This window comes from Vulpes lagopus, chromosome 8 (genome assembly GCF_018345385.1).
Source record: "Vulpes lagopus strain Blue_001 chromosome 8, ASM1834538v1, whole genome shotgun sequence".
Classification (NCBI taxonomy): Eukaryota; Metazoa; Chordata; class Mammalia; order Carnivora; family Canidae; genus Vulpes; species Vulpes lagopus.
Genome location: NC_054831.1, coordinates 97,959,047 through 98,535,762, shown reverse-complemented (window position 1 = coordinate 98,535,762; position 576,716 = coordinate 97,959,047). Strand labels below are relative to the sequence as shown.

General features: G+C 39.4%; 6 protein-coding genes, 2 long non-coding RNA genes, 1 other non-coding gene and 1 pseudogene across 12 annotated transcripts; 4 read left to right on the top strand and 6 right to left on the bottom strand.

Moving 5' to 3' along the window:
* Positions 1–13,809: 13,809 nt before the first annotated feature.
* Positions 13,810–14,923, bottom strand: LOC121498171 (annotated as a pseudogene).
* Positions 14,924–152,010: 137,087 nt separating this feature from the next.
* IPO11 (importin 11) lies at positions 152,011–357,297 on the bottom strand. Its single transcript, XM_041766936.1, has 30 exons — positions 357,140–357,297; positions 326,834–326,977; positions 325,360–325,460; positions 317,688–317,760; positions 315,425–315,628; positions 302,294–302,426; positions 299,874–299,932; positions 295,726–295,774; positions 294,280–294,350; positions 291,703–291,895; positions 290,860–291,012; positions 289,078–289,121; positions 287,248–287,338; positions 285,041–285,088; positions 284,061–284,166; positions 280,514–280,640; positions 274,334–274,367; positions 273,775–273,815; positions 272,106–272,222; positions 265,382–265,495; positions 259,556–259,671; positions 251,091–251,167; positions 244,488–244,567; positions 244,003–244,083; positions 232,046–232,141; positions 231,259–231,372; positions 223,053–223,174; positions 190,004–190,099; positions 183,043–183,127; positions 152,011–153,427 (listed from the first exon to the last, which is right to left on the bottom strand). The coding sequence occupies exons 2-30, from the start codon at positions 326,969–326,971 to the stop codon at positions 153,263–153,265; spliced, it is 2,928 nt and encodes a 975-aa protein (XP_041622870.1). The 5' UTR covers positions 326,972–326,977; positions 357,140–357,297; the 3' UTR covers positions 152,011–153,262.
* On the bottom strand, positions 204,745–207,460 carry LRRC70 (leucine rich repeat containing 70). Its single transcript, XM_041766937.1, has 2 exons — positions 207,296–207,460; positions 204,745–206,794 (listed from the first exon to the last, which is right to left on the bottom strand). The coding sequence occupies exon 2, from the start codon at positions 206,781–206,783 to the stop codon at positions 204,888–204,890; it is 1,896 nt and encodes a 631-aa protein (XP_041622871.1). The 5' UTR covers positions 206,784–206,794; positions 207,296–207,460; the 3' UTR covers positions 204,745–204,887.
* On the top strand, positions 211,814–213,794 carry LOC121496975 (cell division control protein 42 homolog). Its single transcript, XM_041765918.1, has 2 exons — positions 211,814–211,894; positions 212,977–213,794. The coding sequence occupies exons 1-2, from the start codon at positions 211,814–211,816 to the stop codon at positions 213,478–213,480; spliced, it is 585 nt and encodes a 194-aa protein (XP_041621852.1). The 3' UTR covers positions 213,481–213,794.
* On the bottom strand, positions 325,153–325,255 carry LOC121498332. Its single transcript, XR_005989718.1, has one exon. It is a non-coding gene; the product is annotated as a U6 spliceosomal RNA (small nuclear RNA).
* A 9,108-nt stretch (positions 357,298–366,405) lies between the features above and the next one.
* Positions 366,406–378,944, top strand: DIMT1 (DIM1 rRNA methyltransferase and ribosome maturation factor). Its single transcript, XM_041766203.1, has 12 exons — positions 366,406–366,626; positions 367,270–367,343; positions 369,641–369,727; positions 372,025–372,086; positions 372,177–372,270; positions 372,356–372,405; positions 373,295–373,418; positions 373,543–373,635; positions 374,648–374,712; positions 375,557–375,620; positions 376,797–376,903; positions 378,420–378,944. Exons 1-12 carry the CDS (start codon positions 366,548–366,550, stop codon positions 378,460–378,462), a joined length of 942 nt encoding a protein of 313 aa, XP_041622137.1. The 5' UTR covers positions 366,406–366,547; the 3' UTR covers positions 378,463–378,944.
* On the top strand, positions 370,136–371,067 carry LOC121497097. The gene is made up of 2 exons (XM_041766204.1): positions 370,136–370,388; positions 370,602–371,067. Exons 1-2 carry the CDS (start codon positions 370,209–370,211, stop codon positions 370,929–370,931), a joined length of 510 nt encoding a protein of 169 aa, XP_041622138.1. The 5' UTR covers positions 370,136–370,208; the 3' UTR covers positions 370,932–371,067.
* KIF2A (kinesin family member 2A) lies at positions 376,754–453,667 on the bottom strand. 4 transcript variants are annotated; one of them, XM_041766199.1, is made up of 21 exons: positions 453,376–453,667; positions 411,840–411,934; positions 411,179–411,298; positions 408,331–408,385; positions 406,587–406,709; positions 405,925–406,025; positions 403,879–403,974; positions 402,166–402,220; positions 401,622–401,784; positions 399,209–399,299; positions 399,029–399,092; positions 398,384–398,475; positions 397,875–398,017; positions 397,274–397,478; positions 396,416–396,526; positions 394,925–394,992; positions 391,410–391,523; positions 390,366–390,516; positions 386,985–387,086; positions 384,421–384,556; positions 376,754–382,111 (listed from the first exon to the last, which is right to left on the bottom strand). In XM_041766199.1, exons 1-21 carry the CDS (start codon positions 453,437–453,439, stop codon positions 382,026–382,028), a joined length of 2,235 nt encoding a protein of 744 aa, XP_041622133.1. In that variant the 5' UTR covers positions 453,440–453,667; the 3' UTR covers positions 376,754–382,025. The 4 variants fall into 4 exon arrangements, with proteins under 4 accessions (XP_041622133.1, XP_041622134.1, XP_041622135.1 ...); XM_041766200.1 differs by having other exon boundaries at positions 406,644–406,709; XM_041766201.1 differs by lacking the exon at positions 391,410–391,523 and having other exon boundaries at positions 453,376–453,665.
* A 135-nt stretch (positions 453,668–453,802) lies between these two features.
* Positions 453,803–454,759, top strand: LOC121497507. Its single transcript, XR_005989487.1, has 2 exons — positions 453,803–454,010; positions 454,325–454,759. It is a non-coding gene; the product is annotated as an uncharacterized LOC121497507 (long non-coding RNA).
* Positions 454,760–533,846: 79,087 nt separating this feature from the next.
* On the bottom strand, positions 533,847–563,030 carry LOC121497160. Its single transcript, XR_005989419.1, has 3 exons — positions 562,930–563,030; positions 539,292–539,387; positions 533,847–535,071 (listed from the first exon to the last, which is right to left on the bottom strand). It is a non-coding gene; the product is annotated as an uncharacterized LOC121497160 (long non-coding RNA).
* Positions 563,031–576,716: the final 13,686 nt, after the last annotated feature.

Sequence of the window (576,716 nt, the reverse complement as noted above, 5' to 3'; positions counted from 1 at the left end):
TACTGGCACAAAAACAGACACATAGATCAATGGAACAGAACAGAGAATCCAGAAATGGACCCTCAACTCTATGGTCAACTAATATTCAACAAAACAGGAAAGACTATGCACTGGAAAAAGGACAGTCTCTTCCATAAATGGTGCTGGGAAAATTGGACAGCCACATGCAGAGAATGAAACTAGACCATTCTCTTACACCATACACAAAGATAAACTCAAAATGGATGAAAGATCTAAATGGGAGACAAGAATCCATCAAAATCCTAGAGAAGAATACAGGCAACACCCTTTTTGAACTTGGCCACAGCAACTTCTTGCAAGATACATCCAAGACAACCTACAAAAGGGAAAAGATATTTGCAAATGACATATGAGATAAAGGGCTAGTACCCAAGATCTATAAAGAATGTATTAAACTCAACAGCAAAGAAACAAACAATCCAATCATGAAATGGGCAAAAGACATGAACAGAAATTTCACCAAAGAAGACATACACGTGGCCAACAAGCACATGAGAAAATGCTCCGCATCACTTGCCATCAGGGAAATACAGATCAAAACCACAATGAGATCCCACCTCACACCGTGAGAATGGGGAAAATTAACAAGACAGGGAACAACAAATGTTGGAGAGGATGTGGAGAAAGGGGAACCCTCTGCCCTGTTGGTGGGAATGTGAACTGGTACAGCCACTCTGGAAAACTGTGTGGAGTTTCCTCAAAGAGTTAAAAATAGAGCTACCCTACAACCACGAATTGCACAGCTGGGCATGCTAAATACTGGGCATTTACCCCAAAGATACAGATGCAGTGAAACTCTGAGACACCTGCACCCCAATGCTTATATAAAGCAGCAATGTCCACAATGGCCAAACTGTGGAAGGAGCCTCGGTGTCCATGTAAAGATGAATGGATAAAGAAGATGTGGTCTATGTATACAATGGAGTATTACTCAGCCATTAGAAACGACGAATACCCACCATTTGCTTAAACGTGTATAGAACTGGAGGCTATAATGTTCAGTGAAGTAAGTCAATCAGAGAAGGACCATCATATGGTTTCACTCATATGGGGAATATAAAAAATAGTGAAAGGGATTATAGGGGAAAGAAGAAAAAGTGAGTGGGAAAAAGAAAGGGTGACAAAACATGAGAGACGCCTAACTCTGGGAAATGAACAAGGGGTAGTAGAAGGGGAGGTGGGCGGGGGGGATGGGGTGACTGGGTGACAGTCACTGAGGGGGGCGCTTGACAAGATGAGCATGGGTTGTTATACTATATGTTGGCAAATTTAACTCCAATAAAAATATACATATAAAAAATATTTTCAAAAAAAAATATTTTCATAACCAGATTTAAGTTCATAACTAGTTTCCAAATATATGGAGTGGAATTTCTTTAACAGCCTGTTAAGAATTATTTTTAATGTATTTAAAAGTTTTTGTACCAGCTTTAGGTTTATGGCAAAGTTGAACAGGAGGAAAAGAGAGTTTCCATTGACCCTGACCCCATCTACATCAACATATCATCACCCAAAGTCCATTGTTTGGATCCCTCAGGGTTCCCGCTTCATGTACATCTTATAGGTTTTGACAAATATGTAATGACATGTATCTATCATTATAGTATCATACAGAAGAGATTCACTACCCTAAAAATCCTCTGTGCTCTGCTTATTCATCCTTCCCTACCTGCCCAAATCCCAGAACTCACTGATCTTTTTTATGGTCTCCACATTTTTGCCTTTTCTAGAATGTCAAAGAGCTGAAATCATATAGTATGTAGCCTTTTGAGATTGGATTTTGTTCACCTAGTCATATGCATTTAAAGTTCTTCCATGTCTTTTTATGGCACGGCAGCTCCTTTCCTCCTAGTCTGAGTAATATCCCATCATCTGGATGGACTCATAGTTTGTAGGACATCTTAATTGCTTCCAAGTTTTGGCAATCTAAATAAAGCTTCTATGAACATCTTCTATGAACAGGTTCTTGGGTGGACATAAATTTTCAACTCCCTTAGGTAAATGCCAAGGAATATGAATCCTGAATTGTAAGGTTAAGATATATTTAGGCTTGTAAGAAATGGCTAAACTGTATTCCAAAGCAGTTGTACCATTTTGCATTCCCACTGGCAATGTCTGAGACTTCCTATTGTTCAACCTCCTTGTCGGCATTTGGTGGTGTCAGTGTTCCAGATTTTGGCCCTTCTAATACATGTCTACTGGTTTCTCACCATTGTTTTAATTTGCAATTCCCTAATGACGTACAGTGTGGAGTCTATTCATGTGCTTATCTTCTCATCAGTGTATCTTCCTTGGTGAAGTATCTATTCAAGTCTTTTGCCCATTATTAACTCAGTTGTTTTATTATTGTTGAATTTTAAGAATTCTTTGGACATTTCTGGTAATAGTCCTTTACCAGTATGTTTCTGCAAATACTTGCTCCCAATCTGTAGCTTGTATTCTCTCTTTATTAAGAGTGTCTTTAAGAAGTTTTTAATTTTGAGGAAGTCCAGCTTATCAATCATTTCTTTCATGATCATGTCTTTGGTTTTGAATCTAAAAAGTCGTCACCACACTCAAATCATCTATGCTTTCTCCTATGTTACCTTCTAAGAGCTTCATAGTTCTGCACTTTACATTCAGGTCTACAGTCCATTTATTTTTGTGAAGGATCTAAGGTCTGTGTTAAGACTCTTTCTTTCTTTGTTATTTTATTTATTTTATTTTATTTTATTTATTTATTTGGTACATGATGTCCACTTGTGCCAGCACCATTTGTTGAAAATAATATATTTTCTCCATTGCCTTTGCTCCTTTGTCAAATATCAGTTGACTGTACTTACATGGGTCTATTCCTGGGCTCCTTATTCTGTTCCATTCATCTATTTGTCTATTCTTTTATTATCAATTTTTTATTTTATTGCATTTTGTCGAAGATTGTGGTTTATATAACAACAAGTATATTGTATGGACTTGTATCATAGCCTAGAACACAATCACTTTTTGTATATATTTAAGATATACTTTTAAAGATGTCTTTTCTAATTTGAGGGTTCAGAATTTGACCAGTAAGTCCCAAGTATTTAATTTTTTTAATTCTTATTTTCTTCTCTAGGTGACTTATGAGAGTTTAACTAAAAGTTTCCATTTTTGTAATAGAAATATCTTTTTATTTCTGTGATTCTTTGCAATTTTAACTTACATAATTTAGAAATAGGTTGTTAAGAACTTAAAAGCTCAAAATTATTATATCTTCATAGTGAATTGTTTCTTTTAGCATTATAAAGTGACCCTCTATTCCTATTAATACTTTTTTGCCCTAAAACCTAGATTAACTGATACTAATTTGGCCATTCCAACTTCCTTCACATTAGTGTTTATGTTAACATTTGCCTTGTATAGCTTTTCAAGCTTTTTATGACATTTTGGTTTTTGATATGCTATGTAATAGGTATAAAATGAATATAGTGGGATTATCTATTTTTAAGCAATTCACTGATATATTTTTAGTTACTCTTAACATTTTATGTGTTCTATTTAGCATATATTTTTTAAAGATTTTATTTATTTATTTATGAGAGACAGAGAGAAAGGCAGAGACACAAGCAGAGGGAGAAGCAGGCTCCATGCAGGGAGCCTGACACAGGACTCGATCCGGGATTCCAGGATCACGCCCTGGGCCCAAGGCAGGCGCTAAACCACCGAGGACCCAGGGATCCCCCATTTAACATATTTTAATTGGAGAGGAGGTACTTTTTTGCTCTTCTTTCTTCCCTTCTTTGGACCAAATTTTCTCCACTCCTTTTTCTTCTTCCTTTTTTTTAAAGATGTATTTATTTATTTTGAGAGAGCACACACACACAAGCAAGGAGAGAGGCAAAGGGAAAGACTCTTAAGTAGACTCTGCACTGAACAGAAAGCCCCACAAGGACTCAATCTCACCACTTAGAGATTATGACCTGAGACAGCTGAAAGCAAGAGTTGTTTGCTTAATCAACTACACCATCCAGGTGCCCTTCCACTCTTTTTTCTTCTGTTTACTGGTTAGAAGTAATCATTTTGTTTCCTTGCCTCCAACGGTCATCTTTCAATTTTTAACATAAAAACTTCAATTGTCAATATTTCTACTCTCCCTCCTGAACAATACAGGGATCTTAGAATCCATCTTCACACATTTGAATGTCTGATTTTTATTCAACTTTCTTTTTTAAACACTCCAAATTAGTCAGCATTATTAGTTTTGGCGTAAATGTTTATTTAAAGTACCTACATGTTTAGGATTTGCTTCGCTTATCATTTATCATTACAACCGAATATTTCTAGGTTCAGTTTTTTCCTTTCTGATGAATTTTTGTTTTGTTTTCATAAGGAACTATATTTTCAAGGGAATAACAAAAACACAACATGCAGGCTTTAATTCCATTTTCTACTACTTGGAAGCTGTTAGTGCAGCAGCTAAGATCACTGGCTCCATAGGAGGAGGGCTCAAATTCAAATCCAGGCTCTGCCACTAGCCATCTGACCTTGAGCAAGTTACTTCCTCTCTCCCTGTGCCCCTGTTTCTTCAACGGTAAAATGAGGTAGTAGCATCAACGAGGTGCACTTGTTCCCTCTTCCCTGGAGGCTGTCTCTTTCAGATCTTGGAGAAATGTGCTGTTCACCTTGATGATATGTCATCTATATTTGAGAACAGGACATCCAGATCTCCCTGGAGCAGCTGCTGCACGTGGTTCCTGACACCCAACAAGCAGAGTTCAAGCATGTGCAGGTAGGAGATCTTCCAGTCAATGAGTTCCCTGACAGCCCACCGTCAACAGAACAACAGTCTGTTGCTAAGAGACCTGACCCTTTATCGAGACTCCCTGTCCTGGAGAATGGTTCATCAGTCCCATGTTCACCCACATCAGCAGGTTCATGCACACAAGGTGCCAGCACTCACACACACAGCTCAGCCACTCTGGGACAATGCAGCTGGGTGGGCCTTGATGTATATTTTTAAAGTTCTACTTGTAGTTTATCATAAATGAAACAGCCCTGGCTTAATTAGGGTATATGTGAAAGTAAGTCAAGCATTTTCACAGGAAGGAATTTCACTACAAAGGAACTGAATAGTACTGATTCACAAAAGACTAAGAAAGTCCAAAGAGGGGAATTTATCTTCCATGGAGATGGCAGTTGAGAAAAGACTTAATCAGTAGGTTTTTAGGGGGGATAGAGTAACAGAAATTAATCAGAAGAGAGAATGCACAGAGCATATTCAGAAACCAGCCATTTGGATGTCACCTAAAATGATTATAAAAGAGCAAGGAGAGGTAAGACTATAAAAAGAATGTGAAATGTCAGAGTAGAAGTCCTTCAAGTCAAGCCGAAGAACATAGATAAATAATTAATCTGGAAAGCTATGGGAAGCTGCCTGCGGGTTCTAGAACAGTGGGGCTGCTCAACGGTCTGTTTATTTGGGGAAGACCAATCCAATTCTAGAGGCATGATGAACCCAAGAGAGAAGAGAAGAAAGGGCAGAAACCATTTCAAGAGTTATTCAAACTGTACGATCAAGAAAATAATAAGAACCTGAACTATAAGATGGCAGCCTTGGAATAGAAAAGGGAAAGCCAATTAAAAGAGCTAGTGTGCAGCATTGAATTTCTACATGAACTTTCTGTTCTTTCAGCCTGGAGTCTGGGTTTTCTATCTTGTATAATGTTGAGTAACTGTGTTTCCATGGTTTTTATCAGTCAAACTAGTGTCTCACACCATCAGCCCTGACTCCTACCTACTCTGAAAGGAAATAGGACTCATCTAGGAGGTTTATGCATCCTGTACTCCTTTAAATATAGGATACATAAATCTCCACAGGTATAAATTCGACCTTTTCTAAAAGATGCCAAGCATCTGATTAATCCAACTTTCTGTGCCTGTTTTAGTCAGGAGACTTCCTAAGCAGGATTCACCTGCTGGAGAATTTCAATAAGATTCAGAGATTGGATGCTTTCCATGATCACAGTAAATTCTCTTTCAGAGTCATTAACACTCGACCACAGGGTGCTAATCAGGACATCTCGCTTGCCCTCCCCTGCAGGTGAGCAGAGTGTGATGCCAGAATAATTTTTAAACCAATTAGGATCTTTCTGCTGGGGATTTCACAAACAGTGATCAAGGAGGCCTTCATTTTACTTAAGCCTTGTGGTAAGTTTTCTGAAAATATTTTCAAAGTAATTGTGACAAATCACCCAAAAGAAACCCCTGCCTATCACTGAAAGAGGCTCATAGAGGTTTTGTTTTTTTTTAATTTAATATGACTTCTATGGTAAACTTTTAACCTACATCACAGAGATAAATTAAACAGGCAGACGTGAGCCTTAGTCAAGTCAAATATATTTAGCTTATACATTCCATAGGTAATAGAATATTCATAATACCACACATTAAATTTTGATCATACAGTGGTTTTTACTTCTTAGGGGAAAGCCATGCTTTCTACTCTTAGGAATATTTAACTTGATTAGTCTCAAGTCATATATATATATATATATATATATATATATATATATATATAGCATGTGCAGGTAGGAGATGTATATACACACATATATAATATATATTATTTGCATACACATATGCTATTAGTATATAGATATGCTATTATGCTGTCTTATAACTATTTTTTTCTTATGTGCTGTAATAAACCTCTAATCATAATTCCTCCATACACCAAACAAGGTAACGATGCTTCTAAAAGGAAAGGTATACAGGCTCCACATCTAAAGAAAGATATGAACACTTGATTCAAAATACAGGTGTAGAAAAAATAAAGTATTAAAAGAGGCCTGATGAATCATTTAAAAACCAGCCTAATTCTATTCTAAAGAAAACAAAAACTGGGCAATTTCCCATCAAAACCAGAAGAAACAAAAGAAGAAAATAAACTGGACTTCATCAAAACTAATAACTTCTGTGCATTGAAGTACACCATAAATGGAGCGAAAAGGCAACCCACAGAATGGGGTACACATGGAGCAGGGGGACATGCCAAATGATGGACCACAGAACTCTTTTTTCTTCACAATACAGATATTTCTCCTACATCAAAAGTTTCCCAGATGCAACTGAAGTTGCATACAAGTAGCCGGCATTTTATACATCACCACTCTAATTAAAATTTCTCACAGAGAATAGATGAAAGACCTGTGGCGCTTGCAACTCAGCTTGAGATTCAGAGCAGTGGATGAAGAAGGTGACCGGGAAAACAATGTGCAGTAATAGCGTAGGTGGAGTAGGAAAACCAGGGTCAGTCCTAGGGAGCAGATCCGAGACACAAATGCTAGATAAGCTCAGCATGTATAGCCAAACATTCATTTCCTTGAGTTTCAACAAGAAATCGAACTTTGTTGCTGTAAGTGCCTAGCTCTTAACCCCACTTTCTCCTACTGAAACTATTATTTATGTCAAATGTCAGTTTTCTTATATAAAGCTCACTTGCTTTGGGACCCATTCCTACTATACGCTCTTTCACTCAAGGAAAGAATTGTCATGACAGTTAAAAACTAATTGGGAAAAAAAAAAACCAACTAAGTAAAGCTTTATTGAAATGGCCAAAGGAGTGTTCCATCTGTAACATGCATGGCTTCTTAAAATTCCCTTTCGCCACTCTTGTCTCACTTTTGCTCATTCCTGGCAGGTGCTCTATCTCTGTTTCCCATTTCTATGAATTCCTAAACATCCCCCAAGCCCTAGCCCCAGGAGAATCTCTCCTTTCATTTGCTCCATCTATTCCATTGTCTTCTGCCAGTAACTGTACCCTACCAGGAAAAATCCAGCTACACTGTCAGGCTTCCCCAGGGTTTTTTTCCCTGAGCCCATCACTTCCATTGAACAACTGCCAGTCCATTACTGAATGTGTCCGAGTAACAAAGATTCTTTCCTCCTGGAAAAGTAGTAAAAGAAAACAGCTAATATCCATTTTTCTTTAGTACCACAAGTAGCATGTTTCTTACACCAGAATGGATTCCCCCCATAAAACATTCTCAGAGAGATAAAATTACAGAAATCTAGTGGTAGTTCAGAAGTTAAGGAAGGGGTGAGGGTGTGAGGGAAGCTTGTGTGGCTATACAAGGGCAACATCAGGGGGCATCTGGCTGGGTGGCTCAGTTGGTAAAGCTTCCAACTCTTAGTTTCAGCTCAGGTCATGATCTCAGGGTCGTGAGACTGAGCCCTGTGTCTGCTTAAGACTCTCTCTCCACTCCACTCTTTCTTTCTCTCTCAAATAAATAAATTTTGTTTAAAAATTATTTAGAAGGGTAACATCAGTGTTGAACATAACATTAGCTGAATATAAATGATATTTCGGATTTAAAGGATTGAAATAGTTATTAGGTGAACATGATGGGCCATGAACTATTCTTGCTTTAGGTCTTCAGATTATGTAACACATTAGGAGTAGGGGGCCTATCATTTAGTGTCTATGTGTGACTGCCTTCATACCATAGATGTGCTGGGCAGGCTATGGAATCCGTTTAGCACTGACAACAATGCTGAGAGATGGCTATTTTGACTCCATTTTACTACTAAGAAAAGTGGGGCAAAACAGATGTATAACCTGCTCAGGACCCCATATCACAGGCAGAACCTGAACTCTGGTCCTTCAGACAACAACTCCCAGGCACTCATCATTAGTACCGAGTAATCTACTGTCTCAGAGAACTCACTGTGACCACAATTATGAGGAGATGGCCAGGAAGACCATAGTGCTCAGATGCTTCTCAAATGTTCCCAACTTCTCCTGCTAATGGCCCTCAGCAGTAAAGAGCACAGATTACTTAACTCTGTAGGAGTTTTGGGGGTAAAATCAGGCAGGATTGTGAACTGCTTTGTTTGAAGAGGTAGCAGATCTTTCTGAGAACTGTTGGATCAACTACGACACCACTCTCTTTGGCTCCTCTGACCAACTGCGGAATAAAGAGAGGACTACTGTACTATATGACAAGCCAGGTCCTGCCCTGCCCCTATATGTCCCAGACTAGGAGCTAAGCAGTCAGCTCCCTATCATTCCTGTGTTAGGAGATCATGACATTTGTTCTTAATACAGCCTAAAATTGGAAAAATATGATGCTAGAAAATCAGAGGCAGATCTTTAGTCAAACAGATAGGACACTGCCAATCACCCATTAGCAAGCATGCTCCCATACTTAGCATCACTAAGCATCAGTTTCCTTATTAGAAAAATGAGAAAAATAGTATTGATCTTACAAGATGGTTGCAAGGATGATCCTAAATGAGGCATAAAGCATATATGGCAGAGCACTGGGTACATGGTTAGTGCTAAATAAATGAAGGCCATTGTGGTTATTATTATATCCAATCCAGCGCTATACAGAAGAACTTTCCATGACAAGGGATAGATTCTATATCTGTGCTACCCAACATGGTAGTCACTAGCCACATGTAGCTACTGCACACTTGAAACATGGCTAGTGTGACTGAGGAACTAAATTATTTTGAATTTCATCCAAATGTAAACATCTACCTGTAGTTTATGGTTACCTTATGGGACAGCACAGTTATAATCCTCAGCCAGTAACCAGACCAGCTGGTCCAAACTAAATAAAACAAAAATTGCAATTATCAACCAGAATAATCAGACTGGCATCACAAAGGAAGTGAGCAAAATACCATCTTCCTTAATAGAGATTTAACTTTACAATAATGCAAAGGAAGTACTGATTTCTAAAGAATCTACTACATTTGTGGTAGCCTTGGAACTGGATTTAGAACAGGCCACTTATATACTTTTAAAAAGCTTTAAAAGAGCAAGAGGGGAAGATTAAATTATTATCTAGCAAATGTTTACTCCTCCCCACCTCTCACTTCCATGAAGTCCATGTTCTTCTCTGTCCTGACTATTCTAGCTTTGATCATGGGATTTGCTTTGGCCAATGGAATGGGAAAAGAAACTTTAATGGGCAGTGCTCATCCCTCTGAAGTTTCTGACCAGAACCAAGTGAAGAATACGTCCAAGGTAGCTTCTGTCCCTCCCTATGGCCAGAATAACTTCACATGGAGCAAACATGAACTTGACCTGCAACCTTCAGGTTGCTTCAGCATGAGTGAGAAATAAATGGTTATTTCCATATGCTCTGTGATTTGGTAGGTATTTGCTAAACAGAATTATTTTAATAAAAATCTGGCTAATACAGCAACTAGTAACTACTGAGTACCTCCCATGCCAATATACTTTGTATAGAAACTTGTTCCATGGGAGATGAAAGAATTGGTTCAAGATCATGATATGAGTTCATGATATATGATATGATACCATGATATGGTTCAAGATCCATATGAGATGTTTACATTCACATGTTTAGATAAATTCACAGATAAACTATCCATACTAAGTCATTAAAGAAATGAGGGTATTGGAAGACCAAGCTCTCAGATAGCTGAAGGAGACATCAGGATGGATGGATGGCCATAGTCTTCTCCAAACTGACTCTAGAGGCCAGTGCCCAAGATGAGTGGATACCCAACTGGATCACGATCATCACCACTTTCCTATCTCCATCAGTGTTCTCATTCTAGTTTCCAACGTCTTTTCTCAGAATTTTTATGATTAGAATACTGATTACACAGATTTTTTAAAGATATCTTGCCACATTTTCTAAATATTTGAAGAATATCCATGGGAAAAACTTCTATCAAGTATGATTCCATTAGAAATGTATTCTCTTCCACTGAAAAGCACTTTTCCACTTTGCATAAGCAATGAATTTGCTTTAACAAAACTTGTATTCATTTCATAAATGTTTGCCTACATTGAAGCTCCTACCAATCTGTCATGAGAGATGTATCCCCATGATGATATGCAAACTTGGGAATGGTGTTACTGGAAGACATGCTAGACCAAGATAACAAGCAAGCTTTATTTTGAGGATGGAAAGGGATGATAATGGTACATAGCTCAAACCATTTAGAAAGTAAATTTAAGAGGTAAGAAAACAATCACATGTGAAGCTCAACTGTGGAAGGCTGAACAAGTAGATGTGAGTTTAGTTTCTTTGTGTAGACAGTCACCTTTAACACCTACCGGTCTTCACCCTCCTCCCACAGCCATGTGGTTCATGGTCTTCACCCTCCTCCCACAGCCCAGGCCATAGGCATTCCAGATCACGACAATAGTCAGCTTCTGAGGGGCCTTTTGACACCCCTACAACCACCTTCTCTGACACCCCATGCTGTCATCCAAGACTATGGAGCATGCAGGTGTGCAGGTGACCCTCCATGTCCACATTGTCCTCATCGCTCTCCTCTCTCCTCCAGCAACTCAGGAGAAGCCAGTACCCAGGCCATTCCCTACAGGACTGCTCAGGAGACTGACAGGAAGACATAGAGACCACCACACTGAAGTCTATAGTGAGACCAGGTCCTACTATGTTCTTTTTTTTTTCCAGTTTGAAACCATACTTTATTTTTAATGTAGCTAGAAATCCAATAACTATATATTTTTAAGCAGAAAAAACTCCTTTACTTTTCCTTCTTATAGCATCGTTAGCACAAGAAAAAACACTTCTGGTTTAGAAATGATACTGAGTTCCTATGAAAATGAATGAATGTACTTTGTATTTGTGGAACTTAAAAGCACAGGACACATTTTCAGAAGACCAATTTTACTTTTACCCATTTCTAGTAATATTTGCAGTGTTAGAATGTACTTAATATATAATTAAGTAAATCAAATAAGGAACCCAAAAGAAACTGGTCTTGAGTTATTCACAGCACACATTAGAAAACTTGAGAACACACATTAACAACAAAAAACCACTGGCAAGCTCAAACGCAAGTTTATATGCTGAGTATTTTTAAAGGGTTTAAAAAGCATGCTCAGTTAGCATACAGCCTTTTCTCCTTATATAACAGATGCATTTCTATCCGCTTGTGTACAGCAAAGGGTTAGAACCTGAATCAACTCACTTTTGATATTAGAAATGTGCTATTTCAGAAATGTATTCCTTGGAATTTTCTTCACTGCTCCAACCACTGATTCTTCAAATAGGCAAAGTACAGAGGGTCTCATCCCTTGAAACCGTTTTTAAACACGGTTAAAATGAAAGATAGGTAGAAACCTAGCAATTCCTGTACAGCGCCTGGACTTGGTCTTAATTAAATGTAGGAGTTGAATGTACAATGGAAAACTATCATTTGTTTATGCTTAGAAGAGAGGAAGGGAGGGAGAGAAGAGATTGGGAAAAGGTGCAGTATTTAAGAGCTGAATAGGAGCATGATGACTCATAATGCCATCAACTTCACAGCGAAGAACCACGGATCTCAACAATTTTATAATTCATGTTGGATCAAGAAGTTTGGTTCCCCTCCATAGATGAATGAATTCAAACCTCATACTCTCCCAAATATGAAATTGAATAATATAAGATAAACTCCAATTGCAACAGGTATTTCCTAAGTTGAAGACTGAACACCAAAGGGAATCCCTCCTTCCAACATCTTTTGACATGGTAAGATTTCGCCAAAGTGGAAACCTAACATTTAGATATGAAATCGCTTGGGCCAAGTAAGAAACTACAGCTGTTTTGAGTATCACCTTACATAATCACTATATGTATTACATATTAAACCCAGCATTACATATGCTTGCACAATTATGCAGTGAATGATAACAGTACTGATGATGCCAGTGAAAGGGGCTGTCTTTAGCCCAAAAAGAGTACTGGATGGGTGGTGGTGAAAACAATTGAAAAGCACACAAAGAAATGGGTATTTTCTGACCAGGAAAGGTCACTCTAAACACAGAAATATAAAAATAAAAGTATTCCCTTATTTCCTCTATGTGGAAATAATGCAAAACATTTATTTTCTGTATCAGACAAGAACACAGCTAAGTAATCCAGCTCTACTGCAGCATTATAAAAATCATCCCTTCAGCACAGTGTAAGATCTAAATGCATCTGCCCAAGGGTGCACACTATATAAAAGGAGTAAGGTTGCTGCTGCCCTGGCAAGCACTTCCGGTCCCTACCCAGGTCCTACTGCAATACTGGTGGTCCCAATGGTTTTATCCAAATAAATCATGTTTAAAAAGTAAAACATTTAAGGGACGCCTGGATGGCTCAGCAGTTGAGTGCCTGCCTTCGGCCCAGGGCATGATCCTGGAGCCCTGGGATCAAGTCCCACATCAGGCTCCTTGCATGGAGCCTGCTTCTCCCTCTGCCTTTGTCTCTGCCTCTGTGTGTGTGTGTGTGTGTGTGTGTGTGTGTGTGTGTGTGTCTCTCATGAACAAATAAATAAAATCTTTAAGAAAAAAAAAAGTAAAACATTTAAAAAAAACAAGTCAAAATACCTCAGTAACCATATTCCCAACTCAAACTTCATCTATTTAAATGTTATATTTGCCTCCTGTTAATAAACCTTTATTTCACTCAAACTGAGCAGTAATAAATCTTCCACACCGAAGTAGCTTCCTTGCTCAATTAATCCAAAGGGAAAAAACTGAAATGATTAGTAAAGAAAAATGTAGGGACTAACACACTCTTTTAATGTTTTTAAATATTTTTAAGGTCTAGAAAGTCTTTAAAGTTTGTAATTCCTAGTAGGAAAACATTATCTGCATGAATACCCTAATGGCAAACCACTGTAGAATGTTGCAGTTGCATGTGGGGCAGAGGGGTAGGGATTCTCTTCACGGCACCCCAGCTTTCTTCTTGAGAAGGTCAGAGGTACGCTGGTTTGTATTATTGCGACATCTATTAGGTGATCGAAGTTGCTTTTCCTTCAGCAAGGGCTTTATTTGTCAGAAGGGCATTATGCTTGATCTCCAAATTTGGCTGACAATTTACTAATGAGATTCATAACCTTTGGGTTGCTCTGATATTTTGACATATATGCTGGGTTCTGGGCTACATCCTGGAAGGCCACTGTAACTTCTGGATCCTGCATGGCCGCAAGAACTTCTGGGTCACTAAGAATTTCATCGAGCCCAGGCATTCCTGCCATTCCAGGCATCCCGCCTGCCATTCCAGGCATTCCTCCAGGAAAATTACTAGGCATTCCCCCTGGAAAGCCACCTGGGAAAGAGCCATACTGAGCTCCTGATTGTCCTGTGGCTTCTTCCTCCCTCTGGGCTCTTTCATGTTCTTCCCAAGCCTTCTTAACCCTTTCTATTCTTTCTTGGATCTCTCACTCTTCACGTTTTCGTTCATACTTCCTCCAACGTTCAGCAATTTTCTGGGCCCTGGGTTGAACTTCTTTCAGCATTGCACTCGCATCTTCATCATAATCCAGTTTACAAGCAAGGAACAAGATCATGTGCTACTTCTTCCCAATGACCCAGAAGTCTGTGTGCTTTCCCCCGCCACTTGTAAGGCTGAGCTGGATCAGGATTTATTTCAATAGCTCTGTCACAGTCTCGAATGGCAGCATTTGGCTTCTGTAATTTGATGAAGACACTGGCTCTCTTGGCATACAAAATGGCCAAGCGAGGATTCAGTTTGATGGCATCTGTGAACAAGTCAATGGCTTTCTGTAGTTCGCCATCATCTAGGGCATCAATGGGGGCAGCCACGTTTTTTTCATTTGCCTGATCCATCATTTCCTCGGTTATCTCTACATTTTCATCTCCCATTTCTTGAGGGGCATCAGTACCTGGTTCAATTACACCTTCATTGTCCATTTCTAGATCACTTTCCTCACTTGATGGTTCGTCTGTCTTTATGTTTTCCTCTGCCTTCTTCCTATCTGTTTTTTCTTCCTTGATATTGTCTTCTGATTTAGTTTTATGAGTAGCAGGTGGTATTTTACCCCCCATGCTCTCCACTCACTCCCGCAGGACGTGCAGTTCCTCAGTGTGCAGAACACTCAGATCCTGCTTACACATTTTCACGAAGGCCCAAAGCTCGCTCACTTTGTGGGGGTCCATGATCCAGAGGCGCTGGCGGGCGGCGGGTGCAGCTGAGGCTGTGGCCTGATTCCAGGCGTAGGTACCAGCCCAGCGTGACCGTGTGGAAGGACCCTACTATGCTCTTCACGAAAGCAGAAAGGAGCTTTCTTCCCCACATGGGTAGTAGCTTCTGCACATCTGTCCTCAAACTGTGTTTCCTTGTGAACCTAACATCTTACAGCAATTTCTCCTGAGCAGCATTTTCAGATTTCACTCCCAGCTTATTTTTGCTCTGACCCAGAGAACAGAACATGACTTTTTGCTCAGAATTGCTCAGCCCGGGGATCCCTGGGTGGCTCAGCGGTTTCGCGCCTGCCTTTGACCCAGCGATCCTGGAGTCCCGGGATCGAGTCCTGCATCGGGCTCCTGGCATGGAGCCTGCTTCTCCCTCTGCCTGCCCCCACCCCTCTCTCTATGTCTATCATAAATAAATAAATCTTTAAAAAAAAAAAAAAAAACAATTGCTCAGCCCCCCAATGCCAGTCTGTCGTCCTTGACCCCAACCTGAACTCCTCTACTCTCTTACCATGAGATGGACATTCCTGCAGATAGATCACTGACAAATTCATCCTCCAAGCACAAAATCTGGGATGGCCAAAAATGTCTGAACCCTAGCATGAACACAATTTAGGGTCTCATACTATATGGAACCTCTGCTACCTTAGCACTTGAAGAAAATTATAGGAAATAAAATGCCAATCTGTGGTTTGGGTTATTAATTGGGAACCTGGTTACAGATTATCAAAACAAAATGTCAAATTATCAGACTCCAGTTTACTTCAACGAGTACCTCAGCACCGGAAGCGTCAGGCAGGGGCTTCCAGTCAAGATGGCAGACGTTGAGCATCCTAGAGCACACACACAAAAACTTGGCTTGGCTACAAAAACACTTTAAAAACAGATCGTTGGGCTTAAGAGCAAAACAACAACAACAAAACAAAAACAAAAACAAAAAGATTACCATTCACAGATATGCCAGAAACAGGAAGGGAACTCAGGAATCAAAGAAGTGGGAGTTAGCTGAGAGCCAATAGGGTTGACCTACCAGCAAACGGATGGCTGGAGAGAAACATTAGGAAGCACAGATAAAAAATATGAAAGTTCTGTTCTGTGTCTGGACAAGAGTCACGCTCACATCATCAGTGCCCAGAGCCTGCCCTCCACTGTAAGTGCACTGGATTCACACCCCCTCGCTGGGAACTCACAACTCACCACACTTTAAGCTCTCTCAGTTTGTGTGTGAACTTTACCCACTTCTGTTGTAAATACCGTCAGGATTCCTTTGTATTTACACCTGCAAAAACAATAGCAAAATGAGCCTAATCTTTAATATTATTCATGTTCTCTCTCATTTCACATTATTCTTACCCAATTTTGTAGAGTGCACATAACTTGCAGATACTTCCCTTCAAATCTGACTTTCCTTGGCTTCTGATTAAAAAAAAATGTTTTCTCTTATCTGCCTGTGTACTCCCTAGCTCCTAGGACAGAACAAATGTTTGTTAAATGTCTTAACGAAGTAAAAAGATGAGGTAGACAATCTTCTTCACACTTTTTCCTGGAATCAGGCTTGGAGAGCAGAACCATTTGAAGTAGAGAACTCTTCACACTTGGAGTCCATTCATGCTCTATTTTAGTAAAGTCCGTTTATCAAGAATGTTTGGGAAGGTGTCCATTCATATACTCACCCCATATTCAACCACGACTAATAGTCAATAAATCAGAGTAAGATTACATTATACTGGCAAACTGTTTTAACATGTTTTGAACCTCCTTGGATTCTGAGGGCCCTGTAAGATCACATCTGGCCTCAAGGTAACATATTATGAACTCTACTTACATAGTTAAATGCTATGGGTAAAAAATACATTAAAACTATGGGTGTAGGAGAAGAGGTTGTTTGATCTTTGGTACGGATCCTGGATAAAAGGGCATTTACTGGGGCACCTGGTTGGTAGAGCATGCCACTCTTGATCTTAGCATTATGAGTTCAAGCTCCAGGTTAGGTGCAATTTAGTTAAAAATAAAATCTTCTTAAATAAAGGAGGAGGCATTTACTATGGCTTCATATTCTAGATTCAACCTCACAGCCATAAGAGGAAATCACCTCCTAATGAAAGATGACCCATCACAGAAGGTAACTCTCCATATTTCCAGTTGACAAGTCCAAGTCAATTCCATACCTCTTCCATGAACCCTACCCAGGTCTCCAGCCACATCCTTTGCTTGCTCTCCTGAAGCAGCACAGCGGTGCCCTCTACTGGCACTTATTCATTTGCTAGAAATCTCTATGTTCCACTAGAAGTTTCTGGCCAGTAAACCAAAACTGTTTAACCTCTGCAATTTGTGTAGCCCTCACCATACCCATTTCTGTGAATATTTCTCATATCACCAACTTTTTCTCAAGCATTGAAGACTTAAGCTGCTTTTCATAGATTTAACATTTTTTAGATTTTTTTAAATTTTTATTATTTATTTATTTATTTATTTGAGAGAGAGCATGTGTGAGTGGGGGGAAAGGGAGAGGAGGGAGAGGGAGAGAGAGAGAGAGAGAGAGAGAGAATCTCAAGAAGACTCCCCACTGAGTGCAGAGCCCAACACTGGACCCCAAGATCATGACCCAAGCAGAAACCAAGAGTTGGCTACTTAACCAATTGTGCCACACAGGTGCTTCAAGTTTTAAATTTCTTCAAGCTTCCACAGATAGGGTAGAAAACAAGAATTTTATATTAAAGTAAATGAAGAGAAGTTGAAGGAAATAAACAGGCACAGACGACTGTGAGCTAGACAAAGACTTGACCAAACAGTAATTTCCTAGTCTCAAAGGCCCCAGAAGAGCATCCTATAGCTGGCTCTGCCCTTTCTCTACCCTTGAGTATTACCTATGCACCATAAAATAATGATGCAAGTAGGGCAGGAAGCACTAAGCAATTCTGTGTAAACATGGTCAGGGTCTTCACATCTCTAGCCATGTCTCAGAAGACTGGAAGACTCAGAAGCCATGTAAGTTCTTTACAAGCACGGAAGCCCTCAGAGTCAGAGGGATCCCACCCCCACTACCATTGCCTTTCTCTCTTTCCTTCTCTTGCCTCAGCACCACACACTAGAACCCCAGTCCCCAGCAGACACTAGCACTGTCCCCAGGGCTTGGGATGGGCACAGGACCTTATAGTCCTTATTCTGCTTTCTCACAGCTGCTTTTCCTGTGGATTGTAAACATTCCCAGTTAAAGAGACATTTCACAAGGACTTTGTTCCAGCTGGTGATTTCCACATGATGCTCCAGATGACACGTCAGTCCCTAGAGAAACTGTGACCAAGCCGATACTCCGAGGCGTGGAAACCCAAGCTCAGCTGACTCATCCTGGGGCTCCTGGGGCTCAAAGGACCCACCGTCTCTCCCCATGCTGCCCGGCTTCTACCTACACACAGATGCCTTTCAACATGAAGCTGCCATTATAATGAGGGACCTGCTGCAGGAAAGAAAATTATCTTGCATCTAAAATTTTGGAAACTTCCGAGAGCCTACATCTGAAGTGGTGTTCTGCTGGGGGAGTGCAGTCGGTACCAAACAGGGCATGGGAACCAGACAGATGCAACAAAGCAGGCCACTCACTGCAACACTGGCCCATGTTTTGGTCCCTGGGCAACAAAGGTGGTTTATCATGGAGAGGCTGGTTTTTTTCCTGGGCAACTTGAGAGACTTGAACAGGATCAGAACAGGTCTGTCCACTACCCATTCTGAAATCCCATCAGCAAGAAGTGGAATTAACAGCAGGAGATGGTTGCTCTTTGATCAGCTCCATTGTAAATCAAACATTTAATTGTTTATAAAATGCATTTAAATAAGATAAACTTAAGAGCAACTTAAGTATAAATATTTTACCACATAACAATCAGATTTACTAATATATCTTATCACAGCATAACTGTACTTGCTAAAATAATTTTCAAGTGATATTTTCTAACTATTTAACAAAAATAACTTTTTTTATTGTTTAAAAGTCCTACTGGTTGTCCCTAGCTTCTATGGTATTAAAGTGTTCTTCAGAGTCTCTCTTACGATTTGCAAAGTCTCTTAATATGAGTATTAACCCTCTGTGATATGTGATAAAAATACTTCTCCCCTTTGCCTCTTCATTTCCTCTATCATGCTTTGGCTTACAGAGCTTGTATTGTTATTATTCAAATTGCTATTCTTTCCCCATTGAGTTGTTAGGTTGGGAAAGTTCTTCCCTATCTGGAGATGACATTTTCATCTAAGAGACTGATAAATGTGTAGAATTTATATTAATAAATGATGGGAGGGACATCTGGGTGGCTCAGTGGTTGAGTGTCTGCCTTTGGCTCAAGTCATGATCCCAGGGTCCTGGGATCAAGTCCTGCATTAGGATCCCCTCAGGGAGCCTGCTTCTCCCTCTGCCTGTGTCTCTTCCTTTCTCTCTCTCTCTCTCTCTCATGAGTAAATGAATAAAATCTTTAAAAAAAAAAAAAGATAGGAAATAAATATCCAGCTTGTCTTCTGAAAAGTCTACCATTTGAACCAAAATTAAAATTACCTTTGAATCTGCTGCTCACACCCTGTCAGCTGACTCCCCCTCTCTCTTTCTCTGGTCTGTCAGAAGGCTGCTTGCACTTAGGCTTTCCCATAATCAAAAAAAGAACCACTTATCTCAATCAGGCAAAATACAGGCTCCTTTTCACTTAGTAGTCCAGGCATTTCTAGACATTCCTTCGCAGTTTCATTAACTTCTCGTACATTTTTAATTACTATCATTCAACACTTTCCTTGGATCCTCAGAAATGAAAAGGTGTTTTGTCTGTACCTATTTTCACATAATATATAACCAGCTACAGAGCAGTCCCATGTTAACTGGTAGTTAACCTTGACAACCCCTCACTCTCTTATTCAGCTGTATTTTCCAAAGCCAAGTTTATTACTTCACTTGAATAAGCATGTACCAGTTACCAAGCTACAAATGAAATTAGAAATGAAGTGCAAAGATGACCACTTTTTTCTTTTTTACCCACAGAAAGGTTTCCATCAAGTTTACAAACATATAAACTGTATCATTTGCCTACCACAGTACAACAGATTAGACCAAAATTTAAAGGCATAGAACACTGAACATTTTTCCTCACATGCTCTATGGGTTAGGAGAAGCTTGACTGGGTGTTTCTGGCTCAGGGTCCCTCTTGACACTACCGTCAGGTGTTGGCTACAGCTGGAGTTATCTCAAAGCTTTCCTGGAAATAGAGGATCTACTTCCAAAGAGGTAGCTAACAAGCTGGTGCTGGCTGTTGGTGGGCAGCCTCAGTTCTTCTACACAAAACAATAGGAGCGTCCCCACAATATGGTGACTGGCTTCCCATACAGCCATCAACCCAAGGAAACATGACAAACACTGCAATTCACTTTATGACCTCATCTCGTAAGTCACATCCCCACTTCTGCTATTGTATATTGGCCACACAGATCAGCCCTGATTCTAGGTGTCAGGATGTAAGGATGCGACTACCAGGAGACAACAGTCACCAGAGCCATGCTCAATAGGAAGGAACAGTTACAACGCAGGCCTGGATGAGCACTGGGTATTATACTATATGTTGGCATATCGAACTTAAATTTAAAAAAAAAAAAAAAACACAGGCCTTTCTTCCATTCCCTCATCTCGGTGGAGATCATCATGGCACCCACCTCCCACAGTTTTGTTGAGATTGAGAAATACAATGCATCTGAAATAGCATCATAGCATCCAGTACACAGTGGGTAGTAAATAATAACCAGCATGTGCTTATTGATTTGTTATCAATGGTTTTATCACTCACACATCCTGAAAAGGATCACTCAATGCAAATACCAATCCTCTGAACCTAACTGTAAGTACCAAAGTTTCTACAACTGATACAGACACAGGCACGCACTCTCTTGGTGAAACCATTTATTGCTATAATCACCTTAATGAAATCTGTTAGAAAGGGCAAGTGATCCTAAGTAAACAAGAGGCATTATTGGCTGGCGCTGAGGAAATATCTAAAAAATCCCAAGGCCAGAAAGTGAAACCAAGCTTCTACAAAACCGGTCTGAGGAACTAGAAAGTCAGAAACAAGTTACTCTTCCATCTTTCAGGAACTACATGGTCTTTCAGTTCTGTTTCTTCACTCTCCCCATGTCCCTCTGTCCCCACTATACTTTCTCAGCTTCTGCAAGTCAGTAGAGATAGAAAGAATAGAGGAGAAGGGGGAGGAGGAGAAGGAGGAGGAGGAGGAGGAGGAGGAGGAGGAGGAGGAGGAAAGGGAAAGGGAAAGGGAAAGGGAAAGGGAAAGGGAAAGGGAAAGGGAAAGGGAAAGGGAAAGGGAAGGGACTAGACCAAAATTCTTTTGACTGGCAAGATGAGGAAGGCCTTGCTGGGAGTTCAACCAAGTAGAGTTAATGCCTCAGTGAGAAAGACACCAGGCAGGCCACTCTGGCTCCTCTGGGGAGTGACTTCAGTCACCTGCACATGGTAACCACTTTATAATGAGGAAAAATTAGATATATGATAAAGAAGAAATTATACTTCATCTAGAGTCACTTAATCTAATAGAAATATATATGATGCAAGACACATATGTGGTTTTACACTTCCTGATGCTTGTTTAAAAAGAAAAAGGAGAAATGTATTTTTAAGATATTTTCTGTAAATGAATTTATCTAAATTATCATCGTTGTGAAATGAAATCACTATTTAAGTTATTTATGAGGTAATTTGTCTTTCCTGTACTAAGTCTTTGAAATCTGGTCTGTAGTTTATCCACACAAGGCATCTCCATTTGGACACTAAATACTATTGGAAATACCTGATATGTGTTTAGATTTCATAAAATTAACAGTTGAAAATGTAGATTCTGAGAGATAGCATACTGTTCCAAACAGTCACAAAACATTTCCAAAACTGACTTATCAGTTTTAAATTCATTAAAATCACAAAATTTGTAATTTCATTCCTCGGTCACACTAAACACACTTCAAGTGTCCATTAACTACATGAAGCTACTGGTGACTATATTTGACAGCATAAGCCTAGAGCTTGCACCACTTTAAGAAAAAGCCTTGGAGGGGATCCCTGGGTGGCTCAGCGGTTAAGCATCTGCCTTTGGCTCAGGGTGTGATCCTGGAGTCCCAGGATCGAGTCCCACATAGGGCTCCCTGCATGGAGCCTTCTCCCTCTGCCTGTGTCTCTGCCTCTCTCTCTCTCTCTCTCTCTCTCTCTCTCTCTCTCTGTGCCTCTCATGAATAAATAAAATCTTTAAAAAGAAAAAAGAAAAAGCCTTGGAGCATTTTGTCGAAAAGTTATGCTGCAGACAAAAGCTGTTTGATAAAGGAAAGGATTAGAGTCATGTATAAAACAAGCATTAGTTTGAGCATGTATGCCCAAGAGACCTTTGAACATTGCAAACCTATTTTTCCTCACCAGCTGACTCTCTCCAGCCCAGCAGACATTACTGATTAACATGTATTACTGCTCTCTACCCACAGGCTTCAAGCCTGAAAGGAACACCAAGCTGGGAAGTAGAAGCAGTTCCTTTTGCAAAATATTCCACCCTATAAGTAAGGTAATGGGAGTAGACCAAGGCAACAAGAAGGGAGTTGCACATCTTTGGTGGCGAGTCCAAAAAGTTGTTGGTATGTTTTTGCATTTAATCATCATATTACTATCCAACTGGAAGAAAGGTATCATATTAGAAGAAATGTCCTATCAATATCAATAATCTTTACAAATTTAAAAATTCATACTAACTGAAAATAGTAGCCTGTTAGCTACCAGAGGACAGGAAATTTTGTCTGTTTTATTCACTGCTACATCCCTAGGACCTAGGCCCATAATAAGAGACCAACAACTATTTGTTTAGCAAACAAATTAATAAACAGGTTGACAGCTTCCCATGCAAAAACCATGCAATAGCAATAATATCATAAAGTTGTGTTTCAAATCTGTCATTCATTCTTCTCAACAGACATTTTTAAGTATTAATATGTGTCAGTCACTCTATTAGATGCTGTGTATATAAAAATAATACACACAAAAATAATGGTAGGAAAAGGAAAAGTGTCTTTATGGAGCACCCGATAATTTAAAAAATCACCTTTACATCACTTAAAAAGGGGCACCTGGGTGGCTCAGTTAAGTGTCCAACTCTTGATTTTGGCTCAGGTCATGATCTCAGGGTCATGAGACTGAGCCTGGTGTCAGGCTCCATGCTCACCAGGAAGTCTGCTTGAGATTTTCTCCCTCTCCCTCTGTTCTTCCCCTATCATATGCTCGCTTGCACTCTCTCTCACTCACTCTCTAAAAAATAATTAAATCTTAAAAAAAAGAAGAATTTGACTAATAGTGTTTTTATTTTCCTCAAATACTGTATCAAATATTAAGTTGCAACTTAATCAGAGACTATCAGATTCCACCTAACTCTTAAAACCTAATACAATTTCCATCAATAAAAATAAACATTCCACCTACAAAAAAAGTACTATGAATTTGACTCTGGATCTGGTTTTATTGATTGTGCCCTAATTAGGCATCTCATTTAAGTTCTCTTTCCAAGCTCATATAGGAGTTTTCTTTTCATTTCTTGCTTAGCCCAAGTGTTGGCTTTTTTTTTTCTTTTTTTCTATTTTGAGGCTTTTCAGACCAAGCTAATCATGGGCACATTTCCAAATTGTATAAGAATTAGAGAAAGAAGCTGATTGCTTAATTCTTGCTTCTGACTTGGAGCTTGCATTAATTAGCTAAAGCCAGAGTCCTCAGCATGCTCTCCAGGGCCTGTAGTCCACTGATTAGCAATGACAAGGCCATCTGGCCTTCCTGCTACATATTGGAGAAAGTGTCTTTTGGCATAAAAATCAGGGATGCCTGTAATTTAGGAGTCAAATGCTGCCACCACTTCTGAAAGACATGGCGTCTGACTACAATATGAGGCCTGTCCCAAAAGAAGCTATGCCCACCAATACCACAATCTCAGCCCCACCCCACCCCCATCTGCAGAGGCTCCTCCTACCTACCTTCAGCAATTCTACTCCTTGACACTCCCCTTCTGATAGTGTGTCTTCTTCCATCAACAAGTTGCCTTGATTCGAGACTTGCGTGTCCTTTCTGGTTGGTTTTTAAATAGCTATTCATTAAGAAGATGCCAAAGTGGAGACAATAAGGGAGTTGGAACAGAGGGATAAGGCTGGAAGCCAGGATTTGGCATGTGGATAAGCCCAAGATGAACAGAACTCTGTCCTGTTTGCTCTTCATCCATGAAGCCTGGAACTAAAGAAGAAAAGGAGCGCGGGGATGCCAAACATTCCATGGGGAGAGATTGGTTAGGTGCCCACCAGTCTGTCTTGATGTAACCAGCAGCATGCGCCAACTGAAATGTTGAAGAGAGACAACACTCTTGGCCACCCCACACCTATGATTTCTAGTCGGTGCATCCAGGGTAGATTTATTCCAGGAAAACCAAATAGCCATATGACCCTCAGTCATCAGACCATGTGTCCAGTTTGAGGATTAAAAAAATGGTCACTATGATGGTGCCTGAGGATCTCTGGGTCCAGGAGCATTGTGTTTGTAAACTTATTACGTGAGGCCATCATTAGAGTAAGGACTGTCACCAGTAAAAGATAAGAGGATGGTCTCGGATGATCTAACATAGACATTCTACACAGAAGAGACACAGACACAAGGACCCTTTACCTGATGGAAGAACTCTACGCCCCATGTTAATAACTACATCCCACCAGCCTGGAATTCCTGCACCTTACCAATCTTGATTAGGAAAAGTATAGCAGGTTTAGCCATCATGCATCTGACAAACTTCTATGCAGATTCAAATATTTTCCCAATGCTGTACGTGTCATGTGTGATTTCTTGTATTCAGTTTGGCAGCTTCTATTACCCACAGAATTCCTCTAGGGGTGCTACTATCCATCCTGCCTATTATGCTTCTTCCTCGGGTCTTATGGCTCTAAATAAGAAAATAAAGAGAAAATAATCATATTGTTTTTTATAGCTTCTCTCTTACAAGGAACCCAAGGCTGTGAATAAATATTTAGGCTGAATGAATTAAAAAAAAAAGGAATAAATTGCTCCTTGGAGAGGAACATTAATTCTTTCAACTTTCTTATGTGTCATTTAACAAATTGCCCATTCCAAGACACTAAATGGCTCTCAGCAGCCAGGCTGACTTAACAGCCCTACAAGCACCAACCTCTTATTTGTAATTTACTAATGACATTTGATCATCTCGCCAATCCTTCATAATTGGGAGAATAATAAGCAGATAAAGCCAACTCTGCAAATGGGCAAACTAAGAGACCACTCACTCACAGGTCTCACAGGCCAACCTACAGGGGTTCCCCTCTCCCCAATGAAGTAAAATCCCATAAAATCATTCAATAAATGTGCATTTAGTGAGCATCTACCACCTGCCAGGTCTAGCTTCTCCAGGCACTGAGCCTTTCCTACATAATGACTTGGAATGTTGGAATGACTTTAGCTTTCTTCATTTCAGACAACTCACTGTCAGGGGAACTTGATCCTAAAGAATGCATTACTACAGTACAAGTAGAAAGGAGCTAACATTACTAAATGCCTCCTAAAACTCTCAATGCTTTTTTATGTAGGATCTTACTAATGACAACAACCAAGTGAGAAATAAATTAGATTATGTTAAGAAAATTTAGGCTCTGAGAGATTAAGTATAATTTGCCTCAAGACACATACCTAATATATGGCATGATCTGAATTTTGCTATTGTTTGAGCAAGCTGGAGCCTTATCTGTTTCCAATCTATATACGAATTAATAAGAGGATACAGATAAACAATATGATGCAAGGTTTGGCTTCAGCAATGAAAAGTATAGTGAGTGTTCCTATCAAGGAAGTACAATATGCAGATCATGGGAGATGATTTGCCCTGAGACTCAGCAGACCATATAACTCAGCCCAGAAAATGCAATGTTGGACAGGCGTTTGTTTATACAAGAGCTGTCCCCTTGTCTTTGAATCGCCCTGTTTAAAAAACAAACACATCAACATTTTCTTTTAAAGGGCATAAGTTTGCTCTTCATGGCTCCAGAAGACAAGCTAGAAAAACAGAAGGACCTTCCTTACGATCCTTTGGAGGCCAGAGCATTGTGAATAAACATGCTGGGTTGGGATCCCTGGGTGGCGCAGCGGTTTAGCTCCTGCCTTTGGCCCAGGGCGCGATCCTGGAGACCCGGGATCGAATCCCACGTCGGGCTCCCGGTGCATGGAGCCTGCTTCTCCCTCTGCCTATGTCTCTGCCTCTCTCTCTCACTGTGTGCCTATCATAAATAAATAAAAATTTAAAAAAAAAATAAAATAAACATGCTGGGTTGCAATCCAGGTGTGAATTGTTGAGGACCTAGAACGAGGATCATTGTGTACCTACAATATAGCAGGTGAACACATATAATAAAAGAAGTGCCGTCAAAAAGTGAGTACAGAACAGAGGTGGCCAGTCACAGAGGAGAGCAATACTTTTGAGTCCATGGGTGCCTGTCTGGAAGCAGAGTCACCAGCCACACCCACACATGCAAAGCCACCTATACTCTGCAGGGAACAAGTAGCTGTATGAAGATCAGGGGACCAAAGTACAACTACAGTACCAAATGCCATGGCAGGTGGACCTTGGGTTTAACACTGAGAGCTGGGCAGCCCGAGTGGCTCAGCAGTTTAGCAGCCGCCTTCGGCCTAGGGTGTGATCCTGGAGACCCGGGATCGAGTCCCACATCAAGTTCCCTGCATGGAGCCCGCTTCTCCCTCTGCCTGTGTCTCTGTCTCTATCTCTCTGTGTCTCTCATGAATAAATAAATAAAATCTTTAAAAAAAAAAAAAAAAAAAACACTGAGAGCTGTGAACCCCCAGCCCAAAACTTCTGACTTTGGCCTTTCCCTATTTCCAGGATGCTTATGTCCCAGACACTGGCACGGCTCACAGCTCTTCTTCTTTCAGGCCTCTGCTTTAGTGCACCCCTTTCCTTGAGCACCCTCTACAATATATACTCTCCATCTATTTGCATGCTTTATTTTTTAAAGTACATTTAATTGACTGATACTATAAAAATGTTTTCCTGTCTCCCTCCCTGAAATGTCAGCTCCATGAGGCAGAAATGTTATTTTGTTCACTGATGTACACCTCGTGCCCAGAACGGTGCCTGGGCAAGAGCAGACCCTCGGGCAATAAATGGATGCAAAATGGATGAATTTTTCTCCAAGTGTAGGTTTTATCTCCTCATAACAAATATTTTCCTAGCAGTTCATCTTGATGCAAAAATTACTAGGATAGGTAACCATTTCTGTTACAGATCCTATTTTAATGCAACATCTCAGCCTTGAAAATGAAAGCATCCACTGGCGAACAGAGCCAAATCTAACATTCAGTTTTTGGGTACTATGTCAAGAGACTTCGGTTAACTCTTTCCAGGCTTTTCAATAAAATCAATATTTAATTTATGTCATATTATAATGTTGTAGACTGAACAAAATACTACCCATATTTCCATTTTCCAGATATATGGGATTAAACAAAAAATCAAAACTAGCCACTTGAATTTCAAATTTGAATTCTAAAACTTGAATATTCAAATGGAAGTTTAAAAAAAATTGTTCACTGAACTGCTTAAATTTGGGAAACCCTGGATTAACTAAGAAGATGCCATTCACTCATTTAAAAATCAAATAAGTTAAGGGGTACCTGGATGGCTCAGTCAGTTAAGCGTCTGCCTTCAGCTCAGGTCATAATCTTAGGGTCCTGGATCCAGTCATGTATTGGGCTCCATACTCAGTAAGGGAGTCTGCTTGCCCCTTTCCCTTCACCCCTTCCTCCACTCATGCTCTCTCTCTCTCAAATAAATAAAACCTCAAAAAAAATCAAGTGGGTTAAAAAGTATTATATTTATTTGCATATATCCCCCCAAAAGGAAAAGAATGGATAACTGTTGTCCATTACACATCTTTTCTCCCCCAAGGGTTTATCAACAGTTTTATCCCTGAAAAGTACAAAAGGTCAGAGAAAGAGTTGCACAATGAAAGGAACCCAGAGGTGGGCTTTCCCTTTGGATCTAACTCTTTCTTCACTCCTTCCCTAAGGAGTCACTCTGTTTCCACTTCCAGGAGACTTCACAGACTTTCTTTCCTGCTACTCTGCCCCTCACCCACTTTGTTCCAGCCAATTGAGCTCCTTGCTGCTCTCTGAATACATTCTTGCCTTCTGGCATTGCAGTGGCTGTTCACATGGCTTGGAAAACTCTTCCCCCATCTGTTAGCTTGTTCAACTGCCTCTCCTTCTTCATGTTTTTGCTCAAATATTATCTTCCCAGGAAGGTCTTCCCTAGTCATTTATTGTCACAACCGGCTCCCCACCATCCCAGCACCAACCCACCCCCATCTTCTCTAGCAGGCTCTACTGTCTTTTTTATTTTTCTACTGTAACTTATACCATCTTCCAACATACTACATATATTGCTTATTTTTGATGTTTATATATGTTGTCTGTCTCCCTCTGTAAGGACAAAGATCTTCATTTTGTTCAGTGATATATCCAGGGAACCTAAAACAATCCTTGGCACAAGACAAAGGGTTCAATAGATATTTTTAAACTAATTAACTGGTAATCCTAATAATATAGCATGTGCTGTTAATCAACCAATCAACAAGTACATTTTGAATGCTTAGTGTTCTATGTAATCCTAGGCAGTATAGAGTTTTCGGGGGTTTTGTTTATTTTCATTTTAGCATAAACAATCTGTTCTCTGAGAGCTTATAGTTTAGTTAGAGAGACCACAGGTAATCAGCAATCTCCCAAAGATTAAAGATGGAGAATAATGGTAAAGGTCATTAGCTACACCAAAAAAAATATCTGTGTATTTGCATGAAATTATGCATTAATTACTCATTGAGTACCTACTATGAACCAGTACTATGCTAGCCTACAGATATTGGGGTGAGCACATATACATGGCCCCTTCCTTCTTGGAACTTTGATTCTAATAAGGCAAACAGACAATGAGCCAAGAATAAAGAGACAAAATCATTACAGAAATACCCCCTGGAAATTAATAAGATCTGCCATGGAGAACAGCAGCCACATCAACTACAATCAACAGATACGTGCAGGGAGGCAGGGAGCCAGGAGGATAAATATCCGAACTCAGGGTCGTCCCACCCCACCCCCAACCCTCAATCTCTTACTGCTGCTGCCACTGGCCCCACTGGAATGCAGAGGGCAAGGGAGCAAGTGGGGAGGATCTGGAGGGGCAACTGGAAGATAACAGTACGCAACAGTGTTCTGTGGGTTGTGTGTAGGTGCACGTGTATAAAAACATGCACAATATGCCCAAAAGAATTCCAGGGACTCCCCAACTTTTCCTCAGAGCCTCATCCACTGTTATATCCACTGCACATTCACTGTCTCCTTCTCTCTCTCCAGTGTGACAATCTGACTCCATTTTCCCAGGTATATTTCTCTAATATACTTTATTGTTTTGAAAATAACCAGTCAAAAAAAAAAAGAAAGAAAATAGCAAGTCATCCCTTATACTTCCATCAACTAAGTTCATACAACTCAGCATCTTCAACTTTCTCTCATAAAATTTTTCTTTTCGATTTTTCATCTTCTAAAAAATCTGTTCAATATCTCCCCATTTTTTGGAATATGTAAAATAAAACGTACAATTTTTATCCCACTTATTTATAAGCTGATAGTTTACTTGAATGAAAATGAACCCTTTCAAATTTGATTGGCATGCCAAACCTAACCTAATTTTTAAAGATTTTTTTTTAAAAACTGAGTGGCCCATTAAGGCAGGTGCTTTAAATCACCCTTATTAATATGCATAGAAAATAATTTCATATTTAAAATCTCAGAAATTATATACAAAGCTAAAGCACACCTTAGACTCAGTAATAATACTACCTAATATTTCTTGAGCACTTGCTATGAAATTATTAGAATTATTAGAAATTATGGTACTTTACAGTATTATTTAATCCTCATGACCAAGGAAATAGGTACTAATATTATCTTCATTTTACAATTAAAACAAACTGAGGCATAATAAAGTTAGGCAACTTTCTCAAGGTCACAGAAATAATATGTCCAATTACACTTCTGACCCATTTTTCCTACCTAGATATTCTGAAAGACAAAGGACTGTGAATATATTTATTGGCCATCCCACAATAATAATAGAAAAATATGTTAAAGTGGTACTGTTAAGTGAAAAAAAAAGCAAGTTATAGGACAATTGAGAATATTATGAGCTCACTTGTATAAAAAAAAAAAGGGGGATAGATCTTTATAAAATAACTGTCCATAGTTATATTTAACAGATAAGTATATTAAACATATATACTGATGTGAATTTTAATAGGTATTTCTAAAGTCACAGACAGTTGCTAGGAAAAAACTCTCAATATGTAGAGTTGCCTCCAAAGAGTTTTTAAAGGGTGTGGGAGTATATTTACTTTCTACAACACCCTTCTTATCATTTAAATTATTTAACACAAACTAAGTTATCATTACACTAATACCTTATCATGAGATAAAGGATGAGATGACAATAACTCCAGTAACTTCATCACAAAAGAATGTTCCTGGCTATCTCCAATATACTCAGTCTGGAATTTTTTTCCAAGGCTGTTAATATTAAACTCTTTGTTCCCTTCATCTTACTAGTTACTTATGTTAATAACTATTTGCAAGGAAAATTAAAAATTAGCAAAATATTTCTTTTTGTGTGTGTCTAAGAGAGACAGAACATGAGTGGGGTGGAGGGAAAGGGAAAAAGACAATCTTAGGCAGGCTCCATGCTCAGCACGGAGCCAAATGCAGGGCTTGATCTCACAATCCTGAGATCACAGCCCGAGCCAAAATCAAGAGTTGAACACTTAAACAGACTGAGGCACCCAGGTACCCCTAAAATATCTATTTCTATTTGGCTTTGTTAAGGTCTTTTGAAATTTAAATACATCCAATTAAAAAAACAGATACATATTGTCCTTCCCTAGCCTTGAAAATCTATGAGTGTTTTAGGGATCCCTGGGTGGCGCAGCGGTTCGGTGCCTGCCTTTGGCCCAGGGCGTGATCCTGGAGACCCGGGATAGAATCCCACATCGGGCTCCCGGTGCATGGAGCCTGCTTCTCCCTCTGCCTGTGTCTCTGCCTCTCTCTCTCTCTCTCTCTGTGACTATCATAAATAAATAATAAAAAAAAAAAAATTTTTTTTTTAAAAAAAAGAAAATCTATGAGTGTTTTAATAGCCAAAAGATGGCAAACACTCGACCAGGAAAGACTCATAAAGCTGTGACTTAACAGCTACCTTAAAAGGGAAAAGTACTAAGACAATAGCTTGATTCCTGTCTATTTTCCAGTTATATTAACTCCAGCAGTCTCTCTAGATGTGTGAAAGCAAATAATTTGAGCATCAGGCCAGACATAAACTGGTGGAGAAGCACAAGCAGTACCTGGAATAGATCCAACCAAAGATCTTGACTCCCATCTTGTTACCCAACCACGTACTGATATGGAACGTCATAGAATAATAGAATAAATGCCAAAGATGAGATATTTACTTAGACTTAGTTTTTTTTTTCCAATGCAATGTAGCATGCTGAAGTAATACCAAACTCTAGAATCTAAATGGGGGTGAAGTTCAAGGAAGAAAGATTAGTCACACAGCAACAATTTATTGGAAAACAAAATGCATACATATTAAATTCTTAGTATCTGTGAATAACGAACTGGTTAAATAAATTAAGGAGCATTCATATACTAAATTCATATACTAAGGAGGCACTGAATTCATGCAAAACATGACATAAATCAACATTCTCCTTTATCACGAACTTGACATAGATCAATGATCATTCAACATTAGCATCCTAGACTACAGAAGGCATAATAATCTCATATATTCTATACCCACACATCACTAGTCAAGTCAGGTCAGTTTGTTGCCCTTGCAAGCATTCCCAGAACCTACTTCTCCATCAGCCCTAGAAGTATATGGCATCCATGCCCAGCTAATTATGACCAAACAGCCCCTACTATGTCTGCTCAATATCCTATGTTATCTCAATGGCCGAAGTCATCTCCACATCTCGTTTTAACTAGTTCCTCTTGCTTGACTTACTCTAATGCATGACTCCTGAAGCAGAGGATAAAATCCTTTCTTCCAGTAAGATGACATGGTAGCATTTGAGGATCAAATAAACCTGAAGTTTGAATCCAGCTTCAACCACTGACTAGCCATAGGACTTGAGCAAGGTATTAAACCTTGATGAGACTCAGTTTTCTCTTTTTTCCTAATAGATTTTATTTATTTATTTGAGAGAGAGAGAGAGAGAGCGCGCGCAAGCATGAGTGGAGGCAGGGGAGGGAGGAGGGGCAGAAAGAGAGGGAGAAGCAGGCTGCCTGCTCAGGAAAGCAGACACTATCCTAGGACCCCAGGATCATGGCCCGAGCCCTAGACACATGCTTCATCCACTTCATCATTTTTTTTTACATGTTAGCTGTTGTTATTTTATTATTTTTATCTTTATTATTCCCTGCTGTCTTGGAACTAGTGATTTAGTTGAGCAGACTGAGGCCAGGCCAGTCCCTTAGCCATATGAGGTATTTGGCTCCTCTCAGAAGGGCTTTCTGAAGCCCAGTCCCACTTGGAGAAGCCTCTGGTTCGTCTTTTACAGTCCAGGTGGTTAGACAGAAAGTCCTCAGGAACTGAGATGATTGCTGGCCTGTTTCCATTGGGAAGGCTCTGTGGGCAGGATGGCCTGAGGGGATGAACGGAGTAGAGGGCAGGATTTTACCCCATCCATGCCCTTCCAATTCCTTTCTCACTCTCCAGGCTGGAGGTAGAGGTGGGGGTGGGGGCTGTGAGGGGAGGAGGGGACACTGGGGCTTTCACTTCCACGGATATAACTTTACTTCCATTCCCTGAATGTTGGTCTCCTCTAGGGTCCATGTCTTGCTCCCTCTGGATGAGTGTCCTAGATCCCCAGGTACAGGGGCAGGGAAGGAGGGACGCCCGGGGCCCTCCGCGGGCTGCAGGCCCAGTCTGTGTCTCCCTTCCCCGGCCCTCTGGCCCGGCTCCAGCTGCGCTCAGAGCGGTCCTGGCTAGGCTCCAGCTCCTCAATAGCCCTGCTCCCCCATTACCCTGAGGTAGCTCATCCACTGAGCTACCTAGGGGTCCCTCAGTTTTCTCATCTTTCCAATGGGACTGACTTTACTTGTAGTTTAATAGATTAATCATTTAATCACATAAAATCACTAAAGTGCTCAGCACAGTGCCTGGCAAATAGTAAGTGCCCTGCAAGTAATAGTTCTTAATTCTAGAGTTTCTGAACCTTCGTCATAGCATGAGTTTTCTGTCTTTCATCACACCTCCAAGGATCAAGAATGTTCAAGCCACCACACTAATACAATAAAAGAATCTCTTGGCCATAGTGCATGTTAAACCAACTAGATGGAACTTAATCAGACATCCAAAGGTCTGAACTTTACAATAAAAAAGAAACCTCACGGTGGTGCTTCCTTTTTTTTGGGGGGGGGGGGGGGGGGGGGCATATAACCCTGACATGTTCTCTCTGTGCCAGATATGATTAAAATTCAAAAACTTTCAATTAAAAAAACAAACAAAAAAATAACTTTCAATTAGAAATACACATGAGACTGCCCCTGGGAAAATTCTATCAAATCAGTTTTCAATTTTCTGTGTTTGCACGGACTGGAAACAGATGTGTTTTACACTTTGTTGACGCAAATTACACTTTGCGTCAATAAAATCCATAGATCGGGGATCCCTGGGTGGCTCAGTGGTTTGGTGCCTGCCTTTGGCCCAGGGTGCAATCCTGGGGTCCCGGGATCGAGTTCCGTGTCGGGCTCCCTGCATGGAGCCTGCTTCTCCCTCTGCCTGTGTCTCTGCCTCTCTCTCTCTCTCTCTCTCTGTCTCTCATGAATAAATAAATAAAATTTTTAAAAAATAATAATAAAATAAAATCCATAGATCATTCAAACAAAAAGAAATCTAGTGTGAAACAATAACCTTGCCTTTCTAAGGCCTTTCATCTAGAAGGTTTGCAAATGGTACCGACTTCAATTATAATCATTGGCTGAAAGTGCAATTCCCCAGGGAAAGGCCAGGAATGAAGAACAGGAAAAATACTGAACAATGCTCACGGCCAAGTGCTGGAGCGTGGGCAATGCTCAGAGCCTGAGTTGGTGCTTGGTGGTCAGGCACTAATCACAAGGAAGTCCGCTTCATTCCAGAAAGTTCTGCAAGGAAACAGTAATCCCAAAATCCAAAAATAGCCTATATTAAAGCATCCTGTAAACCCACAAGTAGAGTTCTCCAGCTGTGCTCAGACTTCCTGGCCTCAGGAAGAGTCAGCCCCTAGAGTCAAAGTAAACAATGCTAATCTTTCCTTATTCGTTCACTCTGTCCCCACAATGTACATTAAAAAATAATAATATTTTATTAAAAAGCCCATGTCATAAATGGGCAGTCATGAGCTGAATCCAATAGATATATTTTGTTTGGCTTACACAGTTAAAAAGAAAACATTTTTTTTAATTTGCCAGCACTAAAAAAGAGAGATTCCACATAAAATCTAGACTCCTTGGCTCCCCTTAAATATTTCAGACACTTGGCCAGCCAGCATGCCCAGGGGAGACAAGTCACTGCATTCTCTTTCAAGTGGGGTGTATGCTCTCAAATTCTCCACAGTACCCCCTGCAGACTTCTGTCTGTCACCAGCTCCGCAAACTTATTTGCATTCGCTGCCTGGCACTGATAGATACTGAATGCTTGGTGCACTGGAAGGCATCAAGAATGCTAAGCCAGAAGCAACCATCAAATGTAAGTAGCAATCAATATATCTATTAATCAAAACTGAAAATCTAACATAAGAGAATCAAACTGTTTAGTAGAAAAACTCTAGCCAGACTGTGCAAATAGATGAGTTTCCCTCCCAAAGCCACTACTATGTGAAATCAGGCAGCTACTTATTCTTCTCTAAATTTCACTGTCCTCAATAAAAAGTGGAGACGTTGATACCAGCATCATAGGATATGTTGTAGAACATCATTTCTGTTCGCTTAACTTGATTATGATACTGAATTACTCTCAGCAATAGTTGACACAAGAATAGATCAAAGAGCTTTACTATAGATGTTTTTAATGTTCTCATAAAAATATTCTAATGCATCGTCCTGTTGATGATTCACATTATTTTCCACACTTAGCAAATTCAAAATGCACACAATTAAGTGCTAGGGCCACAGTTTAAAATTCTTTGCTGCTAAACAAAAGAAAAATTAAAGAAAAAGGAAGAATGAATATGCTTCTGTGTCTCATTACACTTAATTACACTTTGCGTCATAGATTCTGGTTTTCTAAAGACTAATGGAAATCAAAGAAGTTTAAGTGAGGTTTTGGATAAGGCACGGATCATTCCCCATATTTTTTTATTTTATTTAAATTCGATTAATTTACACATAGTGTATTACTAGTTTCAGGGGTAGAGTTCAGTGATTCATCAGCTGCACAAAGTACCCAATGTTCATTACATCATGTGTCCTCCTTAATATTCATCAACAGATGAAAGGATAAGAAAGATCTAGTACATACATACAACTGAATATTACTCAGCCATCATTCCCTGTATATTTTATTTAGAACTTCATTAAGCATGGTCTGTGAGCACTTATAAAATTTATGTACCCAGATGAGTTTCCAATAAAGGGACTAGGCCCCATTAAACCTCTTTCTCCTGGTATCACAGGCAGGATTTGGGAGATGATATAATACTAACCCCTCTTATCAAGCTCCCTTAATAAACAAAATTATTTCAAACCCTGAAATACATATTTCCCAAAGTGTATTTGAAAGAAAATCAATTTGGGGTGCCTGGGTGGCTCAATTAATTAAGTGTCCAGATCTTGATTTTGGCTCAGGTCATGATCTCAGGGTCGTGAGATGGAGCCCTGGGTCAGGCTCTGTACTGGACATGGAGCCTGCTTAAGATTTTCTCTCTCCCAGACAGACAGCAACCTTTGTGACCTCGGCCACAGCAAATTTCTATCAGACATGTCTCCAAAGGCAAAGGAAACAAAGGCAAAAATGAACTACTGGGATTTCATCAAGATAAAAGCTTTTGCACAGCAAAGGAAACAGTCGACAAAACCAAAAGAAACCAACAGTATGGGAGAAGATATTTGCAAATGACATATCAGATAAAGGACTAGTATCCAAAATCTATACAGAACTTATCAAACTCAACACCTAAAGAATAATACTCCAATCAAGAAATGGGCAGAAGACATAAACAGACATTTCTCCAAAGAAGACATACAAATGGCCAACAGACACATGAAAAACTGCTCCACATCACTGGGCATCAGGGAAATGCAAATCAAAGCCACAATGAGATATCACCTCACACCAGTTAGAATGGCTAAAATTATCAAATCACTAACTCTGTTGGTGGGAATGCAAGCTGGTATAGCCACTCTGGAAAACTGTATGGACGTTCCTTAAAAAGAGGAAATTAGAGCTACTCTATGACACAGAAATTGCACTACTGGGTATTTACCCCAAAGATGCAAATGTAGCAATCTAAAGAGGCACCTGAACCCTAATGTTTATAGCAGCAATGTCCACAATAACCAAACTATGGAAAGAGCCCAGATATCCATTGACAGATGAGTAGATAAAGAAGATGTGGTGTATATACAATGGAATACTACTCAGCCATCAAAAGAATGAAATCTTGCCATCTGCAATGATGTGGATGGAACTAGAGGATATTATGCAAAATAAGTCAATCACAGAAAGACAATTATGTTATCTCACTTATATGTTGAATTTAAGGATAAAAACAAAGGATCAGAGGGGAAGGGAGGAAAAAATAAAACAAGATGAAATCAGAGAGGGAGACAAACCATAAAAGACTCTTAACATAGGAAATAAGTTGAGGGTTGCTAGAGAAGATGGGGGTGGGGGAGATGGGGTACCTGGGTGATGAACATTAAGGAGGGCACGTGATGTAATGAGTACTGGGATCACTGACCTCTACCTCTGAAACCAATAATATATTATATGTTAATTGAATTTAAATTTAAAAATAAGGTCTCAAAACCTTTAAAAAATGAAACAAAAACCAAAAAACAAACATACAAAAAAGAAAACAAAAAAAAAATCTCACAACAAAAAAGAAAGTTCCCTCATGCCACTTCCCAGCCAGTCTACATCCACTTACCCTAGCCTTTACCTTGGCGTAGCAGTTCTCATTTCTTTCAGCATAGATTAGTTTCATCTCTTCTAGGCTGTCATCTAAATGGAACCACATCACATATGCCCTGGAACCTTCTTTGAGTATGCTTGGATATTGATCTATAATATTGTGTACATGAGAAGATTTTATTGTGTTTTGTGCCTCTAGGTAGTATTCCATTGTACAAATATACCACAGTCTGGGGTACCTGGGTGGGCTCGGTGGGCTAAGCACTGACTTCTGATCTCAGCTCAGATCTTGATCATAGGGTTGTAAGTTCAAGCCCTGTGCTGGGCTTCACACTGGGCATGAAACCTACTTAAAGAAACACACACACAAATATATCACAATTTGTTTATCCTGTTTTCTTTTTTTTTTTCTTTTTAAGATTTTGTTTATTCATGAGAGATGCACACAGAGAGAAGCAGAGACACAGGCAGAGGGAGAAGCAGGCTCCTTGCAGGGAGCCTACTGTGGGACTTGATCCCAGGATCCTGGGATCACACCTGAGCCAAAGACAGACACTCAACCTCTGAGCCACCCAGGCATCCCTATCCTGTTTTCTATTTATGAACATTTGACTTTGTTCTAGTTTTCAGCTATTATGAATAAAGCTCCTTAAAAATTTTTCTGTTAAAAATACTATTCTTTCTCCCTCTGCTCCTCCCTGCTCACTCTCTCTCCCTCTCTCTAAAAAATAGAATTCAAAAATGAAAGTAACCAATTTTGCACCAGTTTTAACTAACAAATTTTATGTAAATCAAGGTTCACCCACCAAAGAAGTTTAGGAAACATGGGGTTACACTAAGTTCGAAAGTATTCTTTGCTCCCGGACTTCTTATCTTTAATGCTGGTGACTCCCCAAAAGAAGGGACAAGTAGGAAATGTTTCCCAAACATAATCTGACCGCTGAACCTGTTCTCAGGACTTCATCTTGGCATTCTTTTAAGAACATCCTCTCAAAAAAAAAAAAAATCCTCTCAGAAATATTGCTCATATTGTTGAGACTGCAGTCAAGAAATCAAAGAACAGATTTGAGATTTTTTTTTTGGGGGGTAACAATTCATCCCAGTTCATTTCAAACAAAAAGAAGGAGTTAGATGTGAATTATCTAAATATTTAATGCAATTAGTCATTCTAATTGACATGTATAATGAAAGGTTGGGAGTCTCTGGTGACCAGCTCCGTGCCATCATCTAATCTTTCTATACTAGAGAAACTTCACAGGCCAACAACATAGGGCATCTGGATTTATACCTCCCCGCCAAAAAAGCAAGTAACTATTTACATCACAAAATGAGATTCCTCATAAAATCCCTTAAGTCATAGATTCTTCTAACACTTTTAAAAAATGATTCTACCTACAAAACAAGTCAACTCACTTGTAACTTTTCAAGAAAACTCCTCACTCACAGTGGGACACAAATGCATATGTCACCGCACAGTGACCACTGCTTTGAATACACACAGATGGAAAACATTTCTCTGGTTAAAAAATTCACAAGAGTTTCAATATGCTACCAAATACTTGTTTTACTACTCTGCCTCTCGGTTTTGCTATCGCATCAATCCAAATACAATCTGCATGACAAAAATTACAAGTCATGCCATTATGTAAATTGGGTCAAGAATTTTGAGGCCACGTTGTTCCCATCAGGTAACATTTTCATGATACGGGGTGGCAAGTATCATGGTGGGGGGTGGTTGCCTCAACATCACCAATGGGACTTTTCAAGTTACAGCTTCCAGGCATCTCCTCTCAGATTCTCCCCTTAGGTGAAAATCATTGTTCCACAGTTTCAAATAATAGAAGTGCAATGGAGCCTGAAGAAATACTAGAGCAGAAAAATTATTACAAATCAGAAATATAGTACTGTGGTTTCCCAAATGGAGCTACAGAACCCCAGAGAATGTTCTGTTTTTGTTGTATAGCTAACATACAGTGTTATATTCATTTCAGGTGTGCAACATAATGATTCATTAATTCTGTATGTTACTCAGTGCTCATTAGGATAAGTGTATTCTTAATCCCTTCACCTGTTTCATCCATTCCCTCTTCCATTTCCACTCCCCCCTCCCACCCCACCCCCGCCACCCCAGCCTCAGCCAAGCATCAGTTCCTTCTTGGTATTTAAGAGTCTGGTTTTTTGTCTCTTTTTTTCTTCATTTGTTCACTTGTTCTGCTCCTTACATTCTCCTTGAGAGAAATCATAAAGTATTTGTCTTTTTCTGACTTATTTCACTTGGCATTATACCCTCTAGGTCCACCCAGAGTATTGTTTTAAGTGATGGAATTTCCATTTATATTTTTATCTCAAAAATTAGAAGTTAGACTTTCTTAATATTTAATATGCACAAGGACAACAGTACACCTACGCAATTTGAAAAAAAATAACATGCACACACATTTCAGAGAGAAACATCTTCAAAATATTTTGCTGACGGGAGGCACAATTGAAAAGTTGGGAGACCAATGGTAAAGACATTATCAGGTTAATTAGAAGGTAACAGAGAGATACGAGCCTGCAGCCCATTGATGCTCTCCCATTGCTAAATAAATGCCACGATGAAACTGAACTTCTTTCCAAAATGCTTCCAGTGCTTTTATAGGAACAGAACTTTCATTTTGCTAAAAGTGTCACTTGAGTAGCAAACAACAACATGGGGACTCGGGTAGCTCCTAAGGAAGAAAGATATAGAATGATAAGTCAGCTTTTAAAGCTATTAGGATCAAGATATGAATTCTCTGCTCAAAACTAGAATACATGAATTTTTATAGTATATTTCAAAAAAAAACAAATATTAATCCAGAGCAGTCTAATCATATTCACTTTTTACATTTAAAAGTAATGTCAATATGAAGCTCGTGAAGCTTCTGAGGGTATCTCACTAGATCTTTACCAAATAAAAATGAAGAAATAGTTTGGGTTAAAAGCTGGATTCTTCTTCTAAGACTATCCAGTCTCTACACAGTGTCCCAAGTTTACTCAAACGGGTGATAAGTCATCCTGAGGTATGGTCTGCCATTAATTTTATTTTCTTTAAGAGTGTCAATTAAAAGAAAAGTTCAGCCTTCCAAGATTAATGATATACAGGGGAAATGAGTTGATATAAATATGTTTCCATAATAATGTACTTTTCATGCAGAAACATCCTTATGTTCACATGCAAGGCTGATTATTACAATACCTTCATACACAATATTTTTGCCTCTATGTGGAAACATGCTTGTCAGCTGGAAACATTCATAGAATACTTTTGGAGATAAAGTGAAAGCCTAGGGATTTTTCAAGATCTTCACAGTCCCTATCATGTTCTACATCTAGGAAGATTAGTGACTAAATATCTATTTTTTATTAAGCAAACACTAATTATGTTTTATTGCTTAATATAGAACACCACTCTTTCCACTCCAATGTTATAAAAATTTAACCAGAGTCATGTAACCATATTATCCAAAAGGGTATCTGTTTTTTTCCTTATATTCACCTAAAAGTCCTTAGCATAAGTTTAAATTCAGGAACTGAAGCTTCTAGAAGAAACGCTAAAAAATCCTTAGTCAAGAAGTGTACCAGACAACCTGGACTAGTGACCCTATAGAGAAATACTGACAGGTACCACTGATACGAGCACAAAAAATCAACTGTGACCGAATGATAGTTTCCAGAGCTTCTCGGTCCTAAATTTGAGGATGATGTGAGGCCAATGACCTCCGTCCAAAATTTCCCAAACCTCACCTCTCCAGAGGCAGAAACCACTGACTGTCATATGCTGCTTTGCGTGCCTTTTCCCTTATTTGCTTGGCTATATTCTTGCTTCTTGGCTGGCTCAGCATTACATACTATTAGTAGAGAGCTCCATTTTTAATCATGGTAATCTCAAGAACCTCACCCCTCACAAACAAGAATTATTATTCAGACACTGACAAAGCTACATATTCCATAACCAATTTAAGGGAAGATCAGAACCTTGTAAAACAGAGGGGCATGCTTTGAACTCATACTAATTCTTGTCTAGGTTTTGCCTGGGTGTAGGTGCCAAATGTGTGGTCTCCGGAGTATTGTGCTGTGTAGCCCTTACGGCTATGTCAGGTGATTCAGGAGCTCATCCTATACCTAACAAGGAACTAACTTTAGTTCGACCAAGGACAACATTCTCTGTACACATTTGTGATCAGCAGGCTCGGGACAATAGGTCTAGGTTGATGGTGTCTCCAAAATCATAACCTCTCCTTCAGCTTAGGCTGAAAAAGGACCAGAACAGGGTAACTGAGAACCAAAACAGAATGCATAGGATGCAAAACAGATAAAGTGAACCAGACTGGGGCACGCAAGACAATCCCAGCTCAGACCTGCTAACAGCAGCTCATTCAGACCACACACTGCCAGACACGAGTGCAGACCTGCCTTGTTTCCCAACTCTGCCCAGTGCTCACCAAGACCACTGTGTGGCTAACTGTAGTCTCCTAAACCCTGCAGGTGTCCCCTAACTCCCTTCTGAGACAGCCGGGGTCACCTATAGTGTGCATGCTTCCCTACTGAAATAAACTATTAGATTTAACCTTTTTTAACTGCAGAAATATTCCCCATGGTCTTTGGTCAGAGGATCTGAACATAAAGTTACCTGGCCACATGCACAGTCTTGATTAAGAAGATTGCTGGGTAAGACGTATTTAAAAAAAAAAAATGTATTAGAAAGAACAAAAAAAAATCCAGAAAAGAAGAAAGAAAATGGGGCTGCTTCTTTAGCAATATCAAATTCTTAGGCTCCGGGTATTCCTCACCTATTCAGCTTCCAGTAGACAACGAAACTGTATTAAGGTTCTTTGTGAAATTATCTGATGCCCAGAGATCCTATGCCCATCCCCATGCATCTCAGTTTAGTATAAGCCGTTATCATGTGCTATAGAAATATCAATGAAAAATATCACAAGAGCAGTAAAATGTTCATATAAATAGGTCTAAGTTTGCTTTTGTGGTATTACCTTACTTAAAATAATCAAAACCGTGGTATTAATTTCATTCTAGAAATAAAGTCTCACAGAACATGAGAGACTCCTCCTAACTGGGAAACGAACTAGGGGTGGTAGAAATGGAGGTGGGTGGGGGGTGGGGGTGACTGGGTGACAGGGCACTGAGGGGGGCACTTGATGGGATGAGCACTGGGTGTTATTATATATGTTGGCAAATTGAACACCAATAAAAAATAATTTATAAAAAAAAGAGAGAGAATAAAAAAATAAATAAATCTCAAAGGATCTGGACACATGAATAAGTGTCAAATAGCTCAAAAAGTGGGCTTACTCTACTGCTATCTACCACAAGGAATCCTTTGCCATTTTGTCAGAAACGTTATGAAATAAGAATCTACATCACCTTGTACTAAATAAGTATAAAAAAAATTAGGAAGTCAGCTATTGTTCTCTTTTAGAGAAAACTAGAATTGTGCTGGAGTTACATTTTTTTAAGATGTGGATAAAATTCAACACTTTTATCACAGTTTTCATAAACCACAGCCTATATGGTTTTAATTAGACACTGACCAAAACCCCAAGTTTTCATTAGAGCTAACACACACACACACACACACTCTCTGTAATACCACCGTCTCAACCTTACCTTTCCATGAGGTCAAACCCAATCAAATGCTTTAAAGGTCCCCTCCATGTTATCATCTCATTGGGGTAATCACCCTTTACATTGTCAGCGGTATCGGAAATGTGTATATGGCCTCAAGGAAAAGCAATGGCCCATGAAGAAACTTAGAGCGTTTTGTTATACTGGACTATTAAGCACATTCATAGTTCATAAAATTTAATGGTATGTCTCTAATGATTTAAATCAGCCACAGGCTTTTAGGAGACCAAAACATGACCAAATGGCACAACTACTCCATTGAGCTTAATATCAGCACTTAGAGTCTCACCCCAAACTTAGAAATTAACTGCCTTCCCCCAGTATGAGCTCAAAGTTTCTTTAAATAAATTAAAATGCTTCCCAGCCTACCAGGAATTTCTCTGAGCTGAAAGGATATATTCTTCCCACGTTACTAAGTCAGAGAAGTTACAAAACAAATCAGAGAATCATCCACACTATTCGTACCAGAGACTCTGGCCTGAATGACTAGCAGATACAGGACAGCATCCCTCAGAATGGACAGCTGTTTTTACTGGTGGGAAGAGAGATATAAAAAGTAAGGAGTGTTAATAGGAACTAGCTCTCCACCGCACAGGCTAAGTGTGATGGTCTAAATCCAATGACCCCTAACCACAGGCTGTGCACGTTCCATCCTACCACTACAGGCTTTAGCATTTCCATGTGAACTACTAGCTAAGGGAAACTGTATTTAAACCACCAGGTATCTGTTAATCAATAAATCATCTAATGCACACATATCCTCTAATGCACACATGCACGTTCGTTCCATGCACATATCATGGGACTCACTGTCATTTCTCCGCAAGGCACTCATCTGATCGTATGTGCCTAAACTGATGACTTTTATTTTATGTGTATATCCTTTCCCATATCCACACATTTCTAGCAGACGGGCTACTGAGCAATAAAATGATTCATAACACAATAAAACTGGAGAGAAATAAAGCCCTCAATTAACCACAGAGAAATTCCTAGCTAAAACCAGTATAAAGCATATTATTATTACATAGTAAGTAAAGCATACTATGTCCATACTCCTGATACAGCATCGAAAGCAGAACCAGGCACAGAGTACTTACTCAGGAAATATGAGTGATTAATAAATATAGAGGAGAAAAAGCTAAGCATGGAGAATTTTTTTAAATGTCTGGGGTTTTTTTGTTTTTGTTTTGTTTTGTTTTTACAAAGGCCTACATCCGCTTTATTGGGAAGTATTTCTTTACTCTGGACTCAATAAATGTTAAGTTTGCATCAAAGAATTCTAAGTAAAATTGTAACCTTATTTAAATGTCTTTGACACAAAATTTTTAACTCATATTTTTTGATGTCTTGTGCTTTGTCTTATCCTATTTTTTTACCCCAGCCTTAATTTTAGTACTTTTAATACCCTTCTGATTAAAAAAAGTAATTCATGCTCAGGGCAAAAAAAAAAATCAGAAAATATGAAAGAGGGGGCACCTTGGCTACGCATCTGCCTTTGGCTCAGGTCATAATCCCAGGGTCCTGGGACTGAGGCCCTCATTGGGCAACTTGCTCAGCAGAGAGCCTGCTTCTCCCTCTCCTTTTGCCTGCTGCTCCCTATGCTTGTGTGTGCTCTGTCAAGTAAATTTTAAAAATCTTTTGAAAAAAAGAAAATATGAAAGATTATAAAGAGAAAGGTCAACACAAATCCCATAATCCAGAATTAGTCACTGCTAACATTTTAGTGACTTCCCTTCAAACTTTTCTTTATTCATATATTCAAAATAAGGCACACACTTATAGTTTTTTGTTTTGTTTAGTTCTTCAGAAACATTTTTGACCAAGTACTGTGAAATGAGCCTGTGGCTCTCAACTGATCAATATGGTGGAAACACTTTAACACAGGTTGAGAATGTTATTTTCATTTATAAGTATATCCTATCAATCCACTAACAAATCTATACACAAAGATTTACCACAGCATTGTTTGTGTTAGTAAAAATCTGGAATTATCAATGGGAGTCTGATTTGACAAATTAGAAACCTCCATACAAAGGAATCATAGATACCCATTTAAAAAGATGGACTATCCTAAGAGCTTTCTCAGTATTTAATAAAAGTTTCATCTTTTTATAAGTTTACCTTAGAGCCTAGAGTTATTGTGTTTTGCTCCTTTAAAGGAATCTTTTCTTCATGGATTTGTGACAAAACAAGTTACAGATTAGTATGTAGTTCTCAAAGAAGTCTTGGTAATAATTTTCATCTTTATACCCCTCGTTGTATATTAAATTTTTAAAAAGTGCTGGTAAAAATAAGGACATACAAATTAAAACCACAATGAGATATCATCTCACACCTGTCAGAACGGCCAAAATAAAAAACACGAAACCAAACGTTGACTAGGATGTGGAGAGAAAGGAACCCTCGTGCACTATTGGTGGGAAGGCAGCCACTTTGGAAAACAGTATGGAGGTTCCTCAAAAAATTGAAAATAGAACTACCATATGATCTAGTAATTAAACTGCTGAGTATTTACCCAAAGACTATGAAAACACTAAATCAAAAGGCTTTGTTTATAGCAGCATTATTTATAATAGCCAAATTAGGGAAGCAGCCCACATGTCCATCAACAGATGACTGTATAAGGAAGATGTGTGTGTGTATGTGTGTGCGTGTGTGTGGTATTATCAGCTATTAAAAATAATAAAATCTCACCATTTGCAACATTATGGAGGTAGCTAGAGAGTATAATGCTAACCAAAACAAGTCAGTCAGAGAAAGGCAAATCCCATATGATTTCTCATATATGGAATTTAAGAAACAAAACCAATGAACAAAAGGAGAAAAAGAGGTAAACCAAAAAACAGACTCTCAACTGTAGAGAACATACTGGTGATTTTCAGAGGGGAGGTGGGTAGGGCGGCTGTGTGAAAACAGTGAAGGGGATTAAGAGTACATTATCATGATGAGCCCTGAGTAATATATAAAATTTTTAAATCATGACACTGTGGACCTGAAATTTATATAACACCTTTACAGTACGTTAATTATACTGGGCTTAAAACCAAAAATGAGTAAAAAGAGCAACAAAATAATAAAAGAACTGGTAAAAATAAATCAGGAAACTTTTAATGAGGAAAAAGGGAAAGTCAAGAACTGTGAAGGGTCTGACATTTCACACTACAAGCTAACAAGTTAACATGGAACAGTTTCATAAAGACACAAGACTCCTGGGTCAGAGACAAGATTATTACAAAAGTGGAAACAGCCAGAGCATCAGCATTTTCTTAAACCAGTTCCCCAATCCCCAACTCCCACAAAGCATCGTAAAGAGAACTGGATGAGAGCTGCACACTCTGAGTTGCATTACAGAAGAATAACCTTGAGCCCTAAGAATCTAAAACTTTTATACTGGGCATGACTGTTCTTTACTCTCAAAGGAAGAGATTTCTATTTTCCAAGTCTGTTTGTTAGGCAAACATACTCAAAGAGATACTGAGGAATAAAAGTAGTTGGTGCTTCTCTCAAAACATGCAGAAGTACAAGAGACTCCTGGAGAACCCATTCTCTTCAGAATACACCCCACTCTTTCTAGTGGCTGCATGTTCCATTCTCTCAGTGTCAACTAATGTCTTGAGAGAAACTTTAGGTGTTTCTAAAGCCACCATTAACACTCAGACTTGTCTCATTATTTCTTTGAGTTTAACCTAGAAATGGAATTGCTGAGTTAGACTATTATAAACTTTTAGAAAGATTTTCTTATATGCACCTCACACGGCCCCCAAGAAGCTTACAGGGATTGTGAGCACCCTGCCCACGTGCTAAATGTTTGGTTCTCCCTGTTTTCACAAACATGGGATATTTTCAGTCCCATCTCTTCATATCTAACAGTCCAAGTGACATCTTAGTTTTCATTTCCATTTGTTGATTACTAATAAAATTGAATATTTTTCATGATATTTATTAACCACGTATATTCTTTTATATACCAAATGATGACATCCATCAAGCCATGGTTTGTTTGGGTTTTTTAAATATTTTATTTATTTATTCATGAGAGACAGAGAGAGAGAGGCAGAGACATTGGCAGAGGGAGAAGCAGGCTCCCTGCAGGGAGCCCGATGTGGGACTGGATCCAAGGACCCCCGGACCACGCCCTGAGCCAAAGGCAGACACTCAAATACTGAGCCACCCAGGCACCCCAAGCCATGGTTTTATAATGGAGCATTCATCTCTGTTTTATTGATGGGAAGGGACACTTTATGTATATATTAAGACTATTAACCCTTTCTCTGTTATAGGCTACCTCTTCTCATGGTATGGTCCATTAAGAATTTGTATACAGTAAAATAAATGTGGTTCCATATGCACCCACAGACATTTTCTCCATTCTTAAGGACAATCTCCTAGCTCTACCACCACCACCACCACCACCACCCCCCGATTATCAGTCTACCTCTGAAGGAAAAGCTACTATAATTACACATCTATAATGGGACTATAAACCCCTTTCTTTCTTCATGTGGGCATCTCTGGCTTAATGTGCTATCATCAAAAGTCTCTGATAAATAGCTTAAAACTCATCCAGTTGCAAATGTGAGCTTTCACTAAGTCCTTCTTTCTTTTCCCTGCCAAACTCCATAGGATTAAGTTTGAAACTAATTATAAAAGTAATGTGGAACATGAAGAAACAAGACTAAAAAGGCTCTAATTGAAGACTATGATCCAAGCTTGTTTTAATAGAAATGTCTCATCTCTGTCGGTGTTAGAAGGAAGGTCATTATCCACCAGCATCCCTATTTCCTGGGCCAAGTAAATACCAAAAAGGTAGTTCTTTCTGCATATGAAACACATGCACTTTGCTGTAAATGTTATAAAACTTAAAGAAGCTACATAATTTGTTTACCTTGTTGGCGGTCTCCCTATCTGGAGAGGACTTTTTAATTACCTTTGAAAACCTTTTTGTGGAGATCCCTGGGTGGCCCAGCGGTTTAGTGCCTGTCTTTGGCCCAGGGTGTGATCCTGGAGTCCCGGGATAGAGTCCCACGTCGGACTCCCAGCATGGAGCCTGCTTCTCCCTCCTCCTGTGTCTTTGCCCCACCCCTCTATGTCTATCATAAATAAATAAATAAATCTTTAAAAAAAAAGGAAAGAAAACCTTGTTGCATCAGAAAACAAATCATCTTTTATAAATCATAACCAGAAATTATGGGCCTACAAAAGGGAAAATACACTGAAATCTAAAGTAAGTTTTAAACATGATGACAGCATTAAAATGAAGTCCTTCCACTCTGTAACAAAGTACCTTTTCCCCCAAAGGGAAAAAAAAATGCTGTCAGGCAGCGCTATTCAAACAACTTAGTAGTGCAAAATTTGACAGGGGCTTTTCTATGAAATAAAAAGGAATGTGTTAAATCAGAAACCAGTTGTGAATGTCAAATCTCAAAATTCTCAAGGAAACCTTTACACTGATTTCCAGGTAACTGATGTGCATATTTAAATATAATTTAAAAATAAAAATAAAAACAGTGGCACCTGGGTGGCTCAGCGGTTCAGCATCTGCCTCCAGCTCAGGTCATGATCCTGGGGTCCTGGGATCGAGACCCACATCAGGCTTTTCCCAGGGAGCCCGCTTCTCCCTCTGCCTCTCTCTGTGTGTCTCTCCTGAATAAATAAATTCTTTTTTAAAAATAATAAAAATTTGAAAATTAAAAAAAAAATTTCAAGGTCAGAATAAAAACCGAAATAACAGAAGAGAGCCAGGTTCCTCTGTGCTTGTGTTGACTCATGGTGGGGGAATCAGAGCTGAAGCAAAATGTCCTACAGGTTAAGAAACCAGCAGCCTCTGCTGCTCCAAGCTCACGAGGGGCAGAGAACCTTCAGAGGACAGGAGACATGTTCAGGGACCCAAATCTGTGCTACATCCAAAGAACCCAGCCTCGCTGGTGGCCCCAGAAGGTGAAGGGGATTGTCCCGGCCAGATGTCACCAAAACAGTCTCCATTCTCCAGGTCACAGAGAAAAGACTGCAAAGTGGCCGCTACTCAAATTTTCTTCTTGACATTGTAGGGTTACTTGGGGCCCGGAAATAACTACATATCTGTGTGTGTCTGTGCATGTGTGTACAGAAATACGTGTCACACATGTACTCATACATTTGTATAGACGTAGATATATATATATGCGTGACTTTAATCCAACAGCCCCACAAACCTTCATGTCCAAACTGATACCTGAAAGGATAAACATGAGCTCAGACTAGGATCTTCTCATCCTTCCTTGTATTGACTTATTAATTTCTCCCAACCACGCTCGTTACCTACTGGGCCTCAGCGGATTGGTGACTTATTTCATCCTCCACCCAAGGCAAGAGTCAGTGGGCTTTCACTCTCAGAAACTTCCAAGACTCACTTTTTCTTTGCCTCTCTGAGTTTAACTACCTTCTGGAGCACAAGGAGGGGCTGTCTGGTCTTTCCAGCCTCCTTCAGATGGTCACAGAGGCCCAGTGCAGCAGACAATATCTTCTTCATTTAAAAAAGCAAAAAGAAGAGGGGTGCCTGGGTGGCTCACTTGGTTAAGCATCTGCCTCCAGCTCAGGTCAGGGAGTTTGCTTCTCCCTCTCCCTTTGTCCCTTCCCCCTCTGCTCATGTTTGTTCTCTCTCTCTCTTTCTCTCTCTCTCTCTCTCATGAAAATATAAAATGTTTTAAAAAATAAATAAAAATTTAAAAAAGAAGAGATGAGAGTGCCAGGGGGTGCTCAGTCAGTTAAGCATCTGACTCTTGGTTTCACCTCAGGTGCTCAGGTTCTGATCTCAGGGTTGTAGGATTGAGCCCTGCATCAGGCTCCACACTCAGCAGGGAGTCTGTTTGAGATTCTCTCCCTCTCTCTTTGCCCCTCCTCCCACTTGCACACTCTAACATAAATATTTTCTAATAATTAAAAATAAAACAAAAGAAAGAAGAGATATTCCAGTTGTGCACCCCATGCTAAGGACAGCTAAAATCTTGAAGCAGAAGGCCCAATAAATGAGTGAAGCTTTCCATAACCCTCAATAATTGAACATGTAAATTGGAACCACAGGCTTGCATTGCCCATTGGATTCATAGAATCATGGAGTCTGGGCCCTGAGTAGTACCAGAAAGCCCACTTGATCCAACAAAATGACCATTTTCTAGACAGCAAACCCTGTTGATAGTCTCTGTTCAGCAGTGCATTCCTCTGTGTATTGACACACATAGCACAAATATGGCAGGGTCTTCTTTGATTATTGGTAATTGGTTTAATATCAACCCAGCAGGGGCACATGGTGCCTCAGTCAGTTAAGCATCAGCTCAGATCATGATCTCGGGGCCCTGCAATCCAGCCCCGCATCAGGCTCTCTGCTCAGCAAGGAGTCTACTTCTCCCTCTTCCTCTGCCTCTCTCTCTGCCCCTGCTCCTGCTCGCTCGCTCTTGCTCTCTAATAAATGAAATTTTAAAAATAAAATAAAATAAACCATGCACCCTTACACTATACTTTGAGACAAAAGCAGAACTATGTGGTCAAGAATAAGGGGAGTAAGGATATAAAGGTAAATGGTAAAATGATGTATGGCTAGAATTAGAGCCAGATAGGGACACCTGGGTAGCTCAGTTGGTTATGCGTCTGACTCTTGATTTCAACTCAGTTCATAATTTCAAGGTCCTGGGATCAAGCCCTGAGTCAGGCATTGTGCTCAGCATGGAGTTTGCTAGTCCCTTTCCCTCTCTTCCTCCTCCCACCTGCACACACTCTCTCTTAATCAAATAAATAAATTGAAAAACAAAATCTTAAAAAAAAAAATAATCGAAGCCAGATGACATTTGGGAAGATAGATCTAAGAGCCAGTGCAGGATTTAGAAATGTTAATAATTAGAGCCACTCTGTTTTTCACTCTTCCCATAAGTTTCCTTTAGAGTCAAAACTGTGTCATTCACCAGGTTGAAAGAGTAAAGCATTGGCTTCATTTTTGTCAGCTGGAGGAACAGATTCTAATAAGAAATGTCTCTCTTGGGTCAATGTACTTATAATCTTCTGACTCAAGCTAGTCGTCCTGAGAAGTGGATAAATTCATTTGGTCTGTGAACACTGGCTCTGCAGGGACACAAGAAAGTGTTGAGCCGAAGCAGATTTGCTGGGAGACTAATGCATCTGAAGTTTCAAGGTCCTCGCTTGCATGGGCCTCACCCGTGGCCCTGGAAGGTGTGCCGGCAACGTCACATGATTCTTTATACATTTTTGTAAAATTGGCAAAAGCAAAATCTTTTAGTGGCATTGGTTGATTAGGACTGTGATTCCTCTCCACTACAGTGTCTTCTTCATGCAGATGCTGGAGTGGAAAGAAACAGCAGTTTTAATCAATCCACTGCAAGAGAGTAGTGTTGAAGTGGCTACAGTTATTTTGGGATCCAGCTAAGAGAGGAAGTTGAGTTGGAAACACATTTAAATTTAATGGGCTATAGTTATGCAGTTCACAGCCACTTCCACACGTAAATTATTGCTAGCTGGTGTGGGGTAAGAATAGCTTCTAGGAAGGATATTCCTACTGCCACTGTGCTGACTCCCCCAGCAACGGGGGAGCATGAAGATGCAGGACCAGAGGTCCTATTACTGCATAAACGGATCCTATAGCACACAGTGCTAGAAGTATGTGGATAATGCGAAGGAGAAATAAGGACTGCAAGAAGCTGAAAGTTAGAGGAAAATTTTTCCAATTATAATATCTATAATATCTATCAGATTCTCACGGTTAAAAGGAATTTTTGACACCTGGTCCAGAGGAATTCTTCTCCTACTAGGAATTTATTCAATAAGGCAATTCATGAAATTGGAACATCCCTTTTTCCCCCTTTTTTTTTTTGTTTGGGAAACACAATCTGTACTTTCCTGTACTGATAGAATAGAAATTATAATAACATATTAAGTAGCAAGTATGCTTTTAACGGTTCACATATAAAATTTTAGTTTTTCACACTTGACCACAATACTAAAAATGTATGTTATCAATGAACTGAAAAGCAAAAAAAAAAAAAAAAATTATCTTAATCCTCAGTAACAGAAAAGCTTTTAAGCAACACACTAGAAAAAAGACTGTTATCTTTCTATTCCCCATGTAGAAATAGCACAAAATTAATGTCACATGAAGAAAATATCAAAGGGTACATAGCCTCAAGACATTGAAAATAATAATGATAATATTTATTAACAGGCAATACATTTTTAAAATCTAAAGTATTTTTCTGATTTTTTTAAAAGATTTTATTTACTCATGAGAGACACACACAGAGAGGCAGAGACACAGGCAGAGGGAGAAGCAGGCTCCCTGCAGGGAGCCCGATGCGGGACTAGATCCCAGGACTCTGGGGTCACAACCTGAGCCAAAGGCAGATGTTCAACCACTGAGTCACTGAGCAGGTGTCCCTATTTTTCTGACTTTTATATGTTTATGTGACTTATAAGGTTTTTTATAATAGTACTTTGATGTCATTTCTTCTTATGTTCTATATAAAGCTTGACTTTTATACTTTAATTTGTATTTGCAAGTTTGAATTTCTCTTCTCAAACGATGCTCCCAAAATTATAAAGTCTTGAGGCTCATAAAACTCAGATCCTCCCCTACAAGATCCTTCCGAGAAGAATCAGGAATTCTGAAGAGCCACAAGGCCTGAAGAAGGAAGAGAGATCAAAAGGCCATCATGCATATCCCCTACAAGCTCAGCGGTGCTCCTTGGGATTGGGCTGGGCAATCTTTCAGTTCTGTGCAGAGTGAGGGAAGAAACCTATCAGGAGAGAAGAGGCTGGATAAACAGGTGGAACAGAACAAGGTGCAAAGAAGGGACCAGGTACAAAGCAAAATCTCTCTAAAACTCTAAAGGGCGATATAAACATTCAGGGAATCAAGTGCTCAGGAGAGGAGGCCGGTCGGCTGCTCGATCCACAGCTGAGATAATAGCAATTATCCCTCTGGCCTTTGGAAGAAGAGAGATGTGATGAGCCTGGTACTGAGGGGGGCTAGGTGGGGGAGGGAATTCTTAGCAGCTACAGTTTGGGGTACCTGTCCCATGTAAAACCCTTCTTCTCTAAGAAGCATCCCTTAAGAAATTCCCCTTTCTGGATGAAAGTCTTACACTCAGACACTCACAGGAAGGCACGTTGTCCTGCCCTCATACATGCCTCGTTTTTCCCCATCCAGAGCCTTTTTGGTTCAAACTCTTCACCTAGGACACAGTATTCCCCCAAGTATTAGTTTCCTACAGCTGTTGTAAGAAGTCATCAGAAACTCGGCGGCTTAAAACAACTACAATTTATTCCCTTACAGTTCTGAAGGCCAGAAATCCAAAACTGAGGTGTTGGCAGGGCACCCTCTGAAGGCTCCAGGAGGGGTCCTCCCTTGCCTCTTCTAGCCTTGGTGGCTCCAGGCCTTCCTTCACTCAGAGCTCCCAACACCAATTTCTATTCCATTTCACATGGCATTCTGCGCTCTCTGACAAGGACACCTGTCCTTGGATGGAAGGTCTACCTAGTCTCCTAGGACGACTGCATCTCATGATCCTTTACTTACTGCATCTGCAAAGGCCCATTTTTCCATGAGATTGTATTCACAGGTCCTGCAAATTCGGACGTATCTTTTGAGGAACCACCATTCAACCCACTACACACAGGCAGGGACTTCGCAGAGCAAGCAAACCTGAAACTTGACTCAGTTCCTGTTCATTCATCTAATTTCCATCTCTAAAACAGCATTGTCCAACAGAAATTTCTACCATGATGGAAACGTTCTGTATCTGTGCTGTCTGATATGGTAACCACATGTAGCCACTGAGAACTTCAAACATAGCTAATGAAGCAAAACAACCAAATTTTTTTAATTACATTTAGTTTTAATTAACTGAGATGTAAACAGCCACATCCTGGCTGTTCCTGGCTGCTACGTTGGACAGTCACCACTCTAAATGTGTTTTGCAGGCCTTGTTGTTTATTTTTTGAATTTAATCAAGTTGTGATAGATAAAAATTGTATATATTTTTTTAAGGTATACATGTGATTTGCTACATGTGTATATTGTGAAAAGCTTACCACAATCAAATTAATGAATACATCCATCACCTCACTTAGCTGCAAGTATGTGTGTGTGTGTGTGTGTGTGTGTGTGTGTGTGTGTGCGTGCACATGCGCGTATGGTAAGAACATTTAAGATCTACTTTTAGCAAATTTCAAGTACACAATACAGTATTATTAACTATCATCACCCTGATGTACATTAGATCTCTGGAGCTTCTTCATGTTTTAACTGAAAGTTTGTACCCTTTGACCAATATCTGCCTATACCCCATCCACTCTATCCCTTGCCCCAGAGAACCACAATTTTACTTTCTGGTTCTGTAAGTTCAACTTTATTGGATTTAACATTTAAGGGGGATCATACAGTATTTGTGTCTCTCTTTCTGGCTTAGTTCACTTTGTATAATGCCCTCAAATTTCATACATGTCATGAATGGCAGGATTTCCTTCTTTTTATGGCTGAATAATGTCCCAGTGTGTGTGTGTGTGTGTGTGTGTGTGTGTGTGTGTGTGTGTATCCATCCATCCATTAATGTACACATAGGTTGTTTCCATATTCTGGCAATTCTAAAATTTTGACAACACTTGCTTGCTCTCCTCTTCTAATTTTCTGTTCTTTGCCTTCATGAGCTTATGCTCATTCCTTTATTGTCTTTCTCATATGACTATAGGAAGTAGCAAAGATAAATATATTGTGTTCAGTTGGCCATACTTACTTAGATGGCTCTATCAATTGCCATGGAAACAGCTCATAGTTTCTCATTATGATAAAAACTATGGTGGGAGAAAGATGTTTCATTAGCAAATTTTCATGGCTTTTTCTGGGTCATTTTGGCTTAGGTTTCAATCTTAGGATAAGAGAAACAAAATAATCACATCTTGAGATTGCAAAAGCCAGCACCCTGTGCCCCATATTCATGACTCTTTTGGAAACCTATGCTATCTTAAAAGAATATGGAAGTCATTAGACAGGTACAATGTGAGGTAGTACTATTAGCCTATTACACCATGTGAATCAAGCATTAGCACAAGGTCAAATCTGACTCAGACAATGTAGATTTCACAAAGATTTTATGGATTTCAAATTACAACTATTTTTCCAAGTTTCTTCCCAATTTAAATTCCTTTAAATTCTTCCCCCTTTTGCCACCATGGAAGAAAGTCATACAAAGGAAAGATTTCTCTTGCCATTGTGGGAGCTTTATCCCTAGTTTGCTAAAATAGGCCATGAACGGTCTCCTATAGGTTAAATCAAACTTCAACATCTTAAATTACCACATCTTAAATTACCAATCCTCTATATGTCCAGTAGGAAACTGTTCCTCTTGTTCACAGTGAATGATAAGCAAACGGATCTCCAAACCTTAACATATGGGAAAGATGGAATCAGAGACAAAGCATACAAAAAAGGAAATAAGTAGCTTGCTTGCAGGTAAATTGCAGAGAGACCACCAGCCTCAGGAGAACTGACTCAGCAAACATATATATATTAACTTTTTTAACTGTCAGGGTTACTAAATTTATAGCTACTCTGTTCCTGAAGAAAAAGCAGTTTTCTCAGAGCTAACTTCTTCACATATAATGTATCATCAGACATCAGTTTTGCTCAAGTCAGAGTTGTTTTGTTAGGGAATCAGTAACTTTCAGGAAATGCTCATGATTTCATTTGTCTTGGAGACTCAAAGTAGGTAGATCCAACTTGTTATTTTGGTTTATCTCTGAGAGCAATATGGGTTTTCTTCTATCCTGACTGTGGACCATGATGGGCACCCTTATTCATGATGGTGGCAAGGCCATGTCAATTTTAGTTCCAAGACAGATAACCTAACTCACTAGCTGCTAATAAATCAGACTAAAGAAGCCATTATGCTGATTACTAAAGCCAGTAAGTCATTAAGTGTCAGTTAGTGTGGTTTGGAGCAGGTTTTCCCATGGTCCAGACTTTTGTAAAGTACAGACCTCTGGATTATCATTAAAATCATATCCCAACAAATTAGTTTGTGAGGAAAACATTAATGGTGATCAAATAGACACAAAATGGACTATAATAGAGGTTGGCAAACTATGACCCATAGGCCAAATTCAGCCCACCACATGGGCCAACAAATAGTTTCACTGAGGCATAGCTAAGCCCATTCACTTACATATTTTCTATGGCTTCTTTTGCACCACAATGGTAGAGTTGCGTAGTTGTGACCGAAAACACACAGCCCACAAAACCAAAAAATTAAATTACCTGACCCGTTACTGAAAATATATTCCAAGACTTTATCTATAATTCTGGTTTCAAATGAAGTTCAGATTCATCATTAATTTAGTATAGACCATGAATATCCAAATGTCCAGCCTTATAATATTAGCTCATGGGCATTAAACCCACACAAGTGTTAAATATGTATTAAAGCTCCTTTGTACTAAGTCATTTCTATCTATACACAGTTCTGTATTTTCCTCTGGAAAACAGCTAAAGTGCACCATCAAACTCTGCCTATGGAAATAAAGGCCATAGAAAACATCATGTGCTAGCCTGGTGAAGTAGTCAAGTTTTATTTCCCGAAGTCTGTCTCCTCATCAAGAAAATGAGGACTATCTTTACCTTGTAGAATAAAAGATTTATTGAGATTAAATTCGAACAGATAGGTAAGATATTTAGCCCAGTTCCTGACATTGAATACATGTTAGCTATTAGTGATGATACCATCATTTCAACAGTTAATTAAAAATAGACATTTGATTAGGTAGCAAATATGGATGGCTAGTAGAAAAAAAGAATTTTAAAAATCATGTGTCTTTGTATCAACAATGATATCTGACAATTCTTTTTTAAAAAGGTGAACATTCTGTTATATTGTATGTTAGCAATTTGAATTTAAATTTAAAAAAATTTTTTTAATTTAAGTTGAACATGGAGAAGTGCCTGGGTGGCTCAGTCAGTTAAGATCTGAATCTTGATTTTGGCTCAGCTCATCATGAGCAAACCATTGGCTACAGAGGTAAACCATGAAGTTTTAGATATGCTGTGTAAAAATAGATAACATTATGGAATCTTATGAAAACTTACCACCCAGTGGGACCTTCACTGGACAGCCAATTACAAAGCTAATTATCTGATAGTAAGTGTTAAAAATCCTGAAAAGGAAGAGCACAAAGGGTACACCTAATGGGAGTCTGACCAGACCTAGGAGATCATGTGAGGCTTTTCTGTGGAAGTGATATTCAAGGTGGGACCTGATGGATGAGTATCTGGTAAAAAAAAAAAAAAAAGAGGAGAAATTATACACCAGTCCTAGAGAGAAGAGAGTTGTGCAACAAACAGAAAGCCAGCACAGTAGGACTGCAGAGAGCCAGGGAACAGGTGTAGGGGGCAAGATCAAACTTCATATGCAGCACAAGCATTTGATTGTTTAAACAGTATCACTCCAGCTTCAGTGTGTATCAGATGGCAAAAAACATGGGACCTACGAGACAGGAGCCTGTTACCAAAGACGATGGAAGCTCAGACTAGGGTGTAGAAGGGAAGTAGCAGATCCAACTTCCTGAGTGACTACAGCCACCCACATCACATAATTCTAACTTTCCATTCACAAAATTATAGAAAGTTACAAGTCAAAGAGAACTTCAAAATCACATGGTCTAAACTCCCCTCTTTGTAAATCAGGAAACTGAGGGCCAAGGAGCAAGGGGCTTGTCCACATTGAGTGGACCTTGGGACGCCCAAAGCTAGACCTCATGTCTTATTTTTCCAACTGCTTTCTCAGTGTTTTAGCAGGTGCCAAATCCTCCCTCATGCATCACATCAGTTTACCCTCTGGACAACTTTAAGAAGTAGAGGCGACAGATATTATGATTCCATTTTATTCAGAAAGAAAGGGAAGCCAAGATGAAATGAAATTCCCATTGCTAATAGTGCCAGAGGCACCACTAGAACTCAGGTTTGGGGCCTCTCAACAACTCAATTAACTTAACATTCACTGAGCACCTGCTATTTGCAAGCTCTACTATGCTGCTGTGGAGTCAAGTCAATTAATAAAAGAGTTTATAACCCACCAAAGATCCAAAGATCAGCCTCTGACAAGATATGAGAAACTTCACTTCACTCCCATCACTTCTAGAGCCCAGACCATGAGACAGAATTGTCCCTCCTGTTCTTACAGGAGTACAGGCAGACTGGGGGCTACTGTCTGGGTGGCAGGCCTGTAGCTCAGGCAGGTCTTTAGAACAGCTCGCCTTCTTTGGTGGCAGGCAACAGAAACTGGCTGCCCAGAATAAATGAATTTGTTTATTAGAAGGTGATCCAAAAAACTGAAGAAAAGACTTAGACACAGTCAGAACCCAAGTGGTCCAGGGGCTGAGGAGGAGGAGGTCAGGAATGATCTTCGACAAGACCTGCATGCCACTGGGATACATGGATTCCAACCACATTTGGTTCTTTGTTCCTCTATTTAAGGTTCTTTCTTCAAGGGAGGAAGATGCAGTAGGTTTAAGTTCGATCAAATCCCACCTCTTGGCTAGAGAATGTCAGTGCACCTGACTGTAGTTCCACCAGACTACTTCCAGGGGCAACAAGATAATGGACCTACTATGATGCTCTTAGGAAGGGAAAGATTTTAGGCAACAGAAGAGGAAAAAAACCCACAAGACTCAGCTATGCCATAGGTCTTGGAGCAACAGAATACCAATTGCATCCTCTAAAATAGAAACCTGGGCATCAGTCTCCAGCACTCTGAGTCTATAATGGTTCCATGTGAACCATGATGGGGCTTCCACCCCAGCATTCCAATGGAACGGCTTTATGAGTGCTGCCCATGTGTCATCTACCACAGGAGCCAATTGAGTCTAGAAAGCATATATTCAACCACACTGACTTTCAGATCACCTTCTTCAGGATCAGCAACAATAGTTGTCACATGCTTCTGTCATTTGTGGTTTATCACTGCTGCTGATGGCTGGAGGGAGAAGAAAGGGGAAAGAAGAAAGAAGAAAGAAGAAGGAGGAGGAGGAGGAGGAGGAGGAAGAGGAGGAGGAGGAGAAGGAGAAAGAAGAAAGAAGAAAGAAGAATGAATGCAACTGTGTTTAGAAAATCTCCGTGGGATGAAGAGGGACACTATCTCATACTCAAAGGATCTATCCAACAAGAGGACTTAACAATCCTCAATATATATGCCCCGAATGTGGGAGCTGCCAAATATTTAGACCAATTAATAACCAAACTGAAGAAATACTTTGATAATAATACACTTATACTTGGTGACTTCAATCAAGCTCTCTCTATACTAGATAGGTCTTCTAAGCACAACATATCCAAAGAAACGAGAGCTTTAAATGATACACTGGACCAGATGGATTTCACAGATATCTACAGAACTTTACATCCAAACTCAACTGAATACACATTCTTCTCAAGTGCACATGGAACTTTCTCCAGAATAGACCACATACTGGGTCACAAATCGGGTCTGAACCGATACCAAAAGATCGGGATAGTCCCCTGTATATTCTCAGACCATAATGCCTTGAAATTAGAACTTAATCACAACAAGAAGTTTGGAAGGACCACAAACACGTGGAGGTTAAGGACCATCCTGCTAAAAGATGAAAAGGTCAACCAGGAAATTAAGGAAGAATTAAAAAGATTCATGGAAACTAATGAGAATGAAGATACAACCGTTCAAAATCTTTGGGATGCAGCAAAAGCAGTCCTGGGGGGAAATACATCGCAATACAAGCATCCATTCACAAACTGGAAAGAACTCAAATTCAAAAGCTCACCTTACACATAAAGGAGCTAGAGAAAAAGCAACAAATAGACCCCACCCCCAGCAGAAGAAGACAGTTAATTAAAATTCGAGCAGAACTAAATGATATCGAGACCAAAAGAACTGTGGAACAGATCAACAGAACCAGGAGTTGGTTCTTTGAAAGAATTAATAAGATAGATAAACCATTAGCCAACCTTATTAAAAAGAAGAGAGAGAAGACTCAAATTAATAAAATCATGAGTGAGAAAGGAGAGATCACTACCAACACCAAGGAAATACAAACGATTTTAAAAACATATTATGAACAGCTGTACGCCAATAAATTAGGAAATCTAGAAGGAATGGACGCTTTCCTGGAAAGCCACAAACTACCAAAACTGGAGCAGGAAGAAATAGAAAACCTGAACAGGCCAATAACCAGGGAGTAAATTGAAGCAGTCATCAAAAACCTTCCAAGACACAAGAGTCCAGGGCCAGATGGCTTCCCAGGGGAATTCTATCAAACGTTTAAAGAAGAAATCATACCTATTCTACTAAAGCTGTTTGGAAAGATAGAAAGAGATGGAGTACTTCCAAATTCGTTCTATGAGGCCAGCATCACCTTAATTCCAAAAGCAGACAAAGACCCCACCAAAAAGGAGAATTACAGACCAATATCCCTGATGAACATGGATGCAAAAATTCTCAACAAGATACTAGCCAATAGGATCCAACAACACATTAAGAAAATTATTCACCAGGACCAAGTAGGATTTATCCCCGGGACACAAGGCTGGTTCAACACTCATAAAACAATCAATGTGATATATCATATCAGCAAGAGAAAAACCAAGAACCATATGATCCTCTCATTAGATGCAGAGAAAGCATTTGACAAAATACAGCATCCATTCCTGATCAAAACCCTTCAGAGTGTTGGGATAGAGGGAACTTTCCTCGATATCTTAAAAGCCATTTATGAAAAGCCCACAGCAAATATCATTCTCAATGGGGAAGCACTGGGAGCCTTTCCCCTAAGATCAGGAACAAGACTGCGATGTCCACTCTCACCACTGCTGTTCAATATAGTTCTGGAAGTCCCTGCCTCAGCAATCAGACAACAAAAAGACATTAAAGGCATTCAAATTGGCAAAGAAGAAGTCAAACTCTCCCTCTTCGCCGATGACATGATACTCTACATAGAAAACCCAAAAGCCTCCACCCCAAGATTGCTAGAACTCATACAGCAATTTGGTAGCATGGCAGGATACAAAATCAATGCCCAGAAATCAATGGCATTTCTATACACTAACAATGAGACTGAAGAAAGAGAAATTAAGGAGTCAATCCCATTTACAATTGCACCCAGAAGCATAAGATACCTAGGAATAAACCTAACCAAAGAGGTAAAAGATCTATACCCTAAAAACTATAGAACACTTCTGAAAGAAATTGAGGAAGACACAAAGAGATGGAAAAATATTCCATGCTCATGGATTGGCAGAATTAATATTGTGAAAATGTCAATGTTACCCAGGGCAATTTACACGTTTAATGCAATCCCTATCAAAATACCATGGACTTTCTTCAGAGAGTTAGAACAAATTATTTTAAGATTTGTGTGGAATCAGAAAAGACCCCGAATAGCCAGGGGAATTTTAAAAAAGAAAACCATAGCTGGGGGCATCACAATGCCAGATTTCAGGTTGTACTACAAAGCTGTGGTCATCAAGACAGTGTGGTACTGGCACAAAAACAGACACATAGATCAATGGAACAGAATAGAGAACCCAGAAGTGGACCCTGAAATGTATGGTCATCTAATATTCGATAAAGGAGGAAAGACTATCCATTGGAAGAAAGACAGTCTCTTCAATAAATGGTGCTGGGAAAATTGGACATCCACATGCAGAAGAATGAAACTAGTCCACTCTCTTTCACCATACACAAAGATAAACTCAAAATGGATGAGAGATCTAAATGTGAGACAAGATTCCATCAAAATCCTAGAGGAGAACACAGGCAACACCCTTTTTGAACTCTGCCACAGTAACTTCTTGCAAGATACATCCACAAAGGCAAAAGAAACAAAAGCAAAAATGAACTATTGGGACTTCATCAAGATAAGAAGCTTTTGCACAGCAAAGGATACAGTCAACAAAACTAAAAGACAACCTACAGAATGGGAGAAGATATTTGCAAATGACATATCAGATAAAGGGCTAGTTTCCAAGATCTATAAAGAACTTATTAAACTCAACACCAAAGAAACAAACAATCCAATCATGAAATGGGCAAAAGACATGAACAGAAATCTCACAGAGGAAGACATGGACATGGCCAACACGCACATGAGAAAATGCTCTGCATCACTTGCCATCAGGGAAATACAAATCAAAACCACAATGAGATCCCACCTCACACCAGTGAGAATGGGGAAAATTAACAAGGCAGGAAACCACAAATGTTGGAGAGGATGCGGAGAAAAGGGAACCCTCTTACACTGTTGGTGGGAATGTGAACTGGTGCAGCCACTCTGGAAAACTGTGTGGAGGTTCCTCAAAGAGTTAAAAATAGACCTGCCCTACGACCCAGCAATTGAACTGTTGGGGATTTACCCCAAAGATTCAGATGCAATGAAACGCTGGGACACTTGCACCCCGATGTTTCTATCAGCAATGGCCACAATAGCCAAACCTGGAAGGAGCCTCGGTATCCATCGAAAGATGAATGGATAAAGATGTGGTCTATGTATACAATGGAATATTACTCAGCAATTAGAAACGACAAATACCCACCATTTGCTTCAACGTGGATGGAACTGGAGGGTATTATGCTGAGTGAAGTAAGTCAATCGGAGAAGGACAAACAGTGTATGTTCTCATTCATTTGGGGAATATAAATAATAGTGAAAGGGAATATAAAGGAAGGGAAAAGAAATGTTGGGAAATATCAGGAAGGGAGACAGAACATAAAGACTCCTAACTCTGGGAAACGAACTAGGGGTGGTGGAAGGGGAGGAGGGCGGGTGTTGGAGGGGAATGGGTGACGGGCACTGAGGTGGACACTTGACGGGATGAGCACTGGGTGTTTTTCTGTATGTTGGTAAATTGAATACCAATAAAAATTAATTTAAAAAAAAAAAGAAAGTCTCCGTGGCCAGCACAAAACTAGGTAGTTTATATCTCTAGCTTTTCTTTTAATCACACTGCCCTATGGCATGCAAAATATATATGTGGCAACTTTAGTCTGTCTCATGGTTGTCCTTGGCCAGTATGTTCTCCTTTATATTTCTAGAAGCCTCTAGGGATTACCTACTAAGTCAAGGAGGGCTGACCTGAGGGATTTTATTTGCAGTGGAGGGGGTAGAGAGAAACATTAATCTCATCCAGCGTGAAGTGAGGACCAGCCGAAGATAAAACAGAGCCAAGTAAAGAATAAGTATTTGTCAAAGCACTGAGAGAACAGAAAACATAGGGCAAAGATTAATCATAGAATACTGTGCCTTTTTTTTCAAAAAACTAAGTTTGGAATGATTTCAGGAGTCTAGTATATTACTGTGCACGACAGTAGGTACCTGGTGACAGAGATAGGAAGGCACAGAGGTGTTCATCAGTATCATTAGGCATTAGACTACATAAAAAATGTACATTGTTCACAAACAAGGGTAAAAGAAAACGAGCACAGGTATATTGTATATTGAACTCTTTTTAGATAACAAAAATAAATAGGCCCCATTAATGTCCTTTTTTTCCCCCCAGTTATATCCTATTTTGGAAGTATAGTGTAAGGATAGTTGAAGAGTGAGGAGGCAAGAGAAAACATCTCATCTACCAAAGAGTCACTGTGAGGCCAAATGTCCAACATCATGAGAAAGCAGAAGCATCGTCAAGAACCTGAACCAAAATCTGTCATGATTCAGGTAGAGCAGCAACTCTGGGAGCCCAGAGCATCTCCTCACCCCACCAGAAACGACAGTCCATAGCTTCTAGCTGCTTTATCTATTGTATCTCAAATTTGTATGTTTTAAGACCACAGGTTTGATCCGGTCAAATACAGAATACCATCATGTCCCCAGTCACTCAATGGAAGTTCTTGTAAATTCATCTGATATAAAGTGGCCTTTCAATTAATGATTTCAACAAATATTCACTCAATACCTACCATGTGTCTGTTACCTGCCCAGGCACTGGGGATATGACCAGAATACTGAATAGGATAAACAAGATCCCTGCCTTCACAAGCTTAAGGCAGGCAAGAGAGGGAAGCAAACATGAAAAATGATAAACAAATACAAACACAATAAACAAGTATAAAAGTCTGAGAAGGATATAGTGCTCTAAAGCAATTATAAGGTGCCTGGTCCAGACTTGGTGGGTCACAAAATAGCTCCTGGAGGAAGTGACATTTCTAATGGCCCAATGTCCATTCGTGTTTAGGAGGTGATCCTAATGCAGGAAGAACAAAATAGAAAGGGTCTGCACACAATAATCTACCTGGCATTGATGACAAAAAAAGTACATGAGGTAAGTTTGGTGGAACCAGAGGATGAAGCATGACTGGGTAGTCAAGAGAACTAAGGCTGCAGCCAACAGAGTTATCAATAAACACAAAAAGAGCCATTCAAGGGTTTGAGGCAGAAGAATGATGTGATTACACTTACATTCAAGGAAGATCACTCTGGTGTTGAGAAGATTCAAGCAGATTAAATGGAAGCAGGGATGCCAGGTAGGGAATTCCAAAGACTGGAAGTGGGAGGACAAGACATGAGGTAGGTGCAAATATACAGAGGAGGAGGTACCTAGCTGTGCAAGATCGCTGGGAGGTGCTATCAGTGACTCTTGGCAACTGATTAATTGTCACGGTGAGAGAGAGAAAGAAGTCAAACATGACACTAGGGCATCTGGCTATAGGTTACTGAGTGAATGGCTATGACATTTAAAAAGATTGAACAGGGCAGCCCCGGTGGCTCAGCGGTTTAGCACCATCTTCAGCCCAGGGCCTGATCCTGGAGACCAGGGATCGAGTCCCACATCGGGCTCCCTGCATGGGGCCTGCTTCTCCCTCTGCCTGTGTCTCTGCCCCTCTGTGTGTGTGTGTGTGTGTGTGTGTGTGTGTGTCCATGAATAAATAAATACAATAATAAATAAATAAATAAATAAATAAATAAATAAATAAATAAATAAATAAATATTGAACTTTAAGAAAAAAGAGCAGGTTTGAGGAGAAAGAGGATGAGTTTATGTTTGAACATGGTGACCTGAAGATACCGGTGGGACACCAACACGGAGATACCCACTAGGCACCTAACGTGTAGACACGACGATAGAGAGTTCTCCTCAGGACAATAATCTAACCCAGAGAGACAATTCTGAGAGTCATCAATGTGTAGAAGGTAGTAGGCACTAGGGGCCTGAATTAGCTCTCCCAGCATGGGTCTGCTGTGACCAAATGGCAAAGTCACTCAACACAAGGCAAACCCACTTTCTACAGGAACACTTAGCCTGGGACCACTCTTCTGAGAAAGGACTGTGAGCAGACGGTGCTTCCTGGCCCATCGATCACAGTGTGGGGAGGAGCTGACTCTTCCAGTTAGAAGAATGTGGTTCCAAGCTCCCTACTGTAGTGTGTTCAGATGCTGTAACAAAATACCACAGACTGGGTAGCTACACACACAAAAAAAAAAATGCATTGCTCACAGTTCTAGAGGCTGAAAGTGTGAGATCCAGGTGCCAGAATGGCCAGGTGAAGGCCTTCCTCCAAATCACAGACTTCGTTTATCTTCACAAGGGGGAAGAGGCTGGAAATCTCTCTTGGGATTCTTTCATAAAGGCACTAATCCTACTCATGAGGACTCTCCTCCAGAACTTAGTCATCTCCCAAAGGCCCCACCTCCTATTACCATCAACTTTGGGGGTGAGGACTTCAACATATGGAGGGGGTCACAAATATTCAGACCATAGCACTTTCTGACACAGAAGAGTCACTCACTGATGTAGCTTATCAGACACATCAGGTACAAATCTTCTCCCACTCAGTAGGTTGTCCTTGGAGATTCCCAAAAAAAGTCAAAATAGAAATATCATGATTCAATATTATCATATAAGTACTTACCCAAAGAAAATGAAAACACTAATTCGAAAAGATATATGCACCCATGTTTACTGCTGCATTACTTACAGTAGCCAAGACACGGAAGCAACCAAAATGTCCATCCACAGACGAATGGATAAGGAAGATGTGAGACACACACACACATACACACACACACACACACACACACACACACACACAGGAATACTACAGAGTCATAAAAAAGGAGGAGACAACATGGATGGACCTGGAGGGTGTTAGCTAAGTGAAATAAGTCAGATTGAGAGAGACAAATACCCTGCTATTTCATTCATATGTGGAATCTAAACAGACAAAAAAAAACCCAAACAAATAAGTAAACAAGAAGCACAGACATAAATACAGAGAATTAATGGTTGCTAATGGCAAGGGGAGTGTGGGTTGGGCAAAATGGGTGAAGAGGAGTGGGAGTGACAGGCTTCCAGTATGCAATGAATAAGTCACAGAAATAAAAGGCACAGCACAGGGAATATGGGTCAGAAATGCTGTAATTGGGATCCCTGGGTGGTGCAGCAGTTTAGCGCCTGCCTTTGGCCCAGGGTGCGATCCTGGAGACCCGGGATCAAATCCCACGTCGGGCTCCCGGTGCATGGAGCCTGCTTCTCTCTCTGCCTGTGTCTCTGCCTCTCTCTCTCTCTCTGTGACTATCATAAATAAATAAAAATTTAAAAAAAAGAAAGAAATGCTGTAATTGTGATGTATCGGAGCAGACGGTATACACTTGTGGTAAATATAGTGTAATGCATAGACTTGTCCAATCACTGCCGTACACCTAAAACTAATGTAACATTGCATGTCAACCATGTTCAAAAAATAAAAATAAAGGAAGGGAAGGAAGAGAAAAGGAAAAGGAAAAGGAAAAGGAAAAGGAAAAGGAAAAGGAAAAGGAAAAGGAAAAGGAGCAGACGGTATACACTTGTGGTAAATATAGTGTAATGCATAGACTTGTCCAATCACTGCCGTACACCTAAAACTAATGTAACATTGCATGTCAACTATGTTCAAAAAATAAAAATAAAGGAAGGAAAGGAAGAGAAAAGGAAAAGGAAAAGGAAAAGGAAAAGGAAAAGGAAAAGGAAGCTACTAGGTAGCTCTTCTTAGAGCTCAGACCATGGAAGCCCAGCTGAATGAAGTGTGGTATGGAAGCCCAGAGCACTCAGAATGCCAGCACCCCCTGCTTCCTCTCTACTTCCTCTCTCTTCTTCCTCTTCCACTGTGGATGTGTGTGAGAGAAGAAAGGTCAGAATGGAAGAAATATGGGAGAGAATGAAAAGACCTGGGAGGAAAGTGACTCCAGTGTCCTCAGAAAGGATTTCCTGCTGTGCAATCCCCAGTACCACCTGACAGGTATCGGGAAGTCCTGGGCTGTAAACTCACCCCAGCATCCACCCACAGCATGCTGCCCAGGTCACACCCATCTAGGAGAAAGACAACATACTCCTAGCACAACTTCCTTTCATTAGAAAACGTGGAGTTTCTAGTGGCTAGGAGTACCCTGGTTCAGCGTTGATGTCTAATGTTATATATGAACGATTATTTTGTGTTGTTGAAAAATATTTCTTAAGTCCACATTTCTATCAAAAGTGAGAAGAAGATTTTAACTTGCAAAGCCCTGGTGTTCTCTTTCATTTATAGGAGTTATTTTACTTTACACTCATGACTCTCCATTATACTTGCTTATGTCTACTGGCCCCTCTTTTATTAGTGGTTTATGGCCTATGGACTAAGAACGCTTTCAACTCAAGAATCTCTGATACTATAAAGACAACTTCCAATGAGCTTAGACAATTTAATTTGTTCAAAGGGCACACATCACAAACTTGTGATCCTTATTTTTAACAATGGCAAGCACAGAGGCTGACAAGATCACCGATACAGAGTTATAATTAATCTAATAGTATTACATAGCGAGTTCCAAAACACATTCTGAAGTCAACCCACAAGAGACAGATTTCAGTAAGATCATTGGTAAATGTTCATCACACATACACACACACACACACACACTCCACTCCCCGCAATGGTGTAATTACTCTGGTTAATTTGCCCAGGACATGGAACCAGAAATGAAACAATGGAAAATTCTTAGCATCTGCTTCATGCTTTCAACATCATAACTATAAAATAAATAATCAAAAGATAGAAAGAAAAAATCCGGTCACCAGCTGAAAGTAAACAATGAGAAATAATAAAAAATCATCTCAGAGAATCCAAACCACAAAGCAAGAAATCTGTATCAACAAATCTTTGGCAGTTTACGGGGTCTACTTATCGGTCCTGAGAAATGACAGGTATTTGCATAAGGAAAAGAAAAACCAACAGTAGCCTCAGATCCTTTGTCTTTTGAGTATCATTTGACACTTACAACAGCTAGCTTCTGAGGATTTCAAAACAATATGCAAACAATTATGAGCTCACTAGGACGAGGCTGTCAAAGGGAAAGGGGCTTTGAGAAAAGAAAGCGTGGGCAAGGTGACCCAGCAAGCCCATGGCTCTGAAACCTGAGTTTTTATCCTCCTGTTTGAACTTTCTCACTTAAGGAAAATAAGTGTCGTATTTCCATATTCCTTTCAAATATATATCCTCAAGAATTTTAAACATGAAATGAAAAGCCTCTTGCCTCCACCTACAAAAATCCAAGAACACACAAATAAACCATAATAATACAAGGACTGTGGCCTAACCATGGCTGTGCCCAAAGCTCCCAGCACAATGCTTGGCACATAATAGATACTGAGTAATGTGTTTTAAACTAATTAATCTAATTCAATATCCACCAATAAAGCCATTCCTCTCACATTCAAATAGATAATCAAATTGACCCAAATCTATAAATCACACACTTGCTTATCTCAGATGGGAAGTTTTTAGGTTTCCTTCACTAAGAGCATGGAGAGCTCTTCCCCCACCTAAAATTACTATATCAAAACAGAATATCTTCCTACTGGAGTTCACGGTTCTCCATTAACACTAGAGAATGTGCGTCCTGCACCTAAGAACTACTGTTTATATCGACAACTGAAAAGAACTAGGTCACCGACACTGGCCCCAAAAGCATTTGGTACTTAAAATATGCAGCGAAAAGCCAGAGATTTGATCCCCAAATTTATTTAGATACCAGAAATTACCTTTTTTAATAAATAATTCAAGCATCGCCAGAATGCTTTCAGAAAAGGAGGCCAAATAAAGAGGAAATAACAGAAAGCAAATGAATATTACATAAATCAAATCAAAAGAGCACTTCTGCTCTAAGCCAAAGGGACTACAGAATTGCTTTCTGGTTAAACTAAATTTCAATCTTTGATTTTGTTCATAGGAATTGGTTTTTGTTGTTGTTGCCTTTTTGTGTGTGTTTGTTTAGTCCTGGTTCTCACCTCCAGGAGGCAGAGAAACCCTCAAAACAACTGATGTTTCCCTAGAAAAAAATGGGAATTGGGGTTGCCCTTTGCCCAACTAGAGAAAAGGCAACTTTTCCAGCCCAACTGGCATTACCAGTCAAGGAATTCATTTCCTGCCCCCTTATCTTCATCCCATGCCCAACTCTGCAGGACCTAGTAGAAAACAACAGGTGATTTTATCATATTATGTTGATGACTTCGCTTTCTCAATATCAAGTTTGTATCAGCTCATAGATAGCTGCACCCCAGGAACCACATGCAGACATAGGTCCCATTTTCCTCCCAGGTACTTCATTACTTCGTTCAGCCAAATGTTCATTCATTTGAAGTCATGGAATGTGTACTACATGCCTGGTACTCTCCTAGGTGTTGCTGGCGCACCAAAGTAGATAAGTCCTTGCCTTCAAGAGGAGCTGATATCTCGATGCAAGTTGTCCTTGGCTGTTTTCGTGCCCTCCCTGTGTGGTAAAGGTGAAGAAAGCAATGTAAGCAGCAGGCTGCCTCGATTGCTACAAACCCGGGGCCGAGTTTCCTAGAGCACCAAGAGGAAGCTGCTCCATGCTTTGCAATCCCTGTCCTTTCCCGACTGAAACAGGGAGCTAATGCAGAGAGGCGGCTACATGATGTCCTGGTTGTGGGACAGGACAAAAAACAGGGCAGCACTAGTGGCAGCTCCCCCGAGCCTGCAGGACAGAAGCTGACCCCTAAATACACCTCCTTCATGACCCTCTGCCTATGCTACAAACCCCACCAACCCTTCTCCCCAGATCTCTATGATGGACCTAGCTAGACTATATGCAGCACCACTTCCGATTACCTTTAATGGCATTTTAATGTAATTTTTCCCTCAATATAAATCCATTAGGATAAAGTAGGAGGAGCATTTCTGGCCCCAAAGAAGTAAGATATATGCAGCTAAACCCTCTGCTCTGCGTGGAGTAAGCTACCCTCATTCATCCCATTACTGTGGTTAGAAGAATGTAAACCATTACACCTGGCTTCTCTCCTTGCTTATTTTTCCTGAATCTAACTAAGATCATGGTGTCTAGACCAGCATCCCGAAATCCACTACTTCACAATTTCTATTTGTCCTGGTTAGCTGTGATATCTCCCTCCCTTCTTCCAATGTAACTGGTTTTCTTTCTCATCAATACTCTCTACTTAAAAGTATTTGAATCTCAGAATGTGTATTCCCTATTTAACATGTAAGGTGCATATTTTTTAAAAGATTTTACTTATTTATTTGACACAGAGAGAGACAGCATGAGATCGAGCACAAGCAGGGGGAACTGCAGAGACAGAGGTAGCAGATTCCCCACTGACCAGGAAGCGGGAGTGGAGCTTGATCGCAGGACCCTGTGATCATGACCTGAGCCAAAGGCAGATATCCAATCAACTGAGCCACCCAGGAGCCCCAAGGTGCACATTTTTCCAAAATTTTTGCACATATGATTTTCTAGATATAGTAAATGCCTAAGTAGGCAAGCCAAGATGGTAACAGGGATACAAGAAACCTTGAAAGTTGCTTTGGTCAGATTTAGTGAGCACTGTGCAGTCTTTACTCCAATACAGTAAGGGTCGATGTATTTTACTAAATCTATTCTTCTTGAACTGGTGTTAGCATACACTAAACAGGGCTGGGGGTTTGGAGATAAAGTGACCCAAGCACCATACATATATTTATCTCTCTCTCTCATATGCATGCACACACACACACACACACACACACACACACACCATATATGTAGCTATATACATACAGTTTAACACCATAGAAAAGTATGCATGTGGAATTTAAATGTCCTGAACTAATCTACAAAGCAAAAGTGACACTATCTGCTTAGCTTATGAGGTACACTGGCCTAGTAGACAACAGCCTTCCACAAGTGAATGCTATGCATTATTCATGTACCAATATGGAAACCATAGGGATTGTTGGCCCATTTATAACTGGTACTGATGACACCCTGAGTGCAAACAATGCCACACTGCTTTATTTTTTAAATAAAATTAAAATCCAATTCAAGTTTCAATGGGCCAAGGTTGATAATAAGAAACAGATCAATCAGAAGCCAATAATACCTGAAAAAATGATCAAAAATAAGCAAGCAGGCAAGCAAACAAACAAATAACACTGCAGCTTACATAGCCCAGAGAGCTGAGAAGGCCCCACGTTTGCCTGGTTCATTCAAAGGCTGTCAGTGTCTAGCATCCATGGTTGCCCGTGTGCCATCCCAATCCTGGTTCTGCCTCCACTGGGAGGAGAGTGGCTGCACCCTGGTGGAACTGAATCCCCTCAGCTTCTCAACTTCCACACCAATCTTGTATCAGTCTCAGGGAAATGAAATGCATGCCTCTGGAAAACAGACCAGCATTCTCCAACCTTCCAACATAAATTTACTATCTTACTAATCTTCCACAGTTTAACCAGATCATAATGGTGATATGCCACCTGTGAAATACAAAGGTTCTCTCAGAGTTCCGAAGAGAAGAAAAATAATAACAGAAATAATATTTCAAGTTATATTGGTCAGGGTAATATTTATGAGAAATAAATGCTCCAATATTCCTGGTTTAACACACAATGGAATACATACACATACACAAACACACACACACACACACACACACACACAGACTGGGGTAATACTGAGCCACAAACAAGAATGAAATTCTTACCATTTGTGATAACATGGATGGACTTCGAGGGCATTATGTGAAGTGTAATGAGTCAGAGAAAGACAAATACCATATAATCTTCCATAAATATGGAATAAAAGAAAACCCTCATAAATGAAACAGATTGAGGCTGGAGGGTTGAGGAGTAAGAGAAATGGGTGAAAGGGGTCAAAAGAAGGTTAAAAAAAGAGAGAAAATTAAAAATTTAACTTTGTTAAATAATGGTTTACCAGACATTGAAAATTGTCACTGACTGTTCAAGGCCCAGAAAAACACGTTACCATTTATTTATAAAGAAGAAACACACACACACAAACAGCATGTGATACTACTCCTACGGTTGCAAAAATATTAAGGAGAGTTTACAGATTGGTTCTCTAGTATAAAGGGAAAGGGGTTTAAATATTAACAATAATAAATGACATGAAATATATAATATTAACATTTATTATATATGAAACACAAAAGTCCAAAATCCTGATGCTTTTAAAATAGGTATTTGAGTTATAAGTAAAACATACAAATTTTAAAAGATCATGGGTTTACAAAAGGACAATTGCAAGGTGATTGTCTAAAATGTATACACATAATACATACATACATATATACTTAATTTTTTTTCCTGGTGGGCATAGTGCTGTGTTTCACATAGTCATTCAAGGAACCAGGCTAACAAAAGATCAGCTGTTTCCAACCTAGGCTTCCAAGGTTGCTCTGGGCATTGACATCCAGCACCGTGAAGGCGGCACACTCCTTCCTCTCCACTTTAGCTCAAAAGTGGCACCAATTAATTCTTATATTCTGGCAGAAACGAGTCACAGAGACATTCTTAGGTTCAAGAGCACTGATGAATTCTATACTATGGAAAGGAATGCATGTATTTTGATTCATAATTAGCTGCCTCTATTAAAAAATCATGGATAACCCACAATTAAAATTTATCTGCTCGGTCACTCTTCTTAGCTCTTAATGAGCATCTCCAAAGGGCCAAAACTGAGAAGATGGTAAGCAGAAAATAAGCTAGATCATGATTTTCCTGCATAATACACAATGATGGACAAGCGACCTGTCAGAAATTCGTAGAACATTCAAGCTGTGAAGAAGCATAGGTACAGACTGGCTGGCTCATCTCATTTTTATTTTTTATTTAAATTCATTTTGTCAACATATACTACATCATTAGTTTCAGATGTAGTTTTCAATAATCCATCAGCTGTGTGTAACACCCAGTGCTCATCACATCACATGCCCTCCTCAATGTCCCTCCCCCACAGACCCCATATTCCCCCACCTACCTCCCCTTCAGCAACCCTCAGTTTGTTTCCCAAAGTTAAAAGTCTCTCATGGTCCTCTCTGGTTTTGCCCCACTCCCCTCCTTCCCTTATGGTCCCTTTCACTATTTCCTATATTCCACGTATGAGTAAAACTATATGATAATTGTCTTTCTCCAATTGACTTATTTCACTCAGCAGAATAACCTCCAGTTCCATCCATGTCGATTTAAATGGTAGGTATTCATCATTTCTGATGGCTGAGTAATATCCCATTGTATATATAGACCACATCTTCTTTATTCATTCATCTGTCAAAAGACATTATGGCTCCTTCCACAGTTTGGCTATTGTGGACATTGCTGCTATGAACAATGAGGTGCAGGTGTCCCGGCATTTCACTACATCAGTATCTTTGGGGTAAATACCCAGTAGTGCAATTGCTGGGTCGTAGGGCAGCTCTATGTTTAACTTCCTGAGGCACTTCCATACTGTGTTCCAAAGTGACTGTACCAGTTTGCATCCCCACCAACAATTCAAGAGGGTTCCCCTTTCTCCTCATCCTCACAGAAAAAGCATTTAACAAAATATAGCATCCTTTCTTGATTAAAACACTTCAAAGTGGATAGAGGGAACATAGTTCAATATCATAAAAGCCATCTATGAAAAGCCCACAGCTAATATTATTCTCAATGTGGAAAAACTGAGAGCTTTTCCCCTAAGGTCAGGAACATAACAGGGATGTCCACTCTGACCACTGTTGTTCAACACAGTACTAGAAGTCCTACCCTCAGCAATCAGATGATGATGACAACAACAAAAAAATAAAAGGCATTCAAATTGGCAAAGAAGAAGTCAAACTCTCACTCTTCATAGATGACATGATACCGTATGTGGAAAACCCAAAAGACTTCACCCATGAATTGCTAGAACTCATACAGAAATTCACCAGTGTGGTAGAGTACAAAAATCAATGCACAGAAATCAGTTGCATTTCTATACATTAACAATGAGACTGAAGAAAGAGAAATTAAGGAGTCGATCCCATTTACAATTGCACAAAAAACCATAGGATACCTAGGAATAAACCTAACCAAAGAGGTAAAGGATATGTACTCTAAAATCTACAGAACACTTAAGAAATTGAGGAAGATGCAAAGAGATGGAAAAACATTCCATGTTCTTGGATTGGAAGGATAAATATTGTTAAAACATCTATGCTACCCAGAGCAATCTACACATTCAATGTGATCTCTATCAAAATACCATCAACATTTTTCACAGAGTTGAAACAAATAATTCTAAGATTTGTATGGAACCAGAAAAGATTCCAAATATCCAGAGGAATGTTGAAAAAAATACCCAAAGCTGGGGGCATCACAATGCCCGAGTTTAAGCTCTATTACAAAGCTGTGATCATCAAGACAGTGTGGTACTGGCACAAAAAAAAGACATACAGATCAATGGAACAGAAGAGAGAATCCAGAAATGGACCCTCAACTCTATGGTCAACTCATCTTCAACCAAGTGAGAAAGAATATCCAATGGAAGATGGTCATTTTAATAAATGAAAAATTGGACAGCCACACAGAAGAATGAAGCTAGACCATTATCTTACGCCATGCACAAAGATAAATTCAAAATAATTCAAAATGGATAAAAGACCTAAATATGAGACAGGAATCCATCAAAATCCTAGAGTAGAGCACAGGCAGCTGCTTTTTTTTTTTTTTTTTTAAGATTGATTGATTTGAGAGAGAAAGCAGGAGCAGACAGAGAGGGAGGAGAGAAGCAGACTCCCCACTGAGCACACAGCCCAACATGAAGTTTGATCTCATAATCCTGAGATCACGACCTGAGCCAAAATCAGGAGTTGGGACACTCAACCAACGAAGGCACCCAGGCACCCCCCAAATTACCTCCTGGAAGAAAAGATGGAGAGAAAGAGAATTTCACATTCTAACTAAATGATACCACAAGCGCCTGTTGACTTCTGTCCGTACCTATGATCAGGGTATAACTTCACATTCCCAGTGTCACAAGTTACCCGCAAGGCCTCTGTTTTTCATACTTACAAGGGAATAACTTTAAATGGTCAATGTATTCCAATCTTGAACCACATACATTTAATTTTGTCAGCAACTCATTTTCTTTTTGGCAGCATCCATACTCAAAACTTACTGTGTCAATTTGTTGCCAACAAGAACTGCATTTAAAGTCACTGATGATTCATGGAAAAAAAAAATTGGAATTTCTATTTAGGGATGATTCCGCTTCAGCATTGAATCATGTTTTTTCAGAGCAGCTTTCATTACATTTGGAGCAGTATACTCGGTCCCCTCAGCCTCAGTGGCTCCTCTTATTTATCCCTCGCCTGAAGTCATCATCTTAGTTTCTGATGCTAAAATCTGTTGCTATCAAAACAATTATGCTGTATCAAAAGACCAAAGGATAATGACTTCATGGATAACGTAAGTAGCAGGAACTGATGAAAATCTCAGTCACAGAAATACTATTTTCATACTGAAGTTCATAATTTCATAGTAAAATGTGTTAGAGAAAGGGGAGACAGCCTGATGAGAGGAAATAATATGTCACTTGAACGTGCCTGTGGTTTCCTGAGGAAAACCTTTGTTAAATCTTCATTGGAAACTAAAAGCGTGTTATGAGCTCATGATCCCTTCAGAGTGCTCCAGAAATTGCTGGACTGGGGTATAATTTCACAGAATTTATCTGTCAAAGCCTCAGCCTGTATCCGTACAAGGCAACCTACAGCTCTTTCTGTATACTCTCTTCTCACAGAAGGAGATGCCAAGATACCAAGACATCCAGGTGGGTTCACAAAAATGACCGCAAAATTCAATGTGGAATGAAATTTTCCTACTGATTGTGAATTTCGGCTGTGGTCACAAAGCAGAAAGCAATAATGACTTTGCGTATCTCACATTCTAAGAGACCCAGCCACCAGGGATACACTAGCCATATCCCCATGGCACCCCCTAGCCATATCCCCTCCATTCCCACTATGTCCATGGTTCTCAGAGTTGCACATTAAAATAAGCTGAAGAACTTTTCCAAAATCACAGACCTGAGCCTAACCTATCAAATCAGAATCTCTGTGGCTGGGTCCAGACAATGGTATTCTTTTAAAGGCTACCCAGGTGATTCCGAGGCAGCAAGTATGGAGAATCAGTGGTCCACAGAACAGAATATTAAGACTATTTGGAGTTAAACAACATTGGCTTACCGCGGATGCTCAGGCTTCCCCTTCTCTTTCTGGCCCCAGGTCAGGGAACTCTGCATTAAAGATGCCAGTTACTAGGTTTCCCAAAGGACCCACTCATGTACCCAAAAAAGAACCAGTACTTGGATACCAACCACAGAGCAGCCATAGACAACCAGGGAAGAACACCAACAGCATCAGTGAAAGCAGATGACTTTGGCTGTTTTCTGAGATTTCTCTTCTGGTCTATCCCTAAAGGAGCCACAAGCAGAAAAGGAAGGAAGGGAGAGAAGGAGAGAGGGAGGGTAAGGCCATCCCTTCTTTACCATCAATACAAATCCCTCAAGCTAAGGCCTGGCTGGCTGTGGGTCAGAGAGGAGGTAAGCACTAAACTGGGTGTGGGACTGAAGATTTAACATAAACTGAGAAAAATCAAACGTTCTGCTATCTGAAAATGACAGAAGACAATCTGCACAAGATGTTGTTAAAGGATACAAAAGAAAAGTCAATTCAAATGAGTACGTTTGAAGGCGATGGGTGAAAAATAAACCACTTTCTCTTTGAATTCCACCGAGTTGAGATGTTCAATAAACCACTTGCAACCAATACTGATACTTCCCACATGGATTCACCACATTATAATTTGAGGACAGAGAAAGGAATGAATTACATAGCTCCCCGCAGTCCCTATTTCAGTGATTCTATCATAGGTAAGATACCAAATACTTCAGGAGAGAAAGAAAGGGGGACTTTACAAAAAAGGGAGGACAAGGGAAGATAACCCTCTTTTATTTTCTAGACCTAACCAAAAAGAGGAGTTCTTCCATTTACAGGTACACAGGGTGGGGCCCAGTCAGCTAGGGTGATTGGTTCCCTTGGGATCATCTTACTCTTCTTTTGAAATAGGTAGGTCAGAAGCAGCATCCAAGAATCATTCACTCTCTGGAGACTTACCTACTGAAGCTGCTAGAGTGACCAGCAACAGGATCACCAGAACAGAAGCTGATCTTCAACTTAGCCTCTGAAACCTGAGGTAATAAGAGGGTTCAAAGTCTGTTCAGAATGGACCACTCCATATTTGTGGGTTGCTGGGGCTTCCTATAAATCTAAAGTTGCTTTACTGTCTCTGCTTAGTGACTCTCTTTGTTATTGACCTTCTGGTCAGCCTTGCTCACAGGTGAGAGATGAAGGAAAAGTCACGGAGACCTATACCCGGCTTACACAGTACAGCCCACCATGCACCACTCTGGAGCTTTGAGCCTTAGCAGATGACTAAGCTGTCCTGAGGAAGGCCATTTTGGCAAGTACCGGATGGTTTGATTAATGGCACATTTCTTTGTGAAACACATCAGACACTGAAAGAAGAGGAAAAGAAAGATCTCTTTCCACAATCAAGCCCAAAGCCCACTGGATGTGACCGAGAGGAATCCCACTGATTGATACTTGTATTCTTTTCAATCAACCAATTTGGAATTCTTTTCATAATCACTGACAGATAAAATCCCAAAAGGGTAGTTATCATTTCTAGATGGTCCAAAATAAAGGGTATATATTTCTTAAGACTCATTCTATTCTATTAGTGTAGCACATGCTAAATAAACCTATCTATGCGGTATACAGATGGGTGAATGAATGAATCGAAGAACAAATGAACAGAGAACATACATGTTCGAGTCAGGGCAGGCCATGAGCAATTCTGTCTTGGGTGTGGAGCCTAAGGAAAGTGGAAAAAAAAAAGAGGGGAGACATCATAGGGGAAACCGATCTAGAAACAGAATTTACCTTATAATTTTGCCCAGAACTATGCTAGTAATAATTATTAAAGCACCACTAAGTGTCATCCCTTCATAATGAATAAACTTCAGAAGTCTCTGTTTAATGATCCAAAGTGTAAATAGCCCTGGTTTGGCCCTGAATGGTGACCCAGCCTTGGTCTTCTCATTTAAAACTGCCAGGCTTTTTCCTCCATCCACAGCTGGCAAATTGCAGAGTTTCAATATTTGAACCAGACTTGAAAACTTTATACATAATGAAATTTCAACTAAGCAAGTTCTCTGAACTCAAAGCTTTCTTGCAAATTAGGCATATCCTACGAATCCACTTTTGATAAAGTTAATGTTGAGTCCCCTTAGACAGTCGAGCTTGTGTGTTTGAGGGGTTTGACAATGCTGAATGCTGAATTTGTGATTTTAAACATGAGTTCTGGTTATTTTAAGCTATTTCTGTCTCCTTGACGGCACTGTAATGAAAGAACCTCCAAGGGTGTTTTTATTCTCTCATAAGTGTTTCTAGCAGGAAAAAAAAAAAAACTTATTTGTAGAAATTTTCCATTGCCTAATAAATGTATCCATCCCCAAAAAGAATCAGGTAATAAGAGTATTCATCAATATATACAGAGTGGAAGCCAACGACCAACATAAATCCTCATTAATCAAATATTACTTAGGTTTTCTAATTTCCTAAGAAATCAATATATAATTTAGCTGGTGATGGATGTGCAGCCACAAACCATTAACAACCTAGTTGTGAATCTCTCCAACTAAGTGTCTCCAGGCACTGGGAACCTATCTGGATGACATAAGAAGTTCCCCTCTAAAGTTAAGACCCTAAAATGTATATTGTTAGTCTGAAATATTACATTTGTGCCATTCCGTTGGGTTAAGTAAGGCTTTTGGAAACAAACAGAACCAGAATCTACGCCACTGGGATATATTTTCTCCCACTCTAAGGAGAGATTTCCAAAGAATGACACCCCTATCTCACCCCATACTCTCACTCATTCCTCCCAGTGGGAGAGTTTGCAAGAAGAAACAGGTGTCACCTGTCTCCTATCTTTGTCTACTTGCATTTCAGCTACAAACCCTCTGAAAGATGAAAAAGGACTATCAAGAATCCTAATTATACTTTTTACGTTATCTAAGTACACTTTTCATTGGAGGATAACATATACACGGAAGAGTACACAACAAGTCTACAGTTCACTGAATCTGTACTGAGTAAACACATCAACAACCCCAAAGACTCCTTTGTGTCCTATCTCAGTCATCCTTCCCAAAGTGCCTTCAATACCACAGATTAGTTTTGCTTGACCTTGAAAAGTACATAAATGCAATCTAGGCCTGCTTTCTTTTGCACCACGGCTACAAGAGGGTACATGCTGTTGCTTGTGGCTTTGATTTGTTCAGCCTCTGCTATGTGACATTCCACTATATGAATATACCATACCACCACTCGCCCATTGGACTGTGGAGGGAGATGTGAGGTATTTCGAGTTTCAGGCTAACTCGAAGAATGCTTGTACACATTTTTGTGACATACACACTAATTTCTGTTGGCTTCCTAACTAAGTGCATTTTGACTACTGATAAAGATGAATCAAATGGAGTTGCCTGCCAGGGGAATGTTGATTTGTTGAGCTCATACCCACTGAATGATACACCACAGCATCTTTCATTCCTATGGATTCGTTCCAGAGTGGAAAGAGGAAACACTATGGTCCACAGAGAATTGGATCATAACTGTGCTCAGGCAGAGAAAGAATGACATGAACAGCCCAGTAGGCTCATTTAGCTCAGATGAGATTTTGTGAGAGAGAACAGAACCTAGTATGAAAGAAATGAGCTGTATGATGAAGCTAGATTTGATGGAAGGGACCAGAGTTTTTGGAGGGTTACTTAAAGCATGAAAGCTAGCATCCCACCTGCTATCTGCCTGGCAAGACAAAGAGCCTGGAGACTAGTATGAAAGGTCGGAGGCTTGCCACACTCTGTTTTGTGTGGGTTGTGTTGTTTTACTGCCTTTTTGTTTCAACAAGTCAATGGGGAAAGAGAAAACTGCATCATAATGTGTGCTCAGGCACACACAGTCACTGTGCCAGAGATGTCCACAGATGGGCCAGGGGGCTGCCCTACTGAGCGAGCCAGGCTAAAGACAAACCACACAGCAGAAGCCTGTGTGTCAGGTCACAGTGGCACAGGAAGCATTTTTTATAAAGAAGAATGTCTTGGGACACCTGGATGGCTCAGCAGTTGACCGTCTGCCTTTGGCTCAGGGTATGATCCCAGAGTTCTGGGATCAAGTCCCACATCGGGCTCCCTGTGAGGAGCCTGCTTCTCCCTCTGCCTATGTCTCTATCTTCTCTCTGTGTCTCTTATGAATAAATAAATGAATAAATAAAATCTTTAAAAAAAAAAAAAAAGAGTGTCTTACTAGTCCCTTACTTTCGCCAGCCCTTTGGCAGGCATTCTGACCTAGTCACTCTGAGCCGACCTAGCTCCTACTCTAAACATCAAACTCAACATTGTAGCTGGCTATAAACGCCTGCAAAAATTATTCTGTGAATAACTCCAACCAAAACTAATCATTGTAAGTATTGATAAAAATGACTTTCAAGGTTAAAAAGCACTGCCATTTATAGATAAGCTAAGAGAACACACAAGCATCACATCACCACCACACTTGGCATCCAGTACCCTCCCACACACTGAGAAATCGGCCCTGATTCCTGGGTCCAGACCAGAAGAACTCCAGATTCTTTTGTTCAACAGATTCATCTATTTATTATTTAATATGCACCAATTATGAGATTACTAGCAACAGAGAAGCACTTTCTCTGGTTAGAGATCTCTCCTCTGAGTACCTTTTCATAGAACTTCACTTCTCAGAGTGCCCCACAGAACACTTACCTTTCAAAATGCTCTGCTGCAAGATGGTTTTGAAGACAGGTAACTTTTGGAAACCCTTCCTATCATGCCCCTTTTTCATAGCTCCATAATGCATATGAATATATTCAAGGCTCCGAGAACTTCTGCAATAAATAAGCATGTTTAATTCTCTTTAACCTAACATCTGCCAAACTTATTTGATCTGGGAATTCTATTTATATGACACAGTATTTGTGGGTCATAATTTGAGAAATGATGTTATGAAGACCATTCATTGAAGAGACTGCATTAACTCATCCAGGAAGGTTTTTCGGATGGCCTTCACTACAACTAAATGCTCAGAGGAGAGGCCTGGGTTGCAGTTGTTCTCAAGGACTCACTGGGTAGCCTTGCCTTCATTTGCAAATAATCTAGTTCCTCTGTGTTCTGCAAAACCCAGTTTCCTTATCTATAATATGTACAGTACAAATTAATATACTACTTTGAAGAACCACTGCATTAGAAATATATGTTGTCCTTAAAATATAAATATATATACACAACAAAAGATACTCATCATTATTACTAAATCTATGTAAACTACAGTCTTTCTTCATAAGAGCCAATTCTCTAGATTAAGGATCCACCATAATGACATATGCACCTTTTTTCCAATTAGAGATCATAATCCTTAGGTCTTCTAGCAAGTGAGGGAGATTTGAGCATGCCCAGGAAGAAGTTGCCTCTTGGGAGGAATCACCTTCCTTTTAGTAATGTCCTCCTCACTTGCTAGCCAGGCACTGTTCCATAAAACTTAAAGCAATGGTGGAAATGTGGCCAGTGCCCTCTGCGTTGGACAGTGTAGTTCTAGACTCCACCCACTGGCATGAGCTCTTTCCTCTTTTCCTCCCCAAATCTGGGTCTTCCACAGGTCAGCAGAGCCCTGGGTTACCCATACTATGGCAGGTCAGTTGTAAAGGCTGCTTCGTAATTAGGGTTGATGTGAAGTTTGGGTTGGTGACAACGTTGTCTGCTGGGTTGATATAAGGAGTGCTGGAGAAGGTTCTTGTGAAGGCAAAACCCTTGCACAGGCATAGTGTCCCACTTCATTGTCATCGTTAACTTCTTTGGAAGTGCATCATACCCCTTGAAAGCAGCTGCTAAATGAATGTTTTGGATGAGAAGATACAGTAAGTAAGACATTACCAATGAAAAATACCTTTGTCCCACCAAATTCATCCACTCCATGGGAGAGAATAGGACCACCAGGGAATGAAATGTTAGGTGGTTAAGTTTTGATAGAAAGAAATATTCCTGGGTATGGAGAACTGATCACACCAAGGGATAATGTGCTGGGAATAGCTAAGCAGCGAATCAGAGGTGGAGGTGCTGAGGGCTTAGTCTCAGGGTATTTGGGAAACAAAATCTTGAAAGAGAAAAGACAGAAGGTTCTAGGGGTGATTGAGCAGTTGCATCGAAACGGTCTTAGAATGACTCCATATATTTTGGTTTTATCCTCTCCTCTAAGTAAGCCACTGAGTTCAGGAATTTCAGGAATCTCTAAATTCTGTCCTCTTTCATTCTCTCTTCCCCAACCCCTAGCGTGGGCTACTAACTACTTTCTGCCAAACACACCACTTTCCAAGTCCACGAAGCCAGGGCATTCCAAGAGGGCTTCCAGGTTTAAATATCCCCAGTGCCAGTTAAGACCATACCTTCAGCAGAAGAAAGTGGTTTTAAATTTCTTAAAATTGGGTGCTGTTCCCACATCGTTTCAGATTTGAAGGAGAAAACCATTTACCTTTCTCAGGAATATTTTTTTAAATAAATTGATCATTTTTATTTATAAAGAATGATTAAGGCTTTGGGGAGAAGATCTCTGGAGTTAAAAGTTTCTCTAACAAACCTTATGGCAGCTCTACCCCAGCAATGCCAAGATACTCATGTAGCCAGCTCACTTGTGTATCTCTTTGTTTAAAATTGAAGCAAAGGCTCTGGGGAGAAGAAGAGAGACAGACGGACAGAAAGATATATACACGTAGGTATCAGAGCAGTACACCTTGAGTTGACTTTTTAAATAGGCTTAACTTCAGTACAACTATAAAGGACAGAGAATATGCAGATGATTAGGGAAAATGAGACCTTATCCCACATTAGAGCAAAATTTCACAGTCAGCTTTTTAAAAAAACAAATCATTTAAAACACTTCCCTCAAGCAAGAGTTAAAACCAAGGAACTTACATCACTGAAGCCAAAGCAGGAAGAAACAGCCAGAAAATACCACATACAGAATTCAGGCAAGGAGTTCCAAGTAGCGTTCTGACAGGCGGAATATGGATTAATCGGGGAAGCCCATGAGATCTCCTTTTCAGGAGAATTTTTAGAACAGGATAAAACCACCTAGCACATCTCCTTAGAAGTCAGGGGAAAACCAGAACAGCAGAGCTTTCTCAGGTCTCTTCCATGTGTATTGACAATGGGTTAGAAATAGAGCATTTCCATGGCAGAGTCAGTGTTAAGTGCTAGCTGCATGTCAAGCCTTCCAGTGGCCAGCTCAGGGTTTGGTTCCTGTTCCTTTTCACTGTGTGGATTTATTACAGGCAGGTTCCCAAGACACAGAAGCTCAACGTTCCTCCTGCCCGCCTCCCTCAACTTGCACTCGTGTTTGGTTTGATGAATCACTTTAATATATACTAAAGGGCTGAAAAATAAAAATCAATGTATACCAATCAATAGACCTCTAGAAGGAATCATGGTTTCTCAGCTTTGCTTGTCTATAAAGGGAAATGCTCTTGCAGCCTAAAAATGTACTAAGTAGAAAAGACTAATAATGTAGGAGCTAAGTTGTGATTAAACCAAAGTCACCACCAACTGGTCTCATCACAAAGTGAGCCAGGTGTTTTCCCAGAGTTCTGTGCTTTCTAATTTCACATAATGAAGCACCAGAGAAGGGGCAACCAGAGAAAGCAGACCCCCTGCAGAAAAATACTCACGGCTGGAAGAAATACAGGACTCAGATCTCATGACCTTTGTCCCTTTCATCCACCCTATTCCTATTCTGGGCCGTACCAAAGGGCATTTGGATCAGAAGGAACAGCTTGGGAGGGAGTCCCCATGTTGTTCTGATTTAATGGGCATGGCTAACAGATGGCCTGACCAGAGACATCCTCTACTGACTCTGATCACAGCAGAAACAGAAACCTCTCTTTTGAGACTTTTATGGATAGGAGCCCTCAAAGACTTCTTTTTGAAAGCAGAAAGTAGGTAGAGTGTGTTATAGCCTGTTCATAGGCACCCACAACTAGTATGCCCACATAAGTCAGTTCCCTGGTCTCTACCCCTAAAAGCATTCCACAATGGAAGGATAAAAGTTGACCTGGAAAGGGGAACAGGGAGGTTAAAACCAATCAAGAGTCTCAAAGTTAACAATTCACCTCGGATCATCCCTGCATTCATCTCTTGGGAATGACAATTCAAAACTAAGCCAGCTTTAAGCTTTCATGGCAGCAACTGCATCAGGACCACCTCCACCCTAGGCATTTGGCTGCATAGGGAGGCAAGAAAACCCACAAGCCTTCATTATGTTCATTATGTTATGGTAAGTTCCAGAGGGAATCACTGTTGAAAGCTGAGATCTGCACCCTCTCTATAGGCCTCCATGGAAGAACCATTTCACTTAGCAAAGCCAAGGAATTCTGTTCTCACTTTTTTTCTAAGATTTTATTTATTTTTTCATGAGACACACACACAGAGAGAAAGAGAGAGAGAGAGGCAGAGACACAGGCAGAAGGAGAAGCAGGCTCCATGCAGGGAGCCTGATGTGGGCTCCGTCCTGGGACTCCAGGATCACACACTGAGCCAAAGGCAGGTGCTAAACTGCTGAGCCACCCAGGGATCCCTTTCTGTTCCCATTCTTAAGAGTCAAAATTTTCTGGAGAAAAAAAAAAAAAAAATTCCTAGCTCTCATTCCCAGGAGCCCAGCTTTGCACAATTTGTATAATTATCTGGCTCACCAATATCTCCTCTCTCGGCTTGGTAGTGCTGTCTAGCTCTCAAAGTTCTACATCTTCCAAGGTTGGTACAAATGCCCCCCCACATACCTGAAACCTTTACTCACTCCACAACTCTCTCCTTCTTCCTCCTCCATGAGTTGGAGACTCTCCCTCTCCAACTCTCTAAGACATTTCTCTATTTTTCTTTCCTTCCAGCACTCTTCTAAAATACCTCTCTACCTAGAAGATGAATAATCGGTACATATGAACGTCTCCCACAAACAAAATGCCATAACCTTTCCTGATTCCAGTTACACAACTGCCATCCCATCTGGACTCCATGAAGCCTGCAATACGGCTACCACAGACCTTCCCACCATCCTGGTCTGCTCTCCCTTCCTCATGATGATGGAAGCGGCACAGACCTCAAGCAGGCACTCCCCATCCCTGTCTTCTCATCCTCCCCATTCCTCTGACTTTATGAAAACTCAATCCCCCGAGACTTCTCTTCCACCCCAGTCCACTGCCCTCACTCCCATCCTCACAGCACAGTAAGTGGGTCAGGAACAAAGCTCCTGAAACCAGACTCTGTGAGGTTGCACCCACCTCGGCCACTTACAGGCTACGTGACCTTGGACAAATTATTCAACCTCTCTCATTTAGCTCTCTCCGCTGTTAAAATGAGGGGAACAACCCTGTCAAACAGGCTGTGTGAAGATCAACCATAAAGCACTTAGCACTACGTGGTCGTTATGTCAATTTGTTAAACTGGGCCAGAGTAGAACCTCCCCATCCACCCTTTGTCCTTCTGTCCAGCCACTGGGCAAAACCACACCCATGTCACTGCTGCCATCTGCCTTCCTACTCTCTACATGGCCAACCACGTCCTCCCGGGGAAAATGCCAGCAGGTTGCAAACTGGTGCTCCCACAAATGCGGTCTCTGACACCAGTATTACTGTGTGAGCAATCTACGTGTCCGCCGTCAGCTCTTTCCACCATTCCCCACGCCTAACGGGCTTTTCCCCCATCAGAACTGGAGGCTACAACAGCTGAGGGAAGCGCTAGCAAACTTCTAATGAGAAATTTCTGGAGAACTGAACACGAGTCATAAACTAATGGGGTTTTCTTATTATTATTTTGCTTGACTTCGAACTGAAGTAATCATTATGTTATAGAAAAAGGTAAATGACCTCTGCCCAGCCTAGCTCCTATCTAGAGGGCCAAATTGGTCCATAGACTCAAGGAGCTGGGATTTTATCATCAAAACAGAGCAGTGGTGGAGCAAAAGCAACCTAAAGGAGACTTGGAAATGAAGCTGAAGGAAGACAGGAATGTCCAAGGGGGGGGGGGGCACTTGGAGGCCAACGCCACCACAGGCTGGGTAACGGCCCTCAGAGAAGCCCACATCCACAGCCCTAGAACCTGTGAGTATGACTTAAGGCTATCTGCAGATAGGATTATCTGATGGATACTGAGGTGGGGAGAAGTTCCTATGTTACGTGGTGGGCCCCAAATATAATCACAAGTGTCCACAGAAGATGGAGGTTGAGGGAGATTGGATGCTGAAGTAGAAGTTGTCACAACAGAAACAAGAGATTGGAATGATGTGAGAAAAGGAATGTGAGCCAGGGAATGTGAAGGCAGCCTCCAGATGCTAGAAAAGGCAAGAAGAGATCCTCCCTAGGGCCTGTAGAAGGAACCAGCCCTGCCACACCTTGACTTGAGCTCAGTGACACTGATTTTGGACTTCCAAATTGCAGAACTCTAAGAGAAGAAAGTTCTGTTGTGTTAAGCCAGCAGCTCTGTGGTAATTTGTCGCAGCAGCAGTCAGAACCTAATACACACAGGCCATGAGGAAAACCTCAGGTGCTCCAGAAACCTTGCAAGAGGCCAGGCCCAGCCTGTGCCATGAGGGGACACTCAGAACTGGTCGTGAGGGTCTCAGCCCTGGTGCTCATCAGGACACCCACGAAGGAGACTCATCAGGACAGCCCTGGGTCAGCGCATGCCTGCATTCAACACTGCTTTGGACACCATCACCCTGCTCAGAGGGGCTGCTGAGGAGGACTGGTCTGAAAAACAAGATACTCTAGGTGCTCCCAGAATTAATAGACTTCACAAACCTCTAAGCATTGGAGACCCCAGAGAACCAAAATGAATGGGGTACGTTCAGAACATAAATCTCTACGTAGATCTGTTAGGGGTCAAACTGTGTTCCCCCCAAATTCACAGGCTGGAGTCTCAACACCAGTACTTTGCAATGGGACTTTATTTGGAAATGGAGTCATTGTAGCTGTAATGAGGGAAGATGTCACTGGTGTGGGAACCCCTACTCCAGTATGCCCAGTGTCCTCATAGAAGAGGGAAAATCGGACATAGGCACTCCCATGAGCACATCATGTGAAGATGGTTGTGCTGAGGCCACAAGCCAAGAAACCACTAGGGGCAAGTCCTAGAAAGATCCTCCCCCGCCCCCGCCCGCCCCCCCCTCCCACCCCACCCCCACACACACCGCCCCCCCGCCCCCCGGCATCAGGGGGAGCCCGGCCCTGCCCGAACCCTAGGCTCCAACTTCTGGCCTCCAGAGTCCTGAGACAATACTTTGTTAAGGGCAGCTCTAGCCCATGAATGAGAAATCCTGACAGAAAGAAAAAAAACTAAAGCTGCCCGCCCCCACCACCCCCACCCCTGGAAGAACAGGCCCCAGAGAAGGAGCTGGATTCAGACGGTAAAGCTCAGCCGGGTGGGCTACAAAGGAAGGAGCAGAGACAGGGAAATGCGGCCCTTCTGGCACCATCCCCAGCCCCGCTGCAGACAGAGCCATGGAGGACGTGGAGGATGTGGAGGACGGTGCTTCTGCTGCCCTGTGAGGCCAGGCCCCAAGGCTAGAGGGAACCAGAAGCTAGGCAAAGCCAAAGGTGGAGGTGATGGGCTGTTCAGGAGAACCTGGGGCACACGTCTTCAGCTGCAGTTCGGACATGTGAGGGGGATTCTAAGGCAACTGTGAGCCCCAAGCAGCTCTTGTGGCGGAGGAGGCCAGAGCAGGAGCCCGAGCCATGACGGTGGCGTCTACAGTTCTCCTTCCATTTCTCTGGCCGTAGGGGGGGCACTGTGAAGACAGCCTTGGGGTCTCCTGAGATGAAGACATTCAGCAAGGCCAGGACAGTGAGGGCACGGTGAGGGAATCACTCACGTCTGTGAAATTATGCTTCCATAAATTATAGGTTTACAACCTCTGCTGTTAAGAGGGAGAAAAAGAGTGGTTTCTACTGAGAATTAGAGGGAAAAAATACAGTAACTGAGTGAAAGAGAACAGAGCTCCTAACCAGAGGAGAGGCTCCTTGAAGAAGACAGAGATCAACACGTGGAACCTCCACTAGCTTCCACCCTGGCTTCCCTCCAGTGGTGGTGGGTGAACCATAGCTCAGCCCCCCGCCGTCCCTGGTTATGCTCATGCCCTCCCTGAGCTTGCAGGCTCACAGAGCAGGGGTCACCTTCTCTTGCATCTAGAACAGTCCCCACATGGTCCCTGTGACTTACTTACAAAAACAGAAGCACTAAGTCACGTTAGCTCAGAGGTACCATCCTTTAAAGAATCGTATACAAGGAACAATCCTTGATTACTGTCTGAGTTCTTAGCATAAGCGTCCTTAGCCCAAGCCTTGATGGGCCACAGCTGAGGGGACTCAGGGCCCAGGACCTGTGGTCCAGAGACAAATTTACTGTTCTTTGTTTTCCTAACTACATAATTCACCAGAAAATGCTCTCTTGTCCTTCAGTATTGAGAACATATTAATTCTGCTCCCTTCTCCCCACACACCCCACTCACTCTCCAGGGGCTCCATTCCCCAGATCCCTACCAGCCCTCAAGTTCTATTCCTTGGAGATCCTCCTCCTCTTGCAGAGAACCCTCTAGTGGTTGTTTTCTTGGGAATTAGTCATTTCTCCTAGAATTCCTCTGCAACTTTGACAATCCTACCACCAAAACAAAACAAAAACCAAACACCACTCACCCAAGTCCTCAGCACGTGCAACCTAAGGCTACAAGAGCCCAGAGGGGGTTGCAGTGTGACTAAGCAAACAATAAATAATCTTGAAGTGAATATTTAAAATCCCCATTTGGGGAGCCCGGGTGGCTCAGCGGTTTAGCGCCGCCTTCAGCCCAGGGTGTGATCCTGGGGTCCTGGGATAAAGTCCTGCATCGGGCTCCCTGCATGGAGCCTACTTCTCCCTCCCTGCCTGTGTCTTTGCCTCTCTCTCTCTCTCTCTATCTCAGGAATAAATAAAATCTTTTTAAAAAATAAAAAATAAAAATAAAAATCCCTGTTTGCCCATGCCTCCACTGGGAAGGTCTCTGGGTCCACCCCTTCCAATGCTCCACGCTGCTGCACTGTGATCCCCTCACCCACTACCTCAACACAAGGTGTGTCCTATGATGACGCTACTTCCTCCAGGCCACACCCCCAGGGCATCACCTTCCTCCCTACAGGGCTCACAGAGCTCTTCCTAAATTAAGACAGTGCCCTCCCAAAGATACTTTTCTGGTGCTCATGAATAGGATGGCAAGTTTTCCATAACAATACTATTCAGATCTGGTTAAAACTGGCTGGTTAATTTTTTTTTTAATTTTGCCTGGTTTTCCTTATTTTTAAGAACCAATAAATGTGATTTGTTTTTTGTTTTTAGTTTACTGCTGTATTTAGCTTGAGTTCCTACTTATAAATAAACCTACTCTGGCTCACCTACTCCATTCGTTTTTGCTTTATATCATGTTTTGACAAATTCTGACAAAGTTAAAAAAGAATACGAAGCAACCAACTGCCTTTGCTTCGAACTCATCTTAAAAAGTTCAATTTTATTCTTGCTAATAACCCAGGAAATTGATACTTACAAAAACTGGAAAATCTTGTTTTTCTAACTATGATAAAAAAATTGTCACTCCTACTCAAAAGTAATTATACTAACAGCTTATAAGAAGAATTTATATTGAGTTATTAAATTAGTGACAAATGTATTTTCTTCCAGTCCGGGAATAACCTATAAATGATTTCACACATACTTGGACCCCTACAGTGCCCTTAAATTCATTTCATCTCATGGTAAATTTTTAAAAAGCAGGGAGGAGAAAAAAAATGTTTTTGCTAATATGTTTTGGTAATTTAACTCTTTCCGAATCTCTCCCACATCCTTCAGAGACCAGGAGTTGTGTATATTCCAGTCATCTCCTCAAAAAGTGAATTCTATTTGAGTGGAAGAAAAAGTTTTAGTGACAAGAACACAGATGGATGTGTAGGCATCTGCATTCTCTGCCATGTTCTACCTCTCTAACTCTGAATAAGCTATTTAGCCTCTTTGAGACTCAGTTTCCCCATTCATACCTTGAAGTTCCAGGTAACTGTATCCAAAATCTCAAAAGAGGCAAGAGGGATTACCAAGTGTCCTTTGATGGCAGTACTGGGTTGGCCTTTTCATCGTCTGGAATATTTTTCAACCCTGTAGGAGCAGAGTTTAACCTGCAAATTTTGGTCCAGTAGGAACTGGTGGGGTTCAGGACACACCGCCCCAAAGCAGAACACTTTGGCATATTCACTGTCTTAAGGTAATGAATATACGAAAAATGAGGAAAGCAGGAAGGTCACTCTGACCCCATGTCCCCCATTCCTCCCCCACCCCGCCCATCCTTCCCTGAAACAGGCTTGGAATTCCCAAGTGAAAGGTATTTTCCCATACCAGGGGGAAGGAGACTGCTCTTATCACCAAAGATAGGGGGTGTGGGGCTGAGACATCTGTACAAACAAATCTTATTAAACTAACCCTTATCTTCCTGGTTACTTCTTTACCATTTACCACCTCTAGCCCAAACACCTCTGATTTGTCAATTTTTCACAAATGTATTGTTTCTTTGGCTAAAAGGTATAAAAGTGTCCTGCTCTTGCCACTTTTTTTTTTTTTTTTTTTTTTGGATCTTTGTTCTTTAGGAAGTCTCATTTGTTCTATATAAAGCCAATAAAATGTGTCTATTTTTCTCCTGTTAATCGGTCTTTGTGAGTTTAATTCCCAGACCCAGCCAGGGACTTTAACAGGGTCAAGGAAAATGTTTTCATCCCCTACAGGACGGAAAGTCATTTCTATCCAGTGGAAGATATAACCACAAATATTATGGGTTTTAACCTTGACGGACATTACTGATATTGACCCTTGTATCTTATCCAACAATCTCATCCTAACATTGCCTACAGAATACCCAGCTTCTCAATTGCTCTCTGAACCAGTGTTAACAGTATAATGGTTCTTTCAGTCATTAACAAGCTAACTAAAATCTTTGATGTGTGTTCATTTTATATTTACGTGAGACCCATGAATCTATCCAGGTGAAAGTATGCCTTAACAGAAAGAATCACTCCTATCTCTTTGGGTTATGAGAGGATTCAATGAACTGAAATTAATAATAATAATAATAATAATAATAGTTTATAATCTATTGATCATTTATTCCGGCCAATACTGTTTCTAAACATGCACTTTACATGTATTAACCCATTTAATCCTCACCACCCTATAGAGTAAGCATAATCCCCATTTTATAGACAAAAATGTGGCATAAAATGGTAGAGAAAGTTACTCAAGGTCAGAGGACTAGGAAGTGTACAAAGCCATTATGGAAGGCAAGGGACCTAAGGGCCTTCTACATGGTAGACGCCTTCCTAGACCCCCCTTTCCTTGGACCTAAGAAGCACCAGGACCCAGCTGTCTAGAACACATAGCCTGTGAAGACACTGTGGTAGTCAGCAACTCCTTGCCGGCCAAGCAGTTGCTGACGAGTCTGTGGGTTACTGGGTGGCACCATCTTCCCACCAGCCAGTCTCACAGCCACACTATCCCCTCCATCCACCCTTTCTTCATATTCAGCTCCAGATCACCTCCTCCAGGTAGCACCCCAGCGTCCAGGAACGCGCCTTCCTCGGAACATTGATACAAGCCTTTAAAAAGCTAAACAGACTGATGCGCACTGTCATTTATTTTGGCCAGGGCCAGGATCTCTCTTGAAACAGCCTTGTCCTTTGAGGATTGCAAGTAACTTAAAAGACAAAGAGAAGGCTGAAGATGGATCTTTAGGTCATGGCTCTTGGGTAAGAAGGCTCCCTCACAGCTCATCAACTGGGTCTTCTGAACCAAGCTTACATGAAGTTAAGAGAGAAGGAAAGAAAAGATGACCATCCCTTACCGAGGCGCAGAACACCATCATAAGCACCCACAGCCTAGGAAAAAAGAAATTGAGTATTCTCCAAAGAGACAGAGAAATGAGCTCATCCTAGCAACTTCATCCTTCATATCCTCTCTTTGGGATCACTAGGCATCTCGTGGCCTGCTATCCCTAAACACTGAAAGATTCTGACTTTTCTAGATGCCTTTATAATATAATGTGGGTTCCTCAACTGCTTTCAGCACCAAAAGGCCTGAGGGAAAACCACGATTACGAGACTTTAGCACATCATCCCAAGGAGATCAAATACTCTAAGTCAGCGTTCTCAGAGTCCAGCCCACAGACCTTCCAGTCCCTGAGACCCCGTCAGGTGGTCCAGGAGGCTGAAATTGTTCTCATAATAAAATTAAGACATCATTGCTTTCTTCACTGTTTCTGACATTTGCAAATCCAGTGATGAGTAAAACTGCTGGCAAACTGCTGGTTGAAATGCCAACCCAAACCAAGGCAGTAGCACCAAAGTGTACTAATGTTCATAGTATTCTTCAGCAGCATGCATTCACAGTTTTAAAAACAACAACAAAGTCTCTTTCACTTAAAAATCCCCTTGATGAGTCAGCTAAAAAAAAAAATAGCAATTTTATTCATCTCAACCCTGAGTACACATATTTTTAATAAGCTTCGTGTCAAAACAGGAGGCGCACATAAAGCACATCTGCTGTGACGAGGTTGTCCTGAGGAAAGGCAATTGTATGATGGATCAAGTTTAGAACTGAACTAGCTGCTTTCTTCATGAAACAACATCTTTACTCGAAAGAATGACTGAAACTGGTTGGTGGACATTTCCCCAACAACAAATCAGTTATGCCTGTCACTTCAAGGAAAAGTGACAGTATTCGTTAGCAACGATAAAAATTTGAGCTCTCAAGCAAAAAATTAGCATTTTGGAAAATTTCGATCTACCCCCAGGATACTGACAACTTCCAAATACTCAAAGACTTGGATGATAAGATGGCTGGTGATATAAACAACTGTGATTTTTTTTTTTTTTACACCATGTAACAAAACATGTCAACAAAACAGGTCCTTTGGAACACCTTTGTAACTTAATGACCTAATATTTTCCAAATGTCCGATGCACCAGGCAACAAAATCACGTCTGAATAAATAACCCATGCAGAGCGCAAAACAGACCAATGGATTTTAATATACAGAGGGAAAAAATTAATTGACATGTTCTCAGATTCTCCATCACAACTAAAGGTTAAGAAACTACCTCTTGCTGGGTTTGAGCTGTGGTTTATTATCAAAAAAGAATATTCACAAGCTGAAGCTGCTCGCTGCGTTGCCTTTTCTTGCCTGCCTGAGGCCCTCACATCACACCTGCTCGTCTGGGTCTCTGACATAGTGAATATGAGAAGTACACAAGGTTCTCCCTCGGCTCTAGGAAGAAATAAATTGTAAACTGTTAAAAAAAAAAAAGAAGAAGAGACCAAGGCAATAAGTTGTCCTTTTCCAACCGGATGTCCAGGTAAGTTCAAACTTTCTTCACCTGCTTCAACCAACACAACGTATTACAACAGAATGAGTGTGGGAGCAGAGTGCTATACAGCTGTCTCCCTGTAAACAGACTTTATAGAGATTTATAAAAATATAAAACGATGTCACTCTTCTAAGTTATTTGTTTTGGATCAGATAGTTATTTTTCATAAAATGTCTGTTTTTTATGGTAACATATAATGGATTTATTATTGTTATTCTTAAGCAAAGAAATAAATATTTTCAGTGTCTTAATTTCTACTAGGGGAAAGAGTAATAGATAAAATGAAAGCTCTTTAAAAACCTCAGTAATATTTAATAGTGTAAAATGGATGGAAACCAAAAAGGGTGAGAACTGCTCTCTAAGCAGGGGGGTTTAGGTTATCGACAGATAGCTTTGTTTAATATGCAGGTTAGAAGACCAACATGGTCCTATCCCAGAGCCTATATCAGTGCCCCTGCCCCTAAGTGAAGGACTAACAATATTCCCCATTCATACCAGGAGCTACCATAACACAACATCTCTACTTATCTACACCATGGGCTTCTCTGCAGCCAAGTGTAAGCATCCTGTGAATAAGAACCACAACTTCTATTTCCTTGTGCCTGCTAAGTACCTTACAAATGGCAAAGAGATGATGGGTTGATTTTCATCATAAAAATATATCTCCCAAGAGGCTATGTTCTCCTGAAGATGGACTCAACCAGCTTGCTGGTAACTCAACCAATTTGTAAGTAACACTTCCACAGCCTGGGATGAAGTACACTGTGCCTCTTTTCTAGAAGCATCATTCTCTTCAATCAAAAGGGCGTGAGGAAAGGAGGACTCCTATCTAGTCACCCAAACCAACCCAAGTTGAGTTTTTCAGTCTAGTGTTGCAACCGGATCCCCCACATCCTGAGGGCTATATTTATCAATCCACGGCACACTGAAACAAATTAACACAGGCATGACAAGTAGAGAAGAGGCAGTTGAGTTTAATAATCTAACATCTGGGGATCCCTGGGTGGCGCAGTGGTTTGGCGCCTGCCTTTGGCCCAGGGCGCAATCCTGGAGACCCGGGATCGAATCCCACGTTGGGTTCCCGGTGCATGGAGCCTGCTTCTCCCTCTGCCTGTGTCTCTGCCTCTCTCCCTCTCTCTCTGTGTGACTATCATAAATAAAGAAAAATTAAAAAAATATATTTAAAAAAAATAATCTAACATCTGTAAAAGATTTCTTACCTCTCCCTGGATTCTGAGAACGTTGAGAATTCTCACTGCCATGAGAAAGGGTGGCTATTTTTACTTCTTATTAACCAATGAGCAAGCAGGGAAGGAGATGAAATCACCCACCAATGCCCATATAACAGCTTGGGGCACAGCGCAGAGCCCCCTCACTTCCCTGGAGGAACTCTGACTCCTGCTGCCATTTTGTTTTTGAAAGCAGTGGGGGGGAAGACCATCAGTCATCTTTGCTCTTTTCTGGCTTCACTCTTGCTTATTGTGGGCTCTAATTCTTTGATTTGGATGCAAGAGTATTTCTTTTTTAAAATAAACTGCATCATTATCTAGAAAATTTTCTTCTTTAAAAATATCCAGTATGTCTCTGAGATTCCTTATTGGCATCTCTATAAAACACAACTCAACACAACTTGGCCAGAAACAGGTCAACGTCACTCCGTGGCATAATAATGCAATTACCTGCCCCTTCTCTTATTTCTTACCTAGTAATATGTGTCAAAGTCCTGAGGTGTAACGTACAGTGATGTGTATAACCTGGCAATACACATTCCCATATTTTCTTGATGGTTAGATACAGATCAAGTCTGGAGAGCACTTTCCAAAAATACTTTGTTGTTAGAAAAGATACAGAACCTCAAAGCCAAAACACTCCAGAATATCAGGGCTTCCTACCCTCATGTCGCTCAATTATTCCAGGTGTCTGAAATTATCATTTGGGGACTAGCACACTAGTGATACAGAATGCAGGTGGAAGGCCATCTGGGTCTCTATGACTAAGAGATGGGTATTGATAAACAGGCTCACTTATTTTTACTCCCCAGCTGTAAATACATAAGGTATCTTCTAGAGAGACCACCAATACTCCGATGCATAATTTTCAAAGACATCACAGATTTCTTCCTTTTTTTTTAATTAATTTTTTTTGACATGACAGATTTCAAGCAGGGGCAGATTTGTACTCAGATCTGACGGTCCACTCTCACCGTAATCAGGTTATGACTGTTTTGCCAGGGACCTCTCACCCTCACTGGGCCACATCAAGCCACGGGTAGCAGAACGTGCACCTATACTCACCTGGACCAGCTCCCATTCCAGGATTCAGGCCTTCCAAAGACGCATGTCTTGCGGAGGTCCTCTGAGATTTGTGGCTCTTTCATTTCACAAATATTAATAAGGGCAAGGAATGCTGGACTTGAGTGAGGGCTGTTTCCTTAAATCCCAAGGAGATGAGAACTCACAATGATCTATGGAGAAGTTCCTCCTGCCCTCCACTCCTTACTGCCTTGCCCTACTCTCGGCTGTCTCTTCTGCCAAAGCCACAGCTCCACCAGACAAGGGCCTCCGGGGAAGCCGAGGCACAGGAGCTCCGGAGCTTCCCTGTTGCTGACCCCCACCTCCAGGAAGGTGGGACAGGCCTGCGAGGGCCGTGCCCTAACCATGCGGCTAACTCCATCAAGCTTCCAGCTGTTGGCAGCAGAGGCCAGCTGGCCAACTCCTCTTAAAGTTTTCCTGGCAGCTTTAACATGATTTTGCTGCTGAACTTGGCCAAAGCAGGAGTGGGGTGTCCTGAGGTGAGACACTGAGAGGAAGAGCAAAACAGACCCAGGTTCAAATCCCAGCTGTATCTTATATCTGGCCCTGGTGCAAACCACTTGACTCCTCTGAGCCTCAGCTTCCTCATATGTAAGTGGGTGACAAAAATACCCATTTGTGAAGTTTAAAAGAGGGATTTTCGGGATCCCTGGGTGGCGCAGCGGTTTGGCACCTGCCTTTGGCCCAGGGCGCGATCCTGGAGACCCGGGATCGAATCCCACATCGGGCTCCCGGTGCATGGAGCCTGCTTCTCCCTCTGCCTGTGTCTCTGCCTCTCTCTCTCTCTCTGTGACTATCATAAATAAATAAAAATTTTAAAAAATAATAATAAATCTTTAAAAAATAAAATAAAATAAAATAAAATAAAATAAAATAAAATAAAATAAAATAAAAAATAAAATAAAAAATAAAATAAAATAAAATAAAATAAAAAAATAAAATAAAATAAAATAAAATAAAAAAATAAAATAAAATAAAATAAAAAAATAAAATAAAATAAAATAAAAAAATAAAATAAAATAAAATAAAAAAATAAAATAAAATAAAATAAAAAAATAAAATAAAATAAAATAAAAAAATAAAATAAAATAAAAAAATAAAATAAAATAAAAAAATAAAATAAAATAAAATAAAAAAATAAAATAAAATAAAAAAATAAAATAAAATAAAATAAAATAAAAAAATAAAATAAAATAAAATAAAATAAAAAAATAAAATAAAAAAAAATAAAAAAAAATAAAAAAAAATAAAAAAAAATAAAAAAAAATAAAATAAATAAAATAAAATAAAAAAATAAATAAAATAAAATAAAATAAAATATAAAATAAAATAAAATAAAATAAAATATAAAATAAAATAAAATAAAAAAATAAAATAAAAGAGGGATTTTCTATCAAGTTCCCGGAGCGAGGTCTAGTACATCAGTGTACTGCCTTTGCCTTCCATACCTTGCTCAAAGGAGAGAAAGTCAAGTCCTCCAACACAGAAGAGCCGCAGCTCTTTCTAATCCCATCGCTAGTCCTTTTGCTGTGGACTGGCCGTGCTACCCTCACTTATCCAGCAGAAGCGATTACATGAGGGCTCCCAAGAATTAAGACTTAAAGCTCCCAGACTCACCCCTTCCCTTGGTAATGGAGATGATACCCACACAACAGACTGGAAAGATAAGCTGCCCCCCACACAGCTTAAACCAATGGCTCTTAAGCTGGCTACACATTGGAATCAGCTGGAAAGCTATGGGAACATCTACGGGCTCTAAAGGAGGCCTGGGAACCTGCATTTGTAAAGGCTCCACACGTGAGTCAAGTGGACAAAGGACTGAGCCCCTGAGTTCCAGTGGAAAAGCACCTGGACTGCCTGGATCTTCCGTTTTCTCCACGGAAGCCCCTGCCAGTCACCGATGAGGACGATACTATGTTTGTTTCGCTGGGGCCGACAACAGTCCTCCCGGCAGTTATTAGGGAGAAGAACCTTGCCTTGCTCATTTACTTACATTCAAGATTTTTAACTCAGCCCGAAAGCCTCAACCACTTTCTGATCTCGTGTCCTGGAAAAACTGCCCCTCGCTCACCGTAGCTGGAGAACCAGACAGTGATGCTCCAGACTCTCGTTCTTTCCTTCGTGCCCATCCTGGGCCTCTGTGCACTTCTGATCCATGGTCCCACTTTCACCTCGAACTCATCTCACTGGTGCCCATCATTACTGATTCCAGACAGGCCGACAACGGTAACTGGTTAAACTCTAAAACATTCAAGCTTTTTTGCTTAATTGTCTTTTTTTATACTCCTCTCTCGTCAAGTCAGATGTAGGTTGTATGAGAAAGGGTAAACATGGGGCGCCTTGTGGGGGGTGGCGCTCAGTGGTTGAGCATCTGCCTCTGGCTCAGGGTGTGATCCCGGGTGCTGAGATCGAATCCTGCGTCGGGCTCCCCTGCAGGGAGCCTGCTTCTCCCTCTGCCTGTGTCTCTGCCTCTCTGTGTCTCTCATGAATAAATAAAAAGGGGGTCAACAGTTTCCAATTTTATTCTCTAGACTCATGTTCAGAAATCCAAGCTGGGGGGAGGCAAAGGGGAGCAGTTGCCAAGGAAGGCATGAAGGAAGTGAAGGGATGGCTCAAAGAGTAAGAGTCCACTAGGGGAAGAGCTTCCACGGCCTTGGGACAGGCTGGCTGCTAGGGCCCTGGCTGGAACACCAACACCTGGGCAAGAAGTGAGGGCGCTCCAGTCAGGAGAATGTCCTGGCTTTTCCTAGACTTTCCCAAGGGAGCCTAGTTATATGAAAAAAAAAAAAAAAAATCGCCGGTGGCTGTGACTCCTGGGGTGAGCCACCACCTTCTGGAGGACACATTCAACTCATCCCCAGGTCACTCCGCAGAGCACACATCACCGCAGCCCAGTTAACAGATGGGTACACTGAGCCTCCGAGAGGCAGGTCACTTCATCTGAACCAACGTCAAGCTCTAATGTGTTTTCCAAGCTCGGTGTCTTTTCCAGAACCCCTCGCACAGGATTAAGCTGATTTTTTTTTTTCTTGAAAGCACAAATCTCATTCACAGTAGGATCACAGTAAAAATGAATTAAATGCCTGCTCCAAAGTCACAGCAGGAGGCTGGCCCAGCGGCCCTGGCTACACTGCAGGTCTGGCGGAGTTCTCTGAGCAGCTGACAGCTTAGCCAATCCAGCTGAGCTTTAGTGGACTTGCTCGCCACCTCAGTGGCCAACAGTCATTACCTAGACTCCCCACAGTCGGCAGAGACCTGCGTGGGCTGCTGCTTCCTTCAGGCCCAGCTCAAATCTCTGAAAGTCTAGGTTGGCAGGGCCCAACCTCCTGCCATCTCCTGCCATCTCCGGGCCCCTGTTTACAAGTTTATCCTCCCCCTCACCCCCATTCTCCCTCCAGGAGCCTGGGAAGGCCCCTGCTTCTCCAGCTAGCGGGGCAACGCTGCCTCCTCCTGGCAGGGGTGGGAAGCGCACCCGCTGCAGCACAGTCTCCCTGGGATGTTCAAGGGAAGAGCCCAGGAAGCCCCAGGGGGGCCTTCAGGGAAGTCACGCAACGAGTCAGGAGGGCATGACGGGGAGAGTCAAGGAAGGAGGAGACCCCATGCATCACCCCCCGTTCTATGGGGTGGGAAGGGGACATGAGACCAGCCGAGCCTCAACATGCGTCAGCCTCCCCGGGCCCCACTCCCCGGGATGCTCACTCCGGAACCCTGAACCAGGATACCGGGGGTTGGGGGTTGCTCATGGGAAGCCAGGCGGCCGAGGAGGCCCTGACACAGACAGGTGCAGCCGGAGTAAGAGAACGCAGGCACCCCAACCCCCACCCCGGAAAGGCATCGCTGTGAGAAGCTTAGAGAAGCTTGGGCGGCTGGAGAAGCTTGGGTGCAGGTCACCAAAGAGCTTTCCTGAGACCAGAGCTTGAAGCCTGGGGGAGCGGAGCTCTGAGATGCCCAGAAGGGGGTCATGAGACGTGTGTCGGGGAGAAAAGACACACACCTGAGGGGGTGCATGGTGCTGACGGTGGTCCTGACCCCTTACTTGCAGTTGTTCTGAGCTGACTAAAAAAGACAACGATGAGCTGTTTGTTCCCAATGAGTTCTTTTATCCCCCCTTCTTTTATCCATCTAAGGTCTTTCTAGAATTGTAGCTATAGCAACAGTCCCTCAATTGTTCAAATCACACTCGGTGGAGAACACTATTTTTCCACCCTCCTTCTCACCATTTGGTTCGAACTTAGGTGGGGCCGCTGGGTTTGGAAACCAGTATCCCCCGAACTCTCAAGTGCCCCTCTCCTGGGGCTCGAGCTCCAGGGCCCAACAGAGCCTCCTGTAAGGCAGGCTGAGCAGGGGAGAGCTGAAGCATCGGAGGTGCAAGAAGGCCCAAGGCCTAGGACAGAAGCAGGCCTAACGACCACTAGGCCTCTTTCCCCATCCTCATCTCGGCCTTCTGGTCTCATCACTGACAGTCAACTCAAGGAAACGCCATCCAGGAAAAGAAGCAGAAAGTCGGGATTTCTCCTGCAAGCCTGTGCTGGAGCCTGCCACACCTTCTGGGCCCGGGAACACGTGCAGGCCCATCCCGGCCCCACACCCAGCCGCGCCCAAAAGTGAGAGAAACTATGCTTGACTATCCCCAGGAGAAGGAGCAAAGGAGGTCTTGCCCTCTGCCCATGCCCATGAACTAGTGAACATCCTGGGACCTGGCCCCCCACTTCAGAATGCTGAGGGGAGGGAAGGGGCCCACAGATCAGAGCCTGAGGTCTCGGTATGGAGGCCATGAACCGAGTAACCAGGATTTGCCCTTTGGGGCTGTGCTGCTGACTTGGCTTCCACTGGAGCTCCCCTTAACCTGTTGTTCAGAGGCACAGTTCTGACGCCGCCCCCCCCCCACCCCGCCCTGTGGGGTTCATTCAACACAGGCTTTCTATTTAGCCTGTGGCTATGCAAAGCCTCCCAACCTTTCATTTCTGTGTCTATCTCCCCTGCCGGGCTGCTTAGTGTATAGGCCCTAACACAGAACAGAGCTTAATAACAATGGGATACAAATATAAATGAACATCTTTGTCTGCAGTGCCCCAAGCTCTAGCTCATCCCCTGGCCCACACCTTCAGCCCATGGACACCTGAGGGAAGGTGAGGCTTTCTCCAACCTCTTCATGCCAACTGTCTACACCCTTTGTCCTAAGACCCACTTCCTAAGCTTTTCATGGGGCTGAGTCAAATCCCAGCCTCATGAGGTAACACCCCCTGCCATGTTAATGAAGTCCTCTAGGGACAAAATATCGGTCCTTCATGTGTTTTCAGGAGAATGACAAATCTAAAATACGTAAATCAAATCACATCCCTGGGACATATGTACAGCTTGGTATGTGAGCTCCTCAGAGAAGAGATTCTATAGAAATTTAAGTCTCCTTCCAAAAAAGTGAGAAATGCCTTTCCATGCTAGACGACTGAGAGAGACTACGGCAATTCTCTGAAATTTTTCTGAAATTGTCCCCTGAGCCTCAAAATTGGCAGAACTTTGTTTTCACTTTGTAGGAAGCTGGAGGCTGGACCTCAAGAGGGCTGGAGTCATTTCAGATGTGGAGATAGCCATCTCTCCTCCGTTGTCTTCTTCCCATTTCACATAGGTCTCAGCGAGCCAGGCTTTATTGAGCACCTACTGTGTGCGCGTGATATATCTCTTTACCCCCAATTCAGCCCTTAATCAGTTCTCATGATCTCCAGACGGGACTGAATTCTTTGAGGAGACCTGGGTTTTCTCAGAGTTCTTTCTGATGCTCCAAAGTTTAAAGCTAGCCTTGAGTAGTCATCAACACATGTTGATGAATTCATTCCAAGGCCTTCCTAAGCCTTACAGTAGAACAGCACCCGTTTCCCAATCAGTAGTTTACCTGCAAAATAAGACTCAGAAGATATTAATCATATATACATACTTGTGCCTATCATTAAAACATCCCTGTGAGGCCCGATTTACCCCAAGCAGTCAAATTAGACAAAAACCTTTAAGATTTACTTGAGTGAGAGACAGAGAGAAAGAGCGCACACACAGAGAGAGAGAAGCAGACTCCCTGCTGAGCAGGGAACCCAGTGCAGGACTCGATCCCAGGACCCAGGAATCATGACCTGAGCCAAAGGCAGATGCTTAACCGACTGAGCCCCCCAGGTGCCCCTAGGCCAAACCTTTATAATATAAGTCAAGAAAAGGGGGCCAGTGCCAGCCCGCTCTTGGTGATGCTTTGAATCAGTAATTACTCACTGGGAATTCCAGGGACACAGCCCCAGGTCTGAAGGGTCTGAAACGGGAGACATAAAAAAAAAAATAATTTTGAAACATGTGGAAAAGGCGTGAGCAAGGGCTGCGGAAGCCCGGAGAGAGAGACGCGTGGATCTTGCAAGAGCGAACTGACACCCGAGCTGTTGGGATGCATCAGCCCTCCCGAGCCAAGAAGCAGAGCGGAGGCGACATGTGTCACGGGAGGGGGCCCGGGGGCTCTCCCCGGACAGGACACATGGACAGCAGCTGGAGCAGGGCGCAGGCCGAGGCCGGAACGCATCCTCTGGCGGGCAGGCGGCGGCCCCCGGCGCGGGCTGGGTCTCCTGGGACAAGACCGGGTCCCTAGAAAGGCCCACGCAGCAGAGGTGGACGGGCCTGAACTTAAGACGGAGGGAGTAAGTGTGAAGCAAAGGGGCAGGCACGGTCGTCCCCTCCTTCCTCCAGGAGACGTGTGAGTCCTGCCGCCCGGGGAAGTCTGCGTGTCAACAGCCACTGCAGAGAACTGACTCTAAGGACAAGAGCCACTGCAGATGCCTTTGTCCCACCTGCATCTGAGCCACACCTCGTAACCAGGGCGGGATGCTGGACCAGCAACTGCCCTGCTTTGAGCTCTGCGGTGGCTCAGCACCCCCAAGTCCCAGTAGCTCCCTTGGTTGTTTTCTGCAGCAGCTTTTCTCATATTGTCTGATGAAGGGAGAATGTAACTCCTTCCAATAACAGAAGGATTTCTTTCTTTTTTTTTAAGATTTTATTGATTTATTCATGAGAGACACAGAGAGAGAGAGGCAGAGACCCAGGCAGAGGGAGAAGAAGCAGGCTCCTCACAGGGAGCCCCGACACAGGACTCGATCCTGGGTCCCCGGGGTCACGCCCTGGGCCAAAGGCAGGCGCTCACCCGCTGAGCCCCCCAGGCACCCCAACAGAAGGATTTCTAAAGGCATTTGTCTCTGATCCTATAACCTCTGAGCTACAGAGTCAGGGTTCGAGTTTTGAAGCTCTGGGCACCAAGCCACATTGGAGCGGGAGGAAAAAACAGGGATCAAAGCTGTTTCCTTGAAAGGAATTTCAGAAGAACCAGCCCTCTGCTCCCTATTCGCTTCTGGGGCAGTGGAGTTTCTTTCTTATCTTTTCCCCTTCTCCCCCCCCCCCCCCCCCCCCCCCCCCCGCAAGGATGATGGCATCAGTCTGTAGTTTCTTACTCTGGAAACAATGACCAAGTGCTCCGAAGGCATTTTGAGCCCTTCTCTAAATGATACCTGTCTGCGAAACCAAAATAGATTTATCTGGTCTCTCAGTTTTAGCCCATGAGGGAAGAAAGAGAGTCAAGTCACACCTTTTTGGAGAAAGGTCTGCTGAGATTTCCACTCACGGAGGCTGGAGATCAAGAGACCTCTCCTGTCAGACACTGAGAGTGCACCCAAGAAAGCAGGGCGCCCCCTGTCTCTGGGCCACAGGACTCCTCTGTGCTGGGGGCGGGTTGCTCAGGGACCATGGGGCCTGCTGTCATTTCTGGGTTATTTGTCTCATCTCCAGCAGACTCTGAGTCTTACCTCCGTAGTGGCACTGCCTGTCACAGTGGATGGATGCCATGGTGAGGATGACTTCAATCAAATGAGGGGCTACCCCACACTGGTCACTGGGCCAGTTGCTTCAGATACATGATTTTGCTTAATTTTCTCAAAATCCCATTTTACATATTGAAAAGATACGATCTTCACTTTCCACATGGAAAATTAAAGCTCACAAGGTGTATTCAACTTAGTGTTACGTGTCCAGGGAGAGTCGGCAGAGATTTGAGCTCCATCTGTATGACCCCAAACACATGCCTTTTCTACTCCCTGTGCTACTGTGAAAGGGGCCCACCACACGAGGGCTTCAGCTCTTGAATGAATTCTCCAAAGTCCAAGTAGTGTGGGTAGACTGATTCATTTGGCAAAATTACATTTTAAAGCGAATTCAAAGTGCCATTTGACCTGCACTCTAATCAAATATATATATTACAGGCACTGGTGTGGCTCAGTGGTTGAGCATCTGCCTTCAGCTCAGGTCATGATCCTCGGGTCCTGGGGTGGAGTCCTGCGTCGGGCTCCCTGCATGGAGCCTGCTTCTCCCTCTGCCTGTGTCTCTGCCCCTCTCTGTGTGTCTCTTGTGAATAAATAAAATCTTAAAATACACATATATGTATTTCCGTTAGGAAAAAAATTCCCCTGGAAGACCAAGGTGGGTAGTTTTTAGCACAACAATTCGAAGAGACTCCTGGCACATGCTACTCACCAAGCTGGTCCACACACCAGCAGCAGCAGCTAGGAGCTTTTAAACTTGTAGCTCTTCCATCTTCCTCAGTACACCCTCTCGTTTTATGAGCTACTATTATTTCCTATTCATGGAGTTTCAGCCATGTGCTGAATACATCCAGGGAGCAGGAACTGGAATCAAATCCTAATCAAAGGGTTGGCCATTTTACTAAAGCAAGCTTTCAGCGAATGCTAGGTTTCCGAGAACGCAGGAGGACTAGGCCAGAACTACCTTGGCGGTTGAGTAATGGCCCCAGGACTCGGCCCCTCAGGTAAACAGAGATGTAGAGATGTGGAATGGTAGTTATTGCTGAGGCACCAGAACTAAGAATGTCACATTCCAAAGTGGGCGTGAGACCACCATGGTGTAGGCTTTATATTAGCAGAGATCAAAATCCGTTTTTGTGCCTCTTACCCTTGAGCCCCTCTTCAGTCTCACAGCCAGCCTCCTTGCATATAAAAAGATGCGTGTTAGAATTAGGGGAAACGCTTACGAGACACTTAGTGCTGAGCTGAGTCCAGATACCACTTCAGGGGTCTCTGACTTCAAGCCTCAGGAAAGAGGCCACAACAAGACCACGTGGAGAGTCTGATATGGGTCTTCTGGTTGAGGGGATATGATGACTCCCATATAGAAAAATCTGGGTGACTGCTTCCACGGCAAAGGATCAGGGTGTTAGGCTACTGCACAGCTGAACACATTCTTTTGGACTCATGTTGAGCGAGCCAGGGGAAGGCTCTTACGTTCTCTCCAGGATGGCTGCCTAGAGGCACAAACAGTCCTGAGCAGAAAGACACCTCAGGCTGAGCAAGAGGACGCAACCAACCGCAACGAGGACATCGCCTAAGAGACATTTCTCACTGAGAGGAACCGCAGGTGAGAGATGGCCCGCAGAGGCAGGTGGGGCAGTGCAGGTCCCTGAAAAGCCTAAAAAGCAGAGCTAAGGAGAAAGTCCCCTTGCCCACTTGTCAGCTCCTGACAGCGCTGGTCAAGCGTGAGCTTTCCTGACCTCTTCTTTTCTCCCATCCTCTGCTACCACCCCAGAGGGTCAGCAGTTCAGGGGAGCAAGGTGGAGGAAAGGGGAAAGTAGAAGGCTGGGGAGGGGTGGAGGAGCAGCCCACCACAAGCACCCAGCAGGGGGAGATAACAGAAATGTATTCCCTCACAGTTGTGGAGGCCAGAAATCCAAAATCTGTTTCACTGAGCTGAAATCGAGGGGTCGGCAAGGCCGCACCCCAACCCCAGGGGATCTAGGGGAGATCCTATTCCTGCCTCTTCCAGCCCCTGGCGACCGTTAGCATGCCTCGTCTTGTGGTGGCATCACCACTGTCTCTGCCTTCCTGGTCACGTGCCCTCTTCTCTCCTGTGTAATAAAATCTCCCTCTGACTCTCTCTTATACGGATGCATGTGATGATGACATTTTGGGCCCACCCTGATTATCCAAGAAAACGTCCCCATCTCAAATCCTTAACCAAATCACAGCTCTTGCCACTTAAGGTAATAGTCACCCTTTGGCCTGGCGAGGCATCATTCACAGGTTCAAAGGATTGGAATGTCTCCTGAGGGAACATTATTCAGCCTTCCAGAGCATTACAGAAATTAGCCAATGGGTTTAGGGGTTAACACCTAACGAACAACCTGAAACAGGGTGGTTAAGTGACTTTCTTAACATCACACAGCCAAACAGTGGGTGATTCAGGACTTCAAGAAACGAAGTGTCCTGACTTCTAGACAAAAGCTTTGCCTTCTACGATACACAGTGACAAGTGACATTGGAACCCTTTACTTGCTATAGCTATTTTAAAGGTTTATCCAAGCATCCCATAACAGTTTCCTCCAAGAAAATCTCCATTTGGAAGCTCCTAAGTAAACACGAGAGAAAGGAGATTGCACCAGAGCCAGCTTACAGAAATTCTCACCCATTTCCACTCCAGGAGTATTTAAGGACCTCACAGAGCAAAGAATGAACTATGGGATTTCTCTTCTGGGATGAGAAGAGCTGGAGACATGATAAATCACCAACAGTGGTCATGAAGTCTAACTGCAGAAGACACTCAATGAGCACCTGTTTTGAGCAGAATCATATCTAATTACCTACCACGAAATAAAAGGGGGGAAGGGCCAGCAGGTGATGGCCTCCAACCTTCATCATTACTTAAGCACAGACAAGGCGGTACAGGCATGCTCTCGTTGTGCTTTACCACGCTTCACAGAGCCTGTGTTTTTCACAAAGTGAAGGCTTGTGGCAACCCTGCCTCAAGCAGATCTATCACGCCATGCTTCCAAGGGCATTTGCTCACTTCATGTCTCTGTGTCACATGTGATAATTCTCACAATATTTCCAACTTTGTTGTTATTATATTTGTTATCTGTGGATCAGCGATCATGACTCACCAAGAGCCCAGATGACAGTTCGCATTTTTTGAGCACTCAAGTATTTTTTATTTTTTTAAAGACTTTATTTATTCATGAGAGACATAGAGAGAGAGGCAGAGACACAGGCAGAGGAAGAAGCAGGCTCCATGCAGGAAGGCCAACGTGGGACTCGATCCCAGGATTCCAGTATCACACCCTGTGCTGAAGGCAAATGCTTTAACTGTTGAGCCACCCAGGCATCCCTCAAGTATTTTTTAATCAAGGTATGCACACTGGCTTTCACACATAATGGTGCTGTACAGTTAATAGACAACCAGAGGGCTGTTTATAATAACATATTATGTTATTATGCATAATTTTTATATTCCCTGGGAAGCAAAAAAAACTTCATTTGACTCACATTATTGCAATATTTGCTTTATTGCAGTGGCTGGGAACCAACTCCACAATATCTCTGGGGTATCCGTATATTTATTATGGGTCCTTTTGTCTTGGATGTGGTGAGTTGTAGTTTGGATTGAGAGAAGCCAGAAGGACCAGCCCAGTGCTGGTGAAGGAGGAGGATAAATACCAAAATTTGGACAAGTCTCCAAGATACCCTTGCTTAAAGCTCTGTAGGGCAGAAACTTCCCACCTGTGTGTGTCCACAAGCCTGATGTTGACAGGTAGCCAGGCTCTAGAAAGGTATAAGACAGCAAGCCATCTGTGGGGACGCAGAAATGCCAAGAACCCAAGAAAATGGAACCTGGGTGTCAGGCAACTGGTGTCGACAGAGGGGGCTGGAGAATGACTGGGAGAGAGACGAGCTGGGAGCCAGAGGAGCCGTGAGGTGAGGGTGGGTCCCTGCTGGGCCACCTCTCCGGAGATCAGGGGCAAAGGGAGAAAAGGGATGACCTGGGACTCACAGACTGTTGCAAGGCTTAGCCTATCAAGACGGGAAGCTCCATATCCTTTACAGCATCTCACAGAGAGGTCCTGAGGAACAGCCAAGGGCGATTTTAAGACTTGAAAAGCTCTCATGGGAGACATCAAGAGACCAGTGGCATTTGCAATCTGTACTTATTTTAAAATCAGTGGCTGTCAACAAGCTAAGTGCTAAAAATATGTTTGTTCCCCTTTTGCCATATTACAGACCCGAAAATATTGAAGTTATGAGGGTGCCTCTGCCTCCGCCACCCACTTAGTGTCAATTCAAAGGTGAAGCTGTTATAATTAGCCCTTTTCAAATGATCTTGATTTTCTTCTGCCGTCTTCTAAATTCAGGAATATAAAATCCGTTGAAGGGGAGCTTGCCTCTCTCAAGAAAACTCGACAGCTAATTATATCCTTGAGTTGAGCAAATCTTGGTTGCTCTCCTCTTCCTGAAAGCAGCAAACTCCCTCCTTCCCTTCCTGAGGCACACATGGGGTGGTTACTCTTCCTGAATTTTCCACTCATTCTTGGCCCTCTGAGGTCCCCAGGCTGGCAAAGAAAGAAAGAAAGAAAGAAAGAAAGAAAGAAAGAAACCTTTGCTTTCACTGATTTTGCACACTTCAGGCCAACAGTGACAGTGAAAGCAGATACAAGGGACCTGACCCTCACATGCAACCGGAAGTGTTTGCCAAGAGCGATAAAACAGGTCTGAGCTGACCTGACCCACTGGGCACTCTCACTTCAATCCTGAGCTCACCCATTTCACAGGAGCTACCGAGTCCTGCTCATTAGGAACCCCTGGTTCCTCTGCCCATCTGTCCCATATCCTTCGCTTTCCCAGTCAGTTTCCAGCAGGGTTTCAGGTGACAGTGATGTCACCTTTCAAGAGCCACACTGGGATTTTGATGCTGGCACTTCAGGTGCAAGACGAGCCCGGCTAGCATTTTAACCCAGGCTCTGAATCATAAATGGCAATCCTGTCTGCTGCAAACACTGACAGAAATCAGGACGTGGAGAGCACTTCCAGGGAGGATTCTGAGGCTACAGACTGCCTTAGTGGGAAGGAATACCATGGTCAGTCAGCAAAGGCCTGGCACACCCAGGGTCTCCTATTTGCCAACCCCACCCAAGGTGGAGACACCTTGAAGTCATCTGCAGCTGACAAAGTGTAGACTGACTGGCCTGAGGCGCAGACTTCTGGAAACTCATCCCAGATCTGTGGTTGACCTCCAGTGACTTCAGACAATATCTCTGTGTTTCACTTGCTCCTGCCGGAAAGCACTCTGTTGACAATAATCCCTCTCTAGGGGTGTCTGAAGATGAACGGGTTAATTTAAAGGCCCTTAGGGCTCTTTGGAAGGAAAGCACTACATAAATCCTGAGCAATAGTACCAACATTGTCTGCTTTACCTATAAAAGGAATAAATCTGTTAGGTCACTGAATTTCTTTGACTGGATTTCAGTCTCTGCAAGGTGGAAATAAATTGCTATCTTATGCGGCTGAGACTAACTGACCAGTAAGAGTACCATGTAGGTTAGAATGTATAATTGGAGAGTTTGACAGGCTCCCCTTAGTAGCAGCTGGTCTAGTCTGGCATGCTGACTAAACAGAACACAGTAATATTGGACATGACTGTCTCAAGCACAAGCAAGAAAGAGCTTCTTCTTTTAAAAAATTATGTATTTATTTATTCATGAGAGGCAGACACATAGGCAGAGGGAGAAGCAGGCTCCCCACCAGGAGCCCGATGCAGGACTTGACCCCAGGACCCTGGGATCACAACCTGAGCCAAAGGCAGATGCTCAACCACGAGCCACCCAGGTGCCCCAAGAGAGAGCATCTTACTGTCACGCTGTGAGACTAGCAGAACCTAGAGACCCCCTGGACACCTCACCAGACCATCATTCCCATGGTCATCATCACCCCAAGTTAGCCCTGAACCCAAGGAATGGATGCAGTCATTGGATTCACAAAAAAAGTAATCTCCTGGCTCAGCATCAGCCTTAAAGCTACAGATTTAGTGGTTTCTATAGCAGCCCCCCTGGGTAAGAAGCAAATAACTTCAACGGCTGGAAACATGTCTGTATCACAGGCCTCAGGGAGGAATAAGAAATAGAAAGAAACCCACCATAACAATTCTGTGTCATTAACACATTCACAACAATGGAAAGTGAACACACATAATGCAGCATTGGCTGCACCATGACTGAGAACCCCAGAATGGGGGGGGGGATGAAACCCAGATTCTTGCCCTTACTATGTTCCCTACCGGCTGGGCAGCCCCCATGCATCACTTTACCTCTCTGTCTGCTCACGGGCATGGGGGAAACTGGACTCGATCACCTCTAAGGCACTTCCCATTCTAGGTTGCGGAGAATCCCTGATTCTAGTTTTAGGTACTGGGCCCCATTAGCACAATGGTCTGAGGTCCACAGGCTGCCTTTCCAATCTGACGTATTGGGACATAGTAGCTGCGCATCTCTGAGTGTCAGAGCCACCTGGGGAGAAAAGCAGCAGCACAGCCTCCTCTCTCCAGACACCGGGACTAGTAAGGCAGAGGTGACACTGTCCAGGACACTGGTGAACAAGTGGGTCAACCTCTACACCTTCCCATGACACCACATGCTAAAAAAGACCCATGATACCAAGAGCTTTATGAACATAAGACATTTGGAGACAAGACACCAAAGCCACCTGGAGGGAAGAGGGCCCCCCTGTGTGCATTCTCTGTTAGTAAAAGGAATTAAACAGCAGGAGCTCCCCTGACCACTCCTCCAGTGGACCTCCATCCTCAAGGCCTAGAGCTTCTGGAAGGAAGAGGGCAGCCACCTCTGCTCCCCTCTGGTGAGGGGAGCAGCGTAGGCACGGAAACAGACATCAGGACTCTTAGACCAGGGAAGACTTCTTTCGGAGGCAAGGATCCCCTTGGACCACTTTTAGTGTCAAAACGCTGGGCCTGGAAGACAGCACTAGACTTGGCCTAGTTGCACAGCTTAGGCTCCTGAATAACGGCAGTTTAAACAAATGAGATATAACTTCATTAAGCCTTTGTGTAGTGCTTCAGCGTGAGTGGCCTCCAAAACGTGAGACGACAACCTCGGAAACGCCTCCTAATAAAAACCCCACATCAGCTGACCTATCCTACTCTCGAGAGAATTTCAGGGGCTCCTCATCATTCGTTCTCATCCTGAAGAGCTTGCCACAATTTAGTTTTCAATTAAGAACTGAAGCCCTTTCCAACTCCTTCACCTTTTAGATACTTTTTTTAACTTTAAGTGTTTTCATAATTGACCCTAAAAAAAAAAAAAAACTTGCCATAATCTTCCAAAGGACTTTCATGCAATGACGTGACTGCAGGTGGATGTAGATACAGAGCCGTGTGATTTAAAGCACACTTCAATGGTTATCTTGTACCACACGCTCCAAAGAGCACTAGCTCTGCTACCAACGCAGAACCTCCCTCTGTGAGGGTTGGTGGCCCCGCCCAGAACAGCTGGATGCTTATTTTGCTCAAAGGTTCCTTTTTAGAATTTCAACCCTCTTCCTGTCCCCTGAGGAAGTCCTGGGACGGCTTTGCCAAAAAAGTCCCATTCCAGCATTTATTTACACTTATTTCTGGGAGCAATAGGCTGAGAAAGAAGAGCTGTGCTCACGATCAATTTGAAATTTGAATAAACCTGGTAATAACAAACTCATGGTAATAACATAGACTTGGGGCACGTGACTGGCTCAGTCGGTGGAGCATGCAACTCTTCATCTTGTGGTTGTGAGTTCAATCCCAGGTTGGGTGTAGAGATTACTTAAAAATAAAATCTTAAAAAAAAACAAACAAACATAGACTTGACTGGCCATACATATTATTATAACTGTTTTCTAAAGAAGGATGGGGAAAAAAATGCAAATCAGCAAAACTACCTGAAACTTCTGTGTTGTGGATCAGTTGGGCCAGCTCTCAACCAAACTGCCGGGTGTTGACACCCCATTCAATCTTCCGTGTCTTTCACCTCTCACCTCTCCAGATACGGGGGCCCTTCCTGCCCCCTGAGGCCTCCACACACAGCATTCCCATATTTCATCAAAATCTCAAAAAGAACTGAAATAATCCAAGTCCAGTGTTATGGCTTTTTTGATGTGTCAACCTGGCTGGGTTACAATCCCACTTATCCCATCAAACATTAATCTAGGGGGTGCTGTGAAAGCATTCTGCAGGTGGAACTGAAGTCTTAGAGACCATTAGTAAGGAAGATTATCCTGAAGAATCTGAGTGGGCCTGACTCATCAGTTGAAAGGCCCTCAAAGCAGGACTAAAGCTTTCACAAAAAGAGAAGGCGGCTTTCCACGCCGAGTAGCCCCTGGCCCCGGCCACGGATTCCAGCTTGTCCATGATCTTCCAACCCTGGGGTCCTGCCCGACAGATTGCACACTCCCAGCTCCTATTACATAGGCTAATTCCTTGTAATAAATAGATAAATAGATGGATAAATAGCTAATTGATAGGGAAACAGATACAGATAGAGATGAATATAAGATACAGATGCAGAAATAAACGGATATATTGGGGCACCTGGGTGGCTCAGTTGGTTGAGCGTCTGCCTTCAGCTCAGGTGATGATCCCAGGGTCTTGCTCTGTGGGGAACCTGCTTCTCCCTCTGCCTCTGCCTGCCACTCCCCTTGCTTGTGCTCTCTCTCACTCTATCAAATAAATAGATAAAATCTTTTAAAATAACAATAAAATAAGCAGATATATAGATGGATAGATCTCCTACACCTGCTTCTGCTTCCCTGGTGCAACTCTGACTAATAGAGATTTTGCTACCAGGAGTGAGGTTTGCATGGAGGAGGTCACCGTTAAACCCTGCCTTATATACCCAGGTGTCCCTCAAGTCCTCAACTGGGAAACTTGCAGCAAAATAGAAACAAAAACAAAAAGGAGATGAAAGGAGAGGAAAACAGCCTCATGGCATCACTCCCAGGGCTTTGAAGCAAGGTTGGGGTGATGTATGGAAAGGCTAAGTGACACTGTAACGAGAAAACAATGACAAATCCAGTTGCTATTTATTTCTAAGCCTCCGAATCCCAAAAGTGTAGTGCACTCTCCGCCCAGGAGAAATAAAAGGGTACTTTCATGACAACGACGCCATTAAATCCTGTAATCATCAGCTAAATCCTGACAGGTCAAATTGTTCCTCAGTTGAAAGAAAAGACACGGTCACAATCTGGACATCTCTACCATCTGGCAGAAAAAAATAAATGACTCAGTGGCCCTGGTTTTTGCCTCTGCCCCAGACCTCCAACCCCAAACCCTCCTGCCTTTCCGTCTCAGGGCAGGAGGCGGGTTTGTGTCTTCATGGTTCTGCTTGTCTGTTCCCACAGAGGTGACTGAAAACACTGTACGGAAGTCATTCCGCTATCAGACGTTCATGGACACCCAATCCACGCACTTCTCTGGGTGCTGAAGCTAAGTGACTGCCCTCGAGAGCTTGCTTTGTGGTTGGAGAAACAGTATTTTTTTTTAAAGATTTTATTTATTTATTCATGAGACACAGAGAGAGAGAGAGAGAGGCAGAGACACAGGCAGAGGGAGAGGCAGGCTCCACGCAGGGAGCCCGATGTGGGACTCGATCCCAGGACCCCAGGATCATGCCCTGAGATGAAAGCAGAGCCTAACCACTGAGCCATCCAGGCATCCTGGAGAAACATTATTTTTTGCTTACTTCTCTCTATATATTTTTTATCTTATTTCCTTGTTTTACTTTACTATATGAGTAAGTAATTTCGGGATGTAGAAAGGACCACGATGAGCATGGAACTGGGTCACAGGGTGGAAGCGATGACAGGAGGCAAGAAGTTTCAGGGCGGCGCTCTGAGGAGCGAGGACCTGGATGATGCGCTGGAAGGGGCCACACACAGATCTGGGGTGTGGAAGATCCTAGAAGTTTCCACATGCTCTTCCCACCGACCGCCCAAGAGGTGGGATCCACATGTCTCCCCGCCGTCGGGTTTGGCTGCAGGGCCTGCTGTGGCTGACAACGTGTTAGCAAACGGGAGGCCGAGGCTTGAAAAGCGTGGGCACATCGGGACTCCCTGCCTTGCTGCTCCTGGGAGCCCGGTGACGTCAGCAGGTGAGGATGCCCGGGTGCACCTGCTGGACACCGGGGGACCCGTGGCCCATGGCCCCTGTGGTACTGCGCTCAGCAGACTCCGACCAGGCCAGCCGCCAGCAGGCACAGGCCTAGGCCCAAGTGAGGTCAGGGGAAGCTGCAGGCCAGAGGAGCCCCCAGTCAGGCACAGACTCCTGGGCTAGAGAAATGCTGGCTGGTGAAGACCATTAAGCCGTGGGGTGTCCATTAGACAGAAACGCTCACTGTCATGTGCAGGCAGGGGTACTCATGTGGTACCCTGGAGGCAGGTCCTGGGGAACTCCAGAAAGCCCACTGTGACCCCAAGCCTTCAGCTTCACCAAGGCCTCCGGAAGCACTCCGAGCAGTTACTGACTGACCCCGGGATGCAGGCCGCAGCTGGCCGCCTGTCTTCCAAGCAGTGGGCGCCGACTGTCTTCGTTCCAGGAGATTTTTTCAAGGATTTCTGTTCAGTGCACAGCCTCGGAAGACAGAGAGAGGGTGGCCCTTCAGAGCACAGACAAGCACGCTTTCTGCCCAGTGTAAAAGATTCGAGATCTGTAGGCTGCATGGGCACGTGTCACCTGGTCCTGGCCGGGTCACCCCGTGACAACAGGAGCTTGGGGAATGGGTGCAAGAGATCGCCTCTAGGGCTGGGTGTAATCGAGACCTCCGTCTCCGCATTGGGAGTCTCTGATCTCTGCCGGCACCCTCTACCCAGAGGCAGACGAACTTGTTAAACTACAAGAGGGCAAAATCTTTCACAGTTCCAGACACCCATTAATCAAAACTCCTGCGTATAAAACTATCAGCCAAACTCGCATAGGGGATGCTGCTCAGTGTCTGGTAAAGGTCCATTTCTCTGCAAATGGCCCTGGAAAAGCACATTATGCACCTATTTCCAGAAAACTCTGGGGCAGAGACATCTGCACACATCCTTCTTGTTCTTTTAAAGGACATGAGATAAAGCGGAAAGTCAAGTCCGTTTTTCACACCATTAAAAAAACAGGAAATGATATGGATGTAGTAGGAACACAAAACTTTCAAGGCAAAAGGAAAATAGAGTAGGTCTGTCCTCTTTCACTTCCAGAGCACATCCTTGTCTTTGGTCTCTGGGTAAATGATTTGGGGAGCCACTATTGTTCCCCCACAAGGCTCAGATTTTGCAGGACAAGAGCCATCTTTGTGCTGCATCAGTTGTAGGGCACCAATTCCTCCCATATGTGGAATGCTTGTCTTCAACTCTGATTGCTCAGTAGAAACTCCTAGGGACCTTTAAAAATAAATTTCCACAGGCTCACCATAGGCCAATGAAGTTAGAATCACAGGGAGAGCCAGGGATGAAACCTCGGGAGAGCATAACATGAAGGTACTATAGGCATATGAACATCAACTCAAATGGGGCGCCTGAGTCAGTTAAGCATCTGACTCTTGATTTGTGCTCAGGTTGTGATCTCATGGTGGTACGAGCAAGCCCCACGTCAGGCTCCTTGCTCAGGGCAGAGTGTGCTTGAGACTCTCTCGCATTCTCTCCCTCTCCTTCTGCCCCTCCCCTGACATTCTCATTCTCTCTCTCTCTCTCTCTCTCTTTCTCTCTCTCTCCCATCACAAATACATACTTACATACATACCAATGCAAATGGCCTTTCTCCCAAATTTGTTCCATTCTAAAGGGGCAGATAAAGGTGGGTGTTGAGATATTTATTTATTTACTTAGCCTGAATTGGAGATGAGAATGCTCAGTCATTCGTTCATCCAGTCCCCGTTTGTTAAAACACCAGATACATGTCAGGTTCTACCCTCCAGGGGTCACAGTGCACAGGGGAAGACAGCAAGAAAATCAGCAACTTTTTTTTTTTCTTCCAGATTTTATTGGGACGCCTGGGTGGCTCAGCGGTTGAGTGTCTGCCTTCGACTCGGTATGATCCCGGAGTCCCAGGATCAAGTCTCAGGATCGAGTCCCACATCAGGCTCCACACAGGGAGCCTGCTTCTCCCTCTGCCTATATCTTGGCCTCTGTGTGTGTGTGTGTGTGTGTGTCTCTCATGAATGGATGAATAAAAATCTAAAAAAAAAAAAAAATTTACTTATTTGAGAGAAAGAGAGCTTGAGTAGGGAAAGAGGAGGCTCTGAGCACAGAGCCCCAATATGGGGCTCGATCTCATGACTCTGAGGTCATGACCTGAGCCAAAATCAAGAGTCAGACACTTAACTGGCTGAGCCACTCAGGCACCCCAAGAACCAGCAACTTTAATGCGCCAGAAGTGAAAATGCAGAATGCTACAGAACACAGAAGAGCCCCGTCTTTCTTCTGCCCCCCTCAGTCCTGTGCTCCTCACCTTCACACACGTACCCCCAATCAGCATGCGCTTGTGGCTGCAGGGACTGGGTCCACCTCCATTTGCACCCCTTTACCAAAGCCAGATGGTGCTTTTAATAAATATTGATTCAATATTAATGACATATAAATAAATAGAATACGAAGTAATAGCTCTGCTATTCAGAGCACCTGAACAGCATCTTCCTTTCTGACTTGGAACAGAGGTTTCCAGAAATGGAAAACAGGGAAAAACAACTGCCATTCCTAAAGCTCAAGGTTACGTGGAGATTGAGAAGTGACACATTGGGAGTGGGTTGGAAGGCAGAGACGACGCGGACCCAAGGGGTGCCCGAACCACCTGCACGAGGAAGCGGTTGCCAGAGCAGAAACTTCTTTGGAAACATCTCCTCCCGGAGCAGAGACGCCAAGGGGCCCATGCGGACCCAAGGCTCAGGTCTCCCACGATGTACAGTCCCTCACCTTAGGAGACGAGCAGTAATCCTCTCCCGTCGCGTTACCAGGGAGGATGAAGGACTTTCTGCTGCTGCACATGCCATCAGGCGGCCTCGGAAAGTGAGCCCGGTGGACTAAGCCCCCCGCCCCCCGGCTGCCCCGAATCCTGCAGGGCCCTGGCTTTGCTTTCTGGGGAGCACGCAGCCACAGGGCCCTCGGGGAGCCGGGCGGGACTCGGTGGGGACCGGGCTTCAGGCTCAGCCCAGGGGGACGTCAGGGCAGTCCCTCAGGGTCTGCCTGGGGGGGGGGCGGATTGCAGGGGATGAATGGAGCCACCGAGCATCGCACACAGGGGGAGGTCAGGGCAGTCCCTCGGGGTCTGCCCTGGGGGGAGGTCCTCAGGGGGCTACAGGGGACGAATGGAGCGACCAGCACGAGCCTGCGCCCTGCAAGGGCCTAACCCAGCACCTCGGATGCTCTGGCTGCCCGCACCGGGCCCCACTTGGGCCTCCTTACCCAACACGTGACCCACAGCCTGTCCCAGGTCTGCTCTGTGCCACCAGCTCGGAGAGACTCGGGACAATGTCAAGACGCCGATACCGGCTCTCTCCCACCGTCGGGCTGAAAATGCCCCCAATGTCCTGCCGCTGCGAACCTACTTAGACACCTGGACGTTAGCACCGCGGAGCCAGGTGTTCAACAACTTGGGCAGGCAACCGAAGAAAAGTATGACTCCCTCTCAAGTCAGACAACGTGCCTCTCTATTCCTTTCCTTTTCCCTTTTCCCTTTTCTTTTTTTTTTTTTTCTTTTCTTTAGGATTTTAATTTATTGACTCATGAGAGACACACAGAGAGGGAGAGACCCAGGCAGAGGGAGAGGCAGACTCCCTGCGGGAAGCCCAACATGGGACTCGATCCCAGACCCCGGGGTCACACCCTGGGCCAAAGGTGGACGCTCAGCCACCGAGCCCCCCAGGCGCCCCACCTTCTTCTATCTCAAAGGCCTCTTCCAGTGTCAGGCCGACCACTGTGAGCTGAGGGAGATGAGCTGGAAGGGGAAATGATGAGGCGAAGAACTCGGTAAGAAGCATCAAGGTGGAAGAGAACAAGGGTGCCCCAGAGGAGGGCACACCTGGGCCCCACGTCTGCTGGGATCAGGGATGAGCAGGGTCAGCCTCCTCAGACTCTGGGAGCTTGAAATGGCAAGCACTCACCTCCAGGGCCATCATCCCCTTCCTCACTTCTTTCAGAATGGCTCTTCCTGGTGCAGGAGGACCAGCTAGGACCATCTCCCGAGAGCCTCTCTGACAGGGACCTGCAACAGTTCACTGGGTTCCCAGAGGTCAAGCTTCTGGGTCCTCACGCCCCAAGAAAAATGGAGTCATCCGAACTTGTTTGGCGAGCTTTGTGTGGGAGAAAAGCTGGACATGGGAGCACCTTCTCATCGTCTTTTTAATCTTAACCTTTTCTTCTTTTGGCACTGACTGCGGAGGGGGTAAATTAAGATACCACTTTTTTTCCTAGTATACCTTATAATTGAAGCACTGAGCTAACTCCACATCTTGTTTCAAAATCTGGAGGCCACTTCAGAAATATATATGAATGGCTCAGTGGTTGAGAGTCTCCTTTTGGCTCAGGTCATGATCCCCGGGTCCTGGGATCGAGTCCCACATCGGGCTCCCCACAGGGAGCCTGCTTCTCCCTCTGCCTGTGTCTCTGCCTCTCCCTGACTCTCATGAATAAATAAATAAAATCTTAAAAAAAAGAAGTACATATGTTACTTCAAAATAACATATGGGCACTCAAACAGTCTGCCAGGTTCTTGATCCCCAGAAGTGAAAACAAAAAGGAAACTATTACAGAGGGATATTGAAGACCGGAGAAAAAGAAAGAACGCAAAGTCCTCACGTCTGGTTAGTCAATTAATTTTAAGGGAAGAAGGCTGTGCATCAGGAAAACAGATACATCGTACCATAAACACGTTATTTTAACTTAAACTACAGACATGCACATCCCTTCATCAGGGCCTTCCCACTGGGTATGGGTCCATTAATTTAGACTTCCCATTGTCTTTCTTGCAAAAAAATAAAAATAAATAAGACCCATCACTCTGGTAGAGACTATTGGCTCTTCACCCAAATTGATTCTCCCCCACTCCCTAAGAACAGATTGCAGTTCAGAGTGTTTCTGGCCCCCAAACACACATTTCCCAGTCTCTCTTGCAGTTAGGCATGATCACGTGACTAAGGCCTTGTCAAAAGAGTGTTTGCAAAAGGGATGAGTTTGCAACAGAGTGTTTGCAGAGGCATCTGGGCTTAAGATAAGGGGACGCCTCCTCTACGCCTGTCCCTCTTCCGATTCCAGAACCCATAGCAGGCTTACAGCCCTGCAGTAACAAGAGACCTTAAGGTTACGAGGTCAAAATGACAGAAAAAACCTGGACCCCCGAATGCCCGCACTCAAGACTTCCCTAGAATGCTCACCGTGGATGACTCCAGAGAAAAGCAAACAGGCAAATGAAAGTCAATCCTCTGTGAGCCGCAGGATTATTTACGAGGGCTTTTCATTCACCAGCCTTAGTATCCCCTCATAATTCAATCATCTGTGGTGTCCAGCCTCAACATGTTAGTGTGGACTACAAATGTAAAGAAATATGTATACAGGAAACCATTGGAGGGTTGAATCCATCGCATTTTAATGGCTTTCCCTCCATTTTCTACAGATGTCTTCATTTTCACACTCATGTTTCATCCTTTTAAAGTAAAATTTGACTAAATTGACTAAATGGACATGGGGTTTTATCTCACAACCTGAGATCATGACCTCAATTGAAACCAAGAGACAGACACTTAACCAACTGAGCCATCCAGTGGTCCCATATTTGACTCAATTCTTATGGCACACGCTGACCCTTGATGCATCAGCCCCTGCTTTTCTGCGAACCATCCTCAAACTCACTCGTCTGCAGCCAGCGATTCAGGCTGGTTCTGCTGAGCGCCTTCCTGTGGCAGCTGCAAGCCGGCCGGGCAGCTCTGATTCTGGGGTGGCCCAATGTTGCCTGAGGTGAAGGGGGCAACTAGGCCATCATCCACAGACCACCTGGTCAGGGAGCTGCAGTGTGCAGAGCCTCTCGAGGGCACACATCCCTTCCGTTGCATCCTATGGTTCAAAGCCAGTCCCAAGGCCGGCCACACTTCAAGGGTAGGGGAATGTGTGGCACCTCTGGATGGCAGACACTGCAAAGTCACTTTGCCAAGAGGCACAGATACAGGAAAGGAGTTTGTTGTGAACACAGTTTCTCAGCAGTCTTCCACGGACAGTGAACATACAACCCAAGGGATGGGAAACAAAGTGAATGAGAATCCCTCTGGAGTAACCACTAGTCAAGTGTATGCCCATGGGTGCCAAGCATGTCCGTCAATATGGCCTGCAGGAGGAACTGAGGTCACCATGAAGGAAAAACCATGAAGTGGACAGCAGTAAAAAGACCCCCTGATATTTCCAAAATTTGGGAAACTTAGAGCAAGAGGAACTGCTTTTGCCTGCCAAGTTACAAACTTTCTAGGATAAGAACGGTGGGGCAGAGAAAGTTGGTGTGTGCTCACTAAATGTCCCACGTGCACACTACATTTCCGAGCCCCCCGCCCCAAAGTTATAGTGGGGCCGTGGGACTAGCTCTGGCTAACGAGCTATATTACTCCTGGTCTGAAACACTAGAACCAGCGTGCCTCTTCGATCGTCCTTTTCCTGTTTAGTAGTGACCTTGATATCCACACCTACCAGATGGTCGAGCTACAAGATTAAGGAGGGCCATCCAGTCTAGAATAAACTTCATATGAGTGAGTAATAGCACTGTGCTGAGTTACATCACTGAGACTTCAGGATTTATCTTTAACATATGCAAGTCTACCCAACGGTAATGCTTACTTGAACACGCACAAGACCTCGAGGGAGACCAAAATAATCTGTGTAATGCATCCATGCTCCAGAATCGGAATTCAATGATTAGCGCATGGAGTTCCTCAGAGAGTCCCAGGAACACAGAATTATTCAGTGTTAGGTTAGTTATGTTCCCAAAAAGAAACTCTTTTTTTTTTTAAGAGAGTGTTCTTTGACAAGATCTATATTCTCCAAGCCTCAGGAAAAATTAACTAGAAAGACCATTCTATGAATGCCCAAAGTCCTCCCCCACTACTCTGCAGCCGTGGTAGGAGGAAAGGGCAGGTGGAAGGTACATAGTGCGCCTATTTTTGCTTTACTGGGAATGTTTACTATTACTGGGCACCGACTCTATCTGTCGACCAACTGCCATTCACCCAAATGGAAGAGCAGAGAGAGGCCTCGTTTCGTATCAATAGACTGAGAGTCCAAAATCTCTAGTTGTACCATAGATCCTCTGGCCAGGCGCCTGACCTTACTCCCCCACCCCCCTGAAAGGCATACTAGCTCACAACCAGAGCTCCTGGACTGTGGCAAAGCCCCTGGCCAAACCCTGAATACAAAAGGTCCAGATGCCACGTTCTGTAGAGAGCCTCAGGGAGGCAGACAGTTCATCTACTCCCTTGGATGACCTTTCTGTCTCCTTGTGGGTGGATGGGTTGAACATCAGCCTCATTATGATGAGAATTAGAATTAGAAAAAGCAGATAAACGTGTTTGTCCATAAGGTATCATAACGGTAAAGCGATTACAAGTATTCTGGGACACTGAAACTAAACCCCCATTTGGGAACATTTACAAGTCCTCTGAGGTTTGAGCTGCTCCTTCTGACACGACCTCACTTGGGAGGACATCCCTCTACCTCTGTAATATCCCCCCAGCCTGGTGCATCTGGTGAAAGTGGGGAAGGCGCCAACTATGATGCACACAGGTTAACAGACCTTTAAGTTAAAGAAAGGGAACTAGGGGAGGAGGCTCAGCTTGGAGGAGGATAAGCAGAGAAGACAACGACGAACAGAGAGAGGAGGTACATGGTCCACTGCTCCTACGCTGAGAATCTGAGGCCTGGACTCAACTCTACCTGAGGCACCGTGATGGGCTTCAGAGCCCAGGTCACCCAACATCACAGATTGCACTGCATTCTCCCTGGATTACAGGAAATGCCACCAGCGTCCCTTCCTCCAGGGGTAATGAGCGAGAGGTCTAACTGGTCGCGCACAGGAAGTGGTGAATAAAACCCCGGTGAAGACAGGAAGCTGCAGGCATGGGCAGCCTGAAGCAGTGCCAGCCTCAACACCCACCCAGCCCCCGGTGGCCGCCTTTCTCCACATGTCTGGGCTCCGTACTGGTGGCCCTTGTCCTGCCTCACCCAGCCCTAGCATACTTACTTTTTTAAAATTTTGAAAAATAAAAAAATTTTTAATTAAAAAACTTAATAATAAAGACAGAATCAAACTATCTTTTAAATTGGGAGAGACGGGGATCCCTGGGTGGCCCAGCGGTTTAACACCTGCCTTCAGCCCAGGGCCTAATCCTGGAGTACCGGGATCGAGTCCCACGTGGATCTCCCTGCATGGAGCCTGCTTCTCCCTCTGCCTGTGTCTCTGTCTCTCTCTCTCTCTTTCTCCCTGTGTCTCTCATGAATAATTAAATGGAATCTTTAAAAAATAAATAAATAAATTGGGAGAGACGGGCAGTTTGAGCATCAGCCTTCAGCTCAGGGCATGATCCTGGAATCCTGGGATTGAGTCCCGCATCAGGATCCCCATGGAGAGCTTGCTTCTCCCTCTATGTCTCTGCCTCTTTCTCTGTATCTCTCGTGAATAAATAAATAAAATATTTTTTAAAAATAAAAAATTGGGAGGGAAAAGGCCAGGTATTTTTTAAACCTTGCGCATGTCCCCTGGCACCTCCAGCTCTCTGAGTACAGGGGTTGGTGGCTGGAGCCATAAGGCTCTGGAGGAAACTGAGGCCCCTGAGAAGCTGGAGGACACTGTCAGACCCACTGTCCAAAACCTTCCCACTCCTCAGAATCCGGTGTCAAGGCCAATTCTATTAGGTCGTCTCAAATGCCTTGCCCCGAAGAAGCCTCCCAGAGGACCTCGCTGGAAGTTTGCTTGGGCGTTCATCAGGTCATTCATGTCATGAATAAGTGTGTCTTTTTTCCTCTTACAAAATTCCATGCATGCTTGACTACATCGACATATTTACGGAGGAGAAAAGTAATTTCAACATAACAAAGAAATGTGTTTGGAGTGCGGTCTCTGGCTGTGGCCCTGCCAGGTGATCAGCTATGTGGAGCTGAGTGATGACGATGGCCCCAGGTCTCAGTTTCTCCACCCACAAAAGGGCTGAACTGCAGCTCTGAGGGCCCCTGGGCCTAGCATCTCATCAGACTGGGAACTCTCATCCCATCTCTGGTACAGCATCTGGGTACAGCTCTGTGCTCAATCTACATGGGCCGCAGACTCCCCAGGGGAGAATGAGACAGAGGACCTGCCTTTGGGGGTCCAGGCCTCACTGGGTTAGCGGTCGTCACCACCCATAGTCATTTGGGGTTTTTTTTTTGTTTTTTGTTTATTGTTTTTGTTTTTGTTTTTTTAGTCATTTGTTTATCAAACTACACTGCGATGTTGGGCACTATTGACCAACATTTAAACTTCACCTTAGGATACAGGAAATATTAGACACTCATTTTACAGAGGAAGACGCTGGAGGCTCCCCAGGTCACTCAGCTAGGAAATGGCAGAGTCGGGACCCAATTTCAGGCAATCTAGCTCCGAAGTTCACGCTCCTAACCATGGTGGGCTTGCAATGCTGTTGTCCATTCATCTGACTCCCCTCCCACCAACTCTCCAGCCAAGAGCTTACAATTTCATAGGAGGGAAGAAAGCCTCCAACATAGAATTGCCAAGAGTATCTTGCCTAAGATGGCTCAGAATACTCCAGTCATTATCATCAGCCTTGGTGTTAGATGATGGATCCCGGTGGATTAAACAGATCTACCACTGCCTTCTGTGAGTCCAGCATTGAGAATACATCCCCGGGGGGATATGGAATAAGAGGAAAGGGCAGGTGGACAAAATCAAATGCTCTCCAGGGAGGGCCATCTTCGAACACTTCAATAATGCTGTCCTCCTCAGCATAGCATCCAAGGGCTAGGCCTGGTCTCGCCACGATCCCCAACTCTCCCCTACCATTCCTAGTTCTTGGTGATCGTTCCCTTTTCCAAGCCTAGAGGGAGGGACTCAGCAAATACAGGTATGTAAAAACAATATGATCTGTGAAGTAATAGATTCCATGAAGACAGAATTTGGTGAATTATTTGTTTACCGGGTTTTGTTCATCTAGGCAACAGAATCTTTTTGAAAAATAATCTTTCCTTCTCTGATTATCATGGTAATACATTTTCGTTATAGATATTTTAAATGATACAGAAACATATACAGAGAAGAAAATGAATACCCGCAGTAGATCCACACACCATCAACCTTTTGGTGGATATCTGTGAATCTTTTTTCTATGCGTCTTTGTATATTTTTAATACAAAAATAAGAGATCACTCGATAGCTTGCCTTTTTAACTAAACAACACAGGTTTATTTTATTTTTTTTAATTTTTTTTTTATTTATTTATGATAGTCACACAGAGAGAGAGAGAGAGAGGCAGAGACATAGGCAGAGGGAGAAGCAGGCTCCATGCACCGGGAGCCCGACGTGGGATTTGATCCCGGGTCTCCAGGATCGTGCCCTGGGCCAAAAGCAGGCGCTAAACCGCTGCGCCACCCAGGGATCCTGACAACACAGGTTTAAAGGCCAAATGGGATTGCATATGAGTAGCATGATGAAAAAATTAATATATAAAAATGCAACGGCTAGTGGATGCTTTTGCCTTTTAAGTATAGGGGACTGCATAATTTTTGGAGAAAATTATATGCTGTGTCATTCCATTTGCAGAGACTGGCTGGAGAACTAGAAAGTCAAATTAAACCTTCCCAAGTCCTTCTGCATTACTGAAGAGCTTGAACCCAGAGGAGGCAAATCCTGTGTGAGACTTTGCATTGGCAAGCAGAGCACTAAAGTTGTGGAGGGGTTGAAAGAGGTAAAACAATTGTGGGGGCCTGGAGTGAGTAAAAGAAATATTTAGGAGTCTACAGTGCTGCTAATATAACAGGAACACCCATCCCCAATCTTTAGTAGAGGCTGCTATACATCCAGATGCCTCGCCAGCTTGGTTTGAGGATGCTCCAAGAACAGAGTGATTTGTCTGGGCTGCCACGCAGCCTGAGTTTTGACAGAGCCGGAACTGAGCACTGAGAGTGCCCAGTAGAACTTAACCCTGGAAATTCATGAATCCTAGGGACGATACTGAAATTTCCAAAGCCTGTCAGAAAGCTTAAGCTGAATTCACTTCCATCTCAATGGGTAGGGAAACCTCAGATGCCATATAGGTTATATAGGGACAGTGCTGCTGTCCCAAAAGTTATTTATCCAAACTTCCAACTATCATTCATTTAGACCACTAATGTCTTTTCGTTCTTACCAATAAATAATGATAAACACCACAGCAGAGATTGCTAACTCGTCACTAAAATCCACATCCTCCTCCTCCTTCCTGGTCACGTAACTTGACTACACTTCTTAGCCTCCCTGCCAATTAGCTGTGGTCATGTGACAGAGCTATAGCCAACAAAACATGAGTGGAGGTGACATGCTATCTCTAGGCCAAGGCTTTCTTTTTTTTTAAGATATATTATTTATTTATTCATGAGAGACAGAGAGAGAGGAGCAGAGACACAGGCAGAGGGAGAAGAAGGCTCCCTGTGAGGAGCCTGATGTGGGACTCAATCACAGAACCTCGGGATCATGACCCAAGCCAAAGGCAGATGCTCCACCACTGAGCTACCCAGGTGCCCCTAGGCCAAGGCTCTTAATGTGTGCTTCATGCTTTGCCTTTCTCCTTCTACCCACTAGAAGCAAAAAATGACAAGGCCCTAGGGAACAATGGAGCCACGAGATGGAAGGAGGCTGGATCCCTGAATTACTTCATGGAAGGCAGCCTCCTGCCAGACTGGAATCCCACTCTCAACTATTTCATAAATGAGAATGTGCCATTCTACATTTTTTGGCTTATCTGGCACTGGATTTCTAGCCTATCCTAACTATGCAAACATCTTTAGCTATAAATGCTTGCATATCTATCTGATATTAGTTAGAATAGTCACGAATTCACGATCAAGTTTAGAACGTTTTATTTTTTTTTATTTATAAATTAATTTTTATTGGTGTTCAATTTACCAACATACAGAAAAACACCCAGTGCTCATCCTGTTAAGTGTCCCCCTCAGTGCCCGTCACCCATTCCCCCCCACCCCCCGCCCTCCTCCCCTTCTACCACCCCTAGTTCGTTTCCCAGAGTTAGGAAGGAGTCTTTATGTTTTGTCTCCCTTCCTGATATTTCCCACACATTTCTTCTCCCTTCCTTTATATTCCCTTTCACTATTATTTATATTCCCCAAATGAATGAGAACGTACACTGTTTGTCCTTCTCCGATTGACTTACTTCACTCAGCATAATACCCTCCAGTTCCATCCACGTTGAAGCAAATGGTGGGTATTTGTCGTTTCTAATGGCTGAGGAATATTCCATTGTATACATAAACCACATCTTCTTTATCCATTCATCTTTCGATGGACACCGAGGCTCCTTCCACAGTTTGGCTATTGTGGACATTGCTGCTAGAAACATCGGGGTGCAGGTGTCCCGGCGTTTCATTGCATCTGAATCTTTGGGGTAAATCCCCAACAGTGCAATTGCTGGGTCGTAGGGCAGGTCTATTTTTAACTCTTTGAGGAACCTCCACACAGTTTTCCAGAGTGTCTGCACCAGTTCACATTCCCACCAACAGTGTAAGAGGGTTCCCTTTTCTCCGCATCCTCTCCAACATTTGTGGTTTCCTGCCTTGTTAATTTTCCCCATTCTCACTGGTGTGAGGTGGTATCTCATTGTGGTTTTGATTTGTATTTCCCTGATGGCAAGTGATGCAGAGCATTTTCTCATGTGCATGTTGGCCATGTCCATGTCTTCCTCTGTGAGATTTCTCTTCATGTCTTTTGCCCATTTCATGATTGGATTGTTTGTTTCTTTGGTGTTGAGTTTAATAAGTTCTTTATAGATTTTGGAAACTAGCCCTTTATCTGATATGTCATTTGCAAATATCTTCTCCCATTCTGTAGGTTGTCTTTTAGTTTTGTTGATTGTATCGTTTGCTGTGCAAAAGCTTCTTATCTTGATGAAGTCCCAGTAGTTCATTTTTGCTTAATACAGGACTCTTTCGAAGCCTTGTAATAGAACGTTTTAAAATACTTGATGCAACACTGCCAGACTGAACCTAGAGTTTTGACTCTGATAATCATTTGAAGTCCTCCCAACCCCTATAACTATGTGAAACAATGTGTCAAATGGTTCTTCAACTCACTCCTTTACAAGGAAATAAAAAGCATTTGCTGAGAATGACTGGACTCTCCCTTTATACTAAGCATGCTACATATTCCGTTTATAACCTACGTTTAACCACAAAGAATAACATTTAATATTAGTTTTAATGCCTCCTCATTAGGAAACCACTTGGCACTCTTAATCTATATGACACATCTCCATCCTCTTGTGCCTACGCATTGTTCTTATCCAGCACTATCCTGTTGAGCCTGGAACGTCTGCCTCTAACTTTAAAACTTTTGATATTCAGCCACAATTTTTGTTTTTCAAAGTGATTTTTTAGAAGATTTTATTTATTTATGTTAGAGAGAAAGAGCATGAGTGATGGGGAGGAGGAGAGGGAGAGGGAAAATCCCAAGCAGACTCTGTGCTGAGCACTGAGCCTGATGTGGGGCTCAATCTCACAACCCTGAGATCATGACCTGAGCCAAAATCAAGAGATAAGCGCTTAACCGACTGAGCCACCGAGGTGCTCCTCAAAGTGATTTTTAAAGTACTTTTATGTATTGTCTGTAGGAACTGCATCTGAAAAAAATGATTTTGAGTGGCTTCTTAGCTCATTTGGGTAAGTAGGTTCTAAAATCAGCCATTAAAAGAAAAATCTGCATGTGTTCTGATCCGTGGAAATCTCACTGAATCATGTACAAATAAAAATGTATGACCTGACATATTCATTCCTGTACAGAATGAGTATGTAAAAAAGTACATATTGTGTGCAGTAATTTATGGCATATAATATGAACCTAAAGTATGGCGATACTTAAAGTATTGACAGTTAAAGGCTTAACGAAAATAGTCAAAATATTTAACGATAAAGGGTTAATTCAAGAACCTATGGTACATCGTGGTGCCCAGGGAGTTGTGTCATTCAGATCTTGAACACAGTCCTCTGTGGGGGGAGCAGAGTTGACCAGGAGCCTCCTCCTGCTCTCACCCCTTTTGATACACACGGGTGTTCATGTGGAGGCCATGCTTCCTACCTGCTGCCCATAACCACTGACTAAACATGGTGACGGTGCCAGAGCCACCAGTGTCTAGTGTTGGACCCGAATGGCCAAATGGGCAACCTCTGCCCAGGGACTGACTCCCCATCAGCCTGGGCAAGACCTTCTCAGAAGTACGCTGCTCTTCCTATCCAAACATTCCTTCCACTCTCCTTTCCCAGGTGTCAGATGTCCTGGCTCCCTCTCCCTTTGTCCTTCATCGGGATGTCTCCTGCTACCTTTCCTGTACAATCATTTGTACAGTCCTCTCTTGGCCTGACCTAACAGAATACTCATCCATCAAATATTAAGGCGATTTTCATATATTATACTTATATGAAATACACAAGGACAGAAAAAATAGGATGTGATGCCATCAAAAAACGCCAATATTCCAAATGTATATACAACATGATCCTGGTGTTGTTTTTATATTTAAAAAAGAAATAGAGCAATAAAATCTTTTACACATATACGTCACAACATTGAGAATGATTATTTCCAGTTGAATGGATTATGAATGGTTTGTTACTGCTTCTCTACCCTTTATTTTCCAGTGTTTTAATAATAAGCATTATTACCTTTATTACCAGACACAAAAATAAAGTGCATACACACACACACACACACACACACACACAGTGCCCATAAAGACCGGCAAGTCCCTCTGAGGTTGCACACCATCTGAACAGAGAGCAGTGGCTGGCCTCCTCTCTGGAGGCCGGAGCACAGGAGTCAGGCACAGCTAAGTACGCAAGAAATACAGATTATAATGTCACCACTGAACAGCTTCAAAAATATGGTTGGCTGATTCCAGATGTTCTGAAAATCCAAACCGCATTTAGGAACCTTGACGGAGCACCCAAAGAGAACAAAGCAGATGGAGTGCAAATCCTACTGAGCATTGCTTGCTTTAGCTTCATTATGTTTTCAAACAAATTTCTACCAAGTCAGTATTTAACCAAGCTACTTTTTTAAAGTGCTTATTCTGTAAGCAAGAAAGGTGTCTTCTCCTCTTGGAAGGACAGATAACTTTCCTCCTCAGTCATCGGGGAACACACACACTGGCCCTGCACCTGGCCCCATCCAACTCATCCTCCTCCCTCCACCAGGGTGCCACCCATGTCTGCTGTACTTGAGGAACGCCAGTGAATCAAAATGTCAGAACCACGTAACAGCACCACCAACACAACACGACTGACATTTATCAGACGCCTCCTGTGTGCCAGACAATGTTCTAAACATGTTCCATACACTAAATAGTTCATCGAATCTTTATAGGAATCCCATAGGAAGTACTAAAGCCATCCTCATTTAACCCAGGAGGACGCAGAGGTGCGAAGAGGGAACGTAGCCAGAAGCCCACAGTCAATGTGCAGTTTGGAGCCGGAGTTTGAGCCCGGACATCACAAAAGATAAATAAGATAGAGGAGAAAACCCAAGTGTGCAGCTCAGGTCCAGAGGCTTAATGGAGAGCTGGACAGCACTTGATAAGCAGCAGGGAAAGGCTGATTTCACTGGGGAGCAAAGCAGTCAAAACAGACGAAAGTATAGAAATTTAAAAGGAATAAATAAATAAATAAATAAATAAATAAATAAATAAATAAAATGTAATGATAGAAACCAGGGAGGGGACACCTGGGTGGCTCAATGGTTGACCATCTGCCATTTGGCTCAGTGCATGATCCCGGGGTCCTGGGATCAAGTCACGCACTGGACTCCCCACAGGGAGCCTGTGTCTCCCTCTGCCTGTGTCTCTGCCTCTCTCTGTGTCTCTCATGAATAAATATTTAAAAAAAAAAAAACCACAAACACACACACACACACAAGGGAAGGTGTCAGGTGAAGGCCACCAAGTGGGCACTGAAAGGCAAACAGGTAAGGGAGGCGGACACACACCAAGCAGCCAGGCTGGGGAGCAGCCGAACAAAGTCAGAGAAGCCAATCAGTGATAGGAAGGGTCGTGGGGAGGAAGGGGCATGAACCTGTGACGATGGGTCTGGCACAAGGGATAGGGAATAAACAGAGGAATCCAGGACAGAGAGACAGATTGATAGCCAAGAGGAAGGAACGCAAATGCAGGGGGACAGGTATCTCCACCCTGAAAAAGCAAGAGGCAAGGAAGAGGAAAAAAACGGATCTGAGGGGGGATTTGCATCATTTCCTCTTCAGTTTTATGTCAACCCTTGCGTGATGCCTTCCTCAGCTACCCTGCCGAACAGAGAGAGACGAGCTCCCCCCTCACGGCTTCCTCCACGCAATGACGGGCACCACGCCAGCCCTCCCTGTCGCTGTGCATGGAGCTGGGTGGATGGTTGACTTTCTGCACATCCTTTGGGTTTGGGGGGGTTCCTGCCAAGGATGAGGTGTGATTTCAGGTGACTAAGCACCATTTGAAAAGGAGAGTCTCCCCTTGAAGAATTAAAACAGCTATAAGTGGAGAACCACTTATGTCAAGAAGGTCTATGTTCAGGCTTGACACGTAGAATGTGTTCAATGCATGGTGGTCATGAGGAGGGTGTGTGTCCCCCATTCAAAAATAGCTGGTGGAGCACCTGATTCCTGAACTCAGGTTGTAAATTTGAGCCCCATGTTGGGTGTAGAGATTACTTAAAAATAAAATCTTAAAAAAATATAAATAAAAGTCACTGTCTCCCCACAGGACTAGGACCAAGTCCAGGCACCCAGGCCAGGCTGCGAAAGCTCTCCATTGGCCTAGCCTCCAACTTATATGTCATTATAACCTTCATCACACAATTAGCTCACAATATTAAATGCTGGCAGCTTGAGCTCTCCTGAGAAATGCCCCAAAGACTCTGCAAGAAGATTTAAGAATTAAATTCAGAATTTAGGGGGGGGGGCGTGCATCCCCTTCCTCGCAGAGGTAAGTCATGGATCACAGAAGTTTGCCTACCAGTTCAGTCTTTCAGGTCCAGGGGGGCCCAGTGAGGAGCTACCATAAGCTACATCCCAAAACATTGGTCAACCTCAGATATGTAGAGAAGACAGCGCTGGGTCATTGGTGAACAGCTTTCGGGCCAGGCAGCAGTAGAACAGGAGGGAAACACTGGAGACTTCGAGATTAATGGAACAAGGAAAGAAAGCAATCGCATACTTTCAACTGGAAAAATGAAGCCAGAATACTGTGCTTTAAGGTAGATGGCCACAAGCGGTCAGGCTTAAAAATAAGCAGAACAGCATGGTGCCCAGGGCCCGTTTGGCAAAGCCTGGGGAATTCTAGAGCAAGTAAGAAAAAAAATTGCTGTTGACACTGTTTTCCATGTAACTAAGGTTAGAAGCCACTTGGGTCTGTGTTCCAGACACACAGATCTCACTCTCACCAATCCCTCTGATGGCTCTCTGCAAAGATACTACTTTTATTATATTTGGGTTTTGATATTTTTGCCCTTCTGGCAGTTTCCTCCCATTTGGAAGCCTCATCCCCATGATTCTAGTCCCAGCTCTGCACAGAGGCTTGTGACACAAGCTTGTCTGGCCATCAGAATGCCACCTACTCTGGCCACGGGGATTGGTTCAGGGTTGGGTCTGCGGCCCAACAAGAACAAGTAAGATACAACAAGACCTCTGTCGGGCAGCAGGGAAAAGGGAATGTGCTTTTTCCTACTGGAATCTCCATGAATAAAATAACACATACTTGGGACAGTCCTAGAAGCCAACACTATGGAAAACAGAGCCAAGAAGTGGCGAGAAAGTGGATTCCTACAACACTGTCTGAGCCCTTGGGTCAAACTGTACCTGAAGCCAGGATCTCCCAACAAAGTCAATCACGCTAGCCAATAAACTCCCATTTTTTGAAGCCGGGTTGAATTGGGTTCCATCCTCATCATTGAGAGAGTCACAACCAGCGGAGAAATAGAAGCAGAGGCTCCAATAAACTTCTCTCCTTATCTCTGGGCGGCCCCCAGACTGGGAGGCATACTCTCTTCCCTGTACCTGCCAGGCATGCAAGACCCTGAACTCAAAGGCTGTGCCTTAGTGGAGGGAGAGCTGGTATAGACTCCCTAAGACCCAGGCCACACTTCACCCAGACGTACTAGGAAAATATCCACCCATTTTTGGCCACAGAGAGGCCTCAGGCAGCCAGGAGGGAGAGCCAGCTGTAGGAAGCCCTCTATATACTTTCTGTCCCATAATCTTCACTGTAGGAGCCCCTCTTGCCCACTGTCCTGTCCTCCAGCTCAGTCCACCATCTCCAGTGGCACTGGTCTCTCTGCTGTCCCCAGACCACATCAAGTGTCCTCCTGACTCCACAGACGGGCTCCTTCCCACCTGGCTTCCCCTACTTCTCCCTGTTTACCCATCTCCCTAGCCCCTACTCCATGACCTGCTCAAACATTTCCATGTCCTCTGGCCACAATACCCCACGCTCGAACTCAGATTCCTTATCTACAAAGTAGGACAGTGATCTGTTGGAGATTTGGCTGTTAAAACATAATTTTGGTAATCACGACAGCAAGACCCAACATTCATGGAGCTCATATATGTCACGCACTGCCTACGTCCTGTCCACAGTTACCTCATTTAACCCTCCTGCGCCCTAAGAAGAAAGATATTGTTCTAAAATACATTTAGGCAACAGAGGCACAGGGAGGTTCAGTAACTTGCCCAGTGTCACACGACTAGAAGGTGACAGCCGTACTTCCAACCCAAGCAGTTGGGTGCCCGAGCTTTCATTGTGAACTGCTACACTCGGCTGCTCCGATTGGGATCAATATGAAGCAAGAGCACGGGGTCGAGGAGTGTCAGGATCCTGCCCAAACCTCTTCCACCCTCAACTGCAACTCCCCTCAGAGAAGGAGGCCTACAAGGAACATTGGCAAGATGACTACCCTCCAAATCACTGCTCTATTACATGGCATCTCGGGATGAGGCCGAAGAAAGAAAGACCGGGTCTGCCCCTAAACACAGGTCCTACCACCAGCCAGCTGCCCAAGCCGGAAGCAGGGATAACTGTGCCCCAGGAGCACTCGTGAGGGAAGAGCCAGGGCTGGATCTCCCTCATTGATCACTGACCCGGGGACTAAAATAAGATACCCAACATTCCATTTGCCCTGACAGCCGTGGTTTGTGTCTGTCGTCCTGGCGTAGATATTAGTAATTTCCTAAGTTTGGTTTGGAACTATCACTGGGTTGGTCCCCTGAGCCACACCTGTATGCCAACTAGGGGTAGGAGAACATCCTAGAGTCCTTACCTTTCCTCCTATGACTGCCTCTCTGGTTCACGCTACTGCTACTGAGTGCCTTCCCGAAGTTAGAGAGCTGCCATTCCAGTCCTGTAGGGAGGACTTCTCAAGCTCATCTCCAGAAGTTCTGAAATGAGGAAGAGTGGACATTAACTCAGCAAGACGAAAATCAAACTATATTAGTGAGCAAGAAAGCACCCCTGACGAGGTGGCTTGAGGAACAGATGTCACAGCCTGAAGGCCGGGAAGTCCCGGGTCAAGATGCCAGAAGATTTGACCCCCGTGAGAGCCCTCACCCTGGCCTGTAGACAGCTGCCTTCTTGTGTCCTCACAAGAATGAACAAGAAAGAGCTCTGGTGTCTCTTCTTTTCTTCTGAGAGCACCTATTCCATCATGGGGGGCCCCCACCTTGAACCTCGTCTAAACCTAATTACCTCTCAAAGGCTCCACTTCCAAAGATCATCACCTGGTGGCACAGGGGGCGGGAGGGACTTCAACACACAGATCTGGGGAGAACACAAGCATTCAGTCCATAATGCAAGCAAAAAAAAATTCACCCCCATTTCATTACCCTTTTCAAATATGATTTGAAGCAGATATCTCCTTAAATGTCACCAGCTGTCACCAGCTGTCCGTGACCAACCTTTCTAAAACACCAGTCCCCAGCATCAGCCCCTTCAATCCTCGTTCACAGCTTAATCCTCCTCCTTAGCAACACTTTGTGCGTGTGTTTTGATGGTCTCCCCTTGTGAAAATGTCCCATACCAGCAGTCCCCAGGAGAATCCTGCCTGAAACTTCCAGAAGGAAGCTACTCCCGCTCCTCTTCCCTCACCCCACACGGCCCTCCATCCCCGGCTGTGAAGACAAACGTGCGAGTGCATGGGTGGTGCATATAAACTGACCTTCTCAGACCTTCCAAGGACCCACACGAAACTCGTTCTGGCCGTAGAGCTGTATGGTCCTTTCTCAGAAAGGGAGTCCTGCTCCCACACGGCAGTGGGGAAATGAAATTTGTCCCAATCCAGTAAAGTCAAACCCCAATGGTATTTTTTTTTTTTTTCAGTTACGACTCTTTGAAGATGTTGTCCCCCTCGTGGGTAGATATTCAAATTTCAGGTGCTTCTGCTCTGGCCGACCGTCCAGTTGAGAGCTCCCTGTGGTCAGACTAGTCACCACCTGCCTCCGCCGGTCTCCCTGACATCCCCAGAAGGTCCTTGCTGGGCAGCACTGGCTGCTGGTGGAAGCTGAGCGTTACTTCCACGACCCGTGGGTTCAAGCTTGCCCTGGCCTCGCCCAGCCTCCGGCAGAAGGCCGTGCCTCCAGAACGACTGGAGCCTCCCGGGACACTTGGCCCGGCCCTGCCCTTGGTGGGTGGTGGGAAAGCCTGTCCCCCGCAGGCCCTCGGCCTCTGCTGTCCCGGGAGCCCCACTTCTCCTTCCAGCAGAGGCCGCAGCACAAGGGGACCTGCGGGCCCGGCCACAAGTTCCAGCAGCTTCTCTGATCTGCCCCGCGGTTTCATCTTCTCTTGCGCAGAGCGCCCCGCGCCCCACCGGGTCATCTGGGGGGTGGGGGTGGGGGTGTCTTTGATCTCAGAGACCCGAAGGGTCATGAAGTGCGGGGGGCACACTTCTCCTCGGTCTCAGGTGGGGCCACGGGGAAAGGCATCTCTACAGCGTCGTGGCCCCCGCAGGACGCCGGGGAAGGGGCGTTGGGGCCTGGTTCCAGCCGTTCCTGATGCCCTCCTGCCTGGTTTCCCTAATGGTTTACCCTGCGGGTCCGCAGCCTGCGGACCTCGGGTTCCCTGCTCCGCGCTGCCCGGCTCCAGGGCTCAGCCTGGCCGGCGGCGCGACCTCGAGCTCGTCCCCTGTGTGGCGCCTCCGCAGACGGGGTCACAGCGCCAGCAGGGAAGCCAACCCGGACCACGCACCGAGGATTCCCGCGGCCTGGAGCACCGGGACCCGCAGTCAAGGAGGGCGCGGCCCCACTCGTCCGGCCCTGCTGGAGTCTGGCTTGGCGGGGGTTTTCTTTCTTTCTCTCTCTTTTTTTTTTTTTTAATTTTTTAATTTTTTTATTATTATTTTTTAATCTCTCAGTCTGCTTTTTGGCAGGTACAGACCAGACCTTCCTGGCTTCAGAAGGAAGGCCACTGCCCGCCAGGGGCTTGTGCGTCCGGGGGGCCTCCGCCTCCCACAGCCCGGGCAGGTCACCTGCCCACGTGACGCCGACCGGCGGCCGCGGGGGCTGCAGGCTCCGGAGCAGGGCTCCGGAGCAGGACTCCGCGTGCGGGCGGAGGGAGGCACGGGGCGGCCACGGGGCGGCCACGGGGCGGCCACGGGGCGGCGACGGGGCGGGGCCCCTCCCCCCTCCCCCCCTCCCCCGTCCCCCCTCCCCCCTCCCGGCTGGACGTGCCGCCCGAGGCCGCTGGAACGCACCCGAGGGGCCGCGCCCAGAAGGACTGCTCGGGCCCCCGCGAAGCGCCTCCCCTTGGCCGGGAGCTTTGAACTTTCGGAACCGCGAAGCAGCCAGGGGAGGGCCCCGGAGGGTCTTAGCGGCCTCCACACGCCCCGTCATCGCGCTCAGCCTTCGAGCCAGAGCGACTGCGCGTGCGTGTGGGGAGGGCGCCCGGCACGGGCCGCACACTTGGGGGAGGGCCCCGTGACTAGGGGAGGAAGGCCTCGCGATGGAGGGAGGAAGACCCCGTGACAGGGAGGAAGGCCTCGCGATGGAGGGAGGAAGACCCCGTGACAGGGAGGAAGGCCTCACGATGGAGGGAGGAAGGCCCCGTGACAGGGAGGAAGGCCTCGCGATGGAGGGAGGAAGACCCCGTGACAGGGAGGAAGGCCTCACGATGGAGGGAGGAAGACCCCGTGACAGGGAGGAAGGCCTCGCGATGGAGGGAGGAACACCCCGTGACAGGGAGGAAGGCCTCACGATGGAGGGAGGAAGGCCCCGTGACAGGGAGGAAGGCCCCGTGACAGGGAGGAAGGCCCCGTGACAGGGAGGAAGGCCGCGGGATGGACGGAGGAAGGCTCCGTGACAGGGAGGAAGGCCGCGTGACGGAGGAGGAAGGCCTCATGATGGAGGGAGAAAGGCCCCGTGACAGGGAGGAAGGCCCCGTGACGGAGGAGGAAGGCTCCGTGACAGGGAGGAAGGCCCCGTGACGGAGGAGGAAGGCTCCGTGACAGGGAGGAAGGCCCCGTGACGGAGGAGGAAGGCCTCATGATGGAGGGAGGAAGGCCCCGTGACAGGGAGGAAGGCCGCGGGATGGACGGAGGAAGGCTCCGTGACAGGGAGGAAGGCCGCGGGATGGACGGAGGAAGGCTCCGTGACAGGGAGGAAGGCCCCGTGACGGAGGAGGAAGGCTCCGTGACAGGGAGGAAGGCCCCGTGACGGAGGAGGAAGGCTCCGTGACAGGGAGGAAGGCCCCGTGACGGAGGAGGAAGGCCTCATGATGGAGGGAGGAAGGCCCCGTGACAGGGAGGAAGGCCGCGGGACGGGGTATGAGGGCCGCGTGTCGGAGGGTGGGACGGTCTGCAGGGGGACGGCTGAAGAGCTCGGCCAGATGCCCGGCCGCCCGGTCGTCAGCCCTGAGACCCAGAGCGGATGACGTGGTCTTTGTAAGCCCGAGTTCTAGAAAACGGAGGAAACTCCACTCCTAGGATCTTGTGAGAATCCAGTTGAAGAGGCACCGCCCTCATAATCATCTTCGTTGGTGTTATCTGCCGGGCTGTAATCATGGGTCCGGAGCGATGGGACCACCTAGTGAGTGACTCGGGAACTTTAGAGAGCCTGACTTTTATATGATTTTTTTTTTTTTCAGCAAAAAGAGAAACCACATTATTGTACAGCGAGAAGCACAACTTGAGAGAGGACCAGACACTTGCGCTCCAACAAAGCACCGTCTCTGAAGGTGGGTTCTAGGGTGACGACAGCCCTGACGTGTTGGCCCAAGGCTACCCCCGCACCCTCACCCTCACCCCCGCCTCTCCCATCAGGGTCAGGTGCGCCCCTGGGTTGGAATCACTGCAAGTTGTGCAGGAGGTGACACGGGCAATCTGACTGAGAAGACAGGGGAGGGGCAGTGGAAGGGAGGGACAGGGGAGAGGAAAGGGAGGAGGAGGAGAGCTGCCCCGAGCGCTCAGCCGCAGGGGCTGTGGCCACAGCAGGCCACGGGCAGGGAAGAGAACTCTGTCAGCGGTCCAGCCCCTGCCAGCTCTGTGGTAAAACCAGATTCTCTGTTCTCGAAGAAACCACATGGGGCTCCTTAAATGTCATTTTAGGGAGTTCATTGAGGGGAAACAGCAACCTTAACGAAGGAATAGGGGTCACATATATATCTCAGGACTGAAAGAACTGTAGGGGGAAGTCTTGCAATTTTTTTCCCTAAGAACAATAGGAAATGGTAGTTTCTGATAATAAAAAGGCCGTCACAGGGTTCCAGTTCACTGAGGTGGAAACCCCAGAATGGCCCGCAGGGGCCTGCAGGACCAGACCCTACCGAAGATGCCTGCCCGGGCATAGCTGTGGGTTGTGGGTCAGGGAGCTGCAGCTGGGGGATCCCGAAGACCACTGCCAGGGCCGTGAAGTCCTGGAAGGAGGGGTGGTCAGTAGCTCGTGTGGGGAGCCGGGGGTTGCCAAGCCCTCTCTGGCTCCCGCGGTGAGTTCTCTCTGGATGCCCCCCAGGTTGGGCCTAGGTCCTGGCTCAGTCTGCTTTTCATGGTGGAAACTCAGACTCTCCAAAGCTGTACATGGCGACTCCGCAGGGCCTTCGTCACTGCCTTCCTCACCCGCCTCCCTCCTGTCCTAGTCTGCACTCAGCTCCTCGTTCTAGACTCTGGCTCTAGTCAACAGCCGTCGTCCAGCTCTCAGGACTTGGCGCTCCTGGATAAGGGTCTGATTCTGGTACTCTCTCTGGATCCTCCACCCTGGATGTGTCCGAGGGAAGCCATGCTTGTGTTGGCTCTTGGGAAGCAGCTCTGCGCTCTGGGGCATAGCCTCCCAGAAGCGTGGCCAGGCTGCCCTCCCGGAGCCGCCGAGCCTCCTCCTCCTGCTTCTGTCTACGAAGGAAGGGGTGAGGGACCCCGAGGATGGAGACAGCTCTGCAGGTACTCTTGCTTGCCTTCTGAGACAAGAGTAAGAAGTGTTTAGGCCTCTCTTGCTAAAGACAAAGTAGCCAAGAGCTTTGAATGCCTAGCTTCCACAGTCACAGAGTTATCTAGAAGCACTGCTTCTGATTGAAGCAAAGCTGGAGGAGTCTTACGGAAGACGTCTAGTTAGGTGCACATTATGGGGCCAGAAGAGGAATCGGCACCGGGAGAAAGTGTCTCCGCTGTTCTTTGATGTTTCCTCCTTTACAGATCTTCCTAAAATATAGCACTTAGTGATACTTACATAGCATGGCTGTTTGCCTCAGAGAAAAAAGGTATTAATTGAAAATGTTACAGCTCGGATTTGAGTCTCACAGGTTACCGTGCATTTCCGAGGAGTCATTCCAGTAGTGATGACTCTCTGTGCATTAGAAAGAACTGGAAACGTATTTAAAAATACAGATGATGAAGTCTCACCCCCATAAATTCTGGGCCCATGCATCTGTTCTGTTAGCACCTAGGATGTTTGAGAACCACCAGCCTGGTGTCCCTCAAACTTGAATGTGTGTATGAATCACCTAGGAATCTTGTTAGAAAAATACAGATTCTGGGTCACCTGGGTGGCTCAGTCAGTTAAGTGTCTGCCTTCAGCTCAGGTCATGGCCCTGGGGTCCTGGGATTGAGTCCTGCATCAGGGTCTCTGCTCAGGGGGGAATCTGCTTCTCTCTCTGCCTCCCCCACCCCCCACCCCCTGTTCATGTTTGCATGTTCTCGCTCTTTCTCTGAAATAAATAAATCTTTTAAAAAATACAGATTCTGACTCTGTGAGGCTTGAGATTCAGTAATGTTAACAAGTTCCCAGATGAAGCCACTGCTGCTGGGCCACGCATCACACAGTGAGCAGCGGGCACAGACCACCACACACAAGGCAGCCACTCACCTGATGGCAGCTGGGCCCAAACTGGAGATGAGCCACAAGACAGAATCGTCAGAGCCCTCGGGACTGGACTCGAAACAAAGTCATGAAGTGAAAACAGTGCATGTGATGATACATCATCTCGGCAAAGCCACACATCAACTACACGAGATGAGCAATATCATATTATTGTTTATAGACGAGAAAACCAAGCCTCAGAGAGTCGCAGAGTCAGGTGGTGGGTGTCCTGGTTTCCCGCTGCTGCTTTACAGAAGATCATAAACTTTGTGTCTTAAACATGACCCCTTTTTATCTTCTGGTTCTAGAAGTCAGAAGTCCTAAAATCAAGGTGTTGGCTCTAGGGGACTCCATGATACATCTATTCCCTCTTGAGGGACTCTGGGATGGAATGTTTTCGTTCCTTAGCAGCTTCCAGAGGCTGCCGACATTCCTTGGTGCAGGGTCCCTTTCTCCACCTTCAAAACCAACATCTATGACCCTTTTGCCTTCATTACCTCTCCAACCATAGCCGGGGAAAGCACCTCTGCTTTTAAGGACTCATGGAATTAGACTGGGCCCATCTGAATAATGCACGGCTCACCCAATATCTCAAGGTCTGTACCTTCATCAAATCTGCAAAATCTCTTTTACTATGTAAATTAATGTGTTCACAGTTTCCAGGGATTGAGGCGCAGACATCTTTGGGGGCCATCATTCTACCTACCGAGGTAGGAAAACTAAGGTCTGGAACCTGGAATCAAATCCACTTCCGACTCCAGAGTGCATGCTCCTCCCAGGACACAACTCAAAACAGCAGCCAGACTGAGGATTGTGGTTGAGTCTCCTGGAGCCCAAATCAAGGATGAAGTCTAGGTCAGCTGCGGCTATAGGCAGCCTGAATTCCATTATCATTTTAGATTGAACTAAAACAAGGCTGAGGTGGATTTTGTTTATCACAATTCATTTCGCATTCTCCTTAGACTCCATGAAACCCAGTCCTTCCGCTCAACGGCGATGCCTTGGGAGAAAGCATAAATGTCTAACTGCAGTTCCCACGTGTTATTTAACCCAACTAAAAGAAACAAGATGGAAACCAAGGGATATCTTTACGATCTGGCAATAAATTACTCATACTTCCAAGCAAGCATTTTGAAGCAGAGTTAGTAAATGAGTTTTGAACGTTGAACTCTTCTGCAGAGAGCTTGATGACTCCTGGGTGGGGGACTGTGATCACTCATCAAGACTCCCCCCGCCACAGCAGCCAGGCGCTCCTGGCAACAGAGCTAGCCCTTACAGCCAGCCAAAGTTCATTCCACACTTGGTGAGTGCATTCAGAACTTGGTTATTTATTTATGTATTTATTTGAGAAGGGGGTGGGGAGGGGCAGAGGAAGAGAATCGCCAGCAGACTCCACACTGAACATAGAGCCCAGCTCAGGGCTCGATCTCACAACCCTGAGATCATAACCTGAGCCAAAACCAAGACTCAGATGCTCAACCGACTGAACCAGTCAGGCGCCCCTGAACAGAGAAAAATATAATGTTCTTTCAAGCCCATCTGCTGCAGATGGCACCCCTGCCAAAAAAAAAAAAAAATTAAAAAAAAATAGAACTGAAGCTCTAACCCCCAGAACCTGAGAATATGGCCTTATTTGAAATTGGGGTCATCAAAGATGTCATCTGTAGGATGACTGGTTTCCTGGTAAGAGGAAAGAGGCACAGCAGGTGCCCACGTGGCAACAGAGGCAGAGATTAGAGGGACGCATCCACAACCCAAGGGACACTGAGCGGTGCCGAGAACACCAGTGGCAGATGAGGCAAGGAAGGATTCCTACCTGCCAACATCTCAACTCTGAATCCCCAGCCTCCAGAACGGTGGGACCATAATTCCTGTTTGAAGTCACCTGGCTTTGGGGGCTTGGCCATGACAGCCCTCGTAAACTGATAAATAGCATTTCTCAGGATGTTACGACTTCTTCTTTTCACTTTATAGGATGGATGGATTTCAGAAAAGGTGGGGGAATATACATATATATTTGCTTAATCCCTAGATATATATATATATATAGGCGTAAACCCTAGAGATTGGGTTCCAGAGGATAATTTGGATTATAGGATGTTACCTAAAGCTCCTAGAGAAATCTTGCCAGAACACTATCCGTTACAAAATGGACAGGTCTTGTAGAACTTCCTCCTGAAATGGACAGGCATCTCTAAGCCCTACAAGATCTTTACAGAGCCTGGGCCCAGGAGACAGCGCGGCAGGGGCGGCAGTGGTCAGCCAGGACCCGCTTCCTTGTAGAGCACCACCTACACCGCAAGCACTGTGCCAGGGGCTGGACAGACATATTTTTCCAGGCTATTTCTCCTCCCTTTTGTAAAATGAAAACAAAAAACATTTTCCTTGGAGTTGTGACCTCCTGCAGAGGGTAGGTGGAGAGGAATGATTAATCAAGAGCTCTCTCCCTCAGTCCCCCTGCGGGAGCCTTGTCATCCCTGGAAGTGCACCTCCATCGGGAGCAGTACCCTCAGCATGTCTCTCTCCACCTGCACCTGCCATCCTTCACACACCACAGAGCCTCGTCTCACTCTGTGTTCATTGATTCCGTTATATCTCCTCCTAAATATGTCTCTGATTACTCACTTGTATTTTGACTATTACCACTGTTAAAAATGATTAAAGAAGACAAGTGAAGTGACAAACTTTATTTAACACAAAGCATGAAAGTTCAAGAAGTGGGTAGTCTCCATTCCCAAGTCCAGAGAACTGCAAAATGGGGTGGAAGGCAGGAAGCATAGCTCCCTGGTTCGAAGGGGCTCCATCTTGGGCCTAGAAATTTATTTCAATACCACTTTAATCCAAGCCACTATCACCTACATTGCTTTTCCTACAAGAACACTCACTGTCCATCATCCTACACTCCATGCACTGTCACCTCCTCATTCTTCTCATCTCCCTGCCATCATCACTTCCACAGAGTCCTAGCCTTCTATAATTCCTGAGGTCAGACCTGCCTTTCAGATGCTCTTGGAGCTCAAGGCCACAGCTCCAGTTTTACATTTATTTGCAGGCTTGATAGGTGTCTTTCCCAGTAGATGGAAATTCAAAACAAAAATAGTCTTAGGCACTTCTATCATTGTATCCTTAACACCCAGCATATGTCATATGCAGGCACTCAATAATTTGTTCAATGAAAGTTGAATGAATATTTAATTTTCACCACCAACTGGAAAGGAAGCAATTATTCCCATTTTTCAAATGAGAAAAATTAAGAAGCTCAGGAAAATTAAATTACTTAAGTTGGAGATAATCAGAGACTCACCCAAGCTGTCTGATTATAAAGCTCATCTTCTTATGTACTCTAGTTCTCATAATGTCACACTCAAATGTCATAAACTATTCTGGGCTAACACTGCCAGAGGCGGGATCAGAGATAGCATCTCCCTGGTGCTAAATGAAGGTAAGAAAACCTTTTCCATCCAAAAGCAATCAGCATACATCAATAGTTCTTCACCTAGTAATTCCGTTCCTAGCAATTTTAAGACATGTACGCAAGAGTTTTTGAACAAGGATGTTCACCACAGAACCATGTTCAGAGAACAACCTTAGAGCAAATTTTTTATGCGGACACTAAATACATATGAGAAAATGCTTAAATAGAATACCTCATAATTAAAAGAGCAATAGACTAGCAAAAGGACACTAGAATGATCCCAGTTTAGGGGGCAGGTATTTCTATCTACACATAGTGAAGAAAAATAAAAGAAAATATGGCAAAAATGTCAATTGGTTATGTCTAGGAAGATATCTCATGGACAATTTATATTTCCTTCCATATAATTCATTATATTTTCAACTGTTTACCATGAATGCACATGGCTTTTATAATGAGGAAAAATGTTATTAAAAAGCAACTGAGTGTGTCATTTGCTCAAAAGGCTTCTCTGGTGTATCCTCAGTTCTTCAACTGCTATTTCTGAATTATTTCAGGGACCAAATTGCTAGTCTTTTGAGAAATTCTGCTGGTCCTAATGTTCATCCTTTAGGTTATTTATGTAACAGAAGACCATACAGAGAAAACACTAGACCGACCAACTGCTCCAGCTCCACCACATAAAAGACCTAGAAGTTGTCACTCTGGTCCTTAGAGTAAAACACTAGACAAACTGAAAGTCGGTGACTTTTTCTGGACTCATCAGAGACTGAGCGCAGGACCAACTGTCTGCATAAGTAGTGCTGGAGCCAGAGACTGGCAGGATCACTACTGGGGGCCACAGTCTAGAAGTCCTCTTGCTTTGGTGGGCAATACCTCCAGGAAGTCCACCACCTTTTTATGGTAAAGATCAGAGAAAGATTTCCTCTTGGCTCTGGCAAGTGGAGGGGGCGGTAATGCTTGTGAAACTCACCTAGAGCCTTCACAACACAGGCACAGAGAAAACACAGTTTTCCCCCAGGGGAAACACTTCACTGATGCTTTGTCCTCAAGTTGTGAGAGAATGGCTTTCCTCTCACTCCAGCCCTTTCTTGTCTCATCTTGGAGGGATGGAGAATCTATCCAAGAAGAAACACATGAGAAGGGTCATAGGCCAGAAACTCAAGCTCACTGAGAGGCTTGAGGTTTAATCCTAAAATCAAAGAATACTCTCTTTCCACACACACTTTAGAACTACACCAATAGGGCTCTGGTGTAATGGTGGATTGTGGAAAGAGCTGTAAGAAGCAGGCTTTCAGTATGGAGGAGTACTTAGGGAAGCCCAAAGAAGGGAAACAAAGTAAGAATCCCACAACTTGAGACCTCTGACACCAATAGCTACACCGAACATTAATCACAGCCTAAATCTTAACTAGATTAACATATGCTCATACTGGACATTATTTGTTTCAGTTCCTATTACCCAATATAGTATATCCAGCTTTCAACAACAACAAAAAAAATTACAAGGCATATTAAAAAGCAAACAAAACTCAGATCAAATTCTGTGATCAAACAAGAAATTAGAGAAGATCTTAAGTATCAAAATGAGACTCATATATGACACAGAATTATCAGATAGGGAACATGAAATGACAATCATTAATATGTCAAGGGCCCTAAAGGAAAAACTAGACAAAAAACCAAATGGGTAATATAAGTAGACCAAAGGAAATTCTAAGAGAGAATCAAAATAAATGCTAGAAACGAAAAACATTGAACAAATATAAAACAAAAGAGACAGCAGGCATATCATGTTCAACCTGCAAAAAAACAAAAACAAAAAAAAAAAAAAGAGAAATATCTTGAATGAAATCAAAGACAGAGAGAGGAATGAGGATAACAAAGGGTTTCAAGCTCTATCACAAAGCTGTGATCATCAAGACAGTATGGCACTGGCACAAAACAGAGACAGAGCTCAATGGAACAGAATGGAGAACCCAGAAATGGACCCTCACTCAACTCTGTGGTCAACTAATTTTTGACAAAGCTGGAAAGAATATCCGAAGTAAAAAAGACAGTCTCTTCAACAAATGGTGTTGGAAAAATTGGACCGTCACATGCAGAAGAATGAAACTGCACCATACACAAAATAGACTCAAAATGGATGAAAGATCTAAGTGTGAGGAAGGAATCCATCAAAACCCCACAGAAACCTCTGTGACCTAGGCCATAGCAGCTTCTTACTGGATGTGTCTCCAAAAGCAATAGAAACAGGCAAAAATGAACTTTTAGGACTTTATCAAGAAAAAAAGCTTTTGGAGCACCTGAGTGGCTCAGTCAGTTAAGTGTCTGCCTTTGGCTCAGGTCATGATCCCAGGGTCCTGGGATCGAGCCCCACATTGGGAGAGCCTGCTTCTCCCTCTCTCCCTCTGCCTGCCACTCCCACTTCCCCTGCTTGTAGCCTGTTATAAATAAATAAAATATTTTTTAAAAAGATAAAAAGCTTTTGCCCAGCAAAGGCAACAGTCAACAAAACCAAAAGACAACTGACAGAATGGGAGAAGATACTCACAAATGTCTTACCAGATAAAGGGCTAGTATCCAAAATCTATAAAGAACTTATTAAATTCAACACGCAAAAAAAAACAATCAAAAATGGGCAAAAGACATGAACAGACATTTTGCCAAAGAAGACATACAAATGGCCAACAGACACATGAAAAAATGCTCAGCATCACTCAGCATCAGGGAAATACAAATCAAAATCACAATGAGATACCCCCTCATGCCAGTCAGGATGGCTAAATTAAAAACTCAGGAAACGACACACGTTGGTGAGGATGTGGAGAAAGGGGAACTGTTGTACAATGTTGGCGGAAATGCGAGCTGGTGCAGCCATTCTGGAAAATAGTATGGAAGTTTTTCAAAAAGTTAAAATAGAGCTACCCTGCCACCCAGCAACTGCACTATTGAGTATGTACCCCAAAGATATAAATGTAGTGATCTGAAGGGGCACCTAAACCCCAATGTTTATAGCAGCAATATTCACAATAGCCAAACTAAGGGAAGACCCCAGATGACCATGGACAGATGAGTGGATAAAGAAGTATATACGTGTGATGGAATATTACTCAGCCATCAAAAAAATGTAATCTTGCCATTTGCAATGACAGCAAAATAAGTCCATCAGAGAAAGACAATTATCATATGATGTCACTCACATGTGGAATTTTAGAAACAAAACAGAGGATCATAGAGGAGAGGGATAACTGAATGGGAAGCCATCAGAGGGAAACAAACCATAAGAGACTTTTTTAATCATAGGAAGCAAACTAAGGGTTGCTGGAGAGGAGGTGGGTGGGGAGATAGGGTAACTGGGTGATGGGCATTATGGAGGGCACATGAAGTATTGAGCACTGGGTGTTATATAAGACTGATGAATCACTGACCTCTATCTCTGAAACTAATAATATATGTTAACTAATTGAATTAAAATTATAAACAATTTTTAAAAAATTAATAAAAGAGAGTAACAGTGGACTTCTCTTCAGAAACCATGGATGAATGAAGTGAAATATTTAAAGCCCTGGAAGAAAAAAACCCACTAACTTAGAATTCTATATGCAGCAAGATACCCCTCAGAATTTAAGGATATTTCCCAGAGAAGCAAAAACTGAATTTATCACCTGAGCACTTAGCCTGCCAAAAAAAAAAAAAAAGTTAAAAGGAAAATTATGTAGGTCAGAAATTGTACCTATATGAAGAGAGGATGGGGGTTGAAGCAGAAACAAATGAAGGTAAATTGAGTTTTTAAAATTCTTAATTGTTCTATAAGGTAACAATGTATTAGTGAAGATAGCATATGGGTGAGATATGGGAGGAGGCACTGGGAATACTCTGCTATCAGTTATCTACACTACACATACTACACAGAAAGAATAATTTATTTGAAGGTAGACTTAGATTAATTTAAATATGTACAGTGTAAACATAGGCAACCACTAATTTAAAAAAAAAAGTATAATTGAAACTATAATACATTTGAGGAGGCACCAGGAATCCAATGCTGTATGTGTCACCTTCTGGGTCATTTCTTCATGTGTGACATAGGAAGACTAAGACACTCTTTTCTGATTCCCTTCCTGCTCTAAATTCTATGCCCCACCCCCCAAAATAAGTAGTCAACTTTTCTTTAAATCTATTTACAAGGAGTGATATCTGCAAGGAGGAGTTTTTGTAAGGTATAAACAGCCTGTTAAAATAATTCTTGGGTAGCCCGGGTGGCTCAGCAGTTTAGTGCTGCCTTCTCCTAGGATCCTGGAGACCGGGGATCGAGTCCCATGTCGGGCTCCCTGCATGGAGCCTGCTTCTCCCCTCTGCCTGTGTCTCTGCCTTTCTCTGTGTGTCTCTCATGAATAAATAAATAAAAATCTTAAAAAAAGAAAAAAATAATAGGGCAGCCCTGGTGGCTCAGCGGTTTAGCGCCACCTTCAGCCTGGGGCCTGATCCTGGAGACCTGGGATTGAGTCCCACGTCCAGCTCCCTGCATGGAGTCTGCTTCTCCCTCTGCCTCTGCCCCTCTCCCTCTCCCTCTCTCTCTGTGTGTCTCTCATGAATAAATAAAATCTTTAAAAATAAATAAATCAAAATTTATTTTAAGAATAATAATAAAATAAAATAATTCCCTAATCTATTAGTTCAGTAAGCTTGGGCTTTCTTATTTCCATATTGAGTTGCCTTTAGCAGGCTTATCTAGCAAGTATAATACAGAGATGTTAGAATTACTAGAATTATCAGACAGGGTACTTAGTTTATGTGCTGCTGAAGTGAGCACAAATAGACAGGGAACTTAAAATATTGCTCACCTGCTTCCCCATTTCTCAGTGCACTGTGCCATGAGTAAAGAACACACTAGGCTGGAAGGAAAAGGCCATTTCAGCTATTGATTTCACTGCTAGACACAGGCCAAGACATGTGCCTTTCAATCCAAAAGAGAAATAAACCAAGCTACCTTCATTTCCTAAATAGAGCTCTTGCTTAGTTTGTGATTAGCTCCAGATCTGTCAATAGACTTTCCTTCCCTGGCTGGCTGCCAATACATCCGTGAGGTCGGTGTACACAGTTATGAGCCACAATTTCCCTATTGATCAAAAAGTTTTGCTTTTCTAGATTACTGATAAAATTGCAGAGATCAGTTAAAAAAAAGGGGGGGGGGGGAGCCTCTGGGGCTAGCCTAGAGAGCACTGGGGAAATGACCTGCCCCTTCTGAAATGAGACACTGATCTTGCTTCAGGTTAAAGCTACTGAGAAATATTGAACATCTGCACACTTGAAGATCTACTCAGTCTCATCTCCAGCCATCCCAGCTCTAACCCCTGGCAATAAAAATCCCCAACTGGCAGACTTCTATTCACAAGGCCAATTTTCAAAATTCAAACCATGTGCCCAGGACCAGACGGATATAAATGTGCTAAGCCTCACTGGACTCCTACCTGTTCCAGCAGTTACTTCCATTCCATTTTTGCCCTATTGGGAAATTAAAGTGGCATGAAAATCAATACTTCACTTTGAAGGAAGAAAGGGCCGGATGACCAGACATCGATATATTCCTCCCTGGATTAGACAGTTCTTCAAAGCACACTTGATTAAATAAATTCCAGTGGCCCAAATGAGTTGGATGCAGCCATTAGCTGGAACAAGGAGCAACTCTTGCTTGTTAAGACCTTTATCTAATTGGAGATTCTGTGTGTTAGAGTAAGAAAGAATTCAAGAGAAAATGTGGTCGATGCCTCTGTTTTGAGTCTTAGCCAAATAAAACTTTAGACCCTAAGAAGTCCCTCAGGCCAGGAATTTAGCTGCCCAGAACTAAACATGGAGAAATTCAGAATAAAAGCTACAGCCTTTTCAGGGTATTAGGGTTTTCACACAAGGGCTCTAAAGCTCTACTCAGGCAACAGCAGGAGCTGTGGGAAAAGTTTGAGTTTCCACGGCTAGATGGCTTGGTGTGTACACCACTTCACAGGACATCCGGTTCTGTATAATTTGGATGCGACTGGGACAAAACGCATTTCTTCTTGAGGAGAGAAAGGTATTTTAAACTGCCGTCTCAATGTCATGGTCCTATGGAGGTACCAAGATCAAAGCTTCACATTTCAGCAAACAATTTTCTTTACTCTCCCCGCCTTGCCAGCCGACGATGTACTGCTTCTCATCCTAAACCACACTAAATGAAAACTCTCTAAAGTCTGGTATGTTTCTAAGTCCAGCCCAAACATGATAAAGCATTTTAAAGTAAAAATAAATACATAAAAGGAATAAAAAGTATTCTTGCCTCTTAGCCAACAGCTTACAAACCCCAATGAGAAAAAGGAAGACAGTGCCTCCCTTTGTTTCTTCATTTTCAGTGGTGTGAGTTTAGACCTACTGGTATTCATTAAGATCTACACACCTCTCAAAAACATGAAGGAGTGGGGGACGGAAAGGAGAAAGAAAAAAAAAGAAGGAAAGACATAGATGTTGGCTAAGAGGTGTGCCATAGCACTAATGGATTTTCAGAACTTAAAAAAGTTGATGAAGCCCACACCAGACTCAATATACCTTTTCCACAGCTCAGCCACAAAAACCTTTCTGGGTTAAAATAAAATTCACTTTTTGCGAATAAAAAGGTAAGCTAGTAATGGTTAAGAATTCTAGGGTAAAAACAAAACAGAACAAAAGAAACTACCACTGGAAATTTCTGGGACTCTGAGGTTCTCTTTAAAAACTCATCCTTATAATGGAGATGCCTGGCTGTCACCACCTTAACCATTACACCGGGACCAGAGAGACAACCAGGTATTACACGGCCTCTAGATGTGATGTCAGCGCAGGTACGCCACACTATCCGTGGAGTCTCATTGCCAAATGTTAACCTGATCGAATTAAGAGGCAACAATTAGAACTTTGGAACCCAAATGACATTCTACTAGCTGACTGTTCAGGGTTCTTCAAAAAACCCAGTGGCAGGAAAAAAAGGACTATTCTAGATTTAAACATTTAACAGCCAAATGCAATGAATAAACATTCAATGGCTTCTGGACCATAAAACTAATGTGCAGCATTAAAAGACATCTTTGAGGGAATCAGAATTAGAATATGAATGTACGTATTATTGCATGAACTTTCTAACATATTAGTGGATAGAGAAACACCATTTTTAGTGATATTCTGGAGTGTGTGGGGCTGCAATGTCTAGAACTTAATTTTCATATGATTCAGCCAAAGTTTGTGTGTATATACTTGTCTGTATGTGTGTCTACAGAAGTATAGAGAATAGGTGTTAAACAATTGGGTGAATCCAGATAAAGGGCTGTTGGTCACTATACTATTCTCTCAATGCTTGTGTAGATTAAAATGTTTTTTATTAAGTTGAAGGAAGAAAGTGTTTTTTTCTTTCATAACATGTACCTCGTCTTCCTTTTATCACTTCTCCAACAACTTTTAAATTTCTATTTGTGGGACACCTGGGTGGCTCGGCAGTTAGAGTCTGCCTTCAGCCCAGGGCATGATCCTGGAGTCCTGGGATGGAGTCCTACATCGGGCTCCCTGCATGGAGCCTGTTTCTCCCTCTGCCTCTGTGTGTCTCATGAATAAATAAAATCTTAAAAAAAAAATTTCTATTCATGTGGGATTTATAAGGTTTGTAGAAGTAGAGCAGAAGACCACTACCCCTAACAAGTGAGCCTTATATTTTAATTCATGGAAGGAGGGATTAGCTATGAGGCTGTCAAGCTCTAACATTTCTAAAATGTCACTGATATTATGTCAGAGTAATTTCAAGCAGCTCTGAGTCTGAAATCAGAGCATCCGTGTTCTAGCATAGTGCCACTGACTTCTACACAGCTTCACCAAACTATGCTGTTCCAGGGTAATTTTTAAATACATATCAGATTCTACAAGTGCCAGCCTCATTCTCTATTATCATCTCCTTCCCCTGTACTCCTCTTGCTCCAGAACATGTTTCCATCATAACCACTATTTTTTTAATGTAACATGTTGGCCAATACGTGTTCCCACTGAATTATAAAATTTCATAAGCTAATAAGTACCCCATTCTAATCCCAGAATTTAGACATAGTACAAACCCGGAACTTAAATACTCATCAAATAGAGGAATAGGTAAAATAAAGATCTATGGTGAAGATTTTCCAAAGGAAACAATAAACGTTTGTGTTTAATAGGTAATGGTATGGTTTCTCTAAAATGACTGGTAGGAGACAAACAAGGAACCACTTTACAATAAAAACTTTAAAATGTTATCGCTGGCCGCATGGTCCTCTGTTAGGGGAATGGGAGAGGTCTCTGGAACATAAGATAAATAGAAACACTGTATTTATGGAACAGAAATAATCATTACCTCCTACCAGGAGACAAAGTTCAACCAGAGGCCTGGAGGAATTAATCATTTGTCCAAAACTTAATATGTTGGCTATAAGGCTGCATTAATGAAAATAATTCTATAAACCAGAACTTGTATTTTATGTCTACTTGAGTACTTAAGATGTCAAGATACATGATTTCTTTCTGAGCTATGATAAACATCTACTTAATGTTCCTTACTTAAGGAATATTGTTTCATGTTCCTACTTAAAGCCTATTTTAAACATTTCAGTATAAAAAAATCAACCAAACTCTTTTCCTGAGATAAGTTTTTTACTGTTTCTGCAAGGTAGCTATTTTAGTAATATCTGCTATAACACTATAATGAAATCTGTCGGGAACTGGAAAGATGAGTTATTTTACTATCACTGAAAAACTGGAGCACATTTGAGAATTTCTGGTAACGTTGGGAATAGTGCCCTAAATGAAAATAATTAAGTCAGCAGAAAGAAATCATTCTTCTTCTTAGATCCATCTTGAGGACTGAATAAAAATGACAGAGTGAAGCAGCTTCTAGTCTTTAAAAGAGAAACTAAAGCAATAATTGCTAGGATTTGCTACATATACCACCATCTACCTACTAGGGCAGAGCCCACACCCAGAATATGGGAGAAAGCACACCTCTCAAAATCCTTGAGTCAATTTTTACAAACTCACTTTTTGTGAAGCAGGAAAAATAATCAGACAAATCAAAGGTGAGTATCTTTGGAAAATTTAATTTGGACCATATTTTCTTTCTCTTGCTGAAAACACCAAGTATTTCCATACATTTTGGGTTCCACAGCTTACAAAGGGGCAGTGGGTTTCCTGCAGTTACATACTGTACCCAACTTTCTATAGAAAGATCAGACATTTTCCAACCTTGCTTTTGAGTATTTCCTTAAAAATGCTTTAAAGGTTCCTTACAATAAATGGCGAGTAAAACAAAGTAAGGCTTTAAGTTCTCCTTTTCCCCTTTTTTGGTACTGCGTGTTGGAGGAATAAGGAAGGAAGACTTGTCACATCAGTGGTGGTACCCTGGGGATTGCTGCTGGGTCCTCCGAGGGGCACCCCTAATACTGCGGCCCTGATGCCCCCTGCAGTGAGGAGCCTGGGATTGGTAAGTGCAGAACGGCTTGGCATAGCCACGTCACAGCACAGGAGGGTCTGCGGGCTGCCTGGGTCTTCCCAGGGCTCAAAGGGCTCCTGGCCTAAAGAGTCATAAAGGAAGCAGGACCAAATCACGACCAGAGGTCTCCCACCTGATACCGCAGTACCACAGGCTCCCTTCTGCAGGCCTTATGATATGCATTTAAAGACTAAATGTAATAATTGAAAATAAAAATGAGAAAAAAAATCCCTTTACTAATTGTATCAAATTAGTAAAATGAAAATAAAAGCATTTGATAAAACACATTTTCTACGTCGGATGAAAGCAACTCCCTTGCAAGATAACCTCAGTAATATATGTCACTATTCATAAATTTTTTGCCTGGTAACACAGACTTCGTGAATTCCATCACCTGAACGGCTTTGTCATCTTTCAAACTTGCAGTTTCATTAGCTTAAAAAAGGGATAAAGCAGCCAAATTAATACTAATTCTGGTTGCAGAAAGACATTGCAGACATTAACCTTCATCTTCTCAAGTGTTAAGAGCACATGATTAAAAGGTAATCAAACAGTTTCTTCTCTTAACAGAAAACTAAGCAGCTAGTGTCATCAAATCTATATCTAGTCAACACAGGGCCCCCCTGAAATATAAAATTAAATTCTTTTGAGGAATAGGTTTGTGATTTTAGTTGTGCGGGATTTACATTTATTCACTCGATTTTGTAGTAAAAACGCATGGTCTTCGCTTCTTTGTAATACACAAGGGATTTCTTCATCGCCTCAGCAGGCTCTCACACAGAGGTGGCAGGCTGGGTTCCTCGGCTCGTGTCAGGAAGGGGAGGCAGCCGTAGCTCACATGCTCTCAGAAGCCCTGCAAAAACTCCTGCAGCTGGGTGACGATCTCTGTGTCCACGGTCTCCATGAGGGACTGGAAGCCTTGCTCTCCTAGGAGTTCCTGCTGTGCCTTAAGTTTCTCGTAGATAAACTGCTGCAGGGACACTGTGTGCACCGGGTCCTTCAGGGCCAGCTGTGGGACAGAGAGGAGCCACACTGGGTCAAAGAGGCAGAACAAGTCCCTCTCCCATGTGACTACACGCCTGTGTCATCTCCTCTGCGGCACCACCACTGCGCCCGCCTCCCTTCTTACAAGAGATCCTCAAAACGAAACAAAACAAGACAAATATGTCCTTCTCCTATCCCACTGGGATATGTGGAAACCAAAAGAAAAAAAATTAAAAGGAACCCAATATTCCACTTCCTAATCCTGCAACAGAAAACACTGCAGCCTCCTTTGTCTTTTCTGTGCATGTGGCACACACAGAGATACACAAGTAGTACTGCTCTTTATTTTTTTTTTAAGATTTATTTATTTATTCATGATAGACACACACGGGGGAGGGGGGGCAAAGACACAGGCAGAGGGAGAAGCAGGCTCCATGCTGAGAGCCCGACGCAGGACTCGATCCCGAGACCCCAGGGTCACGCCCTGGGCCAAAGGCAGGTGCTGAACCGCTGAGCCACCCAGGGACCCCTCTAGTGCTGCTCTTTAAACTTGCACAATTCTACTCCAACACAAAAATTCTACAAAATTCTGCTCCAACACATTTTAAGAATTCCAGATCTATGCTGTGACTTTTCGTTATAGGCATGATGAAATAATCATGGTATAAATGCAATTCTAATATTGCCGAATAATCTCTCACAAGTGCCCTTCTCTACATCTCAGATTATTTCCTTACACCCATCTCTACTTTAGAAGAATTACTAAAGGACACAGACAATTTTGTGACTCCTGATACATATTATCAAATTGTTTTCTCTTGTACAAATTTAAAAGGTATGAGAGGTTTTAGATGGTGGCACTGTTTCTAACATGGGTATTAGCATTAATGAAATTCTTTACAATTTAAGAGGTGAAAACTAACACACCCTACTTCAAGTTGCACATTTCTCTCATTACCAGTAAAGGTGAACATCTGTAAGGCTTAAGTAAAGAACATGAGCTTGTGTGTGTGCCCAGTACAGCTGCACAGAAATTCTTCTCTTTCCTTACTGACGTTATTTTAATTTAGGTAGATGAACTGGTTGGATCCCATCTGTTTGAGAATATAAAGACATTTAAAAATAATGACCACAAATGGAAAATGCACTTGAGAGGCAGAGACAAAGGTGGCATGAACTTGAAATTAAACCCCTCAGGGGACCAACTCAGAGCTACATGATAAACCGTCACTGAAGGTGGACGGGAGGGTGGACGCCAAGAACAACTGTGAACACAAAGCCCTGCCTTCACAAGCCTGAAGACACCACTGTACAAACCACAAAAACTGAAGATGAACTTTTAAAAATATTTGCTCTCTTAGGCAAAATGCAGTAATGTTTGGTATTATTTTAATTATAATGAAACAGATCTCTTGCTAAAGGGCATGTGTACTTTGTTGAAATATCATGAATTACTGTAACTAAAACCATATGCACAATATGAGGGAAACAGAACTGACCTTGAAATTGGTGTTTGAACAAGTGACTCCAACTGCTGAAATGAGCTCAGGAGAGTGGTTTAAATGCTGTTTCAATTTGCTACAAAAACTGCAAACAGTTAACTTATCAAATATCTACCTTTTAATTTTCAACAAGTTAATAAGGAGGAAAAGTATCACCATACTACAGCCCCACCACATACGGCATACACTATCGGTATAATATATTTTTTAAAGTATACTAGTCAGTCATGCAAAGATTACAAAAGCATTAGTCTCTTCTGGAAGGAAAGCTGTGGAAAGCAGAAGGAAGAAGAAAAAAAAACCAAAGAATCTTCAAATGCACATCTTTTTTTTTAAAAAAAAAAAAAACAAGTTTTTCTTAGCTGAAAATATCACATCAGCAAATAAATGTCTATTTTGGCTTGTGATGATATTCATTGATCATAGGTATTAATATTTTCTTTTGAGGAAATATATTAAATAGATTAACTAAATGATTTTCTAGAGAAAAATCCATGCTGCCCATAAACTAAAACTCCAGATATAATTTTTCTGAATGTTCTAGCGAGTGCCACTGCTAGAATGAAAAGACACTGAAATCGCTAACAGTATTTTCTTTTTTTTTTTCTTTTTTTATTTATTTATGATAGTCACAGAGAGAGAGAGAGGCAGAGACACAGGCAGAGGGAGAAGCAGGCTCCATGCACCGGTAGCCTGATGTGGGATTCGATCCCGGGTCTCCAGGATCGCGCCCTGGGCCAAAGGCAGGTGCCAAACCGCTGCGCCACCCAGGGATCCCGCTAACAGTATTTTCAAAACTATCATTTTTAGAGCAATAATGCCCACATTACATAATAAACCCAATTATCTGATTTTATGTGAAAAAATGCAGAATGCTTACATGTCACCAGGTGGTACACTCCTGAGAAAATAATTAGTCTTATGATGTAGTAAGCAAATTATAATTAGATTAATTCTGCTGTTGGGAAAACTATACTGCAAAGATAGATGTGATGCCAACTTCTAATTACAAAATAACAGAATAAAATATTTTACTCATTCTTCCAGCTAAGTACAACTAAAACATTATATATATATATATAACATATATATATAAACATATATAACATATATAACATAACATATATATATATAAATACACAGGAAACTCTAAAAGGTGAAGAGAAGGCAGAGAGCATAGGGACCCAGTAGTGAAAGAAACCCACAATACTGAGCACCTTGGTTTTCTTCTCGCCTAGATATCACGAATTTGGGGCTGAAGAAGCCAGCAACCTGGATGTGCTAACAAGCACAGATGGAAAAACTCCAACACAGAGTCTGCTCTCTACCCAAAGGCCCAGTAAAGGTACCACCACATGGGCAAGACAAAATTCTGAGACAGTAATTGGACTATGCCATTCGGCCAAACACCAAGACTAAATGAACTGTGGTCCCATCACCACTCATGCTGTTAAGAGGATGTGACCCACCCATTCCCCAGTCGAGTCTGTGGAGATGCTTGGGGAGCCTGGCCTTTTGCACACTCTTGGCAGTAACAAAGTGGCACACCCATGTCTGCCAGAGCAGTGTCAAAAGAAGGTGGCTAAAACCAGAAGGTTTGATAAGATTCAGAATCTAATCATACCAAAAAATATACAGGTTTCAATTTTAAAAAATCACTCATAATCAAAAGTAGGTGTCAGAGGCAGGAGGCAAGTGGGATTAATTATAATAGAGCAACCTAAGGGGTCTTTGTGGTGATGGAAACGTTCTGTATCTTGATTCTTATTAATGCCAATATTCTGGTTGTAATGCTAGTTTTCAGAATGTTCTCAGTGGGGGACATGGACATCAAGACATCACAAACCAGAGGACTCAGGAATCTGGCAACCTCAAATACCAAGAAAACACTAGGAATGAGGGAATTAATTTCCTGAAGGCAAAGGACTAAAACAGTTTGGTACCTACAGGCCCAAATTGAAACAAATCAATCACCAGAGAATCTTATAAAATCAGAAACTGTTTATTCTTTTCCACACATTTCTAACAAGTGTGATTATCTTTGCTCAGGTGCAGGTTTGCTCAGATGCACAAATGAGATAAAAAAAAAAAAAACCTTGGACAGAAAAAACAAAGCCAGTAGTATTGAGACTCCATTAACAAGAAATATTAGGAATAATGGGAAGGGACAGAAAACTATTGAAAATGGACCCAGACTAGATGCTAAGTGTGCTACTCTGGATTGCATCCTACAACTAAGGGCATTAGTGAAAAAGTGGTGATAGCTGAAGAAAGCCTGCAGCTTAGTTAACAGTAATACACCAGTGCTGGTTTCTGAATTTTGACAAATGTGCCCTGGTGACATAAGATGCTGACATGAGGGAAAACTGGCATGCGAGGAGGAGAGCTGTGTACTGTCTCTGCTACTTTCCTGTAAACCCAAAACCATTCCAAAATAGAAAGGGTGTCCATCTTTATGCCAGTACCATACTGTTTTAATTACTATGGCTTTGGGATAGATTTTGAAATCAGAAAGTGTGATGCATCCCAAGCTCTGTTCTTTTTCAAGATTGTTTTGGCGAATCAAAATCTTTCCTATGAATTTTAGCATTGTGTTTATCTATTTTTGTAAGAAACACCATTGGAATTTTGAGAAGGACTGCACTGAATCTGAAGACTGCCTTGGGTAGTATGGACATCTTAATGTTAAGTCTTCCAACCCATAAATACAAACATCTATTTGCTTGTGCTCTCTTTAATTTCTTTCATCAATGCTTTATAGTTTTCAGTGTACAAGTCTTTCACTTCCTTAAATTTATGCTGAAGTCTTTTATTCTTCTTGATGTTATCGTAAGTGGAATTTTTCTTAATTTTCTTTTAAGATTGTTCATTTAGTACATAAAATACAACTGATTTTTGTATATTGACTTTGTATCCTGAAACTTTACTGAATTTATTAGCTCCAGGAGTTTTCAAAAATAGGTGTTTAGTGTTTTCTATATATGAGATCATGTCATCTGCAAAAAGGGACAATTTTACTTCTACCCTTGCAATTTGCATGTTTTTCATTTCTTTTTCTCACCTAATTGCTCTAAGATTTCAGGTACTATGGAGGATATACAGAGTAACTGATAGGAAAGAAAGTCCACAATAATGCTACGTAGTCAAGTGATCTTCACAAGGGTACCAAAAGTAGACAATGACCAAAGGATTGAGAAAATTGGATATCCAAATGAAAAATAAGGAAATCCTTATCTTTACCACATACAAAAACCAATTCAAAATGAGTGAGACTTAAACATAAGGTTCCTAAGAAGAAAAAAGGGGAAAAGCTTCGTGCCATTGGCCTTAGCAAAGATTTCACAGATATGGCAACAAAAGGAAAATTGGCAGGGGAGACAATAAATCAAATTTGTAAGTTATTTAAAGAAGCTAAATAAGTGCATCCCTCTGAGGTTATTTGGTGTGGTGACAACCAGCACTAGACACTCATTCAACTTATGCAAGTGTTCAGTTTCAGAACACTAAGCAGCAAGCCTGGTAAGTTCATTTTTGAAATGAGAAAAAAAAAATGGGGTTCCTAGGCTTTGAGTGACATTCAAGGTTGATTTTTTTTCTCAAGTTAATGACGTCAGTACAACCAGAACATAGACTTCAAATTCCTGGTTCTGTTCTCTTTCCATTACTTCCATATGCCTAACCCATATTCTCATCCTCCAAGGAAGTAGATGATCATTTAAGAAATACTTTCACTAAAATGGTTAAGACAAAATTAGAAACCTTATAAAAGGTTTCTGTTATTAGAAGATAATTACCCAGAAATCCTGACTCCAGGGCAATGCCAAATAAATTAAGAGCTAATAACCCAACTCACTTCAAAAGTACATACACTGGATTTTAAAATAAGTAGTGTGGTAATCCTTGACTTTGAAATTATTACTTGAAGACAGAATGGTTCTAGTTAAACTGTTGACCAGGTTCCTCTGTTGGTAATTATAGTCTTCTGACATTTGCTTCGACCCACAAGGTGGTTAGTCTTTAAAGTTGGTGTAAGATTTTAACTCCTGTGGTGCCACTTACCAGGATGTACATTTCTTGTTTTTTGAGATTTTGAGTCCTTAAAACTAAAAAATATTTCACTGCATCATTCAGCAATTCCACCCAGCAGGAATTCATAAAGCTGAATCCTTTATTTTTCTTAGGTTACATATCGTATCACTGTCCACTTTATAAGCCTCCATATACCCACGATAATTTTTCAGGAATTAATTTCTGTAAAGTCATTTCTGTTGGAATTTTGCTAGAGAGGAAAGGTTTCCTTAGAAAAACACAGAAGATTTTTTTTAAGAATAGTGATACATGTTCCACGAGGCCTGGTAGATTATGTATAACACACTAGGCAACAAACCAAAACCTTAAAAGACAATTTGCCTACAACAATGTATTTAACCATGTGGTCTTCAAAACTTCCTTAGCTTGATCTTTGGTTTAAAATGCCCTTTTCAAATACAAATCAAAACCACAATGAGATACCACCTCACACCAGTGAGAATGGGGAAAATTAACAAGGCAGGAAACAACAAATGTTGGAGAGGATGCAGAGAAAAGGGAACCCTCTTACACTGTTGGTGGGAATGTGAACTGGTGCAGCCACTCTGGAAAATTGTGTGGAGGTTCCTCAAAGAGTTAAAAATCGACCTGCCCTACGACCCAGCAATTGCACTGTTGGGGATTTACCCCAAAGATTCAGATGCAATGAAACGCCGGGACACCTGCACCCCGATGTTTCTATCAGCAATGGCCACAATAGCCAAACTGTGGAAGGAGCCTCGGTGTCCATCGAAAGATGAATGGATAAAGAAGATGTGGTTTATGTATACAATGGAATATTACTCAGCAATTAGAAACGACAAATACCCACCATTTGCTTCAACGTGGATGGAACTGGAGGGTATTATGCTGAGTGAAATAAGTCAATCGGAGAAGGACAAACAGTGTATGCTCTCATTCATTTGGGGAATATGAATAATAGTGAAAGGGAATATAAAGGAAGGGAAAAGAAATGTTGGGAAATATCAGGAAGGGAGACAGAACATAAAGACTCCTAACTCGGGGAAACGAACTAGGGGTGGTGGAAGGGGAGGAGGGCGGGTGTTGGAGGGGAATGGGTGACGGGCACTGAGGTGGACACTTGATGGGATGAGCACTGGGTGTTTTTCTGTATGTTGGTAAATTGAACACCAATAAAAATTAATTTAAAAAAAAAATAAAAATAAAATGCCCTTTTCTGGGACGCCTGGGTGGCTCAGTGGTTGAGCGTCTGCCTTTGGCTCCAGGCGTGATCCCAGAGTCCAGGGATCAAGTCCCGCATTGGGCTCCCCAGAGGGAGCCTGCTTCTCCCTCTGCCTGTGTCTCTGCCTCTCTCTCTGTGTCTCTCATGAATAAATAAAACATTAAGAAATAAAATTAAATATGTATGGGTAGTAGATTCAATAAAACACATGATACTTCAAAATAAAAACTCTTAAACTAGTAATTCTAAGCCCTATAAACTTAATTCCTACATACAACCACCTATTTCTACAAACTCTTCAGGGCTTCCTTTCTCCTTTGGTTTCAATGAGACATTTTTGAGGCCTTTTTGCTTCACTGTATGCAAATCAGGCAGTATAAGTGTCTTTTTTTTGTTTGTTTGACCGCCTTCACCAATCAAAAGTTTGATGCCTTTTTGATTCTAGTTTTGACTCTATAATTCCAAAGGATTCCCCACATTGCAAGGTAAATAAAATACAAATCTGTAAGGAACCTTTATTTTTGCATGCTTTTTCTAACTGGTTATCGCTAGTAAGTATCAGCAACACACACATGTTTATCATTTAACTGGTTACCTTGATAACCCTCCTCATTTGATTTGATTTTCCTGAACTTTTCTGACTTAAACATTCATTTAAATGACTAATGACTTATCTCTTCTTTGCCAATTCTTATACGCATGCTCACTCAAATGCACTCTTGCTCTCTCTTCTTACCACGTTGGCTAGAAATTCTTACAGACTATCACCAAAATTTCTTACTCTTCTTCCTGGATATACAGATAGACCACATCTCCCAGTCAATGGAATGTGAGCAAAAAAGGTGTCACAACCCAGCCTAACTCTTAAACTACTCCTATTCATTCTTTTTTTCTGAATCTTCCAACTAGACAGAAGCCAAGATGGCAGCAGCATCCACAATACTTTCTAGATCATCCCTAAATGATTCTGGATTACACACCCACTTATAATCCTCTCCTTTTTTTTTTTTCCTGAGTGGAAAAAAAAAAAAAAGAAAACATTTAGGTTGAGATTCCAAGGGTCTTTTCTAGAAGATGCATTCTCTTGCATTTAGGTCATTCTCAACAGAAGTATGTTTGTGTTTAGATTCAAACAGCTATTTACAAATCATGTTAAAGTCTTAGTATTCTATTCCTGTCTCATTAACAAATTTTACCAGGAATAAATAGTGAATTTAATGTTGGATTAAATTTGCTAATAATCACTTACTGTTTTTCACCTATTTTCATAAATTAAAAAACTTATTACTAGCTGTTTTCTGTTTTACTCTCTTCCTTTTTTTTATTTTTTTTATTTTTTTAATTTATTTATGACAGTCACACACACACACACACAGAGAGGCAGAGACACAGGCAGAGGGAGAAGCAGGCTCCATGCACCGGGAGACCGACGTGGGACTCGATCCCAGGTCTCCAGGATCGCGCCCTGGGCCAAAGGCAGGCGCCAAACCGCTGCACCACCCAGGGATCCCTCTCTTCCTGAGAGTTGTCATAGTTTTCTGGGTTCAATCTTTTCTTAAAACTTGATAGTACAAAAAGAAGAAAAAAGGAATGAAGGAAAAATGGGGAGAAAAGGGAAAAAAGAGAGAGGAGAGAAGGAAGACAAGTTGCTGTTAGAAGGATATCATTATAAAATTAAACGCATTAAATTATTTTTTTTTCCATTGATAGTACTTGCCAATAAAAATCACTTACAAAATGACCAAATAAGAAACCTCACTAAGGCAGGGAGCCTGATGCAGAACTTGATCCCAGGACCCTGGGATCATGACCTGAGCCAAAGGCAGACATTTAACCAACTGAGCCACCCCGCTGTCCCTGAAATGAGCTCTGAGTTTATTTTCATTTTTTCTTGTTTGATAATAAAATTACTTAAGGCTATGAATAATTTAGTTGTATCCAGATGTTTTTATGTGTAATAATCTTACTGTGCTATGTTACCTGTTCAAAATTGCAGGCTTCCTCTTTAAGATACTGTTTTAAAAACTTTTTGTGACCTGCAATTTTTCTCAACTTTTAATTTCTGGTTTTACGTCACTGTAGTCAGAAAATATGATCTGGAGCAGCCCAGGTAGCTCAGCAGTTTAGCGCCGCCTTCAGCCCAGGGCCTTATCCTGGAGACCCAGGATCGAGTCCCATGTCAGGCCCCCTGCATGGAGCCTGCTTCTTCCTCTGCCTGTGTCTCTGCCTCTCTCTCTCTCTTTCTGTGTCTCTCATGAATAAATAAAATCTTTAAAAAAACAAAACAAAAAAAAAAAAGAAAATACGATCTGTACTATTTCTACTCTGAGAAATTTGGTTTTCTTTGAGAGCCTAGAATATGCTCAGTTTTTATACACATTTCATGAACATTTAAAAAATGTATGTTCTATTTATAGGATAAATTTTTATTTACAGGCACTAAATTAAATTTACTGATATACTGTTCAGTTCTGTCACCACATACCCTGTAGGAGACCATCTCAGGTTCAACTAAACATGTAAGATCCCAAGATCACCATAAGCTTTCTTAGTATCAGTTTACTTAAAAGGCCATAGGGATGATAAGAGATCACAAAATGGTAATGTCAAAGGGGAATATGATAAATTTTGCAGAAATAACAACGTTGTGATCATAGTTGCATCTTTAGAATCCTATAAATTACAGTAGTAAATTAAGGACGATCAATACAGAGTTATCTCTGATACTAAAAAAATCAATTCTAATACATCACTAAATTAACAATTGAAAGATGTTCCCCTTTCATTCATGTTGTTATCAAAGCCAAATGACTACATAACATACATAACAAAGTATAACAAAATATTCAGGGGTATGCAACCAGTGTTCCTAAATTAGGAAGCAACAGCCTACTAGAAAGATCTAAACATGTTACTGCTCAGTAGTGCCTTTGATTCTACTACTTCCTTTCCAGAAATATCAATTCTCATGTTTTATCCATTCTGTGAGAGAATATACTATAAAACCAAACGTGCTATAATACATTGATCCAATTATATGTAGTTTTCAGGTGATACAGAAAATGGAAAAAGGATAAAGACAAACAGGAAAAATGAGATGAGATTTTCTTTTAAGGTTTTATTTATTTATTCATGAGAGACATAGAGAGAGGCAGAGGCACAGGCAGAGGGAGAAGCAGGCTTGCTTCAGGGAGCCCGATGCAGGACTCAATCACAGAACTCCGGGATCATGCCCTGAGCTGAAGGCAGACATGTGCCGTGAGATGAAATTTCTATTCACAATTTAAATGTCATCTTTGGATTAAGTTTTCTGAGTATCACTTATTTCTGGGATAGAAAAATGAATATCACAAGTGTAAGCTGCCCTATTATAGGAAACACCTGCTCTGTTACATCTTCTTACTGCTTCTTACTGCTTCAACTGCCTCTTTAGTTCCAAGAAGTAAGATCACCAAGGACATTTTATGAGAATCTCAAGTTTTTTTGATAAAAAGCTTTATAAGGTTAAGCTATCAGATGAAAGGTTAAAAAGTGCTATAAATAGGAAATGCTGAAGGGAACTTACAAAAGCAAGAAAATTTAGTGAGTCAGTGCTCTCAATCTATTTCAAAAGCTGGGATTATCATTTCATCAAACTGTAAATTATCAATAATTTATTAAAATGACAATATGATGAGGATGAATAGGGGAACAAAACCTTTCTATTGTGACCATCTGCTGATACAGCAAAATCATTGAAGAAACTGCAGTTATTTTAAGACCTGTGTTAACTTACTATTTCTGGGAAGGGAAATACTGTTCTATGGCTCCTTAACCTAAAGTTGCTGAAGTACTTGACATGATCTCATGCATGATTTAAACTAGATAATGTAGGGGCACCTGGGTGACTCAGTTGAGCGACCAACTCTTGATTTTGGTTCAGGTCATGATCTCAGGGTCATGAGACTAAGCCCTGCCTCAGAGCTCACATGGGCATGGAGCCTCCTTGGGATTCTCTCTCTCCTTTCCCCCTGTACCTGTTCTCACTCCCAGTCTCTGATCCTGTGTGCATGCAATCTCTCTCTCAAAACAAAACAAAAATAAAACAAAAACTCCCCAACAACCATTTATAACATGCATCTATAGCTGTTCAATTAAAAAAAAACAATTATGGGACTGCATCAAGATAAAACACTTCTGCATGGGGAAGGAAACAATCAACAAAACTAAAAGGCTACTTGTAGAATGGGAGAAGGTATTTGCAAATGACGTATCTGATAAAGGGTTAGTACCTAAAAAATATAAAGAGCTTATCAAACTCAACACCCAAAAAGCAAATAATCCAGTTAAGAAATGGGCAGAAGACACGAAGAGACGTTTTTCCAAAGAAGACATCCAGATGGCTAACAGAAACATGAAAAGATGCTCACAATCACTCATCATCAGGGAACTACAAATCAAAACCACGATGATACAACCTCACATGGGTCAGAATGGCTATAATTAACAACCCAGGAAACAACAGATGTTGGCAAGGATGTGGAGAAAAGGGAACCCTCTTACACTGTTGGTGAGAATGCAAGCTGGTACCACTGCTCTGGAAAACAGTATGGAGATTTCTCAAAAAGTTAAAAATAGAACTATCCTATGACCTAGTAATTGCACTACTAGGTATTTACCTAAAGGATACAAAAACACTGATTCAAAGGGACATGTGCACTCTGATATTTACAGCAGCATTATCAACAACAGATAAATTATGGAAAAATCCCAAATGTCCATCAACTGATGAATGGATAAAGAAGATGTAGTGTGTGTGTGTGTGTATATATATATATATATACACACACACACAATGGGCTATCACTCAGCCACTAAAATGAATGAAATCTTGCCACTTGCAACAATGTGAATAGAGCTAGAGTATATTATGCTTAGGAAATAAGTCAGTCAGGGAAAGACAAATACTTTATGATTTCACTCATATGTGGAATTTAAGAAGGAAAACAGATGAATACAGGGGAAGGGAAGGAAAAATAAAGATGAACATTGAGAGGGAGGCAAACCACAAGAGATGCTAAACTCTAGGATACCAACTGAGGGTTGCTGGAGGGGAGGTAGGTGGGGATGGGCTAGATGGGTGATGGCTATTAAGTAGGGCACTTGTGTTGACCACTGGTGTTATATTTGAGTCACTAAATTCTACTCCTGAAACCAGTATTACACTATATGTTAACTAACTAAAATTTAAATAAAAATTTGAAAAAAAAAAAGTTTTGCGGAATTGGACCACACAGATGGCAGCCTCTTAGGGATGATGAAAGGTAAAGACCAACAGAGAAGCTTCATGGTTAACAATTCTAAAGTTTGCAGAAGTGTACAAGGAGAAAGCCTATAGTAAAATAATGAATCCTATTATAAAACTGCCATTTTCCTAAGAGAAATATTATATAATTTATCCATAAAGTATGCTAAGGAATTATGATTCAATAATCTACACGGGTAACTTTAGTTTGAAGGAAAGAGAAGTAACAGCTGTTGGCAAACAGCATCTCTTCTACCCATGAAATGTTGATGTGACTATGAAAATGTGGACATAATATTTCTGGAATTGGGGATTTATACAAAATTCATATTCAAATGGTATCTGGAGATTTAAGGTCCATTGTCATGTATGCAGTCATAGCAGAAGAATAGGTTAGCAGAAGAATAGCAGAAGATGAGACCATACAGTCATTTTTTCTAGAGCACAAATCTGACCAGATCACCCCTGTGGTGACAATATATTGAAGTATCACTGACACATGTTACATTAGTTTCAAGTGTACAACAAAGTGATTTGCCAACTCTCTATGTTATGCTATGCTCATGAGTATAGCTGCGGTCTGCCACCATACAACACTACTTCAGTATCCCTGAATATTTTCCCCATGCTTACCTTTCATCCCCATGACTTTCATTCCATACCAGGCAGCCTGTATATCCCCTTCCCCTTCACCTAATTTTCCCATTCCCCCAACCTCTTCCGTGTAGCAACCATCAGTTTGTCCTCTGTATTTATGGGTCTGTTTCTGCTTTTGGTTTATCATCTATTTAGTTTTTTAGAATCCACAGATGAGTAAAATCATATGGTTACTTTACTTAGCATTATACCCCAAGGTCCATCCATGCTGTTGCAAATGGAAAGATCTCATTCTTTTTTGTAGCTGAGTTAATATTCAATTGCACATTCAAACGTGGATGGAACTGGAGGGTATTATGCTGAGTGAAGTCAGTCAATTGGAGAAGGACAAACATTATATGTTCTCATTCATTTGGGGAATATAAATAATATAAATAGTGAAAGGGAATATAAGGGAAGGGAGAAGAAATGTATGGGAAATATCAGAAAGGGAGACAGAACATAAAGACTCCTAACTCTGGGAAACGAACTAGGGGTGGTGGAAGGGGAGGAGGGTGGGGGGTGGGGGTGAATGGGTGATGGGCACTGAGGGGGGCACTTGACGGGATGAGCACTGGGTGTTATTCTGTATGTTGGTAAATTGAACACCAATAAAAAATAAATTTATTTTAAAAATTCCATTGTACATACATACACATCTTTATCAATTCATCTATTGATGGACATTTGGGTTGTTTCCATATCGTGTCTACTGTACATAATGCTGCAGTAAAAGGAGAGGTGCACATATCTTTCTGATTTAAAATTAATGTTTTCATTTTCTTTGGGTAAATACCCAGTAATGGAACTAATGGATCACATGCTATTTCTAGTTTTAATTTTTTGAGGAACCTCCATACTGTTTTTCCACAGTGATTGCACCAATTTACATTCTCACCAACAGTGTGGAAAGTTTTCTTTTTCTATACCATGTTCACCAACATTTGTTATCTCTTTTCATTCTAGTCATTCTGATAGCTGTGAGTGACTTCTCATTGTGGTTTTGCTTTGATGACAACTTTCTGATGGCTCCCTATTCCTACCAAACAAAATCCAAATTTCTAACTTTCTACAGCTGCCATAACTACCACAAATTTATTATTTTACAGTTCTATAGATTAGTAGGAGTCCAGAACAGTCTCACTGGACTAAAGTCAAGGTGTGTCAGCAGGGCTGCATTCCTTGCCAAAGGCTCTAGGGGAGAACCTGTTTTTTTGCCATTTCCAATAAACAGAGGCTATCTTCCTCTGTCTGTCTTCAAAGCAACAGCACATTGAGTCTTTCTGACATTGCATCACTTTGACCCTCTCTTCCACCTTTTTTTTTTAAAAAGATTTTATTTATTTATGAGAGAGAGAGAGAGAGAGAGAGAGAGAGAGAGAGAGAGAGAGACTGGGGCAGAGACACAGGCAGAATGAGAAGCAGGCTCCGTGCAGGGAGCCTAACGTGGGACTCCATCCCGGGTCTCCAGGATCACGCCCTGGGCTGAAGGCGGTGCTAAACCACTGAGCCACCCAGACTGCCCTCTCTTCCACTTTTAAACACTCTCACGATTACCTGGATCATCCCCCTTACACTCAATCATTTGATGAGCAACCTTAATTCCACTTTGCAATGTAACTAAACTTATCTGTAGGGGACACAGCATATTCATAGGACCCAGGGATTAGGACATGGACTTCTTTGGGAGAAGAAAGGGATTATTTTTTCCTACCACATTTATCATATGGCATACCACCAGGCCCTATACAACCCGACTGTTATTTGGCACACAGTAGGCAACGAAATAAATGTTTCTGAAGTAATGCTCCTCTCACTACCCAATATTCATTGAAATAAAATAAATTACTTGTTCTAAGTACCGGAGGATGTTTAGCAGCACCCTTGGCTCCTACCCATTGAATCAGAGTAGTACTTCTCAGCCATGCGACAATAAAAAGTGTCTTTAGACAAGGCTGTAAGTGCCCTTGGGGATGGAGGAACAACACTCAGTTGAGAACCCCTATTAAACATGGACCTATTGTTTGCATCAGAAGGAAATGTAGCTCCACTTAACTCACACAAGGACATAAAAGTCATTTTTATTATAATGGGTTAAGAAACTCATTAGTTTCTTCAATGCATTTTCTTGCAGCTCAGAAAAAAAGTGGAGGGGAAGAAATTAAGTTTAAGAGTTTAAGTTGAAACAAAGTCACAACACCTGGACAGTTTCTGTAACAAAATCTTTCCCTTTTTACATCAATTTTATTTTAAAGTGCTTTATTTCAAGGGCACAGCTCCCAAAAAATCATATGACTCATTAATATGATATTCCCATACATTATCACACATGAGATATAAATATAAAATTGTGCAGAGCACTATTAAAGTCTGTCACAGATCATTTCACCTTGCTCTTCAGGTTCATATAAAAACGAATTAAAATGGCTAGGATATAATGACAGCCAAACCATTTAATAAGTAAATTCCTTAGTTTAATAAATTCCCTTTCAGCAGAAGTAATTTTTATTTTTTAACATATCACTAGATACAGGAGAATTAAACTATTTTTAGGTGGTTTTAAATTAATGTAAAGGGACATGTTCTTTCCTCTGTTTGCTTCATATGACCCTGAATCGTGGTTTTGCACCTTAGCTTTTGATATAAGCCGTCTTTATCTCAGTTAGGCTGAGACCATAAAGAAACAATTGCTTTCAATGCGCTGTTTGAAAGAACAAGCTGGAGTGTTATTAGATTGATCTACAAAATACCCTTTTGAAAGGAAAATAAACCTGGAATTCTTAGCATTAAAATAGCCAAAATCTTATGCCTCTGATTTTCAAACAATACTATCTTTGGTGTTTTTCAATTAGCATTTCTCTCTCTCTCTCTTTTTATGATTTTACTTACTTAATAGAGAGAGAGAGAGAACATGCAGGGGGGAGGACGAGAAGGAAAAAGAGAAGCCGACTCCTCACTGAGCAGGGAGCCTGAAGCAGGACTTGATCCCAGGACCCGGGGATCTTGACCTGACCCAAAGCCAGACACTTAACTGAGTCACCCAGGTGCCCAGCATTATTCTCACTTTCAAATGAGATTTTTAAACAATTCTCTAGTAAGTGTTCAGTTTATCTTAAAAATTACACAATGACAAATCTGCAAGTAAAATAACCTCAGAAATATCATTAATGAGTATTAAAGTACACTTTAGGCTACAGTAATTAAAATAGGCAGGTCAATGGACTATAATGTGGAGTTCTGAAATAAATCTGGGCAAACCTGGCAGTGCGGTATCGGATAAAGGCAGCACTTCAAAAAGACAGGCTTCTGATTAGTTCTGTGAAAGAGGCTAGCCATATCTAAAACAAGCTGACACTCTACTTCACTCCTGTAGCAAAAAACAAATTCCACTTGGATTAAAACATTTAAATGAAACAAAAAGACCTGTAAAAACAAGAGAAATCGGGATCTTGAGTGTGGGGCAGCCATTCCCTGCACACCATAAAGCACCAGCTCGGAAAACTCACTGACCTAACAGAGACCTCTCCAAGAGCAGTGCAGGTCTGGACTGATCACACCCCAGAAGCTAACTGTTCATCTTTCAGAAGAGGAGTCTGACAAATGGGGGTGCAGGTGAGGAAACCCCCTGAGAGCAATAAGAGCACATCTGTGAAAGGAATCAGAAACACAATCTGCAAGGCTGTACTAGGACTCAGAAAACAAACTACCCTCAACTGTGATACACAAGACAAGTGATCTAAACCTGTACTCTTTAAACAGCTCATTTAGATCCATGTGTTCCAAGAGAGGACAACTGAGGAGCTGATCCAGTGGTACTGCAAGGTCTTGTGTGTTAAAATCAAGACCAGTTACTGCCTTTTTACAAATTCTGATGGTTTACAAATTCTGATCAACCCCTGACAAGATCATTCTGTGACTAACTCTAGCACTCTAAATCTGATAAAACCTCTCCATGATTTACCCACTGGGACATGACCCAAGTTCCACAAAGTGTGCACTTTCCTTTGCAATGAAAAGCTCATCAATTTAATTTTGTCTTGGTTTAAAAAACAAAAAGCAAAAAAACACTGAATGAAACACGGATGAAGAATTAAGAGCTCATTTCTGTATCTATGAAGAGCTTGTTCAGGTTTATTATTACTAAAGAACTACTCTGAACTAGGTGGCAGAGAATAATAACTGTTTTTTAATATTAATGAATTCTGTGGAGTCAAGTAAGGAAGGATGGTCTCTGCTCCATGATCTGTGGAGGAGAGTGACACTATCTTGGGGAATTATCTGCAGGGTCACTTATGTTATCTAGAGTGAATGGTGGCTGTTGTTTGGGACCTCAGCTGGGGAATAAGACCTACATTCTCCTCATGGACACATGGTACCCGGGTTCCAAGAACAAGTCTCCATAGGGAACAAGGTGGAAGCTCCATCTTATGATCTGACTCAGCAGTCATAAAGCATCATCAAGACTGACCAATTTCAAGGGCAAGAAATACAGGCCTAACTTCTGAATGAAAAAGAGTGTCAAAGTCACATTGTAAGAACAGGATGTGGAATGGAAGGTGTTGTTATGGCCATACTTGGAAAATACAATGTATCAGAGAACTCTTATTTTAAAGCAAAAGCAGGGGCACCTGGGTGGCTCAGTGGTTGAGTGTCTGCCTTTGGTTCAAGGCGTGATCCCGGGGTCCTGGGATCGAGTCCCACATCGGGCTCCCTGCAGGAAGTCTGCTTCTCTCTCTGTGTCCCTCATGAATAAATAAATAAAATCTTAAAAAAATAATAAAGCAAAAGCAAACAACCAAATAAAATTTCTAGTAGAAAAATGAGAGGGAAAAGGTAAGAACAAGTCATTCATCAAACAAAGGAATATAAAGGAACGACAAACGTGGAAAATGCTCAGCCTTGCTCATAATTAGCGAAGGTACATAAACAATAAGCTACTGCTTTGTAACTAGCATACTGTGCAGGGTATGGAATGACTCACACACCACCCGCGTGCACATTAGACTTCAACTGTTAGCTGTTTTCCTTGAAGGAAGAGGCTTGCTTTTGAGAAAATGTCTGTCAAATAATCTGTCAGCCATCCTTCCACGTTCAAACGGTGTTGCAGGAAAAAGACAGTTAATTCAGCTCACGACTCTATCGCAAAGTACTTTTCCCCAAGACAACCACTGTCACAAAGAACATGCCCATGGTGACATAGAGAATATTTAAGACAGGCGTACTCAAGAGTGGCAACTGAGTAAAACTGGTAATCTGTACTACTTCATCAAGGACGTGCCTAAATGAAACTGGCTTTAAAAAACAAAACCTGTTGAGTACATGGTAGTAAGAAACATGACGGCTACTAGCAGAGTTTGCTGCCATTGCCTTTATTGAGGCTCAAGAGCCAGCAGTTATACCTGCCTCCGCTGTTGCACCACCAGTGCAGAAGTCCACAGGATGAAAAGAAAAATAACAGCTTAGTACAGTAAACAGTATCATTATTCATAAGAGTGATTCACAGTATCAGTTATGGAACAGTAATAATACTCTTAAAAGGGTTTCAGGAACCCCTAGTTGTTTGTGAACTGTACTTTAAGAAGTGCTGCCCAACACATGCAGGCAATGGAGATCCATCCAATGGAATGTCATCAAATGCAGCTATTAAAGGAAATGATGCAAATGTAAAGGCACGCACAGGGAAGTATGCCCAGGTATCTACTATATTTAAATATGACCAAGGAGCATAATAGAATGGAGAGCATTTCTTACTTAGCAACTACATACAAATGTTTATATGATGTAAATAAAATCTTTGGAAAGAAACATCACATTACAAAAGGCTGCCTTTGGGAAAGGGTATTTCCTATCATGTAATTAATTCTGTGGGTTTTAAAACAATATGTTACTTTTATAATTTAACAAAAAAGATCTTCAAAATAGGAACTTGCTACAAAGAACAATCCTTTGAAAAGGCTTCTTAATTTTGCCTCCCTCAAGATAGGCCCCTTAAAAAAAGCAGAAGGGAAAAAGGAATAAAAGAAAGTCTAATGTTCACTGTAATGTTACTTAAGTTACTGAAAATATATTCTCCCAATGAGGCCATATTCTTCATATATAAAGACGAAGACTTTCTTTAACGTGGAGTCAGTACCACCATGCCCAAGTTTCCAAATGAACAGAGGCAAAGTTCCTTAATTCTTCCCGATTAAGGTTCTAAGTAACAAGTCAGATAAATAAATTCAATTCAAGAAGTAATGAGGTTGCCTGCTTTCTAAAACTCAACAACAATATTGAGGTCAGCAAGCAATTAATCTGAGGTCTCAATCAAAAACAGAAACTCAGGAATCATCACTTTATTTAGTTTCAAGGGCATTTTCAAAGGAATTTTCTTTTCCAGTATCTTTTGATTACGATTATGTAGCCTACTGTGAAAGACCTTAACCTCGGGATCTCAAACTATTTTTTGATTAACATTTTAGCTTGATCACAGGAAGAACTGCTTTCTCAGGAGGATGCTTGGTTATCAATTTGTATCTTTATTACATCTCAGTTGGATTATTTCAATTCACTGTTTCCCATCCTCTTAGACTGTTTTAATGTCACTTGCAAAGTCTGCAGTTTTTAAGAGCTGAATTACCCATTAAAACAGTGTATTTCTAAGATTTGGTAAGTTTAACATCGATTTTGAGAGTCTCATTTATAAGAAAAGCTATGTTCAATCTACAACTTTGAAATATTCACTTTATACACACACACACACACACACACACACACACACACAGTCAGCCTTAAGTCATGTGTCTTATGACAACCGTTTTTACATTTCAGTATCATTTGGAAAAGAAGATAAGGATGCATTAACAACAGTATTAAAAGGTAGTTGAACTTAGGGAACATAGACTCAGGGCAAAGCATACATAAAAACAAGTAAATACTCTCAGGAAACTGACTTTGTAATAAACTAATGGTATTAAAATATATTAAAGAATATGTATACATTACTGATGGACACACATCCGAAGACAGGTCCTGTAGGTACACATAATCACTAGTGGAGGAAATATTAATTATAACGATCAATGTTTTGCACATGGTGAGCATACAAAAATGTTGAATAAATACAAAAGACAAATATATTTTGAAGATGCTACTCTTGCTACTGTGTTAAGACGTTCTCTTCAACACTGGATTTAACTGGCAAGTTGATTATGATGTTGGTTGGTATAGTCTCGATTCTTGTGCTTGGTGTTCTCTGAGCTTCTTAGACCTGTGAGCTCAGAGTTGTCATTAAATTTGGAAGAAATGTGGCCGTTATATCTTCAAATATTTCTTTTGTTCTCCCTTTTCTCATTTGGGGACTTGAACTACTAGTACCTTAGGCTGCTTGAAGATGTCCTACATAGTTTACACCTCCATCTGTCTTTTTTTCTATTTCATTTTGGAAAGTTTCTAACTTCTGTGTCTTCAAAATTCACTAATCTTTTGTCCCACAATACTTATCTACATTAACCCCACCAGACATTATAGATTTTAATTCTTACAGGTTCATTTCAGTCTTTTTAAAGTATCCTCAACATCTCTATTTAACATATACTCCATCTCTCTTCTAACTTCTCAACACAGAGAACAGTTACAAAAACAGTTTTAATCATCTTTTCCCCAACATTTCTACCATATGATCTATTCTTGAGTAGTTACAATTGATTGATTTCCCCCTCTCAGTATGGATATCTTCTAGTTTCCCTGCATGCCTTTAGGTCTTTATTGAATGCCAGGCATTATACATTTTGCCCTGTTACTGCAAATTTTTCTAAGACTATAGTCTTGAGTTTTGATCTAGGACATGGTTACACTGGTTGGAAACAGTTTGATCTTTTTAGATTTTTGCTTTAACCTTTCTTTGGTAGAATCAGAGCAATAGCTCATCTGGGGATAATTTTGTACCAGCACTGACATACACTTCTGAATCCTCTACCTAACACCCTATCATTTTTGAGGTTTCCATTCTGACAACAGGATCTATTCCTGTGTCTGTAAGTTCCCCCAACAGTCCTTCCTGGAGGTTCTTCCCCGGGCCGTGGGTAACTTCTACACTTGTGTGTGCTGATCAGTACTAAAGACTAAAAACTAAAGACTCACAAGGGACCTTCTAAAGATCTGGCAAGTTATAAAGGGGCTGCTCCCTCTTCTCTGATAACTTGAGCCTCTTTGGTATCCTCAGACTGCCAGTTCCATCTCCTCAAATCAAAGAGACTACTGGACTCCCTGGGTTACTCCCTGGAACTCTCTCCAGGAAATAAACTGTGACAGTCAGATGGCTCATGAGGTTTATTTTCTGTTTCTCATAGATCATTATTCTTCTAATTCTGGTTTCCCATATCTTTAAAATATTTTGCTTCATATGTTTATTTTGTCTTGTTTTCTTTTTACTTATTATTTCACATGGAAGAATAATTTCAATGCCTATTATTTCCATCTTTGTAAGAAACAACTCCAATTTAACAAATTTAGAGTCTCAGGACGCCTGGGTGGCTCAGCAGTTGAGCATCTGCCTTCAGCTCAGGGTGTGATCCTGGGGTCCAGGGATCAAGTCTCACACTGGACTCCCTGCAGGGAGTCTGTTTCTTCCTCTGCCTCTCATGAATAAATAAATAAATCTTAAAAAAAAAATTTAGAGTCTCCAAAACAAAGGAAATTACATCTGTCTAAAGCATTCATGATACAGGGAAAGGCTTCTCTCTTTAATCTCCCCTCACACCTCATCTTCAAACTGTACACATTCAGTTCACACCAGCATCCTACCTGACACATAGCTCAATGACCGCATGCTGAATGGATACTTTCATTTAATGGTTCAAGAAACTAGAAAAATGTGAATTAACCTGAGAGTCATCCTCTTACTTTTTAGGCCCCTGAGAAGCAAACTGGAAAGGAATCTTTGGAAACACTAGCATGCTAAAAACACACACTCTTGCTATGGAAGCCACAAAAGATAGATAATAATAATTCTCAGGTGAATTGGGGGGTGGGGGGTGAAGGCAACAAGTACAACCTCAAGGTTCTCTAACCTTTGGGCACTAGCCCATTGTCTCCCTGAGCCCGCAGGTGCAATTTTACTATTTCTCTCAGCCAGTCTACGTGTCATTTGGCTGGCGGCAAGGGAAACACTTAAGTAACTGGCTAGACTTAAAAACAGTTTGGTTCTAAGTGCTTTAAGGTTTGCTCACTACTCGAGACACATAAAGCCTATAGGCCAAGTAAAGCCAAGTGAAGGAAAATTAGTCAGGATGGGGAGAGAGCACATACCTATGTGTGTGAAAAAAATCAAAAGATCTACATCTAAATCCTGCAGGAGAAAGTACTATAAAAGTCGAGAGATTACTTTCAATTACTCTTTAATTAGCCTAAGAAATCTTATAAAAGGTATATATAACCTCTTCCCCAAAATGTACATTCTCACCCAAACCTGCATACAATCTCATTGGTGTTTCTCAAACTGCTCCAGAAGTCAATTCACAGGCAGAATGTCAGGCTAAGAATTTCTGCCTAAATAAATGGAATATTGGTCCTAAAATTTACTTTCTCCTCCAGCTCCTGAATTAACAGTTCTGAAACGAGGGTCCATGGATGCTCCCAAACCCAAATGTGCACTTGACATTTTCTCAAGTCTTTATTTATACATTGTTATTAGAAGAACCTTATTTTTAGGCATTGATACTCACATACACTGAAACATTTTTTTCTGAGAATAGGTATGATATAAACACAGAAAACGTCCTAAAAATCTCCAGTTTCAAAAAAAAATCTCTAGTTTCTATGTATCATATAATTTGTGGTAGACTTATGCTAATTACTTATGCCAAATATACTAACTGATTGCTATTCACTCAAAACATTGATTACAAGTTACAAAATAAATTTTTACAAGAAAGGTGTCCTTTAGGGTGTATTGTCAAGGCAATAAAAATCTTGAAGACTAAAATCCACATGAACAACTTCACTGAATAATCAGGTTAATAGTTAATAGAGTGTTTTCTTGATTTTATATATAGACCACCAATATGATGGACCACAAGACACAGAATACACAGTTCCTGCTAGGACTAATTAGCTACAAAGTCAATTAGGAAAACTGTGTCTGTGTGGCACTACAGCTATTTTCCCACTGGTACTAATAAGCTGCAAGATGAGGAAAGAGGTAGTAGATTATAGATCTAGATTTGTTTCAAGAATGAAAAGAGGAGAGGACTCTGTGATCTTAAGGCAGAGGGAAACAGATCCAATGACACAACACTCATCAAGGTGAATATAGCCGTCCAAGGACCCAAATAAAACAGGGGTATATTTTGAGAGTGAATCTTTTCAAATGAAAGGTAAAACAGAAAAAAATTTCAGTTATTTGCTTTTATATACTATTGGCTAACCGATTTTCTTAAGGTGTTTTAAATATGACAAATTAAAGAGAATGCCATAGCTAAAGAAACATTAATATGAAAAAAAATAAAAATAATAATTAAAAAAAGAAACATTAATACGTAATACAACAAATGTTTACTCAACAAAGCTTTACTGAAATATACAAAAATGTACATACATACATATCCAAAGATAAGTGACACATGGTGCCCAATTTCAGGGAGATCACAGATTTGAGTTACAAGGTTATATAAGGTGGTATGGGCAGTTGAGACATAGAGAGAAGATGCTACATAAGTCCAGGAGAGACAACGATTATTTCTGTAACTAGGCATGGGTGGGAAGGGTGATCAGTGAGTGGTCATGAGGAAAATAGTAAATAAATAAGCTGAGCAAAAGGAAAGAAGGTGAAGGGGCTACTCTACATGTAAGGACTCATCTGAGTGCTGTACCAGAGGCAAGAAACATGTAACATGTACAGAGACAAGTCAACTGGTTTAGGAGACAGAGTGGAGAAAAGGAAGACAGGGTTCATTCAAAAGGATGGATGGAATGACAGTGCAGAAATCTATACAATACTGTCAGGGAGTTTAATTCCTATTATAGTGGTTCACAACCCTGACTGGACACCAAAATAACATGTGAAGCTTTTTTTTTTTTTTTAACATATGTAAGCCTGATTTCGGTCCACAAATTTAGTAGGTCTAACATAGGGAGGCAAAGGCTATGTTTTGCTCAAAGATAATAGCACCAGAAAAACAAGAAAATCTAAGTTAAAAGATGGGAAAGTTTGTGAAAGTAAGTTTTTACAAAGACCATAAAAATAAGAATAATTATGGGGCTCCAAATAAAGGTACAAAACACAATTTCCAGGAGACACGGGATGGTTAGTAAGGAAGAAGAAGAGGCTGTGATGACAGAGAAATGTCAAGTTCAGGATTTTGGATGAGGATCAGTTCTAAATAAGGATGAGGCCAAGATGTAGCAAGAAAGTAGAGGTGAAAAATATAATGGAACTGGGCACAGCAAGAAAAAGCAACAAAGTTCTCTAAAGTCATAACCAGCATGACAATGCACACAAGCTGAATAAGAAAGAATATTTTCAACAATTCCGTATCTACCCTGACTACTGAATGTAATAGGGCAAGGATTCTCAAAAGGCAGTTCAGAAACTACCAAAGGACTAATTTCATAATATTATCTGAAGAATAAAAATGTCTTTTGTAGGTGAATTTCAAGATTGCTGTTAATTAACTAAGAAAAACACAAAGCCTTATTAGTGATGGCCAAATAGAATTCTTAATACTAGCTCTGTTGAGTCTTTCTAGAGGCAAATAAGAACAGGTAAAACAATCATCCCACTGGTTCTCAGTGATCAAAATCATGCTGGGAAAATTTATAACTTCCTAATTCAACCACCAATACAGGGTGCCCTGCTAACATTACATTCTGATTGAACATTTTTAGAACAATATTACAGAACATTTTCAAATGATAACAAGGTAACTTTCCCTCTGACAATGTATTCTCAAGTCTACTAAGTAAAAGCCTAAGGAAAGCTGATTTTAATAGGCAAGTAAAAGTTCTCAAGAGTTGATGACAGGAGCAGCTAGGGGAGGAGGAAACGGGAGGCAAGAGGAAGTGAAGGCTAAGGCAGTCTATCTCCTCTCAACAAGAGGGAAAAGTGGTTAGCTACCTATAGGCTCTGATTTTCAGACAATTCCATTCCCACACTGCCGTACTCCTATCCCTCTCTGATCCAGTGCTGTATTTGGCATTAGTAGCACAAGAGACAACACTCACTCAAAGGCAATAAACAAGACATGCTCAGAATTTATTACACTTGACCATGAGACTTAGGATCTGGTTATGAATTTATCATATTAAATGTAACTCAACCTAAAATGCAATTAATCTGTTTAGATGTGCTACAGCCAAAGCAGAAGACTGTGATGTTAGGTTTGCTATGTCCTGTCACCTACAGATAGTTGGTTCCATCCAAAATTTAGCTTAGATAGGCTGTAGATTCTGTTTGACCTATATAAGGGACAAGTTAAAATTTAAAACCCTTGCTAGCTAGTCACATAAATACTTGAGTCTACTGAAAGCTAAATATTAGATTACAAATCAGTAAATACTCACCTGCAGATCTCACTCAGCAAATACAACTTAAAGTACATGTTAAAATGATATTTTCATTGGTTTGTAATATAGCATAAATGTTCTCAATTCTAATCTACCTCTTGAAAGAGATAATGGGAAGTTGAAAAATGAAAAATAATAGCTCATATTGTTGGACTAGACATAAAAGATAGCTCTCAATTTTTCTTTTAAAATAAATTAAGATATATTCCCATATGTGTACATAAAAGATGAAAAATAAATTCACTTCAAGTACAAATCATCTTGAAAACTGTTAACAGTTCCCAAAATGATTTTTCTCTAGAAAAAAACTAATCAAACAGAAGGCTTGCAAAGGTCTATAACACAAAGGAAAAAAAGAGAAAAAAGTTATTGTCAATGAAGCAAGGGCTATATTCATAAACTGAATTATTAAAACAGTAAAAATATATTTCTAGGAACACTGTATATAAAACTTCCAAGTTTCATGAATATGCTACAAATTTAAAACTAATATGGTATTTATTACTTACTCTAAATCTTCATAAACTTGATAATAAATATTAGACATAATTATACATAAATAATTTCTTTGGACTATAAGCTCCGTTCACTGCCATATCCTCAATTTCAAAAATAGTGTATCATGTAGTAAGCATTCAATAAGTACATAAAAAACATAAAATAATACTTACAATAAATACCCAATGTTACTCACAAAATAATGACCGTCTTTGTGAATTATCATTAATGTTCTCCCTGAAATTGATCTCTCTCAATGGGCATTCCTCAAGCTCTAGCTCTTGATTAAAGTTTTTTCAATAACTGCAAAGTATATTTAACTGTTAAAGTAAAGTAAATGGACAAATTAACAAACCATTAGTTTCCAAGCCATGCTTATCACAGGGACACGACAAATTACACTTAACTTTACAGATCTAATTCCAATTTCAGTGACTTATGGTTGTTGAGCTATGTTTTTAGCTGGTATATCTTTCCCGCAAACATGGTAGTTCCCATTCACTGTGCAGTTTCAGCAAAATGGTGTGTGGGATTTCTCAAAACATTTTAGAAAAACTATAGAAATTTTAGAAATTAAAATCATAAAGAATGGGTCAGACTGGGAGTCAAGAAAGCTCAGTTCTCATTTTGTTCTTTCCCAAAATCCGTAACTCTGGAGTAAGAGGGAACTTCTCTGTGCCTTGGTTTCCTCATCAGTATCTGGCCATAAAACTGTTACAGGGGTTAATAAGACTCTAAAAAAAAAACCCTTTGAAAAAAGGATAATGTTTATTATGTAGCTATTATTACTTCAAAGTCCTGTAAAATGATGATGTTTGGATAGACCATTACTTGTGTTATGCTCCACTAGCACAGGTAAATGAGAAGTTAGTGTACTTTTGTTTTTAAAGATTTATTTATTTTAAAGAGAGAGCAAGGGATTGAGTGTAGCTGGGGTGGGAGGAGGGGGGCAGCGAAGGAGAAAGAATCTCAAGCAGACTCCATGCTGAGCACAGAGTTTGACGCAGGGCTCAATCCCATGATTCTCAGGTCACGAACTAAGCCAAAAAATCAAGAGTCAGACACTTAACCAACTGCAGCACCCAGGCACCCCAAAGTTAGATAGTTTTAATAATGTTTAAGCTTATATACTGACATTACCAACTAAAGCATCTAGTAAGTATATATGAAAGAAGCAGATCACCAGAACATTTCTGGGGCTTGAACTGAAAAAATTTGACTTAAAAGTAGATCAGAAATACCTCATTAACATAGTTTTACCTACTATATCAAATGTTTTATTAATAATGCTTTCTTAGCCAGTAACATCAAGTTGCCAGAAAGTATTAATAGGCTCAAAAACTTTTATCTGGAAAATATATCTATCATAAATGTCTCATAAGTCACATGTCACAAGAAAGAAATTATAAGCAACTTAAAATGTTAATGTATTAGCTTAATTCTTTATGGAAGAGGTCACACAATTACCATTTTACTCCTGGAGCAAAGTGGACAGGGAAAGACCTTAGAAATGAAATGAAATGCTTCAGCTGCAATGGACCTTCCATTAGTTCCCCCCAAATAAGCAGTATAAATAGGAGCAGGATCAGAGAGACCAAGATCAAGACGTGTGGAAAGCTGAATAGCTTTCCTGAATGGAAATTTCATCCTTATTTTAAAACAAACTATGAGAATGCTCATAAATACATAAACCAAAGTCACCTGGCACATGCAAATCATCCACTTTTCTGAATTACAATCACTGCTGCTATCCTCTGCTAAGCAGCTACTGAAATGCAGACACCACATTTTAGGGACTTGAAGACAACTACAGCAGTAAGTAAATCAAACTTTTAATTATGTAATTGGGGAACTAGAAAAGTAGTTTTTTTCTTCCTTGTAAGTAAACATTTTCATTTTAAAATGAAAAACCCGGGATCCCTGGGTGGCGCAGCGGTTTGGCGCCTGCCTTTGGCCCGGGGCGCGATCCTGGAGACCCGGGATCGAATCCCACATCAGGCTCCCGGTGCATGGAGCCTGCTTCTCCCTCTGCCTGTGTCTCTGCCTCTCTCTCTCTCTCTGTGACTATCATAAATAAATAAAAATTAAAAAAATAATAATAATAAAATAAAATGAAAAACCCTTTGACACTAGATTGCTTTTTCTTTTAAACAATAGTTCATAATTATCTACCAGCAAACAATTGCCCCTCTGAAATTACAACCAGGACACACCTAGATAGTTCTCAAAAAAAAATTCTAATGTTTAAGACAGCACAGTTAAACAATGATATAATTATTTAAAAAAAAAAAAAAGCCCATATTATTTATACTGGTAACCCTGAAGATCCAGTGAAATTAATAGTTATGTTACTGAAAAGTTACTGAAAAATTATCATGGTATTCATACTTATTCAAGGCTGAGGTGTAATCGGCATCAGACTAAGATTTAATTAAATCTAAGGCCTGGAAATCTTAGTAGAGATAATAGTATCAGTCTAGATCAGAAAGCTACTGTGATGACTAAATTCAAATAAAACCAATCACTGGAAAAAATAATGGTTATTCTGTAAATTAATATTGCCCATGATTGGAACAAGATTAATAAAATAACCAACTCTCAATCTGTATTTAAAATGACAAAACTGAATAAAGGAACTTTAAGTGTTATTTCTGAAACTATGCTCTGACACTGCTCTTTAAAGTAATATTTCACTTACTTTCGAAATCCAGTTAGGAGTAAAATTAATACTATAGGACATTACTGAGGATTCTATATAGGATGAAAAATAGATTTGAGTAGATGAACTGGCTAAGGGCTGATCGAGCAGACGAGATGACATGAATAAAGTATGTATAAAAGCTGAGGAATGAATAGAAGCAGAATACCTGTTACTCATTTACAAGTTTAGAATATTATGAAGGAAGACATTTTATATTTTTTCTGTAACATCAATTATATATTCAATGCTTAAAAAAGTGGAAGTGAGGAAAGAGAAAACTGTTAGGCTATACTGAAATGCTATCATCACTCCGGGAAAATGCCAAGGAAAATGCATTAAATTGTCGCCCAGTTTAAAAGAAGGCAGACGGAGCAGCGCAGTCTCAGGTCCACCCGAGGCCAAATGAAACACCGTGGGTCAGTGTGGCAAATTCACGGAGGGAGTATCATGAGCAGACTGAAACAACGATCACCCGTGATTACTAGGTGTTCAGCAGTATCCCATGGCCATCGTATACATGGACTGACTTACTCCACCTTTGAGGGATATTACTGTTGTCCCCAAGTACAAGCAGGCAAGAAGGCACAATGCAACTAGTAACGGTGAGGCCAGGAGGCCAGAACAGATCCCAAAAGGAAATGGGAGAAAGTCGACCGATGTAGCTTTTTTATAACATATGTCAAAGTAAATATTTAAAAGTTCAAGATTACAAATAATTTTAAAGGCAGGATATTTGAGAGGTTTCTGATTTTGCTGTTGTTGTTCCCAGTTAACAGTTAATTTAAAGGAATTCCTATAAAGGCTTATAATCACAAAAAATTCATTGTGTAAATTCATGAAATAACAGGGAATGAAGCAATTTCAGGAAATCTTCTCAAAGCTGAAGACTGAATATTACAACCTAAATAAGTGCTCAGGGTCACATGTTTTCTGTAAGTGGAAGAACAAACTTTTGCTCTGCTAAAACAAGAAGAAGCTATTTCAGATTAAGAATCAAACTCTACTTCCTGTCCTAGGATTACTGGGAAATAATCTGTATCAGGAGTTCACTCCGAATTTCAAAGCTCAGCTTACATTAATTTTATAACAAGGGATGGGACAGAGAGATGGAGAGATGGATGAACTGACCAAGAGATATTTTCAGATCTAAAGAATATAATAATAAGTGGTTTTCCCAAATTTTAAAAGCTATTTTTCAACTTACCATCTTTTTTCTCTTATCCTGTTCTGTGGGTGGTTCTTCATCTTCTGTGACTTTTGGTTCTTCCAGATGAGACATTAACATACAGCTACATTTTAAAAAAAAGTTTTAAATAAATAAAAAAGTTTGTAACATGTTAAAACAAACCCTGAAAGTCACTGAGAACATGAATGCTTCTATGTACCAAAATCTGAGGAATAGCTAGATAAGTTAGATTTATACTTTTAAGACTTAATTGCAAAAATATACCTCACTTTTTAAAAAAGGGCCACACCAAAATATTTTAGAACATACTACTTGAGAATTTAGGGTAGCAAGTTATAAGAAATTTATGTATACGTGATTTTTAAACCATACATCACTTGACAAAGCAACCTGGACTCTTCATTTAAAAAAAAAATGATACTTATAGATACTTGAAATTAAAACTTCTCTTACCACCAATCTTCATGTCTGTGATTATACGTGTTTCATAACAATAACAGTAATTTAAACAATAACATCATTAAAACAATATTAATTATGCAATAATCTACTTTGTGCTCCAAATTACTATGCTACAAGGAACTTGTTCCTGAGAACACTTGTTCTTTCAGGACAGTTATAAATCTTTTTTTTATTATTATTATTATCTGCACCACTGCTCTTCGCCATTAACAGAGATAATAGAAATGCAGTTTCCTATTCAGTCAATAGTTTCTCTCTTCCAGGGAGACAAGAAATAAATATTGTCTAGTGAATCAAATTGATGGAATAAACCCAAACCTCACTGCTTCCTAATTTAGAATAGTAGAATTCAGTAATTTATCAGAGTCAAAGGTTCCTAACCAATAAACTGTGGCAAAGAAAGCTTGGTTTCACTTATGTTTCCTAGCAAGTGCAGAGGAAACTAACTCCTGACTCAGCTGTGTAAATAACTTTTAATTCAAGGTTCAAAACAAGTGCTGACACCAGAAACTTGGTCCAGCTCACTGTTGCAGGGGATATGAGGGTCCCTTTCTCCCTATTCCCCACCATTAAAAAAACCAACTTTTGAAACGATGACTTCTGACGCAGTCAGCGCATACTGGTGCATTCAAATAGTATAAGACCCTTAAACTACAATCAGAAGCAGCAAGAGTTGAACTCCTAACTTACTGCAGGGTCTTAACCTCTTGAAGCTGCAATGCTTTCATCCATCACGACATAATATGATACAGCACAACTAGTTGGCCCAGGGAGTCTGGCACAAAGTCAGAAATAATAACATTATTATCCCAGCCATGACACTATTTAGTAAAGTGAAATGTCTAGAAAACAATCTAAGTCCCAGTTTCTATTTTAGAACCAAATAATAAGAGGGAGTTCCTTCATGCTAGCTATTTTATGGCTGCTGCAGATTTGAAATCTAACTGCAGTGAATTTGTATCTCCAGGAAAGTATGCTTCATGCTGCATGAAATTCCTTCACATTACTAACTCTGTTAATTTACCTGTATAGTAAAAACTCAGTCCTCCTCTTCCTAAGTTAAATGATTTATCGCATAAACAAGAGTATATTCTGAATACAAATACATTTACACATAGCATTTTTTTTTTCCAGTGACCAAGAATTATTTAGAGGGCAGTATATTTTTCCTTTGCAATTCTGCAAACTGCCTTCATTTGGGTCTCTGGAAAGTGTAAACTGAGGGGAAAAAAAGTGAATTTGAAGAATCCAAAGATAAAATTCTCTCCTGCAGGAAAATTTCCAATTAAAAGTCAAATCTTTTTTTTTTTTTTTGACAAACATTAAAGACAGGGAATTATGTTTTACATAAAAGGCATGATGGGAATTAATAGATTTCTAATAAGCTATGTGGGCAATAAGTGTAATAATAATAAAAGTCTAAAATAGGGACAACTGATATGTGAACGTAGGTAGCCAGCCACCTCTCACATCTTACACTCACTAACTAGATCTGGGAACTCTAGCCAGCTAAATCAGAATCTGTCCCAACAAGAAACTCCAGCCAATGAAACACAACCAATAGTGTTAGCATACAACATGATACCCTTTAAATCATTTCTAATTTAAAAAGTTCATTTTATCTAAACAAATTCACTTCTGAATGTCACAATAATACTAAAACTGACAGCATTATTCAATTGGTCCCTGAAGTGGACACTTCAGTTGGTCACATAACTGTCCTCCTTCCTTAAAAAAGCCCTAAATATGTCCAGTACCTTCCTCTTCCATGCCTCTATATGCTTCCATGTTACCGTTTACATCAGCAAAAGCTGATCCCAGCCCTAGTGATAGTGGCTTGACATGCAATCATGGCAATCGTATTCTGCTAATCATGATTGCTTTCAATAGGCGCATGTTTAAGAAACTTTAGCCACTTATACATGAAAATCCTGGTTCACTCCTCTTTGTACTTCCCAAACTTTGGCAAGCGGTTGTCAATTTCATTTCCCAATTTGCCTAAAAACAAAATAGTATTTAAAAAAAAAAAGGGAAATCACTCTAACTGAAAACAAGTAGAAGGGAAATCTCAAGCCTCATTAATATAGTTTCCTGGTTTAAACACATTTTCCTGGAATTAAACTTGACTAATGAAAATACAAACATGTAAAGAAATCAATACAATGAAAATGGACCACTATTTTATGCCTTATACAAAAATTAACCCAAAATGGATTACAGACTTGAATGAAAGACCTGAAACCATCAAAATCCTAGAAGAAAACAAAAGTGATAAGCTCTTTGGGTGATGATTTTTTTGGATCTGACTCCAAAGCAAAGGAAACAAAAGTTAAAACACACATGTGGAATGATACATCAAACTAAAGACAAAATTCAGAGAGAGAACAGAATGGTTGTTGCCAGAGTCGGGAGAGTGGTAGGGAGTGGACAAAATGGGTAAAAGGGATCAATGATGCAATCTTCCATAAAATAAGTCAGTCATGGAGACATAATACATAGCACGGTAACTATAGTTAGTAACACTGTATTGCATATCTGAAAGGTGCTTAGAGAATTAACCTTAAAAATCCGTATCACAAGAAAAAAATATTTATTTAACTGCGTATAGTGATAGATGTTAACTAGACTTACTAAGGTGATCATTTTACAATAAACACAAATATTGAATCACTATGTTGTACAACTAAAACTCATATAATATTACATGTCAATTATACCTCAATTTAAAAAAAGAAAAAGAAAAAATCCCAGATATTTAATCTTTGAAAATAGATTCTAAGTGGATTCATTTTATATACTATTCTTAAGAAATACCAGTATCAAGACAGTAACAGTCAACTGTTAACTACCCAGCTATCTTGGAAGATAAACTTTTCTACTTTTCTACATAAAAAGTGATACATCATAAAAGCAAATAAAAATGCATCTTCATTTCTCCCACATAAAATGTTACATTTAATTTTTAAAAGCATATGAAAATATAGTTATGAAGACGTATTAAAGCACAAAAATAAATATAAGTTGTTAGGTGTAAGCACCATAATCTTAAACAAATTTATATATGTCACATCCCCCAAACTGTGACTTGTCAAATGTCTAGCCACACCCACCTGTCATCAATTCCTGTCAATCCTTTCTCTACAATCTACCTCAAAGTCACATCAACAATAGTGTAACAGCTACCTGAGGGGCTTCTCCATCTTCCAGGCAGTACGTTCTCGATTTTTAAAGGGCATGTGAATCATCCAGGGTTCCTGTTACAATGCAGGTTCTACTGTCCTAGCCTCAAAAATTCTAATTTAATGGATCTGGCCTGGAGAAGGGAAATGTGCACTTTTAACAAGCATCCCAGGGTGTTTCAGTGGTCAAAGACCACTCAGTGTGAGCCTTTCCACCCCTCTCCGTCATCCTCTACAATGCATTCAAGGCACCCTTCTGAAATAGAAATCTGTTCTTGGCACGTCCACGCTTTAAAACTGCCAATGAACCTCCAATGACTATACAACCTAGTCCAAAACCTTTTCAAGTTACTTTACTAGTTGGCTCTAATCCACTAATATATTCTCAGAAGTTATTCTCAGTTTCTTCAGAACCCTTCTTCTTCTGTAGCTGGTACTGCCCCACTGGTGCCTATTTCCGTCTCTAGGTAGTAAACTCCTGCAGGATAGAGCCTCAGCTGCTTCCTCACATAGCACAATGTCTGGTATAAAGAAGTCTGAATAAAGAGATGATGTCAACCTGGTTTCCTTATTGGGGTTAAATGTATCACTTTAACTGGACCACAGGATGCTGAGATAACTGGCAATAATATGTGAATAATATGTGAATTTGTACACTGAGTACAGCAGATTGCCCTCCCCAATGTGGGTGAGTCTCAATCAGCTGAAGACCTGAACAGAACAAAAGATCTAATTAAAAGAAACTCACACTCTTTGCCTGTCTTTTAGTTGAAACATCAGTCTTCTCTGGCTTTGTGACTCAGATTAGAACTTACACCACTGGCTCTCCTGCTTTTCAGGCCTTTGGACTTAGACTGAAACTATCCACTGGCCCTCCTGGGTCTCTAGTTTGCCAACTGGAGATCTTGTGACTTCTTAGCCTCCATAATTACAACAGCCAACTGTTTATAATAAATCTATTTACATTTATGTTGTTAATAAATGTAATAATTTGGGCAGCCCTGGTGGCTCAGCGGTTTAGCGCCGCCTTCAGCCCAGGGTGTGATCTTGGAGACCTGGGATCGAGTCCCATGTCGGGCTCCCAGTATGGAGCCCATTTCTCCCTCTGCCTGTGTCTCTGCCTCTCTCTCTCTCTGTCTCTGCCTCTCTTTCTCTCTCTCTCTGAATGAATAAATAAAAAAATCTTTAAAAAAAAATAAATGTAATAATTTACACACGGCATGCTCTCTCTCTCCCTTTATATATGTATCTCCTATTGGTTCTACATGAAACCCTGATTAACATACTGCATATAGAGGTAAAACAACAACAACAACAGGGGTCTTCTTCCTTTATTCTAATTTATTCTATACTGAGAACAGAAATTCAATAGACCTAAAAATATTAACTTTCTTTGAATGAACTGCTCCAGTAAACAGGAAGAGGAAGCTGGAGGCTAAGTTAACTACATAAGTAAATATTTTATGTTTCTTGAGTGCCCTTTTCTGAAAGTCTATTTACACCCTATCATCTATCCGATGGACTATAAATTTTAGAACTCCATGTAGTTTACAAAAAAAAAAAAAAAAAAAAAGAACCCTATGCAGTTCACAGAATTACGGAATAGGAAGATTATCAAGGTCTATTCTAACCTCTCATAGAAACCTAACAAAGTGATGAATAGAGTTTCTCCACCATTCTTCCCTATCCCAGGGTAAAAAGCAATCAAACAATTCCCGGGGCAAAGAAACAGTGGTTTTTACCTCCCGGCTACCCAGGGATCCCAGCCTTCCAGTCTGGGCCTCTGTAATGTGAATCCCAATAATGGTCTCCTACTCAGTCTACTTTCCTCATGCCCAACATCTTCCTTTTCCAAACCAAAACTTTCTTCCTGGCTGAGCTTGGCACCATGAGTCATAACTCCATGCAACCCCTCCACTCATCTGCTGTGTGTGTCACTGCACTTTTCTGAAGCTCTGTATCCTGATTTTTAAAGTAATGAAACTGCACTCGTTTCTAGACTTTATTTCTTACAACTTCCTGATTCTCATCCCTTCTACTTAGACCATGCTATAATTTATGTCCACTTCCTATATCTTAAGTCTTATCCCTTCCTGAAGACTCTAACACGCAGTGCCTTTTTCTTCTCTTTCTTTAAAGCACAAGCTAGAATTCTACTGTTTTGTGTGCTTTGTTCAAAATATACATAATTGTCTTTACTCACTACCAGTGTTTTCATGCTGCTATTAAAACATCTTCCCCCTAAGTAAATTATATATTCTGAAGAGGACTGGGAGCATTTGATTATATCCTAAATATTTCACAAATAGTTGTAAGCTTCATCACATATTATGCATAAATATATAATATTTATAGTCATGTGTCATAAATCCTATTTGAACTTTAAAAAAAGCCTGAAAGAAACTGCCTAATGCATGGTTTCCTATTTTGGTTGTAATCAGAGGAGTGTGAAGTTTCTACTTCATCTGAACTCTTACATTTTTGAAAGCAAACTTACATGCCAGACACATTATGTCTACCTACGTTTAATAAGATTCAGCAATATAAATTTGCACTCCATGTTTTTCAACAACATAGGATTCAAATGGCCACCTTTCCCATTTCCTATAGATTCTTTATAAAGAACAAAGAAAACGGGCTCAGTGTAATACTGATGTAAAGTGGCTTCAAATTTCATTAAGTCTTACTTATTATAATATGACACATGCTCTTTATAACAGTAAGAGAAAAGGTACAGCGATTCTGCAAACTATAAAGGATACAATGAAATGAAACTTCAAATTAATAGTTATGTAAGTATGAGACTCTCAGTATTCTTGATAACATGATTTTAAATATTCCCCCTCAAAATGTCGTTCTCTTTTAAAACCGGTCAAGTACCATCTGACTCTAATATGCAAAGGTGCCAGGGATGCTTCTATCAGGCAAGTACAAATGCAGGATGCTTACCGATCCTCTTTTCCCCATAACCAGCCTATGGGGCAGGGGGAACTTTGTTAATAATAATAATAAAAAAAGAACATATTCAAATATCTTTTAAAAAGGAATTTACATGTTAACATACACATGGATTATTTTTTAAAACCCTGATGTCAAATCACATAATACTATTTAACTAAAGAAATCCAATTTGTCATTTCACTTCAATGACAGCCGATCTTAAGATCAAACTAACTAGAGGCAAAACAAATGCAACATTTTCTTTGTAAAAGACAGAATTAAAAAGTCACTGCATTATGCTTACATGGTGGCAGCAAGAGCCAACATGCATGCAGGACAATTAATCATTCTGCCCACCGCAGCCCAGGTCAAATGCAATCAGTTAAACGATCACCTACTCTTTGTAAGTTCCTGTTTCAGGATCTTCTGTCATGACATCATGCAGGCCCTCCACTGAGATGTTTATGATCCCACAGAATTTATCTTGGATGACACTAAAGGAAAAGAAAAGCAAAACACATTAAACTGGGGTACTTTAACAGGTAATTCCTTTTTTGCTTTTTCTTTTTTTTTTCTTAAGATTTTATTTACTTATTCATGAGAAACAGAAAGAGAGAGAGAGAGAGAGAGAGAGACAGGCAGAGGGAGAAGCAGCTCCATGCAGGAAGCCCGATGTGAGACTTGATCCCGGGTCTCCAGGATCATGCCCTGGGCCAAAGGCAGACACTCAACCACTGAGCCACCCAGGCATCCCTCAAAATATATTTCTTGTAGCAGAAATTTTACTTTTCCATGTGACACGAAAAATTTCTCTTTCATTAGAGTATTAGTGTGTTTAAATACTAAAAAGGTTTGGAAAAGGAAGATGCTGGGCATGAGGAAAGCAGACTGAGTAGGAGACCATTATTGGAATTCACACTACAGAGGCCCAGACTAGAAGGCCAGGGTGCCTGGGTAGCTGGGAGGTAAAACCACTGTTTTTTTTTTTCCTATCAGATAGGAAACACATATTTCAATATTCTTTAACTTATTACAATAGACCTGTGTTGGTTTTATAACCAAAAAGAAAAAGATACAAAAATGTTGAAAATTTAAAAATCTCTCCTCTTCTGAAGATAATGCCAAGAAAAAGAAGACGAGCTATAGACTGGGAAAAAATATTCATAAAATGCACATGAGAAAGCACTTGAATCCAGAACATATCAAGAATTCTAAAAGCTCAAGAAGAAGATAGCTCAGCAGCTCTTTTGCCCACGGGTAGTGCTTTAATAAAATCACCTTTTTACACTAGAAAGAAAAAGAACTACTCAATTTAAAAACTGGCAAAAACTTCAGACACTTCACTGAACAAAATGTAAAGATGAAAATATGTTCAATACTACCAGTCATCAGAGAAATGCAAATTAAAACCATAATGACATTTTAGTTAAAAGCTAAATTTTTTTAAAAAAAAGCTAAATTAGAAGACTAACAATACCAACTGCTGACAAAGACGAAAAACAATAGGATTTCTCATAATACAGCTTGTAAGAATTAAACAACAACAACAAAAACCCCAGCACATTCATTTTAGAGAACACACTGGCAGTTTTTATAAAGTAAGCATACTCCACACGACTCAGCAATCCCATTCCCACGTATTTACCCAAGACCAAAACAAGGAGCCTCGGATCTGTATGTAAATGTTTATGGTAGCTTTATTCGTAATAATCCACAAATGCAAATGACCCAAATGCCTATCAACTAGTGAATGGCCCAACAAACTGTGGGATTCTTACTCAATGAAATGGTTATCAGTAATAAAAAGGAACTGAATATACATGCAACAACTTGGATAAATCTCAAAAACATTACTCTAAGAGAAAACTGATTCAAAATGCTACAATACTGTATGACTCAAATGCTACAATACTTTTATGACTTTCCGGAAAGGCAAAATTGTTCAGTGGCTGCTCGAGAACGGGACACAAGGGAACTTTATGGGATGACAGGAGTGTTCTGGATTGACTATGGTAGCGGTTTTGCACTGTCAACATCTGTGAAAACTTCATGTGTAAGCAGTTTTACTATATGTAACTACACTTTAATGAATAAAACGAGTTTTAAAAATTGGTAGTTCTTACCCATCCAATGAAACACGAAATTATACTATTTGAATTTAAAACTGAATAAATTAGAACTCTTAGCTCCAGGGAACTACTAGAATCATTCCTACAAGACACATATCATGTTTCTCATTCTGCATTAAGATAGATGATTACTTTTTTAAATGTTCAGTAAAGTAGTACCCAAGTTACCATATTCTGGGTCATGTTCTCACCTTTGTAAAGTCGAATGTTTTGTCTGTACACTCAAATGTGATCAGATTTTAGACAACTAAATCACCAGTTGGACAAAATAATAACTAGTTGATATTCTGATACATGTTAATGGGCATATAGTACCCTATTGCAGGAGTATATATTTTGTAAGTCATTATATTTCCTTTATGTAAGAACTAAAATATCTCTCAAGAAAGACTCACACAATCTACTTTATTCAGTTCAGGGAACAATACTGTAGAAGAAAAACTAGGAAACCAAAATTCTGCCAAAGAGTTCATCCACTAACCGTGTAATCCCACTGAAGTTAATTAATTCAGTTCTCTAGGTGTTGGTCTCCTTGTCTGTAAAATGAAGGCTAGACTGAAGTAGGACAGATATGTGGAGGGGATAGAGAGATTTTCACTTCCCAGCAGAGTAATTTGCCACTAATCCATTACAGCATGCGAAGGCAGGCAGATTCTGGAATTCCTTCGCAATGCAGGAGTATCCCGGATAGCTATCAACAACTGATCTTCATTAGCTGAAAAAGACAAAAATCCTCCAGACTACAGCTGTTTACCAGGCCTTTCTGTCGGTATTATTTAGGGACAATCCATACAGGCAGCTGCCTTCTCTACACACATCACCTCCAAGCTCAGAAAACTGGTAAAATCATAAGAAACCAATGGAATAGGGGTGCCTGGGTGGCTCAGTGGTTGAGCGTCTGTCTTTGGCTAAGGTTGTGATTCCGGGGTCCTGGGATTGAGTCCCACATCGGGCTCCCCACAGGGAGTCTGCTTCTCCCTCTGCCCATGTCTCTGCCTCTGTTTCTCTCATGAATAAATAAAATCTTAAAAAAAAAAAAAAGCAAGCAATAGAATAGAATTCTGAGTACTGTGTATTTTCTCAAAAGACTGAATGTGAATCTTAGACATCTGGCAATCTGAGTGTGATATTCTACTAGGTGGTTGGAAGGGTAATAAGGAGGGAATGTAGAAGAGAGGGATTACAGTTTGACTACACAGCTCTTGCCTAAAGGCTTAACTTCACACTTTTTCATGAATGGTGACTTTGTTTAGAGGACATTGATGGAACCAAACTAAAGCGTAAAGAGTTTGGAAAGAAATCTGATGAGTTCTGGAACCTGAGATTTACGTAAAGCCAAGGGTTCCAAGTAGTAAATGACTGACAAAAAAAAAGAGTTAAGAAAATTAAAATAAAGAATGGAAAATGATACTCATGGAAGCAAACTGGACAGGCCAGAGGATACAAGTCCAAACTCTGCTCAGCTTGCCCATGCTCGCTCAGGCTTGGAGAAGTCAGTCATGCCTTCAGTGGGGTTCCCCTGTCCTGTTCCCCTCCGAGCCTCCTCCGGTGGGCTTTCCAACTCTACCAGCTGAGGGGCTTGGACACATGCCTGTCTAGTAGGGTAAGGGAAGTGTGGCAAACTCCATCAGTGGGCAGTCACTGTTCTTCGTTGGAATGTGACTCATTCGGAACAGGACAACGGAAGCAGAGATCTAGGTATGGGAGGGGAATTAAATTCCAGCAGACAGGGAAAACCGTGCTTGCACTGGAGCACCTAATTAAGTGCCAGAAGGGGTGGCCACAGACTTCAAGTTCAGAAAAGGGGAAAATGACTACGGCCCGGAGTAGAAAGGTCCATGAGCTGGTTCTGAATGGGAAAATGTCGAGGAGACTCTCAAAAAGGAGAAGGAAGGAATGAAGAGGGGAAATGGGAGTATCCATGCCACGTTCTGGGAAGTTACACAAAAATTCTCTTCCAAGCATTGAGGTTCAAAAAAAAACAACACCTCAATTCCACTCATTAAGCAGTATGGGAAAGTACCCCCAAATAACAGGGATAACAAAAAGCCAAAAACGGCTTGTACTTCCTGGCATGCGCAACATATACTTAAAGTAAATAAGCATTAAGAAGTTGAAATTTTTTTTCTCCTTTTATAAGTTATAAAAATGTTCCAAATGTGTAAATGCAACATTTGAAAATGAAGCCTTCGAAATAGCTTGTTTTACCCACAGTATTTTTATAAAGTTTTGAATATTAATCAAATAATCACTTCACTTTTTAGTCACATAATATCCCCATAGCCCTTGTCTTTCACAAATTAAGAATCAACCTTGTCTTCCTATAATCTTTGATTCAAATGCTTTAAAATGTGATCAGACATTTAAAATGGAAACAAATCAAATTGGAGCTATAAACCAGAAATGAAATAAAAATAGGTTTGGAGGAGAAAAGGCACTGTACTTGGTTCATCTTATATGTATTACCTCTCTAAATAAAAGAATTAGGTGATTTTTTTGTTTTTGTTTTTTAGAGAGGAACAGGGGTGAAGGGCAGAGGAAGAAAAAGAGCTAGAATCTCAAGCAGACTCCACACTTCGCATGGAGCTTGACATGGGTTTGACCTCACCACTCTGAGATCATGACCTGAGCTGAAATCAACAGTCGGACAGGACACTTAATAGAGCCAGGCATCCCTGTATTGCTTTTGGTTTTTTCTTCCTTATGTGCTACATACTGAGCAGTTATAAGCTAACACTTTATAAGCATTCTTCTCGGTGTGTCATCTTTTAATGTCCTCTCATGCACATTACTCAAATCTGGTGTCCAATCTGGTGTGTGGAATGTGGAAGAACTGAAGGTAGCCAGAGGGAACCATGTAATTTTAAATCTCACTTGGTTCTTAACCTCTCAAACCTGGAGGGAGCAATCTAGAGTCTGAAAGGAGCAGCTGAACTCCCTGCTAGTTTATATACAGCTTCCAGAGCACAGCAGAAAATTCAAAACTTAAGAGGCTAAAAAAGAAAAAAAAAAAAAACAACTGACTATTGAGCATTCCAGCCCAAACCATACATCCTGTTATAGTCCCAAGGTCAGAAGACTGGCTCAAGGAGTATTTAAAAAAGGTGGGCTATTATACCAGGTTACCAATTTATTTACAAAAAATAAGTGATTAGAGTGTCATATTGCTCTACCCAACCCCTCCTGGTGAATAAGTCACCATGGATACGTTCATTCATTTTAGTCAATATTTTATGAGTCCATAATGAGTTAGAGATCATGGTAAGCTCTAGGGATTTAAAAAAATAGCCACTTCCAAGAAAGGGCAATGTAAAAAGGGCAGTCTCCTCAAAAAAATGTAACTGGGAAAAATGGATAGTTACATGCCAAACAATGGAACTAGGCCACTTTGTCACACCATGCACAAGAATAAAATGAACTAAGGACTCAAATGTGAGACCTGAAACCATAAAAGTCCTAGAGGAGAGCACAAGCAGTAGTTTCTCTAACATCGACAATATTTTTTTTTTTTTAAATAGGTCTCCTGGGGCAAGAGAAACAAAAGGAAAAATAAACTAGAGACCATATCAAAAAAGCTTCTGCACAGTAAAGGAAACAATCAACAAAATTAAAAGGCAACTTATGGAACAGGAAAAGATATCTGCAAATGACATAACCAATATAGGGTTAGTATCCAAAATATATAAAAAAACTTACACAACTCAACACCAAAAAAATAATCCAATTAAAAATGGGCAGAAGACAAGCACAGACATTTCTCCAAAAACAGGGCCAAAGACACATGAAAAGATGCTCAACATCACTTGTCATCAGGGAAATGCAAATCAAAAATAAAATGAGATATCACCTCACACCTCTCAGAACAGCTGAAATCAAAAACAAACACGAGTGTTGGCAAGGATATGGAGAAAAGGGAATCCTTGTGCAATGTTCATGGGAACGCAAACTGGTATAGCAACAGTGGAAAACAGTATGGAGGTCCCCAAAAAATTAAAATGAAATTACCATATGATCCAGTAATCCCACTGCTGGCTATTTATCTGAAGAACATGAAAATACTAATTTGAAAAGATGTATGTACCCAGATGTTTAGTGAAGCATTATTTACAACAGCAACATTATGGAAGCAACGGAAGTATCCATCCTCAGACAGATGGATAAAGATAATATGGTATATGTGTACAACAGAATACTACTCAGCCACAAAAAAACACTAAAACCTTGCCATTTGCAACAACACGGATGAGTGGCAACAACACGGATGAGTCTAGAGTATAATGCTAAGTGAAATAAGTCAGAGAAAGATAAACACCATATGATTTCATTCATGTGAAATTTAAGAAATAAACAGGAAAAAAGAGACAAACCAAAAACCAGACCCCTTTTCTCCAATTTTTAAATGTATTACTAGTTTCAGAGGTGGAGCTCAGTTATCCATCAGTCTTATATAACACCAGTGCTCATGACATCACCTGGCCACCTTCTTGTCCTTCATCCTCCCACCCCCACACCTCCAGCAACTCTCATTTTCAAAAACCAGACTCTTAACTTCAGAGAACAAAGTGATAGTTACCAGAGGGGAGGTGGGTAGAGGGATGAGTGATACAGATGAAGAGGATTAAGAGTACACTATCCTGATGAGCACTGGTTATACTGAAGAACTGATGAATCACTGTACTATACACCTGAACCTAATACAGCACCGTATGCTAACTACACTGGAACTAAAATAAAAGAAAAAAAGTTTTGACCTTGGAAGGTGCCAGGGGGTTGGGGGGGGGGGGTGGTGCGGGTGGATGGTCACCTCAGGGAACTCAGAAACTAAAGGAAGCCTTAACTTGAAAGGAAGCAGATAACTTTGAACACACATAGGGTCATGTGTTACACATCTGAATGTGACCTATTCTCTGATTCAGAGGAAAAGACGGAGAAAAGCTGTTTTGTAAGCAAAGGAGCTCATTATGGACTAAATCTGCAGGAAGGACAAAGAAAATAAGCAACAAATGAGATTTTCTTTTTTTTCCCCCCCTTTTAAATTAAAGTATGATATCCTAAATGCTTTTCTCCATTGTCTGGTTATTTCTGACTTACTAAGTGGCACTGATCTGAAGGGAGAGCATCCTGTCACCTGGATGGAGCTAAATCATCACTGGCAAATTATCACTAATTCTCATCAGTGGTCCCCAAAATCTTGATTGTTCTACCATGACTTGAGATCTTAGCATTTGCAAGTTAACCCATTTTGCACTAATAACATTAGGATTGATGCTCCTTATATAAATAATAGTGAAAGGGAAAATAAGGGAAGGGAGAAGAAATGTGTGGGAAATATCAGAAAGGGAGACAGAACATAAAGACTCCTAACTCTGGGAAACGAACTAGGGGTGGTGGAAGGGGAGGAGGGCGGGGGGTGGGGGTGAATGGGTGACGGGCACTGAGGGGGGACACTTGATGGGATGAGCACTGGGTGTTATTCTGTATGTTGGTAAACTGAACACCAATAAAAAATAAATTTATTATTTTTAAAAAAAAGGATGTTCCTTAAAAAAAATCCCAATTTTGATATACATTTATTTTTATTTCACAATGTTAAATGGAATCCAACTGATCCTATTCACTTTATTAGTAAGAGATTCAAGGAAGCAAAAGGGTGCTTTCTATTTCAGTCTCTTAAATTTCGCTAAGAACTTTTAGAGGGTGATCAAGAACTTCAAGCTCGAACAAACCCACCTTTCCCAAGTTACTCCTCCTTTCATGACTTTCAGGCAGTTAAGTCATCCCCTCTTGAATATAATAGCTGCTAACTCTTATCTGCTTACTCCCTTCCTGCCCCTCACAATGCTCTTCCTCCTTTTTCCATTCACCTTACTTCACACTTCCTTCATGAGGCCTTCTCTGGCCACTCCAGCTCACTGTACGTGAGCGCTCTGTCCTTGGAATTTCCAATAGCATAAAATGCCTGCACTACTCATAAAGCATTAAACTCATGTGCCGTGTAGTTCTCCTTATGTCCTTTTTCATGTCTACCCGTCTGCCCTAAGACTATCAGTTAACTCTACGCAGAAAATGTATTATGCTTATGTTTTATGTCCCATAAGACATTATGCATAATGTGAACACTCAGTAATCATGGGAATTAATCATCCCCAAACCTCAAGAACTGCCCTCTCTCATTTTCTTTTTGCAAAATTATTTTTGCTTAACTCTTTTTGGAATTACAAGTATGGACAGCTAAATTATAGATAACATATTACAACTGATTACACTAAACATGAGGCAGAAAACAGCAGCAGAAGGTGGCTATGTTGGAATCTATTTCTGAAACATTTCAGAAAATGCAAGGAAAGTTTAACATTAGAGATGAAAGAGAAGAATGAAAGTAAAACTGAAGGGAAAAAAGTACTATAGTAATGTGAACGTGAACGTTTTCTTCCTTTTTCTCACAAACACTTTTCCTTCTCTTATTTCAGATACTTAGTAGATATGTTAATGTTCACATAGAAACAAGCCACAAACAAAACAGAAAGAAGACAGGCTTTTTAAAACATTCATTTGTTCGGTTCTTCAGGTGTGTTTTAAGTGATGTTACAAATATATAAACATTAAATAGGTGAAGGCATGAAAAACTGTACTAAATATTAAATTATCCATTTAAAACAATTCCACATAGTTTTCAGCAAACTTTATTTTCTAAAGCTATGGCATTTTCTGGGTATATAAAACTATCCGTAGATTGAGAATTACAGAAACTTCTGCAGAGTGATTTTTCTTTGCTTTTGAAGGCTAAGTACTAAAAAAAAAAAAAAAAATCAATCCATCTTCGTGTTTATTGAATCAACCTAAAAACTATGCTAGCTTAAGATTATTTCTATCCTTCTGTGTCATTATGAATCTAGCCACATGAGTACTGAAAACAAATAGCTCTTGAAAAGAAAAACTAAAACTTTTAATCCCCAAAGGCATAAATAAATGAAATTTCTAATATTCACTGGTTAGCCCAACAATAATTAGGTTGAATGTGAACAGGACTCCAGTTTCTCCCTAACTGTCCAATTTTTATTAGCATTTCTAAAGTGTTCATTTTACATATCTATTTTTCACAGAAATTACCTATTCATCATAGACCATGTGTTTTATATTTTCTAAGTGATGGACTGATATATTTGTATCATATCTTCATCCCCTTTGATCTGGGAAGAAAACCGGCATGCAGAAACACAAAAATTTTAATTACTTTTTCTGAACAGTTCTATAATCAAAAAATGCTAATTTAACAGTATTTCATAGGACCTCCAAGAAAAAAACAAATGAGGACCTTAGTCACTCTAGCATTTTCTCTCATCTAACCAGACCACAAATACACTCTTTATACATCACATAAAAATGACTGATCTTTGAAGTCACTCTTGTATTCTCATATCTTAAATATAGGAAGCCACTGAAGTTAGAGTAATATAAGAAAATAAGCTTTGAGCATTAAAAGCCACAATCAAATATTCTAGTAACTATACTTCCCTGCTTATATTGTTTACTAGGATTAAGCAAAGAAGAGCAGTTTATTAAAAGCAAAGGCAAAATAAGAAAACCCTGACTAATCAGTCTTACTAAAGAATTTCTACCAAACCAGAGGCTACATACAAAAGTGGTGATATTTACACTAAAATTAGTTTTTTTCCTCTCTAGATATTTTCCAGGACCTAGCTAGCTACAAATACTTTTGTCACTTAGATGGAAACATATATTCTTTCTACACAGTAATTCTCTGCATGATCATGGAAAAGAGTGTTAATAAATCTAGTTCCCTTGACAAATATTGGCAAGGAAATAGGATAATAAACTCTTGGTGGAAATTCACTAAGTTGGTTTTTTCTTTTTTTTCACTAAGTTGTTTTAAAATCAAAGTTTAATTTTTTATTTTTTATATCCAACAATAACTTTTACAAAGGCTTTTTATATTATAAATTATTCCCTAAGTTAATTTTTTGAGGGCAGATATACAAGCAAAACAAAGCTCAGTATCTTTAAGACAGTAAGAAAACTGTAACAATCTATGTATGATAACATGAGAAGAAATTGTTACCTTCTGTGATTTTTAGAGAAAGACTATGCTTTAAGAAACAATACCTGATGACAACACTAAGTTATCATAAAAAGATGATAAATGACTGGTAGACTACTGTGTGGGAAAACGTTAGGCTGAAAACTCTAGCAGTGCTTGTTTTGAATGCTTACAGGAATCACCTGAAAGAGTGGTTCTTGATTTTTAAAAAGGGATATAAGAGGGATGCCTGAGTGGCTCAGTGGTTGAGCATCCGCCTTTGGCTCAAGGCACGATCCCGGGGTCCGGGATGGAGTCCCACATCAGGCTTCTTGTGGGGAGCCTGCTTCTCCCTCTGCCTGTGTCCCTGCCTCTCTCTCTCTCTCTCTGTGTCCTTTGTGAATAAATAAAATCTTTAAAAAAAAAGGGGGGGGGGTTATAAAAGAACTTAATAGAGATTTCATAATTATGGGTATATGACCTCACCACTGTAAATGCTAGATATTGTTGATGTTATACAACAAATCATTACAAGGTAATCATGAATATATACCTTCAGGACAAATGAAAAAAGCCAATTATGCTGTCATTAAAGTTATATGAAAAGGTATTTGTGGCATGGGAGTTACAGTCCTGGAGAAGTGCTGTACGTGACACAGCCCAAACTAAACTGAAGATAACATACACTGGAAAACAGTGTTACATGATCAAAAGAGGACTTTGGTAACAAAGGCAAGTTAAAGGGGTGGGATCCTTATAGCAGGGGCATGGGTAAGTGCCTATGGGACCAATGTGGTAGGAAAGCCTAAAATTTTTTTCAGACCCTTAGAAAAGGCCTAGTCTTTTTTCTCCCATTTTTGCAACCGTTTAAAACAAACATGGCATGTTTTATTGTTACTGTTGTGATAATTGAGTAAAAATGCTTCCTGGCTCAAGACAAGTCAGTAAAAATGCTTGCTGACTCAAGACCTAGGTATGAGGAAGAGTGTAACCCTGGCATTCTATGTAGGAGAAAGTCAAGAACTCTAAGAGTAAAAGGTTGGTGGACAACAAAGAGGTATCCAAAGATCTTGTTTCCCTACTATCACTAAATTCTACACAATTCCTTCACTCTCAATGTCACCCTTACTGTGCCCCAACACTTTGCGTCTGGCTATCAACACTGGCAGGCCCTCACCTCCAGGAGCCCATGAGACGTTACGCAGGCTCCTACTCCATCACCTGGGACCTTCCTGATTTCCTCTTATTCCTATTGAAGTTGTTTCATACCAATCAAGTCCTCAAGGACAATCTAACATCAAACATCTCTACTCCAATGCTAGGAGGAAACTGGGAGTAAGTTCCCAATTATCCCAGAAGTGGGATACATATTCCTGAAATTCCACACTGGAATTTTAAGTGTTTTCAAAAAGTATAATGTTATAAATAAATGATAGTTGAGTTCTATACTTCTCATTCGCTATGGGGAGGGCAGAGGGAAGCTTTTTTTGGTATGCCCTGAAACCATAACCAACTTTTACAGAAGTCAATGGAAAAAATGGATCTGTACATAAAACTATCCTTCTGAAATACATTTTATTCTTGAGCACTCTCATCAAAAATTTTTTAGTAAAAGGTAGAGAAACACAGAAATCTTAAAAGTTTCTTCACCTGTATTAATTTAGAATTTCTTCTAAATTAATTAATTTAGAAGAATATTACTTGGTTTTAACTTTTGTTTGAGGTGGTGGGGCTGCCTAAAATGTGAAACGATCATATGCACAAATCATACTGCTAAAAATTTCTACACATCTATCATTTCAAATCAATTTTTTAAAGATTTTATTTATTTATGAGAGACACACAGAGGGAGGCAGAGTCACAGACAGAGGGAAAAGCAGGCTCCTCACATGGAGTCTGATGCAGGACTTGATTCTTGGACTTTGGGATCACACCCTAAGCCAAAAGCAGATGCTCAACCACTAAGACACCCAGGCGTCCCTCAAATCAATTTTACTTAATTTTTAAAGTGTGCAAGTCACAAACAACAGTGTCATGTGAGCTAACATCTTTAAAAGGAAATGCTGCAGGGGCACCCGGGTGTCAGTAGGTTAAGCATCTGTCTTCAGCTCAGGTCATGATCACAGGGTCCTAGAATGGAGCCCTAGGTCAGGCTCTCTGCTCAGTGAGGAATCTGTTTCTCCCTCTCCCTTTCCTCCTCTCCCTCTGCCTGGGCTCCCCACTCATGCTCTCTCTCTTTCCCTCTCAAATAAATAAATAAAATCTTTAAAAAATTTTTAAAAGGGAAAGCTGCTGACAAACTAGAATGAGTACTTAAACCATTAGGTACAACTATAGCTCCATATATAAAATATTAATGAGTAAAGTTTTCTAGTTGAGCCTATATGAATCATCAGTTAGAAGCTATACACATAAAAACAAAAGAAATCTTGATAAAATTTCTAAATTATCTTCTTTGAATTCAGGGGAGTTTTGCTGTAAGGTTAAGATAGTTTGTTTATGGATATTTCTTAACTTCAAACAGTCACCTATGCTGCTTCTAACATCAAGAGGATGCGGTTTAGGTGGTGAGGAAGCGAGACATGGAAGGGTTTTTATCTTTCACTTTATTTTTTTTTTTTGTCTTTCACTTTAAATATTTGTTTTGTTTGAATCTTTTTTTTTTTCTCAAATAATATGTCCTTTTAGTGATTAAAGAAAAAACGTAATTGGAGTTGTGGGAGTTGTGTGGATAAAACAACCAAAAAATGAAGTATTAAAAAAATTTTCAAGGTAAAACAAACACTACATACCCTTCTCTAATGAAACAAGTAATTTATGTAAGAACAGATTTATTTCAAATGTATTCATATCTTCTGCTAAAATCACAACCAAGGACAAAGCTTTAAGCTAGCAGGGAAAAGGAGAACGAGGGAAAACTCTTGGAGGAGGGAGGGAGCTGTGGCTTTAGTTTCTCTGAAACTTCGGGTGTATCTCAAAACCACTCCTCAGCTCCTTTCTGCTTTTCCTCAAGTATCTTACAGCACTGGCTCTCCAGGTGTGGTCCCCAGACCAGCACTATTAGCCAACTTGTACAAACACACACTCAACGGGTGCCACTCCAGACCTACTGAATAAGGAATCTGGGAGGGGCAGGGGGCAACAATCTGTATTTTAACAACCCAAGTAATTCTGAGTTTGAGAAGCACCATATTAAGGTATACTGGACAACACAACACCATATTAAGGTATACTGGACAACACAAAACATTCTTATATAATTACTTCAGCTTCACAATTACAGACTCAGTAATTATCACTTGGTTTAAATACTCCCAGACTACTTCTGGCTAATTTCATATAGGAAGTATTAACTTTTAATAATAAAAACAAGAAATCTGGGATAAGAGGAAGGACAGCACAAACATGAAATACATAATACTCAAGAGAAGATTTTTAATATATATTTGTGGCTCAGGTCCCTGTTAATAGATCAAGCATGGGCCCTTACTCTATGTCCAAGTATAAATTTACCCTAAATTTAACCTAACAAACAGGACATAGTTTCCATGGTTTGAATTACCATCTATCTACATTAAAGATTCTGAATCAACACTACTATCTCCTGGGGGCTCTTTCATCTTATTCTTCCTCAATTACCTGCCTCCCCAAATCATGACCCCAATGGTTGATGTTACTCCTAAGAGAGAATCATATGCTTCCAGTGTACTAGACAAATGGAAGGTTACAAATTACCAGATAGATCTCTCCCCAATCTTCTGCTTGTGGGACATTTCCACCTGAAGATCAGATGTGAATCTCAAATTCAGTGTATCCAAAACTGAACTCATTATTTTGTCGCCACCCATATCCCCATCCTTTTGCTTCCTTTGCTCATTAAATGCAACAGAATGCTGCCTAAGCCAAAAAATTAATATCTTTGACTTATCCCTCACCTGCCACCCCTCAGCCAACCACCAAGCTCCAGAATCTATTCATTCTTTCTGCCCTTACCTTGGCACAGGCCTCCAGTACCTCTTTCCTGGAATGGTGATTCAAATTCCTACCCAATTAACCCTGCCTCAAGTCTCATCACTCCTTCTAGAAAGAAGGTACTCTGTAAATGGTAAATCTGATTATGTCATTCCACTACTTAAAATCCTTCCATGACTCCCTGCTGAAATCACATCTTTCATCATCTGATATATCTCTCTCCAACTGCAAATCTCACACTACTGCTCATTACTCTGCCTATCCCGAATTTTAGTTCATGAAAAGTAGTGTTCTCTTTCCTCAACTCCTATGATATGATGTTACCTCTACTTATTACTCAGCTCTCTTCATTTCCACTTATCCTTCATGATCCAGTCTCAATGTTACTTTTCTCATAAAGCCATTTCTCATTTCCACTTACGTTACGCCCAGAAGCACCTCCAAGTGCAATACTTACCACCCTGTACAGAATCCATGTGTCTCCTCTAGATTTCTAGAACAGAAGCCATGCCTATGTTGTTCACAATTAGCCCCTAGGCAGTAGCATGGCATGAAATTAAAAGCATGGGTTCCGGACAGCCCGGGTGGCTCAGTGGTTTAGTACCGCCTTCAGCCCAGGGTGTGATCCTGGAGACCTGGGATCGAGTCCCACGTCAGGCTCCCTGCATGGAGCCTGCTTCTCCCTCTGCCTGTGTCTCTGCCTCTCTCTCTTCTCTGTCTCTCATGAATGAATATATAAAATCTTAAAAAAAAAAAAAAAGTTCTCGAGTCAGACAGTCCTAAAAAGTGTCACAAACATTAAGGATTTGAGACAGTCTCTTAAACTCACTTTCCCTAGATTTCCTTACCTATAAAATATAGTTATACGGTTTTTTAAGGATTAAAAGTGATACGTGAAGTATTTATTAGCGTAGTACTTGGTACACAGAGATGGTAGCTAGTATTATAACTTAATATAGCACCTATCAAAGATATATGCTAAATGAATACAGTATTCATAAATTATTAAAAACATGTATTTATTAATGCTAAGCTCATATAATTCATTGTATTTTCAAATAAAGTTTATAATTCTATAAAGTGGCTTCAGTTTAATTCATGTCCATGGCACTGAAGTTTTCCTGTAACTAATATTAAGTTGAATTATAAAGCAGAATGTTCAAAGAGAATCACCTGCGCCTCACTTTCAGGAACAATTTGCTTGTGAAGTCGAATCTGCTCCAAACCAGGGCTTTCTAAAGAATTTGGGGAAGCGTTACAAACTGAGGCAGTTACATTATACCTTGCTGACTGATAAAAGCTGTAGTATTCGAGTCTATTTTCCCCTGAGTTTTCTGGTGCCTTTAGTTTTTGTTTAAACTGAACAACTTTGTAGATCAAAAAAATGATTAAAACACAAGCTAAGATGAAAAAAGCTAGCAAAATGTCAAAAGCCTCATTCAACTTTTCAACTTCTTGTGTACAAATGAGAGATGTTTTCCCTGACACCGCAGCATCATCAATCGGTAGAGCACTGTTTTTTTCCAAGTTCAAGTTAACAGAAGAGGTAAGCTGTATCTGCACAGGTAACACTGCAGTAGCCTCTAACGGATTACCAAAGGTATTCTCTTGAATAAATCTACTGGCAGGTGAAGTACGACTTCGTTCCCAGAAAGTAACGCTCTCAGGATTTTCCAAATGTTTCCCATTTGTGGTTACTTTATGCCAGGCCATCATTAACGCAGTAGTCTTGTGATGAATATGAAGAGATTTTATAGCCCAAGATCTGGATACATTTGTCGAAGATGTAACACAATTTGTAAAGTCAGTCCATTTAATGTAATGCAATGCTCTGCCACGCATGGATGGGGGATTCTGACAATAGATGTTTAGTGTAATGGCTGAAGATGCTAGCCAGTCGCGAAGGCCCAAGAGTTTGCAGTTACATTCCCAAGGATTAGAATTTGCCTGAAGATGAGTCAGTGAAGACAATGGCTTAAGGACCCTTGGATGTAAGTCTGTAAGATTATTAAATGACAGATTAAGGATCTTCAAAGATGCTCCCATGTTTTCAAACGTATCATTACCAATGCTGATTATTCTGTTTCTATCTAACTTAAGGTAAATTAAATTCTTTAACAAGCTAAATGTGTCAGAATTTAAGTTTTCTAGATTATTATGACTTAAGATCAAATGTTTAAGATGATTAATTCCACTAAACCCATCCCTAGCAACATTTTTAATTCCTGAATTTTTCAGGAGGAGATACTCCAAGTTGACAAGTCCTTTAAATGCAAAGGGCTGTATTGCTTCAATATGGTTATGAGACAAAGAAAGTCTTTTAAGGCTCTTAAGTACTTCAAAAGCATTTGACGGTACTTTTGTTAAATTATTACCTCCTAGATACAAACAATCGAGGTTTCCAAGATGTTGAAAGCCTAAATCTGATATCCGCAGAATTTTATTGTTCGATAAATCGAGTATCCGAAGAGCAATCATACCAAAAAAGGTACCACTCCCCAGGACAGTGATGCGATTCCTTTGTAGATTTAAGTACTGAACTGAAACTAAATCATTAAATACTCCTCTTGGAACAAAAGCTACTTGATTAGACTGTAAATATAAAGTACGAAGACTGGAAAGTCCCTCAAATATTCCAGGATCCAAGCGTTTTATAAAATTATTATTTAGATATAGAAAATATAGATGCCTCAACTGAACAAAGGCTTTTGGATATACATACACAATGCTAGAATTATCCAAATACAAGGCTACAAGAGAATGAAGTCCTGTTAATTCTCTCTCATTTATATGAGATATATTGTTTCCAGTCAGATACAGAAAAACTGCACTTTCAGGAAAATTCTTAGGAATACTTGAAAGGCCTAAGTTACGGCAGTTAATATGTCTCCCAGTGCAGAGCTGGCAAACAGACGAACATCCAAGAATCTCTTTATGGAATAAGAATATAAGATAACAGGTAACAAGTAGAAAAAATCGTAGGCAAGGCAGAGAAAAATGTAATCCACACATAGCCCTGTTCTTGGTTTTTCTGTTCATATCAGAATTGGCTATAAAAAAAGAAGGTAAAACTTTAAATCATCAATAAGTTCCCAAAAGTACTGTAATACTAAAAATTCTGTATTTTCTTTCATTTTGATTAGTATCAGCCAACAATACTAAATATAAATATCATCAATTGTACTGTGGTGATAGCATCATATAATGAGTTTGGAATGTGTTCTAGAATTAACACCACCAGGTCATTAACCCACTGTATGACAAAATGATAATTCATATTTAATGAACTGCAAAATAATATGTTTGCTAAAGCTAATATAGAATATTACAACTGACAATAACACAAGTGACAAATGATGATGTAGGGATAATGGTCTATTGGATATACATAATATGTCCTTTCACCAAATTAAAGTCAATATCAAATAACATAATTTATGAAAATACAAATTCACTACAAAAGAGCAATTAAACTCTCAACTACAGCTTTTCACAAAAGCAAATTATTTTTCGTTTCAGTTAAAAGTTTGTATGTAAATAAATAATCTTACCAAGACCAGGAATTGATACTATCGACACTCAGCTGATTCAAGTAAAGGTTTTCTTCCTAAATCTGAAGAGCGACTTTTCTAAACTCCATTTCTTTCTGTGGCACTGCTGACCTCCACCCTTCCACCTTTTTTTTTTTCCTTTTTTTTTAAGTCACAGTTTGCTCAGGAAACACCACTCTTCACACTGGTTCCTCCACAGTCAGTGTGTAAAACAGAGGTTACCATGGATACAGGAAACTGAGAGACAGGAAGTAATTTTATCTGTGTTTCAAAAGTATTGTTGAAAGGAAATCTCAGGAACTTATTTTTTTCAGAAAGCAGTTAATTTGAGTTTTCCTAACACACATACCTAACCATCTGATAATTTAAAAAAATAAGTATTTTTTTTAAAAAGGGAATGTGAAAATTTAAATATTCAGAATGAACAAACTGTAGCAACAGCAACAGATAGCTACTGAAAAGAAAAAGTAAGGTGAAATAAAAGGTAAATGCAGTAATAGAATTTTGGTTAATTTTTTTTTAAGCATAAAATATTTACATTACTTTGAATACACTTCACAGACTTCAACTTTCTTTTAGTCTTTTAAAAAAAAAAAAGGTAGCAAAAACAACATGCAATTTAGAATGGTGAACACAAATGTTGTTACCCTAACCAGAGTGCTCTAACAACTCAAAGAGACTTTTGGGTATAAAAAATACTGAATATCACCATCTAGCACCTTAATTTATTAAGGTATATACCTTTCATTGCCAAATTACTGGCAAAGGTTACATTCAGCAAGAAAAGTTGGGGAGAGTGAAAAAGACCCTTTAATACTTTCCAACATATATGCATCTGAAATACTGTGAATTTTTTACAATAAAAATCTATATGTGTATACTGTGATATTTTAGGGTAATGATTTAAAGAGTTAACTATAAGTTACTTACATATATATTGCTTATTCATTACTTTTCCAAAAAGCCCATTGAATTGGCTAATTCTGACGCTGATTATTATTACTGATACTCTGATAATACACCTCAAGGATCAGTAATGATATATATAGAATTGTATACTGTAACTCTCTTGTGCTATTAAAGCATCTTTCACATCAATTACTTCAGATAATAATATGAATTACTTCCATATTGAATATTTGGTAAAATACTCAGCACTTTCTATAACAATAAAAAATCAAAGGTACATACTAGATAACAGATCTTTATCAAAATGATTTAGAATTTTCACAAATATCCTTTGTGGCTAGCTATTGTTGTTGCTATTGAATGAAGAAATTAGAAAAATCACCACCAAAAAACCCAAATGACATGAATTGATGTAAAGATGGAAGAGCTAGGTTTCTCAAGTCCATCTTGTGTTTAGTGTTCTCTTTCTTTTTTTTTTTTTTAAAGACTTTATTATTTATTCATGAGAGACACAGAGAGAGAGAGAGAGAGGCAGAGATACACAGGCAGAGGGAGAAGCAGGCTCCATGCAGGGAGCCCAATGTGGGACTCGATTCCAGGACTCCAGGATCACGCCTTGGGCCAAAGGCAAGCACTCAACCACTGAGCCACCCAGGCGAACCATGTTTAGTGTTTTCAATAACATAAATCCTTCAAATGCATCATACAACTTAAAGAATTATGATGGAGTTCAGGATACCACATCCCAAAATATAGCACTGTAGCATACAGAATGTTCTAAACTGAAGGAATCTGAGAAAAAGAAGCATTAAAGAATCTCTCTGATCCCTCCCCTACCTCCAACCACACCCCCATACCACCTGCTCTTTGCGCTGAAAGAGGTCATTAAATAACTTCATGTGAGAGGTGCCCTCCACTCTAAAGGAAGGAAAGGAGCATCCTTATCTTTGAAGACAAAGAGACTCCGAGAAGAATCCAAACAATACCCCACACACACACACTGTGTGTGTACAATTACCTCATATTCTGTGCCCTCTCCTATTTTTCCAGACTTTTCACTCTGCATCAAACCTAGCATAAAAACACACAGGTTTGGGATGCCTAGGTAAACGGTTAAGCCAATGGCTCAGGTCACAGTACTAAGGGTCCTCAGATGGAGCCCCATGTGGGGCTCCCTGCTCAACAGGAAATCTGTTTTCCCTTTGTTACTCCCACCCCCACCCCACAACTCCGCTTGTGCTCTCTTACATGCATTCTCACTCTCTCTCAAATATACAAAATCTTTAAAAAAAAAACAAAAACAAAAACAAAAACAAAACCACAACCATACACACACATAAGTTTAACAATCCCTTTTGGATCTTCAATTCCTTTTGAAGGCTCCCATGTCATGTACAGCTTACATTACATGTATATGCTTTTCTCCTGTTAATTTTAGTTTGATTTTCAGACTCAGGGACCCTGAGAAGTCAAGGAAAACTTTTTCCTTCTCTGGAAGAACTCATCGATATCAAAATAAAATTTAGAGGAAAAACTACAAAGTGATAAGATGATATAACATTAACTTTGTCCTCCAATTCCAGAAATATCCAAAGCAGACAAAAATATTTATTCTTCTTAGATCTCGGAAATAAAATTCTTAGTAAATTCCACTACATAAAAGTGACAGAATAAAATAAACTCTCTTTCTCCTTTTGCAAAACCTGAGGTAAACTAAGGTTGACCACCACAAACAATAAATCTACATCCAGTATCAAGAAAAAACAAAGTTTATTTAGCCTTTCTGTTCATAAGGTTCATAGGGGTTACTGCTGTTATGGACAGTGATCACTACCACAGAAGAACACAGAAATCAAGACCTCGAAACAGGGTGATACAGGGACAGAATTCAGAGATCTCTTCATCTTACTCGCTATGAGCACGTAGCTGAATAGTGGCACAACTGGCCACTCAAGATTTAGATTAATAGTAGAGTTTCCCAGCTTCCCGCTGCACTGACTGGAAGGTGTATGTCCTTGTGCATTAACTACTACCATTTCACAGCCAGTTCATATTCTTGGGGTAATTTAAAACTATCTCATTACCTTGTCAATCCTCTAACATGTTCGGTAATGTTTTCATATGATATCCAAGGCATAATAATGTTCCCCGATCTCAACTGTGTTATTTTGATTTTGTTCTAGAATAACATATCAAAATGGATCCTCATATCCCTTTTCTGAGTTCTATTAATTTTCATTAGAACTAGAAATAGTTTTAATGACAATCAGCTTCCTAAAAGAGCTTCCTCTTTTTCTTCCCCCGGGAAACTGACTCACTGAATTATTTTTCTCTTTCTCTTCTTGTGGACCGTCATTAACACTGCCTTCAAATAATCTATTTCAGGTATCAATACAAATCTCTTTTCTTTTCTATTCAGAAATTCCGTGACAAGAGAATGCATAAATCAAGCAATCATTGTATTACTATATTTTCAAGATTATTATTTAGATATACACCTATATTATTTAGATATACAGCATCTACATATCAACCAACCAAGATGGGCTTACACAGAAAGAACAGTTGACAATAGTGCTTACTAATCTTATGGATCTTAAAAGTAACTTATAGACCCTAAAATCAAGAGAATCAAAATCTGAAATGATGATGTTTACAATTAAAACTATTCTGGTAACAATAAAAAAACATATTACTTTGCTCAAGGTAGGAGGAAATTTTAGTGAAAAGCAGTTTCTCAATATAGATTACTTATCAGTTGCAAGGAAAAAGAACAGCAACTGCACAGTGGAGAAATCAAACACCTTCACCAGAATTAATATCATTAATGAGAAGCAGGTGGACACTACATGCCACTGGATATAATATTTCAAGAAGGACAGCATCAATCACTTAGGTGATATTCCAACGAAGGATGAATAGCCCCAATCTAATCATTAGAAGTCATGAGACACATCCCAAATGAGGAATGTTCTATTCTGGGAGCAGAAAAAGGAGGGAGGGAAAGCAAGAAAAGAACTTATTCTTCAAAAATGTTAGTCATAAGAAACAAAGACTCAGGAAATATTACAGAGTAAGAGACTATAAAGACATAACAACTAAATGCAAGATCTAATCCTAGACTGATGCTTTCAGGAGTAAAAGGCCATGATCTATTCACCTTACATGCAATTAATTCAGAAAATAAAGCATCAAGTATATTGTGTGTGCATGTGTAATGTATGTATCCGCATGTAATGATGGTGAGGGGTATATGCTAATAACATCCAGGCTATATCACGCTCATGAAACTAGAGACTGGTGAGGGAGAAAGCTTAAAAGCACTAAACACCCAAAAGTTCTTCAATGGCTAAAAGTGTCATATCCACATGATGGAACACTACTCAGTACACACAAAAACACTAACATTCTAATGACACAAACAACAGCTTAGGCAAATTTATAAGGCATTATGCTGCTTGACAAGACCGATCTCAAAAAAAGAAAAAAAAAAGTTATACACTGCCTGGTTCCATTTATACAACATCTTCAAACAGACACAATTACAGTGAAAGAAAACAGATCGGTGGGAGCCGATGAAAGTCAAGGAAAGAATGGGATTCTGAAGGCATGCAGCACGAAGGAGTTTCCTCTGGTGATGAAGCTGTTCACCTGTGTTTTGACTACAGTGATGGTTTTGCAGTATACATGGTATTAAAATTTATATTAATGTATAACACCTCCAAAAGTCAATTTTACTCTATGTAAATTTAACAAAGTTTAAAAAGAGCCATTATATTTTAAAATACAAATATTTGTGGCTAAAAAAGAAAAAACATAAAAAAGCTACTAAACAAAACTAGTTTGATTTACAATCATGATCGGTTTTATAAAGGAAAAACACTAAAAAGCATGTCAGTTTACAGAATTTGTCAAGATTCTGAAGCATGAAAACAACAAAGCAAACTCCAGAGAGAGAGAATAGCCAGCATGGTTGATAGAGAAGATGAGAGAGACTAGGGTGGAATAGGGCTCGAGAGGGAAGACAAAAAGGCAACCCCCAACCAGTTGTTCCATGGAGACACTGAAGGGTCTTGAACTAGAATAGGGATAAGATCATTTGTGTTTTTAAAACATGGCTGTTGTCTTCTCTGTGGAATATGGCTTGGATGAGATCAGAAAAAATGAGGAAAGAGCAATTTAGGAGTTAACAGTCTAGGTAAAAGACTAAGCTTATATGAAGATAGTGGAAATGGAGGGGGTGGATCTAAGATATATTTAGAGGTGTAGTCAACAGCTTTGGTAATGGATTAAATGTGGATATTGAGAGGTCACATTGTCAAAGACAATTTCCAAGGTTCTGACATGAATAACTGGGTGTTCAGAAGAATCCAAAACTGAGAAGAGCGCAGCGCATTGAGTATTACCCAATTCAGACACATTACTGAGAGCCTGCAGGTGCCAAACATTGTGCTAGACTCTAAGGATACTAAAGATAAAATCTGCTCCCTGATCTCCAAGAACTCAAGATGTTCTATGAAAGAATAAATGTTCAGCTGGCATCCTCATTATAATAATATCCTGCCTATGCAGGGTATTCTATAAGCGAGTACTCTATATCTGGTGTTAAGTAGAGGAAAAAAAAAATCTGTACGACATTATCATCATTACAGCCAGAATTTACTTACTGAGCATATACCACTTTAAGCAATGCTCTAAGCACTTTCCATGTTTTACGTCACTTAATACACAGAACAACCCAACATGTAGGATGGTTTTAAAGATGAGAATAGGAGTGCTGCCAACGCCCCGGCGGAGGAGCTGAGGTTTTTGACAACTATGCAGTCACGGTTATGATTGGTGGAGAGCCATATACCCTTGGACTTTTTGATACTGCAGGGCAAGAGGATTATGACAGATTACAACCGCTGAGTTATCCACAAACAGCTGTATTTCTAGTCTGTTTTTCAGTGGTCTCTCCATCCTCATTTGAAAATGTGAAGGAAAAGTGGGTGCCTGAGATAACTCACCACTGTCCAAAGACTCCTTTCTTGCTTGTTGGGACCCAAATTGATCTCCGAGATGACCCCTCTACTATCGAGAAACTTGCCAAGAACAAACAGAAGCCTATCATTCCAGAGACTGCTGAAAAGCTGGCCCGTGACCTGAAGGCGGTCAAGTATGTGGAGTGTTCTGCACTCACACAGAAAGGCCTAAAGAACGTATTTGACGAAGCAATATTGGCTACCCTGGAGCCTCCAGAACCGAAGAAGAGCCGCAGGTGTGTGCTGCTATGAACATCTCTCCAGAGCCCTTTCTGCACGACTGGTGTCAGCATCGTACTAAAAGCAATGTTAAATCAAACTAAAGATTAAAGATTAAAATTCGTTTTTGCAATAATGACAAATGCCCTGCACCTACCCACATGCACTCGTGTGAGACAAGGCCCATATAGGTATGGCCCCCTTCCCCCTCTCAGTACTAGTTAATTTGAGTAATTGTGTATTGTCAGAAAAGTGATTAGTACTAGTTTTTGTTCTATCGTTTCAAAAAAATATTTTTTTTTTTGTTTAAAAGCAAGGCATGCTTGTGATGACTCTGTAACAGACTAATTTGGGTTGTTGAAGCTGTTCCCGGGCTCCGTCCACTCTGGAGAATGATCTGGGACATTTAGTTTTTTTTGTTTTGTTTTTTTTGTTTTTTGTTTTTTGTTTTTGCGGGGGTGGGGTGGGGTGGTGGTGCAGGGAGTGTGTGTGGGGTTTGTTTTTATTTAGTCATGTTTTTTAAATTCATTAACCATTGGACAGCCCTTAAGGGGAGGAGGACGGATTGATTCCACATTCCACTTCCTAGATCTAGTTTAGAAAACTTGTTCCCCACCTGGTGCTCTTAGGAAGGAGTATAGTAAATGCCTCATTTAATAACATACTCCTTTTTGAAAGTTGCCTTTTCTCTCCACCCTTGAGTAGGTCCAGTATTTGATGAAACTCATGAAAGTGGGTGGAACCTGTCTTTGCCCCTCCTCTTTTCTAGGATGCACTATATATGTGACTGTGACTTTCAAGGAAATTTGTTTGCCATTTACTGAATTTTTTTTGAATTTAATTTCTAACTTCTTTCACTGATAAATGAAGAAAAGTATTGCACCTTTTGAAATACACCAAATGGATTGAGTACATAATTAAAAAACATTTTTTTCCCTGTCAGTCATTGTCTTATATGCTTAGCATAGATGTCCAGCTTAATAGTGTATGATAACAGTGTTCCTAGAACACAACTGAAGACCTGGTGAATCAAAGAAATGTGAGAGGTGGCGCTACGAGACAGATGTCTATGGAATGATGCACATCCTCTTTTAAGTTGGGAGGATGGAGACCTGCTTCATGAAGAAGCTGGGGGTGGGGGTGGGGGTGGGGAGAACATTTAACAACATGGGGACCAGTCAGGGGAATCCCCTTATTTCTGTTTTGCATATGAGGAACCCTAGAGTAGCTAGTTAAGGCTCTCTAGTTTAATAAAAAAAATCATGGAGTCTTATGAAGACTCTTCATAAGTGTTAATAGGGATATTATCCACTTATTTTGGTCGCAGTTTCCAATTTTTAAAAATATTTAGGTAATCTTCTCCCCCTTCCCCAAATCCTAATTATTGTAGATTCATTAGTGTTGAACCAATGCTTTCTCATGTCTCAATTCTTTGTATATGCATTCTTTTCAGATGTATTAAACAAACAAAAAACCCTTCACAAAAAAATAAATAAATAAATAAATAAAGATGAGAATAGGGATATGGTAAATACCTTGCTCAAGGTCACGCAGTGTATTCAGGAGCCGGGATTCCAATCTGCCCAGTGTGGTTCAGAGCCTGAACCATAAGCCTTTCACTGTATGCCCTCAACCCGAGTCCAACCTCTAAAGAAGTTCAGAAGGTAAGATACATAAAAAGCACAGAAACAGAGCAAGCAAAACATGATAACAAATGTATGATGCAGTCAAAAAACCTCAAGAAGGCAGAGAAACCGAAGGACTTTGACAAATGAAAAAAAATGGGAGACAGATAAAAAACGTCCAAGGAAGGCAAAGATTTCAGGGAAGGCAACAACACTGGGGCCCTTTTACCACCTAGCATTCTACCTGCTTCCTCCAGTTTCCCTTCCACCTGGCCTCTATTCCAAACCTTTTTACTTGATCTATAATAAATCTGGGGATTTAAGGGCTCCACTGCTGATGAATGTTAACAAGAGTAGCACAAGCTGCTGTCCAGCTGCACATTCAATGATTATCTTAAATGTCTGCCAAATACAAACTGAGGGTCAACCCTACACAACCACTCTGTACAGAGGAGTCAATGGAAACTTCTTCCTGGGCTGAAATACCTGCCAATTTCTGAAAGGTGAAATGGAGGCAGCAGCAATAATGAATGAACAAGAATAATGAACAGAGAGTGAGAGTTGGCAGGCACGTACAATGTCTGTGCATGAAACAGCTGCAGGGAGATAGTATCTATCTTCAAGTGCTGGCATGGGTCACATTTGGACAGTCTGAATGGGAGACAGCCTTGTAATAAATGAGTGACAGCCTCAGGAAAGCCTAAATCGGTACCTCACACACTTGGTCAAAATAACTGACAGTTGTAACATTAAGAGTAGCAATATTAATACACAGATAATAGTATAGCAACAAGTGAAAAGGTTATATTCAATCATTTACCATTAAAACTCTTAGGCATTCAACATTTTAATGGGCACCGTATATACATTCTCCAATTTAGCCTCAAGATAACCCATAGTTGCTGGCTGGAAACATCAAAAAATGAAGAAAGGCAGGCAACGTCACATCAACAGTAGGCAAAACACACCCCTGAACCCAAATTTAGCTTTCTTCACCACCATGATGTGTCTTTTCCTCTCCGAAACTGCGGGAGAGAGTGAAAGCAGAAGCTCAAGGAAAAGAATCCCCAAAAGTAGGACGTTCTTCAAGCGGTAAGGGTGTATTAGGTACACAAAAAAATTAGAAAGTCCATAGGAATCATTATTTTACTCCTTTTATACCTTTGTTGGACCAAGTTGTACTCTGTCGCAACTGTTTTAGGCCTAGACCCAATACCTCATTCTCATTCACAAACTTCATCTCATTCTAAAATGGTTATAAGATCCTACAACTTCAAAGTCACCTTACCGGATCATAATTTGGGTCTTTTGGGTATAATATTTAAAAGTTTAAGGCTATACAATGGTTACTGATTTACTACAGGTACTGAGTGTCTATAAAATGACTGTCACCTTATGAGAAGTTTGTCAGAAGCATTTATCTGATTTGTAGATGGGGCAGCTGCCCTAGATTGAGGAAAATACTGAGAGTATAGTCCCATATTCATAAGCATTCAGAAACTGTCCTTCCTCCTGTAGTTAGGACAGGAGACAGAAGACAAAAACAGTCCTAAGTATGCAAGGGCATACTGAATAATATGTCCTAAAGGTGCAGTGGGATGTATCACCAATTCAGAGCAGGGTGCTCTAGCACATAATAGGAATTTTTAAAATATTGCTGAATGTTGGTTTTATCAGTACCACAGGCTTTATATTAAGAGAAGAATATAGAAGCATATGGGTTCTGCTATGTTTCAAGAGTACAGTGAATCTTTATTGGAAATGAAAGCCAAAATAAACTATTTCCATTCAAATTCTAAGGTTAGGGATAGAAACGTTTCCAAACAGTTTTAAAAGGGTGTAACTTCTTTGGGAAAGAGGAGTAGAGAATGAGATTTCAAAGCACTGACAGAAAAGCAAACTGATGTTCAGTTTAAAAAAAAAAAAGTTTTAGAACTGATTATTACCAGTTTAAAAAAAAAATTACCAACCCCAGAATTAGAAAATTTACCTCTTTTTTCACAGAACTGTTCTGTATACAGATAAAGGCAGTGAACCTGCAATTATGGCACCAATTGTTCATCTTCCTAAACCACCTTGTCTGTATCTTCCAGCTTCTGTTAGATAACAGCTACCAAAACTCAAGTACGAATACTAATGAGCTCAAAAGTATGCATCTTATTCAATTTATGTTTGGGAAGAAAACCAGCCTGTGAATTCACAACAAGAACCAAAAAATACATATGCAGAGCAGTCAAAAAACAAAATCATTAAAAGCTGTATCACAGAGGGATTTCCCCCAGTTGAATTAAATGATCGTAACCAGTAATTACTACAAACCAAATCAGATTACATACATTCATAATAAGCATTCATAATCCAAAGGTTATTTTTTTGAAAAGCTAAGTATATCTATCCCATTTGTATACTACACATTCAAAAGGAAGATAGAAAGTAGAGCCTCATCGGCTGAAGTCCTGGAATTTCCAAAAATTCTAAGACATGTTTTATTCTCCTTATCTAACAAGGAGAGAGAGGTATATGTCATCATTCAATATATCTTATAACGATTGTTTTCATGGTGGACTGGCAAAATACAATTTCTCGACAACTTTCCCCATGACACCTCACTGCTCCTTTCTTCAAGTTTCTATATGAGATAATATAAACTGTTAAAAATCACTTCAAACCAAAAAATAATAATTAAAAAAATCACTTCAAACCAATCTTGAGGAAAAAAACAGCAAAAATAAGAGCAACTACCACAAAACTAAAACTCTAGACTATCCTAGACTGTAAGTTCCACGAGGCCAAGGGCCACAACCATTTTGCTCCTCCCAGTAACCTCATGGTCTATCATTCCACAGATGTTCAGTTTAATATTTGATGGAAAGGGAGAGAGAATGACCATTTAGCTAAGGGGTAATCACTAAGGGTACTTTCTGCCACTCCGATTCTGAAATGAGTATACTATAAGGTACAGTGAAATAGCTTGGCAAGGCTAAATCATCTTGTCTATCATCTGCACACAAGAGGTAGAAGAAAAGTATGTTTTCCATCAGTCTTCTCAGATTGTCTTCTATCTAAACTCTAGAGTGAACACAAGAATCTGATACACAGACATAGCACAGCTTTTCAAAAGCATGAGAGACAACGTAACTTTAATTGGTAATTTGACTTCCAGTAACAGCTCAATCTACCAATAGAAATCCATTCATAAAATCAGACCTATACAAAGTAGGGGAATCAACTGTTTAAAATTACTCATCTCTCAAAATGAATGAATGAATATAGAAATACATAAAGTTATCCATTGCTCTAGTCTAACAGAAATGATAATGTGTTAGTAATTAAGATTTTGATTCATCAGTTTAGAAAAGATCAGTCTTGAAGAGACTCATCTTTTTTGAATTGAGGTAGAAAATTAGTATAAACAAATGTGTCCAATAACAGCTTTTCATTTCAAAATTACACAAAAGGATTTAGTGTTGTTGAATGCCTGAAGAATTTATACTTTATATATTCATACTTTGTATATCCTGTGCATACTTTTTAATTGTAGCATTTCAGAACAATATAAATTGTCTTATTCATTATAGTAAATTCATTTTCAGAGAGACAAGTGACTTCCCAAGTGTTAGAACAAAAATGTAATTCCAAATCCCACAATTTCACACTACCTCCTTTCTCAATTTATAGATTTCATGCTCAAACAACTACCATAAGTTTTTTAAATATTTCCTTTTAAAGTAAATATATCAAAATTCATTCCATACTTCTTTTTTTGAGAAATGGTATTAACAGGCAAGTACACAAAATTTATATATATAATTTCAGATTAAAAGTACGCCTCAAGTAGCCTAATTCAAAGAACTAATAATTTGCAACAATACTACAAATCATAGTATCTACAAAAACTGTCCTTTTTAAGGCTGCTAAATGTGAATATGATTTATGGTGTGTTAATATGATAAAACTGAAGAATAATCTGTTTACTACCTCAAGTAGTACTTTATATAATCCCCCAAAAAGTATGCCATACTTCCTCCCAGGACTGACAAACTAAGAAATCTTAATTTTTCAGGGCACAAACATTCTTTAAAAGTTCAGAAAAATGTTATTTAGTTGGGAGAAAAAATTGCATACATTACAGTGTAAGTATTAAATTCATTCTTCATTCATTCATTAAACTTACTGTGGACCTACTAAGGTGATAAGCATGGTGCTAAAAACAAAAGTTGGTTAATAGTGTATTAATCATGGCTTCTTAATTTTCCATATGTTGACTGATGGTTTGACAAATGGGGCCTTAATGACCCTGCAAAGACTGCCCTTCCCAGAGCTACCCAATTTAGAGGGACAGTAAATGACTGCCTTCCAGCAAAATTACATATGCAAACCAACTGATCCAGAGCACTGGGGTCTAGAGTTTTTACCAAATTTCTGAACCAGAATTAGAGGATTAGGGTACAGGAGAGTTTAGCAGTTTCCCAAATGGTAACTCTAAATTGGAGGTTAGAAGTTCTATTGGCATCTACCAGGCAGAGGGCAGAGATACTGCTAAGTGTCCTACAAGGCACAAGATGGTTCTGCATAACAAATAATCATCTAGAGGTGCCTACATGGCTCAGTCAGGTAAGCGTCTGACTCCTGAGAGTGGCTAAGGTCATGATCTAAGGGTCTTCAGATAGAGCCCCTTTCAGGTTCTAGATTGGGCATGGAGTCTGCTTAAGAGTCTCTCTCCCCCCCCCCTACTCTCCCCAACCCTGTCTCTAAACAAACAAACAAACAAACAAACAAACAAACAAACAAGGGGTGCCTGGGTGGCTCAGTTGGTTGAGCACCTAACTCTTGTTTTCAACTCAGATCATGATAGGAACATCATGGCTCTCAGCTCTCAGCTCACCAGGGAGTCTGCGTGAGGATTGCTCTCTACCTCTGCCCCTCCTCCCACCTACACACACATCTCTCTCTGTCCCCTCTCTAAAATAAAAAAATAAATCTTAGAAAGAAAAAGAAAAGCTCCAAATAATCATCTGTTGAGAAGTCATGCTTTAGAACAGTGTATTTCTGCATTTGAAAACCCATTATAATAAAAGAAGAAGAAAATAACATTTCATAATTTAGCTGATTAAAAAAATCACCATCAACATTATTCTCTAGATCTGCTTGTTTTAGGCAAGCAAAATGTTACACTGCAATTTCTAAAAGAAACAAAGGAACAGAAAACTACTATTACATGGGAGATTAACCAGGTATTATTATTACTGGGGATGCAGAAAGGGGAAAATTTTGCCAAACTCCAACAACTATGTAGTTTAAGTAGAAGGAAAAGTGATATAAGAAAACAATAAAACTGCTGACCTAAACTTGCACATTACCTTCTATTAGACAATGTGAATATAAGTCTTTGTAAATTCTATCATGGGCCAATGACTATGTGGCAAACTTACACAGCAATTAAGTTTCTTGTTTGCAGATTGTTACATTTTCTGTATCTATCAATGTTCCTTTAGTTACTCATCAACTATAAAGTGAAATAATTATTCTTTTAAATTTTATTACATTATTCAATACTCTTTGATAACCCGTAAAGCGACATGAATTCATTTTCAATATTTACTTCATTTTTTTTTTAAAAAACAAATCTCAAAAATCTCCTTCAGAAATCCCTTCTATAATTTCTTTTTCCGTTCCGTCTTTTTTTTTTTCTTTTAAATTATTTATTTTTGATAGTCATACAGAGAGAGAGAGAGGCAGAGACACAGGCAGAGGGAGAAGCAGGCTCCATGCACCGGGAGCCCGACGTGGGATTCGATCCCGGGTCTCCAGGATCGCGCCCTGGGCCAAAGGCAGGCGCCAAACCGCTGCGCCACCCAGGGATCCCTATTTACTTCATTTTAAACACAAAAACAAGATCCACTCTTCCTATCATATCTCTTTCCAACTTTTAAGTCTGAAATTTTAATGTTTAAGAGAACTCCATGTCTTCATAAAGTTCTGCCCCTCAATTTACACAGGTTGACATGAGCCCCAGTCTATTCCTGACTTACAGAACCTTGTATTTTCCTTATAGAAGCCAACTATTTCGGCTACCTATATATCAAAATTATTTTTAACCACGTATTTATACAAAATTAAATATTAAAGCAAACAGTTGTCTCATAAAAAATGTAAAATAGGTGCAATTTTAGATACAATAATTTAGATACAATTAGATATCTTTCCTCATTTAATGTGTGTCATTTCTAATTTATCCTCAGTAATTTCAGTACTTTATGTTAGGAGAAACCCTAACGTGCTTTATTAACTATAATATTTTTTCCATTCATTAATTTATTCCACAAATATTTACAGACTGCTAGCTACTGCCAAATACCAGATTTTTTGACTTTTGAAAATATTTAAAATATTTTTAAATTTTATTTAAATTAAATTTGCCAACATACATTATAACACCCAATGTTCATCCCATCAAGTGCTTTCCTTAATGCCTATCACCCAATCCCCATCCTCCCTCCTTCCTCCCCTTCAGCAACCCTTTGATTCCCAGAGTTAGCAGTCTCTCATGTTTTATCTTCCTCCCTAATTTTTCTCCACTCAGTTTCCCTCCTTTCCCTTATGGTCCCTTTCACTATTTCTCATATTCCACATATGAGTGAAACCGTATGATAATTGACATTCTCTGACTTACTTCACTCAGTGTAATACCCTCCAGTTCCATCCATGTCAATGTAAATAAAAACCAGGTTAACATTTTAATTTTAAAGGCCTAAATAATCTCAAGTCACTATCCACGAAAAAGGGAAACAGTAATAAGTAAAAATACATGTAGCTAAAATTTGGTTTTCAAAAATTAATAAAATACACTCAATTTCACAGGGAGGAAGTATGTTGGTCTTGCCCATGTTTACCTGAGAGACAGAACCAAATGATAGTTAAAAAAGAGCAAACTCTTGCATCAAGTTGTCCCAGGTCATAATATGCCCTATGTCATGCCACATGCCACACACCAGGCAAGTTAGTTTACATTTTTAGGTTATTTCTTTACTCTATTAATAAAGAAAATAATCATGCCTCTGCCTCAGGACCATAATTAAAAACTGAATGAGATACAAATATCAAACATGTGGCAAACGTGCTCAATAATTATTATCTATTACTGTGGTGTTAGGACAAAACAATTACATATGTGCTTAATTCAAACTATCATACTAGAAATAATACCTACATTTTAAAAAAGAATTTCTAAAGCTAACTGATTTCACTAATCTAACATCAGGATAGACGTGTTCTGAAGGCTGCTCAAGACAAAACGATCTAGTTTATTCCTCTCATACAAAACCAAGTCTTAAGACCTGCTTTTATACCTTTAAAAGTATTTTTTAAAAAAAGAAGAAGAAGAAGAAGAAGAAGAAGAGCAGATTGCTAAACTCCACAACAGCAGAGGTAAAAATACAGAAAATAGGTATTCATATGTAATGTCCAAAGCAAAGAATTTTGCATTTGCTTTACAAGAATGAGAGAGTTTTAACAAAGTTTGTATAAACTATAATAAGATGACTTCATCAATGTTACGAGAAAAAAAGTACTTGCAAGTTTCATTAGAGACAATCCAAAATAAAAAACAACAAATTATGTAACATTCTTTTGAATTACCAGGATATTTTTATGAAGTGGTACTGACATAATATCACATATTGATCTTATGTAAAAAGACCTAAAGTAAGTCTAATAAAATCTGATTATAAAAAAATGAAAATTCATACAATTAAATAACTCATTAAATGAATACGACCAAGTTGAACTGTAGTGCCCACCACTCCCATTTCATATCATTTTAGATCTAGACCAACACCTGCCCCAGCATTGTCACGAACAAACTTAGCACACACATACACAAAACACTACCCATTAACATGCATCAATACTAGTAGCCAAAAATAGTGGTAATACTTTGATGATTTAAAGAAACAAATTCTGAAAAAAGCATTTCCTCACCTATTATCAGATGGCAGAAGAGAAAGCAAAGCCAATGCTGAAAGTTTTCTTCTTTCAGGCTGCGTAATGTTATCCATGCGATCAACCCACATTTCAATCATATTTCCCAAAAGCTGGTCCATCTGAAAAAAGAGCAAAAGGCATCTCAAAATATCTGAAATGCTATTTACTTGTGGATAAGTACTTTTAAAGGCTAAAAGCTCATCAGGCCTGGTTAAAGTTTAATTCCAAAAAAGCACAGAATTGGAATACAAAAATGTGGGGCAAGCCTTGAGCTGGAAAGGAATAATTTGAGCAAAACCAGGAAATGACTCTAATTAATCTTGGGAGACAATTTATTCTGAGAGCTAAATAGACTGTTCAAAACCAGTACACAGCCGATGAGTGATTTTTGTAATCTCATTTAATAAATCACCAATCCAATACATTCTTCCTGGTACACTATAAAAGTACATGCATTTTTCAAAACTGTCAACTTATACTTAGGTTACAGTTACTGAGTTGGTGATTAGATATTTAAATGTTTAAGGTGTAATTTGCTGAACTGATTTGTTGCTACTTTTAGAGGAAAGGCAGGTTGCAACCTCAACTTGCAGAATTTCAAAGAAAAATAAATGTTTCTGGACATTATATGCTATATTAAAAATAAGTTAACTTAATATAGAAGTGTTAAGTGTGCTGGTTAATTGTACCTATCAACTCAGCTAGGCTAAAGTGTCCAGTTGTACTATCAAATGCTAGTCTAGATGTTGCTGTGAAAGCATTTTTGTAGATATGATTATTATGTACAAGAGCTGACTTTAAAGAAAAGAGATTACCTTAGATAATATGGGCTGGGCTTCTTCAAACAGGTGAATTTTGCCTTAAGATAAAAAAATAAGGTTTCCCAGAGGGGAGGTAGATAAGGAGGTGGGGAACTGGGTGACAGGCATTAAGGAGGGCACGTGATGGGATGACCACTGGGTGTTATATGCAACTGATAAATTATTGAAAACTACATTTCTGAAACTAATAATGTACTGTATGTTGGTAAACTGAATTTAAATTAAGAAAGAAAGTGGGGGGGACGCCTGAGTGGCTCAGTGGTTGAGTGTCTGCCTTTGGCTCAGGGCATGATCCCGGAGTACTGGGATCAAGTCCTTTATCAGGCTTCCCACATGAAGCCTGCTTCTCCCTCTGCTTCTCTCTGTGTGTCTCTCATAAATAAAAAAATAAAATCTTTTTTAAAAATATTGTTTCCCAGAAAAGAAATCCTGCCTCAAGACTGTAACACAGAAATCCTGTTTGAGTTATGAGCCTTTACTAAAAAATTAGAACTTATCAGCTCCCATAATCATGTGAGCCATTCCTTAAAATCATTTCCTCCCTCCCATTCTCTCCTATCTCATATTCTCTTTCTCTGTCTCTTTCTCTCATGTCTTTGTGTGTACATGATGTGTGTACATGCATACAGAGCTCACACATACAAAAGAGATTCTATTTTTTTCTGGAGAACCCTGACTGATACAATTAGAATCTATAAAGTAAAACACAATCCACTACACTGATCATACAGACTGAACATGAAGCTCAGGGTACGCTCATAAACACTGGTCACCTTGAAAAAAATGCATTTAATATCAAAATCTCTATCTCGTGGAGTTTGGTAACTTAAAATCAACCTTAAGTTTCCACACTTTCCTACTTTTATACCTCTTCATATTTTCCAAGAAATACTTCAACATTTTATAATAGTAATAGAATGGGTCCCTAGATGGCTCAAGTCAGTTAAGTGTCCTATTTTTGATTCTGCTCAGGTCAAGACCTGACGCTGAGCCTCAGAACACAATGGGCTCTGTTCTCAGTGGGAAATCTGCTGCTCACCCTCTTCCTCTGCCCCTCCTCCTGCTTGTGCATGCACTCTCTCTTTCTAAAATAAACAAAGAGATCTTAAAAAATGTAAGACTAAGCAGTAAAGATTAACACTTATTAATTCAAGACACTTATTTATATTTGGTCCCTGTGAACTGTGTGTTGCATCCTAAGATGCCACAATGAACTCATAGAATATTTACAAATATGCAGAGAACCATAGAAATATCAGAAACTTCAAAAATTGCTCCTTAAGATAACTTCCTATATTTGCAAAGTACTACCCAGAAATCCAGACGAAACAAAAAGTAAAAGTGGAGTCCAATCTGATTCTCCAGTTTGAGAATCTGAATGATGTTCAATAGGTACATATATTCCATTAGTCAGTAATTTTGTGGATATTTAAGAATGAAATAAAGATATTCTTTTCTTAGACTTTTATTATTTTTCAGCAACTACTAAGTAATTAGGACAAAAAATAAATATTAAGCCGTTTGGATCCAACTACTTAATAGAAGGAACAATTAGATATTTTTATCTCTTTTGGCCTAGGAGCACTGTGAAAATACTACAAACACACTAACTGAACCATGAAGCATGATAGTTTGATAACTTTCGATATATATCCTGTGTCTTTCACTCACATGTAATTTGGAAACAAATGGTAGAGATGCTCTCCATACTAACCTCAATTAATATCTAGTAAGCAAGATTTTAAAAAAACAGTTACCCATTATAAAAGCAAATATCAAGTTATCATTAAAATGTAATATATCCAACTAAAACTACAATAATGCACCTGGCTGGAATAAAAATTCAATCACCATAGACAGATAACTCTATAGTCTATTTATTTATAACATATTTATTTCATTATAAAAATACTTAACAACAGCACAAATGGTGACTTTGTGGGGACTCAAAGTAAGTATTTCAGGCTTTGTGGGGCATATGGTCTCAGATGCAACTATTCAACACCCGACATGAGTCATAAACAGTATGTCAAGAAATGGACACGGATGTGTTCCTGTACAAACTTTTGGATAACTTTCATGTGTCAGGAAATACTATTATTTTTTCAACCATTAAGAAATATAAAAAACCATTCTTAATTCACAGACTACAAAAACAAGCAGCAGAGTGGGGGGATGCCTGGGGGGCTCAGCGCTGAGCATCTGCCTTTGGCCCAGGGCATGATCACAAGATCCAGGATCAAGTTCCGCATTGGGCTCCTTGCACAGAGCCTGCTTCTCCCTCTGCCTGTGTGTCTCTGCCTCTCTATGTCACTCATGAATAAATAAATAAAATCTTTAAAAAAAAATAAAATGGAAGGTGAGAGAACAGGAGGGACTGTTTGTGGGACAGGGAATGAGCAGCCTGTATTTCAGGACTGTGGTGCAAGAGGAAGAAAGGTGCTCTCAACACAACGAAAAATGTTCTGTACAGTGAATGGCTGATCACTAAGCTCCCAAAGGAGGCTAGAAGAGGCTAAAAGAGTCACAAAGCAGATTACAGTAGGCCTTTACAGGCAAACCTACATTAGAGAGGTTAGACTTTACACTAAAAGAAATCTCAAAACTGAGGAGGTTTGCAACAAGGAAGTGACAAAATCCTAGTATATATTAGAAAACTCAACATGGTTGCTCTGAAATAAATGCTCAGTAAAATCAGAAAATTCTAAACAGGACAAATGAAACAAATCTTTTGTACAAAGATAAAACAGTAATATTACTCATATTTCTCAGCTACAAATATTTTATTACATCTTTGTAATTAAGTTATTTACCCTGGAAGCATATAGACATTATGAAGACAATCTTGGTACTGAAAATACGCATTTGCTGGACCCCCATGAAATCCCACTACAGTGAGAGTAAAAAGAACATAAAAAGCAAAGGAACAATCTCACAGGGTCTATAAAGAGGAGAAACAACACTGGGTAAAGATGGCAACAGTGTTTGGAGGATGGCCAGTGGACAAAAGAAAGTTAAGTGACTGAGCTGAAACCAAGCTGCCAGCCAAGGAAATAACAATCTAAGGTTAAGCAGATTTGGTTTTCAGAACCCTGAAATCATCAGCCATAAAAAAGGGAAGAGGTGAGGCACAGAGCTGAAAACAAGAAAACTGGCTGAGAATCTGTATAAGGAACAATTAAAACCTTACAGGTCCCCCTTTCTCACTCCTGAAAGAAACAAAAGACACAATTCCTGGAAAAATAAAATTAGAGAAGCTCTAAGTCAAGAAACTTAGGAACAGGAGAATGCAAGGTGAGGTACAAAATAAAATTAGATAATTTATATGCAAATCTAGATCCTGAATGGTGAAATACCTTCATCAGCAAAGACCTTTCCTCTAATCCTGAGTTCTAACACTTGTTCATACCAAAGGAGAGGCTATCCCTCAGGAGAAAAGGGGGAAAAGGGACCTACAAATACTTTTTCTAGTAAATTTCTCTACAACAAACTGTCATTTTTCAATACCACAAGGCTCTAAGCTCTAAATTAGGCAGTTAGTCTAAAAAGTTTTCATTATTCATTCAATATAAACAAGTAACTCTGAAAGACTTCAAATAACGAATGCTTAGAGGACAAACTGTTCTAGTGGTGACTTGTGCAATAAGCCCAGCTTCTCTCCCAAAAATACAAAATCAGCCTTAATTTAACTTGGCTTATTCTACTATCTCATACTGTTTTCAGTGTTAAGAAGAAACAATTCTTTCTCCAAGATCCTTGCTTCCTTCAAAGCTCTCTGGATTTACTGGAACTCATTTGCCTGGCCCTATTTAATTCTTGCATATATTTTTGATGTTCTCCAGAACTGTGCTCACAGTCAGAAACAGTCTTTTGAACTAGAATACTATTTTATTCACTTTCATTCCCATCTCTATACTCAAATGTGATGGCTTGACAGGTTTTTGTAATATTCTCTGAGGAAAGAAAAATGTCCTCTTCATAGTAAAAAATAAAAAGAGAAAAGATAAAAAGTGTTCCATGAAAAGTCTGTGTTCTAAAGACAGGGTTGGAAATAAGTCTGAATCAACGATAACAGCTCCTTTCTCAATCTTTCATGCTGCCAACGGACTCCAACAGTGCCAGCAGTAGCCACAGTTCATCATTTCTCTTTAATATGAAACTAAGCCCAGTGGACGTGCCCTATGCTTTTCATGTATCTTTTTAATATGATGATTATTTGAGGTAACAAGGGAAGCATACATAAGGCATTTCAGCAAATTTTTCACAGGACGACTTTTTAATGCACAGTATTAAAAGAAACATACTACAAAAGCTTCACGACATTGGATCTGACAATGATTTCTTGGATATGGTACCAAGGCACAGACAATAAAAGAAAAAAACTCGACTTCTTGAAAATTAAAAAAAATTGTGCATCGAAAGATGCTAATAACAGAGTTTAAAAGGTACCCCACAGACTAGGATAAAATATTTGCAAATCATTTATTTGGTAAGGAATTGATATCCAGAACACATAAATAATTCCTAAACTCTAAAACAAAACACCTAATTCAATAAAGGGCAAAAACCTTGATTAGACATTTCTTCAAAGAAAACATGAAAAGATACTCTATGCCACTAATCATTAGGAAAATAGAAATCAAAACTATACTGATACTAGCTCACCATATTAGGATGAACACTATATATTATATATGTGTATATATATAATATATGTGTGTATATATATATTGTGTGTTTTTTTTTTTTTTATACCCCACCAGAAAACAAATGTTGGCAAGGATACGGTAAAATCTGAACCCTTGTGCACTGTGGGTAGGAATTTAAAATGGCACAGCTGCTGTGGAAAATAGTATGGTGGTTCCTTTCAAAATTAAAAATAGAATTACCATATATGATCCAGTGAATCTATTTCAGGATACCTACCCAAAAAAAAACTGAAAACAGTGACTTAAATAGAGATTTGTATACCCAAGTTCACAGTAGCTTTATTCATAATAGGCAAAATGTGGAAACAACCCAAACATCCATTGACTAATGAACAGATAAGCAAAATGTGACAGATACATATAATAGAATATCATTCAGCTTCAAATTCTGACATATATTACAACATGGATGAACCATCAGGACATATGTTCAGTGATTGTAAGTTAAGTCACAAAAAGATAAATATTTTACCACTCCATTTATGTGAGGTACTTAAAGTAGTCACAACTACAGTGCAATGGTGGGGACACCTTGGTGGCTCAGTTGGTTAAGCATTTGACTGTCAGGGTTTGCTCAGGTCATGACCTCAGGGTCCTAGGGCACCCTGTTCAGCAAGGAGTCTGCTTCTCCATCTGTCCCTCTTCATGCTCATGCACTGTCTCTCAAATAAATCAATCAATCTTTAAAAAAAAAAAGTGCAAGGTGGTTGCCAAGGGCTAGGGAGTTATTGTTTAATGGATGTACAGGTTCAAGTTTTATGAGACTGAAAGATGCATGCAAAGATGCATGGTGCTGATGACCATACAACATTATGAATATATTTAATAGCACTGAGCCATACACTTAAAAATCGCTGAAGGTAAATTTTATATGTATTTTATCACAGTAAAAAAAAAAAAAAAAAAAGGAAAAAAAAAGTAACACAGTGGATACCTTTTCTCTTCCCAAAGCACACTGAACGTATCCCTACACAGTACTCATATTTAAGTGCTTTCCCTTAACATTACTCTAAGCTTGTCAAAACAAGTGTCTCCAGTGTATAGTGTAAAAGTGCCTGTTCCAAGATGCACAGGAGGCAGGTTTTTTGTTTTTTTTTTTTAAATCTTCGAATTAAGAAGCTATCAATGGACATGATTTTCTGAATACAAGCCATCATTGTTTGTTTGTTTTTTTTTTTTTAATTTTTATCCATCTATGATAGTCACACAGAGAGAGAGAGAGAGAGAGAGGCAGAGACACAGGCAGAGGGAGAAGCAGGCTCCATGCACCGGAGCCCGACGTGGGATTCGATCCCGGGTCTCCAGGATCGCGCCCCGGGCCAAAGGCAGGCGCCAAACCGCTGCGCCACCCAGGGATCCCCGACAGGAGGCAGTTTTGTGTGGTCACTGAGATATCAGGCTCTGATGTTAGGTTGCTGGAGTATATAAAGCAACTGCATCATTTATTAGCTGTCTGAATTTGAACAAATGAGTAAATCTCTATAGCCTCAAGATTTCTCATGTGTGAGATAGAAATAAAAATACTATTATCTCAATGGGTTGTTGCTGAGAATTTAATGTAATACATGACGTTTATATTGTTGTTAAATATATTGTTATTATTAAAATCATTCAACAAATTTTGTTGAACTGAATAAACTCTTGTTTAATATTATTCCATCACAGTTAAATTTAATGAGGGTAATAAATCTTATCTATCTATTCACCTAAACAAAGGCTAGGGTTTCGAATTAGGTTAGATCTAAATCTAATCCTAGAAAAACTAAGCACACTCTAAAATTTGCACTTTCTTATTCTAGGTTTCCTTAAAAGTGGAAATAGTTTTGTTTCACTAATCTTAAGTTTTACAAATTGCCTCCATCCTAAAGACATTATGCAAGTACTTTGTCCTTTCTACATCTTATAAATATTAAAATATTAAGGGCTTAATACATAAAATCTATATTTTAATATAATGTGTATAGTCTTAAGTAACCAACTCACTCAAGAACCTATTCTTTTTTTTTTTTTTTTTTTTTTTTAAATTTTTTTTATTTATTTATGATAGGCACACAGTGAGAGAGAGAGAGAAGCAGAGACACAGGCAGAGGGAGAAGCAGGCTCCATGCACCGGGAGCCCGACGCGGGACTCGATCCCGGGTCTCCAGGACCGCGCCCTGGGCCAAAGGCAGGCGCCAAACCGCTGCGCCACCCAGGGATCCCTCAAGAACCTATTCTATACTTACTCTGGTGGCTGGTTTCAGTTACAGTATTTCTTAAATAAGCTTTTGCTGAAAAAAGTCATTTCCCATAATAATTAAGACAGAAACTCATCACATAACATTAAGAACAAGTTTAGTAAAGGAATGGAACAAAGCCAGTAAATAATTATATATAAAGTATTTGTTTCATTTGAAGTATGAGTTTTATAACATTGCAACCATAAAAGAATCAAAATTTCATTCTATGGTTAAACACAATAAATTTGCAAATTATAAAAGAGAACAAGTGTATATTTCAATTGCCATTCAGAGAGTCATTTTTCTCCTTCAAAATTATAGGTACAATGTAAGTTATTGAACTTTTAAAATACAAAATTTTAAATACAAGAGTTTTATATAATTATTATTTCCCCAATTATTTCCAATCCTTATTCAAAAAGACCTTCTTCAATTCAAGTAAACTGATTCTTACCTCCTGATTAAATTTATGTGCCATCTCATTAAGAAGTGAAGAAAAAAAACTAGTGTTTTGTAGCAGGACTCGACCCATAACTCCAAGATATGTTGACATCACGACAGGATACCTCTGTACAATTAAAATACACCACACAAAGTTATATCAAGGTATGAGTACACACATGACTATGAACAATTACAGACATAATAACAGTCAACAGGAATGTAAAATAGCATTCTCCCTCAAAATCATTTCTTTAGGAGATACTGCTAGTATTATCTGAGGTGTAAAGGTAACTCTCTAAATATATGTCATACAACCTAATATATGTGTTACATATATATATTATATGGATTAAAAAGAAGAACACAGAAAAAATATTCATCAATGGCTCATTTATTTACATCACTGTAAATACTCCTACGATACATGGTACATGGGTCTACTTAAGAGAATGACTTAGAATATAACCGGTATTTTCATATATTCAATATGTGCTACAGTGAGCACTATTCTTTCCCATTACTGTTTCAAATCTCTGCAGATGAATACACATGCACGTAAGTGAGAGAGATATTTAAAAAAAAAAAAAAAAGCTATAGTTGGTGAAGAAAGAAAAGGCAAAGCTGTATAACTACCCTGAAAGTTACTTAATTTACCTTAAAACAATCCAATAGTAAGAAAAGCTTTCTTTTTGTATCTAACAATAAAGAAGAAATAATTTTCCAATGAAGAATGAAAATAATTAAAAGTAGAACTGCACAGTCCATTACTATCCTTAGAAGGTTATGGAAAATCTTACCTCTCCTTCTATAATACCTCTGAAAACACAGGGGAGAATCGGTTGAAACATCTGTGGACCTAATACTGGGTTCACTTTGAGGGCATTTTCCACAACCTAAAAACCAGAAAGACTCATTGGTAACACTTAATAATGCAAGTCAGTGCTTCATGCAAAATACAAGTAAAGAAAACAATGCATTGAATACCACACGCTAAATCTGAGAATACACACAAACACATGAGGTATTCAATATTCTGGCACTAGACATACTTTTACAAGACAATCTATTAAAAATGGATTTCATATAAAATTTGATACGAAGTATATAACAGACACAGATATACATCTCACATGGAATTATAATTAGTCACATTCTAATAACAGGTATCAGGTTGTTAATATCAGTATTACATTCGCATACTTTAAACAAATAACCCGTACAAAATGTTGCACTAATAGAGCCAACAAAAGGCATTTCGTAAGTGTTGGCTTTTTTGCAGTAAGCAAAACAGTATGGTAGTGGCACAACACATAGAGATCAGTGGAAGAGGAGAGGCCAGAAATAAACCCCAAATATATGGCCAATTAATCTTCAACAAAAGAGGCAAGAATAAAAAAAAAAAAGAAAAAAGAAAAAAAGAGGCAAGAATATGCAATGGGAAAAACACAATTTCTTCAACAAATGGTGTTTGGAAAATCAATAGCTACACACAAATATAAGAAATTGGATCCCTTTCTTACACCATACACACAAAAAAACTCAAAATGGATTAAAGACCTAAACATGATTCCTGAAATCATAAAATTCCTAGAATACATACACAGTAACCTCTTAGACATGAGCTGCAGAAACACTTTTCAAGATATGTCTATATTGGCGAAGGAAATTAAAGCACAATTCAACTACTGGAACTACATGAAAATAAAAAGCTTTTGCACAGCAAAGGAAACCATCTACAACAACAACAAGACAATCCACTTAATGGAAGAAGATGTCTGCAAATAATGTATCTGATAAGGGGTTAATATCTATTAATATCTAAAATATTTTAAGAACTTATACAACTCAAGACCAAAAGAAACAACAAAACAAAAATAACAATCCAATTAAAAATGAGATGACATGAATAGGTATTTTTCCAAAGAAGACATACATAAGGCTAACAGACACATGAAAAGATGCTCAACATCACTCATCATCTGGGATATACAAATTAAGTTACAATGAGGTATCATCTCATACCCATCAGAATAGTTAAAATCAACAACACAAGAAACAAGTGTTGGTGTGAAGATGTGGAGAATAGGAAAAGATAAAGAACTTATGGTGTAGGGCAGCCCAGGTGGCTCAGCGGTTTAGCGCCGCCTTCACCCCAGGGTGTGATCCTGGGGACCTGGGATCGAGTCCCACGTCGAACTCCCTGCATGGAGCCTACTTCTCCCTCTGCCTGTGACTCTGCCTCTCTCTCTCTCTCTCTCTCTCTCTCTGTCTCTCATGAATACATAAATAAAATCTTAAAAAAAAAACTTATGGTGTACACACACACATACACACACAGAATGAAATATTACTCAGCCATAAAAAGAATGAAATCTTGCCATATTAAACAACATAGATGGATCGAAAGGGTATAATGCTAAATGAAATTAGAGAAAGACAAACAACATGTGATTTCACTCATGTGTGCAGAAGGAACGGAGGGAGGGAGGGAGGGAGGGAGGGAGGGAAGGAAGGGAAGAGGCAGTCAGGCGAACAGCCTCTTAAAACCAGAGAACTGGTGGTTACCAGATGGGAGGTAGGTGGGAGGATGTGTGAAATAGTTGAAGGGAATTATGAGTACACTTAACATGTTGAGAACTGAGTATGTATAGAACTGCTGGATCATTATATTGTACACATAAAACTAATAGTATACTGTGTGTTAATTATAAAAGTGTTAACCTTTAATAGAGAAAAGTTAGTAAAAACTATACTCACTGTCCAAAAATCAATCTACCTTTAAGTTTATCAATAGACAAAAAACAGCTTATTGCCTACAAACTGCTTATTTATTGAGAAACAATCTTTTCTTTAAAGTTTTAAAAATTTTATTTATTAACCAGAGGCAAAAATATAGGCAGAAGTAGGCTCCACGAAGGAGCAAGGAACCAAATGCAGGACTTGATCCCAGGACCCCAGGATCGTGCCTTAAGCCAAGGGCAGACGCTCAACCACTGAGCCACCCAGGCGTCCCGAGAAATAATCTTATTTAGTTTATAATATAATCATATAGGTTATCATTCCACTGATTGTCACAGGTGAGAATTTTGAAGGATGAGATGGGTTCCCTCTGTAACAAAAACAGAACGAAATTCAAAGCAGAGTGAGATGTTTTCTGTTTATTTTTGTTTTATTTTTTAGGAAGAGATGAAGGCAGTAGTCCGGAAGCAGCAATGAAGACCAAGAAGGAATCTTTCATGGCTCCAACCCCACTGTTAAGAGGAGCAGGAATGAAAACACACAGCATTTGAAAGGGTTATGAGCAAGTACTATTTTCAAGCAGAGCCAAGTTGCCAGTTAGAACTTGTAGCAATGTTTCTCAAGGGTGATTACTGACATTATGAGTGGGACAATGATTTACTGTTCTGGACTACTCCACGTACTGAAGGGCTTTTATCATCTCTGGTCTCTGTTCATTATGTGCCAAGAGCATGCTCAAAATATGATCACCATCAAATATACCTCCATGCATTTTGAAACATTCTCAAGGTAGGCAAGTAATACCCATGGATGATAGCATTCTCTAATTTTGAGCAAGAGGTAAAGGAATGCCCAAAGAAAAGTTTACAAGTACAAAAACTTTTACAGTAGGCCTAATATTATGTTATCTACCAAAAGATAAAAGATAAAAGTTATCATAGCTCCTGACTAAAGGCAACAGGAGATGAAATTCAGAAAATAATTAAATCTAACCTCAATAAAGCTTATTTAAAAACACAGATTTGGAATAAAGATGGGGAAGATGTAGATAACTAGTAAACTGAATCTCAGAAGTTCGTGTCATCACAATGTCTCTATTTTAGCTACAAATGGAAAATAAAACCATCTGCTGACTGTTATACACACATTTAACTTCATTTCCTCCTGATATTGTACCATAATTACAGTATAAGGATTTTAAGGGGAAGGGACATAATTTTAAAAGGACCAAGGGATGAGAGATAAATACTGGAAGGTATAAAGAAGAAATTCAAAAAGTAACTGATTAATCAGGTAACAGAAAGCTAAAATCTAAGGATGCAATGGACAAGGTGGAGAAGCAACTTGATTTATAGTACCTCTATCTTCTCCCTATCTCTCATTAAAACAGAAATCAGGACGTTTTTTGGGGAGGAGGGTAAGGAAAAAGCTAAAAGACTGATTAACAAAGTATTTTTTAAGAGAGATATTTCCAGGGTGCCTGGGTTGCTCAGTGGTTAGGTGTCTGCCTTTGGCTCAGGGCATAACCCCAGGGTCCTGGGATCGAGTCCCACATCAGGCTCCCGGCAAGGAGCTTGCTTCTCCCCCTGCCCGTGTCTCTACCTCTCCCTGTGTGTCTCTCATGAATAAATAAATACAATCTTTAAAAAAAAAAAAAAAAAAAAAGATTCCTAGATATTCCCAAAACTCCGTATCTAGGAAACTAACCATCTCTCTCTGCACGAGAAGATAGTGTATTATCTTTAAAGGGTCTAAAAAGAATTTCCAGATTAAAAAGGCCTGGTAGTGTCCAGTACAATCAATTAAAATAAACCTACATCAAGGCACATCATTGTAAATGTTAAGACACTAGGAACAAGAAGAAGCTATAAGGGATCCCTGGGTGGCGCAGCGGTTTGGCGCCTGCCTTTGGCCCAGGGCGTGATCCTGGAGACCCGGGATCGAATCCCACATCGGGCTCCCGGTACATGGAGCCTGCTTCTCCGTCTGCCTGTGTCTCTGCCTCTCTCTTTCTCTCTGTGTGACTATCATAAATAAAAAAAAAAAAAAAAAAAAAAAGAAGAAGCTATAAGCCTGGGGAGTTAGCATGGCTCTGGAAGAGACGTCATCAAGAAAACTAAAGAAATACCTGATGGGTCGATGCCTCTTAACATACTGAGCAGAGACTACTGGCAAAGAATGTAGTGCATATAAAAATAACACTAAAAAAAAAAACTATTCACCCCAAAGATTATATAAGTTTGTGCAGAAAAGGAGAAGCAATCACCTACTTAGATCATTATGACTTACAGAATATAAATTCACTTAAATGTATCACTCGATACAAACCAGCCGTCAGTATGCATTTTCTTTGTGTGTGTGTGTGTGTGTGTGTATAGTTATTATTGCATAAAGGATCCCACCCAAATATATCAGGGCTAAAATGTAATCTTTGTATTTGAAAAGATTAGGAACCACAGTTAGGGGCGATGAGGTTATTTCTGAAAAATTATGTAGGAAAGTGCTATTATTAGACTTGGAGGCAGAGGTTGTGAAACAGAATGAAAAGAAAATTCAAAAAAGTAGAAGTGATAAGATCTAGAAGACCAAGTGAACAGTTAACCACAGGTTACTCCTAGTTTACATGTCTGGCCAATGGGTACAACCGTGGTCCCACTAATAATAATGAGGTTTTGTTGTGGACATGATGAACCTTGTGATGCTTGAGATGTGATTATTTCCACACATGATACTTTACAGTCCACTTTCCGTGGATAGCAGTTTGACATAAGAGCCACAGAGTTCAAATCATGACTGAAGAAAGTTCCCCTGCAAACGTAGAATCAAAATCCTTCTGGACATTCTGATCAGCAACCCACTGCTTTCTACTCTAAACAAAATTTTGAAAAATTCATCTAATGATTTCAGTGTTAACAAACAATTTGATATATTTCGAGTGATATGTACACCCACATGGTCTAGCAGCTCCCAGAGGAAATAACTTTCAACTAAAGTAATCAAAATATTAAAAGTAATTTACAGATATTAATAGAATTTAAATCATAACTAATTTTTTTCTTGGGATGGGAATCATTACATTCTCAGGAATTTTAGTTTGTTGGATGTATTTTAATCAGTTTAGTTTTATTCTGATCCTCAAACTGTCCCATCATTAGCCAAGTGGGAACTCCTTCAAATTGATTCAAATTGCAACCTTTTGACATCCCACCTTCTCTTCCTTGTCTGCACAAAAGATCTCTCCCAGTTTGTCTTGAGTATCTCTTGTCTGAACTCTGGATGTAACCAGCAGGAAAGAGTATTCACAGACCACAATCTATGCTGTGCGATATTATACTGCACTGAACTGACATTGCTTCTAGTCTTTTATTTAGACAACATTAGGATATCTATTTTCTTTTTGTGGAAGTATATAACAAATTGACCAAATCCAACTAACATTATAGCATTTTAACTGTATATTTCCATCTTTCTCCGACATTGAAAACTCTCAGGTTATAACATTAATTTGTTTCTAACTGATACATATAACATTCCACATATATATTTAAGTGTTACGAATAATTACTAATAACAATAACACTACTGATGCAATTTACAATTTCCCTGTGTTTCTTTTTGTTCTAATGTTGTATTTTACCACAGATCCACATGTAAAATACTATGTACTAAAATTACTTGAAATATTCTTCTCAGATGGCTATGGCACCAACACAATAATAGATTCAAATGTCTTAGCTCTTTTATGATCTTTAGGAACTGCTTTTACTTTATTATTTTAAACCATATAAAATAACTACTTGGCTCCAAAAACCAAAGTAAAAAGCAGATACACATCCTGAAAGATCTACCTTCTATCTTTTCTTTCTTCTTCCTAGATAACCGTCTTTATTAATTTGGCTTATTTTTCCACTGCTCTGTAGGTTGCATTCTTTAAATATAAGAAAACTCTATAGATACTGGTCTTTGTTTATAGTCTCAGAATCACTCTAACACTACACAGAGAGGCCATCTTCATTCTTCTGTGAGCTGCACAGTACTCTTCTGTGTAGTTTAATAAGTTGGGATATCTCCAATTATCTAATTATTAGTAATTATTTTTTATCAGCATTTTGCTATTATAAATCAAAGTTCTACACTTTGGTTTTATTCCATCCCTTTTCTAAATATACTTAGAACAGACTATGTTTTCAAATCCCTGTGGAAAAAAGGCAGGCTTTTAGCTGGTGTCTTGTACTCAAATCATTTTCTTGTATTAGGCTTACATTGCAAATAGAGTGGTAAATTGCATGGAGCCTGAAGTCAGAATGCCTACGTTTCTAACATGGCTCCAATACTTTCTAGGTATGTGACCTTGGACAAGGTATTAACCTCTTTATGATTTAATTTCTTATCTGTAAAATGGGGAAAAGAACAGTACTATCATCATAAGTTTATGTGAGATTGAATGAACTCTGTTACATGCTTGGAAATGTGTAGCATATAGTAAATTCTAGCATTAGCTATTACTATTAATATTATGGAATAAATTATACCTTAAAAATATTTGTGCCACCTTAAATAAGTCTTACAATAGTGAATGAAAGCAATCTGGCTCATTACTGCTTGATAAGACTAGGATAAGAGAATTTCGAAACTCAAAGTAGTATGTATACATACAGAAAAACTTCAAATTAAAGAGATGTTAACAATTCAAATTCTAGTATTTTTAGAATATAATTGTATCACCTAGATAACTTGTTCTGACTCACAAAATATAATAAAGCCTATTTTTGCTCTTAACTATTTGTTCCAAAAGCAGGCATTCTCATCTTTCTATCCGATTTTCATAACTTTATAATTTTCTGCTTCAAAGAACAAAGCAGTTACTTCCAGATACTGTCAGAAACAAGTGGAACAGTGACATTTAGCCAAAAATAATATTAAAAATGTTATATGGATTACTATATTAAGAAACCGTATCTGAGAGATATTAAAAATGAAAATAATTGAGCTAATATTAAAAACTCTTAGTATACCCTTACTGGAACTCTGAGAATAGGAAAATGACAAAAATTTTAAGAGTTCTCTTAGCATTCAGGTACAGGTATAAAAGGACCACTGTTCTAGAATATTCTCTCATTTTAAAAATGTAAATAACTTATTCATGATAATTGGCATATTCCTAGTATTTATCATCAATTAAGTAATAAAATTCAGTTTCTGAGATTTCATATAAAACATACAGGCTTAGCTACAGCGATGTCTACATAAAAATATGTTAAATGTTATTAGATGGCCAATTTTTAATAACCTATCAATCAATTCCTGTTGGCATATATAGAGAGAAACTGATTTAGTCATGTTAAATGATACAAATATTTTAATATATACTTGCACGATAAATGATTTGTGCTGAATTTTTAGATAAAAAATTACTAGGTACAATTAGGAAACAATAATATCATCTTTCACCTCAAAGGAAAAAGGTGAAGCAAAAAGATTTTTTTCCAGTAAAATTTTAAGGGTAGTGTTATACATTATGTAAATTAGGAAATTTCCATAATAAAAAATTTTTAGAAGACTGTGTTACAATATAGAAAGAAGGAATTAAATACAATTAATTTTAAAGGGCGAGTTGAGATATATAATTCCTGAGAAAAAATAAAGCTCTCTCATTGTGTCAATTGCCTGCTTAGTTTGAAATTTTAACTAATGTATTCTTTATTTTACATAAACATTTATTTAGAAGAAATGGTCCAAAGGAGAGGTAGATAGCTTGGTTTGTTCTGTTTTCTTCTTACAGCCAAAAATCTTAACAACCAAATAAATTACATGGCTTACGAATACAGTCGCTTATTTTGCCCTAAAGGAAATTATGTAATTAGACAACTATTTAATTATACAACTAGGTAAAAAGAGGCAACACCTAGTATTACCTGATTACACAATAGGCATTGTTATAAGGTTATTGTTATACAGGCAAAGTTATCATCCCCATTTTATAGACGGAAAGTGAAGAGCAGAGATTAATCTGCTCACTGTACACAGCTGTGAGGCAGCAGAGCCAATACTGGCACTTTCACTTCAGTCTATGCTATAATGTTACTATAATGTTACTTCTCCTCTAATTATATTATTTTGCAATAATATAATCAAAAATAAATTGTAAAAAGAAAGTAAACATTCTCCTTGGGGCATATCCTAAAAAGCCTGCTTCATTTTTCAAATTCATTTCACAATGCCCATTTCATATGGCTCAGAAGAATTTGTCTTTCAGTAGTTACTAAAAATACTACAAAAGTAGGAGAGGAAAAAAAACACTTCCAATTCAAATTTTTTTTCTGGGAGATGTTTAAACATAAGCAACAACCTCCTTTCTTAATCACTTAGAATATATACATTAAAATTTAACACAGAGGATTTCAGATAATGTATAGTTACAAATTATTAAAATTTCATGTGGCACAACCCCTTATATAACAAATGAGAGAATTTAAGCCCAGAATATACTCAAGAACTGTGTAAGTAGCAGAGCTGTATGTGAAAACCAATGCAGGTTAATAGGAGAATAACATTGGAAATGGGCAGTTAGTATGCTCTTGTTGGCATTTCTACTGGATATAGGGATAATCAACGTGCAATCCCTCACATAAGAACTATGGATCCCCTTGCTGTCAAAACACTTACATTGTATGCATTCAGAGGAAAGAGAAGACATAATTTATTGAAGTCAGAACCATAGAAAAGCTAAAAGAGAAGACACACACACACACACACACACACACACACACACACACCTATAAAGACAACATCAAAATGACATGGCAATCCTCTCAAATTTCTATCAATCCCACATAGCCAGTTACTTTTTTCGTCAGTTAGAAATAAGGCCATATAGCGTTGACTCCTTGTCTACTTCCAGAAAAGAAATGATCATCAAAACAAAAAATGAAGCCAGGATTATATAAGATAGATGAAGTTCTTTAGTAAAATTATATATTGCCACTACATCAGTTTGGTAAGGGCATAAATGCATTAAAAATTCACAAGAACATTTTTGCAAACATGCCCAATGTTACTTGTAATCTCTGCGGTTTAAAGAATACTGTGAAAACAGTGGGGGTGAGGACAGACATGTGGCAGCAGACCAGGCCTCATGCATCCAGGGTCTCTACAAGCCACAGATTTCTCTAATTACTCCTTCAGAGACCACATGCTTCTTTCCTAACTGGGGCTTACATCCTCACGCTTTAACTCCTACACTAAAAAAGAAACTAAAGAATTTATGAAACTAAAATCAGAGTTTTGCCGTATTTTACTCGATGTGCCCTATTTTTAGTTTACAATGTTATCTTGGTTTAAAGTTTCTATTTGATTTCAAGTACAGAAGAGCAAAAATCAGACAGTTGAGTGAAGTATTAGGTTTGATAAATGGACTTCCTGGGAAAAATCCGAATTAACCAAAGACCTTTTTATTTCAACTCCTGTTAAAAGACTTTCTATATTGTAAGAACGGACTTAAAGCCTGAAGACATTGTTCTAATATAAAAGTGAATCAAGAATCTTAAGTGTCAACTTTAACACCAGTAATGTGTAACTCATTTAAGAATGAATAGTGAGATGAGTAATATTCATGCCCTAAACTCTGTGAAAAGTACAAATATCATCTTGCAATGTACCTCTACCTCAAGAGTGACAGGTATCAATCAGGCAGCTCTAACCTTGGCCCCTTTATAACTGACAACACTAAGGTCATATACCAGTTTCCTACACTTCTCACCTAACACTATTAGCTACAGCTTCAATCACTGCTGTTTTGAAGTGATACATGTATATGCCAAGGAAGCCAGAGCTTGCTGGCAATCACCAGAAGCTAAGACAAAGGCATGGGGCAAGCTGTCCCCCAGCATTTTCAGAGAGAGCGTGGTCCTGCCAACATCTTCATTTCGGACTTCTAGTGTCCAGTACACTGTGAAAAAATTAGTTACTTTAAGTATCATAAATTAATTTCTGTGGTTTTAAGCCATCCGAGTTGTGGTACTTTGTTATGGTAGCCCCAGGAAACACACTAAGTTCTTATCGAGAGGGGCCTCCCCGCCTGATCACTTTGTAACTGAAAACTGAATACCAATACAGGGGTTGGCAAACTACGCCCATGCCATAATTCTGTAAATAAGGTATTACTGGAATATAGCCATACTCATCCATTTACATATCATCTGTAACTGCTTTCAGTTCTACAATAGCAGATACAAATAAGCTGAGACAAAAACTGTATGGCCCACAAAGCCTAACACATTTACTTCCTGGTCCTTTACAGCAAAAGTTTGCTGACCCCATAACCTATATAGTGAATAAATGAATAATCACCAAAGATACCCAATGCAACCAATTTGAAATTCAAATTAGCAAGCATTTTAATATGGATATCTGGAGTATTTTGTGTGCATGTGTACAAAAAATGTGTGAAGAACAACACGTTAAATATAATGCTTGAATAAGCTCAAACTAGTGATTACTCTTAATAGATGTATAGTGGTTAATACAAAAGAAGATTTTACCATCTGCACAAATTTTTAACCTTTAGTCTCCCAAATATACTGTGGATTATTAAAATAATTGTGATTAATAGTTCCATAAAGTTGACCCTTGAAAAAGGGTCTGAATTGCACAGGTGCTCTTACATGCAGACTTTTTTTCAATATAGTATAGTGCTATAAATATATTTTCTCATGAGTTTTTTTCATTTTATCTCATGATTTTGTTAATATTTTATTTTCTCTAGCTTACTTTATTAAAAGAATACAGTATATAATGCATATAACTTAAAAGATATCTTAATTGACATGTTATTTTTAAGATTTCAGTCAACAGCAGAGTATTGGTAGTTAAGTTTATGGGGAGTCAGAAATTAAACCTGGATTTTCAACGTGCAGGTCTCCAGCTCTAACCTTCTTGTTGCTCAAGGGTCAACTGTACATTTCTTACAATGAACCTCGTTGGGCAAAGACTTTTTTGTTTCATTGGGAGGAGATCACAGCTTTTAAGATCTAAAGAAATGTCACGGCTTTCATACAATAAATGCTACTTTGTTATGATAAATAACATTTCACCAACTCGCGAATCTGACCATATCTGATGTAGAACACAACTGAAAAATTAGGAAAACTGGGGGTGTGAGAGGGAGGAGGAAGGGGTGATAGTTTTAACAGCTACATCTTCTTGCAAAGAACAAACGTAGAGCACATATGTATATATGTATACACACACGCATGTACATGTAAAGATATATTTCACTATATATTTATAAATGCTTATGTTTATAAATATATAATTGATACTATTTAATCTTTAATACATAGATGAACATAATACAACTCAGAGCCTGTTCTTAATTCTAAACAATTACATACAGTATATAATGTAGATCTTTAATCTGTAAGGATATAATGCATGAAGATTAACTCAAAGCTTTATAAAGTTTTTAACTGAAGTATAACTGATATATAACACTGTATTATTTTCAAGTATACAACATAATGATTTGATACTGGTTATAAATTATACACAATTTATACAAGCTTCATAACATAACTATGAGGCCCACACAGATTAGAAGTACCAAATTATAATAAAATTTCATCTCAAAAGCAGGCCAACCAACTGAAGGAGTGAAAAGTATCACATGCCACCAAACTTTGGACAATTAGTAAACATCTTTAAAGCCTTGCTTTTAAGTGGGGTCTCAGTATGGAGGGAAGGAGGGATGTACCTTCATTAGGATCCCTTCAGCAGGGACCTTGCCAGAAATGTGGAATCCAAATTTTAACAACATCCTCAGGAGATCCGTATACACATTCAAATTTGAGACCTCTGCCTCCAGAGGTCTTAGAGCAAATGATTACTGCTTAAAGAAAATAACTGTTTAGAAGTACACTTCTCCTTCTTGCTAATCATCCAAACCCAAATGAAGGTCCAATTTTGCAAAATATAGATGGAATACTTACAACAATATTCATTTAAAACATGACAATACCTTGAGCACTTGAACTTGACCTTCTGTAGTAATTTCCTTTAGCAGCTCACAGAAGGACTGACAGAGACCCACTGCATATGTCTGAAATTCAATCAAAAGTTAAAATATATATATAAATATATTTGCAGTATCAAAATAGGCAAAAATTAAATTTGGAACTCAATCTATTTGAAAATTATATACTTAAAGTCTAAGCACATAAAGTTTCAATTAGGACTCTTAGAAAAAGCTTAGAAAAAATACAGTTTACTGCAATACTGACTTTTACAGAAATATAAGGACAATTTCTGTGTTAAATAACAGTTCATGGAACTGCATCACATCTGCCCTACAGTGCTTAAGTTTTTTCTCCTTACTTTATTCCTTAAAATAATAAATCAATATTTAAAATTTTAAAATTTTCAAAAGGGATCACTTGATTTCAAATGAGATACAATCAGAAGATCTACATAAATTTTTACAATGTAAAAACTACTACACCATACCTGTAGAAATTCTGTTGATGATAAAAAGATATAACCATTGATGATCTTAAAGCAGGTTCTGAGATTTTCTGAACTTAGTTCTGCCAATGAATTTATTTTAAAAAGGACAGGTTAATTCAGTATTCAAAATCAGTTTAAACAAAGCAATTTATTTAAAACTAAGTTATATATCCTTCTTTATAAACCTCTTCTGAGTGCTATTCAGACTACTGGGATATATACAGCTATCCAAAAATTGACATCAACCTCTCACTGAGTCCTTTCCCATTTACCTGCCATTAGTTAAAATTATTTAGAAAAGAAGTATTACGCTCCCAGATACTTTTTTCCTATCAGAAAAGAAGTATATAACTGTATGAACCAAACTTTCACTTCAAACTACACTGCTAATGCCGGCATGGTAAATGACATTTTATCATATTATCATATTTTTCAAATATATCATTTTATCATATTTTCACATGTACTTAAATGGTTCACTCATTAAGCATTTATGGAGTACTGGGTATCAAATGTGCTACCCTACTTATGAAAAGAGTCCTATGGTACTCCAAAAATTTGTAATCTTGTGTTTAGATAATTCTCAGTCCTTATAGTCATCTTCTAATCTGTTCCCCTATAAGAACTTACATACAAAAAATATTCTGAAAAAGGTAACTACCAGAATAGCATAGGAAAAGGATACTGTGTTTAACTATTCTAGTACAAAAGAGAAAGCTATTTTATTAAAATTGTATATGCCCAAATGATCAGTGTTATTTTATGTTTTATCACATATAACACAACAGAATACAGATCTTATGTGTACAATGTACAGATCAAAAAATGACCCCCAAAAATAAATATCTAAAACGTGCCATTCTTTTCAAATTTCAAAACTCTCTTCATTTGCAATAGACACATTAAAAAAGGTTTTTTTTTTTCCCTGACAAAATATTGTCCTAGGTTCTGGCTCTTAATTAATTCCTGTCCTAGCAAAGAGAGAAGACATTCCATTCAGATGAGAATTCTCTATATATTTTTACAAGAAAAATGACAATCTTACTCCCAGCTCAAAATGTCTTTCAAAAGCATAGATATACCTTAGGATTCAACAGAGTAGTTGAAAATGAAAACTGTGGAAGGGATAGGGATGAATCAACTTGTGACTGTGCTAATGAAACATAAAAAGAAATAATGAAGACTATCATCTAAATATTTTTCACATGAGAAGATGAAATCTCAGAATAAAGGAATAGGCCTTTATATTGGATAAGGTTATTCTAATGAAAAATTCACATGGTCTTTTTCTCAAGGAGAATGTTTAGTCAAGTTTGGACTTGTGCACACTCTTTAGCAGACCAACACACTGAAGAGCAGCATGGCAATGACTGTGATAAGTAAAACAGAAAGGTCTTATTTAAGTGAGAACTTAAAATGGCTACATTCCAGGCATGTCAGGGAATGTAATTTCTAAATCACTGCCTTCTAAAATTTTATCAAGATATATAATGAAGGAAACAGGATTTAAGAAGGATTGATTTCAAAAACCAGTGTCCATCTCTTTTTGCAAAAACTTTATAAACTATTACTGGATCCATCTACACAAGCAAATACTCAAGTGACTAGGTCATGTCATAGTTTTCCATGCTTCCGTCATGGCAAAGTTAGTTTTTACTAAATTTTCTAGGTCATGCTATCATGCCTAGTTTAAAGTATAGTGAGGGATCCCTGGGTAGCTCAGCAGTTTAGCATCTGCCTTCAGCCCGGGGCATGATCCTGGAGTCCCGGGATTGAATCCCTTATCAGGCTCCCTGCATGGAGCTTGCTTCTCCTTCTGCCTGTGTCTCTGCCTCTCTCTCTCTCTCTCTCTCTCTCTCTCTCGAATAAATAAATAAAATCTTAAAAAACAAATAGAGTGAATGTTGTTCATTATATCCACAAATTTGTAGTGAGTCTGTGAAGAATATGATCTGGTCTAGTATCAGAAGAAGCTGTATTTCAAGATGCAAGATATCTGTATTTACTTGCAGACCCTGTCAATAATTTAAATCAAATGCTCTCAACCAGGGGCTCCTGCCACCTAGAAGACATCTGGCAATGTCTGGAAACTGGTTAGAAACTGTTAGAAATGGCATCTACTGGGTTGAGGTTAAGGAGACTACTAACCGGGGTGGTGGAAGGGGAGGAGGGCGGGTGTTGGAGGGGAATGGGTGCCGGGCATTGAGGGGGGCACTTGACGGGATGAGCAATGGGTGTTTTTCTGAATGTTGGTAAATTGAACACCAATAAAAATTAATTTAAAAAAAAAAAAAAAAGGAGACTACTAACCTTCATACAATGCACTGGACAGTCCCTCAAAACAAAAATTACCTGGCTCAAAATGTCAATAATGTTTAGATTGAAAATCCCTAATTTGGGGGAACAAGTTTTTCTTTCACAGGCTGTAAATGAACTCAGAGGCAAATATCTGAGGCCAAAGTATCTAATTATGCTGTATGCATGTATGATTTACATCTATTTGTCTAATAATTTATACTCTGCAAATCTTTTTTTTTCTCTTTTGTTCCTGTAAATCTGTACTTTCATGTTACATTTATTTTCTTAACATTTCTTTAATGGAGCAAAGAGAACAAATTACTGAATTATGTTAAAGAGATTCAATAGCAATCTAAGTTTAACTATACTATTTAATGTTTATGTTTGGAAATGTAACTATCATAATTTCTCCTTTTATTTCAAATTCCTCTAATATATGAGGCCTAAAACGTATAAGAGAGCCTATATCATTATGAAGGCAGGTAGAGAAAAGCTCCTTCCAAATTAGATAGAAAGTACCACCAAAAAGAATTTGGCCAAGGAACATTAGTTTGACATTTATAGCAACATAGACAAGAACCAGTCAGATATGTTTCTTTAAAGTAATGAGAATACTAACACTATAAAACAGATTTAAAGGCTTTTAAAAACAAGCCCTTAGAACTAAATTATCAGAATTATTTTTAGTGATAGGTTCTGGTTCTACTTTAAATTCCTCTCATTCTACTTACATTTACGATAAAGGATATAAAGTGAATTTTTGTCTTTGGATTTATTCACAATTAACATATTTTAAAAATTATTAACTTAAATACATAAGTAACATTCAATATTGTTGGTTTTATATATTTTAAATGAAAATTGAGAAAATTCCGGCTAATAGGTTTAATTCTACTTATAAACAAGTAATAGCTACTCATTAAGTGAATTTTTAAAAATCACAGATATAATGACAAAGAATATGTTTTCATTGATAAGAAAAGCAGGTATTCATTTTGATCTATATTCTTAAAAGACTAAAATAAATATTCTGGTTATATTTTAAAATGAATTCTAAACCTCATATAAAAGAATGTATATGCAAAATGCTACATGTCAAAATTAGTTTTGCCATACTCAAAAATAAAGGTAACACTGTTGGCGAGATATACTAAACATGTGCAGATATATTGTGTAAACAGAATTTCTTATTATTGAAGCAAATACACATACCATAATGCATAAAATTACGTGTTTTCAAAGAGAAAAGCAGAAATAAACTAATTCAATAGCATACATATAACCTATATTCACTGCTACTATCTGTAAAATGTTTTAAATTTTTGAATATTAAAAAAGCTTAAATCAAAAATCAATTATCACGAGGATGAAATTTCACTAGTTCTTCATTCAGTTAAGTAACAAATCCTAAAGAGATAGTGGTTACTTTTCCTTTTAAAATAGCAGCAATATTAAGAGTTAATAGTAATACATATAATTGCAAAACACAAATAATCTTTACTATGTGGGAGACCCTGTATTTTTTTTAAAGATTGATCTATCTTTCTATCTATCTGAGAGTGTGTGTATAAGTGTGTATGCTCACAGAAGCAGGGAAAGGGCCAGAGGGAGAGGGGGAATCTCAAATAGACTCCCCGCTGAAAGTAGAGCCAGATGCAAGGCACCATGACCCTGATATCATGACCTAAGCCAAAATCAAGAGTAGGATGCTTAATGACTGAGCCACACGGGCATACCCACCAGAAATTGTTCTATTTTTTTTTAAGATTTTATTTATTTATTCATGATAGACATAGAAAGAGAGAGGGGGGCAGAGACACAGGCGGAAGGAGAAGCAGGCTCCATGCCAGGAGCCCAACGTGGGACTCGATCCCAGGGCTCCAGGATCATGCCCTGGGCCAAAGGCAGGCACTAAACCGCTGAGCCACCCAGGGATCCCCGCAGAAATTGTTTAAACACATAGAAGTCCTTAGTGATTTGTAAAGACTATGCACTGACTACAGAACTTTCTACGGTTATATAACTGTTTATACGGTTATATAAACTGTACTATAATGCTTACTGAAATCTACACTCAAAATAATGCCATAAAGCCTTAGTAAGGTTAGTCAATGCTTTTTGTTTAAGTCTCTTTTTCCTGTCTACCAATCCTTCTCCTCTTATACTGTAAAGGTCAGGCATGCTAAATTTGGGGTCAAATAACACAGGCGAAGTGAAATCACTGTATAAAGTCACCCACAAGTGAAAATGGCTGAATCCTGTTCAAAGTTGACAATGGCTCTGGGTGATGTTTCTATTTGTAGGTCAAATACAAAGAAGCAATATGGATTTCCCAGAATGGTACTGTATTGGTCTCCAAGTTAGGTACAGTAAAACTAAAAGAAAGGCCTTCCCCAGAGAGTTAAGGAAAGTGAAAAAGACATCTTCTACTTTCTTTCCCTGTGAGGTCTAAAAAACAGATAAAACTTTTTTAGGAGACTAGCAACAAGTGACTGATCTATTGCCACAGTCTTCATCTTTGAGAATTTTTTCAACCATTTTATAGAACACTAGATGATAAATGGCAAGTGGATCTTTATTAGAAAATAAATGGTACTTTGGTATTATTTGAGATCTATTCTGAAGAGTGGAGTAAAATAACAGAAAATCTCAGACAAAATGTGACAGACTAATTACATTTTCTACCCACTATGGCCATCCAGCAAATGAGAGGTTTTCTCATCAGTTTTAAGAGTATTTTAGTCCACATTTGTTGATACTGTCAAAGAGTAAATCTACTTTTCCAGTGTATCAGTATACCTCAGTAGTATTTTGCCTCTAATAAAACTGCTCACTACAAATAAACTCCCAGAAAAGTCTTCAGATATTGCTGTAAATGCCCTCTCCTGAAAATATTCAGTTAGTAGACACAAAGTTCTAATGAAGGAATTAAAGATGTTGCATGGATCACTCTTGAAGAATGGGTACTGTAAATGGGGGAAAAAATGAATTTTTACATTTTATAGATAAATGATAGTATTTTGCAGACTGAAAAAGAATCAGAAAGGCCTGTAAACAGCACTGTATACAATCCTTATATTACTCCATGAGTTTAAATGTTAATCTGCACTGGTAAAATCCCTCACAAAACAACTGTATAAATAAAATATTATGTGTTTTTATTTTTTTATTTTATTTTTTATTTTTATTTATGATAGTCACAGAGAGAGAGAGAGAGACAGAGAGACAGAGAGACAGAGACACAGGCAGAGGGAGAAGCAGGCTCCATGCACCGGGAGCCTGACATGGGACTCGATCCCGGGTCTCCAGGATTGTGCCCTGGGCCAAAGGCAGGCGCTAAACCGCTGTGCCACCCAGGGATCCCCTATTATGTGTTTTTAAATGTAAGATATTATATATTTGTGATGGTAGGCAATATGTAAACAGAAAATAATTTATTGTCTAGTATTAATTATCATCAGAATACGTTCTGATTGGGGAAAAAAGAATAACTAATTAGATCTCATCCAAGGTGGCCAAAAAGAGACTAAGGACCCACTCCTACTGTGATGCCTACATCTCCCATTCCACATGCCAAAAATGATGTTTCAAGAACATTATGCTTTACAATTTTACATCTCTATACATCAGAATACTTAATAAATATGATTTGCCAATATTTAATAGTCCTCATTTGTTGGTGCCTTCGCTAAACCAGAAATATTACAGAGCACATTTGTTGAGCAACTGACAGCATAAAATCATTTTGTTAAGACAACTAGAAAATACCATAGTATATACAGTCTTTCAAATACCTTATAAAACCTGCTATGAAACAAGAAATTTTACCAGGCAAAGTTCAAACTTAATATGGAATTAGTTTTCCAAAGCCATTCTTTTGTTTTTAATTATTTGGTAAATTCAGTGTTTACTCTTTAATAGGCAAAAATGGTTCTAAAAAGTTACATAGAAACACATATAAAAACTATTAAAATACTATTACACTTATTTGTGAATATGAGGGATGTCTGTAAAAATGGAAGGTATAATTTAAAGTCACCTATGAGGCTTCAAATTATGGCTGCATTCAAAAACGATATTGTGGGGATCCCTGGGTGGCTCAGTGGTTTAGCGCCTGCCTTCAGGAAGCGCATGTTATCCAGGGCATGATCCTGGAGTCCCAAAATCGAGTCCTGCATTAGGCTCCCTTGCAAGGAGCCTGCTCCTCCCTCTGCCTGTGTCTCTGCCTCTCGGTCTCTCTTTCTGTCTCCCATGAATAAAATATTTAAAAAAAAAGAGATGTTGTGTTTACACTTTCACACATACCAAGAAGTGGGGACATATTCTGAAATATACGAAGCAACTCTGGTGTAACACATGGGCTGTTTTCCAAAGTCACTAACCTAGGAAGAAAAACAGATGATTAAGTCTCTTTCTATAAACACCAAAAATACATTAATCATTAACCACACAACTTATTAAAAAATTGTCCCACCTAAAGGAAGAAAGAGAAATGGACAATACAGCAGGTTATAAAAGTTACCTTTCCAGGAAAAAAATTACCAAATTTGTCAAAATTAAAAACCTATCTACAAATCACATATTATTATTTCTATATACACAATAAAATTAGTAAGGGAAATAACTACATGCTAAAATATTTACTGTAAAATTATAATGATAAAGCAAAAGCATGATTATGGTCATGGAGAAACAAAAGTTGCTTTGTTGTTTTTATTTTTCTGTCACATGTAATTCATGTGTCCTTTCAATAGACACTGGGAAATATGAAAGAATCAATGCATAAAAAATTATATGAGTTATGGTTTATCACAGAGGTGTGCAGCTGCTTTACCTCCTCACAACAATTACATGATTGTCACAACAGCTGCAAGAAAAGAATGGGAGGGGATCCTATCCAAAAATCTAACATTCATTATCAAAACTCTTATCTTGTTAAAAACAAAGTAAATTCTTAGTCTGGTAAGAAAGTTCCTATCAAATACTTGTAGAAATCACACCCAATGATGACATTTGAAATCATTCTCTGAAAACACAGAATTAGACCTCAAAAAATATCCTCTATTTTTTACCTTGTCTACCTTCACATCTATTGAGTGTATGTATGGAGAGCTCCTCACATGATATGCCAAATAAAGTAACAGAAGACACAAGGGTGAGAAGAAAAAGTTAAAGTCTTTATTCACAGAAGATATGACTGATAGAAAAGAGGGAAGAAAGAATTCATAATAAACTACTTTAATCATTAAGAGACTTTAACAAGGCTGCTGAATATATTAATACACTCTCTATAAAAATCAACTCAATTTCTATACATCAAAACAAATACTTAAGACTTAAATAGATCTCATTATAAGAGTCAATGATAACAAAAATTCAGCATCATAAACATGTCAATTCTCTCTAAATTGTTTTGGGCAGCCCTGGTGGCCCAGCAGTTTAGTGCCGCCTTTGGCCTGGGGAATGATCCTGGAGACCCGGGATCGGGTCCCACGTCGGGCTCCCTGCGCAGGGCTTGCTTCTCCCTCTGCCTGTCTCTCTCTCTCTCTCTCTGTCATGAATAAATAAATAAAATCTAAATCAATCAATTAATTAATTGTTCTGCAGAATCAATAAAACTTCAAATCCCCAAAGGCTTTTCCCTAGGAATTAGGAAAGTTGACTTCTAAAGTGATTTGGAAGGCAAATGACCAAGAATAAACAAGGTATTTGTCAAGAAAACAAAACATATGGGGGGTGGGCAGGGGGGACAACATTTCTTTTATCATCTATTATGACTTACTATAAAATAAATGTATTTAGTATCAAACAGAATAGCACAAGAAACAGACCTGCTCATTTATGACAAAGTCAGCTCCGAGGTTAAGAAAAGGCTGGATAATTCAATCACTGATGGTGAGCTACTGAGCCTCTATCTCACACGAAATACAGAAATTAATTCCAGTATTTATATGAGAAGCATAACATATCAGGAGAAGATATTTATAGCTTTAGTTAAAGAAAGAGTAAAGAAAAAGAGATAAACATGAGTAGGTTAAAGTTAACAATCACCGTGCACCAAAAGATGCCTCAAAAGTCAAAATGTAAGACACATACTGGGAGAAGATTGTTTCCAGTGCATATAACTGAAAAGGGAACAGTACCCAAAGGAATATACACAAGAGGTTAATAATAAGAGACAAATGTAGACAGCATATGAAGAAGCATTCCAAAGAGGATCCACCCAAAAATTATCAATAAACCTGACCATAAAAAATATAAAAAGATACTGAACTGAACTAGTAATAAAAAAATAAAATAAGTTATAAGCAAAGCAAGGTACAATTTTAACCCTAACAAATTAGCAAAACTTCCCAAATCTGACATAATGAGTTTTGGCAAAGCTATAGAACAGTGAGAACTCTTGCACGCTGCTGGCAGGAGGACACTGCATCATCACTTGGAAAAGTAATTATCTGAAAATGTGAAATATGTACACATACCAATGACCTAGTGAATAAGGTTTCATAGGCATACACGGTCATGTATAAAATGTTCAGTTGCATTATTTCAACATCAACCAAAATGGTATAGGAGTAAATGAATTGTCACATTCACACCCTTAAACTCATCAATATATAGGAATCTTAGAACAGGGAGCAAAGGGATCCCTGGGTGGCGCAGCGGTTTAGCGCTTGCCTTTGGCTCAGGGTGCGATCCTGGAGACCCGGGATCGAATCCCACATCGGGCTCCCGGTGCATGGAGCCTGCTTCTCCCTCTGCCTGTGTCTCTGCCTCTCTCTCTCTCTGTGACTCTCATAAATAAATAAAAGTTAAAAAAATAAATTTAAAAAGAACAGGGAGCAAAAAGTAAATAAATAAGCAAGTTAGACACATACTATAAAATTTATATGAAGTAAAATATATTGGTTAGAGACGCACACACACGCACGTAATTTTAAATACATTAAAATACAAGAAAGAAAATCAAAAGAATGAAAACAAAAAAATTGGTACAGTGGGTCATCCCTGAACTGAAAACAGAAGAATTCAACAAACATGTCACTCCATGGGCTTCAAAGACATTCTTACTATCCCATTTCTTAATGAGGGTACAAGAAATGGATTTTCATTTTATGTAAGTTATAAATAGCTACCAGTAATATGACTTTCCTATTATTTTCTATGAAGTACTTCACAAACTTTAAATGCCAAAATTGGGAATAGGAAGAGGGGCACAGAAGAAACCAACCACCTCCAAAATGAAGTATGTGCCTCCCACAAAAGCAATGATATTTTTGGACACTTTACTCGGAACAAGGAACAAGATTTGATTCCATTTATAAAGAATAAAACAAAAGATTTTAAAAATTTTATCCTATTCACCTTTAAAATAACAATGAAGTAAAAAAAAAAAAAACACCCACAATCCAATCATATTTCAGTGAGAAAAAAATTGATGGGCATATTCTAAATCTCAGAAGATCTTTCAAACTGTCATTGGATCCAAATTAAGATTCCATATGAATTTTTACCTCCCATGTCATTACCTTAGTAAAAAGACCATTCAGGTCATTGTCACTCTCACTGCCTATGCTGGTTTCCACAATATAAGCCACACTATTTAAAAAAGGAAAGAAGTCTTGAAAAGTTTAAAGTACTTAAAAATAAAATGACATGGCATATAACTCCAGACTAAACAAATGAAGATTTAGAAAGGAAGAGAGACAAAGTCAAAGCACTACAGGAGAGTAAAGAGACAAATTACTATTCCAAAGAATAATTAGACAAAGTTATACGTACCAATATCTTTAACTAGAGAAATGTAAATATTACTGTCACCCTTCCACAAAAAATACAGGAAACAGAGCATCAAGTAAAAAGACAGGTATATCAATCCAACAAATAAATGTTTTTAAAAGCATGAAAATTCTTTTGAGGTAAAACATCTTTGGTTAAGTTAAAATACAAAATATAAATATTTGCTCTGTAGAGGAGACACAACTAAATTTCAAACAGAAAAACTAAAATATAAACAATAAACAAAGACAGTTAAGTCTAATCTAAATAAAATAAACCATATGACAATATTAATATATAAAATTTACATACAAAGTAAATAAAAGGTGTAAAGTTAATCATGCATATATACTACATCACATGATGCTTCATGAAAATATTTTAAATACCATATTTACTAAATCGTTTAATATAAAAATATACCAAAATTTTGTGCAGCAAACAGTATCTTTTAAAAGTTACAGAATAAGAATGCTAGAAATAAACAGGGACACTGACACAAAGGAAACTAGATGGGTATTTTAATAAATCAGTGTCAAGATTAAAAAGTAAAACATTGATTTGAACTATACAACCTACTAGTTAGAAAGAATAAAGTCTGCATCTTTGATATCATCATTACTATTGATGTGAATATGCTACAAAAACAAAGTCTATAATCATTAAATTTCCTATTAATTTTTTAAAAATTGAACAAGTGCTGAGTTATGTTTAGAATGCAATAAATCCAAACCTGAATCATATATTTTAGTATCAGCAAAAAATGAGACTGAGTCAAAGAAGACAAAAATCCATAAGCTACCACCAAAATAAAAAACAGAACATTATTTATCAGGACTTAAGGGAAATAGGCAGTCAGAATCCAAGACAAATTCATAGCTTTAAATGTTTTAGCACCAAAAAAGGTAATTAACCTTCTTTTTAAAATAGCTTTAAGAAAATATACCCAGCTAAGTGTAGGAAGTAAAAAATCTGAAATAGAAATAAAGCAATAAAAGGACAGAAACACAGAACTCATAAAAATCTAACATGTACTTCTTTCACATTAACAAAAATATCTAATAAGTGTACTTTTTTTAAAAAGAGGTAAAACAAAAACTGCAAATAGAAATAGTGAGTATATATATATTTATATACTTATTTATAAAATTTATATACTTATATATAGTTTATATACTTATTTATAAGTATATAAGTATAAATATACTTATAAATAAATATATAAAAGTATATAAATTAGTATCTTAAGGTATTAAGTACCAAAACTAACAGACATGAAAAATCAAAACCCAAAGAAGTTTGTATAAATGAACAACTAAGAAACAGCCTAGGAATATTACCAAACTGAATGACTCCTGCTACTGCTATGAATCTATTTTCAGTTCCCTTTATTACTAAATTTTCAAATCATCCAAATAGTTACTATATTGTAGAGATCATTCCTGTATGAAAAAAATAGCTCTTAAACATGAGTAAATCGGTAAAACAAACATGACACTGATATGAAATCAGACAATAATACACAATATAAACTATCGATCCAACTCATTTATAATTAAAGGAAAAAATAAAATCTGATAAAATACCAAAAAATAGATTTGTATGACATGTTAAAAGTAAAATTCACCCTAGCAGGAAAAATTTATTCCAGGAAGTCAGTTTTTTAAAGATAAAGGCTTTTGGTTTCGTTTTTAAGAGTCTAATCTCCTAAATGGATGGCCAAAAGCAATCAAATCAGTTTGTTTTTTTAATGATGAAGAGCATATTACAATTAATGGTATATAGCTGATGCTTAAAGTTGACCAGTATCTATTACTTTATATTACTTCCTTTAAAAACAACCCCAAAAAACACAAAGTTTGTTCATACAGGTTTATTCAAATTCGGTTTAAAAATATTTTAGAGTATTACATGTTTATATTAGGAAAGAAGAATAAAAATTGAGCTAAATCTCACAAGGTAGGTCAATTAACAAAAACTTGAAGTAGGGAGAAGAAATGAAAAATATAAGAGCAGATATTAATAGGAAGCAAAACTACAACAAAAAGAATCAAAACTAAAGGTTGGTTCTTTAAGAGACTAGTAACACTGACAAATCTCTAGCACATTGGATCAAGAGAGGGGAAAATATGAAGGGAAAAAAAGCCACATAATCAGTCTGAAGAGTTTCACCTCATATATAGGACCACAAACATCTCTTGCTACTGATTATCCCTAATAAGTTCAAACTCCCATTCTCCAAAATAACTATTTTACATCTTTTTCTCCATAAATCTCTTGTATCTTATACAAACTTCTACTCTAACCAATAACACTATGCTGATGACTATGCTTCACTTTGAGGTGAGAAAACAATCCATTTGATTGAACACCTGTCTTATCCTACAATAAAACAAAAATCCATCTTCCTCCTCCAGTTAAAATGGATTAAGTATTCCCAAAGCTATTAGAAAAAAAAAAATGGGACACCTGGGTGGCTCAGAGTTAGGAGCCTGCTTTTGCCCCAGGGTGTAATCCTGGAGTCCCAGGATCCCACATCAGGCTCCCTGCCTGGAGCCTGCTCCTCTCTCTGCTATGTCTCTGCCTCTCTCTCTCTCTCTCTGTGTCACGTGAGTAAATAAATAAAATCTTTAAAAAAAATTTTTTTTAACCCTACATACACTAAATCCCGTCCCTTCTTGCCTCCAATTATGTCACTCTTGAGCTTCATCCATCCCTCGAGACCTTGCACTCCCCCACACCAGTCAACTGTTGCCCCATTTCTACATTCCTCTTCATAGTAAGTGCTCCCGAAGTTGTCACTGCTCAGTTTGTACTTAAATCATTTCAATTCTAACTTATTCTTACTATTTTACTGAAACTTCTCATACCATCTCCATGTGGCCAAATTCCCTTCTTTGTACTACTGACAAGGACAATCAGCAACATGTGACATAGCTAACCACTCTCTTCCTCAGGAAATAGTCTCCTCTCTTGGCTTGATTTTCCTCTTTTATCTCTAGACAGCTCTTCTCTGTCATCTTTCATGTGACCTTGGAATGTTTTATGTTCCGCAGGATTCTGCTAGTAGCAGAATGTTCCATACCTGCCCTTTCCTTCCTAGGCAACCTTAATGATTCTTAGACTTTCAGTGTCATATACAAAGGGCTAACCACTTTACAAACATCTTATACTCACAAAAACCACGTGAGGTAGGAATTGTACTTCATTTTACAGATAAGAAAACATTGTCTCACAGACAATGACTGCACACCTAACACAGTGGTATAACTGGGATTGGCACCTATATCTAATTCTAAAGATGAGTTCTAACTCATTAAGAAAAATATATGAAGAATGTGTACCCTAGTTCAATGTAAAGAATCTTAGCTATTAAGCAATTTGACCAAAGCAAAACAAAATCCAAAACCAAAAAAAAAAAAAAAAAAAAAACAAGTATTCTAATGATTTCATTTTGTTTATATATAACTAAAGGCTGAGGGGAAAAAAAAAAAAGAGATTACTATTAATAGAGCAAGTACTTTTATTATCTGTTCGTGTAAGCCTTAAAAAATGTACAGACCTTTAATAAACTTAATATACTAAATCTACTAATAAATATATACTAATACACTCTTAAGTATCTGAATCTATCTCATTACTATAGCTAATGTTTTTTAGTTTTTCTAATAATTAACATCATAGATTATCTACATGTTTATAAAAGTATGCCAGAGACTAATGTTTTAATTTGTAATCTAGAGAAGGGATTGGGAAACTATGGCTAATGGGTCAAATTCTACCTACACTCTATTTCTGCAAATGATGTTTTACTGGAGCACAGCCATCTTACATGCTATAACTGTTCTGGCACTATAACAGCAGAGGCGAATAGTTATAAGAGATCACATAGCCTGGAAAGCCAAAAGTATTTATTGTCTGCTCCTTTATAGAAAAAAGTATGCCAACATCTGATCTACAGTAATCCATCCTGTACAAATATATGAATATGAAAGTTTTCCACATGCTAATTTGCAACTGAACCATCCAAAGTCATTAAAGTTCAAACAACATAACCCAGAAAATGAGAAACCCAACCTGAGAATTTATTATCTACCTGTTTTAAAATTGTTCATGTAGTATTCTGCTACAGATCATTAATTTTTAATTTGCATCAAAGACGATGTCTAAAAATAAAAATAAAAAAGTTCATTCCTAAACATCTAAGAAAATACTAAGACAGGAAGGAAGGGAGGGAGGAAGAGGGGGGAGGAAAGGAAACCAGAAATGTTCATTTTTTCTCTGGTTAATTTCTGTGATTTTCTTTTTATTTTAATAGTTTATATATTACAATGTTTAAGCCTTTCCTTACACTTGGCCCTGCAGAAAATTGCTGCTATCTGTAAAATAAGCTTAGTAAAGCAAAAGGATTTTCTATTTTCTAGTGCAGTTCCTTACGTTGTGGTCAGTGAATACAGGTCTGTGGCATGGAGCTACCTGAGAAACAGAGTTTTTCCCTTTTCCTTTTCAATATAACATATTATTCACTTGGTAAAATAATTAGTCAAGTCAAAACTAAGTAACCTCAGCATTTGGGCTGAGGTATGGTATCTCGGTACATACAAGGGAAAGTAGTAAGAGGCAGAAAAATAACTCAACACCCGCCACCCAGCAAAATATCCCATTTAACAGGCTGCAAGTTTTAAGTCAACTTTAAGTCTGAAAATTTATTGGGCCCTCCCCATTTTACATTTCAAATTCCCAAATATTAAATGCAGCCAAGTTGTTACCAAAATTTCCACTTTTAACTTTGACTACTATGAGTCTACACTGAGTGACAACTGCCAAGAAGAGTTGGAGCTATTATGTTACCCAGTTCAGGAAATGTGATTTTATGTTTTTGTTATCAAATGCTGAGTTCGTAAGCCCTGTTACATGACCTTTGCTTTACTGGATGAAAGTACGGAAGGCCGGGGAAAAAAAAATCCAGGGTATCAAATTTTTCCTCTTACCATAATTCTAAACCATCTTCCAGAAGATAAACATGTGGAGGCTGGGAAACATCTGTACTCAGTTGAATAACTGGGAGCAGGAAAGGGTACAGGTTCTTGCTGTCTGCTCCTAATCCCTATGGGAAGTATAAATAAAACTTAACATAAGACACTCTAAAATCCCACCCCCACCAAAAAATAAAAAATAACCTATCATATAAAAAAGTGCTAAAACGAACTTTTAAAAAATAAATCATCAGATTTTCTGGGATGGTCCTAACTATAGCACTACTAAAACAAGGTTAGTTCGTTTACAATTGAACAGCAAGTAGCAAAAAAAATACCATCCAATTGCCTAATGGTAATAAAACCATATATACCAAGGCTATAAACATCTGTTCGTTTTAAGAGATTCCATATATAAATATTTTCCCTCTCTGACTACTTAAGAAGTACTAATACTGCTATATTAAACTCTATAAGTCATCTCTGTATGAACCCAATCAAAATGTTCATCAGTAAAATAACTATCACAGTACATTCATATTCTAGAATACTGAGTAGCCAATGAAAAAGGATTAGGCATGGAATGAAAATAATCTCGAAAATAATTACTAACTGGATTTAAAGGGTACAAAATATGTGAATAACAACTGCACAATACCCAAGAATTTTTAAAAAATATCTACCTACATGCATATGAAGTATATCCATAAAAATGTTTTTTGGGAGCACACAGAAAAAATTAGCACTCTTTAAATATGGGAAGGGGAAAAGGATGCTGGAAGATGGTAAAAGAAGAGATTCTTTCTTTGGTTTTGTAAGCTTTTTCTTTTTTTTTAAATGAACAATTGTGGGCAGCCCAAGTGGCTCAGCGGTTTACCACTGCCTTCAGCCCAGGGCGTGATCCTGGAGACCCGGGATCGAGTCCCACATCGGGCTCCCTGCATGGAGCCTGCTTCTCCCTCTGCCTGTGTCTCTGCCTCTCTCTCTCTCTCTCTCTGTGTCTCCCATGAATAAATAAATAAAATCTTTTTTAAAATAAATAAATAAATGAACAATTGTTGCTAATATTAATGGCCCAAGAACACAGACAGAGGAAGAAGAGGGGGTTTTACCTAAATTCTTGTTTGCCTAATTACTGTCTTTAGAGGTTGACTCAGGGAAGCACACTAAGCACTCTGAAAGAAAACGAAATGGATAAAAAGACCATTTCTAATCCTTAATAATCTCTGATAAACACAGAAAGGAAACCAAAAAAAGTATCAAACACCTTATTTAGGAAATAATTCAAGTATCAATATAGTTTATGGTAAATTACAGTGCAACAAAATATACACGTATTTATCTTCCAATGTCACATATATACTGAGTTTAATCTTTATCAGGTAGGGGTAGCTATCTCAGTGCAAATACAAAAAGTTTATCCTTAAATAAGTTTGGCCCTTCCTGTAAATAAAAATCAGTGGAAAGACTTCATTAAACATATTTTTTAAAGGAAGAGAATTATTAAAATGTCACAGTTAACAAAGTAGTATATTAGATTTTAAAATTTAGTTTAATTTCAGTCGCTCTACTTCAATCTTCGATGGAACAACAACAACAAAAAAAAAACATTAAGATAAACCAGTCAAGTTCATTTTGATTATCAAATAGATTTAAAACTCCCTAGGAAAATTAGAATTCATCATTTTAGTACACATCCAATAAGCACAAGATGACAGCTGTACAAAAACAAAAGGAAACAGCTGCTAAACATTTCAGACTCTCTCGGTCAAAGCCCGAAAACATAGACCTTAGTAGTCTAATGGCCTAAAGAATGTGTCCAATCCCAGATACTCAGCTTTAAATAAATTCGAACATTCTCTTGGCCCACAGTTTTAACTACAAGATATTGTCTGCAACACTATGAAATAATTCACAATAGGACATTGTCTATAATACTATGAAAGCTCAAAAATAAATTCATCACTTACTAAAATTATCAGAAATGCTTCAAGGGGCAGAAATCATACTGTACTATAATTACATAAGACAAAAGGGAAAATGAGGTCAAGGGTACTCTGTACTATCTTTGCAATAGCCTGTGAATTTATACTTATTATTTTTTTAGGTTAAGGATAAAAAAGAATAATACCCCCTAAATCTTGGCATTTCCCAACGTACTGTTTTTGACTATCTTCTCCTAGGCCATGTGCATGCTGAAAATGTCCAAATCAACTATCTCCAACCCCCAATCTCTGAACTCCAGACACAGTGAATAACTACAGGTCATCACTACCCAGAAGCCAGCTCAGACTCCTAGGTTGACCTCTGAACCAACTCATTGTCTTCTTAAAACTGGTTCCTCCCCCTGCATTTCCAAACTCAAGTGATTTGAACCACCATCTACTTAGTGATAAGTGATATCTCAACCACATCCTGGGTTTTTCTTCCTACTCAATCGACATCTAAATAATCATTCATTTTCTCTAAGATGTCTAGTATTTCAGGTCTTTTCCCTTCTTTCTATGGCTTTTACTTCAGATCTGCATCATCTCTTCATGGTTAACAGAAAGTCTGCCAACTACTTTCCTTGACCTTAGTTTTACTCCATCCCAAACATTGCCCCCAAAGGCACCCTGATTACCTTTCCAAAAATAAATTAAAAAATAAAAATAAAATAAAATAAAATAAAAATAAAAATAAAAATAAAAATAAAAATAAAAATAACACTCCTTGTTCTGAACTTCAGGAGATTTTCTTTTGGTCTTCCTGACCAGGTCCCTATACCCAAGCTATGGTCCAGCTATACCAAACAATGGAGTATGTAAACATCTGGAGGAAGATGACAGCTCTAACGTGTGCATTTATGACTGTTCTCTGTCAAAAACTGGTGAAAGAATTACAAAGATAGCATAAGAAAAGATAAAAGCTGAAAAGACAAGTGGTAACTGACCTTGGCAAACTCGGAAAATCAAGTAAAACCAAAGCTTGAAGCCAACAGTAAAATAACTGCAAGAAGCAACCCGATTTATGTTACAGAAACTCCCAAAGAATCAAAAATTGGTAGCACCATGTACTCGGGGAGGAGGAAGTTAAAGGTCAGGTATTAAAACTAAGAGGGCCTCTAGTAAGTGTTCATAAAGCAGCTTGATGGCAAGATCTCATGCAAGTCCACAAGCAAACTGCTGGCCCTATAAGATCCTCTGGTAAAGTAAAAGCAAATGCTCTCAAGACAGAGACACTAGGTAGTCAAAGCAGAGATACCATATAAAAACAGAGAGCTGAAACAGAGGCGGGAAACTGAAAGATCTTTTATTGAGGAAAGACCTCAAAAACATGGATCATTCCCTACAAAACAACCCAGGTAAATTACATCCTTAAGGAAAAATTTACAGTAAGTTTCCCATTCATTTTCAACCCTCTCAATCAGTTTTAGTGCCTTAAATTTAGATAGACAAAATGCTGATGGTTCTTGAAGTTGGGTGATGGTTACCTAAGGGCTAATTATACTGTTCTTCCCTTTTCTGTGTACGCTTCAAATTTTTCATAGGCTAAAAAATAATAACAGTAACAAAAGCAAGGATCAATAGATAATCTTTTTAGTCAGAGACTATTAGTCTGGGTTCGCAGAACTTATGAAATGAAAACAGAAACATGTAAGTACACTAATATCTCCCTCTTAGGATTTAAAAGCCCAACGATGGCAGTGTTTTCTACGAAATGAAGCTTAACAATAACCCACAGTATGATCTTCCCAAATGACTGAAAAACACATTTTAAGCTAGTCTCAACTTTAACATTGAACTTTGCATGCTTTCTCCAAGAAGGGTAAATGATGACTTGGCTGGAACCCTACCCCCCGATCTAAAGGAAACGGCCCTAAATACTCCAAACATTCCCCTACAAGTTACTCTGGGTTCCTAAGACTTTCCTGACAAGACACTGCCTAAGGAGACCAGAGATGCTGTTTTTCTTTTTCATACCTCCCTCATAAAACTCTCAAACTGAGTCTAAAAACACATTCGGCAGAGATATAATACAAAAGATGTGGGAACACTCTTAGTTCTGTTACTTATGAAACCAATCTTAGGATAGTCAGTAACCTTTTCCTAGCCTTTGTATCCTCATCTGTAAAAGGGACATTACCTTCACAGAAGATCATAAGAATTAAATGGTAGATAGTAAGAGATGCTACACGAGACAGTTATTAAAAAAGAAAGTGGTTTAAAAAAAATTTTGTGGGAAAAAAAAAAAAAAAAAAAATTTTGTGGGACACCTGGGTGGCTCAGTGGTTGAACGTCTGCATTTGGCTCAGGGCATGGTCCCAGAGTTCCAGGATCAAGTCCCGCATTGGGCTTCCTGCAGGGAGCCTGCTTCTACCTCTACCTATGACTCTGCCTCTCTCTCTCTCTCTATGTCTCTCATGAATAAATAAAAATCTTTAAAAAAAAAAATTTTTTTTGTATCATTATTCAACTATCTGAAACTGCCTTGAGTAGGAATTTGTAACTGTAAAATTCATCCACAAATATTTACAGAAAGAAAAAAATTTACATTTCAAAAAAAAAGTGTTAGGGTGCCTGAGAAAGGTTTTTTATAAACTAATGTTAAAATGTTTTCTCCCTAATTTTTAACTTGTTATTAGAAAATTGCAGAATAATAACTACTAATTTAGAGATATCCCTATAGGAAAATCTATCATATTTTGGAGCAAAGCCAATAAAAATCAGTTGAGCACACCTGGATCCAGACATTCTCAGACTTGGCATTAAGCTCTTCCCTATCTTCTCACTATCAGAATATAATTCACTAGAGCAGTTCAAATGATAACTACACAGTCCTCTTCACTCTGAAATTTTAGATTTGTCTCTACCTGATGCCTAACCCAAATACTTCAAAGTCAAGATGCCTAAAATCATAGTCAATGCTTCCCTCAAAAGTAAGTCTTCTGTTCCCTACCTTACCAAGTGATGAAAGGGAAAATTTTTTTATTAAATCACACACAAAATAAGAGTGAAAATGGAGAGTAAATTTATGCAGAAAAGCCCTGAATACCAAGGAAAGTGAATGGAAAGTACAATGGACTACACAAATCATGAGTTTATCAGCATGGGAGACCACTACATTTAATGAAAGAAAACATCTTTAAAAAGTGGAGAGTATTTTCCAGATGTCACAGAAATGACCAAAGTTAACAAAAAAGAAGCAGTTTTGGAGATCCCTGGGTGGCTCAGCTAGGTTTATCATCTGCCTTTGACCCAGGGCGTGATCCTGGAGTCCCGGGATTGAGTCCTGCCATCTGGCTCCCTGTGTAGAGCCTGCTTCTCCCTCTGCCTGTGTCTCTGCCTCTCTCTCTCTCTCTCCCTATCTGTCATGAATAAATAAATAAAATCTTAAAAAAAAAAAAGTTTTTAAAATTGTTTAGAACACATACAAAAAAGACATAAAGTGAGAGACCTTTCACTACTTAAAATAAATCACATGAGAACAATAAAAAATATTTAGAAAGAAAAAAGAAAAAGCCAAAAACTCTGGTATCTTAAATACAGAGAACTGGTGATTGTCAGAGGCAAGGTGAGTAAGAGGATCAGTGAAATATGAAAAAGGGATTATAAGGTACAGACTTCCACTTATAAAATAAATAGGTCCCAGATATTATAAGTACAGCATAGGGAATATAGTCAACAATACTGTAGTAATAGTTTTTGGTGACAAATGGTAAACTTATTGTGGTGAGCTCTCAGTAATGTACAGGATTGTCAAATCACTATGTTGTACACCTGGAAACTAACATTGTGTGTTAATCAGACTTCAATTAAAAAATGTATAAGTATTAAATTAAGAAACTGGAAAGTAACTTACCTGAACAAGATGAATAAGTGTTGTCAGGATAGCACATCTCAACATATTGTGCTCTTCACTTTGCTTCCAAAGAAGAGGCAAATATTGTACCAGACATCCTACATATGGTCGAATCTATCACAACAGAAGTAGGGGAAGCAAAGGAACTGTATTAGGAAAGAAGGCAATATCCTTCAACGAATACTCACACACCACTATTAAGTCCCAGGCAGGAAATATTTAATATCTACTAGATGATATGTATTATGCATATCTTTTTTATGCATATTATCTTTTTAAAGATAAATCAGATATTACAGAGAGACATAAAGCCCTACAGTAAATATTTTAAAGAATTTTAAATAAATACCAAATTTACTACATGAAATAAAATATAGGAAAGCAACATAATATAGCCAATTTTCTAGATAGAAAATGCTGCTATATCCTGGTTCTTTTTTTAATAAAACAGCTTACCTAACAAGAAATTACACTGTTTTAAAAAGTCAGCATTTAATCATACATTCAACAATTATCAGATGGCATCTTCCAGAATCAAGCCCTGAGAACAAGGTACCAGAAAGAATATAAAGATAGACATACAAACACTTACAATGAGAAAACTTAAGTATAATGATAAAGTATAATGATAAATGGACATGAGGTATAGTGCAAACATTGAAAAAAATCCTTATTAAGAGATACAACTGTTGGGCAGCCCGGGTGGCTCAGCGGTTTGGCGCCTGCCTTCAGCCCAGGGTGTGATCCTGGAGACCCGGGATCGAGTCCCACATCGGGCTCCCTGGGTGGAGCCTGCTTCTCCCTCTGCCTGTGTCTCTGCCTCTCTCTCTCCCTCTCTCTGTGTCTCTCTCAGGAATAAATAAAGAAAATTAAAAAAAAAAAAAAAGAGAGATACAACTGTTGAGATCATATGGATTAGGCTAACCAGTTTTAAAAATATGTGACATAGCTGTGCTATGATGGAGAGTTTCTTAAAAAATAAAACGGATCTACACTGAAGCTAGACAGTGTTCCAACGTCTCAGTTTTTGGTTACTGTATTTGGAATTGCTCTGACGAGAGTAAGTTTCATGAATAACAGAAATACTAGACTTTCATGACTTCAGTAATGTCTATTTCAATCCCATGGATTAAAATTTAAAAACCAGAAAAAGTGAGTTTCCCTTTTCTGCTTATAAAACATCATGGGCAGCCCAGGTGGCTCAGCGGTTTAGTGCCTGCCTTCAGCCCAGGGCATGATCCTGTAGACCCAGGATCGAGTCCCACGTCGGGCTCCCTGCATGGAGCCTGCTTCTCCCCATGCCTGTGTCTCTGCCTCTCCCTCTCTATGGGTCTCTCATGAATGAATGAATAAGGTATGAATGAATGAATGAATGAATGAATAATAAATAAATAAATAAATCATCATATAGGGGATCCCTGGTGGCTCAGGGGTTTAGCGCCTGCCTTTGGCCCAGGGCACTGTCCTGGAGTCCCGGGATCGAGTCCCACGTCGGGCTCCCGGCATGGAACCTGCTTTTCCCTCTGCCTGTGTCTCTGCCCCCCCCCCTTCTCTCTATCATGAATAAATAAATAAAATATTTTTAAAAAACCATAATATAGTAGAACAGTAGCAAAAAATGTGCAGAGTTTCCTGACCCACGGGACATGAGGGAGGTTACAAATAAATTAAATATTTGCCCAAATATTTCAGTGAGATAAACATGAAAAAAATGAGACTCTGTTATATATCATCTTATTTTCAAATTTTGAGTCATACTACTATTTACTGAGAACTTAATCTTGCTATATGCCCTCTATCTTTAAGATCACTCCAACTGGGATCCCTGGGTGGCACAGAAGTTTAGCGCCTGCCTTTGGCCCAGGGTGCGATCCTGGAGACCCGGGATCGAATCCCACATCGGGCTCCCGGTGCATGGGGCCCACTTCTCCCTCTGCCTATGTCTCTGCCTCTCTCTCTCTCTCTGTGTGTGACTATCATAAATAAATAAAAATTTAAAAAAAATCATTCCAATTAGTTTATAAAAGCAGACCAATTCGTATGAAAAAAAAACAAACAAACCCACAGGTTTCAAAGGACCTAACTCATTCATACTTAACTATAAGTGGTATATAACAGCATATTCTACTAGCATAAAAAATAAACCAATTTTGGTTTTGATATACAAGTAGGAACACTCTCTAAGGAAAGGCACAAAGGGAGCATATGCTATTTATTATAGATAAGGTATGTATGTATGTATTAAAAGCAAAGAACCCAGGTACATTTGAAAGTCATGAAATAGTTACAACCCAAACCTAGATGTACATTGGAATTTATGATGTTCTAAATTAAAATAAATGCTTCAAAAACAGAATTTCAATAATCACCCAGTTACTGTTGCAAAAGACATCCCCCAAAAATGGGGGCACAGGCAGCAGATTAGCAGATGACAAAAGAGCCAAACACATTCCCTTAGGCTAAAAGGGAAGAGGTTAAAAAATACATTATTGCAACAACTGAGGAAATCTGATATGGACTTGATATTAGATAACAGTACTACATTAAAAAAATAACAACAACAACAACAGTACCGCGTTAATATTAAGTTCCCTGAATCTAATCATGGTTATGGTTAAGAAGAGGAGAGGTCTAATATTTTGGGGTAAAGTGCCATGATGCTCAAAACTAAAATTCAAATGGTTTAACAATAACAATCATTTCTATATGCACACAAATTTAAAAAACAGCAATATAGTCTGTTAATAACTGAGAAAACAAGGTGAAAGATACATGGGTGTTGATTTACTGCAACTTTTCTGTACATCTGAGTATTTCACTGAAAAGATATGTAAAAAAAAAAAATATTGCCCACACACAATCCTGAAAATGATTACAGTGCACAGGTTTTTTCAGTAGGCCAATAGTAATTATTTGCTCAACATCTAAAAAAAAAACCACATGGAATTATGAATGTTTTCTAGACATCAGGCTAAGTAATAGCAACCTTATAAAAGAAACTAAACTATCAGAAAGTATACTACACGCACTCATCTTTTGGCCTCTCTATTCAAAAAGAAAAAAGAATGCAGGTGGATACTATGAGAAGCACAGTCTTAGGAGTTAGTTCATCACAAAATGGGAGGGAGGCATCTACTTTCCTTTGTAACACATTACTGTAAATATGAAAATCAAGTAGGTGAAAGCCTAACAAATGTTTTAACAAGGGCTCCATCCACAGGAGGATTTTAAGAAGTAAATATTCAATAACACTTTATCATTTTGACCTAATTTATTTATTTATTTTGTTTATTTATTCATGAGATTTTGTTTATTTATTCATGAGAGACAGAGAGAGAGAGAGAGAGGGAGAGAGAGAGAGAGGCAGAAACACAGGCAGAAGAAGAAGCAGGCTCCTGCAAGAAGCCTGACATGGGACTTAATCCTGGGACTCCAGGATCACGCCCTCGGCCAAAGGCTGGCACTAAACCACTGAGACACCCAGGGATCCCCTGACCTAATTTAGACAGAATATTTAATATTTCACACAGGCCCTTTAATTTTGTCCTTTGTATAAAAAAAAAAAAAAATTGTCCTTTTCTTCAGAAATGCATAAGTTTAGAGACTGTCTGCCTGAGACCCAAACCCGATGATTACCTATTTTTTCTATGTATTTTTGAGATCGCTGCAATGGAATAATTAATTGTAAGTTTCTGACTACTTTTTCAAAAAGCAGAGAAAATATAACCTTTAAATAATTATAATTTACAGTATGAAGATGGTGGCTTCATCGAAACTTAACAATTAAACCCTATGTGTCATCTCACTGATATAAGATGGGTCAACCTATTTACAACCTAATGAACAAAAATCAAATTTAGCATATGAAGCATAGGTGAAAGATACATAAATCATGGGGCTGTTCAAAGGTTAACATAGGAAAGTTCAAGAATCAGACTACTGAAAATATTTTTCATAACCATTTCCTACCTTACTTCTGAAAACACAAACTACTACTGGACAATTATTTACTGATTATTTACTGATGTCTCATTATTTACTGATGACAGAGTCACCTAAGTTGCTTAGGCTATTGGTGTTCTGAAAGGTGCATATGGATAATACCACAAAAGTACTTCTACACTTATTAAGCATGAGGAATTTCAACCTAGGATAAAAAGATTTAGAGATTTAGGAAGATGTAGGTAAGAAAATTCATTTCCATAAAAAGAAATCTTTAATAAATTCTCATTTGCCAGATGATATCTAAGTAAGATTATAAAAAGTGGCCAAACTTTGTTTCTATAATTAATTTTTTTTTAAAGATTCCATTCATATATTCATGAGAAACACAGAGAGAGAGAGAGACAGGCAGAGGGAGAAGCAGGCTCCATGCAGGCGCCAAATCACTGAGCCACCCAGGGATCCCCCTCTATAATCAATTTTTAAACAAACAACTGATTGCATCTGTATAATGATCTAAAAAATACTGCGCATTTGTAATAACTTCAAAGTTAAGAAGTCTTGTGAGTTAGGTGATTTCAGAATTATCTTTATTATTTTATATACAAGGACACAGTTAAAGACCAATGAAACTAAAAAGCAGAGACAGGCACTTAAAATTAGTTTAAAGGTATTTCAACTATCTGTGTGATCAAAATCTCTCAAAATTCTTTATAAGCCGATATCAAAATGAAATGCTGTAAGGTAATAAGAATCCCAAGTGCTAAGAAAATTGTAAGCTAGTATTATTTTTGGACACTCAGACCCATATCTGCTCCAAGTAACTGACAGAGACTCAAAACTGGAGCAGTTGGAAAAGGAAACAGTCGACAAAACCAAAAGACAACCTAGATAAAGGGACAAGATTTTTGCAAATATTTTATCAGATAAATGGTTAAATATCCATACTGTACAAAGAACTTATCAAACTCAACACCCAAAGAACAAATAATCCAGTCAAGAAATGGGCAGAAGACATCAACAGATAGTTCTCCAAAGACATATAAATGGCCAAGAGACACATGAAAAAATGCAACAGGGAAGTACCAATCAAAACTACACGAAATATCACCTCACACTAGTCAGAATGGCTAAAATAAACAAGGAAACAAAAAGTGTTGGCGAGGATGTGGAGAAAGGGGAACCCTCTTACACTGGTATAGGAATACAAGCTGGTATAGACACTCTGGAAAACAGTATGGAAGTTCCTCAAAAAGTCAAAAATACAGTTACCCTACAACCCAGGGACTGTACTACTAGGTATTTACTCAAAGATACAAATATAGTCTGCACCCCAATATTTATAACAGCAATGTCCACAATACCCAACTATGGAAAAAACCCAGATGTCCATCCACAGATGAATGGATAAAGAAGATGCAGTATATGTATCTATAATGGAATACTACTCAGCCATCAAAAAGAATGAAATCTTGCCATTTACAATGACATAGATTCAACTAGGGGATATTATGCTAAGTGAAATAAGACAATCAGACAAAAACAATTATCATTTGATTTCACTCATTATATGGAACTTAAGAAACAAAACAGAGGATCATAGGGGAAGGGAGGAAAAATAAAACAATACAAAATGAGAAAGGGAGACAAACCATAAGAGACTCTTAATCATAGGAAACAAACTGAGGGTCTCAATGGAGGGGAGAGGATAGGGGGATGGGGTAACTGGGTGATGGGCATTAAGGAGGGCACGGGATGTAATGAGCACTAGGATGTAATGAGCACAGGACATAAGAGGCAACTGATGAATCAATGAACTCTACCTCTGAAACCAATAATATATGTTAACTGAATTTAAAAAAACTGCTGCTGAGGTTGCATGTTGACTGTAAATACCGGTAATACCACTAAGATGTATGTACTTTAAGAAATTCCTTAAAAATCTCAAACTGAGATAATAAATTCCAACCCTCACCCAAAGGTTTTTGTCAGGATTACGTAAGAAATATATGCAAATTACTTAGCACAGATGTTTTTTAACTTGTCATTATTCAGAAATTATAGCAATTCTCATCAGTTGCCAGCTCAAGGTATCAGAATTCACTATATGACCCAGGAATAAACTCCAAATCTGTGTAGATGAACTCAGTTGTCTTTCCCTAATATCTCACAGATTTACTGCACTACTTTTCAAGCAAGGATGAAGTGGTAAACTAGGATATGAGAAATTACTAGGATAATTATAGGATAGTTTCTTGGATTACCAAGTTTTCACACAAATAGGAGAGACAGAGAAGCTGAATAATTTAAATAATAATGTAACTGTTGAAGACCTTACATGTCAGCTTTATATTAAACTATACATGTACATAATGTAGACCAAACTGCAAAACACATTTAATTTTGAAGGTAAAAATAATCACCCTCTGAGAATATTTGCATTTGCTGACACACGTGTATCTATGTCCTCAAACACCTTGAATTTTAAGAAGTATTATTAAATATAAATTGGATCTACTAAGAGATAAAATTCTGCATTAATACTTCTATATTACTGATCCTATTTTTTAAATTTAAAATTTTAATTTTCTCAAGTCATTTTTTTAAAACTCAAGTACACATGTCAATATAACTGAAATCGGAACCATATAGTTTATAAGGATTTTAATGCGTGTTTTAACATTTAAACAATGTACATAAAGCAAAAATATACTCTACATATGCATTCTACATATACTCTACACTCACTTCTCTGACATTTAATGTTTTACAACAAATTTACCTGTATGTTGACTCTTTCAATCACACAAGAAAGCACATGCAAAACATGCATCTTTGTGTCACATTCTGTAACTTGCTGCAGTAGTTGAAAAAGTAGTGTGAACATGGTTTCCAAATACTGCAGGTAAACAGGGAAAAAAAGAGGGTCAGAATAGAAACTAGTATCTTCACAAATAGGAATAAGAAATAAAATTAAGTCATAATGTCAAAGCAACAAATAAAAGATGAGCAAACAAAACCTCAGCATTACTTATGTAATTTCAAATTGTTCAAGTTGTCAATATTTAGAATAGTGATTCTTTTTTATCACTGCTCAATGGGTCCATTTTAAAACTTAATTCATCCACAAACTGAATAATGTTTTCAGAAGACTGTATCTAAACTCTGTGTTTACATTTCATACCACTAACTGAACTGCTAAGAGTGTCTTTCTTATCTTTGGCCTTCCATACATTCCCGTTGCCAATCACAGAATGTTTTGTTTTGCAAAGTCTACTTGCAAAAGGAGTATCAATAACTATACTCGAATACCAATTCTCTATGTGGCCCTTACCATATGCTGCACAGGGATATCAATTTCTGTACACATATATTTATTATTCAAAGGATGATGGTTATTATTAAGAAATAAATATCCTATATCTGGCTATTAACTCCTATATTACAAAATTATAATAGGAATTAACAAATCACAGGATGCTAGATATTTACATAAAACAAACATGTGATCTTTCAGATATTTAGTTCACTTTTAAGATTTCTAAAACATACTTATTTCATCCAAAAATACCTACATAATAAAAACCCTGCTTTACTAATGAAAAACCTCTATATATGACCTACACAAGAAATACAGATAGACATTTTATTATCATATAGCTTCCTTCTTTCCCAGTCTTCTTTTTTTTTTTTTTAAAGTGAGAGAGAGGAGAGGCAGATGGAGAGAGAATCTTAAGCTGACTCCACGCTCAGGGCAGAGCCCAATACCGGGCTCAATCTCAGCACTCTGAGATCACAATCGGAATGAAAACCAAGAGTTGGAGGCTAAATCAACTGAGCCACCAGGTCCCCTTGCCCAATCTTAAGAATCAATACTACCCACATGCCTGAGATCGAGCTCCGCATTGGGCTCCCTGAGTGAGGAGTCAGCTTAAGAGTCCCTCTCCTTCTTTTTCTTCCCCTCACCTCCCAAAATAAATAAATCTTAAAAAAAGAAGAAATACTACCACCATTAAATTAAGTCAAACACCATGTTACCGCTGGGGGTTAGGTGAAGAATAAAAAGATGAGTAAGACTTCCTTCCTGTTCTGCTATTCAAGTAACTTATAATCCGATGCTGGATAAAGACATAAAGATGAAAACAAGTAGATGGAGGATAACTTGAGGATTAAAAGTAACAGACACAGATAAAATCAAAATAGACGCTTTATAATTGTGAAAAAAGAAAAGTCTGTCAACTCCAAGACAGTTAAGATAGCTAAACAAAAGTAAGCAGAACAAAAATAAATCAAAATTACTTGAAAAACAATTACTTCTAAAATAATCCAATATACTTTTAAATTTGGCTCTAATCAATAACAGATAAATATAATTTCAGCTATAAAATAACATTTAATATCCAAGGACATAAGCAGAAATTATTATCAATCTTAAAAATAAATATTCTTACCGGTAGAAACTGATCTGTTCTAAATTCAAAATCATCAACAGGTAAAGAGTAGTTAAGGAATACTGGGAATGTATGAGATATATTGGAACAAAATATATCTAAAAATCAAATATAATAAACCATTCAAAAACTATATTTTAAATTAACAAATTTTATCAAAAAATTATTTAAATGTGTTGCTAAAATTCTTCACAATGAAGTATTATTTTTCAAAGATCTTATTTATTTGTTTGAGAGAGAGAAAGAGAGAGCAGGAGCAGGGGGAAAGGGAGAGGGAGACAGACTACCCGTGGAGCAGAGAGCCCAGTATGAGGCTTGATTCCAGGACCTCAGGACCATGACCTGAGCCAAAGGCAGATGCTTAAACAACTGGGCCACCTAGGTGCCCCTGAAGTTTTTTATTTTGTTTTTTTTTTTTCCAAGATTTTATTTTTAAGTAATCTCCACACCCAATATGGGGCTCAAACTCAGAACCCCAAGATCAAGGATTGCATGCTCCACCACGTGAGTCAGCCAGGTGCCCCAACTCAAAGGTATTTTTAAATTCCTTAAAGGATATTTAACTTCAGAGTTGTAGCTGTTTCAATACGGACCTTAAAAAAAAAAAAAAAAAAAAAGTATGTTATTAGTTTTCAACAATTCTAGAGCTACTAAATATCATGAATATCAAATGGCAAAAGAATTTAAATCACTCTTTACTCTTTTCATTAAGATTTAAGTCACAGAGCAAGTTAACATCTAGAAATAAAAGAATATTCCTCTTACTGTGCAACAAGAGTTGAAAAGAAAAAGTAAGGTAGTGTCCATTCCCACCCTTCTCAGTTTCCCATAATTTATTTCAGGCGCCTTTAATCCAGGGGGTGCCTCTAGGAAAAAAATAATTGCCGTAAGTGTGCTGAGAGTGGGGGACTCAGAGAACAGTACAAAGGGGTTGCTACAGGGCAAGAGAAGGGTGAGACCGGAGAGGACAAACAACAGGCAAACAGGACAAACCAGGTAGGGCTGGTGAGACTGGAAGATGTGCAGTCAAGAGTGAGGGAAGAGGAGTGGGGAGGAGGAAGAGGAAGAGGAGGAGGAGCAAGGGTGAAGAAGAACATACGTTCCCATCTGCAACCTCTATTACAGGAAATCCTTGAACTATCCCGACAGATTCTGAGATTTTCTAAATCTCAAAGTTCACAAATACACAAAGATTTGTACAAATTCCTGACCTTCCCTGAACTTATTGTCTTCATGTATCAGCAAGTTCCCTTAGCAAATCACATCATGACAGCATCACCTCCCCAGTACTCTCTGTCAACTGTTACCCGTGATTTGGTCAGCCAATCTGGCACAGACTACCACACCCAGAGTTCCAGGAAAAGTGACATGAACTCAAGCCATGACTAAATTCTATATTCTACTCTATAAAACAATGTATCTGAAACATTTCTTTCCTAGCTGAGAGCCATAACTTTCTTAGCTGCCACACTTCCTGAACCTGTAACAGCAACTGGCTTTTCCTCTGCAGCCATTTTTCACAAAGAAATGTTTTAATCATTTTACAGGAGCTTCTGAAGTTCCAAGAGGCTGATCAGGCATGTTCACAAAATGTTAAGTGCTCTACTGCCAAAATCACAGATCTAAGAGCCTACAGGACAGGTGTTTTCTCACCTGCCTTTTCTTTTTATTCATTGTCTCTAAAGAAAATGTGAACATTTTCAAACTTTTAAATAATGTAACAAATTTGCTGATTGTCTAATACATGCAAAGTACCATGGCAAGTGGTCTACCACAAAATGACCTAATGAAAACAGGGTCTACTCGTATGATTAAAAATATTCAATAAGGAACTACTATCTTCCATGCAATATGCTGGATGCTACAGAAAAAAAGCTTTAAGAGAGATTTAGTTTTTGTCCTCAGAGAACTTACACTCTTGAAGGGTACTGGCCACCCAGGTATTAAATAATTATCAATACAAATGTCAAACTTGAAAATCTTAGGAACAGGATAATCCCCTTGAAGACATGGACTGGCTGGTCATCTTTAAATTGTCATCATTTAGAACAGTGTGAGGCATACAGTTGGCACTGTGTAAATAATTAAATTCACAGACAACAGGACATAAAACCCCCCAAAAGAAAAAGGACAAACTGCCAGCATAATAACCTTTAATTCTCTTGATTTTTTTTTTCCAATGAAGGACCACATAAGCACCTAACTCATACCCCTGACATCTACATAAATAAGTACAGGAATCAAAAGAATCATTGGAATAAAAACTGGCTCTTTTCCTACCTACCCAAGAGAAGTCAGGGTAGTATTATAGAAGAGATGAAATGAATTGAGATGACTGGCCTGTACTCTAGTTTAACTCCATAACTAGGAAGCCAAATCAGGAGAGAAAACAAAAAATCCCCCAAAGTTTAAGAAAAGAGAGGCACATTTAAAATATAACAAAAATACTCTGTGTCTCTCATAAATAAACAAAATCTTTAAAAACAAAAACAAAAAATAAATAAAATATGACAAAAATAAGTACAAAATTAGCCATTCCTGAACTATAAAAGAAACAGGAAGTCCTTACCACAGAGAGACAGTATGAATTTCACAGTGATTCATAATGAGGAAAAGTCAAAACTCACATTTATGGAATGAAGAGATGGATAATATGAGAGAAAATTGGTAAAAGTGAGTCTAACAATTCCTAGGATGCTAACTGTTCAATAAATACTTGCTAGTAAATGCAAGAAAAGAAAACAAAGTGCTCTAAATATGACTTTTCAAAGAATAAATCCCTCTGAAGGAGAATGAAATCCTAAATGTCCATAAGTGGGTCAACACTGTGAACTCAGCCTATGAGTTTATCCTAAGTCCCGCTGAAATCTCAGAAAACGTGACACTTAACAGGCTAATTCCTTTACAGGGACAAAGAAGTACCATCAAAGTATAAGAAACATTGGAAGGATCCAAGAAAGCTTGACAGCAATAGAGAAATGAAGGAGAAGACAGTAGAATCTCCAGGCACCCTTAAAATACGGACGCCCAATCCCAGTTGCACCTCGCACTGTACATTCAGGGTTTGCTGAGTTCTGTACATGCCACTCAAAGTCCATTCTTAATGCCATTAACTGGCTTACCATCTCGAAAATTGGCTATTTCTAGAGTGGTAGTTAACCTGCCCGTACAATTCACAATTTCTTTGCTTGAGAGACAACACCCCCACACCCTACTTCCAAACTATAAATCTGGCTGCACCACAATTCACTTTTCATATAGCCTTTTACAAGCGTGAAAGAGTATACCAATGCTAATTTTTAGTAGCTTACTGCTTATGGTATTGAAGGCTGCATAAATAACTGAAGTCAAAAGTGAAACTTGAAAAAAAAATTTGTAATTTCTAAAATTTAAAGACGTAACTGGCTCAAAAACTTTAAAAACCAAAAAATTCCAAGATATTAATCAAACATTCTGGTTAATGACCATCTAGGGTAGTACAGAAGAAGGTTCTCCTCATCTAAAATTTAGTCATTCTTGCTTACACTATAGTAATAGCATAGTGTAACACTGTTGTCTTTGTTAAAAAATTATAAAAATGGAACCATACTTCCTATCATAGGCAAAAATAAATACCATGTAAAGAATTAAGGATAAAGAAATGGATTAAACAATGAACAAAAAGAATGAACCAGAAATCTGATTCCACTAAAATTAAAAACCTTTACTCAACAAAAACATAATGGAACAAGAGTGTTCATCATTTGTCATAATGAACAAAGACGGAGACTCAACTGCATTTGGAAGGCTTTATTTCTTAAGTATTTGAAATATGCATGGAAAATTATTACAATAGATACTGGGAGGTGCACACATAGGTGCTTGTTATGATAGTCACTGAATTTTTCCCTTTCTTTGTTATAATTCTTAAGTTTTAAAAAGTTAAAAGCCTCTTTTAAATATGAATCAAAAATAAGCACGGAGGTAAAAAATTTCAAAGTAGCAATTATCTTAAATCCTACCAAATTTTCCCAACATTCATTACAAAAAGTTTCCAAATATTGCAATAACTATAAATGCTTATTCATTACACCTACATCAAGTTTTAGTTTATAAAATCTGGCTATCTCTAACATGTCAAATTGTTAACAAGGAAAAGTTAAATATTTCACCTAAAGCAAAAAACAGTCACTCAATTTGCATTATATTTCCCCAGATCAAATGATAATGTCAAACTATCATGCAACTTTCAGAAATGGAGATGTACTCCACCCAGTGGCCTCTGGTATTATAAGATTTATGGAGTCCTAGTATAGGAATGGAGAAGGTGCTTTCTCTAGTTGCTGCATTATTTCTACTCTGTCATAGCCAGTCTTTTTTTTTTTTTTAGATTATTTATTTATTTATTCACGAGAGGCACGGGGGCGGGGGAGAGAGTGGGTAGAGACACAAGAAGAGGGAAAAGCAGGTTCCATGCAGGGAGCCCGATGCGAGACTCCATCCCAGGACTTGAGGATCACACCCTGGGCCAAAAGCAGGTGCCAATGCTGAGCCACCCAGGTGTCCCTGTCACAGCCAGTCTTATAATAACATACCCATAAGATCTGGAAACCACACAGACAACCACACAGGATTAAATCTATCCCAACTCCATAACAGCAACACCCAAGCAAGAGACTATGGATTCTGAAAGCCAGCGAATATTCAGATCCATCGGTACCTATCTATCCACAACACATGCACATTTGCAAACAACATGTATACCCTGTGTATATGTCTATATGTGCGTCCCTGATGTGCATGTATTAATATGTATAAAGTACCTTCCCACATCAGCCAGCATTTCTCACAAGTTGAAATTAAAGTTGTATATCTTATATACACCAAAAGGCCAAAGTGTGTAACATTAACTTGGGATCTTACTAAACACAGTTTTAAGAAGTAGTAACAAAATAATGATGGCAGGATAAAACAACTGTAGAAGATGTAAAAATGAGAGGAAATCACCAGAAGATGTACGGGAAAAGGGCAAGAGTTGAACCTAAGCAGCATCTTCTCTAAGTGTTTTCCCTGGATACTACTCTATCTGTCATCTTGGATAGTCACAATGCAGATGTACATTTTTAAAGTTTCTGGTCAATTCTAAAATAAAGAGGACCACTGGAATATTTAGCCCATGAAACTCTTTTGCTCCAGTAATACTTGTTTGTATGTGATTAATGTTCCTCTTTTAAAGTGCAGAACTAAATAGCTCATTGTTCTCTTTATTCCTCTGAAAAGATTCATTAAAATATATACTCTCCTGTTTTGGAGGTATAAGACCCCCAAAACAGAAGAGTTTTTCCCAAAGAAAGCTTAGCTGAAATTTCATCATTTTGTAACACTTCCATAAAACATTTAATGCCTTCTCTCTGATACCTCTGACAGAAGAGCAAATAGTGTTTCCAAATGAGAAAACAAAAATTTAAGTCTTATAAATATTCCACAGTTATTACAAAAGTAAACTCGGTCCAATAATCAGTAATCTCAGCAACAACTAGGTTTTATAAACAAACTTCTAGGAATTTAAACGTGGTAAAATAAAAGGGGATTCCCTTGCAACTTCCCATGATTAAAATATGTAATAATTACAGAATGATAGAGTAAATTTTCAATTATTTACACAAAGTACGTAATGCTTAAATAAAAATCCAAAGATCAGTTCTATTTGCCTTTGGAATATACTGAGCTTTGTTACTAGGTTTACCTTTCTAATTATGTTTTCCTTCACTGAACATTAAAAGTAGTTTATGTGGTACACGTGAAAATGAGAAATGTATGGCCCAAGCCTTTGCTGAAAAACAGGGTTACCGGATGGGTTCAAAAAACTTTTTAAAGGAGTATACTGAGAAATGATTGAATAAAATCTTAGCCTAATTCGGGGGGGGGGGGGGGGGGGGGGGGGGGGACAAAATCACTTAATTTTACCTAAAATAATTTGAAACTCAGAAAAAGATAACCAAACTTAATCTTTTCAAGACTATGCTGGAGTCAGATCTAAGCCCAAGACAATCTATAATAAGTCATAAATATATTCACTCAAGCATAAAATAAAGTACCACTTGGGGGAAAAAAAACTATTCTACACAATGTGGAACTTCTTAAAAACACACAAAAAAAAACACAACTTTTTAAGTAACTGATCTAAATATTAGAGCAGAAAACTTACTGCTTTTAAGGTAATAAGGCACCAAAGAAGCTATTATCAAGTTTTCAGAAACAAAACAAAAATATTATATCAACACTGTAAATAAAGAAAAAGTCGGAAAGGAAACAATTCCAACGGCTAGAAAAACACACATACACACACAAAAAAACCTACAAAAATGAGAGACAAAGAATCAACAGTAAAGATGAAAGTGATTATGACATAAATGTGAGAATGACAAAAATCCTAATTTTCTGAATTAAGAAAAAACTTTTTTAAAATTTAAAAAAAAGAAAAAATAAGCTAAAAAGGATCTTAACACACTTTCTTTATTCTTACTAAAAAGATTATAAATTTTAGAAAAGTAGAGGTTAATTTTTTTCATTGAATATTGATGGGAAGGGCAAATAATCAAAGGACTTTCTTCCCTCAAACTGCTCACAAGGCAAAATTCTAACAGTGAAAGGTCACCAAAATTCTAAACACATCAAAACCATTTCTGAACTTGAAATTTAAGATAGGTTAAACTTAGAAAAAAAAAAAAAAAAGTCTTAAAACATTTAAGGAGCATACCACTAAGTCTTGATCTTGAAGCAAGTTACAAATTGCCTCATATAACATGGGTCTTAAGTCAGACTTGAATTTCACAGAAATCCACTGACCAATGAGCCAAATCACTCTGCGTCGCAAAGGCTTATACCTGGATAGGGAAAAATCATGAAATTTAAATGGTAAATATTTTACAAAGATTATATCACTTAGTATACTTTTTTCATTTAAATTTTAAATATGGTAAAGAAGCAATCAATTTCTTTTATAAAAGTGTAAAAGCTACTTGTAAACATACCACAGTATAAATACTAACAAAGTTCTGATCTATAAAAACTGAAAATCCATAGACAGATATATTGTAAATCTAATTATTTTATATTAAAAAACTGTAACATCAATATGTACATAAAAATCAAGTCCATTTCTGTTTCCTCAAATGAGCAAAAATATTTAATCTGAAAAGGCTTAAGTAGCTAATGTCCCAAACCCTAAAGCTAGAGATGCTTCAAAAAAGTAATAATAAAAGGAAGTCCTGTATTCAATTTTCCAATTCCAATTCTGTTAATCTTACAGATTATTTTCCAGAACACTGTGAGAGATTTCAACATTTACATAAAATATTCACATAAACCTCCGCTGATTTTAGGTAAATTAATTTTTTAAAAAGTGCCCTATTACAGAATGTGACTCATATTATCAAAAATAATGATTTACATTTTAAAAGCTGTAAAACATCTACAGTAACATGTTTACATATTTCTTTCTCCATGACCACCTTTGCTAAAGGCAATGAAGTTTCTTTAGGCAAGGAGGAAAACCACAAAGCTATAACAACTATGTATAAGAATTCCACCCACAAAGTCTCTTCTTGATACTATACAAAATTTAGTAGTGAGATAGTAACTGTTTCTGGGTATGAATGGAATAAGCTAATAAACATACCCCACTTTTTTAGAGAATCACAAAATTATAAGATAATCAAGCACACAGATATACTTATCAAAGATGCAAAAAATGTGTTTAAGTACTTCTGCCCTCAAAAGGTTTATCCCACCTAAAAGAATTAAAGAACATAAAGTTATCTAATAGGATTTCAGAAAAGGAACAGAGAAGAGTGCATAGAAAGAAATGGGATTTGAACAACCTTTAAGATAAACAGTGTTTGGGGCTGAAAACTGAAAAAAATGCCATTTGAAAGAATAGTGACTATTTAAACAAAGTCACAGAGGTAGAAGTAAACACTTGTGTGCAGAGTAGTGGAGGACCCAAAGAACCACCTTGATTCTGAATCAAGATCTCTGAGATTGCTACATTCAACATTGTATTCCAGATAAAGAGAATGAAGCTCGGAAAGGTCAAATTTTAAGTTCACTTAGACCACAGTCACTTCTGGGCAGAGCTAAAATTAGGGGACAGTTTGTTCCTCAAAAATGTGCTCCCTGCACCAGCAGCATCATTATCCTGGAAGCATTATGGGATCATACAATATGACCCAGATCTGAATACATAACCTAAATCAGTTGGTGTAAGATACAAGATCACCAAGAGATTACTATGCACATTAAACTTTGAGAAATGCTGGACTAGATCAGCTCTGTTCAGAAGAAACATAATGCAAGCCAAATATGCAATTTTAAATGTTAGTACCCACATTAAAATAAGATAAAAGCAGGTGAAATTGTAATATTTTTATTTACCTTAATATATGCAACGTATTATACACTTTACACTCTTCAGTCTTTCAGTTTAAATTTGAGTTAATTAATATTAAAGTAATTTCTTCAGTTGCATTAGGTACAATTCAAGCACTCAATAGCTATATATAGCAGCTACTGTACTGGACAACAGAGATCAAGAATAAATAGCCTCCGAAGTTTAAGAATAATCAAACCACACATGTGTGTTCCTACCAAAGGGACATGTGTCTTCCTTTTTTTTTTTTTTTTTTTTTTAAAACTCAGGACTCGCGTCCTGGTTTGGTTTTGTTTTTAAAGATCCCAGATGTTCTGCTTTCTGGGTCATTTTCCTCTATAAACTATCTCCATAACCAGCATTTATTTTTTTTTTAATTTTTTTTTTTTTAATTTATTTATGATAGTCACAGAGAGAGAGAGAGGCAGAGACACAGGCAGAGGGAGAAGCAGGCTCCATGCACCGGGAGGCTGACGTGGGACTCGATCCCGGGTCTCCAGGATCGCGCCCTGGGCCAAAGGCAGGCGCCAAACCGCTGCGCCACCCAGGGATCCCCGACATGTGTCTTCCTAATGGAGGTTTTCTCTACATCAGAGGCTCACTAGCTTCCTTTGGGCAGAGTTACAGGCCATCTTATCCACCACAGACTTTATAGGACACAACTGAAAATATATGCTGACTGAATAGATAAAAAGCTACTTAATGGTCAAAAATATTTTTTTTAGTTTCTTTTTATTTCAAGTTTTTCTTTGGAGTCTACTTAGTTAACATATAGTATAATATTGATTTTAAGTGGGTCAAAATAAACTTCTTAAAGAAGATCTGATTTATTTATTCATGAGAGACACAGAGAGAGAGGCAGAGATACAGGCAGAGGGAGAAGCAAAAGGGGAGCCCGATGCGGGACTCAATTCCAGGACCCTGGGATCACGACCCTAACCCAAAGGCAGATGCTCAACCACTGAGCCACCCAGGCGTCCCCAAAATAAATCACTTTTAAAGTACCTCCAACTCTATAATTGTATGGCTCTCAAGATTTATAAAATGAGCTATATATAGATGCTTTCCATTTATTCATTAATGTAGTCCAAAAAATGCTAGTCCAGTAATGACTACATGCTAGGCATTCTGATTGGCACCACAATTACAGAAACAAATCAACAGAAACACACAATTCAAAACAAGAACAAAGTCTCTTGGAATTTTTAAGTCTCTAATTCTAAACCAAGAAAAAAAATTATAAAAACTATGAAAGATCTTCTCCCTTCCATTTTAGCCATTCAGTACCTAAAATTAGTCATGTACTTAAATATATCTGAAACATAATAATTGGGAAAAGTGCCACTAAACATCAGAGAGTTCTGTACTATGAATAGGGCAAACCAATCCAAGTCTAAAGTGTGCCCAAAGGCCTTCTGTCATGCTGTCTCTCCATCCTTATCTACCCTCTCCCACTTTCAGTATGCCACGTGTGATTCCAAAGCAATTAGTTGGTCATCATTCATGACACCATTTGCGTCAGACTACTGGTGTAAGAAGCAGTATACATTTTTTCCTAGAATTTAGAAAAAAAATTTTCTAGAATTCAGGGGAAAAAAAATTTCTAGAATTCAGAGAACTCCATCTTTCCTTACCTTCATATAAAATTTCTTCCTGCAAATTATCTTATCTAACATCAAATACTTTATACATATTACAATTTACTTTTGAAGTAAAAAAAACATTATTTTTCAACTCAAGTCTTATTCTACACTTGATTATTATCAAAGTCATACCATAACTTTGTAAAAATTTTAAGAAATTTTAATGCCGTTTCTTCATCACAAAATTAATAAGGTAAAGTAAGTGTATTATTAACACAAAGTTTTATACTTGCCTATTGTGAATGACTTGTAATTCTGGAAGAAGTTGGTTTTTAAACCACTGATCAAAATCAACACTGTCGAACAGCTCATAAGCCGCTAATCCAACAGCATTATACACTACAAAGAAGATTTGGGAAAAATTTTTAATTTCAGATGCTGGGCCAAATGTTAGGTGTCTTACTTAAGAACTAATCCTAAAAACAAAACAAAATAAAACAAAAAAACCAATCCTGAGGGACTACTTTAAAACACGTAATATGCAAATAAAAAAGAGAAATTTACAATGCTAATCAGAGAAATTATTTAGACAGACATTTTAGAGTCATTATTTGAGTTACTTTATACTGTTTTTCCTAAATACTCCTTAGTGCTTTCAAACAGAAAACTATAATCATTTACAAGTCAAAATTATAAAATCAACATCAAAATTATAAAATCAAATAAATTATTAATCCAGTCAAATTATGAAAAGTACAAAATAACATCTGCTTCTAAATTGACACAATATTTTATGATCTGGTCCCTATCTACCTCTCCAGTCTCATCTCTCACCACAGCCCATGAACTCTATGTTCCAATTAAATCAAAATATTCCCAGTACAAAACTTAACTGTGCTTGCTCTTCTTCCCTTCAAATTTTTGTAAATACTCCTCCCTCTGCCTGGAACCCTCTTCTCACACTGACCCTCCCCTTGTTAAGTCCCATTGATCCTGGTGTTCTCATATTATACTTCTTTCAGAGCCTTCCCTAGGCACGCCAAAACCACCTGTGGTTTTCCAATGGACTACCTGTCACCTATTTTACCATTAATCAGCTTGTACTATGCTATAATCAATGGTCTGCTTATTTGGTTATCTCCCCCACCAGACAGTTCCTATATTTTAGGTACTCCTATATCCTAATCTCTCCACATAACACCTGCCACAAAACAGACATAGCAAACATTTATTACTGAAGAAATAATATTTCTAAATGTTTAGTATAACATACCAGCATCTTTGATTAATAGTGCATTCATATCTTCCACATTAGTGGGTCCTGAAAACATAAATATCAGCAAAGGTAAATAAAACTAATTTTTAAAAGACATCTTATTTCAACTTGATTTACTAGTTTCACCATTTCCGTTTAGTGTATTAAATTACATGACATTAAATATATAAATGGATATAAAGGGAAAGCCTAGCTTTTGTTATCATCACCATCAGAAAACACAAATACAAGATATAAGGCCATACTACAATTTTAAAAATCATTGTAACACGTTTGAAAATTTTCATGTCAAGCAACATCTAGAAAAATATATGCCACAAAGTGCTAACTAGCATATAATACCTTATTATACCCTGATTATAAAAGAGAACTCTTAAGAGAAAGAATCAAAAGATGAATCCTACAAAAGAAAAACAAACCAACAAAAAAGAACAAACATAGGCCATTCACACAGGAAGCTCTAAAGATAAAAAATAAACCAGGTCATGACAGTACATTAAAGGACGGCAACAAAAGAAAAGGTCCAGACAGAAAGTGAGAGCCATCATGTTAGGTGGAAACTTCTGAATAAAAACTTGGCTGTCTCACGCCACTGTCCAGAAAGAAGAGTATCATGGTTAAGCCATGAAAAACACAGTTTCCATAGTAAGTCTATTTCTTTCGAATAGAAAGATTATTCTAGCAAGCTCATCAAAACACTTTTCTATTGTTAAATATGAATTCTGAAGCTCACTAGTCCAATAAACTGGAATAAGTACAGCTCTAATTAGCCAACTGCTCCACAACAGGAAAAAAAACTGAATTCTGAAACCACTAAAAACCTTACCACCACACAACTTCTCAGAGAGTAATCTAAATAGCTTATCCATTTTCCTACAGTGGTTTAAAAAAAAAAAAAAATGGACAGGAGAAAATGGAAATGATGCTCTAAACTGAAAAGAAAAAGTATCTGAAGTAGTACAAATATTATCAACTTTAAGAATCAGTAATCCTGCATTAAAAAATTAGTAAATAACTACACCTTAGAAATCAACATATATGAAAATACAACACTCAAATTATCTTCACAAATGAACACAGCAGAACCTGCCATTTTTTTCCCTTGGTTCCTAACTTAAGCAAGAACACTCTATTAGGTTTTTCAGAGAACAGAAACCTGAAAAGTGACCTGCCCTCTCACTACCACAAACAAGATGAGGCATTTCCTTCCCTACAGAAGCTTCTCTTTCTGTTACTTTCTTGTATTAGCACCTACTCAATCCCTGATCCCTAACAATGTTATTCCTGACCTGACATTTCAAATAATCTATTGTCTCAGAAGATTCCACTGCCTTCTGCTTCTTCCATCACTGGCCACTTCTAATAACTCTCCAGGATTCACTCCCATATTGTTCCTCACACTTCTGCAACAGTTTCTTGCCTGGCTTTTCTGAAGGATCTTCGCCTTTCCATATGCCTGAAGGTGAAAATCTTGGGTTCTGTCCTTGAATGCTTTTCCTCTCCCAAGGCTCCTTATATACACTTCAATATCACCAACCACTACTAATCACAGTCTTCCTGTCATTAAGACTAAAGTTCAAGATCATGTCTGATCACTTTCCCTTGCCGAGCACTATCAGTTGCTAAGTCAATCAACTAACAGTTTCTAAGTATACCAGGCACTGAAAATGTGTGAACTAAACAGATTGATCCCTGCTTCCCTTCCCGGAATTTACAAAATAGCAGGAAAGTCAGAAATTATCAACTGCAGTTAATAATAATTACTTGTGCACAAACTGTAATCAATGATCACGTGCCAAAAATCTTTTGTCCTCATTCTTTCTTAAATCCATTACCTTCTTTCCATTTCCACTGCCACCATTCTAAGCCCAACATTTGTCATTTTGACCTTTTCTTCTACTACTTTCCACAGCATGCTCCAGGTAGACTACTTCCCCATGCAATATACTTAACTGTCTACTATTTTTGCCCATGCCGCTAATATGTTTACACAAGCAAAATCCAACTATCATGTTCAAAGCCTTCCTCTGTCAGTTTCAATTCTTGTTCTTTACCCTGAAAGCCATCCCTTTAGAAAAGAACACATTCAGGTCTTTCTCAGATTTCCATCTATTATATGGTGTAGGAAATAATGCATTGCATGTAGGCACTCAAATTATTTTAAGTGAACACGAATTAATAAAGTATCATAAAATATACTTCACCTTGAAGTGTCTGCATCATTTCTAGAAGTACAGGAGTAAGAGTCTGATTATATTCATGGAATATATCTATAAATAGTACTTCAGTGCAAGGCTGGAGAGGAAAAAAAACAAATTTCTACTGAAAACAATGGTATATTGTACTGATCAATTCTACAATGAAACAAAGAATACTCATTCTTAAAATCCTTAAACTCCAAAAAATTTCCAATTCTTAATGTTTTTACATAAAGTAGATTACAATTGTTGTAAATATATTAGGAAAGAAAGTCAAACTACAATTTGATTCTTAACACCTGTTTTTTACTATTTCAATCATTCGGCATTATGTATTCACGAAGTAAAATTCCAGAGAGAAGATAACTTACATTTTTAATTAAGAATTCTTTTAAAAAAGCAATCTGAAATCACATTCATTTGCAGAATTAGTACTATAAATGTCCAGAAACAAAGATGTTAAAAATTATATATTTTTGTAGCAATGACACAATAAGTAACAACTGCAACTCAGGACACAAACAGTAACAGACAGCAGTGTTAACTACATGAAAAGAATGTACATTTTGGTTCTGAAAAGCACTGAATCACCATGTTTCATTAATACAAAGGGCTTACGAATTTTGAAGGTACTATGCTTTATGTTTTAAAAGAAATTTTACATACATGCTAAAATATGTACAGATAAAAGGATAAATCACCTCAAATACTTGCTTCAAAATAATCCAAGTTGGGGTTGGGATGTACTTATATGAAATAAGACTAGCCTTCAGTTGGTAACTGATTAAGTGGGTTTTGGATACACAAATCTCATGATATTATTTTACTTTTTTAGTATGTTTGAAATTTTCCATAAAAGAATGTTTTTTAAAATTTAAAGTTAGCTTTTAAAAAAAAAATTTCAAGCACTAATCATTTCTCTAATAATCTCTCTGGTTTTCTATGCAAGCTTACATAACTAAAAACATTAACATATATTTTAGAAAAATAATAACAAATTGTGTAAATTATGTAAACACAACTTTTCAAACAAAAAGGATAGTTCAAAGGGACGCCTAGGTGGCTCAGCGGTTGAGCATCTGCATTCGGCTCAGGCGTGATCCTGGGATCCGGGATCCGGTCCCACATCAGGCTCCTTGCAGGGAGCCTGCTTCTCCCTCAGCCTGTGTCTCTGCCTCTCTCTGTGTGTCTCTCATGATTAAATAAATAAAATCTTAAAAAAAAAAAAAAAAAGATAGTTCAAAGACTACATTTGATTAATTTTCCTCAAATGTTGGCCATATAAAAGAAGATATGCTTAGAAAGCATTCTAAAATTAAATGCAATGGGCTGGTTTCTGAAAATCACACTAGGTGGTATAAGAAATAATGTATCAAAAAACACTTCAGAATTACTGAACTACTTAGGAAGGAAAAAAAAAATCATTCCAGCCAAAAAAAAAGTAGTTTTTATTTTATTTTTTTCTTTTTTAAGATTTATTTATTTACTTATTTATGATAGACAGGGGTGGGGGGGTGGGTGGCAGAGACACAGGCAGAGGGAGAAGCAGGCTCCATGCCGGGGGCCCGATGTGGACCTCAATCCCGGGACTCCAGGATCGCGCCCCGGGCCAAAGGCAGGCGCCAAACCGCTGAGCCATCCAGGGATCCCCTAGTTTTCATTTTCAAAAACATTTCCTATTTTTGCATTGACAGTCATTTTCCTATCAGATTCCTAAATTAAAATTTCCTATTTGTCTGGTTTAATGCTTATAATCTTCAACAAAATATTCTCTACTAAGAGTTACAAAAGCACTACAGCATTTCCCTACCAATTTTTCTTTTAATCAATACATACCCTCAAACTGTATTTCCAAGAATCTCCTCCTGTTTCTTCCACTGCTGCAATTAAAAATACAACACATGTTGTTCATATTATAAAAATGCTTCCAAAATTCAGTTTGGAATACAAAGATTTTAAATAATACAAATCTATTTCTATGAATGGTTTTAAACATAACACGAAAAGCAAATCCTTGGAAACACAAGGTCTTACACAGATTTCTTTACTATATACTACAGACCACATCTGTCTACATGAGTCTCCCATCAAGTACTTGATTAAGCTTTCTCATTCTCATTTTCATTAAAAATTCTCTATGGAGGAATGCTCAAAGTGTTTGTCACTTCCAGAATATGTGATATCATCTGACTGCACATAGTAAGCACTGAAATATAACTATAATCCTGAGATTATTTCATTCCAGTATAACAATGGTTTATAAGATTAAATAATTAGTCACATTTTCCAAAATTTTCCATATTTAAAGTAAGATTTTAAAAAATGTAAAATACTTTAGGGACCTTTATAAACCTAGGAATTCCTATTTCATATTATACTACTCTATATACCGCATAAAGAAAGTAATATAAAACATAAAACTTTAGCTAAGAGAAAAAGCAAAAACAAAAAAGGATACAAACAGTGTAATGTTATATTTTCTAAATAAACTAAAAATATTTTTAAATAATAAAAAGTGGGAGAAGTCTTCCAAAATGTTTCAGGCATTCTTAAAATATAAGGAAATATATGAAGAGAACTATGCAAAACCACACAGTCAAAAGCTAAAACCTGGTCTATGATTCACCAGGGTGAAAGTACTTCACACACAGGTACTTTATTAGACAAATGATATCTTGATTTTTTGTAGCAAGGACCCTAATACTTTTATTCTATTACTAAAATTCAAACAAAAAAGATCTCCTGTAAAAATATTTTAATCATCAAAAAATTTATTTTAAATTAAAATTTAAAGATGATCTACTCGGGGCAGCCCGGGTGGCTCTGCAGTTTAGCGCTGCCTTCAGCCCAGGGCATGATCCTGGAGCCCCAGGATCGAGTCCCATGTCGGGCTCCTTGCATGGAGCCTGCTTCTCCCTCTACCTGTGTCTCTGCCTCTCTCTCTCTGTCTCTCATGAATAAATAAATAAAGTCTTTTAGAAATAATAATAAATAAATAAAGATGACCTATTCAGAAAACCGAAATCTTCCACGTTTCTTTTTGAAGTAAAAATTTCTACAAATAAAAAACAAGATGATTATTAATCACAAAGTACAAACTGACCTGATAATAGAGACAGTTTATTTTTATTTTTGTTTTAAACTATATGGTATGTCCATAGGAACATCTAAAATCTTAAAAAGCCTCTTTCTTGAGAAAACTTTACATATTTGAAAAAAATCATTCATTTTCAGCTTCTCAATTTGTTCTAACAGATAACAAAGAGGACACATTAATTTTTAAAAGCCAAGACTCTCAGATCAAAAGTGTTATATTAAAATATAATGTTGTTATGCATATCGTTCAAAAAAACTGATATTTAGGGAAGGGGGAGAAAAACTACACAAAAATTGAAAAATGGATTCTTACTGGGCACCTGGGTGGGTCAGCGGCTCAGTGTCTGCCTTCGGCTCAGGTTGTGATTCCCCCGGTCCTGGGATCGAGTCCCGCATCAGGCTCCCTACAGGGAGCCTGCTTCTCCCTCTGCCTGTGTCTCTGCCTCTCTCTCTCTGTGTCTCCCATGAATAAATAAAATCTTAAAAAAAAAAAAAAAGAAAGAAAGAAAAATGGATTCTTACTAAAGCCTTCTGGGTCTTCTTCCCACATTGTCAGTTCTTCTTCAGTTAATAGAAAATAATGAGAGACTAATCTTCTACATATCTCTGTCAAAGTGGGATATGTGAAGAATGCCATTTTAATCTTATGAGCTTCTAGAGTTTCAGGGCTGCTATCTAGAAAAATAAATTTTTCAAGTTAATCACACGAATATTCTACCACAGTTGGATTATTTAACTTAAATGAATTTAAAATACACTCTTGGGGGGAAAGATAAAGTGATTTATATAAATTTTCACTTTTAAGGGCAAGTTTCAAAGACACTTCTTTATTCACACCACACACACACACCAGTCTTGCGGCTGTCCTCCCACTACAGTCTACACATTCCTATGCTCTATTATCACACCGTATTGGAATGACTTAGATACAAATGTATTTCTCTCTTCTACAAGAATTCTTCATTCACCTTGGTATACATGCATACAAATGAATTCCAACGTGTAGAAGTAACCTCACTAAATTAGAGAAAAATGTTAATTGTACAAATAAATACACCTTATAACATGAACTGCAGTGGTTCTTGAAGTACTTAGTTCTTTATGTCCCCAGGCTTCCATTGATCTTTCATTATGCTACAAAATATATTTTACTAAATGCATTTATATGGCTTAAAGCTGGCACTCACATACTAAAGCCTCTAATCCTTATCTCTATTTCATGTCTAAGCAACATTGTATTTATCACACTTAAATAAATGAATTTCAAATACAGAAATATAGCAATTACTTCACATTTGAAATAATAAAAGGAAAAAAAAAGAAAAAAAAAGAAATAATGGGGAAAAAATGCCTGTAAGGCATTACCTTCAAAATTTTTCGATGGTTTATAAGCATAATTTTTAACAATCATCTTAATAAGATTCATGCACTGAACAATGAATCGCTCGAATGTAACACCTTCACCAACTTCTGTAAATACATAGCTTACAGAAAATTCCAGTGATCTCTGAATTAGAGGAGTAAATGAAAAGGGATGCTGATCCAAGAAGTCCAAAAGCTATAAAGAAGAAAATTAAAATGCATTTTCACCAATCCATACAGGAATGTAATCATCCACAAGTACATTTTATAACTTTGCTAATATACATCTGGCAAGATCTGAACCTTGGTGGGGAGTCCACATATATGTAGTTCTACATGTAATACACATGTAACTGCTTTCTTGGGATACATCATATAATGTGGATTATGTCAGATTCTATCTCCTGACAAGAAATTCTATTATTTCTGGTATGGGGTCCAAAATAGACCCACTTCATACTTAATTTATTACCAATGGGTAAATATGAAACAAAAAGTATACAAAAAACAGGACTTCAAATAAATAAAAGCAAAAAATGAAAAACTTGTCCTGCTTTTCCAGCATGAACTACATTTCAAGTATCAAACAGTTGATGGAAGAGATTTCATCTTTACAAAAGACTTCTGGCTAATAAATACAAACAAAGTAACAGAATGCCATCATTCTGTAATCCCTTATCAACACATCAAGAGCTTCTAAAATAGTCAACAGGGAAAGGCTACTAAGGACCTTTAAAATGGATAGCTCTCAGGATCCCTGGGTGACTCAGCGGTTTGACACCTGCCTTTGGCCAGGGCGTGATCCTGGAGTCCCAAGATCGAGTCCCACATCAGGCTCCCGGCATGGAGCCTGGAGCCTGCTTTTCTCTCTGCCTGTGTCTCTGCCTCTCTCTCTTTCTCTCTCTTTCTTTCATGAATAAATAAATAAAATCTTAAAAAAATAAATAAATAAAATGGATAGCACTCCCTCAGCATTGTGGACAAGCAGACAATATATCTCCTGATGTGATGCAATATGAAAAACACAGTAAGTACTCTTGCCATCCTTGCGCTCCTCTGCAAAAGAGTATGATCAAGTCTCTATACCTAACTATAAATTTATAAGAAATATGGGAAGAAGAAGGGAATAGAGACAAAGGAACATGGTAAGTAACACATCAGAATGCAAACAGCCAAATGCAAAACAGAAAAAAAAAAACTAGGAGGAAATTATCAATTATCTCAACAAATAAATAGCAATGGAAAAAAAATGCAGAGAACGGACACTACTGAATCCTGATTAAAACAAACCAACTATAAAAATCTAAGAAAAGCTAAAAATTGGCTAAAGAGTTAAATGAGAATAAAAGGTCATTCCTACTTTTTAAATGTTTTAGATTGGTTTTTTTTAAAACCCCTTAACACTTAAAGACATATATTCAAATATTTACAGATAATACTAATAAGATAGCTGAGATTTGCTTTTAAAAAACCAGCAAGGAGGGGAGGGAGAGGAACCATACAGATAAAACAGAGCTAACCTTCAACATATGTTGGCAAATACTGAAGCTAACTGATGACCTCTAGGGGACTCAAAGTTACTCAATTCTATTTGGAGGTATGTTGAAATATTCCAATTTTTAAAGCCTTCATACAGTCAGATATTATAAATATGAATTTCATAAATGAAATTATTTATGAACACTGCACAGCTCCAGTGACTAACCACATCATGTCATTTTACTTTGTGGGGTTTTTTTGTTTTTAACTTAAAAAATTTAAGTCCATTTTCTGCTGGATATGGAAGATTGGGTGGCTTTTGCTGTGGAGGTTATTTAAACTATAAATGTGAGAAATGAGGAGAAATGAAACTAAAGATAACTGCTACTTAACCACAGAAATAAGAACAGCTCATTTCTACTCCTTTTCTCCCCTCCTGGGGAACGGACAACCTTTATCTTATTAATGAAGCTTCAGGAAAAAAGGGAAAATAGGCTACTGATTTAGATACTGCTACCTGCCTTCAAATAACCTGTTTTAGTGCAATGCAGTCCTCAAACCAAGTCGTCCCTACAATAGTATTTCTCCTAACCATCTCCAGGCCAAAATTTCATCAGAATCGGTTTCTATAAAACTTAAGTTTTATCAGAAATGTATGCACATTGCCTAGCGCATGGCACTCATATAATTCTATTCAGAAGATGTTTGATACTGATGATGATAATCTATCATTTGGAATACAGGGACTTCCTGATATTATACTGTCTGTATTGTATGATCTATCTCCTGCTTAGCTGCACTGGCACCTTCTTTATGTCTGCTTTTATCCACTAGGCTTGAGAATAAGAAGCTTCAGAGGAATCAACTTCTCTGATATTCATTAGAATTTTTTTTTTTACATCAAAGTGACTCAGCTATACGGCATATAAATTTAATTATTATATGCATGCTAAATACTTCAAAATACTGGTTTTTTTAGCTTGCTAAAAAGCCAGAAAATTACTTCACGCCAACAAATATATGCTTACATCATTTTACTTATTAAATCTGAGTATGTGTATTTTATTTCAGAAACATATTTAAGATAAAAAGAAAACTTACCACTTTAGTAAAAAGTATGATGGTCTTTTCTAGTCTATCTCTACATACATTATCTGTACCTATATTTCTACCTGTTAAAAATACGATTCAAATATTAGTATGTTTATAATACACCAGAAATTCACAATCAAAACAATGACAAAACTTTTTACAAAAATACTACCATTCTTCCATGTTTTCTATTATAAATTCATTACTGTGCTTTTCCAACTCTAAAAAATTAATCAAAGATTTTTTAAAAACAGTACCACGTTTAACAGTTAACAGACACAGTAATCCCCAGTACCATGTTTCAAAAAATTAATCCTAAACATGTTAAAGTAAGAGTAGTAGCAATTTTATCCATGAACACCAATAACACTTTCAAAATATAAATTAGCTATAACTAAAATTTACAAGTAAAGTAAGTAAAAACAAAGCATTCAATAAGTTACATGTTCGTTATTTTTCACTGACAGTTTTCTTCAGATAATTTCTCTGGCATAATTAATTCTGCATATTCAGAAAGTGTCCACCAGCCCATCAACTGTCTCTATAATCATACTCTTCCTATTCATCTCATTTACGTCATTCTCCTCTCTTGGGAGGACCCCTATTCTTCCCTATGCTTCTTCACAGGGTAACCAGAGAAAATGACCATTTTTATAAAAACAAGCCACTTTATATAACTTGTCTTATTCATCTTTGCATGCACAGTACCCAGAACAGTGCCTGGTAAAAGACTCAGCAATGTTTTTACTAAGCTGAAAATGACTGACATAAAATAATCAACAACTCCCTAAAAGCGAGTACACTAAAATATCTTCTCGGCCTAGTAAATCCCCAAATACACACACATGTACAGGATGTACACATATGTATATGTGCATGGAAGCAAATGTGTGCTATTTTGTGTTTCTAAATGTGTGTATCCTGAGCAAAGGTGCTTACAATCACAGGGAAAAGAAAAGGGTAACTAAGAGACTACCAGTATAACACAAATATGAATGCTAAATTCTCTTGTGTGTAGATGAGAGACAGTTCTAAAGATAAGCCAGTGAAAATTAATATACAAGAGATTTATAAAATTAAAGTACCATTTAAAGTAATTTATATCACACCCATATGTAAAATCAACTAAAAAAACAGAATCTATACAAAGTATGTGGCACAGGAGCTACATTTAATGAGTATTAAATACATGACAGTTGTGGATGTATACATGAAAAAAAGCAGTAGCAGTAAAAGTATCTATAAAGGAATGGATACAAAACAGATTTTTAAAAAGTTTCAGCAATACTACTCAGAACAAGATGGGTATATGAAGACAAAGCTGAGCTCCCAACTCGACCTCAGAGGATTAGTCATCAAGATCCAAGATTTTAGTCTCACCAGATATACAAGTGCAGGGCACAAGCTATGAATAAGGATTCTATAAGTAAAATCTACCGTCAAAGGAGTACTTACTGCATTCCAGAAATTGTTTCAGACGGTCAAATATTCCATGTAAAAAACCCTAGAAAAGAATTTTTTTAATGTCTCAATTTGTTGTTGTAAACATCTGCCTTATACTTTTCCAAAAATACTACAATCTATCACATCATTTTAAAAAGTTAAATTGAGATAAAAAATATCTATTAACAAATCTTCCATAAGAAAATATAGTATTTCATCTCTTCAATGTCTTATTTCAGTTACCTAAAACACTTTGCAATAAATAAAACATTATTTATTAAGCATTTTATTTCCCTAAAGAATCTCTTTTCTCTTCACAGCTTCTATAGTCCCCTGACATACTGTTTGTCTATTATTTGTCTCCTCCCACTAAAATGTATCCTCGAGAGCCAGAACTTCACTGTGTTTATTGCTCTAAGTACTCAATATATGAATAAATGGTACCAATTATTTAAAGAATAAATTCTTAAGCTCAAGTATTAAATTTATTAGCTTTCATATAAAAGACAAGTATCACCATTTATCATCTGGTAAAAATCTAAACAACCCTTATTTGTTAATATGTATTTAAATAAATGTTACAAAAAATTTTACAGATATAAAGGGATAGTGAAAAATAACTTTATTAAAATTTTTAAGAATTTAAACATCACATACTTTCTGGATCAATAAATTTTGGTATATAAACATTATAAAAGATGTCACATGTTTTTTCAACAAATAGGATGGTCCAGGTTTTTGTCACAAAAGAACTACATGCTGAAGGCCTTTACTAGAATAGAGCATTATTTGCTCTTTGTCCTTAGCAATGTGTTGTCCCCTCCTCCATTCTTGAGTTTGAGATAAATCAACTAGGATATCACCATCTGATGACTCAGAAAAAGATTTCACTTAGACAACTTCACCATCATCATTAGGGCCTAGAATGCTGCTCTCTATCCGAGAGCATCCATCTTCTGATTCATGTAAAAATCATGAAACCTTTTCCTCTTGTCAACTTCCTTCTCTGTCATTTTGGTCAGAAAAAAACAATTTTGAATTCTCAGTGTGTTAAACAAAAGGTGAAAGTAGAAAAGAAAGACAGTGCTCCCAGTCTTCTTTTATGCCTTCTTAAAGATGATGGGATACAGTGCACAACACATTAAGAAAACTGCAAGATGACCATTAATTTCACTACTGCTTCATCATTTGGCAATTCCATCATTCTTCCACTTTCACTGTATTTCAGTCTTTTTAACCACAGATGACAATAATTGAAAAGTAATGATAAGTAACAAAAAAGTGATTTCTAGGATGATGAGCAAAATGTTTCACTATGGGAAGAATAAGATCATTGAGATCCCATATATATTTTACATTGATACAGTAGCCCAACGGTCCCTAAAAGTATTGACAACATAGAATTTCACTCTATTTCTTTTAAATAAAATTAGTTTATCAATTGGGGGTTCTCCAAAGAAAGTACAAAATTATGAGTCATCAATTTTAGAAAGCTGATCAAGAGAATCAGGAATTTATAAAATTATAGATAGTCTTATAATCGGCAGTCCAAATAAACGAAGTAAAAGTTTATGATTCATATTATATAACACAAAAACTCAAATTACCCATTAAGTAGTCATTTATTTTTTTTTAAGTAGTCATTTAAAGAGCACTTTAATTAGCTGAACTATTTACCGAAATCATTATCCCTCTTAATCCTCATAAGATCCAAAGAGGTAGATACTATTTCATCTTCATATAACAACAAAAAAAAAAAAAAGGAATAGTGTCAGAGTAGATAAGTAAATAGCTGGAGGCCATTCTATCAGGAAAAGGCCAAGTCAAGATTCAAATCCAAATCTATCTGCCTCCAGAAACCAAAATCTCACCATTATCATACAGAGCTTCTAAAATATCTTTTTAAGTTCCATGTTATTTTTAAGATTTTTGTTACTTGAAAAACCATCATAACTTGTTAAAATTCTATTTTGTTTCGAACAAGTCAATATACTTTAACTGCTGTAATACAGCATTTCTAACTAAGTTAAAGCTGACATACAGTTTCAGTAGACAGAAGAAAGACTCTCAAGGGAAAGCCAAAAACTCACAGAACATTGATAGTTTCCACTGAAAACCACTATTCCAATTTATAGGAATGTGATTTAAATCAATTTATTTTTACTAAAAAACAAAAAAACTGATGAACATAATCCATATTTTATTTAAAATAAGTTTATGATATTCAGAATCATATTGCAGATAAAGATAATTACTGAGCCTTCTGACCTGATTTTACTCTATCCCATATTCATTCATTTTACAAATAACTATTGAACATTTAATATTGGCAGAGACTATTCCAAGCTCTGGGATGGACAGTGAATGAAACAGTCTCTGCTTTTATGCAATTTAATGCATTCCAGTGCAGGAAATTCAGGAGAAGCTGTCAAATTGGTTTCTGGAAAGGTTTTTTGGCAGTATGGCAATAAAAATATATATATATTTAAAATATATCAGCATTAAAATTATGGCTGTTTTTAATGCATATTTTGGCAATTTGGTAATACCAATCAATGCTATCAACATGCTTATGCTTGAATCAACTATTTTCACTTCTAGTAAGTTAGCCTGAAGAGTGCATCAGAAAAGTACACAATGATATAGATATGTATCTCCAAATGTTCATTCCAACATCACTGACCAACAATTAAAAACTATAAACAACCTATATATCCATCAATGGATAACTGGCAAGGAAATTTACAGGAATCCTATATTAATGTTATCCCTTTTGAAAAATTAGCTCACTGACAGTAATCACAAGTATTTACCACAAAATCATTAAAAACATACTACTGGCATGAGAAAAACACCCATGAGAAAAATGACATACTAAGTTTAAGAAAAAGTAAGCAAACAAACAGCATATGGGTCTCATTTACATAAAACTGAGGAAGAGAGAAAAGTATATCTGAAAGACTATGCATAAAATCTCTTAAAGTATACTTACAAATTTTAGCAGTATCTTTGATAGCAAGTTTTCAAACGACTATTTCCTTTCCTTCTGTTTTTTAACTTTTCAAAAACTAAGCATATAACACTTTTATAGAAAATAGCCAATCATGCTATAATGATGTATATACCAGCTTTTATTTTATTTAATTTATTTATTTATTCATGAGAGACACAGAGAGAGAGAAAGAGACAGAGACAGAGAGAGAGATAGAGAGAGGCAGAGACACAGGCTGAGGGAGAAGCAAGCTCCATGCAGGGAGCCTGACATGGGACTAGATCCCGGTCTCCAGGATCACACCCTGGGCTGCAGGCAGCGCTAAACCACTGAGCCACCCGGGCTGCCCTATTACCAGCTTTTAAATTCTTTGAACAGTAGAATCGTTTTTGCAATCAAAATCTTACAGATAGACAAAATATACTGAAGATTTAAAACAAGAGTAACTCTGGTCAGCTCTGGTAGGGCAAACTCTTAAGACCCAACTAGATGTACTTTTTTCACAATTCCTGTTCAACACCCCCAAAGCAATCTACAGAAAGCAGCATTTTAGCTGACTTTAACTTACTATGAAAACTAACATAGATCTGAGTAAATATATAACACAATCTCATTTTGTTTCAGGATTAGATATATACAGCTATATATTCTACACAGAAAAAGTAAATGGTGCCATACAATGAATATACATCACAAATGTTGGGCTTATCAACAGAGTTTTCCCTTCTTGTATATATATATTTTCAAATGACTTACAAAGAGCACACATAAATGTTATGATTGAAGAAAAAATTTCATTTTAAATATATAAAACAGACAAAGGGAAATATCAAGGGTATAATTAACTATCCACAATGGACCTAGAAATGTTTTAAGAGCATTCAAATTCAAGAAGCTCACCCAAATTCAAATTATAAATAAAGCTCTCAATGTACCATGGCACTTGAGAACTGTCCTAGGCTTACTTCCTACCCTTCACAAAGGAGCTGCTTTGATATACTAAAAAAAGGCCGTAAGTCTAAAAGTATAACATACACAAAATAGTAAAACCTCACTCAATACAAACTTGTAAAAGAATGCCAAGCAAAAAGAAGAAGCTTTAAAACATTCAGGAAAATACCAAGCAAGTTCGCAAAGCCATAAAGACTTAGTAACTTCTTTCACTTACCATCACCTCCATATTCTTATGAGGTTCCACAAATCCATTAACAGTTAATTTACGCAGCACTGAAAAGTAAAATTGAGCTTTATTGCATCTAATTGCCTCATATACTTTATCCTATTAAAATCATAATCATAACAAAGACTCAGAATCACAAAAGCTTCATCAACTGGGGGTTACTCTAACTTCATCCTTTCATATAATAGTAAAGAAAGGTAATCCCTGGTCATTGGTTTGTTTCCCATGGGAAAGATGGAATGATAGCCAAGTTCTTGGGACTCAAAAACTGTGTTCCTCTCAGATATCTTAACTACTTATGTTTCTAAAACCATTTTGCAAAATTTAAATTCTATAATTGTTAGTACTTCTCATCTGCAATAATCCCTAGTTTGAAACTGAGAAAATTACTACCTCTATTCCATAACCTTGAAATATGTCTCAACAGTGACCAAAAAGCTTCATTTAGTTTTAGGCTACATTAATGAAAATACAGTATCTCCTACAAAGGATATAAAAGCTAAACTATTTCTAAATCTGAAATAGATTATAGTGCTCAAGTATAAACATCACATTTAATGTATAACCGCTATATTATACACAGGGAGACCAAGCAGGATAAACAACTGGAAGTCAGACCTAGATTTAAATCCTAGCTCTAACATCTACAACTGTATTATTTTGAACAACTTTTCTAGATCTCACATTCCTCATCTATAAACTATGGTTAATAAATTCATTTGTTCACACAAAAGTACTTGCTCTACATCACCAAGAGTGTCCTTTCTCTTGCCCTTCATCACTTGGTTAACTTCCACTTATCCTACAATAAATCTGGTTCAAAGATCACTTTCTCAGTGAAGTCTTTTCTGACCACATGTCAGTTACCATAATATTGTAAGATCACTGTCACATGTCATTTCAGATGTATTTGTGTGATCATTTTATTATGTCTGTCAACCCAATGTCAAATATCTAACCATGAATTTATTTAAATGGTGAATACATACACACACACAAACACACACACGTTTAAAAGATACTAAATGCACAAAGGTATAAGCTCAGATTACATATAACAAAAACTGTAGTCTTAAGTATTGCTCAAATCATAGAAATTTAACAGCTGGGCAGAACAAATATTTTAAAGGGAAATGCTATAGGATTTTTCCAAGTCAAGATATCTTAGAAATGCTACGACCCTGAGACAGGGAAGTATTGAAAGGCTAAAAGCAGGCTAATGTACAGTAGAGCTGCATCCATTCTGTCAGGAGTTACTCTTTGAATCGGTAAGATAAGAAAACCCCAATCAAAAGCACTCAGGAATATTCCTTGATCGTTAAATACAGAACTTACATAAGTTTTGTATCATAACCTTACACCACTTTCTCTAATTCTTTCTGGATAAATGTTTCCCTCTAAAACCTTTTAATTTCTTCCTCAAGGATGTTGACAAAACCATCTCCACTCACCTATATAACCACTCAACCACGCCATAACAGAGAACCACCTATATAACCAACCAGCAATTAATTTTATTTGACAACAGTTCCTTGAAATTATTCACGCTTTTCCTTGAAATTATTCACGCTTTTGTTTACAAGGTTCACCAAAATGTGCTGACCTTTTGAAGTCTGCACATCCACTGTCTGATGAATGTAAGTGATGCTTGAGAGTATGCAAAGTGTACATCAGCATCCTAAGGTACTAAGGGGAGTATGACAAAAGGGCTTATTTAAGCCAAAGGATGCAAAATGAGCCACAGTAAGAGAACTAAAAGCTGCTTGAGATCAAACTAATAAACACAAACTAAAAAGAGCCTAAGCACGAGAAGAAGGGAGAGACTGGAAGACAAAGAGCATTTTATAAGAGAAAGGAACCTGAGATTATGTTCATCAAGATAAAAAGCTCAGGAAAGATAAAACAGAGATTTGGGCTAAGGAAATACATACAAGCAAAGCATATGAAACCAGAGGCCAAGATGGTACACCATCCAGCACCTTCTAAAATCCAAGTGAAGTTGAGGTACAAACAAGAAGGACAGAAAGTGAGTTCTTACGGAAAACTGGGAGACAGAGTTCACTAACACTTGAGGACCGAAGTTTAGGGAAGTTAGCACAGCAATAAGAGTAGGAGCCTAGAAAGGGAAGTGTAAAGTAGAAGCAAAAAAAAAAAAAAAAAAGTAGAAGTATTTGAAAGAAGGTATTCAGAGCCCTGGGACCCCAGCAATGTGACTATAACAAATCTATCCCACACTTTTACAAATTAGAGGAAAAGCTATTCTCACAAATAAGGCCTCATCTCTGAGGGAGAGACTAACCACTTATTCTCCAAGGGCAAGGAGGAGCAGATAATCCAACAGAGGAACTATTTGTTGACTCTTCCAAGGTATGTCATTTGCAAAATGAACAAATCAAGTTGAATAGTACCTTTCAATGACAGCAGAGTTCGTTCTAGTGAACTTAGAACTGCAGCTTCATTGCCAGAAGAAACTTGTCGAAGGAATGTGTCTGTATGGTGATTCCACAGAGAGCAGGCAAAATTATAAATTCCAGAAGCTAACTGCAAAGAAATATCAACAAATTTGTTCACAAAAAAAAAAAACACATAGATTTCAGTAATCAGATCTACATAGTAATACATTTCATTTTTTATGTCACCTTTTAATCTCAGTTTTAGTCTCCTTTTCAAGGGGATGTGAAATAATTAAGTCATTTATCACATTTCAAACTTTTTTTTTTAATTTTTTTTTAATTTTTTTATTTATTTATGATAGTCACAGAGAGATAGAGAGAGAGGCAGAGACACAGGCAGAGGGAGAAGCAGGCTCCATGCACCAGGAGCCTGACGTGGGATTCGATCCCGGGTCTCCAGGATCGCGCCCTGGGCCAAAGGCAGGCGCCAAACCGCTGCGCCACCCAGGGATCCCCCATTTCAAACTTTTTAAGGCAAAACGAACAGTATTAGGGACCATTTGTTGGCTGCTGCAGTGTACACACATATACACACCTAAAATATTCGTTGTGCTTGAAACAGTACTTAGTCTAATGCCTGCACTGCAGTCTGACATTTCTATTTATTCCTTTTTTCTTTCACTGATATGTTGCAACACTCAGTTTTTAAGATAAAGACAGACTGTCACTGAGTGTAACACACATAAAACAATACACTAAGAAATACAAAAGAACGAAATTTCTGTGTCCTGCCAGTTCTATCCACGATGGTTTCAGGGCATTTTAAAGCGGGGACGTACAGACCACAATGCTTGTCAGGCTGCTTTCCTAATATGTACTGCTACTTACAAACCTGACTTTCATAATGGGATGCAGTCGGCCTCTGCCACCCAGGTTAACGCAGAGCCATTTTGTTTTGTTTTGTTTCAGAGAAGGTCTAAGAGTAATGCAGCTGAGTCTACAGGGCCATTTAATTTAAATAAAAACGAGATGAAAGTACATATATAAATGACTAGTTATCATTAACATACTTCAGAATGGTTTTTCTTATTCCACATAAAAGTATATCATTTCCACTAAACACTAGATTTATAGCAAGATTAGAAACCAGGCAGAAATGCAATTCTGTAAATATAAGAAAACTTCCATGAAAAAAAATTTCTATTATTTTAATTCAAAAAAAAAATTTTTTTTAAGATTTTATTTATTTATTCATGAGAGACACACACACAGAGAGAGAGAGAGAGGCAGAGACACAGGCAGAGGGAGAAGCAGGCTCCATACAGGGAGCCTGATGTGGGACTGGATCCTGGGACTCCAGGATCACGCCCTGGGCCAAAGGCAGATGCTCAACCGCTGAGCCATCCAGGGATCCCTAATTCAAAAATTTTAATGGCCTGTGCTTACAGGTGTAGGGTAAGAGCTTTGCCAAATCCCCCTGGTGACTTTGCACATATCTACATAGGCCACAAAGACAAAGGCTTGAAACTCAATTAATAGGACTACCAACAGGGATCCCTGGGTGGCGCAGCGGTTTGGCGCCTGCCTTTGGCCCAGGGCACGATCTTGGAGACCCGGGATCGAATCCCACATCAGGCTCCCGGTGCATGGAGCCTGCTTCTCCCTCCGCCTGTGTCTCTGCCTCTCTCTCTCTCTCTCTGTGACTATCATAAATAAATAAAAATTAAAAAAAAAAAAATAGGACTACCAACAGAACATATTACAATCCTCCTGGAAAACAAGAAATGGAAAGCTTGTAAGGAACTGCTACCAGGCCGTGTTCCTGCTCACCTCCTCACCTTCCAGGTTCTGATGAGATACAAGGTTTTCTGACCCATCCCCCTCAAAAGAGAGCTGCAGAAAATAAAACCACTTAGTTATGGTCTAGAACCAGCTCCTTAGCAATGGGGCATCCCACAATTTGCACCTGAGTCATTCAGTCCATATTGCTTTGGTCAACCTTTTAGGTAAGTGGAACAAAAACCACAGAAACTTGGTACCAATGTATCTAATCTCATTTCTCTGTCTAAAATAAGTAATAAATTGTCAGAATCTAAAAGGGCCTTTGTCTTTACCAAATGATCAGTAAAAGCTGGAGTAGGCCCTTGCTTGAAACAAGTACAGTGACTCCTTATTAAGTAGCTTCAGCATATTCTCAAGTACACATGGAATACTTCAGGGAATGAAATCAAGTTATTTAATCTTCATGTTTCATGACAGCCAAAATATAGGAGTGATAATTGTTTCAACACTGTTTTACAGCAAGCAGCAGTATCACAAACAGTTAAGGATCTAATACTGACATCAACAGGCAATAAGCTAATCTAATCCAATTTTCTAATCTAATCAGAAGAAAAAAACACTTCAAAAAACTTGTAAACTTTACTTATAACTATAGTGAACTTCAGTATTTTTCTTAGTAAGTCCTTTCTTAGAAAATGAGGTTAAATATATGTCTAGAATTGGAAAATCCACAATTTCAATTTTTATTACATTTACTGTGTAATTTTAAATTAGAGCATCCTACACTTTTCCAAACATATAAATCATCAAAATATGTCTGCCAGAAAAGTGAAAGAAAAGAAAGAGTTTTAGAGGCAAAGAAGGAGTAGTAATGATATATAAGACCTAAAAGTAAAGTTTTAAACTAAAGTATAATTTCTTATTGCAGCAAATATTTCAACAAAATAAACAAGTCTTTAGCCCTGACCATAATTTTTAGACCTGCTTTATACGTATGTAGTAAATAAAATTTAAGGAGTGCCATACCCCAATTTCAAATAAGAACAGAAGATTATTACACTCTAAAGCAGTCTCTTGCTCACAAATTACTTTTTAGCCCTCCTCTCCATCTCCTCCTCCTTAAAACTACTTGTTTCGCATTAACTTCTACACACAGATTTCATTCAAAATGTTCAGACGGATGTCTAAATAAAAATTTGTTTTCTAAAAAAAAACAAAAAAAAATTTGTTTTCTATCAGTGGATCTGAAGTCCCTTGAACTCTTGTAAAAGGTATTTTCAGGAAACAAGTATTTATGCAGATACTATTAACTACATGATAAAATTAACAAAGGTTACAAGAGAATAAGAGTAGACATTTACTGAACCTACTCTGCACTAGGCAATGCTCTCAGCCTTTTACCTTTATCACCTTATTTAATCATCACAATCTAAAAAGTAGATATCCCCATTTTACAATGTAGAAGTCGAGGTAAAGAAAGGTTAAGTAACTTGCCTAAGAGTAAAGAGCATAATTAATAAGAGGAAGAGATCAGACTGAAATCAAGGAAAGTGCTCAGAGCTTAGATTTTTAACTTCTCTGTTCTAATGCCTCTTAATATATAGTACATAGCAATTAACTACATAGTAATATAATAAAAGAAATAAACATTAGTTGTACAAATCCTATTTAAACTTTTTAATACCACAATACCAAGAAGATATTATCCCATACATTCAGAATAAATTATAGTAAATCCTGTTCTCCAAAAATTATGTAACAATTCAATAATGTCAGAATTTTCTTTTCATAAAAACAAAAAGGAAAACTGCCCCACACTACCTGAGATCAAAACTGCTGCTAATATGGATGCAATAGATTGTTTGAATCAGAATCTCACCTAACAAATTCTTCCGGAAGCCTTACCCTCCATGGTATAACACTCAACAGAAAAACATGTACTTCTGTTCTATTATTTACATGAATACCTATGCAAGACAGCTCATATAAACTGAACATTGTTCATACATAAATATATAATCTTTGTATGTATATATAATTTGGAGCAAGTCCCATTCATTAATCCTAAGAGTCATAGGGCTTTTTATCTAATTCCCAATGTGCTCCTCTAACACTACATGCCAGACTCAATAAAGAAAACAACAGCAACCCATTCCCTAGTTTCTCAACTAAAAAGTAAGATTAAGCCTGAGAAAATAAGCTGACAAAATGAAATCTGACACCAGCTGAAAAAAACAAAACAAAACATGTAAGGGATAATCTACCATCCTAAACCAACAGCATAATATAACTGAACTTAAGAGCATGATGGCATGGGGTGCATCAAATACAACACAATTCAAGAAGTGATGAAAGGAAAGAACCTGTTATTTGTTACAAATAAGGAAACAGCTCTCAAAGCAATATCAGGCAGTGAGGCTAGTACTACTGGAAACTTTTATTCAATTGATCAGGGGGCAGAAGCAAGGCGCTCACGAAGGCACTTAGGTTCAACTGCTCTTGCCTAGCATGTCAATATGCTGTAGCTGGTGCATACGTCCTATGTTCAAAAACTGGAAGAGAACTCTGCCCACTGGAGGAGACCTTAGAGTTATAACGAACTAAAGGTAACTTTAGCACAACTTTGGAGGCTTCTGCCCAGGTCCTCACTTCTAATCCTGCTCAAACTGGCTCAAGTAAGGGCTACCAGGCAAGAAGCAACTAGCAAGGGGCTCTCAAGTGAAACACCTAGAACTGTCGGTTCTGCAAGATAAAACACATTCCTCCCTTTCTTTTGTCTCCCTTCCCAGCTTTCGGCCCTCTTATATGAGTAACTTCCTGTTGCATTCTAGCTAACAAAAACATGTCAGATTAATTTTCAATATATTTTACAATAACATGAGCATAACATTAGCAAAATGGCAAAACTACTTTAAGTGTTGTAATTTTTTCATGCACTACTTCTGTTCCCGGAGAATCTCTCTATATAGAATTCTATCACCTGAATATGCACATTGTAAATTATAGTATACGTACCAAACATAAAATCCTCCCTACTCACTCCCAATTAAAAAAAAAAAAAAAAACCCAAAATATACCACAGAACATCTGTGTACACTGTACCACAGGTTCTTACTGTCACAAAAGTAAACAAAAGGAAGTTTTTCATTATGGTGGAATCAGTCATTACAGTAAAATTCCATTTTGCTCCATAAAATTGTCTTCTTTTCCTTTTACAGCTTTACTCTAATACATGTGTAAGAAAATTGTGTAATTCAGATAATCAAAGGTTCTATACTTTCTACTTTAAGCAACTTTCAGTAAATTTTGAAATTTTCAGCCCCATTTCTTAAACGTAATATCATAATATTTACAGATTTAAGGAAAAGTTAGATCTTTATTAATTCTTCTTGCTTTCTAGCCCTGAAAATTGACAATTATGAAAGTATTACTTTGATTAGTCATATAAATATGAAAAGCACTTAAGTAGCTTGGCACACAGCAGGTATTGCTCAATGAAGGCATAGAGCATTTAAGACAAAAATCAAAAAAGAACCAGTTGTACTGAGGAAGAAAATTTTTTTTAATTTATTTTTATTTTTCTTTTTTGAGGAAGAAAATTTTAATTGACATTCTCCTTTGTCTCCTATTCCATTCGGAGCTAAACACCTAGTTAAGGACATTAGGGGTCTATTAAAAATCTCATTCAAGATTCTTTTTAGCTGGCCTATAAAAAAAGGGCCTCTACACAAACTGGGATGGTTGGAATGAAGAAGCAGCAATGGCACAACACTTTCAGCCCAAGAGTAAAAGGGAAAAGACAGATAACGAAGGAGGAAATCACAAAATTTGTTTAGAAGCACTGTCAACTAGCCTATATAAACAAGTCCTGCCCTGTTCTACATGTCCCAGAAAATACCAACAGCTGTGTGCTCATAGATGGCTCAGATGGAAAAGGAGAAATAATGAAGCAAGCAGGCAAAAGAAAAACTTATCTTCCACGTTTTCTTTTTAAAAATGTGGAGGGAGAAGGGAGACAATTCAGTGAGACAATATAAAAATAAGCTATTTAATGAAACATTTTAGGTACCGGTTCACAAAACCACCAATACTTGCACTTTCTTTTTCTAAACCAGAAGAAACAGTGCCACCCACTGACTGCTGAGTGATTTTTAACCGATAAGTACAAAGACTTCATTCCTTGAATGTCGAAAGGGAACCATTACAGGAATTATTTCTTTTAGCATTTAAAATGTTCCTACACTTTTTTAGCCTCCAGAACACAGTTCTCACAATTTTGTCCTAAGAAACATTACCAATGAGAAACTTTCAAATCAAAGTCTTGTAATTCATCACTAATAGTGAAGCACAAAATTTTACCCATAATCTATAGTGTCAAATCTGCTTAACCTCAATCTCCTCAATAGTCATGATATAAAACATACAAAATCCTATAAAATAAATGAGTCAAATCTTTCCCCAAGTAGCATGGGGGAAAAAAAGGAAATGAATACTATTCTAAAGTAAATGATATTTAAAACACTTGACCAAATGTACCCATCTTACTCATTTTTCTGGCTCAAACCACTTGTTAAAGTCTGTTTGAACAATGTAGAAAATTTGCTCAAAGTATTGGATGGTACTAAATCACTATTTTTACTTTTCTTAGGTTAAGTACCAAAGTCTGCTACATCTAATTTTTATAAAAATTAAATGATTATAAACATAATAAGTATCTTTTTACAGATGAATATTCAAGTATTTAGTGATAAACCACCATTAAATCTTTAAATGTTTTAAAACAATTTAGGAAAAAAAGTGAAAAAACAAAAATAACAAAACACTAACTGCTAAATTTAAGTGATAGGTATGTGGTAGTTTATATTTTTCCTTGGCTTTCTGTTATGTTTCAAAAAAGTTTTTAAGTGACAAAAAAAAAATTTAAGACAAGAAAATTTAAAAACACATGTATGTTCTTAATGACAAAAACAGTAGTTATTTTGAGAGTTACCAGTTTTCTCTTTAATACAAGGCTTAAATATGAATTTGCTTCCATTTAACTATACATATATATACATATATACATATTTGATATACATATATATATCAAATCACCAAAACATTTCAGACAGAAGCTCTGGTGGGTACAAGATTTATCTTAAAAACAATTTCCAATCCAACTGCCAAAGTCTCTCAACCTGGTATTTATTTACTTTCACTGAAGGACGTTCCAAAAGACTGGTAACAATCTATTATCCACTTGTCTTTAAGTAAGCCCTCGTTTTCATTTCATTCTCAAACCTAACACTGGTACAGCTCTGGCCTGGGAAGGTCACTGTGGCCCTCCTTGCAGGTCCCTCAGGCCGTCTAACCCTAGCACAGCCACAGACCTATGTTCTGCCACTGGGGCCTAAATCTTGTTCTCATGTATCCAAAGAATCACAGTTCATAAAGAAACAGGGAAAGATGAAACTACCTCCTCCCCACTTGGGACCTTACCTGTGCTCACAGCTAGGTCTCAGCCATCCAATACAGTGACTGCCAGAACAGGAACCCAGTATGTGTCAGATGGACAGAACAAAGAACATTCTCCTTCAAGAGCAACTTGCAGAGATTCTAGCAATACATTTTTTGAGTTTTTATTCTCCTTTTTCTAAGCCCATTTTCGTAGGACCCAGGTAAGGGTTTGTATACTACAGAAAGGAGAAGCACCATCCTATTCAAAAAATCTTCCCTTATGTTCAGTGCATGGCTTTCTTCTTTTTTTTTTCTGGCTCAAGCTAGTCCTGTTGAGTCTTTCTCCTCCCTTAGAAGTTCCCACCAGAAGGTTCTTCTTTCCCTCCTATTAACATAAGCCTAGACACGCATACATACACACTCAAATCCCCACACAGGGTCAGAGCAGAAATGACCCTTTATAAGATCTGAAGCCAAAAAAAAAAAAACAAAACAAAAAAACAAAAAAAAAAAAAAAAAAATAAAAAAAACAAAAAAAAAGATCTGAAGCCATCCTTACATAATGTACTTTTTTATTTTTTTAGAGATTTTTATTCATGAGAGACAGAGAGAGAGAGAGAGAGAGAGAGAAAGAGAAAGAGAAAAAGAGAATGAAAAAGAGAAAAAGAAAAAGAATGAAAAAGAGAAAAAGAAAAAGAAAAAGAAAAAGAAAAAGAAAAAGAAAAAGAGAAAGAAAAAGAAAAAGAAAAAGAAAAAGAAAGAAGGAGGGAGAGGTAGAGACACAGGCAGAGGGAGAAGCAGGCTCCACGCAGGGAGCCCGACATGGGTCTCCAGGATCCACAGGTCTCCAGGATCATGCCCCAGGCCGAAGGCGGCGCTAAACCACTAAGCCACTGGAGCTGCCCACATCATGTGCTTTTAAAAGCCAATATAAAATTCGGCAGAGCAAGAGACAAGATCTAGATTCAACATGGCATTTGGTTAGGCAATAAGAATCACCCAAACAAAACCAAAAACAAGCTATTTCACCTGTCAAATGATTTACTTCGAAACACATTTATGGGGCACCTGGGTGGCTCAGTTGATTAAGCATCTACCTTTGACTCAAGTCATGATCTCAGGGTCCTGCAATCGAGCCTCGTGTCAGGCTCCCCACCCTGCTGAGAGTGCTTGTCTCTCTTCCTCTCCTCTTCTGCCACTGTCCCTCTCGTGCTCTCATTCTCATTCACTCTCTCTCCCTCAAATAAATAAAATATTTTTTAAAATTTATGTTGTAAGTAAATTTCACTACAATATAATATCCTGAAGGCTAGAGCTATACCATGGAAGTAGCACCTTGGTATTATCACATTTAACATTCATAATTTCAACTACTGGGAAGTTTCCCCTAGGGATTACACCATGAAGTTAGAGATTTCTAAAAAGTAGTACCAAAGTCTGCTACAAGGCTGAGCAATCTTACACTAACCATCTCAAAGTAGCTATGTGGTTCCATTTTGTTAGCTTATTTAGAAAACATACTAACTCATCAAGAAGACTATTCTGAAGGATGACTGGACTTTGAACAACATGAGGGTTAGGGGCAACTCCCACTTCCACACGCATTCAAATATTTGTGAATAACTTGTGACTCCCCCAAAACCTAACTACAAATAGCCTACTGTTGACTAGAAGCATTCCTGGTACCATAAGCAGTGGATTAACCCATGTATTTTGTCTGTCATATGTATTATACACTGTATTCTTTTTTTTTTTTGACGGAGGACATAGTTGATAGTTTTTTTTTAATAAATTAATTTTTATTGGTGTTCAATTTACCAACATACAGAATAACACCCAGTGCTCATCCCGTCAAGTGTCCCCCTCAGTGCCCGCCACCCACCCCCACCATATACACTGTATTCTTACAATAAATTGAGTTAGAGAGAATGTTACTACAAAAATAAGAAAAATTCATTTACAGAACTGTACTGTAAAAAACTCTGTAAGTGGACCTGCTCAGTGCAAACCTGTGCTCTGAGGGTCAACTTATACTGTAATGTGGTTTTCACCTTGCCTCAGTTTTCTCCTACCTTCATCATGCAAACAACATACACGCTATTTAGTGGGAATTTATTCATCATCAACCCTTCAGTTTTTAAAATTTCTAAGTTTTATTCTTGGCCACATAAACAACCTAACACGTATTTTCTTCTCTGGCAGATTTTAATAGCTTACTAAACGATGTCTGAGGGTTTATATCTTAGGACTTTCCCCATGAATGCCTTCCATCTCCCTCAGTATTGCATATATTTCTTGTATGTGATAAGCAATCAATTATCTGTTGACTCTGAAGCAGAAGAATGTAAGATTTATTCCTAACTTAGAGCCTAAAAAGATGTCTAACAAAACAAATCATAGAAAATGTCCTTTTCAGAGATTCATACTGAAGTAATTTTGAATGAAAGAAGTAGTCATGATTTGCTCCAGCAAAGAGGAAAAGCAAACAGAGCCACACCTCAGGAAAAAATAAATGTGGATTAAAGGTATATGGAGGTTAGACTGTCCTCTTAGCAAGATTACATTTGAAATTTACTGAACTGTTTATGTATCAAAATTGCACGGCAAAAATTGACAGGTGTTATGTCAAAAAAAAATTTTTTAAAGGAACAAAACTAAATACACAAAGGTCTTGGCTTTTAGACAAAAACTACATTAAAAATGCTAATATCGGGATCCCTGGGTGGCGCAGCGGTTTGGCGCCTGCCTTTGGCCCAGGGCGCGATCCTGGAGACCCGGGATCGAATCCCACATCAGGCTCCCGGTGCATGGAGCCTGCTTCTCCCTCCGCCTGTGTCTCTGCCTCTCTCTCTCTCTCTGTGACTATCATAAATAAATAAAAATTAAAAAAAAATAATATTATAAAAATGCTAATATCAAAAAAAATGCTAATATCTCTATCTAAATTATGCTGTAACCATCTCAAAACTTTCATGGTGCTTACAGAGATTAACCTAAAGTAATAAAGATTATAAATTCATATAATTACACAACTTTAGAACTGAAAGGATTTTAAAGAATCATAAAATTTAAGTGTCTTGCTCAAAATTCCAAAGCTGCTCTGCTCATAGAGAACAATGGAAAACATTTCTTCTCTGTTAATCTAAATTTCTAAAAAACAAGTGAAATATATTGCTTTCAAATGATCTTTTCATGTATTTTTAGGTTTGGGTTGCTTCACTTACCACATATACTTTTATGGATTACACATCATGTCTGCAAAATATTAACTGGTTAATACATTTATAATTACATTAGAATTGTGATTTATAACTTAAATTTCCTTGCTTTCATAGACTTTAGATCTTGATTTTAACAGTTAATATCAGTATTTTTATATTCAGGTTTCTATGAAAGCATACTGTTTTATAGAAAACAAATTCTTTTTTGTGTCAAACCAAGCTCAATTTCGTGACTGCAAAGAATTTTCTTTTTTTTTTTTTTTTTTTTTTTTTTTTTTTTTTTTTTTTTTTAAATTACTTCCTTAGATGAGGATACTATTCTTCCTTACTAATTTTTTTTATTTATTTACTTATGATAGTCACAGAGAGAGAGAGAGGCAGAGACACAGGCGGAGGGAGAAGCAGGCTCCATGCACCGGGAGCCTGATGTGGGACTCGATCCCGGGTCTCCAGGATCGCGCCCTGGGCCAAAGGCAGGCGCCAAACCGCTGCGCCACCCAGGGATCCCTGCAAAGAATTTTCAAATCAATTATTGACTGTAATATGTCCCTCTCAAAAGAACATAATTTATTTAATGTGAAAGAAAAATAAGATACAGTAACTATTGGGACAAACTGAGCAGCAGTTTACATTTTTAAGCGCACACTGCACTACTCTTCTAGAGGAACTAGCTCAACTAAGAGCTTACATTTTTTAGGTGGGAAACTAATTTAGTACATGAAGACCCTCTTAGCAGCATCATAGTAAAAATATTTTTAAAAGAACTTTCTCATACTTCAGATAACCAAAATGAGAGACAGGTTACTTTATTAACTAGCAAAACCGCTTTTTATAATATCTTCCTACATATACCACCTTCAATTAAAGTAAACATCTTATACCCCAAACCCATCAGACATGTCTCCTCTTGGGTTCCCCTCTATATGCTCCATGTTTCCAGGTTCAGCTGCTCCAGTCAATACTGAAAGATACTAAGCTAATTTTTTTCCAGATGTCTAAGTTTTACATATCCTCCCAAAACTCCTGCTCTTGAAAGTCTTACACTATGCTACTTCGAAATCTAGAAGGTACTAAGAAAAGTCTCCTATTTATTCATTTAACAAGCAGTTCTTGAGCACCACCCACTTCTATGCATTCTTCTGGGCTTAACAACAAGACTATAACAATAAAGGCTACAAATCCTCTCTCATGAAGCTCATGGTATAGTGGGTCTCAGAAAGATAAGTCAACAATTTTAAAGTCAGTGCTATGGAATAAGTACTGTGCTGGAAGTACACACAAGATGCTAGGAAGACCTATATTTTACAGTGTACAGAGAGGAAACAGCCTCAAACTACAAGAAAACTGACCAAGAAAGTAAAAGGAGTCAGAAAGCTAACAACACAAAGAAGCTATCTAGAATACAGCCTCTTATTAGATACAATTTATAGAGCCTTCTTAGGCTAAATATAAATTATCCCTAAAAACTGTAAAGCAACATATTAGAAGACAACCTGAGAAAACTGAACTATGAATTCAGACTTCTAAAGAAGGTACTCTTTCATAAAATCATTGCAACCCTCAACCTTCTAGACATTTGACTTGGGAAAACAGCCAATATAAAAGTAAGTAGAAGAGTGTAAGATTGAGATAAATGTGCGCAAAATCAGCAAGAAATTCACAGCAAGACCGGAGAGAATAAACAGTCCATTTCTTATATCTTAGCTGGGTATCAAGCAAAAGCAATAAGGACTTAAAAAGCAACCTTCAACAAAAAAGAATTTCTCTTATACTCAACATCTTTAGAAAAACCTAATATTGGCTATTTTTAAAGACTTTTTTTTTAAGATTTTATTTATTTATTCATGAGAGAGAGAGAGAGACTGAGAGAGAGAGAGCGCATGCATAAGCATGAGTTGGGGGGGCAGAGTGTAAGGAGAACAGTGGAGGGAAAGGAGGAGCAGAGGGAGAAGCAGACTCCTTGTTGAACAGGGAGCTCAACTGGCGGGTTTGATCCAAGGACACCCAGGACCACGACCTGAGCCAAAGGCAAACACTTACCAACCGAGCCCCCAGGTACCCCTAATATTGGCTACTTAAACTGACTAAGTTAAAAGTAGATAACCTAATGTGATCCTGGCTTAAACTCTGGTATATGTGATAATTATCTGGAAGTCTGTTAGAAACGCAAATTCCCAAATTATATCCTCAAAGCAAGGATTACAAAGGCAAATACTATTAAAAATACTATGAGACTAGTTATATGGTCCAGTCCAAAGCATTAGGTTGAACAATATGAAAACCACAACTTTAATAAGGTAAAAATAATCAAATACAAAAATGTCAAAGCAAGCAAGTGAACAAGGTGAAGTCTTTTCAGCAAATGATGCTAAGACACCCAATAAAGGGCTCTCACCAGTTATGTCAGACTCCTTCCCACATCTGCCCTACATACATCAATTATCCAGGAACATCCATTTTAACGTTCTATATTTCAACTCTATCTCTCACAAATGTCTACTTTATCACAGCTTCTTTTTTCCATCTGAACTTCAAAAGCCTCAAAACAGTCTCTGCCTTCAGACCATTTTCTACCAACCAATCCCTGCTTACTGGCAACTAAGCAATATTACTTGTCATATCAGTAGCCAGTTTAAAATCTTTTTACAGACATTTTTATACCAATAGCAGTTTTCATAATCAAATTTAACTATGTTAAATCACTTACATCATAAAACAATTTTCTATCAGCAGCCAGACGTTTGGAAGCCAGAGTCTTGGTAACATGATAGAAGGTAAGTAATGCTCTGTGCTGTCGAAGATCATCTTGGACTTTCACAGATTCTATAAGAGTGGGAATCAGTTCAGGCCACTGTCTAGGACAGTCCAATCGAGCAACTTTTGCAATCAGCACTGCAATCTGAGTTGCAATCTAAAGAGAAAAAAATTAATCATCAGAAATACACATATGTAAGCAAATCAACAGATAAGAAATGAATTCACAGTTGAAAATTATATTTTGGTTAGCTAAGACATCTGACAAAATGTGAGTAAAATTACTTAAGATGGTGGTTCACAAAGTATGGTCTAGAGAGGAGCAGGTTAAGACCTTTTTAGAGGTCTGCGAGGTCCTCCCTTTCCCTCATTCATCAGTATGAAGCTAGATTTTCTTAAATTTTTTTTTTTTTTTATGATAGTCACAGAGAGAGAGAGAGAGAGAGAGAGAGAGAGAGGCAGAGACATAGGCAGAGGGAGAAGCAGGCTCCATGCACCAAGAGCCCGATGTGGGATTCGATCCCGGGTCTCCAGGATCGCGCCCTAGGCCAAAGGCAGGCGCCAAACCGCTGCGCCACCCAGGGATCCTGAAACTAGATTTTCTTAACATAACTTTTCCCCAAATAATACATTCTAAAAGAGTAAATGAAGAAGCAGATATGAAAATCTAGATGTCTTCTTTTAAATACTCAGACACTATGGAGATATGCAAAAAAGCACAATAAGGATACTCTTCTCCTTAAATATTTGTTGAACTATGGTTCATTTTCTAAAATTCTATTACATTAACAATTAGTGGTTTTATTATTTTTAGTTAATATATTTTTAAATTTTTATTTATGTATTCATAACAGACGCAGAGAGAGAGGCAGAGAGGCAGGCAGAGACAGAGGCAGAGGGAGAAGCAGGTTCCTCACAGGAAACCTGATGCAGGACTTGATCCCCGAACTCCTGGATCATGCCCTGAGACAAAGGCAGATGCTCAACTGCTGAGATAGGGAGGCGTCCCTTTAGTTAATATTTTTAAATTTCTGTCTTAACTAACACAGTAAATATCAACAGATATAACACTTTTGAAATATTCAAGTTAAAATAAGTGTAGTAAACAATATCTTATAAAAATTTAAGGAATTTTTGTAACCATAAGCAAAACTTCTAAAAAAAATATCTCACTCTAAAGGAAAGAAAAAAAGTTGAATTGTGTAATCTATTAACTAACCAACTCAGGGTATACAGTGAGAACTGAAAATATGATGGATGAAGGAAACAGACAAGATATCTTGTAGTTTAAAAAAAAGGAGGGCAGTTTAGCGCCTGCCTTTGGCCCAGGGCGGGATCCTGGAGACCCAGGATCGAATCCCATGTCGGGCTCCCAGTGCATGGAGCCTGCTTCTCCTTCTGCCTGTGTCTCTGCCTCTCTCTCTCTCTCTCTCTCTCTCTGTGTGTGTGTGTGTGTGTGTGTGTGACTATCATAAATAAATAAATAAATAAATTTAAAAAAAAAAAAAAAAAAAGGAGGGCAGCCCCAGTGGCTCAGTGGTTTGGCGCCTGCCTTCAGCCCAGGGCATGATCCTGGAGTCCCAGGATTGAGGCCCATGTCGGGCTCCCTGCATGGAGCCTGCTTCTCTCTCTGCCTGTGTCTCTGCCTCTCTCTCTCTCTCTCTCTCTCTCTCTCTCTCTGTGTCTGTCATGAATAAGTAAATAAAATATTTTAAAAAAAAAGGAGAAGGGGAAATAACATAAATCGTTAAAATTAATTTCTAAGACTACAAACACGGAGATACTTGCTTTCAATAGTGTGTATCTTAAAACGACTTCTAAATTTTAAACTTTTTTTTTTTTTTTTTTTTTTTTATTTATTTATGATAGTCACAGAGAGAGAGAGAGAGGCAGAGACACAGGCATTGGGAGAAGCAGGCTCCATGCACCGGGAGCCTGACGTGGGATTCGATCCCGGGTCTCCAGGATCGCGCCCTGGGCCAAAGGCAGGCGCCAAACCGCTGCGCCACCCAGGGATCCCCGACTTCTAAATTTTAAAACACTACCCAAATATCACCAAATTTCTTAACAGAACTGAATCTGAAAATTTAAAACCCGTAAACATCACAAATGGACATCATAAAATGATCTTTAGTGACAAAAAACAAAAGTTGTTTGGGAAAGAAGTAAAAATTAAGGCAAAAGAAACAATATTTAGCATTTGTTTTCTCACTCACCTGGTTTACTGGTTCATTGAAGTTGGTGATTAGCCCTGCACGCAATGTAGACTTCTCCTCCTCTGAGAGAGCACTGCAAAAAGACTTATGTTTAGCATTCAGTCAAAACCTATCAGGCACAATACAAACCAAGTAAAAATTATTAAAATCAAAACACAAATAGAAAAAGGAGATATAAACATTGTAATTAACAAAATCACTCTTAAAACGATTATGATTAAATTGTCCAAGAACACAGGGTGAAAACTGTATTATTTCACTACAGAAGTGGAATTTGTTTTTTAAAAAATAACAAAGGGGGGATCCCTGGGTGGCGCAGCGGTTTGGCGCCTGCCTTTGGCCCAGGGCGCGATCCTGGAGACTCAGGATCGAATCCCACGTCGGGCTCCGGGTGCATGGAGCCTGCTTCTCCCTCTGCCTGTGTCTCTGCCTCTCTCTCTCTCTCTCACTGTGTGCCTATCATAAATAAATAAAAAAAAAAAATTAAAAAATAACAAAGGGAGCAGCACCTGGGTAGCTCAGTCAGTTGAGCATCTGCTCTCAGCTAGGCTCATGATCCCAGGGTCATGGGATCAAGTCTTGCATCAGACTCCCTGATCAGTATGGAGTCTGCTTCTGCCTCTGCCTCTCCCCCTCTCTCACTCATTCTCCTTTCAAATAAATAAATAAGATCTTAAGAAAAAATACCAAAGGGAAATCCTAGAACTGATTAAAAAAAAAAAAAAAAAGCAAAACAAAAAGGTAACAAACTTGAAGAAAGGTCAGTGGAAAACACCCAGATTAAAATATGAGAAAAAAACACTTCTAAGAGCACCTGGCTGGCTCAGTTGGTAGAACATGTGATTCTTCCTCTCTAAGTCATGAGTTCAAGCCCCACAAATGGTGTAGAGTTTACTTAAAAAAAAAAAAAAAAAAAAAAAAACGCAATCAAGGTGAACAGGAGAAAATAAAAAATGAAAATAACTAAAGGAATGCACTGAGACTAGCAAGCATAATAACATTCACTTTATAGGGATCCCAGAAAGAGAAGAGAGAAAAGAGGGCATAAAATGTATTTGAAGTAGCAGCTGAGAACTTCCTGAATCTTGGGAAACAGATATCCAGACCCAGAAGACACAGAGGGCCCCCAAAAGAAACAACCCAAAGAGATCCATGCCAAGACAAATACTAATTAAAGTGGCAAAAAAGCTGTAATATGAGATCAGTAAAATCAGCAAGAAAAAAGAAAAGTTACATACAAGGGAGACCCCACAAGGCTATAAATAGGGGATTTTTCAGCAGAAACTCAACAGGCCAGAGAAAGTGGCATGATATATTCAAACTGATAAAAGAAAAAAAAAAAAAAAAAACCTGCAATCAAGACACTACCCAGTCAGGCTGTCACTCAGAATAGGAGTAAAGAGTTTCCCAGACAAAAGTTAAAGAAATTCATGAACACTAAACCAGCCCTACAAGAAATGTTAAAGTGGACTCCTTGAGTAAAAAAGAAAGACCTTAAGTTGGAGTAAGCAAAGTGTTGGGACAAAAGCAGTAAAATTAAGTGTATCTATAAATATCAGTCAAGGGATTCACAAAATAATTTAAGAAACAAAACTAAGAACAAGAGAGACCAATCAAGGAACAGTCTTAACTATGGATAACAGACTGGTAGTTACTACAGAGGAAGAGAATGGGGGAATGGATGGTGTGATTACGGTAAAGGGCTAGATTAAGATTTTTACACTTATCATGAAGCACTGAGTAATATGTATAATTGCTGAATCACTATATTATACATCTGAAAATAATTTAACACTGTATTTTAACTGGAATTTTTTTTAAAAAAAAGGAATACTACTGGCAAAACAATATAAAACAATATACTCTGGAGTTTAAAATATATGTAGAATTAGGGATCCCTGGGTGGCGCAGCGGTTTGGCACCTGCCTTTGGCCCAGGGCACGATCCTGGAGACTCGGGATCGAATCCCACATCAGGCTCCCGGTGCATGGAGCCTGCTTCTCCCTCTGCCTATGTCTCTGCCTCTCTCTCTCTCTCACTGTGTGCCTATCATAATAAATAAAAATAAAAAAAAAATTAAAAAAAAAAATAAAAATCATTTAAAAAAAAATGTAGAATTAAAGTATTCAACATCAACAAAAAAAAGTAAGACAGGAAGACATAAGTGGAGTCAAAGCATTATAAGGTTTTTATATTACCTAGAAAAAATTAACTACTAATATAAGGCTAGGCTCTGATAAGTCAAGGATGCAGGTTATGATCTCTAGAAAAATCACTAGGGCAATAAAAATGTCCTAATAACCTTGCAGGAAAGAAACAAATTAACAAAAAAATTTCCTGAATAATCCAAAGAAGGGCAAGAAAGAAAAAAGGGGTGGAGGAAATAAAATGGGAAACAAGTAATGGATGACCGCTTTAACCCCAACTTTATCTGCAAATACAATAAATGTAAATCAACATAATACTAAAATTAAAAGATAACATTTATCAAACTGTATAAAAAACAAAACCCAACTATATTTGCTGCTTATACAAGGAACATTTTGTTTTGTTTTAAAGATTTTATTTACTTATTCATGAGAGACACAAAGAGAGAGGCAGAGATATAGGCAGAGGGAGAAACAGGCTCCCTCTGGGGAGCCTGATGTGGGACTCGATCCCAGATCCCTGGGATCAAGACCTGAGGCAAAGGCAGACACTCAACCACTAAGCCACCCAGGGGTCCCTACAAAGAACATTCTAAATAGAAAAACAAAGAAATATTGAAAGAAAAAGCAGAACAAGATTATACCATGTAACCATAAGATGGCTGATGTGCCTATATTAAAATCAGACAAATAAACTGAAAGCCAAAACACATTACTAGAAAAAAGAGGAGCATTTCATAATTAGGAAAAGGTCAATTCCACAAAAACATAATAACCCCTAACTTACATGATCTGAATAATATAGCCTCAATATACAAAGAGCAAAAACAGAAGGTAAAGAATAGCCAAGTCTACAATCATACTTAACCTATCTCTCAGAAAATGACTTTTTAAAAAAAGGAGCAACAAAACCCGTAAAGATAAAGAAGATGTGAAAGGTATTTAAGTGACAAATGGTTGACCTAACCGACATATATCATACATTACAATTCACAATGGCAAAACACGTAATACAATTCACAACAGCAGAACACATATTCCTTTCTTTCTTTTTTTTTTTTTTTTTTTTTTAACTTATGATAGTCACAGAGAGAGAGAGAGAGAGGCAGAGACACAGGCAGAGGGAGAAGCAGGCTCCATGCACCGGGAGCCCGATGTGGGATTCAATCCCGGGTCTCCAGGATTGCGCCCTGGGCCAAAGGCAGGCACCAAACCACTGCGCCACCCAGGGATCCCCACATATTCCTTTCAAGGGCACATAAAACATTTACCAAAATACCATATGCTGGACCATTAAACTAGACAGCACATTTCAAAGAATGAAGTCAGTAACAAAAAAATAACTAAAAAGCCCCACATGGCAGAAATTAGGCACTATACTTCTAATTAATGCAAAAAAAGCCCTACCTACCATTTGCTACAACATGGATGGAACTGGAGGGTATTATGCTGAGTGAAATAAGTTAATCAGAGAAGGACAATCATCGTATGGTTTTACTCATACAGGGAATATTTAGAAATAGTGAAAGGGACTATAAGGGAATGGTGGAAAACTGGGGAAAAATTAGAGAGGAAGACTAGCCATGAGAGACTCCTAACTCTGGGAAACAAAGAAAGGACTGCAGAAGGAGAGGAGGGTGAGGGAATGGGGTGACTGGATGACGGGAGCTGAGGAGTGCACTTGATGGGATGAGCACTGGGTGTTATATGTTGGCAAACTGAATTTAAATTTTAAAAGAAGAAAAAAAAGCCCCACTGTTTTAAATGCATATATAAGAAGTAAAAAAATCAATTATCTATTTTTCCATTTCAAAAAACTATAAAACAGCAAATTAAATTCAAAAAAGTAATAGAAGTACATTAAGCCTTATAAAGTATAAAGACTAAAGCAAAGATAGGCCATAAGATAAAACAGAATCCAAAAACATTTTCTTACAGGTGCAATGCCTGATTTATAACAAGGGAACCATGAAATGTGACAGAGCAAGAACACCTGCTGCTGTCCCTCCTTTGCATACACACCTTATAATGAAATCACTTCCAGGGCAGCCCGGGTGGCTCAGCGGTTTAGCGCTGCCTTCAGCCCAGGGTGTGATCCTGGAGACCCAGGATCGAGTCCCACGTCAGGCTCCCTGCATGGAGCCTGTTTCTCCCTCTGCCTCTCTCTCTCTCCTATGTTTCTCATGAATAAATAAATAAAATCTTAAAAAAAAAAAAAAAGAAAGAAATCACTTCCAAACAGATAATACACTGAGATGTGAATCATAAAACTTCTACAAGAAAACCTTGAATAGTTCCATAATCTCCGAACAAGCAAAAATTTTGTAAATGGGCCCCAAAAGAATTAAACATAACTAGCTAAATTGAATCTCATTAAAATTACGAATTTCTCTTCATCAAAAAACATAAGAAACTGAAAGGCACATGACAAAGTATGAAGAAATACTGTCAATATGTATTTTCAACAAAAGATCTGAGTCCAAAATATATAAAGTTCCACAAATCAGTAAGATCACCCATTTTTTTAAATGTACAAATGGCAGGCCCTTCATAAAACAGAATATCCAAATGACTAAGTATATGAAAAAGGTATTCATTGTCCATCAGAAAAATGGAAAAGTTACCTAAATGACAGATGAGAAAGACCAAGCATGCTAATGAGAACATAGAGCAAACGCCAACCCTCTCATGTGCTGCTGAGAGTGCAAATTAGTACAAATACTTTGAAAACCAACTGATCCTATCTACTAAAGCTGAACATACATGACAATAAAATGCATACTTATGTGCAATAAGATATGCAAGAGTTTTCAAAGAAGTATTATTTTTAATAGCCAAAAACTGGGAACTTAATGCCCATCAACAGAACAAATAGATATGCTATGTTCCTAAAAAGGAATGTTTTACTCCCACCTAAGAGCGAGCTTTTCATGCAACTCCATGGACAAATCTCACAAATATAGCACACAGGGGGGTGACTGTGAGGCACAGGCGAGAGGCTTCTCGGGCGCCAGCAACGTTCTACCTGGCTTCAAGTGGTAGTTACACGGATGTGTGTTCACGTAGCCAAATTTCAAACCCCACCCACCATTATGTGCACCTTTTCAGTTATGTTTCGTATTATACTTCCATAAAAGTTTCTTTAAACCTTAAAAGTGACTTATTCAAGGTAAGTAAACAAAAGGGGAAAACAAGATTAAGATGAACATTCAGGTGAAAAGAGTGAGAGCCTAAGGCAGGTCTATTCTTTGCCATGAAAACTGATCTCTTCAATCCTTTTATGACTGTGCTATACTTTCCAACTTGGATAGCACCATTCTATCATCAAACCCACAAGATAATGTTTTCTCCTAAAATCTTTTGCTTCAAGTGTGAAATTCAAGTTTTCTTACATGCCAGGAAGCCAGGTTCAAGAGATTTCATAATTTTAACTAAGAGATTATAATGTAGCAATTAGCCATCAAAATAGAGTGAAAATGCAAAAAATATATACATATTAAAGAAACACATCATTACCCTAGAGAAAACAGTTAACAGTTAACACTCTACCTTTAATTTCATGCACTATCATTAGATGAATTCAGATGATACTCCAAGCAGGAACTGTAGGTTATCTAATTAATTAGGACTCAAAGTTGCATTGTATATACTAATGACAGATAAGCTTAAATTAATCCTCATTCCACAAAAATAGTGGCAGGGATAGGAACTCCTTAAGATCAAACTTAGACAAGAACACAAGATGTTTTAAGTGTGCTATATTAAAATGAGTTCTATAACTAATCTCCGCTCCCTTGCTCCCTAAGTACATTCTTTTTTTTTTTTTTTCTAAGCACATTCTTATAATCCTTGCTCACTTGGTGAATTCATCTCCTTTCGAATTTCTATCTCAATATATACTAAAAGAAAGAACTTCGGATTTAACTACCTAAAATACCATGTATATCCCCCCCTTAATTTTTTATATTTAAACTAAACTCCAATGGCGTTTGGGTGGCCCACTCAGTTAAGTGTCTGCCTTCGGCTCACGTCTTGATTCCATGGTCCTGAGATCAGAGCCCCATGTCGGCCTCCCTGCTCAGCAGGGAGCCTGCTTCTTCCTTTCCCAGCTGTTCCCTCCTGTGCTCTGTCTCTCTCTCCCCCCATCAAATAAATAAATAAAATCTTTAATAAATAAATAAATAAAATTCCAGTTTCTAATTCCTTACGTGAAAATACAATCTGAAATATTTAATCATAATTTAATCTTCCTTCCAAAATTGTCATTTATAACCATATCCTCCACATAACTGTGAGAACGAATTGCACTTTGAGAGCCACCTAAACATAACTGGACAGAGCAGGAGAGAAATATGCACTGTTGCAATGGTTCCAGGAACTGAGTCACATAATTTATCACTAAATACTTCATTCCTCTCAAAATTATAAATTTTAAAGTAAGACAAAGGGTTTGCTTTATATTACAGTAACATAAGTGCACTCTTAAAATATTCTAGCTGCTTCTGATATTATTCAAGGGCATATTTACATGCACCTTGAAGTCCTCAAACAGGTTTATGTTTTTTAAAGGATGTACGAATCTAAGAACATAAAGAGCTACAGTGCCATCTACTGGAAAACAAAGACCACGTTACTTCTGTGGCAAAGTTCACTATATTGTATAAAACAAATTCCAGAGTCATGTCTAAATCGCATTTCCATCAACCATATAAAATGTAATTAAGAGGGAAGCCCCAGTGGCCCAGGGGTTTAGGGCTGCCTTCAGCCCAGGGTGTGATCCTGGAGTCCCGGGATCAAGTCCCACGTCAGGCTCCCTGCATGGAGCCTGCTTCTCCTGCCTGTGTCTCTGCCTCTCCCTCTGGGTCTCTCTTGAATAAATAAGTAAAAATCTTTAAAAAAAAATAAAATGGAATTAAGATAAATCTGTTCACTTAACCATCTACCAAGAAGTTACAACCGAATCTGATGAGATTACAAACATCTACTATCCCACCTTACCACAACAAAGGAAATTATGCCGAAGACTTGGAAATTAACATCCAGCTGGCTCAGAAACGACCTAGGACTTCCTTCCTAATGACTTTTTCAAAATTCTAATTTCATAGTTCTCTTTAAAAAAAATGAAAAATACTTTTTTCAACAGTACTCATTCACTAAGCATTTGTTCTGTGCCCATATTAGACAGCCTCAAAAGCAGAGGACAAGAAGAAATCCACAACCTCCCTCTGCAAATAAAAAAACTCATAGAGCAAAGCAATAATATGAACACCGACTTAAGGAGAATACTTAACTTCTTCAGCAGTTAACACATTTTTCTTTTAAATATCAAATGCTTCACGAATGTGAATGTCATCCTACACAGGGACCATGCAAACCTTCCCAGCGCTGCTCCAATTTTAGCATGTGTGCTGAAATAAGCACAATTGCATGCTTCCACATAGAGAACAAAGATTAAGCGGAACGTTCTTATACCTCCCTGAATCTGTAAAAGATTACAGTGGGAAAGGAAGAGTGATGAAACTTACTGAGGTGCTACACGTCTCCAGTAACGATCAATTCCATTCTTAAAATATAGCACAGCAAGCCACCTTACATTTATATCCAGAGTGTGGTTTGTGAAAATATTCTGTAAATAAAAAACACAGTATTAAAATTAACATGTCCTAAGTTAAATTACTATACCCATAATTAAGTATGGACAATACTTTAAATGTTTCACTTAAATTGAATCACTACAGAAATCATATTTTCTAAGTATCTACAACACTACAATTCATATAAAATAGCACACCTGGTACAAGTATGTTAATTCTTTAAGTGGAGTAATAAATATTTGGGACTCATTAAACTAGTCTACTTTTAGGTATGTTTGAAAATTTTCTGAATAAAAAATTAAACTCAGACACAAACCTAATCATGTATCACAACCTACACACACACAAAAAAACTGAAATAAACACCATCTCAATTAAAAAAAAAAAAATAGACCCACCAAGAATAGAATATTTTCTCTAGTGTCTTTAAAAATCAATCTGTTTTGAGGGGAAAAAAATTTTTATTCAATCTGTTTTTCTTACCTTTTTGCTACTGAGCCAAATACGCAAATTCCATTTTATATTTAAAATATCAAGTATGACTCTAGGCATGAGCAGTATATTCTTAAGTTTAACAAATAACTCAAACACTGTAGCCATGAAGTAAAAAACACATGTCAACTTCTACAATTTTCTATTTTTACAAGATAAACAGTTTGACTCTGCATTTGCAAACCAGTCCCAAAATTCGATCAGTTTATGATCCAACTGGTAGCTTCACTGCCCTTGCCAAAAGCAAATCTCAAAAGTAAACCAGAGTTCTGAAATTTTCAGAAAAAGAAGAAATAAGGAAGACTCAATATTAAAAAGATTCTTTTATTCGTGTCATTGAGAAAATAATTTAATAAACCAAAAGCTTTGAACTCCTAGTAAAGTTTAAAGTATATATTGTTAATTACTATACTATTTTCCCTCTCACCCAGCAAAAGATCAAATATGTCAAGAAAATGAAATCTTTAGATGGGGAAAAGAAAACCAAGGTTTTTGGGGGGGGGGGTTTTTGGGGGGGGGGGGTGTTTGAAAACCAAGTCTTAAAGTAACAGTGAGCAACATAGACCAGACTGATGTTGCACAGAGAGACCTAAACAACGCTGACAACATAAATTAACTAGAGCAAGAAAAAAGACAAAACATGAAAGTATACTACCTACAGTCCTGAGGTCAGTATTAACATGCCAAAATAGAGTATCAGCAAAGGATTGCCTTCTAAGCAGAAACTACCCTGCTCAGTTATTTATTCAACAATCAACAAACATTTCAAAACCCTCAAAAAGCCATGCCCTGAATTAACAAATGGCAGTATCAGTTTCATTAAGTAAACCATCAATACAAGTAGATTCTAAGAACAATTAAAATACTGTGTCTCATTTTATTAAAAATAATAGTAAACTATTTTAGAACTTACCAACAACACTGAATAGAAACCTGGCTGTGTTTCCCATTGTTTCAACTGCTCCTCTGCTGGTTTTAACACAGCAGTATCCTGACTGGTGGCCTGTGTTAAGACCTGAAGAACAACAGTGCTGGCACTATTGAGATCCATGGAAACCTAGTAATGATAAGTTAACATACTTAAATAAACATTATAAATAAAAACAGTAACATAAATGGAGAGAAAGCTTCAACACTCTGAACTTCTCCCATACTTCAATCATTTACTTATTACTCTTGCACGTTTCTGCTGGATTTTCATTTTTACTATGTAATCACCCATACTCTAACTTAAAATTCCAGTAACTCAAATGACTTTTGCTTAAATGAATTTATTTCTGATGGAAACTGTCTTCATTGTCCCATAAAGAGAAGGTAATAGTAAATTGGGAATAAGAAACCCACACACAAAAACCAAAGCTACTTAAATTAATTCTGATTTCGGGAGGGGCAAGATGGCTGAAGAGCAGGGTCCCCAAATCACCTGTCCTCAACAAATTACCTAGAAAACCATCCAATCATCCTGAAAATCTACGAATTCGGCCTGAGATTTAAAGAGAGACCAGCTGGAACGCTACAGTGAGAAGAGTTCGCGCTTCTATCAAGGTAGGAAGATGGGGAAAAAGAAATAAAGACACAAAAGGCCTCCAAGGGGGAGGGGGGGGCGCGAGGAGCCGGGCTGAGGCCGGGGCGAGTGTCCCCAGGACAGGAGAGCCCCGTCCCGGAGGAGCAGGAGCTGCACCAACCTTCCCCGCGGAAAGGCCTCCTGGGGAATTGGAGCAGGATCCCCAGAAAGGCGGGGATGCCCTCGGGCTCCCTGGGACAGTAACAGAGGAACTGCGCCCCGGAGAGTGCGCCGAGCTCCCTAAGGCAGCGCTCGGCGGGACCCAGAGCAGCTCGGAGGGGCTCGGGCGGCGGCTCCGCGGAGGGGGCTGCGCGGCTCCGGGAACAGCTCGGAGGGGCTCGGGCGGCGGGGGCTGCGGGGCGGGAGCGCGAATCCAACAGCGCAGGCCCTGGACGGACAGAGCACAGGGCGCCGGGACACAGCCCAGGATCCGGCCTCCCCCAGGGACAGGCAGAGGCCGGGAGGGCCCAGGACAGCAAGGACGCTCCTGCCCCGAGCTGAGCAGATCAGCGGCCCCACCCGGGAGCCCCCAGGCCCTGCAGACGGAGAGCCCCGGAGCTACTGCGGGAGCTGACTCCAGGGTCCCAGAGCTGCCCCCGCCACTGGGGCTTCCTCCCGGGGCCTCACGGGGTGAACAACCCCCACCGAGCCCTGCACCAGGCAGGGGCAGAGCAGCTCCCCCAAGTGCTAACACCTGAGAATCAGCACAGCAGGCCCCTCCCCCAGAAGACCAAGGAGACGGACCAGTTCCAAGGGAAGTCAAGGGACTTAAAGTATACAGAATCGGAAGATACTCCCCCGTGTTTTTTTGTTGTTTTTTTGTTTTTGTTTTTGGTTTTGGTTTTTGTTTTGTTTTGTTTTGTTTTGTGCTTTTTCTTCTTTCTTTCTTCTTGATTTCTGATTGCTTCCCCCACCCCATCCCCCTTTTATTTATTTTTTCTCCTTTCTTTCTTTTTCTTTCTTTTTCTTCTCTTTTTCCCCTTTTTTTCTTCTTTCTCTTTTTTCTTTTTCTCTTTTCTTTCCTTCTCTCTCTTTTTCTCCTTTTCCCAATACAACTTGTTTTTGGACACTCTGCACTGAGAAAAATGACTAGAAGGAAAACCTCACCTCAAAAAAAAGAATCAGAAACAGCCCTCTCTCCCACAGAGTTACAAAATCTGGATTACAATTCAATGTCAGAAAGCCAATTCAGAAGCACTATTTTACAGCTACTGGTGGCTCTAGAAAAAACCATAAAGGACTCAAGAGACTTCATGACTGCAGAATTTAGATCCAATCAGGCAGAAATTAAAAATCAATTAAATGAGATGCAATCCAAGCTAGAAGTCCTAACGACTAGGGTTAACGAGGTGGAAGAACGAGTGAGTGACATAGAAGACAAGTTGATGGCAAAGAGGGAAACTGAGGAAAAAAGAGACAAGCAATTAAAAGATCATGAGGATAGATTAAGGGAAATAAATGACAGCCTGAGGAAGAAAAACCTACGTTTAATTGGGGTTCCTGAGGGCGCCGAAAGGGACAGAGGGCCAGAATATGTATTTGAACAAATCCTAGCTGAAAACTTTCCTAATCTGGGAAGGGAAACAGGCATTCAGATCCAGGAAATAGAGAGATCCCCCACTAAAATCAACAAAAACCGTTCAACACCTCGACATTTAATAGTGAAGCTTGCAAATTCCAAAGATAAGGAGAAGATCCTTAAAGCAGCAAGAGAAAAAAAGTCCCTGACTTTTATGGGGAGGAATATTAGGGTAACAGCAGACCTCTCCACAGAGACCTGGCAGGCCAGAAAGGACTGGCAGGATATATTCAGGGTCCTAAATGAAAAGAACATGCAACCAAGAATACTTTATCCAGCAAGGCTTTCATTCAAAATGGAAGGAGAGATAAAGAGCTTCCAAGACAGGCAGGAACTGAAAGAATATGTGACCTCCAAACCAGCTCTGCAAGAAATTTTAAGGGGGACTCTTAAAATTCCCCTTTAAGAAGAAGTTCAGTGGAACAATCCACAAAAACAAGGACTGAATAGATATGATGACACTAAACTCATATCTATCAATAGTAACTCTGAACGTGAACGGGCTTAATGACCCCATCAAAAGGCACAGGGTTTCAGACTGGATAAAAAAGCAGGACCCATCTATTTGCTGTCTACAAGAGACTCATTTTAGGCAGAAGGACACCTACAACCTGAAAATAAAAGGTTGGAGAACCATTTACCATTCAAATGGTCCTCAAAAGAAAGCAGGGGTTGCCATCCTTATATCAGCTTAAATAAAATTTACCACGAAGACTATAGTGAGAGATGAAGAGGGACACTATCTCATACTCAAAGGATCTATCCAACAAGAGGACTTAACAATCCTCAATATATATGCCCCGAATGTGGGAGCTGCCAAATATTTAAACCAATTAATAACCAAACTGAAGAAATACATTGATAATAATACACTTATACTTGGTAACTTCAATCTAGCTCTCTCTATACTAGATAGGTCTTCTAAGCACAACATATCCAAAGAAACGAGAGCTTTAAATGATACACTGGACCAGATGGATTTCACAGATATCTACAGAACTTTACATCCAAACTCAACTGAATACACATTCTTCTCAAGTGCACATGGAACTTTCTCCAGAATAGACTACATACTGGATCACAAATAGAGTCTGAACCAATACCAAAAGATCGGGATAGTCCCCTGTATATTCTCAGACCATAATGCCTTGAAATTAGAACTTAATCACAACAAGAAGTTTGGAAGGACCACAAACACGTGGAGGTTAAGGACCATCCTGCTAAAAGATGAAAAGGTCAACCAGGAAATTAAGGAAGAATTAAAAAGATCCATGGAAACTAATGAGAATGAAGATACAACCGTTCAAAATCTTTGGGATGCAGCAAAAGCAGTCCTGAGGGGGAAATACATCGCAATACAAGCATCCATTCAAAAACTGGAAAGATCTCAAATTCAAAAGCTCACCTTACACATAAAGGAACTAGAGAAAAAGCAACAAATAGACCCCACCCCCAGCAGAAGAAGACAGTTAATTAAAATTCGAGCAGAACTCAATGATATCGAGACCAAAAGAACTGTGGAACAGATCAACAGAACCAGGAGTTGGTTCTTTGAAAGAATTAATAAGATAGATAAACCATTAGCCAACCTTATTAAAAAGAAGAGAGAGAAGACTCAAATTAATAAAATTATGAATGAGAAAGGAGAGATCACTACCAACACCAAGGAAATACAAACGATTTTAAAAACATATTATGAACAGCTCTACGCCAATAAATTAGGCAATATAGAAGAAATGGACGCTTTCCTGGAAAGCCGCAAACTACCAAAACTGGAGCAGGAAGAAATAGAAAACCTGAACAGGCCAATAACCAGGGAGGAAATTGAAGCAGTCATCAAAAACCTCCCAAGACACAAGAGTCCAGGGCCAGATGGCTTCCCAGGGGAATTCTATCAAACGTTTAAAGAAGAAATCATACCTATTCTACTAAAGCTGTTTGGAAAGATAGAAAGAGATGGAGTACTTCCAAATTCGTTCTATGAGGCCAGCATCACCTTAATTCCAAAACCAGACAAAGACCCCACCAAAAAGGAGAATTACAGACCAATATCCCTGATGAACATGGATGCAAAAATTCTCAACAAGATACTAGCCAATAGGATCCGACAACACATTAAGAAAATTATTCACCATGACCAAGTAGGATTTATCCCTGGGACACAAGGCTGGTTCAACACTCGTAAAACCATCAATGTGATTCATCATATCAGCAAGAGAAAAACCAAGAACCATATGATACTCTCATTAGATGCAGAGAAAGCATTTGACAAAATACAGCATCCATTCCTGATCAAAACCCTTCAGAGTGTTGGGATAGAGGGAACATTCCTCGACATCTTAAAAGCCATTTACGAAAAGCCCACAGCAAATATCATTCTCAATGGGGAAGCACTGGGAGCCTTTCCCCTAAGATCAGGAACAAGACAGGGATGTCCACTCTCACCACTGCTGTTCAACATAGTTCTGGAAGTCCTCGCCTCAGCAATCAGACAACAAAAAGACATTAAAGGCATTCAAATTGGCAAAGAAGAATTAAAACTCTCCCTCTTCGCCGATGACATGATACTCTACATAGAAAACCCAAAAGCCTCCACCCCAAGATTGCTAGAACTCATACAGCAATTTGGTAGCGTGGCAGATACAAAATCAATGCCCAGAAATCAATGGCATTTCTATACACTAACAATGTGACTGAAGAAAGAGAAATTAAGGAGTCAATCCCATTTACAATTGCACCCAAAAGCATAAGATACCTAGGAATAAACCTAACCAAAGAGGTAAAAGATCTATACCCTAAAAACTATAGAACACTTCTGAAAGAAATTGAGGAAGACACAAAGAGATGGAAAAATATTCCATGCTCATGGATTGGCAGAATTAATATTGTAAAAATGTCAATGTTACCCAGGGCAATTTATATGTTTAATGCAATCCCTATCAAAATACCATGGACTTTCTTCAGAGAGTTAGAACAAATTATTTTAAGATTTGTGTGGAATCAGAAAAGACCCCGAATAGCCAGGGGAATTTTAAAAAAGAAAACCATAGCTGGGGGCATCACAATGCCAGATTTCAGGTTGTACTACAAAGCTGTGGTCATCAAGACAGTGTGGTACTGGCACAAAAACAGACACATAGATCAATGGAACAGAATAGAGAACCCAGAAGTGGACCCTGAAATGTATGGTCATCTAATATTCGATAAAGGAGGAAAGACTATCCATTGGAAGAAAGACAGTCTCTTCAATAAATGGTGCTGGGAAAATTGGACATCCACATGCAGAAGAATGAAACTGGACCACTCTCTTTCACCATACACAAAGATAAACTCAAAATGGATGAGAGATCTAAATGTGAGACAAGAGTTCATCAAAATCATAGAAGAGAACACAGGCAACACCCTCTTTGAACTCGGCCACAGTAACTTCTTGCAAGATACATCCAGGAAGGCAAAAGAAACAAAAGCAAAAATGAACTATTGGGACTTCATCAAGAGAAGAAGCTTTTGCACAGCAAAGGATACAGTCAACAAAACTAAAAGACAACCTACAGAATGGGAGAAGATATTTGCAAATGACATATCAGATAAAGGGCTAGTTTCCAAAATCTATAAAGAACTTATTAAACTCAACACCAAAGAAACAAACAATCCAATCATGAAATGGGCAAAAGACATGAAGAGAAATTTCACAGAGGAAGACATGGACATGGCCAACATGCACATGAGAAAATGCTCTGCATCACTTGCCATCAGGGAAATACAAATCAAAACCACCATGAGATACCACCTCACACCAGTGAGAATGGGGAACATTAACAAGGCAGGAAACAACAAATGTTGGAGAGGATGCGGAGAAAAGGGAACCCTCTTACACTGTTGGTGGGAATGTGAACTGGTGCAGCCACTCTGGAAAACTGTGTGGAGGTTCCTCAAAGAGTTAAAAATAGACCTGCCCTACGACCCAGCAATTGCACTGTTGGGGATTTACCCCAAAGATTCAGATGCAATGAAACGTCGGGACACCTGCACCCCGATGTTTCTATCAGCAATGGCCACAATAGCCAAACTGTGGAAGGAGCCTCGGTATCCATCGAAAGATGAATGGATAAAGAAGATGTGGTTTATGTATACAATGGAATATTACTCAGCAATTAGAAACGACAAATACCCACCATTTGCTTCAACGTGGATGGAACTGGAGGGTATTATGCTGAGTGAAGTAAGTCAATCAGAGAAGGACAAACAGTGTATGTTCTCATTCATTTGGGGAATATGAATAATAGTGAAAGGGAATATAAAGGAAGGGAAAAGAAATGTTGGGAAATATCAGGAAGGGAGACAGAACATAAAGACTCCTAACTCGGGGAAATGAACTAGGGGTGGTGGAATGGGAGGAGGGCGGGTGCTGGAGGGGAATGGGTGACGGGCACTGAGGTGGACACTTGACGGGATGAGCACTGGGTGTTTCTCTGTATGTTGGTAAATTGAACATCAATAAAAATTAATTAAAAATTAAAAAAAATAAAAATAAATAATGAATCTCTTTATTCTGAAAAAAAAATTAATTCTGATTAAATATCACTCTCTGCCTAAAACTAAGCATAATGCCTTCTTAGTTTTTAAAAGGAGATTAATAAGTGTTATAAAAGACTTAACCATGGGCAGCCCGGTTGGCTCAGTGGTTCAGCGCTGCCTTCAGCCCAGGGCCCAGGGCGTGGTTCTGGAGACCTGGGATCCAGTCCCACGTCAGGTTCCCTGAATGGAACCTGCTTCTCCCTCTGCCTGTGTCTCTGCCTCTCTCTCTCTCTCTCTGTTTCTCTCATGAATAAATAAATAAAATCTTTAAAAAAAAAAAAAAAAAAGACTTAACCACTTTATCCCTAGTAAGATTAAAAGGAAGAAAAATGAAATTCTTTGACTCAGCTAAGTACCTCATAACATCATCTTATATGCTACCAAAAATATGTGTCCAAAACATTTTTTATAAGTTAAAAGACAAATGTATATTCAAGAAACACTGGGGGGGGGGGGGGGGCAGCCCCGGTGGCGCAGCGGTTTAGCGCCGCCTGCAGCCCAGGGTGTGATCCTGGAGACCCTGGATCGAGTCCCACGTCGGGCTCCCTGCATGGAGCCTGCTTCTCCCTCTGCCTGTGTCTCTGCCTCTCATTCTCTCTCTGTGTCTCTATGAATAAATAAATAAAATCTTTAAAAAAAAAAAAGAAAAAGAAACACTGGGGGGAAAAATGAACTAAATCAACAAATGTAAGATATAATATCAAAATGTAAGCCCCAAATTAGAAAGGATCTTAAGAGTTAGAACACCTAACCTACCAAGTATCTAAAGCCATTCTAAAAAAAAATTTAGCAATTTATTGAATTCTCTAACATTCTGCTTCTAATCACCCCTGAAACAGTATACAACTGTATACTTCCCCAAGTACGTATGATTGTTCACAATTATATGAAGTATGTAAAATTAAAATTAAATGCTAAAAATAGACAGAAAATAAACCTCAGTGCCTAAGGGACTGAGAATTAGTCTTTTGATTGTAAATGTATTTAAAACTAAGGCTGTTCTAGACAGTAAAAGTTTGAAGGTCATTAATCCACAAATATAGCCAAAGCAAACACTTCCTAAGAGTTGTAATTAAATTGCAATAACTAATGAAAACAGAAGGTCCCAAATGCTGATTCAACAAGAAAGGACCCAAAATATTAAACCTTTCAAGGAAAACTAACCATTCTAAAGTCTTTGTGAGTAAAGCAGGGCTAGGACACAATAACCGGAATTAGACAAAATATTACCAATTAGCAATGGAGGTGGACTAAGATTTTAAATTGGTAGTCTTTCCTTGACTGTATTTTTTTTTTTTTTTAAGATTTTATTTATTTAGGGGCAGCCCAGGGGGCTCAGTGGTTTAGCGCCACCTTCAGCTCAGGGTGTGTGTGATCCTGGAGACCTGGGATGGAGTCCCACACGGGGCTCCCTGTGTGGAGCCGGCTTCTCCCTCTGCCTGTGTCTCTGCCTCTCTCTCTCTTTCTGGGTCTCTCATGAATAAATAAATAAAATCTTAAAAAAAAAATAAAAATAAAAAAAGATTTAATTTATTTATTCATGAGGGACACAGAGAGAGAGGCCAACATAGGTAAAAGGGAGAAGCAGGCTCCCTGCAAGGAGCCTGATGTGGAACTCGATCCCAGGAACCTGAGATCACAACCTGAGCCAAAGGTGTAGACTCTCAACCACTGAGTCACCAGATGCCCCTCCTTGACAGTATTTTAATTTTTTTTAATTTTTTTTTATTTATGATAGTCACACAGAGAGAGAGAGAGAGAGAGAGAGAGAGAGGCAGAGACACAGGCAGAGGGAGAAGCAGGCTCCATGCACCGGGAGCCCGACGTGGGATTCGATCGCGCCCTGGGCCAAAGGCAGGTGCCAAACCGCTACGCCACCCAGGGATCCCTTGACAGTATTTTAGAACTGACAAAGATACCTTGTAAATTGCTTCCTTCACTAACTAGAAGTTCCCTGAACAATGCCTGTGCTCATTATCACTGGAAAACAAGTGAATGAATTTTCACTCAATTAAGAGGGCTTGCTGGTATTGTATGATTTCAAAAACAGGCTACCTAAGAGAAATTTACTTTATGGGGCCCCTAGAAGGTATTTTAAAGAAATAGGTAGTATGTTTTTTCTGTCCAGGAGAAATATAATGCAGGCAACAAAAGCAAACCATGTATGCAATTTTACACTTTCTAGTAACAACATTAAGAAGTGGAAAGAAAAACATGGAATTATTTTTAAAATATCATAATTAACTCAATATATCCAAAATATTATCATTTCAACATAATTTTGAAAAAACTAATTTATATATCTTATGCTTTTTTATACTGTCTTCAAAATCCTGTGTATTTAATACTTAAAGCACATCTTATCTTGAACTAATCACATTTCAAGTACTCAATAGCCAAGTGGCTGGTGGAATTATGCTACTGAGGTAGCATAATTCTGGAAAAGCTCTACTCAAAGTGTGGTCCGAGGACTGGGAACACCAGCAACCCGTCACAGAAAAAAATTCTCAATTCTCTCTCGAAACCTACATTGTGAAAACAGGCGACGGAGGTCAAAAATTTGTGCCTTAGTTAAGTTCTCTAGGTAAATCTTCTAACTGCCAAAGTTGAAGGAGCACAATTTTTAAAAAAAAATTTTAGAAGGAAGGAAGGGGGGGGGAGGAGGGAGGGAGGGAGGGAGGAAGGAAAGAAGGAAAGAAGGCAAGGAAGCAAGGGAGCAGCCCAGGTGCTCAGCGGTTTAGCACCCCCTTCAGCCCTGGGCCTGATCCTGGAGACTCTGGATCAAGTCCCACGTCGGGCTCCTCACATGGAGCCTGCTTGTGTCTCTGCCTCTCTCTCTCTCTGTGTCTCTCATCAATAAATAAAATCAAAAAAAAAAAAAAAAAAAGAAAGAAAGAAAGACCATGAGCTCAGACAGAACAGAGGTTGAAAGAAGATGACTCCCCCCTGAGTGGGAAGCCCAACACAGGGCTCAATTCCAGGACCCTGAGACCGTGACCATAGTCAAAGGCATACACCTAACCGACTGAGCAACCCAGGCACCCAGGGAAGCACAACTTCTGAACATCTAAAACTGACATATATCTGAAAGTCCAGCTCTGCTGCTAATGCAGTGAATGACAAATACAAGTAGTTTTGATTATACATTCCTATAAAAGTAGACCAGCACTAATCTGCAGTTCTCACAGGGAAACATCTATGGTATGAAGAACACTAATTCGGTAATTCTTACCAATTTAATGGCAGAGCAGCCAGCTAAAATTAAAAAAAAATTTTTAGGGACACCTGGGTGGTTCAGTGGTTGGGTGTCTGCCTTCAGCTCAGGGAGTAATCCCAGGGTCCCAGGGATTGAGTCCCGCATTGGGCTCCTTGTGAGGAGCCTGCTTCTCCCTCTGCCACATATGTCTCCGCCTCTGTGTGTGTGCGTGTGTCCCTAGTGAATGAATAAATAAAATCTAAAAACAAAAAACAAAAAAAATTTAAAAAACATCAATATCCGAGCATATTATATGGCAAGAACTATACTAAATGCTTTCTTTATTCATTTATTTATTCCTAGTAATAATTCTATGTAGTAGATACTATTATCCCCATTTTTTAAGTAGAAAACTAAAGGATCAGAGACCTTACCTCACCAAGACCATGATCTACTAAACAGCAGGGCTTAGACCGGAACACCAAAGCCACTGGTCTTAATCAGTATCTAATACTGTCTCCTTTCAGGGACAGAAAATGATATCTACCACAACTCTACAGTCCCAGGTGCTCAACAAGATACATGATCTGTGCTTAATAGGTATTTGGTGAATAAAGAAAAGTGATCAATTTTGAACCAAAGAGTACTTTATACTGAACCACATGGCAGCTAATTAACAGATTTACTCAATAAAGCTACTGAAAGCCTGATGTGTACCAGGCAATGTTCTAGGTGCTGAGACTAAAGTAGTGAACAAAGCAGTTTCCTTGGCTTCATGCTGCTTATATTCTAGGGAAAGAAGTCATTTTTGTTTTGTTTTGTTTAAAAAAAAAAAAAAAAAGCAAGAGGACAGCCCCCGTAGCGCAGTGGTTTAGCGCCGCCTGCAGCCCAGGGCGTGAGAGAGAGAGAGAGCCAGGTAGGTAGCAAGCTAGTACATGGCAGAGTAAGGCCTGATAACCAAATCTCTCGGAGACACACAAGCTCTTCCCAACAGAACAGAAAATGGCCTCACCACACCACTCCGACTCCCCAGCACCTACAAATACGCCGTGTTCTCACAGAATAGGTTCCTGGAGAAACTGTCAAAACTATTCCTAAATCAAGTCCCAGGTCAGGCTCTCTGTGTGGAGCCTGCTTCTCCCTCTGCCTGTGTCTCTGCCTCTCTCTCTCTCTGTCTCTCATAAATAAATAAATAAAATCTTTTTAAAAAATTTTTTAATTAAAAATAAAAAATAAAAAAGGCAAGAAAAAAAGAAAACGCAACAATGGTAGTAATATAAAGAAAATACAATAACGTTAAAGCTCAACTGCAAGTTTCCAGTGGGCGTTCATGGAAGGTTTCTCTTAAGTGGCATTTATAAGAGACATGAAAAACAAGAGACCTTCATAAATAAATAAGAAAATTTTAAAAAGAAAAGAAAAGAAAGATACCCAGGCATGCAAAGATCTGAAAGCAGAACTTCAGACAAATGGGAAAAACAATGGAAAACAAGGCCTTATGATTAGAAACAAACTTAAGAAGGCCAGTATGATTAACACTTAATGAGAAAAAGAGAAAATGAAACCAGATAAGGTTGAAAAAGTAGGCAGGAACAGATCATGTATGACCCTGTAGGAGAAAAAAGGGTCTAGACTTTTATACATATACAAAAAAAGCCACTGGAAAAATATGTGAATATATGAATATGAATATAAGAAACAAAAGGTTCTATCAGAATTCATCCCTACCCAACCCTACTCTTCAAGTAAAAAGAAAAATGGCCATGTCCGTAACTGAGCTGGTGACTGAAAGTTCTCTTCATTTTAAAGGTCTGTTTGTTTCTTCACCACATTTAGGAAATTATCTGTGGGTGACAGTTGGACACACTGGGAATATGCTTTTCCCTAACAGTTGTTCTTTCATCTACTAGTTTTAATATTTTGGGAGATACTACTTCAAAAATAAAATCACTGATTACTGTCAACCTCCAGAACAATTTTTACCTACAGTAAAACTGTGCAGACCATTCACATATACACACGTCTTCACACTTCATACTTGCCTGGACTTTTACAGCAAGTGAAGGTCTATATACAGGTATCCTTCATGCTTCACTTTACACTCACCATTCATCTGTTCTAATGGAATTTGCTAGAGTTTCCATCCCTATTTCCCTCCAATACCTTGCATCATCAAGGTCCTCCACAGAAGCATATAATACCCTGTCCCTCTGCCCCCACTTGGGAACCCCACCTGGTTCCCAAGAAGCCCATCTAGTCTGGGATGAAGATCTCAGTTCATATATTTCTGGAGAACCAAAATTGGTTGTGCCAAGTACTATGATCATTGTCAGGTGATAAGAATCAGAAAGGGTCCCTTTCTTTACCCCAATTCTGGGAGATAATGAGATGGGGCAACAGAGAACTATTGTAATCACTAAAACAAACTGTAAAAAATAAGGTTCTAGTATACCAGTTGGAATCCAGAGTGTATTTCCTCCACAGAAACAGTATTATGAGTGTTTCATCTAATGGGTAAAGACTTTTAGGTCTGAGAAAGAAATCACCATTCAGATCTTCTACTGGAAAGATTACTAAGTGCTAATTAACTTATAAAAGAAGCTTTAAAGGGCAATCAGTTCCTAAACTGCAGATTAAATGCATCATCAAAAATAATGATTCAATAATGACAGACCTATAATAGATTACTTGAAATACCACATAGCTAGAGCCTATTAAATTCTTTAAAGATGCCATAACAAGGCTATAAAAGCAAATATGGCATGTGGAATAATATCACTGTTGTAGAAAATGAAACACTTATACAACTATTAACAGAGTTGTCCAGGGTCAGGTAGCAAGCTAGTACATGGCAGAGTGAGGCCTGATAAAAATCTCTCTGAGACACACAAGCTCTTCCCAACAGAACAAAAAACGGCCTTACCACACCACCCCAACTCCCCAGCACCTACAAATACGCCGTGTTCTCACATAATAGGTTCCTGGAGAAACTGTCAAAACGATTCCTGAATCCATTATAATCTAAAAAGAGAATGTTTTCTCGGTAGTAAATATTCATACAGTACTCATTTGTAGAATTCTCATGAAAGGACAGCAACGATGATGAAGAACATGATGAACAACGGGAAGAAACGTATTGAGACATTTTAATGTAACAGTGTGGAAATAAACTTCACTTGGAAAAAATGATACAGGACTACTGACCATTGGTGGTCGGGTTAGAGGGCAGTATACCCAGCAAACTTTCAATACCCTTTTTGGAACTAGCATGCAGAAATTTAATAGGGTTGCTAATGTTATGTCCACTTGGCAATGAAGCAAACAGAGTAGCTTGTCCCCCAAAAAACCCAAAGAGCTGAGAGTTAATAGAGAAAGAGAAGAGGAGAAGAAGGGGAGGAAGGAAGGCAGGTGGAAGGTAAGGGAGAGACAGACAGGGACAGTTAACTCATGGGAGAAGCTAATGGTATTTTTCAAAGAACTTAAAAGGATCTTCATGGAGACCATCACCAGATAAGCCTGAGGCCAGGGAGGCAAGCCTCTCACAGTGGAAGCACACACAGGTAGTGTCTCTGCTGTACTATGCGTAGTGAGACGTCTGTATGAAAAAAATGAATGCTCACGCTTCCTACTTAATGTGCACAAGAGATTTCTGATTTTCATTAATATGCATAATTTCAAGTTTAGAGAACCAGAGGTGAAAGTGGTTGTATTTTATCAGCTCTGAACTATAAAAGAGAACTAGTCAAAATCTCAATGTATATTCTTTTTTCTCTAAAAACAATAGGAAAGGAGAAGGTGCAAATTAAAAAGACAAGCATTTCACCCTTCGCACTATTTTACAACTCGGCAAGTTCAATTTATTACTGGAGTTCTTGTAGTCTTTGATATTATTAAGGTCTAAGCAACTCAGAAATAAGGGACCAAGAGCCTAAAAATAATCATACTCCATAACTGGACTTTCTAGGCTCATTTCTGGAAGTTCCTTTCCAAATTCTGGAAAAATCTGAAGTCCAAAGATATACAGATGTGCCTGTAGTTGGAAACTTACTAATTTTCATTAAAACAAACAAGTAGATAAGGGAAAAGTCAGCAAGCACCCTAACTGCCACCCACAGACAGATGACAGGCATTAAAGGCCTGAAATGCCTTTAATTTCAGCCACGATGATTTTCTTCAGACTACATTTTCTGTATTTGTCTTTAGTTTTAAAACATGCCACACAGACAATAACTCCACACCACTATCCAATATTAAAGTGGTGAGCGAGGGGAGCCTGGGGGGCTCAGTGGTTTAGCGCCACCTTCAGCCCAGGGCGTGATCCTGGAGACCCAGGATCGAGTCCCACGTCGGGCTCCCTGCATGGAGCCTGCTTCTCCCTCTGCCTGTGTCTCTGCCTCTCTCTCTTCCTGTGTCTCTCATGAATAAATAAATAAAATCTATTAATAAATAAATAAAGTGGTGGGTGAAATGACAGGGAAAAAAAGGTGTACAATACAAATGGAACAAAAAAAGTTTCAAAATCAAAAAAGGCTCCCCCAATAAAATAACTTATTCAGGCATGGATCAATAAAGGATGCAAAAACCATTAAGTGAAAGAACAACTTTTAGAAACAGAATAGTCCCAGTGCGATCAAATAAGATTACTTGCTATATGCAGTGAAGAAACAGACCTTTAAATGCAGACATCTGTCAGTCATCAGATCAACCAACTGAACAAACTTAGCATCAACAGCTGCACAACCTGACCTTAAGTGCCTCCTGATGTGATGCAATAAGTATGCAACCTCACCTCTAAAATACCAAATATCATCTGCCTTATACTAACCAAGACTCTAGACTCTACTTGCAGTTTAAGAGAACCAGAAGAGAGAGAAATGGTGAAATGGTGACACTAGCCAATTTCAAGGCTTACAATAAAACTACAGTAATCAAGGCTGAGTGGTACTGGCAAAAACAGACAAATAGATCAATGCAACAGATTAGACAGCCCAGAAATAGGCCCATCCAGCTGACATGTAACAAAGAAGCAAAAGTTGGGATGCCTGGGTGGCTCAGCCCTTGAACATTTGCCTTCAGTTCTGGGATCAAGTCCCACATCCCGCTTCCCTGCATGAAGCCTGGTTCTCCTCTGCTTATGTCTCTGCGTCTCTCTCTCTCTCTCTGTCACTCACAAATAAATAATCTTAAAAAGAAGGAGAAGAAGAAGCAGCAGCAGCAGCAGCAGCGGCGGCGGCAATACAAAATGAGCAAAGACAGTCTCTTCAACAAATGGTGCTGGAACAAATGAACATTCACATTCAAATAAATTAATCCAGACAGACCTTACACCCTTACAAAAATTTACTCAAAGCAGATCACAGACTTAACTGTAAAACACAAAACTATAAAATGCCCAGGACATAGGAGAAACCATGGATGGGTTTTTCAGGGTACAGTGATGCCTTTTTGGATTCAACCCCGAAGACATAATCCATGAAAGAAATAACTGGTAAACTGGACTTCGTTAAAATTAAAAACTTGGGCAGCCCAAGTGGCTCAGCGGTTTAGCGCTGAATTCTGCCCAGGGCATGATCCTGGAATCCTGGGATGGAGTTCCGTATCGGCGTGGAGCCTGCTTCTCCCCCTGCCTGTGTCTCTGCCTCTCTCTCTCTCTCTGTGTCTCTTATGAATAAATAAATACAATCTTAAAAAAAAAAAAACACTAGAATGGCTATAATCAGAAAGATATATAATAAAAGATATTGGTGAAGTTGTGGAAAAACTAGAACCCTCATGCATTCCTGATGGGAAAGCGGTGCAGCCACTTTGGAAAAGTCTGTCAGTGTCTCAAAATGTTAATCAAAGAGAATATAAGACTGAAAAATTCTACCTCTTGGTATATACCCAAGAGAAATGAAAATTTATGTCTACATTTGTTATCCATCTATACAAAAATGTCAACAGCAATATTATAAGAGCAATAAGTAAAAACAACGCAAAAATGGGAATTCCAACCAAAGGAATAGTATTTGGCAATAAAAAGGAATGGAATTCTGCAACATGCCACAACACGAATGAATCCTGAAAACATCATGCTAAGTCAAAGAAGCCGGTCACAAGGACCACACAGTGACTCTTTTAATTAAATGTCTAAAACAGGCAAATTTATAAAAATAAAAAGTATATAGGTGATTGTCTAGGGCTGAAGGATTGGGGAAAAATGTGGCGTGGTTGCTGATGGGGATGTGGTTTCTATCAGGATTGATGAAAATGTTCTAAAATTAGCTATAGTGATAGCCACACAACTCTGCAAATACACTAAAAACAAGTGAACTGTACACTTCTAGTGGGTGAACTGTATGGTCTGTGCATTATACCTAATAAAGGTGTTCTGTTTTGTTTTTAGGTCCCTTTATTATGTAAATGATAAAGTCAGCAAGAAACAAAGAAGTGACTACAGAAATGAAAAACATGTGGCTGGAGTTATCAACAACCATAACTGATGTTAATTCAGAACAAGGAAGACCATTGGTTCAAGAAATTAAAGCAAGATGAGAGCATGTAAGATTTCTGACACAGGAACACCTAGGTGACTCAGTGGTTGAGCATCTGCCTTCAGCTCAGGTTGTGATCCCAGGGTCCCGGGATCAAATCATGCATTAGGCTCCCTGCAAGGATCCTGCTTCTCCCTCTCCCTATGTCTCTGCCTCTTTCTCTTTGTCTCTCTCGAACAAATAAGTAAAATCTTTAAAAAAAAAAAAAGATTTTTGACTCAAACCAAGGATATTCCAAAGATACTAGCCCCGTTCAAATCCATACTACACCATTCGGACTCACTAGTGTTTCTCAACAGAGGCCATTTCAGTCTGAACAAGAAAATTCTCTGTGCACACATTATAGGTTGTTTAGGATCCCTACATACTGGATGTTAATAACACTTTCTATGGGTTGTTTTGACTAAAGATGCTTCCCTTCCACAGATCTCCAAATACCCTCAAGTTAAAGAATCACTGGGGCTACTGAAGCATCCCCATGAGTCTTCATGCAGATTGTCAAAGACTGACTACCTTAGAATAAAAGATATGCAACAATACACACGTAACAAGGAGGAGAAGACATCCTTCCTTGCCTTCTTTCTCTACTACTAAAATATTCCATCTGATCAAGAGTTCCAAAGGACCTACAAATTCCTGCTTGGTGACAGAACCTACAATTAAGCTTAAATCCTCCTAAACCAATCAGGACTTAAAACTACTCTCTTTAGTCTTTTTTGTAATCAGAGAAATGTCTGTGATGTCAAATAAATACATATATAAGACTATATAAAAACCAACAGGAATTGGGACACCTGGGTGCGTCAGTGGTTGAGCGTCTGCCTTTGGCTCACGGTGTGATCCCAGGGGTCTGGGATGGAGTCCCACATCGGGCTCCCTGCAGGTGGCCTGCTTCTCCCTCTGCCTGTGTCTCTGACTCTCTCAGTGTCTCTCATAAATAAATAAATAAAATCTAAAAAAAAAAACAATAATAAAAGACAAACAGGAAACACAACATATTGTAAACAATAATTGTGCTAAGGTAGTCCCAGGAATTACAAGAATTCTTATAGTCTAAAGATTAACCTTAGTGATGAAAAAAAACAATTTTTCAAGATTTTTCCCTTTATAGCTGCTCTAAATTTCCATGGAAGTATTTGCTTGATTTCTCTTCCTTATCCTAAAACATCACAATTTCTCAAGAGCTGCAAATCCTCATTTATTATCAGGTACATACCAAAAAATCATGGCAACATATTAAAGATACAATAGTTAAGTAGGTAATGTGGTTAATTATCACACTGTCGTAACAGTTCACAAGAGAAAACTTTAAAATTTCATCTTTCAGTAGCAAGAGTAGATAAGCAACAGTTTACCATATTAGCAGAATTTGTGATGGCAATGTTTACCAAAAGACAATCTTTCTGACTCAGGGGACTCTGAGTGTTGCAGTCCAACTGTAGTTTTAACTAGTGTCACCTCTACAAGACATTTAATATTCTTACTATTTGGTGTTTATAGAGACATTATTTTAAAATCTCTAACAGTTTGAGAAAAATGAAACTAACCTGAAAATTCATATTTATTATGTCCTTTCCCTTAAGCTTCATATATTGTATACAATCATACCCATCACATAAAAGGAAAACGAATTTCTATTTGTAAGCAAAAGTGTCTTTAATTTCATTTCTAAGTATTCTCCATCCCAGTGTCCACATCAACTTTTTTACCAAGTAATACACTGCTAGATCACTAGTCCTCAGGTATAAAAAAGAAATCGAGTAACCTGCAGAGCCACCTGACGGCAGTAGTCCAGACCACACCCCTAACAGTATGCTCCAAGCTTCCTAACCATTTTCCCCTCAAGGAGGGCCAGGGAAGAAGAGAACATTGGCATTTTCAGTGACCACTTGGCCAACACAATCATCTGGAAATAGAGCAAGGGCTTTCTGGGTTCAAAAAGCTAAGGCAAAGAACACTAAAAGGAGAGGCTCTGAGGGAAAGAAATGAATGAGAACATAAAAAATAACGTAATGCAAGGACGGATTTAAAACATGAAAATGAAAACTTCACCTTAAAGCAAACGAAACATGACAACCACAGAACTTCCTTACACCACTGTCTCCGCTTTTTTAAGTTAAGTACTAAATCATTAAATACTCCCTACCAAAAGATAACATGAGATGAAGACATGAATGTATCCTGAGCTTTACACAAAGAAAATACGATGGAATTTAAGAAAATGTAATAGCATATAAGCAGCGTTTTAACAAATCGTGACTGAGAAACTGGAACAAGAACAGAGTGATATAAGGGATGAAATCAGCTAGTAAGAAAAGCACTGCAGAATCCACACTAAAGAGAAACATAAATTTTCAGAAAAAAAGAACAGCTAATGAGAAAATGGTATTAATAGCTTGAAAGCTCCTAATTTTCTTTCTGGAAGAAGCAGATGAAAAGTACAAGCAACGTAGAACTGACCATGTATTACTAGAGCATTTTCCTAAAGAGGGATGAAGGGAAGACGTAATTTTTTTTAAAAGATTAATTCCTGCAAGTCAAGTCCTGATGTACTGCTCAAGTCTACAAAGCTATAAGAGATTTATTCTTGGAGAATAATAGGAAATACTACAAAACTGCCAAACTACTGGAGTCAAAAGCAAAGTAGGAAAAGATAAGAAATCAATTTCTGTGAAGACCAGGGAAAAATTCAAAGATAATCAAAAGAGAAAAGTTATACTAGGAAACTTAAGAGCTATTTTATTACTTTTTTAAAATATTTATTTTTTTAAGCGCTGTCTATGGGCTCAAACTCAAGATCCGAAGACCAAGAGTCACATGCTCTACCAACTGTGCCAGCCAGCTATCCTGACATTTCAAGAAAACAAAGTCTGAAATTACAAGAAAGCAGCTTGCCAAAATAACTAGTTAAATCTAAATCTAACCAAGCCCCTATATCTTGTTAACATAGTACTTAGAAGGAAGTTAGGTGGAGGTAACATGAAAAGATTGACTCTAAGAGCTGATCATTGTTAAAGCTGGGTGATAGGTAGACAGAGATTCATTTTAAGATTCTACTCTTGGGTATGTTGGTTGTATTTATTTTTTATTTTTTTAAAGATTTTATTTATTTATTCATGAGAGAGACAGGGAGGGAGGGAGGGAAGGAGGGAGGGAGAGAGAGAGAGAGAGAAAAGCAGAGGCAGAGGCAGAGGGAGAAGCAGGCTCCATGCAAGAAGCCTGACGTGGGACCCAGATCTCCAGGATAGGGCCCTGGGCTGAAGGCGGTGCTAAACCGCTGAGCCCCTGGGCTGCCCAGGTATGTTGTTTTTCAAATGGGAGCTAATAGACCATGACACAGATCATCACTAAGGCTGTTGTTCACAGCTAACCTCACCTCCTCTGGAAAAGTACAACTGCACTAGATAGTAAAGTACTCCTTCTCCAACGCCATCCATTCAATATATTCAGCTACTAAAACTGGGGCACACTGGAGCACCTGGGTGGCTCAGTCAGTTGAGCATTGGACCCTCGATCTCGACTCAGGTCATGATCTCAGGGTCATGAGATTGAGCCACATGCCAGTCTCTGTGCTGGTTAAGGAGCCTGCTTAAGATTCTCTCCTCTCCCTCTGCCCCTCCCCCAACTCTTGCTCTCTCTCAAAAAACAAAAAAAGGAAAGAAAAAAAGGGGCACATCAAGGCAGCAAAATTTAGCAATACCTTTTATTGTGAATATCTAACACCCTTTGTTCTAGTCCTGCACTCTCTAATCAACTTCCTGATACTTACTTGGCTTATCATTAGACTGTTTTACATTTATTCATTCATTCAAGATTCTTTTTTCATTCAAGTATTTAATGGACACCTACAAATGCCAAGTATTATTCTGGCACTCGAAATGTTATCGATGAACTAAAAAGCCAGAAAGAGGGGTCCCTGGGTGGCTCAGCAGTTTAGCGCCTGCCTTCGGCCCAGGGCGTGATCCTGGAGTCCCGGGATCGAGTCCTGCATCAGGCTCCCTGCATGGGGCCTGCTTCTCCCTCTGCCTGTGTCTCTGCCTCTCCCTCTCTATCTCTCATGAATAAATAATAAATGTAATCTTTAAAAAAAAAAAAAAAAGGCCAGAAAGAAAAACTCCCTGCTCTTATAGAAAGTATAATCTAGTGGTGGAGACAGGGAAATAAATGGGTAAATTGTACAGTATTTAAGAAGGCAGTAAACAAGACCAGAAGACAGTTGTTAAGAGAAGTCTAGTCCAATAAGCACCAATGTACATGTCTCACTGGGAGTTTTTAATAAAACGGCATTGATAAAGTACAATAAATCTCTTGCCTGTTCAGTATACACAAGAATCAGAGCTTAAAAAGTTTATCCTATGGGACACCTGGATGGCTCAGCCTCTGCCTTCGGCCCAGGGCGTGATCCTGGAGTCCCGGAATCGAGTCCCACATCAGGCTCCCTGCGTGGAGCCTGCTTCTTCCTCTGCCTGAGTCTGCCTCTCTCCCTGTCTCTCATGAATAAATAAATATTAAAAAAAAAAAAAAAAAAGGCTTATCCTAAACAACAGGGACGCCCAGCAAGGTACTGCCAGTCCTGAGGCCTCAACTACTGTCACCATCACCCTCTTTGACATCTCTTTATTTGAAACAAACAAAAAACACATCTGTATAAAAACTACTAAAGACCAGCAATTACAGTTATTGGCTTTAAAGTTGCATCTTTTATGTAAAACAAAGAAAAGGGAAGGAAAAGCAGTAGGCTAGATTTTGAGCAAGATACGGTCTTTTGAACTGGAGTAATAACACAGCCTTAATTTAAACGACTGTATCTGATGGGATTTAAGTTTAGTCCGAACCTTTCACTAAATGCTAAGGAATCATCAGTCCTCTCCAAATATACAAATCTTTGATTGACAGCTTCCAACTACTCTGCAGGACATCATTGTCCATAATGCTGTCTTAAAAGGATCTCATTCTTCTAAGAGTCTAGCCTAAGGAATCCCTGCATTTATAAAATTCATTAATTAAAACATGTATGGGCTACATGCCAGTAATGTTCCCATAATGAGCAACTATTTACACTATATCATTAAAAAAACGTTATCAATCATTAAGAAAATTTTGAAGCAATATCAGTTCTCTAAACAGTAAATACAGTTGGCCCTCAAACAATGTCTGTAACTTCTGACTCCCCAAAAATGTAACTAATGGCCTACTGATGAGAAGCCTTAACAATAATATCAACTGTTGAATAACAAATATTTTGTTCATCACAGTATTACATACTGTATTCTTACAATGAAGTAAGCTAGAGAAAAGAAAATATTAAGAAAATCATAATGATGAGAAAATCCATTTACACTACTATATTGTATCAAAAAAAAAAATACACCTACAAATGGACCCACAGACTTCAAACTCATAACGGTGAGGGGTCAGCTGCATATCTGATTTAAGCATTTCGTTTTACTGACCAAGAAACTGTGTCCCAAAGAGATTAAGGAGATAAATTGACTTCTCTAAAGTCCCAGCCACATTAGCAACATTTCTATAGATTGTAAGTCTCCTATCCCAATCCAGTACTCTACTACCACATTTTTCACTTTGGTCACTGCTGTCCACTAATACCTCAAGTGAAATGAACTGATGTTTTTTTTTTTTAGTGTTAGACTTGAGAAGCAGAATACAACACTGAGACTGTAGCTTGATTTCCTGCTAAATTATATTACATCAAAACTGAAAAACAAAATTAATGGAGCCAATGAAAATACCACAGGCAACATCAACAAGGTAAAAATTAGAAGACTTTTTTTTTTAGGATTTTATTTATTTATTCATGAGTGAGACACAGAGAGAGAGAGGCAGAGACACAGGCAGAGGGGGAAGCAGGCTCCATACAGGGAGCCCGATGCGGGACTTATCTCGGGACTCCAGGATCACGCCCTGGGCTGAAGGCAGGCGCTAAACCACTGAGCCACCCAGGGATCCCCTAGAAGACGTTTTAAGCAACTAAACAAAGAATTATTATACAGAATATACAATAATCCCTTATGAATCAACAAAACTGAAATAAAAAAGAAAACTGGACAAAGGGTATAAATAGACAACTCATGAACAAAAAAGCTCAATGGGTAATAAATACCAGAAGACATGCTACCTCACTGAAATCTTTTTTAAAGATTCACGAGAATCTTTAAGAAACAGAGCTAATTGGGCAGCCCCGGTGGCTCAGCAGTTTGGCGCCGCCTTCAGTCCGGGGAGCGCGATCCTGGAGACCTGGGATAGAGTCCCACGTCCGGCTCCCTGCATGGAGCCTGCTCCTCCCTCTGCCTGAGTCTCTGCCTCTCATGAATGAATGAATAAATACATACATACATCTTTTAAAAAAAATAAAAAATAAAAAACAGAGCTATTGGGCAGCCCCGGTGGCCTAGCGATTTAGCACCTGCCTTCAGCCCAGGGTGTGATCCTGGGGACCCGGGATCGAGTCCCACACTGGGCTCCCTGGTTGGAGCCTGCTTCTCCCTCTGCCTGTGTTTCTGCCTTTCTCTCTCAATCTCTCTCTCTCTCTCTCTCTCTCTCTCTCTCTCTCTGTGTGTGTGTGTCTCTAATAAATAAATAAAATCTTTAAAAAAAAAAAAAAAGCGGGATCCCTGGGTGGCGCAGCGGTTTGGCGCCTGCCTTTGGCCCAGGGCGCGATCCTGGAGACCCGGGATCGATTCCCACATCAGGCTCCCGGTGCATGGAGCCTGCTTCTCCCTCCGCCTGTGTCTCTGCCTCTCTCTCTCTCTCTCTGTGACTATCATAAATAAATAAAAAAAAAAAAATTAAAAAAAAAAAAAGCTATTAACTTTACAATCATTAGATAGCAAAAATTAAAAAGTCCAAAAATATTCAATGCTAGCAAGAACATATGGAAGACCCTTAAGCATTGCTGCTAAAAGTATATAGTGGTATGATCACTTTAGAAAGCAATCCTGTCATCTCTAATTAATTTCTGCGTGTGTCGGTAGATATATGTGCATGTGTTTGTGTGTATCCTACCACCAAACATGGTGTATACCATGACCCAGCAGTCCCACCCTCGGTGCTATAACCAAAGAAACTCCTACGTGGGTTTATAGGAAGGAGACCAGAGTAAGAGCATTCAGTTTGGGAGTTGTCCATAATAAGACAGTAAGAGACAACAGGTGCTCATCTTTAGGGGACATCAACCCTATCTTGTAGAATTGGTTTCCTCAAACAAAAAACTCTTGCTTCTAAGTATCTGAATGTCTTGCTCTTCAACTTCAATTCAGTCTTTGCTTGAATTGTCAATTCATAAGTAAGTGGTCCCTGGATCCTTAGATCATCCAATCTATAGTACCTAACCCTTCAACCTAGAATCTATCTGGTCTGGTTATCTTTCTTAATTTTTCTTTTTTTTTTAATTTTTTTAATTTTTATTTATTTATGATAGTCACAGAGAGAGAGAGAGAGAGAGAGAGGCAGAGACACAGGCAGAGGGAGAAGCAGGCTCCATGCACCAGGAGCCCGACGTGGGACTCGATCCTGCTCCAGGATCAGGCCCTGGGCTGAAGGCAGCGCTAAACCGCTGCGCCACCCAGGGATCCCTTTCTTAATTTTTCTGCATAACATTTTTAAGTATTTGACATCTTAACCTCTGTGTTTATTGTCCTGACACCCCCAACTAGAACTTAAGGTCCAGAGACCAGGAACTTCAAATTGTTCAAAGGCGTATTACCAGAATCTAAAATTGTACCTGGCACACAGGAAAGTGATGACTAAAATAGTTGTTACATAAATGAATTCTATCACTAAATCCCAATCTCTGCTTATAGTTGTGTAAAGTCACAAAAATGAACCCATCTCTGACTTTTCAAGCCCACTCAACCTAAGCTCCAGAGTACATAACAATCCACGTAGTTTCAACTCTCTGGTAATTCAATTTGCATTCACAGTACTAAACAAGGAAGCAGCTTCTACTGGCCAGCCACTACTCTAAGAGATAGGATAATAAGATAATAAGATAATAAGAGTCTTTGAGGTCCAGTTTGAAAATGGTGGTGTTGGCTAAGTCCTGGGTTTCAGGGCTGCCAGGTCAATCCAGGGCCCCTGGGACCCAGCTGGGACAGTCCTTGTCAAGTGGCATCCAGGGCAAGGAGGGCTCTGCTCACATGTGGAAGGCCCTTACCTACTTTGTAGCGCTCCCAAACGTGAGAGTAAGCACCTTCCCGAAGTTGCATCACAAGAGCACAAGAGATTGTAGATGCTGTCTACCTCCAAATCAGCATCAGGTTCAAGTCCTTTTTCTAGGGAGATGGTAATCATACTCTATCCCATAACTCTAATGTGAATCAGCTTGACTGACTGGCTATGAAGATGAAAAAAGAGAACCCGGATCACTATCTCATGGGCGCCACAGCAGGGCCTGGACCATGACTCTGCACAGGGACCAAAAAAGTAAATGGAACCTTAAGCTTACCCTTCTTCCTCTCATCAAATGATGACCAGTATACGGATATTCTATCCCTTTGGTTATGGCAGGAGATAGCTTAATACATAAATTAAACCAAAGAAAACAAAAGAATCTTGGCATTCAACTCTAAAGAAGAAAAAAGACAACAAAGCTATTTTGGAAGAACATAAGGAGAAGATGTAACTCAGTGTAAGCAGGCTGGGGAAAGCCGGGGGGGGGGGGGGGGGCAGCAAAGGTGGACAAAATAGTGTTTATGCTGAGTAGGAGTTATCTATGTTATGTCAAACAGGTGTTGGGTACATTCTAGGCAGAAGATGCACAACATATTAATGTCTCAACTTTAAAAAAACATTCTAACAATTCTAAAGAACTGCAAATAGTTCACATGACAGAATAATTTGAAGTAGGAAATAGCAGAAGAAAGCAAAAAGCTGGGCAGCCCAGGTGGCTCAGCGGTTTAGCGGCACCTTCAACCCAGGGCATGATCCTGGAGACCCGGGATCGAGTCCCACATCGGGGTCCCTGCATGGAGCCTGCTTCTCCCTCTGCCTGTGTCTCTGCGCCCCTCTCTCTCTGTGTCTCTCATGAATAAATAAATAAAATCTTTTAAAAAATAAAAAAAAAGAAAGCAAGATCCAAATCACGAAGGCCCGATTTTACTAAATTTGGTAGTTTGGATTTTAATCTGAAAGCCTGCAAAGAAACACTGCAGAAAAACACTACAATCTGCCTACAAAAAAGGAAAGGGTAGAGAGGGATTCATACCCATTCTTAAGAGAAAAGAAATTATTTAGAATGTTTATACAAAGTCCAGATAATGATCATCTGAACCAAGGTGGTCGCTGCAGGGAAAAATGGATGAAAGATGTAGAACAAGATTTCGTAAATGATTAGAATTTTGCAGGGCAGAAAGGGGGGGAGTAGCACATAAAGGGAAATAAGAGGGGAAAATTAAGATTTGGGGCATCTACGACTGAATGGCAGATAAGGATGACAGGAGGAAGAGAAGCAACTTCAGAAAGAGTGAAGTAATTTTTGAGCTGAATTTAAGGTATCTTAAGACAACCACAATATGTCAGAGTTGAAGAGTAATCTGAGCTAAAGAGACAGAGATTTGCTAGTGATCAAAATAAAGACAGCAGTTGCAGACATCAGAGATAAGACCATTCAAGAGCAGACGGAGGCAGAAGAGAGCAGACAGTGCCTCAGTGTGAAAGAAGTATCTGAAGGGGTCAAAGAAAGAAAAATAAACCAAGGAAGATTGGCCACGATCAGCCATGAGAGAAATAAGGAAATCACAAAGTCTCAGAAGCATAAGAGAATTTCAAAGACAACAACTACTCAAATTGTCAACTGATGAAAAAGATTCTACTAGATTCCCCAACAAAGATCAATGGTGACCACCACCCACCAAATTCAGTGACTGTAGCGGACTGCTAGACTTCAATATACTAGGAGGCTTAAAAGAGTAATAAGGTGGCTGAGAAAATGAATACAGGTAACTCTTCCAGACACTCAAAGGAATTAACTACAGATGAAACTGAAGAGCAATCTAGAGTGAACAGAGTGTATTTAAGGTAAGTGTGTTTAAATCCTAGTAAGTTAGTGCCAGTTGAGAGTAAAAAAGGAATGACCAAGTGTTATGGACTGAAATGTATTCCCCAAAAATTCACACATCAGAGCCTAAATGGCCCCTCAGGACCCTCAGTACTGGAGATAAGATTTTTCAAGAAGTGATTAAGTCAAAATAAGGTCATCAGAGTGGGGCCTAATCCAATACCAGTGGTGTTTTTGTTTTTAAATATTTTATTTATTCATGAGAGAGACACAGGCAGAGGGAGAAGCAGGCCCCATGCAGGGAGCCCGACGTGGGACTCGATCCCAGGACTCCAGGATCACGCCCTGGGCCGAAGCGAAGCACTCAACCGCTGAGCCACGCAGGGATCCCCCAGTGGTGTTCTAATAAGAAAAAGAGACACCAAAGATTCTAGTGCACAAAGGGGGCGGTCATCTGTAAGTCAAAGAGAAAAGCCTCAGAGGAAATCATACATGTTGGAACCCTGATCTTGGACTTCCAGCTTCCAGAACTGGGAGAAAGTAATTTTGCATCACTCAAGCCACCCAGTCTGTGGTATTCTGCTACAGCAACCCTAGAAAACTAATACATCAAGGAAACAATGTTCCTGAGGAGAAAAAACCCAGAGCGCAATGAGAGATGAATGGATAGAAGTAGACATGTTTACTGGTGAAAGAGGACAAAAACCAACATTCCCACCAATGTATTTCATTTCCTCTGTGAAGAAGAAATGACATCAACCTGGAAAGAGTAAAGAGGGAAGGTGGTGGGTCCGTAGCCACCATGGCAAATAGCAGTTATGAGCAAAACACAGAATTACTGGGCTGCTTGTCTGTTACTCAATAGATGTCTGTTGTGGCATGAATACCTAGCTCGCATTCATCAATATTTTAGTCCCATTTTATTTTTTTATTATTTTTTTTATTATTATTTATGATAGTCATACAGAGAGAGAGAGAGAGAGAGGCAGAGACACAGGTGGAGGGAGAAGCAGGCTCCACGCACCGGGAGCCTGACGTGGGATTCGATCCCGGGTCTCCAGGATCGCGCCCTGGGCCAAAGGCAGGCGCCAAACCGCTGCGCCACCCAGGGATCCCATTTTAGTCCCATTTTAATACAAGAGTAACTAACAAAAGAAAAGCATTGAGGAAGCCTGGGTGGCTCAGCAGTTTAGCGCCGCCTTCAGCCTTGGGTGTGATCCTGGAGTCCCGGGCTCCTTGCATGGAGCCTGCTTCTCCCTCTGCCTGTGACTCTGCCTCTCCCTCTCCCTCTCCCTCTCTCTCTCTCTGTGTGTGTGTGTGTCTCTCATTAATAAATAAAATCTTAAAAAAAAAAAAAAGAAAAGAAAAGAAAAGCATTGGATTAGGTCAGAACCTGGGTTATGAATCTAGTTACGTGGCCTTACACAAGCAAGTCGCTTACCATTCCTGGGTCTCAGTTTCTTCTACCAGATGAATCAGACTCAATAATCAGCAAAAGACCGCCTCAGATCAAAATAAATGCTATATAATTTTTATGGTTTATGAATGACCTGTCTTCCAACTTTTCCCACCGAAGTGGCGTGTATCAAGCTTTAATATAAATTCATATCATCTGGAGAGCTCGTTCAAATGCAGCTTCTGATTCATTGGGTTTGGGGTTAAGCCTGAGCTTGTGTATTCTGAACAAATGCTGAGGTGATACCATATACCACATTTTGAGTAGCAAGGCTGCAGAACACAGATCCAGCACAAGCTCTACAAAGCTTGTAATTGTGGGCTTATGTGTAATCAAGGTGATATTTAGAAAACTAAACAAAGACGCTCCAGACTTACACCTGCACTAAGTACGTCTTGGCGTTCCCTGAAACACTCTCAAATTAACTTGATGATAGTCCTCATTTGGTGCAGATAGGAAAAGACAGAAATGAGTAATACTGGAATCAATAACTCCGTATTAGGAAAATCAAGATTAAATACCAATGCACAGAAATAGATGAAGCAGGTTAAACGGTGCAAACTTCCAGTTATAAAAATAAATAAGTCACAGGGATTAAAAAGTACAACACAGGAAATACGGTCAAGAATACTGTAACGACACTGTAAGGCAACAGACAGCAGTGACACTTATCATGGACACTTATCATGGTGAGCACAGCGTAATGTACAGAACTGTCAAATCACTGTGTTGTGCACCTGAAACTAACACAACACCGTACACCAACTATACTTCAACAAGAACAAGAAATCTAAATACAACCACATACCTACACGCACATCCATACACCACAAGGGTCAAAATCCATCTAATCATATTATCTTTCTCAAAACACAAAGATTTTCATATCTGTAAAAAACATATTTAGCTCTGGAAAAGGCTTCAGTGCATTTTAACTGTCGCATGCCTACAAGGGTTCTTAGGCATTACGGTTTGATCCTGAAATGCAGACCCTTTCTCAATGTCACAAAATGTAAAGACTTTTTAGACTACCGCATAATCGTCACCTATTTGCTCAGAACCTCCAATCCTATTACCGTGACTGAATCCACTTGTGATGGGAATATTCTTCTGCTCTAGTAAGTGTAACTAGGACAGAGACGGCCCAGCTGACCTAGGGCTATGATAGATGGCCACAAACTATTGCTATAATTAAACTGTTTCTGCTCTTCCCTATATTAGGTTAGGGGAAGGAAAAAAAAAATTCCACGATCCTGTCACAATCAACAGGGATTTTCATCCTAATTTCAAAGAGATCTTCAGCGACGAAAAGATGTAAGAGAAGGTGTCATGCAATGGAAGCCTTCTGGTCACTCTGCCCTTAACCTGAAGCCTCTATACTTAAGAGAGAAGTTTAAAATAACGTTAAAACAGAGTGAACTTTTTATCCAAGGAGGAAAACAAACAAACAAAAAAAAAGGATGATGGCTGTGAACTGCTCTTTCTTACCCTCTTCTTTAGAATAAGCCATTCTCGAAAGCACTACACAGGACGACGACCGAGCTCGCTTATTTCGGGGCGGGGAGGAGGTTTGCCAATTGCGATCCTGGCACCACCAGGCAATTAATTCACCATCTCTGCCTAATTTAGTCACGTCCCTCCCCAAATAATACTTTCCTCGTTCCCCACCGTGCAACAAAAGAATAAGAGAGAATGGCAAACGCTCTGGGCCTCCAAATAGTTTTGCTGAATCACAAATTCCCCCAGCATGAAGCTGCACAGGTCGCCGGGCTCGAGCGCTGGCGGCCATACCTCAGCAAGCGGCCCCCCTCGGAGAACGTGGGACTCCCCCTTCACTGCTCGGTGAAGGCGAGGAAGACTCCGAGGTTTGATGAGAGCTCTCCCACGGCCGCTACGAGCACCAACGGAGTGTGTGCGGGAACAGGATACGCTGGTTTTACACCAAAACTGACCACGTTCTCGCACAACGGGCACCACCTCTCCCCCAAGGGCAAATGCAGCAGCCTGGCCCGCAGCCGCCGCCACAATGGGCGCCCGAGGGCTTCTCCTCCGGGCCCCCAGTGTCTGTCTCCCTGCACCCCATTCCTCCTCGGCCCAGCCCACGCCGCCCCGCCGGGTGACTCGGCCGGCCCCGGCCCCGGCCCCGCTGGCTCCCGGGGTGACGCAGGCCGCCCCGCCGCCTGACTGCTAGTGCTCGGCTCCGGGGGCCCCCACGTTCCCCCCTCGCCTCTCCGGCCTCCCGCTGCCCACCCCACACCTCCCTTCCACTCGCGCGCGCCGGGCCTCTCAGGTTCTCACCGTTGGGTTCGGTCCGGAACAGGCCGGCTCTCCCGCTCCCACTCCTCAACACGAAGTGAAATCGGTCGGTCCCGCGCCCCACGCTTCCAATCTCCACGCCGCCGCCTACTGATGCCGAAAGCGGCTTCTAGGAACGCGCCATGTTCGGCGTCGCGGCTCCAAACGACGCGGGCGCGCGAATACGACGTCACAGACCCCGCGGCGGGCGTGCAGCCGGCAGAGAGAGGCGGCGATAGGACGACGGCACGAGGAGAGGAGGGGCTTCCTCTTCGAAACTGAAGGCGCCTGGGGGCGAAATCAGCGGTCTGCGCCTGCGCAGTAGCGAGCGGGGCGGCCAGAGGCCGCAGGGGCTGTAACCATGGGAACGGTGCCTCGGAGGCGCCCGACGCCCGGGGCGGCCGGGTCTCCCGGGTCGTTTCCTGGAGTCGGAACCATGCTCCCGCCCCGCCTCCGGAGAGCTGTCCTAACCCGGGCGGCTTTACGGGTCCGTCTCTGCTGGGTTGCGAGGATAATCTTGCTCTCCCATTGGTCAAGCCTCTCGCGAAAATGGATTTATTTTTGCTTTTTTTTCCCCCCCTTAGATTTGCTGAGCGCTCTACTCCAGAACTATGGCGAGATCGGAAAAACTAAGAAGGGAAAAACCCGCGTCTGCCTGCCTCTGCCACTGGCCAGCTTAGTGACCTAAGTTTTCTTTAGAAAGACGAGTTGTAAAGGCATGGTTGAGGGCCCATTGAGATTAATAAAAAAAAATAATATTTCTCATTTATTGAACTTTTAGAATGTGCCAGATACAATGCCAAGATCTTTATAGGAGTCGTGTAGTTCAAGCCTCAAAACAATGAGGTGCTTTTTTATTGTGCCCATTTTATAGATGAAGAAACTGAAGCACAGAGAACTCAAATAATCTGCCCAAGGTCACGCAGCAAGTAAGGAGCATTGTTGGATTTGAACCAATCATAAAACCTACATTACAAGGGTATTTGTCACGCGAGGGCTGTTTAAAAATATAAAAAGTAAAAAAAAAAAAAAAAAAAAAAAAAATTAAAAATATAAAAAGTTACCTAAATAATCACCAAGAAAGGAATGTCTAATCATGATATATGCATATATAATAAATTAGAAGTTGGCCACTAGGAATTACGTTGGCATATATTTATTGACATGCTAGCGCATTCACAATGCGTTGGAGTTTTTGTTACAAAGCAATATGTTCAGTACGGTCCCATTTTTGGAAATAAACATATGCCAAAATGTTAACAAGGCCTGTCACTAGTTGAATGGTATTGTGGGCATGTTCATTTATTTATTTATTTATTTACTTAGCCTAATTGTATCTTCTAATTTTACTGAAAGGTGATACTTGTCAGGTTTTATATGGTCATAGAATCACATGGAATCCTGTTAAAGCACATAGTCAAATAGGAATATGCAATAAAAAGTATATATACATATGAATGTGTAACACCTGAGCCACTTGGCCACTGGGGCCAAGACAGAAGACTTTTTTTTTTTTTTAAGACTTTATTTATTTACTCATGAGAGACAGAGACAGAGAGGCAGAGACACAGGCAGAGGGAGAAGTAGGCTTCATGCAGGGAGCCCGTGGTGGGACTCAATCCCAGGACCCCAGGATCATACCCTGGGGTAAAGGCAGGTGCTAAACCTCTGAGGCACCCAGGGATCCCCCACAAGGATGTTTTATAAGAGAGAGGAGTGTCAGAGAGAGGTGTGACCATGGAAGTAGAGATTGGGTCCATATGAAGCCAGGAGTAAAGGAATGCCAGCAGCTGGAAGGGAAGCTGGAAGTCACATTCTCTCCCAGATTCTGGAAGAAATGCAGTCCTGCAGGGGATTTTACACTTAAGACCTTCAGAATTCTAAGATAATAAATTCATGTTGTTTTTAAACTAGTTTGTGGTAATTTTTTTCCAGCAGGAAAAGAAAACTAACACATGTTCCAAAGCCATAGGCTACATTTCATTTAATACTGCAACTTGTATAATCCTGGGTCTGGAGCAACTCTATTACAATACAGCTCTCCTTAGATGCTGATGGATCATCAGATGCTTACCAGGTTAGGAAAATAAGTCTTTGAGAAACTAACTGATCTTCCCTTGGCAATATAATTTGTAGCAGATTCAGTTTTATGATTTAAAAAAAATTAAAAAAAAAACTTGAAACAATAACAATGTCTTTCAATAAGGATCTATTTAATAAATTATGGTAATATATATTTAGCTAGGTAGAAAGAGGAGAAGAGTCTAATATATCCAAAAAGTCTTAGAAAATATCAATATGGGGACGCCTGGGTGGCTCAGTTGTTGAGCGTCCGCCTTGGGCTCAGGTCACAATCCCAGGGCCTGGGATGGAGTCCCACATCAGACTCCTCGCAAGTAGCCTGCATCTCCCTCTGCCTTATGTCTCTGCCTCTCTCTGTGTGTGTTTCATGAATAAATAAAATCTTTAAAAAATATATCAACATGTTAATAGAAGTTAATTCTGAGTGGTAGGTTTCATATTCTAAAATCTTTTGTATTATCTACACTTTTTTGCAATGTTTAAGAATTACTGTAATAATCAAAGGAAAATAAAACAATTTCTAGTTTGAAAGAAGGAACATAAGAATATCCTCTATCTATGGCTTTTTTTAATTTTTTTAAAATTTTTTATTTATTTATGATAGTCACAGAGAGAGAGAGAGAGGCAGAGACACAGGCGGAGGGAGAAGCAGGCTCCATGCACCGGGAGCCTGACGTGGGATTCGATCCCGGGTCTCCAGGATCGCGCCCTGGGCCAAAGGCAGGCGCCAAACCGCTGCGCCACCCAGGGATCCCTATCTATAGCTTTTTTATGATGAAATGAGCTTTTTATTTTTTTTTTCATTTCCTGCTGGTAAGAATAAAAACTGATTCAAGTGTTTTAGAAAATAATTCGTAGGGGCGCCTGGGTGGCTCAGTCAGTTCAGCGTCTGCCTTCCACTCAGGTGATGATCTCAGGGTCCTGAGATTGAGCCCCACTTCTGGCTCTCTGCTCAGCAGGGAGCCTGCTTCTCTCTCTGCCTGCTTGTGTACTCTATGTCAAATAAATAAATAAGGGAAATATTTTTAAAAATTAAAGAATTTGTTAATCTATGCCCAGAGACTTAAGTGTCCCTAGAGTTTGACTAAATAATTTCAATCTTGAAAATTTGTACTAGCACATCATCAAAAGATAGAAAATATTTTTCACTTATGTACTAAAATGTGTATAGCTCTATTTTTTACAACGATGGTATGAGAATGATTTTGTAAACTCATGCATTCACAAGATGAAATCTTCATCAGCTTTCAATATTGATAAACGACTGTATAACAACTTTGGAAAGTTTATTTTTATTTTATGAAAAAATAACAAATTGTATGACTTCAATTATGTAAAAACATGCGTTGCTAAAACAACAGAAGACAACAATGTATGTCAAAATGTTCAGAGAGGTTATCCCATCATAGAGTGATTATAGGTAAATTCTTTTGTTACCTTAAAACAGTATTTATAAAAAATTTTTTTAATTTTTTTTTATTTATTTATGATAGTCACAGAGAGAGAGAGAGAGGCAGAGACACAGGCGGAGGGAGAAGCAGGCTCCATGCACCGGGAGCCTGATGTGGGATTCGATCCCGGGTCTCCAGGATCGCGCCCTGGGCCAAAGGCAGGCGCCAAACCGCTGCGCCACCCAGGGATCCCTAAAACAGTATTTATAATGATCTGAAAAAAAAATTAGAATATGTTTATAGAAGAATCTTGCCCGAAGTATTCACGGTATGTAATTTCTTTCAGGGGATCCCTGGGCGGCTCAGCAGTTTAGCGCTGCCTTCAGCCCAGGGCGTACCTGAAGACCCCCGGGATCGAGTCCCACGTCAGGCTCCCTGCGTGGAGCCTGCTTCTCCCTCTGCCTGTGTCTCTGCCTCTCTCTGTGTGTCTCTCATGAATAAATGAATAAAATATTTTAAAAAATTAATTTCTTTCAGACAAATATCATATTTTTGTTAAGATTTAGACACTGTAGTAGAGATTAAGATGCTAGGTACTCTTTGAAATTATCCAGCTTTGTACGGAAGAATTTCATTTCACCGTGTAGACTGAATATTAGCACAATAATAATAATGCTCCATTGTTGTAATCAAATTGAACAGTTGATATTAATTAGATTTCAATTTGATTTTATCTTGTCAAAGTGAATTATATTCCTTTTTTCATAAAAAAGCAGTATTTTTGTTAGTGAATCTATGTTTAAAGTGTGAAATTCAAACATTCTTAATGTTTTTATGACTTCTCAATACATTAAAAGTCTTTAAGGAACCATATTTTATACAAGAAGATGCTTACAAGATTTTATTGTTATTCTTTATTATATTCCCTGGCACATTTAAAATGTTATAATTTCAAGCATGCTGTGGATTTAAGTAAGCCTCTTCTTCTACCAAAGCAAATGCCATTATAATTCTTTTTCAAGTTATATTAAAAAATACAAGAATGGCAATGAATCCATTGTGCATATCCAAATTGAAAAAATAATTATTTTTAATTAACAAAGGAGATAGGGGATCCCTGGGTGGTGCAACGGTTTAGCGCCTGCCTTTGGCCCAGGGCACGATCCTGGAGACCCGGGATCGAATCCCACATCGGGCTCCCCGTGCATGGAGCCTGCTTCTCCCTCTGCCTATGTCTCTGCCTCTCTCTCTCACTGTGTGCCTATCATAAATAAATAAAATTTAAAAAAATTAAAACAAACAAACAAACAAAAAACAAAGGAGATAAACATGAACCAGAGAAGCATAAAATTATTTATTGTAATTCAAATTTGTGGCTGCAAAGATAACTCAAATACATTCCAGCATAAATTCCCAATGCTCGTGTTTTAAATGGAGCTCATAACCCAATGTCACACAACTTCCTAGGACTTATGGATCCATGGAGCACCTAATATTGTCTCACTTCAATGCCACCTTGATACCAACAGAAAAAAAAAAGTGACTATGGGCAGAATAAGGGGTCCCAATTATAAGAACAAATCTCCCATACTAATGACGGTAGCCCCTCATATTTTCTATTTCTGTAGAAGTTCCTCAATTGACTTTATTTTAGTGCAGAAAGTAATGAGTCCCTACCTGTGGCATACATCAGGATTTCCTAGGGGGTTTGTTACACATGCATTTGCCAGGGCTCAACTCCTGCTCTGATCTGGAATGTTGAGGTGGAGACTGCAAATGTGAATTTTCATTATGTGCTATATTAGTTTGCTCGGGCTGCCATATCCAAGACCACAGACTGAGTAGATTAAGGAATAGAAATTCATTTTCTCACAGTTCTGGAGGCTAGAAATCCAAGGTCAAGGTGTCAGCACGGTTGGTTTCTCCTAAGGCCTCTCTCCTTGGCTTGTAGACGGCTGTCTTCTCCGAGTCCTCATGGGGTCTTCTCTGTGCAAACTCGCCCCTGGTGTTTCCTCCTTTTATAAGGATACCAGTCACTGGATCAGGGCCCAACCTCGTGATCTCCTTCCTGCTTAATCATTTTAAAAAAGGTGCTAACTCCAAATAGAGACACATCCTAAGGTATGAAATTTAACAGATAAATTCTGGAGCAGCCTGGTGGCCGCCTTCAGCCCAGGGCCTGATCCTGGAGACCCGTGATCGAGTCCCACGTTGGGCTCCCTGCATGGAGCCTGCTTCTCCCTCTGCCTGTGTCTCTGCCTCTCTGTGTGTGTGTGTGTGTGTCTCTCATGAATAAATAAATAAAATCTTTAAAACAAATTAACAACAGATAAATTTTAGGAGGATTCAGCCATCATCGTGCCCTAGTATTTCTGATGCAGGTGGTCCAAGATTCACATACAGACAAAGACCAATTTGGCTTCTAGGTTAGGCTAAATGTGCACACTCACCTTAGTCATTTAGTTTTCTGTGCCGTAAAACATGTGGCCTCTTCTAGGAGGGTCTTGCTATCTTACTCCTAAAAAAGTATCATTTGGTTTTCCATCCTTGTCACCTCCCTTATTCATGCTTTAGCAAAAGCAAAGGGGACTTAGAGTTCACAGTACCCTAAACCATGAAAAGAGGGATTCGTCTAGGACACAGATTCCCCTAGGAGTTTAATGCTATACCTTTTCTTCCCCCCATCTAGAACTACCTTCCCACTCCAAGATTTTGAGCTTTCCCTAGCCCGTCCAGATATGAATTATCCTAATGAAAACCACACCCCTCTTCCCTTCTATTGTACCACTGTACTTCCATTCACAATGTCTCCTACCTTGACGCTTTCCTCACTTACCATCCAGCCATTAGTTGTAGCAGAAACTGCCAGGGTGTGAGCAGATACGCTGGGAGTCACTTCTAGATTTGCGTCCTCAGGTCTCTGGCCAAATGATGCCCATCTTGGGAGCCCTGCCAGACCTTGCTATGTATCATAGCCTCTCCCGCCCACCCTGTTGATCTCTACCGATCTTCTCGGCTTTACTTTTTCCTGCAAGCTCACCACCATGTGCCATGTCTATTTTTCCCCCATTGGAAAGTAAGTTCCACTTTGCCTTACTCACCACTGCATCCCCAGAGTGAAGAACAGTAACCCAGGAAGATGAGCATGTCCTTGAGGGGATCTTGTTTTTTTTTTTTTGTTTTTTTTTTTTGCAAAGTATGACATAAGATCTTCTGAGAGGGACCTGGGGAGGTGCTGGAGGAAACAGGCCTGAGAAGAATTCAGAAGGGTTGAAGATCTTTTATGGAGAATGGGAGAGATTCCAGGAAATTCTACAAGAGTGCTATAGCTAAAAGAGCAAGAGCTAAATGTGAAGCCTATGAATGTCTCCTACCTATCTTACTGTGTGATCTCCAGGAATTCTCACCGCCTGGAGAGGAGGAGAAAATGCAAAATGGTTCCTCTGGTTCCTCAGTGGCCACCACTGCCCCTTGGCATAACTAATGTTAGGCCCTTCATAGCAAGGCCCTATTTACCTTTCCTACTCACTCCTCAGCTCTACCAAGTTTCTTTTTCTCCCTTAAACATCTTTATACTTTTGTCTTTGTGAGTATGGTTTCCTCCGAATTCCCAAGTTTCCCCTGGGTAAATTTTGTTTGTCCTTTAAAGATTCCACTCAAACACTGTGTTTTGAAAATGTGCCACCATTTCCTCAAATATTAGCTGTTGTGCTAATCATCATGGTACCTTTTCTTAAAAGGCTACAATCTCTGGAATAAGACCGGGGTTCAAGATGCAGCTGTCATTTACTGTGTGATCTTGAGCAAGATATTAGAACATTCTTGTCCTTCAACCTTCTCATCTGTAAAATGGGTACAATGATAAGACCTATTTCAGAGAACTGTTTGAAAAGATGAAGTGAAATAATGTACCCAAAGTACCGGGCAGTGGGATTGGACAGCAAAGGATGTTATTATTACACGACCTTGTACATCTCCCACTCTTGACAGAAAGTTCCTTAAAAAGCAGGGCTCACGTCATGCTCATGTTTTCATTCCTAATATTTGACACAGGAGCTGGGACGTGTAGATTCTCCAGAACTGTGTAATAAACTAATGATTAATGGAAAGAAGTAAGTAGTTGAAGATGCTACGAAGATTATGAGCTTCTTCCTGAGTTAGAATTACAGCAAAGAAAGACCAAGGCTTGGGGATGCACGCGTATTAGCTTCAGGAATCCAAACAGAAGAAATTTTCTCCAAGAAAATAAGAGTGCACACAGAGCAAAAGCTGAAAAGTCATTATGCTCGCGGGCAAAACCGATGTGGACCTTGTCCTCGTGGAGCTTACAGTCGGCTACACTGTCCTAGCACAATACCCAAGACAGGCTTACAACCAAGACCTCTCTCCGGGGGAGGGAAGAAGGGAGGAAGGGAGGGAGGAGGCAAGGTCCCCCTTTGGCTTATCACTCAGAGCTGCCCAGCTTGGCCACCTGATGGAGAGAGTAAAACCAGGTGCCAAGGCAGGATGTAGGAGAGGATGGGGGGCAGCATCCACTGTTACTTGGGGGCACTGGAAGATGTTGACCCCTGGCAAAGCACAAGGCCAGGCCCTGGGAAGGGCAAGGCTGACCTCATGGCTGTCCAGGCAGGGCATTGGGCCTGTGGAGAACACCTACCCCAATCCTTTTGCTGACCCAGACCTCTCCGTCCCCCTTCCTTCCCCCCTCGTAGCTCCGACCATTCTCCCTTGGCACAGTGCCTTACACCAGACCATTCTCCCTTGGCACAGTGCCTTACACCAAAGGTGGTCACGATGGGGTTTGAACTGAGTCCCACTGCCTCGGGGGACGCCTCTCCTCCCCCACCTGTTCAGGCTCCTAAACCTGGAGGCCTCCATCCCTGCAGGAGGCCCAAGCAGACCACCGGGGGTTTTTTCACTCCCTCCTTTTCACTTATTTTCCTGTTGTAGACCTCTCCTTTGTTGACAACAAATTATTTTTTTATTAAAAAAAAAAGAGAGAACAGACTCCAGAGAACAGACTCCAAGAGCAGTCTCCTATCTGCCCTTCAATCCCCAGCGCCCAGTCGTGTTGAATTGCAGCTGGAGCCCCATAGGCGTTTCGGGAATGAATGAATGAATGAATGAATGAATGAATGAATGAATGGCATAAAAGGAAGCAAAGCAATTCCGAGGCCTGGTGGAATTGTCACATTGGGGAATCCCTGGGGGGCTCCGCGGTTTAGCGCCGCCTTCAGCCCGGGGCGTGACCCTGGGGTCCCCGGATCGAGTCCCACGTCGGGCTCCCTGCATGGAGCCTGCTTCTCCCTCAGCCTGTGTCTCTGCCTCTCGATCTGTGTCTGTCATGAATAAATAAATCAAATCTTAAAAAAAAAAAAAAAAGACTTGCCACACCCTGGGCGCCGCCCCCGCGAGCCAAGCAGCGGCCGCGTGGCCGCAGGAGCGAGCGCCGAGCCCGGCGTCCTGGGTCCCCAAGGATTCGCTGGGACACAGACGGACACCTTCTCTGGATCTCGCGGGTCCCAGGACCTGGCTCGCTGAAGCACCCATCCCCCAAGGGCGTTATGGGGGGACGAGCCGCCCCCACCTCGCCCAGAGCACCGACCGCCGCGAACCTTACTTAAGCACCTGCGCGTCGACGCGGGAGCCCAGCCAATCCCGACCGCCGGCTCCGCCCGCGCTGTCTCCTGGGACCTGTGGTCCGCCGAGCAGAGGGCTTCCTCGCCTCGGGACTACCGTTCCCGGCGGGCCCTGGGCTCCGACGTCGGGCCCCATCCTGGGGGCGGGGCCCGCGGCGCGAGGGGGCGGGCCCTTGTCCGTAGGGGATGCGGCGCGGAGGGGTGCGCTCGGCACCCGGGGAAGAGCCCACGTGTGGCCCTGGGGGCGCCGCCTTGGGGCCGCTGTCGTGCGGGAGGCCTGTGGGTCTGCGCCCGCCGCGATGCCGAAGATCAAGGCGGGGACGAGCGGTCGCCGCCGCGAGCGGCTCAAGCAGAGCCGGGAGCTGAAAAGCGCCGGAGGTGGGGACAGCCGGCGGGGGGGCGGGCGCTGCGGTCGGGGCCCAGCGTCGGGCAGGACCGGGTCGGGGGCACGGCCGGGGATCTGGGCCGGGGCGGTGAGGCCGGGGATCTGGTGAGGCCGGGGCGGTGAGGCGGGGGGTCTGGTGAGGCTGGGGATCTGGGCCGGGGATCTGCTGAGGCCGGGGATCTGGTGAGGCTGGGGATCTGGCGGGCGGGAGCGGTTGAGGCCTGGACCGGGAGGCCGGGGGGGCTGGGGATCTGGGCCGGGGATCTGCTGAGGCCGGGGATCTGGTGAGGCTGGGGATCTGGGCCGGAGCGGTGAGGCTGGGGATCTGGTGAGGCCCTGGACCTGGGGCCGGGGGATCTGGTGAGGTGGGGGATCTGGGCCGGGGATCTGGTGAGGCCGGGGATCTGTGCGGGAGCCGTGAGGTGGGGGATCTGGGGATCTGGTGAGGCCGGGGATCTGGTTTGGGGCCGTGACCCAGCCCCGCGCCGCCGCCGCCTTCCCTTCCAGAGGGAGCTGGTGTCGCCAGTGGCTCCGCTTCGCGCGGGAATCCCCCCCGCTGCCCCCCCTTCCTCTCCCGGACGGTCCGCTGCCCGCTTTTCCGTGGGACACTGAGGCTCTTGCCCTGTTTTCTTCCAGGACTGACGTTCAACACGGGGATTGGGCAGCACATACTGAAAAACCCTCTCGTTGTGAACAGCATCATCGACAAGGTGGGTGCGGACGGGGAGGGTCGTTGGGCTGTCGACCTGATTCCAGCAGCACTTGGGGCCCTCGAGATGTTGGAGACAAGAATGCTCTAGTTTTCATAGGCCTGGGCGTGGTGGGCTTTGGCCTGGGTTTCTGTAGCTCGTTTACTCCGTCCACGGACATTTGTACTTGTCCAGCAGATTATTTCTGTTCTATTACTAATCACTTTTTTTAAAAAATTAAGTTTTAGTAACAGTTGTGCTTAATAATCAGCTTGCAAATTTTTTAAAAAAATTTTTTAATGAATTTATTTTTTATTGGTGTTCAATTTACCAACATACAGAATAACACCCAGTGCTCATCCCGTCAAGTGTCCCCCTCAGTGCCCGTCACCCACTCACCCCCTCCCCCACCCCCCCCCCCCCGCCCTCCTCCTCTTCCGCCACCCCTAGTTCGTTTCCCAGAGTTAGGCGTCTCTCATGTTCTGTCTCCCTTTCTGATATTCCCCACTCATTTTTTCTCCTTTCCCCTTTATTCCCTTTCACTATTTTTTATATTCCCCAAATGAATGAGAACATACACTGTTTGTCCTTCTCCGATTGACTTATTTCACTCAGCATAATACCCTCCAGTTCCATCCACGTCGAAGCAAATGGTGGGTATTTGTTGTTTCTGATGGCTGAGTAATATTCCATTGTATACATAAACCACATCTTTATCCTTTCATCTTTCGATGGACACCGAGGCTCCTTCCACAGTTTGGCTATCGTGGACATTGCTGATAGAAACATCGGGGTGCAGGTGTCCCGGCGTTTCACTGCATCTGTATCTTTGGGGTAAATCCCCAACAGTGCAATTGCTGGGTCGTAGGGCAGGTCGATTTTTAACTCTTTGAGGAACCTCTACACAGTTTTCCAGAGTGGCTGCACCAGTTCACATTCCCACCAACAGTGTAAGAGGGTTCCCTTTTCTCCGCATCCTCTCCAACATTTGTGGTTTCCTGCCTTGTTAATGTTCCCCATTCTCACTGGTGTGAGGTGGTATCTTATTATGGTTTTGATTTGTATTTCCCTGATGGCAAGTGATGCAGAGCATTTTCTCATGTGCGTGTTGGCCATGTCTATGTCTTCCTCTGTGAGATTTCTCTTCATGTCTTTTGCCCATTTCATGATTGGATTGTTTGTTTCTTTGGTGTTGAGTTTAATAAGTTTTTTATAAATCTTGGAAACTAGCCCTTTATCTGATAGGTCATTTGCAAATATCTTCTCCCATTCTGTAGGTTGTCTTTTAGTTTTGCTGTTTCTTTTGCTGTGCAGAAGCTTCTTATCTTGATGAAGTCCCAGTAATTCATTTTTGCTTTTGTTTCCCTTGCCTTCATGGATGTATCTTGCAAGAAGTTACTGTGGCCAAGTTCAAAAAGGGTGTTGCCTGTGTTCTCCTCTAGGATTTTGATGGAATCTTGTCTCACATTTAAATCTTTCATCCATAATCACTTTTTTTCTAGGCACCGTTTGTCACTGTTAGTTTTTATTTACTAACCAGGGTCTAAAAAAGATGTCCTAATGACAGCTTAGGAAGTTTTTTTCTGCCGAGAAACCTCTATGGTTCGATGCAGTGCATCCCATAAACCCCTTCGAGGTTCATCTTGCAGGGGTAGTGGATGCGCTCCTACTATTTGGGTGATGGAGTTTTGGAAGGTGAAGGGTATATAGCACAGATTACTTTCCTGGCTACAAAGGGAGGCGTCCTGCGGCTACAGGGAGAGCATTACACATGTCGAGGATCTCATCTTGTCGTGTTGTTTGCCAGAGGAGGGCCTAATGTTTTAGACTTTTTGGCTTATGGATCCCCTTTGAGCATCTGATAAAAGCTGTGCACCCAGAATACTGCAGCTTTGTGCATACAATTTCTATGTCTTCCTATCCTGAAACCATACCGGGGTTGAAAATTGGGAAATCCCATAGACAGCGTCGCATATGCAGTCCTTTCTTGTTTGAACCTATTGATAATAACAGAGTTGGTAAAAAGATGCTGTTGGAATCATTTCTAAGCTAGAAAACGGAAAGCCGTTCCCAGAAAGAACTGCTATTCCTGCTTTTCTGACTAACTATTGCCCCACCTTAGACATGATAGATTTCCACTTGCACCTAACGTTAATGAGGAAATTTTGTTAAGCACATAGATCATGAAGGGATCTCATAAAAATGGACTCAGAATAAGATCTCTTAACCATATGTTTTTGAGCAAAGATAGTCAGGTGTAAATCAAATGATGTGTCCAGATGTGCCAGTAAAGTTACAGTGGTTGTGCTTGCTTGCAGGCTGCCTTAAGACCAACTGATGTGGTGCTGGAAGTTGGACCTGGAACTGGCAATATGACTGTTAAGTTGCTAGAAAAGGCAAAAAAGGTAAAAAGGGAATTTTTGTGTTTTGGTATCAGAAATGACTATGTGTGGGGCGCCTGGGGGGCTCAGCGGTTGAGCGTCTGCCTTTGGCTCAGAACGTGATACTGGAGTCCCGGGATCGAGTCCCACGTCGGGCTCCCTCCATGGAGCCTGCTTCTCTCTCTGCCTGTGTCTCTGCCTCTCTCTCTCTCATGAATAAATATATAAAATCTTAAAAAAAAAAATGACTATGTGAGCAAGCTCACCTGGTTTACAAATAGAAATCTATTTGTATTAATTGCTCTTACATTAACAGCAACCCTTGATACTTTGCTAACAGTTTTATCTTTTAAAATATGGGCAAAACAGATAAAAGTCAAAAATCCAAACTTCAGTAATAAAATGAGTCAGTCAGTCCTAGGAATAGAATATACAGCATGGCCGGTCGCGGGCAGCCGGGGCACGGAGGGAGGTCGCGGCGGTCGCGGCAGGTGGCAGCGGCAGGATGTTGGCTACCAGAGTGTTCAGCCTCATTGGCAAGCGGGCGTTTTCCACCTCGGTGTGTGTTCGAGCACATGGAAGTGTTGTGAAGAGTGAAGACTTTGCTCTCCCGAGTTATGTCGATCGGCCTGACTATCCCCTGCCTGATGTGGCCCACGTTAAGAACCTCTCTGCCAGCCAGAAGGCTTTGTTTTTTTTTTGTTTTGTTTTTTTTTTATTATTTATTTATGAGAGTCATACAGAGAGAGAGAGAGAGAGAGGCAGAGACACAGGCAGAGGAAGAAGCAGGCTCCATGCACTGGGAGCCTGACGTGGGATTCGATCCCGGGTCTCCAGGATCACGCCCTGGGCCAAAGGCAGGCGCCAAAGCGCTGCGCCACCCAGGGATCCCAAGAAGGCTTTGAAAGAGAAGGAGAAGGCTTCCTGGAGCAGCCTCTCCATTGATGAAAAAGTTGAATTGTACCGCATCAAGTTCAACGAGAGCTTTGCTGAAATGAACAGGAGCACAAATGAATGGAAGACGGTTGTGGGCACCGCCCGGTTCTTTATCGGCTTCACTGCTCTCATTCTCATTTGGGAGAAGCACTATGTGTACGGCCCCATCCCGCACACCTTTGAAGAGGAGTGGGTGGCCAAGCAGACCAAGAGGATGCTTGATATGAAGGTCAGCCCGATTCAGGGCTTCTCAGCCAAGTGGGACTACGACAAGAATGAGTGGAAGAAATAGGAGCCTGCCACTCATCCATCTGAACCTCACCGTGTTCTGTTTGTCACCTCCTGGAGCTCAACACAGTCACTGGAAACCATTATGTTACAGCACCAGTGCTAATAAATGAGCAGTCTACGTGAAAAAAAAAAAAAAAGAATATACAGCATGGTCACTATAGTTAACGTGTATTAGATGTGTATTTTAAAGTTGCTAAGAAAGTAGATCTTAAAAGTTCTCATCACAAAACACAAGAATTTTTGTAGCTATGTGTGGCAATGGATGCTAACTAGACTCTTTCGACAATACATACATATTTTGCAGTATATACACATCATGTTGTACACCTGAAACTAAGATGTCAACTGTCTCTTGATTTTCAGAAAATGGATTACAAAAAAAGAAAATATGGGATGTATTATTTAGGAAAACAGAAACTACATTCGGTTTTTCAATACAGGGTATTTAATATAGGGAGTTGGTTACATGGTTGTAGATGACTAAAAAGAATAAAACGGGAACACTATTGTAACCCAAAAATAATAGTTGCAAAGAGCAGTACCACCTCTAGGCAGATTATTAGTGTTCTATTACTAATCACTTAGTAATTAGTGATTACGAAGTACACCTCTAGGGCACCTCTAGGCTCGAAGGGGGATGAAACGAGGAGGCTGGAGGGTTGGAACCCAGACGGTGAAATCTGAAGAGCTGCACCATAAAGAGTGGGAGGCCACCTGGCCGCTGCTGGTAGCTTCTCTGTGTCGTCGCTCACGCAGTTTCCAGGTAAAAGGATCCAAAATGTAGAAATGGGATAAAGGGAAGCAGTAGGTGTTAGTTGAATGCCCGTGGGCTGGCAACAGCAGGAAACAGTTACCATCCGAAGAAGGCATCAGGGGACCAAGTAGGAGTGGGGACCATCCAACAGGGGCCACTCAGACCAGAGTCTGCTTTTCTGAAAGGTGTTCCTTGTGGTTTGAAATGGTAAAGGAAAATTGAAGGTAGAATTAGGGGGGAAAAAGTTTGATTCCCGTTAATCGTGTATGAGTTAGGATTGAGATAGTAAGATTTATACTCCATAATTAACCCCCAGATACTTTTTTTTTCTCCCGTGTAGGTAATTGCTTGTGAACTTGACCCAAGGCTAGTAGCGGAACTTCACAAAAGAGTTCAGGGCACGTGAGTATGAGTGTATGTGATAGAATTAAAGTGCATTTCCAGTCTCAAGAAACAGTGCTCTTTTTTAACTGCTTTTTTTCTTGCCGTTAGGCCTCTGGCCAGCAAACTTCAGGTACTGGTGGGTGATGTGTTGAAAACAGATCTGCCATTCTTTGATGCTTGCGTGGCAAATTTGCCATATCAGGTATATGTTCAGATGGTTGGGAACATCATACAGAATGTTTCTGTGGTGCGTCATCCCCAGAAATAACTAGTTAATTCTCTTACAGATCTCTTCCCCCTTTGTCTTCAAGCTGTTGCTGCACCGACCTTTTTTCAGGTTTGTGACAAAAGACCAAAAGTACTGGCAGATCTTGGGCCATGAACACAGACAGCCAAAAATAAAAGTTGATTCACTTAAAAAACTGTTGGGATAATTGGAGAATGTATTTTGTAGAAAATACCTATTTGTCTGGAGGTCTTTCTTTTTTATTCATTCAACAGGGTTTTTGGGGAGGGGCAGCATATAAGTCCTGCTTTTGAGACCAAATGGCCTTTCCCTGTTTTCTAATACTCTTGCCATTAGCCTCGGTCAGACTCATTATTACGTCTAGACAGTTGAAATGGTCTCCCAACTAGTTGTCACTAGCACATCATGTAACAGGTTTTCAAACTGCAAGTCAAAAACCCTTTACATTATGGGTATAAATTTATTGAGTCCTGACTGTCATTTTTTTTAAAATGACATGGACTAGGATGTATCAGAGGGCATTCACTGCATGTGGCCCGGGTGACTATAGCTTTGTGAAACTTCTGCTTGAGTTACATAAACACATATACGTAGATATTTGTAGTGTGGGTTGCAATGTCAGATGTTAACCCATAAATACCATTGGGCTGCTGAGCCAATTTTGTGTGTTTGGGTTTTTTTTTTCCTAGAAGGGGTAATGGACTAGTGCTTCTCTGAAATGCTTTCTCATCTGAACACTGAGGCCTTACACATGCAAGGAGTCAGTGGTGCAGCCATCAGAAAATAAAATGAAAAGCCAACTGGGTCATTTTGTGACAACGAAGCTAAAGCTCAAAGTATCATGACTTTTAATAAGCTGAACCAATTCTCACTAACCACAGATACTGCTTTGCTCCATTTCCCCCTAATAGAATGAAGTAGAAATAAATTTATAGTTAAAAGTAACCATTTTCCTTATTCCTTTCTACTGTCTCTTTAGATGTGCTGTACTTATGTTTCAAAGAGAATTTGCTCTCCGACTAGTTGCAAAGCCTGGAGATAAATTATACTGCAGACTCTCAATCAATACACAGCTGTTAGCACGTGTGGACCATCTGATGAAAGTAAGTGACTGAAATAATGTGGCTTACCTCAGCCATGACCATCTGGTTGTATCTTCTTGAGGAAAGCGTCTTTGATTACTAATTTAAAACTTTTTCAGAGGACTCCTTATTTTCTGATTAACAGGTTGGAAAGAATAACTTCAGGCCACCACCCAAGGTAGAATCCAGTGTGGTAAGAATAGAACCTAAGAATCCACCACCACCCATCAATTTTCAGGTGAGGTTAAAATACCAGGTTATTCAGTAAAGGCAGAACAAAAACCAAGCTAGAAAATGTGTCTATAGCAGCAGAAAAATACTGAGTTGACCTTAATGTCCAAACATTAAGGAAAATGCTCATTATGACATCCCTGTGTTGGGAGTAGATTGAATAATTGGATGGAAGATCATTGTGAAGAGCACAAAAAAGCAAGGAAAATGTTTGCTAAAAGTACAGAATAGAATGCCACTGTGTCCCGCTAGCACGTATAGCCATAGAAAACATGTACCTATTTGAGTAAGACTTAGAAAACAAGGTAAAATGAAAATAGTTGTTAGAGCAATATTATGAATAACTTTTTAATCATAATTCATGTTTTTGCAATTTAAAAAGAGAAGTCGCATCACATGATGTAAAACTGTACTGCAGTCGCTTTGGATAAAAACATGACTACTTGTGTGGTCAGTATGGAGTGGTTTGTTAATCACTCCTTCAGGGCATTCTGGGTATGTTGCATAGGCTATTTCTCAATCATGTCTGTTTTGAACCATGTTTTTTGAAAATGGTACTTTGATTTAAATAAATGTCATGTTCCTTGTTCAGATATGGAACAATTTTTTTTCTGATTTTTAATATTAAGGATATACTATTCAGTGAGGCGGACAGAAGTGCCAGAAATTGTCTTACTTTTTGCATGGGTCAGCTAGATCAAGATACAGAACATTTTCATCATTCCAGAAGGTTCTTTCAGTTTTATATATTAAAAGACAAAATAATACCTAGCAGACATAGGCAAGGTTTAATTTTTTAAAAGATTTTATTTATTTGGCAGAGTGAGCGCACGAACGGGGAGTGGCAGGCAGAGGGAAAGGGAGAAGCAGGCTCCCCGCCGAGCAGGGAGCCTGATGCAGGACTCAATCCCAGGACCCTGGGATAGTGACCTGAGCCCCAAGGCAGACACTAAGCCACCTGAGCCACCCAGGTGTCCAAGATTTGATATTTTTAAGAAGTGATCCATCTTCTTTTTCAGGAATGGGATGGCCTAGTAAGGATCACCTTTGTTAGGAAGAACAAGACACTCTCTGCTGCATTTAAGTGAGTATTTTACTCATTTATATGATGTATGAAGACCAGTGCTGTACAAACTGTATAAGTGACAGAATGTGATAGAATTTGATCGTTATCCTTAACAGATATCCTTTTTTTTTTTTTTAAGATTTTTTTTTTTTTAATTTATCCATTTATGAAAGAGAGAGAGAGAGAGACAGGCAGAGGGAGAAGCAGGCTCCATGCCGGGAACCCGATGTGGGACTCGACCCTGGGTCTCCAGGATCACGCCCTGGGCCAAAGGCAGGCGCTAAACCTCTGAGCCACCCGGGGATCCCCCTTAACAGATATCCTAAAGCATAACGATTACCCGTGTCTAGACACACTTTATACCTTTTTCACTTCCTTTTTATTTTGGGGGGCAGGAAAATTTCACAAAAAAAGTTCCTAGAGTTTTGGAATTAGATCAGACGTTTTAGCAAAATGGGGGGAAAAACCCAAAAACTGACCATTCATCTGATTTTTTTCCTTGGAAAAAATGGGGTGATAGTGGAACCTTTCCACACTTGTGAAAAATTCATGCGATTCTATTAACTTAGAAACATTTCTGAATAGCAGTTTGAAGCCCAAGGGCAAAAGAGAGGTTCTGAAAGCCTTAATTTAACCTTTTTTTTGGTGATGTTTTGTGGAGTCTACAACTCCTTTAAGAATTTCAGAGATATTTATGAGTACTTTTTAAGTATAATTAATGATTGTTTCTTAAGTTTAAATATTCAACACCTTTTTAGCCCCTTAATTTTACTATGTAGAACATTTAACTTTATAATCGACAGAAAGGAAATTATCTCTGATTTGGGAATAATAATAGCAACATCACTTATTTATTGTACAGGTCAAGCGCAGTGCAACAGCTATTGGAAAAAAACTACAGAATCCACTGTTCGCTCCATAATATTGTAAGCAAAAAAATATTTCTGGGGTTTGGATTTGTTGTGTTTTAAAGTGCTCCTCTACTTATTTCCATCTATTATCACTTGATTCTTAATTTGGTACAGTCCATAGGATCCTTAAAAGTGATGTGTAACTAGCACAACCTTAACTTGAACTCTGGTAGGTCAATACTACTCTATATTCTTGGAATCAATCTGAGTGGCCTCAATTACTATACATGAACTTCTTTAACTAGACAGTTGTTTTTAGACATAAAAAGAGATTCAGTTGAGTCATGACTTTCTCGAAGCTTTAGGCAGCATGTATAGCTTGCTCAGCTCAAATTATGTACCATTTGCTAAGTCTGTATTTTGACCATTCCTTGTTTGTTGCTCATGTACCATTTTTTAAGTAACTTTTTTTACTCAGAAATTGAAATGATTATCAGAATAAAGCATAGGCCAAAAGGAATTTTTAGTTGTAGGCCTCATGCCTCTTTATTAAACTCTGCAACATTTTCTCCAACCGATTTTGTATGTGTCAGCACACATACAGTTCTTTCGAATTAATTACGCAGAGCAGAAAGAGAAGAGCAAATTTCCACTGTATTTTTTGACTCAGATCTTGAATGGCTTAATATATCAGATTGCTACCTTCATTTTTTCTTTTATGGACAAAGGTATTAAACATCTGCCTAGGAAAATATTAAGGTAGGTAAATATTAAACTGGATTAAGAATAATCTTTGGAGAAAAGATGTGAGGTATGAAATACTGAATATTCCCAAGGGCTGGAGGTCATCTCTTTGAGAAAGATTTGCTGATAAAATTGGATTTGGGCAAAAAAAAATGTTAGGTATTTTTAAAGAAATAACAATTGTTTTAAAATTCAGTTAAAGCTATAAACTGAATTTTAAAGCTATAAACTATTTTGTGATATATAAAGTACCTTAACCCTGAAACTGTTAACTATTTCAGAATTTATAAGAAAAAGGGCAGTATATAGGTTTTCTGAGTATTTGGTATGTGCTGAAGATTAACCACTTAACTAGAGGTCTAAAAGTCTGAGCTGCACAAATAGGCTTTTCAAACTGTCATAAACAGAAAAAGGTGGCTGTCAGTTACTGAACTAAAAAAAAAAAAAGAGTCAGCGTGACTTCATTAAAGATATGTTGTTCATTTATTCTGAATCTTATATTAATAGATAATACCAGAAGATTTCAGCATAGCAGATAAAATACAGCAAATCCTAACCAGCACAGGTTTTAGTGACAAGCGGGCCCGTTCCATGGACATAGATGACTTCATCAGGTAATTACATTTTTCTTTTTTCCTAAGTGTTTACATTTCTTTACTGTGACACCTTCAGTTTAGAGATTTAAAGGCTTTTAAGCGGTATAAGGTGCTACCTGGAGTTATTGCATAGCACTTCCATGGCATGGAATAGTATTTGGTGTAGAAGATGGAGGCTAGTTAGCTGCAGCAGATGAACATTTTAAGAACAGTAATAAAGAACAGTCCGAGCCTGGAGATAGCCTCTGTGTCAATGTGTGTTGTGGTATGTGTTCTCCTCCCCTTCACCCTCCTCCCCCAACTCCCATTCGTAGTTAGTCTTAATAGTGTCTTCAAAGTAGCCTGAAGGTAGAAGCAAGCATAATACACGTAGATGGGTCTCATTCTCTTTTTCTGTAACAGGAAGAGCTATTAAACAGATCCTACATGTGAAATAATGTCAATTACACTCAGACCTGGTTTTCACTTCTAACTGGTTTAATTACTTGTTTTGTAGACCGAGGCAAGTTCTATACACCTAAAATAAAAGAATGGTGTCATAATTAACAGGGCAGTGCAGACCAAAATTTGTTTTTCTTTAATTAACCAGGTTAATCTTATGAAAGCAGAGTAAGTCTTCAATTAACCAGGCAGTTATTAACCTACACTCCCTGTTTTTAAGCACTAACACTTTAGTAAGTGATGGTTTATTAGGAAACCAAACAGTTTTGCCTATTTAGCCAATTCGTGTTTAAAACTTCCATCTTCTAGGAGTTGAATAAAAAATGAGGGTAGATTGTTACAAAAGTAATTGTTATGGCTTTTCTAAGCTGGCAACAGAGTTCTGTAGAAGACGGTGGGGTTTGTATTTTATATTGGCAGGCTAGCAGTACTACTGAGTCTTTATCAGAGGTTAATCCTAGGAGTTGAACATTATTCATAAGTACCTATCTTCCTTTTTCAAAAATTCTAATCCATCTTGAACTGTTCCTATGGGCCATCCTGAAAATCATCTCAGGTCTAAATAGAAATATTTCATCTTCTTTTCTTTCATTCTCACCAAATTTCTTCAAGGTTTTTAAGCATATGCAGTTTGCTAACTAGCATCCAGTAAGTACATAGGTATCCAGAGAAAAGCAATGTGTTAAGTATTTGAACCTCAGTAATAGTGAGCCCAGAGGGGAAAAACGAACATGTAAGATTAACCACTCATCTCTCTTCTGTCTCCAGTTCCAAAATAGCTTCTTGTTCACTTACCATGTTGAAACAGAACAAGCTCCAGTGAGCTCTTAGGTCTACATAGTGGAGGTCTAAGATAATTTGGTCAAATCACCATAGCTTAAGATACATAGGCTGTGACAAAAGAGGCAACAAAATATGTGATTTTAACCATTAGGTTTTACAAATTTAGGTGAAGAATAAAGTTAAATGATTAGTGTTAGGAGTGGGTGGGCTTCAGAGGTTTGTTGATATTTTAGAATTTGTGGTACCGGAGCTATGCATTGTTACATGCTTTAAATTACCTTTTTAATTTAATTTCATTTTGGTTTTTCAGATTGCTACATGGATTCAATGCAGAAGGTATACATTTTTCTTAGCTATCTGGCAAACAGAATTTTCCAAACTCAAGAAAAAGAAACTGGAATTATATATTTTTTAATAATTTGAGAAGATGAACTATGCCTTTGCTTCAATGGAACACTATATGCTTGACTATTTTTGATTTAATACTACTACTGTCATCATTTATTACTATGAATTTTTACAGTATTCAATCAGACAATTCTAAGTATCCAAGGTTTTTTTGGTTGTGTTGTGTTTTTAATATCTAACATAGGGAAGGGTCCAGTCTATACATGATAATCTTTATGAGCCGCAGGCACGCACAACTTTACACTTAAACTTATCATTTCTAACAGTTTATTGTATAAAGATGTTACTCGTTCTATTTTCTGTATATTACTGTGAGGACCTCTGTAGGCTTTTGTCCCTCAAATAGTAAAAAAGTTAAATATGCTTAACTCCAGTGTATTTCCCATACTGTTTTTATTCATGTACACAATAAAACTGCTTTATTTTGCTTCTCTCGTTTTTTTCTGTTTATCTTCTACAGCTTCTGTCACTCACTGCCTATGCCTTCAAGCTGTCCTATAGCATCACAGGCTCCCATCAGGGTTCTGGGTAAACATGAGTCAGCTACTGCCACCATGAGGTGATGCCAGCCTAAGACTTCTGGGCATGGTTCCTTAACTGAAATGAGGATGCTCAACTAGAATAAAATGAACTCTAAGATAATATGCTTTTTCTTTGGGAAAGGCATAGGTTTAACAAAAGGTTTTCAAAGGGTTTTGTAAATCAAAACTTGCTTTAAAGTTCAAATTCTGCCCTTCAACTTATTTAAAACAAACATCTCAACCAGCCATTTTCTTATGATTTCAGGCTCTTGGTATTCATGTGATTTCTGGAAAACTGAAACTTCCAGTGTCTTTTCATATACTGATGCTTAGTTTTAAGCTATTTTTAAAATGGCCGGTTGAGAGTTTCAATACATGCCCTAAACAAGTCTTAATTAGCTACTACATTTAAACCATTATCAATATAATACTAAGTGTTAATGTCTTTTAATAAAGAATTATAGTACCTGATTATTTTATTTATATGAGGAAATTAATAAAAATATCTTAATTGATGACTTTTTAAAACCTAAATTAATAAAAAGACAGCTTCCAAATTATTTTAACAAAGGTACACTGAGTAAACCTAGAAAGGACGTTGTTTACCTAATAAACATTGTTTTGAAATCTGGCTTCAAAGTGATATAGTAAAACATTCCTATATAAACAATTACTTATTAATAGGAATATCAGCTTTTAAGAAGTCTGAGAAAGTAAAGAATGTTAAATCCAGATCCAAAAAAATTAGTTTTTCTTTAAATAATAGCTTTGAGCTGCTTTTGTTACATAAATATTAAATATACCTCAAGAGTAGGTTTTTTTTAATGTCACAAAACTACTTTGCAAAATTCATTTGTACCATCTCTATCATTACAGGAAAATTTTAAGAATTAATTCAGTTTTCCCTCTATTTCCTCTTCCCGTATGAATTACTGAGTTTCAGTCCCTTTTCTGGCCTTCAGTTTTCCCTATCTGTAAAACTGAAGGTTTGGATTATACCACCAACATCTTTTCTGGTGACAGACCTTGATACTGATCAGAATGAAGCCATTATAGGGTAAGGCAGCGTATTTGAACATGAGGAGACCTTCCACAGATAGTACCCATCTTATTTAATTAATAAATTAAGAGTAATCTGTTGTGCTTTAAAATGAGCAAGTTCACATCTCTTTATTGCCCTCTGAAGGTTGGTTAGCCTCAAAAACTACCCTTTTAAAGCATCCTCTGCAAGGTCAATAGTATCTGCTCCATTCTTCCTCTTCTCTCCGAAATAAACACAAATAGAACATATCTTACAACTGCAAGAAAACCTGAGTCCTTTCCAAAACAAAGGTGATTGTACTGAAGTAAATTATCTCTAAAACTCAATTCCATAGATATCATTTATTAATAAGCACATTGTGAAAATCTACATTTGTTCTAGATTTCAAGTTTACAGAGGAGCATTTCACCATGGTGTTAGGATTTCCCACAACTACCCTCGGGGTGCTATGAACAATGAAGTAGGGAATCTGGCTCATGTGACTCTCTATTCATAGCTTCCCTTTGGCCCAAATGAATGAGCAGTAGAGTTCCTTAGAGTAAATCTAACCAAGACATCCTTGGGAGATTTTTTCTTGTTAATCTACTCCTGGCCTATCCTAGGAACTAAGGGAAAACTCCTAGAGAGATATATAAATCTTTTAACAAAATATTTACATGAAAAGTGGCCAGTTTTCTTCCTTGGAGTAGCAATCTGTAAAAATAAGTGCCACCGTTTAAAAAGCAGCATACCCTAAACCAATTTATCAGCGAGAACTTGGTGATTCTCACCAAATAATGATGAAATATCACACATTAGGTAATGGATGGGGCTTGGGTTCCATCTGCCTTTTAAGGCAAAGTCAACTCTTTTTTAGCTTAATTCTTTTTCACGGGAGTTATGTACTGTCTACACTTGGCTTAAACTAACAGTTCTATTATGGACTACTTTCAGTGTACATGTAAGTATTCATGCATCAGAAGCCAATTTCCTTTATCAGTACATTTAGAAGGTACATTTTGGGGTGCTAATGGACACTTTCACTTAAGTAATGGTATTGGTAAGGATCAAATTGCACTATTAGTCCTGTTAATACCACACTGGAACACACACTGCATATATATGTATTATCCTAAGATAAAACTCTTCTCAGAATTTCGTTACTTTTTATTATACACCAACTAGTTTATATTTTAGTTCTTTACAAAGAAAATGCTAAGAAAATTATAGCCACATTATATGGTTTTAAAATCATAATTCCAGATTTCTTTACATGTAAGATGGAATGGTCCAGCAGCTATGTCCACTGTCACAGACTTTAGTTCCATTCAATGATATGGCACATCCTGCAAAATTAACTAGTCACACACAAAAAATGTCTCAAGTACAGTAAAAATGTACACACAATAAAGGTAATTTACACTGACAATTAAGGAATGTACTTTATCTTGGCTGTGCTTCAGAAATTTAGGGTCAAAAGCCTTAGTCAAGGCACAAAGCAGGAAGAGGTGAGCACAGCTGTCTCTGGGAGAGGGCAAGGTATGTACAGTCACTGATGAGGTATGCATGCACGCAAAGGATTTAGAACTGCTCAGTCTTGCTACAAAAATTGAACCAAGTTAAAAGGAAATGCTGTGGCTTCCCCCTACTATTCACCTCTGGATCAAGTTCACAACCTTACTCCATCATACAGAAAATAAAATTGGCAACGATCTCCAAAAGTAAATCACTCTTTGGGTAAATGAAACAAAATGCTTCAGTTCCCAAATCTTGGTTGTGCCTCCTGGACTAGAAGCATTTTGTAGACAAAGGAGTGTTTCATAAAATTGAAATGCCATTCAGGTGAAGGGACAAGACATTTTCCACAGACACTTAAAATTTCAAACTCTCAAATGGCCCTTACAGCTGAACCATTGTATGTTACAGCAGTGTGGGTTCTGGGAATCCTTTAGCAGCAAATGCTGATTTAAAGGGCACGGGGTCTCTTCGGGTTGATTTGCTTGCTGGCCTGTTCTTCTTCTTGTAGAGCTGCTCGAAAAGATTTCACTTTATCTTGGAAAAAAGAAAAGAACAAGAGAATAAGTACTGCATTGCACACAATACAGTATACAACTTCATGGGTCCTATCAAATCAGTTACCTTACTTCGAAATACGAACTCGGGATTTTTCCTTTTGTTCTTTGTTGTACAGAAACTCAGAACTAAATGCAAGAATATGTAACTATAGCGACGGTTTCATTATTTAAAGATTCATAAAAATAACATTTCTCTATCTTCAACAGGTTTCTGTTCTGTTTGGCACATTTTAGTGTTGAATTTTAGTTTATTTGAATTCCTTTTGGAGTGTAGACATGCTATATATGTGTGTTAATGTGTACAGTCATGTTCAAAAGAAGACTGAGTCTTTTCTCTCTCTCTTTTTTTTAAGTAATCTCTATGCCCAATGTGGGGCTCAGACTTAACAACCTTGAGGATCAAGAGTCACATGCTCTACTAAGCTGGCCAGGTGCCTCTGAATCTTACTAAACTATAAAGTAGACGTTTCTTCCCTCAAATTTGTAGACATTCTTTCCCTCAATATTAAGAAACTTCTAATCCCAATGCCTATTTTACATTTTTAAGCTATGAAATTTCAAAAGATGTTTGCATTTTTAAAACAGAAAGTCATTTTGTTCTTATCAGTGATTATAAAAGGGGATAGAAAACGGGGATTATAGGATGATACATTTCTTGGTCTTACAATTCCTACTATTATGTATTAACTGAGAGTCCCATCAGAATAAGAAATAGGCAAATAAATTGACAGAGGCAAATAAATTGACAGAGGCAAATAAAAGTCATCTGTGAAGATGAGAAATATCTCCTCTCCATTTCTAATAGTGATTTTTATCCATGGGTGATGTTTCCCTACCACCCCGTGACGTTTTGTAATAGCTAGATATTTCTGACTGTCACAACTGGGGTAGTGGCCACTATCATCTTGTCAATAGAGACCAAAGATGCTGGTAAGCAATGCACAATGAACAGGCCAGCACCCTCTACAAACAATTACTCAACTTAAAATGTATTAATGGCACAAAGGTTATGGCCTTTGGAAGAAAAGAAAGATATATTAGTTGGAATCTCAATTTATTTCCCCTCTTCAGAAGGACAATATTTAAAAAATTAAATTCTGAAATTTAGAAAGGAATTTAAGGACCTCTGGATCTCATACCTGTTAGTATAAGATAAAAGCTTTCAAACTTCTTATATTAATACAAAAATGATCTCTGGATGTAAAGTTTTTTTTCCTCCCCTAAAAAAGGACTGAATAATACAATAATACAATAGACAGACAGTAATCCTGAAAAAATTGAAGAAAGTCAACTAAGTTGAATGCCACATTATTACAAAGAAAAAAATTAGAATTCATTATGATTTGTTCTGAATAAAAGCTGCTTGTCAGTTCTAAGAAATAAGAAAAATGATCACAATACTTTAAATCAAGGCTTGAATATGAAGAACATGGAAAACAAAACTAAGTTTTCGAAACTCTGCATTTCCACAAACAATTCTGAATTGGGTGAATGGTCACTGCTGGCTCTATAAGATATGATTTCAAACAACCAATTTCACAAAGGACCCTAGTTCAAAAATTAGCCAGTTTGGTGCTAAAAACTAGCAATTTCAATCTGGTTTACATGGCAGTTCATGTACACATACACAGATGTCCATTCGCATATAAATGGAGACAACTAATTTGCCAGTGCCTAAGAAACAAGCATGCCCGATAAATGCATATGTGAGGCTACACAAATAAGCTAATTACAAAGCCAAGGACCTGGCATGTGGGCAAGTCACATGCTTCCCTCCATTAGCAAAGTAGGAAGAATTAACTGTCAAAAGGTCTTCAGTTGTTCAAGGTCTTGAAACCTTCCACTTGATTGTTTAAAACAAGTCTTCAAAGGAAAAACATGACAGAGATACACAGAAAAGAGATGCAGACAGGAGGCTATAGAAGGGATGGTTCTGAATAGACCTAATCTAAGCAAATAATTCTGAAAAGCACTGATCAAACAAAAATCTGAATGGGTATATAAAATTTACAAATTTGCTAAAATACATTTTCCCTATTTAATTACAAAATGCTTTTATCTTTTCAAATGCCTAAAAGAGAAAAAACTAAAGAGCACCTGAAAGGATGCTCCAGGTTTCTTTTTTACAAAAAAACAGAATGACTAGTCTGTCTTTATACCTTTGGAAATACATTAAATGGTACCCATAATTTTTATTTTGGATGTCCTCCTACAATATGAAATCCTCCCACCAATTACAATCAAAGATCAAGAAGATTTCAAACACTAATATGAAAAAGGAATTACCCCGCAGCTCAGTTAAAATGTCTATTTTTTGCTCAAGAATAGCTTCAAGTTGGGTGGCATATGAATCTACATCATAGTCTACTTCTTCAGTCATCTCTAGGAGAGCCTTTTCATCTTCTAACCATCGAATAGATTCCTAAAAGGACAAAAATTCAACAATCAAATAAGCTTCTCTGAAGAAAGAAACCAATTTACAAATTTCAAGTATGTTAAATATAATCAAACATACTTAAGATGGTATTCTCTAAAATATTACTAAGTATATAACATCTTTATTTACAGGGCAAAATTAAGAAATATCTCCTTAAATTCTAACACAAACAGAAATACAATAAGCCAAGCAAGGTAACTTCATTTTTCTACTTTTACTGTACCCTGGGTAAGGGTTTGGGGAAGGGAATGAATCAAACACATTAAGTATCAATAAGTGAGCATGTTAATTCTCAAAACTTTAGTATAGTGGCTACCTCTAAAACTGGGGAAGAATGATATAATAAAGATACTGAACAATCTAATAAGCTATGGTAGCCTAGAACTTGCATATCATCTAGAATTTACAAATCCATTTGGGGCCTCACAGTGGGTGGCCCAAGAGTTAATTCTAAATTCTAAACACCAGCTCTTCAAAATTATTGTAACTATAGGGACCGATGGACAGCCAATTTTAGAAGAGTCAACAAACCACTAAATAGTAGCTACTTACTATTCATAAATGCTTTATTTTTTTTAAAAGATTTTATTTATTTATTCATGAGAGATACACAGAGAGAGAGGCAGAGACATAGGCAGAGGAAGGAAAAGCAGGCTCCATACAGGAGTCCGATGTGGGACTCAATCCCGGAACTCTGGGATCATGTCCTAAGCCAAAGGTAGATGCTCAACACTGAGCCATCCAGGCATCCTTGCTTTAAAGGAAACCATTCTTAAGTGATTTTTAGATAATGTGGAATTTATAAGTTTCATTTTTCAGCAATGTCCTGGATCACATGGATCACTAACATGTTCAGATCATTCGGAATTAAAGAAGTTTTGGATATTAACATGGGCAACTTTCTAGCTTTCAATGCAATTTAACAGCTAATCATAAGTAGACTATGTATTATCAGGCTGAATTAGCTAACTTAGTTACAGAAATCTATTAGAAAACTATATACGTAATAATTAAAACAAATATACACATCATCATATTTTTCCTTTCTTTTTGCTATCCACTTAATCTTTTAAAACAAACCCCCCCCAAAAAAAATAAAAATAAAAAAATAAAACCCCATTTTGAGAAATGGCAGATCATAGTATAAAGGAACAACAAACAGAACTGTAAAAAGAATACTGAATTGAAACTGAAAAATACCCAGTTCTGCCAAAATACAAAGACCTTTTAGCCTTCATCATAAAATGGTAGAGTGGGAAATGATGGTCTTTATATGGCAGACACCTTGCTCCAAAAGGACACAGATTATTTTCTTAAATTACAAGTGTCCCCTCTTGATTTAATCTAAACACTTCGCCTCTAAATAGATTCTAATAATAAAGGTTTGACTAAACTGTAGCTGTAATAGAATGAGTGTACATTCTTTTTTCAATTTATAAAATAAAGTTTTTTTTTTTTGAGCCTTTTATCAAGGTGCTTAAATATCCTACACTGGAGTCATGTTAATATTTGTTTACAAATAAATATTTCTTCAACATCAGAGAAATAACACAGGTCAATAGAAAGACTGAGCTATTCACTTTTTTCTTAGAATGCATTTATAGGGATCCCTGGGTGGCGCAGCGGTTTGGCGCCTGCCTTTGGCCCAGGGCGCGATCCTGGAGATCCGGGATCGAATCCCACGTCGGGCTCCCGGTGCATGGAGCCTGCTTCTCCCTCTGCCTGTGTCTCTGCCTCTCTCTCTATCTCTCTGTGATGACTATCATAAATAAATAAAAATTAAAAAAAAAAAAGAAAAAAAAATGCATTTATAGTCTCCATAATGATGTCTACCTTCACTTCAAAGGTATCACCCTCCAGGATATCGTCTTGTTAGTAAAGGGAGCAGGGGAGAAGGAGATCATACAGTAAATCATACTGTGCTTTTAATAGGCTGAATGTACAATGGGATGAATATGTCAGAAGTTACTCTGATAGGCAGGGATTTAACACTCCCAACTCATCTGCCACTGTTAGTAACTGTCCCTCTCCTGAAGCAATCTTCCTCCTCTGCAAAGAAAGCTACCTCCTTAACTGTTCTGGTAATGCTTAGAAATTTTTCTTACTGCTGTCAAATAAAACTGGCCTAACACAAAGGGGTGGTAAAGGGCAGAAGTTCAATCCTTCTCTAAAAATGGACAACTAACAAAAGCAAAACAAGCAGAACAGTAGTAAATAAACTAGATCTTTTCACCATAGTGCAAAAAAACCACTGTTTGTAACCATCATTCATTCTTCTCAAAATATCCCATATACCCTACAAATACCCATACGCACAAGTATTTTTTTTAGATTAGCATAATACTCAAAGTATTATGAAAGTTCTTAATTTCCCTAAAGAAACACTCTGATGAAAGGTCCTGTGTTACTTTACCTGGAACACTGCCCTGTGGTCTTCTACAACTTGTTCTTCCATTTCTACCATTTGTGAGACCGCTTCGTGGAAAGTAAACAACTGGGGAGAAACTTCTTCTTCCTTAAGATGAACACAGAAATTAGGACATAAGGTTTACATTTTAAATATTACATAAAGTAGTTTTTCTAGGTCATTTATAAAAAATGTCATTTAGAAACTGAGGAAGCTTGAAAGATAAAGACTACTAAAATATAAAAGGCAAAACCATAACTTCTTTTTATGGGTCAAAAATATTTGATGTAGCACTCAATAAGACACCCCAAATTTAAGCCTATCATAATGGGTAGTTTTCACTTAGCCCAGGCTTCACTGCAGAATAACCCTAAAAAACCAATCTCTTTTGGAATAATGCAATTTTTCAAGAATACATTTATTATTAGGCTGTAAATATGCTAAAGTATTTCCTCTGTATTTAATTTTCACTAACAATTTAAGTCATACGTACGTCTTAAATATCTTTTTCACCAGAAAAAAGATTTCAAGATAATGTGACCCTATCAAATTAGTATTCTGAAGGTCTCAACTCTTACTAAATATTAATTTCCGAATTACACCATACAATATGCTTGCCAGTTTTTACAGAAATCTTAATTGACAATTGACAACTTCACCTCATCAACAAAAAACCCACATACATAAATAAAATATATTCTTAGTCTTACATCAAGTGAAAATTTTTCTAGCCTTGCTTTGTTTTTTGAGCTTCTTTCCCAACTGCAATATCTGATGATTTATATCTCTTCAAAATGTGGCTTTAGTGATGAGGTTTATTTAAAATTGTTTTATAAAATATGAGCAAAAAAAGCAGTGCTTCAAACAAAATACACAAGTCTAAATATATATACATATTTTGGTTAAATAGTCTAAGTAGACATTTGATTTCAATCAGTATACTACCAACCCTAAAAGTTTAAAATAATAAATAATAATCAAGTTGGCCAAAGAACTTTTTCTCTTCTCTTTGTGAAACAAGTATCTGTTTTCATATTAAGACATGCAGGTGGGGATCCCTGGGTGGTCCAGCGGTTTGGCGTCTGCCTTTGGCCCAGGGCACGATCCTGGAGATCTGGGATCGAATCCCACGTCGGGCTCCCGGTGCATGGAGCCTGCTTCTCCCTCTGCCTGTGTCTATGCCTCTCTCTCTCTCTCTCTCTCTGTGTGACTATCATAATTAAATAAAAAAAAAAAAAAAAAAAAAAGACATGCAGGCAGGTATTTCTCTTTCTCTCTCTTTCCCACCCTCAGATAAACACACTCAACCAACTTTACTCATTTGGTTGCCCACCTCCCTGTCAAGCCCAGAATATCCTCTTTCCTTTGCTTTAAGATATTTTTTCTTTCTTTCTTTATTTTTTAATGATAGTCACAGAGAGAGAGAGAGAGAGAGGCAGAGACACAGGCAGAGGGAGAAGCAGGCTCCATGTACCGGGAGCCCGACGTGGGATTCGATCCCAGGTCTCCAGGATCGCGCCCTGGGTCAAAGGCAGGCGCTAAACCACTGCGCCACCCAGGTATCCCTTTTTGCTTTAAGATATTATGCAAGTTCCTATCACTTCTATGCAGTCTACCTAGAATACTTTTTTGTCTATACAACTATCTCTGGAATTCTAATGCTCTTTATTACCTTTTACTTTGTGTACTTCTGTTGGTTTTATCTGTAGGACATGTCTTTGATACTATCCCATTTTAATTCACCTTGTTAAGACTTAATATAATAAGAATATATACACATGTACCAGTAAACTTAACTAGATGCTAATGCTGAACCACCTCAAGATAGTTCCCTGGGAATGGAAAAATTCAAAGAAACTCACTCACTCTCAAATATGGAGACTACAAGAACTTATCATGTTATGCTTTAAGCCTCTGGATCGGTCCTAGCCAACTTCTTTAAATTAAAGTCCTACCAAGACCCAACCCAACAACAGAAGGATAAAAAAGAAAAGACCTACTATTGAGGGGGGCTATCCTGTTTTTGTTTTCCACATTCTTAAGAGACACCATATCTAGGTACACTGCATGGTCTGTTTCAAGAATATAAAAAGCTGCTAGGGCAGCCCGGGTGGCTCAGCGGTTTGGCGCCCGCCTTAGGCCCAGGGTGTGATCCTGGAGACCCAGGATCGAGTCCCACGTCGGGCTCCCTGAATGGAGCCTGCTTCTCCCTCTGCCTGTGTCTGTGCCTGTGTCTCACTCATGAATAAATATAGAAAATATTTTTAAAAAAACCAAAAAACTGTTATACTGTCCTTCAAACTTTTGGAGACAGGAGAGATAGACTAGGGCAGGATCTCATTTTCAGTTTTTCATTTCCATGGTTCAAAGCTTAGAACTCTTACTTTTTTTTTTATTTTATTTTATTTTTTTTTAGAACTCTTACTTTTAACCAGGAGCCTCAAGTTACCTCACCTTTTAGAAAATCAGTTAAAAAGCAGAAATAATTATGGTATCTACCACACAGAGTTGTAAGGATTACATTAGGTAATAAGTAAAATGCTTAGCAAATATAAATTATGTAGTCAGCAACTAACAAATGCCATCTTTTATCATGAGAAAGTACTACTATGCGATTCTTACTGAGAAGAAAATGAGAAAACTACATAGATATTTTAAAAAATGAAGTTATATATACTTTTACATCTGACATACAGAAACAAATTTCCTCAATATGTTAAAGTAATTATGTGAAAACGTGTATTGTTGGTGCTTTTTTGGTTACTTCTTTAGACCTTGCTGTCCTTATACAATGGGTACATTAATCTTTTTTGAGTAATTGCGAATTAAATTGTTAAATTACAAAATGCCACTAGCCATTTAAACACATAGAATTCAACTATATTTAACAAATGTTATTAGCATTTTGCCATGTTTGACATAGTTCGTGCATCCTTTTAATATATATGCATGTGCCCACAGTTAATTTTGTTTTTAAGCTATATGCATATTATATGCATAATTCCTAAACTTGTTTTTTTCCCTATATTACTTTTGAAACCCCCCAATTTTAATACTTATAGAAAATCTAGAAAATAGGATCAGTAAATTTTTTAAAAGGCAAACAGTATCTATTTCAGGCTGGTGAGCCATATAGTTTTTGCCAATGCTTTTGTGCAAGAAAGCAGCTAGCCAATTCGTAAATGTATAAGCATGGACATAATTCAGTAAAACTTTATGTGTAAAAACAGATGGCTGGCCCATAGGCTGCAGTCTACTGACCTCTAATTAATCAATTAATTAATTAATTAATTAATTTTCTAATTTATATAGTAGTTTTCAACTATTAAGTTCGGTGATGTATGAAATGTACTATAATCAAATAACTGTAATTATATAGTCACTCACATTTTGTTCACAAAGAAGTTTTAGATCATCTCTCTGAGGGGAACTCCCCACACCCCACTGTGCCTCTAAGTCATCAATCTGATTTGGTGGATGGTGCATAATTGGACGGACATCACCAGCAGCATTTGGATCCACAGTCAATTCTTTCACCCTATAAATACATGAGAGACACCTAAAATTAACAAGGACACAAAGGAACAAAAAACTACCACCCTATTCAATAAAAAGGCAATTCAACTGACATATTAAAATTGATGATGTCAGCTTTCCAGATCAAGTTCACCTGAAATCTGCATAAATACTCAAGGGAGATTTGGTGATTAACTTTCAGAATTTATTGAGGTAACTTTACAATTATTTCAAATATAATTATTGTTCCATAATAAATGACAATTAGCAAAGTATGTAAATTCAGTATTTCAAAGCAAAAAGTAATGGTTTTTGCAATTAAATCATATAAACAGAAGAATGCGAACAACTGCACTTAGATCAATAAATCGATTGTTGCCAAAATCACAGAACTTTTAATACACTTTGTAGATATTTAGTTGTTATAATGTCTATTAAAATAGCTACCTGTGAAATCATATTTCTAATATATAAAGATTGTAAGTTATAAAGTTCTATTCTTTAAAAAATGTTTATTTTACTTCAATTTCCAAAGTGGGAGGGTACACATTGTAAATCAAGAAGATTCTTGTTATTTCCTTGCAGACAAGGAAATTTATAAGAACATACAGAGTAACAGTAAACTTCTCATTTTAAACAAGATAGTTTACTTTTCAACCATAAATATGCAAAGATGACATCATCCTTAAAAATGAGGGGAAAAAGGAAGCCTGAATTCTAAATCAACATGTTAAAGCAAATAAATCAATAAAGTACACACAAATGATCATGCAGTACAATCATCACCTGCCAAATGAAATGAAAATGAAAAATAAAAAGGCTATTAAGCACAAAAGTATAAATGAAATATTTATATGTAACACAACTCAAAAGAAACTATGAAAATAAACATCTTATGCATATAAGGAAATAGACCTGGTAATCGAAGGAGAAAAGTCGTCATATTCATAAGAAGGAGAGAGATCAGGGCGACTGCCACTACCCTGTGAGAAGGGAATGTCTGATGGACTAATTCCAAACTCCTTTACTCTGCAGCACCAAAACAGCAACAAATTAAAAGAAAATGCTCTTGTAAAGACAGTAATGCATATTTCAAGTTTTTATTTCATATTCAGTTTAATTTGTTCAGAAAAAGGTATCAACATTGTTGTGACTTACTGTATTTAGACTATTTTAATAATAATCAACTTTTAATTTCTCTGTCCTCTTTGACTCCTTACTCCACAGTCCTTCCTTTCTGGTGTGCTTTCCCCTTTTCTCATCCTCTCTGGAAGTTTAACTAGACGACTACCTATAATTGAAATGCTTCTTCTTGAACTACATGATTATTAATCAAATCTCCTTGTGTAGTCAGTATTACAAATATTTTGTTAACATTAATGAGCCCTCAATACTCTTGCAGTCTTTTAAAAGAGAACAGGAGTATTAAGTCCTAATGGCATCCGCTGTTTGAAATGAATTAACTTCTTTCCTATGCATCTAGAATAGTTTCATCCTCGATATAAAATGAGAAATCAATCACTCAAATAATTTTATGTTTGGTTCAGATGAAGAACCCTGGTTAAGAAAAATTTATTTAGCAATGGATTTTAAATTGCTTTTGTTAACGTCTCTAAAGAGTTATATTTTCTCATGATATTATTTTTGCCATTTTGCAGATAAGAAATGGGTTCAGAGCAATAATGCATCTTACCCAAGGTCATTCAATGAGAATGTGGCATGCATAAGTGAGATACACCTAGCTTTGAGTACAAACATTGTTACTTAAATATCCAATATACGGACCATCTGTTTTTCTCGTTACTTCTTTTAGATTTGATCTAAATGAAATTACTGTTTTGTTGGGTCATAAATAGTTATACAGATCAAACTAATAATTACATATAGATCAAACTAATATATTTCTTCTACTTACAATCTTTCTTTGATCTGTTGGTAATGTCTGTTATCACAGGTTCAATACTATATTCAGCTGCCCTTCATTGTTCATAGTCACTTTGGAAAGCTTATTTACCATACAGAGACTGACATAATCTAAATTTCTAACAGTGACATCATTCTTTTTACTCCCAGCTCCATTTAGAATTCTTTCAGAATCTCCTAATTTAGATACCCTAGTAGCCCCTAATAGGCTAATATTTTCTCTATTCCAAGCACTCTTGTCCAACTCAAACAGTAAATACTATATGCGGGAATTATATTCTCAAATGAGTTATCAAGGGAGGTTGAAAATCTTTATTCCTAGAGATTTGGAAAGAAAAGACAGAATTATTTGTCCCAGATGGTTAGTCATGTTGCAGATGAATTACAATACATGATAATACATTAAAACATTTACTTGGACCTAAATGAACTACAGGAATGGCCAGAGACAGCATTTTCACATTAGGGAGATTCCTTTGCAGTCAGAAGTCTGAAGACAAGGAGGGGCTATGTTTCTTTTAATTCTATAACATGGCAATCTTCTGCTATACTAAGCTGTTGCTCATCTCTCCCGTGAACAATTTGAAATAAGAAGCATTTTAAATTAATGACAAAAACACCACATACCAAAAGTGTTCATTATAAAAATGAGTTAAAAGTACCATAAATGTTTGCAGCTCAGAGCCCTTAATTCAAAGTTTAAAGAGACTACATTTAGAAATAAAGTTCCATTATAGTTTTAAAGAAGTTATTTTAGTATCTTTTTACAAAATGTCAAAAGGCTTATACTTTCCAATAGTTTTTACTCTCATTAAAAAAAAACCCTATCCAGTCGAAACAAATCAAATCACAAAAGAATAAAGGGCATGACCATTTATGTAAAGTTCAAACACAGCCACCTAATGTTGTTCAGAGATATAAGTCATAGGTAGTAAAACTATCTCTAAAAAGAGATGAAGAGAAAAACCAAAAAAATTATGCCACAGAAGTCAAGGTAATGTCTATCTTGGAGGAGAGATTAATGAATTTGGACATGTTATTCAGGATTTATAATCAGGAGGGAACATATAGGGAACTTTCGAGAGAGGTAGAAATGTTCTATTCCCCATCTGACAAAAGGAATTTTCACTGTATAAATACTTATTAGATGATTCAATTAAGTTTTTGGTACTTCTCTGTATTCATGTGTATTCCCTGTTTTTAAAAAAAGATAAAAATAAAATTTCCATAGTAATTAAAATATAGGACAAATATTCGTATTTAGCAAAATTAAGAGAATGTCCACAGTAAAAATGGAATACAAAGAGGAATTTGACCTCTAAATATTAAAATCACAAATGCAATATGTGATAATAGAAATTTCAAATATATAGTCAAGTTTTTTAAAAACAAGAGCAATAGGAATAATTTATGGAACAAATATAAATATGTCCATCATACTCCAAAATTCCAAGGGCATTTCATGAATATAAGGAATGATTATTTTAAGTATATAACACTTTTTGTCCTTTCATTTGTTTTTTGTTTTTTTTTTAAATTTATTTTATTTTATTTATTTATGATAGGCACACAGTGAGAGAGAGAGAGAGGCAGAGACATAGGCAGAGGGAGAAGCAGGCTCCATGCACCGGGAGCCCGACGTGGGATTTGATCCCGGGTCTCCAGGATCGCGCCCCGGGCCAAAGGCAGGCGCTAAACCGCTGCGCCACCCAGGGATCCCTGTCCTTTCATTTGTAATAACACCATTATCCATTAAAGTTTGTAACACCAGTATATGAATAATAAAATATAACTCAAAGAATGCCAGAGAAATGTGCTACCATTACTTATTCAAACTCTAGATTCCCCAAATACAACACTTAATATTACCAGAAATAATTTTTAACATACAGATAAGACTACATAAGAAATATAGGGGATCCCTGGGTGGCGCAGCGGTTGGGCGCCTGCCTTGGGCCCAGGGCGCGGTCCTGGAGACCCGGGATCGAATCCCACGTCAGGCTCCCGGTGCATGGAGCCTGCTTCTCCCTCTGCCTGTGTCTCTGCCTCTCTCTCTCTCTCTGTATGACTATCATAAAAAACAATAAAAGATAATGCTAAAAAAAAAAATTAAAAAAAAAAAAAAAAGAAATATAGACAGGTCCCCTCTAATTCACTCAGATTCTTAATAGGAAAAATGTGCATGATTCGAATGCAGTAAAAAAATATGAACTACCTTTAAAAAAAAAAAATATGAACTATATCTTGGTAAAACATAAAAATGTAATCAGGTTCTAGGATAGAAAGGCCAATTCTACTAACGGCCTAAATCTCTTTCCAAATTACATATTTCTATTTATTTTTAGAACTTGATCAAATGACTCTACATACCATCTTAATGAATAACATGCAAAAAATTTTTAAAAATTGAAAGAAAAACATAATAAATTTATTCTATTAGATATTAAGTCAATCTTAATACTGTTCTACTCCCCTCAAATTTCAAACTGAATAACTACTTCACATACCTATTTGCATATCTTAATGTATTAAGAGTATTTTCACAGGATGCCATTCCTGGAGAGATTGTGGCAATCTAAAGGAGAAAAACACAAAGGTAAAGAAAATGTTATAAATGACGGACACATATATAAAAATACGGACACATATATATACCAACATATGGCTCATTAAGATCTAATCTTAAAATGGTTATTTAAAAAAATTATAAAAAATAAATAAAATAATTTATTTATGATATCCAAATTCCAAGAAAATTTGCTATACCATACCAAAAATCAGATAATAATCATAAACCACATGAAATATAAGCAACTGTCTGAAAACAGCAGAAAAAGATTTAAATCAGAAAATGGAGGTCAAAACCTAGAAGGGAATAGCACTGAGTGCTCCCATTTTGTCTTCTCCATCTTTCTTTCTTTTCTTTTCTTTTTTCTTTTCTTTTCTTTTCTTTCTTTCTTTCTCTTTCTTTCTTTCTTTCTTTCTTTCTTTCTTTCTTTCTTCTCTCTCTCTCTCTCTCTCTCTCTCTCTCTCTCTCTCTCTTTCTTTCTTTCCTTCTTTGCCTAAGGGCAAGCCCTGCTGCTGTCACACAGGGCAACTAAAACTTCACTAGAAAACGAATTTCACAGGGCACCTGGATGGCTCAGTTGGTTAATGCCTGCCTTTGGCTCAGGTCATGATCCCAGGGTCCTGGGATCAAGTTCTACATTGGGCTCCCAGCTCAGTGGGGAGTCGGCTTTTCCCTCTTTCTCTCTGCCTCTCTCCCCTGCTTGCTTTCTCTCTCTCTCTCTTCCTCTCTCTCACAAATAAATAAATAAAATCCTTACAAAAAAAAAAAAAAAAAAAGAAAACTGGAATTTCACTGTTTAAAGGACAAAATCTGAAAAGTAGAATTAAAGCAGCTAAAAAGTGAGGTCTCCCAGAAGAGAGAGATAATCACGGAGGGAAGTAATCTTGACAACCAAAAACTCTACATATAAACTGCCCAACCTCTAGCTGACTCTTGAACCAAGCATACACAAGGCTTACGCTAAGCAATATAACTAACTCTTAAGAACTGGATAGTTTTTCCAATTTCAGTTACTGCCCAAAGCATGGGAGACCAAAGTTTGAAATAAGTTCACTTCTTGCTAAAACAACAAAAAATCAATAATCTTTAGAACATAAGAGAATCCAGAGGATCTATTTATTCATAATGAAAATCATAAACCAGTATTACCAGATATACTAGGAACCAGAAAAGTGTGAACCATATTCAAGGAAAATAAAAATCAATGAAGACCAACCTCAAGTAGACTCAGATGTTGGAATTAGTAGAATGCATTATAACTGCAATATAATCCTATCAGATTGGTAGGAACCACATCTTAAGTATCACTGTATCTCTCACAATAGAAGGATTTAAATGATTGTTGTTAATGTACATTAGAATCTTTCCACATATATTTTAAGTTAATTCATTATCAGGCTTAAAACAAAACAAACAAACACAAACTTACCATGCAGGTACGAGAATTTTCACCTATGAATGAATCTCTTAACACCTGAGTGAGTTTACTTGCTCTGAAAGGAGTATGAGGTTTATTTCTACCTAAGGCTCTGATGCACTCCTGAAAATTAAGAAAGTAAGTTTCACAGATTAGGCTACTAATAAAGAGTAATCTTAATTAATATACTTGAAAGGCCTTTTACCATAACCCTAACATTTAAGATCTGATCAGCTCTGGTAATCCTAATGACAGGTTTAGAGCATAGTAAAGATGGAAATGGTCTCATAAATCCTAACTCAAGAAAATGAAACTAATAACAAGAACAAAAACAAAGTATTTATTATTCCAAAAAATTCTTCAGGAGACTCTAACTAAATACTCTAGTATTCAGAAGTAAAATGTAGAAGGGTAAAAATCTAACTTTAAGCATCGCATCACAAAAGAAAAAACAATATTTTCTTGTGTCCTGACAATCCTTTTTTTTTTTTCAAGTCAATGAAGGGATATAAAACTGCCCCTCTATATTTCTGAAAGCCATTCTGCATTTCTATGGGACAGTATTTTTTGGCTAAGCTTTATGGTTCCTTCCTTCCTCAAAAATAATATGGCTGATTAAAGCCCTGTGCAATCTCCTTAAGTAGGATTATAATTTGTCTGCCAACTAACAGATCCCTTATTCACTCTAAAAAAATGATTATGTGTAAAGAAAATCTCTGGTACAATATAAACCTACAACTATAAACAAACAAATTTTGATAACATCTCTTACTTACTAGGTGTTACAGGTACTATCACTTTGTAGCTACTCTAAACAAAATTAAAGTCAAAAAGCAAAAGACTTTTCATAATTAAATACATGTCATTTACCTTGAGTGCTAAAAGGCTTTTATTAATTTCAGCACCTTCAAGCCTGGTTTGCCTGTCTGCACTGGAAGTATCGGCTCCTCGTTCATTTCCAGCCAAATCAATGAGAGAAAATTTGCCATGTAGTTTTCCTTTCCTTCTAAGAATAATCTGAAACACTGCATGGCTCCGAGATGAATGTGCATTTGCAGATGTTTGACCGGATGTTCTACAACATGATTAAAGATATTTTAGATTAAAATAAAAAAACTTCAGTTTTTATGTTTTATTTTTTTTTTCAGTTTTTATGTTTTAAACCACAGTAGTTCATGAAAGAACCTGAAAAAAACCATCCAGCTCTCATCTTTTAAATACAAAAGGGACAATCTGACTTACAACACTTCAACACAGCCAGATTTATATACTTTAATCTGGCATACTTATAGTATATTTGTAGTACGATTATCAATATAGTAGATGTCACTCAAAGTTAACGTTGTTTTTATGAACAAACTTTTACTACCAAGATGTATTAAGTAACACCTTTGCTTTGTTTTAGATACTCAAATTACCTACAACTGATTAAGAAATTAAAATTTCCTTTCCCAATTAAAATGAAATTTACCTGCAACTGTTGCCTATATCAATGAGTTTCAGTACATCTTCAACACATTTGACCTCCCGTTCCTGTAATCCCACCACTTGAACCTGCTGTTTTCCATCTTCTAGCACTCTTAATTTTGTTTTCCTGTTTAGTAAGTCAAACACCTGTTTGAAAAAAAGCCAAATTAGAAAACTAGCTTTAAGGAGAAAAAAAAAACTTCAGTTCTGTAAAAACGAATCAGAGTCCAAACATTATTTCAGAAAATTAGAATAATTAGAATAATGCTCAAAACTTAAGTTGAGAGTTTCAAAGGGAATTTTTAAAAATCTCAACAAAATGCTAACAAAAAAATGTGAGCATATAAAAATACGTGCTGGCAATAGTTTTACAACATGAAAGTAGTTAATGCGACTGAACTTGTACACAACAATTGGTTAAAGTGTTAAATTTTATGTTATGCACATATTAAACCACAATTTAAACTCCACCCCCCCAATCAGGGTTTTTTTTTTTTTTAAGTTTCCACTTACCTTCCCACTATAAATTTCAAAAAAGGTTGCATATACTTGAAGTTCTAACTTCTTATAATTTGGCTTCTTTAACATTAAAAAGACATCTCGAGCTGTCAAGAATTTCATATGGAGAAAATTCGTTAAGAATGTTACAAATACTATCTTTAAAAAGGATTTAGAGGAATCAGTTAATCTTTACCTAGAATAACAGTACAATAAAAATGAAGACTAAAGTAAACATTAATTTTACAAAAAAATAGTAATAATTTATTTACATTAAGTATAGATGTCACCTCATATTCAAAAGAAGAATGTTACTACTTATTCTTATAAATAACATAAAATTACAGGTGGTCATTAAGGTTATTCCTTGTAACCATACCAAAAAGAAGCTTTTCATCAGCTACTCAAAAAATACTGCTTCAAAACAAATACTAAGCTTCAATAATATGCCAGAATAAAATGACACAAATATAATCAAGATTTCTGTCCCAAAAGCTTAATAAGCTCAATCCTTTTCAAGCAGTCTGACAACCTAAAATTGACATATGTTTAGCTTTATGATTATCCTTAAAGTCCTGAATAATATTTCCAAGTTTTATTTCAAAGACAACTGAGTAATATTCAAGAATATTATAAATGATATGCAGAAAAGACAGTTACCTGCTAATGCATAAATTCCTTTAGAACAATCTTGGTTCTTGCCTGAAAAGTCACCTCCCATAGTCTGTATGTTAAAAGGAAATAATAACAGACACTATTCAGCAATAAATCTTAAGAATATAGGTTTTAGAATTAAGCTATAAGGAAAATAGCAGGATATAACTGAAATGAATTACTTACATGAGTTTTTCCACTTCCAGTCTGCCCATAAGCAAAGCATGTAGCCATTCCCCTTTCAAATATAGTTTCCACTAGTGGTCTAGCTGTAAATCTTAAAAATAAAATGCATTAGTCAGAATATCCCACCAATATTTAAATTAAAAATACAATATCAAGTTATTAATAAAACTCCTACCAAATTTTTAAACATATCAATGGGCTCAACTGTCAGACTACTATTGAGCCCACTGATTTGTTTAAAATTTTTAAATTACCTTATTCTAAAATTGCTTAAAGCTCTTTAAAGCATAATTTCAAGCAATTCCATAATAAACGATGGTTACAATGGACCAAAAAATTAAAAATGACAGTAACTGAACGAAGACATTTATAAATAGAAGACACCATGAAAGTTTTAAAAAATAACAACAAAAGATCATAATATTAGGCAGACAAGGCTTATACAATGAAAAACAAAAAAACCAACCAAACAAAAAACCTACAACACCAGGAGTAAAAGTTTTAACAGAAACAAAATCAACAGTGATTATCTTAAGACCATTTACACAAGACAGGATTTACTTGAATGTAGCTAAATACAATAAATTATACTTAATAAGACAATGAGTTTAGAGTTGATAGTCTTAGTTAGGAGAAGGATGCCAAAATATTATAGTCTAGATTATTTTTCAAAATATCATAATCACGCTAGAGTTAAAATTAAAAGGAGAGAGAAGGACTACTTCACTGAGTGGAGCGCTAAAAAGTATAACAGGAAACAAATCTTTTTATGTACGCTTCAAAATAATGTACGTGGAACACTTTACATAGTTCTTTTTTTAAGATTTTTATTTATTTATTCATGAGAGACAGAGAGAGGGGAGAGAGAGAGAGAGAGAGAGAGAGCACAAGGCCTAACTCACACTCCCTCAAAGCTAAACAAAGGAGACAGCATCAATATTGGTAAAGTTAAGAAGCAAGGTAAAACAGGGATCCCTGGGTGGCGCAGCGGTTTTAGCGCCTGCCTTTGGCCCAGGTGCCATCCTGGAGACTCCGGATCGAATCCCACATCCGGCTCTCAGTGCATGGAGCCTGCCTGTGTCTCTGCCTCTCTCTCTCTCTCTCTCTCTCTCTCATAAATAAATAAAAATTAAAAAAAAGGCAAGGTAAAACAGAATGTTTACTAGATCCTACATATTTATAGAAACATACCTTATAAAGTCAAACAGACATATTTTATGAGGCAGGAGTGGAAGCAGAAAAGGGAGTAGGGGTGAAGAGAGGACTCCATGCTCAGAAAGGTAAAAAATATGCAATTTATACTTATAGTTCCCCTTTAAAACAAATTCTTCATAATACCATTTAGCGTTCACATATCCTTTAATTTTCTCCTCTTTCTTTACAACTGAACTCTCAGTTTATAAGGCTTAAGCCCAATGGAGTTGACTTCAATAATATTTCATTAATAAGTCTTCAATTCTTAGGGCTCTTATTAAAGCTTTAATTTTCTGTTTTCCAGCCATATTTATAACATGAAAGGGCAATGAAAAAGCATTCAAGGAATTGCCAAGAAAGTTCTAAATAGATTAAAATAGCACTGCTGTTAGAACTGACCTATTATAATTAGAAGGAAATGTTTACAAACTATGTATAAAAATCTAAATTTGGCGTAAAACTTATAAGTTTGAGGTGTCTATAAGTTGAATATGTGAACATATAAAGAATTTCATGTACTAAAACTATCCCAATGCTTAAAGATGATAGAAATTAGACAAATGCAAGTAGGTTTTGTTTTTGTTTTTTGTTTAAGGATTTTATTTATTTATTTATGAAAGGCACACAGAGAGAGGCAGAGACATAGGTCCCTGCAAGGAGCCCGATGTGGGACTCGATCCTAGGACTCTAGGATCATGCCCCTGAGCCAAAGACAGATGCTTAGCCACGGAGCCACCCAGGCATCCCTACAAGTAGGTTTACAAAGGTTTTTCTTTTGCCTTAAGTGGTGGTAACGTGAAATAAAGATCTGAAAAAATTAAGAACCGATATATAATAAATATTCCCTTACTAGTAGAGATTCTTTACTATACAGAGATTAAAAAGCAAAAGTAAAAGCCCCCTTCTAACCACATCACATTCCTAGAAATACAGAAATGCCTACATTTTTCAGAAATTTCCTGTCCACATATAAATATATATGTATATGTAAAATGTATGATACATATATAATTATTAATAAAAACCATGATTTAGAGGGAACATTAAAGGGAGTAAGTATTAATATTAATATTGTGCTTATTACATAACCTTTGCTCAAATTCAGAATAAAAAGCATACTGCACTTTTGGAGAGAGATGCCAACATCAAGGCAAGGTTCAGGGTAGTGATAAATACACAGTATATGAACAAAATTATTATTTAAAACAAATTTACCTACCTGTAAACCATTTCATTAGGAGCTGAGTCATCAAAGGCATAATCGAAACGAAATGTTTGGTTTTCTAGGTACCTTGTTAAATCTACTTTTTGTTTTGGTTCATGTACCATCACAACATCTTTACTGGGGATTGTGATTACATCAAGATCTTTCATTTGAGTTTCTAAAAGAATAAATAAAAATCAATGCCCAGTAATTTTCATAGCATTTGAATGTAATAAGTAATTTTTAAAAATAAGAATTTTAGTACAAGTATTAAGCTCTATAAATATAAATATCTTATAAATATACAATTCAAGAAGACATATTTCAACAACTAAGTAAAAAAAAATCTATCAAAATTTCTGTGAAGCAATAACCAGGAATGGCAATGATTCACAGAGCAGTAACAAATCAGCAGATCTAACCAAAGAAATCTGCATAATGATTATGTACAAATAAAGTGATTTATATTTAACTCTTCTAAATCAATTTAATTTCTATCAAAATAAATTACAAACTGGAAAAAGTCAAACTTCTATTAAGAGTTCAAAAAGCAGCATACCTTTTTTATTGAGTGGTCGTTTTCTTACACAAACACATATCCTATGTTCATCAATCTAAAAATAAAATATTTTATTTCAATATTCATCAGTGTTATGTAAAACACTGAAAAGTCAGTTATGCAATATTTCCTAAAGGTTTTAGAAATTTCTGCATAGCACAAATAGGATAAATAGGAAGTTCAAAAAACAAATTAGAATGTAGAAATTTTAATAGTTAACAGACATAACGATTTCTAAAATTCTAAGCCTAATGGAAAATCATTCATTTTGTTATTTGGTAAATAATTAGGAAATAATTTTGTAGATGGCACTACTGTTCTTAGTAGCATTAAGTTCACATTAAGAAGCTGCTTTATACCTTCAAGGTACACGGCATATAACAAAAGCAAAATTTCATACCACGTATACTAATTATAGCAAGAAATGCAATTCTCATTATTAGTGAGCAAAATAACTTCAGTAATTTTATAATAGGCCAGTTCTTACACATAAATATTTTCCCAATACTTGCCTTTTAATAATAATTAAATACATAACACAGAAATTGGCTAAGTATGGTCTGCAGGCATAATCTAGCCCACTACTTGCATCTGTCAAGTTTTAATCAGACAGTTGCACTCATTTGTTCATGTATCATCTATGGCTGCTTTCATACTACAAAGGCAAAAATGAGTAGTTGTGAAGAGCATATGGTTCACAAAGCCAAAATTATTTACTATTAGGGCCTTTTAAGAAAAAGTTTGCCAATCCCTGTCCTATTGAGTTCAGACACAGTTTAGGTTAAATGCATGTAGGGATAGCAAAGACTAAAACATACATACAAGTATTATGACCAACAACTCTATGAAATTCTAAGCAATACAACAGCCTGACACAAATGTATTTTATGTATCCAAGGTATTCTGTACAGGCTAGGTCAGAAGGATTATTTTTCTTAAGTATCAGTTACTCACAAACTATTATTCCCTGTCCAAAAAATTCTCATTCTTCAAAAGGAAAGTAATTGAATAATAAGACAGCAGAATATTTTTTGAGTACTAAATTTCTGGTCTAGTACAGTCCTTAACAACCATCACTTAGTTTTAAAAGCCAAACTCACATTTATTTTATTTTTATTTTTTTAAAAAGATTTTATATTTATTCATGAGAGACACACAGAGAGAGAGAGAGAGAGAAGCAGAGACACAGGCAGAGGGAGAAGCAGGCTCCATGCAGGGAGCCCAACATAGGACTCCATCCCGGGTCTCCAGGACCACACCCCGGGGTGCAGGTGGCACCAAACCACTGCACCACCGGGGATGTCCTCACATTTATTTTAAAATAACAAATTAAGAGTAAACTGATAGTGGAATCTATAGCCCAAGTCAAAGAGGAAATAAGCTTGGAACTAGGATAAAAGTTTAAGTGATGGTCAGAAAGGAGAATGGGTCTTCTTACATCATTCCTTTACCTGTTGTTCTGCTCTACCAAAGACAGAGAGGCTTTGCTTTGAAAAGAACATCTCTGTGGAAAGCAAGTCTAATAAATCACATTATGGGAGATAAGCATAAATGGGAATGATTTCTAAATTTTCACCTTAAAACATGGGGAATGTGCACCCATAAATAAAAAAACTATACAGCTAAATCTAGTATTGAGTGGGCATCAAAAGTCTTTTTTAAAAAATTTACAGCATAATAAATTCCAGAGCAATAGTTTAAAAAGAATCTTACAGGATCTGCTGTTGTTAATGGTCTATAATCCAAACTTCCTCTAAAGTCTCTGATCATACACATAATTTCATAATTTGGGTTTGTAGCATCAACATCCTACAAGGAGACAGAGAGAATTCATCATTTATTATCATTATAATAATGGATATTATTGCATTTATGTTTTTGTTTTTCAAAGAGGCTCCATGCCCAAAGTGGAGCCCAAGGTGGGGTTTAAATTCACCACCCTAAGATCAATACCTGAGCTAAGACCAAGACTCAGGTATCAACTGACTGAGCCACCCAGGCAACCCTGTTACAAATTAAATATGGTTTACAAATTTAAGTTCATAGATTGCAGAGTGTTTTTTTTTAAGTTTTTAAAAAAGATCAATTAGGAGATTGCATCATTTGTTATAGCCAAGCCCAAACTGAAACTAAAAGCATGACATAATTCAGTTTCAGAGTTCAGAATTAAAAATATGCCTAGTACTCACTTTCATATTAAATACACAACTGTTAGTCTCTATATATTCTGTTAACTGTAAACCAAACACTCCTTATTAAAACCACTCAACTATTCCAAAAATTCATGTTACACATAAAACTTAAACCTAGAAAATGAAGCTAAAGAGAAATAGTGCTCATCTTAAATATCAATAAAGAACTTGAGAAAAACTAAAATTCTACAGAAATTCATTTAATCAGATTTTTCTTCCCCATGCTTAATGCAGTGAGTCAGCGGAGTAGAAATATGAATTCATTTATGTTCATTTTCTGTTTTGGTTGACCCGCTAAGGCATGGTAAAATGACCTCAAATGGACAGGATTTAAAGGCATCAAAAGACAAGATAATTTTTGAAACTTTTAAAATTCAAATTACTGAATGCTGACTGCAATTTGTGTTTTTGCTTCAAAACTGAGAGAATTCAGATGAAGATACACATACCAATAGTTAACAGCCTCTCCTAGCCATGAGCAATAAATGATGAAATATTCTAAGTCATATTTTTTCTTGCACCTTATACAGATTTGCTTTGAATATAAATTTCAAAACTGTTAATGAAACTATCAACTAACTTTCTTTTAGGAAATAATACCAACTATACCAATGGAAAAACTTAATGTACAGTGAAAAGAAATGTGAAAATATTATGAGGTTCCCACAGGAAACACCAGGTGGCATCGGTGCTAAGTGTTAGTAGATCTATCTGTATTGCATTTTACTTATTTCAAAACCCAACTGGCCATTCTCAGAACACTTTTAAGATATAACCTGATTTATTCAAGTTGAATTTTATACTGGCTCCACAATTCCACAACACAACATCTCTATGATTAAGGGCATTTGAATATACCCCTAAATAAACAATCCTGATGTTTTATTAGAAGAAACAAGTTCTAAGAATATGATAGATATAATACAAGCACAATAGAAGTTACATGTACAGTAACAGATTTTCTAATAGGTGAAGACCTGTAGAGAAATAAAAAAGACTAGTCTTCTATATAATTTTCCCATTGTTAGTAAAAAGTTTTGTTACCATCTAAGGGGAACATGAGAGGCACAAGAGATATACTTTTAATATCTAGCATAAATCAAAACACAAGGAAATTTCCCCTTTCATTGTGATATGCTGAATTTACTAACCATGGAAAAATAATAAAATTTGTAGTATAATCATCTACTTTTTAATCCTCTAACTAGATATTCTTCTGAATATTATTTGTAGACATTTTCAGAAAGTCAGAATCTTATTATTCTTGAAAGGTATAATGATGGTTGCATTTGAGTTGTAACACAACGGCTTAATATTCAAAGTGGAACAAATGTTACGGCTAACACATACCCACTAAAACATGAAAAGTACATATGGTAAAAATCTGTTACAATAATGTATTTTCACAACAGTTTGTGTTATTTCCCATTATCAGTTTAGATATCAAAGGAACTATATTGAAATCTTTAACTGAATGCCTCAACTACTTTTGCACAAGCAAATTATTTTCACTGACACAGTCTACATCTTCAGTTCATGCATAAAGATAAATGCTTCTGTTACAAACCTGGGCTCTTTTTTCTCTAAGTTCTTGCTGCTGCAGTCTCCTTTTTTCTCGTTTTTCTTGTAATTTTTCTACTTCTTTCACACAATTAGATTTTCTACGTGCTGAAAGAAAAACATGAGCTGTAGAAGTAGAGCTTTCTTCTTTATAGTACACAAAAACTTAATGTATAATTTCACCACACACACCAAATAAAGGTACACATTGACAAGGGATGGCTTTAACAACTACGTGAACTTTACTTATGAGCTGCTTTAACAAAACCAGGAACAGGACAATATACAAAAATAGTCAAGAAAAATGACTTTAACATATTGATACATGTCATCTCTTGGTTTACAATCACAGATGTTTGAATTGGAAAGGACTGAGAAGTAAGAATTTCTTCCATAACATCTGTCAAACTGTCATCTGACTAGAATTTTAAGTTTTCAAAGCAAGTGAAAGATTGTTATAATTTGTATTTATAATTTCTCTCCAAAATATACACTTCAAAACCCAATTAAGAGACTAAACTAACAAGAAAAAAAATTTCCACAGTGGTAAAATGAAATCTGCAATCGAGCTTATAATTACTCTTTACCATTTGGGGACTTCTAAGGATGACCAAGAGAGAATACATGTATGCCTAAAATGACTGAATCCTTGATACGTGATTTACATACAAGGGGGTCCAAATTCCTTTTTTGCAGCTTGAACTGGAGATATATCTGAAACACTACCATTCTGTTGTGCAGAGGAAGACTGCTCAGGAAGCTGACTAGGCCGTGCACGTGCAGAACCAACCACTGTAAGTGAAATGAAATTTTTAAATTCAGAACAGAACATTAGTAAAGGTGAACCCTAGTAAAAGGAACAGATATCTCATAAGAACTGATATTTGAGTTGCATTAGCAAACTGTCAGTTTCCTACTCATGTGGGTAAACAGAATATGTAATAATCAATTCTGTTCAATAAATTAACAAGTCAAGAGGTTTTTAAGGTAATGTATACAGACTTAGTTTCCATAAATGTAATTTTAGCTATAAAAATCAATCTAAGTAATTTACATAAAAACCAAAGCCAAGCTTGACTTTTTTTTTTTTCCAAGCTTGACTTTTAATAATCATTCAAAAAATATAAGTGTGCAGGGGTGCCTGGGTGGCTCAGTTAAGCATCTGGCTCTTGATTTCAGCCCAGGTCATGATCTCAGGTCCTGGAATTGAGCTCTGAGTCCAGCTCCATATTCAGCAGGGAATCTGCTTGAGGAGTCTCTCTCCCTCTCCCTCTGCCCCAACTTGTGCTCCCACTCTCAAATGAATAAATAAATCTTAAAACAGCCAAACAAAACAAAAAATATATGTGTGTGCTAAATATAAATTTTAAATTTAAATGCAGGGCAGCCCGGGTGGCTCAGCGGTTTAGTGCTGCCTTCAAGCCCAGGGCCTGATCCTGGAGATCTGGCATTGAGACCCACATCGGGCTCCCCGCATCGAGCCTGCTTCTCCCTCTGCCTGTGTCTCTGCCTCACTCTCTCTCTCTGTGTCTCATGAATAAGTAAATAAAATCTTTAAAATAAATAAATAAATAAAATTAAATGCATTCATTTTGAGAAATTTACACAATTCTAAAGTACATAACATAAAACACACTCCTTCAACCTTCCCTATAAATTCCAAATCCGTTTGCCCCTCAAATATGCAAATCTTCTGCTGAAGATTCTGCATACTCCAATGTGTGTGTTATATAAGTAGAAAAATAAAAATAAAATATAAACACTACATTTTACAAAGCAATATAAATTTTTAGTGAAAATAAAGGAGAGATAGTGTTTAAAGTGCAGGACTTCCCTTCTAACCTTCAATCTCTCTTCTAATACATATATGCCTGTCCTACCCCATCATCCCCACATACAGAGAAATAGCATCACTAGAAATTACAATTCTGAATTGTTGAAGAGAAATTAACTGTGCTTTACATTTCCTTGCTGAAAATATACAGAAGACCTGCAATTAACTATAAATTATAACTGTTCAACTTTATTTAGCTGACTCCCAACTTATTTTTTATGGGAATCTTTTGGGAAGACTTAGCCAGAAAGTCATGTAAAATGTAATGCTTAAATTTACTATTGTATACTCAACTGACTACTGCCCCATTCCTTTCTTTCTCATGATACTCTTCTCAAATCTATAAACTTACTGGGTAAAAGAGATGAATTAAAAAACTGTCTATAACAGAGTTTCATATTCATCACTTACCTTTTTAAGTCATTTTTTTATATTATTGACATTATTGTATTAGGAAATCAAGAAGATACCAATCTTCAAATGAACCATGAAAAGTTTAAATGAATAATAATGTCAAGGGGAATATTTACTTTTGATTTATTTTGGTGGGCAAAATTAATAGATAAATGTTTACTTTACCTCTGTTATCTCTTGGAGGAGGGTCATTCTTAATAGAAGCCACAGTCCGTCGATTCTATAAGAGAAAAACAAAAAGCCCATTTTACTTTCTTTTTTTGTCATATATTTATCTTAATTTTGACTTCCTTTTTTTTTTTTTTTTAAATTTTTTATTTATTTATGATAGTCACAGAGAGAGAGAGAGGGGCAGAGACACAGGCGGAGGGACAAGCAGGCTCCATGCACCGGGAGCCCGACGTGGGATTCGATCCCGGGTCTCCAGGATCGCGCCCTGGGCCAAAGGCAGGCGCCAAACCGCTGCGCCACCCAGGGATCCCCTTTTGACTTCCTTTAAACAGAAGTAGATGAATAACAATAATATAAAACTAAATTAAAAAAACTATAAATAACCTAATAATTACTACAATGCTACCAATAATCAAGTTTCTTTATATGACTACTGTCCACTACCTCCCCCCCAAAATTCCCAATATTCTGGAATTAGCATGAGGAAAGCACTGCTCATATTAAGTCACTCAGTCTTCACAATGACCCTATTATTATTCTGGTTTCAAAGATGAGAAAACTGAAGTAAAGAAAAGTTATTTCAGTAAAGGGCATAGTTTTAGCCACCATGGTAAAACTATAACACGTTTCAAAAGTATGTATCACATCTTTGGATGTCGGAGTAATCAGTAAAATATTGGTTTTAGACAACTTAAAGTCTACTATTAAACATCAAAATAGGGGATCCCTGGGTGGCGCAGCGGTTTGGCGCCTGCCTTTGGCCTGGGGCGCGATCCTGGAGACCCGGGATCGAATCCCACATCAGGCTCCCGGTGCATGGAGCCTGCTTCTCCCTACGCCTGTGTCTCTGCCTCTCTCTCTCTCTGTGACTATCATAAATAAATAAAAAATTAAAAAAAAAATAAATAAACATCAAAATACATGAAATGCTATCATTTCTGCTAGAAGACTTCATTAGACTTTGCACTTGCACAGACTAGGGCAGCAAATTTTTTATTCTATCATTTATTTACCAAGACTTCATTTTATTCAATATCAAATAATGCCATGGCTCTCAACACTAGAGAGAACAGTTACACATTTAAATCAGATGGGTACTATTAAAAGAATATTGGGGGACACCTGGGTAGCTCAGCGGTTGGGCGCCTGCCTCCAGCTCAGGTCATGATCCAGGAATCCAGGATCGAGTTCCACATCGGGCTCCCTGTGAGGAGCCCACTTCTCCCTCTGCCTTTCTCTCTCTCAGTCTGTTTCTCATGAATAAATAAATAAATCTTTAAAAAACAAAAAAGAATACTGATGCAAGGGCCTCACTTTAGAGAAAATAAAACTAAATTTCTAAGAGTGAACAAGGCATCAGTATTTTGAAAAATTCTCTGATTTTAATGCACAGCAAAGGCTGCTAATGACATCCGAGGAAAGATCAACTATGAAGATCCTTCAAGGCTGTGAAGGTAAATATGAAAAATAATTCATCTATGAGTCACAACTAGTGACATCTAAGCAGTGACACTCAATATGCTGAATTATATGAATTGAAAATCTGCCTTATATTCACATATACAATTTAAAAAGTAGAATGTTCTGATGTTAAGCTTCTAACATACAAGATTTGGATGCTTATGTCTTCCCTATAAGACACCAAGTTCCTATAGAGTTAAAGTCCTATCATTCATCTTTGTGCATGATACAATCAACAAGGTAGAAAAGTTAACAAATGTTTGTTGAATTAAACACACAGAACTGCAGACTCAGCAACTATGAGGGACTACCTGGTTTCAAAAGAGCTGCACTTTGATACACAATTTTAACAGTGAAAAATTTCAATAGGCAGGAAGAAGAATTATCTTTTAAAATAATAAAAATGGGGGCGCCTCGGTGGATCAGTTAAGTGTCTGCCTTCAGCTCAGGTCATGATCCCAGGGTCCTGGAATCGAGCCTTGCATCGGGCTCTCCACTCATTAGAGAGCCTGCTTCTCCTTCTCCCTATGCTCCTCACCCTGCTTATACTCTCAATCTCTGTGTCAAAAAAATAATAAAATCTTAAAAAACAATAATAATAAATAAATAAAATAAAAATGGCATGACTTTTGTTTCTGTAAAAATAAAACTATTAGGGAGGATATATAGAATGGTCTTAACGTTTATCTTCACAGATATCACAGTAGTTAAACTATATTCAATCATTTCCCATATTTCTCTAATACATATAAATAGCAGAATTACTATTTCCAAAGACTACTGGAATAAGAATTTATTTGGAATAATTAATATTCTTTCTTTATCTAAGTCAAATGTACTCATTCAACAAATACAAGCAAATGGTTTTGACATCCATTACTCCTGCAGAGCTATTAGTCTTAGGAAAATTCCTAATCAGGAAAGGAATTCCTAGGATTTTATTTTATTTTATTTTTTAAAACATTTTATTTATTTATTCATGAGAATACACAGAGAGGAGAGAGAGGCAGAGACACAAGCAGAGGGAGAAACAGGCTCCATGCAGGGAGCCTGACATGGGAGTGATTCTGGGCCTCCAGGATCAGGCCCTGGGCTGAACGCGGCGCTAAACCACTGACCCACCTGGGCTGCCCAATTCCTAGGATTTTACCTAATGAGTATCATAACTGTGAACTGGAGAACCTCAATTCTTAAAAGAATGTATACATATACATGGCATGTAGATGGCAGAAAGAAAAATAGTGTTTTTAAAAAAAGCAAACAAATACTTAAAAACATACTTGTCACAGGTTGTCCATTTCAAACCAGAACACACACACACACACACACACACACACACACACACACACACACATCCCTGCTCTGTATTTTTGTGACTAACCTTTACAATTTTGTTTACTTTGGCTGAAGATGTTGGAGGTGGAGGAGTTTCTGGACTGGGTTCAATTTCTTCATCAGGTACAAGGTCAGGGTTAAGTGAAAAGATGCTCTCAAGGTCAATCTGTTTTAAAAATGCATTTTTCTTAGAGTATATTCTGACAATTAACCTTTTATTGTATTAATTTACACATGGAGAATAACCATTAAGTGGTATCAGCCTCATGAACAGTACTGCCTTGATAACAAAATTATCTACAATTATAACCTACATATTAAAACAGCATTTTGTGCTCTTGATTATATGTTCCATCACCAGCAATGTTGCAGGAGGAATCTACCTTTCTTTGAGTGAAACTTTTTAATCATTTGAAAGTTTTTCTAGAAATTATAAAGAATACATGTACTATATAAAAAATTATATGCTTTTCAGTGTTGTTTTATATTTGGAACTTTGATTGCAAGGCTAGAAATAAAATTCAGTCCAGCGATTGGGGGTGCCTGGCTGGCTCAGTCAGTGGAGCATGTGATCGGGGGTGCCTGGCTGGCTCAGTCAGTGGAGCATGCCCCTCTCGATCTCAGGGTTATAGGTTTGAGTCCTATGCTGGGTATAGAGATTAGTTAAAAATCTTAAAAAAAAAAAAAATTTAACTCAGTGATCATACCTCTTTGCCTTTTGTATCTCCATTTTCTATCCATTCAACAGTTACACTTTCATTATCTTCATTTAAAGATGTTACCATTGCTTGATGTATTCGGCCTGAGAACAAAATATACATTTTTAAGCCATAAATTATGGTATTCCTAAATAATATCAAATATAATTTTTTATAATTTATAAACTTTTTAAAGACTATGATACTAGTTTTCTCCCAAGGGATTTGCAGACTCTCATGATTACAGAATGAACTTTGTCGATAGGATCATAAATCAGTATGCAACATCAAGACCAGAACTTAAGAAATTGGGTTAGATTGAAAGTTTATTTTCAACAAAAATGAAAAATGGTTACACAATGGCAGAGAATGCCTGAAATTTTAAACCATTATATAGTTATAATAATTAGAAAGTTTCCTTACTATGAACTGATACTCTCAATTCCTTATACTAATATAAAACACTTTTATGTAAAAACCATTATTATATACCATACAAACTGACATTACTTTTATAACATTGAGAAAAAGATTCTAAGTCCAAAAAGGTTGGGAAATGTAATCTAAAATGTTGTCTCTCTGCATATTGCTTATCCAAATCCATTCTATACCTTACCTTCTCTGTCAGCTCTAGTACTTACCATCTGTAGAGAGAGGACATTATATCTAATGTATTAAACTTGTTTTCCCTCTCTTAACAGACTATGGATCTTACTAGTTAATAACCACAGAACTAAGTAATTATTTTTAATTATTACAGAATAGTCCATTATGTTTATCACAACTTAACATCTATTGATGCTCACTTAAGTTATGTGCAATTTTTTACTATTATAAACACTGTAATGAATACTACTGCACTTGTCAGATTATTTCTTTGGGACAAATACCTAGAAGCATATCAATAGGTTTTGTGTGTGTGTGTGTGTGTGTGTGTGTGTGTATTTTTTACTTGTTTACATCTCACCCACCCATTTGATTATTATTTTTTTTTTTTAAAGATTTTATTTATTTATTCATGAGAGACACAGAGAGAGGGAAACAGAGACACAGGCAGAGGGAGAGGGAGAAGCAGACTCCATGCACCGGGAGCCCGACGTGGGATTCGATCCCGGGTCTCCAGGATCGCGCCCTGGGCCAAAGACAGGCGCCAAACCGCTGCGCCACCCAGGGATCCCCACCCATTTGATTATTAAAGAAAGGTAGAAACTATTTGTTATAAATATGCATCTTTATATTATTTAGTAAAACACTGAACATTTGGAATTTTTATATATATTTCCTGAATGAAATCCTTGGGACATCTATAATTTATCTTTAGATTTTAGCTCTTTAAATATAAAAAAAAAAACCCACAAAACAGCCCAGATATACAGTATATAAAACAAACAATGTTACTGTAATAATAAGGCACTTCCTGAGATTAAGTGGACATTAGAGTATTACGGGTTGGAGGTAGAAAGAAATGATAAGCTGGAAATTACTGGGAGAATTCAAGGAAGAGACTTTAAATAAAGGGGAAACTAGATAATATTCAATGCAATTTGATATGGACAAAAATTAGGTAGACAACCAGAAGAAGTTGTGTCAATAGGGTCCTCCAGGAAGATGTTGAGACAGATGGATAAGAGTTTTACTGTGAAAGATAAAAGGGGGGTAAAACAGGACTGTGCATGGAAAACTTACAGACCATGATACAGATCTGAAACCTGTGAAGGAGAGGAGATACAGAGCAGGACCAGGCAGAGCCTCAGACCCTGACACAGATCTGACAAAGTGCTAGCTAAACCAGCAGGGAGCTCCAAAGCAAAGACTGCCCATGAGAAGAGTCCCACACTGAGCCAAAATGGAAATTCCCTAGTACCCACACCATGCTCAGTCATTGGCTAGAGGGTTCCCAGAAAACACAAGGCCTCAGCTCAAAATCTAAGGAGACTAAAGGTGCTAACACCTAGAGACTATGAGCTAAATGTACTCCCAGAGTGGTAGTTCCTTAATGGGAGATCCAAGCAACATATCTCCATAGATAGCTGCGCCACAGGATATGAAAAAAGGAGAGACTGAGTTTAACTGGTAGCAGAAATGAAGACTGAACCCCTGAAAGCCATGAGCTGACTGATGATCGCTATTATAATCTAGGAGGAGCTACCACTGCTGCAACAAACTCCACATTTATCACCATCTTCACAACATGAGTAGTGAGGTTAAGAACAGCAGCTACTGTCTCCCGACCCTACCACCCCTGACAGCCTCAAAATAGTAATACCTACTAGCAGGAACAAGATCACTGCAACAAAGGTCTGCAGTTGCAATAAAATAAAGCAGTTAAAATAAGATATTGATATGATTTCATCAATAAGAAATGACTCCAAAGGGGATGTATTTAAAAACTTGACTACCATCAAGAGTAACTTTAGGCAGGAAATGGAAAGGCCAGAGTTGAGGTTGCTGCAGAGTAGAAATAAGGGGTATCCACACAATTACCAACAGAATTACCACAATAATGAGAATGACGAAAAGCCTATCATGTTGCAAAAGCAAGACCAATACCACATTCCTACTATTAAGCATCTACTACAATATTCCAACTTCCCATGGGAAGGAGGAGTAGACTCCAAGACCTATAGGACCATAGGTCAAAATCCCACAGGGACCTTAATCTCCAAAGACAGCCTAGAGACATGAGCAACAAAGATGATAAAGAAAATCAAGATTTTCTTTTCAAAACCCATTATCAGCAAACTTCAACAGCGGTACCTCCAGAAGTTCAATTACCAATGCAGACACCCAGAAAGCCTTAAGCCACAAGCTAGCAAAGTCCAAAGCAGCCAATCCATCAGTTAAAACTAAGCTCTAGAGGTTTAGAAAGGCAGACCTGAGAAAATGTTGGCTTATCTCTACCAGGGTCCAGTTTACTCAGCAAGCAGGAAGAAATATGAAATTCCAATAATAAATAAATAAAGACCAGAGCTGAATGAATGAATCAAGTCTTAAGTGTTTGCTTTTTTGCCAGTGGATAAGATAAGCAGAAATACCTGCAGTATGGGGTTTTGATTATTTTTACCAAAAGCTGTCTCTAGGGCAGCCCGGGTGGCTCAGCGATTCAGCGCCTGCCTTCGGCCCAGGGCGTGATCCTGGAGACCCGGGGTCGAGTCCCACATCAGGCTCCCTGCATGGAGCCTGCTTCTCCCTCTGCCTGTGTGTCTCTGCCCCCACCCCCCTCTCTCTCTCTCTGTGTCTCTCATGAATAAATAAAATCTTAAAAAAAAAAAGCTGTCTCTAAAAAAAATGTTCTAACTTGACCCAACATGCCTTTAAAGGCTCTTTAAAAAATTGTTTTATATATAGTTCAAGTGAGATACTCTAATTTCTCATTTTTAATTATAATAAAAAATATAATTTGATTTTTTCCAAAACCAAGTAAGAAGTACCTGTTAAGTAACAAAATAAAAAGAGGAATATATACATTTTTCAAAGTAAAAAAAATCATTTTACCACTTAATCAGAAAGAGGTACTTTATTCCTAAATCTCAGTTGTCAATAGGAAACATGCACTCGTGTCAGACAACTATAGATACAGAACTACAGCTCAGAGACAAATCAGAATTGGATATACCTTTTGCTAGAACCTGGTACAATCTTCCTACATAGCTCCTTCCAATATCATCTCATTTCTCTGGTTTGAGTAAATTCCTGTATTTCAACCTCACTAATTGCCCATTGACCCTCTGATTCCCCCTTTACTGTAAATTGTATCATATACATTTCTACATTAAAAAAAAAAAAGAAAAAAAAAGAGCACGTGCCTGTGTATCCACCCCAGCCAAGTTAAGGAACAAAATGTCTGAGGGGCACCTGGCTGGTTCAGTTGGTAGAGCATGCAACTCTTGATATCCGAGCTCCATGTTGGGTGTAGAGTTTACTTAAAAATAAAATCATTAAAAAAGAAAGAAACAAGGACACCTGGGTGGCTCAGTGATTTAGTGCCTGCCTTCAGGAAGTGCATGTTATCCAGGGCATGATCCTGGAGTCCCGGGATTGAATCCCACATCAGGCTCCCTGCATGGAGCCTGTTTCTCCCTCTGCCTATGTCTCTGCCTGCCTCTCTCTCTCTCTCTCTCTCATGAATAAATAAAATATTAAAACAAATAATACCTTTGAAACTCTGTATGTCCCCTAAGTAAATCTCCCTCTCTTTTTAAAAAATTTAAAAATTTTTTTACCATATTCCCTCTCCTCTTTTTCCCCACCACCACTAATAACAACCTAATATTTGAGATAATCACGGTGGCTTTCCTTAAGAGTTTATCACCTATAAATGTAATACACAAAAAAACCCTAAACACCCTGCCTAATTTTAAATTGTATAAATGGACTGACATTAAGACTTGTTTTTGTTGTGCAACACTATTTTTCTCATGATTCATTTATATGGTTATAAATAAGTATAGTTCACTTATTTTCATAACATTTGAGCATGCCAAAACTTAATCTATTCTGTGGATGGACATGTGTTTTCATGTTTTTGCTATTAGGAACAATGGTGCTATAGGCATTCTTATACATGTGTACCGATAAAAATATGCAAGAATTTCTCTAGGATGTGTTAGAAGCACAGAGTACAGAGACATATGTAACTTTTCTAGGTAGTGCCATGATGTTTCCGGAGTGGCAATCCCTAGAATGATTTGTAACCTACTAACAATTACCTCACAATGACACTTAATATTTGTCAGATATCATATATCATACTGTGACTCTTGTTTCTCTGACTTAATGAGGCTGTGCCTATCACTGTATTTGCTGGCCATTTGAAACTTTGTTCTTTTCTTCCCACTTTTCTGAAGAAATTCTCCATGTATTCTTGGTACTACTCTTCTGTTATATGTGTCATAAATATTTTCTCCAAATTGGGGGCTTTTCACTTTATGATGTCTTTTCATGAACTTCAATTTATTAATTTTAACGTAATCAAATATATATGTTTCAATTACAGTTTATTATGCCCTAAAATTCTTCCTGAGACTCAGGTCATTATAATAGGTTCTGACATTTTCTTCTCAAGTTTCACAAAGTCTTGGGACATCTGGATGGCTCAGTAGGTTTAGCCTGTGACTCCTGAGTTCCACTCAGGTCATGATCTCAAAGTGGTGAGATGGAGCCCCAACACAGGCTTTGTGCTCAGCAGGGAGTCTGAGATTCTTTCCCTCTGTTCAGACATGCATATGCATTCTCTCTCTCAAATAAATCTTTTAAAAAAATAAAGTTTTACAAAGTCATTTACTTATTTTTTTTAATTTATTCATGATAGACAGAGAGAGAGAAAGAGAGAGAGAGAGAGAGAGAGAGAGAGAAAGAGAGACAGGCAGAGGGAGAAGCAGGCTCCATGCAGGGAGCCTGACATGGGACTCGATCCCTGGACTCCAGGATCACGCCCTGGGCTGAAGGCAGGTGCTAAACCGCTGAGCCACCCAGGCTGTCCGCAGTCTTAAATTTAAAAGACTTTGTAGGGCAACCCCGGTGGCCCAGGGGTTTAGTACAGCCTTCAGCCCAGGGTGTGATCCCAGAGTCCAGGGATCGAGTCCCACGTCAGGCTCCCTGTATGGAGCCTGCTTCTCCCTCTGCCTGTGTCTCTGCCTCTCATGAATAAATAAATAAAGTCTTTTAAAAATAAATAAATAAATTCAAGACTGCAATCCATTGTCATTTTGATTTTTGTGCATGGTAACAATTCCCATTCCCCTGCCCCCTGACATGAAAAACAAATTAATCTAACGCCATTTCCTGAAAGGTCCTTCCTTCTCTCCTACCTGTTCTATGACCTGTCGAATTTCAAGCATGCATGCATCAGCCTGTTTCTTTATCCTTGAGCCAAAATTACACTCTTATTATTATAGCTTTGCAATCAGTCTTGCTAGCCAGTAAAATAAAGTTTCCTATTTGTTCTTTAAGAGTTTCTTTGATCTTCTCAGCCTTTTGCATGTCTGTATAAATTATAGAATCAGTCTGTTAAGTGTCAAAAATCAAACTAATAATTTAAAAAAACAACTGTTAGGATTCTAGTTGGAACTACATTAAATATTTTATTCTAGATTTTTACATCACTGACCAAAAGTAATACTTGCTAAAAGTTTTCCTTTCTCATACCAACCTTATTCTGGAATAGTGTATAATTAGAATTATTTGAACCCTGAGCATCTGGTATGCACTGGTTAAAACCATCTTGGCTTACGGTTTTATTTGTGAAAAGATTCAATTTTCTTAACAATTATAAGATTATTATAGTTTTCAGTTCCTGATTGTTTTGATAACTATATTTTTCTAGGAGATTTATTTAAGTTTTCACAGTTTGGGCACAAAGTTGTTCATAATTATGCTGAATGCTTGTGGCATCTGTAACCATAATCACTTTCTCATTTGTAATTTTTCCACCTCTTTTCTTGGCAAAAGTTATCAGCTTTGTCAATTTTGTCCTTTCCAAGAACAACACTTGCTTTTGTTGAGCCCTTCTATTGTTATTAAATGCTTAATTACTGTTCTTATCATTATTCTTTCCTTTTACTTTGGGCACACTTTGCTGGGTCATTTCTCAAATTCCTCAGACAAATGCTGAGTTTATTAATCTTTATTCCTTTTTTTCCTGATAAGCAATTAAAGCTACATATTTCTCTCCAAGAACTGCTTTACTAGCATCTTACACATTTTTATATTTAGTATTTTTGTTATTGTTGAGTTGAAACTACTTCCTTCTTTAAAGAGGAGCCAACACCAGTCTGTCTTCAAACAGTGAATCTTACTGATTGTATGTGTTTTAAAGTTTCATCTTCCTACAGGAATCAAACTTTTACCATCCTTGCCTGAATAGTCCTACCATCCCTTAGTATTTCTGATCTACTTCTGCTCCACCATGATATCTTGTTCTTGAGCTCAGCTACGCCTTTTGGTTTTCTCTTATGTATCTAAGGCAGAAAGATGTCAATACATAAACTTCATTGTATTATTTTAACCAGAAGTCCCAATCCATCTTTAATTCTATATATCATATTTATAAAAAATGAGTCAGATTTGAACAAAGATAAACTCAAAATGGACGAAAGATCTAAATGTGAGAGGAGGTTCCATCAAAATCCTAGAGGAGAACACAGGCAACACCCTTTTTGAACTCAGCCACAGTAACTTCTTGCAAGATACATCCACAAAGGCAAAAGAAACAAAAGCAAAAATGAACTATTGGGACTTCATCAAAATAAGAAGCTTTTGCACAGCAAAGGATACAGTCAACAAAACTAAAAGACAACCTACAGAATGGGAGAAGATATTTGCAAATGACGTATCAGATAAAGGGCTAGTTTCCAAGATCTATAAAGAACTTATTAAACTCAACACCAAAGAAACAATCCAATCATGAAATGGGCAAAAGACATGAAGAGAAATCTCAGAGGAAGACATAGACATGGCCAACATGTACATGAGAAAATGCTCTGCATCACTTGCCATCAGTTCACACAATCATAAAATTGCTATTATATTTAAATTAATTATGACTTACAATCTCAAAACCCAAGAGATTTAGAAGTTTTCAGTTTTATTTCAACTACTTGTAAAAATAAATTACAGTGTAAACAATGTCATCTTTTGAGAGGGAAGTAAAAAAATTACTTGGAAAGTTTTGGCAAGTTCAGGCAAATTCTACAGAACCTCTCTCACCCTATTTTCCCTGTAGAACATCTCTTCATGTTTTTTTTTTTTATTATTTTTACTTTTTAAAGATTTTATTTATTTATTCATGAGAGACACAGAGAGAGAGAGAGAGAGATGCAGAGACACAGGCAGAGGGAGAAGCAGGCTCCATGCAGGGAGCCTGATGTGGGACTCGATCCCGGGTCTCCAGGACCAGGCCCTGGGCTGAAGGCAACGCTAAACCACTGAGTCACCCAGGCTGCCCATCTCTTCATGTTTAATAACCAAACTTCATAAAACATACTTCTCCTTAATGTAAGATACTGTAGCCAATATTTATATAGGAAAAGATCTAAATTTGTATATGCTGAAACTCAACTCACATTTTAAATAAAAGATTATCTAGAAAAGTTCTGAGTTACATTCCAAATATAATTCATAGATGGTCAGAATCACATATAAAAAAGTATGGTCAAGATGGCTGGGTGGCTTAGTCAGTTAAGTGTCTGCCTTCGGCTCAGATCATGATCCCAGGGTACTAGGATTGAGCCCCCCTCATTGGGCTACCTACTTAGCAGGGAGTCCGCTTCTCTGTCTGCTGCTCCCCCTGCTTGTGCTCTCTTGCACTCTCAAACAAATAAAATCTTAAAAAAAAAAAAAAAAAAAGTAATGCCAAGTATGAAAATGTAGGCACAAGATAACGGCTTACATCATACTCATTGTGAGCCATTTTCTGACACTGTGTGCTTATCCTTTCCACAATCTTTCATATTTACTGAGTCCTTGTTTTGCCCAGTGTTGAACAACTACCAAAATATTTAAGAAAATGTTGAAAGAAAACATTGAGGATGAGCAAACTGCAATTATAGTAACAACAACAAAAAAAGTTTACTGCATATAAAATAATTTGTTGCCCTTAGTTCTTATTTGTTTAAACATATAGTTTACTTACATGGAGGTAATTTTAAAGTGTCATTACATTTATGCAATAGTTTAGGGAATTTGGTCAAAGATGAATGCTGTGATTTTTTCCCACTTAAAATAAAGGCAAATGGGCTCCCACTCAGTATTTTCACACACAGCATCTGATTTAAGAACAGATTACACTGACCTTAAATGGGAGATGGCTGTTTATGTTTAAAAAGAGGATCCTCATAAGTTTCTGTTGAGAACAGACTTTTAATTATATAATTAAATCATATGATAACAAGGAAAAACGTCTATATTTGGCCATTTTTTAGATTTTATTTATTTGAGAGAAGAGAGAAAAGACAGAGACTGAGCAGGGGGGAAGGGCAGGAGGAGAGGGAGAAGCAGACTCCCCGCTGAGCAGGGAGCCCAACTCAGGGCTCAATGCCAGGATCCTGGGATCATAACCTGAGCCGAAGGCAGAAACAACCAACCGAAACCACCCAGGCACCCCTATATTTGACTATTTTTAACCTAAAAACGTCAATTTCATCCAGTTCAACTCAAGAGAATGTATATTTCACCCCAAATTTAGATGTCAGGATAATTTACAAAACTATTAACTGCTAAATTAAAGAACATAAATATATAAAATATCTTGAAAACATAATTTTTTTTACTTCCAAGCCATTTTAGGTTTAGTGCATTTTAAAAAGTATCTCTGCATCATTTAAGTCTCAACTTTTTCTTAAGTGAAATCAAAGAGAAAATTCAGATCTCAACTTTTAAATATATTAGTAAATATGAAGACAAATTATTTTTTGAAATGCTTAAAGAACACACACCTGAATTTAAGCAACATTTTGCCCTAGTGAACAAAAATAACACAGATTCTATATATTTCAGGACTTTCTAAATCTTTTAAATTAAGGTGGTTACTTAAGATTGCTATAAAATATTGTATTTATTGAGCTGTCAAAAACAAGTCTTACATGTTGACAATTGGCTTTTGGTTTCTGAAAACAGGATCCTATTATATGTTTCTTAGTTCACAGCTGAATTCACAGCAGCTGTGAGGCTTAGAAACGCCAGCAACCAATTAGGCTGGCATAAACCTTGTCTAGCATATAAAGTATAATTTGGTTGCAAATGCATAAGACAACAGCCAAAATAAAAGAGCCAAGAATACTAATAAAATATCATTACAAGCATTTAAAAGAATGAATTTTAAAATGCTAACAAATCTATGTATTTTATTAAAGGGATATAGTGGTGGAACGTTAGGAAAAACATGAAAAAGCAATAATCAATTCTTTTCAGTCTCACTCCATTTTTAAAAGGTTGCAGCTGTTCCTAGTATACCTAGGATTACAAACTCCATGTTTTTTCTAATTACTCTAATCACAGAGTTGAGGTATACATAAGCATACATGTGACAAATCTTCCCCACAAGTAAATATTATTTTTATCAGTTCCTCTTGAGCTGTTTCTATGAAATCTTCTTTCCAAACTCCTAAAATAATAAGATCTTAATCATACTCTCAAAACTGAAACATTCAAGAATAATATAACTAAAATGATCAGTGAAAATAAAACTTGAATTATAAGATTGTTTATTATAGCAATTTCCAAACCCTTTGAGGTTGTTAAAGAATGTTTTTGTTTAAAGTTTCATAAATTTAAAAATGACAGAAAGTAATACACTTATAAATATCATTAGCTAAAAATATTATTTAAAAATGTTTTCACTCGGTGTTATGCTATATGCTGGCAAATTGAATTCCAATAAAAAAATACAAAAAAAAATTTTACACAAACTATGAAAAAACTAGTCACTGATCTTTCACGTGTATATAGACATGTAACGAAAACTAATACAAAAATCTAGCTTATATGCTAATAAATTTAAAATACATAGTACTCTAGTGTCTCTCTTCTTAATAAAATCTCTAGTAACCTGCTCAATTTTCAACCAGAATACCACTGCATAATTTGATAGGCTCTTTTTTTCTTGACCTTTAAAAAAATGGTAATGAGGGGGCACCAAGCTGGTCCAGTTAGTAAAACATACAACTCTTGATCTCAGAGTCATGAGTTAAAGCTCCAAGTCAGGTGTAGAGCTTACTTTAAATAAAAAAAAAAAAAAAAGGTAATGAAATCTAGTTCTCTCCTTTTGTACCTTTGCAGAGACAAAGAGGACAAGCAATCATAAGTATCTGTTCTCAGAATAAAGAAGTAAATACTATTCTAAATTATGAAATCACACATTTAGAACAAGCTTGGCAGAATAATGTTTCCAGAGGGTGAGTAAAATACATATGCTTACTCCAAATAGCTGGTAATAGATATCTGAAAGGAGCACTTTTCTTCCAACTCAGTTCCAACCTTCTAGAAGAGAATCCTGATAAATTATTGTAAAACACACTGACCTCAAAACTTTGGTGATTTCAATCATGTGACTGATTAAAATAACAAATCTCTCATTTTTCTGAAATTTGGTATAAAATAGTGATTCCAGTTAAATCAATTGTACATTTAGTTCTAGGAACCAGTGCCAGTGTAGAATGCAAATTCAACAATTTGAGTGGAATTTTCCAACTGGAGTCAAAGCAAGACATGTTATATTAGCTTTCATTGTCTTAGAGAAGTTTTACAGTTGTCTTTTAAAACAGGTATAATTCCTTTTTGTCAACTTACTAAAATTTAGACTATAAAAGGAATGCTCCATCAAGATCATGAAAAAAAATCCACCTCTTTCCTATGTTTACAATATAATTTTCTGACAGTGGTATTGGAAAACGGGAAAATGGACACTGCCAAAATGCTGCTTTAAAGTAGACTAGGGGTGCCTGGCTCACTCGGTTAAAGCCTGGACTCTTGATTCAGCTCAGATCATGATCTCAGGGTCGTAAGATCAAGCCCTGTGATGAACTCCATGCTCATGGGGAGTCTGCTTTAGATTCTCTCTCTCCCTCTCCGTCTGTCCCCCATCCCCCTCCCACACGCTCTCTCTCTAAAATAAATCTTTAAAAAAACAAAATAGACTAAATATGACAACCAAAGGACACTACTAAAAGCATTATTTAAAAAATAAAAAAACATTGTTAACTATACAATATTCATACACCGTTTATCTTGCCAACTACCTCAAAGCAGTTTATAATTTATTATTTATGTTCTCTCTCCAAAAGTAAATGTCAATCTGTTCCTAGATACCCCTAACCAGTAAATGAGGACAGAAAAGAATGTGGTCATTTGTCAGAGATGATTACAGCAGATCCAGGAGAAGTCAAACTTTCAAACTCTGATATCCAGGTTTTGTTAGCTAATCTAAGCAGTGATGAAAAGAATATTTAATGAGGACTATGTAAGCGTCACACCTTCTTCAATAGCTTTGCTGGAACAAGGAGCCATTAGAGAAGGACATAAATAATGCCTCAGCTGACACTGGTAACAGTGCTGTTGCTGTTTAGTAAACCCCTGGGGAATGTGACTTTGCCAAACATAGAGACCTTTTTGTTTTGCTTTATCACATTTTAAGATGTTACTGTTATAACTAAACTAAAAGTTCTAGCATTTCTCTTCTTAGACTTTAAAAGCACAAAGCTGGAATTTTAATACTAGAAGAAAAAATTGGAAAGGATACAGCTAAGAATTTTCATGAAGAAAATATGACTTAAAATACAGGTCAAATTTCATATTGTACACAAACTACAAATTTTCAGATTCTTACCTCATCTATCCATTGTTTTGAAGAGGGATGTTAAAAATTAAATACTGCTCAGTTTCTCTGGGGTGACAGGAAAACGCCAGATCTCGGGGTTTTTTTGTGATGAATGCAAGCACACTGTACACTAACAATCTGGGCAGATTAGTCATTTAGAAAAACCCATTGTGCAGCCTTTTAGGGAAGGTCCATTCTGAATTCGCACAGGCAGTAAGAAATATGCCATAAAGAAATATGCCATAAAGAATATGCCATAAAATATGGCACGGCATGATGCCATTAAAAAGTATTAAATCACTGTAGTTTCCTGATATCATTTTCCATATTTGGGGTGAGAAGAAAAGATTAAAAGTTGTCTAAAAACACTAGTATAGGGAACACAAAAACAGAATTTCCTTAAAAATCTCCAAACCATAAAATTACATTTTAAAAACTTCATAAAGTTTATTAACTAAAAAAATCTCAACACATTTTAATTAAAAATATATACATTCATATATACAATCGCTTGGGTGATAGAATACCCAAAATGTATCTTTCCTCATTTATTTAGAATAAAAGATCTGCTATCTAGAATACCACATTTTTACAAGCGATGGAGTTAAAATAACACATTGCTGATAGTCCAAAGATTTGAAGAACTGCCTTTCACAGATGTTCAGCTGGATACATTAAGCAACACTATCTAATTGCTCCCTAGCTTAAATTCTTATTTCTCAAAAGGGAATTCTATACCAATACAGCTGTGCTATTTTGTGAACTTTTCATAGTGACACATAGATAACATCTTCTCTTATGCTTAAGCACTTTGTAACAGGAGATAGAGATCTTTTGGAATGCTTTCAACAATAGTAAACCGGGTAATGTGAACATTTATTGACAAAATTTAAACATAACTCACAAAACTGCCAAAAATATTATAAAATGTTTAGCTATTTCAATTGGTTTTCAGCTATCCTCCTAACCTTCATTAGAAAACTTAAGGCCTGAACTCCAGTGACTGAACACAATACTGTTTCATTGCAGATGTGTTAATGAGGACACCAAGACGACTGTTAACATCAAAATCTTTCAAAAAAAAAAACCTCTCACTGATAAAGCAATCTAAATATTCTACTGAGATGAATTTTACTGTGTACACTTACAAGAGAAACTTACTGCTGTCTATAGAAATAGTAATATATACCAACACTAATAAGAACAAATCCCTAGTATTCAAAAATCTAGCCTATCTCCTCTTCCTGTCTTCTAGGATAATGCGATGGAAAAGCTTCCCTGGAAGCTTTAAAGAGTGTTATAAACACATAAGTGATTTTCAAAAACACATATTCTAAAAAAGCATTTTTTTTTACCAAAAAAATGAAGAATATAGAAATTGTCTACCAAGCAAAGTAATGATACATTTAAACATTCAAAATCAAACTGCTACATAGATGAAATCTTCACTGGAAATGCTGAGTTTTTAGTCATACTAGTTAGTACAATGTCAAACCAGCCATCACTGAAAATCAGTTAGTTTAAAGAAGTCAAGAAGTCACATTCTTAACCACTATACAAAAATGCATTCTTTCATGCATTATTCTATTGCTTGAGTAGGACTCCAAATTCAGAACATTTACCCCTAACTTCTTTGTGATGGACTGAATTGTGTCCCCCAGGCCTCCACAAATTGAAGTCCTAACCCCCATTGGGATGGTGTTTGGAGGTGAGACCTTTGAGAGGTAATGAGGGTTAGATAAGTTCTTGAGAGTAAGGCCCTCGTGATGAGATTAGAGGCTTTCCAAGAGGAGATGTTCTCTCTGCCAAGTGAGGACAAAATGAGAAGGAGGCCACCTGCAAGATAGGAAGTAGGCTCTTATCAGGAACCCAATCAGCTAGCATCTTTATCTTGATTGAACTTTCCAGCCTCCAGAACTGTGAGAAATGTCTAGTGTTTAAGCCACTCACTCTGTATTTTGTTGTAGCAGCCAGAACAGACTAAAACATTCTCTTTCTAAATGATAATGACCGTAATGAAGAAAAGGGACATATGTAAGGGGTCTATCCAACAAGAAAATCTAACAACTCTAAACATTTATGGCTCTAACTTGGAATCAGCCAAATAGAAAATCAGTAACAAAATTAAAGAAACTCATTGATAATAATACAATAATAGTAGAAGACTTCAGAGCCCCACTGACAGCAATGGACAGATCTAAGCAGAATATCACAAAGGAAACAAGGGCTTTGAATGACACACTGGATCAGATGAACTTAACAGATATATTCAGAGCATTTCATCCTAAACCAGCAGAATACATACTCTTTTCAGGTGCACATTGAACATGCTCCACAATAGATCACATACTGGGTCACAAATCAGATCTCAACCAGAAAAAAAAGACTGAGATCATACCATACATATTTATTTTCAGAGCACACAACACAATGAAACTTGAAGTCAACCACAAGAAGAAATTTGAAAGAACTACAAACACATGGAAGTCAAAGTACATCCTACGAAAGAATGAATGGGTCAACCAGGAAATTAAAGAATTTTAAAAATCTTTGGAAGCAAATGAAAATGAAAACACAATACTTCAAAACCTTTGGGATGCAGCAAAGGCGGTCCTAAGAGGGAACTATATACCAATTCAAGCCTTCCTCAAGAAGCAAGAGAAGTCTCTCAAATATACAACCTAACCTTACACCTAAGGGAGCTGGAAAAAGAAAAGCAAATAAAGCCTAAGTCCATCAGGAGAAGAGATATAATAAATACTGGAGCAGAAATCAACGAAATATAAACCAAAAGAACAGTAGAACAGATCAATAAAACTGGGAACTGATTCTTTAAAAAAATAACCAAGATTGATAAACTTCTAGCTAAACTTATCAAGAAGAGAAAGGACCCAACCAGATAAAATTATGAATGAAAGAAGAGAGATCACAACCAACACTGAAGAAATAGTTACAAGAGAATATTATGAGCAATTAAATGCCAACAAATTAGGCAATCTGGAAGAAATGGATACATTCCTAGAAACATATAAACTACTAAAACTGAAAAAGGAAGAAGTAGAAAACCTGAACAGACCCATAACCAGCAAAGAAATTGTATCAGCAATCAAAAATCTCCCAAGGAACAAGAGTGTGGGGCAAGATGGCTTCCCAGGGGAATTCTACCAAACAGTTAAAGAACTAATACCTATTCTTTTGAAACTGTTCCAAAAACTAGAAATGGAAGGAAAACTTCCAAACTCATTTGAGGGGGCAAGCCACAACCTTGGTCCCAAAACTAGACAAAGACACCACTAAGAAGAAGGAGAGTTACAGACCAGTATGACTAAAGAACATGGACGTAAAGTTCTCACCAAGATGCTAGCTAATAGGCTCCAAGAGTACATTAAAAGGATTATTCACCACAACCAAGTGGGATTTATTCCTGGGCTGCAGGGGTGGTTCAATATCTACAAATCAATCAATGTGATATGCCACATTAATAAAAGAAAGAACAAGAACCATATGATCCTCTCAATAGATGCAGAAAAAGCATTTGACAAAACATAGCACCCTTTCTTGATAAAAAAACCTCCACCATGGATGGACAGAGGGAAAATACCTCAAAATCATGCACCATATAACAAAGACACACAGCAATTACCATACTCAACAGGGAAAAATTGAGAGCTTTTCCACTAAGGTCAGGAACGTGACAGGGATGTCCAGTCTCACCACTGTTGCTCAACATAGTACTGGAATTTCTAGCCTCAGAAATCAGACAACAAAAAGAAATAAAAGGCATCCAAATCAGCAAAGAGGTCAAATGTTCACTCTTAGCAGACATGATACTTTATGTAGAAAACCTAAAAGACTGCACCCCAAAAATTGCTAGAACTCAAGTAATTCAGCCAGGTCACAGGATATAAAATCAACGCACAAAACTATTGCATTACTATACACTAACAATGAAGCAGCAGAAAGAGAAATCAAGGAATCAATCCCATTTACAATTGCATCAAAAATCGTAAGATACCAAGGAATAAATCTAACCAAAGAGGTAAAAGTTCTCTATCTGTACTCTGAAAACTACTGAACACTGTGAAAGGAGCTGAGGAAGACATAAAGAAATGGAAAAACATTCCATGTTCACAGATTGGAGGAAGAAATATTGTTAAAATGTTTATGCTCAAAGCAATCAATACATTCAATGCAATCCCTACCAAAATAACAGCATTTTTCACAGAGCTGGAACAAAGAATTCTAAAATTTGCATGGAACCAGAAAAGACCCTGCATAGACAGAGGAATGCAGAAAAAGAAAAACCAAAGCTGGAGACATCACAATTCTGGACATCAAGATATATTTCAAAGCTGTGATCATCAAGACAGTATGGTATGGCACAAAAACATGCAGAAATCAGTGGAACAGAAGAGAGAACCCAGAAATGGACCCTCAACTCTATGGTCAATTAATCTTCAACAAGGCAGGAAAGACTATCCAATGAAAAAAAAACCTCAATAAATGGTGCTGGGAAAACTGGAGAACCACATGTAAAAGAATGAAACTGGACAACTTTCTTAGACCATACACAAAAATAAATTCAAGATGGATGAAAGACCTAAATGTGAGACAGGAATCCATCCAAATCCTAGAGAACACAGGCAGCAACCTCACTTGACCTCGGCCCCAGCAAGTTCTTGCTAGACATGTCTCCAAAGACCAGGGAAACAAAAGCAAAAATGAACTACTGGGACTTCACTGGGATAAAAAAACTTTTGCACAGCAAACAAAATAATCAACAAAACTAAAAGGCAACCAGGACGCCTGGGTGCTGGGCTTCTGCCTTTGGCTCAGGGCGTGATCCCAGTCCTGGGATCGAGTCCCACATCGGGTTCCATGCATGAAGCCTGCTTCTCCCTCTGCCTGTGTCTCTGCCTCTCTCTCTGTGTGTCTCTCATGAATCAATAAATAAAATCTTAAAAAAAAACTTAAAAAAAAAAACTAAAAGGCAACCCGTAGAATGAAAGATATTCACAAATGATTTATAGATAAAGGGCTAGTATTCAATATCTATAAGGAACATATCAAACCCAATACCCCCCCCCCAAAAAAAATCCAGTCAAGAAATGGGCAAAAGACATGAAAAGGCATTTCTCCAAAGAAGACATACAAGTGGCTAACAGACACATGAAAAATTGCTCCACATCGCTTGGCATCAGGGAAATACAAATCAAAACCACAAAGAGATCCCACCTCACACTGGTCAGAATGGTTAAAATTAACTCACAAAACAGGTACCAGCGAGGATGCAGAGAGTGGGGAACCCTCTTACATTGCTGGTAGGAATGCAAGCTGGTATAGTCACTCTGAAAAAACAGTATGGAGGTTCCTCAAAAGTTAAAAATAGCACTACCCTATGACTCAATAATTTCACTACCAGCTATTTATCCAAAAGATACAAACATAGTGAATTGAAGGAGACATGTACCCCAATCCCAATGTTTATACCAGCAATGTAGACAACAGCCAAACTATGGAAAGAACCCAGATGTCCATCCACAGATAAACGGATAAAGACGTGATGTATATATATATATACACAATATTAGTCATCAAAAAGAATGAAATTTTGCCATTTGCAATGCAGTGGATGGAATGAGAGGGTATTATGCTAAGTGAAATAAGTCAATCAGAGAAAGACAAATACCATATGATTTCACTCATGTGGAATTTAAGAAACAAAACAGATGAATACAGAGGAAGGGAAGGAAAAATAAGATAAAGACAGAAAAAAAAAAAAAAAACAGAGCCAGAGGCAAGCCATAAGAGACTCTTAACTATAGGAAACAAATTGAAGGTCGCTGGAGGGAAGGTAGACGGGTATATGAGGTAAATGGGTGATGAGCATTAAGGAGGGCGCTTGATGTAATGAGCACTGGGTGTTATATGCAACTGGTGAATCACTAAATTCTACCTCCGAAACTAGTAATACACTATAAGCTGACTAAATTGAAGTTACACAAGGAGTTTTTTAAAAAGAAAGAAAAAGGGATATTAAGATAAGGCACATTCTGGGCTCTGTGCTAAATTCTCAATCCCTGATTGCAATGTCATTACTTCTCCCAGGAATTTGTTACTACAGTCTCTGTTCCACTCTATCCATGGAAGCCTACAATGATAGAGGCTCTGAGCCAAGAATATTTCTATTTTCAGTGCCCAATCAATGTGGATTAAGAAAATAGGTTATAACTACTTATAGGCCCTTTTACCACTAGGTTAAAATATAGAATAGCAAATTCCACATAGCAAATGTGGCTACAACAAAAGGTATGCAAAGAAAAATAAACCCAAAGAAGCTCATTATGGAGATAGGTTAAAGTCAGAGGATTAGTTGGTTTTGTATAGATTAAGTTTAAGAGATCTATTGGGCATCTACTGGAGATATGGGATGTCCATGTATATAGTAAAAGGCGAAAGATTTATTCGATCTGAAGAGAAACCAGAGTATTCTCCATGGATATAGTATACTAAGATATACTAAGATGGTCCAGACTAAAGATAAAACCTTGAGAACTGTCAACTTATAGATCATGCATTCTCTATAGGGGAGATATTGAGCCTAAGAAGGCAAAAAATGGTTCTCTAAAAGTGGATACCTTAGATATTACAATACCCTTTGGCTCTCCAAAGGGCCATAGCACATTAATAGTTTATACGGTATTAAAATTTATTGTGAGGGTATGATAAGAGAAAAGAGTTTAAAACAGCTCTCTGGAGGAGGGCAATAATTAGAATAGGTTTGGAAACCACGGATACAGTATTTAAGGCAATGAAAATAGATGTGATCACCAAGAAAACGTGCATGGAAGACCTCGTCTTCAATGTACAAAAGTCAAGAAGATAATGGGATACCAGCAAAAAAAGATGAAGCAGCTTACATGAGGAAATCAAGAAAAATCAGGAACAGAGTTCTAGAAGGCAAATGAAGAAGGTATTTCAGGGAAAAGAGAGTGAATCAACAGTTAAAATACTATTAACATATCAAATAAAATAAGAGCAATACCTAAAAGATAAAGTGAGATCAAAGAGGCTTTGTGGGTTTTTTTGTTTTTTTAATAAGACGACTGAAATCAACAGCATTACAATGTTGATGACAGTGATTCTGGAGAGAAGAAAATATTGATGATGCAATGCAAAGAATGGACTGAAGTGGTAACTTCAGCGGATTGGACCTAGTACATAAGTGGAGATGAATGGCCTAAAATATGAACCAGAATAGTTTTTACCCATGGAAAAATAAGGAAGAGCTACAGGTGCAGCTGTCAGTACTTCGGCAGATGTGTAGATTTGCAGAAGCTCTTTTCTGAGCGCTTATATTCTGAGCAAATGGGCTAGAGATACAACTGCTCATTCAAAAAAGCAACCACATTTTAAATTGTGGTCAGTCAACTTAAGTACATTTTTCTCCTCTTCAATCAATTTCAGACAATCAGGAAAGGACGAGGAGGTTTAAAATTTATATATATATATATATATATATATATATATATATATATATATGGAAGGACATGAGAAGAAACAATAAAAATCAGCAGAATTGTAAATCCTAGTGGTGCCCAAAGATTAGGGAAATCAGGATACTACAAGGAATATGCTGGAAAGACAGAATGGTGACTGAAAAAGTGGAATGTGCCTGAAGCTGAGATTATGTAGATACTGCAGGAAAATGTAAGGACCTAGAAAGTGAGTTAAGGGCAAGGGCAGTGGAAGGATCACCTGTATATGAAGGTTGCAATTACCAAGAAATATGACAGGAATAGGACAGGAGACAGTAACAGTGAGTCAAGAGCAAAAATCTTCACAAATTAGGAAAGTTGGCAATGTCTGAGATTTCTATCTTGGGAAACCAGGTATATGGTGTTTCCATTAACCAAGATAAAGAATACTGTAAATACAGAAATATAGAAGGCAGCCCAAGTGGCTTAGCGGTTTAGTGCTGCCTTTAGCCAGGGGCCTGATCCTGGAGACCTGGGTTGGAGGCCCATGTCAGGCTCCCTGCATGGAGCCTGCTGCTCCCTCTGCCGGTGTCTCTGCCTCTGTGTGTCTCTCATGAATGAATAAATAAAAATCTTTTTTAAAAAAAGAAAAAATATAGAGATAAAAGGCAATAGATTCCATTTTTTATGAGTTTCATTTGAAATACGGGCAGGTAAATCCATGTGGAAGTACCTAAATAGGAGACCTGAGACTCAAGAGAAAGATAAAGTCTCAAGAAACATTTAAAAAGTATTTTTATTTTAAAAACTTTATTTTTTTTTAATTTCTTTTTTTTTAAAGACTTTATTTATTCATGAGAGACACACAGAGAGAGGCAGAGACACAGAGGGAGAAGCAGGCTCCATGCAGGGAGCCTGATGCGGGACTCAATCCTCGGACTCCAGGATCACTCCCTGGGCTGAAGGCAGGCGCCAAACTGCTGAGCCACCCCACCCAGGCGTCCCATAAAAACTTTAAATATTAGGAAAAATTACAAACATATACAATATATTATAAACACCAAATGCCTTTCATTCAGTTTCCTAGATGTTTAATACAAGGCCAGTCCTATTGCCCTTCCTCCCACAAAATGGATTATTTCGAAGCAAATCTCAGATATCAATCATCCATATTTACTGCAATATGTAGAGATTACATTTTATGGGTTTTTCACACTCTGTTAAAAAAAAAAAAAAAATTCCTGGGCAGCCCAGGTGGCTCAGCGGGTTAGCACCGCCTTCAGCCCAGGGCGTGATCCTGAAGACCTGGGATCAAGTCCCACATCAGGCTCCCTGCATGGAGCCTGCTTCTCCCTCTCCCTGTGTCTCCGTCTGTCTCTCTCGTGTCTCTTATGAATAAATAAAATCTTAAAAAAAAAAATCCCTTCTAGGGCACCTGGGTGGCTAACCTTTGTGAGACCCATCACACTGGGCTCTATGATGGAATCTGCTTGAGAAATTCTTTCCTTCCTCCTCTTGTGCTCCCACATGAGCATGCACTCACTGTCTCTCTCTCTCAAATTAATAAATAAATCTTAAATACAATCCCTTCTAATGCGTTTATTTTTCTTCTTTTCGCACATGTTTTAGTACAACAGAAAGGGTTTTCAATCAAATGAAAACCATGCCACGGATCTGTTTTAAAGTAATGAAGGAAAAAATAAATAAATAAATAAATAAATAAATAAATAAATAAAGTAAGTAAGTAAGTAAGTAAGTAAGTAAGTAAGTAAGTAAGTAAGTAAGTAAGTAAGTAAGTAATGAAGGAGGGAAGCCCTGGTGGTTCAGTGGTTTAGCGCCACCTTCAGCGTGGGGTGTGATCCTGGAGACCCAGGATCAAGTCCCACGTCAGGCTCCCTGCATGGAGCCTGTTTCTCCCTCTGCCTGTGTCCCTGCCTCTATCTCTCTCTCTGTCATGGACAAATAAATAAAATCTTAAAAAAAAAAAAAAGGTAATTAAGGATAGAGGATCATAAAAGTAACCAAATCTTTACCATAGTTCAAGTTTAAACTCCATGTCCTATTTCTCCCTTCATGCCTGGTTTTATGCTGTGCTTACTATGATTCCTCCAAATCCGAGACACATTATACTAGATAAGCACACCTACACGCATAAAAGGAAACCTCATTCATTTGGGGAATATAAATAATAGTGAAAGGGAATATAAAGGAAGGGAGAAGAAATGTGTGGGAAATATCAGGAAGGGAGACAGAACATAAAGACTCCTAACTCTGGGAAATGAACCAGGGGTGGTGGAAGGGGAGGAGGGCGGGGGGTGGGGGTGAATGGGTGACGGGCACTGAGGGGGACACTTGACGGGATGAACACTAGGTGTTATTCTGTATGTTGGTAAATTGAACACCAATAAAAATTAATGTATTAAAATAAATAAATAATAATAATAAATAAATAAATAAATAAAAGGCAACCTCCCGTAACTAACCCTTCAATTCTGCTAACAAAACCAATTTCAAGACTAGGATTTCATTATATTCTAAGACTTTATTCATTCTCTATCAAACTGCAGTGTATTTTTCACAAATTAATTTGCTTTCTGTGTTGACAGGTCAAGAATGAGTGTTAAGATCAAATACATGCAAATATTTTAGGTGACAGAGCTCATAGAAAGGACTATAAAAGTAAAATGACATAAAAGCAGATCAAACCTTAGATTAGACAATGGTTTCTTAGAACAACAAAAGCACATGCAATAAAAGATGAATAAACTGGAAAAATCAAAAACTTTTGGGGATACCTGGGTGACTGTATCAGTCAAGCATTTGACTGGCTCATGATCTGAGGTCCTAGGAATGAGCCCTATATTGGGCCCACTGCTTAGCAGGAAGTTTGCTTATCCCTCTGCTCCTCTCCCTGTTTCTGCTCATATACATTCTCTCTCAAAGTCTTAAAAAAAAATTAAAAGCTTTTGTGTTTCAAAGAATACTAACCAAAAAAGGGAAAACACAATCCAAAGAATGGGAGAAAATATCTGCAAAGCATTTATCTGATATGGAAATAATATCCAGAACATTTACAATTCAACAAAAAAAGAAAATATGATTTTTAAAATGGGCAAAGAATCTGAAGAGATATTTTTCAAAAAAAGATATACAAATAGCTAATAAACACATTTACAACCACAAGGATGGCCATAGTAAAAAAGACAGACAATAATAAGTTTTGGCAAGGATGTGGAAAAACCGGAAGCATCAAATATTATCACTGAGAATGTAAAATAGCGTAACCATGGAAAACAGTATGACAGCGCCTCAAGAAGTTCACCAGAGATACCATATGATTTCACTCTTAGGTATATACCTAAGAAAATGTAAAACATATGTCCACACAAAAACTTGTAGATGAAAGCTATTCATAATAGCAAAACACAAAAACAAAAACACAAACATAGAAATAAAACAAAACCCCCCAAACAGAAACAAAACCCAACCCAAAGGCCCATCAATTAACAAATGGGTAAGTAAAATGCAGTATTATTTAATATGTACTGAAACATACTACAAAATGGATAAACTATAAGCATAAATCATGGTTAATGAAAGAAGTTAGGCATTTAAGGTTACATATTGTATAATTCCACTTAATAATGTCCAGAATAGGCAAATCCACAAAGATAGAAAATTAAGGAGCAGATGCCAGTGACTGGAGAAGGGAATGCATAATGACTACTAACGGGTATGGGTTTGTTTAGGGTAATGAAGATGTTCTGAAATTAGACTGTGATAATCATTGAACGTCTTTGTGAATAAACTTAAAATCACTCAACTGTTTATTTTAAAAGTGTGAAGAGTTTTTCCTCATCTGGATTCTTTTTCTTTACTGAAAAGACTGATACATAACATTAGTTTCAGGTGTACTACATAAGGATTCAGTATCTGTAGATACTGTAAAATGATCACCACAAAAAGTCTAGTTAACATCTTCCATCATCATATATAGCTACACATTTTTTTCTTATGAGAACTTTTAAGATGTACTCTTAGCAATTTTCAAATACACAATACAGTATTAACTATAGTCCCCATGCTGTACATTACATCCCCAAGACTTATTTTACAACTGGAAGTTTATACTTTTGACTGCCTTTACCCGTTTTGCTCACTCCTCAAACCACCACTGGCATTCAGACACCAATCTGTTCTCTGTATCTCTGAGTTCAGTTTTTGTTTCTTTTAGATTCCACATTTAAGTAAGATCATATGGCATTTGTCTTTCTCTGACTTATTTTACTTAACATAATGCCCTCAAGGTCCATCCATGTTGTCACAAATGGCAAGATTCCCTTCCTCTTTTTATGGCTAAAAATATTCCATTCCATTTTCTTTATCCATTCATCCATTATCAATAGACACTCAGGTTGTTTCCATGTCTTAACTACTGTAAATAATACTGCAAAGAGCATGGGGGTGCAGATATCTTTTCTAGATAGGATGTCATTTCCCTTGGATAAATACTCAAATGTGGAACTGCTCAATCACATGGTAGTTCTATTTTTAATTTTCTGGGGAATTTCCATACTGTGTTCCATAGTGGCTGTACCAATTTATATTCTCACCAATAGTGCAGGAGGGTTCCTTTTTCTCCACATCCTCACCAATAAGTGTCATTTCTTATCTTTTTTGATTAATAGCTACGTGTGTGTACATCTGTTGTGGAAAAATGTCTATGCAGGGCCTCAGCTCATTTTAAAACAGATTGTTTGTTTTAAAGATCTTATTTATTCATTCATGAGATATACACACACACACACACACACACACAGAGAGAGAGAGAGAGAGAGAGAGAGGCAGAGACACAGGCAGAGGGAGAAGCAGGCTCCATGCAGGAAGCCCAATGTGGGACTCGATCCCGGGTCTCCAGGATCACGACCTGGGCCAAAGGCAGGCGCTAAACCACCGAGCCACCCAGGGATCCCCTGATTGTTTGGTTTTCTGATATTGAATTCTTAATACATTTTGGATAGTAACCCCTTACTAGATACATGACTTGCAAATACTTTCTCCCATTTGGTAGGCTGTCTTTTCATTTTGTTGATGGTTTCCTTCACTGTGCAGAAGCTTTTTAGTTTAAGGTAGTCTCACTTATTTTTACATTTATTGCCTAAAAATGGTTAATTTTATGACATGTGAATTTTATCTCAATTTAAAAGGGAAAGTAAAAAAAAAATAAAATAAATAAAAATAAAATTAAAAAAGGAAGAAAAAAAAAAAAAAGGGAAAGTAAATCACAGAAACAGAAGGGACCAGTGACAGAACACTGGGAAACATCAACATTAAGGTATGGACGAAGAACAAGAACTTAGAAAAGAGATTAGGAAGCATAGATCAATAAGTAGGAAGAAAACTCAGATAACACAGTACAATCAAGTCCAGGATGGATGGGGTGACTGGGTGACAAGCACTAAGGGGGACACCTGACGGGATGAGCACTGGGTGTTATACTGTATGTTGGCAAACTGAACTCCAATAAAAAAATAAAAAATAAAAATAAATTTTTAAAAAGTCCAGGGAAGGTTTTTAAGATTTATTTATTTGAAAGTGTATGAATGCGAATGAGGGAAGGGGCACAGACAGACACAGACAATCCCAAGTAGACTCTCCAATGAGCACAGAGCCGACACAGGGCTCAATCACACAACCCTGAGACCACAACCCGAGTCAAAATCAAGACGCCCAACCGACTAAGCCACCTAGGTGCCCCCAGGGAATCAGTTTTAAAAAGTAAGAGGGCTGGGTGGCTCAATGGTTGAACATCTGCCTTCAGCTCAGGGTGTGGTCCCGGGGTTCTGGGATCGAGTCCCCCATCGGGTTCCCTGTGGGGAGCCTGCTTCTTTCTCTCCCTGTGTCTCTGCCTCTCCTGATAAATAAATAAAAGTCTTTAATAAATAAACAAATGTAGTACATTTGACAAAAAATATGAAAAATGTTCACCTTCTATTAATAATAAAGCAAGTTTAAATAAAATTCTCCACTGTGGCCTCTGAAGTTTTTTTTTTAAACTTTATTGAGGGGCAGCCCTGGTGGCACAGCGGTTTATAGTGCCGCCTGCAGCCCAGGGTGTGATCCTGGAGACCCGGGATCGAGTCCCACGTGGGGCTCCCTGCATGGAGCCTGCTTCTCCCTCTGCCTGTATCTCTGCCTCTCTCTCTGTGTGTCTCTATGAATAAGTAAATAAAATCTTAAAAAAATAATAATAATATTAAAAAAAACTTTGAGATAGAATTCAAATAATATACAATTCACCTATTTAAAGTATAAAATGTAATGGTATATTCACAGATACTTGCAATCACCAATTTTGCAATATTTTAATCACCTCAAAGACACTTCATATTCTTTAGCCATCACTTTTCCTCCAATATCTTCCTCCCCAACATAAGCAATCACTACTTTGTCTCTAGAGATTTGCCTATTCTACACGTTTCATATAAATGAAATCAGGTAACGTGGTCTTTTGCACTACTTTCACTAAGCATGTTTTCAATATTGTAATATCCCATTACATGAATAAACTACTATCAGTTTATTCATCAGCTGATGGACACTGGGGGTCTCCACTTTTTGACTACTACAAATAACATTATAAACATTAGTATACATGTTGTCACATGGACAGCTGCTTCTACTTCTCTTGGGTACATGCCTAGAATACAGCATTTTTTGTTTTTCTTTTTAAAGACTTATTTTTTTTTTTTTTAGAGCAGTCTTAGGTACACAGCAAAATTAAGCAGAAGATATTTTCCATATATTCCCTGCTGCCACACATGTACCCTCTATTATATATAGTAACATACACAGTATTTTCACTGCTCTAAAATTCCTAAGTTCTTTTTTTTTTTTTTAAAGATTTTATTTATTTATTCATGAGAGACGCACACACAGAGAGAGAGGCAGAGACACAGATGGGGGAGAAGCAGGCTCCACGGCAGGGAGCCCAATGTGGGACTCGATCCCGGGTCTCCAGGATCATGCCCTGGGCCGAAGATGGCACTAAACAGCTGAGCCACCCGGGGAATCCCTAAAATTCCTAAGTTCTGCCTATTTAGTCCTTCCCCCACTCTTAACCCTTAAAACCCGGAAAAGGTTTTTTAAAACCTAAACTTTTGAGAATGAGAGGACACAGTTAATCTATTCATTGCTGGTGTTAGGTTGGTAATCCATTTGGTCAAGACTCAATGAATGCCTGCTATGTGCCACGTACCATATTAGATGCTAAGTTAACTTTTTAAAAAGATTTTATTTATTTATTCATGAGAGACACATAGAGAGACAGAGATACAGGCAGAGGGAGAAGCAGCCTCCATTCAGGGAGCCCGATGTGGGACCCGACCCCCCAGGACTCCAGGATTACTCCCTGGGCCGAAAGCAAGCGCCAATTCAATGAGCCACCCAGGGAGCCCCAAGTTTACTTTTTTAAAGGATTTATTTAGCCAGTTAGTTATTTGAGGGCAGAGAGAAGGGCAGAGGGAGAGAATCCTGAAACAGACTCCCCACTGAGCACAGAGCCTGATGAGGGGCTCAATCCTAGGACCCTGAGATCATGACCTGAGCTGTAATCAAGAGCCAGCCACTTAACCGAATGAGTTACCCAGGTGCATCAAGATGCTAAGTTTATAGTAGAGAACCACACAGACCTCGTCTGTGGCTTTAAATAAATAAATGTACACATACAAAGTATGACAAAGGCTAAGAAAATATAAACGGTGGGGATCCCTGGGTGGCTCAGTGGTTTAGTGCCTACCTTTGGCCCAGGGCATGATCCTGGAGTCCTGGGATCAAGTCCCCCATCAGGCTCCCTGCATGGAGCCTACTTCTCCCTCTGACTGTGTCTCTGCCTCTCTCTCATAAATAAGGAAGGAAGGAAGGAAGGAAGGAAGGAAGGAAGGAAGGAAGGAAGGAAGGAAGGAAGGAAGAAAGAAAGAAAGAAAGAAAGAAAGAAAGAAAGAAAGAAAGAAAGAAAGAAAGAAAGAAAGAAAGAAAGAAAGAAAGAAAGAAAGAAAGAAAGAAAGAGAAAGAAAGAAAAAGAAAAAAAAGAAAAGGAAGAAAAAGAAAAGAAAGAAAAGGAAGAAAGAAAGAAAGAAAGAAAGAAAGAAAGAAAGAAAGAAAGAGTAAAGTGCACTGAGAAAGAATAAGAGGAGATCAAATTTTGATTCGAGAGTCAGAAAAGACCCCTTTGACAAGTGCAGATATAATACGTAAGCTGAGAACTAAAAGAAACAGTTGGGTCAGACAGAGTGGGCAGTAAGAAAATCTGAAGTGAAGCAGAGTTTGTGTGAAAGCTCTGAGGTAGGAAAATCACTAAAAGAAAATGAGGCTCAACAATGAGAGCAAGGAGATAAGCATTTATTTAAGGTGCCAGAGGAGAAAGTAAGAGCCTGATCGCATAAAGCCTTCAATGGTCATGTTAAGCATCACCTGATCTATGTTCTCCAAAATCTTGGTATTTCCTTGCTCTTTATTTTCAATCTCTTCTCATTCCTCTTGCTTCTTCCCTTCAATAAATATGCTGATGTGATTTGTCTCCATTAATAAAAGAACAAATTATTAAGTGGCACCTTCCAGGTCCTCTGTACGAATGAAAGCTCCATGTGGAGACATTTTTGCGGGTTTTTCCCATTGCTTTATACTCAATAACTAGTACATTGCCTAAAATACTCAATACATATTGGTTGAATGAACAAATAAACAATACACATAATCTCACCCAACCACTCTTCCAGTTAAAAAGTGGCATTTTGAACAGTAAAAGAACAGAGATGTAACTGTCTTTAAGATATTTAGTTCCTTGAGCTGGCCCCAAATAACAAGGCAATCTACTTAAGTGAGTTAACCAACTACAAACTGATAAAATCCAGGGAAGTAATTTCATTAGCACAAATTTATTTAACTGTGTTCAGAGTTTTAAAAAATCCCAACCTATTATTTGGTAAGGCAGTTCAAGTTTATTAGGTTAAAAACCATAATATGTATTTTTCAAAAACTTCTAATTAAAAACATCACTTTCTTCTCATTATCAGACATAACACATGGCATCTTGTTTTCTATACTAGCTATCATAACACTAGAACTTAAATGTTTTTCATTATGTCTGGACCTCAAAAACACTTTATAAATTAAGTACATTATCTTTTCTGGGCCATTTAACTTCAGAAGAAAACATTCTACAGTCTGAACTCTATAACTCTATCTCAAAAAAATATATGTTGCACATTGCATGGACAAGGATATGAACCAAGAGGCACTTGTGCAAGTAAGAAGGTAAATTCACATATTCTCTATAGACGCAAATTGTCAAGATCTATTGAAATTTAAAAAATACGATTCTAAGACCCAGCAATTCTACTTCTAAGACCTTATCCTACAAATATAGTCATCAGTATGCAAAAAAAGACAAAAGTTCAAGATTAACCAATACAGTATTGGCTGTATAAGAGCTACAGACTGGGCACGATCTAATTTGTGGTATATTTAACCAATAGGCAGCCACAGAGACTATTATTTATTTACTCAAAGGTTCTTCCCAAGATATCATTGTTATTAAATGAAAATAATGTTAAGGAGCACCAGTGTGTACAACATACCAAGTGTAGAGAAAATATACATGTTTACAAGTACACACACACATATATAAATATGCATTTACAAATACCTATATTACATATAAGTACAAATATGCAAACATTGCTAGAAAATGAAAAAAAAAAATCCCTGCACACATATACAAGAACCTGGAAATACTGGTTATCTCTTGAGAAAAGATTCAGGTGGCTAGGGGACAGGGATATGATAGAGACTTTCTAATACATATCCTTTGGAATTTAATTATTAATCATGGGACTATATTACTATTCAAAACAGGTAATTAAATTTAAAAAGTTAAAAGTGTACATTAAAAGCAAAGACATATCTCCTGATGCTATGAAGATGAATACAAATCAATTTTTTCAGAATGTGAAAATCTGAATAGAGCAGTGAAAGAACAGTACAGCTAGAACCTATTAAATCATTGGTTCAAAAAATAGGGAATTTACTAAGCATAAACGGGACCTATACCAGGCACAAGGATACAATGGAACTTGAGTCTGACCAAAACCAAACAGATAATACAATCCTATGAGTGTCTTGATGAATAAACTGAGGGTACTTGGAAACCACAAAGCAGGGGACCTATCCTAGTCTAGGAATCAAAGAAAAGTAGAATGTTTAATAGAGACAAAAAGGAGCAACAGCAGTAAGTAGATTAGGTAGGTAGAACTGGAATGTTCTAAGAGTTCAATGTGTCTGGAGTGCCTCAAATAAGTTGCAAGAAATCAGACTGGAGAGGATGGTCAGATTGCTCAGGGTCTAGAGTAAGCTATGTTAGAGTGGGGCTTTAGCCAAAGGGCAATAGAGAGACCATGTGACAAAAAGTTTTAAGCAGATGATCAGGGGGTCAAATTTCTATGTTTGAAAGGCTACATCAACTTTTGGAAAATGAAGAGAGAAAGAACACCTGGAAGATTCAGAAGGAAAAGTCTGAGGGCTAGGAAGAAGACAAAGTATTTTCTTTACTTCTAATTTAGTTAAGGAAAATCTTTAAAAAATAAAAATAAATAATTTAGTTAAGGAATGGCTCTTAATGAAACCCAAAAGAACATATAAGGTTAAAAGCAATATATTAATCTTAATAAAAGTGTACCCTTCCCAAAAAGGTGTACCCTAAAGAACATACAGAGAAAATACACAGATATTTAGGGTCATCCTGTAGTCAACTCTCAGTATCAGCTATTAGGGGGAGTGGATTATAAAAATGCAACCCATACATTATTCCAAAAAATAATTGCAAACAACAATTTTTATAAAAGTACAGATGACTGAATCTAGAGAAGCCCCCAAACTCATCACGTATGCCAAGGAACTCCTAACAAGTTGCTATAATCTTTTATTTTCCAGAAAATATAGCTGCTCATCTAATAAATCCTTCCAAATGAAGCGTTATCACCTTGTCTAAAATTCTGAAGGTCAGAGCAGCAAGGACGGCCTAAACTTGTGCAATGGCAGAGAGACTGGCAAACACTAACATTTCTTTTTCAAAAGAAACCATAAAGCCGCAGAGCACTCGCGACGAATGCCACAGCTATTTACTAGTCTGCTGTAACTAACAAAGTAGTCTTTACTACGGAGAAGTCCTATTTCGCAAAGCATCAGATGGTCAGGCCCCAGATGCTAGCTGGATTAATAAAAAAAAATACCTGAAGGCAATCTATATCACAGGAAGAAAAATGAAAGCACTACTTAATTAAGGATCTGACTTCCAGTGCCTGGAACATCCATAGTACACCAAAGGCTCTTAAGGAATTAGTGTAGAGGACTTTTGAGGCAATCTACGCTCTAATCTGTTTGCTACTTATTTTATGTATGGCCTTAGACAAGTCAATTTCCGCAATGTAAAAAATACAACCAAGTAGGACCAATAGCAGTATTTCATTAGTTGTCTGCAGTTAAATTCTTAGACTTACCTCATTAATTAGGGTCTCTAATTTGCTCTCCATTCCTAAAAAATCAGATATAGGTATATCATTATATCCATATATTTTTAGTCCATGGTAAACTAAAGGCTTAAAAATACTACCTCTCCTCCAAAAAAAGTTTAATGCTGTTTGCACTCCCTACTCCCTTTCCATAAGATGAAACATCATTAGATTTCATGTATTTATCTTACAAAAGGATTCTCTATTTTATAACTAGAACAAGTAAATGTCTGTTTAAACAACTCAACCCTGGCTCACCTCAAGAATGACGCTTCTAGACACACTGCTTGGGTATTTGTTACAGCATTTGAACTATAAATACAAATGTCCATGAGCTGATAAGCACATCTCAATCCTCTCACTGCACTACAGCTCATTTTAAAAACTGTGTCCACAAACCCTAAATCTCTCATGTTGGCCAGCAGACTAAGCATAACAAAAAAATGAAGAGCCAAAGTTAAGCTTAACTGCAACCCTATACAGTTGACCCTCATTCTAAAATAAAATTGCCATTAATTGGTCCTTTATTTCAAGAGCAGATTTAACTTCTAACACCTAAAGTGTGCATACCCCTCTTTTAAAATAAATTTATTTTTTCAGAAGAGTTTTAGGCTGAGAGCAAAACTGAGCAAACCCTTTGTTGCCAGCCATACCCAGAGCCTTCCTTATCATCAAAAGCCCACACTGGGTACACTTGTACAATTGACGAACCTACATGGATAGGTAGGCTCATTCTTGGTGTCATATCTTCTATGGGTTTTAACTGATGTATAACATGGGGGGTAAGGAAAAAAAAAAATGTATCTACTGTTACGGTATCATAGAGAGTAATTCCACTGCCCTAAAAATCCAATGTGCTATATTCACCCCTCAATTACTTCTTTTTAAGTCCCAAATTGAAATTAAGCAGTTAAGACATCCTAAATGCTAAAATGACATTCAGAATGTTGAGGATGAAAAGGTAAGGTGAAAGCTAGGGCAGAAAAAATAGGACAAAAATAAGAGCAAAGAAAAAGTAAAAGAGGGCAGCTGTATTTCAAGAATCAAAACCCTTCATCCCTTAAAGAGGTGACACACCAGATCCTTTAAGTGTTGTTTTTCCTTCCCATTCCCTTCTAAGAGGGTTTTGGCTAATACACTATAACTGAGTCTTCTTAAGTAGGCAAAGCAGTTAGTTATAGCTTAAATAAATTCCTGCTCTACATATAAACATTTATTGGAAGTGACTCATACCTTAGACTCACTTACTTTAAAGATACTAGTGGCGGAAACTATAAACAGCCCGAGTTGGATGCTCTCTTTAATATCACACTGTACACAGGCTCTACAGTCCTCTACAAAATATTCATGAATAGGATTAGCTTGATTAAACAGAACTGAAGAGATTTTATAACCTACACTCAGACTTTCCAAATGCTAAGTCCATTCCTTTCAACACATCTGTTCTTTATTCAGCACAAGAGATACACCACCATACAACATCAATTCTTTTTGCAGGCTGCTAGATCTCATCTGTTCCTTAATCATTGCTCACCCTCCTGGACTGATGCAATCTTATCCTTGCTAGCTCTCATTTTCAGTATTATTCTCTCTCTAATCTATCACTAATCACTAGCTAACTCCTATTACTGCTCTTAGGAGATTAAGTCCTACTGTAGTTTCCAAGTGTCCTAGAAATTAATTCCAAGAAGCCTTACCTTACCTTTGTTTCCAAGTCTTTAATAAGGTGCCCCAGATTACTTCTTCCTTATTTTCCTCTTCTACCATGGTCCTTTCTACCTGTTTTAAATGCCTTTTACCTGACAGCCCTCCATTTTCAGCTCAGGGACTTCTCACGTGTTGTACTAAATGCCTGGAGTGCCTCCTTCCCCCCAAGGCAATCCACTGGTCAACTTCCTCCCACCATTAAAACTTCACTCTCCATGAAATTTTATCAGATCACTGTTGGGAAATGCTACTTTTTCTAAAAGAGCAGATCACAACCCTGAGTGCACGCTAAAATCAGCTGGATTAATAAAAAATTTATGTGTGAATTTTAGTTCCATCAATGTAGAGAGTGTTTTAATTTTTTTAAATAAATTACTAATGCTCAGGCTCCATATCAGACCAATTAAAACAGACTCTCTATGCAAACTGACTCTATCTATGCAGATACTGGTGGTGGTGGGCAGGGGGTTTGGTTGTTTTTCACTTCAAAGCCCCACAGGAGTTTCCAATGAGTAGTCAGGGTTGTGAAACAGACTCTACCCAGTTTAGAAAAAGAACCTCCACAATTATACTTATCCAATATGTTCTCTAAATTTCTAAATTTATCTACATCTCACACTACTAAAATACATTTAGCACACTGTCCTGACCAATGCATATAATGTAAATATGTGAAACTGCCCTTCAGAAGGCTTAAACAATTCACAGTGATTTATATACTCTGAGCATAGGGTTTCTCTTCAACAAAATGGATAAAATACTGTCTACCTTGCAGGATTGTCATGAAAATCAAGCAAGATACTGAATGTTAACACATTTAGGGAAGCAAATGACTTTATAAGGGTGCAAATGTTAAATCCCTTCAGGTATCAAGAATAATCACTCCGATTCAATTTTTGAGAAATTTTTGAGAAACGAACAGAATTCATGTGGCAGTACAGAAGATACAAGCTATCTAGATGAGGCTGAATGGATAGATGCTGACCAAGAGTTATAATCAGAAAGTCATTCTGTATAGTGTAGACATCTCACAAATTTTACCAGAAGTATGTCCCATCCTGATCCTGTCTTTCTTTTCAAAAAATTTTTATGTAAGTGAAACATGGTTAAAATTAATATCAAAACCAATAAAAACCTGGAGAAATAAGTCTTTGAAAGTAAGTAAAATATATAGCCCAGGGAGGCGTCTGATTCTTACAGTCCTTTGGCCACAACGTGTGAGAAGGGTTGTTTCCAAATTACATACAAGCACCAGCATCTGGTCAGTTTTCATGCTCTCCTTCCTTGGTCCTTGTGTTTTGAAGCACCCCAATACCTAGAGAGAAACTGATGCCACTGGCTCCCCCACTAGAAATGTGAAAGTGAATAATCCTTATTCCTTTAGATATCAAAAACAAAGGTAAAAGACCATAAAGTTAAAACTCAGATGGGTATTTGAGAAAATAGGCCAGTAATACCAAGTAATGACAATTTCAATAAAGTGACAGGGGCTACGAGGACTGGTGGTACTATATACGGAAGAATTCTGTGGATGAATATGGGCTTACTAAGAAAGCACACTATAAGGGATAACAGATATTGGTCTTGGGCAGAGGAGGCGAAAGGAATGGCATATAAGACATATTATTTTCCAGAAGACTCCTAACTTCAAGAGTCTAAATTAAGAGCCTACACCTAAAAAGGGAAGCAGTAATAATGAACACACACAGAACAGCATAGTTCTATCATATTTATCACACTATACATCAATCGTCTATTTATTGTTTCGAAGTCAGAAACTGTGCCGTATCCCCAACACCTATCAGAATGCCTGATATATAATAAACTATTAATAAAAATGTATTTAAATCTGCCATAAGAAAAAACTAGAAGATCACATGGTTTTATGGTATGGCATAATCATTTATATTCTATATATCAAAACATCCTCTCTCTCTAGTAAATGCCCACTTGACCTGCAAAGTTGGTTGTAGTGGATGAGAAAAATAAGTAGTACCAAAATGAAAGAGCCTCAGGCAAAGACTAGATTTACAAGCACAACTTTAAAAAGGAACACCTCCCTACTCATTCTACTCATAGGAGACAGTATCAAAAAGTTAACTTAAGGTTAACCAACAATGAAAGGCTATTTCATTTCATGTCAAGCAAGTTTTCACAAAACAAATCCCAATAACCATTAACCATGAACCTGAATTTATTTAGCTCTCTATGTAAGTACATGGCACAGTATCCATCCATCCACTACATGTAATCAAGACCCTAAATGTTTAAGATGGTTAGGTTCTAATGCCTATGTTCAATGGTATTAGGCACTCTAATACCATTTCTATTACTTTAATCAAAAGAGATAGTATGTGGTGTGAGAACAACCTAACCTATATTTGGTCAACAACTGGACCAGAAGAGTGAAAATGAGTAGTACCCAAGGCTTAAAAATTATATCTATTCTTAAACTCAGAGGTATGATCTCAAAAAAATAAACACCTTGAAAGATTATTTTAGGTTGCAGGACAGAAGTGTTAAAACGAAAGTAGATGCTGAATCCAAGAATTAAGCTTTGTGAAAGATTAATGTAATATTAAGGACAAGTATCTTGTGACTGGTTAGAATGGGTCTGGATGATCTCTCAAGGAACCCTGTCCAAGATATTCCACACTCAAACCTCTTCTCCACTTAAACAAGACACAGGCTTAACCGGCTCTTTGCTATTTTCTAGATTCAAAAAAATCATGACACATAAAACAAGCTGACACATAACCTTTCCCCATAGTTCCTTAAGTAATTTTTGCCTTAAGAATGAAGGGACTAGGCAATGAATATAGATTCCTAGGTTACTTTGTTTATAATTCTAGAAGCAACAAGTGACTATGGAAAAGGGCTTTAAAGACTTAAACCGCTGAATCTTCATGCTTATAGTTAATGTCAGAATTCAATTTGCTCTCACCAATTAGGAAAATTTAATTCAATGTTATCAACTGTAGGTTTTCTGAGACTCTTTGGTAGTAACAGAAAAAATTTACTACAGGGACTTCTGTATCTTAAAAAAAAAAAAAAACCAAAACACTAAAGTACACATAGTATCCAATTTCATACTATTATGCACAAACATGTGTCAGCACTTAAAAGAGAAAACTAGGAGTGAAGGAACCTAGGGTTTGGTTGAGGTTATGCCCCAAATTAACATGTGATCTTGGCAAATAATCCAACCTCAGATTCTTTGCTTATAAAATGATGAATCTATCACCCTGCTTATTATCTTATAGAGTTTCTTGTGAGGATCCAACTAGATAAACTGAAAACAATGAAGGCCTCCACGAAAAAATGCTCCACATCACTTGCCATCAGGGAAATAGAAATCAAAACCACAAAGAGATACCACTTCACATGGGTCAGAATGGCTAAATTTTACAATTCAGGAAACAACAGATTGTGGCAAGGATGCAGAGAAAGTGGAACTCTCTTATACTGCTGGTGGAGCAGCCACTCTGGAAAACAGTATGGGGGTTCCTCAAAAGTTAAAAACAAAGCTATCCTATGACCCAGCAATTGCATTATTAGGTATTTATACAAAGGAGACAAACATAGTGATTCGAAGGAGCACATGCAATGTTTCTAACAGCAATGCCCACAACAGCTGAACTATGGAAAGAACCCAGATGTCCATCCACAGATGAATGGAAAAAGAAGATGTGGTATATACTCACACAATGGAATATTACTCAGCCAACAACAACAACAAAAAGAAATCTTATCATTTGCAATAAGGTGGATGGAACAGAAGGGTATTATGCTAAGCGAAATAAGTCACTCATATGTGGAATTTAAGAAACAAAACAGATAAGCATAGGGGAAGGGAGGGTAAAATAAAATAAGACAAAACCAGACACGGAGGCAAACCATAAGAGACTGAATTATAGGAAACAAAATGAGGGTTGCTAGAGGGTTGGAGTGTGGGGGGATAGGGTAACTGTGTGATGAACATTAGAGAGCACATGTGATGTAACGAGCGCTGGGTGCTATAAGCAACTGATGAATCACTAAACTCTACCTCAGAAACTAATAATACACTATATGTTAATTGGTTTTTTAAAAAAGAAAACTATGAAGGCCTAACTACACATACGTGGAACCATTATCATGCTAGTTACCAAGTAAAAGGAAATTATTAAACCACAAATTCCCCCATCTTACCCACTCCACAGAGCCTTATAATATTGCTACGTCGTTCATTTTTATTACCTACATTCACAGTCCATTTGTGAGAGTCTGCATGATGACATGTAAGGATGAACCGGCAGAAGAATAAACGTGGCAAAATACGTAAGAGAATTAGGCCATTTAAAATCTTTCCTAAAGATTTCCTACTTTAAACTCCAAGATTCCCGATAAACCCTTTGAAATCTTTAAGTTCATGATTTCAGATGCTTAATTAAAGCATTCTTTTTTAGCAACACTTAATTAAGAAATAGTATTATTTTTGTTCTTATGACCTTCTAGTTACTGTACCAGTATCACTTTTTACCAGATTAATTCAACTGGGCTCTTTAACACTGCTCTTTAGGGCCTTTCCTATGACTGAGAAGCAATTTCCTACACATCCTCCTTACTGGGCTGTAGAAAGCTGTGTATAGTTCCTAAATAGAATTCTCCCTTTACTGCCACAGTTCTTGACAGTCTGGTTTCCATGCTATAGAAGAAAGGTTCCTGATTACCACTACAAGCTGAATGAATCTAGACAAGTCCCTTACCATGACTTGGGATTCTGTTTCCATATTTATAAAAATGAGAACTCGGTTAACTTCAAGGATATTTCTGGTTGATCCTTCTCTTCACATGACATATATCAATGGTGTGACTTAGAGACCCCAAAGAACAATCCCATCATAGTTGCAGGTTTCAAATATTCAAAACATTTCTCATCCCTCCCCCAGTCCCCAAAGGATAATTAACTGTCAAACAAGTAAGAGATGTTTTAACAGAAGTTTTCAGATTTCCCAATAAAGCCTATCTAGCTACCGGGTGCTTAGGAGGCTCAGGTGGTTAAGCATCTGCCTTTGGCTCAGGTCATGATCTCAGGGTCCTGGGATCAGAGCCTCGTGTCAGCCTCCCTGCTCAGTGAGAAGTCTGCTTCTCCCTCTCCCTGCTGGTCCCCCTGCTTGTGCCTTCTCTCTGTCAAATAAATAAAAATCTTAAAAAAAAAAAAAAAAAGACTACTTAGCTATATAACAGTAAGACTATAAGTTTTAGAGTCACTGGATTCCAAAAGTGAATTGAATCAGAAGGATAACAGGAAGTCACATGCAAAATAAATAAATTATACATGACTGTCCATTTCCAGAAACAAGTCTAATTTCATACCAGGTCATCATCACCTGTGGTAGTGAACAATCTCAATACATTTAACCTCTAACATTTTTAACTTTAGAATACCAAAAATGTCAGATGAGCTTTAGCAGATCACTGTATTCCAGTCCAATCTGGGGATGTTGAACTAAGAGGCCTGAACGGAGGAGGGCGGAAGGGAGCAGGGCAGAATGAGGAGGTGGTAGCACAGGATGAGCCTAGATAGAAGAGTTTCCCTTCCAGGTAAGATTTCATCAGAATGGTTAACTCTAATGTTTAAAAACCAAAAATCCAAAAAAAAAAAAAAAAAAAACAACCAAAAATCCAGTAATCAATGATTCACTAAGAAACTATACGCAAGAACCTCTGCTAGGCATGTGGAAGAGATACACCGATAAATTCAGAAAATTGAAGAGGCTCTTAGTATTTTAATCCTCAGCACCCTGTGTTTGAAGTGCATGTGGGTAGCCTGCCATCCTTCAGTTGGATTCTTTATACCCCCTCTTCTCCAGTGCAGTCTGAAAACATAACATTAAAAGAAAACACCCAACTGTTAATACTTCAGGAAATATGCTGCCTCATTGAGTGACACAGAATGACTTGGGAATTCAGAGGCTATCCATCTGGTTTTAGTAATCAGAGAAGACTTATTGGGATTACTTTTGAGCAGGGCCTTGAAAGATAAGAATAAATTCATTTCAGTTTACCTGTTGGCCCTCAGAATAGGTCTTATTTATATATGAGCATAACTGATTGAAGAAGCATGTTCTGGAATAAGGTCAAGGATCACCATTAGGAAGCATGCAGAACATCAAGTCACCAGTCAACCGCAGTCTGGAGCAGCCCTTCTTCACTCATGTGATTTCCATTGTCCCAGTCATTACATTAGTGCTCATTCAACTACAAAGTTTTTTTTTTTTTTTTTTGCAATAACCACTAATGTTTTATACGATACAGATGTGGTATAGAAGTGGGAGGAAACAAAACAGCTTCTTTAAAGTGAAAAAAAGCTTGTGGGGAGTCTCCCAGACAGCGTTTTCTAGTGTGCACACCACTATCCAATGCAAATGACCACTCCCTTCAAGTTGTCTACTTTTACCTCCCACCAATTCCATCATGCATCTAAGGAGCATAAATATGTACATGACTGTAGGTTGGGATAACACACGTTGTAATGATTTCCATTACAACTTCATGGACAATATATCCGTCCACGTATTCACCTTTAAAATGTACCTACATAAGAAGATAAACCTATTATGTATATATGTATGTTTGGGTTTCTGGTAAAGGCAAAAGGCAAAGGCTGAAAGACTATTAAAAGTCTCTATCCTAGGGACACCTGGGTGACTCAGTGGTTGAGCATCTGCTTCGGCTCAAGATGTCATCCCAGGGTTCTGGGATCGAGTCCCACATCAGGATCCTGCATGGAGCCTGCTTCTCCTCCCTCTGCCTATGTCTCTGCCTCTCTCTCCCTCTCTCTCATGAATAAATAAATAAAATACTTTTTTTTAAAAAAAAGCTTTCAAATGCTGTATCATAGGGTTCTAATATATTTAGTAGTAACACCTATATTCGTAAAGGCTTAGAATGTAAAGAACTTAATAATTTTATTGCACCCCAGATTTTAAATAATATGCAAATCCTACTTTTATTGGAATGCAGTGAACCCTAGTTCACCTGAAAAAGAAATGACAGTAACAGCACTGCTTAAGGACAGTAATTTGAAGAGAAAACAAAAAGAAACCCTAACCCAAGTAGAGGAGACATCGCTTTCCCACTGGTGTGCCTGGTAACTAACTTCTAACGCTCTAAGCAGTATAAATTATCTTTTCACATCCAGGTTAATGTTGTGTCCAGTCGTTAACACCAATTATCTCAAAAAAACATCATTACCTAGAGAGGGTCGACCAGATAACAGAGAAGTCAATCCGGCTTCACAGAACTTGGTCAAACTTGCTTAGAAACCAGGAGGGTGTGGATGTGACAGCAACGTCACCACTGGCCAGGCTAGAGGATCACAAGCCATCAACAAAGGTGGGTGCGTGCGTGTCAGGGCGATGGAGTCGAGCACCCCGCACACCTGTACTACCTGTCTCTAGTTCTTTCAGTACTCGAATTGAAAGAAAACTGTACTCTCTGTCCATGCGTTTTCTCCTCCAACAATATAAATTATTTCCCAGCCTGGCTGGCATCTCACTCCACACCCCAAGCCAGTGACATAAAACATCTTCCCCAGGAGGAGCCTATACCCTAGAGACACACTAGCCGCAGGCCTTTCCTTTTCCTTGGGAGTTCAGCGCGCACGTCCACCCCTTCACTCTGCTCTCCGGGTTCCCTCCCTACACGGTGTGAAAACATCAACATCCGGTCGCCCACCCCCAGCCTCCCAGCGACGCCTCGCGCGGACGAGGTCACCCCTCGGCCTCCCCTTCAGTCGCCACCTCGGAGCAGCCTACCGAGCACTTCTTCCCGCGGCTCCCCCCGCCCCCACAGTCAAGGCCGAGAGCCCGGCCTTCTCCGCATCCTTCTTCCATGGAAGGGGGACCAGAAAAAAAAAAAAAAAAGAAAAAAAGAAAGAAAAAAGAAAAGAAAGGCATGCTCGAGAAGCGACCGGCGAAGCAGCCTGATCAGCTCCGGGGTTTCAGGGTTGGCCTCCCCCGCCCGCCGCCCCCCGCCCCTCCCCGGCCTCGGGCCGCCGGTCGCTTCTGCAAAGCCTGAACCCACTGATGTCCGCGCTCTCCCCGCCCCCCGCCCCCTCAGAGATGCGGCCGGGAGGGCAGACGCGCGGCTGCGAGGCTGCGAGGCTGCGAGGCCGGGCGTCCCTCCCCAAGGAAGCCCGCCGCCCTCGGCGCCCGGGAGGGTGGAGGCCGCGGCCCGCGACCCCGCGCCTCACCCGCCCAGGCGCCCCGGGCCTCGCCGGCGCCGCTCCCCGCCGCCCGCGCCGCCCGCACCGCAGCGGCCCCCGGGGCGGCCCCCACGCCGGCCTCGCTCCACACGCGCCACACACAAAAGCGCCGCGGCCGCCGCCTTCCCGCCCCCACAGCCCGGCCGAGCGATCAATGGGGCGCCGGCCCCGTCCCCTCGGCGGACGCGCGGCTGCGGGCCCGGCCGGCGCGGGCGGCGGCGACGCTCACCATCGCTCCGCTTGATCTCCACGTAAATCCCGATCTGGATCTTGCCGAAGTTGGCCGTTGCCATCACCTCATCTGGAGCGGCGGCGGCAGGCCGGGGGAGGGGGACCGGAGGGCGGAAAAGGCGGGGAGGGGGCGGGGTGGGGGCGGGGGGGGGAGCGGTTGGCCGCGGCCGCGCCGGCCCGGGCGACAGCGTGAACGCGAGCCGGGGCCGCGAGGAGCAGCGGCGGGCAGCCGGCGGGGGGCCCGGGCCTTGCGGGCCGGCGGGAGGACGCGCACGCCGGGGCGCGGGGTGAAGCGAGGGCCGGGCCGTCCGGCGGCGCGGGGAGAGTGGGAGGGCCCGCGCCGCCCGCCCGGGAGCCGACGCTGGGGGGCGGGGCGCCGCGCGCCTGCGCAGAGCGCGCCGCCCGCGTCCCTTCCTGCTCGGCCCGCCTCTCGCCGGCGCCCTGGGCGCCCCCTGCGCGGCTGCGCGGCCCCGGGCGGGCGGGCGGGAGGGCGTCGGCCGCGCTCGGCGGCGCCGGGAGAGCGCGCGTGGCGCCGCCCCGAAGGAGCCGGGGTCGCGTTTGATTTCGGCGCGCGGCCTAGAAGAGGCGGGAACCCGCGCGCTGGCGGCTTCCATGATGCGGCCCCGCGGCCCTGTAGGTTGGGGGCTTCCCGGGGGGTGTGTGGGGCGTGCGGGGCCTGCGGGCCGGGCGCCGACGGCTCGGGCTCGGGCTCGGGCTCGGGCTCGGGGACAGGCGGCCGGCGCAGTCACACCCCTGCGGTGCCCCCCGCCCCCCGCTGCCTCGGGGCCTCGCTTCTAGCCTGAGGCGGCGCCCCGACGGCTGCCGGCTGCAGCCCCCGCTGTTCGCAGGGTTCGGGGCTCCCTGGGCTCGGGCCCACGGAGCCCCTGACGGGATCCGGGGACAAAGGCAGACCCGGGCGCCGGCTGAGGAACGTGCCTCTTCTGCAGCGTCCCGGACGACTCGGCCCACATCAACGTGCGAGGCAAGGCCGCGGCCCGCGGAGGAGCAGGAGGCCGGCGGGCGTGGAACGTGGAGGCCTCAGCTCCGCGCAGGAACCTGCCGGGGCTCCCACGTGTTACGGGGGAAACACGCCTCCCGTGTCTCACTCTCTCGAGGAATTGTTAACCTCCTGTTAATGAGTAAAAATACCCAGATTTAAACATTGGAAGCTAGACACAGGCGTGTTGCGTGCTTATGTGCGTACACGCGCACAACCCAAGGTAATCAAGTCGCCCGACCCTAAAAAATATTGAAAGACTCAGACTCTCATCTAACTTGGACGCATTGAAGGCATGCTTATCGAAAGAATGAAGTTTCTGAAATCCGTTTAAAAGGAAGCATCATTTCTATGAGAAAAAAAAAAAACAGCGCTGGGTAGAAAACTTTGAAAATAACGTCTACTTTTTTTTTTTTTTTTTTTGCGGGGGGCGGGTAGAGGGAGGGAGAGAATCTTAGAATCTTAAGTAGGCTTGATCCCTAGCAGGGAGCCCCACCTAGGGCTCCATCTCACAACCCCAGAGATCCTGACCTGAGCCAAAACCAAGAGTGAGATGCTCAACGGACTGAGCCACCTAGGTGCCCCATAACCTCTTTTCTATTCCAGAAATGACAGGACTATGAATCTCACCGCAGGACCTCTGTTTCATAATAAGATTTGACCAAATCAAGATTTGGTTGTTTTTTGTTTTAAGTAATCTTAAGAGCTTCACCTGTACTCTTTGGGTTCTGCATAGTAGAACTCATTCTCTGATGTCTCTGTCTGACGTATAAAGCATCTTTTTATTTGCTTGCAAATGCTTTACATAATGTAAAGAAATCAAGCTATGCAGCTTTTAAATTTAAAACTGCTTCATAAAATATGTTTTATCATGGTTGCTGACACACACACCTTGTACCCTGTGGGTTATGTAATTAAGAAGTCTAAACCTTTAATCCGTATACAGAGGTATTTTAAAAATACGTATATGATCCTGCTCCATAAAAAATGTATGAGACACGCCACATGTCAAATATAAAAACATTTCCTTTGTAGGTCATCCCCAAAAGGCATATGTTTTTTGGTACATACCAGTATATATATTTACCAAGACTTGCGTCTTGGGCTTTGTGTGCAAGTAGCCTTCAAAAGAACAGTCATAAATGCAATGTGGCTATATTTCCAGCAACATTCTAGATCAAGAATTCTGACTCTGACTCAGGCATTTGAAAAATATATAACCCTAACTAGAAGAGTGACAAGCACACACTAGACAGGGACGTTTGTCCAGTAAGTTAACTTGTTGAACTGCTCTGAATCTCTCTTACCTCTTAGAGTAGCCTCGAAAAGTAACTCTGTTCTCTCAACTGCAGAAAATTTTTGTGAGGGTCAAATGAAATAATAAAACATGGCAGTGGCCTTGATTTTTAAAAAGTATAATACAAGTTTAAAAACAAAGCAAAGCCATCCTATAAAAAATAAACCCAGACTCTAATCCTGAAGTCATTCATTAGAATTTTATGTCCAGTGATATAAAATTAAACACAGTTGGCGTTGGCTCTGGCCCTCATCACCTGACATTTGGCAAGAGAGCAAGAGCTTCACAGATCTGTGTATTCTTTTACCACCTCCAGTCCATCCGACCTTCACTGACGGGATACTTCTGCTCAATAATCATTTCTGCCAAGTCATAACCTAGTAAGAGCGGTTGCTGTTGACCTACCCTATCCTGAGTTGATAAACTATTTTTTTAAAAAAACATTGTTATTTTAATCCAACCAAGCCAGTCTCCTTATTATGCCTGGATTTATTTTTAAAATTCCTCTGCTTTGGGGTCATTAGTACAGAAATCTTAAGAGTTTTATTCTGAGGAAGAGGCGGTTAAACTAGTGAGATTGAGGCAGCAGCCAGCACTTACCTTAACCACTAACTTGCTGTTCTGGTGGAAAAGCAAAGGTACAACTTGGCTCCAGTTTTGGCTCAGATTTTCTGTACTTGTCTACATCTTCTAACTTGAAATTTTCCATTTAATATTTGCATCTATTCTCAATTACTCCCACAGTTTGTGGATCTACAATCAAATGGAGAAAATAGGTAGGGTTGGCAGAAACTGTCTTTGATTTTAGTATTGTCCACTACATTTGCCCAGAAGTTTCTTGGAGACTTTTTTTTTTTTTTTTAGAACTTTTGGTTATGATTCCTCTTCCCTTTAATTTACTCAGATTTAAACTCTAATTAAACTGGTGTAACTTCACTGTAATTAATTTTAGTCCATACACAAATATACTGAAAATATCTGGAGATACAAATCCCAATTTTACCTGCTCTAAAATATCCACTCTTTCCTTCTCCACTGGATTTCTCTCTACTGCCTACAAACATATTCAGGCAATTTTCTCCTGGGGGAAAAAAATCTCTTGATCCTTTACTTCCTATTTAAATTCCATTCTATTTTTCACTTTCCCTCCCCTGCCAAATTCTCAAATGAGTGCTCTAAATACTTACTGCCTTCATTCGCCATCACTCATTCATTTCCTAAACGGCTAAATCTGGGTTCAATCTTCTACAGAATTGTATTTTTTTTAAAGTCAACAATTACCTTACAATTACCTCATTAAGTAGACATTACCATCTTCATTTGCCTTGAACTCTGAAGAATGGTCGACCTACTTTCTTCTTTTTTTAAATTTGTTAAGACTTATCTACTTTCTTCCATAACACCTTGCCCATTCCTGCCTGAGTTTCTGCTCATCTAGTAAATGACTTGCTCTTCTCTTTTCTTCATTTAAAGCCTTTCCATTGGCATGGTGCAGTGGAAGTCTCTCTTCTTTATGGAGCTTTCTCCTCTCAATTGAATCTATAATGACTGCCCCATCTGGGTGATTCTCCCCAAATCATGATCATTAGAAGGACCTAAGAAAGATTTTGAAGAAATACAAAAGCACAAACTCTATTCCAAGACCAAACAGTTTAAGATCTCCATGGAGGGGGCAATTAATGTTAGGCCCACTTTCTAAAAACTCACCAGGAAATTCTGAAATAGGGGGATCCCTGGGTGGCTCAGCGGTTTAGCGCCTGCCTTTGGCCCAGGGCCTGATCCTGGAGTCCCGGGATCGAGTCCTGGAATCGAGTCCCGTGTCGGCTCCAGGCATGGAGCCTGCTTCTCCCTCTGCCTCTCTCTCTGTATCTCTCATGAATAAATAAATAAAATCTTAAAAAAAAAAAAAAAAGGAAATTCTGGAATATAAGTACAACTGGTTAAAATCTGTATAACTGGTTGAGATTTATTGATTATCTCTGAATTCCCATAATTCAATATTTTCTGTACATTGGCCACTTAGGGATTATGTACTAAATAGACTGATTATTTTCTTAGTCCACCTTCTTCCTTATAATTCTTTCACTTACACTTTTCGATAGTGTATTGAAATGGATTAATGATAGAGAGCTAATGTACGAAAACTTTTAAGGTCCACATTGGACTTAAATCTGTATAGAAATACCAAATAATATGGTGTCACATTCAGTTATTGTCTACATTGAGATATTCCTATTCTTTATACTTATTATTATAATGTTTGCTTTAATTTCAATTTACATGACCAATCCCTCTCAAATATAAGAAGTATATAAGAATTCCCCTTATACCAGATTTTCAGTAATTTGATGAATATGAACTCAGAAATAACAGGAAGTAGTCTTTTCACCATTTGTAGTAATATATCCAAATTAAAAATAATTTGTGTATCCTGGAGCACCTGCGTGGCTCAGTGGATTAAGTGGCCTTGATTTCAGCTTGGGTCATGATCTCAGGGTTGCAAGATCGAGCCCCACATCAGGCTCTGTACTAGGCATGGAGACTGCTTTAGATTCTCTCCCTCTGCTCCTCCCTGCCTCTCCTCCTTAAAAAATCATTTATATATCCTTATAATAGTTTTTATTGATTCAGGAGCTTAATACACTCTTATGTATCACAGGGCACTGATGATATAAATCAAAATGATTAATGGTATGCTACACATCCTTATTACATATTTTTATTTTATTTTATTTTATTTTTTAAAAGATTTTATTTATTTATTCATGAGAGACAGAGGGGGGTGGGCAGAGACACAGGCAGAGGGAGAAGCAGGCTCCATGCAGGGAGCCTGACGTGGGGACTCGATCCCGGGTCTCCAGGATCAGACCCTGGGCCAAAGGCGGTGCTAAACCGCTGAGCCACCCAGGCTGCCCCTTATTACATATTTTTTAAAACTGTGAGCAGTATTAGTTTTCTCAGTGTATTCAGACCAAATCAAGCACAACTAGAAAGAATTGGTCTCACTAAAATATTTCTTATTAAAAAATAATACTTGATTTTTTAGTAATGATTTAAGCAACTTTATAGAAGGCAAAGTTTCCAATAAATATTAAGCCCCCAAGCATGTCTTATTTTCCTAACCTTTGTTAATATACATACTTACTTTTGATGGCTGTTTGGAATTCCTTGTTTAAATTGAAAATATATGTTATATACCACCATTGGAACATAGCTAGGACAGAGTTACTGTATTTCCCCAACTGTGGAAATATATTATTAAAGACATTTTTTACATCATAGATTTAGTTTTCAGTTAAGAGATTTTTTTGGCTTAATTCATTTCTTATAACTATTTCAGTGTGTTTCAAACTAAACACTTATAATTTTTAATAGCTACATAATATTCCATGTTTCTAAATCACTTTCTGCTTACACATTGCTGTTGGGTTGTCTTCAATATTTTACCAATATAAAATTCTTGTCATGAACATCTTTGTAAAAGTTTTTTGTTGTGGGCAAATTCCTCTAAATGAAAACATCAGGTCAAAGGGTATGAAAGTGATTGCTTAAAATGCAAAAGATATTATATCACCACCAGCTTCCTAGAATAAAATATAAGTTCTTTACAGAGCTGTACATAATCTAGCTATGGCTACTTATCCAAACTTTCCTGGGACCACTCTTTAGCTCCCTCTGCTCCAGCCTCACTGGGCTTTTATTTGTCCCTTAAATATATCAAACTCTTACCCAGATCAGAATCAAGGCTCTGACTCAACTTTTCATTGACTGATTCTTCTAATCTTTCAGGTCTCAGTCAAAAATCACGTCCTGAAAAAAAGCCTTTCTCAACCTCATCTTACTATCACATTACCTGAATACTTACCACAACTGCAATTACCTTGCTCCATTATTTATTTGTTTATTTGTCTGTCACCTCCCCCATCTGAAGAAAGCTCCTTGAGGGTAGGAACTTTATCTAATGTTCTTCACTATATCTTTGGCACAGAGAACAGTACCTAAAGCACAGATGTTCAGCAAATATTTCTTGAATAAAGGAAGGGAAAGTTTTATAACTGCACTATGTATCGTAAACTTTTTAGGCTTTGACTTAATAGTCTTTTCTTCTCCTAAATGAGTGAAATTGGTAATGTACTTCCTCATTGATATGACCTAGGAAATCAATATTTAATGTGTCAGTCTTCCAAACTTCAAAAATCTCTAGTAGATACAGATTATTACATATGTAACAAATGCTCATAAATGTTATGTTTTTAATACAGAAAAGTATAACAAGAAATGAAAGGGAAACATATCACTTTAAGTCCTCCAAGTTCCTTGGCCTGGGAGGATCCCTGTTAATACCATAATAATCTAGTAATCCTCAAGTTGTATCAGGCACAAAATTCATATGGCTGATTGTTATGCAAGATCTAGGGTCCTGTCACCAGAGATTGTGATTTTGTACATCTAGTATACTAGATGAATGGTAGATCTCATATGGTCTAGTAGATCAATAGATTAAGAGACATTAAGAATAGAAACTGATTACATATGAAACGTGGAGGATAAAGGACAGTGATACAGACAGTTTGCTGATTCTTAAGAATGGGGGAGACTGTCACTAACAGATGTTAGAATTTTTCTGGTGTACAATTACAGAAAGAAGTAGTCTATGTTGGCATCATTATAAAATGTAGTTTGGAAAGCAAGAACCAGGCAAAATCAAAGTCAAAGGATGAAAAGATAATTGATAATTTATAGAAATATATCAAAGAATATAACTTCAATGACAAGATTTTCTTGGAATGATTATTCTTGTTTCTTCACTGATAACATTTAAATAACCTTTTCTCACTCATAAGACAAATGGTGAAAAAGCAGGAACTTGACCAGGAGAAGAAAGCCCTCTGAGAATACAGAAATAAATCCGCAGGCTGACTCCATGGGTGCTCAGTTGATCTAGTTCATGTTTTTACTGGAGTGCTGACTTCAAAGGAAACTTCCTGAAACCTCACAAATACTGACTTCTTTCAGAAGCTGGTAATATGAAGCAAAACAAAGTTTCCAACAACTCAGTTGCAATGAATTGTACTTGAGAACAGACAGTTCCTGTTAGAAGTAACCATACCCTATCATGTGACCCAGCAAGCTGTCCCGGATCATCACACTTGAGGATTTCTGTTTTCTATTCTAAGGAAAGTCATTCTTCAATAGCTCTCTCTTGGAAACAGAATCATAGACCTTACCTGTGAAATAGGCATTATAATATTTAGAGAGGTGTGTGTCAGGAGGGAGGAGATATTGATGAATATAAAGTATAAAAGGAGTGACTTAGGGCGCCTGGGTCAGTCAGTTGCAGATGCTCAGTCAGTTAAGCATCTGCCTTGGGCTCAGGTCATGATCCTGGAGTCCTGGGATGAGTCCGCATGGGCTCCCGGCTCCATGGGGAGTCTGCTTCTCCCTTGCCCTCTGCCTTCCACTCCCTCTGTTTGTGCTTTTTTTCTCTCTCTCTCTCTGTCAATAAATAAATAAAATCTTTAAAAATAAATAAATACAAAATAAAAGGAGTGACTTAGAGTACTCCATAAAAATACATGACCAATATTTTCTGGATGATACAGAGTATGTAATAATTAGTGAATCTGCTGCCAAAGAATTCTTTCCAATCTGTTTTTGGAATTGAGGGTCCTGAAGGTTGAATATCTGTAAAATTCTCCTTAAGAATGATTCACACAGGGGATCCCTGGGTGGCTCAGTGACTAAGCGCCTGCCTTTGGGCCAGGGTGTGATCCTGAAGACCCAGGATCGAACCCCACATCGGGCTCCCTGCATGGAGCCTGCTTCTCCCTCTGCCTGTGTCTCTGCCTCTCTCCCTCTCTCTCTGTGCCTCTCGTGAATAAATAAATAAAATCATTAAAAATATTTTAAAAAAAGAATGATTCACACATTCAACAAATATTCACTGAATGCCTGCTATGTGGCAGGCAATATTATAGGTGCATGGGATGTATCAGTGCACAAAACCAAGATCCCTGTCCTCATGCTATTGGGACCTTACATCCTACTGAGGGAGGGGGGGGAAAACCATAATAAACAAATACATAAATAGGTAAATAAGTGATACAGTGTATTAGAGAATTATAAGCATATAGGAAAAAGAAACGGAGTAGAATGACAAGGATCAGGAGTGCTGGTGGGACAGATAGTCTAGGAGGGTATATAGGGTAAGGCTCATGGAGGTAGTGAGTTCTGAACAAAATCCAGAAGGACACAAAGGAGTTCAGCTCTGAGAGTCTGTGGGTGAAGAACCCTGCAGCCTCAGGAAGTAGCCACACAGAAGCATGTCTAATTGGTGTGAGGGGGAGCAGGAGTGAGCAGAAGGGGTTAGGCTGATTCAGGCCCAATGATAGCTGTGGCCAATCCCTCAGAGCTTTCTTGAGTTGGACAAAAATAGCCAGGTCTTTATACTCCCACAGTGATATGCCACTGAATGTGAGCCACCCTGGAATGGCCGTGAACTTGAACAAGGTGGCTCTCTTTAGCTGAGGGGTTTGAGAGCGGTGAGCTGCCGACTGACATCACTCTCAGCAGCCTTCATTAAAGGTCTCACTGGGAGGTACGTCTCAGTATCAATCCCTGGGGCCTTCTCATTCCCAAGGTCACCTGTGATCCATGAAGGCTGCTGCAGCATGATTTTCAGCATACCCACCAGCTGAAAGACGGGAAAGAAGAAAAAAGAAATATCCTAGTAGTTGTATGTACTACTTCTGCTCCCAGCGTATTACTAGAATATCACCACATTGTCATATCTAGCTCCAAGGAAAACTAGGTTATGGTTTTTTATATTCTATCTTGTGCTTGGTGGCCTGGGATAGCAAATGAACAAAAGGATACAGAAGTTCACCTAGCAGTCTCTACTGTCATAGTCCTTATTTTGGTAGAGAAGACAATATGGCTTCACCACACACCTAAATAAGCAAAACACAGTCCTTTTAGCTCATTCAGGATTTGGTACTTTGGAGTATTGGGGAATTGAGAGGTAGTAAAGAAACAATATTCTCTCGAAGAGCTTACAGAAAAGAAGCCTTCAGAGGAAAAGGGTGACAAGCAATTATACAGGTGAGAGGTAGAGCCTGTGAAGTTTGGAAATTAGTGTGCTCAGATTTGCATCCATAGGGTGGTAGGGCTTGGGATCACTCAAGTTTATGCAGCATAAATTACTATGGAACTGATTCTTTCTTGAGGCCCTTCATTGTCTTGCCTCTTCTGGTTGGTCAGTCTTCTTTACTGGCTCTTTTTCCCATTCTTGACCCTTTAATGCTCTGCCTGGGTTCTGCCTTTAGTCCTCTTCTCTTCTCATACAGGATTACAATGCATTCTTTCCTTTACTGGGCCATAGAACTCATTGGGAATATCAGGACCGTCAACCCCAGGGAAGAGGGCCACTTGAACACCAATTTATTGAATAGGATAAGCTCGATGGAGTACAAACATTAAATTTTATTTTTCTCCCTCCTTTGTCCTCAACTATGCTATATCAGCTCTCCCTTACTAGGTAGGTTCTTCGTGATGAGTCAAGGAGATCCCACAACTTGTTGGACCCTTTTGGTTACTAAAAAGTCAGTGAGTCCACTTAAAAATCTAATTACATCCTTACTTTTCCATCACCTATGGCTTGACCCAGGGTCCAAGGATCTTCAGAGTCAGCTCTTTCACTCTTCCTCCCTTCTTTCTTTTAATTCACTGGTTTGGAGATCACTAAGAGGGAAAGTAGCATTGCCCTTGTAACCGGTCTTCCTTTGGCTCCGTCTGGTCCTGTCCACCATGGCTGGACTTTGCCAAGGTGATGCCTTCTGCCTTGTAGATGGTGAGTGAGGTTTTCCCATGGTACTTCTCAGAATCACCTTGGCCCCATCTGATGCTAAGGACCTCTTTCAGCCTCTTCTCTACCTAATGTTTATGTGCCCATGCCCCCACCCTCCTGCCCCAGAACAGCAGGAGCTAGTTGAGCAATCCCTGTAAGGCTCTTGTCTCTGGGTCTGATGATACTGGGAGGGGAGAATGGATGTAAAGTGGAGAAGATGATTAAGGGCAGCCTGGAACCCATAAGCTTGAGATGCAACTCCACCAGGACAGACAGAAACCTGGGTTCAGCCTTGTTGTCACTGACCTTGGTGATGAGGATATTCTGCAGAACCTGGGGCCCATCAGCACAGAGCTAAGCACACTTGCTTGGACCAGAAGTTAGAGGAGCTACAGGAGGATCCAGGGGACAATAGAGAAGTTGGAGGCCTAGCCTTGCTTCCCTACCACCCTCTAAATCTCTCAAGAATCTTCCTTGTGGTTCACTGTACCTGGAAACATGCAAGGAAGTAAATTCTAGGAAATGTTCTAGGAAATGGATAAATTAAGAAGTCACCACACACTGGCTAATCTATTTTAGGCAAGGTGGTCTCATTGCTAAGATGATATGTACATAGCAACTGAAGTGAGGGGTTGGGTCAAGAGAATAAATGAGAAATGACCCAAGATATGCAGGGGCCGTAAGGCAATTGTATCAGGATGGAGGTTTCTGGAGAAGAGCCAAATACTGAAGCCAAAGAAAGAGTAAGACCCATGTAAGTGTCAAGAATAGTTGGAACTTAGAGCTTAACATGGTCATGGCTTTCTCCCTGCTATTCTGTCTCTTTCTTTGTCAACTTCATGCTTTTTAAGACTGGTTTTCTTTACTTGGTAGAAACATGGTCACTTGTAGCATTTAAGTTTTATATCTTGTAAGTTCAGCCACCAGAGAGAAACTGTCTGCAAGTTTTCTGTGATACTTATCAAAACATTGTGGGGAAATTAGTCATTGGCCTAACTTGGGGTAGTCGTCCATCCTTGGACCAATTATGTCATAGCAAATGATGGGGTATGGTATTGATTATCTGTTCCTCCATAACTAATTACTCCAAGCTTTAGCAGCTTTAAACAACAATGAACAACTATTATCTCACACGGTTTCTGTGTAACAAGAATTTAGAAGCAGCTTAGCTGGGTGGTTCTATCTTCAGCTGGGGCTTTGGAATCTCTGATGAAGTTGCAGTCATTTGAAGACTTGACCAGGCCAAAGTGTCCAGTTCCAAGAGGACTCATTTACATGCCTGCTAAGCTACTGCCGGTTGTTGGCAGAAGACTTCCATTTTACATGTGGACATCTTCGCAGAGCTGCTTCAGTGTTCTCACCACAAGGCATGTGGCTTACCCCAGAGTGAATGCTCCACAGCAGGAAAGAATCCATAATGTATTCTTTCTTTAAAAAAATTGTTATTTTTAAGTTTTTTCATTTTTATTTTTTAGGGAGGTATAGTTGTCTTCCAAGATTATAAAGCTCTATTTTCTCTGATCTGGATATGGAAGTCATATTCTGTTTTTCTTTAATATCCTAATAATTACACAGGTGAACCCCATTCAGTGTAGGAGAAGAATGCACAAGTGTGTGAAAGCAGGAGGTGAGGTTCGTTGGAGGTAAGCCTCGAGGCTAGACGCAGCACAGCTTGCATGAGGTTTTCAGTCTTTGTGGCCAGAGTGGAAATGGAACATAAATTCATGTGAGAACATTCAACTTCCCTGAGTGAAAAAGTTATTATTTGTACAGAGGTGAAAAAGAAGTTTCTAGAAAAATTAGGGGAAGCGTGCTGGGGAAAAAACTAGTGTCTGCTACTAGTCAGAGTGTTAATAACTCCCTTGGTTGTACCTTGACCACACTTGTTTGCTAACTCTTGGTATACTACATCTCAACTGATCATTTACAAATATTTCTCTTCTACTAGGTTATGAGATCTCTTCCTTCATGTTTCCATCTACATCACCAAGTACATTCATTGTCCAGCACAAAGCAAGCAATCAAAAATATATGAATCTAACTGAACTAAACAGATAGAGGATATGAACAAGGTTCTTAAATAATCAAGAGTATGCTTAAGGTGAACACAAAATTAACATCAGCTCTCAGGCTAGAAGGCACTTCTTGGCACTTGAACAACATGCCCTTTAGATGAAATGAATTAAAGGATGATGAAATTTGTACCTTCAAAAGGTAGAACAACCTAAAGAATAATTTACATGTTAAATATTAATAAGCAGAAGTTTATTAAACAAATGAATGTTAGGAGCTTTATTTGCTGGTGCAAGAAACAGGTGCCCAATGAAACTAGCTTAACAATAAAAAATGAGAGGATTTATTTAAAAATAAATGGAGTAACTAATGGAATCCAAGAGGCATCAGATGCTCAAGAAGAGAACCACCAACTGGAGCACAAAAGGAAACCCAGAAATTCTTCTCCTTTTGACTTGTATCTCTGCCCCTCTCTCCACACCTGCTTCACTGCTCCAATGCAGACCTGCTTTCCCGTTTGCAGCACACATGTCAGTAAGAACAGTCCCAAGGAAGTAGTGTTTATAGTGTAGCCACTTAGAGATTATTTGTTCTTCTCAATTCCAGTTTCAAAATTCCTGAGGAAGGAATTAATTGACCTGTGTGAGGCCAATACTCTACAGACCAACTGATCCTGCATGGGAGCAGTGTCACACTATAGGACTACTGTTAAAACCTTCTGTAACCCTAAAAAGTAGACAAAGGGGTGGGGGCAGTACCTGGAAAATAGTTGCTGGGTAGACAAAACAACAGGTATATGTTCAATGAAGATTTAGATAAGGGAAGACAAGCTCATCATAAAACACAAACGTTGTTCAAAGTCCAACAACAATCCCTGCAGTTTGATAAGAAATCACAAGCTAGTCTCGGTGGCACTGTGAGAAATGATTGGTTGGAATCTTGGTCTGAGACAGGGTAGCATTTCTCAAGCTCTAGTCATTTTATCACATCATTATCCTGGCCACAGCGAAAGCACCGCCTTCGCTGCGACATCTAATGAAAAGGTTTTTTTTTTTTTTTTTTTTTTTTAATGAAAAGGTTTTAATTAAGATTTTAATTTCCTTTGCTGACGTGTTGAGGAAGGTTTCAGAAAAGATAAACTACAGATTATAGCTTTGACTACATTATTTAGCCACAAAGGAGGGTTCAGAAGGCTTTTACAACACCTACCTCCTTCTAAGATTTTGGTGACAGCAGTGGATTGGCTAATAATGGACTTCAGCATCCGGGAGCTTAATGCTTATGTTTCAACTCAAATGTCTCTTGATGCTACCTACTCTTTCTGCTTTGTGTACTTTGGCAAAAAAGAAAACATTCTTGGGGATCCCTGGGTGGCCCAGCAGTTTAGTGCCACCTTCGGCCCAGGGCGTGATCCTGGAGACCCAGGATCGAGTCCTACGTCGGGTTCCCTGCATGGGGCCTGCTTCTCCCTCTGCCTGTGTCTCTGCCTCTCTCTCTCTGTGGGTCTTTCATGAATAAATAAATAAAATCTTTAAAGAAAAAAAAAGAAAACATTGTCTGAAAGGTGTAAAAGCTGCCATCACAAATGTTGCTGTGATCGTAAAACAGAAAACTTAAGACTACTGAGTGTGAAGGTGTAGAAGATTATGTTCCTGAGCTAGTTTTTATTTTTTTTAATTTATTTTTTAATTAATTTATTATTTTTTTCTGAGCTAGTTTTTAGAAGGAAGAGAAATTATGGTCCGAACGACGTTATCTCTGCAACACATTGGCATCTTCATCTGGGCGGCTATAACGAAACGCCAGAGACTGGCTAATGAACCGCCTTTAGGTCTCACGGTTCTGAAGGCTGGGAAGACCAAGGTCAAGTGCCAGCAGATTCGCTGCCCTCGGGGGAGAGCTGATTTCTTGGACGCCTGTCTCTTTGGTGTAACCTCTCATGGCAGAAGAGGTGAGGGAGCTTTATTGTGTCTCCTTCATAAGGCAGAAATTCCACTTCTGAGGGCTCTGCCTTTGTGATGCTATCCTCTCCCAAAGACTCCATCTCCTAACATCATCACCTTGGAGGTTAGGATTTCAACAGAGGAATTTTGGCAGAACAGACATCAACCCATTGGCATCACGATTAAACGAACGGCTTCTAATCTGTAGGGATATTGTACGTGGGTCTTGAGGGTGGTAGGGGGACTCGTGAGAATGAAGACTGTTCCGAATCCCTTTTTCAACACAGCCCAATCGAAATATTCCATTTTATTACTTATCATATTCTACATTCACCACTTTTTAGATAGCACCACTCAAGTCGGCATTAAAATCAGGGTTATATGATCTCAACACCACCAGTGTTGTCTTCTCATTTCTGCCTTTGTGTGGGCTGATGGAGGAGGAATCGTAAACCAACCTCCTCCACTGCCTGTTGGTTTGCTGATTTTTTGCCCCTGGCTTCCAAGTTTCCTGGCTTCAGGCTTTTTCACACTGCTGAGACTATGATTTATGCTCTCAGTTCTTTCCATCAATGTCTAGCCTTCATCTGTAGCCTTGTCATTCATAAATATGATTTCTACTTTCACTTCAAATGTAATGAAATGGATGTAATGATCTCAAAACTCATCAATGCCAACATTTACTACTTGTTATTACGATTCTATTTCCTTTAAATAGCCAATGGTCAGCTCCTAAAACTGAGGTCTATACATTGTGGCAGATTTACATTTTTTCCTATCTTCTCTTTCTTTTTTGATATTTCATTATCAAAATGTCACACATTTTGTAAAATCTGTGTGTTCCCTCCACTTGTGAATATAACTTTTAAAAATGAATGATAGACAAAGAAAATGTACTCTAAGCTTCTGGGTAATTACTCTACCCAGTGTCTGTAGTCTAGATGAGAAAAATCATAAAGCTTTTGTCAGTCATACAGAGGGACAGACAACCCAAACAGAGGTAGGACCATTAAATTCTGTAAAACTCTACTCAAAGATGGGGAGACAGGGTCCCAAACAAAACTAGAATTCACTGGTTTGGACCTGCCCAGCATTAGTCATTTGTCAGCCTGATTATACAGTAATCAGAAGCTTAGCAGTAACAAATTACATAGTGTTAAGAAATCCTTCAAATGGATTTGTCCCTAAATTCATGGCTTCTGTTGTGTCATTATTTTTGTAGCATTTATGTTGCGGTTTAAATTAATACTTCGCTCTGTTCCAAGTTTCCTTTTTAAATACGTTCCCCCAGATCCCTTCAAAACACTTCTTAAGAGTCATCCATGGAACAAAGCGAGTTCTAAACAACATTTGTTAAATGAATGAATATAAATAGGACAAAATTATATATTCTTTAAGAGTTCTTTATTTTTTGTGTGTGTCCAGACCCTTCTGGCACTCTAATGAATCCTATGGATCCTTCTCAAGATAGTGCTTTTAATGCATAAAGTACATAAGATTACAAAGGAAATCAAATATATTGAAGAAACAGTATTTTTGAAAACTGAAATAGCACATGAGTTTGATTCATTGATTAAATGATCAAGCTCAATAATTGTCATAATTTCAAAGTAGTGATGAATATACTGATACTTTGAATTGTCCAAGACAACTGTATTGAGATATGAAAGTATCTGAAATTTCTACTGGTGACAGTGTCTGTTTTCCACCTCCAGATGTTGCCAGCATCTGCTCCATGACCCTGGATTTATGTTCTTTTCTACCTGGGCCCAAGGTAATCCTACCTGTGCCGAGAGTCTCTCAAAGTCTCTCCTGAAAGTTGACCCTTCAGACTTTCACTCTTTGCTTTTCATATCTGGTAAGCAATTCTAAGAAGGTCCCCTACGGCTGTTCTCTCCAAAGGAACAAGTGATATTTCAGACAAGTCAAGGAATATTTGCCACCCTCTCCCCTCCTCCCAATTAACAAAATCCTTTTTTCTTTAAAGATTTTTTTTTAATTTTTAAAATTTATTTATGATAGTCACAGAGAGAGAGAGAGAGAGAGAGAGAGAGAGAGGCAGAGACACAGGCAGAGGGAGAAGCAGGCTCCATGCACCGGGAGCCCGACGTGGGATTCGATTGGGAGGCATCCCCCCAATCAACAAAATCTTAAAGACCAAGTTCTGGATTTGGTTTTCACTGTGCGGTTTAGATTTCTTGGACAACAATATCACCTTACTTATTCAGAATTCATTTCCAGTCATTCTGGTTTCAGATTTTGGGAATTTATATCGATCCTCTCTGTGTTCATTGACATCATAGCTCAGAAGATGTGCTGCCGGGATCCCTGGGTGGTGCAGCGTTTTAGCGCCTGCCTTTGGCCCGGGGCGCGATCCTGGAGACCCGGGATCGAATCCCACGTCGGGCTCCCGGTGCATGGAGCCTGCTTCTCCCTCTGCCTGTGTCTCTGCCCCTCTCTCTCTGTAACTATCATAAATGAAAAAAAAAAAAAAAAAAAAAAAAAAAGAAGATGTGCTGCCAGTCTGCCATCTAGCTGGTTAGAATGAAAGTTCCAGCTGCTCCCAGACTTACTGGGTGACCACCAACATCTTCATACCAAATGTAGAAGCGTTAGGAGGTGGCAAGTACACTTTCAGGTGAAGCTCAATACAAATCCTTCTAAGACTTGACCCCAGTTGAAATATTATAGATATTTTCAGGGTCCAATTCTGAGAAGTCCTCCCTTTTCTGTACAACCTTTAGTAATGCCCAGGCATGGTTTTTCTGGGTTCTTCATTGCATTCCCTGGTTCCTTCTCTGGAGAACTGGCTCTTGCATTTTGTGTTGTCTTTCTGTTGGTTAGAATACTATCATGAATAGACAGTGTGATGGTTAATTTTATGTGTCAACTTGTCTAGGCTATGGTATCCACATGTTTGGTCAAACATCAGGATAGATGTTGTTGCGATGGGATTTTAAAGATGTGATTAACATTTAAATCAGTACACTTTGACAAAAGCAGTTTTCTCTCCATAATGTGGGTGGGCCTCATCTAACTGATAAAGGCTTTAACAGCAAAGACTGAGGTCCCCCAAGGAGGAAGGAAGTCTGCCTCTAGACTGCTGTATGGACCCTTTCCTGGGTTGTGAAATTTTGCACAGTTCATTTTCCAGTAGCCCTGGCTAGCACCAACTCTACAGCAACATCGATGTTCTCCTAACCTTTTTACATTGTTTCTGATTCTCTTTGGTCTTCAGCTCAGGTTGGGGAGGTCCCAGGAAGTCTCATGCCCAAGGCTGGTTATAAGAGGAATCTTGTTCCTTCTAAATATACCTCTAAATGCTCTAACCATGTCATTAATCCTAATTACTAGAACATGGTTATTTTTTCCTGGTAAATAAATAGATTGATAATCTGGTTTTCAATCTGTTGCTTGTGAATTTGGTTAGTGAGAAGTAGTCATCCAGGGCTAGGGCATTTCTGACTAAAGTAATGAAACTGGATTTTCAGGACCAACAAGGTTGAGGACCATGGTGAATTCAATAAAGGTACTTAAGTTAGTTTTCCAGAGTGGCTATAACAAATCACCTCAAATTTGGTGCCTTAAAACGAGAAAAAATGTATTCTCTCTGAGTTCTCAAGGCCAAAAGTCCAAAATCTAGCACTTCTCTTCAGAGGCTTTAAAGAAGAGCCCTTCTTTGCTTCTTTCAGCTTCTGGTGATTGTTGGCGTTCCTTAGCTTCCTCAGCTTGTGGTCCCATTGGTGCAAACTTTGTCTCTGTCTTCAAACCACTTCTCCTCTGTGTATCTGTGCCAAATTTCTCCTGTATTTCTCTTGTGTTGGCATTTACAGCCCACTCAGGTAATCCAAGGCAATCTCATCTCAAAGCAACACTCACAGGTTCTGAAGATTAGAATGTGGACAGACCATTGGGGAGCCATTCTTCAACCTACCATGCACAAGATCCTTTTGCAACAGTCACCTCCCTCTTTGACTTCTCTTAACTGCAAGAGCACTTTCTAATAAAAGTTCAGTCTGAAAAATGCAGGTGAAGTTTTTCAAAATGGATCAATATAACAGAAAATACACACTCCACAGAATGGGGTTGGAGAAACATCCTATCAAGTAAAAAGTTTCACATCCACATTCTAAGCAGATTTCTTTGCAGATTTAATGATATGAGGCAGAGACTGTAAGAAATTGACCTTGATAAAGCTTGCCATGCAAAATGCATCAAAACAAGGTCTGAAAGCCAAGAGGGTCCATCATTTGACTTCTGGTGACCCTAATTATTCACAATGTAATGAAATCCAAATGAATAATTTCAGGTTCAAGATGACATCAATGCTGTAGGAAAACAGATGTTTGTAACACTATTAAATTGTTGGCTAGAAGTACACGAAAGAATTCAGAACTAGTTGTGATTTATTCATAATTGGCAAAAGAATTGACATTTATCAAGTGAAAAACACCAATTGCGTCAGTACCTATAATTATATTCAATGAAGGTCATGGCCCTGCCTTGAAACATCACTTGAAGATGTTTTGAATGTGAAAATCGAATTTCTATATCCCACTTTTGTTGACTGATGCCTATACTAGTAAATTCTCATATCCTTGGGTTGGGTGCATTAGCTCCCACTTCATTTTGGGGAGAAAGTTATTTTTTCTGTATACATGGTTTCCCTAGAAGATTGCTTTTGTGATGAGAGGGTACGGTTGGTCAAGACACTGAGGAGGCATCTGCCTTTTTTTTTCTGGTAGTAAGAGCAATAGCACTTTAGGAAGAATTACTAGTGAGAAAGTGCTCTGACTAAGCCTTCACAGATGTTTGCCTTTTTTGGCTGTTATTTTGGGTTCACATTATCAGCAGGAACCAGAAGTGTGATTCTCTTTTGACCCTCAATTTTAGCAGGAAATGTACACTGAAGAAGCATATGGATGGGGGAAATAGGATATAAAATACCAATAGAAGCAATGTAATCAACAAGCTCAACAAAAGATATTTCCTTATTTTAAAATATCCCTGAGTCTTTATTTTAATCCCACAGCAAAACTGCACTCTCAAACTTCTTGGTTTAGAGAAGACACAGAGGGTGGTCTGTGCTGCCCAGGCTTTCTCAGCACACATCAGAAAACACTATGCAGGAGAAAATATACTCTACGTTAGGCCAGGTGGCTGGCCTACTAGTTAAAGGATGAGATGAACTATATTTCTCCTTTGATTGAAGCAAATTAAGCTTTGTTATTAAACATGATGGTTACCTTTAAACATCTAACCCACGTTTTTCAATATTTCATTTTAACATCATCTGAATTTGTATTTAAGATGACAATATTTTCTTTTTTTTATGTTTTTTTTATTTTTGCTATTTTATTTATTTATGATAGTCACAGAGAGAGAGGCAGAGACACAGGCAGAGGGAGAAGCAGGCTCCATGCACCGGGAGCCTGACGTGGGATTCGATCCCAGGTCTCCAGGATCGCGCCCTGGGCCAAAGGCAGGCGCCAACCCGCTGCGCCACCCAGGGATCCTAAGATGACAATATTTTCTTATAGTGTAACTCATTTTTATAACTCTCAGAACATCAGAAATCTTTGAAATGATAAAAGCAAAGAAATTCTTCTTTGTTCTCTTATTTAAAATTTTTTTTTATGCATCAAGCATCCTTTGGGCTTATTTTTTTCCTTGACTTTACCTGAAGGTAATGTGCACACTCAAGTACTAAAGGGAGTTGTTGTAAATATGTCCACATTGGTAGTTTCTATCAAAAGAAAGAAACCTCTGAAAAAGATTACAGTATTCTAAATTTTCTTGCCAAGAAGAAACATTGTATGTATTCCAAACTCATGTTAGTCACCTAGTACAAAAGCCTTATCAAGCTAAATATCTTGTGAATCTCTTATCTATATTTCCATCTGTCTATCTATATCTACATAACATTTGGTGTATTGACAGGTTCTTATCTGCTATATCAGCAATTCAAATTTGTGCTTATATATAAGCAACCCAACATGCCAACTAAAGGGTTAGTGCCGTCATTTCAGTTTAATGTACGAGGTGGTGTTAGTGGTTTAGAATCGAGAGAGCAGAATTTCAGGATGTCAGCATGATCAGATGATTAACTCCTCAAAAAAAGATTCTGGGTAGCTATCACACTAGGTTGAAATGATAAATTTATAAGATTGTAATCCACAATTATTGTCAAGAATCTTTCTAGCTCTTTCTCCAATATAAAAATATACCCAGGGATCAGGAGATTAAATAGTATAATAGAAAAAGTATGGTCTCCTCTGGAAAGGGAAACAAAAGCAAAATTAAACTACTGGGAGTACACCAGAAAAAAAAAAAAAAAGCTTTTGTGCAGTAAGAGAAACCATCAACAAAATAAGAAGGCAACCTATTGAATGGGAGAAGATATTTGAAAGTGATATATCCAATAAAGGGGTAATATTCAAAATACATAAAGAAATCACTACTCCCTCTCCCAATAAGCCAATTAAAAATGGGCAGAGGACCTGAATAGACAGTTTTCCAAAGAAGACATACAGATGGCCAACAGACACATGAAAAGATGCTCAACATCACTAGTAATCAGGAAAATGCAAATGAAACCTCAGTGAGATATCACTTTACACCTGTCACAAAACTAAAATAAAAAACACAAGAAAAGTAACATTTTGGCAAGGATGTAGAGAAAAAGGAACTCTTATACACCGTTGGTGGGAATACAAATTGGCACAGCCCTGTAGCAAATAGTATGGAGGTTCCTCAAACAATTAAAAATAGAAATGCCATATTGGACTTCTGGGTATTTAACCAAAAAAATTCCCCACAAAAACACTAATTCAAAAAGATAGATACACCCCTATGTTTTTATAGCAGCGTCATTTACAATAGACAAGATATGAAAGTAGCACAAGTGTCCATCCGTAGATGAATGGATAAAGATGTGGTATAGACAAACACACACACACACACACACACACACACACACACACACACACAATAGAATATTACTCAGCCATAAAAAATAATGAAATCTTGCCATTTGGGACAAATGTGAGTGAAATAAGTCAGACAGAGAAAGATAAATACTATATTATTTCACTCATATATGGAATTTAGGAAACAAAATTAATGAACAAAGAAAAAATAAGAAACCAGACTTTTATTTATTTTTAAAGATTTTATTTATTTATTCATGAGAGACAGAGAGAGAGAGAGAGAGAGGCAGAGACACAGGCAGACGGAGAAGAAGGCTCCTTGCAGGGAGCCCAACGTGGGACTCGATCTGGGTCTCCAGGACCACACCCCAGGCTGAAGGCAGTGCTAAACCTCTGAGCCACCCGGGCTGCCCAAAACCAGACTTTAAATACAGAGAACTGGCGGTTGCCAGATGTGGGGGATGGGTAAAATAGATAAAGGGGATGAGGAAAACACTTATCATGATGAGCACTGAGTAATGTGCAGAATTGTGGAATCATCATATTGTACACCTGAAACTAATATAGCCGGTATGTTAAGTATACTTGAATAAAAAAATAAAAGTAATGCATTATAGAAAAGAAACAAAAGTGAGATGCAGTAAAGATATTGTGCAATAAAAAGAATTTAAAACACATCATGAGGGGCACTTGAGTGGCTCAGTTGGTTAAGTGCCTGCCTTCAGCTCAGGTCATGATCCCAAGGTCCTGAGATCGAGCCCCACATCGGGCTCTTTGCTTAGCTTGCTCCTCCCTCCCCCTCTGTATGCCATGTGCACCCTCACTCTCTCGCTCACTTAATCTATCAAATAAATAAAATATTAGAAAAAATAAAACACATCATGAGAGACACAAAAAAGAGAAATATGGAATATCATAAAGAGAGTTAGGATGTTCTACAAAGAAGATAGAATATTGGGCAGCCCCGGTGGCCCCAGTGGTTTAGTGCTGCCTTCAGCCCAGGGTGTGATCCTGGAGACCTGGGATTGAGTCCCGCATCGGGCTCCCTGCATGAAGTCTGCCTCTCTCTCTGTGAGTCCGTCATGAATAAATAAAGAAAATCTTAAAAAAAAAAGAATATATAATATGACAATCTTTCAACATACACTCCTTAGAACAACTGGACTCCAAGACTCCTTTGTTTAATCAACCTTATCTCATTTTACGCAAAAAAATCCATTTCTTGTCATTATACCAGCTTTTAAATGTTCAAGCTAGTCAGATATTTGTTTTTTATTATCTTAAAGAAAACAAAGAAGGAGAAGAAAGAAAGAAAGAAGAAAGAAAGAAGAAAGAAAGAAAGAAAGAAAGAAAGAAAGAAAGAAAGAAAGAAAGAAAGAAAGAAAGAGAAAGAAAGAAAGAAAAAGAAATATAGACTTCAGAGCCAGACTTGGATTTGCATTAGAGGTCTGTCCCTTTTTTCTTGTCTCTCTGTAAGTTGATGTTTGTGAGCCTCTATTTTGCCCATCTTTTTTTTAAAATAAATATTTTATTTATTTATTCATGAGAGACACAGAGAGGGAGGCAGAGACACAGGGAGAGGGAGAAGCAGGCTCCACGCAGGGAGCCCAAGGTGGGACTTGATCCCGGGTCTCCAGGATCATGCCCTGGGCCGAAGGCAGCACTAAACTACTGAGCCACCCAGGGATCCCCTATTTTGCCCATCTTTAAATTAGACATAGTATCATCTTTTTAAAATTAACTAAGAAAATATCTATAAAAGGCTTATCAGTGTACCTGATACATCAAGTCCACTATGAATATTAATATTTTCCTATCTCTTGAAGACCTTAATTAAATTAAAAAAACTTTAGATATAGTCTAGTAAAGTAAATGTTCTTTCAGTACATCACTATAGTCGTTAAAATAAGCATGGATTCCTAAAAAAATATGGTTGGGTCTACTAGCAATTAGGTAGGGATTTCTGAGTAAATTAATGTTCTCCTTTAAATATAGTATTAATGTAAATACAATCAGTAGTGGTATAACAATGATAATAAACATTTCTTGGCCATGATGGCCCATACATTTTGTTATATGCACTATCATTCAATCCTTACAAATGATTTCATGAGGCAAATACTAGGATTATCCCCTTTTTAGGAATGTTCAGGAGCTTGTTCAGGGTGATACAACTATTAGCAGGGCTGGGAGTTAAACTCAGTTCTATAGGACTTTAGGTGGTGGCTGTGGAAATAGAAGAGGTTGGACTGAATAGGTACTAAGAGTGAAAATGCACTGGGCTTCCCAGGTGTTTGATGGAGTCTAACGGACAGAGAAGGGGTCAAAGCAAGTGGATCACTAGTTGTGCACTTCTAGGTAGAACAGTTGCAAATAATATATGAGTTAACTTAAGTCTTCCAAAAGAACTTACTGCAAGGCTCCATGGGTGACCCATAGAACCCAAAGCCAGGAATGCAGCTGCTATAGGAACGTAGGAAGCATTTCCTTTTCTTCTCTGAACATCTGTTTCATTTGGCTCCATGCAGATGGGCTTCCTTGGCTTCCAACTCACATGGAACAATTCATGGCTGGCCCATGACTCCCAAATCTGGATATTTCAGGTCCAGCTACATAAAGGAACATTCTCTCTTTCTCTTCTAAGGGAAGCAAGCTGACCCAGTTGGAGTCAAGTGCCCTTCCCCCATCCCCCTCTACGGGCCAAGAAATTGTTGAGGGCTGGAGAGTTATATAACACAAACTTGGCTTCTGGGAAATAATCCAGGGCTAGGGCTCAATCCCCCAGAAAAGGGGGTCTAGGCAGACACCCCTACGGTGCCCTTCACTAAGAGGAAATGCCCAGGATTCTAGGCAATGGCGCTATCAAGGAAGCAGTGAACTAGAGCCTTTGCTCTGGAATGTTTTTCTTACTTAGGGAAAAAAGTTTCTGAGTGTTAAAGATAAGTTGTGAATAGTTTCATATTTCAAAACTTTCTGCCTTGAACATGTCCTTTGGTACACCATCCAATGGGTGTTCTCGGGTATCCACAGTAACCATCCCTTCATGTCACCAAGGATGGAGAATATCCATCTTGCATTTCCCCTTCTTAAATCTACCTTGACTCAGGAAGGCTTTAAGTTTAAATAACAGAGTGCTGTGGCGAAATGGGGTTCTCATGATATGCATTTTGGGAGAAAACACTGGATTTGGCAGCTGTAAAAACTTGCCATTTTACAGTTATAAGCATTTTTCCTTACTAAGGGTTGAGACTTAAACTTACCTCTGGAATAGAGAGTTCCTTTATTTTTGGGAAAAACTATACTACAAAGCAAATTAAATTCCTTCCCATTGTTCTTGGGGAAAAAACTTAAAGCAGAGGAATCATTCAGGAAGAGATGCATCCGACACAGCAGTTCTGTGTAGTATGTCAATTAGGAAACTTATATCTCCACCACTGATATTTCCCTTAGAAATGGGGCTTAGGCCTCCACTTTGACCTCTTCGGGCCTCCCACTCTCCAGGGGGTGAGAGGTCCCAGGGCCAAGGGGATATGCCTAGTTGGAGCCTGTTTTTCCACTCCCTGACCACAACGTGGGCACCAAGGACCCCTTAGTTCCTTGCTCAAACATCCACACTCTTTTGCAAGCCTCTTCACTGTGATTTCTTGAGAATGCTCTGAGGCCCAGAGGTGTACAGTCAGAACTTAAAGGAGTAACCACTTGTGAGGCCCCTGTGGTAAGGAGTGGAGCTGAGTGGAAGGAGAACACGGATGGTCCCGGGGCTTCCATTTGTATTCTTGCTCTGGGCACCACAAATGTTAGGGGTGGGGCTGCCCTCAGAGCAGGAGTTCCCAAACCATATACAAAAGCATTATTAGAAGGGCTTGTTTAAAATACACATTCCCTGGGCCTTGTCACCAGATGTTCTCTTACAATAAGGTCTGGCATCAGGTCCAAAAATCAGTATTTTTAACAAGCCTCCCAGGAATCACATGACAGAAAACACTTCTTTAGAAAATTTTATTTTCTTCAATTTCAATTTCAATTTAGGAGCTCTGTGTTCATTTATTTATTTACCTTTTGTTCTTGTAGAGATAGTGTGGACATAGAGACATAGACAGAGGTCGAAGCAGGCTCCCGGTGGGCTGCCCAATAGGGAACTTGATCCCAGGACCACACCCTGAGCTGAAGGCAGATGCTCAACCACTGAGCCACACACGTGCCCCCTTTGTATGTTTTCTCGTCAAAGCATTACTCCTCAGGATGCTAGTAGTAGAACCTTCCAAAATCACAGGGAATATACTGAGGGCTGACGGGTCCACTTCTCACTGGGGGAGAGATCTAGGGCAACCTGAGCTGACACAGCTTGGTGAGGGCAGCACGGATGCTGTGGTGTGAAGACATGAGTATATGGATTGTGGGAAATGTGACAATGGGGGATAGTGATGGTTCTGATCTCTTTTGGAGGCTCCGGAGTAAGAACAGTGCCCTCTTGAAGAAAATGGATCACCTAGGGAAGACAGTCCCAGGTCAAAAAATGAGAGCTTGGGAGGTGAGAATTGGGTTGGGGCAGAAGAAAATCTCTGTTCTATCTTTTGAACTTGACATTTTGCCCAGGAATCCAAGATGGGGAAATATTTGGATCGACCCTGGATGTAGATGTTAGCTGGCCCCCACACAGGAAATAGGTGACATACTCTTTGGGTTGCTTCCCCAAAGGCTCTCATTGCTACTTCAAATGACAGGTGGAAGAATTTACTAGGTTGTTTGTCCCTCTCATTTTACCTAAACTTAGGGTATTAGGTACGGAGGAAATTGGTGTCCTCTTCTTGTGGGGCCAGAGGGGTGGTAGAGAGGACTCCTCAGTGCCCAGAGGAGTGTGCAGTCTCAATGGGCTACTTTCACTGAGGTAGCAGCATGGGAGATGACAAGGAGGTCAGATACAAGGATGCAATCCTGAGCACATTTAAGACAGTATTTGGGAAATTCAGAGGGAGCTGGGGAGCTCTTTCTCTGGAAAGAGCTAATTTCTAGATATTAAGCTTGAGGGTCTTATACTCTTGTAAATTGGTCTTACCTTATTTGGTAACCACCAACTGGGGCCAGGGACTTCTGGGTCACATTCGTGGCCTTTCTGAAAGTTTCTTGGCATTTTTATGCTCTGACCACATTACGATGGGGGAAAATACACTGGTTCCATGTGAAACTCTGAAAAGGAACTTCCTGGAGGCAGAGCCTAATGCTACAGTAAGACTTCTATCATGAAGAAGACGTGTTCCAATGACACATGTTGCTGTTGGAAACAGTAGGGTGAGAAACTCATTCCCAGAGGTAGAGATGCTATAGAAAGCACAGGAAGGTTTTTAGGGTTGTTTATAACCGTGAAATGGTGATTGATGAGAAAGATAAAAAGGCAAGGGCGGGGGTGGAAATTGAAGTCTGGGTAACATGTTCAAAATTTCACTAAAGGGAACAGTCTGAGGGGATCCCTGGGTGGCGCAGCGGTTTGGCGCCTGCCTTTGGCCCAGGGCGTGATCCTGGAGACCCGGGATCGAATCCCACGTCGGGCTCCCAGTGCGTGGAGCCTGCTTCTCCCTCTGCCTGTGTCTCTGCCTCTCTCTCTCTCTCTGTGTGACTATCATAAATAAATAAAAATTTTTAAAAAAAAGGGAACAGTCTGCAGTTATTTAATAGGGAATTAAAACCTGAAGGTCTGAAAAGCTACCAATATTTTAAGGGATGGGGGATTTGGGGAAAATCATAAGATCACAAGGAATTGAAACTTATGTGATTATTTATACTGGATGGACAGATTTAGAAAGCCCAGTGAAGGTAAAATCTGGCCATAACTGAGGCTCACCCCAGCATTCAGTGGCTTAGTCCTGGAAGAGGCTCTACACCCCTATGACAAGTAGTCTTGAAGAGGTAACACTGTTCTCTTTGCTTGGGTAAAAACTTATTTGGGTAAAAACATTTATTTTTAAACCTAGAAAGATAAAACAATAATGAAATGATAAACCAAAAACCTGTACTTTAATACTGAAAGTCAAGAACAAGTTTAGTAAGTAGGCTTGCATTCAAGTCACTTTTGCATATTGTTTGTATTTTATGCTTAAGAGGATGTGAAGTTCCAAATTTAAAGACCTGGTGGTTCATCAGATGTATAAAATTGCTCAGAAGGAAGATTTTCTTTTATACTGACTTGTCAGGTGATTTGAGTATTTGTCAGGGTAATTTAAGATGTCTGAGAGAATCTGATTAATGAAATGTATAAAGAGCTAAATATTTACAAGAGTGTGAGCTGTCAAATGTAAGAGATCTTTGAGCATTAAGCAAAGAAGTAAAAGTGATTGTTCCTAGATGATACAGAAATGTACCAAAAAATAGATTATAAAGTTATATTTTAATGAACTGACTTGAAAATACAATGTAAATGAATTGAAAAAATATAATTGTAAATATACTTTTCTGTACACAAATCCCCCCCTGAGATAATAAAAGCTTACGTGGATGTTGGGTAGTGTAAATCTTGGCTCCACTCCTCCTTTGCATGTGATTTTGAGCCAGTCATTCAAGCTTTCTGCTCCTCTTTCCTCATTATAATTTAGAGTTGCTACTCTTATTCTCCCACGGGGTTGAGTGAGACCTAATGAGAAAATACAAGTAAAGCCCTTGGTGGTTGGCATATACAAGGTGCTCAGTAATTGAATATTATTCTGACTGTTAATCTTAAGATTAAAATTCTCAGCATAAAACACATAAATATAGCCACATATTGCTGCTGGGGCCCTGAAGGAGTTCTGGTTAAGGTCCTGGGAGGCTTACATAGGGCTCCGGTTTCCAGCACTGGAGGCTTCATTCTTCTCAGCAATTACCTGGCTTTTGGAAATCAACTATTACAAAACTTTTTTTTCCCACTTGAGTAGTTTAAAATCACCGGTACTAAAAGAACCAACTTCCTATAAGAAAGTCACAGAGATATGGCTCTACGTGAGCACTGATACATGGTGCTGATGGGGTTACCATAAGCAAGCCTGTAAAACATCAGAATAAAAAAATACTTGACTTCACAGGCAAAGATAAGGATTGTTGTAATGTTCAGCCGTGTTCACACGATGGCAATAATTTGGTTAAAATGCGTGATATTATACAGACAGGTATGGGAAGTATGCTTGTGTCAAAGCCGATTGTTTTAATAAGAGATGTGGGCAAGCTGTGTTCCTCCTCATTCTCTCCTATACAAAAAGGATGGAGATTGAGCAGAAGGGAGCTTGAGTAAGAAAAAGCCACAGGCTACATTCTACCCCCATCAAAAATGCTTGCACTACCCGATATTGGAACTATGTGGGAGAGGAAGATCGGCCACTCTCAGATATTAAAGCACAAGTTCAGCTTCCACTACTTGTAATGGTGAATTCTGCATCACAACTCAAGGGGAAAGTGTATTAAGCTTGAAGAAGGTGAGAATACAGTTAGCATGAATCTGTGCTTAAAACATCTGTGGAATGTAGGAATCACTAACTCCTGTCGATTGCTGCTTATTTTAAATTAGCAGTCCATCTGTTACTACAAACTCATACTGCCTCTCAATGAGACCCATTTGATTTTGCTTCTCCTCAAGACTCCAGGAAGGGATTTTTATCACTTCCCTTGGTAGGGCTTCCATAGCTGTCAGCCCACACAACCAGGAAATCTTTCCCGGTGTGTCGCTAAGGAAATTCCCCTAAGATTAATGAGTAACCAAAGCTTGCTTCTGAGTAGGAGGGAGAGATAATTGAATACAAATCTGCTGGACCAAAGAGTAATGGGGCCTCAGTTCATTAGCTGATGTCTGAGCTTCCGTAGGTGATGAGGCAACTTCTACAGGTGAATCACTGACTAGGAGTGAGGTGATTGGTTCCTTGCCCACCCCCTTGTTTAGAGAGAGTCTAGTAGAACTGCACCAGAGAGTGACAGTAGAAAAAACAACAGAACCTCAGTTTGCTTCAGAAGCCCTTAGAAATTTGGAAAGAGCCATGTATGTAATATTTACCATGAAAAAAAAATTCACTGTACAATAAGAGATCTTAGGGGATACACACACACACACACACTTATTTATTCAATTTCCAATGAATACTTTAAAATTATAACCTGTGGTTCAAAATAAGATGGCTTATTAAAAAAGTCAGGTTGTTGGGTCAGTGTTGGAGGGTAGACAGGACTGTTGTAGAAATGGCTGAGGTGATCTAGTGACATTATACATCATGGCCCTTAAGGCAAGAAAAAGAAGAAAACATTCCAGTGTATTTCTAAATGGAAGCTACTCAAGAAAAAAAAAGGTTAGATACGAATAGAGATTGAAAATCAAGTTAAATTCAGATTAGATGACTCCTGATAACAGGGTTAATGGCAAAGAAGCTATTTAAATATTGAAGAGAAGGTCCAGGAGAATTACTAAAGTTTCTAAGCTGGGGCTCAGGGAACGTTGAAATGAGCAAGATCAGAAAAATTGAGGGGCAGACAAATGTTCTAGTGAAGAAACGTAGAACAAAGCCAAGAAATTGGGGATTTGAACAGCATTAGTCAAAGCAGGGTTTGGGGATGGGGTGAGCAAGAAGATAGACAGGATCCAAGTATCCCTAGGAGAGCCCTACTTCAAGCTCCAAATTCAGGTTTTTGTACTAGAGGCAGTGAAGACAGCAGCTGGAAGCTCCAAGTGGCAGCAAATCAGCACAGATTGAGACAAGCAGGAGAGGGCTGCCCTGGTCTTAAGGCACTTTGATGCCCATCAGTAGAAGCCACCCATTCTTCCAGGAGCTGGGGCTCAGCGTCAGGTTTCAAGTGTTGGTGAGTGGATCCTAGGCTGGTCATCAGCCCACATCAATGGAGTTCATGTGTTGGACAAGTACACAAATGAACGGTGTCTCTGCAAGAATGGTTGCACCAACGCATTATGTGTTCTTATCCCGGGACCCCACTCGACAACTGGTGACTCAGAGTTTCTGGGGGGAAGGTCCTGAATCTGTATTTGTTCCTTCATTTTTTAAAGAAATTACATTTATAAAAATTATATGTAAATTATATTTTATATGTATTTAAAATATTTTAATATATATCATTGTTGTATATGATAAATATACATAATATATAATCTATATATATCAATATACACTTTTTAGAGGCAAAAGTAGTACCTGTCGCCTATAGAAATAAAAATCAGGGGCACCTGGGTGGCTCATTCAGTTAAGTATCTGACTCTTGATATTGGCTCAGGTCATGATTCCAGGATCATGAGACCGAGACCTGTGTCCAGCTCCCATCAGCTCTGCCCAGCTCCACACCCAGTGGAGATTTCTTTCTCCTTCTCCCTCTGCTGCTCCCCACTGCTTGTGCTCTATATCTCTAAAAAAAAAAAAAAAAAAAAAACCACACACAAAGGGCACCTGGGTGGCTCAGTCAGTTAAGCATCCCACTCTTGGTTTTGCGCTCAGGTCATGATCCTGGGGTTGTGAGATAGAGCTCTGTGCTCAGCAGGGAGTCTGCTTGAGGATTCTCTCCCTCTGTCTCTCCCCCTATTTGCATGTGCTTTCTCTCTCTCATTCAGATAAATAAATCTTCAAAAAAAATCTTTAAAAAATACTCTAATTAAAAAAAATCATATAAGAGTATACATGAAGAAAGAAGTAAAAGCCACCCTTCCTCTTTCAACCTCACCCCGACTCCCCAGGATTAAGCACCCCTTATAGATTCTCTTGGTAGACATAAACACATATCTATTTTATCTCTATTCATGTCTTGTATGGGACAAAAAATTATGGAGCAATCGTCACCAAGTTCCCTATACATTCCCCACTCCCCCCATCCATGAAAAAAAGTCTTTGCCTACTTGGAACTCAAGCGCTTGGTTGTGCAGGTGAAGAAAATGAGTTAGAAGAGATGGAACCTGAGGGAGCCTGGCAGGAAACAGATGGCATACTCAAGCCGGGTCACTGAGAAGAGCTTAATTAAGCGACTGTTTACAAAGGGGTGAACAGGGTTTCAAGAAGTGAACAAGAGATGCGGAAGTCCCCAGGGTTAATGACAACTGGGAGCTGTTACCTCCTTTAGGCCTCACGGGGCAAGGAGTAAGGGCTGCCACAACCCATGCTGACAGCTCAGCCAGGCGGGAGCCAAGGGGAAGAATAACCCGGCCTCACTCTCCTCCCTTCCTCCTACTGCCTGCCAAGGCTCCCCACTGACCCAGTGGGAAACCAGAAGGAAAGGGGCTTGGTACTACCATCCACTCAGGCCAGCCTTCCAGGACACAGAGCAGGAGAGCAGAGGGGGTTGGGGGGGCAACTGGAGGAGAGCCAGCGCATGTTTCTGAAAATATACATCTTAGGAGGCAGGAGGAGGAACGGAAAACATGCCAGGGCACTGTATACAAAGAACAAAAGCAGTGGGGGTCGTCAGAGAGAGGACAGCCTGGAGCCCTGTCACTGCACTGCTGGTCGGTATGTTGTGTGCATGCGCCTGTGTGGCATCCACGACTTCAAACCTAATGGACTCTTCTCACACTCTTGTGAATGGGCTCTCCTCACACTTTTGTCTTACCAGTGAATAAATATTTGAAAGCCACCGCAGTTATTATTTCTTCGAGAGGGCACGACACAAGGGAATGAAGACGGCACCGCTTAGCGAGAGGAGGCCAAACCCTGGGCATACACCGAGCACCTTCCCTACAGGATCCTCATTGTCCTTCAAAACAACTCAGTGAAATAGGGCCTCTCAACATTCTCATTTTACCAGAAAGGACACTGGGGCTGAGAGAATTTAAATAACCTGAAGTCACAAGGTCTGAACTCCAGGTCTGTGACTCCCTACCCACCCGTGGAGCCCTGATGCCGGGCACAGGACCTATCCACCACTTTCCAGGCTTTCCTTGGTCATTCTCGTTCACAGTTCCAGGGACAGGGGCTGGAACTTCCCTAGTTAGCTATGCAAACAGCAAATCTGGTTACACAAAAAAGGAAAGAAGGGCAATTCTGGCACTAATTTTAGGGCAAACCACAGATGTCTTTGATGTTTTCATTGTACATGAGAACAGAGCCAGTGATCCGACAGCTGCTGGCAGCCCTGATCAAATATGCAGAATATTAAGGCGGCTTTATCTCAGCCCCTAATTACAGCTGGCACAGAGGAAATTTATTTTGCAAAGGAGGAGATGTCAAATGGTATAAATGCGATACAGAAGCAAATATGATTGCTTCACTCTACTTTCTCAGGGCCGTCCAATTACAAAGCATCTTCTACACAGCATTTAATAAATGATGTTCCTCTCAACCTAAGTAATCCAAACTTTGTTTGAGATATTACTGGACCAGCTCAATTGCTTTTTTTGTCTTAAGCTTCAATTTATTTTCTTCTTTTCCTTCAGACATAAACTATGTCCAGCCCTCAATTCCCAAAGCAAATATAATTCTTGTCTAGTCCAGGTGTTTACACCCACATAACCAATGATGTAGGAGCATAATTTAATGTTTATCATCAAAAAGGGTTTCATGTTTGTAATGACAGAGAAATGGCTTTATAATGTAAGTATGGAGCAGAGAGCAAATAGCTGGCTACTTCAACTACCCGTAATCATCGCTGGATGGGGGTCTGCTGAACACATTTGGCCAAAGATGCTGTAAGCCCTGTGAGGTTCGCACAAATGTGCGCTACCCAGATCCCACTGTCACCCACTATGGGAGGGGACAGCTGTTCCCTCCTTCAGGGTCTGCTGCAGCTCTAGAGACCACCTCCTGATTCCATGGTTTCCAGGGGCAGTGCACACCCAGTGAGTGAGTGAGGCGGGTACAAAGGCGCAGCCACGTTAGCCTGCTCTGGCCCTTCCTCTGCTCCACCTCCTTCCTCTCCTTCCTCAGTGTTGGATCTCTCTCGTAAACATCTCACACCCAGCTCTGTCTCAACATTCATCAGAATCTGCTTCCAGAGAACCCAAATGGTGGCATCATGGAAAGTCAAACACTTGAAAGCAGTTCTACTTTTTGAGGGGAGTGATCTTTTTCTCCATTTTTTGAGAGTAGACTATACATGGAGTTGAAGTCCAGTGATGACTTTCGGTACTAAACTGCCACAGTAAAGTTCATCAATTAACTATATGCCAGAAACTTCATTTTTTCTCTGTACACTGAAATGCATTGCTAAAGCATTAAGCACTTTTCCCCTTTGTAAAAATCTTTCTTGACTTCGATGTATCTGACACTCTAAAAGTCCCTCTTTCCTTGAGTCCCTTTCCCCGTTCCATTTCAAAGAAAAAACACACTTTTTCTTTCTACTTTTTTTGCTATTCCTTTATAATCTGTGCTTATTTACCCTTATGGTAGTGGAATCAAGATTCGATCCTTGGCCTTCGTTCTTTCTTGACTTTTCCCAGGTGACATCATCACACACTTCCATATCTGCTCACATGCTGGCCAAGTCCAGTTTTTGAGCTTACAGTGCAGACCTTGCTCTGAGCTCCGGAGCCACAGTTTCTCAAACAGGAATACCTCAGATGAAATGTTTTATCTCTACGTCTTTGCCCCGACAACATCCCAAAATGAAAATAACCAACAACAGCAGTCTGTTTATCCTCCATTAGTCCTGTATTCACAAATTGTACCACTGCTCACCCCATAATCTTAGCCTGAAATTGGAGAGACAACCTAGATTTCTTCCTCTAATTCTCCACATCCAAACAAACTCTAAGACCTTAGATTCTTGCTTCTAAACAGCTTGATTAATCTCACCTCTTCCTTTCTACTGTCTCTTATCCCTTCTTCCATGGGTGGCTTAAAGTCTCCAGTATCATCCTATAACCCTTCTCCTTAAACTCATCTCTTTTTATTTTTTCCCTCTACCATCTGATCATGCTATGTCACTGTTCAAAATCATTCATGGCTCATAGGTTAGCATGCAAGGCCCTTAATGAATGGACCTTGTCTATCTAGTCTCACTGTCAGTCATTCTTCAGGGTCTATCCTGAGGCCGGGGCATAAAGGCATCAGACAGAACCATGTGCCTGAGCAAGACGTGCTTCTCTCTGCATGAATATCCTTTCTGTTCCCCCTTCATCCTCTCTTCAATGAGCTCTTCATCATCCTTTAACACTCAACTCCTGCTGACACCATCTTTGCAAAGTTCTTCCCAGAATCCCCTCCTCTGGCACCTGAGCACATACTTATCAGGGCATTTATTGTACCATGAAGGACCCGGTCCTCTCCAACGGGTCCACAAAACTCCTGAGAAGAGGGGTTCCACCTTCCATGAGTTTCTATCAGGATGTGGCGTAGCGCCTGTTGCAAAGGAGGTCTCACAACGTGGTTTGTGCAATGAATAGAAATGGACTTGTACAAAAATGTAATTACTTATCCATTATAAATCATCATAATGGTAGATTCCTAAAATGCACATGCACATATTGACATTGTGCCATGTGCATCCTTGGCACATTTTAGAAAAGGTTTTTTTATCAATGTTAGACACTGAACACATGCACACACACAGATTGGCAATATTTACACTAGTTTTTCTTTAAAAATCATAACAAAACTATTTATATAATCTTATAATATATAGTATTTATTATGTATACACATTGTACATAAAATTATTTCCATACAATATACATTTATAAAATAAATTATTTTATATAATATTTATTTGAATTTTAATACACATTTCTGTAGCTCTAGAGCATGCCATCAAGATATTTGTATGTAAATTACAGATAATTTTATATATAGTATAAAATTATGCTAATATAATTTTAAAAGGAAAAGCCAGTGTCAATGTTGCTAATGAAGACTTCTGAGTAGGTGTAGTGTTTTTCATGGAATAGCTGATACACAATCTCTGCCTCTTCACACTGACTGTCAACATATGGGTAAGTAACAATCTGCTGACTTTGAAAAATTAGTTATAATCCATTTCACATAATGCATGCAAAGCACAGCAGGCAATGGCCCATAATTGAAGGATTAGTTTTGGGCCTTAGGGTGGTTTTTAAAATTCACAGGCTGACAGAATGTTACACCCCATATGGACCCAGAATACTCTCATCAGGGAGTTTCCAGTGCTCTCTTTCCTCCTACAGAATACTACGTGTACTGTGTACCAGGATCGAGAGTAGATCCATCACAGACCTTCCCTGGTGATATGGTGAGCAGGAGGCTCAAAGTGTCTTGGAAGACTCTGAATAGGGCCTGAAATGGATTAGATTGGAAAAGCCACTTGGGTCAGTTCTAGTTTTTCCTCAATCAAAGGCACACTGCAGCTTTTGCTTGTCTCATGCCTGTAGCTTGCATCCTGCTGAAATTGCTCTGGCGCCCTGCTCCTTTCAGATCTTAATGGCTTGCTGGCTTGGACTAAGAGGCTGCCCATGTGACTGGCATCTCCGACATCTCTTCCCTGACTTTGCTTCTCTCTTTTCTCCCACTTGTCTGCATTGATCTGTATCATTTCCCTTAAACTTCTGTGCTTCTTATCTCCCGTTCCCGGTGGGTCTTGGTGCCCTAAGATACTTTCTGAATCTTCCCCAACTCTCCCCTGGTCTAATCCTAACCAGCACAGGCTGGCTGGCAAGTAGGAAAAAAGCTACTCTTGATACCAATCTATACGGTACTCTCTGCACCCAGGTAGGGGTGCTGGTGTTTTTATGAACCATCTCATTTGCGTGATATGCCTGAACAAAGGGGTGATTTGGCAAGCCTGAAGTGACACACTGGGGCTCATGGCAACTTGCTTCTACTGGCAACATGAGGATTAGAAACACTTCCTTGCCAAGTGGTTTTGAATCAGCTACAAGTGGGGGAGCAGTGAGTCTGGATTTCCTCTGCTGAGGGGTACAAGGCTTTTGATATTTGTTAGGTATCAAATACTTTGTTTAGAGAGGCAAAATATACACACATACGTACACTGAAAAAAAAAAAGACTTCTTGATTACTTATTAGGCTTTATGCTATTATTAGTAAGAATGAGTGTCCAAGTAAAGCTTATTAGTCACCTCTCAGATATCTTTGCAAAATGAAGCTAATCCATGGTTTAAAAAAATTAAAAATAGTGTATATCTGACAGTGATTTACAGCTGAATCAGGAATGCATTGGTGTTTCTTAAAAGGAAGAATTGACTAAAATTTAAATTAATCTGTTTTCCCTACAAACCCAGAATAGTAGAAAGGCACAGTAAGAGTTATGCTGTGAGGGTGGAGGTGGGTCTAAACTGGGAATGAAATTTCTTGGAGAAAATCTACAAAACGGGCCAAGCACACATGAATTGCGTGACTTCATTTAGTTGGAGAAGGAGTACTGAGCATCATGCTGATCTCAGCTGTCTTCCCCTAGGAGAAATGATCTCTCTTTTCTTGGCACAGCTAGAGCACTGAAAGTCTATTCCACCCTTTGGCATTTATCTTACGCTATCCTGAAATATTATCTCTTTTAGAAATGTTTTATCTTTTCATTATAACTGTTATCTGTTTATGTGTCTGACTTTCCTAGTATGCCCATCCATTCCAAATAGCCTGAGGTAGCTCTGCTTGATGCCTGTTGCCGTGGTATAATTATTAGCAGCACCCCTTTCCCTCTCAAAAACGTCCTGGTTGGGATGATAACTTATAAAGTTACCCTTGTCTCCAGCTAAACCGAAAGCTCCTGCATCAGTCAAGTTCCTGGCAAAGAAACAATGCATTCAACTGGGATTTTGGAGAGATCTTAAGGAAGAGACTATTTACCAAAGTGTGGGCAGGGCAGGAGAATCTACGAAGGATACCGAGGCTCCAGGACTGAAAAGGCAAAGGGAGAAAATGGTGTTATGGGAGCACAGTTGAGAGGTAGAGCCTTAGAAAAGAGGTGACCCTAGAGAAGTCACAGTATTGGAAGGACTCAAACAATGCAGACTGGCCAAGCATGAGAAGCAATTCCCTACCTCCCTATCCTGCCACCACGAGTCTCCTGAGAGTGGAACCCAAAAGGAAGCCAGATGGCAAAGAAGCCCTAGTGAGAAAGTTGGAAGGTGTTGGCTTCCCTAGGAACAAGAGCAGAGAGAGGCCAGTAAGTGGACGGAGGGTATCAGTGAGTTGGGGGGTTGGTGGGGGTGGCAAACAGAGCATATAGCTCCTTAAATGGCATCTCGTTAAATAATGGTTGAATCTAACAATATAAAAAAAAAAAGGTGATTGTTAGATTAATGGCATAGTCCCTAGATGTTTAAGAAGTTTGAAGGATAAAAGATCACAATAAGCTAGAAAAATTGAAGAATGGATTTATGGAAGATGAAAGGTTTTCAGTGGCAGTGAAATCAAAGCCAATTTGACAATGGCAAAAACAAGAGGCAGGGCTTCTTTGGGTAAATGGGGTGAATTAGAACAGATGTGTCAATGCGAAACACATCATCCTTCAGGGAGAGAGCCGGTGACCCTTCTGAGATTTTCAAAAATTCCAAAATTATCCCAGGCAATTACCTATGGAAGCGTCTAAAGGGAGTTAATTTGTAAGAGGCATAAAGTACAAGTGGTCATTTACTCACTCCTTCAAGCAAACGTTTACTGAGGGCTGAGTATGTGTCAAGCATTCCTATGGATCTACTGATGGTAGGACAGGGTCCCTTCTCTTGAGGAAAGGAAATGAAAAAAAGGAGCCAAAGAAGGAAGTCATGATTTTGACCCACAATCATAGAGAGGAGCAGATAATATGTGAGTACGTACAAGATTATCTAAATGAGACTCAGGACAAAGGAGGAGCTGGTTAAGGAAAACTTCTACAGGCAGTAACAGAATCTGAGCTCTGGAAGGTGAGCAAAAGTTTAACAACTATATATCCATTTACTTATGTCCATCCTGGGATCCCTGGGTGGCACAGCGGTTTGGCACCTGCCTTTGGCCCAGGGCGTGATCCTGGAGACCCGGGATCGAATCCCACGTCGGGCTCCCGGTGCATGGAGCCTGCTTCTCCCTCTGCCTGTGTCTCTGCCTTTCTCTCTCTCTTTCTGCGACTATCATAAATAAGTAAAAAAATTAAAAAAAAAACTTATGTCCATCCTGCTGCATGTCTAAAAAAAAAAAATATGGTGGTTAGCTTAAGAAACATGCAGAGCAGCGCCCAGAAATAAACCCACGCTTATAAGGTCAATTGATCTACAAAGAGAAGGCAAGAATATACAATGGAGAAAAAAAGTCTCTTCAATAAATGGTGATGGGAAAACTGGGCAGCTACATGCCAAAGAATAAAAATGGACAACTTTGTTTTACACCATACACAAAAACAAACTCAAAATTAATTAAAGACCTAAATGTGTGACTTGAAACCATAAAACTCCTAGGATAAAACATGGCAGTAATCTCTCTGACATAGGCTGTAGCAACATTTTTCTAGATATGTCCCCTCAGGCAAGGGAAACAAAAACAAAAATAAACTATTGGGATTACACCAAAATAAAAAGCTTTTGCATAGTAAGGAACCCATCAATAAAACACAAAGGTAGGCTACTGAATGGGTGAAGATATTTGTAAATGATCTATTGGATGAGAGGTTAATATCCAAAATATGAAAGAATTTTACACAACTCAATGGCACAAAACCCCTAAATAATCTGGTCAAAAATGGGCAGAGGACCTGAACTGACATTTCTCCAAAGAAGACATACAGATGGTCAACAGACACATGGAAAGATGCTTGACATCACTAGTTATCAGGGAAATGCAAATCAAAACCACAAGGAGATATCACCTTACATAGGTTGGACTGACTAGAATCAAAATGACAAGAAATAACAGGAGTCAGTGAGGATGTGGAGAAAAAGGAACCCTTGTGGGTTTTTGGTGGAAATGAAAATCAGTACAGCCACTGTGGAAAACAGTACACAGGTTCCTCAAAAAATTTTAAAAATAGAAATATCATATGACCCAGTAATTCCACTACTGGGTATTTGCCCAACGAAAACAAAAACACTAATTCAAAAAGTTATTTGCACCTGTATGTTTATAGCAGCATTATTTATAATACACAAGCTATGGAAGTGGCCCAAGTGTTCATCGATAGAAGAATAGATAAAGAAAATGTGTATAGAACAATAGAGTATTACTGAGCCATTAAAAAATGAGATCTTGTCATTTGGGACAACATGGATGGACCTGGAGGATACTATGCTATGTGAAATAAGTCAGAAAAAGACAAATGAACGCCATGTGATTTCATTCATCTGTGGAATCTAAAAAACAGAACAAAGAAATAGTCCAAAAAACAGACTCCTAAATATAGAGAACAAACTGGTGGTTGCCAGAGGGGAGGTGGATGGGAGGGATAGGTGACATAGGTAAAGGGGATTAAGAGATAAAAGCTAAGTCACTGAGATGAAAAGTACAGCATGGGGAACAGAGTGAGTAGTAAATTGTCCTAATGTGAGGATGTCATTTACTGTGATGAGCGCTGAATTAGCCATAGAAGTGCTGACTCACTATGTTGTACACCTGAAAACAATATAACATTGTATGTTAATTTCACTTCAATTAAAAAAAATTGGAATAAAAAATAAAACAACTTCTTTTATCTTAAGATTGTCTAACATGAACTTAAACAAAACAATATAATTAATATTCATTTACTGAAAGCTTTTCTCCAGCAAACTAAACCCAGTTTTTACCTTTTCCATTCAATATTGTAGTTGAGAGATCATATGGGAAATAAAACAACAAGGGCAGCTCGGGTGGCCCAGTGGTTTAGCACTGCCTTCAGCCCAGGGTGTGATCCTGGAGACCTGGGATCAAGTCCCACGTCGGGCTCCCTGCATGGAGCCTGCTTCTCCCTTTGCCTGTGTCTCTGCCTCTCTCTGTCTCATGAATAAGTAAATAAAATCTTAAAAAAAAAAAAAGGAAATAAAACAACAAGAAGGAAAGGATGGTACAAAGATCAACTTCGAAGCAATAAAACTGTCATTATATGTGGGGGACATTATTATATACATAGAAAATCCGCCATAAGCCAAAAGCAATTACAATTAATAAGTACATTAAGGCACAGTTGCTAGGTAGAAAATTAATATATAAAATCAGCTGGAGACTCTGTATGAGCAAGGAACAAATAGGAAAAAAATTAAACGACAAATGCCAGACTAGGAAACAAGTATTCACAGCGAAAATAACCAACAAAGGATTAGCTTATAGAATTTTTAGAAAATTCTAAATTTCATTCATCCTGAATGAAATCTGGCTTACCCACTCTATCACCACCCTGGGAACCCGGGGCTCAGCCACTGGGCCTCCCTCACCAGGGCCAGGCCGGTGGGGCCTGGTGGCGGCTTGGCTGCAGGCCCACAGGCTGGGGCCCACCGTTGGCTGCTGAGCGCTATGCCCGGGCTGGTGCAGGCCCAGCCGCAGCCGCACTGTGCAGCTGGAGCTTGGCACCTTGCCGGCCAAGGCCCCCGTGTGGGGGGGCCAGCCCAGGGGCCACGTGGCTCTGGTAATAGAAGTTAAGGAAAAAAATCTTCACATCAATATAAGTAAAAAACACCTGGGGCAGCCCGGCTGGCTCAGTGGTTTAGCACCGCCTTTGGCCCAGGAGATCCTGGAGACCCAGGATCGAGTCCCACATCCCGCTCCCTGCATGGAGCCTGCTTCTCCCTCTGCCTGTGTCTCTGCCTCTCTCTCTGTGTGTGTCTCATGAATTAATAAATAAAATCTTAAAACACACACACACACACACCTGGACCCAACAGAAAGGTGAGCAGAGAATACCAAAAAGGGGAGGTTGATCAACATTCCCTACAAAGTAACTCACCTTCAGCAAGCTCAAGTGACAGGATCTCTGCAGGGTGGCAGGAGGGAAGGATTCCAGGAGGTCAAATCACATGAGGGCTGGACCACCGTCCCTGACATAGAGGCAGATCTGCGGACCAGGATTGCTGGGCGGCTCTGGAGGTCCCATCTCAGCCCCTGCCCTCACACCCAACCGGGTTCAGCCCCACGAGAATGACAGCATGCAACCATGTCTGGTTGCACAGAAAAACAAAAGAAAAAAGAAACATACAGAGCAGAATATAAAGAAAATTAGCTAAAATATGGAGTGAACTTATTTTTTACATCGATGGTCCTATTTGATCTCAGGAGGGCCTTACAAGGGTGTACTTAATCCTCATTCATTGATGAGGAAGCTGAGCCTTAGTGGCTAAAACACCTTGCCCAAAGCATGCAGTCTTGCAAGGCAGGGGCAACAGAACAGAACCAGGCTGGATGGACTCCAGGGCCTGTGATTTCTGGCACAAGAGATGTGCTTGTGGCCCACAGGTGCTTCCCAGGGTAAGTAAGGAGGGCTGTGCATTTTGAAGGACTAAAGAGTGACCTGCTAAAGGGAACTGGGAAAGGTGGTTCAAATGAGAACGCACATGTATTCTAAGGAAGGGGGCTAGGAGAGGGCTTAGCATGTTGGAAGGAGAGTAATTAGCTCGTTATGAGAGCACTAAGAGGAGCTGTGAGATAGGGGCTGCAGAGGTAGGCGAGGGCCAGCTCTGAGGGCCCTTGAGACCCCTTCACCTGAAGGAGGTGGGAGCTATGGAATGAGCTTAGTTCAGCAGAGTGACGTGATCAGATGGGAATTTGAAAAGAAAGGGAAAAGTCTGGGTCAGGACTCCTCTGGAGGCAGGGAGGCTTGCGGGTCGTCTCAGGGCAAGTGGGAGGTAGGAATGGGAAAGGAGGGTGTTAGTTCTAACCAGGGGCAATTTTGAAGAAACCACTAAACAGAAGGTGGTGGTAGGATTTGGGAGGAAAGGAGACAAACTCTCATTTGAGCAGCTAGCTGGGTGATGGCTCAGGAAAAAGGGATCCTAGAGAAGTGGCAGTTTGGAGCTTGAGGGGTGATGAATTCAGAGAAGGATTGCCAGGAAAAGGATCCTAGCTCTTGTGCCTTCCTTTTCTGTCTAGTTGCTTAGAGTACTGTAGCCTTATGAAAAATACAGCAGCCTCAGAGAAAATACTGGTGGTCAATAAAAGTTAAATGTATTTATTTATTTTGATAGGGCTTACCATTTTTATTACAAAAGTATTATAGTTGCAGTAAATTTAGAAAATACAGGTAAGCAAAAAATAAATAAATAAATGGTGGTTACCCAAATACAATCTTAAGATGACTTGTCACATTTTGCCTTATATATCCAGTTTTCCCCCCAGCATGTATGTGTATATACATATATAAATATGTATGAGCACTTTTTTCCTAAAACCTTGAGTAATATTCTCGTGACTCTATATTGCCCATTTTTCAATAACAATAAGTCTACAAGATCATTTTGGAAACTGCATGGTATTACATTTATGAATGTGCTGTATCTTACGGAACTGCTGTGTTCCTGCTGTGGCCATTTGGGTCGTTTGTAACGTTTTTACTGGTATAAACAAGATAATGATACAGTAATTAGAATTTAAATTTACTAATTAATCTTTGGCTTTTTCATTGTCCAATTTAGATTATGAAATCAAGTTTGGGCATGCGATGTTTTAATAAAATGGTTGTGCAAAGAACAGTTGTTTTTAAAATGCTCTGAAAGAAATAGATAATGTTCTCTGGTTCTCAGGTATGAGAACCAATGGATGTAAGCGCCTATTAGAGGAAAATAATTATACAGGAAATTGGTGGGGCTATTAGAGAGGAAGTGGAATGAAAACTATTTTTGAGTTGAATCACCCTCTATTTTCAGGGAGAACAGAGACCATATTTCCTAGTGGGATTCCTTTCTTTCCTAGTCATTCCTTTTAATGACTTTATCAACGTCTCTCTAAGGAGCATTGAATGTGCTCAACTATCCAAAATGACCTAGAAATTGATCAGCCTTGTAAATAACTGCAACCCTAGTTAAGTTCAACTTCCTTTTGATTGTATACAAGGAGTCCTATACATACATTTAAAAATATTTTTTTTCTTAATTTAGAAGGAGCGCTTGGGGCTAGAACACATCTTATAGACTTCCCACCCGCCCCTTTTTTTAAAGTAGGCTCCACATGAGTGTGGAGCTTGAATTCACAACCTGAGACCAAGACCTGAGCTGAGATCAAGAGCCGGATGCTTAACTGATTGAGCCACCTAGGCACCTTGACTCTTCCTTTTTTGACAGATCATTGCCTCTTCCTCAGAATTCCTACTGACTACACTCTCTGCTAGGTGCCCTTGTCAGGCCTCCAGTAGTCAAACAGCTGAAATTCTTCTTCCCCCGTGAAGATGCTGCAGAGGATTTGGAGGAGATATTTCTGGCTTGTCTGGACAAGGCTAGATTCTTGATACCAGAGCAAAAGGAATATAGCAGGCCAGTGATAGAGGTGTGGTCTCTGTCCAGACATAGAATGCATGGATTCCCCCAAAGTGTTTGGAAAAGCACCCAGAGTTGTGAACACCATAAAATCTTTGCTGGATGTAGGTATGTCTCAACAGTTTCAACTCCTTTCCTATTGCAAATATTTTCTTTTCTACAATAAAAAGGATAGCATAACCTAACCCTACACATAATTGTAAAAGATGGTGACCTTAATATAACATAAAGGAGAACTTAAGAAAATTACTTATGATAAAGAAGCAAGCACTGTAGCCAGATTCTTGCACTCACATGTAGAATCATTGTGACTGTGGCAGCTAGAAATGCAGATTGACACTGGAATGTGTTAATGGCTCAAATACCACATGTGGCATCACCATTGGTGAGGTGATCTTCCAAAATGGTACAGACTGCTGGGTGAAGTTATAAGTGAAACAACATCCGACCTTTCCTGCATTTATATGGTAATGACATTCCTAGGAAATAACAGTGCATTTAGAACTATTCAAAAATACTGTTTTTCTTGTAATAAAAATAAGGTTAGGCTCAGATCTTTGTAAACATGGTTCTCACTTGGCAATGACATTCAAAGCTTGTCTCTGATAGCCAAAAGCTCTTTGCTTGCCCGACCCACATATTACTGGACTCCTCTAATCCCAGGATCCTGGCCAGTTGTATCCCATTCACTGTGCAAACCAAAATACCCACAAAATTACAAAATGTTCCTTTAGGGCAGTAGATGTCTTCTATCTTTACCCCAACCACCGTTTTAACATATTCTGACTCTTTCTGACATAGAAAGATTTGCTTGTGAGGGGAAGAGAATGAGATCAACCTGAACTACTGGATCATGATTGGATCATGATTTTTTAAAATTGTGGTAAAATATACATCTAATACAATTTACAGTTTAATGAATTTTAAGTAAGTTCAGTGGTAAGTACATTCACATTGCTGTGTAGCCATTACCAGCATTTTTATCTCCATAACATTTTCATCTTCTCCTCCAGATATTTTTTTTAAAAGAAATCATGTAGTGTGTTTTATTTCTAGTTTTCCTAGGTCTTTCCAGTGCCACCTACCTTGAGCATTGGTCTGTTTCTTGATTCTGATTCTGGCCAGATTTGTGACTCAACATTTGGTCAAGTTGGCCAACCACTGACATCTGCTTAAGCTGCCCACCTTCCTACCCCAGTCGTGTGGTATCTATACATCTCCCCACTCCTTCAGGCCTCGGCCTTCTAGAGCTTGGTTATGTGATAAAGGTTGAGTAACCCTGTAATTCCTCATCACTCCACATTCCAGAAAATTCACCTCTCCCTTGATAAATCATTTCACATTAGTTGGGTAATTTTAGGCCTTCTCATAGTCAACTTTACATTCTTGCTTTATTTGTCTATACCTGCCTGTCTGAATCTCACTTACATTGTTAGGCTTTGTAGTCATTAGAAGAGGCAACTGGGAGGGGTGGAAAGGGCACTGGACTTAGAGACATGAGTGTAATTCTAATTTTAGCTGGGTGACCAAGCTGGATGACCACACTGGATGACTGAGTGAAAGAACCTTCATTGCTCTGAGGCTTGTTTTCCTCCTATGAAAAACCAGAGGGCTGGTCCTTAGATAAACTCCAGCCTTAAAAATGCAAGTTTATAGGGGCACCTGGGTGGCTCAGTTGGTTAAGTATCTGACCCTTTATCTCAACTCAGGTCTTGATCTCAGGGTCTTAAGTTCATGCCCACATTGGGCTCCATGCTGGGCATGGGGCTTAATAAAATAAAATAAAAATAAAATAATAAAATAAAATTAAAAAATAAAATTATAAATTAATTTCGTATAAAAGATACTATCTACCTATTTCGTAGGACGTTCATGTCAGGTGTAAGTGAAAATCATAAAAATATAAGGTACTATTAAGTAGCCTTGACAGTACTAAAAGATGCTTTGCACACGCTTTTTTAATGATAAAATATACAATAAAACATACAATCAACTAGGAGTCTAAAAACATAAGATTGGATAATACTCACCTACAAACCCAGACATGATTTGCTTTATTTAGTAGGGATCTGGTTCTCAATCAATGTTTGCTAAAAGAATGTGCACAGAAAAGTTATAGAAAACCTCAATTTTCAGGTATTTAGGAGATAAGTAATTAACTTATTTAAGCAGGGAACTAAGCATGGAAAGGCACAGAAAAACCCTGAAGTATGCACAGACATATGACCCTAATTTGTGCCTGGCGGTGTGAGAACACAGCTTATCTTTATTGGCCTTTATGATATTATCCTAAAAGTCAGCCTGACAGTGATATTTTTCTATGAAAAGAGAGGCTACCTCCCAAAGGAGCTGTGATAGGAGAGCTGAAGTGTAACATATATTATTGGAGTCCTGCTCCCGTTTACAGAGCCCCTACACTGTTTGAGGCTGCTGGTGGAGCCACATCAAAGCCAGAGGCAAAAGGAATAAACGCCATATACTGTGTATAACCATATACAGGGTGTTATGTATTTTTAAAACTAGTTAATGTCTTCAGTGAAAATATTATCAATGAATTTGCTTCCATTAAAGGCAGCAAAGTAAAACGATAGTAAAGTCTATTTTTGGTATAAATAAAACATAAACTTGGAGCATCTGGGTGGCTCAGTTGCTTAAGCATCTGCCTTCAGCTTAGGTCATGATCCCAGAGTCCAGGGATCGAGCCCCGCATCAGGTTCCCTGCTCAACAAGAAGCCTGCTTCTCCCTGTCCCTCTGCCTGCTGCTCTCCCTGATTGTGCTCTTTCTCTCACTGTCAAATAAATAAAAAATTTAAAAACAAAACAAAAACCATAAACTTAAAATGCTAGAAGTTTTTAATACTTTCCAATTTTTCAATATTTCTCAATGTAATGTTCTGAAAAAAACATGTGTATAAGGTATTATTGCACTTCATACTGTAATTTAAAACATTAAAACATACACAAAAACTTGTATATTGGGATACACATTTTTCCTTTTGCTTTAGGTTCCAATATGGGTTAGCATAGCACTGTCGGATCTCGTTTTCATTTAAAATTTTGTTATTCTATTCATCATAGATTTTTTGTATTTAGTTTCTTTAAAAATATTATATTACACTATTATTTATCTTCATTACTGAGTTTGTGTCCCCTTAAATTTCGTGCCTGAGGTGAGCTCTTCAGTTGCTTCCCCCAGTCTTGACCTTGATCCCAATCCTCAGTCTCAACAAAGTATACTAAATATAAGAACTGTTATGGGAAGGGTAGGTGTGCTCACTATTCTAGATGAGACATTCAAAACCAACAATCCACAACCCCCAAGTCCAAGTGAGTTAAGGAAGCAACATGTCATAGACGTTGAGGTTTAGGGTTAGATTTGGAATCAAATCCTGACTTACCTCCTTGCTGGTCTGAGCAAGTAACCAATCTGAGCCTGTTTTCTAATCTCTAAAAGGGAATAAACAATTTTTTTTTAGCAAGAGTTAAGTGAAATAACTTACGTAAAGCATCTGGACTTGACAACTGTTAACTTGTCCTCTTCTTTATCTGAGGGATAATAAATTGACTTACCCCTTTTGCGTTGCCCACAGACATGGTCCCAGAAACATCAGCGTCCAGATTTGCACCCAGGTGTCGTGAGTATAAACCCTCCACTGTTCTCACCAAATCACACTCATTAATTCTAGCTGTGGCAAGGCTGCCTCTTTCTAGGGATGTATTTCTTATTTAAACTGTCCATGAGAGGGATCCCTGGGTGGCGCAGCGGTTTGGCGCCTGCCTTCGGCCCAGGGTGCGATCCTGGAGACCCGGGATCGAATCCCACATCAGGCTCCCGGTGCATGGAGCCTGCTTCTCCCTCTGCCTACGTCTCTGCCTCTCTCTCTTTCTCTCTGTATGACTATCATAAATAAATAAAATTAAAAAAAAATAAACTGCCCATGAGAATTTGGATTAGTAGCAGGAACAAGTGGATTGCTGAGCTCTTCAGCCCCACTGAAACAACAAATAAGCAATACGTATGAGTTACATCTCCTCTTTCTAATTCTACAAATATTTTTTAACAAGAGCTAGGATGTCTAAAACATTGAAGGGATGCAAGGCACCTGAGCAGTTTTCCAATATAGGAGACAATATAAAAATAGGAACTGGCCATATTTATTAATTGCACACATTTTGGTATGTTCCTTCTGATTATTTAGATTTTATTTCATTTTAAAGACTGATTCTGGGAGGCCTGGGTGGCTCAGTCAGTTAAGTGTCCGACTCTTGATTTTGGCCCCGGTCATGATCTTGGGGTCTTGGGAGCAAGCGCGGTGACAGGGTCCATGCTTCGTGGGGAGTCTGCTTGAGGATTTTCCTTCCTTTTCCCTTTCCTTCTGCCCCTCCCCCCAGATATCTCTCTGTCTCTAAAATATTAAATAAATATTTTTAAAAAGGCTGATTCTGTAAAAAAAAATAGAAAATTTCTTAGTAATGGCAGAGCCTGTGCATCTTTCCTAGGGGTGATTAGGTGTGTTTACTATAAAATTGTGCATATACCTATTTGCCACATATATATCATTAAAAATACTTTATAATAAGTAATCTACATGTCTGACAATAAAAGAATGGTTATATGAATTATGGTAAACCATAGGCTAATATACTATCATTAAAAATGGTATTTTCAGCGATTATGGGATACAGGCTCCTGGTAAAATGTAAAATGAAAACCATCTGAGCTATAAAACTGTATAATATGAACATCACTTTGTAAAGATTACAAATATATATATTCACACATGCAGAGAAAATAAGATAACAAAATGTTAGCGATTAGTGATGGAATTATAGGTGATTTTTAAGAATTCTTACACAGATTTCCATAGGTAAAAAATATTTTAAAATATGATTTTTATGGTGGACTTTAAGCAGCATCCAAAACAGACCAGCCCAATTTTCCCACCGTGTGGAGAGAGCTAGTGAGACTGTATGCATGGTCTTGCAGAGACTAGAGCTGTGGAAGAATCACCTGGAGTGCTGGCAGCTCTGCACCTTGGTTTTGAGTCCTTTCTGAGACTTAGTAGGCTGGCTATCATTCCTGTGCATTGGTCATTCAATCCTTTCTTGGATTCCATGAACTAATCACCCGTTTTGTAGTTGTTTTTTTTTTTCCCTAAATTAATTGAGTTGGGTTTTTGGGACTTACAATGAGACAGTAACTAATAAAGAGAATCTTGCATGCCTAAATAGCCCAGGGACATGCTGGCTTTTAACAGAGATGATATCAAACTTCTTTAGGTGTTGTCTACCAGAAAATCAAAGTTCTCCGTTTCTAACACTATGAAATATTGATATATTGAATTCCCTTACAGACAATAGGAAAAAAATGTTTGCAGAACATTTGTTAGATGGATGCAGGCAGGTCTCATACACCTGAATTTTTAATTTATTTGGTATTTGTTCATTTATGTTATCTTCTAACTTTCAATCATAGCTGCAAACCTAAAAAAAGTTAAGGGGGATATAAACTTTTCTTCAATGATCAAATATCCAGCAGGTGTCAGGCACTGAGCTAAGTGCTAGGTTACAAGCGTGAAGCTAAATCCCAGTCTTCAAGGAGTTTATCATCTAGTAGGAGAAGAAAGAAGTTACCAGGCAACTGAAACACAGTGTCTTAGATATTCTGACTTGAAAGCCATGTAAAACTGTGGGTCACCTAATCAGTGCTAGAGGCAAAAGCGAGTCCCCCACGAAAGGTGACATGTTATCAGAGCCTGGAAGATCCACAGATTTAGCTAGCCCTAGGGAGGTGCGCCTAGGGAATAGATGAGGCAGGCCTTTGAGACAGAGGCAAAAACATGTCAGAAAGGCCTGGAAGCAAAAGCCAATCTGGGGTTTCAGGTAACCCAATGTGTCTGGATTGCAGAGTACAAGGGCTGAAATGGTAACAGCAAACGGGGGCTAGATCACACAAAAGCATTTGGCTTTAGACTAAGGGCAATGGGGGGCAGGTTTTGAGCAAGAGGGTAAGAAAAATCAGATTTGAGATTTAAAAAATGCTGAGAATTCCACCTGGGAAGCCTGTGATGTGATGCAGGTTTGAAATGATGGTGGCCCCCTTGACCAAGGTGGTGGCTACAGCGATGGAGAGGAATGGACTAGGTCAAGAGAACTTTTGAGAGGTGAAATTGGAGAACTGGGGTCATGAGTTGGATTGGAGGAAGAGAAAGCCAAAGATGACATTCAAGTGTGTCTGGTTTAGGTGCTTTGCTGGAATGGAGGCGCTGCTCACTGGGTTATGGTGGGGTCCTTGCTGGTGCCAGGGGCCTGCGGACAAGCAGGGCAGGTGTCCATCAGGGGGTTGGGTATATGGCACTGGTGCTCAGTGGGGAGGTAGGGTGATTTGAATGTTGTTGACTGAATATAGTTAATAATTGCAACAGTGGATAAGATTACTCAGGGGGAATGGATGAGAATACCAAAGGAGAATATGTTGTAGAAGAAAATGACTGAAGTGAGGACAAATCTCTGGGCAACCTCAACATTGAGAAGATACTGCTTTTTTGTGGCCGTTCCAGGCAAGCAGCCTGGTCTCTGGATCTCCACACTAAGACACAGGTCCCTGTGGACAGCGGCATGGATTGTCACACATCCTGTGAACGAAGCATGTGATACAGCAAAAATGGAAAATCTACAAATGAGAAAGAAAAAACAATTTCTTAGTATCCCAGCTCCCTCAGAGCTGATCCCACACCTGTTTTCCTGACTTCATCTGGATTTCTTCACAGAGCTCATCATCAATGCTGAGTCATTCCCAGAGCACTGAAGGTTCCTGGGATTCACCTTTGGCTTTTTGTTTCTGGGACAAGGTAAGAGTCAGTGTCATGCTTGAGGCAAACACACGCTGAGTTTGAGGGGCCACCGACATTGCAGCTTGAGGAACTGCTGCCTGTTCAAGAGCTCCAAGGGTATGAAGGCGACTTCAGAAGGATTAATACTTGACTTTCTTGCTAGCAGTCTGAAAAATTTTTGTATCTTGTGCCCCTTCAATCTGTTATTTCTTGGGCTTGTTTTGAAAAGCAGAGCTCAAACTTCTTTTTGAGGAAGGGCGGAATTAAAATTCAGCAGATTGTTCATGCTGTGTAAATAAACTCCTCCCCAGAAAGTGAAGTAATCCTTTTCCTCGGGGAGTATAGAACTATTTAGGATCACTCACTGTTGTCCTTGCATGCAAAGCTCAATCTCTGTGGTACCTTTGCTTTCCTGCAGGAGGAAGTCAGGGGCTGTTACCTTCATGTCTGTCACATGCATTCATTTTTACTACCATATCAGAATGTTTGGGGATTTATAAGTAAATGTTTCTTGATGTGTGATCTCCCTAAAACAAATACAAAACTGCTATGATCTTGATGGATCACATGGATCCATCAGGGAATATAGCATGTGGTTAAACTAGCAAAGACACAGCAAGTACTGTAGCAAATATTGTCATTCAATAATCAATTGACACCAATCATCAATGAGGTTTCTTGCTATTTTGTGTCCCTCCCCCCTCATTTCTCATTGTTCGAAGGCTGTAAATGCTCCCGTAAATTATCATGTGAGAGGCCCCAGGTTAGTCAAGAATAGCATTTTTTTCATACACGTTTCCTCTGAACAACAGGGTAGCTCCCTATTTTGTCCTGATCTGTTAATCTGATGCTACTTTATACAGGATAAATAGGCAAACATTCTGACTTCTCTTTTCTGGCATTTATCAGACTTCAGTGGGATGCTTTCAACAAAGAGCTGATGTAACTCAGTTCTGACCTTCCTGAACATGTGGGAATGTCATCTTCAAGGCCAGCAGGCTCTGGCCACAATGTACTCTTTTGTAAACTGAATCATCAAACACTTTTGGTGACAGTAATTATTCTCATGGGAATAATATAAGAATTAAGGATTGCATTGCCTGGTCAGAGATATCTGGCCAAACACTTGACAAAATTATTAAAGAAAAGGCCTGGCAGTATATGTTTCTAAACAAATTTAAGAAAATAGTAATGTTGTTCTCTAGCTTCTATAAAATGGGCCTATTGTATTGTTACTTTGATTACACCGGGGACCCTGATGATGTATAAAATGTACTCATAGAACATGAAAATGTAACTCCAATGTGGTGTAAATTTGCTCTAAAACTAATATACTGGTGATAATAAACATTAAACATTTAACTAACAACAATTTTGATTTTTTTCTCAGAATAGAAAAGCTTTTTGGTGGCATTTCAGAAGGCTCAGATTTCTTTAAAACATCTGTCTAGGGAAATTTGAACTAATTTCTCTTTTATTTCCCTTTTGTAAAAATTCCCATTAGTAAGCAAATGCATTCAAAGCCATTCCCTTGATCTTATAATGGCATTTTATAAGAATACTCTCAGCTTTTCCTTTTTGTCCTATAGACTGAAAGTGCTGGGGTGGGGTGTCTGAATGACATGTGGGAATGAAGGCAACTGGGAGGTTGGAGTCTGCTGAGCTTGGCAAGGGCCTGTCTGCCCTTCTGGTAGTGGCACAGTAGACACATGGGGTAGGGGGTTTGGCTTCATCCTTTCTGTTTCTGACCCTGCTTCCAAGGACATATTACAAGAAGTGAAGCCTTCTCGAATTTATTTAAAACTGTAATAGAAACAAAGAATGATATTAAAATGCCAGTTTCTTGTGATGCCAGTTTCTTCTCTGTGATGCCATACATCACAGTATGGCACTCTTCTTCCAAAACCCAAATAGCTCCTGCAAAACCAACCACCTACCCTAAATTCAGTCACCCACATCCTTCCATTTCCCCCAGAACCCTAGGGTCATATCAGGTCAAAGTCAAGCTGAGATCAGAAACATTCCCTTCACCAAGTGGGGCAGGGACCCATTTGGTTTATCTGCTAGAACCTTGCTGAGACTATCTTCTTCTACTGACATTTAATGGGGTCATCGGAGAATTTAACTTTCTCTCTTTCCTCATCTCTTCTCTTATCTATTTCCTTCATAACTCTTAAACCAATGTTAGAAAGAAATTTGGCGTGTATAATGGCTACAACATATTGAGCACTTACTATGTGGCAGGCAGGGTGCTAAGTATGTTATATGTGTAATTGCATTTAATCCCACGCACATTAGAGAGTTTTAGTTTTACTTTACAGTAAGGAAACTAAGGTTCACTAAAGTTCATTAACTGGCCCAAGATCAGTCAGCAAGTAAGCGATGGGGCTGAGATTAGAACTCAAGTCTATTACACTGAGAGCCCATGCTCGTCATAACCACCAAGCAATCTGATTTTCCGCCTTGGCCATCGTTCTTGTCTGCGTACCTTAATATTCTCATTAGGTACCTCTGGCTGCTGAGATGTCTCCCCCTCCTGTGGCAACTCATGCTTGGGACCTTGCCTAACATTCTTCTCTACTTTCACACTTATCCTCACTTATTCAGCAAATTTCATTGAATACTTCTTTTTGCAGGAAAGCCACTCTGAAACTAGAGCTCTCCCAGGGGAAACCAAAGCCTCCTTCGAAACCATGTTCTAATCTGGATTGCTATGGAGGGAAACTTAAAAAAAAAAAACCCTTGTCCCCCAAGGCTTCTATTCTTGGATGGGTTTGGGTCTCTCGTTGGTTCAGAAATTCTTCATCCTCATTTAGACTTTCTGAGGGAGTGGCTCATTCCAGCATAGCCCATCCTCATTCTGCCCATAGCGGCTTCCCTCTGGTCTCCACATCCCCCACAGGGCTTGCAGCAAGACAGGACAGCTGTGGGGCCCGCTCTGAGTTGGGGCACGCATGTATGTCCCCAGACAGGATGTGTTCTCATCCTCTGAAAAACCTAATGGCTGCTTCCTTGTTTCGGCCACATTCTTTAGCTAAATAAATCTTTTGGGTACAACTGAGACAATCTGTGCCCTGAAATTGGGAGTGGTTTGGAAAAATGACTTCAACTGTTAGATTCCAAAGATCTATGCTCCCAAGTCCACTTACATTATATGTAGCAAAGAACTCTTTCCCTCTGTCTACTTTTCTCTCCAGCTCCCTGCAAACATACTGTATCTTATTTGTATTCCATGTGGCTCAAATTTCAAGTACTATTCGTTAGGGATATTGATCTCTAAATACATGTAGATACTTCTGTCTACATATTCAGATAGTGAGTGCACAGTTTCTTCTATTATTAACATCTTGCATTAGCGTAGTATCTTTGTTATAATTGACAAACCGACATTGATACATTATCATGAAACAGAGAATTTAGTTTGCATAGGGTTCAGTCTTGGTGTGGTATTGTCCTGTGGGTTCTGACAGGTATATGTCATATGTCCATCACTACAGTATCTTACAGAATAGTCTCACTGCCCTAAATATACTCTGCCCTCCACCTCTTCATCCCTGACCTCCTGGCAGCCACAGATCTTTTTCTTGTCTCTATATTTTTACCTTTTCTACCAACATCATATAATTGGCCAAATGGATTTTGATCCTCAGGACAACCCTGTGGCTAGGTAATGTTTACTACTGTCATGGTAGAGGAGATACATTCAGGGAGATGGAGTGATGCATTTCAGATCCCATGAACCGAGGGTGCCAAAGCCAGAACCAGCCAGCCAATGGCACGGACAGTGGCAGGTCTCAGGGGTTAATTGCTGAGGACAAAGATGTGAGGCCCCAGGAGGCCTCTTAGCTCAGGTACTTTATTTTCTAATGGCAGGTGGGAGGAGGAAAATTGCACATCTTCAAAGAAAACTGGATGTCTGATATTTGTTAGGCGAGACTCTGAGGTGACTTCAGAGACAATGGGTCCAGCGCCCCATAATTAAGAGGGAAGGCCAGCCCCTGCCAGTCTGACTCAGAAGGCTTACTGAGTCATCCTGTTTGTCCTCTCTGCTGCTATTTATGGGCTTCCCAGTTGCTGATATTTGTTGGTTAAAGGCTCACACAACCAGTCTTGCCTAAAGCAGTATCACTTATGGGGTGTTGAGAATAAATAGGGTGACAGGTGCTGTGGGAGAGTCATTTTTAAGAATCTTTCATAGCTGATTCTTTTTTAAAGCTCTCTAGGCTTAAGATCCGACTATTCTGAAAGAAAATGAAGGCGGAGACCCTTTCTGTCCAGAGCTGCTGAATGCTAGGACTTTCTGGGGGTGCTGGCTTTGGCAGAGGGGGCAGGTCAGCATTAGTGAAGCTGTTGATGAGGACAGCCCAGGAAATCAGGGAATGAGACAATAGGAGAAAAAGACTGGAATGCTGCCACCACTGAGGCAACTTAGGTGTGTTTATCACCAGAAAGAGGCAATGATAACAACAAAACCCTCGTAGGCCATGCTGTTCTTGAGTCTGCTGGGGACAGATGGCTCATGCAGATGGAATGACCAGAGAAAGATTAATGCAGGGACTCTACCTAGGGGTGGGCAGGGTTAAGGGATGAATGTTGGAGCTAGCAAGTGCAGGAACCCATTAGCATCCCCAGGCCAAAAGAAGCAAGCGGTGAGGGAGGCCACGGGAACCCAGAAGGAGCTGTTTAGTAGAATGCTGCTTGACCCGTTTGGGTCTCTGAGGAGAGGAAAGCAGAGCCACAGGGAGAGAGCTGGGCAATGAATAGCCAACCCTGCTTTCCCTCATTCTCTTATCTCTTGCTAATGACTCCCCTTGGGCAGATTCCCGAATAAGACACAGACCCATGAACCCATATGATATAATCCATGATGGTCAGTGTCCTGGGCCAGCAGGCAGGCTGGACAGGGGTGGAGAGAGGAACTGACAGCTAAACACCAAACATTTCCAATTACAAGGAAGAAGTTAGTACCACATTTTGTTGAAGTTTGATTTCTTTAGTTTGTATTAATAGTAAAGATAACCAGTGCAGAGGAAAGCAGAGCCAAATGATGGAGAGACTTGATGACCATATTTGTGCCCCCGGATCCAACCCTGCCTAAAGCTAGACTATCCCCCTGGACTTTGCAGTTATGTGAGCCAATAAACCATTTTTTTTTTTTGCTTGAAGTTAAAAAAATACTAAAGATATTAATTCAATAATTAAAATATTAACTTGAAATGTATCAAACATGCAGTTTAAACTTCACAGATCCCTTGGTCCTTGAAAATTCTGAAGTGCCTTTTTGGAAGGATGCATTGCTCCCCAAACCTCTACTGAAAACCACTCCTAAGAAGCAAGGGAAGGGCAGGTCATGTTAAAAAGCTGGGTGTGTACGGAAAGCCTCATTAAAAAGCCATTTAATAGTTGAAATGATAAAGAGAGGGCCCCAGTTTGCAACTAGAGTTGATATTTTAACATTTTCTCAGTTTGTAGGGAGGTCTAGCTTAAATGTTTCCATTAATTTATTCAACAAACAGGTGCTGTGCTCCAGCTTTGTGACTGCCAAAGGGCCTATCCTGGTCTGTCTCCTAACAGTCCCGTCTCTCCTGGGACCCCAGCCACCATTGGTTGGACTGATGACAGGCAGTGAGAAAAAGCCTCTGAGGAGGTGACCTGTGAAAGAGGAAGGAAGCCAGCCATGAAGCTCTGAGGCAAGAGCAGTGGGAAGGGCAAGCTCGAAGGATAGCAAAGGGAGAGGACAGCAAAGGGAGAGGGCCAAGGGTGCATGTGGAAAAACCATCAGAAGAGCTGATCGGGTGCCTGTTCCTACAGGGCCTCACAGACCATGCTAAGAAATTTGCATTTTCTTCTGACAGGGCTGGGTAGTAAATTAGAAGCCTCTCAGGAGGTGAGTGAGACAACAGAATGTCTTTTTTAAAAGATCATTCTAGCTGCTACATGGGGAGTTGATTCCAGGGGAAATGAAGGAAGGAAACTCCTTAGAAGACCATTGCAATGGTGTTGCTAAGGGACGCTGGGGGCCCGGAGAGGGTAGACAGAGGGTAGCGCAGTGTTTGAGAGTTCCAGCCACGTGGTTGACGTGGATACACCTTCTGTGGATACTCACACTTGTGGGTTTTTTGTTGTTGTTGTTTGTCTTTAAGATTTATTTATTTATTTTAGACAGAAGGAGAGAGAAAGAGAGAGTGTGAGGGAGGAGCAGAGAGGGAGGAGGGGGAGAGGAGCAGCAGGTGAGGGAGAGGGACAGGCAGGTGCCGTGCTGAGTGTGGAGCTCTTCCTGGGACTGGATCTCACGACCCTGAGATCATGACCTGAGCTGAAATCAAGGGTCTGATGCTTAAAGGACGGAGCCACCCAGGAGTCCCCACACTTGCCTTTTCTAATCGAGGATGACTTCATTCCCTAAAACATGTTTTTCCTTGTGAAAGGACTTCAGGGAACTTACACCAGTTAAGAAGTCCTTACCTCTGCTGTGTAACTTCTCTTGCCTCAGGATCATTCAAGAACCTTGTTAAAAAGATAGATTTCCCAATCTCCTACCCCAAAGAGTCTGCCAAGCCTAAAAATCTGCATTTTGTCTCAGATTTTGAAAATTACCAGTTAAGAATTTAGCAGCATCCCCCAGTGGTGGCTCTTGGAAATTGCGGATGTAACACATTTGAAAGTACAGTACTTTGAATTCTTCATACATATTTGTCACTGGCAAAGTAACAATCTTTCACATTCATAATAGAGATAATTTCATGGGAGCAACCAAATGGGGTGGAGACTCCTTCCACGATTATCTGGAGAGAACTCTCAGACGTATAAAGATAAAATAATTGAAACTTTGTAAGTAGTAATTAATTGGCTCTTATGAAGTCAGAGAGCAGTCATGCCTCTGAACCCACGGCCCAGCTGGTTATTAGAGTTCTATACGATTAGAGTAATCGTGATGGTGGAGGCAAAATAAAAAGAGTGGCATTTTCCGAATGTTATAAAAAGCCAATACGCACGGAGGCAGCCGAGCTTACACCAGCCCTGGGAGAGTAGCGGTACCACCCCCAGGGGAAGGCATTTCTTTCAACCACTGCCCTAACTAGGCATGAGTCTCTTGTTGAGAATTTTGTTAGTTTGTCATTTTGGATTAGAAATTGCTCCTCGTGAGAGCCTGGGTGGCTCAGCGGCTGAGCATCTATCTGCCTTTGGCTCAGGTCATGATCCTGGGGTCCTGGGATGAGTCCCACATTGGGCTCCTTGCGAGGAGTCTGCTTCTCCCTCTGCCTGTGTCTCTGCCTCTCTCTCTGTGTGTCTCATGAATAAATAAAGTCTTTTTCTTTAAGTCTTTTAGTATACATTTCTTACACACTAGACCAAGCAACGAGATGTAAGCAGAATGACTGCTCCAAGGGGAGCAAGAGTCCAGGACCACTCATGGTGGCCCCTCAGCGCTCACAGGCCAGTGTGACCTGGGACCAAATAACCCCTCAACATCTGCTTAGCCTGTTCTTCTTTGACCCCAACACATGCTCCCTCATATCTGCACACACACACACACACACACACACGTACACAGAGCCTCTCTTAGTTTTCTTCTTCTTGCCAATCCCTTTCCCCCTTTCCCATCTTGCCAAGCCAGCAAAATAAGAAAATGAGGTGTAAATCGAACCCTTAAAAAAATTCCTCCTTTGAAAATAACAAAGCCTCAGCTTTTTAGCCCTCACCAACTAAATTATGCGGTGTTTACTTGTGTCACCTCATCTTGATTTATTTTTGTGGGTTGAGCCTCTAAAAATAAATAAAGGTTTATTTGTTACAATCCAAAGGAGAACCTGAACAAGGAAATAGAGAACAAAAGGAAAGGTGAACCGAAAGATTGCACAACTAATTAAGGGAGCACAATACAAATCCGGACATGCCCACATGTATTTTTCCATTTAGCAACAAGCCTCAGGACAGTGGCCCGTTCATTTTTTTCCTCAAAGGCTTGCAGGCCCCAGCTCAGTGGTCCATCTGGAGTAAGGGCCTGCCCTCTAGCGGTGCCCGCGGAAATGTGCAGGTACATGTGCCCAACGTGGGGCCGAGGCTGCCCAGGGATGTGCGCTTGAAAAACTTAGTATTAGGGATCCCTGGGTGGCTCAGCGGTTTGGCGCCTGCCTTTGGCCCAGGGCGCAGTCCTGAAGTCTCCGGATTGAGTCCCTCATCAGGCTCCTGGCATGGAGCCTGCTCCCTCTCCTGTGTCTCTGCTTCTCTCTCTCTCTCTATGTCTATCATAAATAAATAAATAAATCTTAAAAAAAAAAAAAAGAAAAACTTAATATTAGAAGGAATGCTTCTGCTGCTTTCCAGTAAATACAGCAGGTGGAGACACACACTGGAAAACTGGGACACGTCAGCCTCGTTTCCATTTGGCTGTTAGAAGACTGGTGGGCATCCAGAATTAGTGAAACGAGTTGGACCATAATTTATTTGTGATGCTTCCTATGTCCTGCTCGTTTTTAATTCTTGAAAACTGTTAAGATCGGGAGATTTTAAGTAAATGCTATTTTTTAAAAGGATTTTATTTATTTATTCATGAGAGACAGAGAGAGAGAGAGAGAAAGAGAGAGGCAGAGACACAGGCAGAGGGAGAAGCAGGCTCCATGCAGGCAGGGAGCCCGACGTGGGACTCGACCCCTGGTCTCCAGGATCGTGCCCTGGGCCAAAGGCACCACTGTGCCACCCAGGGATCCCAGTAAATGCCATTTTTAAATCCATTGCCCTCCTCCCCACTGAACACACACCATTTATTCATATTAAATACTTACTTAGTGCAGAAATATGGGGTGAAGTGGTGGGGAAGGTTCATGAGCCACAGATCCGCTCCTTTAAATTCACCCTCTGATTGGGAGAGAAGATATATTTGGACGTAATTATAATACATGGCCATGATACAAACAGAGAAAAACTATATTATATATATTGATTATATAATTATGCGTTGATTTATTATATAATCAGATAGCTTGTATCAATACATATTAACATACCTTATTAGGTAATTATGTATTTTATAATTATGGTATTTTATTATATGAATATAATTAACTTAAATATAACATGTAAATGTATATTATACACATAAACGCAGAGGAACTGGGTGCCAAGCCCTGTGTTAGGCGTGTCCACATTTCAATTTAATATTCAATCCCAACTATATCTTTTAGCAGAAGAGAAAAGGGAGGTTTGGAAAGATTAAAAAAATTGGCCCTACTTTACAGAGCTATGAAATGGCAAAATTGGAACCTGAATTCAGATTTTCTGAGTCCATCTGATTCCATCTGGTTCCATCTGCATCTCACTTAATGTCACCAGACTTTTACTGAGGGTCTACTACATACCGGGTGCTGTGCTATGGGTTCCAGGTGCAAAGCTGGGAGATCGCTGTCACTGGCCTCGGGTTTATGGTTTTGTAGGGGACTGGGCATGTGGAAAAACATTTGGTTATATTACGATATATGCAATAATGGAAGTGTGCACAGATTACCTTCTGAGCAGAGCAGCAAAGGCTGTTCATTGTTCATGACTTGTGCTTCCTGTCATGCAATCCGGTTACCTGGCCAAGCCTGAACCAACCGGAAGCCTGCAACTTGGTCAAAAGCAGCCATCTTCAGGCTCACCAGGGACCCTGGGGAAGCCTGATATCATCATTCTGCCCAACAGCAGACACGACTTACTCACCCAACCGATGATCTGTCATTGACAGTTTCCATCATGAGAAGCCCAGAGAACTACAGTGCCAGAGTAAGATGAGGGAGAAGTATATGTGGGGGTAACAGGTGAACTAATTGGTCAGAAGCCAGCAACCAAGAGCTCTAGAGTGAGAGAGAAGCTGAACTATGAGGAGGGCATCATCATAGGAAGAAGGAGCCTGAGCCCCCTTCTGTCAGGGGAAGCCTGTTTTTATGTTGGTTCCTTAACAGTGTTCAAGGGACTCTGGGCAGCTGGGCCAACGCCAGTGCTTCTTGCTGTCTCCCGTGTCCTTATGTCACCCAAAGTGTCTGAGCTCAGCTGCTACTGTGACCCTGCAACAACAGACTCTAGTTCCTGCAGTTCTGATGTGGCCAGTGAGTGCTTGAGGCGGACTCAGCAGAGGCCTCACCAGGAGGTGACGCCCAAACAGAGTTTTGAGGTGCAAGTACGAGTTTGCCAGAAAGACAGAGGTGTGGAGGGTGCTCCAAAAGTCCAGTATTCCTTCCAGTACTGAACACCACTGGTGGCAAAGCTTTAATTTCTTGGTTCTCCTTCCAGGGTAGTGACTAGAAATGCTCTCTTGCAGGAACCCTGGCTTCGAGAGAGGGCAGCAGTAGTGGGAACTTTTCTCTCTCCTGGAGGCTCTGAGTCTTGAAGCCTGGCAGTTGTGTCCATGTACTCTTTCTCTCTCTCTCTCTCTCTCTCTCTCAAATAAATAAATAAATCTTTAAAAAAAACGACAAGGCATTAAAACTGGAAGCCCAGGGAGTGGGGACTATGTGAAAACACTGGCATTTTCTTCTCAACTGGAATATCTGTACTTTTAGGAGAATGAAGTACTGAGCCAAGAGACAGTGTGAAACTAGAGGATAGACACAGTGAACCTCCTTGAGGTGTCATTATTACAGACAACTTGGGAGGAAAAAAGTTTGCAACTTTTACAACCTTTACATTTTTGTCATATACGAGTCCGTGTAAGCCTGCTTTCCCACATTGGCTTAAATTTCTTTATTTTGCACTAACTTGCCTTCAACCTATGATCCAGCATGGAACTGTACTCACAGAGATGCAGACTTTCCTTGCAGTGGTAATTACAATGTTATTTTCTTTTCTATCTCTCTCTCTCTTAAATAAATAAATAAATCTTTAAAAACAAAAACAAAAACAAAAACAACAAGGCATTAAAGCTGGAAGCTCAGGGGGTGGGGACTATCTGGTATGAAGTGGTAGGCAAAATTTGTACCTATTGCAGAGACAAAGCACAAGACTTTTGCGATGTTTCTGTCCAACCTATGGCCTTCAGACCAACTGGATTTATTTTGCTCTGACCGGAAGAGAATGTCATGGAAAAGTTGGAGAAACACATTGTTAGGCTCCTGCCTCACCTTCCTAAACTGTCCACATTGTTTAAATTCTACCCATTAAAAATTCATGTAGCTTGATTTTTTTAATATTGTGGTGAAAAAACACAAAATTTGCCATCTTCATCATTTTTAATTGTACAGTTAGTCTTAAGTAGTCTTTGCAGTACAATAGAGCTCTAGAACTTTTTCCTGTGCAAAACTGAAACTCCATACCCATTAAACAAGTCCCTACTTCTCCCTCTGCCCAGCCCCTGGCAAACACCATTCTATTTGTTTCTATGACTTTGCCTACTTTCCATCCCTCATATTAGTGGAATTATACAGTATTTGTCCTTAGCAACAAGCTAAGGTCATTCACTAAGTACATGACATTTAGATTTAGGACAAGGTGTTAGAACCCTAAAAGGAGATCCTAGATCTCCTCAAAAATCATAAAGCATTAGAGGGCACCTGGGTGGCTCAGTCAGTTGAGTGTCCACATCTTGGTTTTGACTCAGGTCATGATCTCAGGATCGTGAAATCCAGCCCCATGTAAGGCTCCAATGAGGAGTTGGCCTGAGATTCTCTCTGCCTCTCCCTCTGCTCCTCCCGACTCTCTCTCTCTCTCTCTCATAAATCAATCAATCAATCAATCAATCAATCAATCAATCTTTAAAAAAACGACAAGGCATTAAAACTGGAAGCTCAGGGAGTGGGGAACTATGTGAAAAATCCCACAGAGGATATTTTCTTCTCACAGTTGTTTTGGCCCTCTGGACTTTTTTCTTAAATGAATATAAACACCTTCATCAGAATTATTCCAACATTTCTGAGAATATCATCAAGAAATTATTTTCTGGAAACAGTCCTTTTGAGTTAATTTAATTCTTCGATCAATTTTCTTTTTTCTTTTTTTTATTGTGATGTAACATACTTTTCAGTATTTTTATTTCACTGAAATAGTTTGGATTTAACTAAATGATCACATTTTGTATTTGTATTAAATTTTCCCAACCTTGGCTTCAGCAATTTTGAATTTTATTTTCTGGTCATTTTCTACCAACTTTAATTTTCCTGGTCAGGTTTTAGAGGTACAATTTTTGACAAGAAGAATGTGATTTTTTTTTTAATCAATTTAAGAAGTCAATACCAAGTTTTGTTCTGTGCAGTTTTTGCCTTTGTCAGTTTTATTGTGTGTTATTTCTACCAAATGTGATTTTACCTGGGTCAATTTTTGTAGTTTTGAGAATAACTGAAACAATGAGATTCTTTAGTTCACTTTTCGTCATTATTAAATTTAACATATATCGCTTTGGCTCTTCTGAGTTTAAATCTGTGTTGATTATTTCACGATATCTCATTTTTTTTTTTTCTGGTGACCAGGTCAAAATGTACTTGAAGTAAAAATACTGAGGTTGCAATGTCTGGTTTTTCTCTAAAATTGTTCTGATTAAAAGATTACAAAATGGAGTATCAACACCTCTTTACGGAGGCATGGGTTTCGTGGCTCAATCATGGTCTAGAAGGGAACACTTCGGGTATTGGCCCTTCCTCTGTCACTTAGCACCCTGTGTGTACAGGCTAACAGCCCTCATCTAAAAGTGAAGTGACTTAAATACATGATTTCTGAATGTCCTTGCAATTCTGGTAGTCTGTGACTTACAATCCTACCCAGAGAGGTGATCCTATGTGGCCATTACTTTGCCCCTTGATCCCTGCCACCCTCCCTCCCCTATCAGCCACTGCCTCTGACAACCTGCTGGCCTGGGCACCCTCAGACCTTGGCAAGAGCCTCTCATTTAGCCCACACACATCTGATTTTGTTCCTACTCAGTCTTGACTCTTGACCTCCTCCAGAGCTGTACCATTCTTAGGTTTTCTGAGCTCAATCCATGCTCTTTCTGATTGAGCACCTGCCAATGTGGGCTCAGAGCATTCTTCTCTAACCCCGACCTCCATGTGCCTGGAAGCTACCAGGTCATCAGTGGTCACACTGAGTCTTGTCTTTCTCTGTCCCTACTCTGTCAATCTTACTCCTACCACTTCTCTTTTACTGTCAGGCATGGAACAGAGTTGTGGGGCTATATGGATATGGTTTAGGGTAGACCATCCTTGGGGTAGGGGAAGTAGGATGGGGTTCAAGGCCATGCTAGGCAGGTAGGAGGAAGAGGATAGCCCGCAACAGCTAGGGACTCTTCTATCAGGATCCCAGCAGGAAAATGAAGGACCACTCTTGTGACTATTCACAAAGGTTAGCCAAGGGACTACTTACAAAGGTGTGGATGGTATGTAAGGAATCCATAAAGGACAGGGCAGTACCAAGGGATTCAGTTCCAACTCCTGAGCTCAAAAAGACATGGGAAAGGTCAGTTACTGGCCTGCAAGGAGAGAATCACACAGAGACGACCATAAGGCCCTCCTGCAGAGAAGGAACCAGAGGCAGGAACTCCTCACCTCCTCTTTCTCCCTCCTTCTTGTAGGGAATTCCTAGTTGACAGAACTGGGCTGGAGTCAGGGGGTAAGGGAGTCCTTTGATGAAACCCCTATGGGTCAGTGTTCCCAGGCAGAGACTACAGTGAAAAGAGTGGAGAGCGACAATGGCACACGCCGCTCCTCTTGCCCAGACACATATGTCCCAGTGAAATTGGCATCCAGAAAAGGAACATCCAGAGAAGACTTAAAGGAAAGGGGGGGGGGGCAGCAAACCTGCTTCACTCTGATGTAGAATGAATCAAACACGTGAGCTTTGTTAATTCCAGTTTATGTCACTGCTGACAGCACCTCTCTCCCTGACATCCACTTTCCGAGACACAGCTCTGGTCCTGCAGTCAACGGAAGCTTGGGCTGGATTGATGAGCTCACTTTGTTGGTCCCTGAGAAGATGAGAGGAGACAGTCCAGTGGAGGCTTTCAGGAGGGCGGGATGGAAGCCTTTGGATGTCTGTGTGGGTGAAGGGGATCTAAGAACAGAGGAAAGCAGGGAGGAGAGAGAGTTGAAGGGGGTGCCAATGGCTCGCCTGGCCAAGAGGCAGACCTGGGCTTACACAGAGGGCAGGACAGTGGGATCAGGGTGTACGGAGCACTCTCATGTGTTTTATTTACATAAGAGAACGCCACCTGTATTGCCTGAGGTGCAAGGTACAGACAGAGATGCTGCTGGGACGGTGGTGGGGGACAGTGGGCACGCTCTGCTCTCTCTTCAGAATCCTGTAGCGCAGTTTTGCCACTGAACACCACATTTCCAGTGTAAACCCCATTGCAAATGGGCAGTTTTCACCTTAGCTCAACTGGGAGAGAGAGGGAGGGAAGAGCAAGAGAGCAAAGAGGAGGACAGAGAGATACTGATTGCAACCCACTTGTCCATAGATGGGTTGGCTCTGGCGCTCATCTCTGATTCAGCCAGGATTGTTGTTTGCGGGGAGGGGGGGGGGGGGGGGGGGGGTGGGGGTTGGGTGGGGAGGGGTGCCCCACAGGCAGCAGGAGCAGAGTAGGCTGTGGACTGAGCAGGGGCTTAGAAACATATCTATTACAATCACGCTTTGCTTCTTGTCAGTGACACAATATGTATTTAACATATTCTCCTGGGAATCTTAAAATTCAATATAATATAAGCCAGTGGCAAGTAATCTTTCTTTCATTAGGCACCTGGGGCGGCCCCTGAAGAGAGAGGAGTAGATTGGTCAGCAGAGGGAAGAGAGAACAGAAAGCCCTGGGAAGGACATGATCTTACCTCAGTTACTTCCAGACGGGGCAGCCTCCTTGATCAACATCATGGGTTCCAAGAATTCACCAGAAGGAAGAAAAAGGGAGGTGGAAGGAAAAAGAGAATGGACAGGAAAGAAATATAACTGAAAAAAGTAAGCTCCTTCTAGGAAGAATTCTATTGTCAAGCTATTCCCTGAGGGTACAAGTCCTTGGAGAAGGATGAAGTGCATTTCCCCTTCCTACTGTTATTTTTTCCTTATCCCTATGAAAAAAAAATCTGTTAATTTCATATGAAAAACAAAATATATTTCTTTTTCTTGAGTACTCCATAATTGTATAGAAATGTGTATCATTTCCTCTCCATAATTTTGAGAATATTTTTGAAGGCAGTGACATATTCTGACTCTTTAAGAACAAAACAATTCAATTTAGAAATCATTGAATGACAGCAATCAAAGTACTCAAGTGATGCAGTTCGCTTCAGCACTTGTTCAAAATGTCATTAGGAAACCGACATATAGCGGGTTGTTATGGCAACTAGAATAGCAGAGTTTATAACATCACTGTAATTAATGTTACCCAAACGTTATTAATCTTTCAACATCACTCACATCCTCTGAAGGAACAGCAGTTCCGGTCCTCTTAGGATTTTTCAATAGCATTATCTTTGCAGCTTTCTTCACATTTTATTTTATTTTCAAATAGATCTTACTCTGACTTTGCTTTAGTTAAATTAGCTATTGTTTCTATTCCTTTACTCATTCTATTTTGACTGCTATTTTTTGATAAAACTTGCAATAAGATGGAAAAAGAGGAATCATGGCTACAAACCAGAGCAAAGCCTAAAGATGAAAAGATATACACATTTAAATGTGGCGAACCTGAGAAAAATATTAAAATATTTTGCATATAGATATTTAATTTTAACTCACATTTGCGTAGCACTTCATAATTTTTAAAGCAGCTTCCATATATTATGTAACAGAACAACCCTAAAAGAACAAGTGATATTTTTTGGGTGCTCACTGTGTGACAGTTAAATGTGATCTGTATACATGAATGTTTTAAATTTCATAACAAACAAAGCAAGGTAAATGAGGTTTAAAAATATGCCTTCACAACTTGACAGCAAGAACCAAGGAACTCAATTAAAGAATGGACAGACTTGAAAAAACATTTCCCCAAGGATGGTACACAGAAATCAACAAATATATGAAAAGATGCTCAACATCACTAATTATTAGAGATATGCAAACCAAAACTACAAGACATCCCCCTACATCCATATATAAACAGGATGTTCACTATAAAACCAAAAAATAACAAGTGGTGGGAGAATGTGGAGAAATAGGGACCCTTGTGTACTGAGGTGAAACTATAAAATGTTGCAGCCACTTATGGAAAAGAGTATGGTGGTTGCTGGAAAAAATTATGTCCCAGCATATAATCCAGCAATCCCACTTCTAAGATACATATCTGAAACAATTGAAAGCAAGAGTTTTGAAGAGATATTTGCACATTCATGTTCAGCAGCATTATCCACAAGAGCCAAGAGGTGGAAGCAACCCAAATGTCCACAGACAGATGAGTAGATAAACAAACTGGTATATACATATGATGGAAGATTATTCTGCTTTAGAAAGGAAATCCTGCCACATGCTAAAACATGAATGAACCTAGAAGACATTGTGCTAAGTGAAATAAGCCAAACCCCAAGAGACAAATACTATATGATTCCAGTATGTGAGGAATTTAAAGCATCAAATTCATGGGAACAGAAAGGAGAATGATGGTTAAAAGGAGCTGGGAAGAGGGGGAAATAGGGAGTTTTTTTAATGGCTGTAGGGTTCAGTTTTCCAAGATGAAAAAGTTCTGGAGATCTGCACAATAATATGAATATTCTCAGCACTACTGAATTGTACATTTAAAAATGGTTAAGATGGCAAATTCTACATTATGTGAGGCTTTCCCCCCTACAATTAAAAAGAAAAAGCCTCCAAATTGACACTCCTTCCTTTAAAAGGTGAAGCTAAGTCATCTCCCCTTGGATATAGATTAGATTTAGTAATTTGCATCTAGTGACTTATGTGGAAGAAGTGACAAGGTATGACTTCTAAGACTAGGTCAAAAGGGACATTACTATTTCTGCCTTATTCTCTCTCTCTCTTTTTTATTTATTATTTTTTTAAATTTTTGTTTATTTATGATAGTCACACAGGGAGAGAGAGAGAGAGGCAGAGACATAGGCAGAGGGAGAAGCAGGCTCCATGCACCGGGAGCCTGACGTGGGATTCGATCCTGGGTCTCCAGGATATCGCACCCTGGGCCAAAGGCAGGCGCCAAACCACTGCGCCACCCAGGGATCCCATCTCTCTCTTTTTTAAAGAGGGAAGTGGGTCCTTTAGCTCTAGTCGAGCCTTTACATGACTGTCACCCTGGCTGATATCTTGAATGCAAATTCACAAGATACCCTGAGCTTGAAACCCCCCCAGGTGAGCCGACTCAGAGAAACTGACATAGTAAATGTTTATACTGTGGTTAAACCATTAAATTTGGGGGTAATTTATTACACAGCAGTAAATAACTACTCCAATACATATTTTCCATTAATCTGAAGCAATGAAGATTTCTAGTGTGGTGATAGGAGGGATCCTCACCCTTTTTGTGTCAATTTGTGATTCTGCCAATGTGTCTGGAGTCTCTTCTGAAAGGAGCTCCGGGTCAGAATCGGAGGAATGCCTTATGTGAATTATCTGCAAAGCCCGGCCTTACGAATGGTATCCAGGAACTGGCTGTCCTGTAACCCGAAGGCTGCTGGATTTCTTTCAGTTCCTTTATTTTCTCTCTCTGCGGTATCAAGAAATAGGAATGCCCATGAGGTATTCTCATTGAAAGTTCAATCACATGTGAACCAGCGAGTTTAGATATCAGAGGTCATACCTCCATCTCATACTATATTCAAAGAAAGTTTTTATTCTTTGTGGAAAGAAAGTGAAAGGGCAAAATAGCAATACATCTGAGAAACATCCAAAAGGCCAAGAAGAAAGGAAAACTCAACATCATCTTGAGGTGAAAAAATGGGGGTTCATCCAGAAGTGTCGTTTGGGAAGGGTTTCTCCCCTGTTGGACTACAATACATTCTATCCTTTCCTCTTTAGTGTAGGAATCAAGCTATAAATTTGTGGAGCATGAGATTAGGAGGCAAAATCACTAATACTCTGGCTGCCTGAAGGTTGTATTGCTTCTTAGGAGTTGGAAAGGCCTACAGATATCATCTTCTCTTGTTTTAAAACGAGTTTTCTTTAAGTGAATGAAATTGCTGTACTGCCCTTATTTATGAACTCTTTGGGTAGGAAAAAGGAGCTTTCCCAGATTTCAAATTTTAATGCAGGGCCCAGTATTTAAAAAATCAAATGAATAAAGATAAAATAATACAAAATAAAGACTTGCCTTGCTTAAAAAAAAAAAAAGGAAATAGAAGCTCTCAGAATTCTAGTTTTATTTACCCAGTTCACATAGCAAGAATGCGGGAGACGAAAGCTACAAACCTAGGTTGTTTTGCTTCTGAAATCTACCCTCACTTTCTACGACACGAGGGAATTACTACCTTCATTCTAGGGATGAGGAAGCTGATTTTGGGAGAGCTTTAGTAACTTGCCCGTGGTTTTCCTGCTGGTTGGTACCAGAACTCAGATCATAAGTCTTAGTCCAATACACTTTTGCATGACTTATTATCGCTTTTCTGTTTAGATAATGTATTTTGTAAAGCTCTGGAGATATAAATATGAATAAGGTAATCAAGTAGAAAATATCCCCGCAGTGAGGAAACATGTTAGGTACATAAATTAGAATCGGTTTCTTAGGTTTCTAGTTGAGGATTTCAAATTTTAAATGAGATGGTGGTGTAAAAACTTTTTCCACTAAGTCATTAACTGTTGAGAAAATAACTATTTGTAGGAGCGAAACACACCATAATGTCTCTCTCTCTTTTTTTTTTTTACCATGATATGTTCCTGGTGATTATGGACCAGCAGCTCTGGCCAGTCCATGTGGCCTCTTTGCCCTACAACCACCCTATAACCAATACTGGTTGTAAATTAAACATTGTCACATCGCTCGAGTGGGCATCAGTATTCTGCAGCAAGGCATCCGAGGTGACCGCAGAGGACACTGAGTGGCAAACAGGAGGTTTCCACTCTAGGCCCTTGGCAGCAGACTGCAAGAGAGACCTTCATTCATGAAGTATTCTTGTTAGAAATATTTCCCCTCATTCTTCTCAAACCTTTGGATGTAACTCACAGCTCATAAGAAACCCAGGGCACAGGGCATGTGTGGGTGGCTCAGTGGGCTAAGCATCTGCCTTGGGCTCAGGTCATGATCCAGGGTCCTGGGGTGGAGCCTCACATAGGGGTCCCTGTGGGGGAGCCCCTCAGCCAGCAGAAAGTCTGTGTCGCCCTCTGCCCCTCACCCTGCTCATGCTCTCTCTCACACTCGTGCTCTCTCAAATACATAAATAAATAAATATTCAGGGGACAGAAACCAAATTAAACAACACCAGAGAGAAATAATACAGTGTGACTCGATCTATAAAACAACTGACTCAATTTCTTCTAAAGATCAATGTCATTAAAATAAAAAGGCCGGGAGGGAAAAAAAAAAAAAAAGGCTGGGAAGGACTGCTCTAAACTGAGAGAAACTAAAAGGACACACTAGCCCTTGATTGGACCTTGGAAAACAACAACAACAACAACAACAACTCCAAAGCTATACAAGATGCCTTCGGGACAAATAGAGAAATTTAGATATGCTCAGCAATTAGTCTTGGAGAATTATTATTAATTTTATTATGTGTGTGCCAATTATCAATTTATTGCCTTAGCTCCAAATCACCCTTCAGTAATCACTCTGCAATACTGGATGGACTCTTTGAGCATTTTTCTGTACAGTAAGCATGATGTTAAATTTGTCAATAGAGGGCACAGGAAAGCCATTGCTGGAGGGAGGGGGCTTCTCTTCCTGGTCTCAGAATGGTGCATTTTGCTTTTGCTCCACTTCTCCAATTGCTAAGTGGTAGATGTGTGTCTGGGGACATCTCTTGGCGACCCTGCATAGCAGTCCAGACCCTGTCACCATCCTGATGTATTTTCCCACTAAGGACACTGTGTGCTCCAGATCTCATGCCTGCCGACGCATCCAGCTTTCAGGGTGCACCTGCTCTCCAGCCTAGGCTCTTGGAGCCCTGGAGGTGGCTTCTCGCTTGCCTGGCGACTATGGACCAGCTCTGGCCTGGAAAATCCCAGAGGCTTCTCCTCATCCTTTGCTGTAAGCACACCTTCACAGTGAGGTCTGAGCCCTGCCATGTTTAAACCTCTTTTCTGAGCTGGCCCTTCCTTCCAGCCAAGAGGTGTTTGACATGTATTGCAACTACAAACCCTGGTGGATATACCTGTTTCTCTTTTTTGGTGTCACTTCCTTCAAAATGTCATCATCTGAGGTCACTCCCTTTTATACTTCACCAGTGCAGGAGGAGGGTTATGTCCCTGGTACTTGGGGACCACTGGTCTGGTCCCTTCACAATTTCACAGCAGCGACATACACTGAAGCTCATCGCTGCTGTTGGTTGGCCTTTGTATCCAGCCCCCTGCTTTTATTCCCTAAGACTGCTATATTCTCACTGGCGACCCACCATGCTTTGCTTGGCTTCAGCGGCCTTCGTTGGGAAATGCTTCTGAGCAAACCAAGAAGGCATTGAGGTGGGAGCGACAGGTCTGGAGCTTGCTCTGAAATGTCACATTTAGCTACAAGCTAATACTCCTCATTAGCATTAGTGTTCAGACTGGACCACCAGAGCTAGAGCTAGAGAAAAGACGGTGTGAAGGGGATTTGGAAACCTGACCAGTAAGAAAAGGATGGATGGGACGGCACTTAGCAGTGCGCTCATGATCGAGGTCTGAGAGATGTGAGAGGAGGCGCAACATCCCCACCTTAAAGGCGAAATAGGCTCCTTCTATTGACTTAACAATAAAGATCAGTAACATTTGTTATTTTGTTACCTTCTGAAATTTTTGGCAATAAAGTCCCTTAGAAACCCTCAAGTGAAACTGCAAGCTTGTTCAAGGGCAGAGGCCAGGGAAAGACACTTTAAGAACATACTACCTTGCAGCGAAGGAGAGAGAGGCTGGTAGAAAAGCGGGTGGAGGCGGCACAGAGCCTGGTGGAGAGCCCCGGGCCTGGCCTCCTGTTTGCAAGCAAGGCCTGTGGCGCACAACGGACGGGGCTTTGCCATCATAATTTCGTCTGTCCCTCCAGCCAACCACAGGTTCCCTCCACGGGCCTTCTCTTGTTTGGATCTGGTCCGGGGGCAGGGACTCAAACTCACAGCTGCCTCTCTTCTCCCCAACCCAATGTCCCCGGCCTCCGAATCTTCCACAGACATCTTCCTTACCTTCTGCAGACTCACTCTACATTTCCTGAGCCCTTTCTTTACCTTGATAATGACTTCGAGTCTCTTGATTCCTCTCTTTCTCCCCCCTCTTTATTATGCTTCTTTGGCATTTACACGCGTGCTTCGCCTACCAAATCTTGTCTGGAAAGTTCACCGTTTCGGAGCTACTTTAAATCTGCAGATTTTTATCTGCTTGTCACCCACACTGAACTTCATCGGTGAATTATTCCTACCGTCTCCTCTCAGTAACTATTGCTGCACCAATGGTCACTGACAGAACAGACACGAAAACATAATAACTCAGTCCATTTTATCTGTTCGGCCCTTCTCTTTCAGACCTTGCCCGCGTATATACTTAACATACACATGTGGCATTTTGAACTTACTTTTAAAGATTTTTTTTTAAATAAAAATGGGATATTATGTGCATTGCTCTTTTTTTCCCTTAAGAAGATCTCCTGGGCATCTTTCCATGTCATTACATCTACATTGCTTCATTCTTTCTTGAACAGCTGCGTAGTACTTCACTGTGTGTATGATTGTACTTCATTTTCCCAATTTCATATTTAGGTCGCTTCTCGTTTTTTGCTATTTCAAACACTGCTGCAATAAATAATCTGGTACATATATCTTTTGTGCACCTGTGTTTTTCTGCAGCACAATTTCCCAGTGGTGGAATTGCCAGTTTAATTGATCTGTGCCTTTTGAATGCTGGGAGACACTGCTCAATTGCTCTTCAGAAAAAGTTATCTCAGTTTACGCTGTTACCAAATATGAATGGGAGGGTTCTGCTCTAAATGAATGTGAGTCTTACCTGGGCTCTCAAGGCACCTGGGGGTTCTGCTATTCATTTTTCACTGGTTCTGTATTTCATTGCCTACACAACACTGCCAGGCCCCTTATACTTCTGAGACCCTTAATTTAATCCTGCCATTCTAATCTCAGGAACTGACCTAACCTTCTCTTCTGCAGTCTTGAGTGTGACTGTCATTCATTCTCTGGCTTGTTGCCTCATGATCCTGAGGTTGCTGCTGCAGCTCCGCAACTACATCTGCATTAGGAAAAAGGCGGGGGGCAGGGGGGAGACGGTGCCATTGGCATCCATTTCTTTTATCAGGAAGGAAAGCCTTCTCAGAAGGCTCCAGAAGATTTCCCCTTACTTCTTCTTAGCCATAACTGGCTCTCATGGCCATTTCTACAGCAAAAGGAAATTGGGATATTTACTATCTGGCTAAATAGAACAAAACTGTCACAAATATGTGCACCAATCTTGATTTATTGCTTGAGCCTAGACATGCCATGGCCCAGAATAAAATGAAGGTTCTGTTAGTATGGAAGAAGGGGTGAATGGCTATTGAGTTGTAATCCACAGTATTTGCCAACAATATATATTTGCTCAATACATATTTGTTGAATGCAGAGCATAAGAATAGGTCAGCAACCTGTCACCACACTGAACTGAATCTAAATCCCTGATTTATCACTTAGTTATTCAAAGTCACAGTTTAGTTCTAAGTTACAAATGTTAGATATCTGCATGCAGAACTGTATTTGTGGCCTGATGGGGGCCACAGAGTACACATCCCAGGGTTGAGTGACATTTTGTTCTCATTTGAATTCAAATCAATTTTGTCATCTCTGAGGGGCAGATGTTATGCGTCAAACAAGTGACAGATTGCAGCTTTAATTTAAACAGCAAGATTTCGTTTATAATATATTTATATTTATTGGAGAAAAAAATCCAATGATGTCACTCAAGTGTTTCTTGAACTAAAGTAAAAGATTTTTTTGTGTGTTTGTTTTGTTTTTAAATGATAAAGGAAGCAGAGGACAGCTGGATACTCACAGGTCTCATGAAAGAATGGAGATGACAGTGGTCCGCACTGCTCATTTGGATTTAAACAGCAGCACTAGTGATGGTGACGGGACTAAGGTAGGCAGTAGGGAAGACAGGAAATTCATGGTGGTAAGAGGGTGAGGTTGTGGATAGGGGTTAGGCTCATCTACCCCTTCTAGAAGGTTATGCACTATGTTGATATAGTACATAGAAAAAACAACAAAAAAGTTTTATTTATTTTTTATTTTTTTATTTTTATTTTTTTTTAACAAAATTTTTTTTCTTTTTTTTTTTAATTTTTTTTAAAATTTATTTATGATAGTCACAGAGAGAGAGAGAGAGAGAGGCAGAGACACAGGCTGAGGAAGAAGCAGGCTCCATGCACCGGGAGCCTGATGTGGGATTCGATCCCGGGTCTCCAGGATCGCACCCTGGGCCAAAGGCAGGCGCCAAACCGTTGCGCCACCCAGGGATCCCAACAAAAAATTTTTTAAAAAAAGGATTCAAAGTGCTTGTTCACTTTGAACAGGAATCTTTTTGTTAGCTGACTTTGTAACTGTATTTGTGATGACTTGGCTGCCACCCTCTTCAGCCCCAGTTTATAAAGCTAGATTTCAAGACACCTCAGTGGCTCAGTTGGTTAAGTGTCTGCCTTTGCCTCAGGTCATGATCCCAGGGTCCTGGGATGGAGCTCCGTGGTGGGTTCCCTGCACATCAAAGAGCCTACTTCACGCTCTGTCCTTCCCTACCACTTGTGCTCACTCTCTCTCTGTCTGAAATAAATAAATAAAATCTTTTAAAAAATGATGCTAGATTTCTGTTTTAGATGCTGTAGGGACCAAGGGCAAGCCGCCCCAAGATGGACCGCTCTGGCACGAGATGATTTTGAGTTAAAAAGCAATCACAACCCAGCGGACTCAGGAAAAACTCTTTACCACCTGGCCAACTGCCTCAAAAGTATGCAGACAGAGGACCTGCTCCAGGAAGAGAGCTAACACCACAGATAATATGAACTAGATATGGTGGACAGGGAAGAAAAACCAGTGAATTTTACCTTTTTAAAAATCACTATAAGAGAACTCACAAACCCAAAACAGGACTCAGCGGCCCAAGTAAATGAGTGGAGTGGATGAGGTGGACACTGCCATGGTTAACTGACAGTGATTCTAAATTTTTGCTATCAGAAATACTTCTGATGAGTAGTTTTGTAACTCAAGTTATTTTTCCCATTTTAGGAGATGTCCTTAGGACAGATCTCAAGAACTATACTTAGAAGATTAAAAAAAAAAAAGCAAAATTTAAGAAACTTTTAACATACATTGCCAGATTTGTGTACCCAAAAGGGACCATGGCAGCCCGGGGATGTGCCCATAGTTCTCCAATCACAGAGGGCAGAGGAGAGCAGGGCACCCATGGCCACGGCTCCATGGGCTACTCCTAGCCAATGAGCTGGCGCCATGGAGATGCTAAAGCAGGCCTGTTTCTGGAAGACACTGGCCTCCTCTGAGGGTGCCAGTGGAAGGAGGACCTCCCAAGACCTTGCTGACCCTTCCTGTAGGCAGCCAGGCAGTCCAGATGTTCACACCAGCCAGGCTTCCTTCCCTTTGTCTGAAGTCAGAAGGCCACATGCTCCAGTTGCTCCCAACCTTCCTTGCTCTCTCTCTGCTTTGCCTCACAGGACATGCCCCCGAGAAGATTCCTGTACCCTTCACCCAGGCCTGCTGTGTGCTTCTCTTAAGACCCATATACACACAGTTGTATTTGTTTCCATTTATTTCTGCAAGTAATCTACAGGAGTTTTTGTGGCTTTTTTCTCCACATTTGACAGTTTTATTTATTTATTTATTTTTTATTTATTATTTTATTTTATTTTATTTTATTTTATTTTTTTTAAAAAAAGACACATTTATTTAGCGTCATGATCAGACTATTACATTTAGCAATCAACAGCATGGGTGCAAAAAAAAAATCTACATTAAAACCCTTTGTTGGAATGCTTTACACTTTCCACAGAACAGAAACTAAAATAACCTGTTATACAATTAGTCACAAATACAGTCCTCGAGTTTTTTGCCCATACACATGAGTATTGTCTAAAACATGTCTTCTTTGTAGCAGCTAGGCCCTGCCACCACTGTGCTTGGCTGAGTTCACAAATCTGTTGTAACCTGTAGCTTCCCTGTCACTTCTCTGGCTCTCCTCTCCTGCTAAGCTTTGTTTCCTGGCAGTAATTAAAACCTTCTGCCACTGCCATAGCTGCTGCTGCTGCTGGAACCGCCATAGCCACCTTGGTTTCGTGGTTTGGCAAAGTATTGGCCTCCACCACCATAGGGGCCAGAGCTTCTGCCTCCAAAATTTCCTCCTTTCATGGGTCCAAAATTTGAGGATTGATTGTTGTAATTGCCAAAATCGTTATAGCTTCCGCCACCTCCAAAGTTGCTTCCGTCGTTACCAAATCCGTTATAGCCATCCCCACTGCCACCGTATCCACCACCACCTCGACTGCCACCGAAGCCACCTCGGCCACTGAAGTTCCCTCACGGCCAAAGTTGTCATTCCCACCAAAACCACCTCCACGACCACCACCAAAGTTTCCAGAACCACTTTGGCCTCTTGGGCTGGACGAAGCACCAGCCATCTCTTGCTTTGATAGGGCTTTCCTTACTTCACAGTTGTGGCCATTCACAGGATGGTATTTTTGAATGACAATCTTGTCTACAGAGTCGTGGTCGTCAAAGGTCACAAAAGCAAAACCTCTCTTTTTGCCACTGCCTCGGTCAGTCATGATCTCAATCACTTCAATTTTCCCATACTGTTCAAAATAATCTCTTAGATGATGTTCTTCAGTGTCTTCTTTAATGCCACCGACAAAAATCTTTTTCACAGTTCAGTGGGCCCCGGGTCTTTGAGAATCCTCTCGGGAGCAGCCCTCTTTGGTTCCACGACTCTCGCGTCCACCTTGTGCGCGGGGCGTTCATGGCCGGGTCCACCTCCTCCACGGTGGCACCTGACGAACCCAAAGCCTCTGGAGCGCTTGGCGTTGGGGTCTCTCATTACCACACAGCCCGTAAGCGTCCCCCATTGCTCAAAATGGCTCCTCAGACTCTCATCGGTCGTTTGGAAGCTCAAACCTCCGACGAAGAGCTTCCGCAGCTGCTCGGGCTCTTTGGGAGACTCTGACTTAGACATGACGGCGGTGGGAGGGGAGACTTTAACGATGCTTACTCGGCGGCGTCCAGGGGCAGAAAGACATTTGACAGTTTTAAAATTTTTCCTACTTTGAAATATGAAGAGGAGCGTCTTCCTTTAATTTGCATTTTTACTCTTTAAAAGATCTATTTCTTAAGGGTTTATTTATTTTAGAGACAGAGAGTGGGGGGAGGGGCAGAGGGAGAATCTACAGCAGACGCCCCAACTTGGGGCTCCATCTCACCACCCTGAGATCATGACCCAAGCTGAAACCAAGAGGTGGGCACTCCATCAAATGAGCCACCGAGGCATCCCTAAAAACTTATTTATTTTAAAGAGGAAGGAAGGGAGGCAGGGAGGGAGGGAAGGAGAGAGAGAGAGAGAGAGACAGCACATGAGAGGTACAGGGAGAGGGAGAGAGAGAGAATCTCAAGCAGACTCCTCACTGAATGCAGAGCCCTATGCAGGGCTTGATCTCAGGACCCTGAGATCATAACCTGAGCAGAAATCAAGAGTGGATTCTTAACTGACTGAGCCAACAGGACATTCCCAATTTGCATCTTTAAATAGTGAAATTTTACATTTTTGGCACATGCTTTCTAGCCACTTGGATACTCTTACCTGTAAATGTTCCTTGAGGAGTCCATGGAAACATAGCAGTCACTTTGAAACAGTCACCTTTGAAGGGTATGTGGTCTCCCTTGGTTTTCCTATACTAGGGTTGCCAGCACTCAGCAGATTTTAACAGGAAGGTTCCATCAGCTGCTACCCTTGCAAAGGTCTGACACATGACTGCAGTGTGAGCTCCAGGCCGGGGACAGGAAGGCAGCCCAGACGGTTCCTCTTGCAAAATATGAAGAGCTAATCCTGTGTTGCAGCACAGGGTCCCACACAGCCTCCCCTGTGGGAAGGAGAAGAGACTAACATTTATAGAGCAACCTGCTGTGTGCCAGGTACTTCCTTTCTCTCATTTAACCTTACATAGTAGGTATCATTTTCAATATGCTACAGATGAAGAAAATGATGTTCAGAGAATTGCCCAAGTTACACTTAAAGGCAAACTTTAAGTTACACTTAAACTTCACCTAAGTGAAGTTGCCCACTTTCTTTCACTACATCAAACTCCTGAGGCTCCTTTGACCTCAAACGTTTTACATCATTCATGTGGTTTTTCTAAACTTTGTGTTATGTTGCACAGCTTTTGCTTACCTAGACTGTAAGTTCGCATCCTCAATATATAGTAATGAATTGATGCTGATGATGACTTAGGCTGATTTTCTGGAATTTGAGTTAGCTGAAGAATCACCCATAGCTCCCCCTTAAAAGTGGACACCCATAGTTAAAAGTGGAGATGTGTAGCACTCATGTATCAACCCTTAAAAGGGATATCTTCTGAAATGAGATTAAAAAAACAACCAAAAAATCCTGCCTCCAAAAAATCACCAACCAGTGAGAAGGAAAGCAGAAACACAACCCAAATCCTTAGACAAATAGGACAATTTTTAAAAAATAAAATATGACACTATTCAACTCTCAAACCAAAGGATTTCAAGGATAAAGGAATCAAGCTCTAGGTGGAACCTCAATTATGTGCAGGGTCATGAAAAGACACCATTGGTTGGCCTTGTCTCTTCCCAATTTGAATATCTGAGCACTCTAAGTTCTCATTCTCCCGCTCATGCCCCCTTGGTATCATATGATGAGTTAATAAGGAGAAAATATTATTGCATTCTCAGCTTTCACATCCCTAATAAAGCCTATATTTCAAAGCTGTTATGGAACTTCACACAGAATCCATGTTTAAAGACAAATTAAATACATAAAAAACTAAGGGAGACAGCAAAGTTTAGTTACCTGAGAAACAGCTACTAAATGAATCTCTTCAGTTAGGAACACAAGATAAAAATGAAAAAACTCACTATGCTTTTGCTTTCAATTTTACTTTAGGCCTTATTCAATAACCCTTTTGGCAAGAAATGTACATGTATAATTTAAAGCCATCCTGATCAGAATGTGTTATAATAACTTGACTATGTAAAAAATTTGTCTTTTTTGCTACTGTCATGGAGCTCATCTTTCTGCCAGCTTCAGTAGAGTGGTTTAGGTTAGAGGGCAGTGCTATCTTATTCTATCTTGAATACAGGTAATCAAAGTTGCGGATGGTGACAAGCATCCTGAAGACTTATGCTGCCTGGCTATGCCCCTCTGGTACACGGGCGTCTTGGGTGAGCAACAGCTTCCCTTAGCTAGGTGACAGGTGGCCAGGAGAACACGTCGCTTAATTACCCCTCCTTGAGATTTTTCTTCTCCTTTTCCCCCCACCCCCCAATGTGTTGTTGCTGAGGACAGCTGTCATCTTCTGCTTTTGTCTTACCTTGTCCACTAACCGGCCTAACTCATTACCTTGAATCCCACCTCCTGTGCTATCTTTAGCTTCCTATCCCTTTTCTTTAGGAATTCCATACCTCGTTGGTTCTCATTGTCACAGCTTCTGAAATGAAATAGGATAAGCTAAAAGACACCAGCTTTGCTTTAGAAACTGGGTGAATCAGAATTTCTCCTCTGCGTAACGAAATCGTGTATAATTTATTACCATAGTGTGACTTTGTGAGGGTCGACGTTAGCAAGAAGAGACAGGGGATGCAAAAAGTTGTGAATCGCAGAGGCTCCTACCCCTTGGCTACTAGATCAGGTCCTGTTCCTACTATTTGACCGTGTTCCTTCCCTCCGAATCACATGGATGGCATTTTCCTCTTTGGGGATTTTCTGAAAGTGAAAGCAATCATCTCAATCACTGTCATTCAAACACGATGAGATCTGAGGATGGTTGTTGCAAGAGTTATGCCAGCTGGGCCAAGCAAATGTAGCTGGCATGCCGCACAAGCATGATATGTGGATTGTGATCAGAATACAACTTTTTTTTTTTTTTCCCTTTCCTACTGCTTCTCTAAACTCTGTTCAGTGGGGAATAATCTTTCCCTAATCATGGCTGAGAACTACCAAGCCAGTGATTTTTGTACTCCCTCACAAGGAATAGATATCCTATAGTTATTTTAAATCTCAACCAGAGATGTGCTTTACAATTGGAAAGTCCAGGTCAGTGATATCAAAACTGCACCCCTGCTGATGGCTTTTCCCTCCTTTCCCCAGACAGATCTGTTCTTTCCTGGAAGTCCTCAGTGGTGAAGGGTGTGGTCCATCAGCTCTCTAGCCTCTGGCACTGGCAAGAAGCCCAGGAAGCAAGGGACACACTGGTGTAGCAAAGTTCTTATTTGGCTATGGGGTTCCCATGCCCTCTAGGCCCAGTGGGTAGTCAGTGCTAGCATCCCTGTGTAGACCTGATAGATGGTTACTCCACATTCTTATTTCTCTTTGTAGGCTTTTGAGAGGGGATCCTACTGGGTGTCTCTCCTCCAGGTCTTACCTGGAAAGGAGTGCCTTTCTTTCAGGTGATTTCCTACGACTCTTCTTAATTATTGTGTATCAGGTGCTAAGTCTCTGGCCTCTTCTTGAGATCTCTCGACACCTCTGGGTGCACCTACTGGACAAAAAGCCTACACCCGCTCTTCTCTACCTGGATGTTGTTGGCCTTAAAAAAAACAAAAACAAAAACAAAACATGCTGGTTATTTTTACCAGAAAAAAATGGATTTATTTGAGACTAGCAGAGAATTGTAATCTGGGACAAGCAAGCTACAGCAAAACCATAGGCAAGCCCAGAGAACACAGGAGAGGAGTGCTCTTTTGTAAAAGGAAAAGGGGAAGTTGAGAAAGCTGTTACAAACAAAATGTCCACTGGAGTAAACTGGAAGTTGGAAGTATAGTGGCTTCTCATTGGTTGAGTTGTGAGTCTCTTGTGAGTAGGGCTGCTGGGAAGATGGGAGGAAGGGGAGGAAGTAAGGCTCTCTTCCTCCTGTGGGTAGTAAAGCAGTATCCACATACAACGGGCGTCTCTTCCTGTTGGGTCTGCAATTGAAGTTCAGTGGTAGGCTGAGAGGTCCCCCTGCCAAATCTTTTGACTCCATTTTAGTGAGGTTTCCCATTAACCATTTTCACAATTCCCCCTTTTTGATTAAGATCTTTCTTTGAAAGTATCACTGATCAATAGTCAGACTCTTTATATTTAGTGGTTTTGTTCCTCAGTGCCAGGAAGGACCTTCACTAGTTGTCCTGTTCTTTGGTGGAGAGAAAGCACAAAGTAGTTGGAAACCACTTAAAGCCACATATGAAGAACAAGGAAGGTTAGGAGGGAGAAACTCTCAGGTACGTCCCATCTAAAGTCTATCTTTTCTCAAGGTGGTAAGTGTTGGAGATCATCTCAAATCACTGAGCCAGCATTATCTTGCTGAGTATGTCGTTTTTAAAAAGTTCCATAGTCAATAAAGTATAAAACTTAAAATAATAATACAACACAGAAGTAATGTAACAATTCCAAGTTATGTGACCATACTAAACCAGGACTCTACGTCTGAAAGTATGCAACTGAAATATTCCTTGGCACTTAACTTTGAATTAGGTGAGAAAAGTTCTCTCCATGAAGGTATACCCAGAGTTATGTATGTCACCTGGAAGTCTCAGTTTAAAGCAGCCATGAAAGCAAAATTGTGGATACTGCTAGAGTGCATTGATAGAATGAACTGTGTGCATTTGAGAAGATATAGTACAGATATAAATATGAAGCAATAGCTAATGAGCTTTTTGCAAAATGGTGCAACTTTAAAAATGGTTTAAAACAGTATTGCTCTGTCAAAAGAACTCTGTGGAACCAAATGTATTATTGGTAAAATAGCCTACAATGTTGCACATTCAGACCATGAATTGGGTAAGAATCCAAAGTTAGTTAATAGTTCAGATGAAAGAAAACTCTTGTAAATTCTGAACCTTCTAACCCGTCAGAAAAAGCAAGTGAAACATTAATTTGTCCCAGGATCATGATGGGGCTGTTTCCAAAAGGCCAAAACTCTTCAAAAGAAGAGTTTTCCCCAGTTTGCAAGGACTTGAGAAATGCAGACAAGAGCCCTGGCTTTCTGTGAAAGAAAGAAAAGAAGCAACAAGGAGAGAAAGGTACACAGATCTGGTCTGCACATGTTGGAAAAGTGGTCTTGTCAGATGTCATCTGCTTCAATTCCAGGAAATCTTTACTTTCAGGTCACCAGATGGTGTGCAGATCTAATCAGGATTTGGTACTTTCTTTAGATGTATCATGTGAATCCAAGAGTCTATTCTCTGGAGTTTGGCAGCATAAGTGTTGGTTTGCAGTTCCTGATATGGGTCTTTCCAGCAAGGCTGAAGAGTCTTTTCAGAGGAGTCTTTTCCAACAGATGAAAAATCCAGGCTGCAAGGTGTGATACATACGGTTGTTATCTCCTGGGAGTTCACTGTGAAAAGACTGCTCTACCAAAGCATGATTATTTTTAATGGAAACAATTAGGCCTTTACACTATTGAAGTATATCTCCTTTTATTAACTGTGGATCAGACAGGCAGGAGCCAAGTGCGATGGACATCCTCTGAGTATCTCAAAGGTTGAGAGTGCATGAGTTCCCAACAGGATGGGTGATGGGACAATAGTAATGCTTTAGGCCAAGGTATTTGGAAAATTCCTACAAATGCTGCCAGTTGAGTCTTAACAGTACTGTTAGTGTGTGTGACTGAGGATTAGAGATAATATGCACAGTGAAAATGGTGTAAAACTGGCCAGTAGGTCAGAACTGAAGCACCTGATGGGTTCCCCAATCACTATGAAGTTCAAGAGCACTTCCCCAGGTGGGATAATCTTTTCTAATGGAAAAAGCACTGGTTTGTCTATAAGAGAAAGCTTTGATCCAGTGAGAAAATGTACAAACTATGACTAAAACATATTTACCCATGAGAGGGGTAAGTTGTATAAAACCCATTTGTATAAACTGGTTTCCCTGGGTTATACTTTGGGCAGATGGGTCAAGCGAGTTAGGCACTTTCTGCAGCCTTATTAACTTTTCCCCACCAATATTGGCTCATAAATGTTATCATTCTGTCAGTAAACCAATGGTTTAATGTATGCATAGTTGGTAAGTATTGAGAATTTTAGAATTTCTGAAAGGGCCAAATTGTTATTTGGTCCCAACCAGAGTTCTCTTTTTATCAAGCCAACAATCATTAGATTTTTAGTACTGGCTTTCCTTCTCTTGGGTCAATTTTTCCAAAATTATTATCTGGGAGAATGTCCCTTTGGATCATGACAGAAGTCTGGCTATTGGTTTCGAGAGCAGCATTTTTGTGGAAATATCAAGAAGGTGAATGACTTTGGCCCCCAGAAAGCTAAGTTTGGAATGCCCAGGACCCTAGAGCAGTCAATAAAAGCAGAGTGGCTAGAGCAGCCAGAGTATGGCATCTGATACATTTTGGACGTAAAAACCACTTATAATTTTTATTCTCATTACATGTAAAGATACTTCATTGTTTCCATAATATTTCAAAGTCATGAACAACCCCAAAGGTATACCAACTATTGCTGTAAATGTCTGTAGTTTTATCCTCCACTAAAGCACAAATTTGAGTAAAAACTCAGCCCATTAAATTGAAGTAGCCAAAATGTAAAGGTATTGTTTAGGGGCTTCAAAAGGGGTTGCAACAGCATAGTCACCACCATATTTACCATTTTCATCCTTTAAATAAGAACCATCAGTACACCATGAAAATCTGCATTAGTTAGAGGAATTCTGAGTCCAAATGTAGTCCTTATTTCAAGATTATATGCTCTGCTCCTGGTATCTAATCTGAGTTTGAACAAACTTATAATTCTCTTTGGACACTTCCTGTCCCTTTAAGGCCAGAAGTTTTAACAGGTGGATGCTGTCTTACCAAAAAGGGGTTTAAGAAAGGGGAGCAGAAAAGCAAATCATCTGTGCATTGCAACACAGTAGAGCCTGATGAAAACCTGCTATCATCCAAATCAGGTTCTAAGGTTTGTGAAAAGTCAGGACCCTTTGTGAAACTGTAGGACATTACTGTCCAGGCATACTTTCATTCTTCCCAAGTTAAAGCAAAAAAGATATTGGCTATTCTTATCAACTGGAATACTACAACTGCATTGCGTGGATCAATTACAGTGAAAATTTTGCTTTTAGTGCAAAAGGATATTGGTAGTACACAGGAGCTGGGAATGACAGAGTGCCGAGGGGTTACAGTATTCTTTGCTGCTTGGAGGCTCTGGACAAAACTCCATCCTTTGCCATTGGGTTTTTTTTTTACAGGTAAAACAGGTGTATTACAAGGACTAGTAGGGAGGCTCTGAGCCTTGAAGGGCTTCTTTATTTACAGGGTATTGATTCATTCTGGAGAGAGGTTTTGAGGGATCTCTTTGAAACTTGGTGGGGGAATGCGCTCAGGATTCTGCTGATATCAATTGAAAATTTTGCATAAAGAGGATGGTGGCTGATCCAAGAGGAAGAAATGACCAGTGTCCCCAGACTCAGTTATAGTGCTGTCAGAGATAGAGCACAGAAAAGATGCCGAAGAGCATTTATTTCCCCTGGTTGGCTATTTTGATTACTATTGTCAAATTCTAGAATTATTTCCTCCTTTTGGGAGAAAGAAATTCTGGCCTGATATTTTTCTAAGACACCTCAGCTCAATAAATGAATAGAGGCAGAAGAACCAAGGGGAAAATGGTGTGTATCTCTCAGAAGGTTCAGACAGAAGGAACTAGTTTCAGAGGCAGGAACCTACTGAGGTTTATTAGAGACCCTAACTATCTGAACTGTTTTTATCCTCCAGAGCAGGGGCCGCTTTAGAGCAGTGGGGTTGAGCCCCCAGAGTGTATCTCAGGTGTCAAGAAGGACACAGAGAGATTAATTTTCAATCTGGAGAGCTGAGCTGATTGAGAGGGAGTAGTGGGAAGAGCCCCTGTTCAGGCTCTGACATTGGGAACTTGGGGAGTTCACTGGAAAGACTGACTAGGGGACCAAAGGCACCTACCTGGTGCATATAAATTTGTTAATCTTTTTTTTTTTTAATTCGCTGACTCTTTGCAATAATACCCTAAACTAGAAGGTTTTTAGTTTGGTTTGGGGGCTTTCATTTGCTAGAGTTGAAAACAGAATTTTATCGATCTTTGTTTTAAGCGACTCAGTTAGGTTGTGAGCCGGCCAGTTTGCCATATTAACTAAATCTGGAGTAGTTTCCCAATCTATCCCAGTCCTTTTAATTAAAAGTGAAGGATCCTAGTTAAGCCTGTTAATAGACATAGAAATAAATGCTAGTGGGGTGTATCCAACAGGTAAAGGAAGGCCAGAATCCTTCTTAAAGACAAACTGGAGTCAATCATAATAGTTATTAACAAGTTCATCAAACTTTTGTGAGCAAGCCTGAATTCTGTTTGAAGCAGCAGGCTTGGGAAAAGCTATGGTAACTGCTTGGTGAAGATTTCCAGTGAGTGCTCTACCATCTTGACAAAAGTTAGGGATTTGCTTCTCAAAATCTCCTTCAGGATGTTCCTTTTCAGCTGTTTTCATCCAGTGTTTGGCCTGGTCCTCACCAATAAGCATGTGGACTGATAGAAATCTGAGAAACCAAACTGGTTAGTGCAAACAGCAATGGTAAATTCTTCAACAAATCTCTGGGGGGTCCTCAGTCACTTGGAAAACCCTTTGACTATGGCTTATAGTTTGGCCCTAGTCCTAGGAACAACAGAAGCTTGAGGTTTATTGAGATCCTCAGAAGACTTAGCTTTAAAGAGGCAGGTTTTAATAGGGTCAGGAGAGGAGGGAGCAGGGAGAGATATGGAGGAAAAGAGAAGTTCAGGAGAGGGAATACGGGGAAAGAGCACTGGAGAAGGGGTCTGAGCACAAGGTGTCTGCCAACAAAGAAAATGGAGGAGGGAAAAAAGAGGACCCATTTTGATTCCTTTCAATTTGTCTATTTGCCTCAGTTGGTTTAGAAATTGTATTTTGCAAGGAGGCAAACTTAGAACCCTGAAAGCACCTAGAAGCTTCAAGGTGCTTCAAGGTACTGTCACACTGGGCATCCCATTCAGTTTTTTTTTTGTATGTTTGTTTTAGAACTGTGGCTTTCTAATTTAATTATGGGTAAAACAAGTTTGGGGAGACCAAAAGTTCCCTAAAATGGCCATTGAAGTTCTAACTTTTGGTTGAGTCAGTTCACTTAATTATAAATGTCCATGCAGAGGGGCCATAGTTTTTGCACATAAACCCAGCCAGAGGCCCAGTGAGGGTCAGGAGGGGGCCAATCAAAGTATTTTAGTGACTGAAATCCCATTTCTTAGAGATTTTTCTCTAGACCAGAGAGAAATTCCTAAACACCAGTTTCAACAGGATTAGCATGGTTCCAGAAAGAATCAGACCAAAGGCTGGCACAGTTCCATCAAGTACAGTCCAATTTCAAAATGGAGACAGAATGAAGGCCAGAGGAGTGCTCTCAGAGATAAAAACATCACCAGAGCCTTAAAAGAGGTCCTCAATAAAGCCCAAAGAGTTAACACACAAATCGTGGAGCTTGAAATCTGGGGAAACCTCACTCTCAAACCCCAAAGTCGGGAAGAAAGCAGTGAACCCACCTGGCTCTGTAGGTAGAGTCATCTGTTTGCTTACCAGCCTTGGAGTTGTTGGGGGTCTCCTCTGGATCCCACCTCTGATCATCAAGTAATGTTAACCTTAAAAGTAAGACAGCTAGTTATTTTTTTTAATTTAAATTCAATTTGCCAACATATAGTATATCATTAGTTTTGGATGTAGTTTTCAATAATTCATCCGTTGCATGTAACACACAGTGCTTATCACATCACATGCCCTCCTTAATGCCCATCACCCAGTTAAACCATCCCATCACCTCCCCTCCAGCAAACTTCAGTTTGTTTCCCAAAGTTTAAGAATCCTCCTTAATGCCCATCACCCAGTTAAACCATCCCATCACCTCCCCTCCAGCAACCTTCAGTTTGTTTCCCAAAGTTTAAGAATCCCTCATGGTTTGCCTTCCTCTGATTTTTTTCCCATTCAAAAACTGCTAGTTATTTTATCAGCAAAGATGAGTTTATTAAGGAACAGCAGAGAATTTCAATCCAAAACATGGATGCTATAGCAAAACCACAGTCAAATCCAGAGAACACAGGAAAGGAGTGTTCTTTTGTAAAGAAAGGAAAAGGGGAAATTGGGAAAGCTGTTACAAACAAAAAGTCCATTGGACAAAATCAGGAATTGGAAGTATAGTGGCTTCTCATTGGCTAAGTTGTGAGTCACTGATGGGCGGGGCTGTGGGGAGGGGAGAGAGGGTGCAGAGATGAGGAAGTAAGCCTCTACTCCTCCTTTAGGGTGGTAAAGCAGTATCCCTGTGCATGGTCCATCTCTCCCTGTTGGGTTTGCAACTGAGGATGAGTGGTAGTGTGACAGCTCCCCTTGCTGAGTCTTTTGATTCCAGAGGTGTCAACCTCTGGGAGATCAGGATCATTCCATTGCCAAAAGCCTTTCCTGGAACCCCCACTCAAGGAGTGGGTTTGTCAGTCAGCCCTTCTGCTCTCTAAGTGGAAGCGAGCCAGTTGTCAAACCCACTCCATGGTCCACACTAGCTTTATCAGATTCAGGCACCAGCTGTCAGTGTCCCCTGGTTCAGACAACACATTTCAAAGCTCTCTGGGAGGTTCCCTTGAAGCCCTCCTCACTCCTTGAAGTAGGAGGTTATACATCTTATGTCTTCCCTGAAGGGGAAGCTGGGACTCACAGCAAGAAAACCTCTGTCTTCAAATAAATCTTTTTACCAAACTCTTTAATCCCTTTCTCTGAGCCCCTTCTGTATCTGTAATGTCATTGATGGGTCCTGTATTAGGCTCTCCAGAGAAACAGAATCAATAGGGTGTATTAGAACACACACACACACACACACACACACACACACACACACACACACGATCTCTGATACTCACACCACCCTCTCTCCCTTCACTGACATCAGGCGGCATCAAGGTCTGATGGCTCTCTCAGACTTCCTTGGCTCTCTCTCCATTTTTTTTCTCAGGACATTCCCCTAATAAAATTCTTATACGTTTAATCTAGTCTTGGCATCTGCTTCTCTAAAGACCCAGACAAACACAGTTATATTTGTTTCTACTTATTCCCCCAAGTAATCTACAAGAGTGTTTTGCTTCATCTTTGTCAGCATTTGATAGTTTCAAACTCTATGACTTTGAAAAATGCAGGAGGTGTGAAAAGAGAAGCCTCAGATCCTACATTAGGAGGATGAGATGGATTTCCTGCATTTCCAGTGGGAAACTGGAATACATTTTTCCTTTGGAATTTTATTTATAAATATCACCCATATTCTAATTTATTTATTGCTAGCATAGAATCCTATTTAAGACTCATTATGGTTAATGAGTGGTATATGGTGGTATATGGGCTGGTTTCAGGTTCTACGTACCTGGATGATATTATTTTGGGAAAAAGCATTTAAAATTCCATAGAGTTGGCTCATAACTGCATATGTACACACAGTCTCAGCTGGGGGTGGCCTGTATTTATATTTAGTCTATAAATGTGGTAGAGTATAAAACATAGGCAAGAAATCAATATCATAACAAACTAAAGGGAAAAAATGAAGTGTGATCATTGAGATACTTCTTAGCAGCAACTTGATATGCCAGTGAATTTCTATCTGTGTAAGTGGAGAGGCATTTGGTTCAAGCAAAATCCTACAGAGACCCAGAATGTAAAATAGATAAAAAGCAACACTGCTGTGGCTTCAGGAGAGACAGAAGTTGGAGCTGGTGTGCTCAGTCCACCCTACCTATATGACAGCTGCAGGAGAGCTCCCTGGATCCTCTGGGTCTACAGAGCACAGTATGAAACCAGTGTTATATAACACTGTGTCTTCGCTTGCTAAATAGATCCAACAGTCATGCTCAAACACATCCTGGATGTTATGGAAGCATAGCAGGCAGTAGCCAGAAATGATAATAAATTTTAAAAAATTAATTCTAGCGTAACTAACATAGAGTGTTATATTAGTTTCAGGTGTACAATATAGTAATTCAACAATTCTATACAGTACTCAGTGCTAATCACAATAAGTGTACTTTTAATCCTCTACATCTATTTCATCCATCCCACACTCCTCCCCTCTGTAACAATTGGTTTGTTCCCTAGAGTTAAGAGTCTGTTTCTTGGGTTGTCTATTTTTTTCTTTGTTTTGTTTCTTAAATTCCATGTAAGAGTGAAATCATATGGTATTTATTTTTCCCCGACTGGCTTATTTCACTTAGCATTATAATCTCTAGATTCATCCATGTTACTGCAAATGGCAAGATTTCATCCTTTTTTATGCCTGAGTAAACCTCTGTTGTATATATACCACATCTTCTTTATCCATTTATCTATGGATAATGGAAATAAAACTACAGAAAACATAGAGGGGCATATATCTTTTAAAATTAGTGTTTTTGTATTCTTTGGGTAATGTCCAGTAGTGGAATTACTGAATCATATAATTCTATTTTTAAAATTTTTAGAAAAGTAAACGCCACATCCAACCTGGAGCCTAATGTGGAGCTTGAACTCACAACCCTGAGATCAAGACCTGGGCTGAGATCAAGAGTCGGACGGTTAACTGACTGAGCCACCCAGGTGCCCCTCTATTCTTAAGTTTTTGAGGAAGCTCAATACTGTTTTCCAGAGCGGCTGTTTGCAATCCCACCAACAGCACATGAGGGCTCCTTTTTCTCCACATCCTCGCCAACACTTGTTCTTTCTTGTTTTTGATTTTAGCCATTCTGACAGGTGTGAGGTGATATCTCATTATGGTTTTGATTTGCATTCCTCTGATGATTACTGATATTGAGCATCTTTTCATGTGTCTGTAAACCCTTTGTATGTCTTCTTCAAAGAAATGTCTGTTCATGTCTTCTGCCCATTTTAATCAGATTATTTGGGTTTTTGGTGCTGAGTTGTGTAATTTCTTTACATATTTTTATACTAACTATATTGGATATGCCAATTGCAAATATCTTCTCCCTTTCAGTAGGTTGGTTTTAGTTTTGTTGATTATTTCCTTTGCTGTACAGAAGCTTCTTATTTTGATGTAGTCTCAATAATTTACTTTTGCTTTTGTTTCCCTTGCCTGAGGAGACATACCTAGAAAAATGTCGCTGTGGCCAGTGTCACATTGCTACCTATGCTCTCCTCTAGGATTTTTACAGTTTCGGGTCTCACATATAGGTCTTTAACCCATTTTTAGTTTATTTTGGTGTATCATGTAAGAAAGTAGACTAGTTTCGTTCTTTCCTGTAGCTGTCCAGTTTTCCCAACACCGTTTGTTGAAGAGACTGTCTTTTTCCCATTACATACTCTAGTGTCCTTTGTAAAAAATTAATTAACCATATAATTGTAGATTTGTTTCTGGGTTTTCTATCCTGTTCCATTGATCTACATGTATGTCTTTGTACTAAGTACCATGCTATTTTGATTACTACTGCTTTTTAGAGTATCTTGAAATCTGGAGTTGTGATACCTTCAGGTTTGTTCTTCTTTTTCAAGATTGCTTTGGCTATTCAGGGTCATTTGTGGTTCCACACACATTTTGGGATTATTTGTTTTAGTTCTGTGAAAAATGCTATTGGTATTTGGTAGGAATTACATTCAATCTGTAGATTACTTTGGGTACTATAGACATTTCAACAATATTTGTTCTCCCAATCCATGAGCATGGAATATCTTTCCATTTGTTTGTGTCATCTTTAATTTCTTTTATCAATACTTTATAGTTCCAGAGTACAGATCTTTCACTTCCTTAGTTAAGTTTATTCCTAGGTATTTTACTATTTTTGGTACAATTTTAGGTGGGATTATTATTTCTTTTTTCTGCTACTTCATTATTAGTGTCCCAAAACGCAACAAACTTCTGTATATTGATTATGTATTCTGTGACCTTTCTGAATTCATTTATGAGCTCTAGAGGCTTTTTAGTGGAGTCTTTAGGGTTTTCTATATATAGTATCTTGTCATATGCAAATAGTGAAAGTTTTATTTCTTCCTTACAAATTTGGATGCCTTTTCCTTCTTTTTCTTGTCTGACTGCTGTGTCTAGGACTTCCAGTATTATGTTGAATAGAAGTGGTGAGAGTGGACATCCTTGTCTTGTTCTTGATCCTAGGGGAAGGGTTCTCAGGTTTTCTCCATTAAGTATTGGTATTATTTTAAACATATCATAACTAATCTGTAAAATCTTCCTAAATCAGATGCCATACCCTCTTGGCCTTAAGATTCATTTATTGCTTTTCCCTGCTCTGCTTTGTTACTCAAAAGATGCATCCCTGAAGGCTAGTTTCTCAGGTTCTTGTGACAGCTGGTTTCTTTTGGGTTTGGCCAACAAGAAGCCAAGGCAGGAGATTGTAGACAGAGAGGGAAGGAGAAGGGGCAGGGTATTTCTCCTCCCTTCTCCCTGGCCCCAGCCCGCTCACTCATCCTCTACCCACTTTGGGTGAGATCATGTCTCCTCTGTGACTCCAATTCTCCTAGACTTCTCTGCTATGGGCTTAGCCTCCACTGATACCAAAAAACTAAGAAATATTTATGAAAGAAAATGTTAAAACTGAGAAAACTCTGTCCAGGGAATATATTCCCCCCTGAGAATTGGAAAGGGGGAGAAACATTTTTCTATTTTTAGTAGAATACTCATCTCCTAAAGAAGCATGGTATGAAAATCATGGCACCACTACAGCAAATTTAATATTTGATTTTGAGAGTCTTTGAATTATAATCAAACCTGTCTTGAGGATCATTTCAGTTGGAATCTGGGGCTATTTTGAATCTCTCTCCATAACAGTAGTGATCTGGAGAGATGCCCCAGAAATAAATGATCCTATAGGGCTGCTTTAGCCCTTTCTCTGTCATCCAGCATTCCTTACCTGGGAAATAAAGTACATGATGATTCTCTGAAATGCTTATAGTATTTGCTTATAGTATTAAAGTATTCCATCTTTGTTTCCTCCCCTTGTTTATATATGAGATCTATATTAATTTGATCTCTTGATTCTGTAAAGGGCAGGGACTAAAACACATTTTGCTTAATGTCTTAAGACATAGACAGCTTGTAAGAAGAAGGTAGGAAGGCATTGGACTTCTGAGAAAATGGGGGCAAACAAAAGGGAAAGATTGTAGCCACTGGATGAGGAAGGACTTTCTCCTCCTCTTTCCTTATTCTGATTGTCATTTGAGAAGTTGACTAGAAAGACCCTATGCTAGCTCCTTTGGCATCAATAAAATCTAAGATTCTGTGAAATGGACTTTTGTTTATCTACTTATAACTTAACTAATGACCTCAAAGGTCACATCTGTTGAGCAGGTAGTCCTGGCCGTCATAATAGGGGATTTTGTACATCAAAACAAAGCAAAACAAAACAACAACAACAAAAAAACTACTCTTGGGACTAGATCATCTATATTTAACTGATGAAAATTAGAGGAAAAGTCTCTTAATTTTGGTAAGAAAGACCAAGTCTAAAGTACTGGTATCATTCTTGCTTGCCTGGTGTTGCCATAATCTAAATACTCATCCCTGAGAATCTGGCCCTGTCCCTGAATCAAGGAGAATGAAGCTTGGGACTAAGCACAGCACCTTCTTTCCACCAGTACCAACATGTGGAATCTGAAATGCCCTGGGTTTGCAGTGTGCTATGGGCTCTCTGCTCACCTCTACCGTCTGTCCTGGGCCTGGCTAGGATTCTACTCTGGTTCCTGGTGGCTCTATGATTCTCTGCTGAAACTAGAGCCCTGCCCTGAGTTCAGCTGTTGGTGCAGGGCTGGACTCAAAGTCTTGCCTGCTCTCTCCCCCTGGCCGAGGTCCTGCTTTAACCAAATGAACCCTTTTCCTGCTTGATCCCACAGCAAGAGGCTTCTGTACACCTAGAAACCAGGCTGCACTACTGACCTGAGATGCTTTCTTGCCAGATTCCAATTTACAACTCAGTTCTGTGGATGACTGTTCTCCCTGGGGACCGCAGTGTGGACGGCTGGCCCTCCCTTTGGGGACACATCCTATCAGCTAGTCAGTGCCCTCATCAACGGCTTCAGTCACTGTTTCTCTCTTCCTGACTGAGATTAGCTTCTCAGCATGGATTCCCAGGCTAATGCCACCCCATGCCTGATAACTGAGTGGCAATATCCAGCTCATCAAAAAGAGATATACGATCCAGCTTGATTGGCACTGGTATCAGTTTACCTATGTACATACAGTCTAAATATGTGTATATATATTTTAAAATGGAAATACCATTTTTTCCCTGATATGGTGAGCTTATTGTAAAAAATTCAAACACAGAGAATGTTTAAGTTCCCCCTGCCATGAGCCATCTCTCTGATTAATCACATTAACAGTTTATATTGATATTACTCTCCCAGACTGTTTTTATGGCAGTATAAATTTAAATAGGTATTATTTATACTTAAATACATATATATTTAAAACAGACATTGGATTATAATTTTCTATAATCTGCATTTCATTTTCACTTTATCGTTTGTTGCTGGACATCAGCCTGCCCTCCTTTCAAATCTGGACTCACTTTGGCTCAACTTCAGAGTACTCTGTGATTTAAGTACAAAGGAATAATTCTCCATCTCTTTTTATAGTCTTTTGGGGGGGCATGTTTGTTAAATTATTTATAGGGCTAGGTTTTACAGAAATAGATGTTTTTTATTGAGACCATCAAAACCTTCAGTGCCTTAATGATTCTGCTGATTAAGTGGAAAACACATGAAGGCACATCAACTTGTCAAGCAAAAGAAAACGCTATCTCTCCCTAATGTAAATGGATTATATAAAGGCCTGATCTCCCACTGCATCAAGTTACAGTGTTTCATGCTCTAAAGACCAGGTAGGTATTACTTTGCACAGTTCTTGTAGAACGCTGGACTTTTAAGACGAAGAACCAAATTTTAAAACTGTCATAAATCTGAGTCTGGGTTTCAGAAAGCAAGAATGCTATTTTTAGTGTGTCTGGATTGCGGTCTTTCCCTTTGGTACTTGATGATGACTGCACAGTAAGAATGAAAAATGAAACTTCTGGAGATTGGATAGCTAAGGAGATTGAAAATAACACCCAGACAGTGGAGCCTTTGGGTCACTAATTTGAATTCAGCTCAGATCAGTGATGACTACAAATTGTTCTGTCTGCTGGCAGTGAGGCTTGCAGAAAATACATTTCTCATCCTTATCTGTGTTAATTATGTCTCTGTGCTTGTCGAAGCCAGGTATGCAGGTTTTAGATTGTAATCCCCCAGAGGGCAGGGACCATATCTGCATAATGCACTTTTTACACCCTCCCTTAGATGAGGGTTGATTAGATGATTTTGATTAGGCAGATGAAGAAGTGCTCTTTCTGAGGGGAACTGGCTGGTGTGAAATTGTGACTATCAAGCATTTCTGTGAAATATGAGAGTGACATCCCTTCCAGTTTGTTCTGGGTGGCCTTGGAAATAGTTTAGTCCCACACCATGACAAATAGTCTCCTTTTATAGTCCTGTCAGCAAACATTGCAGCTCAAACCCTGAAATTTAAAGACACATCTCTTTTCCTTTTTTCTGATTTGCACACATCTATTGGGGGTCTAATGTGACACCCACCTTTTCCCTGGTCTTTCTTTAGTGTGCCTTGATCATCACATGTTATTAACTGTTATCCTCCACTGATGATAATCTTTTTGTGAGTGTATCCTATCTCCCTATGGAGAGGCAAAATTTTGAGGGTCAAGATCATATCTTACATCTTTTTGTAACCTCCTCAGCCACTAGTTCAATGTTGGCCATTTCTGGATTTTACTAATAATATTGTTGAAAAATTGAATAAAAGTCATACTTTAAAGTTTGCATGGTTTTTTATGCTAGTTTTTTTACAATAGTTTTTATTATATGAGCTATGCTTTTTCAGCTCTTTTAATATCACATTTCAAATGCTGTGGATGTGGTGCCCATACAGTCATGCGGGTTGTACACTGCACAACTCTAGAGGGCCTATTCACATAGATGATGGCTCTGGTGATTGCTTCGGATAACTCTGAAATAATGGAGGTCAAAGAATAATAGCACTAGTGCTTCAGAATAAAACATGTTACTAACCCAAATAGGCAAGATGGGTAAGAGTAAGTCACTAAGGTGTAAATCTTAACATACCTGTTTTGGACCAAAAATAAATACGACGGGGACAACACTTTTCAGCAAGTGAGTGTTTCCACTACTTCTACCTCTTTTCCCATCCTAGCAGGATTTTTTTTTTCCCTGAAGGCACAGTTTATTCCCATTCTCAGCCTTCTAAATAGAGTTTGACTTTGTCAACCCAGCTCTGGGGCTTTTGTGAGGTGGAATTAGGAAATAATTGAGACAGGGCTGGAGAGCAAGGAGGACAAGGGAAGGAAAAACTGCCCACGGTCCTGACTGCTGGGCCAGATAGGAGCTTGAGAGAGTGAGAGGCTCTAGCCCAGGGTAGAACGGGAGAGCATTTCAGGAGGTGCTACAGAGTGTATACGAGTGGATTCCCTTGAATGCTTGAGTATTGGGATAGGCCAGGTTCTGGAGTAGCTGCAAGTCACAAACAACTCAATCTCATTGGTTTAATACAACAAAATTTCATTTGTTGCTCAAAGTCTGTTACAGGTCCCAGGGACTCCTGAGGCAGGAGTTCTCCATATGGTGACTCAGTAGCGGTAGATGCCTTGATCTTTTGGCTCTGCTGTCATGAGAATGGTAGAGGAGAGAGGGCATGGAGCCCCTAGAGCCATTCCTACAAGCTTCAGCTGGGCAGGGACTCTGGCTCGCAGCCACACACCTGAACCTGGCCCTGAGGCCTGTGTGGCTATAAGCCTGCTTGGAAGCTATCTTCCATGAGCCTGGGAGATGAGAACTGTATGTAGCTGAGGTCTACTAGCTCTGCCATGGGCTCTTTAGAAGTGTGCAAAAGTACTGGGATTGCTTTTACTTTTGGTGGCTGGACAGTATCTGTGTGATAGGTGATACCTCTTTGAGAGTGGGCCATCAAAGGCCTTAGAATTTATGTGGCTCATACAGGAAGAGGCAACTTTATATAATAAAGCATTCTTAGAACTTTCTGAAAAACACAGCAAAGTAGTTGTTGTCTTGCTAAGTATTGTAAGAGCTCTTAAAATTTTTTGCCTGCTTGATATCTCTCTTCTTTTCCTTTAGTGAGAAAATACCCACAATCACTCCCAAGACTTATTCAGAGGAAGTTTCAAATTTGGTTTTATTTCCTTTGCTTCCTTGATACTCACTTTACTAGGCATCTTAAGATGGAGAAAAGGTGACAAATCCCCTTCAGCATCATTAAAAAGAAGACTGTCTAGAATGACATAAATGTGATGGTCATTCATGATTCCTTAGAACTTTATGGCTCTATCAAGAAAATAAAAAGTCTATATTGCAAATCCATAGGAGAAACAAAGCTGGCAGGCCGTGCCTAATGTGATTTCTTAGCAGGTGTGTTTCAGGAGAGGACAAAAGAATACAGACATAGATACAACTTTTTTTTTTTTAATAGGAGGATAAATTAGGAAACAATTTTAGACCTTTCTACAATTTTCTCCACAGGAACAACTGTATTTTAGGAGAGATCATCTGATTATTTGTGTCTTGACAACATTTCAACAATTGCAACAGGTGGTCCATACCATTAACAGCAGCAACAACAAACCTGGTTGCTCTACATGAGAGCGAGAGAAGGCACGACTGAATACTTCAGTATGCAATTACATTTGCTGCATAATTAGTCATAAATTGAGCATCCAAACATAGATGCATGCGTAATTAATTATGACTTATTTAAAAGCACTCGGGTTGTGACACTTTGTTCTTCATTTCCTGCAAATCAAATTACCGAAGTTTTCATTTCATTTCAAAATAATTTTGCCTGCATTATTTTTTTTAAATTTCAACTGAGATATGGAGTTGATTACACATAAATAACTGATTCGGTAAGGGATCAGTGAAGGAAGAGTAGGGAGGAACGCTATCTGAAGGCTCAAGTTTGCAGAGTGTTAGCAGAACTCGCTCAGAAAGTAGAGGGGGCAGGTGGAGGCTGGGGCAGGCAGGCCTTGGGAATGGAAGATGTTCTCAGTGTTTGTGATTGTGCTATCCTGGCCAAGGAAAGATAACATATCAGGAGAAATAATACAGATGAAGAAAGTCAAACGACTGAGCGATCTGGAGATGAAGCTAATACTGCCATATTTTAAAACGTATTCTATCAACTAATGAATACTATATTTTATTTACTTTTTAGAGAGAGTGTAAGCAGGGAGAGGGGGAGGGACAGAGAGGGGGAGAGAGAGAGAATCTTAAGAAGGCCCTATGCCCAGCTCAGAGCTCCATCTCACAACCCTGAGATCATGACCTGAGTGGAAATCAAGAATCGGACATTTAACTGAGCCACCCAGGTGCCCCGTAAATATTTTATTTTTAGCATATTTAGATCATGTGGATTCCAGACTGTGTCTTTTTTCTAACAGAATCTATTGATTATTTGAGGAAAATTGAGATATACTACCTGGACACATGAGTTGTAGACATAACTGCCTTTTCTCAAATGCTATGTGATAACACCTCGAGAATTATGTCTACAGCAAGGGCTTTGAACTGTTGGCAGGTGCCTTTTCTGACACCATCAGTCATGAAAGCTGAGCGGTTTAAACTGCCAGGCTTCTCTGTAAGCAGTCATCAGGCTGGTGCTTCTTAAGTTTTCCTGTTAAGTATCCCTAATAGTGTGGACATTGAATTGGTATCTTTGGAAGTCTGGGGCCATATTCCAATCATGCCCCCTGAGAAAACAGGAAAATTCCTTGTTAGAAACTCATGTCATGGGGCACCTGGGTGGCTCAGTGGTTAAGAATCTGCCTTTGGTTCAGGGCATGATCCTGGGGTCCTAAGATTGAGTCCCGCATTGCCCCCCAACCCCCGCAGAGAGCCTGCTTCTCCCTCTGTTATGTCTCTGTCTTTTTATCTCTCATGAATAAATAAATAAAATTTTTTAAAAAAGATAAACTCAAAATGGATGAAAGATCTAAATGTGAGACAAGATTCCATCAAAATCCTAGAGGAGAACACAGGCAACACCCTTTTTGAACTCAGCCACAGTAACTTCTTGCAAGATACATCCACGAAGGCAAAAGAAACAAAAGCAAAAATGAACTATTGGGACTTCATCAAGATAAGAAGCTTTTGCACAGCAAAGGATACAGTCAACAAAACTAAAAGACAACCTACAGAATGGGAGAAGATATTTGCAAATGACATATCAGATAAAGGGCTAGTTTCCAAAATCTATAAAGAACTTATTAAACTCAACACCAAAGAAACAAACAATCCAATCATGAAATGGGCAAAAGACATGAAGAGAAATCTCACAGAGGAAGACATAGACATGGCCAACACGCACATGAGAAAATGCTCTGCATCACTTGCCATCAGGGAAATACAAATCAAAACCACAACGAGATCCCACCTCACACCAGTGAGAATGGGGAAAATTAACAAGGCAGGAAACAACAAATGTTGGAGAGGATGCGGAGAAAAGGGAACCCTCTTACACTGTTGGTGGGAATGTGAACTGGTGCAGCCACTCTGGAAAACTGTGTGGAGGTTCCTCAAAGAGTTAAAAATAGACCTGCCCTACGACCCAGCAATTGCACTGTTGGGGATTTACCCCAAAGATTCAGATGCAATGAAACGCCGGGACATCTGCACCCCGATGTTTCTAGCAGCAATGTCCACAATAGCCAAACTGTGGAAGGAGCCTCGGTGTCCATCGAAAGATGAATGGATAAAGAAGACGTGGTCTATGTATACAATGGAATATTACTCAGCAATTAGAAACGACAAATACCCACCATTTGCTTCGAAGTGGATGGAACTGGAGGGTATTATGCTGAGTGAAGTAAGACAATCAGAGAAGGACAGTGTATGTTCTCATTCATTTGGGGAATATAAATAATAGTGAAAGGGAATATAAGGAAAGGGAGAAGAAATGGGTAGGAAATATCAGAAAGGGAGACAGAACATAAAGACTCCTAACTTTGGGAAACAAACTAGGGGTGGTGGAAGGGGAGGAGGGCGGGGGGTGGGGGTGAGTGGGTGACGGGCACTGAGGGGGACACTTGACGGGATGAGCACTGGGTATTATTCTGTATGTTGGTAAATTGAACACCAATAAAAAATTAATTTATTAAAAAAAAGAAATTCACGTGACTCTTAAAATTCTTGTATTGATGTCTCTTTTGACATAAAAAATACCATTTTAGGTAATAAACTGTGGGAAAACATAAAAATGTTTTCTACCTAACACAGTGATTCATGAGTGAGATTCTTTGCCAATGAGTCTCTCTACTGGGAAGAACCAAGATGAGCACTGGAGATGTAGCCCAGCACAGCTGTTTTGGTGTCCAGTTAACTTCTCTTAATATTTCAATAACTCAAACTCATAAATATCAGAATATAAATATCTGCAGACTTTTCAGAGTTTTAGAAGCTATGTTGATGCTGCCCCAGAGGATGTTCAGGGCATTTTCATGCAACTGTTGGTAAAATCGCACAATTTTTTTTTTAAGATTTTATTTATTTATTCATGAGAGACAGGCAGAGACACAGGCAGAGGGAGAAGCAGGCTCCCTGCAAGAAGCCTGATGTAGGACTCGATCCTGGATCCTGGGATCACGGCCTGGGCCAAAGGCAGACGCTCAACCACTGGCCACTCAGGTGCCCCACCCATCACGCTCTCTCGTGCAATGTGGCCAGCTGCAAGCATCTGACCCATTTTTACCACCCTGTTGGACACAGCGAGAAAATCAAGAGCAGATGCATTGGGGCGAGACATTCTTGGTGAACAGTATCTACTGTTTTAGATTGTGTAACGGTTTTGATGCATTTTACCATTCCCACAGTATTTTGTCACAGATTTGATGTTATTTGTATGAGCCCAGTATTCCCTGCTCTCTCACCCGCCATCACATTATCTAGCTGGAAGTTTCTTCACCAGATAGAATGAGAGGAACGTCACTGAGCATGCTGACAATCAGCACAGGCTTTCTTCATTACGCATAGAAGGAGTGCAAAACAACCAGGGGCAAAATTGCTTTCTCTTCAAGCTTTCTGTGAACTATCAGGTAAAAAGAACTGGGTTCACCCCAGTTTGTCAGTCAGTCATTTACATGGGTTTGGGTCAATTAAAGTGTGTAAAACAACGGGGATCTTTGATGGGTTGTTTTTTTTTTTCTAAACATCCCCCTCCTATCCCAGGCTCATTCAACCATATCTAAAGTCCAGGATTCTCTGGCGTGTTCCCCTGTTAATTGGCTTTACTGGTAAAGTAAAGGGGTGATGTGTCCACCTCTACTTTGCCTCAGAGGAAGCTTCCCAAGTGAGTCTTTCCTGTTCTGTCGCTGCTCTGGTCGGGGCAAGTGCCCCCTTCTCTTCCTCACCCCCACTCGTGGTATCCACGTCTCCCTCCTTCAGTTCTGGAGGGTTCCAGGTGCCCAGGATTCTCACATGATTATCCTTAATTACTGAGTCAGTTCACTTTGATGATCCTTCCTCTCTTCTTTCTAGTCCTCAAGACAAAATGCTCTTTTATTGTACCCACTTGGAAAACTTCGGGGAGTCCTCTTTCCAATTTGAATCTGCCCTCTGCCCGCTGCCCTCCCTGCCTACCCCTTCCTCCATCTAGTCCTTAACCTGAGAAGGATTTATGCATAGGCTTCATGTAGTCCTAGTCTCAGGCTAGCACTTTCTTTGAGCTTTGTTCTTTCTTCCTTTTTGGCCAGAAGAAGGAAAAAAAAATGGCCTTGAGTATTGCTGAGAAAGCAGAAGGGAGTAGATTAAGATTTCAGGATGTAATCCTGCCACCGCACAGAATTTCTTCATATTTCTCCTGTCAATGTTAAGGTGACCTTGAAACTGACTTTGAAGGAAGCCTCTAGCAAATCTTTGTCTGAAAATGCTTTTGTGATCTCACCATTAGCCCTGCTTTTCCTTTTTTTTTAAATAAAGATTTTTATTTATTTATTCATGAAAGACACAGAGAGGGAGAGAGAGAGAGAGAGAGAGAGAGAGAGAGAGAGAGAGACAGGCAGAGGGAGAAGCAGGCTCCATGCAGGGAGCCTGATGTGGGACTCAATCCTAGGACTCCAGGATCAAACCCTGGGCCAAAGGCAGGTGCTAAACCACTGAGCCACCCAGGGATTCCCTAGCCCTGTTTTTCTTTATCTAAAGCCTCTCTCAATACCCTGAGACTTGGCTGAACAGTTTGGAAATCCCTGGAGAAGATTTTTAGGGCTCCTCCAAGCTCTGAAATGATCCTTGATTCTTTTGCTTTTGGGATAGGAAGAACACTACTCTCTTCCCCCCTTGGTTAGTTTTCTAGAAGGAATAGTTCTGTGGCAGCTCTTTGTGCTACAGCGTATCCGTTTCCCTATACCTAGGTTGACAATATAGGCTACCTGTCTTCACTGCATTTGAGGCCCTGTATTGGTAAGGAACTTCTAAAATTGCTAATGGGGAGGACAATTTTTCAGAAGATTGACAGTGAGGAAGGCTTCTGAGTTAGAGTCAGCCAACGAGTACTGGTTGCAGGATTGCTCTCCATCTTCTTGCTGGCGGGCACTTCAGTGCTGGGTTTGTGCCTCCCCAGAGCCAGGACCTTGGATGTCTGGATCTGGACAAGGGTGAGGTGGCATCAAGGTTTGCCTTTAATAATAAGAGCTCTTCACACCCTGTTGATTCAAATCAAAGGGATCCACATTCGTTTTCACATCTCACTGATTATTTTGTATATGGCGCTGCATGTTCATTTAGGCTCAAAATTGCATCCATATATTTCCAGCTTTCTATGATCTCTTTTGCTTCATTTGCTCTTCTGAAATATTTCCAATTATTTGGGTGCCCAATTGTTCGTGAAGTGGTCGCTCAGTTTGTGCCGAAAAGGCATTTTTAGAAAAAAAGATTTATCATTGTCGTTGTGTTATATGCTGATTTCAAAAAGACCCGGTCATTTAATCTCATTGAGATATTAAATGATTTCCCTCTTTCCAAACTCTGAGATAATCTTTCTTTCAAATCTTCCAGTAACTTTTCTTTTGTGGTTGATGAGGAAGACCTCAACAGATGAGTTACAATAAGGGACTATTGGATCAGATCAGCTGGTACCCAGGGAACTTGAACGGACGAACTAGATTCATGAACAACCACCTTCAGTTGGTAAACCATGAGGTTCAAGTGGCATGGTAAGTATTCTTTGGTGATGAAATCAAAATTAAAAATGCCATTTTGAGCTGAGGGTCTGGAGACATCTTTTTCAGCCTCTGATTACAGACTCCAGACACCTCGTGTTTCCTCACATAGTAAACTGAGGTTCCTGAAAATAACCTGCAATGCATCATGGTCTCAGAGCAGATTGCGGTCAGATTCATTTTAGGTGATACGTAGGATCCATGGTATTTCGTATTTGTCAGATCAACTGATGCTGGACATCAGGGGAGGCCCAAAGTGATAGCAGTGACCTCAAAATATCCAGCAAAGCTTGGATCCTGTGGTGGTCAGTGCTACTGCTGGTACAGAGTGCCTTGGTGCAGACTGTGAAAAAACTACTTCCCTGGGCAAATGAATTACAAAAAATTCGCTCCTTCTACAGGGCGGATGTAACCCCTCCTGGAGGCTGGGCAGGTACATTTGTGCAATGGTCTAGTGCGTGCCCTTGAGGGTCCTGGTTAATGATCCTGGGAAGAGTGTTGCAGGAATGACAAGATGCCATAAGCAGAGAGGAGGCCAGAAGTCTGATGGGCTGGCAGGAGGGAGGAGGGAGAAATGAGGGTTCCTTCCAGGGGTAATAGTTCTGGATACTGAGAGAGTGAGAGGAAGCTGAAACTGGGAGAATGCTGTGAACTATGGGAATGACCAAAGGGCTTTTCCTCCTCTAAGACTTGCTTGGAATGCCAATATTGGAACCTGAAAGGAGACATCTGTTCTTTGGCACCCACATTGTCCATGTCTGTCCTAATCTTAGTTTTCCCCTGGCCCAAAGGGTCATGGCTAATGAACACAATCATTCTTTTTTAGATTAGACCCTTTTTAAAAAGATTTATTTATTTATTCATGATAGATATATAGAGAGAAAGAGAGAGGCAGAGACACAGGAGGAGGGAGAAGCAGGCTCCATGCCGGGAGCCTGACGCGGGACTTGATCCCGGGACTCCAGGATCGCGCCCTGGGTCAAAGGCAGGGGCTAAACCGCTGAGCCACCCAGGGATCCCAGATTAGACCCTTTTTATACTTAAAATGATCGATTCAGGCAAGTAAAAATCTAAGTGATGTTTGAGATGTCTTTTCTATGTTCTTTCACCTATAGTCGCTATTTTTTTGTTTGTTTGTTTTGTTTTCTTGTAAATTCTCCTGATCCTCATACCCAGCTCAGGGCTAAACCTTCCTTATTACTCCAGTTCCAGGCAAACTTCTTTGAACACCCATTACACTCTTCTATGCACCACAGATTTCTTTTTCTCAAGCTATTTTATGTGTTTATGTGTTTTTCTTCCCCAAGACTGTCAGTCTTCTGAGGGCAGGGACTGCATCTGTGTAATTGCTCTCACATCACTGATGCGTCTGGCAAACAGGAGGCACTGCTGGTTTGGCTAAAGGTGGGATTGAACACCTCCATATACAATTTTCAATTACTCGTGATAGTTGGAAAAGTGCTATATTGTGGAAAACAAAAACACACACAACACTAAGGATCTTGCAGTCTGTTGTTTTCACTTGTAACCTCGTGAAGCCTTCAATCAGAGCTTGGGCTGGGCAGCTAACTCAAACTGTTGGTGTATCACAGCATCCTTCTTGGCCAGCAGTCTACCTGGAATGTATCTGAGACCTGCCTCTCCTGGCAAGACAGGAAGTGACATGAAGGTGGGCGGGAAGTGGGATCCATGATGGGAACCCTGACTGGAAAGGGTGCTTTGGGGCTGAGGTAAAGTTCCTGCATCCTTGTCATTACCAGAATCAACTGTAGCTACCACCACCTGTTCACAGGTATTTCTGACCTGAACGACTCTGCTCTTTAGAGGGAAGACAGAAGGCAGTCAAAATGAAGGGAATCTACTCTCTCTGTTCTCCTTCAGGTCCTATCCCTCATCGTTCCAGGCTGCATGTCTCAGAGAATAAAAGGTGCCTATGTGGTAAGTGTACCCTGGGGAAGGGAGATGCCCAAGAATTCTGTTTCATTTACTATAGCACAGTTTCTGGACCAACTCTTGGCTACTGAACCAAGGCCACATGGGTCAATGGGAAAGGCAGGGTCAGAATCCAGAACCTCCAAATCCGAGACCTGGTGGGACTCCAGTTCATTCCTTTCTAAATATAAAATTGAAGTAATTACTGATCAAATGTGCCATTGAGACGAATAATGAAAAGCTAATAATTGTTTTCCTTCCTTTTAAAGAAACACACCACACTCAGACACCCATTTACAGATATTTTCAGTTAAAATGTCACACAATATTTGTTATATCAGCAGGAGAATGGAAATTGAGTTGGCAGTGAAGCATTGCAGTGACAACTGTTACCTTGGAAACTGTAGTAAGCAATCATAATTACAATTAGCAAGACTTGCACAAAGTATACATAAATATTCACGTGCCAGGGATGAGTGTCACATACACCAGACAGCAGAGGAAATGGTGGGACTGTTTCTTTCTCTTTGACATGTCCTTGCACGGAATTGGGTTCTGTAACCACATATCACAGCTTCTTCAAATTTAGGTAAATATATTTCCTTATGTGCTGGTGTTGGGGCTTGTACCATAATGACATTTGACACCCAGCAGATTACTTGGAAGCTTCAACTGACCCTTAGTTGAAGTATGACCAGTCCTAAATGGACTTTTAACAAAGCCTGATCTCACAAGAAAAAAAGGCAATTGTAAATAATAAATGGTGCTGTAGCCCCATTACAAGGGTGCTCTAGGGAAAAGCACTACAAACCAGAAGGAATGGTTAAAACGTGATTTAATCAAGCCACCACAACTGGGCTCTTGGCTTCTTCTTTATTGTCATGGAAGTGTCCCCGCTCAGATTTCCCTGTCAAATCTCAAAAGAAGTTGGAGAAAAAGTGAGTGATAGAATTGTTTTCACTCACACATACCAGGAGTGTCCTAGACTCTGTGAATTTTTTTCATGACCAAGAGAGAAAAGGCTGTTCAGTCAACAGTGTATGTGGGTTGGTATTTCCGTGCACTTGTGGGAAAAAAGCTCTGAAGGTAAATAAATCTTCATAGCAAAACCAGTGTTATTTTCAGGGCCAGAGGGCACACCAAAAACTCTTCTTCTGTACACAGTAGAGTTTTCTGTTCAGCTTGTCTGAGCATGCTGGCTGCCTGGGGCTTTCCGGATAAACACACATTGCAAGTGGTTGCCATGATGTGAGGGGCAACAGGCGGAAGAAATGTTGACATGCTTCCTTTGAGAGCAGAGGTCTTGACCTGAGCTTTAAAGAAGTCTGCTAACATGAATACAAGAAAGTGACCTTGGCATAGATGCCAAAATAATTGGAAGAACTCACATTTCAGGCAGCAGCATCTGTATGGAATGGGAGGGAAGGATGGTGGAGATGAGGACAGTGGATGCCCGGCATATTGCCTTCCCTCTCTAGATCACATCAAGTCCTGTATATGTGCTTCCCATAGGAGCCCTGTTCCCTTGGCCACAAGGGTTAAGTCATGTTCCATGCGTCCCTCTGACCTATGAGTTATGAGCTCATGCCTGCTCTCTGGATGATTTTCCTCTGTAGGAGGGGCAGTATGTACTGGATCCAAAATCAGCCATGGTGCTGTATCTCTTCTTCCTAATGTCCCCAACCCTCAACACTTGAGGCTGCCTGTCTCAGAGAACAAAAGGTGACTGGCATTGTATGGAGTCCTGGAAGTCCTAACCAGGTAACAAACATGACAAATGACATGTATTAGACGCCCTCATCATAATTCAGTGCAAGGTAGAGAAAGAAAATTGTTTCAGTTAAAATGAAAACTTCATCTATTACTTTCTGCTTTAACCAGAGTTGTAATTACTTATTTGAAGCAACACTGTGCTTTGTTCTTAGATGAGACAAAAGAAGGATGTCAGAGTTTCTTTCTTTAAAAGAATTTATGATCTAGTTGGGATGAAGGGCATAGGAAACCCAAACAATTAGTAAAGCATATGGTACCTACCAACTATTGTCAAATATTAAAGTGTTTAGCAAGTGAGAGATTGTTAAGGTCTGAGATCATTGGGAAAGACATCAAGAAGGCGGCACTTGGAAAAGGCTTTGTACATTGTGGAACTGGTAGAGATAAACAGCAAGCATGTGTGTGTGTGTGTGTGTGTGTGTGTGTGTGTGTGTGTGTGTGTACAGGAAGGGGACAGGGTTGGAGAGTGCCAGGAGGAAGCCTGTTGAGCCAAAAGCCAAGGTGACTATTCCAGCGGAGCTAGTGACTGTGCTGGTCTATGGGAATGATGTTCCAAATGGTATCTGGGTTTTTGCTCTCAAAAGCTCCTTCCTGTTGGAAATCTCTACCCTGAGTACTCATCTGTTCTGCTCTGAATCTGACTTCAGCAATTTGACCTTCTTTGACCTCCCTCCTACCTTGACTTTCCTATTATTTCTTTCCCCTCCCTCTTTCCCTTTCTTTCATATACTCCCTTTATTCACATAAGAATATAGTGATTAACTGTAGAGTTTATGACTAAAGACTCTAGTTGTATAACCATGTTCAGTTCTTAAATAATGGCCCCAGGGCAATATAAGATAATCATACAGTAAATAATACTAGGCTGACAGTAATTGAGGATCTACCATGATGTCCTTGGTAACTTATCATTTTAAAACTCATGTTATTAGAGAAATACATCCATGTGGTGAAAAGAAAAATCACATAGAAGAATTTATGATGAAAAGCAACAATCTTTCAACTTTTCTTTCTCTATCCTAGTCCAGTCTCCGGAAACAATCTCTTTGAGTTCAAGCCTTCTAATAATTACTTCCATACCTTTAAATAATATACTTCCATTTCTTGATTTTTTTTAGCTTTAGGCAATATATGATGACTCTCAGCCATGAAAGACCAAGACTTAGCTCATTCGTATTATACCCCACCTTTCTACCTTTCTACTTCTGCTGTGTTTGATCTCTATGTTGTTTACTTTTGAGTTATTTTATTAGATAACTTTGTGATATTAGGTGTTACATCTCTCTGACTCCCACTTTATCCTCTTTATTACATTTCTCTATTTTACCCCTCCCTTGCTAACTCCCACCTCATCTCAGCCATGTCTTCTGGCTTTTACATTTTCAAGATAGTTAACATTTACATCTGTTCTGAAACAATAATTAACTTTTATGAGCTTTTGCTATAGATTGAAAATCAAAGAACAGCACTGACATTATTATAACTATGTGAATATTGCTCACTGCAAAGTTGAGTTGTAGGTTAGGATTGCATTTCTTCCTTTATGAGTGCAGTGAAATATCCTCTGGGCTACTCAAGATACAATGGTTGTAGCTTCAAGGTCAAAAGGTTTCTCTTGCCTTACATTGCTGTGGTTGCTTGAAGTTGTAGAATGCTTCACAGTTAAGCCATAAATTTCTCAAATATCTTTTGATTGTTGCTTCTGTTGCCCTTTTTTCCCTGGAGTTTCTAATGGACTCATTGCCCATTCATATTTAAAAGAAAAGGACTAAGTAGGTGATACAGATTTCCTCTGCCCTAAACAGGAAGGTCTTCTGCTTAATCACAGTGTCCAGGATGGGGTCCATTACTAGCAGGTTTTGCTTTGGAGTAAGTAGTCCAGGACCTTCACCTTAGGTCAAAATGAGGAGAACATATCTCTGGGTAAAAACATCCAACACAGACTCTTGGGTTCTCCTGAACACTATTTATTCAGTTTCCTTAAATAAGAGCCCACCAGAAGTTTTTTCAGGGATAAATGTTGGGCTGTGTGTAGCAAGAGGGGAGAAGAAGGGGGAGATGGCACTCCCTAATACAACTGTTCTGTATATAGAATCCTCTTGCCAGCCCAGTGTTTTACCATGCCCTGCTGTCTTAAGTGCCAGCTCTATGCTTGGAGGCTTACAAGAGATGCTCTGGGCAGATCTCTATAACTCCTAGATCAAATGTTTGGGGATGTGGTTCCCTGTATCTGTATTTTCTATCAGCATGTCTCCTTCTGCTTTTCATCTTCCAGAAATCTGTTTGAAATGTCTCATCTACTGATTATCCACTTCCCCATTTCTTTTTAGGAGTCCAGAAATGAATGGATAAAAAACTCATCCTCTTGAATAGGTCATGCTTCTGTTCATGGCACCATGTTTGTTCCGTTGCTGCTGTAACAAATTACCCAAACCCAGGGGGCATAACACAAGTTTATTATTCTCTGACACTTTGGGAGGCCAAAAGTCTGAAATGAGTTTTGTAGGGCTAAACTCAAGGTGTAAATCAGAGGCTGGTTCCTACAAGACGATCCAGGAGAGAATCTGTTCCTTGGCTCTTTTAGTTTCTTGTGGCTGCAGGTCATTCTTTGACTCATGGCTATGTCATGCCAACCTCCTGCTTCCATGATCACATCCACATCTACCTCTTCTTCAGTAGTCAAATCTCCCTCTGCCTTCCTCTTACAAGGACACTGTGACTACATTGAGGGCCTCCCTAGATAATCTAGGATAATCGCCCCATTTTAAGACTCTTAAGTTAATCATGTCTGCAAAGTCCCTTCTGCCAAACAGAGAACACTCATAGGTTCTGGGACAAGGACTTGGATATCTTTAGGGGTCATTTCTCTGCCTACCATAGTCTTCCTTCACTTCTCCTTTTTTGTTACCACATACATCCAGTTAAGTACTTAGGTGCCATGGATTGACTATTGCATTGGCTCTCAACTCTGAATGTATATTAGAATTAGCTGGTTTTAAAAAAATACCATAGTCTTGGCTTGATTTTGCTGCTAAAAGAATTAGAAGTTCTAGGGCATTAGATCTATGTATTATGATTAATTTTTTAAACTTTTTGTTTTGCTAAAATCTCCAAATCATAGAAAAGTTGAAAGAAGCTACAAAGAACTCCAAAGAGTCTTGGTTTACCAATTATTTACACATTTTGCACATTTTATTCTTCTCTCGATTTTTTTCTGAACCTTTTGAGATCTTTCATCCCTAAAAGTCCTTTAGTATGTACTTCCTAAAACTAAGAATATTCTCTTTTATAACCACAATGCCATTACCTAAATCAGGAATTTAACAGAGACCCAATGCAGTTTGCCCTCCCCTCCTCCCGGAATATATGGGATATCAAGAGTGCAACCTTGCTTTTCACTGTTTCCTTTTGCCTAGAAAAGCTTTGCCCATTCCCTTATTTTTAACCTTTGTGAATTACTTGTATTGTGTTTCTTGAATAGAGCATAGTTGGGTCTTGCTTTGTGAGCCAGATAGAGAATCTTACAGCAAGTGAATTAAACATTATACATATTTACTGACAAAGCTGGTGGTGCCAATTCTGTCATGTTATTTTATGTTATTATTACATTTATGTTACATTTGCTATGTTTCTCTATACAATTTGTTTTCATTCCTTTCAATTTTTTTTTGGTATTTAGTATGATAAATATTTTTGTTTTGGAAATTATCTTGTATTTATACCTTTAAAAATGCCCGTAGTCACACCCTTTTGGGTGGGTACTATAAAAACCCAGAACATTCTAAGTGTTGGTGGGGATATGGAGAAGTTGCAGCCTTTGTGCATTGTTTGTGGGATTGTAAAATGGTGCAATTGCTATGGAAACAGTATGGAAGTTACTAAAAAAATTAAAAATTGAACTGCCATATGATCCAGAAATTCCACTCCTGAGTATATAAACACAAGAATCAAAAGCAGGGCTCTTGAAGAGATATTTACAGAACCATATTCATGGCAGCACTATTCACAGTAGCTGAGAGGTGAAAGCAACCCAAATATCCAACTACTAAATGGATGAACAAAATGTGGTATATATGACATACAACAGAATACTATTATACTATTACGTTGCCTTAAAAACATAAAGTTATGTTACATGCTGTAGTATAAATGAACTCTGAGGCATTACGCCAGGTGAAACAATCCAGTGACAAAAGGACAAGTATTATATGATTTCACTTACCTGAGGTATGTAAAACAGTCAAATTCGTAGATGTAGCATGTAGAATGGTGATTACCAGGGGCTGGCCAGTTGTTGCTTAGTAGCTATGGAATTTCAGTTCTGCAAGATGAAAAGGTTCCACAGATCTGTTTCACAACAAGGTAAATATACTTAACACTACTGAAGTGTACACTTAAACATATGTAAGATGGTAAATTTTATGATATCTATTTTCATCATTATAAAAAACAAGTGCCCTGAGCCCCCTGTTTTTAATTGACTCTATTTGGTTTCTTTTTAGTGTCAGTTTTAAATGGTATCCTTTGATTCTCACCTACTGTGTCTACAATAGTCAGTGAGTTTACACATTAGTAGTTTTAAGACTATCTCCAGGTGGTTCTATTACACAGCTAGAACTGAGCCACTGGGCAGCTCCCCCTTCCAGTCCCACATCACCATTCTATTCCAGCTTTTATCCCTCTTCGCATTCTAAAAATCTATCTGGCTTTTCCCAGACTACCTGTTGAATCCTCTCTAAATACTATGCCCAGAGTAATCTCACAAAAGTTCCACTTTGTGTCATGCTCTCCACTCTTAACGTCAATGATGGTTTTTTTGCATCGTCTCACACTTGGAATAGGTGAATTGATTTGGGTCTCAGCAGGGTCACTTACCAGTTATGTGACCTTTTTAAGTAATGTAAGGTGCCAACATAGTTGCTGGATCATAAAGGTATTCAATAACCATCCTTCCATTCTTCCTTTGCTAAGATTTGCTATTCCATTGTTCATGTCTGCCCCACTCATTCCCTAGACCCACCCACCTGGCCTTCCCCAGCAACTGGCACAGCCATCTTTGGGTTTTAAAAACAGACTTATCTTTTAAGACAAAATTCTTAAAAAAAAAAAAAAAAAAAGACAAAATTCTTGCCTACACACTTCAGCCAGAACTGATCCTGCTACCTTGAACACCCACGGCACTCTCTTTAACATGTGAAATCTTTTAGTGATAGTTTACTTGTGTTCTGCCTTTTTATAAAAGTGTAAATAAGGTTTATTAAATGAAAATGGAAACCCAAGGACAGGTGATAAAGGGAGCAGAAGGAGCACTCCTTATCAGAAAACTGAGGAATTACATCATTTGCTTTGCAATGTGTGGCCTTGCTTGAACAATTAACAGTCCCATATAGGGAGATGTCCCCTGATATTGTTTGGTAAGTTACACATTGTACAAAACTCAATTGAGGACAGGGTCTGTGTCTTAAGCATCTCTGTCCTCCATGCAACATTGTTGGAAGGCAAAAATATTTCCTGTGTAATAGCATCTATCTAATACAACTGATGATGACTGAATGCTTATTATCTACTTGGCTCTATTTCTAAGTGCTTTACATTAAATCCTCACAGTAACCATGTGAAGTAGATCCATTATTAGCTTCATTTTGCTACTATTAGGCCCTGAAACTGAGGATCAGAGCAGTCACGTTGCATGACCAAGTTTGTGCAGTAGGTATGTATCAGAGGCTGAGCTGGGGTATGAATTTGAAAGGTCTGTCTTTAGAATTCATACTGTTCTTCCTGTTACTGCCTGTCATTGATGGGCTAGCAAAGTATAGTCATTTAATTATATGCCCGTAAACTATAATTGTTCCTATTTTGTTCCAGGATAGAGACCATATTGATATTTTCTGTTTCACTGAGTTTCTAAGCAAATGAACGTCAATGATCCCCTCAGTGCCGACCAGGTGGACTGGAGTGTGCTGTGGGGTCAGCACCTCTGCATTTTAAAGCTGATCCTGCCACCTATTTGATGTGTGGCCTTGAACAAGTCACTTAACCTTTCTTCTCTCATCTCCAACTTCTATCATTGGGCATTTACATAGGATTTGTTGCCATAGTAATAGAAAATAATACTGACCTATCTCTCAGGAGTGAGTGTCATGGGGATTAACTAATTTACAGCTGTGAAGAGCTCTCAACATATGAACTGCTAAACAACGGTGGGATCTGGGATCGTAAAGAGAATTTAAAACACCATCAGCTTGTGGAGCGTGCCCATTTGATGCCCATCATTATATGTTTAACTATTAGCATTACTACTCATAATAAACTTTTATGAGGTACTTTAGGTGGTTGAAGTGTTTTTATGAGAGCTAATTAGTTGTTCCAACCAGCTCTATGAGGTAGGTCAGTATTTTTATCATCCCTGTTTTGGAAATTACATTAAATTGGTGCATGCATCATTAAAAAAATCTTAAACTTCTAGGTATCTGGAAGCATTCTGTTATTGGAGACAATTCTCTTTTTTTTTTAAAAATTTTTATTTATTTATGATAGTCACAGAGAGAGAGAGAGAGAGAGAGAGAGAGAGAGAGAGGGAGGGAGAGGCAGAGACATAGGCAGAGGGAGAAGCAGGCTCCATGCACCGGGAGCCCGACGTGGGATTCGATCCCGGGTCTCCAGGATTGCGCCCTGGGCCAAAGGCAGGCGCTAAACCACTGCAGCACCCAGGGATCCCTGGAGACAATTCTCATATAGCTATCACACCTAGCACAAAGCTCCAATGACAGGGCGTTGGGACAGTTGTGTTGCGGTTCCCAACATATAGCACTGGCAAGTCTTTTCCTTTTTAATTGTTTGATGTTAACACATTAACTATGTGGCAGTTCTTGTGCTAGGTTCTTCTCTGTATTGGTCAGGATGGATTTAAGAAAACAGAGCCCATTTTAGATATTTCAAAGAAGTTTCATACAAGAAACTGGTTACATATATTTTTGATGGGTTATAAAAGCAAACAAGAGGATAAGGTGCTGGAGAAATAATTAACAAGAAGAGGTCATTCCCAAAAACAAGTAGCTTCAGGAACCAGTCCTACTTCCGTGGCTGGGGGTAAAAAGGAGAGATCAAGGTGGTGGACTCCTGGAGCCCACTTGTTATTGGACTAGAACCATGGAGAGAAGCCACTGGAGGAGCTAGAATCACAAAAGGAAGAGGCTACCTCCAGAGACGCTGGCCAATCCAGAGAGAACAGTTTCTCCTCTGTTCTCACCCTCTGATGGTGGGCCTGGTCTTCCTACTGGTAGAAACCGATAGGAAGTCACGGGCAAGGGAGCTTGAGAACCATGGGCCATAGGGGTTCTTAGCTCTAGCTTCACAGAGCTAAATGGAGAAAAGTGGATATGGGACTGAGAAAGTGCAGGTAAGTAACTGGCCTATCTTGAAGGTTCATTAAGTTTTCCCCTGGAGCTCAGGGAGCTTCAGAGGTTATACGAGGAGATGGTCCTCCTGTTCAAGCCCCAGTTTGCTTACTTCAAGTGTGATGCATGTTCCCCGTGTGACCCTTGATCTCTCTCAGTTTACTGTGCCCACCTTCCCAATGAGGCTCCAATGGCAGGTGGGAAGAATGTTTATCTTTACCTGTCTTCAAGGGTGGAATGAGGATTAAATTACATCATGTACATAGAAATACTTGGCTGTCACCAACGCAACCCTAACAAGACAAGCTAGTGTTATTTGTCAATCATGTTAGCAAAAATATTTATAAGCATAAATCCAAGATTAAGATGAGATTTCTTTTCCCTTAGAACATAGTTGGAACACCTTACATTTTAGACCATGGCCGAAAACTGAGTGTGTGGGAGGACCATCTTTCAGTTGGTAGTTGCTATTCTTGCTGGATTCAAGTGCAGCTTACACAACAGGTCAAAAAATTACTTGTGGCTCCTAATTTATTCTGATTGGTTTCAAAAATGTTGCCAGGTTTCTGTCATATGTCTCTTATTTTAAAACATGTATTGTAAAAAAAATAAAATAAAATAAAATAAAACATGTATTGTTACATGATTACTAATCATCCTACAGTATAGAAAAGGAACTGAGATCTAATGTATATTCATTAAATAGTTGGTGAGGAACAAATAACGGACATCTAGTCTCCTGACTTGTATGCCATGAGTGGGTATGGTGGTAGATAAGAAGGAACATTTTGGCTGGGTAAAACGAGGCCAGTCTCTGACCCTCAGTTTCTTCATTAGTGAGACAGGAGTGCTTGCCCTCCTACCTAGGAGTGTGAGTTTGAGGATAAACTGTGATAATGTGTATTAAAGTGTTTGGTAAAATTTAAAGTACTGTACCAATGTCAAGGATGACCGCCAAGTTGTCTTGCTGCTTCCTGAACCATACAAAAATATGGCTTTTGCAAACATTGAGGAATCCTTATGAGGAAACAAGACTGTGTAGCATCCTATCATCCGTCATTCCCCAATGTCATGAACTATACTTAATGTTTATGCCTGCCCTTCCCCATCAGAGACAATGAAATCACTCTTACGGACTGTTGTTTTCCCAAGTAACAGCCTTATCATTTGTATTGCTCTGAGAAAAGCTGCATTGGAATCACTCGCCCCAAACCTCTCTGCTTTTCATCAATCTCTTTTTGGCTGCAGAGCCCCGTGGAGGGAGACAATATCCAAATTGCTTTCAATCCAATAACTCACCCCAGACAACAATAAAAACAATGACAGCAAATCTAAACCCCAAACACTGGATGTTAAGTGACTCATGCATTGGAAGGTGAGCAACTGTTTGCAGGAATTCTTGTACCACCTTTGATCTGTTTAAGAAGCCAGGCTATGAACGTCATCTCTGGGAGCCATTTCTTTGCATGGAAGTGACCCAACTATCTTCCTCTCTGTAGGATTGAGACTATGATCCACCCTTTGACTGAACTGGTATGGCAGGGACTCAAGCTCTGCTAGTTCTCCCTTCCCAGGTGGTCCCAGAGGCCACTCAGGGCCAGAGGCACATCCTTAAGTGAGGTTTGAGGCTGGATATGCCTCGCTTGGAAAGATCTCATCGTTCAGAGTCCATTCTCCTCTCTAGACCAATATCCTGGGCAGCAATTGATTTTGATGTATTTCCTTCTGTCTAGTGGTCCTAATGTGACTGGAAGAGGGATCCACAGAACCATGTGATTCCCGATTCCCTAGGCATCCCCTATCATGTCTGTGAACCTCACACAGGAATGCTCTATCATGCAACAATAATGGAGTATGCATTTATATTGTCTAGAGCAGGGTGATGAACAATACTGGCCCCGTTAAATTCTACCCTCAATAATTCATGGACTGGGAAGGAGCTGCAGGAGAGACCAGTTTGACTTCAACTTCTCAATGCCACAGACACTTCAAAAACAATTTGTGGGTAAATACTACAAGTCTCCAAAAGTAGTGTGCTTACTAAAAGGCAACTATACCCAAAGGAAGCCTTTCTGTTTGAATTTAATTGATTTAAAATTAGCATTCTCTTTCTTTTGATGGTTCCACTCTTGTTTACTGGGAAAACATTTGTAGCAAAACACATACTGCATGTGTACCTGGGCATTGATAGTCTCATTGGCAAATACTCTCCACCACAGCGCCTAAATACATATTTGGCTCAGAGACCTGAACCACTCTCAAGGAACTATTCAGGTCTCCCACGGAAATTCTAGCTCTACTTGAAAAGAACGATGCCCATGTTTGAAATCACCTTACGGAACAGTCCTATGGACATTCCTGGGCCTTTCAAGCTACTGAACATGTGGAGAACAGCAGAAAATGCTTTGTTAAGAAAGTGTTACTGGTAAGCTGTATTGTTGGTTCCCCTTTTCTTGCCTTGATTTTTGAAAGGATGGAAAAATAAGGAAAGATGGGGTGATTGGTTGTCTAACAAGGACTATTTGTCTAGAAAAAGACTTTTGTTATTGTTGTAATGCCTTTGTTGCTTTGTCAATTGAAAGAAGGAGAAGATTCCCCAGGGAATTCAGAGCATGCAGAAGATTCTAAGAAATGGATGATGGAGGCACATGATCATTTGAAGTAAACATTTTAATTCACCTTAAGGTTCCTATTCCTCTAACATTTTAAACACAAACGTGTGTCCTCTAACAATTTAAACACAAAGGTGTGCGCACTTGTACTGTGTGTGTACATACAGTATATGTATCTAGATGTAAATATTTACATAGTTTTAAAAATAAATATGTTGCTTTTTCACTGTGGAGAATAAGAGGAAACAAAAAGAATAAAATAAATATCAGCTTTAGTCTTACACCCAGAGGTAATGTTTTAACCTTTCTTCGAAGTATACCTAAAACATACAGTGTGATATTTTAGAAAAAAAGGAATCATATAAGATATCCTTTACATAATTTTAAATTCACTTCTATTCACCTAGTGTGTTGTGTATTTCCACGTTCCACGCTCTACATTATTGTATGAATAGTTTTACAGAATTTCATCAAGTGATTTATCAGTCCCCTATTATTAAGAGTACTTCCAAATTTTCCAAATTCTAATGCTATGGTAAATATCCTAAAGCTATAGGTTGGTGTTTTTTGAGGATAAATGACTAGAAATGGAATGTTTGAGTTAAGGGATATGCAGAATTTTTAGGCTTTCAATCTGTATTATTAAGTTTCCATTCATAAAGGTTGTGCTAATTTTATTTTATATTATAACCAGAAATATAAGGGAGTGGCCCTTTCTCCATATTTTGCCAACACTGGGCATTCAGAAATATATTTTCAATCCTCTGGGAAATATAAAGTGAAGGACAGACCAATGAAATGATGTGACACTAATAACAGTGCTAACAAAAACATAATTGGTACTGTTATGGACTGGGGAGTTCTCCCCACCCCATCCCCTTTCATATGTTGAAGCCTTAAACCCCAATGTGACTATCTGGAGGTATGGCCTTTGAGGAGGTAATTAAGGTTAAATAAGGTTATAGGAGTGGAGCCCTAATGCTACAGGACTGGTGTCCTTACAAAAAGAGGAATAGATGCCAGAGAGCTTGCATTCTTTTTCTACATAAGAACATAGTGAGAAGATGGCCATCTGCAAGCCAGGACTCACCAGACACCAACTCTGCTGGTGCCCTGATCTTGGACTGCCAGCCTTCAGAGCTGTGAAAAAAATTAATTTCTGTTGTCTAAGACCCACCTAGCCTGAGTTATTTTGTTATGGCAGCCTGAGCTGACTACTATAGTACCTTTGTAGATTCTTGGCAAAGTCCAGGCATTCAACATGGCCAGGGAATATTAGTAAAGCACAAAAACAACAGAGTGGAAATGCTGGCTTGGGGGCATGGAGATAATATAGATGGCAGTGGAACTCTGAGTTGGTGGGGCTGCTGCTATGAAGGTGGGCACAAGAGCAAGTGTAGCCTGCCACAAGCTGAGGGTCACACAGGTACATCTATATATCTATTTAATTTAATTTAATTTAATTTATTTATTTTTAAAGATTTTATTTATTTATTCATGAGAGATACAGAGAGAGAGAGGGGGGCAGAGATACAGGCAGAGGGAGAAGCAGGCCCCATGCAGGGAGCCCGACATGAGACTTGATCCTGGGACTTCAGGATCACGCCCTGGGCCAAAGGCAGGCACCAAACCGCTGAGCCACCCAGGGATCCCTATTTAATAGATCTCAAAGTGCTCCTGTCTGTACAGCAGTTGAGTTGAGGGCTTTTCCTTTTTTCTTGATATTCTGGCTCCCCTTGCCTAAAAGAAAACACATATAAACTAATGCATTCTTATCCATATTTTACTGACATCATTCCCCTATGTACTAATCATGTGTAAGCTAATTGGTGTTTTAGAAAGATATTTTATAGCAGGAGAAATTGTAACCCACTCTGTGACCTCAGTTTCCTCAACTGTAATTTAAGGAGGTTGGATGAGATCAGTGAGTTTAAAATTTGTGCATTGAGTAATACCTAAGGTCACATCCTCCCCTCTCCAGTGTAGAGGTAGGGCTGGGGAGATGGGGCCCAGGGTGATATAAATCTATCTGGGATGTGGTACCTCCTCTTCCTTACTGTATTATAATAGCTCTTGTTTTTATTTGTTATGTATGATTTTATTCGAAGAAAATATCTGTTATGGACTGAAGATTGTGTTCCCCTCAAATTCGTATGTTGAAATCCTCACCCCTAATGTGATGGTATTAGGAGGAGGGGCCTTGGGAGGTGACTAGATCATGAAGGTGGAGCCCTTAGGAATGGGATTAGTGCCCTTGTAAAAAGACCCTTGAGAGTTCTCTTGCTCTTTCCACCATGTGAGGATACAACGAGAAGGGGGCTATCTGCAACCTGGAGGAGGGCCCTCCCTAGAACCTGACCATGCTGGCACCCTGACCTTGAACCTCCAGCCCCCAGAACTGTGAGAAACCAATGCCTGTTTGTTTACAAGTCACTAAGTATATGATATTTCATTACAGCAGCCTGAAATGACTAAGACAAGGTCCTTCATCCTAAAAGACTTGAAAGGTTTAAGCTAGGATGGTATTAAGTTCTCTTCAGATTGTAGTTCTGTGATCTCAAAAGTTGGTTTATTACCTGTATAAGACTTTGAATACTTTATAACACTCTTTAACATATTCTTATCCATGGCACACATTCACTCCTTTATGTAGTAAGCACATGTATCATCCTCTCATTTCATAGACTTGGAAACATTAAGGGACCTCCCAAGGTCACAGAACTAGATAGAACTAGACCTTGATTTAAAGCCTTCTGACCCCAAGCTCGGTCATTTCCCTGCCACTCCTGCAAAAAGGAGCTAAGAGCTACATTCCTAGAAGCCATGAGGAAAATAAGGGAAGGAGTAGTAACCCTAATATTTAAAAGTGTAATTAAAAAATATAAGAAATTACATGAGTTTTTTATTTTTTAAGATAATTCTATAAGATTGTTTTTTCTATTTATCATTCCTGTTTATCTTAGGAAGAGTTACATTTTCTTGGGCGGAAGGTCGAGAATGGCCATTACTATGAATCTAGTGAGTTTGAATAGAAGGCTATCCTTTTGGGAAATGCAGATAAACAGAACTACCAGCCCGCTATGCCCTAGTTACAAACAAGAAGTTTAATGGAAGAGGTTTCCTAAGTTTTCAATTTACGAACTTACAGTTAGGAGCTGGCAAACACTGTCTCTTCCCCAAATGCTCACCACCTCCTCCTTACCAGGCTGTATATCCTCTTCATACTCAGTAACAAACTGTAATTTTTTTCTTTGGTTCCATCACCTTTTTCTTTTTCTCCCTCTCCTCCTTCTTTTTTCTATCCTACAGTATTGCTCATGGGCCTTGATCTTTCAGCTTTACAGGGTTAAAACAGTCATGCCCAGGGGCCGATAAAAGATTATTCCAGGGACGCCTGGGTAGCTCAGCGGTTGAGCATCTGCCTTCAGCTTAGGGCATGATCCCAGGGTCCTTGGATGGAGTTCTGCAACGGGCTCCCTGCATGGAGCTGCTTCTCCCTCTGCCTATGTCTCTGCCTCTCTCTCTCTCTCTTTCTGTGTCTCTCATGAATAAGTAAAATAAAATCTAAAAAAAAAAAAAAAAAAAAAGTTATTCCAGGACTATTCTGGACAACCTCCCAGGATCCTCCTTGATTTGCTCCAAATTGGCTTCTTTTCTCCTCTGGACTCCACCTGGCTCCTGACCCATGGCTTCTTCTCCTATTCACCAGAAATGTCTGGACTTGGCTTTTGGCCCTAATTAATTCCCCTAGATCTGACTCTTGGCACTTCTTTAGGCTCTGGCTTGGTCTCTTTGTTCTGACTCTTCATGCTCCAGACAGCTCAGAGACAGATGCCTATCTCCTATTCTTCTGTCCCTGGAGATCCCCCTGGGGTACCGGCTCATTGCCAGGCCTCCTGATCCTCCACAAGGGCTAGGAGGAAGGTGATGGTGGCCATGTAACCAGTGAGGATGTGTTTCTTAACATCATTCTTATGCTTCTGAGAGTAACCTTACATCAACAATAACAGTCATAATAATACAGCATATCCTCTTGGAATCCACATGTTGTGCCAGGCATATGGTATGCTAAATACTTATATAGGCTATCTCCTGTTATATTTTTATTTCCTCAATTCTACTGCATGTTGCCTGGGGCCAGGGTCATATCTTTCATAGGTAACCCCTGTAACCTAATGGAACTAATGGTTTTGTGTGGCTATTAGCCCCCTCACTTTATGACACTTGTAACAGTGAAGTACTGATTGATGTGAGAAGTTTAAAAGAGAAAGGAAAAATATTGAGCGTAAGCTTGACATAGGTCCTGGAGGTCTTTTATTTCACAAAATACAAATTTTATATATGGTCAAAGGATCCATCTTACAATACTCATTTAAAAAGACTCTTTACCAGTCTCTACTTACACCCCACATGAACTGACTGGAAAAGCTTCCATAACCTTCCATCATAGTCTTCTAGTTTGGAGTCCAGTCTGTTCACTGCTCAAAAATAGCTATCTTTGACCTAAAGTCTCAAGTTATAGTGGCACCTCACTGACTCAGTCGGTGGAGCACATGACTCTTGATCTTGGGTTTGTAAGTTAGAGCTCTACACTGGGTGAAGGGATTACTTAAAAAAAGAATTCTCAGGGGCAGCCCCAGTGGCCCAGTGGTTTAGCGCTGCCTTTGGCCCAGGGTGTGATCCTGGAGACCTGGGATCAAGTCCCACGTTGGGCTCCCTGCATGGAGCCTGCTTCTCCCTCTACCTGTGTCTCGGCCTCTCTCTCTCTGTGTCTGTCATGAATAAATAAATAAAATCTTAAAAAAAAAAATCTCAGGTAGTATTGGTTGCTATCTGAAAATGGCTCTTATGTGCTGCTTACCTGTTTTGGATATAATATAGGGTCCCTAGCATCACCTAGGTGCCAGAATGACTGCTGGTTTTTGTTTTTGTTTTGTTTTTAATTTATTTGAGACAGACAGAGAGAGAGAGAGCACGTGAACAAGGAGGACAAGTGGACTCTCTGCTGAACATGGAGCCAGATGCCTGGGCTCAAACCCACAACCCCAAGATCATGACTTGAGCCAAAATCAAGAGTCAGATAGTCAACTGACTGAGCCACCCAGGTGTCCCTGCTGTTCCCTTATTTAATCTCTGTTGAGCCTCATGAGGACCTACTGAAAACAGAGTCATTGTCTCTGACTATGTCCTTTTCTGATCTTAACCTCTGCCTTCCAGCTCTCTTTCTCTTTCACCTCTTCAACATTTATATCCCCCATCCTGGATGGGAGGAACTGAAGGAACCAGAATCCCAGCTCTCATTTGATATTACTCTGGAACACTTGGTAGGTGGCATGGAATATGTCTCAGAGACGGACATACATTTTCCCTTTTGTGACAGATTTGGAATATGAATAATCAAAGAAGGCATTCCTCCATTCAGCTGAGAAAACAGTAGCCTGAAGCCAAATATATCTTCTGGTTTTACAGATGTACAGACCCACAAAAGCTGAATGAAAAGGAACTTAGAAGGCGAGGAAGATGATCCAATTGCTTTAGGCTCTCTGCTTGATAACTTTGAGATACTGAGTACATGCGCTATTTGCATGACTGATTTAGTGGTTTGCCCTTATGACATTGCTAATCATCATAATTATGATAACTTACATATGTGTAGTGCTTTATGGTGTTTAAAGCATTTTTATATCCGTTATCAGGTCTTCACAACAAACTTGGGAAGGTACACTTGCCAAAAGACTGGACTTTACCTGCCCCTGCCCCTCCACACCCGGAGTGAGAGTAACCAGTCTTTTAACTCAACTTAGTAAAACACCACTTTAGTCTCACTGAATTGCTTTGCTAAACAAAGGGTTACACCCAACAAACCAGTCGTTGATCTGTCGCATTTCTGATCCAGTGGGCATCAGTGGGAGCTCTCCTAGTCCACCAAGAACATCATTCTCAACCTAGCTTTTATTATTCATTGTATTTCCTTAGCAATAGTAAGCACTGCTCTGGCTTGGAAAGACTATGAATTTACAGCTCCGTTCCTCCAGAGTACTACAGATAAGGCTGATGGTGGGTGGAGCAATTCCACTGGCTTGCTTTCTTATATCCAACTGTAATGTACTCCCAAGTCTCTATGTGACTTGTAATTATTAGACACAGAACCCCAAACTCTTCTTAATTCCTACCTCTCCTGTAAGTACAGTAGTATATTCTCCTCCCCTGTAGCCCTATGACACAAATACAGTACCTACTGCTATTTCAGTTAGAGATGAGAAAAGAATGTTAGGCGATTATATTACTTATTCATAAAGCCAGTTTGGTAGAGCCAAGAATAGTTCTCAGATCCTCTAACTTCCAGCTATCTTTTCTTGTATGGAACATACTTTGGTGTCTCTTTGAAAAAGTTTTCAGAAGCAAGCACAATTCCAATTATTTTTTTTTCTAAAAAACTACCCATGGTTTGGGCATTTCATAGATCAATTTAGCTGTATTTTATGGTCTTTCAGGGTTCCATGTGAAAATGTGTTTATCATTAGACCTTCTTTCCAGCCCATTGCCCTCCTCTCTCAGAAATTTCTCCCTACTTTTATGGGTGAGTCCTGATGGCCACGTTTGTAGTGTGCACGCCCCTTCCTTCTTTTTGTGGCTGCTTGGGAAACAGGTGAACCCAATGCAGAATGGTGCAAACCATCTCTCCTGCAAATGTGGAATCGGAAAGAACACAATACGTTATTCAGTTTTATGGGTCATTTGAATGGAGGACACATAAACTCCAGGGCCATGGTCCATGGGGCTTGGACATAGAAACATGAAGCAGAGATGAAAGAGAGAAGGAAAAAGTCCAGAAAAAGCCAGCAGAAAGATGAGACACCACGTGGTGCTGGGGAACAGAGCTACACGGGCAGCAAGAGTGGCTGCCTGGCTTCTTCGCTGCTTTTTCGTTCACAGCTCCAGATACACCAGCAGCTCAGCCCACGTTGTCACTGTTGCCCTTGGAGCCTATGAGACACTCTAGGATTCTTTCCAATAAATTCCTGTTGTTTCATCAGGTTGAAGAGGATTTCTAATATTTGCCATCCAAAGAGCTTTCACTCAGATGAAAACTGTTTTCTGGAATTCTTTGCTCCAAGCATTTCTATCATTGGCTAGGTACAGAAAAGAATCTCCTCCACCCACTGTGACGGGTGTGTGCACACTCAGGGGCACACAGCCCCAGGTACGCACATCCCCAGCTGTGTGGCCAGGAGCCAGCCCTCCTCAGCTCTGCTAACCTCACCTTCCTCTTCACCCCGAAGCTCCCAGGGAAGAGAACAGCATCCAGCCTGATACTTGAATAATTTCTCCTCATTGACACTCTTCTCATAATTCCCCTGTGCTGTTCGTTGCATGCCCACTTCCTTCTTCCTTTGCAGTCTTCCTGTCACTCATTGTTTGCTAATGACTAGTTGGCTGGCAAAGAAAAGAGAAGTGGCAGCCAGCCTGGCCTTCCACGCTGGAAAGAAGCATGTTTTCTAGAGAATAAAAACACTATTTGGTAAGAAGCACGTTCCAGCACTGAATATTTCTTTTTCAAAGTCCTGCTGGGCTCCTTCTGTCTCTGAGAGTCTGCGCTTTCCTTTGTCACTTCCTTCCACCTCCTTCCCAGATGGAGACTGGCAGGGCCACCTTATTTGGGCACGGGCTCCTCAGAGGTGGGGTGGGCTCTCAGAGATTCTAAGATGATCTCGAGGAAGCAAATATTAGAGTAGTTATACTCATCAGAAAATAACAGGCTGCCATTTGGAAACCTTTGAAGCTCTTTCAGATTCTTCTACAGAAAGCTGATAATTAGCAAGAAATGCTGGCTCCTCTCAGCTATCTGCTCAGAAAGAAGTCTTCCGAACCTGCAGAATAAACTTACCCTTGTCTGGATTTAATATTTGTTTCAGAGAAGGATAGGACTCTTGACAGCATCTCTTTCCTTACCTTCTTGCTCACCTGGGTAATGGTCCATCTGCCTAACATACTCCAGA

Bases quoted from the DNA above. Each gene is read 5' to 3' on its own strand.
- LRRC70 (XM_041766937.1), bottom strand. From the start codon at position 206,783: ATGAACAGAAAAACCAAGAACAGGGCTATGTGTGGATTACATTTTTCT.
- LOC121496975 (XM_041765918.1), top strand. From the start codon at position 211,814: ATGCAGCACGAAGGAGTTTCCTCTGGTGATGAAGCTGTTCACCTGTGT. The intron at 211,895-212,976 runs GTATTAAAATTT...AGATGAGAATAG, and splicing joins ATGGTTTTGCAGTATACATG to GAGTGCTGCCAACGCCCCGG.
- IPO11 (XM_041766936.1), bottom strand. From the start codon at position 326,971: ATGGATCTCAATAGTGCCAGCACTGTTGTTCTTCAGGTCTTAACACAG. The intron at 302,427-315,424 runs GTAAGTGATTTA...ATTTCTTTGCAG, and splicing joins ATAGAAAATTGTTTTATGAT to TTAGCTTCTGGAATTTATAA. The intron at 265,496-272,105 runs GTAAATTTGTTG...CTGTTGTGATAG, and splicing joins TTGAAAGAGTCAACATACAG to ATTCGACCATATGTAGGATG.
- DIMT1 (XM_041766203.1), top strand. From the start codon at position 366,548: ATGCCGAAGATCAAGGCGGGGACGAGCGGTCGCCGCCGCGAGCGGCTC. The intron at 367,344-369,640 runs GTGGGTGCGGAC...GCTTGCTTGCAG, and splicing joins TGAACAGCATCATCGACAAG to GCTGCCTTAAGACCAACTGA. The intron at 369,728-372,024 runs GTAAAAAGGGAA...TCTCCCGTGTAG, and splicing joins TGCTAGAAAAGGCAAAAAAG to GTAATTGCTTGTGAACTTGA.
- LOC121497097 (XM_041766204.1), top strand. From the start codon at position 370,209: ATGTTGGCTACCAGAGTGTTCAGCCTCATTGGCAAGCGGGCGTTTTCC. The intron at 370,389-370,601 runs GCTTTGTTTTTT...GATCCCAAGAAG, and splicing joins ACCTCTCTGCCAGCCAGAAG to GCTTTGAAAGAGAAGGAGAA.
- KIF2A (XM_041766199.1), bottom strand. From the start codon at position 453,439: ATGGCAACGGCCAACTTCGGCAAGATCCAGATCGGGATTTACGTGGAG. The intron at 406,026-406,586 runs GTATGTAAATCA...TTTTTCTTTCAG, and splicing joins AAAGGAATTTGGACCCCCTT to CACGTAGAAAATCTAATTGT. The intron at 398,018-398,383 runs GTAAGTGGAAAC...TTTTTCAAACAG, and splicing joins TTGAAATTTATAGTGGGAAG to GTGTTTGACTTACTAAACAG.